Source organism: Leuciscus leuciscus (genome assembly GCF_965113295.1).
Source record: "Leuciscus leuciscus genome assembly, chromosome: 1".
Classification (NCBI taxonomy): Eukaryota; Metazoa; Chordata; class Actinopteri; order Cypriniformes; family Leuciscidae; genus Leuciscus; species Leuciscus leuciscus.
Window position 1 is genome coordinate 15,759,175 of NC_138725.1, and position 576,716 is coordinate 16,335,890.

A 576,716-nucleotide genomic window follows, 5' to 3' on the forward strand; every position below is an offset into this window, starting at 1 on the left:
GTGATAAGTTTCCTATGACCTCATTAATGTTTTCCATCTCCAAGGTTGCGAAGGCTGAACCTGAAGCTCTGATTAACCTCCTTGACAGAATATTAGCATGTGGGTACAGTGGTCCTATAACACAGGAGAGGAAGGAAGAAATCATAAAGTGTGTTCATTTTCTAAGTGATTCTTTTATTTTATTTTTCTGGTTTTTCCCTAATTTCAATTTTATATCTGCTCTTAATTATAGGGCCATTATCTTGCACTCATCTGTCCGTATCCTACCGATTCAGGCATGAAGCTATATGACTTGTGTGAGATGATTGGACAGCAACCGCACACATTTCGGCCGTTGTTTATTCCTGGGCTTTTGGAAAAGGTCAGTATTATGTCAAAGCTGATTGTCTCAATACATTTCAATAACTTAAGACTTAAGATATTGTGTTTTTATTTTTCCCTTACTCTTAAGCCGGACGCTGAATTTCTGATGGGATCCATGTCTCCAACCTTCAGTGAGCTGGGCTCAATGAAACGCCAGAGGGAATCAAAGATTGTAAACTTCTTGCAAGATTTCATCCAGAGCATTGAAGATGAAGGTGATACTTTAACTTAAATTGTAATAAACATATTTTTTTCCTTTTGAATGTTATTTAAAAAAACTTTTTTTCAGTCCAATTATGATATACATTATATCTGTCTGTATTCTCCCCTCATTGAAAACTTTGTATTACTCTTACTCTAGTGTGTTACTCTAATAGAAGATAAAACTTTTAATGGTGTGGGCCATTGAACGTTATGTCTTGAGAATTAAATATGAAGCAGTAATGCCTAATTTGGTTATCATCTTGTTAATATCCAGATGCTTAAAAAAAAGACAAAGCAATCTTTTAACATTGCTTGGGTGAAGCTATGCATTTCTGTGTATTAATTTTTAATTGCCAACTTGTTTCAGAGGAGGAAGAAAGCTTTATGATAGAGAGGGAGACCATAAAGAAAACAGAGTGTGATCTTGAAGATGGACATAAGAGTGAGAGAGAGAGAGAGGGAGAGAGATGGAGAATAGATGGAGAAACACAAGATCACCGTTGGTTGCTTCCTTCAATGGCTTACTGCACAGGCACATGTTCCCATCACCTCAACAGAGCGGGAGAGATTCAGGATACAAATAGAATTTGACCACGATTGCGGAGTGCGCTATGGTACACACACCATATGCTTCCCAGTAGTCAATGCATGCTCCAACTCTATAACATTTCCAACACGGCACCTCTGCTCATATCCAGAGTTTGTCAGCATCATAACACAGGCGATCAGTAACAGTAGGGAGTTTGGTCGTGCATAGATGTGCTTTCTATTTTTTTCATCTTTTATTACAGTTAATTGGACCGTTTTCAATTCAGCAGTTCTGCCTTTAGAGTAACATTAAATCGACATAATGTTAATGTTCAATATGTGAAGACTGTTTCTGAACTATTGCAAGTGTTGAGCAATTAATAAAAACATTAAATGTCCGCTATTCCTGTCAATTTCTTTTAATGTAAAAAATGAACTTGTTTTCTGAGAATGTGAGGTATTCGTGTTTTAAGAAACTACGTCTTTAAACTCCACTGCATCTAAGACTAATCATGTAAAAACCACGTGTGATGTGTTAAATGCAGGACTTTTTATATACTTGTAGAGTATAATCAGTGTGGTAATGGTACTTTATGTAACTGTTCTGAATACTTCCACCACTGGCTTGCACTGTATATATCATGCATAATTCATGTCAATTTTCAAAATGGGAACAATCTTACTATCCAGGAAAAAACACCATAACGAAGTCTCATTGGCAGGTACATGAAAGTAATGAAATATTATAAAAATATGATTCTTTTCATCTTCACTCTATGCTTGCCTAAAAACTGATCTTCATTACAGTTTCCTTTTCCAACCGCTCATGCAGACAAGTAATTGCGTACAATGTATTAGTTGGAGTGTGTGTATATATATTAGTGCACCATAGTACAGACCAAGAGTGTTTAATACATTAATATAAATATGTATGGTTTGTCAGTAAAAACTGACATCAGAATTTATCCTTTTACTGCACCGGTACAAATTCCTACATTTTCTCATGCGCATGTGCAAGACGCAGTGTGCGGTAACCTGGTTAACCGCTAAGTTAGTCCGCATCCGCCGTTAAGCAGCCAAAGAAGAAGAAGAAGAAGAAAGACGAAGCAGACTACGCTCTCGCTCTGTAAAGTTAACTTACCCTTCCAAATGCTTCCTGAGAAATGGCCATGGAAACGCCTCACGTAAGAACTATTTCATTTCACTAGTGTCGTTTACGTTTACTGAAATTATTAGAGAAACGGGAATTAATTAGTAGCCCACCGTTAGCTGATAAGCTAATGTTAGCTAATGCAACGCAAACTTGACTTGCACAGAGCCCGGGAAGAGACACGGGGATCCCGGGTGTAGTACCAATGTGTATAGCTTCCAATATTCAAGTGCAAAGTAACTGTACAAAATGTAACTAAGTGGCAATGTCGATGGTGAAAGTCCCGCACTATTTATATATTTGAAGTATCAAGAACTGAGTGTTTTTGGCGATTTGTTGAGCCTAACGTTACAACCCAATTGTGAAGGCTTGGAGGCTCAATCACCATTGTGTTTGCTACACAATTCGGCAGTAGATAGTGACATTGCAGATATTTATTTAAAATAAAATTTTCCAGATTGCCTATGTAAATACATTGTACTGGAAATCTAGCATTACAGCTCTTTTTCTGACCAGAGGATAAAATGCTTATTGTGGTAACGTTAAAGCTAGCCTTCTTGAAAACATTTTTTGTTTAATAACAAGTTACTATTCAAAGAAGCATCTTAAAGTCTTACATTTGGCAAAGTTTAGATTTGGATTTTTAAATGATTTATTATTTGAATAAATGTAAGAATGACATTTATCGTAATATGTTTTTTAATTCAATTACACACTTTTAGACTTAATTTCTCACCTGATTTGAATGCTGAACTTTTTAAAGTAGTCAATAAATGTCTTGGTGTCCCATTTTTTCAAGTGTACTTGTTCACACACACTCTTCTCCACAGCGTATTCTGAGATGTCAGATCCTGGAGCGACTCCTGTCAAAAACTGAGCTTGCGCTCATTCGAACCCCACTTGACCTGGATTTCATGGAGTTTGTATGTCGCCAGGAACTCTACCTCTTGCAAGCCCTCTCAAGACATGTGGACATACCACAAGGAATAATCCAAGCTCTCCAGGAGTTATTTGGACTTATCAGGCAACATTTAGATTCGCCAGCCCTACATACAGCAGTGGGATCAATAACTGGCCTGAGAGGACGTCCTAGGTTTGAAATTGAAAGACAGCAATTGGCTGAGATGTTACAGACAAACCTTTCAGTACCCTCCATTGCAAAACTGCTTGGCGTTTCAATCAGCACAGTCTTTAGGAGGATGAGGGAGTTTGGCTTATGTGTTTCGGAACTCTACAGTTCCATCAGTGATGAGGAGTTGGATAATGTGGTGACAACCATAAAGAATGACATGCCTGCTGCTGGATACCGGATGGTGAGAGGAAGGTTGCAATCTTTGGGTATTCATGTGCAATGGGCAAGAATGGCTGCCTCGATGCACAGAGTGGATTCAATTGGCATCCTTTCCAGATTGGCCAGGCTGGGCTGTGTTGTGAGAAGAACGTATTCTGTTCGAGGGCCCCTCTCACTTGTGCATGTGGACACAAATCACAAATTGATAAGGTAGTGATATTGTTTTATTTATTATAGATTAAGAAATTGTCTCTTTTTTTTTTTTTTATGTTCATCGGGCAAGGCAGTTGGAGCCTGTGGCATGCGAGCAGAACTTTGCACAGAAATTGAGAGGCGCTTCACTTAATGTCCTCTACATTTGTTCATTTTTATTTAAAGATTGTATGAATGAAAAATAAATACAAAATAAAAATAAGAAAAAATGAGGCTCATGTTTACACAATGTATTTAGTGTTTTAAAGTACATTTCTAACATTTTCCCAAATATTTATTTTTCATATCTTAAATATTATGTTTACACAATTTAGATAAAAATAATAACGCAGAGGGGAAGTGCTTTAAATTGCCATACCTAGTGCTGCACAACTGGCACAGGCTGCCTCTGCGGTGCCACAGGCTACAGTGCCACTGAGAGGATCACAGCATCTCTCTCAGTCTACAAATCTATATTTCAATGACGTTACAGTTTGTTCTTTGGTTTCTAGATACAACATTGTAATATTTGGTGTAGTGGACGGGTATTCAAGAAAGGCAAGACTGCATTTCACTTCAGTGGACACACATTTTAAACAACCTTGTATTTTTAGGATAACTTTGCTGCCAGCCACCTGATATCACAAGTCAGGGACCAATTCTATATCCTTCATTTATGGAATTGTAGGGATAATAAAGCTTTTGGTCAATGACGTTTATGATGCTTTTAGCCTACAGATTGCTCTTGGTGGGCAATGCTGGGCTGCACTTGTATTGCGAGTCAGTATTGGCCATGCTTGCTTATTTATATTCCACCAGGAACTCAATAGTCACTTTGTAATTCATTTGTGTTTTATTACTTTAATAGAAAAAATTCTGAAAGTTGTTTTCTTTTCTGCAGGTAATGTACTTGAACGCGTCAACCAACAACCGTGCATCAACTGCCTATAGCTTCTTCCTAGAGGCAACTCAAAGACATGGAGTGCCTTCAAGGTAAATTCATAGAAGAAAACCAAAAAAATATATAATATAGCTGCAAGCAGCAATACGGGGCCAAGCCGCTGAAAGGTCTGTAGCACAATGCGGAGCCAGAAGAGCAAAAACAGCAGAAATTGAATGTACATGAAACTGCTAGTGTTGCGGAGCGGGCGTGTTATGGATACGTGGTGTACATTTAGCAATCAAAAAGCATGTCTAATTAATTGAAATCATGTATTATGAATCATTTAAATGATACAACATTTAAAAAAAAAAAATATGAAAAAAAATGTCACACTAATTCTGTGTTTTTTCTGGTAATAAAATGAAGACATAAAACACACATTTTATCATTTATCATCAATTTTAATCATATGAAATTAAATAAACTTTTTGTCAAATAACGTGCTGCACAATGTGCTTTACTGTTAAAATTAAAACATGGATTATTTCTTAAATTCAAGAGCTCCTCTTGATAAACCGCTTGGCTCCTCTTAATAAGACATGAGCTCCCCTGAAAAAAATCATTCGTGATATTTTGAGGGGGTCTCAAACCATATGCTATTTTTGCCATTTATTCCTATTTTCTATAGTGAGTTACAAACTGAACGTTGAGCCTACTGTTTTTCTAACTAAAAACGTACTCGGTTACTAACGTAACCTCGGTTCTCTCTAGAGAGGAAACGAGTACTGCGTAAGTCTTACGCTAGGGGAAAATCTCTTTTCCGCGAGATACTGAAGCCAAAAAATTATCCTTAATTTTGAAATAATGTAAAACGCGTTGCGGCAGCATGCAGACATAGGCGATACAGCTTGCGCGCCTATTGGCTGCCCTGCGGCAACTGCAGCAGCCTATCGATAAGGCCCTATCGTGACGTCAGCACCAATGGGGGCGCTTCGCGCCCAATACGTCACGTCCCGCCGAAACGGGCGTGGCCTGGGGCTATAAATATAGCATCGAAAGGCTAGCTTACCGGTTTTTCATCGCCGGAGCGAACCGGAGCGTGCGCAGGCACGGCAAGATACGCAGTACTCGTTTCCTCTCTAGAGAGAACCGAGGTTACGTTAGTAACCGAGTACGTTCTCTTACGAGAGGTACTCTCGTACTGCGTAAGTCTTACGCTAGGGGAAACAGTGTAAAACGCCGTGCATGCTAAGATCCAGCACCAAAGTCCCAAGGGCAAGTGCCCGGGCTCATGTAGTACATGATCATAAGTGACTCACAGAGAGCCCAGGAAGAGTGGCTAGAATAGCATCATTCCTATAATGTAGCATCCTATAAGAAACAGTTATAGTGATGGTATTTTATTCAGTCAGGGCGACCCCGGCCTGGACTGATGAATATAGTGGGTCTTACACACTGCCCATAGAGCTGCGCGATCTGAAACGAGCGTTGCTCAAGCCATTTCGGTATTCTGGGCCGGACGCACTCGGGGCAGACAGTACCGATTTTTAGACTGAAAGCAGCTTAGCTTGCAGAGCGGGAACCTCTAGGTTATAAAACCTTATAAATGTAGACGGGGAGGCCCAGCCTGCCGCCATACAGATATCTTGCAAGGCAATCCCACTAGACCAAGCCCACGACGAGGCCACGCCTCTCGTGGAGTGCGCTCTGACACCTAATGGGCACTGCAAGCCCTTAGAGGTGTAAGCCAGCGCTATAGCATCGACTATCCATCTAGATAGACTCTGTTTCGACACGGCGAGTCCCTTAGAACGTCCGTAGAGTGAAACAAAGAGCTGCTCCGTCTGTCTGAAAACAGACGTGCGGGACACATAAGCCCTTAATGCCCTGACCGGGCAAAGGAAGCTGGCGTCCTTCTCCTCGTTAGAGACCGGCAGGGCAGACAGGGAAATTACCTGGGCCCTGAACGGTGTGTTGAGGGATTTAGGGACGTACCCGTGCCTCGGTTTGAGTGTGACTTTCGAGTCATTTGGCCCAAACTCCATACACGTCGCGCTCACTGAGAGCGCTTGTAAGTCCCCTATGCGCTTCACTGAAGCGAGAGCCAGAAGAAACACCGTTTTGAAAGACAAGTGTTTGATATCTATTGACTGGATTGGCTCAAATGGGGCACCCTTCATGGCCTCCAAGACCGTAGAAAGGTCCCATATGGGGACTGAGGGAGGTCTGGGAGGATTTAACCTCTTAGCTCCTCTAAGGAACCGAATGACCAGATCGTTCCTTCCCAGTGACTGACCAAGCGTTGGTTTAGAAAACGCTGCTATAGCCGCCACATAGACTTTGAGCGTGGATGGGGCTCTGCCTTCATCCAGTAGCTCTTGTAGGAAGGAGAGAACCTCCGTCACTCCACAGTCCAGGGGTGAAAAGCCGCGTGCTGTGCACCAGCTGGAGAACACTGACCATTTTGAGGAATAGAGCCGTCTCGTAGAGGGAGCTCTAGCCTGCATGATCGTGTTTAACACTCCCTCTGGGATATCAGAGGGTACCCGTTGATGGCCCACGCATGTAGGGACCAAAGCTCCGGGCGAGGATGCCAGATCGAGCCCCTGGCTTGAGAGAGGAGGTCCCTCCTCACTGGTATTGGCCATGGGGCAGCGCTCGTCAGCTGCATAAGAACTGGGAACCAAGCCTGGTTCTTCCAGAACGGAGCCACCAGTAACACTGAGCATCTGCTTTCCCTGATCCGCTCTAATACCTGAGGTAGGAGCGCGACGGGGGGAAAAGCATAGAGCGGGCAGCGGGGCCAGACGTGGGCCAGCGCATCCCTGCTCTTGGAGAAAAATTCCGGGCAGTGAGCGTTTTCTTGAGACGCAAACAGGTCTATCTTTGCTCTGCCGAATGTCTGCCACAGCAGTTGGACTGTCTGCGGATGCAGTGACCATTCTCCTGCTGGAACATTGTTCCTGGACAGTCTGTCTGGTCCCACATTCAGGTGGCCAGGCACATGCGCTGCCCTGAGCGAGCGCAAATTGTGCTGAGCCCATACCAGGAGGCGTTTCGCTAACCTGTACAGGTTTCGGGATGTGATGCCTCCCTGGCGATTTATGTAGGCTACCACTGACATGTTGTCCGAGCGGACCAAGACGTGGTGTCCTGCTATTTGGGGACGAAAGCGCCTCAGCGCGTTGTCGACTGCCATCATTTCCAGGCAGTTTATGTGCAGAAGCTTTTCCCGTTCTGACCACTGGCCGAAAAACGGTCTGCCCTCGAGCAGTGCTCCCCATCCCGAGGTGGAGGCGTCCGTGGACACCACCTTCACACTCGAGGAAGTCCCCAGGCTTACACCCCATCATGCCCCAGAGATCCAAGATGGCTGCCAGTAGTTTTCTCTGAGAACCTGGCCTCTTAGAATCTAACAAAAATCTACTGAATCCTTTCTGGTATTCTCAAATTTAGTGGTTAATTGACTCAAGTTGCATTTTATTTAAATTGCGTCTCAATATTGGGGACAATATTTCCACTATCCGCTGAGCTTGTGCTGTAGCTCAAGTTGATGGGCTTTTGGGCCTACTAGGACCTTGACAAATAGATCTGTCACCATCAACATTTGCAACTTTCATCAACTTTTGGTACATCCTGGTAAGACACATTATGCCTCCTAAAAATGCTAAAACATCTCCTTGTGAGGAGGATGCTGTTGTCACAATGAGTGTACTCTCCCAGTTAATGGAGCAGCAGAGAGGGATCTATAAAGATATGTTATTGCAGCAGCAAGATAACTTCAAATGTTTCATTCAGTTGATCATGGATGGAACTAATACAAGATTGGATGGTGTTATCAGAGATGTACAGGAGCTGAAGACCAGCTTGGAATTTACTCAAACAAAGTTTGAAGAGGAGAAGATGGGATGCACTGAGATTGAGGCAAAGATAAGGGCATTTGAGACAAACATCACTACTTCCAAGCAGGAATTGGATGCAATGTTCAACAAGCTTGACTACATTGAAAACCAGAGCAGGAGAACAAATATTTTAATCGATGGCATTGCTGACGAGAAAGGAGAGAATTGGTGTGAATCAGAGAAAAAGGTGCGAGAAATGTTTTCAAAAAATTTGGGCTTAGATGGAATAAACATGGACATTGAGCGTGCCCAGAGACTTGGTCAGTTTCAGGAGAGGGGAAGGCCAAGGAAAATTGTTGTCAAACTTCTTCGCATTAAAGATAGAGAGCTGATTCTTTCTTCTGCCAAGAAATTAAAGGGCACTAGGATCTACATTAACGAAGATTTCTCTGAAGCTGTGCAACTGAGGAGGAAAGAGTTGTGGCCGAAGGTGAAAGCTGCCAGAGAGAGAGGTGATAAAGCGAGTTTGAAGTATGATAAACTGATCATCACCCCAAGGGCTGGACAAAGTCATTTATTGGCCTGATGAGCTTTAAAGCTCAATTGTATATATGTTTGTGTACATGCATGTGTGTCTGTGTGCAGGACTTATATGTATGTAGCCTACTTGATGATGATAAAATAACTTAGGGTACAAGATATTCAACTAGATTATAATATAGGACTTATTTACCTTCAACTAAGATGACCAGTATAAATAAACTACCTAAAGGTTTAATCCTTGCACATATTAATATATGTAGTTTAAGGAACAAAATTCAAGACCTGTCTTTATTTTTGCAATTAAACAAAATAGACATACTTATGATTTCTGAAACTCATCTGGATCACTTCATAGACAATTCAGATGTTGATATAGGGGGGTTTTCAATTTATAGAAATGATCGAAACAGGTTTGGAGGTGGTGTGGCCATTTATATACGGGATCATTTCCCTGTTAAACTGAGACATGACTTAATGGTTGATGATGTTGAAGTGTTATGGTTACAGGTACAACTTCCACATTTAAAACCGATTATTCTTGGTTGTTGTTATAGGCCACCTAGTGCCAGGATAGAGTATGTAAATGGTTTATGTAATATGCTAGACAAGGTGACTGAGGAAAACAGAGAGCTATACTGGCTGGGTGATCTAAATATTGATTGGCTGTCTGATATTTGTCCTCTGAAGAATAAGCTTAAAACTATGACAGACACCTGTGGTTTATCTCAATTAATGGATCAACCAACAAGAATTTCTAGTAACAATACAGGATCTTTAACATCAAAATGTATTGATCATATTTACACTAATAATCCTGATATGTGCTCAACACCCGTTTCTGTAACAGTTGGCTTTAGTGATCACAACTGTATTGCTGTCTCCAGGAGAACTAAGCTACCTAGAGCCTGTCCTAAAATCATTATGAAAAGATCTTATAGGGTATTTAATGAGGAGAGTTTTCTAAATGAATTGGATAATATTAAATGGAATTTGATAAGTAACATTGATGATGTGGATGCATCCCTTAATTTATTTATGGATTGTTTTATGAGAGTTGTTAACAATCATGCCCCATTAAAGAAATTTACAGTTAAAGCCAAAAGTGCTCCTTGGGTTGATACTGAGTTAAGGAGCTTAATGGCTCAAAGGGAAGAAGCTAAAAAGGTTGCGGTTCTTTCTGACTCTCTTGAGGACAGAAAATGTTATTGTATTTTAAGGAATCAGGTGACCAAGGTGAACAGAGTGAAAAAGAAAAAATATTTTCAGAAGAGAATTGACGATAGTGGTACAGATAGTAAGAGAATGTGGAATGTACTTAATGAAATCATGGGGAAAAAATCTACTTGTACTTCTTTTGTTGAATTGAATGGAGTTTATTTGACTAAGCCAATACAGATTGCAAATTATTTTAATGATTATTTTGTTAATAAGGTTTCTAACTTTAGAGAGACAATGAAATACACTGTTGATTCTAACTCAAATGAGCTAATTGAAAGGTGTATTATGAAAGATAAACTGTGTAGTTTTGAATTTCATCAGGTTAATGTTGTGCAGGTGGAAATGTTGCTGAGATCTTTGACTGTTGGTGGGTCTGCTGGTACAGACAACTTGGATAGTCGGCTGTTGAAGTTATCAGCTGGACATATTTCTAAACCAATCTGTCACATTTTCAACAGATGTCTGATTAGTGGTGTGTGTCCAAAACTTTGGAAGGAGGGTAAGATAATTCCTTTACCCAAAGACACAAAATCAACTTTCTGTGGTCCAAATAGTAGGCCTATTAGCATTTTGCCTATTCTAAGTAAATTATTGGAAAGGATTGTATTTGAGCAAGTGCAAGATTACTTTTCTAACAATGACTTGACTACGATGTTTCAGCATGCTTATAGGTATGGTCATTCCACCTGCACTGCAATGACACAAATGTCGGATAGCTGGTTAACATCAATTGATAACTCAATGCTAGTGGGTACACTACTACTAGACTTCAGTGCTGCCTTCGATGTGATCGACCATGAAATTTTGATTTCCAAACTTATTAGTTATGGTTTTAGTTCCTCAGCAATCAAGTGGTTTAAGAGCTATTTGTCGGAGAGGTCGCAAAGAGTTTATTTTAATGGTGCATTATCTTGTAGTAAGTCCCTAGATTGTGGTGTTCCTCAAGGAAGTTGCCTCGGACCTTTGTTATTTTCAATTTTTACAAATGATATGCCGTATATACTCAGTAAGGCTACATTGACTATGTTTGCTGATGATACTACTCTTTATTATGCAGCCCCTACATGTTCAGAGCTTAACCAGGTTCTGTCTTGTGAGATTAGCAAATTGTATAACTGGATCAAAACAAACAAACTTGTTCTAAATATTTCAAAAACTATGAGTATAATATTTGGCTCTAAGTATAGATTATCTGATAATCCTAAAATGAATATACACGTAAATGGTCAAAATGTACAGCAAGTAAAAAAGGTGAAGCTTCTTGGACTTTGGCTTGATTCCACATTGTCATGGTCTGATCACATTAACAAAGTTGTTGCTAAAATGGGTAGAGCTGTTGCAGTAATGCGTAAATGTGCACAGTTTCTAAATTCACAGTTGTTTAGTCGTGTTGTTTGTACATTGGTTTTGTGTCATTTGGATTACTGTTCTGTTGTATGGTCTGCTGCATCAAGCAGTCATTTAAAAAAATTACAAGTGGCTCAAAACAAGGCTGCAAGACTGGTTCTTGGTTGTTCTTCGAGAACTAGTGTTGCAGAGATGCATGAACGTCTTGCTTGGCTGATGGTCAAGCATAGACTATCTGTTAATATGTTAGTATACTTTCATAGAATTATTAACACTCGGACTCCTAAATTTCTTTATGATAATATAATTTACTATTCAGATATGCATTCACATTACACAAGAGGGGCGAATAGTCGACAGATTTCTTTACCCCTACCTAAATCTGATTCTATGAAGAGGACCGTGTTTTATAGGTCAATTGTGTTTTGGAACAATCTTCCAGTTGGGGTTCGTGAAATCAAGGGAAAAACTGGTTTTAAAAAAAGACTAAGACTGTATTTGTTTTCAACATCATAATATCGTCTGGATTGGTGGAGCGAGGTTGTATCATCTGCTATGTTGCTTTTCATTATTTTATTATTATTTTAATCAGTACTTTTTGTATTGTTATTTTTTTTCTTGTTCTCTTATGTGTATTTATATATGATATATTTGGGAGTAATTGTGATTGTAATTATTGGGTTTTGTATGTATTGTTTGGACCCCAGGAAGACTAGCTGTCGTCTTGGCGTCAGCTAATGGGGATCTTTTTAAATAAACAAATAAACAAATAAACACCTGACTGGTACCAGTCGGTCGCTTTCCAGGGTATCAGTGCTGAGACGCATTTTTGATCGACCTTGAGGCGAAAGAGACCTGAAGTCCACGCTCGACGCGGTACTCGCGCTTGTAGCCAGAACTGCAGTGGGCGCATGCGAAGCAGACCCAGCTGGAGAACTGTGGATGCTGCTGCCATGAGACCGAGCATCCTTTGAAACTTCTTTAGCGGGACTATAGTGCCGCGGCGGAAGGTTTCTGTCATGCGCTGAATAGTCAATCTGCGCTGTAGCGATATTTGAGCTGTCATTGACAGCGAGTCCAGTTCTGTGCCCAGAAAGGATATTCTCTGACTGGGAGACAGTGAACTTTTCGCCCAGTTGACTTTGAGACCCAGATTCTCGAGATGTTCGAGTAAAATGGTTCTGTGTTCTATGAGCTCTGTATGTGACTGAGCTAGAACCAGCCAATCGTCCAAGTAGTTCAAAACTCGCATTCCCCGAAGTTTCAGGGGAGCGAGGGCGGCGTCCATGCACATCGTGAATGTACTGGGTGCTAGGGACAGGCCAAATGGTAGGACTGTGTATTGATAAGCCTGGCCCTCGAAGGCGAATCTCAAAAATCGCCTGTGACGTGACGCTATTTGTATTTGGAAATACGCGTCTTTCAGATCTATTGACACAAACCAGTCCCCGTGGCGAATTTGCGCGAGGATTTTCTTGGTTGTGAGCATTCTGAACCGGCGTTTTGAAAGCGCTTCGTTCAGTTGTCTTAGATCTAGAATGGGTCTGAGACCCCCGTCTTTTTTCGGAACCAGAAAATATCTGCTGTATAGCCCCCCTTCGCTCTGAGCTTGAGATAAAGGCTCTATTGCCCCTTTGCTCAACAGTTTCGCAATTTCGGTACGAAGTACGCTTGCTACTTCCTTTTCTACCGTGGTTTCGATTCGCACCGCACAACGGCGGGGACGTCGAGCGAACTGTAGCGAATAGCCTCTTTCTATAATGTTCAGCACCCATTCTGATACACCGGGAAGCTTTGCCCACGCATGTGCATGCATAGCTAAGGGTTGAATGAGATCGGAGCTCTGGCCGTGACATAGTGGCGGCCGGGGAGCTTCGGTATGCTGTATTATAGACACCGCATTTGCAGCGCTCGAGGCAGGGAGTGTGTTGATCACAGCGGGCGGTTCGCCCGCGCTCGGCTCTCTCACGGCAGGTAGCTGAGAGACGGCGAGCGTGGGGGAAACCGAGGGATTCGTCATGTCTGTGAGTGAATGTGGGCGCAGGACAGCGGGCACATTTGCACTGAAAACACCATCGACCTGAGTCGGCTGTATGTGTGTTGGTTTCGTTTTTACAGAAACCGAGAGACATGCAGCGTGTAGTGTTTGTGGGCACTGGGATGTGGGCACGCTCACTACATTCTGTGCGCAATCGACATGAGTCGATTTTATGTGCGCGAGCCCTGTGGGGCGGGCTGTGTCTGTGTGTAGGAATGGGCACTGGGCAGTGGGCATTTTTACTACACTCATAACACCGTCGGCCGTGGCCGGAATACCAGAAAATACACTCTTTACAGGATTTATCTGGGTCGCCGTGAAAACGGCGTTTGTGTACAGGCAAGCGGGTAATGTAACCGACTTGTTTACTGCAGAGTACACTGGAACAGTCGCATGTAATGGAACTGGACGAGCGAGAAGTTTTGGTGGAAACCCGGCCGCAGCGGGGCTTGAACACTGTCGTTTTCCTAAACTGGCTAGGAAGACTTTGAGGCCTCGGGCTTCATCTCAATCTTCGGCCGAGTCCCACGCGGTGGGGGGCGGCGGCCGGCAGAGCGAGAGCGTGGTCTCTGGTCCCGGGCCTGTCGACGCTGTGAGGCGGCGGCGGGGGGCGGCGGCTGCGAGCTGCGAGCAGACGGCTGTTTAGAGCGGCCTGATGCGGAGCTAGAGCGCTTTGGCAAAAAGTGCTTCATGGCCTGCGACGTCTTTTGTACCTCGGCGAATCTGTCCGCGAAATCTTTGACGGACGATCCGAAGAGGCCAGTAGCAGAAACGGGGGCGTCGAGGAACACAGAGCGCTCCGAGTCCGGCATTTCTGAAAGCGTCAGCCAGAGGTGTCTCTCAGCAACGGTGAGAGAGGCCATGTTCCGCCCTATGGCCTGTGCAGCGGATTTTGTAGCGCGGAGAGCGAGGTCCGTAGCGCTCCTTAAATCCGCCACGTTGACTGCTTCCGTGCCTTCCTCGTCCAGCTTTCGGAGAAGGTTAGCTTGGAAGATCTGGAGAGTGGCCATAGTGTGTAGCGCTGATGCAGCCTGCCCAGCGGCGGTGTAAGCGCGACTGTGCAGGGTAGAAGTAGCGCAGCAGGCTTTTGAAGGTAGCGCCGTCTTAGTCCGCCGTCCAGCAGAGGGCGGGCAAAGATGGGCTGCTACTGCCTCCTCCACCAGAGGAAGAGCGAGGTATCCTCTGTCTTTGGTACCGTCCACCACGGAGAATGCCGCTGAAGCAGAGGAGCGCAGCCTGGCTGAGAAAGGGGCGCTCCAAGACTTTGCCAGTTCTTCATGTAGCTCAGGAAGAAACGGGGCGGGTCTTGAGGGCGTGGAAACGCGGTCCCCTTGTAGGAAACAACCGTCCAGACGGTTGCGTGTAGGCTCGGCGGGCACGGACCACTCGAGGCCGAGGCTCTCTGTGGCCTGTGTGAGCAGACGCATCAGCTCAGCTTCAATACTGGCCCGTTTTCCTGACGACTCGCGGGCAGAAGAAGGGGCGAGGTCCACAGAGCTCGCCCAATCCTCGCTGTCCGAAGCCAGGATAGAGCAGTTGTCCTCCTCGAAAACTGCCGCTTCTTCTTTGTCATCTCCGGCGGAAGCGGCGGCCAACGGCGGCCACTGTCCGGGAGTGAGAGACTCGAGTGAAGCAGGCGAACCGGCGAGCTTCTCTCGGTGGGAGGCTCAGGGATCCGCTGAGCACGGCGCTTTTTACGGCGCGGCGTCACAGCGGGAAGTGCAGGCTCGTGGAAGGTTGCCATGCGAGTCCTCAGAGTCGTCATAGGCATAAGCTCGCAGTGAGGGCATCCGCCGTCGGCGAGCGCTAGAGCTGCATGTCCTTCACCCAGGCAGGAAACGCAGATGACATGGCGGTCCCCGTCGCTGAGTGGGGCTCGGCACGAGCCACAGGATGGACGAGACATCTTGAAAAAGACGCTCTGCTCTTTTAGTGAAGGAGTGTGAGTCGCGGCGGCGAACACACACTAGCAATGAAAAGGATATGACGCCGGATAGCGTAGCAGGAACGGTGGTTGAAGGCGGCGCGGCCAGCGACTCCAGGTACCGAACTCGTCCCGCTGAAATGCTTTTTCCACGGCGCGGCTTCTTCTCTCTGGATCCAGCGATGCGTGAGCTCCGCTGAAGAGATGAAAAATCGGTAAGCTAGCCTTTCGATGCTATATTTATAGCCCCAGGCCACGCCCGTTTCGGCGGGACGTGACGTATTGGGCGCGAAGCGCCCCCATTGGTGCTGACGTCACGATAGGGCCTTATCGATAGGCTGCTGCAGTTGCCGCAGGGCAGCCAATAGGCGCGCAAGCTGTCTCGCCTATGTCTGCATGCTGCCGCAACGCGTTTTACATTATTTCAAAATTAAGGATAATTTTTTGGCTTCAGTATCTCGCGGAAAAGAGATTTTCCCCTAGCGTAAGACTTACGCAGTACGAGAGTACCTCTCGTAAGAGAACTGTAAACACAAATCCATAACGTCTCACCCAATTCCCCAAACATCCTATTTTCAGGTCAAAATGAAGCTCTACACTCAAAACCATTCACTCTTGCTGAAAAAACAAACTTTGCCCTCAGACAGGACACACAAGCCCTCAAAATCACACACACTACAACATAGTCGAACACACTGGTGCAATAAATTCAAAACAACATTTCCAAAACTGGTAAGTTATGTTGCTTGTGGTCCCCCCCCCCCTCACAAACCTTTTCACATGAGGAACACAAAAGACACAACCAATGGATACATTGGCACATTTTTATTCCTTAATGTACTACACAGTACAACACACACACACACACACACACACACAAAAAACTTTTTTTTTTACAGTAACTCTCTCCTCTATTTTTTTTTTTTTTATATTTAAGATGTGTGTGACCATCATATGACAGTAAAAGAGCACACACAAACCTTATTCTAATATGGAATTGTATTGGAATGGTGAAGAGTAAAAGAATCCACTCAAGGAGACAATATGATGAACATTCTGAGAATGTTCCACATATGGTTGAAATACCATCATTGGCCTAGAAAGATAACATTCTGGGAGTCAAGACTATAAAGGAGAAAGGATGCCCTCCCTTCACTGTCACACTTTGCAGCCACTGTAAGGGGTTAACAGTTTAGGACCCAAGGACCAGATGTTTAAAAGAAGAAAAATTGAAGAAAAGTTTTACTGAAGATAGTTTGCAGTTTCATCAGCAGAAGTTCAGCTTCAAGACTCACACAGGAGTTCGTAGGCCGCCCCGCTTACAGTTACACAGATCACAGCAGGTATACCATTTCCAAGGTCTAAGCTACGCCATTGCTCAGGCCCGCCCACAGAAATGACTGGGCCCCTGAAAAGGTCCAGTGAATGGGCCCTCCCCAAATCTGCAATAGGCTACTCATATCATGCGTGTGTTCTCTCTCTCTCTCTCTCTCTCTCTCTCTCTCTCTCTCTCTCTCCTACATTAACACATACATTTAACTGAGAGAGACTCAGGGGTGGGTATGCAGCAACAATTTTGAAAAAAACAACAACAAATAAATAAGTGTGCCATGTAATGAGTGAGTAGGAACGAGTGAGATTTAATAGATGAAATAAGTTTTAAAAAAAAGTCATTTATTAATATAATTGAACTAAGTAGTGAAAAATAAATGTTGGTTATTTAAATGTAATATATTGATTAACTTTCAAAGTACAACACTCTCCTCACAAACACATCAACCAGACTGAGGCAACAATGACTCGTTATATAAGATCTGGAGTTCGAGCCTTCTGACACCCAAAGCGAAACGCGCACGTGATTGGACAGAAAGTGAGGCTTCGTTTGTCATCGATCACGTGACTCTAGTAAACCAATACACACCACGATACGGGGCTTCACTAGAAATTGTGTCGCTTGTGTGATACGCGCATCGAAGCTATTAGGCTTGTTCGACTTCATGCAACTCTGCGCAGACCGATCGGCGGCTGACTTGAAGCAGTGCATGCCGGTTAGAAATTTTGTCCGACTTGATACAGCGCCGACGCCACGTGACTGTGACGTATGCCATCAAAGTACCGCGAGAGCGATTCGAGAGTAGCCGAAGAACTCAGCCAGCGCAGCTTCTGAAGAGCGACTGCACAGGTTCTGATGACGACACAACTGATCCACGATTGGCTGGATTCACTGACAACACCGATGACGTGCATTTCAAGTTTATTGCGATGACTTCAGTTTCAGAAATTCTCATATGGACTTTTAAAACAGTTCAATAAGTTTTTATGTCGTCTTCATCTTATAAATCATATTTATTGAATATTGTTTTACTGTATTTACTTTATTGTTAATATAGAGTTTGTGTATGTTTATTTTGCATGACTTTCTTTTTTATACAGACCTTTTACAGTATTCAGCAGCATAACCTATTCAAATGAGCATTTTTAATAACTAAAATGTTAATCTTAAAAACATACAATCTAATGTGGTGATAAATGTATGCTCCTATACAAATGATACATAATACATTATGTTCCTCCATTTGTTTGGTTTCTTCATATTCTCTAGTTTATTTTGCTGTGTTTATGCTTCACCTGCATGTGGTTAGCAAACTGCTAACAACTTGCTGTAACTTCAACTTAACAACTGGACAACATTCTGTTCACTTTCAAAGAGTTGGTCTAAATCACAATATAAATCCAACAGAATTGTGCTTTTCTGTATATGAAAATGAATGGTGTTATGTTTAAAATGTTAAAAAGAGCTCAGCTGGAGGGTACTGTAAATCTTGTTGCTGAAACCTTCTTAAAAAACATACCCACCAGGGAATTTTTTTATAGGTTACTTTTATCATTTTGAATTAGCAGAAACACCCATGTCATACTGCTGAAGTATATATCCAATATGTTATCTTGTTTTGGAAGACACCCTTCCAAAACACCACTTATACACACATCTTAAAAGTGTGTTAATACCATGGTTAATACATAAAGTTACTTAATCACTAAATCATGAAAACAATGGAAATCAATGATACAAATGTTGAGCCAAAACTGAAAGTGGACTTAAAATGGTAATTGCAATTGTTGCTAACTATTAGTAATAATGAATGGAACAGGTGTTGGCTATGGTCCCATGGTTCCTTAGGATATATAAAGAACCTGCATTGCCCTGTGTAACACTCAACAAAATGGACAACGTAACCATGAATGTGTTACGTGTAGACAGCAAAGGCAATGTTGTCATGCTAACGGTTTCCAAGGACATCGCTGAAAGGATGCAAAATGGTAAGTAAACTTCATGACTGTGAAATAATTACAAGTCACCAATGTTTTGTGCAAGTGTTTTATTTATCATTTATTCCCCCAGATCAAATGTTCCTTTCTTCTGTCATGGAGAAAGTATCAGCTGTTGAAACAAAAGGTACACATTTACTTAATGAACAAGAATATACAGGAAATAATTCTTGAGTGACACTGACCACATCTACAATCTTCTCTCCAAACAGCTCTCCTCAGTGGCCCAGCTTGTGCTGCAAAGCTCCTCCAACCTCCTATTCCATGTCCCACTACCTCCACTAGGTCGCCGGTACCCCTAAACCTCAGTTTTGTGAAACCACCATCCACCAGCCAGTGCCCCATTACTACCACTAGGCCCCCTGTACCACCTCCACCATCCACCAGCCAGTGCCCCATTACTACCACTAGGCCCCCTGTACCACCTCCACCATCCACCAGCCAGTGCCCCATTACTACCACTAGGCCCCCTGTACCACCTCCACCATCCACCAGCCAGTGCCCCATTACTACCACTAGGCCCCCTGTACCACCTCCACCATCCACCAGCCAGTGCCCCATTACTACCACTAGGCCCCCTGTACCACCTCCACCATCCACCAGCCAGTGCCCCATTACTACCACTAGGCCCCCTGTACCACCTCCACCATCCACCAGCCAGTGCCCCATTACTACCACTAGGCCCCCTGTACTACTTACCTCCACTGTCAAGGACCCACCACCTGCCACTCTACAACAAGGTGCAGTGTGTGGAAACCCTTCAGCCTTCCTTCATCCCCTTCCTTCCAGTCAGACAGGCATGAATCTCAAGGTATTGCATCAAACACTGTAAGGAAGATAAATGGCAATACTGTTGTTAAATTACATCATTTTCTTTGTTAATCTATTTCTCTCCTTATCCCCTCCATTTTACAGAAATAACACATACAATGACACTATTTCTACTGGACCTTACAAAAACTCATCAGCAACTTTATTTTCGGAACAAAATGGCATTCTATAAAAAAATACAAAACTTATTCTCACAAAAGGGCTACAACTTGTCAAGTGAGAAAATTCGAAAAAAACTAGCAAACATGTTAACTACTTATAAGAGAGTGAAAGACAGGCGCCGTGCAACTGGGGAAGGGAAGATCACCTGGGAGTAGATACAGTAAGTTGAAGACTGCTTTACTTTGTTTCTGAAATAACATTGTCATGTCTTACAAGACTGAAACATTGGTCATTTTCATTTTACATCCACCCCCACCAGCTAATGGATGAGTTATTTGGGTCATCGGGGATCGGTACTGCACCACCTGGCACCATTCACTCCACACCTCTGGGTTTGGAAGAGACCTCTTCCACAAGCAGGCCCACAACGTCTTCTCTTCAAGACCAACCGGTAGGTGCTAGTATGGATGAACAGCCAGGAACTGCTACCATACAAAATGCAAACATCACAAGAAGGCAAAGACGACCACAACCCTTACAATTTCTGGAGGCTTATGAAGAGCATGCAGAGAGAAGGACTGCTGTGCTTGTGTCCCTGGTAAGGCCAGATCTGGAGAGATGGCGGCGACTTAAGGAGAGGCGGAGAAGGTCCTTCGAAAAAAAGATGGTGACCAGCTTGGGAACAATTGTGGAGGAGCTAAAAAAAAATGGGGAAAAGACAAGAGCAAATTATGCATCTATTACAGAACCCACATGAACCCCAATAAAGTTATAATCTAAAGATGTTATCTCTTTTGATTTACACCTTTCCCCAAAATGTCCTGTTTTTTTTTTTTTTATATATTTTTATTTCCCAAATAACAATGTCTAATGACAAACTAATTTTGTTCAATAAAACAAATTTCTTTATTTCAACACAAAATTTGTTTGTTTTATCATTTGTTTAATATTTCTGAACATTCAAATCTTTACTTTTCATCTTTTGTTTTGTATGTTAAGTATACAAATACAAGCAGGGTTGGGGAGTAACGGAATACATGTAACGGCGTTATGTAATCAGGATACAAAAATCCAGTAACTGTAATCCGTTACAGTTACGTCAAAAAACGTTGTAATCAGATTATAGTTACATTTTGAAAAAAGGGGGAATACTTTCAGGATTACAATGGTTTCATTTAAAACTAAATAAATAAGTATTTTGGCATAATAACACTAAATTAAGCGCTGCTTGATTATACAGTAGTTCCTGGTTCGGTTGCCAGTAATGACTCACGTGTGCCACCCGCTGGTGCATGTGCAAATAACAGCTTTCTACAATCTCCTCAGACGCAGATTGAATCACTGCTGCTAGTAGAAACGATGCTGCCTGCGGGTAAAATCACTTTTAATTCATGGAAATTCCGCTGCTATTTTGTAGAAATTAGGAGAGTAGATTTTTTAGTACCCAAAATGTCCTTTCTTATCTTTTCTAGCGTAACGGGATGTTCGCTGTCTAGGTAACGTAGGGGAACTCCCACTGCCAACGCCCCATGTCCAGTCAGGCAAATTAAGAAAGATCACGGCTTTAGTCAACATGTAGGCCTATTTTAAAATAAACTAATATGTAGATTGTGTACAAATTTTAAATGTTGTGTTTTTATTTTTTAGTTAAAAATTAGTTAAATCAGTAATAGTTTGTTTTAATTAGTAATAAAACAAAATAATCTGTAATACCATACATTAGTCACTAGATGTCTGTATAGCCCTTTACATAAATATATATTCAGGCCTGTGTGTATATTTTGCAAATATTGTACACTGGACCAAATTCTTAATAAATAAAAGTTTTTTTATTATTATTTTTTAAATAATATTTCTTCTTGCTTGACTTTAATTATATACGTGACCTTGAAGTAATCCAAAGGTAATCAGTTACATTACTTTCATATTATAGTACTTGGATTACGTTACTGAATACTTTTTTTATGAAGTAATTTGTAACTGTAACGGAATACATTTTTAAAGTAACCCTCCCAAGCCTGCATACAAGTTAGATCTGGCCACAAATCTGGTCTCTATAATGACATGCATTAGTGTTGTGGGGTTGCTGGGGGTATGGTTCATCATCAACACCATCATCTACCACAACAACTTGATCACTGGGCTCTAAACAAAGATTATGCAAAATGCAGCAGGCTGAGACTGCTGAGCTGATATTAGAAATGCTTCTCATTTGCAGGTAATGGAGCCTCCTAAACTTAGATTTTAGAATGCCAAATGCATGCTCAATGACCACGCGAGCTGCATTGAGCTTTCTGTTAAAATATCTTTGCCTAGCAGACAAGTGGCCATTGTCTCTATAAGGCCTCATAAGTTGAGGCAACAAAGGGTAGGCAGAATCCCCAATTATGTGCATTCCCTGTGGAACAAGTGAATGAGGATCTTCTTCAAGAACCCGACAAACTTCTGTGAAGCGAAATGCTCTGGCATCATGCCAACTCCCAGGGTGACCCACACTAATGTGACAGAAGCGCCGCTGACTGTCACAAAACACAGTTAAATTTACAGAATAAAACTGTTTCCTATTCATGTATGCTAGGGGATTATCACAATGGGGTCTCATTATAGGAATGTGACACCCATCTACTGCACATACAGTGTTGGGGAAACCTGCTGTGTCAAACCCTAACTTTGACATCTCCAGCCTTTGACCTCTGGGCCAGGATATGTGGTGGGCCATGTATGTGTTAATATTGTAACAAAACTCATGGAGATGCTTGGCAAGAGTGGATTTTGACATGTTAAATCTATCTGCCACCCCATGACTCCTGATTCGCCAATGTCCAAAGGCAGGCAAGAACACTGTTCGTGAGTGGCAGTTTGGTCTGTTGTAAATTCATATAAACAGGACCAAGGGTAGTGATGACATCCTGCAAAGGTAGAAAAATAGGTTATCAAGACAACATGCTAACACTTATAATAGTTCAATGAATTTTATATTAACCAGTCCAGTACAAACCTCCACTTGTTCTTTGGAAAGCCTGAAATTACCTCTAAATTCTGAGGTACTGTAGAGAGGGACAACATCCTCCACAAAATTGTCTATTTTTGGAACCATTCTATATAAGAACAAGAGGAATTGTACTCACTATACAGTACATGTAGCCTAACTGAACACACATGTAACGTTAGTCAAACATTTATTATCAGTGCTTTATGTTGAATAGGGATTTTAATTAAATAATTAGTCTATACAGAAGTGTTAAAATTGAGTAAAACTCAATTATTTACTTGTCAGAATGAGTCATTCTCTCTATTTAAACCAAAATAATAACAATTATTGTTAAAAGGCAAGCAACAAGAGCTATTGATTACAAAAACCACCCATTACATCAGTAATACATTGCAAAGACTTTAGACTTTCGATACAGTATTTTTATTCAACATATCATTTTCAGATGTATAGGTCTAGTAACTTTAAAACTAAATTGATAATGTGTCTATAATTTGTTTAAAAATATACTTTTTGCATTTAACCTTTACTCACCTTTGTTGCTCATTGTGCTCAATGTATTGCAAAAATAATGGATTTTCTATTGCTTCCAGCTCGTCTGCGATAAAGTAAGCAAACGCCACGTGATCTGCCATGACTGACGTAATTGCAGCAAACTACGGGAGCCACAACGTGTCCGGCTTCATATCTCCGTTTGCAGCTCCTCCCCGCCTGCACGCGGCTACTCTCGCCGATCGGTTACATCCAGCCGCAGCCGATGTCGAACACACCTTTAGTGTCATACGTAACATCACTACCATGTGCATGTTCTAGTGAGGACTTTAATTTTGAAAAGCAGTCACTGACAACCTCTTAGGTGTGTTCGACATCGGCTGCGGCTGGATGTAACCGATCGGCGAGAGTAGCCGCGTGCAGACGGGAGGAGCTGCAAACGGAGACGTGAAGTCGGACACTTTCTGGTTCCCGTAGTGACCGCTCACGTGGTGTTCGCGTACTTTACCACAGCTGCAGTGAAATAAATGCAATATTTGCCAAATAATACACAGATGTTTCAGAGACATTTTCATTCAATAGGCCTACTTTATGTACTGCTTCATACAGCGTCTGTTTGAACAAGAATAAAGTTCAACATAATTGCTTAATGAAGTGGAGTCTATACGTTTTTTAATCAGTTTTAATTTGATAAACATGACACAATAACATACGACATGAAAAGAGTGTTTACTGTTATAAAAAAACTGATTTGTGAGCTTTAGAGTAACTAAAGGTGTTCGAATAAACATGAAACACACGTGATCGTTGTCATGCGGTGAATCCGGCCAATCGTGGGACAGCTGTGTCGTCATCAGCCCTCCTGCAGCCCAGTGCAGCCGCTCTTCAGAAGCTGCGCTGGCTGAGTTCTCCGGCTACTCTCGAAATGCTCTCGGGATACTTTGATGGCATATGTCACAGTCACGTGGCGTCGGCGCTGTATCAAGTCGGACAAAATTTCTAACCGGCATGCACTGCTTCAAGTCAGCCGCCGATCGGTCTGCGCAGAGCTGTATGAAGTCGAACAAGCCTATTAGTTCAGCAAGCAGGAAGTACTAGTAGTACTGCAATAGTTCAGCAAAATGTGGTAACGTTAGCTGTGTGATATCTCTAAGCATTACCTTTCTTTTCATCTGTTAGACGCAATGTCTGTAAGTACACAGTGTTACATTTATTGTGTGAGACATTTGAGAAGGTTATTTGATATTAAGATGTATATTTTCTTAGTTTAATTATCCTTGCGTTATTGTCAGTCTGTAATTTTCCTATTTCATATTTAGTGATTGTATATTTTGTACATTTCTACAGTTTCACAGTTGAATACATCAATAATATTGTACATAAGTACATAATTGTACATAAGTTGTATGATCGTTTTCAGTTTTTGCAGATTTTAATGATATGATTAGGCTACTTTATTGTAATGAATGTATTTATCATAAAATCCTTAAATATAGCAGTTTAACAGGCTTTTATCATGTATCCTGATTCAAATAATGTGTTTCTAACAGCAAACACTCAGAATAAAGTGAGATGATCTGCTGAAAACACTCTTTATTTCATGACAATTGTTCCTGTTTTCACCTCATTTATAATGCTGATGCCTTCAGATCTCCTGTACATTGACACTTAAAGCTCATTTCATTGGTGTCAGCAGACTGAGGGTAATTGATGATTACAAATACAAATGTATTTTTTTGGTCAAATGCTTTTCTTACAGTTCTTTACTACTTTCTAGATATTTGCCCTTATTTAAATAAAGAAACAGAATAATATTATAAATAGAAATAAAAATGTGTGAAATTGCATATAATATATTCAATTAATAATGTATCTGTCTATCGTTAAACAATATTATTGTTTAACGATAGACAGATACATTATTAATTGTGCCAATTAGCATATGGATAAAAGACAAAAAGAGTATAGACCCTTTTACAGCCCACGTGATCAAATAGTTGCGCGCGCATTTTGGCAACGGAAGTGGTGTTTTTCTCCACTGGCTCTAACGTGTTAGCAACTCCGAAAGTTTATCAAAACGGTTTCCCAGCATCAAAATGTCTGGTTGTTGCGTTTACGGTTGCACTAATCGATATTCCACCAAGGGGCTTAAGTTTTATATTATTCCGACAGGATCACGGCCGTTTCAGAAGAGTGGCTGCAGGCGATTAAACGTGTTGATTGGAGCGAGGACATAATAAAAAATGCTCGCGTCTGTTGTTTAATCCGCTCGCGTAGCTTGACACGCTGCTGATTCTCGCCATACTTCCGTTGCCAATATGCGCGCGCATACGTCATCATTGTGTACAAACAGTAAAAGGGTCTATACAGCAAAAAAAATAAAAAATATATATATTTAGGCATATTTAGAACAAAAATCATTTGATGACATATTCAAACATTGTATTTAAGGATCATAGTGCAGACCCAAAAATACTCATTGTCATTTTAAATCTTTATACTTTCCCACTATCCTTCAAAACACTAGGTTTTACCCATTTGTCAGCTAGAAGTTTTTAATCATTTAAATTATTTTAGAGTGAACTCTTAAAGGGATAGTTCACTTTGAAATTAATTTTTGGTATGTTTTAGCTTACCTCAAGGGCATCCAAGATGTAGGTGTCTTTTTTTCCGCAGTAGTTTCAATTTTGATATTTTTAGGTCAAACCGTTCTTGTCTGTCAGTCATATAATGCAGGTCTATGGTCACTGTCTCAAAGAGCATGCACAGAGTCCAAATTAAAACAATTCCCCGTCATCCAAATTAAACAATTCCCCGTCGTCCAAATTAAACAATTCCCCATCGTAAGTACACATTGATGGCCTAAGACACGAAACGAGCGGTTTGTGTGAGAAAACGAACAGTATTTATATCGTTTTTACCTCTTGTACTCAGCCATGTCCGAGTGATCTGATCTGACGTGTACGCAGACTGGTGCATAGATATATACACACTAGATGTCGCCTTAAAGACATTCGTTCCAATGAACTGCCGTAGACAAGGCGACATCTAGTGTGTATATATCTATGCACTAGGGGTGCACGATTCAGAAAATGTCACGATTCGATTCGATATCGATTTTTAGGCTCAAGATTCGATTCAAAATCGATTTTCGATTCAAAAAAACGATTCACAGTATGTAATGTTAGGGGTGGAAATCTTTAGTCACCTCACGATCTGATCCAATTCCAGAATGATTCTTTATCTACTCCTCCCCCCTCCCCTCCCCTCCCCTCCCTAGTAATTCATTAGTTTACATAGGTAATTAAGTACTTAAAAAAAAAAAAAAAAAAATAATAATAATAATTAAAACAGTTGTATGTTAAGAATGTTAAAATAATATAACTTCAAAACATACAAGTAGGCTAAGTAGCAAATAATAAAGAGGAGCATAGAAACATAACAAACAAACAAATAGTGCTTTCAGTAGCCTATTTAAGATTATCTGAACGTTTTCCATTCAAGAATTGTGAGTGATTTTTCTTCATCTTTAGGCTGTTGTTTTTTACTATGCCATCATAGACTGCGAGAGATCTATTAAGCTGCATTCACGCACGGATCTCTTTTGAAATATAAGAAGTAAAGTGTTTTTTCCTGTCCGTTTAATCGCTTAAGACATAACTGGCTGTGTTTACGTTAATTTTGCACAATATTAAACCACTTACACGGAGTCGCACAGCCGCATGCGCGAGCAGTCTACACAAACAAAGCGAGCGTCAGCATTTGAAATTGAACGCAGCCTTCTGTTAGTGAGGTTCATATTTGCCATTGCATTCCAAACCACATAAATGATGACTTCGTGGAGCATTTGTAAGGAAAATACCGAAAGGTGAGACAGCACGCTTCAAGTGTAACGTAACATCAAACTAAGCGCGAGTCTCTCACAGCGCATCCTGTGCAATGAAGCCTGTGAATGTCCTTGTAATTCGCTTCAACCTTTCCGAACTTATGAAAGATTATTTTACGGAAAGTTTGATTGGTGTTACACCAATGGTGTATGTATGTGTGTGAGGAATTGGAAGAAAGCAGATTAGGCTACGGGTGTTTCTAAAGCAAACTCAGCGTCATCGCATATCTGGTTAAAAACTAAGTTCAGAATCGATTCTGAAATTCTCAGAATCGATCCAGAATCGTTGGAGAGAGAATCGCGATGCATCGATGAATCGATTTTTTCTCCCACCCCTACTATGCACCAGTCTGCGTACACGTCAGATCAGATCACTTGGACTTTGAGACAGTGACCATAGACCTGCATTATATGACTGACAGACAAGAACGGTTTGACCTAAAAATATCAAAATTGAAACTACTGCGGAAAAAAAGACACCTACATCTTGGATGCCCTTGAGGTAAGCTAAAACATACCAAAAATTAATTTCTAAGTGAACTATCCCTTTAATCTTTTTGATACATGTTATATAAGCACAGGGCAAAATAAATATGTTGCTTAATTTTTACACAAGTATATCTGTTACGCTAACATTATTTAACCGATGTTTTGAATTTGTTTACAAAATATATTTTAAACATTAAAATGGACAGTTTACTTGCATTGAATGTGTTTTTTTATGTATTTAAAATTCAATTCAATTCAAATTTATTTGTATAGCGCTTTTCACAATACATGTTGTTTCAAAGCAGCTTTACAGAAAGTGCATTTCAGAAATGTACATAGAGAAATACAGTTAGTTAATCATGTATTGATTTAGGGCATAAACATATCGCCAGCGTCGAGTCGTCTCTTCACAGGCGTCGAGTCGTCTCTGCACGGGTGTTGGGGAATCTGTAGTTTCCATGAGAGGCTGGATACAAACTGGAGCTGACGATCTGTATTTACCTAAAAGCATATGGGAAATAATTAGCATAGCTGCTGTTCATAATATTAATGCATTCAATCTGATTCAACTGTAGTATAAAAGGTAAGTATTATGTGAATGCTTGGCTAAAGAGATGCGTCTTTAATCTAGTTTTAAACTGGGACAGCGAGTCTGAGCCTCGAACAATATCAGGAAGGCCATTCCAGAGTTTAGGAGCTAAATGCGAAAACGCCCTCCCTCCTTTAGTGGTCTTAGATATCCTAGGAATGACCAGAAGCCTCGAATTTAGTGATCTTAAAGAGCGTGATGGATTGTAGGTCGATAGAAGTTCCGTTAAATACCCAGGAGCTAAACCATTTAGGGCTTTATAGGTCATTAGTAATACTTTGTAATTGATACGGAACTTTATAGGTAAAGAATTGGTGTTATATGATCATATTTTCTTGATCTAGTAAGAACTCTAGCGGCTGCATTTTGGACTAACTGTAGCTTGTTTATTGAGGATGCAGGACAACCAGCTAATAAAGCATTACAGTAATCCAGTCTCGAGGTCATGAATGCATGAACTAACTTTTCTGCATCAGAAACAGATAGCATATTACGTAGCTTAGCAATGTTTCTAAGGTGGAAGAAGGCTGTTCTTGTAACATATGAAATATGATTTTCAAAAGACAAGTTGCGGTCTAATATAACACCCAGGTCTTTTACTATAGAGGATAAAGTAACAGGACATCCTTCTAAATTAAAGTTGTATTTTAAGAGGTTTTGTGGGCAGTTTTTTGGACTAATAAGTAATACCTCCGTTTTATCTGAATTTAATAGCAGAAAATTACACGTCATCCAGTATTTTATATCTTTAACACACTGTTAATTTATATAATTTATTGTTTTCATCCGGCCGTGATGAAATATATAATTGAGTGTCATCAGCATAACAGTGGAAATTAATTCCATGTTTTCTTATAATATTACCAAGTGGCATCATATATATTGAGAATAGCAGAGGGCCTAACACAGATCCCTGCGGCACTCCATAGTTTTCTGACGTTATCTTCCCCATTTAAACAGACAAAATGGTAACGGTCTGATAAGTACGATCTAAACCAGTTTAATGCCTGTCCCTGGACACCAGTGTAGTTTTGTAGTCGATCTAAGAGTATTTTGTGATCTATAGTGTCGAACGCAGCACTAAGATCAAGTAAAACTAGTATTGAGATACAGCCTTGGTCAGAAGCTAAAAGTAAATCATTTGTAATTTTAACATGCATTTAACATGCAGTTTCAGTGCTATGATGCGGTCTGAATCCTGACTGAAATTTTTCATAGATATAATTTTCTTGCAAGAAAGAGCACAATTGAGCGGACACCACTTTTTCTAGAATTTTAGACATAAATGGAAGATTTGAAATGGGTCTGTAGTTTGCTAGGTTATTATGATCTAATTGTGGTTTCTTAATAAGAGGTTTTATAACTGCCAACTTCAATATTCTTGGAACTAGGCATGTGCTGGTATCAAATTTTCATGCTGCGATTAATTGATTGAGCTTTTATCACGGTATACGGTATTATCACGATATTTTAATTGCTCAAAAGAAACGGATGGATAAAAAAAAAATAAAAAAAAACTTGCATCACAATAGGTGTAATTGTTATTGTCAAAACATTTGGTAACTAAACAGAATTTTACACAATTTTCACGATTTCAATTCAATTCTTGGGATTTGATTCAATATTGACTCTTTGGATAAATATTAGGTAGGCTACAGTAGATAGCCTATATGTACATTTTTCTCAAGAAAAAATTATGCTGTAAACATACAGAGAGCCCTGTCAGCTGGTATTATTAAAGGTTAAAAATGAACAAATTAAATTAAATATAATTTGGTTTTCGTTATAATAACAATTATGACACAAGTAAAAATAATACAAATGTAATATAGTGCACATATTTAGCAAAATACTCTATTTTTCTAGTCAACTAACGTGTAAATGTAACGTTCTGTGACAATTGTTCACCTGCAGTTTTATTGACATTTCCGTGGCTGAAAAACACTGATTGATCGATATTATGTTTGAAGTTGTACTGTATCTTTAAATAAGAGGTAACAGATGATCGGTTTACTTGAACTGAGACGCTACAGCGATCGGTCACGTCACATTTACAAGCACCAAAACGGTATTTATTGTCTGAATTTCGTAATAAAATGGACAGAACATGAGAGCTGAGAATTGTTTTCATATCATAAGTAACCTGCTCTGTCTAGTCTGTCGGTGTCAGTGTCCTCTTTGCTCCGTGATTTTTCTCTGCGTGAGAAAATGGATGTGTGGCGCGAGAGCGTGTGAAAAGTGTCGATTGCGTGAGTCTCACGCTGAATGCGTAGAGTTGGCAGCCCTGCTTTTAATCGTCGGCAGCGTTCCTCCTTCCACCATGCTTCTTCTCCATGTGAGGATTGTTTACATTAGACTACTGCTCCGCATGCACACAGTACATGTGAGGATTGTTTACATTAGACTACTGCTCCGCATGCACACAGTACATGTGAGGATTGTTTACATTAGACCACTGAGCTGCATGCACACAGTGCTTCTACATGTGGGGATTGTTTACATCAGTGTGCGCACGTGTTTCGCGCAGCATATACACAGTGTTTGTTTAAGCGGTTGATGTAAAATAAGCTAATGCGCGTTCTATAAATATAAATTCTGATCTATTATTTTTCACGGTATTTTGAAGTGCCCGCGATAATATCGTGCATATTCATTACCGCGATTTATCGCATTACCGAATACCGGCACATGTCTACTTGGAACATGACCTAAAGATAAAGACGAGTTAATAATATTGAGGAGTTTAATAAATCTGTAAACGCAGCCCCTAACGCATCATTTGTGTTATCTACGTGTATGTTAAAATCTCCAACAATTAATGCTTTATCGACATTGACCAAAAGATCTGAGAGAAAGTCTCCAAACTCTTTTAGGAAATCAGCGTAAGGCCCTGGCGGTCTATATACAGTAGCCAAGGCTAGAGATAATAGGGATTTCTTTCTTACATCTAAGAGAGTAACATTTAGTACAAGTACTTCAAACAAATTAAACCTGTGACCTGTTTTCTGAGTAACATTAAGAATATCTCTAAAGATTGTGGCAACACCACCGCCACGACCAATCAGACGGGGCTCATGCTTATAACAGTATCCAGGAGGAGTAGACACATTAAGACCAAAATAATCATTTGGTTTAAGCCAGGTTTCAGTAAGGCAAAGTACATCGAAGCTATTATCTGTGACTATTTCATTTACAATAACCGCCTTAGGTGTGAGCGATCTAATGTTTAGAAGACCTAGCTTTAGAAATTGTTTTTGTTCACTAATATTGAGATTTTCTGGTTTAATCACAATTAGATTTTTCCTAGATCCTACAGCAGATTTAATGTTTGACCTCACTAAACGTGGAATAGACACAGTTTCAATATAATGTTCTACATTGGTACTTATATCAATTAAGTTTGGACAGCAAAGAGTGTGATTTGGACTTTGACTTACTAGTCATATGGTGTGTAACGTCTTGGAGATGTTGTCCGACAGAAGAGCCGCTCCAATTCTGCTGGGGTGAAGGCCATCAGCACGGAAGAGCCTAGGTCGCTCCCAGAACAGATTCCAATTATTTACAAAGAGCAGCTTCTGTTCATTACACCATGACATTAACCATTCATTTAGAGCAAATAATCTACTGAACCTTTCATGTCCTAGTCGGTACGTGGGAAGCGGTCCTGACACAATGATCGTTGTTTCAGGCGATGTGCTGCGTACCGTCTCGATCAGGCTCCTGTAGTCCTTCTTCAGAACCTCCGACTGCCGCAGCCTGATGTCGTTCGTTCCCGCGTGCAGCACGACAGCTCCGACGGGCTCGTCACCATTCAGGATCCCGGGAACCTGCGCAGCGACATCAAGAACACGAGCACCAGGAAAGCAGTGAGTGCGCACCTTACCTTTACCTATGGTAGCGTGGACATGCCGGACGATGGAACTGCCGATGATCACAGCGTCGCGTTCCGTCTCACGAAGAGGGGAGAAGCGGTTCCGGGTGGAGATCTCGAAGGCCGGGAGGGGCGGAGAGGTCCGTGCTTTGGTCCTGGCCCGCGTCTTCCGCTGTGGGATCACCCAGGGTCCATGGTGTTGTGTCGGTGCCGGAGTGAATGAAACCAGCAATGATCGCGTCCTGGGCACAGAAACACACGGAGTAGACGAGGTCGGAGTCAAAAGGTTACTAATCACTGACTTGTGAGCATCGGCGCGTGATGTTTCAAGCGCGGATCGTCGATCTCGTAGCTCGGCCTGTCTCTCCAGTAGGTCGCGGATCTGCTTCTCCACAGATTCCAGCTCTAACTGCACAGAATGCAGTTCGAAGGTGTCCTCACCTGCACTCAAAGGTAACGTTAGACACACATCCGATGGCGAATTATAGCTTTCAGTGATATGGGTGTAAATAAGACGATCGATAGGCGCGACCACGCGTGCAATTCTAGCGGGCTAAGGCTGGTAGCGGAAGTTCGAAAGGTTGGATATAAGTAGCGATATCAAAGCAATCCGATTGTTTTTTAAAGAGAATAGTATTCCAGATATGTTCACACGCTATAAAAAAGAAAAAGTTTGTTTGTAAAAGAGTGTAAAGAAGAAAATCAAGGTTTCTGAATTCTCCAAACACAACAACGCACTCAGTCGCGACGCATGCGCAAATTTAAAAATCACTTTTAAATTTTATTTGATGCAGACACTAACATTTGACATCTGGTCTTTGACCCTATAAAAATAAACTTGTTTGAGATGCGCCTTGCCTCGCCTGAAATGTATGCAAGAGTAGGAGCGGCTGCAGTGAGAGGAGGAGTGAAAAAAGCGCAGGCAAGCCGGACAGATCTCTCTTCTCGTAGTGGATCTGACACCTGCAAGATCAAAGATGGATATCGCGGGATTCACGCTCGTGCACAGTGCTGCTAATAAACTGGATGTAATTTAAGTTCTGTTGCTTTTATATGAAAATAAATAAAATGAACAAGACACCCATAGTACTTGTTATTTAATTCCATTCCAAATACATGTTTATCAATAATTTTTTCTTTAATACAGACATATGTGTTTTTTTTGTTTGTTTTTTTTTATATAAAAATGTAATTGCATAACCCATAGAGATCGCACTAGTTTGGGAATATTCACACATAACATATGCACATAAAACATGAGATCAGAGTTTTAAAATCAAACATTTTAAAAGAGAACAATACATCACGGTTGTTTAAACCAATGAGCATTAAGCTGTGTCGTCAGCAAGTCGTTTCCCATCATGCTTTTGATCAGCGCAGTCGGTGGAAAGCAACTGCGCTCGACTGCAGAATCCGACACGAGCGCCTTGCGCTCGCGAGAGATTTTTGACATACGTCAGCATGACATCAGAGCAAGGCGGACCGCACTTGGACACATTTCTAACCGGCATGCATCTCGCGATGATCACCGGTGATCAGTTCTGCACAGATGTTGCTCATCTCAAACAAGCCTATTTTTGTTTGTTTTTTGCAGATCATCTCCTCCTAACAATCTGCAGTTCAGTCAATGAAGCTCCGCCCACAGCAGTCACATGGACAATGAAGCTCCGCCCACAGCAATTCCATCATCAGTGAAGCTCCTCCCACAGCAATTCTCCAATAAATGCTGTAATTTCCCATCAGCTACAAGTGAAGACGAGCATCAAAGCATCAGGAAGAGCTGAAATCTGCAAAGACTGAGTTTATTAAAGAGGACAGTGAGAACATGAGTGATCCAGAACCCTGCAGAATGAAACACACTGAAGATCCTGAAGAACAAAGAGGTTGGTGTTTATTCTTCATTCATTCATGATGCTGAAGAACATTCATGTTAGAAACATTCAAGCACTTCATCACATTTAGATAAACAGTTCAACTATCGAATAGGAACTGAATTTTCAACAAATGTTCAGTAGAGGGAGGTTTGAGAAACTTTCATATTGATTGTCAACATGAGGTCAAACTAAGTATAATTTTAGCTCTGGTTCACTTTTTTTTTTGCAACTATGTTGGAATATACCAAATGTTTTATGACTTATGAATTCCAAAAACCAAATGTATTACCCAAATGTTGGATATTTCTCAGTATAGTTTCAACATTTTAGCAATAAACTTTTTAGCAATCTTTTTTGTTGTTGTTGCAATAAACAGTAAACTTTATCAAGCAAATTAACTTTCCAGAATGGCTGACAGGGTTGTGAGCATAACTTAAGCATAGTTACTGTTAAAGTTGTATTTTCCATAAATGATAGACGTTATTCTAATTATATTTCTTTAAAAAATGACTTTGAAAGAGAGCAGAGAGGGAAATGAGTTTGCCAAACTGGAACACAGGGAAACTCACTTTATTTAACTTTATTTAATTTAATTAATAATAAAAAATTATAAAAAACAGAAAAATGGTAATATTTTATAGCAGTTGTCTACTTTAATGTTCTTTCACTTAATTTATTTTCTCTTGTATTATTTTGATGAATAATAATATTTTTGTTTCACTTCAGACCTGATGGAAGAGAGCAAGGAGAGTGAAGAACTGAGTGAAGTGAAGGAGGAGAGTGAAGAACTGAGTGAAGTGAAGGAGGAGAGTGAAGAACTGAGTGAAGTGAAGGAGGAGAGAGAAGAACTGAGTGAAGTGAAGGAGGAGAGAGAAGAACTGAGTGAAGTGAAGGAGGAACATCATGTCAAACCTGGAGAAAAACCTTTGAGTCGCTCAAAGACTAAAAAGACAGTTTTGAAGAAAAGAAAAGACAAGAAATCTTTCACCTGCACTCAGTGTGGAAAGAGTTTATCAAGCAAACAACACATTGAGATTCACATGAGAATCCACAGGGGAGAAAAGCCTTGCGCATGCGATCAGTGCGGGAAGAGTTTCACACAATCATCATACCTTAAGATTCACATGAGAATCCACACTGGAGAAAAGCCGTTCACATGTGATAAATGCGGGATGGACTTCACACAAAAACAACATCTTAAGTATCACATGAGAATCCACACGGGAGAAAAGCCTTGCGCATGCGATCAGTGCGGGAAGAGTTTCACACAATCATCATCCCTTAATGTTCACATGAGGATCCACACCGGAGTGAAGCCTTTCACATGTGATAAATGCGGCAAAACATTTCTCTGTGCATCAAACCTGAAGTCACACCTGACAGTTCATACGAAGGAGAAGCCGCATTCATGTTCTGTGTGTGGAAAGAGTTTTTCATCGCTGCCATATTTAAAAGTACATCAGAAAATCCACACTGGTGTGAGAGAGTACATGTGCTTTGAGTGTAAGTCGACTTTTATTACAGCGGGCAGTTTAAAACAGCACCAGATTATTCACACTGGAGAAAAACCTTACAAGTGTTCACACTGTGACAAGAGATTCAGTCAGTCATCATCTCTGAAAAAACATGAGAGGATCCACAGCAGAGAGAAGCCGCACACGTGTGATCAGTGTGGAGAGATTTTCTCTTTTAAAAGTCACCTGAAGCGACACATGAAGATCCATGCAGTGGATAAACCGGATCACCATGATCCATGTGGAGAGAGGTTCCTTCAGTTATCTTCAGTTACTCACTCAAATGGAAAACAACGTGACGTGAACAAGAAAGGAAAAACAGAAGCCAAAAAATCTGTCACCGCTTCAGGTCTCCTGCCCTCAGTGTAAAAAACGCTTCAATGTAAATCAAGTCTGAAGATTCACATGAGAGTTCACACTGGGAAGAAGCGGCTCAGGCTTTCACTCTGAAATCACTTCTTCTCATTCTGAAGAAAGACCATATAACTGTGATCAGTGCGGTAAACAGTTTCATTGGGCGTCAGTCCTGAAGAAACACCTGAAGATTCACACAAAGGAGAAGATTCATTAGTAATATTACAGCAGAAAAGACACAGCGGTGTGTGTTTCAGTGCTGGAAGTCCTTTACTACAGAAGATGAACTGAAAGAGTGCCAGAAAATTCACACTGAAAAAAAAAAAAACATTTTGAAGGCAAAAGTTCAGGAGCTGAAGAAAGTAAAGTAAAACTTTATTGTCCCACGAAGGGAAATTTGTCTTGATTAACATACAACAAATTAACAAACCAGACAATATTAATAATATAAATTGCATAAGTTACAGCTCCATAATGCCACTATTTAACATCTTTACAGACACTGGGATAAATGAGTTTTTGAATCTGTTCAATCTGCAACGAGGAACTCTAAACCTCCTCCCAGAAGGCAGCAACTCGTACTCTGTGTACAGGATATGCGACGGATCGCACACAATCTTTTTAGCTTGCGTTAAAGTAGCCTGTTCATAGAGAGTCTGCAATGATGTCTGTTCTTTCACTCCAATAATTTTCCAAGCAGTGTGGATCATCCGTAACAGTTTAGTTCTACGTGCTACGGACAGATTACCAAACCAGACTATAATGCTATATCTAATTAAACTCTCGAAGACTGCCTGATAAAAAAATTATCATGAACCTTTGATCCACACCATAAAGTCTAAGACGCCGTAAAAAAAGTGCAACCGTTGTTGTAATCTACTGCAAATATTATCTACATGGATATTCCATGTCAGTAAGTTATCAAAAGAGACACCAAGATATTCATGTGAAGGGACCTGTATGATGGTTTCATTGTGGATAATCACAGGCCTGTGATCACCAACTCCTCTAGGGTCGAACACCATTTCATTTGTCTTATTGACATTCAGAGCTAGGTGGTTATCCTCGCACCAATTCACAAACTGTTCAATCTCTGAAAGATATTCAGACAAGTCCTCTGTCTTTTTCAGTAAACCTAAAATTGCAGTATCATCTGAGAACTTAATGATGTGGTTATTAGAATAACGCCTTCTACAATCATCTGTATACAAAGTGAAAAAAACCGGTGAGCAAACACAGCCCTGAGGGGCTCCTGTGCTTAACGTTCTGAATTCAGATAGTGTACCATTAAAGGGATAGTGTACCATTAACCCTTGTGCATTGTTTCAATTTACAACCTTTCGTTATGTTTCGTGGCTGAAAACAGCCACTACTTTAAACTGCTGTAAAAATGTATCAGATAAATATTTTTTTCAAATTTTTTTGCATAAATCTATTAATCAACCTCAGTCCTGCTCAAAAATACTAAATGTTTAAAAAAAATTCAGGATTTTAACTCTTTAATTGCCAAATTCGTAAATGATGTCACTGATTTGGAAAAAAAAAAACACAAAATTACTAATTTTCAATATAAAATGTGATTGTGGACTGGATTTTTTTTTTACCTTTTATCACAGTCTTGGACATGTCAAAGATTAGAAACAACATTGGTTTTGATGCATTGTTAGTTTTTGTGCAGCATCAGATTTTAACTTTTTCTCCCTCATTTACTGTTCGTGGCTGTTTTTGCCCCATTGACTTCCATTATAACCACATTTTTTGATTGCAAAGCCATGACACCATATAATCATGCATTTTTGATTGTTGGTGGTTTTCCCTGTTGGGAAGAGGTAAAATTTGTAATTTTTACTGTTGATAACCAGGTGGCACCATTAACCCTTTAGATAGGCCTGTGCAAAAAAAAGCTTAGTTTCTGGCTTTTACATGGAGTTATATGGAGTATAATAGCATATTTGTGTGTGTGTGCGTGTGTTTGTGTTTGTGTTTGTCTTTTGATGGTGAGAAATGCAGACTAAACAAAGCAAGTGGATTTAAACACTTGCATGCGACTAGATGTCGCCTTGTCTACGGCAGTTCATTGGAACGAATGTCTTTAAGGCGACATCTAGTGCACTCATTCCCAAAGGCGGGGTCCCGACCCACAAGTGGGTCGCGGGAGATTTTGTATGGGTCGCCAAGTCAAGCACTATATACTCTTGATTAAAATTGATATGTGTAGTTCACCAATTAGCCGCACGAGGGAGCTCGTCGTTTTCTTCTTCTGCTTTTTATTTTATTTATTTTTTAGCTGCGCTCTGCACTCGGCAACCAGCCATAAAAATGGATGCTTGGCTAATTAAGAAGAAAAAGCCAGCTAAAGACCAGGCTAACACTGCCAACAGCCAAAATACCGTCCCCGAGGGAGGCCAGCTTGAAAATAAACTAGCTAATGTTAGCAAAGCTACTTCAAGTGAAAAACGCCATAATGATGAAGAATGTGAGGAAAGCGGAACCAGTGGATGCTTTCGACCAGACACCGGAGCAGGTACTTCTGAGGATTTGGGAGAACAGCCTCCAAATAAGAAAAGAAAAACAAGACCAAGGCCATATAAAGACTACTTCCTGAAATATGGTTTTGTTAATTATTCCAAAATGAACCAAGAAGCTCGACCCATGTGTGTTATATGCAGCGAAAAACTCGCAAATGAGAGTTTAAAACCAACTAAACTAAAAAGACATTTGGAAACACTTCACTTCGACTTGGCAAAGAAACCTCTGGATTTCTTTCAAAGGAAGGCACAGGAGATTGAATCATCAGCTGAGCTTCTCCGTAGAAATGTGACATTAAATGACAAAGCCCAGCTAGCATCATACATGGTTTCTTACCGTGTGGCCAAAGAGAAGGAGCCCCATACTGCTGCAGAAAAAATTATTCTGCCTGCCGCAATAGACATGGTTAGCACGGTTATTGATGAAAAAACCGCACAAAAATTAAAATGCATCCCCCTGAGTAACAACACTGTTTCCCGAAGGATAAATGACATTTCAGACAATCTTGAGGAACAGCTCATAACAAGATTGAAGGCGGCAGGGGAATTTTCAATCCAGCTGGATGAAAGCACCGACGTCTCGGACTGCGCAACTTTGTTGGTATACGTAAGGTACGTGTGGGAAACAGAATTTGTGGAGGATTTATTATGTTGCTTGAATATTCCTACTGGAACTAAAGGTGAACAGATATTTTCTGTACTGAACAACTACGTGGTTACAGAGTGCGGGTTGAGCTGGGCCAACTGTAAAGGTATAACGAGTGACGGGGCTGCAAATATGACGGGCAGAAACAGCGGAGTTGTGAAAAGAATCAAGGAGGCAGCTGGTAAAGACATCGTGTGGAATCACTGTTTCATTCACCGCCAGGCTTTGGCATGCAACCCCGAGCTTGACAAAACATTGAAAGAAGTCATTCGTGTTGTGAACTTTATTAAAGGCAGCGCACTCAACAGTCGGCTTTTTGATCAGCTGTGCGCCGGCATGGGGGCGGACCACACCCATTTACTGTTTCATACTGAAGTGCGCTGGCTCTCAAAAGGTAGAGTCCTCACAAGAATATATGAACTGAGAAATGAAATTCATGCTTTTCTCCTTGAGAAAAAGTCTTCACTTGCAGAGCTGTTCACTGAAGAATGGCTTTTTACAGTGTCATATCTGGCGGATATCTTTTCATCTCTCAACGAGCTATGTTTGAAACTGCAAGGACAGAATGATGATGTTTTCCAAAACTGGAAACACATTCTCACCTTTCAAAAGTCTCTGAAGCTGTGGCTTGCACGACTCAGAAGTCCAAAACCCAGCCACTACATGTTCCCTACTGTGTTACAGCACATAGAGGAAAATTATGTCACAGACACACAAGTGAAACACCTGACTGGGCTTATAGTGACACACCTAGTTGCACTCATTAATAACTTTGAGCACTATTTCCCTAAGGACAGATATGACATTTTGCATGATAAAAGGTGGATCCAAAATCCCTTTGATTTTGAAAGTCCAGAGTCACTGCTGGAGCTTGGACTAACTGCTTCTGAAGAAACCGAACTGTTACAGCTGAGCAGTGACCAGACACTTAAAAGAAGACATGAATCCATGACATTATCATCATTTTGGGTAAGCATTTCATCTGAATACCCTGTCTTAAGCAAGGCAAGCATACTGTTGCTTATTCCTTTTACAACTACATACAAATGTGAAGTTGGGTTCTCAGTTCTCACAAAAATAAAGACAAAATACAGGAATAGACTGAATGCTGCACCTGATATGCGTGTTGCACTCTCCTCATGTACACCAAACTGGAATGTAATTGTAAAAAACAAGCAGGCCCATCTCTCCCATTAGCCGGGTAAACTGCCTTGATTTGGTGAAACAATGATGATAAGGACTGGTGCACTTAAACATTACTCTTCTTCTGCCTGACCAACATAAAAAAAAAAATAAAAAAAAACTTAAAAAGGCATGTTTTTGATAGCTCTGAAGGTTCATATTACTATTGTTCTAAAGATTGTTTGCATACATATTTTTGTTTTGAGAGGAAAAAATGAGAGCCTGTCATACTGTGCACTTTATAAAATGTGTATATTACAGTGGGTGCATAAAAAAGTTCTCAAAAAATATTTCAGTAAGAAACTTGTTTTTGATTTAACTTAATTTTCATATTATTCTGGTAGATGGGCAAAGCATTGAATGTTATATGAAAGGCATGCATTGATTCTGTCTGGTTTTATTGATGATAGGAAGAAAAATAAATGATTAACTGCCCTATTTTGCACTTTGTCTCATTAAGTATAAATTGTGTACACTGTAATGATGAGAATATGAAAACAATGAGATGCCCTGTCAACTCTTCCTTTCTCATTTCACCTCTGCATTTTACTTATTGTCAACAACAGGTAAATAAAAAAAAATTGTGCTTTGTCAAATATCTGTATCTCTTTTAAATAGTTAAGTGGAAGCTTAACTGACCTTAAAAATGGTCATACATATTTTGTTAATGCATAAATTCTCTTCGTGATATATGAACTATATGGGCCTAATGTTTATTGGGTCACAAGGATTTATCGACTTTAAAATGTGGGTCCCCAGAAAAAAAGTTTGGGAAACACTGTTCTAGTGTGTATATATCTATGCACCAGTCTGCGTACACGTCAGATCAGATCACTTCGACATGGCTGTGTATAAGAGGTAAAAACGATATAAATACTGTTCGTTTTCTCACACAAACCGCTCGTTTCGTGTCTTAGGCCATCAATGTGTACTTACGATGGGGAATTGTTTAATTTGGACGACGGGGAATTGTTTTAATTTGGACTCTGTGCATGCTCTTTGAGACAGTGACCATCGACCTGCATTATATGACTGACAGACAAGAACGGTTTGACCTAAAAATATCAAAATTGAAACTAATGCCCTTCTGGCTGGACTCCCAGCATGTGCGACCAAACCCCTACAGATGATCCAGAATGCTGCAGCTCGTCTTGTCTTCAACGAGCCCAAGAGGGCCCACGTCACTCCTCTGTTCATCTCTCTGCACTGGCTACCTCTAGCTGCTCGCATCAAGTTCAAGGCACTGACGCTTGCTTACAGAACTATCACAGGCTCAGCTCCCTCCTACTTTCACTCACTCCTACGAGTCTACATCCCTACCAGACACCTAAGATCGGTCAACGAGCGACGTCTCGTGGTTCCATCACAGAAAGCCACAAAATCACTTTCCAGAACATTCTCATTTACAGTTCCATGCTGGTGGAACGCTCTCCCCACCCTCATCCGGAATGCAGAATCCCTGACAACATTCAAAAAACAGCTGAAAACCAATCTCTTCCGTGAGCACTTAACCTTATAGAAAAAAAAATAATAATAATAATAATAATAATAATTTCCTTTCCCTTTGAAACATCACTTATCAGGCTTATGCTACTCTGAATAATACCTGAACTTCGTATTTTGAGCACTTCCTGCGTTGTTGTTGCTTTTGCCTCTTTATGATGACTCGCTGAATTTAGTCCTAATTTGTAAGTCGCTTTGGATAAGGGCGTCTGCTAAATGACTAAATGTACTGCGGAAAAAAAGACACCTACATCTTGGATGCCCTTGAGGTAAGCTAAAACATACCAAAATTTAATTTCAAAGTGAACTATCCCTTTAACACTAACCTGCTGCCTGCGATTGGTCAAAAAAGAATAATACCATTTTATAATAAGTGGATTAACTTTAAAATCATTCAACCTTGCAATTAAAAGATGTGGTTGCAACATATTAAAAGCTGAGCTAAAATCTACAAATAAAAGACATGCATACGAGCTCGGATCCTCTAAATGCCTATTTATAAAATGTGTTATAGCTATAACAGCATCATCTGTACTTCTATTGCTTCTATAAGCAAACTGAAATTGAAACTCAAACTGATAGACCACTCACGTCTGTTTTTACAAAATTAATCATAATTTTCTCCAAACACTTCATTATTATTGAAGTAAGTGCTACTGGACGATAATCATTATTCTCCTTACAGCTAGCTTTTTTTGGGACTGGGATAATAGTGGAGCTCTTCCACATAGAGGGAACTGTATGCGTGTCTATAGATTTCTGATAAATAGGGCACCAGGCTTCGGCCAGCTCTCTACTACAAGACTTAAGTAACCGCCCAGAGATGCCGTCCGGCCCAGAAGCCTTGTTAGGACAGACCTGTGAAAACAGTCTCTCCACCATGTTCTGGTCAATAATTGTTTTAGGATTATCCAATATAGACAAGGCATCCAGTGCATTTACCTGCTCCTGTGAGAAGTCTCTTACATCAAATCTACAATATAAGTAGTTCAACCCATTTGCCTTTGCCCCCTCATCTATCACATTGATGGATCTTTTGGCTGGAACAATGTTTGTCATATATTTCATAGAATCCCATATTTTTTTGGTATTCATAGTCAAACAACGGGCCTCAAATTTCTCCCTCTCCTTTCTCCTAGCTTTCCTTAGTTTATAATTCAGTTCCTTCTGTACATCTTTCATAGCTGCAAGGTCTCCTCTCCTAAAAGCCATTTTTTTCTGGACTATGCACTCCTTAATTTCCTTGGAGATATAAGATTTATTGTTTGGATATATAGTTATTATTTTTTGGTCTAACACATTATCTTTACAGAAAAGTATATAATCTGTCATAGTCTCTACGGCCTCCTCTAGATCCAAACTTTGAAAGACATTCCAGTCAGTGCAAGAGAAGCATCCCTTTAACGTTTCAATTCCATCATCATTCCACACATATACAGTTTTAGTTTGTGGTTTACTGCTCTTAAGCATGGACTTATATGTCAGAATTAAATGGACAGCATTATGATCAGAGGAGCCTAATGGCGATTTAACCTTAGCTGTATAGGCATTCTTAACATTCCCATAACATTTGTCCAAGATGTTTTTGCCTCTCGTATTACAGTCCACATGTTGATGGAATCCAGGCAACACAGCATCAAGTTTACAATGATTAAAATCCCCTAAAATGAAACAAGGTGCTTCAGGGGTACGACTTAATTGTCTATGAACACAGTCTGCTGTAAGTTTAGCTGCGTCTGCAGCATTCCCACTAGGTGGAATATAAACAGTACATATTAAAATGTTTCCGAATTCACGTGGAAGATAAAAAGGCCTAAGGCTTACACATACCAGTTCTATGTCGGAGTTACAGAGCCGCTCTCTCACGGAGAATTGCGAGCACCACTTTTGGTTAATGTAAACACAAATACCGCTCCCTTTGCTCTTGCCTGAGTTGTCGTTCCTATCAGAGCGTACCAGAGAGAAGCCTTCCAGGGCAACGAACGAGTCCGGCACGTCCTCTCGTAACCACGTCTCCGTGAACACAATCCCGGTAATCCCGGTACTCATGTCGAACTCTGGTATTGACTCTTAGCTCCTCAACTTTGCTTCTCAGGGAGTGGGTGTTGCAGAGAAGCATTGAGGGTAGTGGTGGTCTTTCTGCCCTTCTCCGTAATCTCTGCCTTACACCCGCCACGTTTTCCCCTCTTCCGCGTCCGTATCCGACGGCTTTCCCCCACTGTTCTCGCCTGTAATTCCCTCGGTAGCTGGGGGGCGAGTGTGTGACTAGGCTGGAACAGTAAAAGTTGGTCACAGGTATAGCACAGAACCGCCTCCGACATCAACAAGTCCTGATTCACCAGCATGGAATCGCTTGGAATCAGCCATACGGCTAAAGTCAGCATCAGTCCTCTTAATAAAAACAGCATTGTGTACATCGTGTGCCCAGATTGAGCAGTGTAAAAAAATAAATAATAATAATAAATAAATAAATAATAAAAACGAACACAAGACAGCAGCACGAGGTAGCCCGGGTCGCAACAGAGCAGCGCCACCGGAAGTATCACCTCCGGTGGCCTCCTAAGAAGAGGCCATAACACTTTTAAGAGAGACATGAATCTGATATTATTTTAACTCGTTCTTCATTGTTTTTCATCAGAACATCTAGTTTCTCTTCCACTTCTACTCTTCCACGCAAACACAAGATATACTTTCATGTATCTTTGAAACTGGACACTTCTTTTCTCTTCTTCTCTTGAGATGCTTTGGCTCTTATAAGTCAGTAAAGAGAGAGATCTGTCGCATTCTCCTTCAGTTTTACTTAATGTCTGTAATTGCTTCATGTAATGATTGATTAAACTTTATAATTTTTATCAACACCTCATTGTTATTGTCTGTTTTTATTTTCTGGTGATTCTGCTTGAATCAGGAATAATTTTAGATCTGAAAGTTATGAAGTATCCTGATATGATTGCTTTTTGAGCTTTCCATGTTTTAATTTTCTCAAAATAGCTTTTAAATGGCTAATACATTATATTTCACTGCACACATGACTGACACTGAATGAGATTGCTGTCTGTCTCCATTATTAACAGTTTCACCCTTGATATCCAGTATCATATATACATTTCATAGAGTCTGTTCTAGTCAGTTTGATGTTTCATTCACACCATGAGGCTTCATGAAGTCAGAACAATTACTATGAACTTAAAGGTAAAAAAAAAAAGGTTGGGAACCACTGATCCATGTGATAAATTGATAATTTGTGATAAATAACGGTTTTGTCTTTCACTAGAGCAGTTTTACAGGCTTTTATCATCTATCCTGACTCAAATAATGTGTTTCTAACAGCAAACACTCAGAATAAAGTGAGATGATCTGCTGATGATCCTGAATGGCTTGTTGAATGAGTGTTGATAGTCTGAGGCTCATCAATATTAACAGATCTGGTGAAAACACTCTTTATTTCATGACAATAGTTCCTGTTTTCACCTCATTTATTATGCTGATGTCTTCAGATCTCCTGTAAATTGACACTTAAAGCTCATTTCATTGGTGTCAACAGACTGAGGGTAATTGTTGGTTACAAATACAAATGTATTTTTTTGGTCAAATGCTTTTCTTACAGTTCTTTACTACTTTCTATATATTTGCCCTTATTTAAATAAAGAAACAGAATAATATTATAAATAGAAATAAAAATTTGTGAAATTGCATATATTGTTTAACGATAGACAGACAGATACATTATTAATGGTGCCAATTAGCATATGGATAAAAGACAAAAAGAGTATAAAGCCAAAAAAAAAAATATATATATATAATATATATATATATATAGTATATAACATTTTCAGCTGCTGCCATGTTCTTTTAATGCCTGCTGGATTGCATCTACATGAAAATTAAAATTAGGTTGAATAACATACTGTTCTTCCAGTTTCACCTCTGATATTACAACAGTAGGGCAAGTTACTCTAAAATAGTTATTACTAACTACAAATGACACATTCAATTAGATTAATGTAATAATGACTATCTTTATAAGGTATTGGTCTACTTATTACTAATTACTAAATCCCATATCAACCTCAACCACTTGAACAATACAAGGAGAGACAAGAAACTGCACTTTTAATGCTTTCAAATAAACAATATACAATTGCATGAATTATTCTTGAACTGACCGAAGTGTGTAGAGGGAGAAGGTTACATAAAAAATATACCTTTTAAAAATGTATGTTAAATATACAGAATTGTTCTATAGTCTAATGCAATTACATCAGATTTTACTTAAGAATTAAGAGTAATCCCTTTAATTAAATTACAGTATTTAGATTACTTGGTAATTAATTACACCCAACACTGTATAACTAATTGAAATGTAAACGTACGCATTGACTCGAGCAACTATTTTCTCCCTAGCTAACTCTCTGTCCTTCACTGCTGGAGCTGATATATAAAAAATAATAATAATGTCCGTACTCTCCATATGCTTGCAGAAGCTCATCCAGTTCTGCTGGGGAGAAATATGAAGACCTCTTTTTGTCTGGCGCTGTTGCCATGGTGACGCTTTTTATAGTTGAAAATATATTTTAAACATTAAAATGGACAGTTTACTTGCATTTAATGTGTTTTTTTGTTTAGTTTTTTTTTTACATCTGGTCTTTGACCCTATAAAAATAAACTTAGTTACTGATATATTTTTGGTTTTGGCAGATCATCTCCTCCAACCAATCTGCAGTTCAGTCAGTGAAGCTCCGCCCACAGCAGTCACATGGACAATGAAGCTCCTCCCACATCAATTACATCATCAGTGAAGCTCCTCCCACAACAATTCCCCAATAAATACTGTAATTTCCCATCAGCTACAAGTGAAGACGAGCATCAGAGCATCAGGAAGAGCTGAAATCTGCAAAGACTGAGTTTATTAAAGAGGACAGTGAGAACATGAGTGATCCAGAACCCTGCAGAATGAAACACACTGAAGATCCTGAAGAACAAAGAGGTTGGTGTTTATTCTTCATTCATTCATGATGCTGAAGAACATTCATGTTAGAAACATTCAAGCATTCATCACTTTTAGATAAACAGTTCAACTATGAAATGGTACAGATTTTCAACAAATGTTCAGTAGAGGGATTGATATTGTCAAATGTTCTAAGTTGCACGGGTCCCACACTTGAAAGCGGTTCCTTACTTCTGAATTGAACAAGAATGAGACTTAAGTTGCCTTTTCTCATTGTATTGTAGAATTTTCAGTAGGTGAAAAACCTTTAAAACCACACACAACAAAGCAGTGTAAATATTTACAGCAATGCACATGAATTAAACCACCACAATTTCACATTGTACATAATTTATACGGGTTTAATTTAGTAAGCGTTAGCACAATACTATTTCTTTTTATTAATACTATTTTACACCATAGCAAATAAGTTTTCAAAGAGCTAGCTTTTATCAGCAGATTTGTATTTCATTCGAAGGGAATTTAACCATGTTTACCATAATAAATATTCGAACAAATGAATTGATTTCACATTAAGACAGAACATTAATTTTAGCAAACTGAATATATTAATAATTTCTTGATAATATACTTTTTTTAATGATTGTTAACACTACTAGGCGTTTAGGCTCAGCAATTTAAACACTAACCTAATCACAGATACCAAAATAACAATGATAAATACCCAAGTCCATAACACGCACATTTACACGAAGCCACCAAACGCAGTTATTAGTGCTTAGATAGCGCAACGCAAACATTTCCTCTTACCGGCAGTCTCTTCAGAATCAAAACCATCCCGTTGTCATTAGCTCTGTTTTATATTTGGTTTGTGTGACGTTCTGTTTTATACAGTAAGTTCCATTAGTGACTGGATTCTGTGATTCTGCAATGTCTATTTAAACTATGATATAAATGACCAATAATTAATTGTCGTTCCCACTTGAACTGGAACGCAGCGAAACTTGTGTTTCTGGTTTCCCACGTTCACATGCGAATGAATGGGAGTCATTGGAATTAAAAGTCTAGTGTGACTGGACTGTAATAATTCAATAGTTTTAAGTCAAATAAATTACATTTTACATTAGATAATTGTGTCATTGATCAAATATATTTAATAGTTCTCTCTACTGAAACATGGGATTTGTGTCTATAATGTTTTTTAAAAATTATTATTATCAATGTACCTCATTAATGGAAAGTAGTTTTTGTTATTACATCAGAGCTCTTTTATGTCCTTTCACTTCATATTCCTCTCTTTGTAGGGATGGCCCGATACCGATACTGGCATCGGGGATCGGGCCGATACTGTCCTCAAATACTCGTACTCGTACTCATAAAAATTCGCCGATACCACGCACCGATACCACGTCCATTTTGCGAAACGAAACTGGCCGCCGCGAGTGCTTTGTCGAGGTGAACTGAGGCATAGACGCGCGAGCTGGTCGAGCACATGCCTTAGTTTAAACAGACGAGACATCAGTGGAAAGTTTGTTCAGTCGGATGTCAATGGCAACGAAATTAAACGAGGCATGTAGCTTTAGCTTATTATTAACGTTAACTGACGAGAGAGAGAGAGAGACAGAGAGAGAGCGAGAGAGCGAGCGCACTTCTGTTGAATGCTCTTGATTGCTGATCGTTCACTCAGCACATGTTATTTGGATGAAAACTAAATCGTATATGTAGCCTAAGTAAAGTAAAACATGAACTGTTACCTGACTGAAGTATAACGAGTGGTTCCCTACGTTATTACAGCCAGGACGTGTGCAGGTTAAGAAGTTTCATGAACGCAAACATCCGAAGCGCGCGCCCCACAAACTAGCGTCTCAGCGCGAATACTGAATTAAATTGTCTTTCACGTCTTGCGCTTGTACGGACGAATTCACACACAATGTAATAACGCCCGTCTTGGTGAGTATCCTATAGTAAACAAAGTCGGTTATATCTCAAATGAACGTAGCATGTTCAAGTGCGGTCTGTGCGTTCGGTCTTAAAGGGGCAGCAGTTTGATAAACCTGCTTCTGTGTTTTAATGCTAATCAAACAAAGGAGAAATAAATACTCACTGCTCTTGACTAAATAGGCTACCCTTTTCAACTTTAGAAAATATCCATCTATATATAATTCATACAGTAATGAATATGCTTTTTTCACATTTGATTACTTTATTCAAATTTCTGTACTGTTAGATACCCGAAAAACTCTAAAAACACTGTTTATTTCATTTGTAGCCTTTCTTTGTTCTATATTGTATATATTTGTCCTATTTGTAATTCGATTGTTTGTTTTTATTTTGTTACTGACTGCTTACTTGTTTTAAATTCACATTAATTAGGCTGCTAGTTTTTGTTGTAGTATCAAAATTGGATTAAATAATTGATATTTCACTGGTTTTGACAAACATTTGAACCGCTGACCCAGTCCTCAGCACTGAGCCCTGCTGAAGCAGCTCTAAATATGTGCTGTGCTATTAAATGAAAGATAAAATATGATAGAGCAATAGAATGAACAGTGACAGTAGGCTTAAAGAAGCTCATACAATGCATTTTAGCAGGCTTAATTAAGCATGAAAATAACTGAAAGAAATATATATATTTGATGAACAAATTAAGCCAACTAATATGATTTATAATCTTTTGGTTTATCTACTAATACATTTAAAAATTACAAATGCAGTGAAAATTCAGGTATCGGTTACGGTATCGGTATCGGCGAGTACCAAAAATTACAGTATCGGTATCGGACTCGTTCTGCAAAAAGTGGTATCGGGACATCCCTATCTCTTTGAATTATTTTTGTTGTACTGAAAAGGAAATAACTCTTTCTCTTTCATGTCAGACCTGATGGAGAGTGAAGTGAAGGAGGAGAGAGAAGAACTGAGTGAAGTGGAGGAGGAACATCATGTCAAACCTGTTGAAAAACATTTGAGTCGCTCAAAGACTAAACAGACACTTTTAAAGAAAAGAAGAGCCAAGAAATCTTTCACCTGCACTCAGTGTGGAAAGAGTTACACAGCCAAACATAGTCTTGAGACCCACATGAGGATCCACACTGGAGAGAAGCCGTTTAAGTGTGATCAGTGTGGAAAGAGATTCTCAACCAAACAAAATCTTGAAATTCACATGAGAGTTCATACAGGCGAGAGACCGCACACGTGTGATCAGTGCGGGAAGAGCTTTAAACAAAAAGTACATCTTGATGTTCACATGAGGATCCACACTGGAGAGAAGTCATATGCATGCAATCAGTGTGGAAATAGTTTTACAACCAAACGAAATCTTGAGCATCACATGAGGATCCACACCGGAGAAAAGCCGTACGCATGTGATCAGTGTGGAAAGAGTTACTCAGAAAAACAAACTCTTGATGTTCACATGAGAATTCACACTGGAGAGAAACCATTCATGTGTGATCAGTGTGAAAAGAGATTCTCAAACAAAACATATCTTAAGATTCACATGAGAGTTCATACAGGAGAGAGACCGGCCACATGTGATCAGTGCGGGAAGAGCTTCACACAAAAAAATAACCTTAAGATCCACATGAGGATCCACACTGGAGAGAAGCCGTACGCATGTGATCAGTGTGAAAAGAGATTCTCAAACAAACAACATCTTGAGATTCACACGAGAGTTCATACAGGCGAGAAGCCGTTCTCATGTGATCAGTGTGGGAAAACATTTCTTTGTACATCAAACCTGAAGACACACCTGGCAGTTCATATGAAGGAGAAGCCGCATTCATGTTCTGAGTGTGGAAAGAGTTTTTCACGGCTGCAATATTTATATAAACATCAGAAAATTCACACTGGTGTGAGAGAGTACATGTGCTTTGAGTGTGAGAAGACTTTTATTACAGCTGGACATTTTAAACTGCATCAGGGGATTCACACTGGAGAAAAACCTTACAAGTGTTCACACTGTGACAAGAGATTCAGTCAGTCATCATCTCTGAAAATACATGAGAGGATCCACACTAGAGAGAAGCCGCACACGTCTCTCCTGTGTAAGTTAGTTTCCTAACAGCCATGATGAGCAACAGGACATTTGGATTCACATTTTTTTTACATTATTATGAGATACTGAGTTATAATTATGAGAAAGTATCTCATTATTATTAGAACATTTCTTATTATGAGATGTTTAGTCCTTATTATGAGAAAGCATCTCGTTATTATGCAATGTTAAGTTATTACGAAAGTTTCTAATTATTATGAGATATTAAGTCATAATTTTGAGAAGCTATCTCATTGTTACAAAAAAAACATTGAGATATCAAGTCATTACTAGAAAGTTTCTCATTACGAGATGTACATCATTATGAGAAAGTATCAAGAAAGTATTTGATTATGAGAAATTATCTTTTATTATGAGTTGTAAGTCATTAATATGATGTAGCTGATTATTATGGGATTTACTGTATGTTTTTTTATAATGAGAAGGTATGAGAAGGGATCTTATTGCAGGAAAGTGTCCCATTATTATGTGAAAGTTTATTATAAGATACTAAGTCTTAATTATGACAACATTTATCATTATTGTGACTTACATATTTGTATTATATACTGTAACTGTGATGGAAACAGTCTTCCATACTTTGTCCCACGGACATTATGTGACTGAAAGTTTTTAAACACAGGACAAGATGTAAATCTCCTTTATGTGAGAGCATGTACCAATTAAATCCTTGAATCCTTGATCTTGACATTTGCAGATATTTTGAGGTTGCAGAATAGGAATTATGGGAGGCAGTTTGTCATCAAATATGGGAGGGTAGGCACGTCATCGGAGTCATCCGGTGGGCTCCCTCTTTCACTGATGTTTCATTGATGAGCCCATGACATCACTGGAGGGCTCAACGGTGATGCACCACATTGCACAGCTCCGCAAGTCACTCCCACTAATCCAGAACATGTCTCCAGGACGCCGGTGTCCATGTGCGGTGCGAAACTAGGATGGTTCCCAATACAAACATCCGTGTCCTCGTCTGATTCAGAGATTCCGTCCAGGAGAAATAGGCATCGTTGAAATTGTTTGCAGCAGACGGACTTTATCTCTGCGAGAGCACAGTCACCACCAGTCCGCCCCAGCTCGAGCCAGTCCGGGCTCCGCCATTGTCGTAACTTCACATCTGGCTCCATAAAAGCAATATCCGCCATCTTGTTTGGAAGCTAAGCTAACAGGTGAGCTTAGCTTCCAAACAAGATGGCAGATATTGCTTTTAGTTTCTGCAAGTGAAGTCCCACCCACTGATCTGTAATAGGTCTGTAATGTGAGCGGGTCCCATCCCCTGGGAAAGATGAGGAATGAGTGAACAGTATGTTCCTCTACAAAGAAATGAGATTTTTACATCATTATAAGCAGGATCTGCAACACTGAAATCCGTATTTCTCCCGTCTCAGGGTAAAATGGGGGAATAATGCACGACCATTCAAGAATATGAGTGTGTTTCTAACGATACAAAGCTTAATGCAAATGGGTGAAGTGTCCCTTTAAGTTTTAAGTGGTCAATAATCCTAAATGCCTGTTTTTTTTTTTTTTTTTTTTTTTTTTTTTTGGTCTTAATACAACCCTTTACCTCCTTTGTAATATAAGGCTTATTATTGGGAAGACTTTTATATTCCGTTTTGGGATCACAGCGTCAGAACAGAATTATATGTAATCTGTGGTATCTTCTGAGGAAAGGTCCAGGCTTCGCTCACTAAATAAATGACCCAGTCTGTGCATAAAAACAGTCTTTCAGTGCTTCTACACTGGCTTCTAACCATACATTGATAGATTTAACCAGAGGTTTGCAGCTCTTTAGGGCTGTCTTGGAAATAGGGATCAAGTGAACAGTATTATGGTCAGAAATTTGACAGAGGTGATAATATGCCGCTGTAGTTATTTTGCTGTAGTGGAGGATAAAGTTGTTTGATAAAGATGATAGTGTGTTTTTGATGGGGTTTTTTTACAAGAAATTACAGTATTTTCTTTCACTAGAGCAGTTTAACAGGCTGCTCAGGCTTAATCATGTATCCTGACTCAAATAATGTGTTTCTAACAGCAAACACTCAGAATAAAGTGAGATGATCTGCTGATGATCCTGAATGGCTTGTTGAATGAGTGTTGATAGTCTGAGGCTCATCAATATTAACAGATCTGCTGAAAACACTCTTTATTTCATGACAATAGTTCCTGTTTTCACCTCATTTATTATGCTGATGTCTTCAGATCTCCTGTGAATTGACACTTAAAGCTCATTTCATTGGTGTCAGCAGACTGAGGGGATTTGTTGGTTACAAATACAAATGTATTTTTTTGGTCAAATGCTTTTCTTACAGTTCTTTACTACTTTCTAGATATTTTCCCTTATTTAAATAAAGAAACAGAATAATATTAGAAATAGAAATAAAAATGTATGAAATTGCATATTGTTTAACGATAGACAGACAGATACATTATGAATTGTGCCAATTAGCATATGGATAAAAGACAAAAAAGAGTATACAGCAAAAAATTTAATAAAACAATAATATATATACAGTATATACAATTTTCAGCTGCTGCCATGTTCTTTTAATGCCTGCTGGATTGCATCTAAATGAAAATTAAAATTAGGTTGAATAACATACTGTTCTTCCAGTTTCACCTCTGATATTATAACAGTAGGGCAAGTTACTCTAAAATAGTTATTACTAACTACAAATGACACATTCAGCAGTGTAATTAGGTTAATGTAATAATGACTATCTTTATAAGGTATTGGTCTACTTATTACTAATTACTAAATCCCATCAACCTCAACCACTTGAACAATACAAGGAGAGACAAGAAACTGCACTTTTAATGCTTTCAAATAAACAATATACAATTGCATGAATTATTCTTGAACTGACCAAAGTGTGTAGAGGGAGAAGGTTACATTAAAAATATACCTTTTAAAAATGTATATTAAATATGCAGAATTTTTCTATAGTCTAATGCAATTACATCAGATTTTACTTTAAATTACAGAAGAATTAAGAGTAATCCCTTTAATTAAATTACAGTATTTAGATTACTTGGTAATTAATTACACCCAACACTGTATAACTAATTAAAATGTAAACGTACGCATTGACTCGAGCAACTATTTTCTCCCTAGCTAACTCTCTGTCCTTCACTGCTGGAGCTGATATATAAAAAATAATAATAATGTTCGTACTCTCCATATGCTTGCAGAAGCTCATCCAGTTCTGCTGGGGAGAAATATGAAGACCTCTTTTTGTCTGGCGCTGTTGCCATGGTGACGCTTTTTATAGTTGAAAATATATTTTAAACATTAAAATGGACAGTTTACTTGCATTTAATGTGTTTTTTTGTTTGTTTTTTACATCTGGTCTTTGACCCTATAAAAATAAACTTAGTTACTGATGTATTTTTGGTTTTGTCAGATCATCTCCTCCAACCAATCTGCAGTTCAGTCAGTGATGCTCCGCCCACAGCAGTCACATGGACAATGAAGCTCCTCCCACATCAATTACATCATCAGTGAAGCTCCTCCCACAACAATTCCCCAATAAATACTGTAATTTCCCATCAGCTACAAGTGAAGACGAGCATCAGAGCATCAGGAGGAGCTGAAATCTGCAAAGACTGAGTTTATTAAAGAGGACAGTGAGAACATGTGTGATCCAGAACCCTGCAGAATGAAACACACTGAAGATCCTGAAGAACAAAGAGGTTGGTGTTTATTCTTCATTCATTCATGATGCTGAAGAACATTCATGTTAGAAACATTCAAGCATTCATCACTTTTAGATAATAAGTTAAACTATGAAATGGTACAGATTTTCAACAAATGTTCAGTAGAGGGAGGTTGAAATTGTCAAATGCTCTAAGTTGCACGGGTCCCACACTTGAAAGCGGTTCCTTACTTCTGAATTGAACAAGAATGAGACTTAAGTTGCCTTTTCTCAATTTATTGTAGAATTTTCAGTAGGTGAAAAACCTTTAAAACCACACACAACAAAGCAGTGTAAATATTTACAGCAATGCACATGAATTAAACCACCACAATTTCACATCGTACATAATTTATACGGGTTTAATTTAGTAAGTGTTAGCACAATACTATTTCTTTTTATTAATACTATTTTACACCATAGCAAATAAGTTTTCAAAGAGCTAGCTTTTATCAGCAGATTTGTATTTCATTCGAAGGGAATTTAACCATGTTTACCATAATAAATATTCTAACAAATGAATTGATTTCACATTAAGACAGTGAATTTTAGACAGAACATTAATTTGAGCAAACTGAATATATTAATCATTTCTTGATAATATACTTTTTTAAATGATTGTTAACACTACTAGGCGTTTAGGCTCAGCAATTTAACCACTAACCTAATCACAGATACCAAAATAACAATGATAAATACCCAAGTCCATAACACGCACATTTACACGAAGCCACCAAACGCAGTTATTAGTGCTTAGATAGCGCAACGCAAACATTTCCTCTTACCTGCAGTCTCTTCAGAATCAAAACCATCCCGTTGTCATTAGCTCTGTTTTATATTTGGTTTGTGTGACGTTCTGTTTTATACAGTAAGTTCCATTAGTGACTGGATTCTGTGATTCTGCATCTCGGGAATCAAATGTTCTACATGGTATTTGCAGTATTAAAGAGAGTTTGTTTTGAGTTATTTATTGTTGTGTTATAAAGTTGTTAATATTAGTGTAAGACGGGTATGTATTTAATAGCTCTCTACACACTCTACATAGCGCTCTTCATGACCATTGAATAGATAAAGCCGCTGTACATTAGATAATTGTGTCATTAATCAAATATATTTAATAGTTATTTCTACAGAAACATGGGATTTGTGTCTATAATGTTTAAAAAAATAATTATTATCAATGTACCTCATTTATGGAAAGTACTTTTTGTTATTACATCAGAGCTCTTTTGTATGTTCTTTCACTTCATATTCCTCTCTTTGAATTATTTTTGTTGTACTGAAAAGGAAATAACTCTTTCTCTTTCATGTTAGACCTGGTGGAGAGTGAAGAACTGAGTGAAGTGAAGGAGGAAAGTGAAGAACTGATCGAAGTGAAGGAGGAGAGTGAAGAACTGAGTGAAGTGAAGGAGGAGAGAGAAGAACTGAGTGAAGTGAAGGAGGAAAGTGAAGAACTGAGTGAAGTGAAGGAGGAGAGTGAAGAACTGAGTGAAGTGAAGGAGGAGAGTGAAGAACTGAGTGAAGTGAAGGAGGAGAGTGAAGAACTGAGTGAAGTGAAGGAGGAGAGTGAAGAACTGAATGAAGTGAAGGAGGAGAGTGAAGAACTGAGTGAAGTGAAGGAGGAGAGTGAAGAAGTGAAGGAGGAGAGTGAAGAACCGAGTGAAGTGAAGGAGGAGAGTGAAGAACTGAGTGAAGTGAAGGAGGAGAGTGAAGAGCTGAGTGAAGTGAAGAAGGAGAGTGAAGAACTGAGTGAAGTGGAGGAGGAACATCATGTCAAACCTGGAGAAAAACCTTTGAGTCGCTCAAAGACTAAAAAGACATTTTTAAAGAAAAGAAGAGCCAAAAAATCTTTCACCTGCACTCAGTGTGGAAAGAGTTACACAACCAAACAAAGTCTTGAGACCCACATGAGGATCCACACTGGAGAGAAGCCATTTAAGTGTGATCAGTGCAAAAAGAGTTATTCAGAAAAACAAACTCTTGATATTCACATGAAAATTCACACTGCAGAGAAACCATTCACGTGTGATCAGTGCGGGAAGAGCTTCACACAAAAAACTAACCTTGAGAGACACATGAGGATCCACACTGGAGAGAAGCCGTACGCATGTGATCAGTGTGAAAAGAGATTCTCGGACAAACAAACACTTCAGATTCACACGAGAGTTCATACAGGCGAGAAGCCGTTCACTTGTGATCAATGCGCCAATACATTTCTTTGTGCATCACACCTGAAGAGACACCTGACAGTTCATACGAAGGAGAAGCCGCATTCATGTTCTGTGTGTGGAAAGAGTTTTTCACTGCTGTCATATTTACATAAACATCAGAAAAGACACACTGGTGTGAGAGAGTACATGTGCTTTGAGTGTGAAAAGACTTTTATTACAGCGGACAGTTTAAAACTGCACCAGAGAATTCACACTGGAGAAAAACCTTACAAGTGTTCACACTGTGACAAGAGATTCAGTCAGTCAGCAGATTTGAAAAGACATGAGATGATCCACACTGGAGAAAAACCTTACAAGTGTTCACACTGTGATAAGAGATTCAGTCGGTCAGCAGATTTGAAAAGACATGAGAGGATCCACACTAGAGAGAAGCCGCACACGTCTCTCCTGTGTAAGTTAGTTTCCTAACAGCCATGATGAGCAACAGGACATCTTGGTGGTTGCTTGCTATTGGATTCACATTTTGTACATTATTATGAGATGTTTAGTCCTTATTATGAGAAAGCATCTCGTTATTATGCAATGTTAAGTTATTATGAGAAAGTTTCTAATTATTATGAGATATTAAGTCATAATTTTGAGAAGCTATCTCATTATTAAAAAAAAAAAACATTGAGATATCAAGTCATTACTAGAAAGTTTCTCATTACGAGATGTACATCATTATGAGAAAGTATCAAGAAATTATTTGATTATGAGAAATTATCTTTTATTATGAGTTGTAAGTCATTAATATGATGTAGCTGATTATTATGGGATTTACTGTATGTTTTTATAATGAGAAGGTATGAGAAGGTATCCTATTGCAAGAAAGTGTCCCATTATTATGTGAAAGTTTATTATAAGATACTAAGTCATAATTATGACAACATTTATCATTATTGTGACTTGCATATTTGTATTATATAACTGTGATGGAAACAGTCTTCCATACTTTGTCCCACTGACGTCATGTGACTGAAAGTTTTTAAACACAGGACAAGATGTAAATCTGCTTTATGTGAGAGCACGTACCAATTAAATCCTTGAATCCTTGATCTTGACATTTGCAGATATTTTGATGTTGCAGAATAGGAATTATGGGAGGCAGTTTGTCATCAATTATGGGAGGGTAGGCACGTCATCTGAGTCATCCGGTGGGCTCCCTCTTTCACTGATGTTTCATTGATGAGCCCACCACATCACAGGAGGGCTCAACGGTGATACCTGGCGTCCCAGTGATGTTGGCCTGTTCCTGGTTACCTTTACATATCCAACATTATTAATTAACAGTGACGTAGCACAAGATCCCGGGCCCTATGCAGGCAGTCCTGATGGGCCCCCATGTTCTTCAAGATAAATGGGAAATGGTTTTCCTCCTATAGTGTGACGTCGTGCACTTTCCCAGAGAAACAGACAGGAGATGAGGATCCGGTTTATAAGCACCAAAACGGCTGAGTTTTATTTCCTGAACGTTTACAGCCTAAACACGGGTATCAGGAGGTGTCCTAACTGTTCCCCAAAACAGAGATATGTCCTTCCTCACTTCTTCTTCTTCTTTTCTAGTCTCCTATCAAAAACCACCCTTACCTCCCTAAGCCCCTCCCCCTTAACCATTTCCCTCCCGGACACCTCCCCCCAAACAGTAAGTAAATCAAGTAGGCATATTTATAACAGAGAATAAACAGTGTCAGCACCACATTGCCCCCTCCTCAAATTTCCTCGTCCCCGAGGAAGGTGAAATCCATTAAATGGATTTCTGGGCCGAAGCTGTGATCCAATCCTCGCTCTTGGGGTCTGCTGCGACCCAGTGGCAGGTAGCCCATGCCTCAAGGGGGTAGTCGGCCGGTACTCCATCTCCGGGGTGATACGATGGCCTCCATTGCGATGTCTGCTGCCCTTCGAACGATGATCCAGACTCATGGTGCAATCTTCAGGCGCCCCCAACCCAGACCGCCCCAGAAGAACTCCAGACCCTCCCGGCGCTGCGTCTCCAGCTCCTCCGAGAGTATCCAGAGTGCCCCCAGGAGCCTGGGTCAAAGGGTCACCCTCTTCACAGCCCGCTGAGGTTCCCCACCCCTTGTCCGACGCTGCGTCTCCAGCTCCTCCGTCCGCAGGGTGGGTCGCCCCAGCGGTCTGCCACTGTCCTCTGCTCTTGAAGGGTTGCCGTTCTCCCAAATATGGGGCCATCCTGTTCCGGTGTAACACCACAGCCTGTCCCCCAGGCCTCTTCCGAATACGATAAACAGACTCTCCAAGCCTCTTCACTACATAACAGGGTCCTACCCAGGCACAATCCAGCTTAGGTGAACGTCCCTTTTTCCTCTTTGGACTATAGACCCATACCAGCTCTCCATCATTAAAATCACGACCTGACGACGAGCAAACTCATGGGCTGACTGCAGCCGGTCCTGAAGCTGATGGGCATACTCCAATCCGGGTGGGGCCTTTGGTGCATCTGGCGGTTGACCCATCAGCAGGGAGGATGGGGTTCACAATTCTCTACCCAGCATGAGGAGAGCTGGCGTACATCCAGTGGTCTCCTGCACCGCACTCCGACTTGCAAGCAGGACCATCGGCAACTGAAGACCCCAGTCCTTTTGATCCTGGCTCACACACAGGGCTAGCTGGGTGGCCAGTGTTCGATTGTACCTCTCTACTAACCCATCACTCTGGGGGTGTAGGGGAGTTGTCCTTGTCTTCCGGATACCCAACTGCCGACAGAACTCAGAGAACACATGAGACTCAAAGTTCCTCCCCTGATCAGTATGCATCTCAGAGGGAACCCCAAAGCGAGCAAACAGACCTTCCAACAGGACATCCGCCACTGTCCCCGCCTCCTGGTTGGGAACAGCATAGGCCTCTGGCCATTTTGTAAAGTAGTCCATTACGACTACCACAAACCGATTTCCTCGAGGGGTCTGTGGAAAAGGTCCTAGTACATCTACTGCCACACGATCCATGGGGCAACCTACCAGCCGTTGTTGTAGCGGGGCATGAGACCGGCCTGTTGGACCTTTTTTAGCAGTGCAGGCGTCACACCGACGACAGAATGATTCCACATCCCTACGGCAGGTGTGCCAATAGAACTCTTGCCGAACTCGTTTTAATGTTTTGTTTACTCCAAAATGTCCTACCCCCGGTTGTCCATGCATTGCTTCCAGCACCAAGCGGTGACAGGACTTAGGCACTACTGTCTGCCACCTGGTTACACCGGTCACAGGTTCCACAAATCCTCTCTGCAACAATCCCAAATTCAATGCCAGGCCATCCCGCATGGACCACAACCCCCTCACCACTGGTCCAAAAGCCATGACCTCTTCCCACGTAGGCCTCCTCCCGGCTTCCACCCAGTCGATAACTACCTGGAGCTCGGGGTCCTTGCGCTGCTCAGCGGCCCATGCTACATTTGAATCAGGCAGCACTGCACAACAAGACACCTCCATCCCCATCTCCGGGTTCATTTCAGCCGGTCCCTGCATCGCATATCCAGCCAGCCGCTCACATTGTGGGCAGGATGCCATACAGGTGCGCCTTGACAACCCATCCGCATTCTGGTGACTTTCCCCCTTGCGATGCTGAATTGTGAACTGAAACTCCTGCAGGCGTTCTATCCACCGTGCCACCTGTCCCTCTGGCTCCCGGAAAGACAACAACCAACGTAGGGACGCATGATCCGCTCGGATCACGAAATGAAGGCCGCAGAGGTGATGTCTGAAATGGCTGACTGCCTCCACCACGGCTAAGAGTTCTCGTCGGGTCACACAGTAATTACGCTCCGCCCTGTTGAAGGCCCGACTGTAGTAGGCAATCACCCTCTCTCCCTTTTCCCCCTCCTGGGAGAGAACCGCACCCAGACCTACATTGCTGGCGTCTGTATCCAGGATGAATGGCAATCTAGGGTCTGGGGTGGCCAAGACTGGCGTATGACACAAAGCCTCCTTCAGGCTTTCAAAAGCCTGCTGCTGTTCTTGCCCCCACTGGAACCGCTGTAATTTCTTTGTCAACTCATGGAGGGGAGCAGCAACAGTGGGAAACCCAGGAACGAATTTCCGGTAATACGACGCTAGTCCTAGGAAAGCTCGCAACTGCCTAAGGCTGCACGGGACCGGCCAATCGCGAACAGCTGCTGTCTTCTGCTCATCAGTGGCCACCCCTGCCGCGCTCACATAATGGCCTAAGAAGGTCACGGCTTTCTGCATCAGCTGGCACTTCTCCGTGTGCAATTTCAGACCAGCCTGGGCTAATCTGGTCATGACTAGATCAAGAGCACTCAAGGCCGATTCAAAGTCTTTTCCATCCACTAAAATGTCGTCCAAATAGACCAGGCACACCTCTCTCGGAATACCCTGGAGCACCCGCTCCATCAGCCGCTCAAAGGTTGCCGGAGCGTTGCACAGACCAAAGGGCATGGTCTTGAATTGCCAGAGGCCTGTCCCTGTCGTGAAGGCAGTCTTCGGTCTCGCGTCAGCACTGAGAGGGACCTGCCAATACCCGCTACGCAGATCTAGTGAAGAGAACCACCTGGACCCAGTGATCCGATCCAGAGACTCATCAACCCGCGGAATCGGGTAGGAATCCTTGACAGTCACCTCATTCAGGCGTCTGAAGTCGACACAGAAACGCCAGCCGCCGTCCTTCTTGGGGACCAATACCACTGGCAAGGCCCACGGGCTTTCCGATGGCTCTATAATTCCCGAAGCTTTCATCTCTTCTAGGCAGTGATCTGCAGCTGACTGCCTTATGGGAGGTAACCGTCGCGCACGTTGCCGGATGGGTGGTGCATCCCCCGTGTTTATACAATGTTGTACCAACTTCGTCTGCCCGACATCACTGGCTGAGGCAGCAAAGAGGGTATCATGGCGTTTCATCACTCGCCATAATTTCTGCTTCTGCTGTTCTTCCAAACCCTCACTACTTCTCTCCCAAACAGCTTTTGCTGCTTGCATCAAAACTGGGCTCTCCCCAACCTGACTGCAGTTCCCACTATCAGAGACGGCTGGTGGTGGAATGGTGGAAAGCCTGACTGCAGAGCCAGACAATTGTGTCACTACAGACTGTAACGTTGGTGACAAAATTGAAGAGTTTGGACCTGGGACTCCCTGGGCTTGTGAGCTAGGATTCAGATGACCCACGTAGCGCGACTGAGGACCCGTCCATATAGAATTAAAGTGAATTGGTACCGAACATTTTCCAGCTAGCGTTAGGGTCGCTGCCATCAAGTCCAAAACCGCAGCTGCCTGGTGTAGGAAATCGATACCCAGGAGAGAATATTCTGGAATCTCAGCGGCCCAAACCCACATAACTGTACTGTGTCCCTCCACACAGATTTCCGCCTCACAACGGCCCATCAAAGTTGCTTTCTCACCCATGACAGTGGCCAGGGGAAAACGAGCTGTCTGAAGGACCCTCCTTGTCAAGAATTTAGGATGAATAATGGTGACTGTAGAGCCAGTATCCAACAAGGCCCGGACCAGTTGTCCATCCACTTTGGCCTCAATTCGGCAGCACTCTACTGGACTAACCAAAGCAACAGATGATCCACAGGGAGGTTCTGAAATGGCTGATGGGCCGAGAGCACCTCCCTCTACTCCGACCCCTGTCCATTTCCCGACGGCGTAGTGGACACAGCCACATCCAGGGTCGCACATTCCCGGCGCAAATGACCTGTTTTTCCACAGCGCCAACAAACCATAAGCTCCCTCTGGGACGTATTCACCTTAACAGTTTGCAACTGAGTCTGATCCCCGGAACATGCAGCAAAAACCCTGGGGCGGCCAACATTATTGATGCTTACCGTTCCGTTGAGCCGTTCCTCCAATATCCCCTCTATAACCTGCGCTTGATCAAGGGCTTCATCAAAGTTAGATGGCTGAGCTATTCGTACTTGCTGCCGCAACCGATCTGGGGTCAATCCCCGCACAAACGCGTCCAGAACCAATGCATCCCTCACGCTTTCGCTGAATGTTGGGTAGCTGCGATGGGCTAAGTGTCGCAGGTCAGCCATAAACACACCCAGGGGTTCTTTTGGTTGACGGATACGCTCCTGAAACTGCTGCCGTAAGGCCATCGGGGGTGTAGTGTCCCCAAAGCGGCGAGACAAAGCCTGATGCAACGCGTGAACACTATACACCTGACTTCCCTGGACATCCAGCAGTACCTGTTGTGCATCGCCATCTAAAGCCGCTGCGAGTTGGCCCACTCTCTCAGCTTCGTCCCAGCCATTAGCCTCGGCCACCAGCTCGAACTTCTTCCGGAACGCCTCATAAGAAGAATGACCATCATAGCGCCCCAATTTCAGACAGCTACGGGTTTTACAAGACCCTCGGTCAGGCATGAGTGTGACGGATTGCATTGGCCGGTTAGAAAAGGAGCAGCCGGTGGGTATGGGTTCTCTGGCTGGAGCCGCTAAGGGCCAGGGAGGAGAGGTAGCTGATAAGGTTGGACACATGCCCCACACTGGTTGAGTTTCCATTGTTTGTCTCATATTACTCATTATTCGTTATTCATTAGTCCGGGTGCTTATGGACACAGCTCATTTGGTGGGGGGAGTTATATGGCAGTGCAGTTGGCCACTGAACGTTGTAAGAGGGAGCGATGGAATAAGGTTTATTAATCTGTTCTGGTAAAACAAATGGATTAGCTTGGCTACCAACGGAGCTGTACAGCTCGCCAAAAAGCCCCTCTTTGACATGCATATGGCTCGTTTGGGGATGATTATAACTGTAGCTTGAATCTTCAGGATAGATAGAACGGGCTTCATCCGCCTTGACCCATGTACAGCATCTCTGTTTACCAGCGTCTCTTTCCGCGATCCGCGTTCCAGGCCGGATGTTTTGATCCTCGCTGATTTCCGTTTCCGGGTCAGCCGCCCGGCCGCGCCCGCGACCTCCCGCGATCGGAGTGCTCGCGATGAAATCATGTTCACCAAAAGCACGAGACATGGTAAAACAGGGTGCGGAGGACCGTGGTCTAGCTTTAAGGGAATATTCTTGATCACATTCGTTCAGCAAAAGCGGCAGAAAAGGATTATTGGGCGATAGCGCGCTAATCAGCACATTTCTTCCATCTCGTGCATGCTCTCCCTCGGGATTACGCTCATCCCGCCCATGCTGGGGCTCTCCCCTGCTTTTCTCTAACTTCTCAGCGGATAATTGAAGCGATCTTACCGGCTTATTCTCCATCGTCTTCTGGGAATCACGAGTAGAAAGCTGTGGTTTTGATATCCCACTTCTGACACCAGTGTGACGTCGTGCACTTTCCCAGAGAAACAGACAGGAGACGAGGATCCGGTTTATAAGCACCAAAATGGCTGAGTTTTATTTCCTGAACATTTACAGCTTAAACACGGGTATCAGGAGGTGTCCTAACTGTTCCCCAAAACAGAGATGTGTCCTTCCTCACTTCTTCTTCTTCTTTTCTAGTCTCTTATCAAAAACCACCCTTACCTCCCTAAGCCCCTCCCCCTTAACCATTTCCCTCCCGGACACCTCCCCCCAAACAGTAAGTAAATCAAGTAGGCATATTTATAACAGAGAATAAACAGTGTCAGCGCCACAATATCTTTAGGTGGCGTTTTGTTTGTTTTCTCTGTGCCTTTACTTGCCAGCCTGTATACCAGGGGTCGGCAAGTAACTTTGGCCATGGGCCAATATTTTTTTTAGCCAGTAGATGGTGGGCCAGCTACACAGAGTAGGCCTATCGATACAAATTAAATACTTTTATATAGGCCTATAATCGCGGAATATGATGGGTCCGTCACCGTCCGTGGATCATTCGTTCAATCGTTTTTTCAAATTAAAACCAAAAATAAAAAGATGAAAAACGACTTGTTTTTCCATTATTTATTTCCTGAACTAAAATGAAAAAACGAATAACAATGGGTTTTCTGATTTTCTGATTGTGCTCAGATCAAAAATAGAAAAAAATAATTACTGGATTAGACAAAATTTTTTTTTTATTTTTAATTTAACACCTTAGGCATATATCAAGGAAATCATTTTAAACAGATCAAGTACTATTGTGGTAACAGATTACAGCCATTTTAATAAAGGTGTGAATAGCAATCATACTCATTCGCTTACAGTCCGACTTTTGAACTTTATTCCTTTTATTATTTATTCGGGACACACACATACACACCTAAGGTTTAAGGAGTTCTGCGCGGGACTGTTTTTTTTCTGTCCCGCTCCCACAAGGTTCTATTCAGCAACCGCTTAAAATACACTCGGTGTTCACCCGCTTTATTTCCCGACCTGACGGTTCCGCAAAATTTAGATCTCGTTTCCATAATCTCGCATTCAAATGTCTCTAACGGCAAGAATGAGATTAAGTAGCCTATAATAAATGCTATACAAAAATTGTGTTCGTGTCAATATAAATATTAGGCTATTTTAACATTGTACTGTCAGCAGAGAAAAAAAATGCCACAGAAAAAAAAAATGAAATATAAATAGCCTAACATAAATTAAATAGGACAAAGCCTATCACTCAAATTTCTAAGCAACATAAACGAAAATCATATTGCCCTACTGACAAATGAAGTATATATTTTCTGCCGAACTATTTCAAACATCCTTGCAAAAAAAGAATGTTGTTGACTGACAATGGTTTCAGTACCAAACAGCTCCTCAGAGCTAGGTGTACAGGTGGTCAGAATTAAGTGCGGATACGCTGTCAAAAGATGTCGGGAGTGGGCTATTGTCAGTCAGACCGCCCACTCCGTCCAAAGTAGCTTACACCAGAGTTCTGACCGCTACCGTCTTTTGACGCGCGAATGGACACAAAGTGGTCAAGCGTATAACTAGACGCGGCAGGCGCGAATTTGACGCGCTATTCGCGTCCGGTGTGAACGCACAGTTATACTTTAAAATGTAATCCCGCGCCGCATGATTCCCTATGGGTGTTTCACACAGTATGTGGCGGTGAAATCGCCGCGCGACTGCGGCTTTTCTCAAGTAGTGGAAGAGTTTTGTGCAGCATTTAGGACTTCCAAAATAATCCGGCAGGCCAGAAAATATTGCTGGTGGGCCAGTTTTGGCCCGCGGGCCGCCAGTTGTCGTTCCCTGCTGTATACTATGGTGTCTCTCTGATCATTCGTTAATTTATCTGGCCATAGTCCTGGATCCTCTGGCAAAAACTGGTCTGAATTGCTTTGCCTACTTTCCTGCTCCTCATCTCTCATTTCCACACTGTGCTCAGAGCAACACTCATGCTCCCTGCTCTCTTCACTTCCACCATCATCCTCAATCACATCTTCTCCATCATCTTTCTCTACATGAAGTACGATATTAACCTCTTATCCTAATTATAACCTAACATAATAAAACACACTATGATGTTAGTGTTACTTAACACCTTTCAGTCAAAATGGCTAAACATGGTTTGCTTTAATTTTGAACTAAATTAGCTCATCTTGTCTCAAATCCAAAGAGGAGGATGAAGGGTGTGTTGCTTCTCCACTCCCTGATGTGACAGTTTCTGAAACTGAGGACCATGTGTTTCACAATGTTAAGATCTGCTTCTACTAAATCTGACAGAGGAAAAATATAATGTTGACATGATATCTAGCAACTGATGAGCTACCAAACTACCTATGGCACTGATTAGCCTAGTATTGCTAATTTGAGATATTATAGCCAATTCATTTAAAATTAAACAGGTTTCAAATTAGGCTATTATAATGGTGTTGTATGCAAACAGCATTGTTAGTGCCTGTAGTCTTGAAGAGGGTGGGGAGATTTCTTCTGATATCTTTCCTGGATGGCCACCGGACAAGGCATTGTAACTCTTTAGCCATCACATCGAGCCATTCATGAAAGATGTTTGAGTTAAGCCTAGACGAAGCTTCATCAGGACCACAAGAAACTGCTCATAAATATGGTTGATGATGCGTTCCATATTGTTGTTAGGTAAGTGAGGAGGGTGAAAAACACAGAAGCAGATGGTAGACCAGTGTAAAAATGAGTGTGCTCATCATTCAAAATAAAATCGGACGGACTGCCAAACATATGATCTTGTAGTCGTTTTTCTTGAGATTCCAGTTTCTTCTCCAGTAAAGCCATTTTTCTTTTTAATTCAATGTTTTCATTTTGTAGCTGGTCAATGTCCGCCATTGACAGATCTGTACCCACAGCAGTGCATCCTTCTTCAGGGTCAGCATGGGTGACCTCTAAGGAAGGTGAATCAACAGACTCAACCACAGATGGTCTCCTCTGGTATCGCTCCAACTTCTGTGAACCATCAATGGGGTTTTTATGAGTGTTACGTCCTATGAGTGTCTAGGGTTAACAGAACGTAACATTTTAAGATTTTAAAGAGCATTTGTCTGGGCCCTGCCACAGCACCACAACAACAAGATTCTTTTTAACTCTTTTATTCAAAGGCTCTTAACATATAACAACCTACTCAGAAAGTAGAGCTTTAGGGAAGAAAGGCTTCGGAAGGGGGCAATGCCAAAATAACAAACAAAAGCCAGATCTACTTGGTTTTTAAATTCTTAATCCATCCATCCATCCATCTTCTTCCGCTTATCCGGGGCCGGGTCGCGGGGGCAGCAGTCTAAGCAGGGATGCCCAGAGTTCCCTCTCCCTAGACACTTCCTCCAGCTCTTCCGGGGGGACCCCGAGGCGTTCCCAGGCCAGCCGGGAGACATAGTCCCTCCAGCGTGTCCTAGGTCTTCCCCGGGGTCTCTTCCCGGTGGGACATGCCCGGAACACCTTCCCGGGAAGGCGTCCAGGAGGCATCCGGAAAAGATGCCCGAGCCACCTCAGCTGGCCCCTCTCGATGTGGAGGAGCAGCGGCTCTACTCTGAGCTCCTCCCGAGTGACTGAGCTTCTCACCCTATCTCTAAGGGATCGCCCAGCCACCCTGCGGAGAAAGCTCATTTCGGCCGCCTGTATCCGGGATCTTGTCCTTTCGGTCATAACCCACAGCTCATGACCATAGGTGAGAGTAGGAACGTAGATTGACCAGTAAATCGAGAGCTTCGCCTTACGGCTCAGCTCTTTCTTCACCACGACAGACCGGTACAGCGACCGGATTACTGCAGAAGCTGCACCGATCCGTCTGTCAATCTCCCGTTCCATCCTTCCCTCACTCGTGAACAAGACCCCAAGATACTTGAACTCCTCCACTTGAGGCAGGAGCTCTCCACCAACCTGAAGCGGGCAAACCACCCTTTTCCGACTGAGAACCATGGCCTCGGATTTGGAGGTGCTGATTCTCATCCCAGCCGCTTCACACTCGGCTGCAAACCGTCCCATTGCATGCTGAAGGTCCTGGTCTGATGGGGCCAACACGACAACATCATCCGCAAAGAGCAGAGATGAAATTGTGTGGTCCCCAAACCTGACCCCCTCCGGCCCCTGGCTGCGCCTAGAAATTCTGTCCATAAAAGTTATGAACAGAACCGGCGACAAAGGGCAGCCCTGCCGGAGTCCAACATGCACCGGGAACAAGTCTGACTTATTGCCGGCAATGCGAACCAAGCTCCTGCTCCGGTCGTACAGGGACCGGGTAGCCCTTAGCAAAGGGCCCCGAACCCCATACTCCCAGAGCACCCTCCACAAGATGCCGCGAGGGACACAGTCGAATGCCTTCTCCAAATCCACAAAGCACATGTGGATTGGTTGGGCAAACTCCCATGAACCCTCCAGCACCCTGTAAAGGGTATAGAGCTGGTCCAGTGTTCCACGACCAGGACGAAAACCACACTGTTCCTCCTGAATCCGAGGTTCTACTATCGGCCGGATTCTCCTCTCCAGTACCCTGGAATAGACTTTCCCGGGGAGGCTGAGAAGTGTGATCCCCCTATAGTTGGAGCACACCCTCCGGTCCCCCTTCTTAAAAAGAGGGACCACCACCCCGGTCTGCCAGTCCAAAGGCACTGTCCCCGACCGCCACGCGATGCTGCAGAGGCGTGTCAGCCAAGACAGCCCCACAACATCCAGAGACTTGAGGTACTCAGGGCGGATCTCATCCACCCCCGGTGCCTTGCCACCGAGGAGTTTCTTGACTACCTCGGTGACTTCAGCTTGGGTGATGGACGAGTCCGCCTCCAAGTCCTCAGCCTCTGCTTCCTCAATGGAAGACGTGACGGCGGGATTGAGGAGATCCTCGAAGTATTCCTTCCACCGTCCGGTGATATCCCCAGTCGAGGTCAACAGCTGCCCACCTCCACTGTAAACAGCATTGGTAGGGCACTGCTTCCCCCTCCTGAGGCGCCGGACGGTTTGCCAGAATCTCTTCGAGGCCGACCGATAGTCCTTCTCCATGGCCTCACCGAACTCCTCCCAGGCCCGAGTTTTTGCCTCCCCAACCACCCGGGCTGCAGTCCGCTTGGCCCGTCGGTACCCATCAGCTGCCTCAGGAGTCCCACAAGCCAGCCAGGACCGATAGGACTCCTTCTTCAGCTTGACGGCATCCCTTACTTCCGGTGTCCACCACCGGGTTCGGGGATTGCCGCCTCGACAGGCACCGGAGACCTTACGGCCACAGCTCCGAGTGGCCGCGTTGGCAATGGAGGTGGAGAACATAGTCCACTCGGACTCAATATCTCCAGACTCCCTCGGGATCTGGTCGAAGCTCTGTCGGAGGTGGGAGTTGAAGATCTCTCTGACAGGGGATTCGGCCAAACGTTCCCAACAGACCCTCACAGTACGTTTGGGTCTGCCGAGTCTGTCCAGCTTCTTCCCCCGCCATCGGATCCAACTCACCACCAGGTGGTGATCAGTTGACAGCTCCGCCCCTCTCTTCACCCGAGTGTCCAAGACATACGGCCGGAGGTCAGATGAAACAACCACAAAGTCGATCATTGACTTCCGGCCTAGGGTGTCCTGGTGCCATGTGCACTGATGGACACCCTTATGCTTGAACATGGTGTTTGTTATGGACAAGCTGTAACTAGCACAGAAGTCCAATAACAGAACACCACTCGGGTTCAGATCAGGGGGGCCGTTCCTCCCAATCACGCCCCTCCAGGTGTCACTGTCGCTGCCCACGTGGGCGTTGAAGTCCCCCAGTAGAACGACGGAGTCCCCAGTCGGAGCACTTTCCAGCACCCCTCCCAGAGACTCCAAGAAGGCCGGGTACTCTGCACTGCCGTTTGGCCCGTAGGCACAAACAACAGTGAGAGACCTATCCCCGACCCGAAGGCGCAGGGAAGCGACCCTCTCGTTCACCGGGGTGAACTCCAACACATGGCGGCTGAGCTGGGGGGCTATAAGCAAACCCACACCAGCCCGCCGCCTCTCACCATGGGCAACTCCAGAGTGGTGAAGAGTCCATCCTCTCTCGAGGAGTGTGGTTCCAGAGCCCAAGCTGTGCGTAGAGGTGATCCCAACTATCTCTAGTCGGAATCTCTGAACCTCACGCACAATCTCAGGCTCCTTCCCCGCCAGAGAGGTGACGTTCCATGTCCCTAGAGCTAGATTCCGCGTCCAGGGATCGGGTTGTCTAGGCCCCCGCCTTCGACTGCCGCCCGATCCACTTTGCACCGGCCCCTTACGGTCCCTCCTGCAGGTGGTGGGTCCACGGGAGGGTGGCCCCACGTCGCTCCTTCGGGCTGAGCCCGGCCGGACCCCATGGGGGGAGGCCCGACCACCAGGCGCTCGCATACGAGCCCCAACCCCGGGCCTGGCTCCAGGGTGGGGCCCCGGCTGCGCCATACCGGGCGACGTCACGGTCCTCAATTTTGTTGGCATCATAAGAGTTTTTTGAACCGCTCTTAGTCTGACCCGTCACCTAGGACCTGTTTGCCTTGGGAGACCCTACCAGGGGCATATAGCCCCAGACAACATAGCTCCTAGGGTCGTTCGGGTACTCAAACCCCTCCACCACGATAAGGTGGCAGTTCAAGGAGGGGCAGTTCAGTTGTGAGGCTTATTAAATTCTTAATAAGCATCACAAAGAATATACAAAGAAATAACAAATCTACCCTCACTCCCTACCTAGCCACAAAACAGGAGAAAAAGGGGTTTGCAAAACAGGAGAAAAAGTTCCCAAGTAACAAAACAAAAGAAAGCAACAACAAACAATCAGGAGAATAACAGCTTTAAAAGGAAAAACAAATCACAAGGTGGCTTTACAATGTAAAGGTTCTAGACTGTGGCATCTCACAATGAAGCAACAGACCCTTCAGCAACAGCATTCAACAATGAGCAGGCTACAGCACAGATCCACAACAAGGGCTCAACAGCTCCAAACAACAGGACCGGGCAGGACACAGACCATGCTCTGGAGAAGAGTTCTCCACGATTGAGAGTTATGCTGGATTTTATGATGCTTCCCTCCAGAGGGTTGTTCCATAAAACAAGATTAGAATACAAGCCAGGCTTATTTTGGTTAGTCAGACTTATTGTCGGTGGATTCTGTTTCATAAAGCAAACTTAAAATAGTTCAAACTCAGTTACCCTGGGAACTTATGCTGGGAAACTAGCCTGGTCCAGGGCAGGCTAACTGTCAGGCTAAGCCTCAGTTGTTACACAGATCCTCTAACACTGACCGACAAGAACACAATGATATCACCACCGACACTCTCTCATACCATTATTGGACTTTATTAACCACTATTAGTCCAAAAATAAATACACAGTATACAGAAAATCAACTTAAATAAGGCTACAATCAGGGATGTAGTGGAGGCTAAACGCACGTAAACGCCGTTTACGCACCTCCCAAAATTCGGAAATAGCGTTTGGCCACCTCCAAAATGCGTTTATCTACCTCTAAATTTCACGTTATTTGAGCGGACTTTGCTTTTCCAGTGCGTGATCGCCGATCGGTACATGATTAGAGCATTTGGGCCGTTAAGGACAGAGCAGAACGCGCAGCGCAAACACGGAGAGCAAAACATTGAGCAGAGAGCGCAGCGCGCCGACACAAACACACACACACACGGAACAAGAGAACGGCGCACACACGTAGCAGAAAACACGCTCGTGAAGTTACTAGACAAGTTGCGCGAGAATGAAACTTGATCGCAGCCGCAACAGGAAATCATTAAAACGATGCAAAAAAAAAGTTTATTTTTTTATTTTTATTCATTACAGGCAGCTGATTTAATGTAGGGAGCATGTCAACACCCAACTGTACAAGAGATTCAGAGGGAATCAAGCCTGCACCAGGTTAAAGACTTTCCCCATTTACAGGGAAACACTTATCCACATTTTTCTGATAGACCAAACAACTAATCAATCAATTGTGGAAATATTCAACAGATTATTCGACTATGAAAATAATCCCAAATCCCTGATCATTATGAAGGCTACAAGTGCGTTGCATTGGAAGCCCTGGATATAAGCCTCCCTCTCTATCTCTCTTAAATATTTTTGTCCTCTCTGTTTTGTCATTTAGTAGCCTAAACTTGATAGATTTCAACCATATTATTCCTTTTTGAGTCTCTTTAACAAGAACTTAGATTAATGTATGAATTGAATAGTGATTGTGTGACCTATGATGAGGGAACAACCAGTGATACCCCTGGTAGTACCATCAAATGATAGCCTATAGCGATGTCATCAGGATACACATACACCGGTAGGCAGTGGCCCACCTTACCGGGTGACCACGTCATGGTCCACCAGAATTTATAGTTTACCCACCTCTTTTTTTACCACTACACCACTGGCTACAATGATAAATTAGACAATATATATATAGAAAGATAGATAGATAGATAGATAGATAGATAGATAGATAGATAGATAGATAGATAGATATAGATATAGATATAATAATAATAATAATAATAATTCATTACATTTTTATAGCGCTTTTCTCGGCACTCAAAGCGCGTTACATAGAAGGGGGGAATCTTCTCAACCACCACCAATGTGCAGCATCCACTTGGATGATGCGACGGCAGCCATATTGCGCCAGAACGCCCACCACACACCAGCTTACTGGTGGAGAGGAGACAGTGATGAAGCCAATCAGTATATGGGGATGATTAGGAGGCCATGATGGACAGAGGCCACTGGGCAAATTTGGCCAGGATGCCGGGGTTACACCCTCGTGTCAAAGCGCGTCAATCAAAGTTTACAATATCGATGAGAAAATTAAGCGGAACTATCCTTCTGGTCATGAAAAGAGAGAGAGAAAAAACCACCATGAGAGTGAATTGCGGGAACAGCAATCAGGTAGACTTGTGTTCTCTTCTCTCCTCTCCAAGTTTAATGTCAGCAAAGAACAGTAAAGTTAAGTTGATGTGCATCTATCTCTAGTCTTTCTGGACAGTGCATATTTTGGTCTTTCTGCGTCTTGCTTACACTTCCAGGGCTGTGTTCTGTGACTTTGTGCCTGACACAAAAAATAGTGCGAGTGAAACTTTTACGTTTGATAAACGACTAAGGGCAACGGTGTTTGTTTATAAACTGCAGCTCGGAAAAGATAACCGTGTCGCGTGTTAACATGCGTTCATATGCGCATGCACGAAATGAAATGCGCACTTTCCAGCAAAACATCTGTGGGGACCAGTAGGCTACAATATGGGCGTGATGGCACTCCTCATTATAGGCACACATACTTTTCAAACAAGACAAGGATTATCTAGACTCCAAGTCAGTTTAGTTACAACTCTGCAATAAAGCAAGATGGAAAGCAATATATTGACATTGACTATTGATTTATAGGCTATATTGCATTTAAAATGTTGATTGGCTGGACATACTGGTCAATATGGATGCACATCCCTCAGTAAATAATAACCATCAAGTATAAAGTATTGCTTTTATCATTTAAAACACAGTGACGTGCTATGACAAGCCATTTTAGCTTTTATTCATTCACAGGATGCATTTTTGATATCAATAATTACATTTAAAATGTGAATTCTTGATATTAAGAATGTACTTTTTCTAGTAACAATGTCTATTTTTGATATCAGGAATTACATTTTCATTAGTACTAGTTACTGGGGTGTCAGGTGTGACTGTTGTGTGGCAATGGCAAATGTTTTACATGGGTCAGGTAGGAGGGCCCCTTTACAGAATTTCGCTTAGGGCCCCAGAGAGGTCAGGATCGGCTCTGGTTACACCCCTACTCTTTCGAAAGACATCCTGGGATTTTTAATGACCACAGAGAGTCAGGACCTCGGTTTTACGTCTCATCCGAAGGACGGAAATATAGATATATAGATAGATAAATACAATATATATATACTACAGGTTTTCTTTTTTTACTGGCTGAATGTTTTGTGCCCAAGATTTAATTAGATTGTTTTAAAGATTTATGAATACATTTCTCTCTGGTTTTGTTTGGCAGCTGTAGTACATGTTTATGATTATTAGAAGAACATTAGAACAAAATCTAAAAAAAAAAGCTTTTTAAAGCAGAAGTTAAAATCACAAAATTAAAAATAAATAATTACATTTAACACAATTATACAAATTGACAGTTTCTTTAAAGACATCATATTTTCTCCCAATAAATATTCCTTATTTTTCCTTCTACTTTTTTTCTTTTGTGATAATACCCACCAACACATAGCCTAAAAAACACATGATTAGAACAATAACCAAAAAGTACATAGTTAGACACTTTTACATATGATTTAAGGGGGAAAAGACAAAAAACAATAAATAAATATTAATAAAAATTTAACATTCACATATTTATATCAAACTCTTATAAATGACACATAATTCCTAATAGTTATTCAAGAAATATTATTTGAATATCAAATATTCAGTATTAAATAAGTAAATAAATAAAATAACAAATAACTAGAAATAAAAGGGAGGGAGGGTTCAGTAGCGCGGGAAGGGGGGTGATGCAGGGGCTGCAGCCCCCCGTCATAGCATCATCACCCCCAAGTGGGGAGCTGTGGACTAACATAATATTGTGCTTTAAAAACGTGAAATAAAAATAAATAAATGGACAGCGTTAACTAACTCTCTTATGCCTAATGTAGTGAGTGTTCAAGCTACAGAGAAAATGAAATAAAGTTTGAATTTGTCATGCTTTGTTCCGATCAGAGCACGTGAGCGGAGATCGAGCGCATTACTGAATATTCCGCTCCCTCGCTCATTCCGCTCAGGGTCACTCGCTCAACCCAGAATGGCCTGCTGGTTCCAAAGTATGTGGAATAAGGGCTGTCTCCGACTAAAGTTTTTTTTTAGTCGACTAGTAGTTGTTCATTTAAGCCATTAGTGGGCAAATCGCCCCTTTATATAAATTTTATTACTTAAATAGGCTATATACAGGATAATGAGCGTGTACATAAGCTGCACTCAAGCGCACGGCCGCACGCATAAAGATTGCCACAAAGAACTGGCAAAAGTATGAATGTGTCAAAAATAGCAAGGTGACATGTAATTGTTTATTAATTTTCTGTGTAGCTCCAAAGATGAAGTTGGCGATGCGGACTCGCCATGAACGCCAGAGAGAAATGCACATTTCTTTGCACAAGTTTTCTATAATAGATAGCATATATTTCACAAATCTGTGAGGCACAAGCTGAGTTTCGGCGCCCTCCAGTTCACATGCAATGCAAGTGATCGTGTCGGGGCCTTATTACATCGTCTGCTATATATTTGCTTCTAATTTATTAAATACAGGCAAATGGTTGATAAAACATTGATCAAAATTAAGATACAATTTATACAAAACGAAAATCTTTTAAAAACAGTCTTTCTACAAAACAAAACTCAATGAAGTGGTCAAAATCATGTCTTACCCGCTCCATGTCTCCAGTCATATTGTGCATCTCATGATCATTATCTCTCTCATGCTGCATGCTCTCTTTTATAACCAACATTGATTAAATAAAAAAATAATATTAGCCTATAATATTTATACATAAATATGAAACTAAATGTTTTCTTTAATGGCTACAACACATATACAGTAGGCCTACAGAGAAATTTCATGTCTTGTCGTCAGCCACAACATAATGACGTCACATATTTTCCAACCCAGCCCCCAGCCCCCCTCGCATGAAACAGCTTCCAGCGCGCCTGGGAGGGTTATATAAAAATGTAGTTAATGTAGGCTAATATATATTCCTTTATTTTATGGAATATTCTTTGATTTTAGAGTTGCACATATCTTTTCAAAACGTATACATTTGCTCTTAATTTCATGTTATCCTCTCCATAGTGTTCTTTAGAAACTAAATCTACTCATTTAAAACTGGGGATTCTTGCTTTCTCCAAAAAAAGCTGCATTAAAAGCTGTAATTCTCAGCATTCTAAATAAGTATACATCATCTATATTAATTATGAGGTCCTATACCCAAAACTATATTTTGTATCTTTATATATTTAGTTTCTTAAAAAATTAGGCTACTTCTGTTCACTTAAGTACTTCTGTTCACTAGAAGTTTACGGCACTGTAAACCCTAACGCTCAAAATAATTAATTGGTTTGAGTAGGACAAACTTAAATTAAACGAATTAGTTCAGTCAAATTAACTTTTATGAGTATTTAGCACTTTCTTTTTCTTTCAAGTTCACAGAACTGATATATTTCATTGTTTTGAGTTTTATGAAATGATTTATTTTAATTAAACAAACAAACTTAAGTTTAACTGAAACGGCTGGGATGTCTATTTCCCAGCATGCTTTGCCGATGGCACTTGGATGGAAGATTAAATGCTAAAATTAAGTGTAATATAATGTTTTATTTGTGCAAGATTAATGTTAAGTGGGAGATTTAGTAGTGATTAATGTTTTGTTATGCTAATTTAGAAGAATTTCTGTTAATGTTGGTTTTAGAATAGTTACCATCATGGTGACAAGTGGTGCATGCGGCTTGATTTGAGAGCAAATAAAATCTTTATATTGTTGTACTCATACAGCAAGTGCTGTATAACATACTATTGTTAGCATGATAACATAATAGTATGTTAGCAAACTAGCTTGTTAAAACTATAAGTTAATACTAATGAAAGGGTTCACATTGAGATTACATGAAGGTTTTAAGTTAAATGTATGAAATAGTGTACTCAGATTTTAATTGTACTTAACTTGAAATGTTTAAGTACAAACTTAAAATCTTAAGTTCTGCTTACTTAAACTTTGAATTTCAAAACTTAAAAAATTGAGGTAATCGATTGCCTTAAATTTTTTGAGTTCTGCTAACTTATTCGGGTTTACAGCGTATCCAACATCCTAAAGATAAATTATTATAATTAGAAGATATTTCTAGTGTTATAAAATATTGCATATTCATTTTCCAAGCAAAATGTATATTTTAGTCCGAATTATTGCGCTCCTATTTGGCGCGTATGCGCACAGCAGCGCTCGTTCAATATGAAGATTAGCAGCAAAATGGATACATTTGCACGACTTTCTAACATTTACAGATGGAGAATATAACTGTAAAATGTAAGTTTTGCACTGAGAAAAAAAAAAAAAAACATGTCACAAACGCATAAAACAGCACAAAATATACGCTGTTTGATGGTGGATCGATTTGATCCACGATCGACCTCTAGGGCTGCTTCAGAAACGCGTGCACACGCAATTATCTAGACTAGATCTTTTGGGAACTACTCGTCTTTCGAATATCTGGGTATTGTATTAAAAGGTGCTCCACGCATTTTACTCATCATTATTTACAGGCCTCCAAAATATTCTCCAGCCTTTGCTGATGGAATTTACAGAACTGTTATCAACAATTTCCTCAGAGTTTGACTGTTTTGCCATTGCTGGAGATTTTAACATTCACATAGATAATGCAGAAAACAATATGGCAAAAGAAATTAAAACTGTTTTAAAAACTTTTGATCTGACTCAGCATGTACATGGACCCACACACAATCATGGACACACTCTAGATTTACTTATCAGTAAGGGTCTAAACATTTCATCGATTGTTATTAAGGATGTAGCACTGTCTGATCATTTCTGTATTTTCTTTGATATATTGATCTCTCCTGCCACTGAAGCTAGATCTGTGTCTGTCAAGAAGAGATGCTTAAATGAGAACACTAGTGTACTATTTATGAAGGCTATATCCTTAACACCAAGCATATCTGCTGACTCTGTTGATTTTCTCCTTGATTCTTTTAACTCAAAAGTTAAAAGTGCAATTGATGATATTGCTCCTGTGAAAGTCAGGAAGAAGAGTGGCAGACAAAAAGCACCTTGGAGAAACTCAACAGCAGTGCAAAATATGAAAAGACAATGCAGAAAAGCAGAGCGCATGTGGCGGAAGACAAAACTTGTAGTCCATTATAACATCTACAAAGACAGCCTTCATGCTTTCAATATGGAACTAGGCAAAGCTAGACAGACTTTCTTCTCAAATATTATAAACTGCAATTTAAACAACACACGCACTCTTTTTGCTACTGTAGAGAGACTGACAAACCCCCCAAGCCAGATTCCCAGTGAAATGCTCTCAAACAGCAAGTGCAGTGAGTTTGCTTCCTTCTTCTCTGACAAAATCAATAATATCAGAAAGGTGATCAGCACATCGAGTTGCGCTGGGGTCAGACAGATCAGACCACCTGAAAAAGTAGTAACTTTGTCTGATTTCAATAAAATTGATGGCAAAATTTTGGTAGAAACCGTACAGCATCTTAAAACATCAACATGCGCTCTTGACACACTTCCCACATCTTTTTTCAAAAGTGTGCTAAACAGTTTAGAAGCAGATCTTCTAGAAGTGGTAAATGCCTCACTTCTCTCTGGGAGTTTTCCAAACTCCCTGAAAACTGCAGTTGTCAAGCCCCTCCTGAAAAAGAGCAATCTGGATAAGACCATATTAAGCAACTATAGACCGATCTCAAATCTTCATTTCATAGGCAAGATCATTGAAAAAGTTATCTTCAATCAGCTGAACAAATTCTTAAGCTCGAATGGATACTTTGACAATTTTCAATCTGGTTACCGACCGCATCACAGCACAGAGACAGCGCTCATAAAGATAATAAATGATATTCGCTTAAATACTGATTCAGGAAAATTATCAGTGCTGGTACTACTCGACCTCAGTGCTGCATTTGACACTGTCGATCACAACATACTTCTTGACAGGCTGGAAAACTGGGTGGGGCTTTCTGGGATAGTCCTAAAATGGTTCAGGTCATACTTAGATGGGAGAGGTTATTATGTGAGTATAGGAGACCATAAGTCTGAGTGGACATCCATGACATGCGGAGTCCCTCAAGGCTCAATTCTTGCGCCACTCCTGTTCAACCTGTATATGCTCCCAATGAGCCAAATAATGAGAAAGAACCAAATTGTTTACCACAGCTATGCAGACGACACACAGCTGTACTTAGCCCTATCGCCTAACGATTACAGCCCCATTGACTCCTTGTGCCGATGCATTGATGAAGTCAACAGTTGGATGTGCCAAAACTTTCTTCAGTTAAACAAAGATAAAACTGAAGTCATTGCATTTGGAAACAAAGATGAAGTTCTCAAGGTGAACGCATACCTTCACTCCAGGGGTCAAACAACTAAAAATCAAGTCAAGAATCTTGGTGTGACACTAGAGTCAGACCTTAGTTTCAGTAGTCATGTCAAAGCAATAACTAAATCAGCATACTATCATCTGAAAAATATTGCAAGAATTAGATGCTTTGTTTCCAGACAAGACTTAGAGAAACTTGTGCATGCTTTCATCACCAGCAGGGTGGATTATTGTAATGGACTCCTCACTGGCCTTCCCAAAAAGACCATAAGACAGTTGCAGCTCATACAGAACGCTGCCGCCAGGATTCTGAGCAGAACCAGAAAATATGAACATATCACACCAGTCCTCAGGTCTCTACACTGGCTCCCAGTTAGATTTAGGATTGATTTTAAACTATTATTACTGGTGTATAAATCATTCAATGGCCTAGGACCTCAATACATTGCAGATATGCTCACTGAATATAAACCCAACAGATCACTCAGATCATTAGGATCATATCAGCTAGAAATACCAAGGGTTCATTCTAAACATGGTGAGTCTGCTTTTAGCTATTATGCCAGCCACAGCTGGAACCAGCTTCCAGAAGAGATCAGAGGTGCTCCTACAGTATCACATTCAAATCCAGACTCAAAACACTTTTGTGTAGCTGTGCATTTACTGAATGAGCACTGTGCCGCTGTTCGTCCGACTGTACTGTACTGTATTTCATTTTATTTTTCTAAACTGTTTTAATTATTCTTATTTCTTTTTATTATTTTAATTTCTTCTATGTAAAGCACTTTGAATTGCCATTGTGTATGAAATGTGCTATATAAATAAACTTGCCTTGCCTTGCCTAGATAAACCTGGATCAAATTAGTGAGATTGCGTGAACTTCAATTACCTTTTATGGAACCACTTTAGCCCCAACTTATTTGTTAGGCTCATTCAAGTCCGGTTTTGGAGTTTAATCCCCGCTTTTCTAAGTGTCTTTTATGGAACAACCCTCTGGATGGTAAGCAGGTGCAGCTGGAGACGCAATCAGCTACCTGCCAGAGGAAAGAGTGGGAGGAGCCAAAGGAGAGCAAGAGACAACAAAAACAACAGAAAGAAAAATATACCCCAGTACCATGTAGCTCACAAAAATATACGTCTTTGGACGTAACATGAGCGAAAATGGATGGAACATAATCTGGATGGCATGGGTCCACCACTGATGGCGCACCTAAAATAAAGACAGAAACAGTTTGTGTTGACAGTATTGCACCTTGCTAAGCATCATACATACATGCTTTGCATAATCCATAACTTTTCTGGTTTCATGTGCATTTCTATGATATTGATTAAAAAAATATTAGTAGCCTACTAGTACAATGAAATTAAGTCAAAGTCAAATTTATTTCACAATGCACATTGTTTTAAAGCAGCTTTACAGATAAAATATATCAGTGATAATGTAGTTAATTCATCAGTGAAAATGTAGTAAAAGTCCATATTTAGTACTTCATTTAAAGCTTCATTGGAAGAGCTATGCATTATGTCCCCAGGGAACAAGCCAAAGGCGACTGTTAGTTAAATAATGTAAGGCAAGGCAAGTTTATTTATATAGCACATTTCATACACAATGGCAATTCAAAGTGCTTTACATAGAAGCAATTAAAATAATAAAAAGAAATAAGAATAATTAAAACAGTTTAGAAAAATAACAAATAAAATACAGTACAGTACAGTCGGACGAACAGTGGCACAGTGCTCATTCAGTAAATGCACAGCTAAACAGAAGTGTTTTGAGTCTGGATTTGAATGTGACCACTGTAGGAGCACATCTGATCTCTTCTGGAAGCTGGTTCCAGCATAATAGCTAAAAGCAGACTCACCATGCTTAGAGTGAACCCTTGGTATTTCTAGCTGATATGATCCTAATGATCTGAGTGATCTGTTGGGTTTATATTCAGTGAGCATATCTGCAATGTATTGAGGTCCTAGGCCATTGAATGATTTATATACCAGTAATAATACTTTAAAATAATACTTTAAACACAAGATATACTTTCATGTATCTTTGAAACTGGACACTTTTCTTCTCTTCTTCTCTTGAGATGCTTCGGCTCTTATAAGTCAGTAAAGAGAGAGATCTGTCTCATTCTCCTTCAGTTTTACTTAATGTTTTTAATTGCATCATGTAATGATTGATTAAACTTTATAATTTTTATCCAACACCTCATTGTTATTGTCTGTTTTTGTTTTGTTTTTTTGTTTTCTGGTGATTCTGTTTGAATCAGGAATAATTTTAGATCTGAAAGTTATGAAGTATCCTGATATGATTGCTTTTTGAGCTTTCCATGTTTAAATTTTCTCAAAATAGCTTTTAAATGGTTAATAAATTATATTTCACCGGCACATGACTAGGACGTTTCACCCTTGATATCCAGTATCATATACACATTTCACAGAGTTTGTTCTAGTCAGTTTGATGTTTCATTCACACCATGAGGCTTCATGAAGTCAGAACAATTACTATGAACTTAAAGGTAAAAAAAAAAGGTTGGGAACCACTGATCCATGTGATAAATTGTTAATTTGTGATAAATAACGGTTTTGTCTTTCAATGGAGCAGTTTAACAGGCTTTTATCATCTATCCTGACTCAAATAATGTGTTTCTAACAGCAAACACTCAGAATAAAGTGAGATGATCTGCTGATGATCCTGAATGGCTTGTTGAATGAGTGTTGATAGTCTGAGGCTCATCAATATTAACAGATCTGCTGAAAACACTCTTTATGTCATGACAATAGTTCCTGTTTTCACCTCATTATTATGCTGATGTCTTCAGATCTCCTGTAAATTGACACTTAAAGCTCATTTCATTGGTGTCAGCAGACTGAGGGGATTTGATGATTGTGAATATTACTTTTATTTTTTGTTCAAATGCTTTTCTTACAGTTCTTTACTACTTTCTAGATATTTGCCCTTATTTAAATAAAGAAACAGAATAATATTAGAAATAGAAATAAAAATGTGTGAAATTGCATATATTGTTTAACGATAGACAGACAGATACATTATTATTTGTGCCAATTAGCATATGGATAAAAGACAAAAAGAGTATACAGCCAAATATATATATATATATAATTTTCAGCTGCTGCCATGTTCTTTTAATGCCTGCTGGATTGCATCTACATGAAAATTAAAATTAGGTTGAATAACATACTGTTCTTCCAGTTTCACCTCTGATATTATAACAGTTGGGCAAGTTACTCTAAAATAGTTATTACTAACTACAAATGACACATTCAGCAGTGTAATTAGATTAATGTAATAATGGCTATCTTTATAAGGTATTGGTCTACTTATTACTAATTACTAAATCCCATCAACCTCAACCACTTGAACAATACATGGAGAGACAAGAAACTGCACTTTTAATGCTTTCAAATAAACAATATACAATTGCATGAATTATTCTTGAACTGACCAAAGTGTGTAGAGGGAGAAGGTTACATTAAAAATATACCTTTTAAAAATGTATGTTAAATATACAGAATTGTTAAAATAATAATAATAATGTTCGTACTCTCCATATGCTTGCAGAAGCTCATCCAGTTCTGCTGGTGAGAAATATGAAGACCTCTTTTTGTCTGTCATGGTGACTCAATATCTGCGCTCCATTGATAATGGCTTTTATAGTTGAAAATATATTTTAAACATTAAAATGGACAGTTTACTTGCATTTAATGTGTTTTTTTTTTCTTTTCTTTTTTCTTACATCTGGTCTTTGACCCTATAAAAATAAACTTGGTTTTGGCAGATCATCTCCTCTAACCAATCTGCAGTTCAGTCAGCGAAGCTCCGCCCACAGCAGTCACATGGACAATGAAGCTCCTCCCACATCAATTACATCATCAGTGAAGCTCCTCCCACAGCAATTCTCCAATAAATACTGTAATTTCCCATCAGCTACAAGTGAAGACGAGCATCAGAGCATCAGGAAGAGCTGAAATCTGCAAAGACTGAGTTTATTAAAGAGGACAGTGAGAACATGAGTGATCCAGAACCCTGCAGAATGAAACACAATGAAGATCCTGAAGAACAAAGAGGTTGGTGTTTATTCTTCATTCATTCATGATGCTGAAGAACATTCATGTTAGAAACATTCAAGCACTTCATCACTTTTAGATAATAAGTTAAACTATGAAATGGTACAGATTTTCAACAAATGTTCAGTAGAGGGAGTTGATATTGTCAAATGTTCTAAGTTGCACGGGTCCCACACTTGAAAGCGGTTCCTTACTTCTGAATTGAACAAGAATGAGACTTAAGTTGCCTTTTCTCATTGTATTGTAGAATTTTCAGTAGGTGAAAAACCTTTAAAACCACACACAACAAAGCAGTGTAAATATTTACAGCAATGCACATGAATTAAACCACCACAATTTCACATCGTACATAATTTATACGGGTTTAATTTAGTAAGCGTTAGCACAATACTATTTCTTTTTATTAATACTATTTTACACCATAGCAAATAAGTTTTCAAAGAGCAAGCTTTTATCAGCAGATTTGTATTTCATTCGAAGGGAATTTAACCATGTTTACCATAATAAATATTCTAACAAATGAATTGATTTCACACTGAAGACAATGAATCTCCTCCCACATCAATTACATCATCAGTGAAGCTCCTCCCACAGCAATTCTCCAATAAATGCTGTAAATTCCCATCAGCTACAAGTGAAGACGAGCATCAGAGCATCAGGAAGAGCTGAAATCTGCAAAGACTGAGTTTATTAAAGAGGACAGTGAGAACATGAGTGATCCAGAACCCTGCAGAATGAAACACACTGAAGATCCTGAAGAACAAAGAGGTTGGTGTTTATTCTTCATTCATTCATGATGCTGAAGAACATTCATGTTAGAAACATTCAAGCATTCATCATTTTTAGATAATAAGTTAAACTATGAAATGGTACAGATTTTCAACAAATGTTCAGTAGAGGGAGGTTGAAATTGTCAAATGCTCTAAGTTGCACGGGTCCCACACTTGAAAGCGGTTCCTTACTTCTGAATTGAACACAAGAATGAGACTTAAGTTGCCTTTTCTCAATTTATTGTAGAATTTTCAGTAGGTGAAAAACCTTTAAAACCACACACAACAAAGCAGTGTAAATATTTACAGCAATGCACATGAATTAAAACACCACAATTTCACATTGTACATAATTTATACGGGTTTAATTTAGTAAGCGTTAGCACAATACTATTTCTTTTTATTAATACTATCTTACACCATAGCAAATAAGTTTTCAAAGAGTTAGCTTTTATCACCAGATTTGTATTTCATTCGAAGGGAATTTAACCATGTTTACCATAATAAATATTCTAACAAATTAATTGATTTCACATTAAGACAGTGAATTTTAGACAGAAAATTAATTTTAGCAAACTGAATATATTAATCATTTCTTGATAATATACTTTTTTAATGATTGTTAACAATACTAGGCGTTTAGGCTCAGCAATTTAACCACTAACCTAATCACAGATACCAAAATAACAATGATAAATACCCAAGTCCATAACACGCACATTTACACGAAGCCACCAAACGCAGTTATTAGTGCTTAGATAGCGCAACGCAAACATTTCCTCTTACCGGCAGTCTCTTCAGAATCAAAACCATCCCGTTGTCATTAGCTCTGTTTTATATTTGGTTTGTGTGACGTTCTGTTTTATACAGTAAGTTCCATTAGTGACTGGATTCTGTGATTCTGCATCTCGGGAATCAAATGCTCTACATGGTATTTGCAGTATTAAAGAGAGTTAGTTTTGTGTTATTTATTGTTGTGTTATAAAGTTGTTAATATTAGTGTAAGACGGGTATGTATTTAATAGCTCTCTACACACTCTACATAGCGCTCTTCATGACCATTGAATAGAGACAGCAGCTGTTTCAGAAACGCACCGGTATGAGTTTATGAAAAATACATATCGTCTCGAAACTGAAACCGATTTACCGCCCAGTATAAGTCATAACCTCCGACTAATAATCAGACTTATGAGTTTGTGACCGTGAGATCATCATTATTGGCCGGGGTGAAACTCTAAGTGATATTAAAATCCGAATGAACCAGTAAAATATAATGTAAAGAGTTCAATAGAGTAATCAAATGTCTATTTAAATTATGATGTAAATGACCAATAATGAATTGGCGTTCCAACTTGAACTGGAACGCAGCGAAGCTTGTGTTTCTGGTTTCCCACGTTCACATGCGAATGAATGGGAGTCATTGGAATTAAAAGTCTAGTGTGACTGGACTGTAATAATTAAATAGTTTAAAGTAAAATAAATTACATTTTACATTAGATAATTGTGTCATTGATCAAATATATTTAATAGTTCTTGCTACAGAAACATGGGATTTGTGTCTATAATGTTTAAAAAATAATTATTATTATCAATGTACCTCATTTATGGAAAGTACTTTTTGTTATTACATCAGACCTCTTTTTATGTCCTTTCACTTCATATTCCTCTCTTTGAATTATTTTTGTTGTACTGAAAAGGAAATAACTCTTTCTCTTTCATGTCAGACCTGGTGGAGAGTGAAGAACTGAGTGAAGTGGAGGAGGAACATCATGTCAAACCTGGAGAAAAACCTTTGAGTCGCTCAAAGACTAAACAGACATTTTTAAAGAAAAGAAGAGCCAAGAAATCTTTCACCTGCACTCAGTGTGGAAAGAGTTTCACAACCAAACAAAGTCTTGAGACCCACATGAGGATCCACACTGGAGACAAGCCGTACGCATGTGATCAGTGCAAAAAGAGTTACTCAGAAAAACAAACTCTCGACGTTCACATGAGAATTCACACTGGAGAGAAACCATTCATGTGTGATCAGTGTGAAAAGAGATTCTCAAACAAAAAATATCTTAAGATTCACATGAGAGTTCATACAGGAGAGAGACCGGCCACGTGTGATCAGTGCGGGAAGAGCTTCACACAAAAAAATAACCTTAAGACCCACATGAGGATCCACACTGGAGAGAAGCCGTTCACATGTGATCAGTGTGGAAAGAGATTCTCAAACAAACAACATCTTGAGATTCACACGAGAGTTCATACTGGAGAGAAGCCGTTCTCATGTGATCAATGCGGCAAAACATTTCTTTGTACATCAAACCTGAAGACACACCTGACAGTTCATACGAAGGAGAAGCCGCATTCATGTTCTGTGTGTGGAAAGAGTTTTTCACTGCTGTCATATTTACATGCACATCAGAAAATCCACACTGGTGTGAGAGAGTACATGTGCTTTGAGTGTGAGAAGACTTTTACTACAGCGGACAGTTTAAAACGGCATCAGGGGATTCACACTGGAGAAAAACCTTACAAGTGTTCACACTGTGACAAGAGATTCATTTGTTCAGCAGATTTGAAAAGACATGAGAGGATCCACACTAGAGAGAAGCCGCACACGTCTCCGTAAGTTAGTTTCCTAACAGCCATGATGAGCAACAGGACATTTGGATTCACATTTTTTTACATTATTATGAGATACTGAGTTATAATTATGAGAAAGTATCTCATTATTATTAGAACATTTCTTATTATGAGATGTTTAGTCCTTATTATGAGAAAGCATCTCGTTATTATGCAATGTTATTACGAGAAAGTTTCTAATTATTATGAGATATTAAGTCATAATTTTGAGAAGCTATCTCATTGTTACAAAAAAACCTTGAGATATCAAGTCATTACTAGAAAGTTTCTCATTACGAGATGTACATCATTATGAGAAAGTATCAAGAAAGTATTTGATAATGAGAAATTATATTTTATTATGAGTTGTAAGTCATTAATATGATGTAGCTGATTATTAATATAATTTCCTCCAACTAAACAGTTCCAAAACTGAAGCAATTCTCATTGGCACCTCGCACCAAATTCAGTCATCCTCACTTTCCGGTATAACCATTTCTGGCCAAGATATCCCCCTTTCCACAACAGTTACCAATCTCGGTGTGAGATTTGATCCACAACTCACCTTCGAAGTTCATATCAAAAACCTTTGTAAGATCTCCTTTCATCATCTCAGAAATATCGCAAAACTCCGTTCTACACTTACCTTAGCTGATGCTGAGAAACTGGTCCACGCCTTCGTCTCCTCTAGATTGGATTACTGCAACGCTCTTCTCATCGGGATCCCCAACAAGAGTCTGCAAAAGCTGCAGTACGTCCAGAACAGCGCTGCTAGGATCCTGATGAGAGTGCGAAAGTATGAACACATCACTCCCATCCTCCACACACTTCACTGGCTTCCCGTGTCTGCTAGGATCGAATATAAGGTTTCACTTCTCACTCACCAATGCATCTATGGAAATGCACCCCCCTACCTGAAAGAACTACTTACCCCTGCTTCGACAGCACGATCTCTCCGATCACAAACCTCAAACCGCCTCTTAATACCCAAAACTAAACTCTGCACAATGGGCGATCGTGCTTTTTGCTCTGCCGCTCCCCGGATTTGGAATGCCCTCCCGGACCATCTGAGGTCACCACAGACCATAGAGACTTTTAAAAAGGGACTAAAGACATTACTTTTTAGCAGATCTTACGAATTTTAAAAATGTCTAGATATTGTTTTTAGGATCAGACCTGTAGCACTTTGAGATTTTTTTCCTTAAAATGTAAAGTGCTTTTATAAATAAAATGTATTATTATTATTATGGGATTTACTGTATGTTTTTATAATGAGAAGGTATGAGAAGGTATCTTATTGCAAGAAAGTGTCCAATTATTATGTGAAAGTTTATTATAAGATACTAAGTTTATTATTATCACTATTGTGACTTGCATATTTTTATTATATAACTGTGATGGAAAGATTTTCCATACTTTGTCCCACTGACATCATGTGACTGAAAGTTTTTAAACACAGGACAAGATGTAAATCTCCTTTATGTGAGAGCACGTACCAATTAAATCCTTGAATCCTTGATCTTGACATTTGCAGATATTTTGATGTTGCAGAACAGGAATTATGGGAGGCAGTTTGTCATCAAATATGGGAGGGTAGGCATGTCATCGGAGTCATCCGGTGGGCTCCCTCTTTCACTGATGTTTCATTGATGAGCCCATGACATCACTGGAGGGCTCAACGGTGATACCTGGCGTCCCAGTGATGTCGGCCTGTTCCTGGTTACTTTTACATATCCAACATTATTAATTAACAGTGACGTAGCACAAGATCCCGGGCCTTATGCAGGCAGTCCTGATGGGCCCCCATGTTCTTCAAGATAAATGGGAAATGGTTTTCCTTCTATATCTTTAGGTGGCGTTTTGTTTGTTTTCTCTGTGCCTTTACTTGCCAGCCTGTATACTATGGTGTCTCTCTGATCATTCGTTAATTTATCTGGCCATAGTCCTGGATCCTCTGGCAAAAACTGGTCTGAATTGCTGTGCCTACTTTCCTGCTCCTCATCTCTTATTTCCACACTGTGCTCAGAGCAACACTCATGCTCCCTGCTCTCTTCACTTCCACCATCATCCTCAGTCACATCCATCATCTTTCTCTACATGAAGAATACATATTAACTTCTTATCCTAATTGTAACCTAATATAATAAAACACTCTATGATGTTAGTGTTACTTAACACCTTTCAGTCAAAATGGCTAAACATGGTTTGCTTTAATTTTGAACTAAATTAGCTCACCTTGTCTCAAATCCAAAGAGGAGGATGAAGGGTGTGTTGCTTCTCCACTCCCTGATGTGACAGTTTCTGAAACTGAGGACCATGTGTTTCACAATGTTAAGACTAAATCTGACAGTGGCTAAATATAATGTTGACATGATATCTAGCAACTGATGAGCTACCAAGCTACCTATGACACTGAGGGCCAGATGTACTAACGCTTTTACGGCCACTACAGGCATTTGTGTGTTTGTGTATTTGTCTCGCAACGTGCGTGTAAAAACATGGCGAGGTATGTACAAACAGGCCGCAATGAGCTAAAAGCGCAGATTGCCTGTCGCGGGAGCTGAAAGTAGCAAATTGCGCTTTTCCGTATCATGCATATGCATTCATGGGAGGGTCAAGGGGAAAGTGGGAGTTTAGCATAAAGAGATGGGAGGGGAAGCGTAAAGAGCGCCTAATTATGTATTCCGTGGTATGTACAAAAACTGCCAGTGCGCTTTGCACGTCTTTTCCGCCTTCTAAAAGCAACTGCAAACCTTTTTTCTGAATTTTATTTATCACATGTTATAGACAGAGTCTTAAGTGATGAGGACACGGAAGTCCTGGTTGAGGCTTTTACTAAGTCATGTACTGTTGCCTTAGATTGTGTTGCCCCTCTTAAATTAAAGAAACATAAGGGAAAATCTCAACCTTGGCTAAGCAATATTACTCGCTCTCTTAGACAAGAGTGGAGAAAAGCTGAAAGGAAATGGAAGAGAGATAAACTTCAGATTCCGTATGAGATGTTAAAAGAGTCCCTGGCTAATTATCAGAAGGTTGTAAAGGAGGAAAAAATGAATTTTTTCTCTAAGGTAATCTCAGATAATGCAAATTGGCCAAAAGTAATGTTTGACACAATTGATTCTATTTTAAATCCCCCAAGGAATGTTATGAGAGATTCCACACAAGAGACTTGTGGAGAGTTTTTATTATTTTTTACAAAAAAAAATTGAGAAGATCAGAAGTGAAATTGTACCTTTACATTCCCAATCATCAATTAATCCTGTGCTGTCTAACCTTTTCACTGACTTTGAACCAGTTTCATCAGCACAGCTGGTAGATATTGTCATGAAAATGAATGGAGGTAGCTGCAGACTGGATATTCTCCCTTCTCATCTCTTTAAATATGTTTTTCATACTGTGAGTTCTAGCCTAACAGCTATAATTAACAGCTCCTTGAGGAATGGAGTAGTACCAAATAGCTTCATCCCTTGTTAAAAAAAACCTAATTTGGATCATACAGTATATAACAACTATAGACCTATTTCTAAACTGCCTTTCTTTTCATCTCCAAGATTCTAGAGAAAGTGGTCTATTCACAGCTATATTCTCATCTGATTACTTTTGATATTCTAGACACATTCCAGTCGGGCTTTAGGCCCTGTCATAGCACAGAATCTGCATTGCTCAAGGTCACTAATGATATATTATTATCGTTGGACTCAGGATCACATGTTGTTCTAGTTTTATTAGATCTAAGCGCTGCCTTCGATACGATTGACCATGAGATTCTTTTCAACCTTTTGGAGTGTTGGATTGGTGTCCAGGGTACAGCCCTTCAGTGGTTTGCCTCATATTTAAAAGATAGGACAGTTGCTGTGAATCTGGGAGACTTCTCTTCCACATTGGCCCCTTTAGTTTGTGGTGTTCCTCAGGGGTCCATTTTGGGACTGTTGCTGTTTTCTCTGTATATGCTTCCTCTAAGCTCTATTTTTCAGAAGTATGGTATTGCATACCATTGTTATGCTGACGATCTCCAGTTTTATCTTCCTTTAAGCTTAGATAAAACCTGCTCGCTGGACAGAGTACAGGAATGTTACAATGACATTAAACTTTGGCTTTCTAGCAACTTTCTCCAATTAAGGCCACATCCACACGAAGCCAGAGCTTTCCCTATCCGATATTTTTTTTCCCCGTTCAAAAAAAAAATTCCGTAAACACGGCGCCGTCTCAAGAAATTTATCTGCATACACACGAAACCACTGAAACCGACTCAAAACGATGTAGTATACATGCCAGACCATTATGTGGCGCTGTAATTCTGCCACATACATAAACTAAAAACGGAGAAGAAGACTTAAAGCATGCGCATAAACCTTGCGCGCTGTATACTATGGCTGTATACAACAATAATATTAGGCACAGTAGCTTCTTTTTTTCTTTTCTTTTTTCTTTTTTAATCAAGAACTTTGTTGAACAATATGAAAAACCATAAATGTAGTTGCTGTGATTTAACGGTGTCTGACTAGTTGACACTTGGTGTGATGACATCATCGTTTCACAAAATGTACGGATTGGCCGTACACACGAAAACGCAAGGGCGGCGTTTTCAGATTTATCCACCTTGGGACCCGGTTTCAAAAAATAGCGGTTTCAGTCTCCGAAAACGCCGGATCCGTGTGGACGAAACGCCAATACGATAAAAAATGTATACGTATACAGCAAAACGAGTCTCCGTGTGGACGGGCCCTAAATGAGAGTAAAAATGGGGTTTTGATTATAGGTTCTCCTATCTCCTATCTATAAATTTTTGAATTTGGAGCTTTCTAGACTGAGAAAAGCCAGAAAATGTATTTTTGGCTTATGTGGATGAAAGACAAAAACTCCCAGAATGCACTTGCTTCGCTGCTCTACGAGGCCACTCCCAAGCCACGCCTCCCGGTTAGAGAGCGCAGTTGAAAACAACAAGGTTAGGCTACTAGTGTGTCTCCGTGACGAGTTTGCCCGGGATATCGAGATCGGCCAAAATGTCCGGGATTCGGCTTTTGCGTTCTACAGTCGCCATTCATCATGTTTACCGTGGCGAGCAGGACGAGGCTGAGGGGCGCGGGAGAATGGTGCGAGGCCGGTGGCGTCATTACTGAGACGCATCGGTCTCCTATCTCTCACGGAGGAGCGGGAATTTTCTTAGCAATGTTAAAACGCACATTAACCGATCACTTGTTTAGCGTTCATGTAAACACTACATTCAGATTCACCAATCAGAATGAATTCAGTTAGATTGAAACAAAAGGTGTGCATGTAAACAATGAATGGCGACGGCAGAAAGCAAAAGCCGAATCCCGGACATTTTGGACGATCGCGACGGCCGGACATGTCCGGGAAAAAGAGGATGGTAACCCCTACTACTCAGCTTTCTCCTACTACTCAGCTTTCTCCACAGAACAAGAGCCTGCTAGCTTAGCTTCCAAAGAAAGACGGCTGAACCTATGTGTACATTCTGTGAGTGAGATCCCACCCTCTATGGGGGGCTGAAAACATGCGGGACAGCCCCTACTACTGGCTGTAGTCTTTAGCCTCTGGCTAGAAAATCCTCCGATGACGCAAAATGACGATTTTTGTGTCATCGGAGGATTTTTTCCAGACAAAAAATACATAAATCTCTCGTCTCAGGGGGATATGAGGGTGGAAAGCACGGTAATTCGAAAATACTACAGGTTTTCTACTAATACAAAGCTTAATGCTAAATCCTGAAGTATCCCTTTAAAGGTAGCTTTTTTAATCTGAGATCAATTGCTAAAGTAAAGCATTTTCTATCCAGTAAGGATTTGGAAATCGTGGTTCACTCTTTTATCTCATCAAAGATTGATTATTGCAATTCTCTATATATTGGTCTCCCCCAGACTATGCTAGTCCGCTTACAGTTAGTGCAAAATGCAGCAGCAAGGCTTTTAATGGGGGTGAGAAAGAGAGACCATATTACCCCTGTACTGCAATCCTTGCATTGGCTTCCTGTTAAATTCAGGATTGATTTTAAAGTTCTCTTGTTTGTCTACAAGGCCCTATCAGGCCTTGCCCCCCAGTACATCTGTGATCTTATTATACCCTACTCTACGTCTAGAGTTCTCAGGTCCTCTGACCAACGGCTTTTAAAAGTCCCTCGTTGTCGTTTAAAATCAAAAGGAGATTGTGCTTTTTCTGTGGTAGGTCCCAAACTCTGGAATAGTCTCCCATTACACGTGAGGTCAGCTCCTTCAATTGCTACTTTTAAGTCTTATTTAAAAACATACTTATTTTCTTTAGCTTTCGAATAAGTTATGTTTGCTTTGTTGTATGATTTTAATGTTTTTATTTTTGTAAAGCACTTTGGGGCAACGTCTGTTGTTTGAAAATGTGCTATATAAATAAAGTTGCTTGCTTGCTTGCTGAGAGGGCAAACAGTCTTTTGACCGTGTGGTGGTGTGCTGTATGGTTCCATGACGTGACAAGTAGTGATGGCAAAATGAGGATTCATGAACCACTGAGACCTCGCAGCCCATTGCTTCAGCCAAAGGTTCATTACTCGAAGCTTCATTCAGCATTGCTCACTAGTGACACCTAGCTACTGTGCAAAAAAAACAAAAAAAAACAGACAAATTAATTAATTCTGAACCAGTGTCGTCCCCCGATAAATAAACATTTATTTATTTTCTTCTCACTGTTAAGGTCTGTAACCTTTCATTTGCAATAATAAAAAGACCTGAGCAGACATTTGTCCATTGCCTGGGTATAATATAAAATATGTATCTTTCTTTGTCTGAATTTTCACAGTTAATTAATTATTAATAAATTGTTTGGATAGTGACAGTATGAACAGACAGGGGAGGATTTACTCTTTCTTGCTGGCTCCATTACCAGGAAAAAGGAAGAGGTCACAAAAAGCAAACAAATCCAAACCGGCAATCCAAATCAAAAAGCAATCCAGTCCAGATCCAAAAATCCAAAGCAATCCAAATAATCTTATCTAATTAATATAACAAGACTATAATATAGCTACTATAATTAATAATAACAATATACTATAACTCTTCTAACCTGATAATGCAATAATATACAGCCCTGACACATATATGACACAATAACGACAATGACAATGATAGTTTTCTTTCTGACTCTCTAACACTTCTACAACTGCTTCTACTACTCCTGACAACACCCAGGTGGCACGAGTTTCGAACCCCTTTATCCGGTTCATTGGTCGACGTGGCCATCCTGCAGAACTGTACTCCGACCAGAGCACCAACTTCCGAGGTGGAGAGACAGAACTCCGGGAATCTTTCAGCCAACTCCGTCCAGACATACAACAGCTGTTAGCCAAACAAAGGATCAGTTTCCACTTCAATCCTCCGGCCTCTCCGCACTTTGGAGGTGTATGGGAGAGGGAGATGCGGTCTGTAAAGGCTGCCCTTCGTGCAACCCTAGGTTCAGAAACGGTGTCCGAAGAAGTGCTTCAGACAGTTTTGATTGAGATCGAAGCCATCCTAAATTCTAAGCCTTTAGGGTATGTTTCGGCAGATCTGTCTGATCTGGACGCAGTTACTCCAAATTGCCTGCTGATGGGGTGGCCAGATGGTTCCTTACCGCAAGTGGTGTATCCGGAGTCTGAACTTCTCACAAAGCGGAGGTGGAGGCACTCCCAGGTATTAGCTGACAGATTCTGGACTGCATTTAAGGCACTATCTCTCGGCAATGCAGACGAGAGGAAAGTGGCAAAGACCATCACCTGACATCGAGCCTGGCACTGTAGCCATGTTAGTTGACCCCCAGCTTCCTCTGTCCCTATGGCAAATTGGAAGAATTCTGAAAGTCTTCCCAGGAGCCGATGGCCGTGTCAGAACAGTGGAGATACAGATAAAAGACAGAACGTATACTCGGCCTACAGCTCGTCTGATAGTGCTTCCTGAAATCCCTGAAGGGGATGAGTATCCTGGAAGTCAAAACAACCAACAGAAAACCTGAATTAATTTCCAACGGAGCAAATTTCCCAATAAATTTGGGGGCGGCAATGTTGGAAAGGCGGGGCTTAGCGCACCTGTCAATCATCGTCCTGAGGTAAAATGAAGCTAGAGAGAGACTCGCACGGGACCGGGAGAAATAACCCTTATTTTGTGTGCTAAAGTGTGCGTGCATCTATTACTGATTGTGAGTACCCGTTTTGATCAGCAGACAATCCTTATTAATCATAGTATTTAATTTCGAGGCAATTTGGTATTTGTTCGCTGTTATGGAAGTAGTCTGAGTGAACAGTGTGAGAATTAAGCTGGCGCGTTCGGCGCATTTACGAGCTGTGTTTACAATATAATATCACAGTTGAGGATATCGTCAGCCTGTTCCGTACCCGTTTATTCATGTTACTATAATACTATACTTAATTATTTGTTAGTTCATTTGGGGAGTTCTGTATAGTGTGCTGTGTGATATTCATTGTCAGTATATGGACACTTTTGGTTTTAACATGCCAGCTATGTTTACTTAAACAAACAGCACCAAATTGCTTTGTATTGGGCTACGGAAAGTTGAGTTATGTATATTATAACATTGTATAGTGTAATGCAATGTGATGTATAGTGTGATTTATTTTGATATAACAGTTAAGTCATGTTATGCTGATTATTTCTTTATTTATGTTTTATTTAAAACCACACATACATGTCTCACACAGACAAACGAATCCTCAGTGTTCAATAAACCCCTTTGATCGAATCAGACTGTCCTGATCCATTCCTGTGTTCTGATCGACACACCAAGAGGAAGGCAAGGCAAGGCAAGGCAAGTTTATTTATATAGCACATTTCATACACAATGGCAATTCAAAGTGCTTTACATAGAAGAAATTAAAATAATGAAAAGAAATAAGAATAATTAAAACAGTTTAGAAAAATAAAATAAAATACAGTACTTTTAAAAAAATAAAAAAGAATATTTATTATAGATCTTTCTTTCAAAGGATTCCCTTTAGACTTAAATCTTTCAACCTTCTTTTAACCTTCAATCTTCTTACGACTTCCATCTATCAACTTTCCTTTAACTTTCTTTTCTCCCTCATTTACTCACACGTTCTTTTCACTTTCTTTAGCACTTTAGCACTGCGTTCACATTCTTTCTCAGACGAAAACTTTAATATCGTCATTTAAATACTGTTCTACTTTCAAACCCACATTAATCACTTTCACATTATCACCTTCTGAGTGGGCATTTACAGTTTCGGGCTAAATGCCCTGCTGACATAGGAGAAATTAAAATAATTAAAAGAAATAAGAATAATTAAAACAGTTTAGAAAAATAGTGTAAAATACAGTACAGTACAAACAGTCGGACGAACAGCGGCACAGTGCTCATTCAGTAAATGCACAGCTAAACAGAAGTGTTTTGAGTCTGGATTTGAATGTGACCACTGTAGGAGCACCTCTGATCTCTTCTGGAAGCTGGTTCCAGCTGTGGCTGGCATAATAGCTAAAAGCAGACTCACCATGTTTAGAGTGAACCCTTGGTATTTCTAGCTGATATGATCCTAATGATCTGAGTGATCTGTTGGGTTTATATTCAGTGAGCATATCTGCAATGTATTGAGGTCCTAGGCCATTGAATGATTTATATACCAGTAATAATACTTTAAAATCAATCCTAAATCTAACTGGGAGCCAGTGTAAAGACCTGAGGACTGGTGTGATATGTTCATATTTTCTGGTTCTGCTCAGAATCCTAGCGGCAGCGTTCTGTATGAGCTGCAACTGTCTTATGGTCTTTTTGGGAAGGCCAGTGAGGAGTCCATTACAATAATCCACCCTGCTGGTGATGAAAGCATGCACAAGTTTCTCTAAGTCTTGTCTGGAAACAAAGCATCTAATTCTTGCAATATTTTTCAGATGATAGTATGCTGATTTAGTTATTGCTTTGACATGACTACTGAAACTAAGGTCTGACTCTAGTGTCACACCAAGATTCCTGACTTGATGTTTAGTTGTTTGACCCCTAGAGAGAAGGTATGCGTTCACTTTGAGAACTTCATCTTTGTTTCCAAACGCAATAACTTCAGTTTTGTCTTTGTTTAATTGAAGAAAGTTTTGACACATCCAACTGTTGACTTCGTCAATGCATCGGCACAGGGAGTCAATGGGGCTGTAATCGTTAGGCGATAGGGCTAAGTACAGCTGTGTGTCGTCTGCATAGCTGTGGTAAGCAATTTGGTTATTTCTCATTATTTGGCTCATTGGGAGCATATACAGGTTGAACAGGAGTGGCGCAAGAATTGAGCCTTGAGGGACTCCGCATGTCATGGATGTCCACTCAGACTTATGGTCTCCTATACTCACATAATAACCTCTCCCATCTAAGTATGACCTGAACCATTTTAGGACTATCCCAGAAAGCCCCACCCAGTTTTCCAGCCTGTCAAGAAGTATTTTATGATCGACAGTGTCAAATGCAGCACTGAGGTCGAGTAGTACCAGCACTGATAATTTGCCTGAATCAGTATTTAAGCGAATATCGTTTATTATTTTTATGAGCGCTGTCTCTGTGCTGTGGTGCGGTCGGAAACCAGATTGAAAATTGTCAAAGTATCCATTCGAGCTTAAGAATTTGTTCAGCTGGTTGAAGACAACTTTTTCAATGATCTTGCCTATGAAAGGAAGATTTGAGATCGGTCTATAGTTGCTTAATATGGTCTTATCCAGATTGCTCTTTTTCAGGAGGGGCTTGACAACTGCAGTTTTCAGGGAGTTTGGAAAACTCCCAGAGAGAAGTGAGGCATTTACCACTTCTAGAAGATCTGCTTCTAAACTGTTTAGCACAATTTTGAAGAAAGATGTGGGAAGTGTGTCAAGGGCGCATGTTGATGTTTTAAGGTGTTGTACGGTTTCTTCCAAAATTTTGCCATCAATTTCTTTGAAGTCAGACATAGTAACTACTTTCTCAGGTGGTCTGATCTGTCTGACCCCAGTGCAACTCAAGGATGTGCTGATCACCTTTCTGATATTATTGATTTTCTCAGAGAAGAAAGAAGCAAACTCACTGCACTTGCTGTTTGAGAGCATTTCACTAGGAATCTGGCTTGGGGGGTTTGTCAGTCTCTCTACAGTAGCAAAAAGAGTGCGTGTGTTGTTTAAATTGCTGTTTATAATATTTGAGAAGAAAGTCTGTCTAGCTTTGCCTAGTTCCATATTGAAAGCATGCAGGCTGTCTTTGTAGATGTTATAATGGACTACAAGTTTTGTCTTCCGCCACATGCGCTCTGCTTTTCTGCATTGTCTTTTCATATGTTGCACTGCTGTTGAGTTTCTCCAAGGTGCTTTTTGTCTGCCACTCTTCTTCCTGACTTTAACAGGAGCAATATCATCAATTATATTTTTAACTTTTGAGTTAAAAGAATCAAGGAGAAAATCAACAGAGTCAGCAGATATGCTTGGTGTTAAGGATATAGCCTTCATAAATAGTACACTAGTGTTCTCATTTAAGCATCTCTTCTTGACAGACACAGATCTAGCTTCAGTGGCAGGAGAGATCAATATATCAAAGAAAATACAGAAATGATCAGACAGTGCTACATCCTTAATAAAAATCGATGAAATGTTTAGACCCTTACTGATAAGTAAATCTAGAGTGTGTCCATGATTGTGTGTGGGTCCATGTACATGCTGAGTCAGATCAAAAGTTTTTAAAACAGTTTTGATTTCTTTGGCCATATTGTTTTCTGCATTATCTATGTGAATGTTAAAATCTCCAGCAATGCCAAAACAGTCAAACTCTGAGGTAATTGTTGATAACAGTTCTGTAAAGTCCTCAGCAAAGGCTGGAGAATATTTTGGAGGCCTGTAAATAATGATAAGTAAAATGCGAGGAGCACCTTTTAACACAGTACCCAGATATTCGAAAGACGGGTAATTCCCAAATGATATTTGCTTACATTGATAGATATCTTTAAAAAGAGCAGCTAGACCCCCACCTCTCTTAACAGCTCTGCAGACACTCATAAAAGTAAAGTTAGGAGGGGCTGTTTCATTGAGGATTGTTGCACTGCAGTTGTCTTCTAGCCAGGTTTCATTTAGAAACATAAAGTCCAGGTTGTTTGTGGTTATTAAGTCGTTGACTAGAAGTGATTTATTTTTAAGTGAGCGAATGTTTAAGAGTGCTAACTTAACAGTCTTACTTTTTGTCCCCACAGCAATCTTAGTTTGACATGTAATAGGCACCAGATTAGTTGGGTTTGCTGTACGGCTATTGAAGGCCTTAGACTTTCTATCTTGTAATAGAACAGCAATAGAGAAAGATACAGGCACACTGGGTTCCCGCTTGTTCTGTAAACATTTGAGAAAGTTACTGTTATCATAACAGGAACCCAAAACACATCACTTAGAGCTGGTATCAGTTGTTTTTGGTTCACCTCGAGCAGACGGAGGAGGGTGTGGGCCCTGGCGTTTTGGCCGAAGAGGCCGAAGAGCTCTCACAGGAGGAGGGGGCGGGCGAGCTCGGCGCGCAGGCTTCTGTGTTTGAGGTGCCTGACGATTTTTGGTTGGTATCTGGGGGCTTGCAGCAAAAGAGTGGGATAGTCTGGTTCCAGCATGCACTAGTTGTTCCATTTTCTGTGAGAAGCACAGGAGTGGAGTCGCTGGCGAGAGTGAGAAAGTATCTGGTGAAAGGGGCTGTTGCTCAGGTGTTATAGGAGGCTGTGATATGCTGTCCTGGCTTACCTGGCTGTTTTCCAGGAAGTCGTCCTTGGGTGCTGAATCTTGGAGCAGTTCTAATATGACTGTCTGTGGTGAGCTCTGTGGGCAGGGCTCAGCTGAGATGGTGTCCATGAGCAGAGGTTGTTGTGGCTCAGTGGTGTTATCATTGTCCTTGTGTGATATGTCAACCGCATGTCCATTTTGCTGCTGAAGTGAAGTCCCGTGTTCATTCATACTGTTTCCAGGTGTGTGTGTGTCGTTCAGATTGACACACACTGCAGAAGGATGATTGAGGGAGAAGTCGATATTGTCCTTTAACACTCTTGAACCAAGTTTGTTTGGGTGATGGCCATCCCGATGAAATAGTTGTCTCTGACTCCAGAAAAGATTGAAGTTGTCAACGAAGTTTACTCCTTTTATATTGCAGATTTTTTGCAGCCATGTATTAATCCCAAGCAGCCGTGAAAACCTGTTTGTTCCTCTTGCTGGGAGTGGTCCACTGATGAATGTTTGAACTTTCAGTCTTTTAAGTGTTTCAAAAAGTTCATTGAAATCCTTCTTAAGGAGTTCTGACTGCTCTTTATGAATATCATTCTTCCCCACATGAATTATGAGTCGATTTGCAGTCTTATGTTTCATTAGAATGTTCTGAAGTTCCCTGTTTATATCAGAAATTGTTGCTTGTGGAAGGCAGCATGTAGTTGTATCCCTGCTGCTAATGTTTCTGATTATGGAGTCCCCCACTATCAGAGTCCTGGGCTCGGCTGTGCTCTGAGCTGAGTGCCGCTGTCTGCTCGACCTTGAGCGCCAGTTAGCATCAGTGTTAGCTACTGGCTGATACAGTCTGTGTTCGATCACATTCATCACGTTTGGGGATTCCTCATTTACATTCATTAGTACTTCAAATCTGTTCTCAAGATGTATAGGTGTTGGTGGGAGACCAGTGTTTGCCATCCTTGTCAGAGCTGTATCTGGGGTAGAGGATGCTACTGCGGTAATATGTGGGGCTCGTGACAATCTGATGTCTCGAGTGCCTTTGGGTCTCGCTCCCTGTTTGTGCCATCGATTTGTAAGTCGATCGGCTTGTTTCTCTACCTGTCGAGGAGCACTAGTTTCATGGGACTCACCGGCTATATGCTGAGGGTGTCCATGACGAAGCTCTGTTGTGTGTTCCGTCTGGTTTGGTGGTCCCGTAAATAACTTTGTTTCAAGAACTGCAATCCTTTGTAAAAGTCTGTGGCAGTTAGTGCAGCAAGTAGATTCCAGAAGAGGCATTTTCTCTCTTATCCTTGTAGGCAGTTGTGTTTTCCTTTCCCCGGAATGTAAGCTGGTCGGGTAGAGGAATTCTGCGTTTTTGTGGTAATCCAAACTTTGTCGTTTGAGCACTGTGCTGATTTGCTGAAGTTAAAATTAGGTGATAAAAGGAGCTAAAATATAAAAATATAGAAGATAAAATATAAAAGCGATAGAGCAAAGCGCGGAGCAGTAAGCAAGAGCGTCCGAACGGTAGCTGAGCTGAGCAGGAAGTCTAGAGACATTAGAACCACCCCAGAACACAATCCTAATTTAACTATTTAACACAACATATTGACCCAATGTGTGTAACCCAACGGTTGGGTTAAACAAATAACCCAATGCTTTTTACTGTGCTGCTTTCCTCGTTACCCTCTTTTGTTTGCTTCCCTATTTAGTCTCCCTGTGTTTGCAGTCCTGTGCTGGTTCGTTATATGTTCCCTCGTGTTTCCAATTTTGCCAGAAGCCTGTCTTGTTTTCCCCCACGGGGAGTTTTTGTTTGTTTATTTTTATTATTTAATAAAGAGACTTATTTTTCTGCACCTGAATCCTCACTTCATAGTGCTATTTACTAGGGGTGTCGCAATATACCGGTGTTGACGATAATCGTGATATTCAAAGCATGAAATATCGACATCGTGTTAATTTAGAGTGTGAAAATATACCGGTATTGGCGATAACCACAATGTTTAAAATGAATAGGACTCTTATGATAACATGACACGTAAATACTCCAGCACCAGTACCTGGTTGACCTCTCAGGTGGCAGTATTGCACCCGCTGACATCTGTCAAATAAGAAGACGACGCAGCGCTCGTCCGCGCCCGCGCAGCTAGAGTGGAACACTCTGTCCACACCCGAAAAAAGTAAGCTCGCCAGTATTAAGAACAGAGTTCTTCGGCTTTAAAGAAAACAGCACCTTAAAGGTGGTCGCACACCAGACGAGAAGCGCAGCGCCACGTCTTTAAAATTCGAACACATTAGCTGTGTCCCAATGTGAAGGCTGCATCCTTCGAAGGACTGAAGACTTCAAGGATGCAGCCTATGCGTCCTCCGAAGGACGCACCATGTAGCCTTCATAGGATTTCCTAATTGCGCAACCAGGTGTTTCTGATCATCGCTCCTCAACGGTGCGAGAGGACAGCTGCCATCCTGATAATTCATTTGATATATAGCCTAATTGAGTAAACAGCTATGGAGCCAGAATCGGCTATTGTCATTTTTATGTTTTATATTTTACTGGAGGACATGGTGAGGATGTTTCAGCCCCAGCGCTGCCGGATCATGTATTTTCGGTTTAGCCCTGTTTGAATATAAAACCCAATTAAATATAAAAAAAAGTCCAGTATTTCTCGCGCTCGTCATCGGCAGCTGTCACGGTTGCCAGGCGACAAGACCAATCCTCCTTAGGCTAGACCGGTCCGAACGCTTCAGATGCGCCCTTTGATATGGGATGCAGCTTTAGTTAGCAACAATTTGTTAATATAGTGACAACAGACCTACATTTTGTTACTTTAATTTTCGGAACTGCATATTTCATTAAATATTCACGTACAAATGTGAAGTAACCTACTGAACCTGTTCCCTCACATATGATTTTACATTAAACTACACAAAAGTATATAATGTAACAACTTTGAAAATATTCAGAAGAAAATGCAGTAGTAGCATAATATAAATACAAAACTATAATAAAAACCCTGACAAGGAGTTTTTTCCCCTGCAGAATACATACCTCTAGTTTTACTCTTGATACTAAAAACTTGTTATTAAAAGTACTTTTTTCAGAAATTACTCTTTTTGAAAAAGAAAAAAAAGACCTCAGTGACATGGCAGCCATCGATTGAGTCAGCCCTGCAAACCTGTTGGTATACAACTTAGTGGATAGTGGAAATATGCACTCAAACACTCTGGAGAGCATCCCAGATGATGTCCTACCAGCAGAGAGGCCTTACCAGGGGCAGCCCATTCCAGTCCAGCAGCTCCAGGGTCTCCCTGCTCAGCTCAATACAAGTCTACATGATTTTTTTCTTATTTTATGTACTGTAAATGTTTGTTGATTTTGATATGTTTAACGTATGTTGTTAATAGTTGGAAAAAGTACTTTAATGTAGCCTGTGGAACAAATCATTTTCCTTTACCAATTTTATTAAAAAAATAAATAAAATAAAATAAAGGTATACAAGAGTTTGTTTCATGTAGAAATTATGACTAAAAAAAATAAACAATGTCCAGAACAATTCATTCTCTTTTATTTACACATTTAAAGTTGCATAAAAATAATGTACAGATTTTTTCTTTCCTTTTAAAAAATAAAAGGGAAAAAAGTTAAACAAGAATGTATAGAAAAAAAAATATATATTTTCAATCATTTTCTCAAGAAGAGAAAACAGCCTGTCCATCCTCTCCCTCCTCTCCTCGCCTCTGCCTTCGTGCTGCTGCTGCTGGTGCTGGCTCCTCCTCACCGTAGGCACCCACTGAACTGAGGACAAACCAGGGCCAAGTTTCAGTAGTGGGTTTCCCACTCACACCCTCACCTGTCCCAGGAGGACACTTGCAATCCTAAGGGCAGAGCAAATGAACCATGGCTTGTTAACAACAACAGCACAATACATTTCAGCAAAGACGTGTGTATTAACTTTAGTACTTTGTATTTATTTTTTTATTTTTTTCCTGAATTGCTCCAAAAAAGCTTAACACATGGGTGAAATCTTAAGTGCATTGTTAACACTGCAAAATATGACACATACAAGACATGCATACAAAATACTTAAGAAATCATATTTCTATATACTCAAATTTGGTTAAAACCACATAGCTTTCATGACAGCACTACAAAAACACATAAAAGTGAAACCCCATTGCCTTATCAACTGCTTTTCTTATTGTTGTGGGCTTTATAGGGTGAGTGATATTTCTTATAATACACAAGTGAGATAGACTAGTGCAAATATTACAAACAGGTCGTTAAACTAATATTAGCACAAGTTTTGCCTCAAACTACCTGACAAATGAAGCCACGCAATGGTGACGAAGGAGTTAAGATGAAGTTTATAATAAACTTTAACTCGGTTTCGCTAGCTATTTAAGTAAATGAAAACATAATACTTACATTTAAATGTGAATTTGCTGTCCACCACCGATCTCTAGTCTCGACCGCCTTTAAAAATAAATAAATAAATGCTGTCGTCAATGGCGCGCAATGAGTTATGGGGTAGAATAGGGTAGGATAGGCCGCTAATGCTGCGTTCCAGTCCACTTTTAGACACGCACTTGCGAACTTCCCTAAGCACTTCCCCTTGGGGGAATCCCTGCCGCCATTTTTAAGTGCGTTCCACTAGGGCCCTGTCCCAAATGGCACACTCCGGACTTGTGGACTTCCTCAGAGTCCACACTTTGGTGACGTCATGTAGTGCAGACCTATAGGGCCCTTGGCGCGAGTCCACGAGGGCGCATTGAGAGGTATTTTTGGGACAGACTCGATCGGCATGCCGGAAATAACGGTCTAGTTGTTGTTGGACAGGAGAAATCACATTTTTGCGCTCCGACGTCTTATCTCCATGTCAACTACACAGCCTAATTTTACAGTTCTATATTTTGATATTGTGCATATCACCTGGGCATTAGACAATAGATACATCATGCTTATTTAAATGATGTATACAGTTGAACATAAAAATACATAATGTTCCATTTGAACTAAGATTACAATTTTAAAACATAATTTAAACATAATTTTTTCAATTTACAGGTTTCAATATTCATACTATGTTTACATATGACTCAGTGAAGCCCTGACATTCGGTTCTATTTATTTAATGAATCATAATGCGATCATATTATTAAACGCGCTATTATTATGTTTGAGACATCAACCACTGCTCGATGACCATAATGTTTGTATAAACTGTAGGTTACAACTGGTAAAATGTACATTTAGGTCATAAAAACAGTAATATTTTCTTCTCAGCCATGTCAACAATTATCCTTGAGTGAAATCTCCTCCCATCTGTTGTCTGATTGGCCTTTCGCAAGGATTCCTGGGTAGTTAAAGTGCGTGGAGCCTGCATCTATGCGGGCTTCGTGGAAGACCGCTTCAAGGGTACAAAGGGGGCGCTGCTGAGCACACTTCAGAGCGGTAAAATGCTGAATGGGACGGCCTACGGTCTCGTAGACTCAGCGAGCACGCGCAATTCAAGTCCACAAGACCGAAAGTCTGCATGAAGTGCGCCATTTGGGACAGGGCCTTCGTGAAGTGGACGAGGGAAGTTTATATGGACAGACCCTCATTCCCTCGATTTTGACCGAGGGAGCGAGTCTGCTTCAAATGTACACTTCAGGCACCTATATGTCCCACAATGCAGTACGATTGTGACGTCACCACATATCTCATCTAATCACCACCACAACAGACAACTCTATGATATATTAATAATATATATTTTTAATTTAAAACAACCCAAACACACCTATAAACTTTTGGATGCTGCATTAAACAAATTCTTAAAGGGAAAAAAAAATGTAAATAATAAATAAACTCTACAGCTGATTCCAAGTGATCAAGGGCTTAGGACGTTCCAATTCAGCCCATTGCAGTTTCCGCCAGTAGTGAGCACTCGCAATGATGTACATCCGAGTGAACGAGACGGAGGGAAGTTTGCGAGTGAAGGGCATGACAATTTTGGACTGGAACGCAGCCTAAGTGTCCATTTATGTATCCTTCCTTTCACGAGGAAACGAAGGATGCATTTGGCGTCGCTTTTGAATCAGGGTAGCCTTCGTCGCGTCACGATGACGCAACCGGCTTTCGAATACGGCCTTCGGAGGATGCAGAACTGAATTGGGACAGCCTTCATCGCGCCGCGGTGACGCAATCGGCCTTCAAATGCGACCTTCCAAGGCACTAGCGGCGCCAGGATTTTGATTGTAGGTGGGCCTCCAGAAAACTGGATGGGCCAGTTAAAATAAGGCAAAAAAAAAAACGGGTTCCCCTTCATCTCCGTTTCAGCGCTTTTCTGGGCACTGAGGACAGTGACTCAGTAGCCTAACAGTTACCTGAATTTAATGAGTAATTATCATAGGTAAAAAAAAGAAAAGAAAACTTAAACAGGAATTTTTTGTTGCTTTTTTAATACAATTACAATTTCATTTAATTCATTGTTTAGTAAAATTATAGGCCTATTATTTTTAGTTTATTAACAGCAACAACAGCTGTAAAGATAAGATGAAGTTGACGATCGCCATATCTCCGTAGTGAACGCGCCTATAGAGAGAATTGCACATCATGGATTACATCTCTGATTATGTAGCATTTCTTTTCGTTTTAAATTGTTAAAAAGACATTTCAAGCTTTCTTAAGATATATTTCATGTCTGTGAGGCCTACGCTGAGTTTCGTTAAGTTAGGATGAGAATGAGATGCGCTCCAGTTCACAAGCGGACGCCTCCATGATTAGGCCTACATCGTCTACTATATTTGCTTCTTGGTTCCAGGAAATTGGTTGATAATTTTTTTAATTAAAATTAAGATACAATTTATACAAAACGAAATTCACTTAAAAAAAGTCTTTCTACAAAACAAAACTTAATTAAGTGGTCAAAATCATGTCTGTCTGACCCACGCCATGTCTCTCGATATATTGCGCATCCTATCTTACTCGTGCGGTTCACTTTTCATAATCAACATAGATGAAAAAATAACATTATAATATTTTAACAAATATGAAACTAAATGAGCTTATTTAATGGCTACAACACGTATAGTAGACCTACAGACTCTCTATTTGTACAAATTGCTGCATTCATTTTATTCTGAATTTTGCACACATAAGTTGAAAGTCATTTGTTTGTGCATAGCAAAACATATCTGCAACATTTATCAAGTTCACTGATAATTATGCGTGCATTTATTAATTATTATCTTAATGAATAATGAAACAAGGACGAAGCATGTAAACTGCGTTGTTTGTTTAGAATGGAATGGATCGCAAATAGATCCGAACGAAGAAACGTACAAAACCATAGTAGAAAATGGGTGGGCCCAGACCTAAAATGGGTGGGCCCAGGCCCACCCGGGCCCAATGGTAGCGCCGCGGCTGTTCCAAGGATGCAGCCTTTGAATTGGGACGTCCTTCGTCGCGCCGCTGTGACGCCATCGGCCTTCAAATGCGGCCAATCGTCCTTCAAATACGGCCTTCGGAGGACGCAGCCTTCACATTGGGACACAGCTACTCTCTATGAGTGTACACACACCGGCGGCCGCGACGCCCAGCAACGGCTCAGGACCATGTTCAAAATCCTGCCGCGACACAGAGCGTCATTTACATCCTTTTATATTAACTTTACATTATATTTGTCTCAAATCATCGTAAATGATTTCACCCTGTGCTGCAATATACATTTAATTTTACATTAATTTACAGAAATCAGCTGCTTGAATGAAAATTGCTGATGTTATCGGATTTTCAGGTGATATTCTCAATTCATTCAGTTAACGGACGCTCTGAGGTAAAGTGTTCAGATCACAGACTCAGCAACTATTATTTAATTGTACAGTGTAATCATAACATAGTACAGACATTATCTCAATTCCATAATGTCCTTAAACAATGATATTTCTGGCCATAAACTGAGACGCGCGTGCGTGTGCGATACCTCAAGTTGTCATAGACGCGACGCGGCTATTATTTTACTAGTCATGGAATGGGAAACGTGACATTAACTGTTAACAGGGGGTTTCTGTGTTCATATATTAATAAAGGGTGATTATTAAAATGAATAACCCCGTTTTCTTTACTCATCTTATTTTTGTATTTGTATTTGCACTTGATTTTTTTATTCAAATCTGCTATCTGCATGACTTTATTGGCGCCGGTGCAACAATAGGTTTAAGAGCTTTTCAGTTCTTCAGGAAACCTTCAGACAGTGTTTTGCTTCAGTTTGAAACCAGATAAACTTCACATGCTTGTCTTCCTTCACAAGAATTTGCCATAGATTGAGTACGCAAGAAGTAAAAAATGCATGTGCCTTGTCTATCAGTATCCTTATGTTTGTTGGGTAAAAAAGAAAAACTATATAAACAAAATAAAAATGAATTTGACTGATAACTACCCGAAATAGATTCTATAGATATCGCGATATATCGATATCGTGAATTATTTTGGCCACAATAACCGTGGTGTGAAAAATCTAACATCGTGAAAGCCCTACTATTTACCAATCCGTGACTTTAAAAAAAATAATTAACAATTTCTCTAGTAATCTAAGTTTGTCTTCTTAAAGACCTTGAAACTAGACAAATTATTTAAACTTATGAGACTGTGTTACATGACTTTTGAAGACTTTTTTTTTTATTATTCAACTTCATGTGACCGAATGACTTGATCAACTTACACTAGTAATTTAAGCCTCCCTAAACAGGCTTTCCACTAAAGGAAAAGGACGAGCAGAGACAAAACCACTATTTATCAATTGGTTACTAAAAACACCTTGAGCTCAACAATGATAAAAAAAAAAAAACACTTTAATCAATGTGAATGAATCAGCCCAATGGGCTTCGTTTAGTCGGTTCACATGGGCCGACCACCCATACACTGGCCAAACACACAAAAAGAAAAAGAAAATAAAGATACTAACAAAAGAACAATTCACAATAAAAAGGTTATACTAAACAAGTTGGTTTCTTTCTTTGATATTATGTCTTTATATAAAACATTTCAACGCTCAAATAATAAAACAAAATAAATACAAATCAAAAACACTTCAAACCAACCAAACCCAAAATCATACATTAATGATTTAAACCCACTTATGCAATCCGTAAGGGACCAGCAGACTATTGCTAAAAGGGCGATCCCACTACATTCACAAGACTAAAAAAGCCCCTAGTTGAAGAAACGCCCATATCCATGCATGGTCAATGCATACATTGCAGTAGGCGATATTGAAAAATAAGCACTAGTTTCCCATATATGGAAATGTATTATGTAATACATTGCCCATATCTTTTTTTAAATGACAAGATCGGAGCTTTTTTGTTGAATGTTGTACACCTCCCCATCTCAACAAACTTTCAAGACTATCAAGTTTATAAATGGCCAACTTCTAAAAACAAATTGATAGGTGCCTTTGTAAAGACATGCTCGCTTATTGCTGCTGTGAGGCTGTAAACGCTTCCAGTGTGAATACTCTCGCGAGGCTGACGCATGCGGTGTGAAACTGCCGTTAGGAAGTGCTTTCTCTTCCCCTTTAAGCACGCTTAGTCTCACTGTGAAAGCAGAAGCACAGTATCTTTCACTCTCTCATACACATGTGCTATTTACCGTCTCTTTGTAACATTATCACAGTGTAAATCGTGGTAAAACTTCATGACGTGTTTCCGTGTAATTAGCGATCTCTCGTTGAAACTGGCGCTTTTAATCGTGATACGCCCATCTCTTCATTCGCGCGTGTGTTTGTCCATGCAGGAGTGAGAGAGAGTAGGACTTCTGGTGTGCTTTGCTCATTTCGCCTCTTACTACTCTTCTTTAAGGTATGTTTGTACTCTTAATGGTTATATAATTTGTTTTAGTTTTAAGTTTCAATGTGATTGAATAACAGTCTAAGATATAATATTTGTTTCACTAACATCATCAGTTAGGGGAGAGCGGGGCAATTGGCACACTTTTCACTCTCTGTCATATTTCTCAGTCATGCATGCTATTATGTTAAAATAGTCTAACCATGTAACAACTGAAAGGTTAAGATCTCAGCTAATCAACAGATACTTTTAATGTTCACAAATGATTCCTAAAAATGTTTTATTCATCATTAAAGTCATGTTGAGCCCCAGTATGCAGAAAAAGATTCAACAGAATTTCTGCCCATTTTTAACCAAATTATTAACCAAAAACAAATACAGTTTGAATTGTGTGTGTGTGTGTGTGTGTGTGTGTGTGTGCGCCAAACTTCCCCAGGCCGGCTATTCCCATACAACTCAAAGCAAACGAAATTGTATTCATTTGAACTAAACAACAGTTTGTGTGTGTGTGTGTGTGTGTGTGTGTGTGTGTGTGTGTGTGTGTGTGGTGGTGGTAGTATGTGTGTATGGTGAGTGGCACTGAAGCTAACTTCCCCATGCCGGCTATTCTCTTAAGGCATCTCAGACAGTTATTATATTTATAAATATACAACATATACTAGTATTGTTATAATATGATGATGTGTGTGTATATATATATATTATATATACACAGTATTTTCCCGAATTTTAGAAAAGAACCGCTTTCCACTTTTTGAAAAAATGCACATGCGCAACACTCTACCTGCTCCCGAGAGGGAACGCCTATTAAACGTGTGCACGAGAGAGCATGCATGAGCCTAGTTCGCTAGCATCACTAATCATAGCTTACATTAACTTTTACAAGCAGTGATTTTAAATGGATTTCTCCAAATAGCATGCCAAACTTTACCTGTCAAGTAGAAACTTCGCGTCAGTGCATCAGGCATCAGTGGGAAGCCCAACCTGTGCTTTTAGCGCACGCCAGCGTGTGAAATATTCTCCCAAAAGCACTTTGGTCTTGTTTCTTTCTTCAGAGGCCTTTTTTTCTTTTCATACTTCGTAGACACTTTTTCTCTTGCGACCCTCAGACATTTTGAAAAAACCTGGTGAGAACGGCGAGCTTCAATGAATGGCTGAAACTGTAGCTCACCACACATATACACCTGAAAGTGTGCATGCGCAGAAAGCGAAAACTACCTAGGGACGAGCACGTACAACGGCCTTACGTAAACATATCACCAGAATGATTGACAACTAGGAGGAGGTTCCAACTAACATGGAATTCTTCTCCTGACATTAACATTAGTGGAGGAGATATACTGAAATATCAGTGGAAACGTGTTCAGTTGCTAGCTGATGAATTCTGGTATCGATGGCGTAAGGAGTTAGCCTGGCAAGCCAGACCTACATCAAGATGTTGGGTCTGGCAACTCACCATAGACACGCTCAATCCGAGGGGCGGGATAAACGGCTGTCTTTCAAATTCCCTCTGCACGCAATAGGACAGCGCTTCAACCAACCAGAGCGCTTTCCCAACAGCGGAGCTAGTTGATCGATTCAACTTTTGCCATATCTGGCCGGCAAAACTACGAACACATCTTCCTTTTTTTAAGAATGACTTAAGTGCCGTTCTATGCTCTTTTCTCAAAGAAAAACCTAACTCCAAGTCCTCCAGAGTCGCGGACAAAGCCAATTCGAAAGATGTTCGCCAGCAGCAGCAGCCATTCTTTGTTTTCAAGTGGCAGGTAACCGTCGCAGCTCTGTCGTCATTATGTTAAGCCCGCCCCGCCTACTCTATACACGACGTGATTGGCCTGACCCAATTTAGGTTTTTGCAGCTCGAAAGTCAATGGAGAGTTGCTAGACTGCCCTGGCTGCAAATTACATTTTGCTGCCGCTAGGGTGCGTCTAGATTTCTAGGCTAGTAAGGAGTATCTATCTGTGTACTCTGTCGCCAGAAATGGCCACGCAAATGGCCATCTTAGAATTTATCTTTTTAATGTCCCCAAGCTAAATCCTTATTATGTGGTATCTTAAAGATGTCAGACAGGGAGTGTCCTGGCCCTGCCAGTTTTAGGGTATAGCAGGAAGATTGGAGAGTGTGACCTCATTAATTTGGGACGGTGATGTCATTATATTCAGATGAATCAGCCTGTGAGTTAGAGACACCATGAGGTTGCACATGTTGTTGGCTTCTTAATTCAAGGACATCTTAGTTTGGAGTTGTTGATGAGGGCATTCTTTGTGAGTTTTCTGGTTTTGTCATTATCACTGAGTTGAATGTATTTTTGTATATTGATAATTGATAATTGATGTTGTTTGGTACAGCATGATTTTTCATGTTTGCATGTGATATTGCTTAACATTCTTGATTATTGTTATTTCTTGTCAAAGCAATTGTGTTTACATGTATATGTGTATATGTAACCGGTGGCTCGCAATGCCCTGCGCCAGTTAGAAAACTTGTCTGCATTGTGGAGACAGACACGGGACAACAGGCGGCAGTTTCACTGGATTTAATCTGTTATTTAAAACAAATAAAAGCAGCCTCTGAGTGAATCACCCTTAACAATCTCTCTATAAAACAAATGTGATGTACATTTAATCACATGTGCTCTCATTTCCACATTTAGGCCCAGATGCAAAAATATAACTTAAACGGGATGAAATGACAAAAATAACCACACAGATAGGTAAAATAATATTATATACATAAATTAGAGTGAAAATATAGACATAGAAGAAACAATTAAAATTAAGATAAAAAAAATATCAGGAGCCCAAAATAACTAAATAATTAAAGGGGACCTATTATGCCCCTTTTCACAAGATGTAAAATAAGTCTCTGATGTCCCCAGAGTGTGTATGTGAAGTTTTAGCTCAAAATACCCAACAGATCATTTTTTACAGCATGTTTAAATTGTCATTTTTGGGGGGCTCAGAAAAACATGCTGTTTTAGTGTGTGCCCTTTAAATGCAAATAAGCTGCTGCTGCACGACACAGGGGGCGGAGCTTCATGAGCTCGCGCTCAGTCTCTCAGGACAATTTCATCTCACGGAATGATGATAATATCAGAAACTCTCAGTAATGGTGTTCATTTCGACCCGGAGTCAGACAATAATGCCTACAGAGTCAGAGTGCTGTATGGAGATGGAACTGGTATAGTTTAGTTTAATTACGGTTATAACGTATTTGTCATCTGCTTGTATGTATCCATTAATAGCCTACAAGTCTGCTGTTTCGGACCAGGTTGGTATTTCTTTACTTTGCATTTGTTCAAATAGGCTGGAAAAGATACCGCTAAATACTTTACATTGAGCTTATAGGTAGCCACGTGAGACAATTTAAATACAATTATTTTTATATATACAGTTTGACATAGTAAACGTTATTGTTTTGTGGTGCTCTTTATTTTAATAAAGGTTTTATGATAATTGATCATTGTCAGTTTCTGCACATAGAAAACTGTAACATGTTAATTATCTAATTACATTATTGCAATGAATGTAGATTAGAATGTTTAACTATATTTAGATTCATATGGACATTTTATGGTTTAGTAGGGTAGTTCTTTACCTGAGTGTCAACTGTGTTTTTTCAATAGAGCAGTTTTACAGGCTTTTATCATGTATCCTGACTCAAATAATGTGTTTCTAACAGCAAACACTCAGAATAAAATGAGATGATCTGCTGATGATCCTGAATGGCTTGTTGAATGAGTGTTGATAGTCTGAGGCTCATCAATATTAACAGATCTGCTGAAAACACTCTTTATTTCATGACAATAGTCCCTGTTTTCACCTCATTTATTCTGCAGATCTCCTGTAAATTGACACTTAAAGCTCATTTCATTGGTGTCAGCAGACTGAGGGGATTTGTTGGAGACAAATCTGTAGATTTACTTCTATGCTTATAACTGTTTTTCTTACCATTGTTTATACATGGACGATTTTACACTATCTATATTCTGTTTTCCATGAGCATAAAAACAAACTCAGTAACTGATATATTTTTGATTTTGCTAGATCAGCTCACACAACTGTAATTCATCATCAGTGAAACTCCTCCCACATCAGTCACATCATCAGTGAAGCTCCTCCCCCTGCAGTCACATAATCAGTGAAGCTCCTCCCACTGTAATTCATCATCAGTGAAGCTCCTCCCATATCAGTCACATCATCATTGAAGCTCCTCCCACAGCAATTATCCAATAAATGCTGTAAATTCCCATCAGCCACAAGTGAAGACGAGCATCAGAGCATCAGGAAGAGCTGAAATCTGCAAAGACTGAGTTTATTAAAGAGGACAGTGAGAACATGAGTGATCCAGAACCCTGCAGAATGAAACACACTGAAGATCCTGAAGAACAAAGAGGTTGGTGTTTATTCTTCTTTCATTCATGATGCTGAAGAACATTCATGTTAGAAACATTCAAGCACATTTAGATAAACAGTTAGCCTAAACTATGAAATGGGTACAGGGAACATTTCAACAAATGTTCAGTAGAGGGAGGTTTGAGAAACTTTAATATTGATTGTCAACATCAAACCAAGTATAATTTTAGCTCTGGTTTATATTTGGTTCGCAAGTTTTTGCAACCATGTTACATAAATGTTGGACATTTCTCAATATAGTTTACCCTTTTTTATTATATTTTAAGCAATAAACAGTAAACTGTATCAAGAAAATTACATTTCTAGAATGGCTGACAGACTGGTGCATAGATATATACACTAGATGTCGCCTTAAAGACATTCGTTCCAATGAACTGCCGTAGACAAGGCGACATCTAGTGTGTATATATCTATGCACCAGTCTGCACACGTCAGATCAGATCACTTGGACATGGCTGTGTATAAGTGGTAAAAACGATATAAATACTGTTCGTTTTCTCACAAACCGCTCGTTTCGTGTCTTAGGCCATCAATGTGTACTTACGATGGGGAACTGTTTAATTTGGACGACGGGGAATTGTTTTAATTTGGACTCTGTGCATGCTCTTTGAGATAGTGACCATCGACCTGCATTATATGACTGACAGACAAGAACGGTTTGACCTAAAAATATCAAAATTGAAACTACTGCGGAAAAAAAGACACCTACATCTTGGATGCCCTTGAGGTAAGCTAAAACATACCAAAATTTATTTTCAAAGTGAACTATCCCTTTTATAAAAATGGAGTGAGTGGATTTTTATCACTGTAGGGTGGTTGTGTACACACACTGCCAACACATATTTATGTCCAAACACCATGCAAAAGTGAATTTTGCATTATAGGTCCCCTTTAACCTTGCAAAAAGGGAAGAGGAGGAGACAAAACAGGAAATTAAGATGAATCATGACATCACATCAATTAAAGATCAACAATCATCAATCACACATTTTCCAGGCAGGTATATCAAGCATTTGAAAATAAACCATTTTGTGTGAATTATAATAAACAATACATACATTTAACAGTACACTTTATGTACCGGTTACATATATAACTTATTAATTTATGTATTTGTATTTTAAGTTTCACGCCATTCATACAGTAAAACATTTTTACTTTTTTTTACTTTTCACATTATTGAATGTGAATTCAATGAAGCCAGTACAGTGTCATGTTTACTGATTTTATGGAATACATGCACACTAGAGTTTTGCTTATTAAACAATTAGACTATAACATTTAGATGTTTGAAAAATGCTGAACTGACCCCAAACCAGCCCAAATTTTGTCCGAAACGGCCCAATCTGGCAACACTGGCCCAGATGATGTCACTTCCTGGGTGTCACAATTAATAAATTGTTTAGAGGAAAATCAGTCCAGAAGTTAACAGGGTTGAGTGAAACATGTTGGACACAGATAATGCTAATAAAAACTGTTTGTTTAAAACCAGTTAAAGCTGCGGTCAGTCTACACTTTGAGCATGTTGCAAACACTGCACCGGTCGTGAAATGAGGACACACTCTGCGGTGTCTTTTATTTTCTCAGCGAAATTCACTTGATCTTGTGTTTCCGGTGTCCCACATTCACATGTGTATGAATGGACGTCAGTGGAAGGAAAAGTTTATTGTAACCGGGCCATAATAATTACGTTTTTAGTTTAATAAATTAAATATCAATCTAAATGTTGGTGTCAAAATGATGACACTTTTGTATATTTTTAATGTATTAATATCACATTAGATAATTGTTGTTGATCAAATATATTTAATATTTCTCACTACTGAAATCGGTATTTGTATATAATGTTTTAAAAATGATAATTGAAGATATACCTCATTCACATACATTTTCAGGGACGTATAATTTTTAAAAAGGCATAAAGATGATTGTAATATTTATAGAAGTTGTTTACTTTGCTACATTATGGTTCACTGTTATGCCCTTCATATCTCTTGGAATTGTTTTGATGTACTAAAAATTAAATAATTTTTTCTCTTTGATTTTAGACCTGATGGAAAAGAGCGAGGAGAGTGAAGAACTGAGTGAAGTGGAGGAGGAACATCATGTCAAACCTGGAGAAAAACCTTTGAGTCGCTCAAAGACTAAAAAGACATTTTTAAAGAAAAGAAAAGACAAGAAATCTTTCACCTGCACTCAGTGTGGAAAGAGTTTCACAACCAATTTTAGTCTTCAGATTCACATGAGAATTCATACTGGAGAGAAGCCGTTCTCCTGCACTCAGTGTGGAAAGAGTTGCACATGCAAACAATCTCTTAAGATCCACATGAGAGAAGCCACATGTATGCCATCAATGTGGGAGTAGTTTCGGTCAATTATCACACCTTAATGTTCACATGAGGATGCACACCGGAGAGAAGCCGTACACATGTGATCAGTGTGGAAAGAGTTTCACACGCAAATTTGGTCTTGAGATTCACATGAGGATCCACACCGGAGAGAAGCTGTTCTCATGTGATCAGTGTGGAAAGAGTTTCAGCCAATCAGCATACCTTAAAGGACACATAAAAATCCACACAGGAGAGAAGCCATTCTCATGTGATCAGTGTGGAAAGAGTTTCATTAATTCATCAAACCTAAAAGGACACATGAGGATCCACACTGGAGAGAAGCCGTTCCCATGTGATCAATGCGGCAAAACATTTAATAGGGCATCAGAGCTGAAGTCACACCTGGCAGTTCATACGAAGGAGAAGCCATATTCATGTTCTGAGTGTGGAAAGAGTTTTTCACAGCGGCAATCTTTACTTACACATCAGAAAATACATACTGGTGTGAGAGAGTACATGTGCTTTGAGTGTGAGAAGACTTTTATTACAGTGGCCAAGTTAAAAATGCACCAGAGAATTCACACTGGAGAAAAACCTTACAAGTGTTCACAATGTGACAAGAGATTCAGTGTGTCATCATCTCTGAAAACACATGAGAGGATCCACACTGGAGAAAAACCTTACAAGTGTTCACACTGTGACAAGAGATTCAGTCAGTCTTCAAATCTGATAACACATGAGAGGATCCACACTGGAGAAAAACCTTACAAGTGTTCACACTGTGACAAGAGATTCATTCTGTCAGCAGATCTGAAAACACATGAGAGGATCCACAGCAGAGAGAAGCTGCACACGTGTGATCAGTGTGGAAAGAGTTTTTCTTTTAAAACTCAACTGAAGCGACACATGAAGATCCATGCAGTGGAGAAACCACATCAACACAGTCTGAAATCACGGTGAGTAGTTCATCTTTATGTGCTGAGAAACAAAACCTGGAATCTTGAAGTCAGTTTGGCTTGTGTGCTTTTCCTGCAGCAGCTTCAACATTAAAGCAACACTAAGGAAGAATTTTTACCTTAAAGGTGTACTGTGTAAGAAATTATCCCATCTAGCGTTGAGATAATATATCGCAATCAGCTCTCTCGCGCCACGCAGTTCAAAGTACGTATTACAGGTACGGTAGCCTTCACAAAAGGCGAAAACGCGAAAGGCGGAGCAGTAGGCAGTATATCCTGTATGTCCCTTACCGGCTAACGTATTCCATGATGGCGCCTGAATATGGAGCATCTTCCACCGTTTATGCATTTATAAATGTAAAAATTCAAGCCCACAGGAATACTTGGAATTGATGGTGGTGGTAAATATTCATGAAGAAGGACACGTTTGTGAACGGTCAACACAGATTTTGATTATGAACTACTAAAAAAGTTACACACTGGACCTTTAAAATAATGTTTCCAAAATTGTTTCAGTGGTTCATCAAGTCGTAACAGGGTGAAAGGCACTTATGCCTCCGCTTTGCGGTCCTTTATCTGCTATAACCACGCTATGTAAGATTGCCAGATCGGGTCGTGTTTCTGTAGTTCTAATGAGACAATTCCGCTTCCAAACTGTAGGGCGACCGCAGAGGAAAAAGTTCCATAGTGTTACTTTAAGGGTTAGACTTTATTTTTCATGTGCACTTAGTCCATAGAAATTTTATTTACTGCTATAAATTGACACGTTTGGTAGATGTTTTCACACAGTGGCCCTCATTTATAAAACGAGCGTACTACAGAAAATTGGGTGCACGGTTTCCATACAAAAAATTGCCATTTATTTATCAATATGAATGTGAGCAGTGGCTATGTTTAAATCTCACATTAGGTCTGAGATTTTGTTATTGTGAATGCAATCTGGTGAGGAATTGTTATGGGAGCATTTACTGTAGATTACTGTCTGACCGTAAATCAGCATCTTGATATGCCACACCTGTGAGGTGGATGGATTATCTCGGCAAAGGAGAAGTGCTCACTAACACAGATTTAGACAGATTTGTGAACAATATTTGAGAGAAATAGGCCTTTTGTGTACATAGAAAAAGTCTTAGATCTTTGAGTTCAGCTCAAAAAAATGGGGGCAAAAACCAAAGTGTTGCATTTATAATTTTGTTAAGTGTAAATGAAGATTGCCACATTTATCAATGTACGATCAGTTGTACGATGTACGTACAAATAGTTGTTTCAGCCCTGGTTAGTTTGTTTGTTTTGATCATTAAATACTATTTTAAAAAAAGAAACATTATACTGAAGAACAAAAAGTTTGGTGTTTAGGTTGGAGAATATTTCAACTAGTTTCTTTGCCCTTCAAAGAAATGTGCTGACCAGTAAGATATAAACGTTGTCAGATGCCCAGAGCTGCTGCAGATACACATTTGAGAGCATTTGGTGGCACTAGTGAAACCAACATTAAAGATTGGAATTACTTTAAATAAAACATTTAGCATTTCATGAACACTTTGAATTACTTAAGTCATGATTAGCAATATAATTGTGTAAAATAGTCCATTGAAAGTAACTTTTGCTTAAAAGTGAGACATTTACATTTATGCCCCTGGCAGACGCTTTTATGCTCTCTATTGTACAGGCGTGAATTTGCTTTTCCTTCAGTCCAACACTATGCAAAAATATGAGAATTTGTTGACAGACGGCCCTTTCACAACAAACGTCAAACAAATAAGCTTAGAGGCCAATCAGCTAGTGTTGTGTAGGAAACTATTAGCCTGGGTTTCCCCATGCTGCCTTGAGCGCAGCGCGATTTTTATTCACGCTGCTAGTCAGCATGGATTCCATGGACCAGATTTTCGCCTCAGCTAGGGAACCAATCACAGAACGGGGAGGGAGCAGCAAGACGATGACGACATCTATGCGACACACCGAAGGACAGACGTAAATTTTTAGGAACACATCTACAAAAATATGCCTGTATTTCAAGTTGATAAAATAATTTAAAATCCACATCAGTTTATTTGTGCCGACGCGCCACGCCCTCCCAGGATCTATAACGTTACCTAGGCTACCTTCATTTTTAAAAATTCATCATAACCGCGCGGGCGATCTGCTTGCAGTCGTCGAGATGGATGCTGAGGAGTTGAAGAAAAGAATAGCTAGTGGAGATTGTAAAGTTGTCGACAATACGTCATCAAAAATGAAGTCCAGTGTGTGGGAGAAATTTGGAGTTATCTGAAGAAAATATTGTGAAAGGCTTTGCTTCAAACATTTTCGTGTTGGATAGCCGCAAATGTGGAACTTCATCCCTGAGGAAGCACGCAGAAACTGTGGTGACAAAGCAGTTCTATCGAACGTTTTTTTTTTTTATATTTAACACTGTTAAGTATGTGTGGTGTGCAAGGCGTGTTTGAACCCAAAATGGTCAGATGTAGGCTAGACGAAATTGCGTGGCAGATACAGTGTTGTAGGCGCGTCTGTTCGATTGGTAAAATGTTATAAGGCTACTCAGTTTTGTGGTAACGTTAGCCATGTTCTTCATGTATCAGCCTTTTGACAGCTTCGGCTGAAGTTGTCCTTGTGTTAATTGTCGTGTAATAACTTCTGTATGACCTGGCAATAAAACATTTTTGTAAGTGTGTCTATAATGTGATTGTCTAAACTGATTTTATTTCGGGTGCGGGTCGGGTGCAGATTTTAATTCGTGCTGCTGTCGGAAAACGGGTCGGGTGCGGTTTTAAGCACTGCGGGTACGGGCGGGTGCGGATTTACAAAATCGTACCCGTGCAGGACTCTGGTTTACACATAAATCTCTGACCCATCGTCGTCGTCTTAGTTGAATATCTGTCGCTCTACATACGTCATATGGTATAATTGAAACGATTGGCTATGAGCTATGTACAGGCGCATTTGATAGACATTTGTAGCGCCCAATAAACGGCTCTGGGTATTCGTAAACCACGCCTCAAATACGAGAAAATGAACATGTGGTTCCCAGACCACGTCTCAAAGAGAAAGAGGTCTGACGTTAGCCAGACTAGGAAACTATGGGATTTCTTACAGATCATATGTCACACCTGCGTCATCTAGAGTTTCATGACCAAACTAGTGATTTATAACACAAATCATCTTCATGACATTAAAATAGATCATAATCGTGCACAGCAGTTGTTGACCAGATTTGATGGGATTAAAATAACTATTATACTTGGTGATCTTGACTTTGAGCTTCACTTTTCATTTCACGTTTGACTCTCATTTGAAATCTCACATGAATTAATGTTTCTTTTAGACGTGATGGACGTGAACAAGAAAGAAAAAACAGAAGCCAAAGAATCTGTCACCGCTTCAGGTCTCCTGCCCTCAGTGTAAAAAACGCTTCAATGTAAATCAAGTCTGAAGATTCACATGAGAGTTCACACTGGGAAGAAGTGGCTCAGGCTTTCTCTCTGAAATCACATCTTCTCATTCTGAAGAAAGACCATTTAACTGTGATCAGTGCGGTAAACAGTTTAATTTGGCTTCAGTCCTGAAGAAACACCAACATTGCGATTCACACAAAGAAGAAGATCCATTCGTAATATTACACCAGAAAAGACACGGCAGTGTTTGTTTCAGTGCTGGAAGTCCTTTACTAAAGAAGATGAAAGAGCACCAGAAAATTCACACTGGAAAACTCCTTTGAATTTCAGGGAGCTGAAGAAGAGGCCATAACACTTTTGAGAGAGAAATTAATCTGATATAAATTTTTAACTCATTCTTTGTTGTTTTTCATCAGAACATCTAGTTTATCTTCCACTTCTACTCTTCCATGCAAATACAACATAAAATTGTATGTAGCTCTGAAACTGGACACTTTTCTTCTCTTCTTCTCTTGAGATGATTTGGCTCTTATAAGTCAGTAATGAGAGTGATCTGTCTCATCCGCTTTCACTTTTACTTAATTTTTGCATTTGCTTCAAGTAATGATCGATTAAACTCATTACTCATTTTATCAACCGTTTTTATTTTATGCTTATTCTGCTTGAATCAGAATACATTTTTAGTTCTGAAAGCCATGAAATATTGTTTGCTTTTTTGAACTTTCCATGTTTTAATTTTGTCAATAGAGCTTTTAAATGCCTAATGTAGTGAACAGCAGACATGGTGGCACCAGAGGTCCATACTTCACAACAGGAGTCTCTTTGTCTTACTGTGACCCTCAAAGACAACTAACGGACTACGGTAATCAGGACTGCCAGAGGTGATGACATCAACAGTTGATAGCTAATCTAATCACCGGTTGCCCATTGGTCATGGATTTTCACCTCAACTCCATTCCTGAGACCAAGGTGTGAATGACCATGGACTGTCCAGGGCCCCCAAACTCGCTAGAACACGGTAAGAACAAAGAACCCTAAGAAAAAGACTAATCTTTTTACACATTGGTTTAGAGCCACAAAAAGGGACAGGAAACTGTAAGGAAGATGCCCTACATATCTCCTTATTCATCCAGGGAACTGTGCGCTCACAGTGGAAACTGCACCTGGAATAACAGCCAATGTAATCTCACCCACTAACACAGTAAAGGACATCTGGGTGACACCTCAACCAATTTACATCACGTTTGGACTTCAAACACATCAGTTTACATCACTTGGAATGCAACAACCCAATCACACCACTACAGTAGTAGAGTTTCTGACCTAAAGAGGGAAGGAACAACAGCACAACCAAGGTTTTACTCTTGCAAGTAAACCTTCACCCTCATGGACCTTCAAGCAGCTCAACCGCTTCAGTTGAGGACTCCAGCATTCAACACCTGAGCTGCACGACTCTTGTCTTTGTAACCTCTAGCCTGCAAAGGATCCTGCGGATCGACCACCGCCTGACCTACAGTTCTCCGGATTACACAAGGAACCGCAGCGAACCTCCAGCACTCTGGAAAGGGATCCAGTTTACCCCCACTGTGAATGGAAATATACTAGTGGAATATGTAGCCCATTGCCGGACTGATCACCCGACCACGTGGAAAATAAATATAAGCTAACCAAACCCTCTTCCCAAAGGCCTGGGCTTTAGGTTGTTGCTACATTTACATTTACGCATTTGGCAGACACTTTTATCCATGGATTTCAAGGCACACATTTACATTTACATACATGGGAAATCAAACCCATGACCTTGGTGTTGCAAGCGCCAACGCTCTACTGTTTGAGCTACAGGATAGCTTGGTACTATATTAGATTGTTTTTTGTTTTTTTGTAGAGACTGTATCTAGGGTCTGCATATACAGATAGATACATAAGACACATTATCTGTATTCATAGTAAATGCTTATTTACTATTTCATACCAGCATATAGATAGACCTCAGTTGACTTCTAATTGCTTCATCCAATCCATTGCTCATCTACTTAACATTCATTGTGAACATCCATTTGTGTAGTTGTTTGTAGTAGCCTATCTGTTTGATTATTGATTACATATTCTTAGTAGTTTAGTCACTTTCCTTAATAGTATTTAGTGAGTGTGATATTTTACTCTTGTATATCTCTTTGTTAATAAATTCATCTTTATTGCAAACTGTGTCATTCTTATGTTGATAATCAGAGGCTCTACAAGCTCGCCAGAATCTCACTAAATCCTTCAGCTTGATCAGATGATGAACTTCCTATAATTTATATAATTCTAATTCCTTCAACAATCTTCCATGATTGTTCTTTATTGTCAAGGTGAAATTCCTTGGCTGGTGCCCCGTAACATAGGAAGGATGTGACCAAAAACTCTATATTAATATTAATATTAATATTTAAAACCATAAATCACCACAGTAATACATTATATTTCACTGCACACATGACTGACATTGAATGAGATTGCTGTCGGTCTACATTGTTAACAGTTTCACCCTTGATATCCAGTATCAAATATACATTTCAAAGAGTTTGTTCTAGTCATTTCTGTCTCTATCTCAGCACAGTTTTACACAACTGGCAGAAAGAGAGCAGCTGGAATACAAAGAAGCGGCGTGTAATCCTTGTTGTTTGTGTGTGTGATTATCTTGATGTTTATAGATGTTTTGTCGTTGTGAACAGCAGGGTGGGAATTATATTACGCAACTGTGAGAGCGTGCAGGCCTTTTCATCCAATTAAGCTGTGTTTGTCGGCAACGTTTTCGCCATAAATATCTGGTTAGTGATGAATCTTTATATATTTTTTTTATGTAAACCAAATATCAGTAACGTTAGTTTAGAAGAACTGCCCGCAGCTTATGTTATAACGTCTGTAGCCTATAAGTCAGAAGCGGATTTCCTTCATGTTGATTATAGCCTACTTGATTAGTAAATGTGATTTTATAAACATATATTGCATATGTAGCCTCTTATAAGATCAGAATTATCTAATCATTTTATTACCACCATGTTAAGTCGGTGGAAGCGCCTGCGCGTTCATTATTTTATATAGGGTTGGGAATTGAAAATCGATAAATGTATCCTGAAATCGGATACCCAAGGTTAGGATTCGGATTATTGTCATAAAATTAAAGTTTCTAATCATCTTATTGATTTATTCGCGCTTATTTTCGTGTAAATCAGAATTTTCTTTTACTCGTCTGAGGACCTGACTTGGCGATCTGCCAGGACCTTGTGCAGTTGCGCGATCATTTACCTCAGGCTATCGATGGACCTCGAGTCGGGAAGCGCTCTAAAGTTAGCATTTTTGTCCAAAGGCAAAGCTAGGTGTGACATTTACAGTATTGTCTGACTGCTATAATATCGTAATTGTTGTTTTAACTATGTGCAAACTGACATGTTACTCATTTGAAGACGCCTTGAGAGTCAAGCTTAAACTGCGTGATGAAGCCTATTAGAATGCAGTTAGAATGACAATAGATATAGAGGCAACAATGCTCCGTAAGATTTAAAAAAAAAAAAATATATATATATATATATATATATATATATATTTGTGCCATAAGATGTAACTTAGTATCACCCAAGCATATATATTTGTGCCATAAGATGTAACTTAGTATCACACAAGCAAGAGTGACGTTTTCCCCAATAGTGTGATCGTAAATTAATTGATTTTAAACAACAGTCCAACAAACAAGATGCTAGTATTAAGTGAATTACATTTTAGACATGATTCCGGCTGTTTCGAAAAAAAAAAAAAAAAAGAAAAAAAAAAAGTTTAAAACAAAGCCGGAGCAGAACCTATTAGAGCAACACTGTGGTGGTTTGTTCCTGAATAAATAATCAGTTTTTGAATGAATCATTTGAGTAAACGATTCAATAAAACATTCTGCTTCGTTTCTAAGAGAATCAGCAGTTTTGAACGAATTGTTTGAGTTAAATCGCTCAACAAGACAGAAATTTGGTGCTAACTGCTTGCGGTTTCAGTGTGATATTTAGCCTACTAAGTTATTTACCCATGACAGACCCAAACCAGCCAAGGTACTAACACAGCACAGCAAAATATCCTTTCCTAATTATCTTTAAAAAATTAATTAAAAAAACCTGCTTTCATTCAACAACTTTAATCAACTTTGATCAAACACGATTAAAACATTGACATTTAAATTTCAGCCAAAATGATGCTGATTTATGGAATTCAGCTGCAATTAATGGCACAAAATAAGTATGTTTGATTTATAAATGTTTAAATTTTGTTGTTTTGTTTACCACATTGGAATTTAAACTGAGTGGGAAATGATGAGAATAGGAATCGATGAGCAGAATCTGAATTGATAAAATTCAAATGATACCCAACCCTATATATAATTATAAAGATGTATTTCTTAAAAAGACTATTGCTTAAAATATTCTGTCATTGAAGGTCATTCAAAAAAGAGAGGATCATTCAAAATTCAAGGGTCTACTTTTCTTTGGAGCTTAGAGTTAGGATTTGGATGTTTGTATGTAAACATTATTTGTCAGTAGGCTGCGTTTTTGACTGTATTTTAACTGTCTTGTCTGTTCTCTTTGTCCACAGGTGTGAGCTTTGCAATTTAAGAAGACCCCTATCCATCTGCAATTTAAGAAGACCCCTATCCATCTTGACGATTGATGAATTGTAAATCTAATCTATTTATCTAAATACTATACCTTGGTCCAATACTGGCCCACTGAGAACATTTTAAACAGATTATAATCTATCTGCAATTTCGAACAGATTATTGTCCATCTGCAAGTTGTTAAGAATTGTGAATATACATGGCATTTTAGATGGCATTTCAATTTAGGTAATAGACCAATTGAACTTGGGAATCTTTAGAAATGGGTTTCTCTTGCAAACGGTGTTGTTTCTCTGCAGAGACTATTACCGTATTCATCAGGCATGTAAAAGGACACAGGAATCTTGCCAACTTTAGATTTTCTTGTGGGCTTGTCACATGCCCTTGTAGCTTTAGGACTGCCACTGCCCTTCAGGTTCACATGTATCGCAACCACTCCAAGCGTAAACCAGATGTCAACAGATCTCACAGATGTATTGATATGACCTGCCATGTTGAAGGATGTGATTTCACTTCTACAAACTTTTCGAATTTACGTGAACATTTAAAATGGCACATTAGAGATGGCAAGAAAATTCAATGTCCTTTTGAAAATTGCAAAAAGAATTTCAGAGTGAGGTCTTCTTTCCTCTCACATGTGAGCAGAAAGCATTCAGTTGCACCGGTTGTCTCTGCAGATAGTGTGACTAATGATGATACCGGTACTCCTGATGCTGTTGATGAGAATGATGGGGGCGCACACAGTGCAGAGATTGCTGAGGTTGGGGAGAGTTCCTCAAACAAAGTAGACGGAGATGTATTCATGACAAACTTAGCCCTCTTCTATCTTAGAATGCAAGCTAAGATGCTTTTGCCAGCCACCACAATCTCAGCTTTAATTGGAGAGTTCCAAGAACTACACACAAATGGGATGGCACATGTACTGACTATAGTCAGTCAAGAACTAGAAAAACTTAAAATACCGAGAGATAGAATACATGAAATTGTGGATGGGCTATCAAAAGAAAATTTACTAAAGATTGTGTTTTCAAAGAGAGTGTGTTTCGATCAGATCAAACTAGAAAAACCTTTTTCAAGAACAATTTCTGTTATGTTGAGCCGATGGTGTTGATCCTAATGGTAAGGAATGTTTCTGCCAGTATGTGCCAGTTAAAGACACTCTTAAAGCACTGCTGAGCCATCCATCAGTTCGGGAACAATACAACGCTACAAAGATGTACCCTCTGGGAAATCCGCATGTGTTTGGGGATGTGCATGATGGTAGAAACTGTAGAGAGAACACCCTCTTGCAGAATGTTCCTTCCTCTGTCTCGATCATCCTTTATCAGGATGCTTTTGAGGTTGCAAACCCCCTTGGATCAGGCAAGAAGAAGCACAAGCTTCTGGCTGTATACCTGACACTGGGTGAGATACTGCCACATAATAGATCTGCTATAGACCCCATGCAGTTGGTAATGCTTTGCAGGGATGTGGATAGCCACCTTTTTGGCCATGACAAAATATTTTCTCCCCTAGTAAATGATCTAAGGGAGATTGAGGAATCTGGCTTTGTGTTAGACAATGGTGAAACGTTGCAGGGGACAGTGATAGCAATTGCAGGCGATAACCTAGGGTCACATTCTCTTGGGGGGTTCACTGAAAACTTCAGCAGAAGCAAACACTTTTGTCGATACTGTCTTATAGATCGAGAAAGTTTCGAAAGGGAGCCCACAAAGCTTGGTCCATTAAGGACAAAAGAAACCTATGCAAACTGTCTTGAGGAGTTGTCCAAGGGCCAGGAAGTCATGATAGCAGGCCTGAAGTTTGACTCAATTTTCAACCGACTGAAACATTTTCATGTCTGTCAACCAGGACTCCCACCTTGCCTGGGGCATGATCTGTTTGAAGGGATTGTGTCAGCTGATCTTGCAATGTATATCAAGAACCTGGTGTCTGTTGGGAAACATTTTTCATATGTTCAGTTGAATAGGAGCATATCTCAGCTGAAGTTCCATGGCAGTGATGCTAGTAGCCGGCCATGTGAAGTGAAGTCAGATGGATTAAACTTGGGAGGTAGTGCTGCCCAGAACTGGTGCTTATTGCGGCTCCTCCCTATTCTTGTTGGTAATCGGATCAAGAACCCATTGGAAGACAAAACCTGGCAGTTGTGCCTTAAACTCAGAGAAATGGTAGAGCTGATTTGTGCACCTAAGAGCTGATTTGTGCACCTAAGATCCATGTCAACCAGGTGGCATATCTCAAGATTATTATCAGGGAATATCTCCAGTCTAGAGTAGCTCTTTTTCCAGACACACGTGCCAAGCCAAAACACCACTTCTTACTCCACTATCCTGACCTCATACTGAAATTTGGTCCTCTTATTCGCCTCTGGACATTGCGCTTCGAGAGTAAACACACATATTTTAAACAGTGTGCTCGGAAGCTCCATAATTTCAAAAATCTTGGTGTTACTTTAGCAGAAAGGCACCAACTGTTGCAGACCTATCTTCACAGTGGGAATATTTTTCCTCCCATTCTCCAAGTTGGTCAGGCAAATGAATTTGATGCCCAAATGTATAATGCAGCAATTCAGGAAGCTATAAGGTGCAGGGGCTTGACTAAAGACAACACAATAGAAACATCTACTGTGACATACAAAGGCACAATATACAAAAAGGGCATGAGTGTTGTTCTTGATGTCAGTGATAGTGGCTATGTGCTAGGTAAGATTGTTATAATATTAGTCAAACAGGAAAAGGTTTATTTTGTGTCTGAGAAACATCAATCAGTGCCAGTGTTGGACCTTGGTGTGCATTGCCTGCAGTATGACCTTGAGACTCAATATGTTTGTTTATGTGTCGACGGTCTTGCTGACTGTTGGTCTTGCCATCTGTTGGAAAGTTTTCTTTCTTCGACGCAAGACCAGGAGACAGTTGGGATCGCGTTCAACAGAAGTTATTCTTTATTGAGAACTCCGCTGTACGTGGCTGCAGTACTCCCAACATTATCTAATCTAAAGTAACTTTACATGGTATCTTATAGGCATTTTAGGAGGAGGGACTTTTGGGGGTGGAGACCTTCCTTTTACAAAGTATGCAAATACAATATAGGCGTCAGCTCGTTACCAGAATTTCCGCAGCTCTGATCTCATCAGCATAACAGTGATCCAATCAGCCTGACTAGATCGCCCATACATTAACATTATCATAGAGACAAAAGCACAGCTGTACATTGAGCTTACTGGTCAGGAAATGCATAAGGACAAAGGGTGAGGGTGAGAGTCTCAGGAATTGACTCATTTAGAGAAATTGCCTGTGTATAGAAAGTTTGATCTCGATCTTGTTGTGCTCCATCATTCTGTCTGTCTAGGTGGAAAGTAATGGAGGACATCATAAGAGGCACCCTTCCTCATCTGGATGGTAAGACTTGAGACTATAGTTGAAGATTTGTCCTCAATGGGAATAAGGGAGATTGATGACTTAATGTACATCAAAGAGGATGACATCAGACATCTCTTGTCCATAGTTGATTGTAGAAAAATACTTCAAAGATTCAACAACAGAGGTAAACATTTTGTTCATCTAAATAGTGTAAATAAATAGTCTACCTTTAACATGTTGTTGCGCAATGTAGAGATCCTATGTAGGACTTAAAAGTGAACAAAATTTGGATTTTAGTATAGGGTAAATATTTTTGCCTGGTATATACCCAATATCCCATTGCACTACTGATGCATGCCAAATTTTCATTTTTTGTTCATATTTTTCAGCTATAGACTATAGCTTACTTTGTGAGTTATAATATTGGTCAAATATCATGAGAATAAGTTATTAATTATCAAATCATAAAAATAAAGATAGGGAAAAAGAAAAACAGTATCAGTAAACAGTTAAAAAATAGTAACAGAATAAGTTAAATTAAGCCTGTTTTCTGTAACATTTGAACCAAGAAAAAATGTACAAATATGTGTTCTAATGTTATAAACAACATGGTTAATTTCACTTATGAAATTGACAGATATCGTTTCTGACAGCATCTGACATGATAACACTCACTCTCACACCAGTGTCTACGTTAGAAGCCTCTTCAAGCACGCAGTTCACACTACCACATCAGCACTCTGCCCCTGTGCAGCACAGTACCTGGCCTTCAACATTCCAAGTACCTTGGGACAAGACCAGACCAAGTCTAAGAACATGTCTTGAACTCAGGAAGAGACAAGAAGAGACAGACAGGCGGCACATGGTCAGAGTGACTGTTGATGCCATGAGGGAAATTTGTTTAAATCCTACTTTGAGTCAGTGTGCTGATGTTGCAATGAGCATCATTGAACAATATCCGGACTGTTTCGAAGACAGAACTGATGAGGGAGATCGAATGGGCAGTGGACACTTCACTTTGTGCACGCCTGAGAAAACCAAAAAGGCCTGCTGTGGCAGTGGAGAATAGCCTGCCAGTACCTTCCAGAAAATGTGCAAAAACTGACAGCTATGGCTGTATAAACTGGCAGCCGAGCGAGCTACCAGAGGGAGAAACAAGAAACTCTCTAAGTGAGAAGAAGGAGGAGCTGAAAAGCACTTTCACTCGAGAAGGCCGAAATGGAGCAGACAAGGCAAGAGTTAACAAGCTGATGATGATCACATATGAGGCCCAGCGACGTGACATCAATACATCACCTGCACCTAGCATTGACCAACTAAAGACTGATTGGCCTTTCCTGTTCATAAAGAGGTTTCTGATTCAGCATTTCAATACTCTTACTGGCATTGAACTAGAATCAAGACTCAGGGAATCCATCTCTGGAAAAGGAAGAAGGGTGCTCCATTTCTTCAAGTCTCAGTTAATGCGCTGGAGAAAAGAGGTGAGGACAGTCCTCGCAGACACAGAAAGAGTATCTGAAGATGTGGATCCTGGCCTTGCTGCCATATTGGTGATGATGGCATTCTTCAAAGAAAAAGAAGATTCACTTTTCCTTCTGGCTGATGTAAGTACAGTAATTGTTTTATGATACTGTCATACCATAAATGTTGTTTAGATGTTTAATTAGGTTTTCCTTTGTAAATCATTGTTGGGAAATTGAAACACTCTAATCTGTTTAGATGTGTCTACTAATGTGTTTAGATTACTTTAAACAAAATTAAAGAATCTTATTTTTGAGGACCAAAGATGTTATTCTTCTAACAAAATGAAACAATCTTATTTATAGGGATAGATCATCCAAAAATTTTAATTCTGTTATCATTTACTCGCCCTTCAGTTGTTCCAAACCTATATGCATATGAATTGCTGGTACCCATTGAGTTCCATAGTATTGTTTTCCAGTCAATGGGGACCAGCAACCATATTCTTCAAAATATTTTCTTTTGTGTTAAGCAGAATAAATGAATGCATTAATTTAGGTTTGGAACAACTTGAGTAACTTGAGGGTGAGTAAATAATGACGGAATTTTAATTTTTGTGTGAACTATCCCTTTGAATGTGCAGAAGTATAAATGTTCTTTTATTTGCCCTTCCAGTATGTGTGACCTCAGATTGTAGCTCTGATTCTTCCTGCTTTTTGTTGACTTTTTCATACAGGTAACTACCACACAGGCAGATGCAGAGACCCAGCTTTCCCTGCCCAGCACACCAAGGATAATTCTGATGGGTAAGATTCCTATACTTGACTTGCACTATCACTAGGGTTTACAGAACCTGTCTTGCAGATGTACTAGACTAGTGAGTGACTTCTTTCACTACTAACGGAAGATTTATAAAGACATCGAAGAGTAAATCCATATGAATTGAACAGTTTGAACAAAGTCTCCTAAAGAGATACGATAACTTTATATGATGAACAAATTTAATTTAGGCTTTTATTGACATAAACATTGATCAGCATACATAAACAAAAGCTTAATCAAACCTTATTGACGCTCAAGACTATACTTCGTTGGTTCAGCAACAGCATTTGATAAATTACACATCAAGTGAGGATATCAGGTAGGTATGATTCCGATTAGCAAATACTAATAGTTGTACGGACAACAGGAAAGTATAGCAGGTAGTAATGGCTGGTAGACAGAGCTGAGAATCTGTCCATGTTTTGATATATAGTCTGTAGCAGTAGATACCAAGGAGGCGAGTAGTGAGAATTAAGCTAAACACATGAATACATTTTTGTTTACTCTTGATGACTCCACACCAATATGCATGCAAGGTTTATTTATATTTATCTTTCTATAAAATATTATTACTTTTTGTGAACAATTAAGTGTGATACAGAAATATGTTTTTCAGGAGATTCCATTCTGGTTCCAAAAAAATGGATGCTGACTTTGGAGGGGGAGGGGAAGGTGGTCATAGAGTCAAGTCACCTCCAGCTTGACTTCACCTCTGCCCTGGCTGTCCTCTTTGGATCATTTTATGTGTTCAATATAGAGTACCAAGAAGAGGCAGCTTCAACTCTGGAGTTCATCCAGAGGTAAATACTCCTTTTTTCACTTTTTTCATACACTTTTGTTTCAAATTGATTTATATTACTAACACCAATGGGCTTTTGCATAAGTGATGGTTTAGAGCTTATCCCCTATTGTGATGTGACTTATTACAGATGATGCTACATATTGTGTTCACTCTTGATTCAGTTGGAAAATATTTTGTATTTTTTTGTATTTACAGGTTTCTTGTCAGGATAAATCCTGAAAATTCAAAATGCACATCACAGTTTCAGGTGAGCAAAAAGAGTGGGAAAGTTGTCCAGAGGAAGTCCATGGCCTTGAATCCGCATGTTGCATCTTTCATCAGGTACTTTGCGGAATACGATTGGCAAAATCATTAAGGTAAGAGTAATATTAGGGATGTGCCGCGTATCCCATATCTGTAGAAATGATTTGTGTCTGAATCTGTATTTAGAAAAATCCAAAAAGGGTGGAAATTACTTAAACCATAAATTTTTCAAATTGAAAAATGAGAAGTCCGTCTTAAAATGTAATTGTGTTCCCTTCACAGTTTCCATTTAACAAATATGCCTTGTATAAGTCAAATAATTCTTTTTTATATTATAATTGTAACATCACACAACATGCAAGCAGTATATCCACCTTATTTTTCAACTTTGAAGCGAAGTAAGCTATTTTCTGTGAATGTGCGAGACTTTAGCCGCTATAAGGAAATAACGAGATGAATAACAAAGTGCTGTAAATGATAAAAAAATGTGTGCTACAGACTAGTGTTTACAATTATGACAAATTCAAAATAATAGGGTAAGAAATACCAGTTTGCAATATCAAGAAGCATAACAAGCTTTTTTGTACAGCTAGAAATAACTAAGCGGATTACACCGTAAGCACATTTATTACATGGCTTGGTTGAATTCTAATATAGAATGGGGTGTGTTATTTCTTGATAACAGACGCTGCTAAGGATAACACACCGTTTCCATGAAAAATGGAGGGTTGCTATGGACGCAGGATTCTAACCGTAGAGACGGAACGGACTATTTTCTTTAGCGGAAGCAATACAATCATTTTTAAATCAATAAACTCCTTTTTAAATCAATATTTTGTGTCAAATTATTGATTTATTTGGTAGGTAGCCATGTAATAAGCGGGATAATGTAGAGTGAGGCGGTTGTTATAGCGAATACAACCCCGTCAGCTGATTCAAGCTCCGCTTCGCGTCGGGGTCCCGATCAGCCTGTCGGGGTTGTATTCACTATAACAACCGCCTACATTATCCCTTACATAAATGACACATTTCATTTACGAATGGCCATGCCCACTCTTCCGTGAAAAATAAGGTGGATACCATAGGTAAAAATAATTCCCCTTAAAAGATGTTGATAAATATGAGTTAGGTTTTTTTTGATTATTAGTTGTATGTTTTGCCTCTGATTGATTTGTGCTTATCATTTCTTGCAGGATTATCAGAAGTGCAGTCACTCTTCCACTTTTTTTCTCACCTGGCCTTCATCCTCACCGGTCTTGCTAAGTTTCTATTTTACCTGTTATCTGAATTGAAATACATGACATGTTCACAATTGTTCATTCAATTGCATAAAAGCTTGGATAGAAAACTTCCTATTCCAAATATTAGTTATAACAACAAGTCTACATATAAATGAATATTACAGTAATGCAAGTTTGTCTTCTGTTTTTCATGGCACATGTGCATGATGAGGTTGTTTTTTGTTAAGTTTTTTTTAAAAGGACACTGGATAATAACTTGTCATTTTGTAGTAGGCTACTCATCTGGATTGGTGGTTTACTCGTCAAAGCTAGTTTACACACGTCTCCCAGCCCTGCAAATCTGGTCCTCTAGATAGAAAGCAGCCAAAAGCTCTTTAAAATCAGCAACAGACCAGTCTGACCAGTTAGGCAGTTCAACCAAAAATGAAAATTCTGTCAGTAATTACTCACCCTCATGTTGTTCCAACCCCGTAAGACCTTCGTTCATCTTCGGAACACAAATTAAGATATTTTCGATTAAATCTGAGAGCTGTCTCACTCCTCCTTAGGCTTCTAAGGGATTGGAACTTGCTGGCCCAGAAAAGTTATTAAAGACATTGTTAATATAGTCCAAGTGACTACAGTGGCTCAATCTTAAGTTTATCAAGCGACGAGAATACTTTTTGTGCGCAAAAAACAAACAAAAATAACTACTTTATTCCACTATTTATTTCCTTCTCTCTGGGCCTCGAGTTTTTTCACGTAGTGTAACAGCGCAGCACTTCTGGGTTGTACGTCACACGTAGGCTCACTATTGGCCTACGCTGGTCATGTGTGTGATGCGTGTGACGTACAACCCAGAAGCGCTGCGCTGTTACACTACGTGAACACACTCGAGGCTCACAGAGAAGGAAATTAATAGTGGAATAAAGTAGTTATTTTTGTTTTTTTGCGCACAAAAAGTATTCTCGTCGCTTGATAAACTTAAGATTGAGCCACTGTAGTCACTTGGACTATATTAACAATGTCTTTAATAACTTTTCTGGGCCAGCAAGTTCCAATCCCTTAGAAGCCTATGGAGGAGTGAGACAGCTCTCAGATTTAATAAAAAATATCTTAATTTGTGTTCCGAAGATGAACGAAGGTCTTACGGGGTTGGAACAACATGAGGGTGAGTAATTACTGACAGAATTTTCATTTTTGGGTGAACTAACCCTTTAATCTGTTTTTTTTTCCCACAGCAGGCAGTGGGTGGTTGAGTTGTTATGAATTAACTATCTTTCTAATAGATGGATCAGACATCGACCCTTTTAATCTTTTCTATTTTACCTGTTCAGGATAAATTTTGCATGAATTGAACTGTTCACTGATTTTAATTATTAATTATACATTTTTCATTAGTCTTGTTTAAAAAATTTTTTTTTATTGTTGTATTGTATTACATTATTATTACTCATGTATTGTTTGAAAATCACAATAAACCTTGTTATGCAGTTTAAGTTTCAAATGTTCTTTTTTCTATTTCCCATTCTATAGATTTTCTACATATTTTACAGGTTATTCAGTAGCACTATAAAATAAATAAAATCACATTTCATAACTGTATAATACTATACAGTATTATTAAAAATCAACGGTGTAATACTGTATTACAATATGTAAGAAATTACAGTAAAATAATGCATTTAATTTTACAGTATGCTTAACACTACTGTAGTTAAGTGTTACAGTAATTTTACTGTTGAATGAAATACAGCAACTACTGGATAATTGTTGCCAGTAAGTTACTGTTAATTTGACAATTTTTTTACAGTGTACTCTGTCAGAACATATCATGACAAACACTTGCCAAACAGGTTTCTGCATGTGCTAATATTATTATTAATTGTTTCAAGTCTTGAAACAGGTTTGTGTTGCCTGACTTTGATGGCATGTTTCTTCAGCACAGTTTGCAGTGCAGGCTGCAATATTAATATTACATGTTTTGTCTCGAAACGCATATTTGACAGTGAGTTGACAGTATTAGCTTGAGTTAGGATGCAGATTTACTATGTTAAATTTATGTTCATTAACAAAAACAGTAACATCTGTAAAAAAAAAAAAAAATAATTATTTGGTAAAATAAAATGTAATATTCTGACTGAGATTTATTAAAATTAAACATTGGTCGTCCAGTATCATGCATTTAGATCATGGTAACCACATATAAAGCCAGGCATAGCCTATAGCACCTCACTATCATGGCAAAATGTAACTTTATGGTTTCTATGGTATTTGTATGAAAAATAGTAGCCTAAATACATTATTAAATACTGTAATTATATTCCATTATTTAATACATTGTCTACATTAAAGGTACAATATGTTAGACTTTTGCATTAAAATATCCCAAAATCACAAGGCCAGTGTTATATATTTTGTCAAGTTGATTACTTACAATATCCCAAATGTTTCAAACTATTTTTAAATTGTGAGAAAATTGCGATTTTAACCAAGGAAACGGGGCGTGTGAGCAGGGGTGAGCGAGCAGGGGTGAGCTGGAAGTCGCCAGTCAATGGCGTCATATCCGCGTTACCCTCGGTTTCCGCTCGTACTGCGTGGAGTCCTGGACAAATGCGGAAGTTGTAGTTGTAGCGTCTATCAAACAACAAACGTTAGCTTGTTTCGTGCAGTCATTATGGAACACAATTGTTCTTTACCGATTGCAGCTGGTTCTGTCGACAAAGACAAGTCCCATAAACGTAAACGTCAACATACGGGTCAACCAAACGACCCAAGAAGAATTTGGGACAAGAAGAGAAATAAAACCAGGATCAAAATCGATGTGGCATTTCCTAAATGGAGAGAACTTCGTGACAAACTTCAACTAGAAAGAGACGCCGATCTTGCATGTGTTTTAATTGACAGGTGAGTAATGGTTTTGACTCCTTTACTGACATAAAAATGTAATACAGAAGACGGTGTTAGTCTTATTATTCACTGCATATAATTCTAGGCATGTTATGAACTGTTGCTGTAATTTTGTCAAACTGTAGCTTTGGTGAAATACTTTTCATGACATCAAATGATGCGTCAAATGTCTTTTTTTGTTACCAAAAAGGAGGACCAGCCACGTCAACTCCTTGCAAGAGACCTGGAATGCCTCTTCAAACCCTCTCCACCATAGCTTTGTCCAGTGACTCACCATTAGATAGTGTTAGGGTTTAACAGTTTAGGACCCAAAGACCAGATGTTTGAAAGAAGTCAGAATTATAAAAAATTGAAGAAAAGTTTTACTGAAGATAGTTTGCAGTTTCATCAGCAGAAGTTCAGCTTCAAGACTCACACAGGAGTTCGTAGTCCGCCCCGCTTACAGTTACAAAGATCACAGCGGTTATACCATTTCCAAGGTCTAAGCTATGTCATTGCTTACAGGTTGAATGATTCTCATTGGCTAAGAAATAGATAAACATAGTAATTTTCCACACATATACAGATAGACTGAAGCATATCTCCATAGATTATGCAGCTGACAGAAGACTAACACACACACTGACACATAGCTTTTCCAAGGTTGGATTTGGCCAGGCTCTAACTATAAACAGGATTCTCGTCTCAAAACATCAAGATAATGCGTTCTTTCTCTCAAGGATAGGAAACTTTAGTCTAAATGTAAAATAAGGCTTTAACTGAGAAATGGTCCCAAACTATATGTGGCAGCGAAAATGTGTTCACTATACAAAACTCAAACACATCCAAACATCTAAAAAAAAGGATTCTTTATTTCTGACCGCGTATGAGAAAGACGCAGCGTTAATGTCTGGGGTTTCCGTTTGTGGGCAGGTATATAAACAAAATTTATACAGCAAGTAACAACAGGAAAATAACAAAAGGGAACACTTTCAAACAGAGTTCGCCACGTACGGGGTTAATCACAATGTTCCACAAATGTACAAAGAAACAAACCAAAATAAAAGATAATAGTATTATAGTATTTTCAACATGTTATGTTAAAAAAGTAAAATTATAAGTAAGCCTGATAACTATTTAAAATTTAAGTGTGTTGGTGACGTGTTTTCAGTGGTCAATCTGGCGCGAACAACCAACGGCTAACGTTCGCTAGAAGTGTACATGGTATCTTGATTTTTCTTAGTATGGCCAAACAAGTTACTCTCACTCATTTAAAAAAAAAAACTCGTATTGAGATTAATAATTATTTGGAGGACCAATCTGTGGATCGTAATGGAACAACCGCCGGCTCTGAGAATGAAGCGGAGATTAACTCCGAACCGACGACCTCCACTGATGCTAACCGGTAAGAAGATCTGCCTATGGCTAATTGACGATCACTGCTACACTTAATTGCACCGTCGTATCTGTCAGCTCTGGGGGAACCTGCTACCCAACCTCATCTACAGGCATTCCCGAGTACCATAATTGATGGGAAATATCAAAGCTTCAACGCCAAGTGGTATGAAAGTTTCAACTGGATTGAATATAGCCAGTCGAAAGACCTGATTTTTTGTAAAGCCTATCGGCATTTTCCTGAACAGCACACTGAGGGGACTTTTACTAAAGAGGGTTTTAAAAATTGGAAACGTATCGCCAGGTCTGTGAGAAGCATCAGTCTAGGAAGCTACATGCTTCTGCACTTGTAAAATTACTCTCCTACAAACAAAGTCATGCGCAACAAGGCAGCGGTACTGTATTAAATCAGATGCACGGAGATTCCATTTCGTTCATTAAACGTAATCGACAGCACGTCAAAGTTGTGCTGGATGTTGTAATGCAGTGTGCCAAAATGGAGATACCCCTGAGAGGGCACCGGGAAACTCAGGAAGCATTAAAACAAGGGGATTTTTTTGGGAGCTATTATGTAGAGTGAGGGGAGCTATTCGAGTTTATATCGGAGTAAATTAACCCACAAATAAAAAAAAAACTTGTTGAACTGCCACGAAATGCTACACTCATGTCCCACCACATTCAGGACGAGCTGCTTGAGGCTGCCGCTTCACTTCTACTCAGGAAGATAAAAACGGAGATGCAAGAACAGCCTAGGCCCACATATTTCGCCATACTTGCAGATGAGTTTAAAGATGTTTCGAAACGCGAGCTAGTTGCTGTCTGTGTTCAATTTATCCATAGTGGGACAATCAAACAACGAGCGCTGGGCTTTGTCAAAACAGCTGACCTGTCTGCTCAAGGAATATCGCAGAGGATCCTTGAAATTCTAGAACCACTTGGTTTGGACCCTTCTCTCTGTGTCGGGTTCTGTTTTGATGGGGCATCGGTCATGTCTGGGCACAGAGGAGGCGTTCAATCTATCTTGAAAGAGACATTTCCCAAAGCTGTGTATGTACACTGTAATTCCCACAGACTGAATTTAGTGCTTTGTGCTGCTGCGGAATCATCTGGACACGTCAGTACTTTTTTCACTGTCATCAATCAGATACACACTTCTTCACTGGGGCCCAGAGACTCGGTTTGTGGAACTTCAGAAGGAAATGCATCCAGAACGCCCATGCAAGGAACTGGAAAGGTCATGTGACACCAGGTGGAACTCTAAATCAGGATCTGTTCATAAAGTTTTAGAAATGCTAGACGTGTTACTTGAGACTCTTGCTGAGTATTCTGAGACCAGCGGACAGACAAAACTAGATGCAGATAACCTATTACAACAGATGCAAACAAAAAAGTAAATTTTCATGCTTGTTGTGTTTTGCAAGTTGTTTCAGTGCAGCGATTTTGCCACAAAGGGGCTGCAAAGTCCAGCAATCTGCGTGACAGACTGCATCTCCTTAATTGAAACATTGAAAGCCACTCTTGCCACTTTTCGAGATGATTCAGATGGTGACTTTGACAAAGTTCTCAGATTGACGGAGGAGTTGATGGATAAATATGAGATAGCATGCTGGGATCTGATAATGTCTCGTGAGTGAAAGCTGCCTGCAAAGTTTAGTCAGTCTATTGTCACCACAACATTGGGAAAAACATCGCCTATCAAGAATAATGGTGATCTGAGAGCACTCTGGAACTGTATTCTGGATAACGAGATGGCTGAATTGAACAGCCGATTTAAAGACGACACCTACGGAATAATGCGAGCTTCAGCTGCCCTCATCACAATGTCAGTCACAATAATAAAAAATATATAAACACTGCCAAACCACAACATACAGTACATGTATAAATATAGTTGTTGTTTTTTTAAATAAGTAAATTAACTTTCCAGAATGGCTGATAAGTGTTGCAAATTAAGCATAAATTAAGCAAAATCTCATTTATAGTTACTGATAAAGATTCTTCTTCTTATAATAATATCTTTGGTAACAATATGTATACGGTATACAATATGTATACAATATGTATACAATCTGGTAAAAGTGTATACCCAACACTGTACAGTTTGTGTAAAAACAGAGAATGGATTGAGATTAATTTCTTGTCCTCCCATCATGCAGTAGAAAGCGCCTAGATGATGTCACTTCCTGGGTGTTTCACAATTTTAAGAAATGCTCTGTTTTTAAAAGGAGATCCTGTCAGAAGTAACAGTCGAGTGAAACGTTGAACATAGAAAACGTCTCAAGTTACTCATGTAACCATGGTTCCCTGAGAAGAGAACGAGATGCTGCGTCGCTATGACGACACTTTGGGAATCCCTTCAGCGTCAGCGCTCCTGAAGTCACGTGTAACTTAGTCCAATCCTGATTAGTGCAATGTCATCCCGTGACGTGTACTGATGACTGAAGCAAGCCGCTCTCAGGTGTACGCAAGCATGGCAGAGGGACACAGCGTCTTGTTCCCTTCTCAGGGAGCCATGGTTACACGAGTAACCTGAGACGTTCCCTTTCGAGGGCACTCGCGCTGCGTCACTATGACAACACTTTGTGGAACGATATGCCCACTTCGCCATGCTGACGGAAGTCAGGACATAATCGCCAGAAGGTCAAAGCGGTAAAATCGAACAAAGGTGTGTGGTGAGGACCACCCTGCCGCATCACATATATCACTCCAAGTGATGCCCCCAACCACAGAGCCTTTGAAGAAGCCATACTTCGAGTGGAATGAGCTCTAACTGAAAGAGGTGAGGGCAGCCCACTCACCTCATAAGCCATAGAGATGGCCTCAACAATCCATCTGCTTACGGATCTGTTTAGTAGTCGGCAGCCCTTCTTAGGGGCCCGAAGCATATCAAGAGCTGGTCAGTTTTTCTCCACTGGGATGTCTTCCTAACATACATCTCAAGAGCCCTAACTGGGCAAAGCAACCTGAGCTTCTCTTGGTCCACCGACACTTGAGGAGGATGGAAGGCCTGAAGGACAACTGGCCGGACCATGTTAGTGGGCACCTTAGGTACATACCCGGGTCTTGGGTAAAGAATAGCTTTTACTCCCCCCGGAGCAAATTCTAGACAGGAGGGAGCAACTGACAAAGCCTGTAAATCTCCTATTCTTTTGAGAGATAATATAGCCAGCAGAAACACCATCTTTAAGGCTAGGCATTTGTCTGATGCCGTGTCCAGAGGCTCGAAGGGCGCCAAGGATAACCTTTCTAAAACTACGGCTAGATCCCACATGGGGACTCTAACCTGAGCCGGAGGCCTCATCCTCTGAGTACCACGAAGGAAACGAGTAATAAGATGATGCCTTCCCAGTGATCTGCCATCCCCATCACCACTCCCCACCCTGTGCAGGACGCATGTGTCAACAAAATCTTGCGCTGACATGGTGCTCCTAGCACAGGGCCTTGGGCTAAGAACCAAGCTTTATTCCACATGACCAAGGAACGAAGGCACCTGTGCGTAACCTAGATCATGCGAAAAGGGTTGCCCCTCGGGGAAAACCCCTTGGTTCTGAGCCACCACTGTAGTTGTCTCATGTGCAGCAGGCCAAAAGGTATCACGCTGGACGCTGCCGCCATGAGCCCTAACAGGCTCTGGAACTGTTTTACAGTGATGCATTGGCCTATCTTTATTCATGTCCAGAATCGTCTCGATACGTGCAGGAGACAGTTGTGCCCGCATCGTGATCGAAAGCCACACTACTCCTAAATATGTCGTCTTCTGGACAGGAGTAAGCACGCTCTTTTTCGCGTTGAGCCTGGTGCAAACATATTTATATTGTTACAAGCCTGGCTCAAAGCAAGCAACAGAGTAGGGAAAGACCACACGCAATGTATATTAGATATTATTAAATCAATAGAATTTAACAGAATAAATTGTATACAGTCAGTAATGCAGTTGGCTTTGAAAAATAATAGTGTAAGCAATCAGTATAATGAGGTGCAGTGAATAAGCAAAACAAAGTCCTAAACGGTGCGGGAGAGATGGAACAGCGGCAGCCCCCCCTCGGTCTCATCTGAAGCGTCTTTAAAGGCCTAAACCAGGAACTGATTAGCACAACTCCAAACACCTGCGCCCAGCTCACCTGTAGGAGACAGACGCAGCACACAGACAGGAGGAGGAGCCAGGCAAAAAGCCGTGACACCCCCCCCCTTACGACAGAGGCCTCTCAAAGAGAGACTCTGGAAAAAGTTTACACGCACACCTCCACCCAGCACCAAAACATCTCAAATAACTAACATACATATCCAAATTATGAATAAACATCAAATGTTAAAAATACTCAACTTTGTCTAGGGGTCATGGCTTGGACACTCCGCCCAAGCCTGCAAAGCAGATGCAAAGATGGTTACTTGAATCCAACAGGGCCGCCCCCTCCCTCCACTCCCCAGTAGTTCCAATTACCCTCCCTCAAACTCAAGGCTCCAGCAAGTCCCGGTACCTGGAAAGCCAAATTTTAAGGAGACGAGGCAGAGAAAGAGATAGGAGATAGGAGATACCAGAGAGAGAAACAGACAGGACAAGACACTGACTCATTCCGGCTCAGACGGGGCACGGGACAAGGCGTCAGCCATGATGTTATCCACACCCCGAATGTGCCGGATCAGTAGGCTATACGGTTGTAAAAATAACACCCAGCGCATAAGGCGCTGACTTGGGCTCTTTAGAGAATATAAGAACGTTAGTGGGTTGTGATCAGAATAAATGGTAACCGGAACAGCACCCCCACTTAAATAAACATCAAAGTGTTGTAATCCCCAGATTAAAGCTAGTGTTTCTTTCTCGATGGTCGAGTAATTTAACTGGTGACGGTTAAACTTTTTTGAGAAGAAACAAACTGGCCGATCTACGCCTTGCTCATCCCTCTGCAGGAGCACGGCCCCAGCACCCACGTGGCTAGCGTCGACCTGCATCTGGAATGACTGGTCCATGCGGGGAGCCATTAAAACAGGAGCAGATGTTAACAACAACTTCACATTATCAAATGCGGCCTGACAAATTTCGGTCCAATCAAATTTAACACGGCCCTTCAAAAGGTCGGTCAATGGGGCAACGACAGTGGAAAAGTTAGCACAGAAGCCACGATAATACCCCACCATTCCTAAAAAACGTCTGAGCTCAGGTTTGGTAGCTGGAACAGGGAAATTATCGATAGCCACCACCTTAGCGTGCACAGGCCTCACCTGGCCCTGCCCCACCACCTTCCCCAAATAAACAACTGTCGCCTGGGCAAACTCGCACTTAGCGAGATTCACCGTGAGACGAGCTTCAACTAGCCGTGTAAAAAGAGCCTGGATACGCTCAAGATGTTCAGACCACCCATCACTATACACAACCACATCGTCCAAATAAACCGCACAGCCCTGTAAACCAGAGACTACGCGGTTCATTAGTCGCTGAAATGTGGCGGGCGCATTTCGTAACCCAAAGCTCATCACAGAGTACGAATATAGGCCAGACGGCGTGATAAAGGCTGAAACCTCCTGAGCTCGAGGTGTCAAAGGAACTTGATAGTAGCCTTTAAGTAAATCAAATTTACTTACGAACCTGGCCGATCCTACCCGGTCAACACAGTCTTCAACCCTTGGAAGCGGAAAAGAATCTGGCTTTGTGATGTTATTTAGCTTCCTATAATCGGTACAAAATCTATACGTTCCATCAGGTTTACTAACTAGAATGCAAGGGGAAGCCCAACTGGAATAAGAGGGTTCTGCCAAACCATTATTCAAGAGATACTTCACCTCTGCCTCTAGATGCTGCTGTTTCTCGAGTGACACCCGATAAAATCTCTGCCTTATCGGCTCAGTGTCACCCACATCAATGTCGTGCTGGATCAAATGAGTGCATGACGGTGTGTCTGAAAACAAGGCAGGAAAGTTTAAAATCAACGACTCAACTTCTAATGCCCTCTCCTTAGACAAATGCCCAAGTAGTGTATCCAACTCAGACAACTTCTCGGAGTTCTTCAACCGAGGCTGAAGCACACAGTCGTCTGGGCTAACCACATCCTCATCACCACACGCTGCCACCATGTGGGGAGAGAAGCTAGATATCCCAGCACTTGCGGCCAAAGCAACTGACTTAACCTGATCACCAGTCTCCGCTGCCCCAGAAACCGGAGACCTACTGTAATAAGGTTTCAAAAGATTAATGTGACAGAGTTGCGTATTACGCCTGCGATCAGGAGTTGAAACTAGATAGTTCAGGTCTGACACCTGCCGAACAACCGTGTAAGGACCTGCATATTTAGCAAGAAAGGGAGAACCGGCTATCGGCAACAGTGCCAGAACCTGATCTCCAGGACTGAACTCTCTCAGCTCAGCCCGGCGGTCATACCAGCACTTCATTTTCTTCTGAGCCTTAGTCAGATTTTCTACAGCCATCTCACAAGCTAAGAACAATTTCCGGCGGAAGCCGTTCACATACTCCAACAAGTTAGTAGGACTTTCGGGACACTTCAGCTTATCCTGCAGAACAGCTAAAGGCCCACGAACTCTATGGCCGAACACCAAATCATTAGGTGAGAAACCTGTACTCTCCTGTGTTACCTCACGTGCTGCTAGCAACAACCATGGAAGCCCTTCCTCCCAGTCTTTACTGAGCTGAACACAGTAACCCCTAAGTAGTGACTTGAGCGTCTGGTGAAAACGCTCCAAAGAGCCTTGGCTCTGGGCGTGATAAGCACTACTAACCTGATGTTTAACATGCAGCTGCTCAAGCACTTCTGAAAACATACGTGATGTAAAATTGGAGCCTCTGTCACTCTGAATAATCTGTGGGATGCCAAAGATGGAGATAAACTGAGAGAGAGCCTTCACCACCGACTTGGTAGAAATTGTACGTAACGCATAGGCAGCGGGGTAACGGGTGGCCTGACACATCACAGTCAAAAGGTAAACACACCCTGACTTGGATGGAGGCAAAGGTCCAACACAGTCAATTAGCAAATACTCAAATGGGTTCCCTAAAGCTGGAATAGGGTAAAGTGGAGCGGGCTTGATCACCTGATTAGGCTTTCCAGTTAGCTGACATGTATGACAGGTCTTAATGAAGCATGCCACATCCTTCTTGAGGCAAGGCCAATAGAAGTACTTCATAAGTCTGTCATACGTCTTCCGCACACCCAAATGGCCCGCTATATCACCATGAGCCGTCTGTAGTATCAAGTTTCTAAACTTCACAGGCACTACTATCTGGAAAACAGGATCCTCAAACACCTCATTAATCTGAGGCATCCACTTACGAACCAACAACCCATCCTGAACAAAATAACCCCTCGCTGCACTATGTCGCTCCTCAACAGGCAAAACCTCAGCAAACAGTTCACTCAATGTTGAGTCCTCCTTCTGAGCTACAACAAAATCACTAAATGACAGAGAAGATGGCAAATCTGGCAAAACAATAGGCTGTAAATCAGGCTTACGATTTTTCTTTAAAACCTCAGTTCCAGAGGCACGGTTCATGGCACGTGTTACTGCACAGGCAGTAAACACCTCAGGTAAGCTCTGCAGGCTACTATCAGCACCTGATGGAATAGATGGAACACTCTTAACCACCACAGGTGGCGGCACATCACGCCAAACACGCTCTCCAGCCAAGTTATTACCCAAGATGAGATGTACACCATCTACAGGCAACGAATGGCGCACAGCAATGACAACCTCACCCTGAACCAGGTCTGACTGTAGCTCAACCTTATGCAGAGGAACAGTTACAACCTGCAACCCAATTCCCCTCACTAAAACATTACCAGTGCTGGACTCACTAGAAAGAGGCAAAACAGACTCTAGGAGAAAAGATTCACCAGCCCCCGTATCTCTAAGAATTTTAACTGGCACCTTTGCAGAACTGCCCACCAACGATACGAAGCCATCTGTAATGAAGGGAGAGTAATCATTGACATCGGCTTCAATTACATCCGAACGGCGATACTGGCTAGATCCAACAAGGCTGTCTGCAGACAAGTTAGAGGAGGCCACACCCACTTCAGGGTTTGACCTAATCTCTGTATGGATGAACTCAGACCGTGCGCGCGCACCAGTAACGGCAAGAGCAACAGGTCTTGCCGCGCCAGGTTTGCTCCTCTGGCCCCTTTCTTTCAAGGCTGGACACTCGTTCTTCCAATGCCCCTTCTCAAAACAGTAACGACAAGCATCCGGATCTGCCTTGCCACGAGACTGTTCCTTGGCAAATGACTGACTGGTGGCAGTATTAGAAAATCCTGAACGTTCACTGAAACGTCCAAAGCGCTGCTCGCGGTAGCCCTTTCCTGGATTATATTCTTTAACATGTTGCCTGTGCGTTAAAACGTATTCATCAGATAAAACTGCGGCATCTGCTGCTATTTTTACCTTTCGCTCATTTATATATACTGCGATTCGATCAGGGAGGATGTTTCTAAATTGCTCTAAAACAATTAAATTACCCAACTCTTCAAAGGTAGAAACGCCTACTGCAGCACACCAACGATTGAAATGACAATTCAGTTCTCTTACTACCTCTGTATAAGTCTGCTTTTCTCCCTTCTTCCAATTTCGAAATCGCAGCCTATATGCTTCTGGAACTAACTCATATACTTTAAGCACAGCATCTTTCACGCTTTTATAAATCCTTCTTTCAGGCACCGACAAAGCAATAAACGCCTCCTGCGCTTTTCCAACTAAAACGCTCTGGAGTAACAACGTTCGTTCAGGATCACTCCAACCACGATCATCTGCCACACTTTCAAACAGTGAAAAGAACACATCCGGATCTTTCTCATTAAACCTTGGTAGCAATCTGGCCATATTAGAGATATCAGGGGTGCGCACTGGTCCAGTCGGGACATCCCCACCGGTATCACCTCTAATTTTCCCTTCTGCAATCAACCTAAGACGTTCTAAAGCAATTTCCCGATCACTTTTGATTTTATTATATTCTAGTTGGCGTTCAGCTTCTCTCTCTCTACGTTCAGCTTCTCTCTCTCTTTGTTGCATTTCTAACAGCTCTTTTTGTTGTTCAAAGGTAAGACCAAAATTACTGCGAGACTCACCCAAACTTACCCGTGGCGTTGAAGCACCTTCAGGCTCCAACTCATCCATTGAAGCAATTGATGGAAGAACTTTTCTTTCTGCCAATTTAGTTCTAACCGCCTGCCTTATCTGCGCCAATTTCGCATTTTTTTTCAAGCCCAATTCAAAATTATAATGTTCACTAACGTCACCCAACTGCTCCTTAGTCAACGTATCTAAAACCTGATCTGATGGAGCAGCGAAAAAAATATCTAAAGTATCCATTTATTTCCTCTGCCGTTTTGCTTTAACCCTTAAACCAAATTTTTAAATGAGCACATTCATCAATGTAAGTGCGGCCACCCCACTGCAGCTACAAGACAAAAAAAAACGGAGCTACCCTGCACACATCGATCCACTTCATGCATATCCCAAGAACAGAGATTTTTAATACACGATATCAGCGGCACCTTAACTTCCCCGACAAAATGCCGTTAAAGCAGGCATCCACGACTGTGCCCTCCGCCCAGGATATAGCACAAAAACAAAAAACTAAAATAACAAACAAGCGTTACGCGCTTAGCAGGGGTTCGCAAAGCTCCAATGGCTACACCATCAATTTGTTATAAATAATTTTTGTCTCGCAAACACAGCGAAGGCCCGCACTTACCCAACAATGAACCACCCGCAATACTTTAACCTGGATGTATTTAAACAACCCCAGGCACAAACAAACCAAATTATCTCTTTGTCTCCCGCACCGAGACCCAGATATAGAAAGAAATGAGCAAAAAAATTTTTGACCTCCCAGATATTGTTTTAGGTGGCCTCTGATGTAGAAATGAAAGAGTTTTCAGATTTTTTACGTTTTAGTAAGTTTTTAGGAAAATGTTGTAAATTTGCAACATTGGGCATTGTTGGGAGCAGAATTTCTGTGTTTGTACTCACTTTGTCTGAACAGATATACAGAACATTTAAGCATTCATTTGCAGGGTTGATTGCTTACTTAGCCCCATAACAGTATATATCATGAGTAATAACCACACAACAATCATAGTTTTATGAATAAGCATTTATTAATAAAAAATATTGGAAACAAATATTTACGGTATTGGGACTGATAAAATCCTTTTTCAGCCAGCGAAACCTGTCCCGGGGCACAGTGTGTTTAATTGGTTGGGGCTTGATTTCCACATCATCATTGGATGGGCAGTCAATGGGTTGGTGGTTTTCATTGTCCATTTCACCTGCATCTTCATTCTCGGAGTCACTTGCATCAGTGTCGTCTGAGTCCATTTCAAAATCGCTCTCTCCATTTTGGACTGAAGCAATCACATCCTGCACACTGAATAAAAGACCTTTCTGTGCTGGTGGCATTCTGAAATGGAAAAAGTAAAAAATAATGAAGTTAAATATGTGAATAATACATATGGGTCTTACATTGTAGAAGATAAACTGAAAGAATAGACAGGGTGGTAGACCATGTGGGTAGAAATCTAAGTATTCCCATTAGCATGCCCATAAGTATTATAATTTCAGTGAAGTGATAATCAACATTTCACTACATTCAAACAATACTGTCTATTGCAGCCTATTATGCTCTCTACTTATCATACTAAAGGAACACATGCATCCCCCCAGGAAGAGTGGTAATCACTCTTTTATATAATTATAATTTCAATGAAGTGATAATCAACATTTCACTACATTCAAACAATACTGTCTATTGCAGCCTATTATGCTCTCTACTTATCATACTAAAAGAACACATGCAGCCCCCCAGAGCACTTACAGGTCCACATTCAAGACCATTTGCACCTGTCCCTGGACAATGCAACAGGCATCCCAAGAATACCAGAACATTCAGAATCTGTTTTTCTATCTCCTAATGCTACTAACTGCTGCTTGGGCTACACTGAGAAAAAATGGCTCAGGATCATTTAGAAGTAAAAAAAACAAACAAAAAAACTACAAAGATACAGGGAGTTTCAAATACTGCTATAGACGCTGAAGTTTCAAATATCCCATACAATTTATTCATGTGTTTAATAATGGTCTAAGCTAAACTAAGTAAAAAATTAACAGAAAAACACATTTAGAGCTTAGTTACAATGAATCATGTAACACTACATTTCTACAACTTTTTTTTTTTTCAATTTGTGATCATTTGAAAAGTGCAGTGTCCTTATGTAATGTGTAAGGTGCACAGGCTATTTTGACTACCACTCTGGACCAACGTTGTAGAATTACAACATAGACATAACAAGCTCTAAATCAAATTTGATGAAAGTTTTCCAAAATAACTAAATGTGTACATGTTCTAGACATTGTAATAAACACCCAAAAAAATATTTAAGCAATTTTACTTACTTTAATCCTGACAAATCCAGTCATGCAAAAAAAGGAGATGAGCTCAGCGGGAAGTTTGCAGGTTGAGTGAGTTCATAGCCAGATGACCGGATCTATAAACACTTCTTCTATCCAATAGCATTGTGAGGACAAACAATAGGATGTAAATGTGGTAAAAAAAATAAAATATATAACAGATTGTTTTTAAGGATGGTTAAATGTAACGTTGTAATTTTACAACAAGGGGTGTTACAGGGTTAATGCAAAAAAAAAAATATCTCAACCTAATTAAACCGATCCGCGTGTGTCTTTCCCAGTAATTTACCATGCGTTAAAAGCCCAATCAAACTTACTGCGCCGGATCACCCTAGGATCCGAATACAGTCAACAAATTAGGCACGTTAATCAAAACGGCCTACAATATCAAGTGCGTTTAACAACGAACACTATTAAATACTCAAACTCAATTGAGAAATGCAAAAAAAAAAACGCATATTTACCGATCGATGGTTCAAAATCCCGGACGAGCCCCCAAATCTGTTACAAGCCTGGCTCAAAGCAAGCAACAGAGTAGGGAAAGACCACACGCGGAATAGCAATGTATATTAGATATTATTAAATCAATAGAATTTAACAGAATAAATTGTATACAGTCAGTAATGCAGTTGGCTTTGAAAAATAATAGTGTAAGCAATCAGTATAATGAGGTGCAGTGAATAAGCAAAACAAAGTCCTAAACGGTGCGGGAGAGATGGAACAGCGGCAGCCCCCCCTCGGTCTCATCTGAAGCGTCTTTAAAGGCCTAAACCAGGAACTGATTAGCACAACTCCAAACACCTGCGCCCAGCTCACCTGTAGGAGACAGACGCAGCACACAGACAGGAGGAGGAGCCAGGCAAAAAGCCGTGACAATATAGACTTTAGAAAATGCATTGTGTGAGAACTCAGATGTTTTAAGTGTAAAAAGACTTTTACTTCAGCGAACTGTTTAAAACTGCACCAGAGAATTCACACTGGAGAAAAACCTTACAAGTGTTCACACTGCGACAAGATTAAATTAGTTAACAAGTCGGAAAACACATGAGATGATCCACAGCAGAGAGAAACTGCACACGTGTGTTTAGTGCAGAGCGAGTTTCACTATTAAAACTCACCTGAAGCTACACATGAAGATCCATGCAGTGGAGAAACCACATCACCACAGTCTGAATGCACTGAGCAACAAAGTTAGGTTCCTAACAACCATGATGACTGAAAATAAATTTTTCTGACTGCTTGATATCTGCGTGGAAAGTTTTTCATTATAACAAGAAAGTATCTCATTATTACGAGATGTTGAATCATATGAGAAAGTCTCAATATGAGATTTTAAGTCATTAGTAGTTTTCACATCGCATAGTTCTGGAAACTTAGTAATAGGAACTAGCCAGTGTAATGGAGGACAGCTAGTAGTCGCTGTGAGAGTAAACCTCACTCCTCTGATCTCAATAGGTGCTCTAGCGACAGACTCTTACACCATAGACCAGGGGCCGGTTTCACAAAGATAGACTCTGACTATGGCTTAGATATAGTAGATAGTCAGACTTCAGATAGACATCTAAATCAGACCGTTGTACAAAGCACTTATGACTCTTGACTATCTTAAGTAGGACTACACTGCAATGCATTCTGGGCAAAATAAGACACTTTTCAAAACAAAAAAACATGGCAGATCGAGTAAGCGCATTCAACCGCTCAGTGCAGTTTACTCCAGCGAAAAATATGTGCTTGTTGGAGGAGTATAACAGATACAAGGACATTTTACTTGGGAAATTTAGCAGAGAATGTAGTAACAAGAAGATGTGTTTAATTTGAAAAAAGATTGCTACGACAGCATTAATCCGACCATTGAGCGGAGCGTTAAAGACATACAGAAAAGATACAAAAACATGGTACATGGTAAATATTTAAGAGGAAATATCCAAAAACGGCAGGAGAACCCCAAGAGAAAATGAACACACCACTGAAATGGTGATGAACATATATGGTGGACAGTCGCCTATGTTCTGGGGGATAAGCGGAGGACGGGAAAGTGGAGTGTGTGGCGTCAACATCAATGTTACCGGCGGAGTTCCCTCAGCCACTGACAGCAGCACCCTGCCTTGTCAAGAGGAAGAGCCAGACAGTCAAGAGGAGAATACAGGTAACAGCAGGTGATTGTTTTAAATAAACTTTTTTTTTTTTTACTTTTCATTGTATTTGACTTCTGCTTCATTGCCGTCGATTTGATGCTAATAAAGTCATGGTAACAGAGAACCGGTAACATGGTGCCTAATTTTCTTGGTCTAAATTAAGTCAGTCATTATTTTTGTGAAACAGTCTAACTTGCATTAGACTAGTCTATGAGCAAATTTTAGACTTGTCTAACACTATAGCCGACTCTTGAGTTCAGTTATGCGAACACAGGGACCTGGGGCCTCATGTATCAATCTTGCGTACGCACAAAAACTTTGCATACGCCAGCTTTCACGCTCACGGTCGGATGTACTAACAGTGAAATTAACGCGAGAATGTGCGTTCCTCCACGCCAATTTCATGTCTGGCGTACGTACATTTCTCATTGTTTTTGTCCGGTGGCGACTCTTACAGGCAATGAAGTGAAGTTGCAAACATTACACAACAAATTGTTCTACAAGTGGTATCTTTCCCTGATCTTTATGTAACTAAGTTCTGCAATAACAAAATTATATGAGCGAGAGGTGCACTTACATCAGTAACTCAACAGCCCTACATAGAACAGTTTTCCTTTCTAAACTTTTCCTTTTTCAATGCTTTTCCTAAGCATTTGTAATATCTGTAGTGTCTGTCCAAAGGAGACGGGCAGCTGCTCAAAGATCTCACCTTTGGAGAAAACTTGATTTTATTCTGGGAAAATGTAGGCATCACTCCAAAAAATTAAGATTACCCCAAAATGAATTGCATTGCTAGCCCACCGCAACACTTATGCACAATAATAATTTTTCAGAATTTAATTAAAAAAATTTACTGAAAATTATATATTTTAGTAGAACAAGCAAAATGTGATTTTTTTGTATATGACATAGCTATGCATGACTACACTACATGATTGCAGTGAACAAATCTCAATTTTCAGTCAAGCAATGAATTAATGCATTATTTAATGAAATTAATTATATTTTATTTACTGACAACAATAAGAAACATGAAAAAAAGATTAAAAAAGTAACCATCACAATAAATAAATATATACAGTATACAAGTCAACAACACATGAAACAAAGCTTTATTTATACTTATTGTCCTAACAATCTTTATATTTACAGGTGGGGAACTCCACACCCCACACTACTGCCATCTCAACACAGCGATTCTTATTCTTCAGCTTTATTCTGATGAATCAGCTGACCACCGCTCCCACCTTCACCCGTCCATCATGTCCCTCATTGCTGCAGTCATACTAGAATCTGAGCACGGATGGGAAAGGGACACCAAGGCTATCTTTGCCTGAGTGCACCGTCTCCCTCATCACCTTATACAGAGAGCCTGTACAGAACCTGTGAGACTCGTCTCAACAACAAACACTCCTGTGAGCGAAGCATAGTAGAGTGAGCCTTTCACATGCTGAAAACAAGCTGGTGCTCTATTTTCTTCATGGCCAGAGAGGAGCCATGCCTTTGTGCCTGAGGTTATTGCGTCCTGCGCTGTGCTTCAGAATCTGAGGCAATAAGGGCCAGTGGACTGAAGGAGGGTCTCATATGGGTGGAGTTATGGAGGGTCTGGTAAGGGCAGGTGGAGGGATGGAGGGTCTGGTATGGACAGGTGGAGTGATGGAGGGTCTCATAAGGGCAGGAGGTGATGGAGGGTCTGGTAAGGACAGGTGGAGTGATGGAGGGTCTCATAAGGGCAGGTGGAGGGATGGAGGGTCTGGTAAGGACAGGTGGAGTGATGGAGGGTCTCATAAGGGCAGGAGGAGTGATGGAGGGTCTGGTAAGGACAGGTGGATTGATGGAGGGTCTCATAAGGACGGGTGGAGTGATGGAGGGTCCCATAAGGACAGGTGGAGTGATGGAGGGTCTTGTAAGGGCGGGTGGAGTGATAGAGGGTCTCGTAAGGACAGGAGGAGTGATGGAGGGTCTCGTAAGGGTGGGTGGAGTGATAGAGGGTCTCGTAAGGACAGGTGGAGTGATAGAGGGTCTGGTAAGGACAGGTGGATTGATGAGGGTCTCATAAGGACGGGTGGAGTGATGGAGGGTCCCGTAAGGACAGGTGGAGTGATGGAGGGTCTCGTAAGGACAGGTGGAGTGATGGAGGGTCCCGTAAGGACAGGTGGAGTGATGGAGGGTCTGATAAGGACAGGTGGAGTGATGGAGGGTCTTGTAAGGGCGGGTGGAGTGATAGAGGGTCTCGTAAGGACAGGTGGAGTGATAGAGGGTCTGGTAAAGACAGGTGGATTGATGAGGGTCTCATAAGGACGGGTGGAGTGATTGAGGGTCTCATAAGGACAGGTGGAGTGATGGAGGGTCCCGTAAGGACAGGTGGAGTGATGGAGGGTCTGATAAGGACAGGTGGAGTATGGAGGGTCTGATAAGGACAGGTGGAGTGATGGAGGGTCCCGTAAGGACAGGTGGAGTGATGGAGGGTCTTGTAAGGACAGGTGGAGTGATGGAGGGTCCCGTAATGACAGGTGGAGTGATGGAGGGTCTGATAAGGACAGGTGGAGTGATGGAGGTGGAGTGATGGAGGGTCTCGTAAGGGCAGGTGGAGTGATAGAGGGTCTCGTAAGGACAAGTGGAGTGATGGAGGTGGAGTGATGGGGGGTCTCGTAAGGGCAGGAGGAGTGATGGAGGGTCTCGGAAGGGCAGGTGGAGGGATGGATGGTCTGGTAAGGATAGGTGGAGTGATGGAGGGTCTCATAAGGGCAGGAGGAGTGATGGAGGGTCTGGTAAGTACAGGTGGAGAGATGGAGGGTCCCATAAGGACGGGTGGAGTGATGGAGGGTCTCATAAGGACAGGTGGAGTGATGGAGGGTCCCGTAAGGACAGGTGGAGTGATGGAGGGTCTCGTAAGGACAGGTGGAGTGATGGAGGGTATCATAAGGACAGGTGGAGTGATGGAGGGTCTCGTAAGGACAGATGGAGTGATGGAGGGTCCCATAAGGACAGGTGGAGTGATAGAGGGTCTCGTAAGGACAGGAGGAGTGATGGAGGGTCTCGTAAGGGCGGGTGGAGTGATAGAGGGTCTCGTAAGGACAGGTGGAGTGATAGAGGGTCTGGTAAAGACAGGTGGATTGATGAGGGTCTCATAAGGACGGGTGGAGTGACGGAGGGTCTCGTAAGGACAGGTGGAGTGATGGAGGGTCCCGTAAGGACAGGTGGAGTGATGGAGGGTCTGATAAGGACAGGTGGAGTGATGGAGGGTCTGATAAGGACAGGTGGAGTGATGGAGGGTCTCGTAAGGACAGGTGGAGTGATGGAGGGTCTGATAAGGACAGGTGGAGTGATGGAGGGTCTGATAAGGACAGGTGGAGTGATGGAGGGTCTCGTAAGGGCAGGTGGAGTGATGGAGGTGGAGTGATGGGGGTCTCGTAAGGGCAGGAGGAGTGATGGAGGGTCTCGGAAGGGCAGGTGGAGGGATGGATGGTCTGGCAAGGAAAGGTGGAGTGATGGAGGGTCTCATAAGGGCAGGAGGAGTGATGGAGGGTCTGGTAAGGACAGGTGGAGAGATGGAGGGTCCCATAAGGACGGGTGGAGTGATGGAGGGTCTCGTAAGGACAGGTGGAGTGATGGAGGGTCCCGTAAGGACAGGTGGAGTGATGGAGGGTCTCGTAAGGACAGGTGGAGTGATGGAGGGTCTCATAAGGACAGGTGGAGTGATGGAGGGTCTCGTAAGGACAGATGGAGTGATGGAGGGTCCCGTAAGGACAGGTGGCGTGATGGAGTGTCTCGTAAGGACAGGTGGAGTGATGGAGGGTCTGATAAGGACAGGTGTAGTGATGGAGGGTCTCGTAAGGGCGGGTGGAGTGATAGAGGGTCTCGTAAGGGCGGGTGGAGTGATAGAGGGTCTCGTAAGGACAGGAGTGATAGAGGGTCTCGTAAGGACAGGTGGAGTGATAGAGGGTCTCGTAAGGACAGGTGGAGTGATTGAGGGTCTCGCAAGGACAGGTGGAGTGATAGAGGGTCTCGCAAGGACAGGTGGAGTGATGGAGGGTCTCATAAGGGCAGATGGAAATACACCATTTTTTTATGTTGAGGTTGTTGCTAATGTGTTAACTCACTTTATGATATTTTATTAACAAAGTTCGGGAGGTACTTAACACGAGTGGAGAGCACTCAATCAGCAATCAATGATAAGATATATATATATATACTCTAGGGTACTCTAGGTTCGGGCTGAACTCCGGCTCGGAGCCCTCCCCCTGGACAGCATGCCAAATACGCATTCAACTTTACTCCCTCTAATTGTCTGTAAGTGTGAACTCGTGAATTATACAACATAAATGTTCCTCAATTTATCAACAGTGCCAATGGACAAATAAAATACATAATGTATGTTTAGTTACTTCATATAGATTTGTTTATCAAGTAATATGAACAGTGTTGACAACAGTGAATTATCCTACACAATAACACATTCATCCCTCAGATGTCTATTTCATGTTGTGATGTGCTCATCTGCAATACGCCTGTCAGATGTAAATAGACATCTTTGTAAATCTACTTTAGTGCATGTACGTGTGCTTACTGGAGCTTCCCTGTTAGCGGTACATTCTGTAATAAAATGTGTTTTTAGAGCAAAATCATAAATATACTATGCTGTCTTAACACCTTCAACAATTCAAAAGTTTACTATCCAGTAGTCAACACGTAATTTTAACACAAGGAACCGCGTTACTCACAGTTGAAAACACCCGCGTCGCTGACCTCCACGATGTTCGATAATGATGTATCCTCTCCCGTGGCCTCCTGGGATAGAAAGGTATCCATCCACGAGCTCTTCAGAATCGGGGCTGAAGCAGTAGATCCTCGGGAACTTCTCGCCTACTCTTTTATGAGTACTGAGGACATACTACTGAAGGGTTACAAATTTTAAGAATCTATTTTAAATATGTTTTAGATCTGTTGATCCTACTAACTTACATAACATCACATAAGAAAACTAAGAGTTGAACTGTGTGTGAATGTTACATAGTCTTAGTTCTCGTGACAATGTGTTGTTTATACCATTTGGGGAAGTCTTTGATCTTTCTACTAAGAGTTGAACTGTGTGTGAATGTTACCTAGTCTTAGTTCTTGTGACCATGTGTTGTTTATACAATTTGGGGGGCACCATTATCTCAGTTGGGGGTAATTGCCTCTATTGTTGTTTTTAGATGATTAGATTCAGTAGTCATCTCTAAGGCTGTGTGTAAGTTCAGCACCTTTAAGGACAGCCCACTGAATTGCCTATAAGATACCATGTAAAGTTCCCTTAGTCAGATAATGTTGGAAGTACTGCAGCCACGTACAGCGGAGTTCTCAATAAAGAATAACTTCTGTTGAACGCGATCCCAACTGTCTCCTGGTCTTGCGTCGAAGAAAGAAAACTTTCCAACAGATGGTGCCGTGACCCGGATGGAGAAAAGGGAAACTGAATCTTGAAACTTCAAGCTCAAAGATCTCAACAAAGCCTGACTAAGTTCCAGACTGAATCTTCTGAATCCAGATTGAAAACTTCAAGCTCCAAAAAGATCTCAAAGACTGAATTTTTCCAGACGGAATCTTTCTCTACATACGAAAGACTTGGTGAGTTTCACTCCATTCAAAGAACCTTTGCAGACCAGTACAAAATAGTTTTCCTCTGCGACGACAGAGAAGAAGTTAACAAACAGCTGCAGGGTTTTGTTACCTAAGTTATCCTCTAAAGTTGTCTTTTAGAGATGAAATTTATCCTTTGTTGTTCAGGCAGGGAAGTTTAACAGTTACATGTTAATATTGTGTGTATCCTCTTGCTAGAGAAGGCCTGTCCTTTGTAAGCTAGAGAAGATTAGCGTCATGTGCTAATAAGATTGTGCCCTCTGTTTGTAAGACAGTAGAGAGAAGTTTTAGTGTTTGTTTGTGTGGTAACATAGAAATTCACAAAATGTTTAGGAAAAGTACTAGACTGATTACACCTTTATGGACCGATAGTGAATTCAAGTCTTTGTTATCAGAGCACATGGACTCCATCGTGACTGAGCCAGTCAGATTGAATTTAACAAAGAAATTTGGCATTGACCCAGACAAAGTATGGTCAATTGAAGATTGTAAGAAGGTACTAGGAGAATGTATTCGCAAGAACAATGTGAAAGCCATTATCTGTTGTCACAGAGAATTTGGTTCAACACTAGCTACAGAACAGTCTAAGCGCAACTCAGAGCTAGAAAAACAGATCAAAGAGCTCCGTACTAGATTATCTTCTGTGACTAAGAAAGTAAACCGCAACAAAGATGCAGAAAAAACTGATGTGGAAGAAGTTAGTCAGCCTGATAACAATTATCCTGACTTAAAAGCTTTCTTTGAAACAGATGTAACCATCCAATCAGTAACTGATGAGCCTGTAGATTCAGTGCAGGTTTGTGGGGCTAGGAGAAGATCTCAGGGAACTGAAAGTGTTACTCCCAACTCTTCTGTTGTCCAAATACAAACTGTTGCCAAAACATCTTTAGGTCCTAAAGATGTAGAGAGACTATCCCAGAGTTTACCCTCAGCACGCAAATTTTTTTCTGAATTTAGAAGAGCATTGATCAGCAAAATGCGGCTCTATGATATGACTCTAGCTGAAGTCACCCAGCTAATATCACAGATCTTGACTGAGTCAGAATTCAATGATTTTGAAAGTGCTGTACATAATTCTGAACTACAACATGCCAGTAAGGGCGATTTGAGAGAAGGTGTTTTGAAAATCCTAAAGAATATCTTAGGACCTAAATCGATTGGTCGAAAATTACCAATTGTGTACAGAAGAAGTGTGAAACTGTTTGTGAGTACACAGAACGATTCTGTCAGTCAGCTGCAGCGTACAGTGGAATTGCGGACACTTCAGAGAAGGTGTTAGGTGATAATGGCCCTTTGGTTCGCACATGGTTTCATTGTCTTTTGCCAGAACACAGAAAAGCGTTGCCTTACTTAAACATCACATGGTGTACGAGAACCCTGCAAGACAACTTGGACAGTTTAGTCACTTGGGAAAGAGACTCTGATGTCAAAGAGAGAGTAAGAATTGCAGCAGTTTCTGTTAAGGTCAACTCAGAGAAGCAAAAGAAACGCAAAAGTCCTAGAGAAGCCAGTTGTTCTTACTGTGGCAAGCACGGACATTTTGGAAAAGAAAAGAATGTAGAAAAAACAAAAATAACAAGACAAGTTAACAATGTTATGCAGCTTTTACTAAATTTGTTTGCTACTCTGAAGCAACCCCTCCCCTCATCATTGGACTCGTGTGTAAGCTTTTTGAGGTGTTAACCATTTGGGCTGTGATTGCTTAATCTCCTTATTGACTTATTGACTGTCACAGCCTTTGTTTGGGGGACATTCAGTATACTCACAGCCTTAAATGTTATACTGCAGAACATTACAATCAGACACCATCCTCTGTTATGACGTCTACTAGGACTGATGTTTCACTGGAGAATGGAAATGTGCCAATTTTCTCACACACTGTACAGTGTGCACACAACAGGGACAGAATAGGACACACAGACCAGTGAGGAGCCCCGGGGAAGAACCGAAAGCAATAAGCTTCGGGGGCCCACCCTGCGGTGAAGATTCCCTTATAGGCCCTTCCCAACCATAGTCCATCCTCACCTCACTGTTCCATAGGTGTCAAAACAATTAAGAAATAGGGAAAGAATGAAACAAAAACAGCAGACTCTAAAAACCATACAACCCTAGTGTTTGAAGAAATACTGCTCTGTTTTGTTTTTCTATCTTCCTCTGTACATATACCACTTGATGGCTGTTCCGAGATCCATATGCAACGACCGTCTCACCTGCATATGAAGCCACAACCTCAAGAAGACAACTAGACCCACTGCTGAACGAACTATCACAAAAGAAAAAAAAAAATACACAACGCAGACTTCACGGACCCTAATTGCATGTTTTGTTTCTGTGTCAGCATGCAATTACAGATGAACAACACAGATCATGCTTGTGCCTGTAACTTTTTCAAGTTACAAGAATGAACTTTCAAATGTACTTTGATAAAAGTTAGACTCAAAACCACTATACGATCAAATGACTTATGGAAGAATGAAGTCTATGCATGAATATTGCTGTTCTGCCGTTTCTTTGTTTTCTACAAGAAACAGATTTCACAGCTATTCAGGCGCCATGGACTTTCAAGACTTCCACTCTTATGCTACATGGTTTTCTGTACAATCATGTAGTTTATACGACATTTTACACCCTGCGTAGTATGTGTCAACAGTTATGGTTTTGAGAAGAACTATGACACTATGACACAGAATAAGTTATATGTGCCTGTGACGATCAAAAATTACAAGAATGAACTTTTAAGTGTTTAAATTTGTATATTATGTGAGTTTTTTTTAAGAACTCTCAAACGGGGGACTGAAGGGTTACAAATTTTAATAATCTATTTTAAATATGTTTTAGATCTGTTGATCCTATTAACTTACATAACATCACATAAGAAAACTAAGAGTTGAACTGTGTGTGAATGTTACATAAGCTGTGTCCCAATTTGAAGACTGCATCCTTTGAAGGCCGTATTTGAAGACTGATTGGCCGCGTTTGAAGGCCGATTGCGTCACAGCTGCGCGACGAAGACTGTCCCAATTCAAACACGCACGCTTCGAAGGCCACGTTTGAAGGCAGATTGCGTCACAGCAGTGCTAAGAAGGCTGTCCCAATTCAAACTCTGCACTCAAGCAAACTTGAGGATCCAGAAATATATTCCAGGAGTATTTTGTATGCATGTACTGCTGTGTGATTTTTTTTTTTTTCTAATGTTAAGATTGCAACCCTGTCTTAATATTTTTCATAATTCTTTCCTTTTTTCTCCTTTTTTAGGAAAGTTCTGGAGAAAATGGACCTGCTGGGGAAGGTCACTCCCTTGCAGGCCAAAAGAAAATGGGACAATTTAAAAAAAAAATACAAGGTAAGCAAGTTAATTGACACATCTTTGCTGAACTGTATTGTGGTGTTCTTGTTGTTAACAACAGGTATGGTGTATTTGCTCTGCCTTAGGATTGCAAGTGTCCTGGGACAGGTGAGGGGGTGAGCGGAAAATCCACTGCTGAAACTTGGCCGTGGTTTGTCCTCATGGATGAGGTTTTTGGACAGAGGCCTTCCAACAACCCCCCTGTCCTAATTGCCTCCCTCCCTGAGGACAAACCAGGGCCAAGTTCAGCCCGGGCAGTCCCAGCAGCCTCGACAGCCTCAGACGCCCCGACAGCCTCAGCCGCCCCGTCAGCCTCAGCCGCCCCGACAACCTCAGCCGCCCCGACAGCCTCAGACGCCCCGACAGCCTCAGACGCCCCGACAACCTCAGCCGCCCCGACAGCCTCAGCCGTCCCGACAACCTCAGCAGTCCCGACAACCTCAGCCGCCCCGACAGCCGCCCCGACAGCCTCAGCAGCCCCGACAGCCTCAGCAGCCAGAAAAAGGGGCCATGACGAGCTCCTTGAGCTAATGAGGGAGGACATGAGGTTTCAGAGGGAAACAGAGGAGAGGAGAGCACAAGAGAGCAGGGAGAGAATGGACAGACTGTTTGCTCTCCTGGAGAGAATGGTCGAAAAAAAAAAATATTTACATTTGTTTGAATCAGTTTTGGTATTTATGTTTTTTGTCACTTATTTTTACATGAAAAAGTAATTTCTGTACACTGTTTGTGTTAAGTTAAAACCTATATGGAATTTAAGTTATTTGTAAATGAGGCAAGGCAATTTTTGTACATTGTTTATTTTTATAATACGTTTTACATATGGAATTGAAAAAAAACAAAAACATTTGGAAATAAAATAATTGTTCTTGACTTGTATACATGTTTTTTTTAGCGTGTAAAATGAAAATGATTAAGTACTTTACAAATATTTACAACAACAGGAAAACAATTCAAATTAATGGTACATAAATCAGATTGAAAAAAAAAATGGACACTTTCAGCTGAACAGGGAGACTCTGATGGTGCTGCTGGACTGGGATGAGCTCCACAATAGAGACCCTGGTAAAGCCTCCTGCTGGTGGGACATCATCTGGGATGGTCTCCAGAGTGTTTGAGTGCATATTTCCACTGTCCACTGCATTGTATTTCAACAGGTTTGCAGGGCTGACTCAATCAACGGCTGCCATCTCACTGAGATATTTTCAGAAAGAGGGATAAAAAAAATTCAACATACATAAAATATTAAATATTTTAATATTAAAATAAAATATTTCGACATACAACAACATTAAAAATTTTTCCTTATGCATTGTAACTTTACAATTCTCTTACTTGCCTGTTACAAATAGTCGTGGTCAATTGGCACCTCCTCCAGGGCAGACACCTCTGCAGACAGCTGGTCACGCCAGGGAGCACCACTGACCGTCTCCAAACCGTGCTCCCCCTCATCCTCTGCATCATCCTCCTCATGCTCATCCTCCAGGGCCATGATGTCACCGACCCCAAGGCAGATGTTATGGAGGATGGCACAGGCTGTTATGACCTGAAATGGAATTAAGGAATAAATTTATATTTTTTAACAGATTGCGTTTATTATTTTGCAGTATTTTTAAAGTGTATTTTTAATTCACTTACGTGAGGTACAAAGGTGTGGTGCACCTCCAGCGCTTTCAGGAAGATGGATCTGAACCTGGTCTTCATCATCCCAAAAGCACGCTCTATAATGGAGCGTGCCCTGGAATGATGGAGATTAAAGCGCTGGGCTCCCACACCTCGTACTGGCCTCTTGTAGGGAGTGATGAGGGGGAGTGGGTGTTGGAGACATGGGTACCTGCCGTCTGCAAGGATGAAGTGCCCTGGAGGAGGGTACACTGACCTCCTGAACAGTGGGCTGTGGCGGAGCACCCGTGCGTCATGCACTGACCCGGGCCAGCCCACGTAGGTGTCAATAAAGCGGCCCTGATGGTCACAAACAGCCTGCAGGATGATGGAAGGGAACAGTTTCCTGTTCCTGTAGCATTGACCATCAGGACCGCTTGGAGGCTTGATGCGGACATGGCAGCCGTCGATTGCTCCTGCAGCTTTCAAGAAAGCCCGGTGTCTTGCCAGCCCTGCAAACCCACGGCAAACTGCCTCCAGGTCTTCTGGGGTGTTTGGGAGGTGAATGACTTGGTGGCAGATGGCCACCACCTCCTCAGCGACCCGGTGGACAATGCGGTGGACAGTGGAACGAGGCATGTCAAATGCTCTGGAGACGACCCTGTATGATGTACCACATGCCAGCCAGAAAAGAAATATCAGGGTCTCTATTGTGGAACCCCATCCGTGTCGCCGGTCACTTCTCAACAGGTCCAGCAGCACTCTCAGGGCCTCCCTGCTCAGCCGAAAATCAGGTCGAGTGTCTTCCATTTCATTAAAAAACCTGTCCAGCACTGGAACGTTCAGGTTTATTCTGCAGTACAGGGGTCTGTTCTTAATTAGGGAAAGAAGGAAAAGAGAAATTTGTGTACCACATTGGGGAAAAACTTATATCATATTTAAAACCTTACTTAAGTAAATGTGTAATTTTGCATACTCTAATGCATCAAGAGTAAAAGTAAGAGTAAAAGTAAATAAGTAAAATGCAACATAGCAGTAATATTGATGCAAAACCATATATATACACACACACATATATATATATATATCAATTCAATTCAATTCAATAAATTTATTGCCATGTCAACAAGTTGATAGGAATTTGTCTTGGTACAACTCTCAGACATAAATAACCTAAAAGACAAACATCATAAGTACAAAAAAAAAAACAGACAATGTTCAGCAACAATACCCAGCAAACAGTAGGACATTAGACCAAAACCCCGCAGAAAAAAGACAATACCCCTCGGCAGAGAAAGTGCACAGTGCATACAGTTGATAGAGTGCTGCTACCAGTCAGTGCAAGTTCAGATGTCGGATAGCCAGAGGGTAAGTGCTGTCTCTAAAACGTGATGTGGAGGTCTTAATGCTCCTATATCTTCTTCCTGATGGAAGGAGATTAAAGAGATGGTAAGCAGGGTGAGAGTGGTCCGCTATGATGTTTTTAGCCTTTCTGATTATTCTGGTGGAGAAAAGTGAAGAAAGTGAAGGGAGACTACAGCCTATAATTTTTGATGCTCTGCGTACTACTCTTTCCAACCTAGTTTTGTCCTGAGCGGTTGTGTGACCGAACCAGACAAGCATGGAAAAAGTGAGCACGCTTTCAATAGTTGACCTATAAAAGTGGGTCATGGCAACTCGACTGACTCTAAACTTTTTAAGCTGCCGCAGAAAGTGGAGTCGCTGGTGAGCTTTACTGATCTTAAAATTAGTGTTGAGCTCCCATGATAAGGATTCCTGGATTGTGGTCCCCAAGAACTGGAAGGAAGTGACCCTCTCCACCTCCACCCCATTAATGGAGAGCGTAGGGAGGGGACTAGGGGTCCTTCTAAAATCCACAACCAGTTCCTTGGTTTTTGAGATGTTAAGAATCAAGTTATAGCTTTCGCACCATTTCACCAGCCCCTCCACTTCTCTGCGGTAGTCAGACTCATCTCCGTTAGTAATAAGACCAACTACAGAGGTATCGTCAGCAAACTTAAACAACAAAACTGAACTGGTGTGTGATTGACAGAATTGTGTGTATAAAGAGTACAGAAGTGGGGAAAGGACGCAGCCCTGAGGGGCGCCAGTGTTCAAAAACTTTGACTGTGAGACGTAATCACCCATTTTAACCACCTGCTTCCTATCGCATAGAAAGTTGAAAATCCATTTGCAAAGTGATGTTCTAACACCTAGCTCCTGTAAAGTGTTGATCAGCTTCACAGGAACGATGGTGTTGAACGCAGAGCTAAAGTCCACAAAGAGGACACGTACATATGTAGATTTTAACTCCAGATGTTGAAGAATAGAATGCAAACAAAGTGAAACTGCATCATCAACACTCCTATTTGCTCTATAAGCAAATTGGTGGGGGTCAAGTGAAATACTGGACAGGTGTTTACATATCAAACGCTCAAACACTTTCATAATGACAGAGGTTAAGGCCACAGGCCTATAATCATTAAGACACGAAATTATATTTTTCTTCGGAACTGGAATGATCAAAGCAGATTTAAAACAAGCAGGCACAATACCAAGTTGGAGAGACCAGTTAAAGATGAAAGTTAGGACAGATGTTAATTGATCAGCACAGTGTCTTAAAGTGGCAGTCATTATGCCGTCAGGCCCCGCCGCCTTCCTGATGTTCTGCTGACGGAGCAAGATTCTTACAGCATGCTCAGAGATAATGGGTGAAGGGTCACCCTGCTCTCTGTAGCGGGGGGGCAGGTGATTTCCACTATCAAAACGACAGTAGAAGTCATTAAGCCTCCCAGGAAGAGAGGGGTCACTAACTGGAGCATGGTGTTTGATCTTATAGTCAGTAATGTCCTGCAGCCCACGCCAGACACCTTTGATGTCATTTGCATATAGTTTATTTTCAAGCTTAGCTTTATAGGAAGCCTTGGATTTCAACACAGCTCGCTGAAATTCATATTTCAGCAATTTGTATTGTACCATATCACCACTCTTAAAAGCAGCCTGTTTTTTCTTACATAGCACTCTCACTACATTATTGAACCAGGGCTTACTGTTATTAAATACATAAACAGCTCTTGTAGGAATATAAACACTCTCACAGAATTGAATATAGGATGTGACGGTATCAGTAAAGCTGTTAATATCCTGACCATCAGACCAAAAATTACTCCATACCGTGGAGTCTAAGCAGTCCTGTAATGTATCTATGGCTTGTGGGGACCATTTCCTAAAAAGTTTGACAGTTGGTTTCGCCATCTTAAGTTTCTGGCGATATTTTGGTATAAGAAAAATAGTGTTGTGGTCGGACTCACCCAAAGGGGCCCTGGCTACAGCATGATATGCCTCAGGAATAGGAGAATAGCATTGATCCAGTGTTTTATCCTTCCTGGTAGCGATCTGGATTTGGGGTTTGTATCTGGGGAGTGCCTTCCTCAAGGAAACATGGTTGAAATCACCCAGCACAAACATGGCAGCGTCGGGATTGTTGTTTTCAACCTCCGTGATATTATCCACAAGTTGCTGCAGAGCAGCCGGAGCAGAAGCGTCCGGCGGAATATAAATAACCATCAGGACAACAGAAGAAAACTCTCGAGGCAAGTAGAATGGCTTACACATCACAGTGAGAGATTCCAACTCTGGAGAGCAGGTTTGTGACAAGTTTTTGCAGTCCGAACACCAGTTGCTATTGATATAGCAGCCAACCCCACCTCCACGTAGTTTTTGTGAGCGCGCAGTGCGGTCTGCACGGTGCAGAGAAAAGCCGGCTAGTTGTACCATGGAGTCCGGGAAACTTTCAACCAACCAGGTCTCAGACAGGCAGATAGCGGCGGCGTCCCTGAAGTCTCTCTGTGTACGAATGAGCATAGAAAGTTCATCCATTTTGTTTGCTAGGGAGCGGACATTGGAAAGAATCAGGCTAGGTAGAGCTGGGCGGTAGATGCGACGCCTAAGCCGGACAAGAGTGCCACCCCTCACACCCCGCTTCCGAGTCTTCCAGCATTGTTTAAGCCGCTCCTTATGTAGTTGGCAATCCGGCGGTAGATCGGGCAGGAAAACGGGCATGCTGTCCCGAATATGAAGTAATGCAAATCTGTCATACTGAACAATACCAAGGCTGGGTTCTAGGAACGTGCAGGACAACACCAAACAAACAACCAAAACAGAGAGTAGTACCGAGTCGCCATTGAACGGCGCCATCTTGGATCACACTGATATATATGTATATATATATGCTTTTGCATCAATATTACTGCTATGTTGCATTTTACTTCTGAATAGGTTGAATGTTGTTACATTAAGTACTTTATATAGCCTACTGTTGGGTAGTTTAATTTACAAAATTACATCATATTGTAAACGACCATGTTTTTTGTAGTATTGCTGTCCTGTGAGGGGAAAAAAGTACTTCAGTAGTAACAAATGTAGTTCCTTACAGTCCACCATCACATTTACAAACTGTTGCTAACTAACTTATGGGGGTCTTGTTGCCTAGCAACTGTGACAGCTGCAAATGACTAGTTGCAGTAATGTGTTTCCTAAATTTTTTTTGTATTGTTTTTTTTTTTGTGTGTGTTTAAACTGTGTAAAATAAAACAGGGTTCAAAATATGTTCACCATGGTCAAGAGAATAAACTATATAAAATTGAATCTTGGTAAGATTTAAGTCAACATTCAAACCGTTTTGTGTATTTTGTATTTTCATATGTATCATTAGATTATTCAAGTAAGTTGAACCAATAATTAGCTACATTTAAAAGTGTAATCCGTCAATTAAGGACGCAGCAAACCAGTTAAATTTACCTGCCCATGGTCTTGGCAAAGCCTGAGATACATCACCCGGCGGCGCCGGGGATGAATCCCTAACACCATCTCCTCCAGTAACATATAAAAAATAAAAATAAAAATTAGCAATTCTGGCTCCATATTTACTTGTTTGAATTTGGAATTTTTGAAATTTCACAAATGTCATGTAGGACGGCAGCTCTCCTCTCGCACCGTTTAAAAGGCGGCAATTGGGGACACCTGGTGGCTCAATTAGATATCCAATGAAGGCTACATTCGTAGCCTCCTTCGAAGGCCACGTAGGCTGCATCCTTCGAAGTCTGCATCCTTCGAAGGATGCAGCCTTCAAATTGGGACACAGCTATAGTCTTAGTTCTCATGACAATGTGTTGTTTATACCATTTGGGGAAGTCTTTGATCTTTCTACTAAGAGTTGAACTATGTGTGAATGTTTACCTAGTCTTAGTTCTCGTGACCATGTGTTGTTTATACAATTTGGGGGGCACCATTATCTCAGTTGGGGGTAATTGCCTCTATTGTCTTTAGATGATTAGATTCAGTAGTCATCTCTAAGGCTGTGTGTAAGTTCAGCACCTTTAAGGACAGCCCACTGAATTGCCTATAGGATACCATGTAAAGTTCCCTTAGTCAGATAATGTTGGAAGTACTGCAGCCACGTACAGCGGAGTTCTCAATAAAGAATAACTTCTGTTGAACGCGATCCCAACTGTCTCCTGGTCTTGCGTCGAAGAAAGAAAACTTTCCAACACTACTCTTTTCACATACTGTTTTCTCCTACTATATAGTAGGAAAGTAGGCATATTTGGACGCACTATAAGTATACGAACGTCCGAATAACGAATCTCTAGAAACGTCCCTAGATCCCCCTTGAGGTGGGAAGAAGCATTACAGCATAAGAAATAGAACAACTTTTTAGCTTTTTTTCAGCTCTTTAGCTACAATGGGTCGGTCAATTTTTTATTAATTTTTAATATGACTCAGGACTGACATCACTGTCATTGGCAGTCAACAGTAGATTATCAAAAATTCGCTAAAAACGATTTATATTATTATTATTTAAAAGCTCTATTGAGAAATTGTAAACATGGAAAGCTCAAAAAGCAATCATAATATGTTACTTCATGGGTTTCAGAACTAAATTATTTCTGGTTCAAGCAGAATGAGCAGAAAATAAACAGACTATAACAATGAGATTGATAAAATGAGTAAAGATTTTAATCAATCAGTACATTAATCAAATATTAAACATTAATATTAAAATAAAATTAATAGTAAATTACATTACATTACATAAATAGTAAATAAAATTAAACATTAAGTAAAAGTAAAGCGAATGAGACAGATCTCTCTCTCTTTAATGACTTACAAGAGCTAATTTAAAGCATCTCAAGAGAAGAGAAGAAAAGTGTCCAATTTCCATGAAAGTATATCTTCCGTTTGCATGGAAGAGTAGAAGTAGAAGAGAAACCAGATGATCTAATTAAAAATTATAAAGAACATTTAAAAAAATAATATCAGATTCAGTCTCTCTTAAAAGTGTTATGGCCTCTTCTTCAGCTCCTGACCTTTGCCTTCAATTGTTTTAATTTTCCAGTGTGGATTTTCTGCCACTCTTTCAGTTCATCTTCTGTAGTAAAGGACTTCCATCACTGAAACACACACCTTTCTTTTCTGCTCTAATATTACTAATGAATCTTCCCCTTTTTTCGTGAATCTTCAGGTGTTTCTTCAGGACTGGCGCCCAATGAAACTGTTTAGCGCACTGATTACAGTTAAATGGTCTTTCTTCAGAATGAGAAGATGTGATTTCAGAGTGAAAGCCTGAGTGAAACTATTCCTGCATTGAGGTCTCTCTCCGGTGTGGATGCTGTTGTATTGGCAAGAGGCCCAGAAGTGAATTCTTCTTTAACCTGTAGGTAAGGGCAATTTATAATTGTAACAGGTTATGGAAATGTTTTAGAATGATTTATAAGGTTACAGCGGTATACAAATACAACAATCCTCATAAGATTCCTAAGTTTGCGTTTACTTGTGAAACTGTTCCCACACTGACCACATGTGTATGGTCTTTCTCCAGTGTGGATCCTCGTGTGTCTCTTAAGGTTTCCTTTATCCGTGAAGCTCTTCCCGAATTGATCACGTGTGTAAGGTTTCTCTCTGGTTCTCCCATCAGGTCTAAAAGAAACAGTAAATCATGTGACATTTCAAATGAGAGAAAAAAATGTGAAATGTGAAGCCATAAGTCAAGATCACTGATGAGTTCAATAGTCATTTTAAACCAGTCAAATCTGGTTTGAGGATGGTTCCAAACATGACAGAATGTTTCAGGAACATCATCCTAACCTTTAAATGACATTCTATTAACATTCAGGAAACTGGACATTTGTATGTTCTTAGAATGTTACAAAACAACGTTCCTAGATTGTTGAATTTTAAATCGAAATTAAGATGAAAGAACGTTTGAGGAACATTTTACCTTTTAAAACACATTCCTCTAACATCAAGAAAACTGGACTTTTTTTTTTACGTTCCCAGAACCAACATTTGGTGAATATTTGGAGAATATTTTTTGTTCTGAATACATGGAGAATGTTCTTATAAAAACCGTCTGTTAGCTGGGGGACTACTTACCGTGACTGTGGTGATGTGGTTTCTCCACTGTGTGGATCTTCATGTGTAACTTCAGGTTACTTTTAATAGTGAAACTCTTCCCACACTGATCACACATGTGCGGCTTCTCTCCAGTGTGGATCCTCTCATGTGTTTTCAGATGTGATGACTGACTGAATCTCGTGTCACAGTGTGAACACTTGTAAGGCTTTTCTCCAGTGTGGATCCTCTCATGTGTTTTCAGATGATCTGACAGACTGAATCTCTTGTCACAGTGTGAACACTTGTAAGGTTTTTCTCCAGTGTGGATCCTCTCATGTCTTTTCAGAGATGATGACTGACTGAATCTCTTGTCACAGTGTGAACACTTGTAAGGTTTTTCTCCAGTGTGAATAATCTCGTGCAGTTTTAAACTGTCCGCTGTAATAAAAGTCTTCTCACACTCAAAGCACATGTACTCTCTCACACCAGTGTGAATTTTCTCATGTCTATGTAAATGACACCGCCGTGAAAAACTCTTTCCACACACAGAACATGAATGCGGCTTCTCCTTCGTATGAACTGTCAGGTGTTTCTTCAGCTCTGATGCACAGAGAAATGTTTTGCCGCATTGATCACACGTAAACGGCTTCTCTCCAGTGTGGATCCTCATGTGAAGGTTTGATGATTTTATGAAGCTTTTTCCACACAGATTACATGTGAACGGTCTCTCTCCGGTGTGGATCCTCATGTGAACATCAAGGCTTGATGATTGTGTGAAACTCTTCCCACACTGATCACATGTGAACGGCTTCTCTCCAGTATGAATTCTCATGTGACGCTTAAGATATTGTTTGCTTGTGAAACTCTTTTCACACTGATTACAAATGAATGGTTTCTCGCATGTATGAACTCTCATGTGAGTTTCAAGATGTTGTTTGCGTGTGAAACTCTTTCCACACTGAGTGCAGGTGAAAGATTTCTTGGCTCCTCTTTTCTTTAAAAATGTCTGTTTAGTCTTTGAGCGACTCAAAGGTTTTTCTCCAGGTTTGACATGATGTTCCTCCTTCACTTCACTCAGTTCTTCACTCTCCTCCTTCACTTCACTCAGTTCTTCACTCTCCTCCTTCACTTCACTCAGTTTTTCACTCTCCTCCTTCACTTCACTCAGTTCTTCACTCTCCTCGCTCTCTTGCATCAGGTCTGAAATCAAAGAGAAAAAGTTATTTAATTTCCAGTACAACAGAAATAATTCAAAGAGAGGAATATGAAGTGAAAGGACATAAAAAGAGCTGATATTTATGTTAGATATTAGTTTTAATGCATTAGAATAATCAAAGTTTTGTTTGCATTTTAAAGAGAAGTGTTACTTGTGTTATGTGCTTAGGAATTTAATGTCTTAAACTGCTGATCTAAGTTACGTTGCTAATAAATAGTGTTTTCACTAGTTCGGATATTTATATCCGCTGCAGAGCTGATACTGAACGCTGGATGAGTAATTTGCTCAGCCGTAATAAGCGATTCTTTCAACATTCTCTGTGAATTAATTAATAATTCCCTTTGAGCTAAATTGACCTGTCTGACCCTTACAATGTAATAACTAAAGTACTTTCCATATATGAGGTACATTAATCTTCTAATAATAATTCTTAGTAGACATTATAGACAAATCCCATGTTTCTGTGGCAAAGAACTATTAAATATATTTGATCAATGAAACAATTATCTAATGTAATGTTAGCATTAAAAAGTATACAATAGTGTCAATGTTGATACCAAAGTTTAGATTAATATTTAATTTATTTTAAGTTAAACTTTAATTATTACAGTCCAGTCACACTAGACATTTAATTCTAATGACTCCCATTCATTCGCATGTGAACGTGGGAAACCAGAAACACAAGCTTCGCTGCGTTCCAGTTCAAGTTGGAACGACAATTCATTATTAGTCATTTACATCATAATTTAAATAGACATTTGATTACTCTATATAACTCTTTACATTATATTTTACTGGTTCATTTGGATTTCAGTGTCACTTAGAGTTTCACCCCGGCCAATAATGATGATCTCACGGTCACAAACTCATAAGTCTGATTATTAGTTGGAGGTTATGACTTATATCATTTATGATTAATTAATACAACTTATACAAATAATCAGATATTGCTTAAGTTACACTTACAACCCTGTCAGCCATCCTGGAAATTGAATTTACTTTATACAGTTTACTGTTTATTGCTAAACAGGAAATATTATTATTGCTAATAATAATAATAATAATAATAATAACAACAACAACATCACTCAGCCACAACAACCTCTGCTCACGGACACAATCTCAGCTGAGCCCTGCCCACAGAGCTCACCACAGACAGACATATCAGCACTGCTCCAAGATTCAGCACCCAAGGACGACTTCCTGGAAAAAAGCCAGGGAAGCCAGGAAAGCATATTACAGCCTCCGATAACACCTGAGCAACAGCCCCTCTCTCCAGCATCGCCACTTCTATGCTTCTCACAGAAAATGGAGGATCTGGTGTATGCTGGAACCAAACTATCCCACTCTTTTGCTGCAAGCCCCCAGATACCAACAAAAAAACGGCAGGCACCGCTACCACCAAAGCCTGCGGGCCCAGCTCGCCCTGGAGTCCTGTGAGAGCTCTTCGGCCTCTGCCACAACGCCAGGGCCCACACCCTCCCCCATCTGCTCGAGGTGAACCAAAAACAACTGATACCAGCTCTCAGTGATGTGTTGGGTCCTTGCTATGATAACAGTAACTTTTCTCAAATGTTTACAGTACAAGCGGGAACCCAGTGTGCCTGTATCTTTCTCTATTGCTGTTCTATTACAAGATAGAAAGTCTAAGGCCTTCAATAGCTGTACAGCAAACCCAACTAATCTGGTGCCTATTAGGGCTGTAATCTCCCAGTCGATTAGTTGATTATTGGTCGATATGTTCTGGCTCGACCAAAATTCTGATTGGTCGATTTTAGCCGCGTTCATTTCATTAGTTTTGCAGCGTTCGTTTCATCAGGTGGAAAGCACTAATTGCTAATGGGGGTGTTTTCAGAGCACCCCTGTTTCACAGGCAACAGTCTGTCTTCAGAACACCCCCCTTGTTTTCACTTCTTTTGGTAAGAGTAAGTAGGCTACTAGAAGGTTTGCTGAATATTATTACTAGATCTGGTTTGTTTAATAAATATTCTTTTTTTATTAAAGTGGACGTGCCTTTTGTGTTTAAGAGTAAAAGCTTTAAGTTAATAGTCTATTCGTGTCTGAGCCGCGAAGCTGAGCTCCTATGTTCAGCATCTGAATGAAATGATAGTGTCTGTCAGTTATTATAATACATATGACAAAAACAATTGTCTAAATTATGTTGCATATTCCTCAAAAGTTCTTGTGATGATATCACTAGTTGACAACATAGTACTATTTTCGGAAATCATAGGCTCTGATATTGCGCAGGTGCACGTGATGCAACGCTGTCAGAGCCGACAGACTCGTGTGTCAGACTCATTTCAGTGCAAAATAATTAAGTCAAAAACGATTTAATATACTGCAAATAGCCTACTAGTTTTTTTATGTTTATTTATAATTCATTCAGGCGGACAACAAGGCTACCAAGTACTGCGCACAGTACACAGCTAATTAATTTAACGTTTTTTTTTTTTCGAACGCCATTTTTAGTCGAAAATTTCGGTCGACCAAGATTTTCTTTGGTTGATTACAGCCCTAGTGCCTATTACACGTCAAACTAAGATTGCTATGGGGACAAAAAGTAAGACTGTTAAGTTAGCACTTTTAAACATTCGCTCACTTAAAAATAAATCACTTCTAGTCAATGACTTAATAACCACAAACAACCTGGAATTTATGCTTCTAAATGAAACCTGGCTAGAAAACAGCTGCAGTGCAACAGTCCTCAATGAAACTGCCCCTCCTAACTTTACTTTTATGAGTGTCTGCAGAGCTGTTAAGAGAGGTGGGGGTCTAGCTGCTCTTTTTAAAGATATCTATCAATGTAAGCAAATATCATTTGGGAATTACCCGTCTTTCAAATATCTGGGTATTGTGTTAAAAGGTGCTCCATGCATTTTACTTATTATTTACAGGCCTCCAAAATACTCTCCAGCCTTTGCTGAGGACTTTACAGAACTGTTATCAACAATTACCTCAGAGTTTGACTGTTTTGCCATTGCTGGAGATTTTAACATTCACATAGATAATGCAGAAACCAATATGGCAAAATAAATCAAAACTGTTTTACAAACTTTTGATCTGACACAGCATGTACATGGACCCACACACAATCATGGACACACTCTAGATTTACTTATCAGTAAGGGTCTAAACATCTCACTAGGGATGGGACGATTACCGGTTTCACTATAAACCACGATAAAATGTACTGACGGGACTTCCGGTGGTAATCCGAAGCGTATGGCCGCATAAACCCGCACTCCCGCTCGGTCGGAGTTTATTCCCCAATTTGAATATAATTAAGATTTATTTTTTTAATAATCAGGGATGGAAGGGGAAAAGTACAGGAAAGGCAAGGGAAAGCAGTCTGGGAAAGCGGAGCAAGGTGAGAAAATGACGACTGAGGGCGTCATGGCCGAGGAACAAGGAGATAGTGATGGCGTGCAAGGACAAAATGCTAAATTAACAGCGATGGATATGGAAGTTAACATCGCCGCCATCCGCACAGATATAAAGATGATGTCAACGGAGATGAAGACTGAACTGAGTAACTTTCGCGATAGAATTAGAGACGATTTGAAAAAGGAACTAGCGGACATTCGAGAGGAAATTCACCAGAAGCTTAATGAGGTTGCAACCGATCTAAAATCGACTACTGAGAGAGTGAGTGAGGCCGAGGCTCGGATAGCCGAAGCTGAAGAGTGGTCCGTGGACTTTAGAGAGGCACTGAACCAGTCACTACAAGCTCAGGAAAGTTTGCAGTTAAACTTAACAGACTTGGAAGCACGCTCAAGGCGTAACAATGTTCGCATTTATGGAATTCCGGAGGGAACCGAGGGAAACAATATCTTCCAATTCATAGAGAACTTCATTAGAAAAGAGCTGGAACCCCTTGCTGATGTTGACCTTGGAATACAACGATGCCACAGAGCGCTCGGCCCCAAACCGCCCAGAGAGGCGCAAGCTAGATCGGTGATTGTCTACTTCCAGCAGTTTAAAATTAAAGAGATGGTTCTGCATTCTGCGTGGAAGAAAAAGGAGATTTACCACAGCGACAGGAGGATCTACTTCGATCATGACTATCCTGCAGAAACGCTAGCAAAAAGGAAAGAGTATACGCAGATCAGGAGGGTCCTCAGAGAAAAAGGAATACGGTTTCAAACACCGCCGCCAGCGAAACTGCGAGTCTTTTTCGACAGTGGGCCGATTACTTATGGAAGCGCAGCGGAAGCAGCAGAGGACCTGAAGAAGAGGGGATTCCCGATTGAGTGGGAGAAAACTGATGAGGCTGCGGAAAAAGCACGGAAGGTCGCCTGGCAACGATCAACGAGCGCGAACACGGCAAATCGGCAGACCCGCCAGGATTGGATCGACTAGGCTAAGTTACCTATGGTCTTTTAAGTTGTTTGTAAAATCCCCACTAGTCTGTTATTCTTTATTCATTACATTTACCCATTGAATATATATATTGTTGATCCTTCAGTTCTGTTGGAGTTTAAATATCTAATTTAACTGAATAGAATCACCCTTAGCCTTTAATGAGAATATAGCTGACCGACAAGTATGGGTAATACATTTGTTTCTTACTTTTCTAAGTGCATACAGTACATCTTTAAGTGTACTATAGGTTGCACTGAAGGGGGGCTCTGGTGGTTAGCTGCTGGACTATTCCCCCCACATCACGAAGTGGTTATTACTTCACAATGGAAGTCTACCTGTGTTTTTTGATTTGTTGGTCTATTTTTTGTTGTTATGATGTTCTGATTTTGTTATATAGTTCTAATATAGTTCAGGTTTGGTCACCAATAATGTGGTTTACAAATAGTGTTTTTTTTGTGTGTGTTTGTTTTAAATGCAATGTCAGGAATATAGGGTGATTACCCTTAACGTAAATGGTTTACACAATCCAATTAAGAGAAGCAAGGCTATTGCAAAGATGAAAAAGGAAAAGTTACACATCATATTTTGGCAGGAGACTCACTTTAACAGTGCAGAACATGAAAAATTAAAAAAACTAGGGTTTAAGAATGTATTTTACTCATCCTATAAGAAAGGAAAAAGAAGAGGGGTAGCAATACTAATTTCTAATAGTGTAAATTTTCAAGTGGTTTCTGAATTTACTGATAAAGAGGGCCGTTATGTTTTAGTTAAGGGATTTCTAGATCAGAAAGAAGTTACACTAGTTAACGTATATATAGCTCCTGAGCAGGATAATTCCTGTATTAAAGACATTTTTCAGTTAATTGCATCTGAATCCTCTGGGGTTTTAATATGTGGAGGAGACTGGAACACCCAAATACAGCCTAAACTCGATTCCTCCAATTCACTAAAGAGGTTAACTTCTAGAGCTAGTATAACGAAAAAACTTTTGATGGAGATGGGACTGATTGATGTGTGGAGGGATCTCCACCCAACAGACAAACAATTTACATTCTACTCTGCAAGTCAAGATGTTTACTCAAGAATTGATTATTTTTTTATTTGTAAATCAGACAGGCACAGAATTATAGATTGCAAGATAGGAGTCAGAGATATCTCTGACCACTCAGCTGTCTACTTGACCCTGCATTTAGATAATAAAAAGAAGGATATGCTGTGGCGACTTAATACAAGCATTTTGAATGATAGTACATGTAAGGAATATGTCCAAAAAGAACTGCGGGATTATATGGATAACAACGATAACGGGGAAGTATCACCAAGTGTCCTGTGGGATGCTTTAAAATCAGTTATTAGGGGAAAACTCATAGCTCTCACATCGTATAGAAAAAAGGAAAGAAGTAGAAGGCTGCTTGAACTACAAGAAAATCTGAACCTCTTAGAGAGAGAACATGTTGAGAAGAAGAAACCATATATATTAAATCAAATAAACAATGTTAAAAAGGAAATAAATAAATTATATGAGGAAGAATTAGAGAAAAAAGCTAAATTCACTAGACAGAGATATTATGAAAATGGCCCTAAGGCTTTGAAGCTGTTGGCATGGAGGTTAAGGAAGCAACAGGCTGAGAATACAATATATGAAATTAGGGATCCCAAAACGAAAAAAATTTGCCATAAGCAAGAAGATATTCACAACATTTTTGAAAATTACTATAAAAATCTATACAAGGAACCAAATACAACCAGTTCACAGGAAATACATTTATTTTTAGAATCACTTGACTTACCTTCCATAGGTGAAGTACAAAATAAAGCCCTAATGGCAGAGATCACAAAGGAAGAAATAGGGAAAGCAATTTCTAGATTAAAAGTTAATAAAGCACCGGGAACAGATGGCTTTCCAACCGAGTGGTATAAGGCTTTAAAAGATCAATTAGTTTCTATACTTTTTGATTGCTTTAACTATACACTTAAAGGAGGTGAACCACCAAGAACATGGAGTGAGGCAATAATTTCAGTTATTCCTAAAGAGGGTAAAGACAAAAAGGAGTGTAGTGCATTTAGGCCAATTTCTGTATTAAACATGGATTATAAATTATATGCATCGATATTAGCTAAAAGATTGGAAGATATAATACCAGAATTAGTGGATTCAGACCAGACAGGATTTGTACGTGACAGACAGACACAAGATAATATTAGGCGGGTGTTGCATGTAATTGATCATGTCACTAAAGAAAACATCAGAGCAGTAGTAATTAGTTTAGATGCCGAGAAGGCATTTGATTCGGTTCGCTGGGAGTACCTGTATTTGGCATTGAGAAGATTTGGTTTTAAAGATGAGTTTATTAGATGTATCAAAATGTTGTATTCATCACCAAAGGCTAGAATAAGGATCAACGGACATCTCACTCAGAGTATTAGCCTGGAAAGAGGCTGCCGCCAGGGATGTCCTCTCAGCCCCACCCTTTTCGCTTTATTTATTGAGCCCATAGCACAGTTAGTTAGAGACGAACAGAAGATAAAAGGTATTACGGTTCAAGGTTTCGAACAAAAAATTTGTTTGTATGCAGACGATGTTTTGTTGTTTGTTACTGCACCAGAGGTTAGTATCCCTAGGTTGATGTCCATCTTAAAAAAATTCGGCACTTACTCAGGATATAAATTAAATGTTCAAAAAACACAAATTTTAAGTTATAACTACACCCATCATAATGACTTACTGAGTAGATTTAAATTTAATTGGAATTCATCAAGTATTAAGTACCTGGGGATTATAATAACAAAGGATATTTCTAAATTGTTTGATAGCAATTATGGTCCTATAAATAAGAACATTAAATCAGATATAGATAGGTGGTCCCAACTGCCCCTAGAGATGCATAACAGGATAGATACAGTAAAAATGAACATGCTCCCCCGACTCTTATACCTCTTCCAATCTTTACCAGTCGAAGTCCCTTTAAAACAATTTAATGAATGGGATAAGTGGACTTCAAGATTCGTATGGGGGGGTAGGAGGCCGCGAATTCAATTTAAAACACTGCAGCTACCAAAAGAGAAAGGGGGTAGATCACTGCCATGTTTATCAGATTATTTCAAAGCAGCCCAGTTAAGACCTTTAGCATGCTGCTGTAACCCAGAGTATACAGCAAAGTGGAAGGACTTGGAGATCTCGCAGCTGACTGTACCATTGCAATCGGTGCTGGGTAGCAAACATTTATATGAACAGTATTCTAAAAGTTTAAATCAATGGTCTAAGGTTTCTTTTAGAATCTGGTTTAAAGAATGCAACTCTCCGTTACTTGAAAGACAATCTAGACTATTAAGATGGGTTGCTTTCGACCCCAACTTTAAACCAGCAAGGGCTGATGGGAGGTTTCAGTTCTGGTATAGGCATGGCATCACCTCTTTTAGTTCAATTTCATCAAAGGGAGAATTAGATAGCTTTCAGGAGATTTCTGATAAATATGGTTTGGGGAAACTTGATTTGTTTAGGTACTTACAAACTAGGACTTATTTTAATAAAGAGATACGATACATGGAGAAGCATGACACCAATTTAATTGATTTATTTGTTGACATGTATAAAAATAAAGATAATAGGAAACTTGTCTCAAAACTATATCTAGCCATCCAATCCATAAAGAAACAATCAACAAATAAGGTTAGATTAAAATGGGAAAAAGAATCAGGTCTAGTTATTTCAGAGGAAGACTGGCTGAATATTTGTTCTGTACAGGCAACTTCTACCAGCTCGGGTGTGTGGAGAGAATTCTGTTGGCGGAATCTTATTAGATACTTTGTAACCCCCAAGTTAAAATCTATTCAGTCTCGCGAGAAGGGAAGTGGTCTATGTTGGAGGAAATGTGGAGAACAGCTGGCAGACCATTTTCATATATTCTGGAGCTGCCCAGTCATTCAGTCATATTGGCAGGAGGTAATACAAGTAATACATTTTATTTTCGGTGATGGAATTGACTGCTCATTTTCTACAATTTACCTGGGCAACTTAGCAGCTCATTTGATGTTGAAAGACAAGTACCTTATAAAGATATTATTAGCAGCCAGCAAGAAAGCTGTAACACGAAAGTGGCTACAATTTGAACCCCCAACAAAGGCTGAATGGCTGGATATTATAACCATTGTCCAGAATATGGAGAGGATGACTTTTGCTTTAAACCTACAGATGGATAAGTATTTGCAGTATTGGGAAAAATGGATTGTGTTTACGACTTCATGACATGTTTATTGATCAATGTATCATCTGGCATGTATACTTTCATCAATTTTGTTTAATGTAAGAATGTATAAGTGACCAAACGATTGTTCTGTTTTGTTTAGATGTGATTGTATGTTGTTATGGCTATTTTGTTTCTGTTTTGTCGTTGTTGTTTTTGTTTTGTGCAATTTCAAAAGGAAAAAGAATAAAAATAAAGTAAAAAAAAAAAAAAAATGTACTGACGGTTAGTATTATCGTTCAAATTTTAATTATCATTAAAACCGTGTTTGATTATCGCGATTTTAATAACTCACTGTAAATCCGCTCCAGCCAGCAACAGTGTGACGCAGGCGCAGCGCGCAATGTTGTTTTTTCTATTCGAGAAGGAATGGCGAAAGGCAATGACCGTACTCGGGAGATTTTTCAGCGTTTTAAGAGGACCAAATCTGAGGTGTGGTCATATTTTGGCTTTTGGGCCAGTGACAAATAAGGTTTTCAACTGATAAAAAATTCAAAAAGGTTAAAACTGCACATCAAAGTAGTTATTATCTTTATGGGGATGTTTTTTACTTATTACTAAAATCTCAATTTTAAACAATGTATTTTAAGCGGTTTAACTGAGAATCATGTGACGACACCAGTCAAAATGTCATACGGGATAACGTTAATGCATTTTCTAAATATTACGATATTAAAACTTTTCAAATCAATAATACTTAATTAATATATAAAGTGATGCAGTAAACAATATTTGGAGCACAGAAAAAAATGTTTTGCACAACAATTTTTTCTCATTATATTGTGATTTCTTTAAACGTGACCCTACTTGTTCAAGTTCTTTACTCACATTTTAACACTGCAATGTGATTTAAAATGTGAAATGTCTGAAAATGTTTTACAGGACTTGGTAACATGTTATTATTGTTTCCTCAACTCCATGAAGTGAAATAATGCATTTCAATGGAAAAAAACAGCGTTATCCCGCCTGACTTAAGTTGTTACTCGGTATGACACCATATGAGTTAACACATGAATTGTCATTTTTACAACACTTAATAATGTTCATAAATAATTCATGTTTATGTTATGCAATGTTTTTCCAAGGAAATTAATTAGGCTCCACTGTAAAGAAATACAGATGTGGTTTTCAGTGTGTAAGCTGTTACACACAAACTCAGTGTAGTTTCTTCCCAGATTTGGCAAGTATACAAATACATTTAAACATTTTTTCATGACATTAGGTTTAATTTAGTACTGAAAAGTACCCTGAATCATTTTATTGATGATCATAGTCACTCTACATCAATATTCATAAATAATGTAAAGGGTTAAAGTAGGCGACCTTCACTCATTTCACTGAACATCATTTATTTGAACAACAAATTTACAAAAGCATGTAATTGAACAACATAGGCCTATTTATAAAGAAAAATCTTATTAATGGGTTGAAGTACCTTGAATCACTAAATTTCATTAGTTTCATTAAATGAACACTATATTTTTATAGACTTATGGTGCGTTCACACCAAACGCGAATATGCGTCTGGCGCGAGTGATTTCAATGTTAAGTCAATGGTAAGACGCGTTTACGCGCGTCTGGAGGTCTTGCGGCGCGAATGAGGCGTTAAGCGCGGCGCGGTAGACGCGAATTCGCCTCATTCGCGCGAATTGAGCGTTTGGTTACGCGCGAAATTTATTAGTGCTATTTGTGCATTCACGCGTTTGACGCGAATTCGCGTCTGCCGCCCGAGTTGAAAAATCTGAACTTCTGCGTCAATTCGCGCCGCGTTAACCAATCAGAAGCCTGCTTGCTGCTGTCACGTGGTGAAGTGACAGTTTACAATGTTATTTTATGTTTGGCCTCAATAAATTATTTTGTAATATGACTAAAATGCACAACAAAGCAAATCTTTCACATAAAAACTCGATTTCAATATATGAGAGATACTCATTTTGTATTGAATGCTATTTATTCCATATCTATTCTAGATTATAATGAAACATTATTATTCTAATGTAAAGACAACAAACACAATTTAGTGTATAAAAACAAAAATCACAGGACAGGTTTCACCTTTGGAGGCTGACTCCATTTATTATCAAAACAAAAATAAATGACAGATTAGGTGGGTGCGGGCGAGGGTGAACCTCGCGCCGGGCTGTAGAGCGCGGGCTCGTCAGGCAGCGACCACTCGAGGCCGAGGCCTTACGGCCTACGCGGTCCTCGTCAGCGTCCTCACCGTTAGGTCCACCAAACCTAGCTCCTGGAGCAAATTGTGAAACTCCTGAAACCCTCCGGAGGGTCTGGTGGACCCGAGTACAGCGACGATGATCCCTACGCCGCTGTTCTGCTCTCCAGAGCAAATACAGAGCGGCGACTCTCTCGATAAATGACCGATCAATAACAGACATCTTGTAAAAAGATGGCCGCCAACGGGGTTCGAAACTTTTGAAACTTTCGCCTCTGACGCGCGTAAATTTCGCTTCAAACTTATTTCGCTCTTGACGCGCGAATGCACACAAAGTGGTCACGCGTATAACTAGACGCGGCAGGCGCGAATTTTGACGCAGATTCGCGTTTGGTGTGAACGCAGCATTAAAGGGGCTGATTCCCCAATATGACAGGTTGGACAATAATTAAGTGTAATTGAATATTATTATGAATTATATAATTTGCTAATATTTAACTAAACAATGTTAATGATATGTTAATATCACAATTTTAATGGAAATTATACAAATTAAAGCTGAAAACTGTATAATAATATATTGTCAAACAGAAAGTAACTGTTATCCTATATGACAAAATTGTTATCCGGTATGACAAAACTCAGTTTAAATCTTAATCAGGCAGTATTTTTGGCTACCTATAGAAATCTGCAACCTTTACCTTCAACTTCCAAATATGTAAATTCATGCTAAATAAACATATTTACATAAAATCCACATTATATATGTTATTTTAGCGTTATCCCATATGACAGGATTTTACTACATAGTGTGCTAGTGAAGAAAAAGGGTAAGTTAAACACATTTTATGAAAGACATACTTACCTTTCACCATTGTTTGGGGGTCCATCAGGGTCTTCCTGATTGGGTAACATGCTGTCTCACATCGTGTCAAAATAATATTCACAATAAAATTGCTCCAGTTTGCTTGTTATCCCGGATGACATTGGCTGACAACCAGTTTTGGGACAGAATGCTCCAAAGCATAACAATCAACTGGATGTCATATTCTTTGTAATATTTAAATATATTGTTGTCAAGACTCATACAATAATGCCTGTGGCAGAGATGTTAGGGTTTATTAGATTTTTTACAGTTTGTTTGGCTTTTTTGTATGTCACTCTAAGGTCCGGACAGTTATCCGGTATGACATTATGTGACTATAATGTCTAATAATTCTTACACTTTGTAATACCCTCAATATATGTTTATATCATTTGATAAACAGAGATCAATAGATTCAATAAATGTGCTTTTTATTAAACATTTCCTTATTTTGACTTCATAAAGGGGTTTGGACATCAAAATTGCACGTCACGTCATTGGGCCTTTTACAAAAGTGTTGAGTGAAACTTAATCGAGGATGGTCAATACAATAGGGGGGAAACACTTCAAATCTGCCGAGTCCTCTTGTGTGACCATCACCCACTGTTTATAGCGAACGCAAGGCAAGTTAACTTACCAAAAACTACGTCTGGGAAATAATTGGGCACAAATGTTGTTTTGAGTTGAAATATTTTAGCTCACTCACTTGAAATAAACGTGAAGCTTCCGCGAAGAAAAGTTCGCAGCAAGTGGCTTTGAGCCAAAAACGAACAAGTTCAAACAAGACTATCATTGTACACTTATTACACCAAATTTTTTTATTTTTTTTTACCACACAATTACAGGGACATATTGAATTGAGATTAACGTTTTAAATCTTACCTGTTTATAAATCAGTTTTGTACAGCGTACAAAACAATCGCCCAAGAATTGAGACGCAAGACGGCAAGTTGTATTTGAATGAAACGAGAGAGCGCGTGCGCGTCCGTTGCGATACATGGATGTGCGCTGTGTTATAATGCGTTGCTATTGACGACGGTCATTATAAGGAAGGAAATGCCTTTAAAGCAAGCTTTAAATATGCTTTTAAGCATAATTATCTTGCTTAAAAAAGTGCATAGAGCTGCTTGTTTTATTTGTTGTTTGTTGATTTTCAAATATTAAACTGTTTTTAGTGTGAGCATCAGTTCTTTTTGAACACTTTAATCTCGTTTTAACAAAACCGTGATAATATTGATAATCACGATAATTTTGGTCACTATAATCGTGATATGAAATTTTCATACCGTCCCATCCCTACATCTCACTGATTGTTATTAAGGATGTAGCACTGTCTGATCATTTCTGTATTTTCTTTGATATATTGATCTCTCCTGCCATTGAAGCTAGATCTGTGTCTGTCAAGAAGATATGCAAGGAACTAGGCAAAGCTAGACAGACTTTCTTCTCAAATTTTATAAAGACCAATTTAAACAACACACACACGCTTTTTGCTACTGTAGAGAGACTGACAAACCCCCCAAGCCAGATTCCCAGTGAAATGCTCTCAGACAGCAAGTGCAGTGAGTTTGCTTCTTTCTTCTCTGAGAAAATCAATAATATCAGAAAGGTGATCAGCACATCGAGTTGCGCTGGGGTCAGACAGATCAGACCACCTGAGAAAGTAGTTACTATGTCTGATTTCAAAGAAATTGATGGCAAAATTTTGGAAGAAACCGTACAGCACCTTAAAACATCAACCTGCGCCCTTGACACACTTCCCACATCTTTTTTCAAAAGTGTGTCAAACAGTTTAGAAGCAGATCTTCTAGAAATGGTAAATGCCTCACTTCTCTCTGGGAGTTTTCCAAACTCCCTGAAAACTGCAGTTGTCAAGCCCCTCCTGAAAAAGAGCAATCTGGATAAGACCATATTAACCCTCTGAGGTCTGAGCTGTTTTCTGGCCCTGGAGGTGTTCTGACATGCTCTGACATTTGTGTTTTTTTCTATTACTTGTGACATTTTCATGGCTAAAGTCTAATTACACTGTATTCAGCACAAACTCTGCTACAATAATATATCAGCAGCATGTATGTAAAAGTTTGTAGTTTTGAGATAATGACATTTATGCGTGGTTTGTGAAAATACAAAAAAAAATTCTCACTTAAATAAGGCCATGAAACCCATACTGATTATTTCTTCACAAGACTTTTGAAAATTGTATGACGTAGCATAGAATATTTGCTCCAAAACTATGTGAAAATCACCCTGACTGCTCATTCAGATAAGACAATATATTGATTTTAAATTTCTAAGACGTGTTTTGTGTGAAAAAGCCTTATGCGAAAAGGCGTGATCATCTCATGAATATGTAAGCCTTCAACACCTGAGAAAGACAAAGACACTCCCCTAACTGCCCTATTAGGAGCTATCAGGCCCTGTCATTCAGAGCAACCTTGCACAAAGAATGAGGAGATTTAAAAAAGAATGGCTTTTAGATTGTTTGGATTTATTTACAACACAACACAATCCAAAAATACAAATGACAAAAGAGCACATTGAAAACAATGATCCAAAGACAGAGACCTTTGTGCCATTCCTAAAAACATTGTACATACCTTTCATTTCCAAGGTGTTTGATTTTCACTTTACCATGTTCATATACAGAGACTCATGTGAATGTTGAAGTCAGCAGGACTCAGTTGCATCTGGTCCCTGAAAGAAAAAGAAAAAAAAGAAAAAACTGTGAACATACTGATATCAAGAGAAACTATAGGGCTGCACGATTTTGGGAATAGATTTTAGATTTTTCTGGTTAAAATTTCTTTTTAAAATTCACAGAATACACACACACACACACACGTTTCCAACAATATATAATGAACACCAGGTTTGTTGTGCCTTGTAGGCATAGGCTACGCAGTGCTGCATAAAATAATAATAACAATAAATTAAATCTTCCAAAAGATTTCAAGAACAACTACGCTAGAGAAAAATATATAGATTATCATATGTTACTTCAAATGTTTCCATTCGTTATGATGATATGAAATGAGATAATAGTAAAAACATAAAGCCTAATGTTTGGTGCATTTTTCCTTTCAAACGCAATCGCGCTCCAAAATATGATACATTCAAACCCACAGCGCGCTCCAAAATATGATACATTCAAACGCGATCGCGCTCCAAATATGATACATTCAAACGGGCGCTCCAAAATATGATACATTCAAACGCAATCGCGCTCCAAAATATAATACATTCAAACGCACAGCGCGCTCCAAAATATAATACATTCAAATGCGATCGCGCTCCAAATATGATACATTCAAACGCACAGCGCGCTCCAAAATATGATACATTCAAACGCCATCGCGCTCCAAAATATTAAACATTATGGTTATACATATCTATGTTTGAGCAGATATCCACAAACAGTATTTAACAGTAAACACGGGTCTAAATAGTATAATATTCACCATATATCTAGCAACAGTTCAACTGCAATGTGAAGTTTATGCAACAATACCATAAACTAATAAGTAAGAATTTCTTACCTTACATCTTTCTTGTCTTCAAATCGCGTTCTTAAAAATCCAATTTTTAAATTTTTAAAAATCCAAAAGGTAAATCCAATGTAAGCTCAGACGTGTCTTCCAAACTCGAGGAAAAGCAGAGACTTGTGAAGTGTTTTGGTGTTTTGTGTTTGAGGTAACGAGGGCGTTCGCGTCCCATGTGGAGATTTGCATGTGAATCACTTTTGCGCGAGTGGGCGTGTCGAATTAAAAAGTAATTAGCAAGCGTTTGAGATACTGGACATCCTGTTGGTTTTATACAAATTACTTAAACAGAGAATATTTGTTTTCAGTTTGAATCCGATCATTTAAAAGTACACACTTAAATGTGTATAAAGGTATATGGCTCATAAATGTGTGACAAGTATTCGCTGAGTTTTGTTTCAGTTTATAGACGTGCTCAAGAAAAAAAAGTTCACCGCGACGGAGAGGCAGAACGCACACCCTGTTTATTTTCTTTATTTTACAAAAGCACAATGTTTTGATTTGATTGTAAGTGGACACATACAAAAGTAGAAATATCACAGATTATTTTTTTATATTTCTTTTTTCTGTATAACCATAAATGACGGAGTAATTTAAGTTTATGTTGCTGCTATGTGAAAAAAATCCAGCAAAACGCGTCGGCGCGTTTCTCGACCTCAGAGGGTTAATCAAGTATAGGCTGATTTCAAATCGGCCTTTCATAGGCAAGATCATTGAAAAAGTTGTCTTCAATCAGTTGAACAAATTCGTATGCTCGAATGGATACTTTGACAATTTTAAATCTAGTGTCCGACCGCATCACAGCACAGAGACAGCGCTCATAAAAATAATAAACGATATTCACTTAAATTACTACTCGACCTCAGTGCTTCATTTGACACTGTCGATCACAACATACTTCTTGACAGGCTGGAAAACTGGGTGGGGTTTTCTGGGATAGTCCTAAAATGGTTCAGGTCATACTTAGATGGGAGAGGTTATTATGCGAGTATAGGAGACCATAAGTCTGAGTGGACATCCATGACATGCGGAGTCCCTCAAGGCTCAATTCCTGTGCCACTCCTGTTTAACCTGTATATGCTCTCAATGAGCCAAATAATGAGAAAGAACCAAATTGCTTACACACAGCTATGCAGACGACACACAGCTCTACTTAGCCCTATCGCCTAACGATTACAGCCCCATTGACTCCCTGTGCCAATGCTTTGATGAAGTCAACAGTTGGATGTGCCAAACCTTTCTTCAGTTAAACAAATACAAAACTGAATTCATTGCGTTTGGAAACAAAGATGAAGTTATCAAGGTGAACGCATACGTTCACTCTAGGGGTCAAACTACTAAAAATCAAGTCAGGAATCTTGGTGTGACACTAGAGTCAGACCTTTGAAGGGTTGGGGTCAGAATCCCATGCCTCTTCATTATATCAATATATATTCTTTTGAGTTTTTACATTATTCCTATAACATGTACTATTCAAGTTTATAATCATTAACTATATTCACGAGTGATTCATATACTGTATGGTTTTAATCCTATTTTGTTGTCAGCATTTCTGCTTATATATTTTTAAGTGCATTATGGTGTCTGTGACTTATCTTTATTGCCCTGGACGAGGACCTTGAGAGCAGGCCCTTTGTATTGGGAAAACAGCTAATAACTAATAGAAGAGGGCAAGCCTGAAGGCCCATCAGATGGCTATGTGTTTGTTTTCTGCTGACCAAGTTGAGGTTACAGGGGTCAACTTCTATGTGACTTACATGATCTAGTTCACAGTTAGTTCACAGAATTGTATAATTGTATTTCTTTCATGTGTATTTCTCTAGAGAATAAGGTGGACAGTATCTGTACTTCTTTCTGAGGAGGGAAGGTGTTATCAGTATGTTTTGGGTAGTCTGTCTTGATAACAATGAGCTCAGGCTCTCTACAACCTTGGTAGAACTGTTTTTCTCTTGTGCTTTTGTGTATGCGTTGCATATTATGTGCAGGTCTCGTGATATGTAGCAGCAGATCTCGGGACCCTTCTCGACGACCTCCGAAGTCAACATCGAACCTTCAGGGACTCGGACAACAATTATCTTGATTAACGTCAATGTACCCTACTGTCTATCTATAAGTGTAGAATTGTTTAGACTTTATGTTCTCTTAGCCAATCAGAAGTGAATGTTTATGCAATGCATGTCCTTGGAAATGGTATAATTGGTGTAAGATTTTGTGTAAGGTAGAGTTAGCTTGCGACCTCCTCGTGAGACTTTGACGCTGGCTCTACCAATTTAACTGCAAACTATTCTTCAGTAAATTTTTACTTATTTGATTGAACTTCACGACTCCTGGTCTTCTTTCATCATATCTGGTCTCTGGGTCTAAACTGTATACCCCCCTTACACCTTAGTTTCAGTAGTCATGCCAAAGCAATAACTAAATCAGCATACTATCATCTGAAAAATATCACACGAATTAGATGCTTTGTTTCCAGACAAGACTTTGTATTATTGTAATGGACTCCTCACTGGCCTACCCAAAAAGACCATAAGACAGTTGCAGCTCATACAGAACGCTGCCGCTAGGATTCTGAGCAGAACCAGAAAATATTAACATATCACACCAGTCCTCAGGTCTTTACACTGGCTCCCAGTTAGATTTAGGATTGATTTTAAAGTATTATTACTGGTATATAAATCATTCAATGGCCTAGGACCTCAATACATTGCAGATATGCTCACTGAATATAAACCCAACAGATCACTCAGATCATTAGGATCATATCAGCTAGAAATACCAAGGGTTCACTCTAAACATGGCGAGTCCGCTTTTAGCTATTATGCTGGAACCAGCTTCCAGAAGAGATCAGATGTGCTCCTACAGTGGTCACATTCAAATCCAGACTCAAAACACTTCTGTTTAACTGTGCATTTACTGAATGAGCACTGTGCCGCTGTTCGTCCGACTGTACTGTACTGTATTTTATTTTTCTAAACTGTTTTAATTATTCTTATTTATTTTTATTATTTTTATTTATTCTATGTAAAGCACTTTGAATTGCCATTGTGTATGAAATGTGCTATATAAATAAACTTGCCTTGCCTAATAATAATAATAATAATAATAATAATAATAATAAACTAAACTATATAGAGAAATATCCAACAAAAATTGTGAACCAAATATAAATCAAAGCAAAAATTGTACTTTGTTTGACCTAATATTGACAATCAATATGAAAGTTTCCTTTACTGGACATTTGTTGAAATGTTCCCTGTACCATCTCATAGTTGAACTGTTTATCTAACTGTGATGAAGAGCTTGAATGTTTCTAACATGAATGTTCTTCAGCATCATGAATGAATGAAGAATAAACACCAACCTCTTTGTTCTTCAGGATCTTCAGTGTGTTTCATTCTGCAGGGTTCTGGATCACTCATGTTCTCACTGTCGTTCCCATGTTCATGCTCATGTTCCCCGTTGCTGTGGGAGGAGCTGATCTGCCAAAATCAAAAATATCAATTACTGAGTTTGTTTTAATAGGGTCAAAGACCAGATGTTTAATTTTAGTGTCTGATTTATATTAAATTTACAAAAGTGATTTTGTATACATAGAAAATCCAGTAAATGCAAGTGTAATGTTTCAAATAACTTTTGTGAAGAAAGATTTTTCAAAATATAGGTGAAATAACGTTGGATCATCATTCAGCGTAACATATGTGTAAAAATGAAACAACATAATTATTCTGACTTTTTAAAAAATTTATAAATTTAAATTTAATTATTTTTTAAATGATTAAAAACTTCTTGCTGACCAAAAAGTGGTTTGAAGGATAGTGGCAAAGTATACAGAATTAAAAATTAATGAGTATTTTGGGGCTGCACTATGATCCTAAAATACAGTGTTGAATACGTCATCAAATGATTCTTGTTCTAAATATGGTCTATGACTGGAAATTAAACAAATGTATAGATAGATAGATAGATAGATAGATAGATAGATAGATAGATAGATAGATAGATAGATAGATAGATAGAGCATTTATATCTGTCTGTCTATCGTAAAGCAATTTGTATTTCTAATTCTAACATTATTCAGTTTTTTCGTTGAAATAATGGCATGCATCTAGAAAAGTAGTAAAGACCTGTAAGAAAAACATTTAACGCATTAAAAGACAGAAATAATCATTCATATAGTAAGCAACAATTACCCTCAGTCTGCTGACACCAATGAAATTAGCTTTAAAGGTCAATTTACAGGAGATCTGAAGACATCAGCATAATAAATGAGGTGAAAACAGGAACTATTGTCATGAAATAAAGAGTGTTTTCAGCAGATCTGTTAATATTGATGAGCCTCAGACTATCAACACTCATTCAACAAGCCATTCAGGATCATCAGCAGATCATCTCACTTTATTCTGAGTGTTTGCTGTTAGAAACACATTATTTGAGTCAGGATTCATGATAAAAGCCTGTAAAACTGCCTGTAAATCTCCATTGAAAGAAAATACTGTTGCTTCTCACCATCTGACACAAATAAAAGATAAAAAATATATAAAAACAAACCAAACTTAATTAACCACTTCATCTAAATAACTAAGAGAGCATAATGTTAAGCTTAAATACATTTTGATTTTCTAGTAATTACAATCATTGCATTAATGTACAAAACTGACAATTATCCTAAAAAAAAAAACTCATTAGGCTATAAGCTCAATGTTAAGTATTTAGCTGTATCTGTTCCAGTGTATTTTAACAATGAATAACACTTGATTTGTTAAAGATAAAATAAAACAGCAGCAGCATCAATTCCCCTCACAGATCTCAAACTGTAACTCTTGTCTTGACATTCAGTAACAGTTCTCACACAAACATCGAGACAATCACACAAACGAACACAAAATCGCTCAGGTCTGAATGAACTCCACATATTCTCCTCATGCTCGCTGCTGCTGCACTAAATGTTTATTTCAGAAGGAAGACGCCAGAAAAGACACACAAGTATCGCTGTGATCGATGAAAACAATACAGAAATGAGCCTGTCGCAACTGTATAAAGCGTGTTTGATGGTTGTGTAAATGTGAGAAATACCGTAAACTGCTCTCCTCACCTCAGAAGACCCGACGCTGAAACTGTGTGTGTAATGTATGTGTGTGTGTGTGTGTGTGTGTGTGTGTGGGCGCATTTGAAGTGCGATTGCGTCACAGTGACGCGACGAAGGATGTCCCAATTGAAAGGCTGAACCTTTCTTTTTTGGGGGTAGTTTTTATTTTATTTCTGCTAACAAAAAAGAAGAGTATGTTACAAATACTTACGTATATTTTAGTTGTAATTAAACTGTAATAGAGCACAACTTTAAGTGTATTTAGTGTACATTTGTGTGTTAAATTGGAACAACGTCAAGTAGTATTTTTTTACTTTATGTAAAAAGTACTTTACTGTAAGGAATATTATGCCTGTAGGGACTAATTACATGCATGATTAGTGATATTAAAGTGCACTTTATTTGTGTTAAGTACATTACAAATTCATTACGAGTGTCTTCAAAAGTGTATCATTTGAGTAAAAAGTACATGCTCAATGATATCTTTAATTGGCTTATTCCAAATACTACACATTGTACTCTTTGTGTTCAATAACAAATTCAGGTTTATTTAATTGTATTTTCTTTAATTTGATTTTTTTTTAGGCTATTAATTGTGTTCTTGAGTAGGCTACTGTGGGTGGTTATTGCCACCGCTCTTATCTACTGTCAATTCATTTACAACCACCATGGGCTATAAGCTATGTGACGCTTAAGACATTGTTTGTCTGAGAATCTCTTTTCACACTGATCACACATGAATGGTTTCTCACCTGTATGAATTCTCTTGTGAACATTAAGACTACGTTTGCTTGTTCCTCCTCCACTTCACTCAGTTCTTCACTCTCCTCCTCCACTTCACTCAGTTCTTCACTCTCCTCCTTCACTTCACTCAGTTCTTCACTCTCCTCCTTCACTTCACTCAGATCTTCACTCTCCTCCTTCACTTCACTCAGATCTTCACTCTCCTCCTCCACTTCACTCAGTTCTTCACTCTCCTCCACTTCACTCAGTTCTTCACTCTCCTCCTTCACTTCACTCAGTTCTTCACTCTCCTCCTCCACTTCACTTAGTTCTTCACTCTCCTCCTCCACTTCACTCAGTTCTTCACTCTCCTCCTCCACTTCACTCAGTTCTTCACTCTCCTCCTTCACTTCACTCTCCTCCTCCACTTCACTCAGTTCTTCACTCTCCTCCTCCACTTCACTCAGTTCTTCACTCTCCTCCTTCACTTCACTCAGTTCTTCACTCTCCTCCTTCACTTCACTCAGTTCTTCACTCTCCTCCTTCACTTCACTCAGTTCTTCTCTCTCCTCCTTCACTTCACTCAGTTCTTCACTCTCCTCCTTCACTTCACTCAGTTCTTCTCTCTCCTCCTTCACTTCACTCAGTTCTTCACTCTCCTCCTTCACTTCACTCAGTTCTTCACTCTCCTCCTTCACTTCACTCAGTTCTTCACTCTCCTCCTTCACTTCACTCAGTTCTTCTCTCTCCTCCTTCACTTCACTCAGTTCTTCACTCTCCTCCTCCACTTCACTCAGTTCTTCTCTCTCCTCCTTCACTTCACTCAGTTCTTCACTCTCCTCCTCCACTTCACTCAGTTCTTCACTCTCCTCCTTCACTTCACTCAGTTCTTCACTCTCCTCCTCCACTTCACTCAGTTCTTCACTCTCCTCCTTCACTTCACTCAGTTCTTCACTCTCCTCCTTCACTTCTCTCAGTTCTTCACTCTCCTCGCTCTCTTCCATCAGGTCTGAAATGAAAGAAGAAAGTTTGATTGCATTTTCTAAGGATGCACTGAATGTTCGGCCACCGAAATTATTTGGCTGAACATATCAACAACAGCACATTCGGTGTTCGGTCGAATAAGTGAAAAGACAGAATAAATTTTACCGAACAATGGCGCTTTTGATGACGCGATCAAATGGCATCCAGCATAGAGTGAATTATGAATCCAGCAAACATGTTGTCAGTGTGGAAGCATTTTAGAGTCTCAGAGAAAGACACAAAAATGGCCGTTTGCAGACACTGTTCTGCTGAACTGTCGAAGGTGCATCTGCAAAAACTTAGGCTACAGCACTATTTAGTGAAATTCAAGTCAACGCGGAGATTAAGTCAGAGACGCGTGTGTTTAACAAGAATCTTCAAAAAGAGTATCAAGCTATAAATTATGCACAGTAAGTTGTGAAAAATAACTCTAATGTTGTATCGGGCTGAAGGATGCCCACCAGAAGCGACAGCGCACAATCCCGAATTTACATTTCTGTTTGTGCCTGAATGGTGAAATACTGACACAACGGTGTCAGTCAAACTGCCCATCATGTGGAGTATCTCACGTAAATACAGTCGGTTATGGCTTAACAGATCAGTGAAAACCGGATATGTGTCAGTTAGTCAGTATACTTTATATGCACTTTTTTGTTGTAAGCATACAAACGTTACCTTCGGTCAGCAGTTAGTTATAGGCCTAATATAAGCTCAAAGATGGTCAAATAAAAATATTATTTGTTTAGCAGTTTATTTATTTTAAGTTATATCGTGCTTTGTTGGTATAATGCCTACTGTATAAATGAAAAATAATATTTTACATTACACTATAGTATAGGAAAATTACAATACTTTTGTCCTAATTTCGTCACTTGCAAGAAATAAACCCTTGAGCTTTAATTTTGGAGAAAACACCAGATCACCATGCTGATCGCGTGAGCACTTCTCTTTAAATCACGCAGCACAAACAGAATACCTATATTATATAGGCTACTTAATTAAAGTATTGCGCTGTTTTATAAAGGCACAAAGCCATATCACGGTTTCGATTTTAGTTCGTTGGCAAAATATAACGCTAGAGACCTTTATGCTAGGCTATACATTTTAGATCTCATGTGTTGGGAAAAGGGAGAAGAGCGAGTTAGGCAAAAGGCGGATTCAAACTCGGGTCGAACACTTCAAAAGCTACTTTTAAGTACCTCACGCCCTACGACCCATGCCACTATAGATATTTAATAGCAGGTGTCTTTTTGCTAAAAAGACGTGATGGTCCTCACTGCAGAACACGAAATCCAGGGGGAGGAATTGGATCCAGATCCTCCTCCCACCTTACATATACCTAAACCTACCCATCTAGACCCCCTGATCCCTAAACCCAGCCCTAAACCTACCCATCTCCACCCCCTGATCCCTAAACCCACCCCTAAACCTACCAATCTCCACCCCTTAGATCTGGATCCAACTCCGCCCCCTGGATCTCGTGTACTGCAGTGAGGTGCTACTGAAAAAGACAGGCACTTAGTGCAAATATAATAGATTAGAAATAATAATAATAAAATATATATAAATAAAATTAAACTCTTGGTGTGGTGAGTTTACATCATAGACATGCTCAACGATATGATATCGTATATTATTGTGTGCATATTTAAATGATTTTAGCCTTGTACAATATGATACTCGAATGAATGGAATAGGCACAGCATGATCACAAATCAAACAGCACGTTAATTGCGTCTCTGCACGTCTTCGTCTCTCAGCAACCAAACCAGCTCTAATAGCCTATAATCAACTAAGATTCATATACATTAATTACTACTTGATATGTCTATTTAAATGTTTTAAACTTTGTGATGTGATAAACTACATGATATACTGTATGTATTTGTCTCACTCTCTCTTGAAGCTGATCCTCGCTGTCTCCGTGTGTATTTGGCGCTGTGTGTGTTTTTTCCTCTGCAACTTTGCTGGCTGCGCTTTGTCTCATTTTATTGCGACTCTCAACTGTGTGGCTACAAAGTATATTACAATGGCATCGAACACAGCTCAGCCAATAATAATCAAGAACTGGAAGTGTCTGTTTTTATAACATGTGTTTTGACACTTAAAAATTTTGCATAATGCTGTATTTTTACAAAACAAAACAATAAAGTTTATCACTTCGAACATGAAAAAAAAAAAATCCCCTGGGAGAAACTGTCCCGCCTTCTAAGTAAAAGAGCCAATCGCTGATTGGTAAAGCCATTGCGTCACTGCATCGATCTGTTAGAAGCTCCGGTTCCCATAGGAACCTGAGACTCGCGCTTAGTATGCTTAGTATGCACATGCGCATTGGCTCGTCAGCCTGAAAAGTAAGGGTTTGGTTGGACTCAATGAGCCAAGTAGAATGGATTTGAGCAGCAGCGTGGAAATCAACGCTAAAACGTGGAATGGAGTCTAATTTATTTGGGCATTCCTCAAGTGGAATGGATTTGACTGACGGCGCTCTGAAGAGTGAACAGACATATGCGCTGAATTAGAGACGGTAAAAGTGAGTGGGTCCAATATCATTTCAGCTGCTCTCTTTCTGTTCAACCGTAGATGATCAAAGACGCGCCATCGTCAGGCAGTTTAGAGATTTACATCAAACTTTGCATGATAACCCAGATCATTTTCTTTTGATAGTTAAAGTGTTCCTCTTCTATTGCGAAGTTGCCAGGCTCATACTGTATGTGTAAGAAAAGATGTGGAGAAAAGGCTCAAGTGAAAGAAACCGACATGGCAAAGTATCTCTAAAGTATCTCCAAAGATTGCACAGAAACTTCCAGATGTGGTGGATTGGGACAAAGAAGAGGTGATGGTCGCCCAAGAGCAATAATTATTCAGTTCGCCATGTGTTTTTATCGGGACACAGTATGGAGAGATGCCAAAGACAACCAGTATCTGAAAGAGAATGGGCTGCACATCAAAGAGTATCTGTCTTCTGAGGAGAGAGCTGCGAGATCAAAGGCATGGCCACTGGTGAAAAGAGCGACACAATAGTGGGAACTAAATTTAAAGTCAGGGAAATGGCTATGAGAAGAGGCAAAGAGTTCAAGAAAAACAAACTTAGAAAAATTACGGATGTAAGACTGTAAAACTGGAAGAACTGGAAGAGAGGGCAACTCTCTGAGGGAACAAAGGAAATTAACATTTGAACTCTCTCTTGTGAAGGTAGCACCATCATTCGAGACAAGTCTCACCTCAGAATCATCCTAATCTGCAATTCACTGCCATTATATGCGCATTATAAAGAGCCAGGATATTTTTTGATATAACTCCGATTGTATTCGTCTGAAAGAATTCACACCTATGATGAGTTGAGGGCGAGTAAATCATGGGCTAATTTTCCTTTTTGGGTGAACTATCCCTTTAAAATGCTTTCTCAATGGATCTGCCAGCTCTGTGTAGTAATGTTGTTGCGTGATCGAGATCGGCTCACAAGTAAACCACTGTCTAGTATTGCTCCGAGCTGATAAACTGTTTGTGCTGCGCAGCTCAGACGAGTAGTGTGGTTTCACTCTGCTTTCGTTTGCCGTGTGATGTTTCTCGTATGCAGCAGAAATGGCAGATCTCTCTTATAAAAGTACATGTGAACATTTAGTCTCAGTCTAGAGCCCTGTATAGTGCTGTATTTCTGCTTTACATGAGCGCCACCTACTGTCAGATTTTTTCAATGATCTGAACTGGTTTAGCAAACACTCAGTGGCTGAAGAACTTCAGAATGCCTGAAGAAAAATGTATGCACTTGTGCAACAAACTGCGTCCAGCGATAGAGAGACAGGACACGAACTTCAGTGTGTGTGTACCTCTAAAGATGAGAGTAGCCATTGCACTGTGGAAGCTTGCAACCGGCTCTGAGTACAGAAGACTGAGAGACTTTTGAGACTGTCCACACTGTGGGAGTTGGCAAGCCGTGGAAACCACATACCAGCTAGCACCAAAAACATTGGTGGGGTGAGTGTTGGCTACTACATCCTAGGAGACTCTGCCTATCCCTTGCAGAACTGGCTCTTAAAGGAACACTCCACCGTTTTTTGAAATAGGGCTTATTCACCTTCTTTCCTAAATTTAGATAGGTGGGCAAATGCATTTTGTAGTTTGATAGGGTCGGCGCGAGCTTAGCTTAGCTTAATGAATGGAATCCTTTGTTGCCAGCTAGCATGTCCTGAGTAAAAGTGATAAAATGTTTTATTAAAAACCCACCTAATTATTTCTTGTGGCCTGCGAATTCACAACGAGTACAAATAGCGATGCAGATTAACACTAGGCGATATCCTAGGCAGATATTGACTTGGGACTATATTGGGGGAAGCACAGGCGAAGCACTGCTACTTGGGCGCAGAGATATGACGCAACACATAAAATGCCACGACTTCCGTCAACATACCGGCGTGTATAGTAGCTGGCTATTTTTCCTACAGTACATGAATGGTAATGAACATGGCTGATTTTGTGAGAGATGAAGAGGGTGACTTCTCAGACAGTCAAGATCCAGAACCATACCTCTATGAACCAGAGTTTGAGAAGATGAGCTGCGTGCTTTGGAAATATAATGACAGGAGGAGGAGGTTGCGATCTCTCAACAGCCTGAGGACGTGAGGATGAGAGCCAACACGAACTGGTGGTGTGAGTGTGGGGGAATATGCCAATCTATGCCGACTGAAATAAGAGTGTCTGTGCTGTGGCGAGTGGGACAAGTTACTGCCATCGATGACCAGGCTCAACGCCTCAGATCAAGATGAGCGTGCCCACAGTTGTGTCACAGCTGGATTTCACGGCGTTGATCCATCCTGCAGTACTCGATTTCCCCCCCCCCCGGTGTGATAAAGTGAACTGGAAAAAACACCCCACACCAAATGGACCAAATGGACAGCTGTCCACAGAGTAAGTGATTATTTTAAACATGACACATGTATAGATTGACCCATATTATACCTGTATTCACATTCACATATTATACCACATATTCACATTTCATGTGTTGCGTGATATCTCTGCGTCCAAGTAGCAGTGCTTCGCCTGTGCTTCCCCCAATATAGTCCCAAGTCAATATCTGCCTAGGAAATCGCCTAGTGTTAATCTGCATCGCTATTTGTACTCTTTGTGAATACGCAGGCCACAAGAATTAATCAGGTGGGTTTTTTTTTCTTTTCACTTTTACTCAGGACATCCTAGCTGGCAACAAAGGATTCCATTCATTAAGCTAAGCTAAGCTAGCATCAACCCTGTCAAACTAAAACAATGCATGCAGTGAGACAAAAAATGCATTTGCCCACATATCTAAATGTAGTAAAGACGGTGAATAAGCCCTATTTCAAAAATGGTGGAGTGTTCCTTTAAAACCATTCATTGACACCGGACAGCTAACTGCGGAACAGCAGGTCTACAACATGAACATTTCCAGAGCACGTGTAGTGGTTAAAAATGCTTTTGGTAGATTGAAAGGAAGATGGGGTTGCCTTATTAAAAGAAATGACTGTGCGGTCGACCTTGTGAAATCTACAGTGCTGACATGCTGTGCTCTACATAACCTTTGTGAGAGTCATGGAGAGTCCTATGAGAGTGCATGTGATTGAGCAGAGCCTGTTTTGTGAGAGCAGAGCGGTGTATGTGAACGTTACAGGGACATTCCATTCTATAATTTTAGAAATGTTGAGAAAACGTTATTTTTGAATGTTTTCTGGACTTTCACATCACCCTGAACGGATGGCCTGCCCATCACTGGGCTTACACACAGACACTCGAGTATTGCTAATTAACCTGAAGGAAATCACGGAGAACCTGCTAGCTCCTGGCTCAGCCGGGACTCGAACCGGGGACCTTCTTGCTGCGAGGTGATAGTGCTACTGTGCTGCCCTGTTTCTATTTATGTTTATATGAATTCATAACATGTAAGCAATTCATTTCTTACAGCTACAAATGCATTAAATATTAAAATTACAAAAATGACAGACAAGACTTTACTTTAAGATTCACATTTTAGTAGTAGTATTCAAGTAGTCCACAACATTTTGTAAAGAGTCTCTGGGAAGTACACAGTCCAAACAATGGAATTATAAAAAGCAAAAATTAAATTTTCTACATCAAAAACACAACCCCACCACAAGGGAAAAAATAACACAAGCTCAAACATACGACATACGGATACGGAGGGTGAGCAAAAACACACGGTTTTGTGCCTGTTCCTTTAAATGCAAATGAGCTGCTGCTCCCGGCACAGGGGGCGGAGCTTCCACAGCTCACACTCAGACAGATATGCACTGAAAATTTCAAAAACTTTTAGGCTTTTATGTTCAAACCGGTGTAAAGATGGCATGGAATGGAGCGCATGCGCAGAGTGGTGAGTGATATAAAGACAACGAGAGAATTTAGATCAGAATCAGATGAAATGCCGTTAGTGAAGGGAAATTCAAAGTCCTGATTGATTAGTGTAATGCATTAGGTTCAATCCCAGCTAACAAGGAACCCAACAAACACACAACTTTCCCTTAATGTTCCCATGTGGTTCCCATTTGGTTATTGTTTTGGGAACCAAATAAGAACATTCTAGGAACATTCTCTGTAGGTTCTTTTTTTATAACCTGAAGAGAACTTTCAAGAACTTTTTTTTATAACCTAAAGAGAGCGTTCCCATATTGTTCATAACATTTCCAAAAGGATAAAACGTTCTTAATACTTAAAAAAAACGGATGTTTGTAACGTCCAGAAAACATTCAGAAAAAACGTTTTCATAACTTATTGGGAATGTTAGAAAAACATTCTAAGAACATATTTTTGTTATCTGGGAATGTTGTTCTAAGAACGCTTTCTCTCAATATTATGAGAACATCAGACAAGAACAAATGACATCTCAAGGATGTTCTAAAACTAAGAACATTTTTCTCTCAACGTTACGATAATGTATTTTAACTCTATAAACATAAGAACGTTCCAGAAACATTATTTCAGGAACGTTTTTTTAATAACATTTACATAACTTCTACATAAAGTTAGTGAAATTTATGGGAACGTTCCCTGTTAGCTGTGTGGATCCTCTCATGTGTTTTCAGAGATGATAAGCGACTGAATCTCTTGTCACAGTGTAAACACATGTAAGGTTTTTCTCCAGTGTGAATTCTCTGGTGCAGTTTTAAACTGCCCGCTGTAGTAAAAGTCTTCTCACACTCAAAGCACATGTACTCTCTCACACCAGTGTGGATTTTCTCATGTGCATGTAAATATGACAGCAGTGAAAAACCCTTTCCACACACAGAACATGAATGCGGCTTCTCCTTCGTATGAACTGTCAGGTGTTTCTTCAGGTTTGATGCACAAATAAATGTTTTGCCACATTGATCACATGAGAACGGCTTCTCTCCAGTGTGAACTCTACTATGCACATCAAGATTATTTTTGTGTGTGAAACTCTTCCCGCATTGATCACATGAGAACGACTTCTCTCCAGTGTGGATCCTCATGTGACGCTCAAGATTAGGTTTGTGTGTGAAACTCGTCCCGCATTGATCACATGAGAATGGCTTCTCTCCAGTGTGAACTCTAATGTGAATCTCAAAACTACATTTTCTTGTGAAACTCTTTCCACACTGAGTGCAGGTGAAAGATTTCTTGGCTCTTGTTTTCTTTAAAAATGTCTTTTTAGTCTTTGAGCGACTCAAAGGTTTTCCTCCAGGTTTCACATGATGTTCCTCCTCCACTTCACTCAGTTCTTCACTCTCCTCCTTCACTTCACTCAGTTCTTCACTCTCCTCCTTCACTTCCATCAGAATAATAAAATATAATATTAATAGAATTAATAAAAATATTAAATTTCATTTTCAGTACATTAACATAATTAAAAGAGAAATATAAAGTGAAAGGACATGAAAGTGAGCCCTGATGTAATAGTAGAAAGAAGACAACTACTATAAAATATTATGATAATTTCATGCCTTTTTATAAATTGATTATATGTCCTTGAAACTTTCCATGAATGAGGTAAATTTATATTCCAATTATTATCTTTAAAACATTATAAGCGCAAATCCCAACTTTCCATGAATGAGGTAAATGAATGTCATCTGGGCTCTTTCTAAAGCATGATGGGAAGACAAGAAAATAATCTCAATCCATTGTCTCAGTTTTTACACAAACTGTAGCATTGACTGTATTCATCAACCCTGTTACCAACGTTACTGTAAGAAGAATCTCTATAACTATGAATAACTTGTATGATATTTGACAAATACAACTTCATCAGTAACTTGGTGTTTACTGACTATTCCTAAAATAAAAAAATAAAAAATTGTAAACTATGTTGAAAATGACTAAACTTCTGGTAACATTGTTGCAAATTGGGAACCAGATATAAAATAAATGTAAAATGAAACAGTTAAAATTGTATTTTGCTTGATCTGATGTTGACAATCAATATAAAAAATGTCTCAAACCTCCCTTTACTCACCATTTGTTAAAGAAAAACCCAGAACATTCTATAAGCACTTAACCTTATAAAAAAATAAAAAAATAAAAAAAACACACTTCCTTTCCCTTGAAACATCACTTATCAGGCTTATGCTACTCTGAATAATACCTGAACTTCGTATTTTGAGCACTTCTTGCGTTGTTGTTGTTTTTGCCTCTTCATGATGACTCGCTTAATTTAGTCCTAATTTGTAAGTCGCTTTGGATAAAAGCGTCTGCTAAATGACTAAATGTAAATGAAAATGACATTCTGTACCGTTTCATAGTTGAACTGTTTATCTAAATGTGATGAAGTGCTTGAATGTTTCTAACAAGAATGTTCTTCAGCATCATGAATGAATGAAGAATAAACACCAACCTCTTTGTTCTTCAGGATCTTTAGTGTGTTTCATTCTGCAGGGTTCTGGATCACTCATGTTCTCACTGTCGTTCCCATGTTCATGCTCATGTTCCCCGTTGCTGTGGGAGGAGCTGATCTGCCAAAATCAAAAATATCAATTACTGAGTTTGTTTTAATAGGGTCAAAGACCAGGGCCCGTATTCATAAAGATTCTAAGAATCCTCTAAGAAAACTCTTAATTTAGCTTAAAAACTTTTACGAAGGAGTCTTAGCTTAAAAGCGATTCGGGACCGATCTGAGAGCAACTCTGAGTAAGGAAAAGCCAAAAACTTTCATCTTAGTAAGGAGGCGGGGTTGACCCCGTTGCTATGTATGACACACTCTTTTGAAGACTTTGATTGGTTGGTTGTCCAAGAAGGAAAAAAAAAAGTGATTTTAAGTATAGGGTCTATTCTAAGCCTTCACTTTGAAATTACATGCGTAATTTTTCCTATTTGACCGTTCTCACACACACACACACACATTATATATGTGTATATAAATCCTTTTTATTTTATTTACCATGCTGTTAATTTCCTATAAGGTATTTGATTGGCTTAGAATGATAAAAATTGTTCCACTCTTTCCAATTACACTGATTGCTGGCATGTCCTATTTAAGTGGTGGTTTGAATGTTGGTTTTAATGTATCAAACATGGAATTTTCCCAGTTGCCAAATATCGTAATGTAGTGATTACTTTCATTTCTGGCGCTGTGGCATTTCTGTGCTGTGTTGGAGATGTTAGCGTGTCTCTAATAAGATCTGTCACAAACATGATCCCTGCACGATCTAATCTATAGCGTCTTAACTCACTGTCATCCATTGTCTGCAACACATTTCTTCTCCCTCTTCATCTTTCTGCCATTTTTCTCCTCTGCTAAAGAAACTCTTAAGCCTCTTAAAAGTCCTCGTCCGTGCTCCTAACAATTTTGACCTTAAGACCTCTTTTAAGGGTTAAGATGCTTTCTGAATTACTTTTTTCTTTACTAGGATTTTTTCTTTAATTTTAAGAGTAAACGCCCACATTTCTAAGAATTTTCTTAGAATATTGTCACTAGGAGCTACTCTTTGCATTAAGATTCTTTATGAATACGGGCCCTGATGTTTAATTTTAGTGTCTGATTTATATTACATTTACAAAAGTGATTTTGTATACATAGAAAATCCAGTAAATGCAAGTGTAATGTTTCAAATAACTTTTGTGAAGAAAGATTTTTCAAAATATAGGTGAAATAATGTTGGATCATCATTCAGCGTAACATCTGTGTAAAAATGAAACAACATAATTATTCTGACTTTTTAAAAAATGTATAAAAGAATAAGAGATCATACTAAATTTAATTATTTTTTAAATGATTAAAAACTTCTTGCTGACAAAAAAGTGGTTTGAAGGATAGTGGCAAAGTATACAGAATTAAAAATTAATGAGTATTTTGGGGCTGCACTATGATCCTAAAATACAGTGTTGAATACGTCATCAAATGATTCTTGTTCTAAATATGGTCTATGACTGGAAATTAAACAAATGTATAGATAGATAGATGGATAGATAGATGGATAGATAGATAGATAGATAGATAGATAGATAGATAGATAGATAGATAGATAGATAGATAGAGCATTTATATCTGTCTGTCTATCGTAAAGCAATTTGTATTTCTAATTCTAACATTATTCAGTTTTTTCGTTGAAATAATGGCATGCATTTAGAAAAGTAGTAAAGACCTGTAAGAAAAACATTTAACGCATTAAAAGACAGAAATAATCATTCATATAGTAAGCAACAATTACCCTCAGTCTGCTGACACCAATGAAATGAGCTTTAAAGGTCAATTTACAGGAGATCTGAAGACATCAGCATAATAAATGAGGTGAAAACAGGAACTATTGTCATGAAATAAAGAGTGTTTTCAGCAGATCTGTTAATATTGATGAGCCTCAGACTATCAACACTCATTCAACAAGCCATTCAGGATCATCAGCAGATCATCTCACTTTATTCTGAGTGTTTGCTGTTAGAAACACATTATTTGAGTCAGGATTCATGATAAAAGCCTGTAAAACTGCCTGTAAATCTCCATTGAAAGAAAATACTGTTGCTTCTCACCATCTGACACAAATAAAAGATAAAATATATATAAAAACAAACCAAACTTAATTAACCACTTCATCTAAATAACTAAGAGAGCATAATGTTAAGCTTAAATACATTTTGATTTTCTAGTAATTACAATCATTGCATTAATGTACAAAACTGACAATTATCCTAAAAAAAAAACCTCATTAGGCTATAAGCTCAATGTTAAGTATTTAGCTGTATCTGTTCCAGTGTATTTTAACAATGAAGTAACACTTGATTTGTTAAAGATAAAATAAAACAGCAGCAGCATCAATTCCCCTCACAGATCTCAAACTGTAACTCTAATTGTCTTGACATTCAGTAACAGTTCTCACACAAACATCGAGACAATCACACAAACGAACACAAACTCGCTCAGGTCTGAATGAACTCCACATATTCTCCTCATGCTCGCTGCTGCTGCACTAAATGTTTATTTCAGAAGGAAGACGCCAGAAAAGACGCACAAGTATCGCTGTGATCGATGAAAACAATACAGAAATGAGTCTGTCGCAACTGTATAAAGCGTGTTTGATGGTTGTGTAAATGTGAGAAATACCGTAAACTGCTCTCCTCACCTCAGAAGACCCGACGCTGAAACTGTGTGTGTAATGTATGTGTGTGCAGTGTTGCCAGATTGGGACGGTGATTTCCAGCCCAAAAGCTCACCAAAACCCGCCCACTACAAGAAAAAACCGCCCAAAATTTTACTGCCAAAATAATATGATATAATTTCATTACCATGTCATTCAAGGTTGATAAGCACAATTTGTATCTCCTTAAAACAAAATAACAATGATAAAATAAAATAAAAAATAATTATTTTTTTCCAGGAAAACAGATCAAAACGCAAGGAGACAATATTACTAAAATGTCCAGATGGACACTGTCAAAACGGCAATCAAGAAATGAACCGATGACTTTAACCCTCGGAAGTACACATTGCAGAACATAACGCAGAATTTAGCAGTAAAAACGGATTCATCGATTCAAACCTTTTTCAGCAGCTGTCAGGGTCGAGTATAGTGCAGTCTGGACGGTGTAAAAGTTGCCGATGTCTGGTAACTAGGCTAGTGTGCACATGACCATGGACAGGAGTCGTCCCATATTTGATTTCATTTCAAGTCATTCAACTGTGCTCTCCCCTCTCAGAGTTAGTCACCATCGATATCTCCCACCACATGTACGTTTTTAGAGTTGCTCACTATCTCACTCTTTACTGTGCAGATACAACTTACTGTTTAGTAGGCTATATCACTTTGGCATTAGCGATCACTTGAATATACGGAATATACAGCTACAACTTATCGCGCTCATTCGCATCTGCCTGCTGATCGCTGATTGGCTAAAAGTGCGTGCTCGTCGGTGATGTCAACACCAACGCCAGCTGACTCTGCATGGGCGTGTGTGTACAGTAATGTCATGATGACTGATTTTATGGACTACATGCACACTTCAGTTTCGTTTTTTAACCAATTAGACTTTAAAATGTAGATGTTTGAAAACCGCCGAACTGACCCCAAACCAGCCCAAATTTTGTCCACCCGCCCAAACCCTTTTTTACCCGCACAATCAAACTCAAAACCGCCCAATTGGGCGGGAACCCGCCCAATCTGGCAACACTGTGTGTGTGTGTGTGTGTGTGTGTGTGTGTGGGCGCATTTGAAGTGCGATTGCGTCACAGTGACGCGACGAAGGATGTCCCAATTGAAAGGCTGAACCTTTCTTTTTTGGGGGTAGTTTTTATTTTATTTCTGTTAACAAAAAAGAAGAGTATGTTACAAATACTTACGTATATTTTAGTTGTAATTAAACTGTAGTAGAGCACAACTTTAAGTGTATTTAGTGTACATTTGTGTGTTAAATTGGAACGTCAAGTAGTATTTTTTTACTTTATGTAAAAAGTACTTTACTGTAAGGAATAAATGCCTGTAGGGACTAATTACATGCATGATTAGTGATATTAAAGTGCACTTTATTTGTGTTAAGTACATTACAAATTCATTACGAGTGTCTTCAAAAGTGTATCATTTGAGTAAAAAGTACATGCTCAATGATATCTTTAATTGGCTTATTCCAAATACTACACATTGTACTCTTTGTGTTCAATAACAAATTCAGATTAATAAACAAATATTACTTTGCTATACATTGCATTTTATTTAAAAATGTTTTAAATGGGCTTTCAATAAGAAATATTACACACCGTTTCTCTTTAGTCCAGCTGCTCTCTTTCTGCTGGTTGTGTAAAGCTGTGGCGAGATGAAGATCATTTCAGTTTATTTTGTAAAAACTGTGTTGCTTAAAGTAGTAATTGTTCTGACTTCATGAAGCCTCATGGTGTGAATGAAACATCAAACTAGAACAAACTCTATGAAATGTGATTTAGACGCACACGGTTGTGTGAGCTGGGCTTTATGTGAGTGTGTGTTGATGCGAGCGCGTGTTTGTGTGAGCAGGTTTTATATGAGTGTGTGTTGAGGCGATCGAACGCGTGTTTGAGTGAGCTCGGAGTGTTTGTGGTGGTGTTTGTGTGTATGGAAGTGTGTGCATGTGCTGAGATGATTGGGTATTGAGTTATTTATTTGTTAAATTGGTTTATTTAATTGTATTTTCTTTAATTTGATTTTTTTTTAGGCTATTAATTGTGTTCTTGAGTAGGCTACTGTGGGTGGTTATTGCCACCGCTCTTATCTACTGTCAATTCCTTTACCACCACCATGGGCTATAAACTGCTGGGATTGGGGGGATTTATTTAATCCATTTATACTTTTGTTTTTTTATTGTGTGGATTGTAATTTTTGGTTATAAATTTGCATGAAGGTGTGAATTGAGGTTGTTTGAATTTAATTTATTTGATCTATTTTGTTTTAATTTTTTTTCTTTCTCTTTCCCAAATATGACTTATTGATAGTGACTTTATGACATCAGTATGACATTAAAGATTGTACACATATCTGCTTGTTCTTTCCATTTATTTGGAAACCCTGTAGTTGGGAGCATTTACAAAACATTCTATATCTAAGGTGGCAATTGCCTCCGCTCACACTAACATTATTTAACCTATGTTTTGAATTTCTTTACAGAAGATATTTTAAACATTAAAATGGACAGTTTACTTGCATTTAATGTGTTTTCTATGTATATAAAATCACTTTTAAATTTGATTTGATGCAGACTAACATTTGACATCTGCTCCTTGACCCTATAAAAACAAACTTGGTTACTGATATATTTTTGATTTTGGCAGATCATCTCCTCCAACCAATCTGCAGTTCAGTCAGTGAAGCTCCGCCCACAGAAGTCACATGGACAGTGAAGCTCCTCCCACAGCAATTACATCATCAGTGAAGCTCCTCCCACTGTAATTCTCCAATAAATGCTGTAAGTTCCCATCAGCTACAAGTGAAGACGAGCATCAGAGCATCAGGAAGAGCTGAAATCTGCAAAGACTGAGTTTATTAAAGAGGACAGTGAGAACATGAGTGATCCAGAACCCTGCAGAATGAAACACACTGAAGATCCTGTAGAACAAAGAGGTTGGTGTTTATTCTTCATTCATTCATGATGCTGAAGAACATTCATGTTAGAAACATTCAAGCACTTCATCACTTTTAGATAAACAGTTCAACTATGAAATAGGTAGCCTACTGAATTTTCAACAAATGTTCAGTAAAGGGAGGTTTGAGAAACTTTCATATTGATTGTCAACATGAGGTCAAACTATATAGTATAAGTATAATTTTAGCTCTGGTTTATGGTTCACTTTTTTTTTCTTTTTTTTTTTTACCATGTTGGAATATACCAAATGTTTTATGAATTATGAATACCCAAATGTTGGATATTTCTCAGTATAGTGAAAGTAAACAGTAAACTGTATCATGGCTGACAGGGTTGTAAGTGTAACTTAAGTAAAACATGATTTATAGTTGCTGATAAAGTTGTATTTTACATAAATTATAGACGTTATTCTAATTTTATTTCTTAATAATAACTTTGATAACAGGGTTGATGAATGTGATAAACACGCTACATTTTCTGTCAAAACTGAGACAATGGATTGAGATTATTTTCTTGTCCTCCCATCATGCAGTAGAAAGAGCCCAGATGATGTCACTTCATGAGTGTCACAGGTTTAAGAAAAACTCTGTTTTTAAAACGAGGAAAATCTTCTTTTTTTTTTTTGTATCCTTTATTTCGCCAGGAAAATGACAAAACAAAAGCTACTTAAAACATGCAGAGGTTTCCTCTATATTGGTCCATGTCAGAAGTAACAGGTTGAGTGAAACATGTAGAACACAGATAAATTGGTAACGCTTTAGATTATAGCCAGTAAAGTACAAGTAATTATGACGAATTTACAAACGAATTCTGTAATTATAGAGTACCTATACAGTCCTTACTTGTAAGTATAAGCAAACAATATGTAAAGTATTGGGAATAAAGGGGGAACAACCAGGAGAATTGACAAATTATTTATACTGTTATAGTATATTAGAACTTTTAGAATCTAAATCCCGATAATTATATTAAAACATTTCAATTCAACACTAGTTAAAGTTTCTACGGACACATTAAACTTGAACTATAACACAGAGAAATTCACTTGATCTTGTGTTTCTGGTGTCCCACATTCACATTAAAAAGTATTTAGTAAAATAAATACAGAAGAATGGAATATATTTATGTTTTAAAAGTAATAATCGGAAGATCAATGTAGCTCATTCATGGAAGGTTTCAGGGATAATAATTTAAAAATGCATCCAAATTATCATAATATTTAATAGCAGTTGTCTATTACTGAATTATTTTGATGTACTGAAAATAAAAATGGATTTCTTTCATTTCAGATCTGATGGAAGTGAAGGAGGAGAGTGAAGAACTGAGTGAAGTGGAGGAGGAACATCATGTCAAACCTGGAGAAAAACCTTTGAGTCGCTCAAAGACTAAACATACATTTTTAAAGAAAACAAGAGCCAAGAAATCTTTCACCTGCACTCAGTGTGGAAAGAGTTACACAGCCAAACATAGTCTTCATGTTCACGTGAGAGTTCACACCGGAGAGAAGCCGTTCACATGTGATCAGTGTGGGAAAACATTTAGTGTGTCATCACACCTTAAGAGACACATGAGGATCCACACTGGAGAGAAGCCTTATGCATGCAATCAGTGTGGGAAACGTTTCCCATTCAAAGAAAGTCTTGATGTTCACATGAGGATCCACACTGGAGAGAAGCCGTTCACATGTGATCAGTGCGGGAAAACATTTCTTAGTGCATCACACCTGAAGACACACCTGAGAGTTCATACGAAGGAGAAGCCGCATTCATGTTCTGTGTGTGGAAAGAGTTTTTCATCGCTGCAATATTTGCATATACATCAGAAAACACACACTGGTGTGAGAGAGTACATGTGCTTTGAGTGTGAGAAGACTTTTACTACAGCGGGCAGTTTAAAACTGCACCAGATTATTCACACTAGTGTTGTCACGATACCAAAATTATTGTTTCGATACCAAGTCAAGTATTGCGATTTCGATACTTTTTCGATACTTTTCCTGAAAAGGGAGAAACACTCTCAAATATCATTGCTGTGCTTTATTTTAAAACCGGGACAACATTCTAATCATATAACACACTAATAAATTAACATATGAACAGCAGATATATTAAACATTTGAACAAAATATGAAATATAAAAAATAAATTAGAGCAATGACATTCAAGGTAAAAAAATATATAAATTTAGCAGCATTATCTCATTTATCATAAGAAACATAAGAGCTTTATCTTGATTCTGAACTTTGAATAAAAATATGAACAGTGATTATATTAAACAATGTTTAATATTGGTAACATATGATAAGCCTCATTGGTGATATATTTGACGTGTGGAGAGAGAGATGTGTGGAAGGCCTATACTTCATGTTAAACATAAATATATAGCAGCAAAGACAACGTCGGCAGTGTTGACGGCAAAATAGGCTACAGAATAATTCGTTCTGTATTTGAGAGGTGCAATATTTGAAAATCGATAATATTTTTTTTAAATGACATTTATTGTATTTATGTCAAAACGTTCAAACATCAAAATGTCATTTATTAATATGTATTCGTGTCAAAATGACATAGAAACATCTTTTCCTATTCTATTTTGCCTGGAAACGCTTCCAACACGCTTGCGTGTCGCGTGAAAAATAGGCGTCGGTTCTATTTGTAGCATGCACGCGTTTTCCGCGCGTCTCGAGCTGCGCGCAGACGCGTGTCACGCAGGCAGTTAACATGGGAGCCGAAATAAAAACGGACACGACACGCAGCCAGTGTGTCGACTCGCCGGCCTTACAAATCTGGAACGCAGTCATTCTTAGAAGTATCGATACTAATAAATTAAGGAATCGTGACGTTTTTAATTTCCGATTTACTTTTGAAGTATCGGTGCACCGTGCAACAGAGCAAGGTAGCCAACGTACTTCCATATGTCACTCCTCGCGTCATCTTTTTCTACGAGTCGTGGACCACTTGTGCTCGCACATGCAGCCATCTCGCTGTAGTGTTTTGTCACATGACACTGACAGCGGCAGGTTCTTTGCTGCGTGCGTCAGGAAAAAAACACAGACGTCCATAGGGAGGCGTTTTTTTTATTTTTTTATTATTTTTATAAAGTATCGATACTGAAAAATTTAGGTATCGTGACGTTTTTAATTTCCGAGTATCGCGATACTTTTGAAGTATCGGTACACCGTGCAACACTAATTCACACTGGAGAAAAACCTTACAAGTGTTCACACTGTGACAAGAGATTCAGTCTGTCAAAAAGTCTGAAAACACATGAGATGATCCACACTGGAGAAAAGCCTTACAAGTGTTCACACTGTGACAAGAGATTTAATCAGTCATCATCTCTGAAAAGACATGAGAGGACCCACAGCAGAGAGAACCCGCACACGTGTGATCAGTGTGGAACAAGTTTCTCTTTTAAAACTCACCTGAAGCGACATATGAAGATCCATGCAGTGGAGAAACCACTTAAGCTGCGTTTATACTGCAAGTCTTAATGCATATCTGATGGTTAGACCATATGATTATTTGCCAGAATTGATGTTATCCACTGTCACAGATGTTTTGCAGTGTGAAATCTGAACCGATATTGACCGGAAAATAAAGGTAATTTTCGTTTGATATTTTATAGAGATGCACTGATGTCAAGTCACCTTCATTTATATAGCGCTTTTAACAGGGTTCGAAATGACTTAGGACTCTTGGGGGTCCCCTAAAATTAAATTATTAAATTACAAAAAATTCTGAAGACTACCTTGCTACACTATATACTGTAGGCAAACTTATATGGACCAATGTTGAAGGTGGGATAATGGTCTTGGGATGTTTTTCATGGTTTGGGCAAGGCCCAGTATTGTAGTGATGTCTGGAGAAGTGGCTATAATCTAACAGGTAAACCTCTAACTCTGGAGCAACAAAGTTACAAGTTATTTATCCTCTTTTTTTCTCTCCATGATGCAGGATTCTAAATTAAGAAAAATAATATTAGCTTCCTAGATAGCTTACCAAGCTCTCATGTATATACTCATTCATGCTCAAATCATTCATTTTAATCAACTCACAGACTTGAATTAAGTCCTGGTTATCTTTCGTATTCACTGACTGGACAAGTAGGTTGTTAAGCTATCTTTGAATAACTGGTCTAGCTGCTAGGTCTGCTAAGCTTGTTTCCGCCACAGAATAAAACATTTTAAAAGATAATTGCGACTTTTTATCTCACAATTGCGAGTTTATATCTCACAATTCTGACATCTTTTCTCAGAATTGTGAGATATAAACGAACAATTTTAAGATATAAAGTCCAATTTTAAGGAAAAAAAAGACAGACTTTTTTTTTTAATCTCAGAATAGTTTATCTCACAATTCTGACTTTATAACACGCAATTGCGACTTTATATCATGCAATTCTGACTTTATATCTCCCAATTGCGTATTATAAAGTCAGAATTGCGAGATATAAACATGCAATTCTGAGAAAAAAAAGTCAGAATTTCAAGTATATTTCTCGCAATTGCGAGTTTATATCTCATAATTCTGACTTGATAACACGCAATCGCGACTTTATATCACGCAATTTTGACTTAATAACACACAATTGCGACTTTATATCACGCAATTCTGACTTTATAACCTGCAATTGCTACTTTATATCACCTAATTCTGAGATAAAAAGTCAGAATTGTGAGATGTAAACTCGCAATTGTGAGAAAAAAAGTCAGAATTGTGAGATTAAAAAGTCGCAATTAACTTTTTTATTTTTCACTCTGTGGCGGAAACAAGCTTCCATAGTCTGCTGTTAGCTGGCAGATCATTTGGCTTCATAAACATACAGCTAAAGCTGCAAGAAACATTGACAAACGTACTCTTCTAATCATTACACTGGGTATCTAGTTAATGCAACTTTTGATAACTCGAACTCGAACTTTACTATAAGCAATTATGGAGACATAATCGAAGAACTTACAGGGTTTTCATTCAGGATTTCACTCTTTGTGAGGTTTCGTTTTGCCGCGTTCAGCTACAGTAGCCTACGTGTCTGCGGGAGCACCACAACAACAATCTGTGACGCTGTATAGGAGCTCACTCGGCTAATAGCTGCCCTGATTGCTGCCTCGCACGAGGAAATAAAATAATTACTGTTATAAATATAAAACGTCACTAAAGACCTAAAATTTTCGCAATCATTTTTAATGTTAAAATATATTTGTCGGGGACCCCCCAAAATCCAAAAATAAATTCTTATGGGGGGTCCCTAATGACTTATGGAGGGTCCGGGACCCCCCCAGACCCCCCTCATTTCGAACCCTGGCTTTTAACAATATAGATTGTTTCAAAGCAGCTTTGCAGTGATAATAGGAAATTAAAGTAACAGAGATTGTTTTGGCTTTACAGCCGCTCTAGAATAAAGTTATTGTCCAGCTAGTTAGTTTTTGATTTATTCACTTCCGTTGCAAAGATCATTAGTAATTAAAGGGGTGGTTAAGTGTGATTTCACTTTTATAACTTTAGTTAGTGTGTAATGTAGCATAAACAACATCTGCCAAGTTACAACACTCAAAGTTCAAAGCAAAGGGAGATATTTGCTTTTAAAGAAAAGGACTACAACAAACGGCTGGTTGGGACTACACGACATTCCTCTCGGGTTAGTGACATCACTAACCCTAGAATTTACATAAACCCCGCCCCCGGGAACACGCAGTCCATGTTGAGAAGAGGAAAAGTTGTTGTATAAGAGTACATTTGTGAGTCAGCTCAAACTTTAGCATCCATCTTTTCACATGCAATAGAAAGTCACTCTGTGTGCATCTCACAACAGTTCATATATGAGCAATTTATATATTTATCATGACAGAATATCCTAATTGAAGATAGTTAACTCCACATCAGCAACATAAATTCATCAACTAACCATTCAGAGACGTCCTGTTGCATTCTACATGTTGTCACTTCTTCTTGAGTCTCTCCATCTTTATCTGACTCCGTTTAACATTAAAGGCAGAACAGTTTCTGTCATTTTAGTGTGTCTGCGTGAGGTAACAGCAGCTGCTAACAGACACGAGCTCTTGAAACCCCGCCCTCTGCAGCAGCTCATTTGCATTTAAAGGGTCAGGCACAAAACGGTGCGTTTTTGCAAACCCTCAAAAAGTGACAACTTTAACTTGCTATATAAAAATATCTGTGGGGTATTTTGCGCTAAAACTTCACACACATACTCTGGGGACATCATAGATATATTTTACATCTTGTGAAAAGGGCATTATACCACCCCTTTAACTTGTTTTAACTAAAAAAGAGAAACTTTTAATGTGCTCTGGCTGTTCATTTGCACAACAACGGTGTTTGGTGGCTTGAGAACGCAAACTTTGAAATAGGTTCCTTTATTTTGGATCACATTTTACAGTATACCATATTTTATATAGTTTTTGTCATGATCCTGCCTCTTTCTCTGTCCCCTTCTCTGTCTCCCTCTGCTGGTCACACACAGTTCACCTCTACGCTCTCTCATTACTGACAGCTGTTTTCACTTTCCATCACGCTCATTCCTCTCCACCTGTCCCTCATCTTCTCTCATTATCTCGGCTTCTTCTACTCTCTCTTTCCTTGTCTTGTTGTCAGATTGATTGTTGTCTCAGATGCACATTGACCTGAGTAATATTGCTATCTTGTCCTGTCGTGTCTTGTCTGTTCTACGGAATAACTGTTTCTGCTGGAAATTCTCTGTTCCCGTCATTGTATCATCCATAGAGAACTGAAGTCTGTTACCTGCTCGGTGCTCGCCGCCTGAACCCTGTTCTACCTGATTCACGAGGTCTGCTACTTCACCTGCTTTCAGTTCGTCTCTGCCACAGAGGAAGATTGTGTTCTCGTAATTTTCCAGTTTATACTGGCTTCTTCAGTTTGCTGTTTGAACTTTCTGTTTGACATTACCCGTGGTCAGTCTACTGCTGCTATTAAAGAACTGTGATTGTCACTTTCGCTTTTGAGTTCTCTCTTGACCCACCACAGAACAATCTGACCAGTGACATGGACTCAGCGGGTGGCAGTTCGTTCCAGTCGGCGGTCGAGCACCAGGGTGCCCTTTTGGGCAAACATGAGGAGGACATTTCCGCCGCGAGACACGCTGTCGAAACGCTAGCCGCCCAGATGTCTGAGCTCTCCTGCCAGGTCCATAATATGCGCCTCCAGCCCTCCGCCTCTCATGATCCTCACGACTCGCCGGAGCCCCGGATTAATAATCCCCCTGTCTATTCGGGTGAGCCTACACAATGTCGTTCTTTCTTGACTCAGTGTGAGGTGGTGTTCTCCCTACAGCCCGTGACGTACGCGAAGGAGAGAACCAGGGTCGCTTACGTTATCTCCCTTCTCGCTGGTCGAGCTCGTGAATGGGGAGCAGCCAACTGGGAGGCGGGGACGGATTGCATCTTCAGTTTCTCTCTTTTCAAAGACAAGATGATCCGGGTCTTCGACCGTTCAGCTCACGGTGAGGAGGCTTCTCGACTGCTTTCTACCCTCCGGCAGGGGAGGCGCTCCGTGCCCGATTTTTCTATTGAGTTCCGGACCCTCGCTACCACCTGCGGCTGGAATCAACCCGCGTTGGTCGCTCGTTTTATGGAGGGCCTCAATTCTGATTTGAAGGACGAGATTCTCGTTCGGGAGGTACCTGCTCGGCTCGACGATCTCATCGACCTGGCGATTCGAGTCGAGAAGCGGTTCGATCTACGGCACAGAGCCCGCCGCATGGAGGTCGCTCTCCTTTCCACGCCGCCTGTCAGTTCCATTCCTCCAACCACCACGGATCCCGAGCCGATGTAGCTCGGAGGACTTCGCATCTCTCTTAAGGAACGCGAGAGGAGGATTTCTAATCGTCTTTGCATGTATTGCGCTGCTACCAATCATTTCGTTTCTTCATGTCCGGTAAAAGCCAGCGCTCGTCAGTAGGTGGAGGGTTACTGGCGAGCGCCGTCACCAAGGTTACCCCTTCACGTTCTTGTACCAAACTCCCGGTGCTTCTTCATTGGTCTGATTCGTCTGTCGCCTGCTCCGCCTTGATCGACTCTGGGGCAGAGGGAAATTTTGTCGATGAAGAATGGGCACTTCAGCAAGGTATTCCCATCACACACTTAAGAGACTCCACCCCCCTTTACGCCCTAGATGGTAGTACCCTTCCTAGAGTACAGAAAGAGACTATTCCATTGACTCTTACCGTTTCTGGTAATCACAGAGAGACAATTTTTTTTTTAATTTTTCACTCTCCTTATACTCCTGTGGTTTTGGGCCATCCCTGGCTTAAACTCCATAATCCTCACATTGATTGGTCCAAGGGATCCATTTTTTCATGGAAGTTGTCATGTCATGTTGAGTGTTTAGTCTCTGCTGTTCCCCCTGTCTCTTCTATTTCTGTTTTTCAGGAGGAGGCTGGAGATTTGTCTGGAGTACCGGAGGAGTATCACGATTTGCGGGAGGTTTTCAGTCGTTCCCGGGCCACTTCTCTCCCCCCTCACCGTCCGTACGACTGCAGTATTGATCTTCTCCCAGCAACCACGCCTCCTTGGGGAAGACTCTACTCCCTTTCTGCTCCTGAAAGGGAGGCGTTAGAGAATTATCTGAGTCTCTAAATGCCGGCACCATAGTTCCGTCCTCGTCTCCTGCCGGCGCTGGTTTTTTCTTTGTTAAGAAAAAGGATGGGTCCTTGCGTCCCTGCATAGATTATCGGGGGCTGAATGACATCACTGTCAAGAATCGCTATCCTTTGCCACTGATGTCATCAGCCTTCGAGATCTTGCAGGGAGCAAGGATCTTTACCAAGCTCGATCTCCGTAACGCCTATCATCTGGTACGAATTAGAGAAGGGGACGAGTGGAAGACCGCCTTTAACACACCCCTCGGGCACTTCGAATATAAGGTTCTTCCGTTCGGATTGGTCAACGCTCCCGCCGTCTTTCAGGCTCTTATCATTGACGTCCTTCGGGACATGCTCAACATATTCGTGTTCGTCTATCTTGACGACATATTGATTTTCTCACCCTCTATTCAAGTCCACGTTCAACACGTTCGTCGTGTCCTCCAACGCTTACTCGAGAACCGCCTCTTTGTCAAGGCGGAAAAATGCACGTTTCACGCGTCCTCTGTAACGTTCCTGGGCTCAGTCATCTCTGCAGAGGGGATCAGTATGGATACAGCTAAAGTCCAGGCGGTCGCCAACTGGCCCGTTCCGGATTCTCGTGTATCGTTACAACGCTTTCTTGGTTTTTCTAATTTTTATCGGCGTTTTATACGCAATTTTAGTCAAGTGGCCGCGCCGCTTACCTCCTTGACGTCCGTTAAGTCTAGTTTTAGATGGTCAGAGTCTGCACAAGAGGCTTTTGACCGTCTAAAGAAACTTTTTACCGTGTGGTGTGTGGTGGGTACGGCGGTTTGGGGAATCGAGAGACAGGTTAAGCGTTCTCTTTCTCGTGTTGCCACCCCGCGAAACTGCCCTAGGGGTTACCTTTTTGTCCCGGTGCCTACACGTTTAGCTGTCCTACAGTGGGGTCATTCATCCAAATTAACTGCCCATCCCGGCGTCCGGGGTACGATCGCATTTATCCGTCAACGTTTCTGGTGGCCCACTTTAGATCGTGATGCACGTCGTTTTATCGCGTCCTGTTCTGTCTGTGCCCAGACCAAGGCTGGTAATTCTCCTCCTGCTGGTTTGCTGCGTCCGCTACCAGTTCCTACTCGTCCGTGGTCCCATATTGCTCTCGACTTTATTACTGGTCTCCCTCCTTCGGCCGGTAATACTGTCATCCTGACTGTGGTCGATCGTTTTTCTAAATCCGCTCACTTTATCCCACTCGCCAAACTCCCCTCTGCCAAGGAGACAGCCCAGATCATGGTTAATCATGTGTTCAAGTTACATGGGTTACCCACCGACGTCGTTTCCGATCGGGGACCGCAATTCGCCTCTCAATTTTGGAGAGAATTCTGTCGCCTTATTGGAGCTACCGCCAGCCTTTCCTCGGGTTTTCACCCCCAGACTAATGGTCAGGCCGAACGGGCCAATCAGATTGTCGTCCGCACTCTTCGCAGTCTCGCTTATCGTAATCCTGCGTCCTGGGCCGAGCGGATACCCTGGGCAGAATATGCCCATAACTCTCTTCCATCTTCTGCCACGGGTCTCTCTCCCTTTCATTGTTGTCTCGGCTATCAGCCCCCTTTATTCCCGTCACAAGAGACTAATTCTATCTGCCCGTCTGTTCAAACTTTCATCAGTCGCTGCAAGCGCACTTGGAGGAGGGTGAGATCGGCAATTTTTCGTTCGAGAAGACGCATGTGTATCACAGCTAACCGATCTCGTGTCAAGAGTCCTCGCTATATGACTGGTCAGAGAGTGTGGCTTTCCACGGCAAATTTACCTCTCCAGTCCGAGTCTCGTAAACTAGCACCTCGTTTCATCGGACCATTCCGCATAATCAAGATCATTAACCCTGTCGCTGTCAAACTTTGTCTGCCGCCTAATCTTCGTCGTGTTCACCCAGTATTTCACGTTTCTTGTCTTAAACCGGTAAATCGCTCACCCTCTCGCTCCTCGTTCTCCGATGTTCGTATTGAGGGTTCTCCAGTCTACACTGTCCGCAAGATCATGGACATGCGCCGTCGTGGTCGTGGGCACCAGTATTTAGTCGACTGGGAGGGGTATGGTCCTGAGGAGAGAAGCTGGGTTTCCCCCCGGGACATCCTGGATCCCTCACTCATTGATGATTTCCTCCGGTCTCGCCAGCGCTCCCGCCTCAGGAGCGCCAGGGGGCGCTCATTGAGGGGGGGGGGTACTGTCATGATCCTGCCTCTTTCTCTGTCCCCTTCTCTGTCTCCCTCTGCTGGTCACACACAGTTCACCTCTACGCTTTCTCATTACTGACAGCTGTTTTCACTTTCCATCACGCTCATTCCTCTCCACCTGTCCCTCATCTTCTCTCATTATCTCGGCTTCTTCTACTCTCTCTTTCCTTGTCTTGTTGTCAGATTGATTGTTGTCTCAGATGCACATTGACCTGAGTAATATTGCTATCTTGTCCTGTCGTGTCTTGTCTGTTCTACGGAATAACTGTTTCTGCTGGAAATTCTCTGTTCCCGTCATTGTATCACCCACAGAGAACTGAAGTCTGTTACCTGCTCGGTGCTCGCCGCCTGAACCCTGTTCTACCTGATTCACGAGGTCTGCTACTTCACCTGCTTTCAGTTCGTCTCTGCCACAGAGGAAGATTGTGTTCTCGTAATTTTCCAGTTTATACTGGCTTCTTCAGTTTGCTGTTTGAACTTTCTGTTTGACATTACCCGTGGTCAGTCTACTGCTGCTATTAAAGAACTGTGATTGTCACTTTCGCTTTTGAGTTCTCTCTTGACCCACCACAGTTTTGAATACATATAACCTACATTTAATATACTATATACATGTAACAGGGCAGACATCCGCCGTCTATAATCAATGGGGGAATAAACCCGCTCAAGTTGTTCAATTAAATGAAAGTATAGACACTGGTGAGGTACACACTCTTTATTTCTTTAAAAGAAACTAATGCTTAATGTAAAAAGCATTAGTTGAAACAAATACCAAACAAAATAACCTTACACACAAACAAGAAAAAGGGTCACAATACGGAGGGGGAGCAGATTGATTTGGTTAGACAAGTCTTGGACTGGAAGTAACAGTCTCCGCTATTTAAGTGCAACCCGGCGGCCGACCCCCCCAAAACTTTCGGGGGGTCGGGGCGCACGTCCGCCAACCAATGTCAACCATCGACGTTTTCTCAAGTTTGGGACTAGCTAGAATAAGTACATCATGTAGTCTCTTGATAAGGTGCCTATATGATACATTATAATACATTATTATTATTACTTTTCATTTGGATATACCTAACTATCAAGTCCGCATAAGTATATGGGCAATTTATGAAGAAAGAATAATTCGAAAAATGTAAAAAGCTGGAGAGACATGCTAATATGGCATGTTTCTTCGCCATCCCCCGCTGCATCCTGGCTCGTCTTTGAGGGATTTGTCTCCTCCATTCGGCAGCCTCCTCTTCTGCATCTTGATAAAGAATAGCAATTGCTGAGTGGGTTTGTTGCTAGATTGTTCTTAATGAAAAGAGGCAGTTGTTTCACATATTTTATTTTAAACGACGTAAATATAATCACAGTAGGTAATGTTACCTGAACCACATATAAATATGTTTAATAGTTTTAAAAATAAAAAGAGGCACTTGTTTAATATCATATTCAATTTTATTATAAATATAAAGTGAAAATAATCAGAGTGGGAACATATGAGTTTGTTAATACTAATATATTTAATACATTGAAAATAAAAAAGATGAAGTTAATTCAAGTAAGCATGTAGGCCTATTGCGTGCTGAGTGATACTATCAAGTACGCTGATGTTTCATTTGTAGAATGATTGAACTCGTGTTCTCCCGTCCTCGAGAGTTCGTTCTTCTGAGTCGAACTTGGCAAGTCCAAACTTGGAAGGATGCAAGTCCAGTATGTGCGAACTTGGTATTGAATACTAAGGATTCGTACATATTTACTCACTCGCTTACTGCTTTTTCCCTACTATATAGTGGGGAAGTATGCGGTTTCAGGCTCAGCCTCTTAGGGCGTTTTTCCACTGGGTTCGTTTGCTGCGGTCCGAACCCGAGTGCGCTAGTTCCCGGCGCCTCCCGCAGCGTTGGTCTGGTTTCACACTCAATTAATTGTATCGAACCCAGGTGCGTTTGCAGTGATCTTACGTCATCGCAAACGCAATCAAACAATGATATCGACAGTGATACGCATGCGCGGGATACTATACTTCCTGAACAAGCGCGCACCCGAGTCCGTGTTGCTTGCACATTAACGCGAACCGCACCACGGTTCGGGAGCAACCGAGCTCAGACCACCTCCTCCAGCTAGTCTCGGGTTCGGTACTCTAGTGCGCACCCGGGTCCGATGACAGCGTTCACATTAACGATTTTTCATGCGAACCGTGCCCCGGTCCGCACTAAACTGCCAGTGTGAAAGCGCCCTTATTTGTCTCTCTTAAAAGGATAGCCCTTCCTTTAAAAACCTCCCTAGATCCCCCTTGAGGTGGGGAGAAGCATTACAGCATAAGAAATGGAACAACTTTTCAGAACTGTTACAATGGGTCGGTCATGAACAATTTGTTAATTTCTGTCAGGACCACTACAGTCAAATATGATTGACAATTAGCACACAGTTTGGATTGGCGGTATGGTTCCGTTCTGGGCGAGAACTCCCTGCGCATCTATGCAGCCTAGCATGGATAAGAGCAGGGAGAGCAGCAATAACCCCCATGGGGTAAACAGAACAGAACCAACATGAAAGTTTGCAAATATATTTAATTATAATTTGAAAGTACAACATAATTCGATAATTTATTCTGATTCAAGGGGAATCAGAATGCCAAATCCTGACTGGGCGAGAGGAGGAGCTGGGAATGGAGGAGGGTAATTAGCTCCTGAGAAACGCGATAGCTGCTGATAATACTGAAGGAGCTTATATATGTATACGGTGATAGACGTCATATTCCTATAGGTAGATGTGGATCAGCTGAGAGTCAGCTGATGCGAGCTTGACTAACGTGACGTGCCAGAACTAATGCTACGCTTGATTTTTAATTAATTTTCAATATGACTCAGGAATGACGTCATTGTCATTGGCATTCAATGGAAGATTATCAAAAATGTGTCAAATACTATTCATATTATTATTTGAAAGCTCTATTGAGAAATTTAAAACATGGAAAGCTCAAAAAGCAATTATAATATCCCATGAAGTAGCATAATATGCTACTTCATGGGTTTCAGAACAAAATTATTCCTGAATCAAGCAGAATGAGCAGAAAATAAACAGACAATAACAATGAGATTGATCAAATGATTAAAGAGTTTAATCAATCAGTACATTAATCAAATATTAAAGGTCCCGTTTTTCATGTTTTTGAAGCTTTGATTGTGTTTACAGTGTGCAATATAACATGTGTTCATGTTTTGTGTGTAAAAAAAAAACACAGTATTTTTCACACAATTTACTTATCTGTATACCGCTCTTTTACTGTCCTAAAAACAGGCTGATAACTTCCTTGTTCTATGAAGTCCCTCCTTCAGAAATACGTAACGAGTTCTGATTGTGCCAGCGGTTCCTGTGTTGTGATTCGACAGCAGCTTAGCGCACGTTGCCCGGAAAGGTCACGCCTCTTACCATAACGTGGATATGCATGCATTCAGTGCCAAACAAAGGTGATTGGACTCCGGGATAACAGCGTCTCGACGACATGGCGACAAACACACTCTACAAACGCAACTCTTCCTCGTCTCCGTGGGAGCGCAACAACACCACGCCCCCTTTTTTGTGTATTCCTGTGGGCGTCATTAAAGCAGGAAGTAGAGGGATGTAGTCCAAATCGGCCATTCGATGTAGGCGACTTTGTTAAATAAAATATCTCGCTTGGCATTGAACTTTGAGCGTTATAATTTTACAGATATTATTTATACTCTAACAACAACATTACACACTAACTAAAGTTTGAAACATGGGATCACGAAGAACGGGACCTTTAAGTAAATTAAGTTAAACATTAAGTAAAAGTGAAAGCGAATGAGACCGATCTCTCTCTTTACTGACTTATAAGAGCCAAAGCATCTCAAGAGAAGAAGAGAAGTGAAGTGTCCAGTTTCCATGAAAGTATATCTTCCGTTTGCATGGAAGAGTAGAAATAGAAGAGAATAGAGAAAATTATAAAGAACATTTAAAAAATAATACCAGATTCATGTCTTTCTTAAAAAGTGTTATGGCCTCTTTGATTTGATTTGATTCAACTTTATTGTCATTACACAAGTACAGGTACAAGGCAACGAAATGCAATTTAGGACCGACCTGAAGTTATTAAGAGATACAGCATAACATGAGGAGAGTTGAGGAGAAAAAAAAAGGCAACCCCCAGACTATGTTCCAATAGGGAGTACAGTTTGCTCATAATCAGTACACAACATGAACACACAAGACTTGCAACAGGGGAGGGGACAGGGGGGTTGGAGGTAACCCAGCACAGGCAAGCAGCCATCCGGTCCTGCAGCCATTTCGGCGCTGGTCACAGACCCGCCTGTCAGACTGGTGGTAAAAAGCGTCGAAGGCGTGGGATGGGGGCTGGGGGTTGGTGATTGCATATCTGTATCTATGTAAGAGTTTCTGTATGTGTAGGCCTGAAGAGTCGCTACGCCTGGCATCCCAATCTAGGTGCCTCAGTCCGCAGGATGTCATAGCGAAACACAGCAGTTGCCATGGAGACAACCTTGATCAGGTCCCAGACAGAGTCAACAATCAGCAGGTGTCAGTGTGGAGTCGGGGAAGGAACGCAAGAGCGTCTCTTTGCAGTGCTTTCTCCAGAGGGGGTTGTTGTTCCAGCAGCGGCCTCGGCCAAGGCCAGTGCTGATTGAGTGGGGCCGAAAGCAGATAAGATTGTGGTTGTTTGGTCTGGGGACGAGTAGCCGCATTCCAATTTACACAGCTCCTGGTCCGTTTGGGTCTCCGAAACGATCCATTTGCCTTTGCAAAGCTGTGAGCTTCTCCATGATGTTACCCATATTGTGGTTCATAGTCACAGTCTGAGTGCCGACAGCTCTGCCCACTGCTTCAATCATAACGGGCAGCCTTGTGGGGCTTTGGACAGCTGTCACCGTCTTCTTAATTCCTCGATAAACCAGGGCAGTGCCTAATCCAAACAGCAGAAAACCTGTTATCATGGTTCCGAATAGGTAGATATCTTCAACGTCCTCCACGGAAAGAGCCGCCAGACACACGACCCGCCACTTCCCCCACGCGTCCATCGTGTAGCCAGCTGCAAACGTTCCGGCAGGGCAGTCAGGTTCCCCCGAACCCAAGCTTCTCGTCGAGAAGATGGTGTCAATTGCGCTGAGAGACCAGTTGATCAATTCCATAATTTCTTAATTTGGAGAGCAGTGCGGAGAGAGTCTCTGAAAGTACAAGACAGTAACGAGACGAGAGGAGCAAAGCAGGGAAGATAAGGGAGAGGAGGGTAAGAAAATGCGACCGCCTTCGTTGAGAGCCAAAGCAAGAAGCTCTTCTTCAGCTCCTGAACTTTGCCTTCAAATGTTTTAATTTTCCAGTGTGAATTTTCTGGCACTCTTTCAGTTCATCTTCTGTAGTAAAGGACTTCCAGCACTGAAACACACACAGCCGTGTCTTTTCTGCTGTAATATTACTAATGAATCTTCTCCTTTGTGTGAATCTTCAGGTGTTTCTTCAGGACTGACGCCCAATGAAACTGTTTAGCGCACTGATCACAGTTAAATGGTCTTTCTTCAGAATGAGAAGATGTGATTTCAGAGAGAAAGGCTGAGTGAAACTCTTCCCGCATTGAGATCTCTCTCCGGTGTGGATGTTGTCGTATTGGCAAGAGGCCCAGAAGTGAATTCTTCTGATAAATCCCTAGAAATGAGATCTCTCCTAAATGTTTTACATGTCCCAAAAGTAACAGATAAAATTAAGCTATTTATGGATGATCTTTTACGTTTTCTTTTTTAATTATTGTCTTTGTATTATTCTTTACATTTTACGTTTCTTTACATTAACTTTTTTATTTTTATTTTTTAAGTAAAACGAAAAAATGTGAAATAAAAAGTGAAGCCACAAGTCAAGATCACTAATGAGTGCAATAGTCATTTTAAACAATTTGAATCTGGTTTGAGGATGGTTCCAAACATGACAGAATGTTTCAGGAACATCACACTAACCTTTAAATAACATTCTATTAACATTCAGGAAACTGGACATTTGTATGTTCTTAGAATGTTACAAATCAACGTTCCTAGAATGTGAATTTTAAATCTAAATTAAGTTGAAAGAACGTTTGAGGAACATTTTACCTTTTAAAACACATTCCTCTAACATCAAGAAAACTGGACATTTTTTACGTTCCCAGAACCAACATTTGGTTCTGAATATTTGGAGAATATTTTTGGTTCTGAATATATGGAGAATGTTCTTAAAAAAAAACCTGTGTTAGCTGGGGAACTACTTACCGTGACTGTGGTGATGTGGTTTCTTAATGTGTAACTTCAGGTTACTTTTAATAGTGAAACTCTTTCCACACTGATCACACGTGTGCGGTTTCTCTCCAGTGTGGATCCTCTCATGTCTTTTCAGATCATCTGATCGACTGAATCTCTTGTCACAGTGTGAACACCTGTAAGGTTTCTCTCCAGTGTGGATCCTCTCATGTGTTTTCAGATCTCCTGATCGACTGAATCTCCTGTCACAGTGTGAACACCTGTAAGGTTTCTCTCCAGTGTGGATCCTCTCATGTGTTTTCAGACTGGAAGACTGACTGAATCTCTTGTCACAGTGTGAACACTTGTAAGGTTTCTCTCCAGTGTGGATCCTCTCATGTGTTTTCAGATCTCCTGATCGACTGAATCTCTTGTCACAGTGTGAACACCTGTAAGGTTGCTCTCCAGTGTGGATGCTCTCATGTGTTTTCAGTTCTCCTGATCGACTGAATCTCTTGTCACAGTGTGAACACCTGTAAGGTTTCTCTCCAGTGTGGATCCTCTCATGTGTTTTCAGATTTGCAGACAGACTGAATCTCTTGTCACAGTGTGAACACTTGTAAGGTTTTTCTCCAGTGTGAATTCTCTGGTGCTGTTTTAAACTGTCTGCTGTAGTAAAAGTCTTCTCACAGTCAAAGCACATGTGCTCTCTCACACCAGTGTGAATTTTCTGATGTGTATGTAAATTACCCCGCAGTGAAAAACTCTTTCCACACACAGAACATGAATGCGGCTTCTCCTTCATATGAACTGTCAGGTGTCTCTTCAGGTCCAATGCCCTAAGAAATGTTTTGCTGCATTGATCACATGTGAACGGCTTCACTCCGGTGTGGATCATCATGTGAACATTAAGGCTTGATGATTTTATGAAGCTTTTTCCACACTGATCACATGTGAACGGCTTCTCTCCGGTGTGGATCATCATGTGAACATCAAGGTTTGATGATTGTATGAAGCTTTTTCCACACAGATCACATGTGAACAGTCTCTCTCCAGTGTGTATCCTCATGTGACGCTTAAGATATTGTTTGTCTGAGAATCTCTTTTCACACTGATTACAAATGAATGGTTTCTCGCCTGTATGAACTCTCTTGTGAACATCAATACTACGTTTGCTTGATAAACTCTTTCCACACTGAGTGCAGGTGAAAGATTTCTTGGCTCCTCTTTTCTTTAAAAATGTATTTTTAGTCTTTGAGCGACTCAAAGGTTTTTCTCCAGGTTTTACATGATGTTCCTCCTCCACTTCACTCAGTTCTTCACTCTCCTCCTTCACTTCACTCAGTTCTTCACTCTCCTCCTTCACTTCACTCAGTTCTTCACTCTCCTCCTTCACTTCACTCAGTTCTTCACTCTCCTCCTTCACTTCACTCAGTTCTTCACTCTCTTCCTCCACTTCACTCAGTTCTTCTCTCTCCTCCTTCACTTCACTCAGTTCTTCACTCTCTTCCTCCACTTCACTCAGTTCTTCACTCTCCTCCACTTCACTCAGTTCTTCACTCTCCTCCTCCACTTCACTCAGTTCTTCACTCTCCTCCTCCACTTCACTCAGTTCTTCACTCTCCTCCTTCACTTCACTCAGTTCTTCACTCTCCTCCTTCACTTCACTCAGTTCTTCTCTCTCCTCCTCCACTTCACTCAGTTCTTCACTCTCCTCCTTCACTTCACTCAGTTCTTCTCTCTCCTCCTTCACTTGACTCAGTTCTTCTCTCTCCTCCTTCACTTCACTCAGTTCTTCACTCTCCTCCTTCACTTCACTCAGTTCTTCTCTCTCCTCCTTCACTTGCATCAGGTCTGAAATCAAAGAGAAAAAGTGATTTCATTTTCAGTACAACAGAAATAATTCAAAGAGAGGAATATGAAGTGAAAGGACATAAAAGAGCAGATATATTTGTGTTAGATATTAGTTTTATGTTAGAATAATCAATTAAGTTTTGTTTGTATTTTAAAGAGAAGTGTTATTTGTGTTAAGTGCTTACGAATTTAATGTCTTACTGTGCGTCCACACCGGCGCCTGACGCGTCTAGTTATACGCTTTGACCACTTTGTGTCCATTCGCGAAATTGACGTGAGTAAAAACAAAAGTTTGAAGCGGCAGTTTTAAAAGTTTTGAAACCCGTTGGCAGCCTTCTTTTTACAAGATGTCTGATGGTGATCGATAATTTATCGAGAGAGTCACCGCTCTGTATTTGCTCTGGATAGCAGAACAGCGGCGTAGGGATCATCGTCGCTGTATTTGGGTCCACCAGACCCTTCGGAGGGGATCCCAGTTTAGCGAGTTTCACCATTTGCTCCAGGAGCTGGGCCTGGATGATGGCCACTTTCAGCGGTACATCCGCCTGTCCCGCGCCCAGTTTGATGACCTGCTGTCCTGCATCGGAGCGAGGATCACCCTCCAGGACACCAACTACAGGCGCTCTTTCCCAGCTGCGGAGCGCCTTGTCCATCTGTCTATGGAAGTAGAATAATGTCAAATGTTTTTTAAATAAAAAGCCTGTTGAATTGCACTACTTGAAAAAAAAAATAGGCATTGCATTAACCATGCTTGCATTTTAATGCATTGTATTTTTAGTGCTTACATTTTTATGGGCTGAAATTCAACATGGTTGAATATTTAAGCTGTGAATATTTCAATTAAAAACATTTCAAACACCTTTTCATTATTAAAAATTCAATAATCCAAATTCACCTTTCATATTTCACTTCCAAAATATTCAAACTGTTTAAAAATACAACCAATAATATTCAACAGGCAATTTTCGGTCCATTTTATTTCGCTTTGCAAATTCGCTTCCACAAATTCAGTGGTTCAAATTCGACAGTAAATTCAACATTGACGTCAAGGAACTGCAGGAAAAGCAGTAGATTGCCGAGCATACTCTCCATCTGCTGTTAGTCGACCTCACCATCAGATGGTGCAAAAGCGCTTGTTGCTGACGAAGACATTCATTCATAAAATGAAAATGATTATCTGTGTCAGTATATGCGGAAAAGATGATAAACACACAAAAGCTGTGTTTATGTTTCATTCAATAACTTCATTGTTACTTTCCCTGTGTATTCTACATGTCATCAGCTTTCTCTACCATGGACAGGATTATAATCGGTTTCCCTCAATACCTCATACTCAAGGATTTCCCTTCCGTTGATAGTGATATGAAAGACCAATCTTGCACCTTATTAGGGAAGTAGGCTGTAGGCTATTATATAGGCTACAGGCAAGAAGATGGACTCAGAATATGAACTTAACGCGCAAAGTTTCATGCTGAGCGTTTCGTGATATACTGGCATAAAATCAACACATACATATATATATATATATATATATATATACGTGTATTGCATTAGCTTAAACTGTCACAGCACTTGCATATTGTCCTCCTATTGTTAGTTTAACTGTAAATCGCTTTGGATAAAAGCGTCTGCTAAATGACTAAATGTAAAAATTGGCTTGATATTGGACATTAGCACATTTAGGGACCGTCTCTAAAGTTGCATACAACATTGGCATACACGTTTCTAACTTCAATAGCAAACTTAAATTTATTTTAATAAATATCAAAAATCCAAAGGGTGCGCATTATGCCTGACACTAAATGAACACTTTAAAGTTGGTTTTATGACTGGAAGTCGTTCTATTCAAATGCTATCGGAGTTAGAAACGTGTATACCAAAGTCGTATACACTTTAGAGACGGTCCCTAAATGTGCGAATGTCCAACATCAAGCCATCTGTATGCCAATCTATCACTGGGAAACGCTCAGCATTAAGCTTTGCGCGTTATTCTGAGTCCATCTGTTTGCCTGCGAGTTTGGTCTTTTACATCACTGTAGTCCATTAAGCTACGTTAAGCGTTGTATCCAGCAGGGGAATCCTTAAGTATTGAGGGAAACCCTGTTGTATCCAGCAGGGGAATCCTTAAGTATTGAGGGAAACCCTAATAGCCTGCATGCAGCACATCGCCACAATATAGTGTGTTCTCTCACCACTGCTCTTCTCCCTGTACACAAATGACTGCACCTCTAAAGACACCTCTGTCAAGCTCCTGAAGTTTGCGGACGACACTACTGTTATCGGACTCATCCGGAACGGTGACGAGTCTGCGTACAGACAGGAGGTGGAGCAGCTGGCTCTTTGGTGCAGTTATAACAACCTGGAGCTGAACACGCTCAAAACAGTGGAGATGATCGTGGACTTCAGGAGAAACCCCCCTGCACTCCCTTCACTCACCATCATGGACAGCACTGTGACTGCAGTAGAGTCATTCAGGTTCCTGGGCACCACCATCTCTCAGGATCTGAAGTGGGACACTCACATAGACTCTATTGTGAAGAAAGCCCAACAGAGACTGTACTTCCTGCGTCAGCTGAGGAAATTCAACCTGCCACAGGAGCTGCTCGTACAGTTCTACTCAGCTGTCATCCAGTCCATCCTCTGCACTTCCATCACCGTCTGGTTCGGCTCTGCTACCAAAACCGACCTCCGTAGACTACAGCGGATAGTTCGGACTGCTGAGCGAATCACTGGCACTAACCTTCCCACACTCAAAGTACTGCACTCATCCAGAGTGAGTAAAAGGGCTCGCAAAATCACTCTGGACCCGTCACACCCAGCACACTTTCTGTTTGAACTGTTACCGTCTGGTCGACGCTACAGAGCACCGAGCACAAAAACAACCAGACACAGGAAAAGTTTCTTTCCCCAGGCCATCTACCTCATGAACACTTAAATGTTCCGCTACTGTGGAACAAACATGTGCAATACTTCCTCAGACATTTCATTATAGCACCTTATAACTTTATATATATTTATAATTTATAATCTTTTTATTTTTATTTTATTTTTATTTTTTCTATTTTTTATTTATACCTATGTTACTTGTCTTGTCACTTTATATTGTATGTGTACTGGAAGCTACTGTCACCAAGACAAATTCCTCGTATGCGCAAGCATACTTGGCAATAAAGCTCTTTCTGATTCTGATTCTGATTCTGATATAAAGTTAAGGCAACTAAACAACCAAGAGAAATATATGTCAACCTCAAAAATGTAACATTGGATCTGTATATCCGCATCGGGGAATAACATTATAATCTCGTTCACGGTAGAGAAAGATGCATGTAGGCTACACAGGAAAAGTAACCGTGAAGACACTGAATTTAACATAAAACGTTGAATTTACTGTCGAATTTGAACCACTGAATTTGAGGAAGCGAATTTACAAAGCGAAATAAAATGGACCGAAAATTGCCTGTTGAATATTATTGGTTGTATTTTTAAACAGTTTGAATATTTTGGAAGTGAAATATGAAAGGTGAATATGGATTATTGAATTTTTAATAATGAAAAGGTGTTTGAAATGTTTTTAATTGAAATATTCACAGCTTAAATATTCAACCATGTTGAATTTCAGCCCATAAAAATGTAAGCACTAAAAATACAATGCATTAAAATGCAAGCATGGTTAATGCAATGCCTATTTTTTTTCAAGTAGTGCAATTCAACAGGCTTTTTATTTCAAAAACATTTGACATTATTCTACTTCCATAAATATACACTTCTCACACTGAACAACATGTTTCTCTGTCCTGTAAAAGCTGATCTCTCTTAGGTTAGTGGCTATGGTTATGTTATGGTTATAGTTAGGGCTATGGTTATGTTATGGTTATGGTTATAATTAGGGAATGGCATGGTACATCATCAATAAGATGACAGTTCCTACAGTGTAAACGTACTGTAAATTATAAGTGTAGTGAGGTTTGTGTCATGTGCAAAACATCACAGTCAGTAAATGAGTGGCCAATGAGCTATCGCTCCGCTACAGTGTATAAGCCTGTTGTTTAAGCCTCTTGGGGAGGGGGGTGTGTCATGGTGGAAAGCCCACCTCTTCCTTTTGTGGCTGCATACTATGGAGGTGTTTGTTTTTAGCATGTAGCTTAGCTGTTTGATCTCAGTGTTATTCAGTGACATTATGTGATTTTACGTGTTTGGTGTGACGTTGGGCTACCAAGCCTGGCAGTGTGTGGTGCGTTGTTTGGTCTCTGTGTTTTAATATATTTAAATAGATGTCTGTTGTGTTTTATGGTCGTCTTTGCATGTGTTTAGACAGGCTGAGTGAGATCAGTCTCCTTTACACAGCTCTCGCCCAAACCTTCGCTCTTTGAGTCACGCTGATGCTTTGTGTCCCATCTCAGTCTAATGCCCACGTGGACTTGAAGTTTCTTTCTTTGGTCGGGTTGATATTATTTCGTTGTGTGTTTATGTTTGTGTATTTATGTTTTGTACTACTGTCGCCAATCCCTGTGTAGTGATTCTTACTGTTTTGCAACAGTCTCCATCGATTGCATCGATAAAAATGTTATATTAAAAAAGAGTTTGGTGTGATCTTTATACATTAGTGTCAATATCATTTTTTTGTTTCTGTCTTTAAAGTTTACGGTTCTTTTGTATATTGAGTATATTTTTATTTGTGTTCTTGGTTTTTGTTTTGTTACATTTTATTGATTAATTAGTTTTATTTATTTTCTTTCTAATGATTTTTTGTGTGTGTGTGTGTGTGTGTGTATGTGTGTGTGTGTTTAGGCGCTGAGCACTTCCTGAAGCGAGCTGGTACTTTGCTGCACATTAGGCTTTACTTCACCAAGGGTTGTCATTATTGCTGTGTCATTATTTGCAGTGAACACCCATTATTTGTGGGTGTGATTGTGATAGGCGGGGTCTTTTTGTGTATCTGGTGCTGTCGAACTCGCCCGCTCTCACATAAGAAGCCTCAGACCCCGCAACGATTGTTAATTTTCCTTTTTTCTGTTTTATTCAACCACTGACTGATTTGATTGTTCACTTCCAGTTTTAAATGATTGTTGGCCAACTATTTTAGCTTTAATAAAATATATTTTTGTTTGTACGGGAACTCACGCCTCTTTCCCTTTTCTAAGTGGAAATTACTTGCGTGTCTTTATTTGGATTGTTTTCCTCGTTATTTCGAGCTGGTGTAGTCTCTAAGAATCGAGTCTTGCTACATAAGCAATAATTAAAAAATAAATTTGTACTGAAATCCACTTGAATTCAAGTGAAGCAACACTTCTCAGAGCTTCATCACTCAGTCTGTCAGATGAGAGGAAGTTCACAACCAGAGGAGGAGCTGATAGTGTTTAAAGGAAGAGCTGTAACTATATATAATGAAGAGAAAGACTGACAGAAACAGAAAATGGCTGATAAGTGTGATCTGTGTCTGCTGGGACTGATCATTCTCTCTTCACTTCTCACAGGTAAAGAAATCTGTATTTTCTCTAAAGACATTTAGTGGAATTAATCTGGAAAGAGTTCATTTGAACATGCTCAGTTTATTCTTGCACACATTCACGTTGTGATCTCAGAGTTGTGTTTTGGATACCGTTTGACTAGTAACCAAAAGTCCAAATCATAGTCTCTGCTTCACCAATTTAACTGATATAAATTCTAGTGTAGAACATTGCATAGAAACTGTGTCTATTCCTCGTTTAGTGAGATCAAATAATAAATCTACTGCAGGATCTAGGAAAAATATAATTGTTATTAAAACAGAAAATTTTGCTATTAGTAAACAAAAACAATTTCTAAAGCTAGTTCTTCTAAACATTAGATCGCTCACACCTAAGGCAGTTATTGTAAATGAAATAGTCACAGATAATAGCATCGATGTACTTTGCCTTACTGAAACCTGGCTTAAACCAAATGATTATTTCGGTCTAAATGAGTCTACTCCATCAGGATACTCCTATAAGCATGAGCCCCGTCTGATTGGTCGTGGCGGCGGTGTTGCAACAATCTATAGAGATATTCTCAATGTTACTCAGAAAACGGGTTATAAGTTTATTTCGTTTGAAGTACTTGTACTAAATGTTACGCTCTTAGATGTTAGAAAAACATCCCTATTATCTCTAGCCTTGGCTACCGCATATAGACCGCCTGGGCCTTACGCTGATTTCCTAAAAGAGTTTGCAGATTTTCTCTCAGACCTATTAGTCAATGTCGATAAAGCATTAATTGTTGGAGATTTTAACATACACGTAGATAATCCAAATGATGCGTTAGGAGCTGCGTTTACAGATTTATTAAACTCCTTTGGGATCAAGCAAAACGTTACCGGACCAACTCATCGTTTTAATCATACACTCGATTTAATTATATCACATGGAACCGATCCAACCGATATAGATATCATTCCAAAAAGTGATGATGTCACTGACCATTACATGGTAACTTGCATATTACGTACTCCTGTAATATATCATGCTGCGCCGCGTTATCGATCAGGCAGAACAATCCTTCCATCCACCATAGATCATTTTTCAAATTGCTTATCTGATCTGTCTCAGCTGCTCAGTGAACCCAAACAAACAGATGAACTAGAGGAATTAACTAGCACTATGAGTACCATTCTCTCTGGAACATTGGATATTGTTGCACCTATTAGATAAAAAAAAGGTCACTAAATTAACACTTTACAGTTGGTTTTATGACTTTAAGTCGTTCTATTCAAATGCTATGCTATCGGAGTTAGAAACGTGTACACCAAAGTCGTATACACTTTAGAGACGTATGTCCAACATCAAGCCATCTGTATGCCAGTCTATCACTGGGAAACGCTCAGCATTAAGCTTTGCGCGTTATTCTGAGTCCATCTGCTTGCCTGCGAGTTTGGTCTTTTACATCACTGTAGTCCATTAAGCTACGTTAAGCGTTGTATCCAGCAGGGGAATCCTTAAGTATTGAGGGAAACCCTGTTGTATCCAGCAGGGGAATCCTTAAGTATTGAGGGAAACCCTAATAGCCTGCATGCAGCACATCGCCACAATATAAAGTTAAGGCAACTAGACAACCAAGAGAAATATATGTCAACCTCAAAAATGTAACATTGGATCTGTATATCCGCATCGGGGAATAACATTATAATTTCGTTCACGGTAGAGAAAGATGCATGTAGGCTACACAGGAAAAGTAACCGTGAAGACACTGAATTTAACATAAAACAGCCGTCATAATAATCACAAATACACTTACATTGCTGTAAATGAGTTTTATGAATGACTGACTTGTTCTAACTGTTGCTGGTCTTCAACACGCGCTTTTGCACCATCTGCTGGTGAGGTCGACTAACAGCAGATGGAGAGTATGCTCGGCAATCTACTGCTTTTCCTGCAGTTCCTGGACGTCAATGTTGAATTTACTGTCGAATTTGAACCACTGAATTTGTGGAAGCGAATTTGCAAAGAGAAATAAAATGGACCGAAAATTGCCTGTTGAATATTATTAGTTGTATTTTTAAACAGTTTGAATATTTTGGAAGTGAAATATGAAAGGTGAATATGGATTATTGAATTTTTAATAATGAAAAGGTGTTTGAAATGTTTTTAATTGAAATATTCACAGCTTAAATATTCAACCATGTTGAATTTCAGCCCATAAAAATGTAAGCACTAAAAATACAATGCATTAAAATGCAAGCATGGTTAATGCAATGCCTATTTTTTTTTCAAGTAGTGCAATTCAACAGGCTTTTTATTTCAAAAACATTTGACATTATTCTACTTCCATAGACAGACAGCAAGAGGTTTATCCTGCACTTCAAGCATTATCTTTGTAAGAAAAGTAAACAGTTACACCATATAAAGTGCATTTGTGACCCGATCTGGCGAAATGAGTCGGAAGTCGCAACGTTCCATTTTAAGATATGGGCCGATTATGTGACAATGAAATAATAGATTTTTATTAGTTTTTTGCTAAATTTCAAAGAACAGACATTCAAAAATAATCTCCTAAAGTTTCGTAGTCCAGATAATTGAGTAAATGTATTTAAATGACTATTAAAGTTTACAAAGTTTTACTAAATTCGCTGGAAATGAACCTCTGAGCATTTACCGGGAATCCCCTCAAACGTTTCTGCTCTCCAAATATGGTGTTACACGTTGTATAAAACCAATCAAAAAACGTAGAAATGTACACAAACGCTGATCATTTGTCAATGGGAAGCCCCGCTTCGACTGACCGGCAAGCGATTGGTCCAGCCATCCTCCTGTCAGACTCGTAGCGCTCTGTGTAAACAAGCTAGCAGATCTCCTCAGAAAGATTAAATATTTTTAATTAGAGAAATGTTGCTCTCAAAAGAGAGCAAATACGTCACCAAAAAGTCGCCAAAAGCGTTGAACTCACTAGAGGCTTCTAAGTAACATAAGCTCTGCTGCGGGTCATCAAGAGTGGCTAATGCCTGGCTCACACTACAGGAGTTTTAAAATCCTAACCGATTTTGAAATCTGGTTGCAGCACACACTTAAGGAGAATCTTTGCAGATTTTCGTCCCTCAAATCTTAAACATGCTCACACTACAAGGTTTGAAAATCGCGGTGCACCACACACTACAAAATGTTATTAAGATTATCGTGCCAGAGGAAGCGCCTCACGTGATCTCACGCAGCAGATCTGAAGTGGAAAAGCATGGAAACATATGGGACATGCATTGCCATGAGACACACACACACACACACACACACACACACACACACACACACACACACACACACACACACGCACAGAGACTTTGAACCTACCGGTACTTTGAGTTAAGAGCTTAGATCGGGCCCAAAAAAATCAAGCCCGACCCTACCCGAGCCCATATTACAAAAATTGGCCACTTAATATTTAATATTCAATTATTTTAATTGTCACAATTAAAGTATTAATTTTATTAAATTGACCAAGCACAGCATTCAGCATTCAATCAAATATTGATTAAAGATTTATTATTATTAGGCTAATAATGTTATTTCAACATAATATCTCGTTATTTCGACAACAAGCGTGCAACAAGCGTGCAACAAGCTAGATGTGCATTTGTAAATCCGGTGACGCGTGCATTGATTTTATTAATAAACTAGTGTTTTCTGTCGGCTGCAAAGATGAAGTTGACGATCGCCATCTCCGTAGTGAACGCGCCTATAGAGAGAAATGCACATGGATTACATAATCAGAGAGTAGCCTATTTCTTTTCGTTTTGAATTGTTTCGTTTAAAGACATTTAAAGATTCGATGTATTTCTCATGTCTGTGAGGCATACACTGAGTTTCGGTTAATTTATGATGAGATGCGCTCCAGTTCACGAGCAATGCAAGTGACAGCGCAGGCGCCTCTATGTCATGTTGCATGATTATTGTCTGCTATATTTGCTTCCAGGCAATTGGCAATTGGCAATTGGTTGATAAAAAAATTATATAAATTAAGAAACAATTTATACAAAACGAAATTCACTTTAAAGAAAGGCTTTCTACAAAGCAAAACGTAATGAAGTGGTCAAAATCATGTCTGACCCACTCTATGTCTCCCGATACATTGCACATCATATCTTACTCGTGCTGTTCACTTTTCATAATCAACATAGCCTAAATGGAAAAAAAATAACATTATAATATTTTAACAAATAGCGCAAAAAAAACACAAGCATTTTTGGGGGCGGCCACAGCCCCCTGGCCGCCCAAAACGACGGGTGTGCCTTAATATCAAGTCATATTGGTGAAAAGGTAGCCCTGACCAAGGAAAGCGAAATCTTTCAAAAATCATCCTTTTAAGGATATTTCTCATGGCGTCAGCGCTGGTCAATACAATAAATCAATGCCGGCGTTGATCATGGAGTGACGCATCAGCTTTAGCGTTGTCCTGCTCAGAGTCTTGTAAAGTGGAGCTCAAAGTTTAAATTAAATATTAAAATAATTAACAGCTTGTTTCATTACATCTAGCACCTATCTGTGAATGCATCCGCATTTTTACATTTCCGTTGAAAGAACAGTTTAATGACTGAGTGACAGTCTCTAATGCGCAGAGACTTTCAATGTCAATACTGGTAAAAATATCAGCAGAAAGCCTCTCGTAAAGTGAGATTCAAGGAATTAACTGTTATATAACAATGGTCTAACAAGCTCATTGTCATGTTTATGTTGTGTTTATTATATTATGTGGACCCCCGACCCTTATTTTGACGTGTTGTATCTTCATTTTAATCCACTTCGTTTTAACGCGCTTTTTACTTTCGGTTTCATGAACATGTACTCGTCTTTGTGCCTGCTGACCACAGCGTAACACTCATTTATTTAGCAATAAATAAATGGAGATAAAAACGCATATCGAGTTGAGTCACTCAAAATTATCTCAAGGGAAATTCCTTCAGCACGACAGCCCTACTTGTTTCCTGGCTATTTTGACAGCACTGACGTAATCACAGACTTGCTCATCCCGATTTAAAATCTTAAATATCAAACATGTTTGATATGATCGGGGCGAGCCCGATTTGTGTGAGAGCAGATCGGCAGGTGCAAGATTCGATCTGTGAACACCTCACATTACCAGATAATCTGCGCCGAACATCGGAACCGATCAAGGTCCTCGACAAGATTTTTTCTCCGATTCTCGGGAGGGGGAAATCGGGCATAAATCGGCCTAAAACTCCTGTAGTGTGAGCCAGGCATAAGGCTAGTCAGTGATTGTTTTGGATCTGGAGACGTGTCATCCTCTGATGACAGCGACAGCGAAAGTGACCGCCTGTGGTATTTATCGTGTATGGATGTGAGTGAGTGCAATTATTCTGTGAGTGTATTTATCTGCAAGGAGAATCCATTACAATGTGTTTGATTTATTTTAACCCAATATTTAACTGTTGGTATTTCCGTTATGAATATGTTAAACTGTCAACTAGCCTACACAAAGATATGATTGCATGCCATAGGCTAACATTATTTGTTCTCTGTTTCCTTGTCTCTCTGCCTCTCTCACTTTCTCTCTCTCCCTCACACACACATAGACACAGACACACACACACACACACACACGCACCCTCGCTCAAGGAAAACTGTAGCACCTCCGTTCAATCTTTCTGATTTTAGTAAATGTTTGTAAAAGTGCCTTTTAAATTATTTATTCAAATAAAAACTTTAAAATAATTTGAGCTTCAGCCTGGTTTAATAGCATATATTAATGTATTTGGTCAAATTAAGCTGTACAATAAATAGTTTATCCCTTTAAATGCAATGGATTTTGAAAGATATCAACAAAAAACGGGCAAAAAACTTTAAAAGCGATTTTCTCAGGTTTTCAATTGGAAAAAGAGGGCAGACGACCATAATTCAAATGTGTATTACAACCATTCAAGGTTTGACTTTGATTACGATATCATTTGAAAGCTTATGGTCTCCTCTTTCCATTAAGACCAAAATCTCAATTTTGAAATTTGGGTCACTGTGACTCATTTTGCTGGATCAGGTCACATTTAACTCTAGCAAATTAAATCAACCTCTCTCAACTTTTTATTAAAAGTTTTATTAATAAAGTAAAGGCATAGAACCAGTTTATTTGTAGTGCACTGACAATAGTTTTATATAATTAGTTTATTAATTAAATTAATAAAAATACAAAAAGTCCTTGAGATATGTTTGGTATTTTTACCTAAATTAATTGAAAATTAATTTGCTACATTTCAGATTAATATATTTGTTTTCCATAAAATTTTAATTAGCAGTAACTTAAACACTTTGCAGTTTGAATGTCCTGTATAAACAAAATTATGGAGTATGTTTATTACGATCTATTACGATCGCGTCCGCGCCTCACACACACACACGCACACAAATGTAAATACTTTTCGACTTTTCGATCGCGCCCGCGCCTCTCTCTCTCTCTCTCTCTCTCTCTCTCGTTCCACCCCTAGTTCTGGCCTTTGACCTCAATGATTTTGAAGTAGTGCTTACAGTATATCTCCACCTTGAAAATGCCAACTTTTCATCGGATTGCTCCTGACTCGCCATCTCTGCTGCTTCATCGAATCTCTGTTTAGCTGGTGTGTGTGTGTGTGTGGCGCGTGTGCTGGCATGTTTGTAAAAACACTGGCTCTGACTGGCTACCATGAAACACATGACTCTGCCTTAGCCAATCATAATCGCTTACCTCGTTATTAACCCACCTCCTCACTAGCTGTGCAAGCCAGGTGTGCGTTCGGATTACACAGTTTATTCAATCAATGCATATTAACGCAACGCATTTAACGTCCAGTAATGTTAATGGCGTTGTAACGACGGGAAAATTAATTCGTTAGATTACCCAGTTACTGAAAAAATAACGTTGTTACCTAACGGCGTTCTTTTTAACAGTCGTTTATGGGGGACTATGGGGGACTCCATAGTCAGAAACATTAGCAGCAGGGATACAACTACGTGCTGCCTTCCACAAGCAAACAACTTCTGATATAAACAGGGAACTTCAGAACATTCTAATGAAACATAAGTGTAGCGACAATGGGTATGAACCAAACGCAGACTAATCTTCGTCCAGAATATTAATTCAAACTCTCTGTGAACAAAGAGGAAGATTTGGTCAGGACTTTGTATCCTCATCAATCTTGTCATGGGGTCCAGGCGCCAACCAGTCGGGCTATTTAAAAGAGCCCCCAGCACTAACACATAACTGGTCAATGACTAGCTTTGTTGCCAAATTACTGATTGGTTAAGAGAAAGACAGAGACCAAGGCATCACACAAGTGTCTCACATCCCAGAGCCATAACTCACCCAGGCTCCAGAGAGTCTGTAACCAAAGACTTTTATTGGTTAACTGAAGGCAGAACTGGTCAACTTCGATAGTTTGCAAGACGGATCGATACCAGCAGATGTTGTTTTCCCCCACAACATTCCTGACCCCTTCCCCCTTAAGACCTCTGAACGAACAAACAGAGTCCGTTTCTCTCTAAACCAGAAAACTGAGATTTTTCCTGCAGTATACATAAAACTCATTCAAGAACCATTTTCAATGGACTTACAATCAAACATCATGCAACTACATAACTCTATTTTGTGTCTGCAACTTATATGTGTGTTTAATATGCTTAGATACCATATAACTCATGTAATGTTATAACTGTTAGATGTTTGAATGAAAGTGTGTTGTGTTTCATATCAGTATGATCGTATGCTCTTGATTCAAAAGATGGCTTGATTGAAATCTGTGTAAAATGTTTCATATTCTTATAATACTGATCATGTCTAAACTGTGGCATCTGTTCTCTCTGTTAGTAAGGAAACCCCCCAGATAAGATCATTTACGATCAGAACTGAGAAGAAGGCCACCTCCTAAATTTAGCCAGTGTCTAATTGGTCAGAACTCATCCTGGAGGTTGGACAACTTTGAGTTTAAAATCTTAGACCCAAAACAAAGTTCTCTTTCTCTCTGCTCTCTAACTCGGCTCGTTCAAAATGTTCTGATAGAGAAGAGCTCTGCTCTCTCTGCTCTCTGCACTCTGCTCTCTATCTCTGGGTTCACCCCCAAGAAACGCTCTGCTACCACTCTCAAGAGAGATGGGCAGAAAAAGGATGAAGATCTCAATCAGACGAGTAACCATGTAAACGCAGAGACAAAGAACCCAAATTAAGATCAGAAGAACGGGTTCAACAGTTTTATTCAAGCCATCTTACTACTCTCGTCTAAGTTGTCTTTTCTTTTCTAAGTTTTCATCATCTCACTCTTAAACTCACTCTTAAAGGGGACATATCATGCTAAATGCACTTTTTTAGCCCTTAAATGCATTTTGTTGTATATTTGGAGTGTTTAGAAGTACAGAAAAGATGAAATTATTCTCTTCAGGTGCTTCGTTGATATCTTTATATTCTGTTTTGGTCATATTTTTCAACCGGTTCAGATTTTTCTGTTATCTATGACGTTTTTTGAACTATCACGTCACAGTATTTGCAGCGGAACTGCCAAATAAGGACATTGACTTCCGGCCCAACACTTCGAGCAATCCGCCATTATTATTTCTCGCTGCAATTTTGTAGTCCAAGCTAAAGGATGCAGAAGTTACGAGAGGGTAAGTTAAAATGTTCGGTTGTTGGATGTAGTAACCCACACGCTTCATTACACCGTCTAATTTAGATGAACTGCCGCGCTTGTGACAGGAGCATGTTTAACTGAAAGAACGAGCAGAGAGAGAGACCCGGTCGCGCGCGCGCACTCTCTCTCTCTTCAGAGCCAGGCGAAAGTGTAAACAAGACATCACCGTCTCCAAACTAGACGCTGTCTTGCTCTCTCTCCCTCTGACATATTAATCAAAATAAATCGACACGGTGGTAAAAGGTCGGAAGACCAAAGTTTCATGTGTAAATACAGTAACACACCATTGCGATACATCCATATGAAGACGTTGTTCTGCAGGTTCGTCGTCTTCATTTTCATCTCGCTCCGGCTCTGGCTCGAACATGTAAGGCTGGCTGGACAAGTCTTCCGTTGTTGACATTTTGTTTATAACGTGTGTATAAAAGTTTCTGTGCGCTAGATAATCCTATCTCTGCTACCAGACTACAAAAATGGCCGAACGGGGTGGAGTTGAACCGAGTGTCACCGCTACAACCTGGAGAGGGGGCGGGGTATGAAGTGTCTCAATATTATTTAAAGAGACCGCACCAAAACGAGTTGCTTTCAGAAGCACATTAGAAAAGGGGTAAAAAAGGGGCCTGTGGAGCTATAATAATGAGGAATTCAGACCCAAGCATTGCAGTTCCGCTTTATATAGACTACAAATGTATGATTTATATGTAAAAAGGAACAATTTAAAAGCATGATATGTCTCCTTTAAAACTTAATCTTTCCTTCTGCAACTCGTATGAATGTGTGTGTGTGTGTGTGTGTTTGTGTTAGATATTAGCTTTTATGTTAGTATATAATCAATAAAGTATTGTTTGTATTTGAACAAAGAGATATCGCATACATAACAAATAATTCTTTCTTGGCCAGGAAGATATTATATTTCCTAGAGTTAATAACTGTTTATGCTTTCTGTTCATGGGATGAACTGATAGACTAATCATACAATTGATTCTGCTACAGTAAATTCTGAAAATAATTAAAAATAATTAAAATATTAATTATTGATCATAATCCGTTATGAATAATAATTAATTATATTTATACGTGGGCATATAAACGCTGCATAAGACTGCAAATCGACTCATCATTCATGTGGGGAAGAATGATATTCATAAAGAGCAGTCAGAACTCCTTAAGAAGGATTTCAATTAACTTTTTGAAACACTTAAAAAACTGAAAGTTCAGACATTCATCAGTGGACCACTCCCAGCAAGAGGAACAAACAGGTTTTCACGGTTGCTTGGGCTTAATACATGGCTGCAAAAAACCTGCAATATAAAAGGAGTAAACTTCATTGACAACTTCAATCTCTTCTGGAGTCAGAGACAACGGTTTCATCAGGATGGCCGCCATCCAAACAAACTTGGCTCAAGAGTGCTAAAGGACAATATCTACTTCTCCCTCAATCATCCTTCTGCAGCGTGTGCCAATCCACTCAATCTGAACGGCACACACACACCTGGACACAGTATGAATGACCACAGGACTTCACTTGAGAATGGACATGATGTTGACATATCACACAAGGACAATGATAACACCACTGAGCCACAACAACCTCTGCTCACGGACACCATCTCAGCTGAGCCCTGCCCACAGAGCTCACCACAGACAGACACATCAGAACTGCTCCAAGATTCAGCACCCAAGGACGACTTCCTGGAAAACAGCCAGGGAAGCCAGGACAGCATATTACAGCCTCCGATAACACCGGAACAACAGCCCATTTCACCAGACACTTTTTTCCCTCTCGCCAGCAACTCCACTTCTGTGCTTCTCACAGAAAATGGAAGAACTGGTGTATGCTGGAACCAAACTATCCCACTCTTTTGCTGCAAGCCCCCAGATATCAACCAAAAAACGTCAGGCACCGCTACCACCAAAGCCTGCGGGCCGAGCTCGCCCTCCCCCTCCTTCTGTGAGAGCTCTTCGGCCTCTGCCACAACGCCAGGGCCCACACCCTCCTCCATCTGCTCAAGGTGAACCAAAAACAACTGATACCAGCTCTCAGTGACATGTGTTGGGTCCCCGCTATGATAACAGTAACTTTCTCAAATGTTTACAGAACAAGCGGGAACCCAGTGTGCCTGTATCTTTCTCTATTGCTGTTCTATTACAAGATAGAAAGTCTAAGGCCTTCAATAGCCGTACAGCAAACTCAACTAATCTGGTGCCTATTGCACGTCTAACTAAGATTGGTGTAGGGAAAAAAGTAAGACTGTCAAGTTAGCAATTTTAAACATCCGCTCACTTAAAAATAAATCACTTCTAGTCAATGACTTAATAACCACAAACAACCTGGATTTTATGCTTCTAAATGAAACCTGGCTAGAAGACAGCTGCAGTGCAACAATCCTAAATGAAACATCCCCTCCTAACTTTACTTTTATGAGTGTCTGCAGAGCTGTTAAGAGAGGTGGGGGTCTAGCTGCTCTTTTTAAAGATATCTATCAATGTAAGCAAATATCATTTGGGAATTACACGTCTTTTGAATATCTGGGTACTGTGTTAAAAGGTGCTTCACGCATTTTACTCATCATTATTTACAGGCCTCCAAAATACTCTCCAGCCTTTGCTGAGGACTTTACAGAACTGTTATCAACAATTACCTCAGAGTTTGACTGTTTTGCCATTGCTGGAGATTTTAACATTCACATAGATAATGCAGAAACCAATATGGCAAAAGAAATCAAAACTGTTTAAAAAACTTTTGATCTGACTCAGCATGTACATGGACCCACACACAATCATGGACACACTCTAGATTGACTTATTAGTAAGGGTCTAAACATCTCATCGATTGTTATTAAGGATGTAGCACTGTCTGATCATTTCTGTATTTTCTTTGATATATTGATCTCTCCTGCCACTGAAGCTAGATCTGTGTCTGTCAAGAGATGCTTAAATGAGAACACTAGTGTACTATTTATGAAGGCTATATCCTTAACACCAAGCATATCTGCTGACTCTGTTGATTTTCTCCTTGATTCTTTTAACTCAAAAGTTAAAAGTGCAATTGATGATATTGCTCCTGTGAAAGTCAGGAAGAAGAGTGGCAGACAAAAAGCACCTTGGAGAAACTCAAAAGCAGTGCAAAATATGAAAAGACAATTATGGCAAAATTTTGGAAGAAACCGTACAGCACCTTAAAACATCAACATGCGCTCTTGACACACTTCCCACATCTTTTTTCAAAAGTGTGTTAAACAGTTTAGAAGCAGATCTTCTAGAAGTGGTAAATGCCTCACTTCTTTCTGGGAGTTTTCCAAACTCCCTGAGAACTGCAGTTGTCAAGCCCCTCCTGAAAAAGAGCAATCTGGATAAGACCATATTAAGCAACTATAGACCGATCTCAAATCTTCCTTTCATAGGCAAGATCATTGAAAAAGTTGTCTTTAATCAGCTGAACAAATTCTTAAGCTCGAATGGATACTTTGACAATTTTCAATCTGGTTACCGACCGCATCACAGCACAGAGACAGCGCTCATAAAGATAACTAGATGTACCGCATGGCGGTACAAAATATGACCGCCACTCAGGCCTGCACTGGCTTTCCACAAAAATAAATGACGTGGAGCAATTTGGCTGTATTGCGTGTTTATGTATATACCTAAAAAAAGTAGTAGTATGTGCATGTCTGTCTGTGTGTGTGTTTGTGTGTGTGTGTCTGTGTGTGTGTGTGTGTGTGTGTGTGTGTGTGTGTGTGTGTGTGTGTGTGTGTGTGTGTGTGTGTGTGTGTGTGTGTGTGTGTGTGTGTGTGTCTGTGCGTGTATGTATGCGTGCGTACATGTGTGTGCGCGTGTGTGTTTGTGTGTGTGTGTCTGTGCATGTGGATTTGTATGTGTGTATGGGTGTGTGTCTGTGCTTGTGGATGTCAGTGTGTGTGCATGCTTGCGTTTGTTTGTATTCCTGCATGTGTGTGTGTGACAGTATCATCCTAAACCAGCAACCCTTCGCTCAACACCACCATCTACAGGCCGATGAGTGTACAGGCACTAAATGTGCACATAAATGAATTTATTTTATACCCCCCCATGGATGAAATTCTACGAAACTTAGGCCCGGTTTCACAGACATGGCTTAAGCCTAGTCCCAGACTAAACTGCCCACTTGAGCTGTCTTAACTCAAAGCGACTTGCACAGATATATATTAAAATAGTCAAAGATTTAGCCTGTTCTGGATTAAACAAAGCCGATTGCAAGAGGAAGGATTATAGCTAGTCTATGACTAAATTGAATCTTAAATTATTCCTTCAAAGAGGCAGGTTTAACTCCTGCTTAGTACTGTTTGTGAGGGAGCATGGAATATTTGGAATATCTAAATGAAAACCAACATGCACAACAGAGGCCAGCCAGAGTACTTGTGGATAGGAGTGATCCATTACATTACTTTGATGACACAGCTTTTCAAGACCGCTTTCGTATGTCCAAGGAAAATGCAGTGGAGATAATATCTTTGCTTGAGCCTAGACTTTCCTGTCTGTCTCTGAGAGGAAGGCCTTTACCCATTTCTCTCCAAGTTCTGCTCACACTGAGGTTTTTTGCGTCCGGGACCTTTCACCGTGAAACTGGTGATTTGTGTGGTGCCAGAGAAGCAACTGTGTGTAGAATAGTTCACAAAGTCAGCAGAGCCATTTGTGAACTGAGGAGTCTTTACATAAAGTTTCCTGATGCTGCTGACCAAGCCAAATATAAAGTGCAATTCTATGAATATGGGCACTTCCCAGGTGTCATTGGCTGTATAGATGGATGTCATGTTCCTGTCAAGTGTCCATCAACCCCTAATGCTGAGGAGTACAGGAACCGTAAGAACTGGTTTTCTATCAACGTTCAGGGTGTATGCACACCTAATTTAGAGTTTTCAAACATTGTTGCGCGCTGGAAAGGTTCAACTCACGATTCAAGGATTTTTGTCAACTCTTCATTATGTGCTCAGTTTCAGAGTGGACAGTATAGTGGACTTCTACTTGGTGACAGTGGATATGGTCAGAGTAACTTTTTATTCACTCCATACATAAATCCCACAACAGCTGAGCAGCAAAGATACAACAGAGCTCATATCCGAACAAGAGGCATGGTTGAACGCATGTTTGGAATATGGAAAAATCGATTCCAGTGTTTACGTAATACACTTCGCTTCAGGCCAAGGAGATGCTGCAAGGTCATCATTGCTACAGCGGTGCTGCACAACTACCTGAAGCAGCGCTGCTGTACTGATCCTCCAATGGAAGATGACGATGAAGCAGATGTGCCCATGACTGAGGCAGCCAGTGACCAACGAGGACTTGCACACAGAGTTGCTTTCACATTTCAGCACTTCAGCTAGATGAGATGTATTTCAATATGGAATGCATTCATTATGCCTTATTTTGCCTTGATAATTTTTGTTCTGTACAAAATTAAAATAGTGTGCAGCAAAATTTTAAAAAATTACTAAACCAATACTGGTTGAAAATGTAGTTTGTGGTTGTTTAAATACACTCAGTCATGAATATCTAAATGACAAAAGGTTTATTTTTGTTTTTATTGTTTATACATCATATTGTTCACCATGGCTGGTAATCACAATTGCCTCCTTACTGTATCGTTTTTGGATCATACCTCTTTCTTCCAACTTCATATCCAATTCAACCAGTAGAATTCTCATTTTCATTTCATGTTCTTCCTTCAGATATTTCATTTTTTCCTCATGAAATTCTCTGGCTAACTTTTCATGGATGGTCATCTTGCTTGTTCTCTGCTGAAAGGTGGTGGCAGCATCTTTTCTCAGGGATGCAGGAGCAGATGTGGAAGGCACACACTCACTGTGCTCTGGCTTTTCCAACCCGTTCAGATTCCTTTCTTCTGTGGGGAAAAACAGAGGCACAAATAAATTCACATGATCCTTACAATGAAAGAAGAATAAAAATTGACAGAGTGGAATATATGTACCAAAGGAAGAAATCAATTTCTTTCTAACATACCATTTGTGCTCAGATCTTCATCTGAACTGTTCAAGTGATCATCATCTGGTATACCATCCAGAGGTTGCTGGTGCTGTATTATTCCAGACAGCAAGTCACTCAATTCATCAGTTTTGTCTTTATTTGGTGGTCCACCACCAGTAGTAAAATCGCTGTCTTCTGATCTCTGCATTCTGTCGTTTTAAAGCCAGTTTAAGGTTCTTCCACAGAGTCTATACAGGCAAAAATCATTCATTATAAATTGTCCCAAAAATATGAATATGAGAAATGAGCAATGATAATAATGAAGAAATCTCACCTGAAGTTGTTGTATTGTTCTTGTGGTTGCATTTTCATTTGCATTAAATTCATTGCAAATTGCATTCCAAGCACTCCTTTTCTTTTGCTCACTAGCAGTAGTGTGGATTTTACTTTCAATAACTGGATGGTTGGTCAAAATTTGTTTCAGTAGTGTTTTTTCATACTCACTGAAGTTTTTGGAACGAATTCTTTTTGCATCTGCCATTGCTTTGTGTCAAAATGTACACCGATAATAATGTTTTCTGGTCCATTCCAGGTTTTTATGAGCACCATCAGCCCAACGGCATGTGCTTATACTCAACTTAATCAGGCCTATCCCAGGTGTTTTCATTTAAGCTTACTTAATTTACTCCAGGACTCTGTAGTCTCAGACTAACTAAGCTTATTTTAAGCCACGTTCATGAAAGGTACTTAAATGCCCCAGTTTAACTAGTACACATTAAGGCCTACTCCTGGCTTATGCTAAGCCATGTCTGTGAAACCAGGCCTTAGCATACCCCCAGAGGATGTCAAGTTAATCATACACATGAAATATGGTGCAGTTCTGAACATCTCAACTGAAGATAGGGGCGATTAAAGCAGAATAATATTGCATTTTCATTTTTTATGGGAGGGGCGCAAATCACAAATGAGTGATTATGGGCTAGGTTGATGTGGGCCCTTAAGACCAACATACCATAAAAATGTCTTCATCCTCTGTGCCACGGTTCAGGTAGTTATTTAGGAAAAACTGCATTTTTTGGGTTTGGGGCGGCCCAGCGCGGGGAGGGAGTGGCCCCCGGGGACCAAACGAAATTTTTCCGTAAAAGTCTAGTGGGGCTACATGCCCACCAAATTTCATGTTCCCCGGTGTTTCGGTGTCCCTGGTATCGTTGACAAAAAATTCAGTAGATGACAAAAAAAAAAAAAAAAACTTTGACAATCCCTATATGACTATGCTAGCGGCGGTCATAATAAACAATATTCGCTTAAATACTGATTCAGGCAAATTATCAGTGCTGGTACTACTCGACCTCAGTGCTGCATTTGACACTGTCGATCATAACATACTTCTTGGCAGGCTGGAAAACTGGGTGGGGCTTTCTGGGATAGTCCTAAAATGGTTCAGGTCATACTTAGATGGGAGAGGTTATTATGTGAGTATAGGAGACCATAAGTCTGAGTGGACATCCATGACATGCGGAGTCCCTCAAGGCTCAATTCTTGCGCCACTCCTGTTTAACCTGTATATGCTCCCAATGAGCCAAATAATGAGAAATAACCAAATTGCTTACCACAGCTATACAGACGACACACAGCTCTACTTAGCCCTATCGCCTAACGATTACAGCCCCATTGACTCCTTGTGCCGATGCATTGATGAGGTCAACAGTTGGATGTTCCAAAACTTTCTTCAGTTAAACAAAGATAAAACTGAAGTTATTGCGTTTGGAAACAAAGATGAAGTTCTCAAGGTGAACGCATACCTTCACTCTAGGGGTCAAACAACTAAAAATCAAGTCAAGAATCTTGGTGTGACTCTAGAATCAGACCTTAGTTTCAGTAGTCATGTCAAAGCAATAACTAAATCAGCATACTATCATCTCAAAAATATTGCAAGAATTAGATGCTTTGTTTCCAGACAAGACTTAGAGAAACTTGTGCATGCTTTCATCACCAGCAGGGTGGATTATTGTAATGGACTCCTCACTGGCCTTCCCAAAAAGACCATAAGACAGTTGCAGCTCATACAGAACGCTGCCGCCAGGATTCTGAGCAGAACCAGAAAATATGAACATATCACACCAGTCCTCAGGTCTTTACACTGGCTCCCAGTTAGATTTAGGATTGATTTTGAAGTATTATTACTGGTATATAAGTCATTCAATGGCCTTGGACCTCAATACATTGCAGATATGCTCACTGAATATAAACCCAACAGATCACTCAGATCATTAGGATCATATCATCTAGAAATACCAAGGGTTCACTCTAAGCATGGTGAGTCTGATTTTAGCTATTATGCCAGCCGCAGCTGGAACCAGCTTCCAGAAGAGATCAGATGTGCTCCTACAGTGGTCACATTCAAATCCAGACTCAAAACACTTCTGTTTAGCTATGCATTTACTGAATGAGCACTGTGCCACTGTTCGTCCGACTGTACTGTACTGTATTTCATTTTATTTTTCTAAACTGTTTTAATTATTCTTATTTCTTTTTATTATTTTAATTTCTTCTATGTAAAGCACTTTGACTTGCCATTGTGTATGAAATGTGCTATATAAATAAACTTGCCTTGCCTTGCCTAAACGGCATTATTCCAAACACTGTTGATTATTGTCTATATGTAGTGCTTGATTATTGGCATTTTAATATACCATAAACCATTTCATAGTATACCTGTTGATTGTATAGTTGAATATGTAACTACAAGTGTACTTTTAATATTTCTTCTAGGTTTCTTGCCACTGGGGACTCATTCAGGACGATAGCATCCAGCTACAGGGTTGGTGTCTCCACAGTGTGCCAGATCGTCCCCTAGGTAGTGACTGCCATCTGGGACTGCCTTGTGGAGGGCTACATGGCTGTGCCGACCACCGATGACTGGAGGTCCATCGCAGAGGGATTTCAGGAGCGGTGGAACTTCCCTCTGTGCGTTGGAGCGGTGGATGGGAAGCATGTGGTGTTGAAGGCACCCCCCAACTCAGGATCCCAGTTCCACAACTACAAGATAACGTTCTCCATTGTTCTGCTTGCAGTTGTGGATGCGAAGTATCAAAAATCAGTAACAAAAATAGTGATGCAGTTAAGTGTTTTTTTCGCTCAGCCGAGCCCTCTCTGTTGCTGTGTGGAGCAGCCGTCAGTCACCTCTTCCTGAACGTCACTCACTCACTCACTCATCCGGCCGGGCATGCACTGCGGTCTCATGAGGAAACGCATCTTTTTGATATAAAGTTTTTCTTGTTCCCGAATACAAATATTTTTTAAGTATTTGTTCGAAATAAGTATTCGTAATTTTCGTAAAAAACACGTTATTTGTGCCTTTCCGAATACCGTATTCGGGTTCGGCTCCACCCCTAATATATATATATATATATTAGAGGTGGGCATAGATTAATTTTTTTAATCTAGATTAATCTAGATTAAAATGGCTCATTTGAATTCTGCCGAAGGCATTCAGAATATGTGTGCTACCCAAATAATGACTATAAAAGTAAGTCTTTGAGAACGGGTTTCTCAAGCCAGGTGGCGCATTAGACCAGGGGCTCATCTCCTGTTTCCAAAATGCATCACAAACTGCTTGAGAAAGCTGTTCTACTCATAGACTGTAAAAGGTTACTACTGTACTGTTACCGTCCATAGGCAACATTAGGTAGGCCTATGTTATTATCAACTACTATAGACTATCAATTAGGGATGGGCGATATGGCCTAAAATCTATATTGTGATATACATTGCAGCCTCTTGCGATAACGATATACAGTATATTATAATAAAACCATTTCAGAACAGATTACACAGACCCATGCTAAACAACTGCTAAATGTATTTTTTTTTTAAAGGGTGTATGTAGTTTTGAGAACATATATTGTGCAAAACTGTAAGTATACAACATCATTTTGCAGATAAATAAAATTTAAGTACACTAGCTGCAGAGATTTAAGTAGGTCTAATGTTTATTATGGCTTGGAGCTTATGAAACCCCAAATTTAAAATTAGAATATTGTCTAACTGATGTCTTTTCAGTTAAAAAGAAACACAACAAAGATTCTTAAAATCGAGATTATGTGCTACACCACTAAGATATATTGGAATGGGAATAATACGCGCGCGCTGGTATTCAGTGATATCATGTTTCGTTTTGAATTTGAGGTGGTAGAACGGATTAGTCGTGTGTTAACTTATCGAACTGTTACCCCACACACTCTGTATATAGTTTGCTGCTGCTCGTCTGACGGCTTAAACCCGAACCAAGTCCAAATAATGGATGTTGCACCGATCTTTTTCACCAGCTTTCACTTTCAGCCGTGTTTACTTAAGATGACGACGAATATGCGTTGCAGCCGGGTTTACCTCGCGGCCGCGGGTAGATTGCGTCATCATAGCTTGTGTAGTATAGAGCCATCTCCCAAACCAACTTGGAGAATAGATTAACGGCGATATTTTTTTTATCGCGCGATAAGAGTCTCGCGTTAACGCAGCACGTTAACGCCGATAACGGCCCACCACTAATATATATATATATATATATATATATATATATATATATATATAATCTCATAACATCAGTAACTCGACTGCCCTACCTAGAACGGTTTTCCTCAGCGTTTGTAATGTCTGCACAAAGGGCAGCTGTGCTAAGATTCATCTTTGGAGAAAACTGTTGATTTTATATGCGAAAAATGTAAGTGTCATTAATATACATCTCATATGAAATAGCTATGCACGAATACACTCTAGATGTGTATATAGTGAACATATCTACATTTTCATTCAAACAATAAATAAAGCATTAATTAAATAATTATATTTTATTTACTGACAACAATGAGAAATATTAATAAATTAGTAAAAGAATGAATCAAAGTCACCATCACACAAACAAATGCATATACAAGTCAACACATGAAACAAAGCTTTCTTGTACAAACTACAATCATGTATGGACAGGTGGAGTGATGGAGGGTCTTGTAAGGACAGGTGGAGTGATGGAGGGTCTCGTAAGGACAGGTGGAGTGATGGAGGGTCTCGTAAGGGCAGGAGGAGTGATGGAGGGTCTCGTAAGGGCAGGTGGAGTGATGGAGGTCTCGTAAGGGCTGGTGGAGTGATGGAGGGTCTGGTAAGGGCAGGTGGAGTGATGGAGGGTCTGGTAAGGACAGGTGGAGTGATGGAGGGTCTGGTAAGGACAGGTGGAGTGATGGAGGGTCTGGTAAGGACAGGTAGAGTGATGGAGGGTCTCGTAAGGGCAGGTGGAGTGATGGAGGGTCTCGTAAGGGCAGGTGGAGTGATGGAGGGTCTCGTAAGGACAGGTGGAGTGATGGAGGGTCTCGTAAGGGCAGGTGGAGTGATGGAGGGTCTCGTAAGGGCAGGTGGAGTGAAGGAGGGTCTCGTAAGGACAGGTGGAGGTATGGAGGGTCTCGTAAGGACAGGTGGAGGTATGGAGGGTCTCGTAAGGGCTGGTGGAGTGATGGAGGGTCTCGTAAGGACAGGTGGAGTGATGGAGGGTCTCGTAAGGACAGGTGGAGTGATGGAGGGTCTCGTAAGGGCAGGAGGAGTGATGGAGGGTCTCGTAAGGGCAGGTGGAGTGATGGAGGGTCTCGTAAGGGCAAGTGGAGAGATGGAGGGTCTCGTAAGGACAGGTGGAGTGATGGAGGGTCTGGTAAGGACAGGTGGAGTGATGGAGGGTCTGGTAAGGACAGGTGGAGTGATGGAGGGTCTCATAAGGACAGGTGGAGTGATGGAGGGTCTCATGGTCTCGTAAGGGCTGGTGGAGGTATGGAGGGTCTCATAAGGGCAGGTGGAGTGATGGAGGGTCTCGTAAGGGCAGGTGGAGTGATGGAGGGTCTCGTAAGGGCAGGTGGAGTGATGGAGGGTCTCGTAAGGGCTGGTGGAGTGATGGAGGGTCTCGTAAGGACAGGTGGAGTGATGGAGGGTCTCGTAAGGGCTGGTGGAGTGATGGTGGGTCTCGTAAGGACAGGTGGAGTGATGGAGGGTCTCGTAAGGGCTGGTGGAGTGATGGTGGGTCTAGTAAGGACAGGTGGAGTGATAGAGGGTCTCGTAAGGACAGGTGGAGTGATGGATACAAATTGTTGTAGTTATTCATATCTGTAGTAAACTCACTCAAAGCCTTTGATGGCAGCATTCAGCTTCATGAGCCACTCTCCACCGGATAAACACACACGTGTTCATCTGACCCTGTAACATCCAGACAAGATTCCCGTTACCTCTGTCATTTATGAGCTCAACACTACATTTACATGTTGAGGTTGTTTTAACTTTTTAACCAACATAATTGTTCCTCAATTTATCAACTACTAATGGACAAATACAATAGATAACTTGTGTTTAGTTACTTTATAGATTTGTTCTACATAATAGCACACATAAATCACTCAGATGTCTATTTCATATCAATTAGACGTAGTAATTAGGGGTGTACCGATACATCGATAGGGATCGATATAACGTCTAACGATACGATGCACCGATTCCACACGTAAAATATCGATATACACCTTTATTTTGACACTCTCCACATTCTCACGTAACATCCTTCCGCCAAAGCGCACATTTTCATTTACTCACCATACTGTCTGTAATCTCATCTGAAATAGACGCCTGACAAGACTGACTGAACCCTAAACAGGTTTTGTCACAAAAGCCGGTATTGTCCGCAGTCAAGGCATCGCGAGTTCATATTTTACAGCAGAAACAGACAAGCAGTCGCACCCTTGTTGGTGAACACAACACGATAAGTCCTTTTTAGCGACTCAGCGCGCAGTATTCAGGTCAGATGTCACTTTGAAAAGACGCGCTGGCTAAGAGGAGTTTCGTCAAAGCTAACTAAAAGTGATCGAGGATGGATAATTTCAATGAACTTGATGAACCTGTGATATCTTCTTCGGGGCGTAAAAGGAAAATAAAAGCTGAAACATTTTCACGGAACCTACTAAAGCAGCTCGTTTAGCGGTGAGGGAAAAGCTCTCTGTATTGAGTGTACATTAATCACAACAACAAAAGTTTGTCAGGCGTCTATGTCAGCTGAGGAGATTAACGTTACAAAACGTATCGTATCGTGATGAACTGTCCGATTTACACCCCTAGTAGTAATCTGCAATTTTTATAGAAGATTTTCTTGCCAGATATTAAAAAGACATTATAGTAGTTCAACACATGCGATCATTTGATTTGTAATACTCACATTTGAAAACACTCTTGTCCGTCATCCTTTCCGTCATGTTCGAGTATGACGTATCCTCTCGCGTGGCCTCCTGGGATAGAAAAGTATCCATCGGTTGAGCACTCGAAAATCTGGCCTGAAGCAGAAAGCCATCCGGGAACTTCTCGCCTACTCTTTTATGAATACTGATGTTTCGAACGTACTGCTTCCTTCACGTACTGTTTTCGCCTACTATATAGTAGGAAAGTAGGCATATTCGGACACACTTAAGTTCGAATCTCGCGATAATTAGTATGTCAACCAGGTAATTCTCACCTACTCTTTTGGATTCGTGCATACTTTTTCGCTCACCTACTCTTTTTCCCATACTAAATAGTAGGGAAGTATGCGGTTTCGAACGCAGCCCATGTCTTTCTAAAAACAGTTTTCCTCCATTATAATATTTAGTATTTTTTCCAGGTTGTCAGCCTCAGTTCCAGGCTGTCAGGTCCACAACATGCACATGTATTAAGTTTAAACTCTGAGTCACTAACCTTTTCAAAATTACAGGTTTTCCATGTTTGTATACAAATGTTTTATTTCTTTTTTAATAAATAAATGGAGCCAGCCTCCAAAAGTAATTAACCTTTCTTTTTTTTTCTTTTTTGTTGGTTGTCTTTACATTACAATGATGTTTCATATAATCTATATTTAGATATGGAATAAATAACATTAAATACAAAATTAATATGTCTCGTATATAAAAAAATCAAGTTATGTGATAAAAGATTTGCTTTGATTTGCATAGAACCACACCAGGCATTTAGTCAGATTGTAAACTAATTTATTAAGGCCAATTATATAAAAGAAATAATACCTCGCTTGGAAGCTGGAAAAGCCCCAGGGAACAGAATGTAGGAGAAGAGGAAAGAGGGCATTCTGCGTTTCCTTCAGAGCCTGCCGCCTCTTTTTTTTTCCCACAATTTGGATTGTTCTAAATTTAGCACAGTACATAAGGCAGAAGGCATAGGAGGAAGTGCTCGACTGCGGTTAGTGGCGGGGGGGTGGGGGGTATTGCAGGTCGCGCCGGAGGTTGGACCATCTGGTGACCGCTCACAGGGCCACCGACGAGCTCTCCTTGGCCGGTGAAAAAAGAAAAAAAAAATACAACACACGGTGCAATGAGAAGGCAAAATGATGATACCTGATTTTCATTTTCACAGTGAAGGTTTAAAAATTGCATTGGTCACTTCTAAATTCATTGCTGTTAGATACCATTGAATATACTGGGCTAAGCTAAGTGCTATCAAAATGTCACCGCACGCCAGAGCGATTAAGAGCACACACTGAGAAGTGAGAGGTATTTATCAACTCGTCTTAGTTAAGGGAACAACGGTGGAGTATCCCTTTAACATATTAAGTCATTAAAGTTATACTTCAGACATATACATAGATAAACATTCAAATGAACAGTAGCTAAACTGTATGCAGATGATTGGTTGCATAGATTGCAATGGATTTGTGTCTGCATTTACAAAAACAATGATTATTAGTAAGAGGACTAATGTTTTGTGCATGTAACATGTTGAAATATTGTTTGTACTATTGCCTTCACACACCTCTAGGTTCAGCAGCAGGGGCTGAGGGACCAGGGACTGGCGAGACAGGAGAAGAAGAGGGGGTTCTTTGACCACCCTCTCTCTGATATGGCTCTGTCAAGACAATATTAAATGTTAATACGACACATTGGTAACTCAGAGATTACATTTCTTCATCTGTAAACATGACAGCATATATGCCTTGTAATGTGTCTTTATTGGAAACACACCTGTCACTGTCTCCCCCGATTGTTCTTCAGGGTGTCCCTGGTCCTCGAGGTGGTTGTCCTCTCCGATACGGGCCTCGACCCCCTCCATGTTACTCGTCGTTTCCCGTGGAGTGACGAAGGGGTTGAGGAATCCCAAGATCTGAGAAAACGTCCACCTCTTGCTGCTGACCCACTATTCTTCTCCATCTCCTTCCTCTTCTCCTTCAGGTACGTGTCCCTGAGGCTTTTCCACTTTTTACGGCAGACATCCTCTGAATAAACATTATCTTGTTAGTGAAAAGTAGTTGTATATTTGCGGGAAAATAGTTGTAAACTAGCAGCACGGCAGCTTGCTAGCTGGTTAGTAGGTCAATAACGTGACTCAAAAGTGAAATTTTTATATCTTACAACTTACCAGGTTGTTCAATCTCCTCACTAATCTTCTTCCAAGCGAGGTCCTTTTTGTTCCCGTCTCAAGTATGAACTTGAATCATATAATTCCGGGTGACCACTCACAGCTAAAATTAGTTTCTCCTCCATTTTTAATTTTAGACTTCAAGCGGGAGTTTGTTATGCTATGTCACTTTATGCCACGTGAAGCAAGCAGGCTCCTGATTGGTTAATAGGGGTGTAACGATACATCGATATGGATCGATGCATCGATCAAACGTCTAACGATACGATGCATCGATGCCACACGCAAAATATCGATATGAGGTACCTTTATTTTGACAGTCTCCACGTCCTCACGTAACATCCGTTTACGCATTTCCGCCAAAGCGCGCGTTTTGTTTTTCTCACCATACTGCCTGCGCCTGCCACTTGTGTGTGTCGGATTGCGAATGAGATGCAGCAACAAAGTGGCTGTAGCAGCGAAAAGACCATGGAAAAGACAGACGCTGAACATTTTGACACTGTTGTCGGGCGCAAATCGTGGGTTTGGAAACATTTTGTATTTTCCAAAAAAGATGGTCAGGTAAATAAAACCCATGTTGTGTGTACACGTTGCCAGTATGAGCTAAAATATTCGGGAAACACCACAAACTTGTCAGCGCATCTGAAAAGAAAACATGGAATCGAGGAGAGTAATTTGACTGACGAAAAACAGCTTCTGTCACCCCCCATGAAGAACTTCTTCGCCCCGACATTAGCCCACAACTCCAAAAGAGCAACTAACATTACGTCTGCGATCGCTTTTTTTATATGCAAGGATATGAGGCCCTACAGTGTAGTTGAAAACGAAGGCTTTCGTCACCTACTACATACTCTGGAGCCGAAATATAGCATTCCATCAAGACAGCACTTCAGTGAAAGTTGCATTCCGAAGCTGTACAGACAAGTGGAATCTAATATACAGCATACACTAACTGATGCAGAACGAGTCGCAATCACAACAGATGGATGGACATCCTGTACAACCGAAGGTTATGTAACTTTGACCTGTCATTATATTGACACTGACTGGCAAATGAAGAATTATGTTCTGCAGACACATGTTTTAAATGACTCACACACCGGGGTAAATCTTGGTAAAGTCTTGAGAGAAGCTTGTGAAGAGTGGAATATACTTGACAAAAATCCTGCACTGGTCACCGATAATGCCAGCAATATGGCAATAGCTGGAGCAGAGGCAAATCTGTCACCTCACATTAAATGCTTTGCGCATACCATTAACTTGGCAACACAGAAGGCCTGAAATGTGCTGGTGCAACACGTCTTTTGGGAAGAGTGAGACGAATCGTGTAATTTTTTCACCGCAGCACGATTGGTACCACTGTTTTAAAAGAGAAGCAGAGTTTGCTCGGAATTCCAGAACACAAGCTGAAACAAGATGTGATCACTCGCTGGAACAGCTCCTTTGATATGCTGGAACGATTTTTGGAGCAACAAGCTGCAGTGTGTGCTTCACTGCTGGACAAAAAACGAAGGAAACTCTCAAATGACCTGCAGCATACCCTCAATGAAATTAACATCACTGTAGCTGAAGATATGGTTAAGCTACTCTCACCAGTGAAAACTGCCACCACCATAATGTGCGAGGAAGAGCAGCCAATTGTATCTGTCATTGCACCTCTTCAAGCTAAATTGTTGAAACATTTCACTGTCACGGCTGAAGACTCCAGTGTGATTACAGAGATGAAGCAGGCAATGGCAGAGGATCTAGAACGTTGATATATTGATGTGAGACAAGTTCTATATAGCGCATCTGCCTTGGATCCCAGATTTAAAAAGCTGCCTTTTTTAAGTGAAGAGGAAAGAGATGCAACCTTCCAGTTTCTCATCCATGAGGCTGCAGAATTGATGATCCAGAAAGTAAGAATATATTTTTTAGTTTCAGCAATGTTTTATAAATTCATTCAAATGCACTGCCTCTCCATTTGCTATGTGTGTGAGAACGTGTATCTGTGTTATAATCTACAGAATGACACAGTGTCACAGGTTGAGAATGCAACGGCTCACTCATCTGCTGACAAAACTTCTGATGATGATGATGATGACGACGACCCTGAAGTGATGCCAGTGTTCCAGGCTGAACCCACTGAAGAAGGTATGTATGTACACAAAGTAATTAAACATTAGTCTATTCTTTTTTGCTGTTAACAGCCTGAAAATGTGATATGTGCTTTTATTTATCAAGTAACAACTGTAAGAGGCACACATTATATTTTCTCTGACACAACTAAGCCATGCTTTTTTTGTTGTTGTAATTTTAGAACATGTTCCTCCTTTCAAGAAGTCAAAACCCTTTGAAGATCTCTTTGGTGACACATTCTGCACTGTGGACCCTAGCCAGACTGTCAAGACCCCTAAAGAGCTGGCCCTTGCTGAAGTTGTTAAGTACAGAGACACTGCATCTTTGAACTTGGGGGGTAAGGTGTTGGAGTGGTGGAAGTGTCATCAAACTGAGTTTCCCCTCCTGGCAAACCTTGCCAAAACATACATGTGCATTCCTGGTACCAGTGTACCGTCTGAGCGCGTGTTTAGCACTGCAGGTGACATTGTCAATTCAGAACGCAGTGTCCTCTCTCCTGAACATGTTGATCAGTTAATTTTTTTAAAGAAAAACCTCTCAAAAGAGACCACTGCACTGTAGCACTTGTTTGATTCATAGATCTTATGTTGTGTGAAAGATCAAATGTCAGATAGGTTTAACAGTTAAACAGTTTAAAAGTTATTTTTGTATTTTTTATATTCATGTGTTTTATTTCATTTATTTATTTAACTAGAGTACCTCAGTTATTTGCACTATTGCACAGCACATGTTGGCACAAAAGACTGGAAGGCTTTATTGACTGTTGCCATTATAAGCTTGACTGATTTTTATCAATCCCCCATCCATTTTTAATTTTTATTTTTGTTGTGTTGTTATAAATGTCCCAATTGGGAAAGAGGGTGCAATTTTCAAAGTGTTTAATTAAACATTCATGTTATATATCTTTTGGTTGGATTTGTGAGTTAATAAAAATTAAACTGGTTGTGTAAAGTGGCGCATAATATCTAAATATCGATTAATCGATCGATATAGCCATGAATCGAATCGTAATCGTATCGAATAATTTTTTGAAGTATCGGAAAAAATCGTATCGCTGGCTGAGAGAATCGATATCGAATCGTATCGTGATGAACTGTCCGATTTACACCCCTATTGGTTAACGCGGCACGAATTGACACAGAAGTTCAGATTTTTCAACTCGGGAGGCAGACACGAATTCGCATCAAACACGTGAATGCACAAAAAGCACTACATAAAATCATTCGCGCTTAACACGCCAGACGCTCAATTCGCCCGAACTTGACGCGCAAATGAGGCGTATTCGCGTCTTCTGCGCCGCGCTCTACGCCTCAAGCCAGTTTATACTTCTGCGTCGAACTTACTCCGTAGCTACGTCGTAGGCTGTGTTTAGTGCGCGTACCCTTCGGCGTACCCTGACGCGCACCTCTCCCAAAAAAAGTAACAATGCGTCAATTCTACGCGGACGCAAGCGCTGTGATTGGTCTGCTAGAACCCCTCCCTCGGGTTTCACATGGTACCTCTGCATGAGTAATTGCGCGTCAACAATGCAGAAATAAATCAAAACCAACACGTTGCCTACAGCGTAGAGGCTCCGGCGTAGGTCCGACGCAGAAGTATAAATTGGGCTTCATTCACAGCACAGGAATTTTTTATGCGCATAACGCGTCATTGCATTGACTTAACATTGAAATAACTCGCGCTATTCTTGTCCGGTGTAAACGCACCATTAAGCTGCTGATCTAAGTTACGTTGCTAATAAATAGTGTTTTCGCTAGTTTAGATATTTATATCCGCTGCAGAGCTGATACTGAACGCTGGACGAGTCATTTGCTCAGCCGTAATAAGCGATTCTTTCAACATTCTCTATGAATGAATTAATAATTCCCTTTGAGCTAAATTGACCTGTCAGACCCTTACAATGTAATAACTAAAGTACTTTCTGAGGTATAACTGAGGTACACTGATCTTCTAATAATTATTAGATTATATACTAGACATTATAGACTAGACATTATAGACACAAATCCCATGTTTCTGTAGCAAAGAACTATTCAATATATTTGATCAATGATACAATTATCTAATGTAATGTTAGAATTAAAAATGATACAATAGGTTTCATAAAGTTGATACCAAAGTTTAGATTAATATTACATTTATTTTACAACTTTTTAATTATTACAGTCCAGTCACACTAGACTTTTAATTCCAATGACTCCCATTCATTCGCATGTGAACGTGGGAAACCAGAAACACAAGTTTCGCTGCGTTCCAGTTCAAGTTGGAACACCAATTAATTATTGGTCATTTATATCATAGTTTAAATAGACATTTGATTATTCTATTAAACTCTTTACATTATATTTTACTGGTTCATTCAGATTCCAGTGTCACTTAGAGTTTCACCCCAGCCAATAACGCTGATCTCACGGTCACAAACTCATAAGTCTGATTATTAGACAGAGTTTATAACTTATATCATTTATGATTAATTAATACAACTTATAAAACGGTTAGTTCCAAACCTTGATTCTGATTGGTCAATAGCTGTGCTTTATTCACGATAAAACACGGCTATGACCACTTCACCCAATGGTTCTATGTATCACTACACAACACCCCTAGCAACCACTCTTAGCAACTTAAACACATGTGTGATCTCATTGATATTGTTCATTGAAGCTATAGTGGAGTATTGTGAGAGATCGAGAAAGCGAGTGTAAAGTTACCTGCATTCACAGTAGACATTGCATTTTCCTTCAGGTCAGTCCTATATTCATAATCAAATAATCCGTTTGAATGTCTGCTGCGATATCTTAACAGTTAACCGTTAAGGGGTTTTCCCATGCCTATAACGTTAAGTTAGTCATCTGTCAGTTGCGTCTTCCTTCTCCGTGAAAACAAGTTTGAGTCTTTTCAATATAAAAGTGTTCTCTACCGACTGACTCATTCATAAGACAGTGTTTGTCTCCATCTATTGGTGAAATAATGTATGTAACTTCTGTTGCTGTTTACGGTCAGGGACTATTTTTTCCAGCGGAAGGAATGCTTTTAGTGATTTTACTTCATGAAAGTTGCATAGATAAATATTTTTCGGCTTTAATATTTGTATTGTGTGGCAACCGTTTTATAAAAGCAATAAGGCACTCGAGGCAAGTGCTGTATCGTGAATAAGTAACGGCTGAAGGGGTGCCTATAACAACGCCCTTCAGCCATTACTTATTCACGATACAGCACAGCCTCTCTTGCCTTATTGCTTACTTATACAAATAATCAGATATTGCTTAAGTTACACTTACAACCCTGTCAGCCATTCTAGAAATGTAATTTTCTTGATACAGTTTACTGTTTATTGCTTAAAATATAATAAAAAAAAAGGGTAAACTATATTGAGAAATGTCCAACATTTATGTAATGGTTGCAAAAACTTGCGAACCAAATATAAACCAGAGCTAAAATTATACTTGGTTTGATGTTGACAATCAATATTAAAGTTTCTCAAACCTCCCTCTACTGAACATTTGTTGAAATGTTCCCTGTACCCATTTCATAGTTTAGGCTAACTGTTTATCTAAATGTGCTTGAATGTTTCTAACATGAATGTTCTTCAGCATCATGAATGAATGAAGAATAAACACCAACCTCTTTGTTCTTCAGGATCTTCAGTGTGTTTCATTCTGCAGGGTTCTGGATCACTCATGTTCTCACTGTCCTCTTTAATAAACTCAGTCTTTGCAGATTTCAGCTCTTCCTGATGCTCTGATGCTCGTCTTCACTTGTAGCTGATGGGAATTTACAACATTTATTGGAGAATTGCTGTGGGAGGAGCTTCACTGATGACGTGACTGATATGGGAGGAGTTTCACTGATGATGAATTACAGTGGGAGGAGCTTCACTGATTATGTGACTGCAGGGGGAGGAGCTTCACTGATGATGTGACTGATATGGGAGGAGTTTCACTGATGATGAATTACTTTGTGTGAGCTGATCTAGCAAAATCAAAAATATATCAGTTACTGAGTTTGTTTTTATGCTCATGGAAAACAGAATATAAATAGTGTAAAATCGTCCACGTATAAACAATGGTAAGAAAAACAGTTATAAGCATAAACAGAAGTAAATCTACAGATTTGTCTCCAACAATTACCCTCAGTCTGCTGACACCAATGAAGTGAGCTTTAAGTAGAGCTGGGCGATATGGAGCAAAAAATATATCTCGATATATTTTGCTATATCTCGATATACGATATATATCTCGATATCTTTACAGGAAAAATAACCCCCCAAAAACGACTGCAAAAACATGCCAAATACCACAAAGTCTTTTTTATTGAAGTGCAAAGAGGTAGGCAGTTCATGTAGGAACAAAGTGCTTCTGCGACAAAAAAAAAAAAAAAAAAATCCCTGTAAACAAAAATAATAATTTAACTGTAAAATAAAAGAAGAAATAATACATATTGCCTTCTTTTCATTCAAAAATAATACAACTCAACCTCATCTTTGCATTAACTCTGCTGTAGCCATCAACAAATAGCCAAAAAACAAGTTTGTGTAAATCTTTTGCTAGAAGCTTTGGTTGGCACCAACTTTCGGCATTCACGGCAGTAGACATCTGTCTGCTGTTCGTCCGACACCTTAAAACCGAAGTATCTCCATTAGGGGTGTAACGGTTCACAAAATTCACGGTTCGGTTCGATACGATACACTTGTGTCACGGTTCGATACGGTACGTTTTCGATACAGCAAAAAGAAAGAAATGCCGGAAACATTTCCTTGATTTAATTTTTTTTATTCTTTTTTTTTTTTTAACTAACATCATAAAGTATGATTTTTTTTACTTTGAGCAATTCTAGAGCTATAATTGACTCTTCTTAGGAGCATATAAAACAAAACAGCTCCTTGGAAAAAATGAAATGTAATATTGTAGTAGTTATAAACAAAGGTTTATTTTAGTTCAGATTAACATTTGAGGGCAGCAATTGTATTCATAATGTCAAAATAAAACCGACGTAATGTTACTTGAAGGTAGACGTGCCGGTATTCGGTAATGCGATAAATCGCGGTAATGAATATGCACGATATTGTTATCGCGGGCACTTCAAAATACCGTGAAAAATAATAGATCAGAATTTAGATTTATAGAACGCGCATTAGCTTATTTTCCATCAACCGCTTAAACAAACACTATATGCTGCGCGAAACACGTGCGCACTCTGATGTAAACAATCCCCACATGTAGAAGCACTGTGTGCATGCGGCGCAGTGCGCACTCTAGTCTAATGTAATGAATCCTCACATGGAGAAGAAGCATGGCGGAAGGAGGAACTTTTCACACGCTCTCGCGCCACACATCCATTTTCTCACGCAGAGAAAAATCGCAGAGTAAAGAGGACACTGACACCGACAGACTAGACAGAGCAGGTTACTTTTGATATGAAAAAAATTCTCAGCTCTCATGTTCTGTCCATTTTATTACGAAATTCAGACAATAAATACCATTTTGGTGCTTGTACATGTGACGTGACCGATCGCTGTAGCGCCTCAGTTCAAGTAAACCGATCATCTGTTAGTTTTTATTTAAAGATACAGTACAACTTACCGAAAGGTTTTTATGCCTCATACATAATATCGATCAATCAGTGTTTTTCAACCACGGAAAGAGGTCAATAAAGCTGCAGGTGAACAATTATGCCATTTAATGAGCAGCACGTTAGTTGACTAGAAAAAAATAGCTATAGAGAGGAGTATTTTACTAAATATGTGCACTATACATTTGTATTATATTTTTACTTAGGGACCGTTCGGTATTTATGGAAGGGGCCACCGGAGGAAAATAGGGGAGGGTCATGTCTTTTTATTTTTTGTTGAGGGGAGGGTCATCCAACTTTTTTTAGTCTAGGGGGAGGGTCACCCAACTTTTATATTCATGAAAACAGCAACATTTCAAAGTGGCTTGTTTGGTGCTATTTTTTTTTTTTTTTCATTTAGCTCCATGTTGATCTCGCGTTATCAGCCCCCCTTCAATATCAGATGGGTCTGACCCAACAAAAATCCAGTTTGGCGCTGTTTGACAGTGCGCGCGCACTTCAGTTCACGCTTAGAAAAAGTGCATCATGTCAGAACAGAATGCCAAAGAAATGTTTACCCGCAAAGCTTTAAACAGGGATGCAAACAGCGAGCTTTTCGGCGCCTCGTGCTTTTTTCACGTCAGTTTGGGTGACTTGGGTCAGAGAGGGTCTGATTATAATTTCACAAAGTCATCTGAAGCCATTCCATAGCTTAATGTGAGGTACAGAAGTCTATTTACATCATTAAATTAAAGTTTACGGAAACTCGTTTTCCCTCTGCGCTGTCAATCATTCTCCATTCAGTATTCAAACAGCGCGCGCCTCGTCCGGTTACAGCAGGATGCACGGTAAAACTCTCTCCAATTTGGATTTTCATAAAATAACTTTATTTTGTGTATTTGTATTTTACGTTTGTTGCTGTTGTTAAACGACTCGCGTGTGCCTACCCCGATGCGAGGCGACAACACAGTCGGCTTTCATCAGCGCTAGTTCGTCTGCGTCGGCTTGGTGTGTTCCAGGCTTTAGATCACACACATCACAGGGACTATAAATCGGCATCAAACTCACAATAACTAATTTAAAACTGTGAAGAAACAAATGATCAATAAACTGTTGGACAGATATAACGTACTCTAGGATTTCCGCGCTCGACATTCTTCGCTTTGTGCAGTGGACTTTTAAATGCGCACTTGTGCTGCTGTGCAGCGCTGCACACTGTGACTCCATGTTGCTTTGAGCACATCATTCTGCACCCGCGATGCACATACGCGCTTTGTGCGCTCTGTTTTGAAGCGTTTCATATTATCATGGTTTTGCGCACTGAAATATTTTTAAAGGCATATATTTTTTATACCTAGCCTGCACAATAATTTAATTGTAGCCTATATGAATATATAGCCTACACTTCTGAATGCTTGACATTCATACTGTATATAAATATAAAATTGTGAAATGTATGATTGCCTGATTGAATTTTATAAGAGTAGCCTACTAATAGTAATTTGTTTTTATTAACATGTTTAGATTTTATCAAATTACTGTGCAGATTTTTTCAAGAATTACTGTTTGATGCTGATTTATATACTCACTAAGTTTAATAAAAAATACATAATACATTTATGTAATATTTAAAGGTGTTAACGGTAATCTTACACTGCAAAATGATAACTTGCAAAGGATTAAATTCATCACAATTATGTAAGTATCTGGATATTTTCCGCGGGGCGAGGGCTTCGATAACCTCTCTCTTTTTTGACCATAGCCTGTGTTTGCATCCCTGTTTAAAGCAATTTAAGTTAACATAATAAAATACGTAGACATACACCATAAAAACTAGTTAAACAAGTAAATTCGTTAAAATTGGGCGATTCCAGTGTTATGGACGTGACATTTGCAGTCAAAACTTGAAATATAAATTCTCAGAAAATGATAATAATAATACCAATATTTTGAAACGTCTGAAAGGAGTCAAGACATTAGAAAAATATCAGTCTACACATGCGTTTTATATTTAATATGAGGGAAATACACATGTGACGTGACACAAACAATCTTTAACTTTTAAATGGCAAAATATTTTTTAGTAATTCTAGGCTATAAATTACACTGTGCAAACCAAAAGATATATACCCACCGGATGAATAAAGATCGGCCTCCACAGAACATAAAATATTATTTTTATTTTATTTTTCGTGTTCGCATTTATGTGAGTAAAAAAAAAAATATATATATGTTACGGGCTCAGTTCTCCATTACGGACATGACTGCTCTGAAAGCGACTTTCACAGAGACCTCAAACAGAAAGCACAAAGCCTTTCTTTAAAGTGGATTTCGTTTTTTTATTAATTGTATCTTAATTTTAATCAATGTTTCATCTGAATTTAATAAATAAGAAGTAAATATACTCTTGTCTCATAAATGAACCGAAACTCAGCGTAAGGTATGCTACTTGCCTCACAGACCAGAGAAATATAGAAATATATAGAAAGCTTGAAATGTCTACTTTTAAACAGAACAATTCAAAACGAAGGAAAACAGACTGCTTTCTGCTTATGAAATGTGCATTTCTCTCTGGCGCGTTCTGAGAAGATCGCGACGCATCGTCAACTTCATCTTTGCAGTCGACACAGAAAACACTTGTTTATTAATAAACAATTAAAATGTCTCCATATTTGACATATTAATAATCATTACTTTTGCCGGTTCTTTGTGACAGCTTTAGATGCTTGTTGGCAGCGCCACCCACTCACATGTTGAACGAGTCACACCGCATCAGCACCGAAAACATGATTGTTTTCAAATCTAAAATAAAAAATCGTGATACGAACCGAATCGTTGGTTTGGTCTATCGTTACAGCCCTAGAAAGATGAGAAAGCAAGAGTTTATGGTTTAAAAAAAAAAACAATGGCTATATGAACATCTTTGCCAAGCGCAAACTAGTACAGAAGTAGGCTAATCAATAAATTATCGGGGAGGGTCATGCCTTTTTTCACAATCATTTTGGAGGGTCATAGAAAAATGTATTGCTGGCGAAGGGAGGGTCATGTACTTTTTGACAACAGATCTCAAAACTCCTCCGGTGGCCCCTTAAATAAAAAACGAACAGTCCCTTATGTCATAATTCTTATTATAATGAAAACCAAATTATATTAATTTGTTCATTTTTAACCTTTAATAATACCAGCTGATAGGGCTCTCTGTATGTTTGCAGCATTATGTGAGATATTTTTTCTTGAGAAAAATGTACATGTAGGCTCTCTACTGTAGCCTACCTAATATTTATCCGAAGAGTCAATATTGAATCAAGATTGAAATCAAATCTCAAGAATTGAATTGAAATCGTGACAATTGTGTAAAATTCTGTTTAGTAACCAAATGTTTTGACAATCACAATTACACCTATTGTGATGCAAGTTGTTGTTTTTTCTACATCTTCAAACTGATAAACGGTCCTTCAACCACACAATAACGAGCAGTTTCGTTCCGCTTGCATTACGTTTGCCATTTGAAGTTGGGCGATGTTGTGGTCGCGCCGGCGTCTCTTACATTATGAGGCTGAGCGCGCTTGCCACACGCAACGCGCCTACATGATGTTGAATGAGACAACACGCGAAGGGAGGGGGAACAAAAGCAAGGAGGCGGGGGCGAGCACACACAGCACAGAGAAGGCAAACAAGCAAAGTGGCGAAATCAGAATTAAATATAAACAATATAGCCTATCGATATGTCAAAATCCATATCGTATGTGTTTAAAAAATATCTTGATATATTTTAAATATCGAGATATCGCCCACCCCTAGCTTTAAGTGTCAATTTACAGGAGATCTGAAGACATCAGCATAATAAATGAGGTGAAAACAGGAATTATTGTCATGAAATAGGCTAAAGAGTGTTTTCAGAAGATCTGTTAATATTGATGAGCCTCAGATTTATATCAACACTCATTCAACAAGACATTCAGGATCATCAGCAGATCATCTCACTTTATTCTGAGTGTTTGCTGTTAGAAACACAATGAGTACCTACATGATAAAAAAGCCTGTAAAACTGCTCTATTGAAAAAACACAGTTGACACTGAGGTAAATAACTACCCTACTAAACCATTAAAATGTCCATATGAATCTAAATAGTTAAACATTCTAATAACTACATTCATTGCAATAATGTAATCAGATAATTAACATGTTACAGTTTTCTATGTGCAGAAACTGACAATGATCAATTATCATAAAACCTTTATTAAAATAAAGAGCACCACAAAACAACTAGCCTATGTCAAACTGTATACAAATAATTTTATTTGTACATGTATAGGTTTAAATTGTCTAACGTGGCTACCTATAAGCTCAATGTAAAGTATTTAGCGATATCTTTTCCAGCCTATTTTAACAATGCAAAGTAAAGAAATACCAAATTTAATCAAAAGATGTTAAGAGTAGAAATAAAACGGCAGCAGCAACACTTGATATCGAGTCCCTTTCCCCTCACAGATCTCAAACTTTAACTTGACATTCAGTAACAGTTCTCACTGCAAACATCGAGACAATCGCTCAGGTCTGAATGAACTCAACATATTCTCCTCATGCTCGCTGCTCCTGCACTAAATATTTATTTCAGATGGAAGACGCCAGAAAAGACGCACAAGTATCGCTGTGATCGATGAAAACAATACAGAAATGAGCCTGTCGCTTAATCAAACGGTATAAAGTGTGTGTGATGGTTGTGTAAACATGAGAAATACTGTGAAATGCTCTCCTCACCTCAGAAGACCCGACGCTGAAACTGTCTTCTTCTTCTTCTATTTGTATCTGGCGGTTGACAACTTGTTGTTGTATTACCGCCACCTCTGGACTGGAGTATACCCACAGCTTATATTTTCTCTATACTTTTAAATTATTTTTAAAAGCCCTGTATTCTTTAAAAAAGAAAACAAAATTTGACACATCTTATCAGAACTTCTATGTAAAATATTTCTATAATTAAATATCATTTCATTGTCTTCTACTTGCTCAATAAACCTTTCCCTCTCATGCTTATATTTCTGACAATAAAACAATACATGCTCTACAGTTTCTGGGTTATTTCCAAGACAATACTCACAGATACCATCAGCATGCTTTTTCATTAAAAATAATGTACTGTTAAGTCTGGTGTGCCCAATCCTCAGCCTGGACAACACCACTTCTTCATGTCTAGTTTTACCTGACACTGCAATCTTATTTAGGCCTACTTTAGACTGTAAATTAAAAAGATGTCTCCCACTTGATTCCTTTTCCCAACAGCGCTGCTATATTTCCAAAGTTCTTGTTTTAATAATACTCTTAACTTCTGCTTTACTGTGTTTTATGTCAACATCAATGATATATTTATCTGCTGCTTTTTTGGCCCATACATCAGCCAGCTCATTCCCCTCTACCCCTATGTGTGCTGGAACCCATAAGAAGTATAACATTTTACCCGCCTTTTGCAATCCACTCGCTAACTGCAAAACTTCAAGCAGAATGTCTTTCCTGGACCCTGAATGGGAATTCTTGATACTTAAAATAGCAGAACTGGAGTCAGAAGCTATGACAGATTGCCTATTCCCCCCATTACTTTCTACCCATAACAGGGCAAACCATATAGCTACAAGCTCTGCCGTATATACTGCCAAATCATCACTTAGCCTATTTCCTACAGCCAGACCCACCTCAGGCACCACATGAGCCACTCCCACCCTTTTATCTATTCTTTTAGATGTATCTGTAAAAATAATCCTGTCTTTTCTGTAGTTTTCTGTTATATATCTATTAACTCTCCCCTTGTCCACTCCACATACCTGCTTTTCCTCCATCAGCCCTAAGTCCACTTTTAATTCCTCAAAAGTCCACGGGGGGAACTGTAGAGTATGGTACTGTCGTACAGATATTAAAGGGATAGTTCACTTTGAAATTAAATTTTGGTATGTTTTAGCTTACCTCAAGGGCATCCAAGATGTAGGTGTCTTTTTTTCCGCAGTAGTTTCAATTTTGATATTTTTAGGTCAAACCGTTCTTGTCTGTCAGTCATATAATGCAGGTCTATGGTCACTGTCTCAAAGAGCATGCACAGAGTCCAAATTAAAACAATTCCCCATCGTCCAAATTAAACAATTCCCCATCGTAAGTACACATTGATGGCCTAAGACACGAAACGAGCGGTTTGTGTGAGAAAACGAACAGTATTTATATCGTTTTTACCTCTTATACACAGCCATGTCCGAGTGATCTGATCTGACGTGTACGCAGACTGGTGCATAGATATATACACTAGATGTCGCCTTAAAGACATTCGTTCCAATGAACTGCCGTAGACAAGGCGACATCTAGTGTATATATCTATGCACCAGTCTGCGTACACGTCAGATCAGATCACTCGGACATGGCTGTGTATAAGAGGTAAAAACGATATAAATACTGTTCGTTTTCTCACACAAACTGCTCGTTTCGTGTCTTAGGCCATCAATGTGTACTTACGATGGGGAATTGTTTTAATTTGGACTTTGTGCATGCTCTTTGAGATAATGACCATAGACCTGCATTATATGACTGACAGACAAGAACGGTTTGACCAAAAAATATCAAAATTGAAACTACTGCGGAAAAAAAGACACCTACATCTTGGATGCCCTTGAGGTAAGCTAAAACATACCAAAAATTAATTTCAAAGTGAACTATCCCTTTAAGAGCACTTAAACCCATACACTCAACTTTTTGTTCGATACCCCACCCAAAGCTTTTTACTCTTTTATTTAATCGCTCTTGACAATTTCTTAGGGTTGAGTGAGCAATATGATCCTCTCTATGACCCTTAAGATTAGCCCAATACACTAGGGCCAGCTGATCTCTTCTTAAATACAAGGGCATCTCCCCCACCTCCACTTGGATGGCTGCCACAGGAGAGGACTTGACTGCTCCACTGCAAATTCTCAGGGCTTGGTTTTGCATTACATCAAGTTTATATAATAATGACTTGGAGGCTGATCCATATGCTACACTCCCATAATCGAATACTGACCTCATTAAACCAGTGTAAATTCGCTGAAACTGTGTGTGTGTGTGTGTGTGTGTGTGTGTGTGTATTTGAAGTGCGATTGCGTCACAGCGGCGCGACGAAGGTGCTTTATCGCCACCTACTGTATTGGAGTGTGAACCAGAATTTACTAAAAATAAATAAATAACTAAATTCTCTTAATCAGCTCTGTTCTCTTGAGATAAAGAAATAAACTCTCTAAACCATAAGTAATTATATTTTTAAGCTTTAAATCATCCATTCCCCTCTTTCTAAGTTCATTTTTCATTATTTCTCGTTCATTATTATACTTTTGACAAACACATGTTCTGGGACATTCTACCAGAAACGTACATTTCCACTTCCAAAAATCTTCGGGGGAAAAATATATTTTTCTCAAATCTGAACGTTGAGTCATGACATGTTAAACTATGAGAAACACATATCATGCCATCTCAGCATGTTTTTATGATTGAATAAAATAAATTTTTATACACATCTCACCCCTAAAATGTCAGGCCCTGTCACAGACAAATGTGTATATGTTAGAATGGTTTCCTAATGAATTTCTTTGATACAAATAGCATTTTCTTATTGATCACATGTCCCTGATTGTATCAAACATGGTTTTATAATTCCTTTAAGAAATATAAGTAACTTTTCGGTCAACTGTAGTACACAAAAACACAGAATACCCGCCAGGCACTCATATAGTTGTAAAATAACTACCTTTACAAAGGAGATTTTTATAAAAACATAGTAGTGGATATATACCCCCACCTTCATCTACACAGTTAAAGAGATTAATTAATTAATATTTCCTCAAATAGTACACTTTTATCATAATTTCCTGTGTGACAGGACTGACCATGGCGTGACAGGACTGACGGTACTGTGACAGGACTGACGGTACTGTGACAGGACTGACTTTATGGATTTTGATGATGCAGAAAAAGTTATGTTTTGTGTTCTTTATTTTAAGTTTTAATTGGCATTTCTTTTTTAAAATTATTATTATAATTTTAATGTTAATGTAATATTATACTATGGTAAAATTCAGCCAAGGACATACATAATATTGCCAAAAGTATTGGGACAGCCCTCCAAATAATGGAATTCACGTGTTCCAATCACTTCCATGGCTACAGTTGTATAAAAATCAAGCACCTGGGCCTTCATTTTACTATTGCATGCGTTAAATACATAATATATGCAATAAATGTAATGAAAAAGAACAATAACATTACAGTTTTTCTCGATTGTTTACACACATTTTCTGAAAGCATGCCTCATATTCTCAGAACTCTACACACAAATCCAAAAACACACACACAATGGGCAAAACCCCTCAATGCTCCTGCAAAATGAAACTTTACATTCAAAACAATGTTATTTCTTCTCAAAATGGTATTTTGTTTTCAAATGACACACACAAACCATCATATGAATAGACATTTATAAGAACCATTTGAACACTGATGTGCTCAATGTAAAACACTATGATGAATGGAAAACACTTCTTCTCCATTCATCATAATGATTTAGGCCTTTTTTTGTTCAGTGTTACACTTACTACAGATAGTACATACTTACAGTAAGTGTGTTGTAAAATATCTGAGAATATTGTTTTTATACTCAGAACACACAAATACACGGGAACGAATATATTTTATTTTTCTCACAAAAACAATGTACACAGTGTACATCCCAACCAACACAAAGTAGGACATACAGTGGTCTACATACAAAACAACAGAAGAATTTACTGTATACAGTTACAGTAATAAAAAATAAAAAAAACACTATGCTGCATCCTCTCTTCTGTTGCGGTCTGGCCACAGCACCTCATCCACATCACAAGCAATGTTTTCCCTGGCCAAGCAGCGGGGGAAATATCGCCTAGCATGGCGATTCCAGCCATGAAAAGCATCAGCTGCTATATCTCCACATGCGTCCTCCATAGCTTGGAGAAGAGGTATACGCGTTTGTGGATTTCGGTCATAAACTTTCCATCTCCAGGCAGAAAAAAATTCCTCAATAGGATTGAGGAATGGAGAATATGGAGGGAGATAAACAACTCAAAAGCGTGGGTGGGCAGTGAACCAGTTACGAACCAGAGCAGCCCTGTGGAAACTTACGTTGTCCCAAATGACAACGTACCTGAGCTGCTCTGGGCCATCTACCTGATCTGGTGGAATGAGTGTGTTGTGTAGGGTGTCCAGGAATGTGATCAGATGGGCGGTGTTGTAGGGGCCAAGGGTAGCATGGTGATGGATGACGCCGTGATGGGTAATCGCTGCACACATTGTGATGTTCCCTCCGCGCTGGCCAGGGACTTCAACAATGGCACGCTGGCCGATTATATTCCTTCCCCTCTTTCGTCTTTTTGTGAGGTTGAACCCAACCTCATCAATGAAGATGAACTGGTGCTCCACTGCAGCCACCTCTAGCTCAAGGACTCTCTGAAACACACATGACAATATCAGAAATAGACATGGAGTGGTCACTATTGTGAAGCACAATCATTATGATTACAATATTGAAATATGTATAATTTACTGTATACAGTGTTGGGAGTATGCATCAATTGTGGGACTCACTTGCACATAGTTATGTCGCAATTCTTTGACTCTTTCTGAATTGCGTTCAAATGGCACCCTGTAGACCTGCTTCATCCTGAGATGATTTCTGCGCAAGACACGGTCCAGTGTTGATAAGCTTACCCTATCAATATTTTGAAATATGTCATTGTTTTCTATTATCTTTCTTTGTATTTGCCGTAATGTTATGGCGTTGTTTTCTAGGACCATGTTAATGATTTGAGTTTCCTGTTCAGGAGACAGAACACGTTCCCGACCGCCTTGTGTTGGTAATCTTTCAGTTCTGCCAAACAAATAGTAAAATACTGTAAATACAAAGTAGGTATACATTTCCTATATACATGAAGCATACTTTACAGTATTTTTACAGTCCTACAGAACAGTCCACAGGCAATACTGTACTACTGTACTCATTGAGTACTGTATTGATATGTAGTACTGCAATTTTCTAGTGAGAGTAGATTTCTTACCTATTCTCATTTCGGAAAGTCCGGATGATGGATGCCACAGTGTACCTGCTCAAATTTGGCTGTACTCTTTGCCCAGCCTCCCTCATTGTTAGACCATGGTTGACCACATGATCAACCAAAGTGGCTCGGATCTCATCAGAGATTACGGTCCTTGGCCGTCCTCGTCCTCCTCCTCGTCCTCCTCCTCGTCCTCCTCCTCCTCCTCCTCCTCCTCCTCCTCCTCCTCCTCCTCCTCCTCCTCCTCCTCTCACTCCTCTGGCTCTGCCTCTGTTTCCAATGTTGGCATCCATTGCTCCATTGAAGAGCTCACCTGTTGCCCTTTTATGCTAAAGCTCTGATTGCTAATTGTAAAACTGTGTGACAGGTGTTTGCCCATGTGAAGAGTCAGTGTGCATATTTGAATGGCAGTGTGTTCCTTGTGAAAACAAGAAATTTTCCGCATGAAAATTGTGCCTAAAGCAGAGAATTGTGTGTAGTGTTTTGAAAAAAGTGTGTTTTAGAACTGCAGTTTGAGTGTAAAGCAGGAATTGTGCTTGTAGTTTAGCAGAATTGGCTCAGGGGGTTGGTGAATGAGTTACATGTTGTGGTCATTGTGTCTCAAGTACCAGAAAATGTGTGTAAACAATCGAGAAAAACTGTAATTTGTAAGGCCATGTCACACAGGAATGTGACAGGTAGTGATGTGACATTTGAACCGAGGCGTCGGAGCTTGTGTCGAGAAAAAATGGGCGTGCCAGATGAAGCCGTGATTCGAGGCTTGTGTTGTTAACGTGAAAATCACGTGACTGATGACAAACGAGGCCTCGGTTTGTGTGGATACGTCATCGGTTCGGTCTGAGTGTCGCTTCTGGATAAAAGGCGGTTCGAAACTCGCGCCACCTTGTGGGTGTTGTCAGTAGTAGTAAAAGCAGTTGTAGTAGTGTTAAAGAGTCAGAGAGTTAGAGAACTATCATTGTTATGGCTGTATATTATTACATTATCAGGTTAGAATAGTTATAGTATATTGTTATTATTAATTATAGTAGGCTTAGCTATATTATAGTCTTGTTATATTAATTAGATAAGATTATTTGGATTGCTCTGGATTCTTTTATTTGGATTGTCCTTTTGGATTTGTTTGCTTTTTGTGACTCTTCCTTTTTCCTGGAAATTGGAGCCAGCAAGAAAGAGGGAATCCTCCCCTGTCTGGGCTCAACAGAAGCATCAGTATCCTCATTTATACCAGCTGGCACTGGCATTTTTTAAATAAGTGTGTTACCCCAACACACTTGAAATAATTCTGTTTCTCAATAAAAATCGATTGTAATCCTTCCTTCCAGACTATTCTGTTGCAGTTTACTTTATTACACTCCCTCCACCATAAGCACTGCACTCAACACAGTGTCACTGTTGTTGTTCATACTGTCACTATCCAAACAATTAATGAATATTTAATTAACTGTGTGTGTGACTCTGCACAAGTAAATTCAGACAGAGAAAGATACATATTTTATATTATACACAGTAATGGACAAATGTCTGCTCATGTCTTTTTATTATTGCAAATGAAAGGTTACATACATCAACAGCGAGTACAAAATAAATAAATGCATATTTTTATTTATACAAATATTTTTCTAAAATATATATATTTTTCTAAAAAATATATTGTGTATAAAATTGGGGTGTCCATGTATAAAAAGCGAGCTCCTTGACAAAAAAGCCAATAGACATATTATACTGTTTATTACTGTTTTTCCAATCAGATGAAACCTAATTCATGATGATTACTGCCAGAGAATTTAATGACAGTGTAATTGAAGGTTAGAATGTCAAATCATTTAACATTTGATTCCATGTATAAAATGGTGTGATTTATAAATGTAACCTCTAAAATGATTCAGAATGTCACTTGTGTAAGCCAGTGACACTGGTTCAGAATGAATGAATTTGTCTGCTATTTCTTTGCACAGTAGCTAGGTGTCACTAGTGAGCAATGCTGAATGAAGCTTCGAGTAATGAACCTTTGGCTGAAGCAATGGGCTGCGAGGTATCAGTGGTTCAGGAAGCCTCATTTTGCCATCACTAGTGACAGGCCTGACGGTCGGCCATTTTAAACTGCCATTACTCAGCCTGCTAGCATGCTAGCATAAAAACTGTTAACATGCAAGCAAGGAATTTCAGTAACCTTTTTAGACATGTTTTGGATTTAAAACATTTTCATTATTTTCTGGAATGTTTTACCATGACAGGGCCTGACCCTTTAGCTCGTCTTCCTAAAAGAACCCATACAAAAACAAGCTTAAAATCATACAATTCAATGACAGAATTCAGCCTTGATCAATGTCAGCTTCACCTGGGACAAATGATGTCACTTCCTATGAGTGATTCCCTTAAAGGCATATTTCACACATTTTATGTAGAGTTTTATGTAAACGTGACAGCTACTGACCAAAACATGGGGACTGTTGTAAAATAGAATTTATTTGTAGAATTTATATATACTTTTATGTTTTTGATCAGTTGATGTGAATGATAACAGCTTAAACTTGTTATTGATGGAGTTTTTTTCCCCCTAAATATCAGTTTTTAGCATAACAAAACTATGAAAGACGTAGCTCCAATTTGGCTGAGGACAAGGACATGGACAGGATTTGTAATTTTCAAAAGTGTTTTTAATAAAGAAAAAAATATCGAGAACCTATAATGAATGACATATTCCTTTACAGAACAACTCACAGAAATCCACTATGAGCCAGTTTTAGGATTTTTTGGATGAAATACTTCTTTATTCACTGTAACAATTCAAGGACAGTTTCTGGTAGAATGTCCCTTCTACTGATTCCTCTAATCCACAATACTCACATAATCCTGTTGGATGTTTATTTATTATTTTTAAGGTTTTATTCAGCATAGTATGTCCAACCCTTAATCTTGTTAAAATATGTTCCTCTTTGGTGCTTCTTTTAGTTATCCTCACTACTCCTACTTCTCGTTGTATTTCATAAAGATGACGTCCTGTATTTACTGTATCCCAATTATGTTGCCACTCTTTCTTAGTATATACTTTAATTACTGCTTTTGCTTCATATTTACTAAGTGAAAAATGCATGACCTCCTCAATTTCCAAAGCCTGTTTTGCTAAACTATCAACCTTTCCATTATGTTTGATCCCTCTATGAGCCGGTATCCACATAAATATTATCATGATGTTCATATTCTTAAATCTATACAGATTTTCATATATCTCGTTTACTATATCCTGTTGACTGTGAGATGTGAATGACGTCAATGACTTTAATGCCGAACATGAATCTGTACAAAGTATAAGCTTTTTGATTTGAGTCTCTTCTATCCACTGTAGTGCTGTTGCTATTGCCATCATCTCTACTGTGTATACTGATAAATTATCTAATGTTCTCCTATTAGCAGAAATGTTTAAGGATGGAATACTGAAAGCAAAACCTGTTCTTCCTGTATTATGATCTTTAGATCCATCCGTATATACTGGGACAAATGCTTGATATACAGTTTGTAGTCTATCTTCAACAATAGCCACAATGTTTCCAGATTCTTTCATTACCTCTAGCATATCAAAATCTATGAGTACTGCAGGAAACAACCAAGGTGGAGTTATTGATAATGTGAACCCTTCTTTTTAGTGTTTTTTTTTATACTGTTAAAAAAAAAAAATATATAATAATGTTACAAATACTACAGTATACAAGAAAAGACAACAAATGTAACACTAGGGGGATTAATGTAGAACTACATAAGACACATTCACAAGTTTTAACTGATTTTTTCTTCATAGAAAATCGGATTGATCAATATAAAGCTCAATTACTTTCTTAAATGATGTCAAACATTTTAAATAAAATGTATAGAGGGTTTTCACCGACGTCACGTTCTGGGCGGTAACCCGGATGCGCGGCCATGAGGAGGCACTCGGTGTAAGCAACTGAACGGAGTACAATGGAGTATTGTGTGCTTTGGATACTTTAAGTGAATGTAACCATGTCTAAACAACAGAAAAGCTCATCAAAACGCGTCCAAGATGCAACGGCATATAGGGAAGGACTTGGACCACAAGAAAAGGCGCGACATTTCGAGAAATTTCTATTTATTGGTGGTGCAGAATCAGACTCTGATGAAAAAAAGATTATTTTTTTTTAGATATCACTACCTTCGATAAAATAAAAACGATCAATTTATGGTGTTTTTAATTTATATTTGGGGTATTTATGAATTTATTAACCTATAAAAGTACCATATTTTCTTTGTAAAGTATTCTTATTTTTATGTTATATTTAATATTTCTTTAACTTCAGTAAAAGAAAAAATCATTCGTTACTAAGTAACCAACAGAAAAGAAACTCTGGGTTTACTGAAGAAAACCTGCTCCCGACCAGGTTAGGTTCACAGAGTAAGTTACCATGGTAACTAGCTCTGAGTAGGCTATAAGTTACCTCTCTTTCAGAAACAGGCTTGACTTACTCTGCTTTCTCAGGTTTAACATACCTCCCATTCTGAAACAGAAAACTCAGAGTTTCCCTCATTTCAGGGTTAACATACTCAGAGTTTTCACTTAACCTCCTTTCTGAAACAGGCCCCTGAGACTTCTGTGCCCACATTTGTCTACAAACATGGATTTAAGGGCTGTAATGTGAAGAGCATTCATGTCTAGTTCACTCAAGATAATAAACATACTCATTCCTAATAATCTTTGTTCAAGATAGTTTTACGTTCAAATAAATTGCATCACACTGTTTTTACTTTACTTTACTTTGGACAAACAGACTAAATTATTGTATATGTTACAGTTGATGCTGAAAGCTGATTTAAATATATTTAATTAATTATACATATTGCCCTATTTTGATACATAAATCTATACATAAATGTTAACACAGAAACATATAAATACAGTTTGCCACTGGAAACATAATTGCCACTGATCATTGTCAGTTTCTGCACATAAAAACTGTTACATGTTAAAGATCTGATTACTTTATGACAATGAGTTAATCATAAAACCAAACCATGTTTCAATTCAGTTACTTACTGTATCTGCAGTGGTTTATGAAGATGAGTGTCAATAGATTTATTTTGTATTATTGAGGTTTTATCCGGTTATATTGTGAGAAATAACAGTATTGTCTTTCAATGGAGCAGTTTTACAGGCTTTTATCATGTATCCTGACTCAGATAATGTGTTTCTAACAGCAAACACTCAGAATAAAGTGAGAAGATCTGCTGATGATCCTGAATGGCTTGTTGAATGAGTGTTGATAGTCTGAGGCTCATCAACATTAACAGATCTGCTGAAAACACTCTTTATTTCATGACAATAGTTCCTGTTTTCACCTCATTTATTATGCTGATGTCTTCAGATCTCCTGTAAATTGACACTTAAAGCTCATTTCATTGGTGACAACAGACTGAGGGGATTTGATGATTGTGAATATGTATGTTTATTTCTGTCTTTAAGGTTTCATATGGTTTCCTTGCAGTTTTTTTTTAAAGACTTTTCTGGACATCTACCGTTATTTTAATGAAGAAAGAGAATAATGTTAGAATTAGAAATAAAGAATTGTGAATTAGCATCAGTTGCTTTACAATATACAGACAGATTTATATAAATGCTTAAATGTGTAAAACAGTACATGGGTCAAAGACAAATATTGCTAAAAACCTTTTCAGGCATATTTAGAAGAATAATTATTTGATGACATATTCAAAGACTGTATTTAAGGATCATAGTGCAGCCCCAAAATACTCATTCATTGTAAATTTAAATATTTATACTTTTTTTAATAATTATAGTTTTTAATAATTTAATATATATATATACAAAAATGTGTATGATCACTTAATCTTTTATATATTTCACTATATAAAAGTGCAGGTCAGAATAACTATGTTGTTTCATTTTCACATAAATATATCTCTAAGTTGGATGATGATAAAAATTATTTCATCCATATTTTGACATTTTGTTTTCACAAAAGCTATTTGAAACATTACAGTTTACGACACAAATGCATCACAGTGTCAAATGTGTTTTAGCAAGTGAGAATGTGTTTAGAGGTTTGCAAAAAGTGTGCAGGATATTTGCAAACAGCGTCGAACTGCCTGAACTTGTTTAAGGTTTTGCAGAAAGAGTGATTTATTCAACAAAATGGTTTAGGCTATTGAGAATGTGGTTCTCTTAGAACTTACAATTGTGAAAAACTGTAAAATAGACACTTTACTTGCATTTAATGGGTTTTCTATGTTTATAAAAAACAAAAACAATTTGATTTAAATTTTTTATTAGATACAGACACTAAAACTTGACATCAGGTATTTGATCTAATTAATTCAAACTCAGTAACTGATTTATTTTAGATTTTGGCACATCAGCTCCTCCCAGTCAAATTGACAGTAATTGAAGCCCCTCCCATGCCAATCACATCATCAATGAAGATCCACCCACATCGGTCACATCATCAGTGAAGCTCCTCCCACAGCAATTCCCCAATAAATGCTGTAAATTCCCATCAGCTACAAGTGAAGACGAGCATCAGAGCATCAGGAAGAGCTGAAATCTGCAAAGACTGAGTTTATTAAAGAGGACAGTGAGAACATGAGTGATCCAGAACCCTGCAGAATGAAACACACTGAAGATCTTGAAGAACAAAGAGGTTGGTGTTTATTCTTCATTCATTCATGATGCTGAAGAACATTCATGTTAGAAACATTCAAGCACTTCATCACATTTAGATCATCTCAGGAGCTGTGAGTTTTATTTACTATAATGTCAGAGATTTCTCAATATAGTTTATAACATTGTGTTTTTTTATCTGTATGAGTGTAAGAAACTGTAAACAACAAAATATATCAAGTAAATGAATTGGAATTATCTGGAAGAATGGCTGACAGTGTTGCAAATTAAACATAAATGAAGCAAAATCTCATTGATAATTACTGATGAAGTTGTATTTCTCATAAACTACAGAAATTATACATAGATTCTTCTCACAATAACTTTGGTAACTTGGTTGATGATTATGACCAACACGCTACATTTTCTGTAAAAAACTGAGGGTGCTGTTATGCTTTTGCCAATCCAAAGGGAGATTTTATTTAACAGAATTCACAGAACTACAACAAACTGTTCGTTTGGACTACAACATGTTTTTTTTTAAGTCACATTGTTACTCATGTAAATAATCTCTGTCCACGGAATACGCAAAAAAGAGGACAAGGCCTGGTTGAGCTGTGCTAGTGAAGATTAAGAGTGTTGTCGCTGTTCTTTCCTTTATAACCTCCACGTTTGTCTGTGCGCTGCACATTTCATGAAGGATGAGAGTAAAATGCAGACTACACACAAAAGCTTCTCCCAAAATAGAGAAGTTCCCACTTTGTCGTGACTATCTGTTGTTTATCGATCACAACTTGTAAGTATGTCTTATTATTTGTTGTTGTGTTTTCTATTAACTGTTCCAGTTATACGTTGTATGTAGATTCTATGTTGTAAGCAAAGCTTTGCCTCTGCTAGCCTAACTAGTATTGATGTAGTGTTTACTGGAGCTTTTGTAAGACTTTATTGAAATTACATGAAATTATCCATGATTTTGTGATCGATTAGAGCAAATTTAGATAACTATCGCAGGGGTAGGACATTTCCCCGAACATGCGATAAGTGGTGCTAATCACAACACAATGGGCCAGCTGACCAATCACAGCACATTTCATGTTTCAGAAAGAGGGGCTTCATCGAATACAGAAATAAACTGCGCGTTAGAGACAGATTGGGGAGAGAGGATCTGTAAGAATGTAAAATATGTGTTTTTTGAGCAAACAAGAATGAAAACTTATTTTAGTACACCCCAAGAACTAAATCAAGACTTCGTTTGGACTCTCAAGATGTATTTTTATTTGTTTTTGGAAAAGTGAGTGACGTCCTCGATAATGTCTGCTCACACATCGTTTAAACAACAGTTACAATATTATGATAAATATTCTACACCCTATATGTGAATTAACTTCTATTGGTCACACAACTTGATAAGAATTTGCAGGTCAAACTTTCCTGGCACCGGAAATAAATGGAATAAAACGCTGTGTGACCGCCCACTAATAATTACAAAGTTTTTAGTAAAATTAATTAAATATCAATATTAAAGCTGGTGCCAAAATTTATGGCAATGCTGCATAATTGTTAAAGGGCACCTATTATGCAAAATTCACTTTTACATGGTGTTTGAACATAAATGTGAGTTGGCAGTGTGTGTACACAACCACCCTATAATGATAGAAATCCACCCAGTGCTTTTTTTTTAAATTCCCATAAATCATAAGCACTGTCTCAGAAAAATCCATTCTCAGATTCGGGGCAAAGTGACATAGATTTGCACGAGCTCCTCCCACGACTGTTGACGGACACTGCAGTTTTAGCATAGATCCGCCCTGAGTGAGCTGTACACAGATTAACGCTGTTTCACTGCCGGAGAGAATGTATCCTATAAGTGATTGAGGTGTTTTGTTATAAGATCCTCTCTGTGCCGGCAGCAGCTCATTTGCATTTAAAGGGATACACACTAAAATAGCATTTTCTCAGCCCCAAAAAGTGACAATAGCTAAAGCTAAAGCTGAGCTAAAATTTCACATACACACTCTGGGGACATTATTTTACATCTTGTGAAAAGGGGCACAATAGGTGTCCTTTAATGTTAATATTACATTATTTAATTGTCATTGATCAAATACATTTAATAGTTTTCTCTACAGAAACATGGGATTTGTGCCTACAATGTTTTAATAATAATGACTGGTAGACCAATGCACCTCATTTCTGCAAAGTTTAAATTAATTCATAGACGGTTTCATCGAATGCTCGTATGGTTATGCACCTGGTCCGAAGTTAACTTCCGGTCTGTGTTTGTTTATCGTCTGGCTAGTGGCTAGTAATATGGTGCTGAAATTAAATGTTTAGTTAACACCTTCAAAGCTTGTAGTTTAACTAATTTATGTGGCGTGGGCTTTTCCCAAATCACGGAAGTGACCTTGACGCCGGCAGGGACGGACTGACAATCTGTGCGTTCTGGAAAAGTCCAGAACGGCCGTCCAACCGAGGGCCGTCGGCACAAAAAAAGTGTAATAAAGCAATATGAACAGCCAACAGCAGGGGCACTAATACGATCACTTATATATGCTACGTGTAAAAAAACAACAACTGAGGAAGAAGAGTCGGCCTACTAGCCACTGACAGAAAATTAGTTTTATAAGGCTTAGGCTACATATAGCTACTGCACTTTTAAATTTGCTTTTACATTATATTTGAATAGTTAAGTTATAGTAGGCTAGACTATATAGCAGTGGTCTCCGACGTGATGCCTGTGAGTTGCCCGCTAAACACATTCTATAAATAGCCCCAACTTGTCAATAGCGATCCACTGTAAATCGGGGCTCCAGACCTCGACTAAATAGTATAATTTTGCAACTTTTTTTCGTGCCGGTGCAACTAAACATTTGCCCTTTTGCCTCTACAAAATTACCCAACTCTCTTTAATTAGGCCTATACACTGTCATTTGCGTTGAGTATAAGAAACATCAAATGACAAACGCTCAAAAAGAGGAACAAAACTTGTTTGATCTGAGCAGCGCAGAGCAAGCCTCGGCCCAAAAAACAACGATCGCGGCCAAAGCAGCTGTGCGGGCTGATCTCGATCAGGCCAACATTATCACACAGAGCTGCACGATCCACTGAGAAGCATTTCAATTCAGCGCAGAATTCTCTATCTCTCTTATAAACCCACAAATGACATTGTGATTTAAGCTTGTTAAAAGCCAGATGAAACAGCGCTGATATTCTGAACATATTGACGCAAAAAACAGGCGAAACATTGTTCCAAGAACAAACCATTTCACTCCACAACTTATGAATTAACTATAGTAAAACTGTAGTAAAACAAACTTTTTTGGCAGAAATGTGCCTGTATATATTCATATTAAAAATGCTGTTATATTAATATAGCCTAGTATAAATTTATTAAATGTTATGCAGTAATGTTTTTGTTTAGAAGTTATGGCAGTTTATTTTTTTATTTACATTTATACTAAATGTTTGGTCTACTGTTTTTGATAACACTCATAATTTTTCAGGAATTGTTTATTTTTTTTATTTTTAACGCTTGTAAGTCTGAACCAGAATATCAAGATATTTTATTATTTCGCATATGACAAACAAAAATCCCTTCTGGATTATTTTATCCCTTGAGGTAGCCCTCGCACACAAAAAGGTTGGACCCTGGTATATAGTAACTATATGTTTTATAATTACAAGTTTGTGTAATTTGGGGTTTCTGTGGCCAGTGACATTTCATTATTTGTACTTTATGGCATTGTACATTTTTTGTTTTTATTTGAAGGCTGAGGCTTCATTAATAAACACAACCCCAATTATCATCATTGTTTTGAGATGTTAATTGCTTGTTTGATAGGCTACAGTATTGTGGCATAGTATCAGGACATCCTGGCTAGTGTCTGTCGCACACGGCTAGAGGCGAATGGCCGGATGATATGGGCCTATTTGGAAGAAAGTCCAGGGCTGTTTTTTAGCCCCAGTCCGTCCCTGGACGCCGGGGTTAGCGGTAGCACAAGCTATCAGGCAAGTGTTATTTAAATAAACTCCAGAGGTACTTACAAACTTTCCAATGCCTCGTTTTATGAGTACAAAACCTATTTGTACTACTGTAGAAGTTTGGTACCATTCTGGGCATTATTAGTGGGGTAATTTATGAGATACATCCTTGGTTCCATTAGCGCCTGCACTAAGCCATTCGGCTGATATCTCTAAATAAGCTCTAACTTTAATCATGTTCAACCAAGGGAAAAAAGGCTTCTAGGGGGTGTTTGGCTCAAGGTCATGGTGCAAAGGGACCCTAGGTTGATTTTACTCCGAACCATCCCTTTAAGGGGGACGTTTTCCCCCACTCCATCCTATTGTAGACAGAGATGGGAGATTATAATTAACATTTTGCAACAATAAAACATAGACCATTAAACATTTCATATATTTATACTCTTCATTTAGATCTCACTACTGATTTACACCGGCATTGCTGACGATGACCTCATTAAGATAATGTTGCACAATTGAAATGTAAGATGATAACGCATAAGAAAGATAACGCAGCCTCGGTTGTTATTGATTATTCCGGAAGTCTACCGGAAGTGACGTTTTTTTCTCTCTTTGAATTGATTTGATGTACTGAAAATGCAATTAACTTTTTTTTTTCTTTCATGTCAGTACTGATGGAAGAGAGTGAGGAGAGTGAAGAACTGAGTGAAGTGGAGGAGGAACATCATGCCAAATCTGGAGAAAAACCTTTGAGTCGCTCAAAGACTAAAAAGACATTTTTAAAGAAAACAAGAGCCAAGAAATCTTTCACCTGCACTCAGTGTGGAAAGAGTTACACACTCAAACAAAGCCTTAAGCGTCACATGAGAATCCACACCAGAGAGCTGTTAAAATGTGATCACTGTGGAAATAGTTTCACAACCAAACAGCGTCTTGATGTTCATATGAGAATCCACACTGGAGAGAAGCCACATACGTGTGTTCAGTGTGGAAACGGTTTCACATCAAAACAAAATCGTGTTGTTCACATGAGAGTTCATACTGGTGAAAAGCCGTACACATGTGATCAATGTGAGAAGAGTTTCACAATCAAAAAAAATCTTAACGAACACAAGAGGATCCACACTGGAGAGAAACCATACACATGTGATCAGTGTGGGAAGTGTTTCAGGCAATCAGGATCCCTTAAGAGACACATGAGAATCCACACTGGAGAAAAGCCACATATGTGTGTTCAGTGTGGAAACAGTTTCACATACAAAGAATGTCTTTATGTTCACATGATGATCCACACTGGAGAGAAGCCGTACGCATGTGATCAATGCGGCAAAACATTTCGTAGTGCATCACACCTGAAGACACACCTGACAATTCATATGAAGGAGAAGCCGCATTCATGTTCTGTGTGTGGAAAGAGTTTTTCAGTGCTGCCATATTTACATGCACATCAGAAAATTCATGGTGTAAGAGCTTATATGTGCTTTGAGTGTGAGAAGACTTTTACTTCAGTGAGCAGTTTAAAACTGCACGAGAGGAACCACACTGGAGAAAAACCTTACATGTGTTCACACTGCGACAAGAGATTCAGTCAGTCGGAAAGTCGGAAAAAACACGAGAGGACCCACACTGGAGAAAAACCTTACAAGTGTTCACACTGTGACAAGAGATTCAGTCGGTCAGAAAGTCTGAAAAAACATGAGAGGATCCACACTGGAGAGAAACCGCACACGTGTGGTTGATGGTGAGATCAGATCATACCGGCTGTTGTCAGATTCCTTGTGCATACAGAAATCTCACTGGATAATTACAATTAATGGCAAAAAGAATGTTTGGAAATGTAAACTGATATTTCCTACTGACACACTACAGCAAAATATATAAATAACTGACTTAAATCCATTTTGGGGATTTTGGGGGGGTATTAACATGCCTAAGACTTTTGCACATTCATATATATAGACAAATCTTTTTGAGTGATTTATTATCAAGTTATTAATCAATAAATAGTTTTTCCTCTACACATTAACTTCTATAACTAAGTGAAACCTTACTTGAAGAAGACCTTGCCAGTGTGATTACTGAAATGTTCTTTTCATGTATGCTCTGTTGTCACGATCACTGTTGTGGACTCTTATTTTGAAATGTATTTTCTGTTCTTCCTAAATCATTACTTCCCTTTTCCTGTTTAGTTCCTGTTTGTCTTGTTTGTTACCATAGTGATTAATCAGTTTCAGGTGTGCCTTGTTAACCTCTTGTTTTCCTGTGTATATTATTCTCCAGTGTTTCAGTCCTGGGGCCCGTTCTTCGTACGTCGCTAACTCAGTTAGCTGGATTTGATCGTTGACGATTTGGCATGATCTTGGATTGTTTGGTTCTTCGACGCTCATCCTGGACTTGCTGTCATAGCAACAGGTCCGTAAGCTTAAACCTGCTCGGGAGCAGAGGCTTATTTCATGTAAACAGGATTAGATTGTGGCTTCATAAGCGGAGCTGATATGGGAAGTCCAGCGCAGCGCGATAGTGCACTTTCTGAGATTTATATTTTTTCTCGTGACTCGTGAGATTGTCGTTTACATTATTAATTTGTTGGAAACGCACATTTATTTTCGACTTGTCGGAGTCGGGCTTTAACTACAGCACAAACTGTTTGCATTGCCCTAAGATTATTTGCGAGTGGCTCTTTCCTTTACACTATTGGAGATGCGGAGAACTTGATGGAAAGTGCTGTCTGTCGTGTCATTCAGAGTTTACCTGGCGCTTTTAGGTTTAAAAAACAGTTTTAGGTTTTTAAGACCCAATGTTGTAAAGCAGTTTTTTTTTAAAGCAGTTTTTTTTTTTTTTTTTTTGGCTATCAGAATTTTTAATGAAGATCATGCAATCATGACCATGCCGATTACAGTATATGTCACTCAGGCTTCACTAACGTGATTGGTACCATAGACTATAGGCTACTATAGACTGCCATCAAGGCCTCAATGAAGGGGATTATGTGAACAGAAAGGGGGTTCACAATGTAAATGTGCAGCCCAGTTACTATTGGGATTCTTAATATTCCAGATTAATAATATTATATCAAATAAAAAAAGGCAGTTGACTAAAATCTTCCATATCACAAATGTGAAAGCAAAATGGCCAGGATCTGTGTATGAGTTGCATGTATGCACATTATTTGAAAGTGGTAAGGAAAGTTCCACAATTAAATATCAAGCTCACTGTATTACATACACTTATGCTGATCCTAACAGAACTGCATTTCTTCATAGGTGATTATGACATGTTCCTGCAGACAGGTGTTTTATGATCCCATTCCCTGACCCAAACCAGTTACAATGCAGCTCTAGCCAGGACAAGGGCACACAATGAAATGAACTTTGGCTAACTAAAGGGAAGATTTCAGTGTCTGAGGTGTAGGGGGGGGGGTGGTGGCGCAATGGATAAGACACATGCCTTTGGTGTGAGAGACCCGGGTTCGAATCCACTGTGAGACACCAATGTGTCCCTGAGCAAGATACTTAACCCCTAGTTGCTCCAGAGGCGTGCCACCTCTGACATTAATTGTAAGTCGCTTTGGATAAAAAGCGTCAGCTAAATGAATAAATGTAAAATGTAAATGTAAAGTCTGAGGGTTGCACACCTGACAGGGCCTGTGACATTGCTGCATGTGCCATATTACACAACATTGCCCAAAAAACAAAACACTTTTCATTAAATGTTTAATAAAAGACAAATCTACTTAGTTCCTTGAGTTTTATTTCAATTGTTCTTTGTAAAGAAAAGCCAGTGGTCAAGTGCCTGCAACAAGAGATATTAGACACATGCCTCATGCAACAAATAAAAAGGAAAAGTTGGCTCTACACTGCCCACCTGTAGGCCTATGTCTCCTCTGTCTGTGCTGACTCTTCTGTAGGCCTTTCTGGAGATGTGGAATCCTGCCACTTATATTGCAGCCATAAAGCATACAAGTATAAATTAAGTAAAGTTATTTATGCACTTGCAGGTAGGCTAGTTCCTCCATATGACAGTTATCTGAGAGGGTTTATTCACTGTCCAGTGCAATAGAAACAAATGGACATTACTAAGTCTTATACTTTCTTTCCTTTGGAAAGTTAGAAAATGTCCACTTACTGCACATATTTCAGCCACCACTTTCTTGGGAACAGATTCAAGTGTTGGTGTATTATGTAAAAGTGCACAAAAGAGGAAAACACAATGTCATTACAATGAACTACAGTCGGGAAAAATATTTTTACATTAACAAGTTTATCAGTTTTCACTTTCACAAGTCAAAGCAATTCATCATTACTCAAGATTTAACAGTTGAAATGACTATACGGCCTTAATTTAATGCAGCAAAAATTATTTTACAGTGTATGCTACTTCTTAAGATCTTTTCTTTTTTTTTTTTTTTTTTGCCTTTTTCTTGGTTGCTTTTATAAACATAACCATTTATTTAACAGTGTCTTTTATAAAAGAGACTATAATATAATTAAAAATTACCATTATGTAGAATATTTTTGTACTTCACTTTTGTTTGTTCCCATGTTCTAGTGTGGTGACTCTGACATTACAATGAACAAAGTAATTATGCAATTATTAAAATGCAAATATATAGGCTAATAAGTGATAAAAAACATCTAACATGGCCACTTCTACCGGATTTAAATTGTCTGCTACTTTTTGCCAGCCCTCTCTCCTGGCTTTTGCAGACTTTGAGGTGTTCCCTGGTGTTTTGATTAAACATTAAAATTCCGAATAAACTTGGACTATTAGTTCTTGCTCTGCTGAGGAGAAAAACTGTGCGCGCTCTTTGGCCACGCTGAACAGCCAATAGCAGCGTTGCTGATCAATGTTTCTACTATCGATACATGTCCCCTTTTAACCCAGCGCATGAACGCGCAATTATCTCAGATAACTCAATCCAGCGATACTAATCCTATCCGGCAAGTGTGTTCGAAGAACCGAGTTAGCCAGATCATGATTAGCACGATGATATCATCTTGGATGTGTCATTTGATCTCGGATGTAATAAGCAACGTACGAAGAACGAGCCCCTGGTTTGTCGGTTGTTGTCTTTGCAAGCTGTTGTGTTCATGCTCTTTTAATCATGTTTCATGTGTCTGCGCCTGCTTTTGACCCTCTATTTGGATTGTCTTTGCGTTTGTTTTCAATAAATACTGTTGCAACAGGATCACCTCTCTTCGTCCCTGCCTAAACCTAACATCTGTTTTTGATATCTGAGAGGCGACTGAAGGGTCTGGCTCATGCCAGGAATGCAGTAACAGTGCTTGCTCATTTAGCCTGGCCTCCAGAAATGCAACACATCGTCATGTGAATGACTTTTGGTACCGGTTTTGACATTTTCACAATAAATAAATGATTGTGATTACACGTCTGTTGTTTTTCTTCATAATTGTAGCCTTGGGGAAATACATCTAGTGAAATGAAATCTTAAGTCCATGTCCAACTCTAAATTGTGAGGAATTTATATATTTGAGTTCATAGTAACACTTTACAATAAGGTTAATTATTCATGTATTAACTAACATGAACTTACCATGAGCAACACATTTGTTACTGTATTTATTAATAATAATGCACCTGTTAATTGTTCAAATAGTTTAAAACTTCAAATAGTTATTTTGCTTCAACCCAGTGGGGAGACAAAAAAGTGTGTCTATCTAGTTGCAAGCATAACGTGATCCCCCTATCTATTGCTCTTTATATTCATCAAGCTGTATTTCTTTCTTTCTTTTTTTTAATGATGATTTTATTCTGTTCAAGTCTTTTTATATTTGAGTTTTCTGTTTTACTCATCACCTGACTTCTTTGCTGTCGGGTCATCTTTCTTCATTTATCACATTAAATATAACTTGTCACAACTTGTCTACTTCCGGTTCGTAGCGCTTGACCTGTACTAGCAGCGAGAGAACAGAGCCCGTCTACGGAGAGCCTGCCCACTCCCTATTAAGTCCTATTGTACCGAATGTTCGTTGTAGTTCCACCAGAGTTCCACTGGGGGCGATCACCCAAAAATGCAAAATGAATGGGAGTCTATGGGGCTAGATGGCTAAATTTGTCTCTTTCACCCGATTGCCATTGAGAAATCTCAGATTTGATTGTAGGTTTTGCAAGTTCAACATGGGTTATAGGTCGAAAGTTGAATGAACGAGTACTTATATCCTTTCGATTTCTTACAGGTTGAGTTGTTGTTGCCCATAACATGCTAGCATTCTGCTAATGAACGCTGATTGGTCGGTGAAGGACTGATTACGACCAGAGATACCGATTGATGGCATCGTGGCATCCGAAGCGGGACCAGAAACAAACAAAACAAAAACTCTTCTAGCACGTGTATTTACCTGTGTCAGCTGTGTTGTGTATTTACCTGTGTCAGCTGTATTGTCGATGCCTCGAGAGAAAAGAAAGTGCAGAGCGCGAACGCACCAAAGTGACTGAAGGATTGCCGTAAAGCGGTATCTCTGGTCGTACGATGTGTATGACGTCATTGACACTTTAAAAGACTTTTTAAAGCAAATAAGTGACTCTAAAAAATCTAACACCCAGCAATGTGTAATTTATTTGCATCTCCTTTCGAATACAACATTCAAATTACTCGACAAAAAATTATATCCTGAGAAAAGTGGATTTTGAGGGGTATAGCTCCATAGACCTCCATTCATTCTGCACTCGTCCTGTGAGCGCCCTCATGTGGAGCCAGAGTGGAACTGCAACCAGTTCAGAAGCCGGAAGTTTACTGAGAGTGAAACTTCTCGCCTTATTAGACATTCTCTGGAGAGAATAAGTTCAGGCTCCACATGTGCTGTTGTTGGTTGTTTTAACAATTCAAAGAAAATTTCAAACTTTTTAGAAACTGAGTGCTTCGAGCATAAGATAAGAAGGAGAGAATGCCCATGTCCGGTTCCGTATCACATACATTCAATGCCAGAGAGTAAACGTTTCGAGTGGTTAACTGTTAGCTGCACTAAAACTGAAGCATCCACCGAAAAGGTGCATGTCTGTTCGCACCATTTTGTTGACAAACGCCCCACGGATGACCATCCCAACCCGGAATTATACCTTGGATATGACAGACCAGTGGTGAAGAAGAGACATGCAAGTGTTCGTGTCGAAGCGTCAGGTAAGCCACTTTTAATGCCATTAATGGTTTATGCCTTTGTCCACTGAATGTTACTGTAGGTTTAGTGCTACAGTATGAACTCCACTGAGGGCTATCGTAGAGCTATAGCTGCTATCATTATGTGGGCCAGGTAGTTGTTAGCCTGAGCGAGGAAGAGCTTCCATCACCATTTATCATAAGCTTTTACTGTAATGTTGTCAGTGTGAGAAACATGGACAGAAACTGTAGAGTTTAACATGTAGCCTATGTGCTCTCTTTTTAAAGCAACAGCAGAAGTGACAGACCAGGAGGATGAGGGCAGATGCACACACACAAACACACACCCTTTACACATAAATTGCTCCTGTATATTTCATATTGACACTCGCTGCCTTTTGTCATTTTGTACTGTTTATATTTACTCTTTGTATGAATTTCTTTGTTATTCTTTGGGTTTGTGTACAATAGATTTTATCAGATTTGCATTAACAACAAATTGTACAATTTTATATGAACAACAATCTGTATTTGACTATTTGTAAATATTCACTTATGTACAACTATACTTATGGTCAGCATTTTTAAATGTATGTAATTGATTGTGTAAAAAAATGAGTTTTCCTACTGTTAACAGCAGCAGCACTTAACAGTTGTTTTGTGATTTGAATAAAAATGGGAATTCTCGGGACAGCAGCATGTGTCCAAATTTTAACCGTTCTATTTCATCAGAAACGATCTGTAAACAGGGCTTTAAGTGTAAAATACCGAACTTGTCCTTTAAGAGAGAGCCTAAATATTAATGAAGTTTGAAACTGGACATGTTGAAAAATGCTATTTTGTGAGAAATAACAGTATTGTCTTTAAATAGAGCAGTTTTACAGGCTTTTATCATGTATCCTGACTCAAATAATGTGTTTCTAACAGCAAACACTCAGAATAAAGTGAGATGATCTGCTGATGATCCTGAATGGCTTGTTGAATGAGTGTTGATAGTCTGAGGCTCATCAATATTAACAGATCTGCTGAAAACACTCTTTATTTCATGACAATAGTTCCTGTTTTCACCTCATTTATTATGCTGATGTCTTCACATCTCCTGTAAATTGACACTTAAAGCTCATTTCATTGGTGTGAATAGATAGGGTAATTGTTGACTACAAATATGGAAGTTTGTTTCAGTGTTCATCTTTTTAACTGTTTTTATGGCCATCAATTATATTTTGGAAGACAAAGTTTATATTTTTTATGTATCTGTATGTATCTATATATCTGCCTATATTTTAACAAAGAAGCAGGACAATGTTCTGGTTAGAAATAATAGAAGTTGTGAATTAGCATCAGTTATAATAGACATAAATAGGGGTGCCAAAGATCGTAGTTGATCCGGGATCCTTTCGGACCAGGTCTATGAGTTTAACCATCAGAGTGAAAGTTTATCGTTTGCATGTGTTTTGTCTTGCCAACTTACACATTGAATATTTCTAATCTTTATTTAATTTCTACCGTAAACACAATAATGTTGCTTTACATTTAGGCTAAATGATTACATTGCTGTACCTGAATACTACTGTTAGGCTTTGTAACTTTGTTATAGTATTTACCTATGCTTGACATGTGTGTATTTTAATATTGAATGTTCACTTGTCTTTAATAATGTGTGAACTTTATCATTTATGCCAGTTGTTTTTGCTGTGGTATCGATCAAAGTACTTTAATCTTCAAGTAATAAATGAAAACTTTTTTTTGCTAATCCTCTCCTTGACTCAAAAACCTTAAATGATCTGAAACGTGAGTTTTGTGATCCGTTACACCTCTAGACATAAATGCTTAAAACAAATTCTGTAACTGATATATTTTTTTTATTTTGGCAGATCAGCTCCTCCCACAGTAATCACATCATCAGTGAAGCTCCTCCCACGACAGTCACATGGTCAGTGAAGCTCCTCCCACAGTAATTCTCCAATAAATGCTGTAAATTCCCATCAGCTACAAGTGAAGACGAGCATCAGAGCATCAGGAAGAGCTGAAATCTGCAAAGACTGAGTTTATTAAAGAGGACAGTGAGAACATGAGTGATCCAGAACCCTGCAGAATGAAACACACTGAAGATCCTGAAGAACAAAGAGGTTGGTGTTTATTCTTCATTCATTCATGATCCTTTTTTAGCAATAAAGAGTAAACTGTATCAAGTAAATGAACTTTCCAGAATGACTGACAGGGTTGTAAGTATAACTTAAGCAAAATATGATTCATGGTTACTGATAAAGTTGTATTTCCCATAAATCATAGACGTTATTCTAATTATATTTCTTGAAAATAACTTTGGTAACAGGCTTTATGAATACAGTCAATGCTACAGCTTGTGTAAAAACTGAGACAATGGATTGAGATTATTTTCTTGTCTTCCCATCATGCAGCAGAGTGTCACAGGTTTAGGAAATACTTTAGTTTAAGAAAATCTTTCTTTCTTTTTATGTTTTTTTATTTTTTTATCCTTTATTTCACCAGGATAGTCTCATTTAATCTCTTCTTCCAGGGAGTCCTGGCCAAAGTTTCACATAAACAACATACAAACATGAAACTAAACATCCTACATAACATTTACCCAGAACTTATAAAATGACAGAACAAAAGCTACTTAAAACATGCAGAGGTTTCCTCTATATTGGTTCATGTCAGAAGTAACAGGTTGAGTGAAACATGTAGGACACAGATAAATTGGTAACGCTTTAGATTACATAAGCAAACAATATGTAAAGTTTTGGTAATAAAGGGGGAACACCAGGAGAATTGATAAATTATTTATACTGTAAGTATTTTAGAACTTTTTAGAATCTAAAGCGCTCCTGATAATTATAATAAAACATTTCAATTCAACACTAGTTAAAGTCAGTCTAGACTTTCAGTATGTGAAGTTTCTATGGGCACTTTAAAGGGATAGTTCACCCAAAAATGAAAATTCTGTCAGTAATTACTCACCCTCATGTTGTTCCAACCCCGTAAGACCTTCGTTCATCTTCGGAACACAAATTAAGATATTTTTTATTAAATCTGAGAGCTGGATCACTCCTCCATAGGCTTCTAAGACATTATAACTTGCTGGCCCAGAAAATGTATTAAAGAGATCGTTAATATAGTCCAAGCGACTACAGTGGCTCAATCTTAAGTTTATAAAGCGACAAGGATACTTTTTGTGCGGAAAAACAAACAAAAATACTGGACTATTTAACAATCTCTTTAATACCTTTTCTGGGCCAGCAAGTTTCAAACCCTTAGAAGCCTATGGAGGAGTGATCCAGCTCTCAGATTTAATAAAAAATATCTTAATTTGTGTTCCGAAGATGAACGAAGGTCTTACGCGGTTGGAACAACATGAGGGTGAGTAATTACTGACAGAATTTTCATTTTTGGGTGAACTAACCCTTTAAACTTGAACTACAGCACAGGGAAGTTCACTTGATCTTGTGTTTCTGGTGTCCCACATTCACATTAAAAAAAATCTTTAGTAAAATAAATACAGAAGCATGGAATATATTTATGCTTTAAAAGTAATAATTGGAAGATCAATGTAGCTCATTCATGGAAGGTTTCAGGGATAATAATTTATAAAAATGCATCAACGTGATCATAATATTTAATAGCAGTTGTCTATTACTGAATTATTTTGAATGTACTGAAAATAAAAATGTATTTCTTTCATGTCAGACCTGATGGAAGAGAGCGAGGAGAGTGAAGAACTGAGTGAAGTGGAGGAGGAACATCATGTCAAACCTGGAGAAAAACCTTTGAGTCGCTCAAAGACTAAAAAGACATTTTTAAAGAAAACAAGAGCCAAGAAATCTACAACCTACACTCAGTGTGGAAAGAGTTTCACATACAAACAAAATCTTTATGTTCACATGAGGATCCACACTGGAGAAAAGCCCCATGCATGTGATCAGTGTGGGAAAACATTTATTAGGTCATCACACCTGAAGAGTCACATGAGGATCCACACCGGAGAGAAGCCTTATGCATGCGATCAGTGTGGGAAACGTTTCCCACACAAACACAATCTTGATGTTCACATGAGAGTTCACACCAGAGAGAAGCCGTTCACATGTGATCAGTGTGGGAAAACATTTCTTAGTGCATCACACCTGAAGTCACACCTGAGAGTTCATACGAAGGAGAAGCCGCATTCATGTTCTGTGTGTGGAAAGAGTTTTTCACGGCTGTGCAGTTTAAAAGTACATCAGAAAATTCATACTGGTGTGAGAGAGTACATGTGCTTTGAGTGTGAGAAGACTTTTACTAGAGCGGACAGTTTAAAACTGCACCAGAGAATTCACACTGGAGAAAAACCTTACAAGTGTTCACACTGTGACAAGAGATTCAGTCGGTCAAGAAATCTGAAAACACATGAGAGGATCCACACTGGAGAAAAACCTTACATGTGTTCACACTGTGACAAGAGATTCAGTCGGTCAAGAAATCTGAAAACACATGAGAGGATCCACACTGGAGAAAAACCTTACAAATGTTCACACTGCGACAAGAGATTCAGTCACTCATCATCTCTGAAAAGACATGAGATGATCCACAGCGGAGAGAAGCCGCACACGTGTGATCAGTGTGGAAAGAGTTTCTCTCTTAAAACTCACCTGAAGCGACACATGAAGATCCATCCAGTGGAGAAACCACTTAAGCTGCATTTACACCGCAAGTCTTAGAATAAAGTTATTGTCCAGCTAAAGTTGGTTTTTGATTTATTCACTTCCGATGCAAAGATCATTAGTTATTAACTTGTTTTAACTAAAAAGAGAAACTTTTAATGTGCGCTGGTCGTTCATTTGCACAACAACGGTGTTTGGTGGCTTGAGAACGCAAACTTTGAAATAGGTTCCTTTATGTTTTATCACATTTTACAGTATACCATATTTTATATAGTTTTGAATACATATAGCCTACATTTAATATACTATATACATATATAAATATAGTTTTTGTTAAAACTGTAAACAACAAATCAAGTAAATTAACTTTCCAGAATGGCTGATACGTGTTGCAAATTAAGCATAAATTAAGCAAAATCTCATTTATAGTTACTGATAAAGTTTCATTTCTCATAAATTAGAGCAGTTATTCATAGTTAATGAGATTCTTCTTCTTACAATAATAACTTTGGTAACAGGGTTGATGATTATGACCAACACTGTACAGTTTGTGCAAAAACTGAGAGAATGGATTGATATTATTTTCTTGTCCTCCCATCATGCAGTAGTAATAGCCCAAATGATGTCACTTCCTGGGTGTCACAATTTTAAGAAATGTTCTGAATCGTTGAACATAGAAAATCCTAATAAAAATTATTAATTAAAAACTAGTTCAAGGGGTGCTATTATGCTTTTTCATTTAATTTTTTTACTTTATTTAGAATGTAATGTTGCTGTTTTAAGCATAAAAAAAATATGCAAGGTTACAAAGCTAAAAGTCCACTCCAAAGGGAGATATTGTATTTAACCGAATTCAGCGAACTGTTTAAAACTGCACCAGAGAATTCACACTGGAGAAAAGCCTTACAAGTGTTCACACTGCGACAAGAGATTCAATTAGTTAAGTCGGAAAACACATGAGATGATCCACAGCGGAGAGAAAATGCACACGTGTAATTAGTGCGGAGCGAGTTTCACTATTAAAACTCACCTGAAGCTACACATGAAGATCCATGCAGTGGAGAAACCACATCACCACAGTCTGAATGTGCTGAGCAACAAAGTTAGGTTCTTAACAGCCATGATGATTGAAAAGACATTTTTCTGACTGCTTGATATCTGCGTGGAAAGTTTCTCATTATAACAAGAAAGTATCTCATTATTACGAGATGTTGAATCATATGAGAAAGTCTTTAGTGTCATTTTAAGTCATTAGTGGTTTTCACACCGCATAGTTCTGGAAACTTAGTTATAGGAACTAGCCAGTGTAATGGAGGACAGCTAGTAGTCGCTGTGCGAGTAAACCTCACTCCTCTGATCTCAATAGGTGCTCTAGCGACAGATGCTGGAGGTTGCAGTCTTTAGCCTTCTTGTTAGAGCGTCTGACTCTTACACCAGAGACCAGGGGCCGGTTTCGCAAAGATAGACTTTGTCTATGGCTTATAGTAGATAGTCAGACTTCAGATAGACATCTAAATCAGACCGTTACACAAAGCACTTAAGACTCTGACTATCTTAAGTAGGACTACACTGCAATGCATTCTGGGTAAAATAAGACACTTTTCAAAACAAAAAAACATGGCGGATCGAGTAAGCACATTCAACCGCTCAGTGCAGTTTACCCCAGTGGAAAATATGTATTTGTTGAAGGAGTATAACAGATACAAGGATATTTTACTTGGGAAATTTAGCGGAGAATGTAGTAACAAGAAATTTTTTTTTAATTTGGACAAAGATTGCTACGACAGTTAACAGGGTTAATCCGACCGTTGAGCGGAACATTAAAGACGCACAGAAAAGATACAAAAACATGGTACAAGATGCCAAAAAATTTATATTTAAGAGGAAATATCCAAAAACGGGAGGAGGACCCCAAGAGAAACTTAAAGACACCACTGAAATGGTGATGAACATATATGGTGGACAGTCGCCTATGTTCTGGGTGATAAGCGGAGGATGGGAAAGTGGAGTGTGTGGCGTCAACATCGATGTTACCGGCAGAGTTCCCTCAGCCACTGACAGCAGCACCTCGCCTTGTCAAGAGGAAGAGCCAGACAGTCAAGAGGAGAATACAGGTAACAGCAGGTGATTGTTTTAAAGAAATCAGTTTGTTTTTTACTTTTGCTTCATTGCCGTCACTTCTTCCGTCTGGGCTTTTGGGTCAATTGGGAGTGCAGAGGATCTCTTTTCTCGGTATGGAAATCGACTCGGTCGCCATGTATGCACAACTTACGAGTGAGCGCACTCAGTCACTGCTGAATTGCCAGAGTCAATTCGAGGGCAAGAGTGAGGTCCCACTGAAACTCTTTCAGAGGCTCCTGGGGCATATGGCATCCGTAGTGGTGGTCACGCCGCTCGGGTTGCTTCATATGAGACCGCTTCAGCACTGGCTTCGCGATCGAGTCCCGCGATGGGCATGGCAACAGGGCACACTCCGGGTGCTAGTCACACTGGCCTGCCGTCAAACCTTCAACCCGTGGTTGAACATCTCTTTTCTACGGGCCGGAGTGTTGTGTCAACAGATGCCTTGACCACGGGCTGGGTGCCATGTGCAATGGGCATGCTGCTACAGGCTCCTGGACAGGACCTCAGCACCGTTTTGGGACGTTGCTGAAGGGCAAGCATGTACTGGTCTGTTCAGACAAAACAGCGACAGTCATTCATCAATGATCATCAATCATCACGGTGGTCTGCGGTCCCGCCGTATGTCGCAACTCGCACGCCATGTCCTCTTATGGAGTCAGAAGCATCTGAGGTCGCTTCGAGCCATTTACATCCCGGGAGAGCTGAATCATGCAGCCGACGAGCTCTCATGACGACGGCCATATCCTGGGGAATGGAGACTCCATCCCCAGTTCAGCTGATTTGGGAACAGTTCAGTGACACACAGGTAGATCTGTTTGCCTCCACAGACACTTCACATTGCAAGACTTGGTTCTCCGAACTGGTGCTCCTTGCGACAGCCCCTCCCTGGCCAATCCCTCTGAGGAAGGACCTCCTTTCTCAGAGACGGGGCACCATCTGGCACCCGCGTCCCAATCTTTGTAACCTGCATTTTTGGGTCCTGGACAGGACACAGAAAGTTTAAGTACCCTTCCACATCAGGTGGTCTAGGGGACTGAGGACGATGCCCATATTGTTGTCTGTCTGTAGATGGTCTGGTCTTCTGTTACGGAAGCAGACTCAAGAGATGATAGTGAAGATATAACAGGAGTTCATTTGACAGCAAAGAGCGGAGACTGGATGCAGGTAAGTGATATGAACAATTATACCTTGGAGAGCGGAGTTCAGGTGATGATTGGAATAGTTCTTCTTACAGGAATGGAGACACACAGGAGAGACGAGACAATGGAGATGGAGATGCTAGAGACAATGGAAATGCTGGAGTATAGTAGTTGGACAATCAAGGGTAGTAGTCCAGGCAAAGTAACTCATTTTGGAGGCAAAAATAGAACTAATTGTAAAAAAATTTTTTTCAGTTTAGATCATTTCTGAGCTGTCCAGAACAACATACTAGAAATCTAGAATCTAAAAACTAGAAATCCTAGTTGAGGAAATATTTTTAAATTCTCATCAATCCGAGATGTGTGCCAATAAGGCCAGGCAACAATACACCCCAATGGGGCTATTTTTTTCCTTTACTCCTATCAAAATGTATGAATGGCAGCCATACATCGTCCGGCATTTTGAAGTTTTCATGTGACCTACGACGTTATCACAAGCATCACAACTTAAAAGATATGAGCGATAGGTTTAATTAATCTATCTGTTAATATCTTGATATTGACGAAACTTGCCCATTTTGTGGTCTTGTTGAAGAAACAGCTGCCAATTAATTTTCTGATTGTAGTATAACCAATAAATTATGGGTTGATTTAAGTTCTTATATTTTTAACCCACTAATGTGACCCACAGTTTTATCCTCAAAGATATAATTTTTTAATACAAAACCCCCAAATCGTCATCTCTTGAATATGTTGTTACATTTCTTCATTTTAAATGCAAAAATGTTCGCCCACAAGCAAAAGTTGCTTAAATCTCCATTGTTTTTCTCTTTTTCTTGTTGAATTTAACTCTCATTTTATCCCTCAGGCTTATAAATGGCAAACTAAATATGCATTTTCTTTATGTATTATGATGAATAATTCAAAGATATTTAACCTGGTCAGTTTGCTTTTTTACCCTGTGTATATAATCTTATATTATGATGTATGCAAGCCCACGGTATTTATGTTTTTGTTTTTTTTGTCATTATGATTGTTCATTGTTGAAAGATTCAACCATGGTATTGTTCCCTGATCATTATGTAACTATAAGTTCTGCAATAACAAAATTATATGAGCGACAGGTGCACTAACATCAGTAACTCAACAGCCCTACATAGAACAGTTTTCCTTTCTAAACTTTTCCTTTTCCTTTCTAAACGCTTTTCCTAAGCATTTGTAATGTTTGTAGTGTCTGTCCAAAGGAGACGGGCAGCTGCTCGAAGATCTCACCTTTGGAGAAAACTTGATTTTATTCTGGGAAAATGTAGGCATCACTCCAAAAAATTAAGATTACCCCAAAATGAATTGCATTGCTAGCCCACCCCAACACTTATGCACAATAATAATTTTTCAAAATGTAATTAATTTTTTACTGAAAATTATATATTTTAGTAGAACAAGCAAAATGTAATTTGTTTTGTCATATGACATAGCTATGCATGACTACACTAGATAATTGCAGTGAACAAATCTCAATTGTCAGTCAAGCAATGAATTAATGCATTATTTAATGAAATTAATTATACTTTATTTACTGACAACAATAAGAAACATGAATAAAAGATTAAAAAAGTAACCATCACAATAAATAAATATATACAGTATACAAGTCAACAACACATGAAACAAAGCTTTATTGATACTTATTGTTCTAACAATCACATATTTACAGGTGGTGAACCCCACACCCCTCACCACTGCCATCTCAACACAGTGGTTCTTATTCTTCAGCTTTATTCTGATGAATAGGCAGGTGGAGTGATGGAGGGTCTCATAAGGGCAGGCAGGTGGAGTGATGGAGGGTCTCGTAAGGACAGGTGGAGTGACGGAGGGTTTCGCAAGGACAGGTGGAGTGATGGAGGGTCTTGATAGGACAGGTGGAGTGATGGAGGGTCTTGTAGAGACAGGTGGACTGATGGAGGGTCTCGTAAGGGCAGGAGGAGTGATGGAGGGTCTCGTATTGACAGGTGGAGTGATGGAGGGTCTGGTAAGGACAGGTGGAGTGATGGAGGGTCTCATAAGGACAGGTGGAGTGATGGAGGGTCTCATAAGGGCAGGCAGGTGGAGTGATGATGGGTCTCGTAAGGACAGATGGAGTGATGGAGGGTCTCGTAAGGGCAGGATGAGTGATGGAGGGTCTGGTAGGGACAGGTGGAGTGATAGAGGGTCTCATATTGGCAGGTGGAGGGATGGAGGGTCTCGTAAGGGCCGGTGGAGTGATGGAGGGTCCTGTAAGGACAGGTGGAGTGATGGAGGGTCTCGTAAGGGCAGGAGGAGTGATGGAGGGTCTCATAAGGGCCGGTGGAGTGATGGAGGGTCTCGTAAGGGCAGGAGGAGTGATGGAGGGTCTCGTAAGGACAGGTGGAGTGATGGAGGGTCTCGTAAGGGCCGGTGGAGTGATGGAGGGTCTCGTAAGGGCAGGAGGAGTGATGGAGGGTCTCATAAGGACAGGTGGAGTGATGGAGGGTCTCGTAAGGGCCGGTGGAGAGATGGATGGTCCCGTAAGGACAGGTGGAGGGATGGAGGGTCTCATAAGGGCCGGTGGAGTGATGGAGGGTCTCGTAAGGGCCGGTGGAGTGATGGAGGGTCCCGTAAGGACAGGTGGAGTGATGGAGGGTCTCGTAAGGGCAGCAGGAGTGATGGAAGGTCTCGTAAGGGTCGGTGGAGTGATGGAGGGTCTCGTAAGGGCAGGAGGAGTGATGGAGGATCTCGTAAGGGCAGGAGGAGTAATGGAGGGTCTCAAAGGACAGATGGAGTGATGAAGGGTCTCGAAAGGACAGGTGGAGGGATGGTCCCATAAGGGCCGGTGGAGTGATGGAGGGTCTCATAAGGGCAGAAGGAGTGAAGGAGGGTCTCATAAGGACAGGTGGAGTGATGGAGGGTCTCGTAAGGACAGGTGGAGGGATGGAGGGTCTCAAAGGGCAGGTGGAGTGATGGAGGGTCTCGTAAGGGCCGGTGGAGTGATGGAGGGTCCCGTAAGGACAGGTGGAGGGATAGAGGGTCTCAAAGGACAGGTGGAGTGATGGAGGGTCTCGTAAGGGCCGGTGGAGAGATGGATGGTCTCGTAAGGACAGGTGGAGGGATGGAGGGTCTCATAAGGGCCGGTGGAGTGATGGAGGGTCTCGTAAGGGCCGGTGGAGTGATGGAGGGTCTCGTAAGGGCAGGAGGAGTGATGGAGGGTCTCGTAAGGACAGGTGGAGTGATGGAGGGTCTCGTAAGGGCAGGAGGAGTGATGGAAGGTCTCTTAAGGGCCGGTGGAGTGATGGAGGGTCCCGTAAGGGCAGGAGGAGTGATGGAGGGTCTCAAAGGACAGATGGAGTGATGAAGGGTCTCGTAAGGACAGGTGGAGGGATGGTCTCATAAGGGCCGGTGGAGTGATGGAGGGTCTCATAAGGGCAGAAGGAGTGAAGGAGGGTCTCAAGGACAGGTGGAGTGATGGAGGGTCTCGTAAGGACAGGTGGAGGGATGGAGGGTCTCATAAGGGCAGAAGGAGTGAAGGAGGGTCTCAAGGACAGGTGGAGTGATGGAGGGTCTCGTAAGGACAGGTGGAGGGATGGAGGGTCTCAAAGGGCCGGTGGAGTGATGGAGGGTCTCGTAAGGGCCGGTGGAGTGATGGAGGGTCTCATAAGAGCAGGTGGAGTGATGGAGGGTCCCGTAAGGAAGGGTGGAGTGATGGAGGGTCTCATAAGGGCTGGTGGAAATACAAAATTGGTTGTTGCTGATGTGTTAACTCACTTTATGATATTTTATTAACAAAGTTCAGGAGGTACTTAACACGAGAGGAGAGCACTCAATCAGCAATCAATGATAAGATATATATATATATATATATATATATATATATATATATATATATATATATATATATTGTGATGTGCTCATCTGCAATACGCATAGAATATTTTCCTGTCAGGTGTAAATAGACATTTAAAATGAGCATCTATGTAAATCTACTTTAGTGTGTGTACGTGTGCTTACTGGAGCTTCCCTGTTAGCGGTACATACTGTAATAAAATGTTTTTACAGAAAAATCACAAATATACTATGCTGTCTAAAGCCTTCAACAATTCAACAGTTTACTATCCAGTAGGTCAACACATGTGATATTAACACAAGGGGCCTGTACCATGAAGCTGGTTTAGGTGGCTAGCCAGCTATGTTTCAGTTTAGTTTCCGTCAACCCTGGGTTTTAGGTACTATGAAAGTAGCTTGGCTTTAATCGGTGTTCGTCGCCGTGGTATCTTACGCTGCACGGCTAACCTGCTCCGGGGCAGGTTATGTTCTGGATTCAAGATCTCAGACTGAAGTTTGACCAATCAGCTGAGAGCAAAGAAACTTATAGGTGACGTAACTTATTACCAGTGTCTGTTGCAATGACTTCACCTTTTCTTCCAAATCCTGTGACATCTCAGCGCAAATTGTTAGACGCTTCGTAGGCTAAAGAAAGAGTTTTTAGCATGACAAAATCCTCTTACTTGTATGAAAGATACAGATTTTCCGCGGAAGGAATGTCTTATCTTTGCGAACTTCTTGAGCCGCACATAAAAAAAAGCGCTATACAAATAAACTTATAATAATAATAAAGAATTTAACACGTCGAATTCATGCACTTACTTTACCGCAAATATTGTGTTGCATTTTTTTACAAGTGGTACATTCTTGCACGGTGGGTGACGCACAGAAGCTAGGGGAAAACACGGTTTGTCCAACCATTCGCAAGGTCGCTCTGCAGGAGTACATGAATAGTTTCATTAATAGTGTTCCCCGGACATTTATTGACCATGTCCATAAAAGAGGGCTTTTATAAAATTGCCGGTAAGATATATTGATAGGGTGACATCACAGGAACACTTGTACTATCACAAATGTACTATACAATAGCCTACATGTTAAGAATTATTTTAAATCTTTTTTATTATTATTCTGTTAATCTTTTGATAGGATTCCCTAGTCATTGCAACATGTATGCAGTCTATTGCTCCAATCTCCACTGCTCTAGGGGAACATGAGGCAGATTAGGTTAATAGGAAGTCCTATCACAGCCTTAATGTTCAGGTAGAGATGATGTGAATATGTGAGATGATTATTTTCTGTGAGATGAACCTTTAAATTAATAGTAACATTAACAGATATAACAATGATCTACTAAACATGTCATCTGCAGACGACTTGTGGTCATGAACGTATGATCAAGTTTGGATGCCAAATGGCCTGGTTCCAGTGCTTGTCTCACAAACTTTCCGTGAGTCTGTGTTGTGTCTGCGCTTTGAGGAAAGCAAGCTAAATTTGGTACAGTACAAAACAGTTAATTTGATCTGAGATAGAAAAACCTACACAATTACCCCCTATCATGACCCTCAGACAGGGCCACAGCACCGCTTCAATGTGGCCCTCAGTAAAACCAGAGTGAAGATAGAGATGACCTTTGGCATCCTAAAGGCACATTTCAACTGTGTTCGGCGCTTAAGAGTCACCAGAGCTGCCCACCCAGCTGGTGCAGATGTAGATGCAATCACCATACAATATTACACTTAAAGCACATTGAAACTGCAGATAGGTCTCAAACTGTTTTATTGGTTTTGTGGGATGGGAGGGAGAAAGAAAGAGGGCAAGAGAAAGTTGCATTAATAAATATTCATACTAAAGTATTACTTGGTTAAATAAGTTCACATACTGAGATCAGTTTTATCCAGCTGTTTGATCTCCTTTTTTTTTTTTTTTTTTTTGGGAGCCTCCTCAGCTCACAGTCCAGCTCCTTTAGTGAACAGTCTAGTTCAAGTCTCCTTTAGTGAACAGTCTAGTTCAAGACTCCTTTAGTGTGCGGTCTAGTTCAAGACTCCTTTTGTACAGGGCCCTGACTGAGTCTGTTTCCACCTGAAACATAATTCCACCACCAACATGATCATTACAAGTTTTCTGGAGGCTCATCAAATCACAAAAAGTTCCTTGACTTCCTACAAACACAGGACTGACTGTAATTTATGTCAAGGGTTTTAAATCCTTACCTTGTTCACATTTCTTCTGAAGCCCATTGAGGTAGAGGCCTCAGTTTCTGGGGCAGGTTGTGAAAAATCCTACAATAAAAGAGATGTGTAAGGGCCAGTCCCTTTTTTATGCCACACATTTAAATGTTTGCCATAATAAAAAGCCCAGTGCATTCACATCAGCAACTGTCTGAGAACACACACACAGAGTGTCTTCATCATTTCCTCCACCCTAATAAATAAAAGTAGGCCATGTAAAGCATAGCTGTTGTAAAGCAGGTTATGTTTGGTGTTCTGTCTGCTGCATACTGACCACTGTATTTCCCTCTACTGCAGAACATACAGTCAGCCATATTTAAAAGTAGTAATGTATTGCACACGTACCCAGTGTTACCTGCTTAGACGAGCCAGCACCAGGGTCAGATTGTACAGCACCTGTAATCCCATCCATAATCGGCTGTCCCTTATTGCCTACTCAGAGCCAACTCCTCCGCCACAGTGTATTCTGGTTTTCTGAATTTAACTCTTTATTTCTGTTTGCTGCAAACAAGTGTTTGTGATAAAATGTTCACAAAAGTAATAAAAGGTTGTGGTAAATACTCACCACTTTGAATATTTTTATATTTTGTCTTTATCTGCTGCCAAGAACTTGGAGTTGCATCTAAAAATCTAAAAATCAATGAATATTAATCTTTCTTAGTACATACATGCACATTTTTTATATATTATAAAAATAGGCTATAGGCTATATTACACATATAGGCTACACATACATAATTTTACATAAATATAGAACGTATTACATCAACAATCAGCAATCTTTCTCCAACAGTCTTCTCTTGCTTTGGCAGCAGAGACCGTATTGTTTCGAGCTTGAAATACATATTTAAATTCATCGTAATTCTGAATGATTATCTCTTGCTCCTCCGCGTAAAAATATATCGCTCTCGCTCTACCCGCGATTGGTTGTTCAGTCTCGACGTCACTCTTTTATGTGCACGCGCGCGTGGAGTAATCATAGCTTGAGGATCAAAGCCTGAGTTGACAGAGAAAGTTGATGAGCTGCAACATGGTACCAATAAAGCCTGATTGCATCGGTTTGGTTTTGTCAACTCAAAACTAATCCTGTAACCCCGAGTTTGTTCAGCTACCTTCATGGTACAGGCCCAAGGAACCGCGTTTACTCACATTTGAAAACACCCGCGTTGCTGATCTCCGCGATGTTCGATAATGACGTATCACAGATCTCTCTCTTTACTGACTTATAAGAGCCAAAGCATCGAGAAGAAGAGAAGAAAAGTGTCCAGTTTCATGAAATATGTGTCCAGTTTCCATGAAAGTATATCTTCCGTTTGCATGGAAGAGTAGAAGTAGAAGAGAAACTAGATGATCTAAAAATTATAAAGAACGTTTAAAAAATAATATCAGATTCATGTCTCTCTTAAGTGTTATTTCTGGCACTCTTTCAGTTCATCTTCAGTGCTGAAACACACATCGCCGTGTCTTTTCTGCTGTAATATTACTAATGAATCTTCTCCTTTGTGTGAATCTTCAGGTATTTCTTCAGGACTGACGGCCAATGAAACTGTTTGCCGCACTGATCACAGTTAAATGGTCTTTCTTCAGAATGAGAAGATGTGATTTCAGAGCGAAAGCCTGAGTGAAACTCTTCCCGCATTGAGATCGCTCTCCGGTGTGGATGCTGTCGTATTGGCAAGAGGCCCAGAAGTGAATTCTTATGATAAATCCCTAGAAATGAGATCTCTCCTAAATGTTTTACATGTCCCAAAAGTAACAGATACAATTAAGATGTTTATGGACTATCTTTTACGTTTCCTTTTTGAATAATTGTCTTTGTATTATTCTGAAACTTAACCATTCTTTGGTGATTCGAAAAACTTTCAAAACATGTTTTAGAATAGTTTTTCTTTAGAAATATCTTTATTTTATTGTAGTTTAGATGTTAATACTAGCAAACACCCAGTGAATCGGATCCAAAACTGAGCTGGTTTAAGGACACTACCGAGGACCCTGAATTAACGTCTAGCATCTTTAACCTGCAGGTAAGGGCAATTTATAATTGTAACAGGTTATGGGAATGTTTTAGAATGATTTATAAGGTTACAGCGGTATACAAATACAACAATCCTCATATGATTCCTAAGTTTGCGTTTACTTAAGAAACTGTTCCCACACTGACCACATGTGTATGGTCTTTCTCCAGTGTGGATCCTCGTGGGTCTCTTAAGGTTTCCTTTATCCGTGAAGCTCTTCCCGAATTGATCACGTGTGTAAGGTTTCTCTCTGGCTCTCCCATCAGGTCTAAAAGAAACATTAAATCATGTGACATTTCAAATGAGAGAAAAAATGTGAAATAAAAAGTGTCAAGAGTCAAGATCACTGATGAGTTCAATAGTCATTTTAAACCAGTCGAATCATGGGCCCGTTCTTCGTACGTCGCTAACTCAGTTAGCTGGAATTGATTGTTGGCGATTTGCCATGATCTTGGATTGTTTGGTTCTTCGAAGCTCATCCTGGACTTGCTGTCATAGCAACAGGTCCGTAAGCTTAAACCTGCTCGGGAGCAGGCTTATTTCATGTTAACAGGATTAGATCCCGGCTTTATAAACGGAGCTGATACGGGAAGTCCAGCGCAGCGCGATAGTGCACTTTATGAGATTTTTTTTTTTGTGTGAGATTGTCGTTTACATTATTAATTTGTTGGAAACACACATTTATTTTCGACTTGTCGGAGTCGGGCTTTAACTACAGCACAAACTGTTTGCATTGCCCTAAGATTATTTGCGAGTGGCTCTTTCCTTTACACTATTGGAGATGCGGAGAACTTGATGGAAAGTGCTGTCTGTCGTGTCATTTGGAGTTTACCTGGTGCTTTTAGGTTTAAAAAACAGTTTTAGTTTTTTTTTTTTTTTTTGTGGCATTTCCAAGCCACTGAAGACCCAATGTTGTAAAGCAGTTTTTTTTTTTTTTGGCTATCAAAATTTTTTATGAAGATCATGCAATCATGACCATACCGATTACATATGTCACTCAGGCTTCACTAACGTGATTGGTACCATAGACTATAGACCATAGACTGTCATCAAGGCCTCAATGAAGGGGATTATGTGAACAGAAAGGGGGTTCACAATGTAAATGTGCAGCCCAGTTACTATTGGGATTCTTAATATTCCAGATTAGTAATATTATATCAAATAAAAAAAAAAGGCAGTTGACTAAAATCTTCCATATCACAAAGATTCACATTTATGCACATTATTTGAAAGTGGTAAGGAAAGTTCCACAATTAAATATCAAGCTCACTGTATTACATACACTTATGCTGATCCTAACAGAACTGCATTTCTTCATAGGTGATTATGACATGTTCCTGCCTGCAGACAGGTGTTTTATGACCCCATTCCCTGACCCAAACCAGTTACAATGCAGCTCTAGCCAGGACAAGGGCACACAATGAAATGAACTTTGGCTAACTAAAGGGAAGATTTCAGTGTCTGATAAGTCTGAGGGTTGCACACCTGACAGGGCCTGTGACATTGTTGCATGTGCCATATTACACAACATTGCAAAAAAAAACAAAAAAAAAAAACCTTTTCATTAAATGTCTAATAAAAGACAAATGTGCTTAGTTCCTTGAGTTTTATTTCAATTGTTCTTTGTAAAGAAAAGCCAGTGGTCAAGTGCCTGCAACAAGAGATATTAGACACATGCCTCATGCAACAAATAAAAAAGAAAAGTTGGCTCTACACTGCCCACCTGTAGGCCTATGTCTCCTCTGTCTGTGCAGACTCTTCTGTAGACCTTTCTGGAGATGTGGAATCCTGCAACTTATATTGCAGCCATAAAGCACACAAGTATAAATGAAGTAAAGTTATTTATGCACTTGCAGGTAGGCTAGTTCCTCCATATGACAGTTATCTGAGAGGCTTTATTCACTGTCCAGTGCAATAGAAACAAATAGACATTACTAAGTCTTATACTTTCTTTCCTTTGGAAAGTTAGAAAATGTCCACTTACTGCACATATTTCAGGACCACTTTCTTGGGAACAGATTCAAGTGTTGGTGTATTATGTAAAAGTGCACAAAAGAGGAAAACACAATGTCATTACAATGAACTACAGTCGGGAAAAAATGTGATCAATAACTCATGGCAAAATATTTTTACATTAATATAAGTTTATTAGTTTTCACTTTCACAAGTCAAAGCAATTCATCATTACTGAAGATTTAACAGTTGAAATGACTATACAGCCTCATTTAATGCAGCAAACATTATTTTACAGTGTATGCTACTTCTTAAGATCTTTTCTTTCTTTTTTTCTCAGCCTTTTTCTTGGTTGTTTTTATAAACATAACCATTTATTTAACAGTCTTTTATAAAAGAGACTATAATATAACAAAAAATTACCATTATGCAGAATATTTTTGTACTTCACTTTTATTTGTTTCCATGTTCTAGTGTGGTGACTCTGACATTACAATGAACAAGGTAATTATGCAATTATTAAAATACAAAAATATAGGCTAATAAGTGATAAAAACATCTAGCATGGCCACTTCTAACGGATTTAAATTGTCTGCTACTTTTTGCCAGCCCTCTCTCCTGGCTTTTGCAGACTTTGAGGTGTTCCCTGGCGTTTTGATTAAACATTAAAATTCCGAATAAACTTCGACTATTAGTTCTTGCTCTGCTGAGGAGAAAAACTGTGCGCGCTCTTTGGCCACGCTGAGCAGCCAATAGCAGCGTTGCTGATCAATGTTTCTACTATCGATACATATCCCCTTTTCAACCAGCGCATGAACGCGCAATTATCTCAGATAACTCAATCCAGCGATACTAATCATAAACAACAGGTGTGTTCGAAGAACCCAATTAGCCGGATCATGATTAGCACAATATCATCTTGGATGTGTCATTTGATCTCGGATGTTTTAAGCAACGTACGAAGAACGGGCCCCAGAAGGTTTGAGGATGGTTCCAAACATGACAGAATGTTTCAGGAACATCACACTAACCTTTAAATAACATTCTATTAACATTCAGGAAACTGGACATTTGTATGTTCTTGGAATGTTACAAATCAGTGTTCCTAGATTGTTGAATTTTAAATTTAAATTAAGTTAAAAGAACATTTTACATTTTAAAACACATTCCTCTAACATCAAGAAAACTGGAATTTTTTTATGTTCCCAGAATCAACGTTAGGTTCTGAATATATGGAGAACATTCTTATAAAAACCATATGTTAGTTGGGGAACTACTTACCGTGACTCTGGTGATGTGGTTTCTCCACTGTGTGGATCTTCATGTGTCGCTTCAGGTGAGTTTTAATAGAGAAACTCTGCCTGCACTGATCACACGTGTGCGGCTTCTCTCTGCTGTGGATCCTCTCATGTCTTTTCAGATCTTCTGACAGACTGAATCTCTTGTCACAGAGTGAACACTTGTAAGGTTTTTCTCCAGTGTGAATCCTCTGGTGATTTTTTAAACTGTTTGCTGTAGTAAAAGTCTTCTCACACTCAAAGCACATGTACTCTCTCACACCAGTGTGAATTTTCTGATGTGTATGTAAATGACCCCACTGTGAAAAACTCTTTCCACACACAGAACATGAATGCGGCTTCTCCTTCGTATGAACTGTCAGTGTCTCTTCAGGTCTGATGCACAGAGAAATGTTTTGCTGCATTGATCACATGTGAACGGCTTCACTCCGGTGTGGATCATCATGTGAACATCAAGGTTTGACGAATTTATGAAGCTTTTGCCACACAGATCACATGTGAACGGCTTCTCTCCAGTGTGAACTCTCATGTGACGCTTAAGACATTGTTTGTCTGAGAATCTCTTTTCACACTGATCACACATGAATGGTTTCTCACCTGTATGAATTCTCTTGTGAACATTAAGACTACGTTTGCTTGTTCCTCCTCCACTTCACTCAGTTCTTCACTCTCCTCCTCCACTTCACTCAGTTCTTCACTCTCCTCCTTCACTTCACTCAGATCTTCACTCTCCTCCTCCACTTCACTCAGTTCTTCTCTCTCCTCCTCCACTTCACTCAGTTCTTCACTCTCCTCCTCCACTTCACTCAGTTCTTCACTCTCCTCCTTCACTTCACTCAGTTCTTCACTCTCCTCCTTCACTTCACTCAGATCTTCACTCTCCTCCTTCACTTCACTCAGTTCTTCACTCTCCTCCTCCACTTCACTCAGTTCTTCACTCTCCTCCTCCACTTCACTCAGTTCTTCACTCTCCTCCTCCACTTCACTCAGTTCTTCACTCTCCTCCTTCACTTCACTCAGTTCTACACTCTCCTCCTTCACTTCACTCAGTTCTTCACTCTCCTCCTCCACTTCACTCAGTTCTTCACTCTCCTCCTTCACTTCACTCAGTTCTTCACTCTCCTCCTCCACTTCACTCAGTTCTTCACTCTCCTCCTTCACTTCACTCAGATCTTCACTCTCCTCCTTCACTTCACTCTCCTCCTTCACTTCACTCAGTTCTTCACTCTCCTCGCTCTCTTCCATCAGGTCTGAAATGAAAGAAGAAAGTTTGATTGCATTTTCTAAGGATGCACTGAATGTTCGGCCACCGAAATTATTTGGCTGAACATATCAACAACAGCACATTCGGTGTTCGGTCGAATAAGTGAAAAGACAGAATAAATTTTACCGAACAATGGCGCTTTTGATGACGCGATCAAATGGCATCCAGCATAGAGTGAATTATGAATCCAGCAAACATGTTAGCATTTTAGAGTCTCAGAGAAAGACACAAAAATGGCCGTTTGCAGACACTGTTCTGCTGAACTGTCGAAGGTGCATCTGCAAAAACTTAGGCTACAGCACTATTTAGTGAAATTCAAGTCAACGCGGAGATTAAGTCAGAGACGCGTGTGTTTAACAAGAATCTTCAAAAAGAGTATCAAGCTATAAATTATGCACAGTAAGTTGTGAAAAATAACTCTAATGTTGTATCGGGCTGAAGGATGCCCACCAGAAGCGACAGCGCACAATCCCGAATTCACTTCTTTTTGTGCCTGAATGGTGAAATACTGACACACAGGTGTCAGTCAAACTGCCCATCATGTGGATATCTCACGTAAATACAGTCGGTTATGGCTAAACAGATCGGTGAAAACCGGATATGTGTCAGTTAGTCAGTATACTGTATATGCACTTTTTTGTTGTAAGCATACAAACGTTACCTTCGGTCAGCAGTTAGTTATAGGCCTAATATAAGCTCAAAGATGGTCAAATAAAAATATTATTTGTTTAGCAGTTTATTTATTTTAAGTTATATCGTGCTTTGTTGGTATAATGCCTACTGTATAAATGAAAAATAATATTTTACATTACACTATAGTATAGGAAAATTACAATACTTTTGTCCTAATTTCTTCACTTGCAAGAAATAAACCCTTGAGCTTTAATTTTGGAGAAAACACCAGATCACCATGCTGATCGCGTGAGCACTTCTCTTTAAATCACGCAGCACAAACAGAATACCTATATTATATAGGCTACTTAATTAAAGTCTTGCGCTGTTTTATAAAGGCACAAAGCCATATCACGGTTTCGATTTTAGTTTGTTGGCAAAATATAACGCTAGAGACCTTTATGCTAGGCTATACATTTTAGATCTCATGTGTTGGGAAAAGGGAGAAGAGCGAGTTAGGCAAAAGGCGGATTCAAACTCGGGTCGAACACTTCAAAAGCTACTTTTAAGTACCTCACGCCCTACGACCCATGCCACTATAGATATTTAATAGCAGGTGTCTTTTTGCTAAAAAGACGTGATGGTCCTCACTGCAGAACACGAAATCCAGGGGGAGGAATTGGATCCAGATCCTCCTCCCACCTTACATATACCTAAACCTACCCATCTCCACCCCCTGATCCCTAAACCCACCCCTAAACCTACCAATCTCCACCCCCTGATCCCTAAACCCACCCCTAAACCTACCAATCTCCACCCCTTAGATCTGGATCCAACTCCGCCCCCTGGATCTCGTGTACTGCAGTGAGGTGCTACTGAAAAAGACAGGCACTTAGTGCAAATATAATAGATTAGAAATAATAATAATAATAAAATATATATAAATAAAATTAAACTCTTGGTGTGGTGAGTTTACATCATACATCATAGACATGCTCAACGATATGATATCGTATATTATTGTGTGCATATTTAAATGATTTTAGCCTTGTACAATATGATACTCGAATGAATGGAATAGGCACAGCATGATCATAAATCAAACAGCGCGTTAATTGCGTCTCTGCACGTCTTCGTCTCTCAGCAACCAAACCAGCTCTAATAGCCTATAATCAACTAAGATTCATTTACATTAATTACTACTTGATATGTCTATTTAAATGTTTTAAACTTTGTGATGTGATAAACTACATGATATACTGTATGTATTTGTCTCACTCTCTCTTGAAGCTGATCCTCGCTGTCTCCGTGTGTATTTGGCGCTGTGTGTGTTTTTTCCTCTGCAACTTTGCTGGCTGCGCTTTGTCTCATTTTATTGCGACTCTCAACTGTGTGGCTACAAAGTATATTACAATGGCATCGAACACAGCTCAGCCAATAATAATCAAGAACTGGAAGTGTCTGTTTTTATAACATGTGTTTTGACACTTAAAAATTTTGCATAATGCTGTATTTTTACAAAACAAAACAATAAAGTTTATCACTTCGAACATGAAAAAAAAAATCCCCTGGGAGAAACTGTCCCGCCTTCTAAGTAAAAGAGCCAATCGCTGATTGGTAAAGCCATTGCGTCATTGCATCGATCTGTTAGAAGCTCCGGTTCCCATAGGAACCTGAGACTCGCGCTTAGTATGCTTAGTATGCACATGCGCATTGGCTCGTCAGCCTGAAAAGTAAGGGTTTGGTTGGACTCAATGAGCCAAGTGGAATGGATTTGAGCAGCAGCGTGGAAATCAACGCTAAAACGTGGAATGGAGTCTAATTTATTTGGGCATTCCTCAAGTGGAATGGATTTGACTGACGGCGCTCTGAAGAGTGAACAGACATATGCGCTGAATTAGAGACGGTAAAAGTGAGTGGGTCCAATATCATTTCAGCTGCTCTCTTTCTGTTCAACCGTAGATGATCAAAGACGCGCCATCGTCAGGCAGTTTAGAGATTTACATCAAACTTTGCATGATAACCCAGATAATTTTCTTTTGATAGTTAAAGTGTTCCTCTTCTATTGCGAAGTTGCCAGGCTCATACTGTATGTGTAAGAAAAGATGTGGAGAAAAGGCTCAAGTGAAAGAAACCGACATGGCAAAGTATCTCTAAAGTATCTCCAAAGATTGCACAGAAACTTCCAGATGTGGTGGATTGGGACAAAGAAGAGGTGATGGTCGCCCAAGAGCAATAATTATTCAGTTCGCCATGTGTTTTTATCGGGACACAGTATGGAGAGATGCCAAAGACAACCAGTATCTGAAAGAGAATGGGCTGCACATCAAAGAGTATCTGTCTTCTGAGAAGAGAGCTGCGAGATCAAAGGCATGGCCACTGGTGAAAAGAGCGACACAATAGTGGGAACTAAATTTAAAGTCAGGGAAATGGCTATGAGAAGAGGCAAAGAGTTCAAGAAAAACAAACTTAGAAAAATTACGGATGTAAGACTGTAAAACTGGAAGAACTGGAAGAGAGGGCAACTCTCTGAGGGAACAAAGGAAATTAACATTTGAACTCTCTCTTGTGAAGGTAGCACCATCATTCAAGACAAGTCTCACCTCAGAATCATCCTAATCTGCAATTCACTGCCATTATATGCGCATTATAAAGAGCCAGGATATTTTTTGATATAACTCCGATTGTATTCGTCTGAAAGAATTCACACCTATGATGAGTTGAGGGCGAGTAAATCATGGGCTAATTTTCCTTTTTGGGTGAACTATCCCTTTAAAATGCTTTCTCAATGGATCTGCCAGCTCTGTGTAGTAATGTTGTTGCGTGATCGAGATCGGCTCACAAGTAAACCACTGTCTAGTATTGCTCCGAGCTGATAAACTGTTTGTGCTGCGCAGCTCAGACGAGTAGTGTGGTTTCACTCTGCTTTCGTTTGCCGTGTGATGTTTCTCGTATGCAGCAGAAATGGCAGATCTCTCTTATAAAAGTACATGTGAACATTTAGTCTCAGTCTAGAGCCCTGTATAGTGCTGTATTTCTGCTTTACATGAGCGCCACCTACTGTCAGATTTTTTCAATGATCTGAACTGGTTTAGCAAACACTCAGTGGCTGAAGAACTTCAGAATGCCTGAAGAAAAATGTATGCACTTGTGCAACAAACTGCGTCCAGCGATAGAGAGACAGGACACAAACTTCAGTGTGTGTGTACCTCTAAAGATGAGAGTAGCCATTGCACTGTGGAAGCTTGCAACCGGCTCTGAGTACAGAAGACTGAGAGACTTTTGAGACTGTCCACACTGTGGGAGTTGGCAAGCCGTGGAAACCACATACCAGCTAGCACCAAAAACATTGGTGGGGTGAGTGTTGGCTACTACATCCTAGGAGACTCTGCCTATCCCTTGCAGAACTGGCTCTTAAAGGAACACTCCACCGTTTTTTGAAATAGGGCTTATTCACCTTCTTTCCTAAATTTAGATAGGTGGGCAAATGCATTTTGTAGTTTGATAGGGTCGGCGCGAGCTTAGCTTAGCTTAATGAATGGAATCCTTTGTTGCCAGCTAGCATGTCCTGAGTAAAAGTGATAAAATGTTTTATTAAAAACCCACCTAATTATTTCTTGTGGCCTGCGAATTCACAACGAGTACAAATAGCGATGCAGATTAACACTAGGCGATATCCTAGGCAGATATTGACTTGGGACTATATTGGGGGAAGCACAGGCGAAGCACTGCTACTTGGGCGCAGAGATATGACGCAACACATAAAATGCCACGACTTCCGTCAACATACCGGCATGTATAGTAGCTGGCTATTTTTCCTACAGTACATGAATGGTAATGAACATGGCTGATTTTGTGAGAGATGAAGAGGGTGACTTCTCAGACAGTCAAGATCCAGAACCATACCTCTATGAACCAGAGTTTGAGAAGATGAGCTGCGTGCTTTGGAAATATAATGACAGGAGGAGGAGGTTGCGATCTCTCAACAGCCTGAGGACGTGAGGATGAGAGCCAACACGAACTGGTGGTGTGAGTGTGGGGGAATATGCCAATCTATGCCGACTGAAATAAGAGTGTCTGTGCTGTGGCGAGTGGGACAAGTTACTGCCATCGATGACCAGGCTCAACGCCTCAGATCAAGATGAGCGTGCCCACAGTTGTGTCACAGCTGGATTTCACGGCGTTGATCCATCCTGCAGTACTCGATTTCCCCCCCCCCCGGTGTGATAAAGTGAACTGGAAAAAACACCCCACACCAAATGGACCAAATGGACAGCTGTCCACAGAGTAAGTGATTATTTTAAACATGACACATGTATAGATTGACCCATATTATACCTGTATTCACATTCACATATTATACCACATATTCACATTTCATGTGTTGCGTCATATCTCTGCGTCCAAGTAGCAGTGCTTCGCCTGTGCTTCCCCCAATATAGTCCCAAGTCAATATCTGCCTAGGAAATCGCCTAGTGTTAATCTGCATCGCTATTTGTACTTTTTGTGAATACGCAGGCCACAAGAAGTAATCAGGTGTTTGTTTGTTTTTTTATCACTTTTACTCAGGACATCCTAGCTGGCAACAAAGGATTCCATTCATTAAGCTAAGCTAAGCTAGCATCAACCCTGTCAAACTAAAACAATGCATGCAGTGAGACAAAAAATGCATTTGCCCACATATCTAAATGTAGTAAAGACGGTGAATAAGCCCTATTTAAAAAATGGTGGAGTGTTCCTTTAAAATCAGAATCAGAATCAGAATCAGAAAGAGCTTTATTGCCAAGTGTGCTTGCACCCACAAGGAATTTTTCTTGGTACTGAAGCTTCCAGTGCACATATACAAATACAAATACAACAAGAAACATAGTAATACAAATTCTAAGAATAAAATATATAAAAAAAATAAAAAAAATAAAAAAATAAAAATAGTATAAAAAGTAAAAAAAAGGGGTCACAGTTGGGTTTAGTCTGAATAAACATTTACAGATTATGAACATATTTACAGTATTTTGAGAAGTATGAATAATATAAATATAAATATCACCTGAGTTAGAGAATATTACACTAGACAGTGGGAGTCTAGTGCATGTTACAGATTATGAACATATTTACAGTATTTTGAATAGTATGAATAATATAAATATAAATATCACCTGAGTTAGAGAATATTGCACTAGACAGTGGGAGTATTGCACTTGCAGGCATATGCCTTGGGGGGCATGTTAAGTGTTCAGAAGGGAAATGGCCTGTGGAAAGAAACTGTTCCTGTGCCTGGATGTTCTTGTGGCCAGTGATCTGTGTCGCCGTCCTGACGGTAACAGTTCAAACAGGGGGTGTCCAGGGTGAGTGGAGTCTGTGATGATTTTACCTGCTCTCTTCCTCACTCTGGAAGAGTACAGGTCCTGGAGGACTGGCAGGGGGGCACCAATAATCCTCTCTGCTGTCCGGACTGTCCGTTGTAGTCTCCTGATGTCCGATTTGGTAGCTGAACCAAACCAGACAGTGATGGAAGTGCTTAAAACAGACTCAATGACGGCTGAGTAGAACTGGATCAGCAGCTCCTGTGGCAGATTGAACTTCTTCAGCTGGCGAAGGAAGTACAGTCTCTGTTGGGCCTTTTTCACAATGGAGTCAATGTGATTTGCCCACTTCAGGTCCTGAGAGATGGTAGAGCCCAGGAACCTGAATGACTCCACTGCTTCCACAATGCTGTTCATGATGGTGAGAGGGGGGAGTGCTGGGGATTTTCTCCTGAAATCCACAATCATCTCCACTGTTTTGAGCGTGTTCAGCTCAAGGTTGTTATAGCTGCACCAGACAGCCAGCTGTTCAACCCCCAGTCTGTAAGCAGACTCGTCACCATTTTGGATGAGACCGATGACGGTGGTGTCGTCTGCAAATTTCAGGAGCTTGACAGAGGGGTCTTTAGAAGTGCAGTCATTAGTGTACAGGGAGAAGAGCAGTGGGGAGAGAACGCACCCTTGGGGGGCGCCAGTGCTGATGGTGAGGGTCCTGGATGTGAGCTTCCCCAGTCTCACTCGCTGCTGCCGGTCTGTCAGGAAGCTGGAGATCCACTGACAGATTGAGGATGGCATGGAGAGCTGAGTCAGTTTGGCTGTGAGAAGATCAGGGATGATGGTATTGAAGGCCGAACTGAAGTCCACAAATAAGATCCGTGCATAAGTCCCAGGTCTGTCAAGATGTTGCAGGATATAGTGCAGTCCCATGTTGACTGCATCATCCACAGACCTGTTTGCTCTGTAAGCAAACTGAAAGGGATCCAGAAGGGGTCCAGTGATGTCCTTCAGATAGGCCAACACCAGTCTTTCAAACGACTTCATGACCACAGACGTGAGAGCGACAGGTCTGTAGTCATTAAGTCCAGTGATTTGAGGTTTTTTGGGAACCGGAATGATAGTGGAGCGTTTGAAGCAGCAGGGAACTTCACACTGCTCCAATGATCTGTTGAAGATCTGCGTGAAGACTGGGGCCAGTTGGTCAGCGCAGGCTTTTAGACAAGCAGATGAGATGCCGTCTGGGCCTGAAGCTTTCCTAGTCTTCTGTTTTCTGAAGACTCGGCTCACGTCCTCCACACAGACCTTAAGCTCAGGTTGGATGGCAGAAGGGGGGAGGAGAGGGGTTGCAGGAGGTGATGGTGGATGTGTGAAGTGCACATCAGAGCGGGTGTGAGGTGTGAGTCTGGGCTTCTCAAACCTGCAATAGAATGCATTGAGAGTGTCAGCCAGTTGTTGATTCTCCACAGATGGGGGGGATGGTGATTTGTAGTTGGTGATGTTCCTCAGGCCTCTCCAGACTGATGCCGGGTCGTTGGCTGAAAACTGGTTTTTCAGCTTTTCAGAGTAGCTTCTTTTAGCAACTCTGATCTCCTTTGTCAGTCTGTTTCTGGCCTGGTTATACAAGATTTTATCCCCACTTCTGTAAGCATCCTCTTTGGCATGACGAAGCTGTTTGAGTTTCCCAGTAAACCATGGTTTATCATTAGTGAATGATAAGAATGTCCTGGTAGGAATGCATGTATCCTCACAGAAACTGATATATGATGTTACAGTATCTGTGAGCTCATCCAGATCGGTGGCTGCAGCTTCAAAAACAGTCCAATCAGTGCAATCGAAGCAGGCCTGTAGATCCTGCTCTGCTTCGTTGGTCCATCTTTTTACAGTCCTTATTACAGGTTTAGCTGATTTCAGTTTCTGCCTGTAGGTCGGTATAAGATGAACCAAACAATGATCAGAGAGCCCCAAAGCTGCCCGTGGGACGGAGTGATACGCATTCTTTATCGTGGTGTAACAGTGGTCCAATATATTACTGTCTCTGGTAGGACATGTAACATGCTGTCTGTATTTTTGCAGTTCACGGGAGAGATTTGCTTTGTTAAAATCCCCAAGAATGATTAAAAGAGAGTCTGGGTACCTTTGTTCCATTTCAGCTATATGTTCAGCCAGCTGTTGTATCGCCGCGCTCACACACGCGTCTGGAGGAATGTAAACATTCGCGAGAATGAATGAGGAAAACTCCCGCGGCGAGTAGAAAGGTTTACAGTTTATGAAATGTGCCTCTAAATTAGGAGAGCACATCTTCTTCAGTGTTGTTACATCTGAACACCAACTTTCGTTAATGTAGAAACACAATCCACCACCTCTCGTTTTCCCCGTTAGTTCCGCGATGCGATCCGCTCGGAACAGCTGAAAGCCCGGCAGATGTAGTGCGTTGTCCGGTATGGCTTCACTCAGCCAGGTTTCAGTGAAGCACAGAGCAGCGGAGTTTAAAAAATCCTTGTTAGTGCGGGTGAGGAGAAGAAGTTCGTCCATTTTGTTAGGAAGAGATCGGAGATTCGCAAGATGAATACTGGGGAGTGCAGTGCGGAGGCCGCGCTCGCGGAGTTTAACCAGCGCGCCAGCGCGCTTCCCGCGTTTGCGTCTGACCGCGCGTTTGAACAACACCGCTGCCCCTCCGACGAGAATGTCCAGTAAAACGTCTCAGTAATCAAAATCTGTAAAAAAGTTGTCTGGTGTGTGTTTCCTAATGTCCAGTAGTTCGTCTTTGGTGAAACTGATAGGAAAAGAATGACTAAACGCAGAACAAACCAACAAAAACAACACAATAACTGGAGAGCTCCACACCGAGGCAGCCATCTGCGGCGCCATCTTGGATGTACACTTGGATGTCAATGAAAACCATTCATTGACACCGGACAGCTGACTGCGGAACAGCAGGTCTACAACATGAACATTTCCAGAGCACGTGTAGTGGTTAAAAATGCTTTTGGTAGATTGAAAGGAAGATGGGGTTGCCTTATTAAAAGAAATGACTGTGCGGTCGACCTTGTGAAATCTACAGTGCTGACATGCTGTGCTCTACATAACCTTTGTGAGAGTCATGGAGAGTCCTATGAGAGTGCATGTGATTGAGCAGAGCCTGTTTTGTGAGAGCAGAGCGGTGTATGTGAACGTTACAGGGACATTCCATTCTATAATTTTAGAAATGTTGAGAAAACGTTATTTTTGAATGTTTTCTGGACTTTCACATCACCCTGAACGGATGGCCTGCCCATCACTGGGCTTACACACAGACACTCGAGTATTGCTAATTAACCTGAAGGAAATCACGGAGAACCTGCTAGCTCCTGGCTCAGCCGGGACTCGAACCGGGGACCTTCTTGCTGCGAGGTGATAGTGCTACTGTGCTGCCCTGTTTCTATTTATGTTTATATGAATTCATAACATGTAAGCAATTCATTTCTTACAGCTACAAATGCATTAAATATAAAAATTACAAAAATGACAGACAAGACTTTACTTTAAGATTCACATTTTAGTAGAAGTATTCAAGTAGTCCACAACATTTTGTAAAGAGTCTCTGGGAAGTACACAGTCCAAACAATGGAATTATAAAAAGCAAAAATTTTATTTTCTACACCAAAAACACAACCCCACCACAAGGGAAAAAATAACACAAGCTCAAACATACAACATACGGATACGGATACGGAGGGTGAGCAAAAACGCACCGTTTTGTGCCTGTTCCTTTAAATGCAAATGAGCTGCTGCTCCCGGCACAGGGGGCGGAGCTTCCACAGCTCACACTCAGACAGATATGCACTGAAAATTTCAAAAACTTTTAGGCTTTTATGTTCAAACCGGTGTAAAGATGGCATGGAATGGAGCGCATGCGCAGAGTGGTGAGTGATATAAAGACAACGAGAGAATTTAGATCAGAATCAGATGAAATGCCATTAGTGAAGGGAAATTCAAAGTCCTGATTGATTAGTGTAATGCATTAGGTTCAATCCCAGCTAACAAGGAACCCAACAAACACACAACTTTCCCTTAATGTGGTTCCCATTTGGTTATTGATTTGGGAACCAAATAAGAACGTTCTAGGAACATTCTCTGTAGGTTCTTTTTTATAACCTGAAGAGAACTTTCAAGAACTTTTTTTTATAACCTAAAGAGAGCGTTCCCATATTGTTCATAACATTTCCAAAAGGATAAAACGTTCTTAATACTTAAAAAAAACGGATGTTTGTAACGTCCAGAAAACATTCAGAAAAAACGTTTTCATAACTTATTGGGAATGTTAGAAAAACATTCTAAGAATATATTTTTGTTATCTGGGAATGTTGTTCTAAGAACGCTTTCTCTCAATATTATGAGAACATCAGACAAGAACAAATGACATCTCAAGGACGTTCTAAAACTAAGAACATTTTTCTCTCAACGTTACGATAATGTATTTTAACTCTATAAACATAAGAACGTTCCAGAAACATTATTTCAGGAACGTTTTTTTAATAACATTTACATCACTTTTACATAAAGTTAGTGAAATTTATGGGAACGTTCCCTGTTAGCTGTGTGGATCCTCTCATGTGTTTTCAGAGATGATAAGCGACTGAATCTCTTGTCACAGTGTAAACACATGTAAGGTTTTTCTCCAGTGTGAATTCTCTGGTGCAGTTTTAAACTGCCCGCTGTAGTAAAAGTCTTCTCACACTCAAAGCACATGTACTCTCTCACACCAGTGTGGATCCTCATGTGACGCTCAAGATTAGGTTTGTGTGTGAAACTCGTCCCGCATTGATCACATGAGAACGGCTTCTCTCCAGTGTGAACTCTAATGTGAATCTCAAAACTACATTTTCTTGTGAAACTCTTCCCACACTGAGTGCAGGTGAAAGATTTCTTGGCTCTTGTTTTCTTTAAAAATGTCTTTTTAGTCTTTGAGCGACTCAAAGATTTTCCTCCAGGTTTCACATGATGTTCCTCCTCCACTTCACTCAGTTCTTCACTCTCCTCCTTCACTTCCATCAGAATAATAAAATATAATATTGATAGAATTAATAAAAATATAAAATTTCATTTTCAGTACATTAACATAATTAAAAGAGAAATATAAAGTGAAAGGACATGAAAGTGAGCCCTGATGTAATAGTAGAAAGAAGACAACTAATATAAAATATTATGATAATTTCATGCCTTTTTATAAATTGATTATATGTCCTTGAAACTTTCCATGAATGAGGTAAATTTATATTCCAATTATTATCTTTAAAACATTATAAGCGCAAATCCCAACTTTCCATGAATGAGGTAAATGAATGTCATCTGGGCTCTTTCTAAAGCATGATGGGAAGACAAGAAAATAATCTCAATCCATTGTCTCAGTTTTTACACAAACTGTTCATCAACCCTGTTACCAAAGTTACTGTAAGAAGAATCTCTATAACTATGAATAACTTGTATGATATTTGACAAATACAACTTCATCAGTAACTTGGTGTTTACTGACTATTCCTAAAATAAAAAATAAAAAAATTGTAAACTATGTTGAAAATGACTAAACTTCTGGTAACATTGTTGCAAATTGGGAACCAGATATAAAATAAATGTAAAATGAAACAGTTAAAATAGTATTTTGCTTGATCTGATGTTGACAATCAATATAAAAAAATGTCTCAAACCTCCCTTTACTCACCATTTGTTAAAGAAAAACCCAGAACATTCTATAAGCACTTAACCTTATAAAAAAAACAAAAAAAAAACACTTCCTTTCCCTTGAAACACAATGGCGATTCTAGGGGGTGGCCTGGGGTGGCCGGGGCCACCCCTGAAAGCTCATTGGCCACCCCTGTGGCCACCCCAGATCTGATAGGTAGGTCAAGTTCGTCAACACAAGAAACGAGAAATGTTGTCAATCAGTGATGACAGCTGATCAACTGATTTAGGGCCAGTTTCACATTTTTAACTAACACAGGAACGGTCGTACTGAGACTGTGAGAGCTGATTTCTGCTCAGCGGACGTTTGGCCATGCAGGTCAGATGACCCATGAGATAAGAGCACGCGCGCTGCACGGTGCACCTGCTGCTGCTGGTCCGTGAAACAAGAGGACGGTCACACAGTTGCAACAATACAACAACGATAAAAACGCTGGAATCAGTCGATTGAGAGGTATGGTCGGGACCCAACGCAACAGAGTGCGGCACGGGAATATAGATCTGATGGCCGAGTGCGGGCGCGGGCGGTAATGCACTCGTGTGTCGATTCGCGGGAGTCGGGACTCCCGCAAAATAGAATTATCTATAAATTGAACAAATAAAAACGAATAAATTGTCATTCATCTGTTGCACAAAAGCAACAAGAACAACTAAAACAAAATAGAAACGATTTACAGGCCAGAGTCTCTATTTATAACATGTTTGCAGCGTTGAACAATGTAGCCAATCACAGACATATGTGTTGATTTCTTGAATGCAATGGCCAATCAGATGCATTTAAGATAGAATCCCCTCACCACTCAAAATGGACTTTTTGTTCAGTGCTGAATTCTGCATACTGGCAAATCATCTATTATATCAAACAAAGTGTAGATAATATGAAAGATTAATTATGCAGCCAGTTTCATTGATAATAACAGAGATTTGTGAGATGGCGATGAACTGAGATGTCAGCTTTTTAGGAATTATTAAGTGAGAAATCCGTCCCGCGCAGGTCTCTAATGTAGACTTTAAAAACAAACCACTAACATTATATTTACATTAACAGTAGCCTAGGCTGCAATCTAGTGTATGTAAACCTTTTTGCAGATAAACACAAATGCATTTTCGGACAAGTTAATGGCCAAGTTAATTGAGTAAATCATATCCCCCACTATGGCAATTAATAACAGACTATAGTAAACACATTTCCTAAATAGGCCTGTGACTGTATCTTACATTTTATGAAATAGTACCATTATTTAAAAATAAAGTTTGCACTTTGTTACTATTATTAAAATCCTCTATTGTTCATAAGAGTTTAAAGGTTTACATAACATTATTTTATAGTATATATGGCCACCCCACTCTAGTTTTGTGTCCCATCTTGGCCACCCCAGTAAAAATGTCCTGGATACGCCACTGTTGAAACATCACTTATCAGGCTTATGCTACTCTGAATAATACCTGAACTTCGTATTTTGAGCACTTCTTGCGTTGTTGTTGTTTTTGCCTCTTCATGATGACTCGCTTAATTTAGTCCTAATTTGTAAGTCGCTTTGGATAAAAGCGTCTGCTAAATGACTAAATGTAAATGTAAATGACATTCTGTACCGTTTCATAGTTGAACTGTTTATCTAAATGCAGGGACGGACTGGGGCTAAAAAACAGCCCTGGACTTTCTCCCAAATAGGCCCATCATCCGGCCATTCGCCTCTAGCCGTGTGTGACAGACACTAGCCTGATGCCACAATACTGTAGCCTATCAGACAACGTATTCACAGCAAGTAACATCTCAAAACAATGATGATAATTGGGGTTGTGTTTATTAATGAAGCCTCAGCCTTCAAATAAAAACAAAAAATGTACAATGCCATAAAATACAAATAATGAAATGTCACTGGCCACAGAAACCCCAAATTACACAAACTTGTAATTATAAAAGATAGTTACTATAGACCAGAGTCAACCTTTTTTGTGCGAGGGCTACCTCAAGGGATAAAATAATCTAGAAGGGATTTTTGTTTGTTATACTCAAAAATATTTATTAATCACGTATAACATGGTGGTGCTTTTTTACTTTTTACATTATGCGAAATAATAAAATATCTTGATATTCTGGTTCAGACTTACAAGCGTTTTAAAAAAAATCAACAATTCCTGAAAAATTATTAAAGTATTTATTGATTTTTTTGTTGATTTTCTAGAAACCTATTGTATGTGTTATCAAAAACAGTAGCCCAAATATTTAGTATAAATGCAAAAATAAATAAATAAACTGCCATAACTTCTAAACAAAAACATTACTGCATAACATTTAATAGGCCTACATTTAAATACTATATTAATATAACAGCATTTTTAATATGAATATATAGGCACATTTCTGCCAAAAAAGTTTGTTTTACTACAGTTAATTCATAAGTTGTGGAGTGAAATGTCTTCTGACTGGTTTGTTCTTGGAACAATGTTTCGCCTGTTTTTTGCGTCAATATGTTGAGAATATCAGCGGTGTTTCATTTAGCTTTTAACAAGCTTAAATCACAATGTCATCTGTGGGTTTATAAGAGAGATAGAGAACTCTGCGCTGAATTGAAATGCTTCTCAGTGGATCGCGCAGCTCTGTGTAATAATGTTCGCCTGATCGAGATCAGCCCGCACAGCTGCTTTGGCCGCAATCGCTGTTTTTTGGGCCGAGGCTTGCTCTGCGCTGCTCAGATCAAACAAGTTTTGTTCTGCTTTTTGAGCGTTTGCATTTTGATGTTTCTCATACTCAACGCAAATGACAGCATATAATTAAAGAGAGTTGGGTAATTTTGTAGAGGCAAAATCACGAAAAAAGGTCGCAAAATGATACCCTTTAGTCGAGGTCTGGAGCCCTGATTTACAGTGGATCGCTATTGGCAAGTTGGGGCTATTTATAGAATGTGTTTAGCGGGCAACTCACAGGCATCACGTCGGAGACCACTGCTATCCTACTATAACTTAACTATTCAAATATAATGTAAGCAAATTTAAAAGTGCAGTATAGGTAGATAAACCTTATAAAACTAACTTTCTGTCAGTGGCTAGTAGGCCGACTCTTCTTCCTTAGTTGTTTTTTTTTTTTTTACACGTAGCATAAGTGATCGTATTAGTGCCCCTGCTGTTGGCTGTTCATATTGCTTTATTACACTTTTTTTGTGCCGACGGCCCTCGGTTGGACGGCCGTTCTGGACTTTTCCAGAACGCACAGATTGTCAGTCCGTCCCTGTCTAAATGTGATGAAGTGCTTGAATGTTTCTAACATGAATGTTCTTCAGCATCATGAATGAATGAAGAATAAACACCAACCTCTTTGTTCTTCAGGATCTTCAGTGTGTTTCATTCTGCAGGGTTCTGGATCACTCATGTTCTCACTGTCCTCTTTAATAAACTCAGTCTTTGCAGATTTCAGCTCTTCCTGATGCTCTGATGCTCGACTTCACTTGTAGTTGATGGGAATTTACAGCATTTATTTATTCATTAATATTAATTTACAGCATTTATTGCTGAATTACTGTGAATCACTCATTCAACAAGCCATTCAGGATCATCAGCAGATCATCTCACTTTATTCTGAGTGTTTGCTGTTAGAAACACATTATTTGACTCAGGATACGTGATAAAAGCCTAAGAGCTTCACTGATGATGTGATTACAGTGGGAGGAGCTTCGCTGGTGTGGGAGGAGCTTCACTGGTGATGTATTCCAGTGTGGGAGGGGCTGATCAGCCAAAATAAAAAATATCAATTAGGCCTATATATGCCAATTCATTATTTATTTTTAATCATTTTTATTGCTAATCCTAACACTATTCTGCTTCTTCATTAAAATACAGGTATCTAGAAATAAAGAAAATAATATAAATCATTTTAATTCTTCCAAGAATAAATAATGGTAAGAAAAACAGTTAAAATCATAAACACAGAAATAAACATGCATATAGTAGGGCTGCACAATATATTGAGATTATCGAAATATCGCAAATGTATATATCACAATTCTGTTCTGATCATTCTGTTGTTAAATAAACCTAATGTAGGATAACCTAAAACCCTAAACCCTGTGGTTTACACTGATGTTAAAATAACACTTCTTATGCGACAGTAAAACACTGATGTTCACTCTCAGAAGTTGTGGGGATGTTTTCTTGTCACAAAAAGAATGTGAAACATGCATGTAGGCTAGCCTATATAATAGATAATTTAATTTAATTTTACACACTTTAAGCATTATTGTATCGCATGTCGCATTATTTAATGAGTTATCGCATTTTTCTTTAATATCGTGCAGCCCTAGCATATAATAGCCAACAAATCCCCTCAGTCTGCTGACACCAATGAAATGAGCTTTAAGTGTCAGTTTACAGGAGATCTGAAGACATCAGCATAATAAATGAGGTGAAAACAGGAACTATTGTCATGAAATAAAGAGTGTTTTCAGCAGATCTGTTAATATTGATGAGCCTCAGACTATCAACACTCATTCAACAAGCCATTCAGGATCATCAGCAGATCATCTCACTTTATTCTGAGTGTTTGCTGTTAGAAACACATTATTTGACTCAGGATACGTGATAAAAGCATATGCTAAAAAATGCTAAGTATACTTGCAGCCAGATTAATTTAGTATACTTCAAGTGTGTTAATGATTAGTTGACTTGAAGTGTGCTATTTTTTTTTTTTACGTATATTTTAGTTGTAATTAAACTGTAGTAGAGCACAACTTTAAGTGTATTTAGTGTACATTTTAAATTGGAACAACTTCAAGTATACTTCGTATTGTTTTACTTTATGTAAAATGTATACTTTAAGTAATATGCACTTTAAGTACATGCCTGTAGGGACTAATTACATGCTTGGTTAGTGATATTAAAGTGCACTTCAAAAAGTGTATCATATTTGAGTAAAAAGTATATGCTCAATGATATCTTTGGCTTATTCCAAATACTACAAATTGTACACTTTGTCTTCAATAACAAATGCAGATTAATAAACAAATATTACTTAGCTATACATTGCATACACTTAATTAAAAAAATGTTTTAAATAAGAAATATTATATGCCGCTTCTCTTTATTCCAGCCGCTCTCTTTCTGCTGGTTGTGTAAAGCTGGGGTGAGATGAAGATCATTTCAGTTTATTTTGTAAAAACTGTTGTTTAAAGTTCATAGTAATTGTTCTGACTTCATGAAGCCTCATGGTGTGAATGAAACATCAAACTGACTAGAAACTCTTGGAAATGTATATATGATACTGGATATCAAGGGTGAAACTGTTAATAATGTAGACAGACAGCAATCTCAATCAATGTCAGTCATGTGTGGGTAAAATATAATTTATTAGGCATTTAAAAGCTCTATTGAGAAAATTAAAACATGGAAAGCACAAAAAGCAATCATATCAGTATCATTGGTGGCTGTTGGTCTTTCAAAGAGGGGAAGCTCATTTTCGGCCTAAATCATAAAAATTGACCATTTATTTATACATAAATTCTACGTTCCTTTTCAAGAAAATGCTCTGTGACCCTGTTGCACCAACTATGCGTCTTTTCCAGTGACTTGACCAGTGTCCTCTCAATGGCCAGCAGAGTTAAATATAATTGTAGAAATGTAATAATATAATAAAGGTATAAATAATAATATAATAAAGTATAATAATACTACTAATAATAATATATTTGTTTAATTATTTTAATAATTATTTTTTAACTATTACTAATAATAATATAAAAAATATAATACGTAATAATATAATAAAGGTATAAATGTAGAATTGTGTGAAATGTATTATGCAAATTGGCTAGCAATTTCGACAAGCAAATACCAAGAAATAGGTTGCAGCAGTTTGTCTTTCAACTACATTTGAAAAATCCGCGATGGGACTGAGCTCGAATAGCTTCAGCGTCAGCGACTTTTTATTGTATGAAATCGCTGTCCATGACCCTCCAATCATCACGCAGAAGCCCGGAGTCCAGGCCAGCCCACTCCTCATTCACCCCCAGTGACGCTGAGCGTCCGTGGGCGGGACATAATCGCAGCATTTATCCAATGACCGTCTAGTTTCGAAGCACTGAAGTCAATGGACACTGGGCTTCAACAGGGAAATGCACTGTGACGCTACAGGAATGTATGAGAAGGAAATCGAGTCAGCCGACCTGCTGTATGTAACTGATTCTGAATGAACTCGTCTTTGAGATGAACGTTTTCTAACGCATTTTTAGTCAATAAAATGTTAACACATTAGTACATATTTGACCATTCATTTTTTGACATTATAGTGGAAGCCGAGCTTCCCTTGCAGTCTTAAAGAAATCCCCACTGATCAGGATACGTCACAGCTTTCAGATCTAAAATTATTCCTGACTCAAACAGAATCTGCAGAAAATAAAAACAGACAATAACAATGAGCTGTTGATAAAAATGAGTAAAGTGTTTAACTAATCATTACTTTAAGCAAATACAAACATTAAATAAAAGTGAAAGTGAATTAGACAGATCTCTCTCTTTACTGACTTATTAGAGCCAAAGCATCTCAAGATGTAGGATTGAAAATAATCCAGGATATTTAAAATGAACAAAGACAGTTGCTTTTTCCACCCCCTCTTTCCCCAAAGACCATTTGGATTTCCTAAAGGCACATTGTTGCTGATAGTGATCAAGGCCTGTAGGTCAAGATGTGTGTGTACTTGTCACACCTTTAGTACAGTGGGGGAAGTTGTAATTTAATTTCACACATTTGGCTTTCAGTCACATGGTCAGGGAAAGGGATTGTAAGAGCCATTATGCTCCATTTAAATGTCTGTTGTAGTTCCACTGGAGAACACTGGGTGGAGTATGGGTTTAGGGTTTATATATGTAATCAGAGAGCAAGAGACGTCAGGTGTAATGGGGAAGCAAACTTCCCCATAAGGAAGGATTATGTAAGGACATGCTAACTGATGATTGAATGTGTTAGAGCATCCGAACTGAGACAAATAAAGAAGAAAAATGCAGTATTGGACTGGAAGTGTATTTGTTTGGAACCACGCGTCAGATAGCCCTACAAACACCTCTTAGTGACAAGATGGTAAAATGTCGGATAAAGGAAGATTGAAACTGTTTCTCTGTCTCTTTGGTGCTCTGGCTCTCTCATTCTCTGGGTCCCTTTCTTGGGGCTCTCTCTCTTTACCTCCTCTTTCCACTTACTCTCTCTCTCTCTCTCTCTGTCGGAGTGCATGCTGGGAGTGAACGGAGCGTGGTGAGGGTGAGTGTGTTTATGGCTGTGTGCTAGAAACTTTTCTATCTTTTTGTGTGTGTGTTTATTTTATGTGTTGAACTTGTTTGATCAATAAAAATTTAAAGGGGTTTTTCGTCTGCAACCAGCGTTGTGCTGGGAGGCATGACGAACCAAAACACAATGAGTTTAAAAGACTTATCCCGCCGACATGGAGTGAAGGTGGAGTCTAGAATTATTGTGGAGCAGTGTTGTTTAGCGGTGGGAGAGATCGTGAGACATGATCATATTGTCTCGGCCTCGCGAATGAACAGTGCAATTGTTGTTGTTTTTTAAATCAGTTGAAAAGGCAAATGACGTTGTCCAAAGCGGCGTTGTGTTGAACGGTTCACTCGTGACTGTTTTACCTTTGAGTAGCCCGTCCAAAAAGGTCATACTGTCCAACGTACCTCCGTTTATCAAAGACGAAATGCTAGTGCAAGAGTTATCTCGGTATAGAAAACTGGTTCCCTTTCAGTCGAGAACGTCAGACATAGTCGACGTCGACTGAATGGGATCACACTAGGGAGCCTGTCTTTTTCGAGGACTATTGAACGAGCCAATGCAAATTGGCGTGTGTGATTTGCATCACACACTCCGTATAAATACGGAAGTGGATGCACGCACTAGTTGCTTTTTGCTTCGGAGCCGATAGTTTTTGATGTCTCTGAAGAGTATTGTTGTATACAACTCCCTCTGGAAGTGTAACGTTGCCCAAGCCAGATCCAGAAACGTCAGCTATGCTGAATCGGACTGCCGAGGCTGTCTGGCTCGACTGGAATCCTCCATCGTGTCCCGAACAGTCTCGATTGGGTGATTGGTATCTTGGGACGGGCCGCGCTGGTTCTCAGCTCGCCGCCCCAGTGCCTTTCCTTCCCGAAGTGCATGGATAGCTTACCAGGTTGTAGACGGTACCTTTCTCTGCCAGAAACTGCCTGAATAAGCTTTTCCCCCTCACTACTCTTGAAGGAGAGAGCTCTGGCGCGACACAGGTGCACCTGTGTCCGGCGGCCGCTGCTTTTTGGACGGGGCCCCTCGTCTCCCCCTAAAGCTGGTGAGTTCTCGCCTGTTCTGACGGGCAGAGCTTACAAGGCCTATGGGCAAGTCACCTCTTCTTGCGTGCCATGGCGCTGCTTCAGGTCTATCAGGCCAGGGCACTCATGGATATGCACGAGGGTAGCCCAGACCGAGCGCTCATAGGTGAGCTCCGCACTGCATCCGACCTCGCCCTCTGAGTGTCGTGCGTGATAGGTCTTGGCGATGTCCATGTTAGTGGTCCAGAAGCGCCATCGTTGGCTTAGCCTGGTTGTATGGTGGATGTGGACAAGGTTCAATTCCTGGTCTCCCCAATTTCCCAGGTTGGGCTGGTTGGCGATGCGGCTGAGAACTGCGTCCAGCACATCCTGCCCCGGTGGCCCGCTGCTGCCACCCCGCCGCCGGTGGCAGTTCCTTCGCCTGCTCGTAGCCGAGGGTGTCGTTCTCTCGGTGTGTTCAAGTGCAGCTTTTTACCCCAACGCTAGGCGACAACACAGTCGGCTTTCATCAGCACTAGTTCGTCGGCGTTGGCTTGGTGTGTTCCAGGCTTATAGCCTGGCAAGCCAGACCTACATCAAAATGTTAGGTCTGGCAACTCACCATAGACACGGCTCAATCTGAGGGGCGGGATAAACGGCTGTCTTTCGAATTGCCTCTGCACGCAATAGGACAGCGCTTCAACCAACCAGAGCGTTTTCCCAACAGCGGAGCTAATGTTAGTTGATAGATTCAACTTTTGAATCTGGCCGGCAAAACTACGAACACATCTTCCTTTTTTAAGAATGACTTAAGTGCCGTTCTTTGCTCTTTTCTCAAAGAAAAACTTAACTCCAAGTCCTCCAGAGTCGCGGCCAAAGCCGATTCGAAAGACTGTTCTCCAGCAGCAGCAGCAGCCATTCTTTGTTTTCAAGTAAGTTAGCAGAGAACCGTCGCAGCTCTGTCGTCATTATGTTAAGCCCGCCCCGCCTACTCTATACACGATGTGATTGGCCTGACCTAATTTAGTTTTTTCCAGCTCAAAAGTCAACGGAGAGTTGCTAGACTACCCTGGCTGCAAAATAAATTTTGCTGCCGCTAGGGTGCATCTAGATTTCAAGGCTACCAGGCTTAAGCTTTGAGCGGGATTGGATGATTCAGCAAGTGGAAATGACGTCACTCAAACATAAAACTCAATATAGTATTTTAAACCAAAAACGAAAATTTCTCCCATATTCTATATAGGATATGAACAGCAATATGTGCACAGACACACAAAAATAAAATAGAAATAGATTCAATTTATTTCTGAGAGGGAGGACAAAGTTTGCTGGAATGATCACAAAACTCAAAACAATACACTTACTTAACGAGTGCTAAAAGAGTAGGAAAAACCTGATCTCGTTAAATATGAATGGGAGCCGTACATCATCCGTCATGTTGACGTTTTCATGTGACCTACGACGTTATCACAAGCACAACAACTTAAAAGATATGAGCGATAGGTTTAATTAATCTATCTGTTAATATCTTGATATTGAAGAAACTTGCTCATTTTGTGGTCTTGTTGAAGAAACAGCTGGCCATTTATTTTCTGATTGTAGTATAACCAATAAATTATTGGTTGATTTAAGTTTTTATATTTTTAACCCACTAATGTGACCCACAGTTTTATCCTTAAAGATAATTTTTTTTTTCTTGAATTGAATATGTTGTTAAATTTCTTCACTGTATATGCAAAAATGTTCGCCCACAAGCAAAAGTTGCTTAAATCTCCATTGTTTTCCTCTTTTTCTTTTTGAATTTAACTCATTTTATCCCCCAGGCTTATAAATAGCAAACAAAAAATGCATTTTCTTTATGTGTAATGATGCATTATTCAAAGATATTTAACCTGGTCATTTTGCTTTTTTACCCTGTGTATATATAATCTTATTAAAATATATAATTTTCAGTAAAAAAAAATTAATTACATTTTTAAAAATTATTATTGTGCATTAGTGTTGGGGTGGGCTAGCAATGCAATTCATTTTGGGATAATCTTAATTTTTAAGGAGTGATGCTTACATTTTCCCAGAATAAAATCAAGTTTTCTCCAAAGGTGAGATCTTCGAGCAGCTGCCCGTCTCCTTTGGACAGACACTACAGACATTACAAACGCTGAGGAAAACCGTTCTAGTTAGGGCTGTCGAGTTACTGTATGTTAGTGCACCTGTCGCTCATATCATTTTGTTATTGCAGAACTTATAGTTGCATAAAGATCAGGGAAAGATTCGATGCTGTTATCTCTCAATAATGAACAATCATAATAAAAAATAATAAAAAAAGAGAAAACATAAATATCATGGTAGAACAAGCAAAATGTAATTTGTTTTGTCATATGACATAGCTATGCATGACTACACTAGATAATTGCTGTGAACAAATCTAAATTTTCAGTCAAGCAATGAATTAATGCATTATTTAATTTAATTATATTTTATTTATTGACAACAATAAGAAACATGAATAAATGAGTAAAACATCACAATAAATAAATAAATATATACAGTATACAAGTCAACAATACTTGAAACAAAGCTTTATTCATACTTATTGTTCTAACAATCACATATTTACAGGTGGGGAACCCCACACCCCACACTACTGCCATCTCAACACAGCGGTTCTTATTCTTCAGCTTTATTCTGATGAATCAGCTGACCACCGTTCCCACCTTCACCTGTCTCTGCCATCCATCATGTCCCTCATTGCTGCAGTCATACTAGAATCTGATCACGGATGGGAAAGGGACATCGAGGCTATCTTTGCCTGAGTGCATCGTCTCCCTCATCACCTCATACAGAGAGCCTGTACAGATCCTGTGAGACTCGTCTCAACAACAAACACTCCTGTGAGCATAGCAGAGCGAGCCTTTCACATGCTGAAAACAAGCTGGTGCTCTATTTTCTCCATGGCCAGAGGGGAGCCATGTCTTTGTGCCTGAGGTTGTTGCGTCCTGCGCTGTGCTTCAGAATCTGAGGCAATAATAGCCAGTGGACTGATGGAGGGTCTCATAAGGGCAGGTGGAGTGATGGAGGGTCTCGTAAGGGCAGGTGGAGTGATGGAGGGTCTCATAAAGGCAGGTGGAGTAATGGAGGGTCTTGTAAGGGTGGGTGGAGTGATGGAGGCTCGTAAGGGCAGGTGGAGTGACGGAGGGTCTCGTAAGGGCAGGTGCAGTGATGGAGGGACTCGTAAGGGCAGGTGGAGTGATGGAGAGTCTCATAAGGGCGGGTGGAGTGATGGAGGGTCTCATAAGGGTGGTGGAGTGATGGATGGTCTCGTAATGACAGGTGGAGTGATGAAGGGACTCTTAAGGGCGGGTGGAGTAATGAAGGGTCTCATAAGGACAGGTGGAGTGATGGAGGGTCTCGTAAGGGCAGGAGGAGTGATGAGGGTCTCATAAGGACGGGTGGAGTGATGGAGGGTCTCATAAGGGCAGGTGGTGTGATGGAGGGTCTCATAAGGACAGGTGGAGTGATGGAGGGTCTCATAAGGGCATGTGGAGTGATGGAGGGTCTCATAAGGGCAGGTGGAGTGATGGAGGGTCTCATAAGGGCAGGTGGAGTGATGGAGGGTCTCGTAAGGGCAGGTGGAGTGATGGAGGGTCTCATAAGGGCAGGTGGAGTGATGGAGGGTCTCATCCATGGCACCATTTACAGGATTCAGCTCTGGGCTCCTCATCCTCAGTGATGATGATATACCAATCTGCAGACCTTTCAGAATCCTACAAACATGCACAACGTTAGGTGGATCAGGTGCTGTAGGAACCACGGGAGAGCTGGTCTGCAGCTGTTTCGAGCCAATGAGTAATCGCAGCTAGCTGCTGTGACATCTCTGTCATGGCCTGACGAGAAGCCGCTAATTCCTCCTGCTGTCGTCCTAGCAGAACGCCCTGTTGAGTAATGGCCCGACGCAGTTCCGTCTCCTCTGCTGAGTCCATTTGGTCAGTGGATTATGTCGGGTAGTGTATAGAGATGAGGAGGACTCAAATGCAGTGATGAGAAGTGAAAAGTTTATTAGTAAACTTTGTAAACAATATAAAGTTCAGTGACACAGTGAACAAATGTTAAGCCTCTCCGATTGGTGATTCCTGTGAGCACAGCCCACACATATATGGACGTGTAGAGAAGAGGAGACCACCGACAGGTAAGCAAAACAGAGAATGTACACGCGGCATGTAACAATCCACTGACATCACTGGTAGACACAGCTGGGAATATAAAGGTTAGGGGAAACGAGCGACTGGTGAGGAAGATCAGCTAATTGTGCTAATTGCCCACATCACGAGCTGCAGAAATGGCAGGACAAAAACAAACAACAGAGAGGGACCGGTGACACACCCTGACCCGTGTCCCTTATATCAAATGCAAACCTTATTCTAGAGTGTTCTTGTCGTTTAAACCAAAAAGTTTGCTTGTCTTTATTGAATTTTTTTACCAAATTATTTTAGAATTGTATTCTTTTTCATTAACTTAATTTAAGCATTATTTTTTATCAAGGGACTGCTGAGGAAACTCGGGCCTTGATAGAGTGGCGCCCAACGAAAGCCTTTGCACTGGGAGGCGCAATTCCTCCAAAAGTGGATGGGAGTGAGTATTGATTTTGAGTGCTTGTATAATTCCCTGTATGTCTGAAGGTTTGGAGCTAGATTTGGACAGTCTTCATCCAGAAAAATGAATACGTTATATAAGTGGAATCATGTCAATCTTTATGGTTTTATTTTGCCAATAGGCATTTTGTTTCCACTTCTGGTTTGGCCATAACTGCCCAAGAAAAAATGGAACAATCTAAAAGATAAATACAAGGTAATCTGCCTGTTTCTCTACTTTCTGTTACTGAAAGAGCCTTACCAAGATGTGTGTAAAGACTATATGAAACCTAACATGGATGCGTTGGCCCTTACATTTTATCTTGTACAATGTAGTTTACTCTGTTTACATTGTTTACTCTGAGACTGTAAAAAGAATTGTTCACCCCAAAATGAACATTCTGTCATTTATTCATCCACAAGTTTAAGTTGTTTTAAGTTGTTTCACACCTGTATACACTATTTATTTGTAAAATTTTTTTTTGCTTTACATAAAGGAAGAATATTTGTAACCTATCAGTTCTGGGGCACCACTGACTTGTGTAATTTTTTGGTGCCTCAAAACTCTTAGGTTACAAAAAATCTTAAGAATATCTTCCTTTGTGTAGAGCAATATATATATATATATATGTCTAAAAGTGTGGACTCATCGAGTGGGGCTTACTGTCCGGACGGACTGGACAGGATACTCTCATGTGACCTGGCTGGCCACAGTACAGGCAAAGGCAGTTCTGCTGGCGGCGTTCTCGTTCCTCAGGATGGAGGTGAGTGTAGCCCAACTGCATGGGTTCGTGAGCGGTGGTGGTTTCGTGAGTGTAGCGAAGTAGGGTTCTGACCTGGCGTCGAGAACGTATTAGATTATCAACCTGGATAGTGAGATCAATGTACTCATTCAGATTCCTACCCTCGTCTCGGCAGGCTAATTCGGACTGTAACTCGACTGATAATCCTTTTCTGAACAGGGTCTTCAGTGTGTCCTCTATCCAGTTGGTCTGAGCAGCAAGAGTACGGAAGGTAAGTGCAAATTCAGCAGCGGTGTTTCTTCCTTGAGAGAGGTTTAATAACTGTTCTCCCGGACTTCCTCTTGCAGTGGATTGTTCAAAGACTTTATGAAATTGCTGAAAAAATGCTGCATAAGATGGGAAGGAGGAACCCTCGGGTCTCCAAACTGCCGTAGCCCATTCAGGTAGCTTTCTGGTGAGTAGTGAACAGACAAAGGCAATGCGCCCTGCAGCATTGGAATAAAATGAGGGTTGTTGATCGATGTTTAGATGTGCACTGGAGAAGGAACCCCTTACATTTGGCTGGATTCCCATCAGATTTCTCTGGAAATGCGAGACGAGGGTTGGCTGATGCATTGACAGAGTAGGCATAACCGCTGTGAGAACGCTGATGGCGTGCACATGCGTATTACGAGTTCAGTCTATTGTTATGCGTGTTTGAATATATGTGCGCAGGTTTGTAATGTCCTACAAACCAAGCCTTAAAAAACTACTTGTCTGGCCTTAACATTTTTGATACAGAATTGTATCACTTCGGGGTAGATACGCGAAAGAGATGTGTTTTTAGTCTAGCTTTGAACTGACAGAGTGTGTCTGCTTCCCGGACAATGGTAGGAAGACTGTTCCAAAGTTTTGGTGCTAAATAGGAGAATGATCTACCGCCAGCGGTTTTGATATTCTAGGTATTATCAACTGGCCGGAATTTTGAGATCGCAATAGACGTGAAGGACTATAATGCGTTAAGAGCTCGCTCAAGTACTGCAGAGCTAAACCATTTAGTGCTTTGTAAGTAATCAGCAATATTTTAAAATGTATACGATGTTTAATAGGGAGCCAATGCAGTGTTGACAGAACTTGGCTAATATGGTCATACTTACTGGTTCTGGTAAGAACTCGAGCTGCTGCGTTTTGGACCAGCTGTAGTTTGTTTATTAAGCGTGCAGGGCAACCACCCAGTAGAGCATTACAATAATCTAGCCTTGAGGTCATGAACGCATGAACTAATTGTTCCGCATTTGTCAATGAGAGCATATGGTGTAATTTAGATATATTTTTAAGATGGAAAAATGCGGTTTTAGGAAATTACTAGTTATCCAATTTTTTATATCAGCTATGCATTCCGTTAATTTTGTGAATTGGTAAGTTTCGTCAGGGCATGAAGAAATATACAGATGAGTATCATCGGCATAACAGTGAAAGCTAATTCCATGCTTCCTAATGATATCTCCCAAGGGTAGCATGTACAGCGTGAAAAGCAACGGTCCTAGTACTGATCTTTGTGGTACACCATACTGAACTTGTAATCGCTAAGACATCTCTTCATTTACAGCTACAAACTGATAACGGTCAGATAAGTATGATTTAAACCATGCTAATGCAATTCCACAAATGCCAACATAATTTTCAAGTCTATTAAAAAGAATGTTGTGGTCAATAGTGTAAAATGCAGCACTAAGATCGAGTAACGCCAATAGAGAGATACAACCACGATCGGATGATAAGAGCAAATCATTTGTGACTCTAACGAGAGCTGTCTCGGTACTATGGTACGGTCTAAATCCTGACTGAAAATCCTTGCAGATATCATTTCTTTCTAAAAAGGAACATAAGCCGCGTTTCCACCGCAATTACCAGGAACTATTTGTCCCAGGAACTTTTTTCATAGGAACTTTTTTTGCCCCAGACCGGTTGCTTACTGCGTTTACACCGCGGTCTAAAGTACAGGGAAGATTATGTAAATTAGTCTGGTGACGTTGAACTGCGTGCGACTGCTCCTCCCAGTCTGCGACGGACAGGAAGCGCGTTTGTTTTGAGTTTTGAGCGCGTTTTGAGTTTTAAGTGTGGAGGAGATTCAAGCTGTGCTGCTTTTGTGTGTGATCTATTGGTTTACTAACGAGGTAATTAACAAAACGGCAGAAAAGAGACGAGCACTAATACTAAAGCGTATTCAGAAAGCTCGTAATGCTAGATATAAAAGTAGACAACGTTTGTTATCAGCTATAGCGGACATTGACCGTGAGATGGATGGGACGAACGCGCGCCATCGGGCAGAAAGAACAAGATTGGCAAGGCAAGGCAAGGCAAGGCAAGGCAAGGCAAGGCAAGGCAAGTTTATTTATATAGCACATTTCATACACAATGGCAATTCAAAGTGCTTTACATAGAAGAAATTAAAATAATAAAAAGAAACCTGAATAATTAAAACAGTTTAAAAAAATAAAATGAAATACAAGACAGTACAGTCGGACTAACAGCGGCACAGTGCTCATTCAGTAAATGCATAGCTAAACAGAAGTGTTTTGAGTCTGGATTTGAATGTGACCACTGTAGGAGCACATCTGATCTCTTCTGGAAGCTGGTTCCAGCTGCGGCTGGCATAATAGCTAAAAGCAGACTCACCATGCTTAGAGTGAACCCTTGGTATTTCTAGCTGATATGATCCTAATGATCTGAGTGATCTGTTGGGTTTATATTCAGTGAGCATATCTGCAATGTATTGAGGTCCTAGGCCATTGAATGATTTATATACCAGTAATAATACTTTGAAATCAATCCTAAATCTAACTGGGAGCCAGTGTAAAGACCTGAGGACTGGTGTGATATGTTCATATTTTCTGGTTCTGCTCAGAATCCTAGCGGCAGCGTTCTGTATGAGCTGCAACTGTCTTATGGTCTTTTTGGGCCAGTGAGGAGTCCATTACAATAATCCACCCTGCTGGTGATGAAAGCATGCACAAGTTTCTCTAAGTCTTGTCTGGAAACAAAGCATCTAATTCTTGCAATATTTTTCAGATGATAGTATGCTGATTTAGTTATTGCTTTGACATGACTACTGAAACTAAGGTCTGACTCTAGTGTCACACCAAGATTCCTGACTTGATTTTTAGTTGTTTGACCCCTAGAGAGAAGGTATGCGTTCACCTTGAGAACCTCATCTTTGTTTCCAAACGCAATAACTTCAGTTTTGTCTTTGTTTAATTGAAGAAAGTTTTGACACATCCAACTGTTGACCTCATCAATGCATTGGCACAGGGAGTCAATGGGGCTGTAATCGTTAGGCGATAGGGCTAAGCACAGCTGTGTGTCGTCTGCATAGCTGTGGTAAGCAATTTGGTTGTTTCTCATTATTTGGCTCGTTGGGAGCATATACAGGTTGAACAGGAGTGGCGCAAGAATTGAGCCTTGAGGGACTCCGCATGTCATGGATGTCCACTCAGACTTATGGTCTCCTATACTCACATAATAACCTCTCCCATCTAAGTATGACCTGAACCATTTTAGGACTATCCCAGAAAGCCCCACCCAGTTTTCCAGCCTGTCAAGAAGTATGTTATGATCGACAGTGTCAAATGCAGCACTGAGGTCGAGTAGTACCAGCACTGATAATTTGCCTGAATCAGTATTTAAGCGAATATCGTTTATTATCTTTATGAGCGCTGTCTCTGTGCTGTGGTGCGGTCGGAAACCAGATTGAAAATTATCAAAGTATCCATTCGAGCTTAAGAATTTGTTCAGCTGATTGAAGATAACTTTTTCAATGATCTTGCCTATGAAAGGAAGATTTGAGATCGGTCTATAGTTGCTTAAATGGTCTTATCCAGATTGTTCTTTTTCAGGAGGGGCTTGACAACTGCAGTTTTCAGGGAGTTTGGAAAACTCCCAGAGAGAAGTGAGGCATTTACCACTTCTAGAAGATCTGCTTCTAAACTGTTTAACACACTTTTGAAAAAAGATGTGGGAAGTGTGTCAAGAGCGCATGTTGATGTTTTAAGGTGCTGTACGGTTTCTACCAAAATTTTGCCATCAATTTTTTTGAAATCAGACAAAGTTACTACTTTTTCAGGTGGTCTGATCTGTCTGACCCCAGCGCAACTCAATGATGTGCTGATCACCTTTCTGATATTATTGATTTTGTCAGAGAAGAAGGAAGCAAACTCACTGCACTTGCTGTTTGAGAGCATTTCACTGGGAATCTGGCTTGGGGGGTTTGTCAGTCTCTCTACAGTAGCAAAAAGAGTGCGTGTGTTGTTTAAATTGCAGTTTATAATATTTGAGAAGAAAGTCTGTCTAGCTTTGCCTAGTTCCATATTGAAAGCATGCAGGCTGTCTTTGTAGATGTTATAATGGACTACAAGTTTTGTCTTCCGCCACATGCGCTCTGCTTTTCTGCATTGTCTTTTCATATTTTGCACTGCTGTTGAGTTTCTCCAAGGTGCTTTTTGTCTGCCACTCTTCTTCCTGACTTTCACAGGAGCAATATCACCAATTGCACTTTTAACTTTTGAGTTAAAAGAATCAAGGAGAAAATCAACAGAGTCAGCAGATATGCTTGGTGTTAAGGATATAGCCTTCATAAATAGTACACTAGTGTTCTCATTTAAGCATCTCTTCTTGACAGACACAGATCTAGCTTCAGTGGCAGGAGAGATCAATATATCAAAGAAAATACAGAAATGATCAGACAGTGCTACATCCTTAATAACAATCGATGAGATGTTTAGACCCTTACTGATAAGTAAATCTAGAGTGTGTCCATGATTGTGTGTGGGTCCATGTACATGCTGAGTCAGATCAAAAGTTTTTAAAACAGTTTTGATTTCTTTTGCCATATTGTTTTCTGCATTATCTATGTGAATGTTAAAATCTCCAGCAATGGCAAAACAGTCAAACTCTGAGGTAATTGTTGATAACAGTTCTGTAAATTCCTCAGCAAAGGCTGGAGAGCATTTTGGAGGCCTGTAAATAATGATGAGTAAAATGCGTGGAGCACCTTTTAATACAATACCCAGATATTCGAAAGACGGGTAATTCCCAAATGATATTTGCTTACATCGATAGATATCTTTAAAAAGAGCAGCTAGACCCCCACCTCTCTTAACAGCTCTGCAGACACTCATAAAAGTAAAGTTAGGAGGGGCTGTTTCATTGAGGATTGTTGCACTGCAGCTGTCTTCTAGCCAGGTTTCATTTAGAAGCATAAAATCCAGGTTGTTTGTGGTTATTAAGTCATTGACTAGAAGTGATTTATTTTTAAGTGAGCGGATGTTTAAAATTGCTAACTTAACAGTCTTACTTTTTCTCCCTACACCAATCTTAGTTAGACGTGCAATAGGCACCAGATTAGTTGAGTTTGCTGTACGGCTATTGAAGGCCTTAGACTTTCTATCTTGTAATAGAACAGCAATAGAGAAAGATACAGGCACACTGGGTTCCCGCTTGTTCTGTAAACATTTAAGAAAGTTACTGTTATCAAAGCGGGGACCCGACATACATCACTGAGAGCTGGTATCAGTTGTTTTTGGTTCACATCGAGCAGATGGAGGAGGGTGTGGGCCCTGGCGTTGTGGCAGAGGCCGAAGAGCTCTCACAGAGGCAGGGGGAGGGCGAGCTGGGCCTGCAGGCTTTGGTGGTAGCGGTGCCCGACGTTTTTTGGTTGATATCTGGGGGCTTGCAGCAAAAGAGTGGGATAGTCTGGTTCCAGCATGCACAAGTTCTTCCATTTTCTGTGAGAAGCACAGGAGTGGAGTTGCTGGCGAGAGGGAGAACGTGTCTGGTGAAAGGGGCTGTTGCTCTGGTGTTATAGGAGGCTGTGATATGCTGTCCTGGCTTCCCTGGCTGTTTTCCAGGAAGTCGTCCTTGGGTGCTGAATCTTGGAGCAGTTCTGATGTGTCTGTCTGTGGTGAGCTCTGTGGGCAGGGCTCAACTGAGATTGTGTCCGTGAGCAGAGGTTGTTGTGGCTCAGTGGTGTTATCATTGTCCTTGTGTGATATGTCAACATCATGAAGTGAAGTCCTGTGGTCATTCATACTGTGTCCAGGTGTGTGTGTGCCGTTCTGATTGAGTGGATTGGCACACACTGCAGAAGGATGATTGAGGGAGAAGTAGATGTTGTCCTTTAACACTCTTGAACCAAGTTTGTTTGGGTGATGGCCATCCCGATGAAGAAATGAATCCATCAAAATGAACAAGAGTTGTGAATAATGTTATTATCGATTACATCAACTTATTTTTTGGAACTTTTGTGTGTTTTAGATATGGGAGTACTATCGAATGCGTCGTGTTTCGCGATCGGTTTGGATACACACTAGAACAACAGAATGGTGGGACAGCGTGGTTCCAACTTTCACCGAAGCACAGTGGATAAAGAATTTCCGGATGTCTAAGGATACTTTTCTGTACCTCTGTCGTCGATTGCAACCCCAACTGGAGAGACATGACACAAACTACCGACATTGTGTACCCATTCAAAAAAGAATCGCCATTGCACTGTGGAAACTTGCGACCAACTCAGAGTATAGAAGCATCTCTCATTTATTTGGAGTCGGAGTTGCTACTGTGTGTCACTGTGTTCACGATTTCTGCTCATCTGTTGAGAAGGTACTCATGCGAGAAGGTACTCATGCAAGAAGTTATCCAGTTACCAAACAGTGAAAAGTTAAAAGAAATGGCGACGTATTTTGAGTGCAGATGGGGTTTGCCTCAGTGTGTAGGTGCAATTGATGGATCACACATCCCCATTCTTGGACCAGAGGAGTACCACACAGAGTACTTCAACCGAAAGGGCTGGCATTCGATCATCCTACAGGCTGTTGTGGACGGAAGAGGTCTCTTTTGGAATGTTTTTTTAGGAGCGCCAGGTAGCCTGCATGATGCCAGAGTGCTGCGTTTGTCAGGATTGTGGGACCTAGTGGATCGGGGTTTGTTACTACCTGATGTAACCAAGAACATTTGTGGACATGATGTGGGGTACTATGTCCTTGGTGATGCAGCCTATCCTTTGAAGAGCTGGCTGATGAAACCTTTCACAGACAACGGACGACTGACACCCCAACAACTTGTGTACAACCATAAAACAAGCAGAGCCAGGGTGGTGGTTGAGAATGCTTTTGGCAGACTAAAGGGCAGATGGAGGTGTTTGCTAAAACGAAATGACTGCAATACACACAAGGTCAAATCCCTGGTGATAGCATGTTGTGTTCTTCATAACCTCTGTGAAATGAATGGTGATGAGTTCAGAGAAGAATGGGTTACGGGTACATTCAACCAGCCTGATGGGGCACTGTCATCCACTGTAGAGGCCGAGGGTCTAGATGCACGTGTAACAGGTCAAAGAATGACAAATATTTTTGCAACTTTTAATCTTTTATTTTCTATTGTTTGTGAGTTTATTTCACCAAAATACTGTACTGTTCAGTTATGTCATGGTAGCTTATAGGTATTGGGAGAGTTATTTGTTGTGTATGTGCGCCCTCTATTGGATGTGAGGTCATATACTGAATTTTCGCGTTCTTTTCTCAGTCTGCATTCTACGTGATTGAGAGAGGTATGTGTTCACGTCAGCGCAATGTAAAATTGAGATATACCTGTTAGAACTTTAGTTTTAATGCACATGGTAACTAGTATGTGTAATTTATAATGAGTGCAGTTACATTTAATCGAGATGTGTCGAGAACTTTGCTGTTTTGAGAGTTTGAGAAATTGCTACCATAGCTAACCTCGTGTTCTGTAGCTGTATGTTAGCGATCGTCATTCTATCCTCGTGTCACAGCCCACATGTTTCAGTTATCCTTTTTCTTATGTTAGGCTGATTCTGATTCGAGGATCGAATCCTGAACTTTTGCTCTCTTTGAAATTGAACAGGTATGTACTCCCAATACCAGGTTATGGATATAATGTGTTCATTTAAAAAGTTTTCTTGTATTGATTAATGTTCAATGGCACTGAAAAGGCCCAGATGTGGAGCATGTACATGTTGCTTCGCGCATATTACTGTATGTATGTGTTAACTATTGAAAAGATAGCTTATTTCATGTTGCATAATGTTAATGTAAGAGCTAAAAGCCCAGAGTGGAGAATAGAGATAACACGCAATATGACACATACACATTATATATATATATGAGCCTAATGTGATGTGTTTATTTTCTCTAATTGTTATTTTGTATTTTATTTTCTGATTTTTGAATGTGATTAAATGTTGAGTCTGCATTCTACGTGATTGAGAGAGGCTGATTCTGATTCGAGGATCGAATCCTGAACTTTTGTTCTCTTTGAAATTGAACAGTTGAACCGAATAAAGTGCCTTGAGGAAAGTCAGTGTCCTGTCATCAGTGCACCAGAACACAACGCAGTAGTCGGCGAAGAGCAGACCACGCCGGCTACACACGTACAGGTCTAATGAAGCTTTTGACTACAATGTAGTAAACTGCAGTATCACTGGTTACACACCAGAAAGTTTTTTTTTTTTTTGGTAAGGGAAAAATAACCTTCAGGTGCTGTAATGTGCCATTTTTTTATGCTGTATACACCTGTTGTACATTGTTTTTGCTGTGTAACACTTTTTTGTAAATAAAAATGATTACTTCTGAATCATGCTTTGGTTTTAATTTATTGTTATCACCTTCTGTTTACAGGGGAAACTTGAAAAATTTGAATAACGTGCAAAATTGTATTTCAGTAATTAACTAAGCTGTAAGCCATAGTCATAATTATAACAGGCTTGAAAATCTCTCACCTTGCATGTAATGAGTCTATATACGAGTTTCACCTTTAAGTTGAATTACTGGAATAACTTTTGCACAATATTTCTAAATTTGAGTTTCACCTGTATATTTGGCTGTCAAATATAAAATGTAATTTCATAAGTGACTTAAATTACCTACACTTTGCTTATTTTAACCTGTGCACTTTCACCGGAAATGTTTTACATTTAACCAGCACTTCAAAACCTTACCGTAAGAGCTAAAATTACCATGGAGATGAAAAGGCACTTGATCTCAAAGTGACATTTTACAAACTTTATTTAACACAAGGCAAGTACTGCTTACAAAATATATATTTTTAAAAATACAATCATGTGAAAAGAAATAAATTACAAGAACAGTAATATATTGTGTAAAGAAAAACAAATACAAATGTATTTTTGAATGACTGGGCAAACTGTCCAAGAACAGACAGAAACCCGGCCCTCTGCAGGAATGCAAACAATATATAAAAATTAGAATTGTGCAAAGAAAAATAAAAAATGCAAATGTACAATTTAAAGTGCAATCTCAGAGTTCAAGTGGCTACTTTTTGAATGACTGGGCAAACTGTCCAAGAACAGACAGAAACCCGGCCCTCTGCAGGAATGCAAACAATATATAAAAATTTGAATTGTGCAAAAAAAAAAAAAATGCAAATGTGCAATTTAAAGTGCAGTCTGAGTTCAAGTGGCTACTTTTTGAATGACTGGGCAAACTGTCCAAGAACAGACAGAAACCCAGCCTGAAAGTCCCTCTGCTGCCGTCTGCTTTCTTCAGCTTCCGACTGCAGGAACGCCAACTCCTGCCTCCTCATCTCTCTTTCCTCAGCCTGGCTCTCAAGTAACAGCTGCATATATTTGTCACGCTGTTCTTGTCCAAGCTGCAGGGCGGTCCGGTTAGAATCTTCCATGTCCCTCAGCACATCAAGGAAGTCACAATCCCTTTTCCTCTTCCCTAAGTGCAGAAACACATGACAATAAATACACAAGCCCACCCTGAAAACAATAAAATACTTATTTTAAGTGTTTTCACTACAAAATCTTAAATTTGAAACTTGTGTTGGGCCATCATGCTCCATATTTTTTATCATGGGCCATTTAAGTTTGCAATAAAAAAAATAACACAATGACCCAAAACCATTAGGATTACAATTAGGTCAGTTTTGAAAAGGGGTGTAATGATCCCCTCGTGTCACGATTCGATACATATCACGATACAATGTTATTGCGATACTCCCAAGACATATGATAAAAGGTTAACAAAAAATGTACTGTTGATTAAAATGCTAACTTTGATATTACATTGTGGGTTTAAATTAATAAGCTTGGACTTGGTGCTTGTAACCCAAGGACAATTGAGACACCAGAATAAAAATATTCATGATTCTGAAGCTGAAAATACTGAATTATTTTAGACGAATATGCTTAACATTGGTAACATATAGATGTTTGGCATTATCAGGACCCACAAATATCCCCCCATTGCATTATATTATACATTAATCTCAACATCATTTTAATGTAGTACTGACAACTAAAACTCTGAAAACCTGCATTTTTTCCTCACAGTTTTTTTTATTTTGGGTGAACTATCCATGATACGTATTGTTGCATTTTTGTATTGCAATATATTGTTGCACGATATATTATTACACCCCTAGTTTTGAAGTATATTTTTATCAACAGACAACGTTGTTTAATACCTCGTCGTGTGTGTGTTTCGGCGGAAGACATGGGATGAGGGCTACTGGTGATTGCTGGGGAAAACACGCTGGTCTCTGTTGCCTGCACATCGGGGCCATTCATTTCATCTGTAAAAACACGTTGAAAAAAGTTAGTTTGTTTTATCACTGCAACGAGTTTAAGACGATAATATCATGTAGATGTGTAATAATTTACCTTCAACCGACTGGTCCTCAGATTCATGAATGGATTCCAAAAATGAAATTGCAGAGTCTTTTGTCACCGCTGCTGCAGAAAATGCCGGCCTGTGTCCCAACAACGCGTCCAGACGGTCAAACCACTTGTTAGTACGCCGATCGGATCCGCTTCTATTGTTGTGATCCTTGACTTTTTTGTAGTCTTGTTTTAATTTTTTTAACTTCTCTCTGCACTGTTTTCCAGTGTGAACAATGCCCAGCTCGTATAACCGACTCGATATTTTGAGGTAAACCTTTTCATTGCGGATTGCCGTTTCCAGTTCCCGCTGGATTTCTTCTTCCGCAAATACGCTTATTAAAGCCTGGACCTCGTCGTCGGTCCAGCGGTCGTATTTTTTTGTAAACTCCATATTCATTTCCAGACAACTCTTTACTGCACGAAGCCAGGAAGCGCGATTTTTAAAAATGGCGGCTAAAATAAAATGCAGCGTGGATTCAACCAATCAAATGTGACGTGAGCTCAACCAATCAGCATGTTCAGCGCACAAGTCCCACCCCGAAAGTTCCTGAACTCTGAAAAAGTACTACCTCGCCAGCAGGGACTTTCTGGGGGGTACATTTTTACCCGGAACTTCATTTAGACCCTGGTTCCTGCGGTGTAAACACACCGAGTACCACCCCAAAGTTCCTAGTTCCTGGGGAAAGTTCCTGCGGTGGAAACGCGGCTATAGTTGTGAAGATACTGCCTTTTCTAGTATCTTTGACTGAAAGGGTAGATTCGAGATCGGCCTGTAATTGACTAATTTTGTAGGATCAAGTTGCGTTTTTTTAACAAGTGGTTTAATCATTGCCAGCTTAAAGGTTTTTGGTACATATCCTAGAGACAAAGATGAATTAATGATAGTAAGAAGAGGATCTATGACATCTGGAAGCATCTCTTTATAGGGTCTAACATACATGTTGTCGGTTTAGATGATTTAATGAGTTTAGCCAATTCTTCCTCTCCTATAGCAATAAATAAATCAAATTTTTCCTTAGGGAGACTACAATCAATGAATGAATGAATGAGGCATTTATATAGCGCTTTCATATGTACTACTGTACACCCAAAGCGCTTTACAATCATATCAGGGGATCTCTCCTCAACCACCACCAGTGTGTAGCATCCACTTGGATGAAGCGACGGCAGCCACAGTACAACGGCGCCAGTGCGCTCACCACACACCAGCTACAGGTGGAGAGAGGAGAGAGAGTGATAGAGCCAATTCAATGTAAGGGGATTATTAGGAGGCCATGATTGGTAAGGGCCAGTGGGTGGAATGTTGACATTGGGGTTACACCCTACTCTTTACGAGAAATGCCATGGGATGTTTAATGACCACAGAGAGTCAGGACCTCGGTTTTACGTCTCATCCGAAGGACGTTGCTCTTTTGACAGTATAGTGTCCCCATCACTATACTGGGGCGTTAGGACCCATACAGACCACAGGGTGAGCACCCCCTGCTTGCCTCACTAACACCTCTTCCAGCAGCAACCTGTTTTTTTTTTCTCAGGAGGTCTCCCATCCAGGTACTAACCAGGCTCAGCCCTGCTTAGCTTCAGTGGGCAATCAGTCTTGGGCTACAGGGTGATATGGCTGCTGACAATGATAAACGTTAGTTTAGTCACTGCTTCAAATAAATACCTAGGGTTTTGTTTATTTTCTTCTAATAGGGTTTAAGGCCTCTCTGTATGCAATCGAGCTCTCTTTCCATGAAATGCAAAATACCTCTAGTTTTGTTTTCTTCCAGTTGCGCTCCATTTTTCTGGCTTCTCTTTCAAGTGCCTGAGTGTGCTCGTTGTACCACGGCGTTGGACTATTTTCTTTAATCTTCTTTAAGCGCAACGGAGCAACTGTGTCTAAAGTGCTGGAAAAGAGAGAGTTAAAAGTTTCTATTGCAATATCGAGTTCTTCTAAGCTATCTGGGATGCTGAGATGATGAAACTGATTAGGAAGATTATTAATAAAGCAATCTTTAGTGGCAGAAGTGATAGGTCTAACATATTTGTAACACGGAGTCGGCTTTGCAGCCTTGGCTAAATGTAATTTACACGAGACTAGATAATGATCTGAGACGTCATCGCTCTGCTGCAGAATTTCAACGGCATCAACATTAATTCTGTGTGATAATATTAGATCTAGAGTATGATTACGACAATGAGTAGGTCCTGACACGTGTTGTCTAACTCAAATAGAGTTCAGAATGTCTTTAAATGCCAATCCCAATGCATCTTTTTCATTATCTATATCTATATTAAAATCACCAACAATTAGTACTTTATCTGCAGCCAATACTAACTCTGATAGAAAGTCAGCAAATTCTTTGATAAAATCTTTATGGTACCCTGGTGGCCTGTATACAGTAGCCAGCACAAATCTCAAACGTGATTTGTCATTTACACTTTATATATATTTACATTAAGCACCAACACTTCAAAATAAGTATATTTAAAACTAGATTTCTTAGTGATTTTGAAAATATTACAATAAATGATAGCGGCACCTCCCCCTTTGCCTTTCAGACGAGGTTCATGTTTATAACAGTAATCTTGCGGGGTGGACTCATATAAATTAATGTAATCGTTTGGTTTTAGCCAGGTTTCTGTCAAACACAGCACATCTAGATTATAGTCTGTAATCATATCATTAACAATAAGTGCTTTTGAAGTAAGGGATCTAATATTCAGCAACCCAAGCTTTATCATTTGCTCATCTGTATTATAGCTGTTTTTTATTTGTTGAACAGCAATTCAATTTTTAACCTTAGATGGGTTGAAACGTTTTTTGGATTTCCAAATTCGGGGAACAGACACAGTCTCTATGTGATGATATCTAGGTGAAAGAGGCTCTATGTGATGGGATTTATCTGACCTTGGTGACGTGAGGCCGCTAGCAGACGGTCAGTTTAGCCAGTCTGTCTGCTTCCTGACCTGAGCCCCAGATTGACATGTTTGAGCTCTAAGACTATGTGCCATATTACTAGAGAGAAGAGCAGCATCATCCCAGGAGGGATGAATACCATCTCTTTTCAACAGGTCAGGTCTGCCCCAAAAACTTTTCCAATTGTCTATGAATTCTATATTATTTTGCGGACACCACTTAGACAGCCAGCCATTGAGTGAGGACAATCTACTAAGTATCTCATCACTCCTGCAAACAGGAAGGGGGCCAGAGCAAATTACAGTGCCTGACATCGTACTTGCAAGTTCACACACCTCTTTAATATTAATTTTGGTGATCTCCGACTGGCGGAGTCAAACATCATTTGTGACGACGTGAATAATAATCTTAGAGAATGTAGGCCTATTGCGTGCTGAGTTATGCTATCAAGTACGCTGCCGTTCCATTTGTAGAATGACTGGACTCGCGTCCTCCCGTCCTCGAGAGTTCGTTCTTCTGAGTCGAACCTGGCAAGTCCAAACTCAGAAGGACGCAAGTCCAGACTCTGCGAACTTGGTATCGAGAAACGGCCCTACTCTTTTATGAATACTAAGGATTCATACATATTTACTCACTCGCCTACTACTTTTTCCCTACTATATAGTGGGGAAGTATGCAGTTTCAGGCGCAGCCTCTTATTTGTGTCTAGGATAGCCCTTCCTTTAGAAACCTCCCTAGATCCCCCTTGAGGTGGGGAGAAGCATTACAGCATAAGAAATGGAACAGCTTTTCAGAACTGTTACAATGGGTCGGTCATGAACGATTTGTTCATTTTTAATTAATTTTTAATATGACTCAGGAATGACGTCATTGTCATTAGATTATCAAAAATTCGTCAAATACTATTCATATTATTATTTAAAAGCTCTATTGAGAAATTTAAAACATGGAAAGCTCAAAAAGCAATCATAATATGTTACTTCATGGGTTTCAGAACTAAATTATTCCTGATTCAAGCAGAAAATAAAAACAGACAATAACAATGAGATTGATCAAATGAGTAAAGAGTTTAATCAATCATTACATTAATCAAATATTAAGTAAATTAAATTAAGTAAAAGTGAAAGCGAATGAGACAGATCTCTCTCTTTACTGACTTATAAGAGCCAAAGCATCTCAAAAGAAGAAGAGAAGAAAAGTGTCCAGTTTCCATGAAAGTATATCTTGAGTTTGCATGGAAGAGTAGAAGTAGAAGAGAAACTAGATGTTCTAATTCAAAATTATAAATAACGTTTAAAAATGTATATCAGATTCATGTCTCTCTTAAAAGTGTTATGGCCTCTTCTTCAGCTCCTGAACTTTGCCTTCAAATGTTTTTCTTTTCCAGTGTGAATTTTCTGCCACTCTTTCAGTTCATCTTCTGTAGTAAAGGACTTCAGCACTGAAACACACACCGCCGTGTCTTTTCTGCTGTAATATTACTAATGAATCTTCTCCTTTGTGTGAATCTTCAGGTGTTTCTTCAGGACTGACGCCCAATGAAACTGTTTAGCGCACTGATCACAGTTAAATGGTCTTTCTTCAGAATGGGAAGATGTGATTTCAGAGAGAAAGCCTGAGTGAAACTCTTCCCGCATTGAGATCGCTCTCCGGTGTGGATGCTGTCGTATTGGCAAGAGGCCCAGAAGTGAATTCTTCTGATAAATCCCTAGAAATGAGATCTCTCTAAATGTTTTACATGTCCCAAAAGTAACAGATACAATTAAGATTTTTGTGGACGATATTTTACGTTTCCTTGTCTTTGTGTTATTCTGAAACTTTTTTAAAAGTAAAACGAAACCATTCTTTGTTGATTTGAAAAGGACCCTGAATTAACGTCTAGCATCTTTAACCTGCAGGTAAGGGCAATTTATAATTGTAACAGGTTATGGGAATGTTTTAGAATGATTTATGAGGTTACAGCGGTATACAAATACAACAATCCTCATATGATTCCTAAGTTTGTGTTTACTTGTGAAACTGTTCCCACACTGACCACATGTGTATGGTCTTTCTCCAGTGTGGATCCTCGTGTGTCTCTTAAGGTTTTCTTTATCCGTGAAGCTCTTCCCGAATTGATCACATGTGTAAGGTTTCTCTCTGGTTCTCCCATCAGGTCTAAAAGAAACATGAAATCATGTGACATTTTCAAATGAGAGAAAAAATGTGAAATAAAAAGTGAAGCCATAAGTCAAGATCACTGATGAGTTCAATAGTCATTTTAAACGAGTTGAATCTGGTTTGAGGATGGTTCCAAACATGACAGAATGTTTCAGGAACATCATCCTAACCTTTAAATAACATTCTATTAACATTCAAGAAACTGGACATTTGTATGTTTTTGGAATGTTACAAATCAACGAAAAATCAAAATTAAGTTGAAAGAACGCTTGAGGAACATTTTACCTTTTAAAACACATTCCTCTAACATCAAGAAAACTGGACATGTTTTACGTTTCCAGAACCAACATTTGGGTCTGAATATTTGGAGAATATATTTTTTGTTCTGAATATATGGAGAACGTTCTTATAAAAAATGTATGTTAGCTGGGGAACTACTTACCGTGACTGTGGTGATGTGGTTTCTCCACTGTATGGATCTTCATGTGTAGCTTCAGGTGAGTTTTAATAGTGAAACTCTTTCCACACTGATCACACTTGTAAGGTTTCTCTCTGCTGTGGATCCTCTCATGTGATTTCAAATGTTGTGATCGATTGAATCTCTTGTCACAGTGTGAACACTTGTAAGGTTTTTCTCCAGTGTGAATTCTCTGGTGTTTTTTTAAACTGTCCGCTGTAATAAAAGTCTTCTCACACTCAAAGCACATGTACTCTTTCACACCTGTGTGAATTTTCTCATGTCTATGTAAATGACACTGCCGTGAAAAACTCTTTCCACACACAGAACATGAATGCAGCTTCTCCTTCGTATGAACTGTCAGGTGTTTCTTCAGGTTTGATGCACAGAGAAATGTTTTTCCACATTGATCACATGTGAACGGTCTCTCTCCGGTGTGGATCCTCATGTGAATCTCAAGGCTTGATGATTGTGTGAAACTTTTCCCACACTGATCACATGTGAACGGCTTCTCTCCGGTGTGGATCATCATGTGAACATCAAGGTTTGATGATTTTATGAAGCTTTTTCCACACTGATCACATGTGAACGGTCTCTCTCCGGTGTGGATCCTCATGTGAACATCAAGGCTTGATGATTGTGTGAAACTCTTTCCACACTGATCACATGTGAACGGTCTCTCTCCGGTGTGGATCCTCATGTGAACATCAAGATATTGTTTGCGTGTGAAACTCTTTCCACACTGAGTGCAGGTGAAAGATTTCTTGGCTCTTCTTTTCTTTAAAAATGTATTTTTAGTCTTTGAGCGACTCAAAGGTTTTTCTCCAGGTTTGACATGATGTTCCTCCTTCACTTCACTCAGTTCTTCACTCTCCTCCTTCACTTCACTCAGTTCTTCTCTCTCCTCGCTCTCTTCCATCAGGTCTGAAATCAAAGAGAAAAAGTTATTTCATTTTCAGTACAACATAAATAATTCAGAGAGAGGAATATGAAGTGAAAGGACATAAAAAGAGCTGATATTTGTGTTAGATATTAGTTTTATGTGTTAGAATAATCAATAAAGTTTTGTTTAGAGAAATGTTACATTTGATTACAAGATTAAACACAAGCTTCGCTGCGTTCCAGTTCAAGTTGGAACGCCAATTAATTATTGGTCATTTACATCATAATTTAATTAGACATTTGATTACTCTATATAACTCTTTACATTATATTTCACTGGTTCATTTGGATTCCAGTGTCACTTAGAGTTTCACCCCGGCCAATAATGCTGATCTCACGGTCACAAACTCATAAGTCTGATTATTAGACGAAGGTTATCACTTAAATAATTTATGATTAATTAATACAACTTATACAAATAATCAGATATTGCTTAAGTTACACTTACAACCCTGTCAGCCATCCTGGAAATTGAATTGAATTGATACAGTTTACTGTTTATTGCTTAAAAAATATAATAATAATAATAATAATAATAGTAATAAAAAACGAAACTATATTGAGAAATGTCCAACAAAAATTGCAAACCAAATATATACCAGAGCTAGTTTTACTTCGTTTGACCTGATATTGACAATCAATATGAAAGTTTCCCCTTTACTGAACATTTGTTGATATGTTCCCTGTACCATCTCATAGTTGAACTGTTTATCTAAATGTGATGAAGTGCTTGAATGTTTCTAACATGAATGTTCTTCAGCATCATGAATGAATGAAGAATAAACACCAACCTCTTTGTTCTTCAGGATCTTCAGTGTGTTTCATTCTGCAGGGTTCTGGATCACTCATGTTCTCACTGTCCTCTTTAATAAACTCAGTCTTTGCAGATTTCAGCTCTTCCTGATGCCCTGATGCTCGTCTTCACTTGTAGCTGATGGGAATTTACAGCATTTATTGGGGAATTTCTGTGGGAGGAGCTTCACTGATCACGTGACTGCTGTAGGAGGGGCTTCACTGGTGATGTAATTGCTGTGGGAGGAGCTGATCTGCCAAAATAAAAAATATATCAATTACTGAGTTTGCTTTAATAGGGTCAAAGACCAGATGTTTAATTTTAGTGTCTGATTGATATTAAATTTACAAAAGTGATTTTTTATACATAGAAAACCCAGTAAATGCAAGTGTAATGTTTCAAATAACTTTTGTGAAGAAAAAAAAAAGTCAAAATATATGTGAAATAATGTTGGATCATCATTCAAATTTAATTATTTTTAAAATGATTAAAAACTTCTTGCTGACAAAAAAGTGGTTTGAAGGATAGTGGCAAAGTATAAAGACTTAAAAAAATAATGAGTATTTTGGGGCTGCACTATGATCCTAAAATACAGTGTTTGAATATGTCATCAAATGATTCTTGTTCTAAATATGGTCTATGACTGGAAATGAAACATAAATATATATATATATATATATATATATATATATATATATATATATATATATATATATATATATAGATAGATATATAGATAGATAGATAGATAGATAGATGGATAGATAGAGAGATATTGTTGTTGTTTTTTGCTATATAAACCCCTTTTTGTATTTAACCATATACTAATTTGCACAGTATTTATATCTGTCTGTCTATCGTAAAGCAATTTGTATTTCTAATTCTAACATTATTCGATTTCTTCGTTAAAATAATGGCATATATCTAGAAAAGTAGTAAAGAACTGTAGGAAAAACATTTAAAAGCATAAAAGATATAAATAATCATTCATATAGTAAGCATCAATTACCCTCAGTCTGCTGACACCAATGAAATGAGCTTTAAGTGTCAATTTACAGGAGATCTGAAGACATCAGCATAATAAATGAGGTGAAAACAGGAACTATTGTCATGAAATAAAGAGTGTTTTCAGCAGGGGAATCTTAATATTGATGAGCCTCAGACTATCAACACTCATTCAACAAGCCATTCAGGATCATCAGCAGATCATCTCACTTTATTCCACTCGCGTAGCTACGGGTGGGCCTGGATGGGCCTGGGCCCACCCACCTGTCAGTCAGGCCCATCCAGTCAGTGGCCTCACAAGGTAGCCTAACGAGGGAATTCTGTTGCGAAGTCTGTTGCGATTATCACAATACTTGAAACTATAAAAATAAATCTTAATGTTTCTTGATTCTTGTTTGGTTGTCATGGTTGTCATGGTGATGACGAAATGCCCGCATAGCGCACTTCGCAGTCAGATTGCGAACAGCCCATCCCCCCTTCACAACGACGAGCACATTTCACAGAGGGACACTGAAGTTTAGCCAAGTATGTTAAACTAAAATGAAACAGAGCAACTTACTAAAGTTCGTGTCAAAAAGACTCTTTGTCCCTGCTCTCATTTGAAAGAGAATTGACTGAATCGTTGGACTATAACGAAATCATTGCAGTGTTCAACTCTTAAGCCCCGTCGTCTCCTGTTATAAGCTAGTCATCAAAAGTAAGCCAATCTACGTTTACTGTGCAGTTTCCTAGTCAATGTTGTTTATTTAACGTGGTTTATGTGGCCGCTGAGCCAGACTATGACCAAGCATTGTTTTTACACACTGTCCACTACTGTCCTGCTGATTTGATGATGGTGTTATGCATCTGTCAGATGCGTGGTGTGTGTGTGGTGTGGCCGCGCGCAGTGGAAATGCTGTTCTTATCGTTATGTTCTTAACACTGCTTATGATGACATACATGCTTGTGCTCTGATTAAACTGTGGTGTTTACTCTTCATCCCTGTGTGCACCAAACACATCTGCTGGGTTTGCTGCCAAAAAGCCATTTTTTTCATTTCATCTGACCACAGAATCCAGTCCATTTTGAAGATCCAGCCAGGTCTGACAACTGAATATGCTGGAGTTTATTTTTGGAGGAGCGAGGAGGATTTTTCTTGAAACCCTCCCAAAACAACTGGTGATGTAGGGGTTGTTTGATCTTTTTTTTTTTTTTTGGCTTTCTGACCCCAAGACTCAACTAATCTCTGCAATTCTCCATCTGTGATCCTTGGAGAGTCTTTGGCCACTCAAACCATCCTCCTCACTATCCATTAAGATAATACAGACACACGTCCTCTTCCTGGCAGATTCGTAACATCTTTAGTTGATTATAACTTCTTAATTATTGCCCTGATGGTCAAAATGGGGATTTTCAATTCTTTAGATATTTTCTTACAGTCACTTTCTATTTTGTGACGCTCAACAATCTTTTGCTGCACATCAGAACTATATTCTTTGGTTTTACTCATTGTGATGGATGATTAAGGGAATTTGGCATTTGTGCTTCCTCATATTTAAACTCCTGTGAAACAAGAAGTCATAGCTGGACAATTTCATGTTCCTAGTCACCCTGGTGTGCTAAAAAAAAGGTAAATATTAATGGTAATATACTTCAGAGATATTTTTCTCATAAAAAATTCTAGGGGTGCCAACATTTATGGCCAGCGTGTTTTGGAGAAAAACATTTATTTCATAATGTGATTTACCCCCCAATTTCAATTCTTTTACTTCAATGAAAGGTTAGATTTTTGTGAATTTTTTTAATGAAAGATCAAAAGGATAAACAATGCAGATTTATTTTTTACAGCCATTTTTTATCATATTTATCAGGGGTGCCATCAATTTTGACCACGACTGTATTTCTAACAAGTGCATGCAAAGAACACATTATCGTGCGGAATCGTAACACATTTAGAAGAATCCAGCAGAAATCCACAAGTATCACTATTTGACCAGGATTTCGCCGACAACATTGCCCTATTTGAAAACACCCTGGACAGAGCACAGGAACAACTCACAACAACAGCAAAGTGGGCCAGGAGAGTAGGCCTTGAAGTCAACATAGTACAAAAGAAGGTAAAACAGAAGCACAGAGTAACCAAGAATACGCTGGTCTGGACATGGCAATACACAATCATCAGCATATAGAGCTAAATGGACAGACCATCGAATGGACCAAGAACTTTGGCTCCCACATCGCCTCTAGTGAATCTGACATCAAAATACGAAAAGGCCAAGCATGGGGGGCCTTCTGAAATATGAAGAACATATTTCAGTCAAGAAGTCTTCCAATTAGACTCAATATCAACATATTTGAAGCTGAGTGTGTCTCAATCCTGCTCTATGGTTGCGAGAGCAGATCCTTAGCAGCAAATTCAGAGACCAACTCAACAGTTTTGCCACCAACTGCTACAGACTCATGCTCGGCATAAAAGCATCTGGATGAAAACACAATAAAGTCATGTAAGAGTAATTTTTGTGCTTCACAGACCGTTTATCAGTTTGGACAATTGCAGCGCGAGCCGATCTTGATCAAGTGACACTGTTACTACACAGCGCTAAGAGATCCAGTAAATAAAGCATTCAAATTCGCCACTGAAGTAAAAACATCGCTGTGAGATCTAGAGAGAGCATTCACATTTCTCTGCTATTAACGAATCAAACAACGCGTGGCACGTGGCGGTGGCAGAAAGAAACATTGTGCCATAAATGAACTATCCAGTGTCCACAGATCAGCAACATTCACCATGGATTTACTGTAGTAACACTAACTGTAACCATGGAAGTTTGGCAGGAATAGTAGGCTACAATGCTTTCAAGTGCTTTCGGTTTTATATAAAAAAATAATCAAGGACATTTCTCTGGTATTTCTTTCTTTTTGCTGTATCGAAAACTTACCGAACCATGACACCAGTGTATCGTATAGAACGAACCGTGAATTTTGTGAACCGCTACAACCATACTATATATCTTTATAATCATTTAATTGACTGCTTTTAAATGATCTAATTCAAAACTAAAATAAATATTCTGTTTAAGTAATCTGTATGAAAAGAGAGAGATGTCAGTCATTCTCATTACAGCTCGTTATCTGCTAATGTGACCCCGCCCACGCTGAGCGCTTGCTATTCAAATGCAAATCATCTGAGGCAATCCATGCAAACGTGTCAACGCCCACATCAGCTCGATAAAACACACCAAGGTTAATCAGATAAGTGTGCTTCACGTTGTGAAGCTGTGAGGAATAATAATAATTCTGGAAAATTTACCTCAGAAGTGCATTTATTTTTCATTTTGAGGAGCAACGGATCTAGCTGAGGATTGTGAATAGTAAGTGCTGTTCTTAGGGCTTTGTTCTAATCGCAATATGGAAAAGTGTTAGCCTAGAAATCTAGACGCACCCTAGCGGCAGCAAAATGTATTTTGCAGCCAGGTGGGTCTAGCAACTCTCAATAGACCTTCTAGCTGCAAAAACCTAAATTGGGTCAGGCCAATCACGTCGTGTATAGAGTAGGTGGGGGCGGGCTTAACATATGACGACAGAGTTGCGACGGCTGCCACTTGAAAACAAAGAATGACGGCTGCTGATGGAGAACAACGGTCTTTCGAATCGGCTTTGGCCGCGACTCTGGAGGACTTGGAGTTAAGTTTTTCTTTGAGAAAAGAGCAAAGAACGGCACTTAAGTCATTCTTAAAAAAAGGAAGATGTGTTCGTCGTTTTGCCGGCCAGATATGGCAAAAGTTGAATCTATCAACTAACGTTAGCTCCGCTGTTGGGAAAACGCTCTGGTTGGTTGAAGCGATGTCCTATTGCGCGCAGAGGGAATTTGAAAGACTGCCGTTTATCCCGCCCCTCGGATTGAGCCGTGTCTATGGTGAGTTTCCAGACCTAACATCTTGATGTAGGTCTGGCTTGCCAGGCTAGAAAAGTGTATGTTAACTGCAAAAAGACTGATTATTTCTGTGTGTGAATGAATGAACAGCTTTTACCGAACTATATTGTATATAGTTTTTGTATAAGCAGTAAATTAACATTTATATGCCAAATATATATCATAAAAACGATATGTTACAGATGAAATATGAAAGACAACACTTCGACTAGTTTTGGATAGATTATAAAGTTTTTACTGTAAAATAGACTACTGCCACAAATAAGTTTTTGTTCGCCAATTTCTGCTCATATCAAAATTAGAGAACAATTAAAGTCCGCGTGAACCGGAAGTTGCAAATGACTTTTCTCCAGTGCTATGACGTATTTCCCAGTGAAACGGAATATTGAACAGAGGGCAGGGTTTTACTCTAGCGCTCCTCCTCTCCATCTCTCGCTCATTACAGACTAACGATTTGAGGGGAGTGGTTAAGCGTTTCCCAACCCAAGTCCTCAAACCTACGTCATCAGAGAAGGGACCCCATTCCAGACCAGAAGTAACTTTTCAGACTTTGATTAAAGATTACGACGGCAAACCATTTTTTTTCGGTGTTTTAACTTGCACAGATTAATTGTTCACCACAAGACTAGTAATATGCGCTAACAAAGTAAATAGGGTCAATTTTGATTTCAGTTGGACTTTAAGAAATACTTGATTGTTTTCAGAAATACTGTTAATTTTAATTGCTTGGAATTTGAAGGAATATTCGCTGTGGGTATAGCAGTGTTCTACTAGCAATTTTTACAAAAAAACCCCCAAAAAACAAGGCCTATTATACAGCTACATGGCAGGGTGAATGCAAATGTTTTTCAGAACCTCCTTCGGCAACATGTGGTTCCTTCCCTGCAAGCATCTCCCAATCAGCCCGCAATTTTCAAGCAAGACAACGGCCCCTGTCACACTGCAAAATGGGTAAAGCAGTTCCTTGAAGCTCAGAAAATTGAAATAATTAAATGGCCAGCCCAGACTCCTGATCTAAACCTGATTGAAAATCTTTGGAAAATCCTTGGCGACAAAGTCTAAGAAACCCACTACAGTTACCGAACTGTGGAAGAGACTGGAAGAAGAGTGGACCAAGAACACACCAGAGCAGTGTGAGAATCTAGTGATGTCCTGTGGCCGCAGATGTGTTCAGGTCATTTAAGTGAAAAGTGAAAGTGAAAGTGACACGTGACGGCCAAGTATGGTAACCCATACTTGGAATTTGACTTCTGCATTTAACCCATCCAAGTTAATGCACACACATTAGGAGCAGAGTAGTGAGTAGTTAACACACACACACTGCAAACGTGGATACACACACCCAGAGCAGCGGGCAGCCTTTGTGTGGCGCCCGGGGAGCGATTAGGGGTTAGGTGCCTTGCTCAAGGGCACCTCAGTCATTTCCCACCGGTTCTGGAATCGAACCAGCAACCTTTGGGTTACCAGTTCAACTCCCTAACCACTAGGCCATGACTGCCCCAATTTAAAGCAAGGGCCTCTACACTTCCTACTAAATTTTGACTGGTGTAAGCCTCAAATTTTTGCTGTAATGCTTTCTTTTGTGCTGCAATAGTTATTGTTCTCTAATTTTTATTAGGGGTGTGCTAAAAAAATCAATACAGCAATATATCACAATATAGATTTTTATATTCAGGATATACCACATCGATTTCCAGCTCAGAAAATCAATGAACTGTTGATTTTTAAAATTAAAAATCTTTTAAACTTTGTGTGAACGGGTGTGAACTACAACCTCCGTTCCTGTAGATGTCGCAGTACGGCGGCTTTAGTTTCCTTCAACTTGCTGGGTGCCACTTTGGGTAGTGAAAGCTGGAAGCGGCATGGCAGACTCAGCCGATAAAATTGCTTCGGCCCCTTCACAATATAAAGCCAATGTGTGGGTGCACTTCGGTTTTAAAAACAAACCAGGGAGCATGGACTTGGATAAAACAAACGCAATATGCAAGCTTTGTCACGCTGCTATAAAATATTCAGGTAACACAACCAATTTACGAACGCACCTTGTCAGACGCCATGCAGAAATGACATTGAAAGAGAAGCAACCGAAACCTGGCGACCAGAAGCAGACTAACTTCCATCAGATGGAATAGTCCACATGACATGCTGCAGAGCTTCCTAGAACAGCAGCCAGCCATCCATGCTGCCCTCTTCTCAGCTGAGGTGAGGAAGGAACATAACAGCTGCTGAAGAAGTTGTCACTGCTATGAAGCCCATGAAGGTAGCTACACCAGTCATGTCAGAAGAGACCACTCCAACATTTTGATGATCTACAAGACAGCCCAACTGATTCCAACTTGACACAGGAAATCAAATCTGCCATGTGCCAGGATCTCAACAAGGAGGCGCTTTATGTGGCCACAGCTTTGGATCCGAGGTTTAACCCTTAAAGACCAATACAGATAAAATAACTATCGTTCTAAAATGTTTAATAACTTTTGAGTCGCTAATCCAATCTGTATGCTTTAAGATGAGATTCTCAGCTTTCCCGTGTTATCATGGTTGTCTCTATTGGTCATTCACTGGTTCCGTAGTGCCGGTTATTGCGTCATCAAAATCTGCAGCAGTGATTCGTCAAGGAAACACATGTGGTTTCTTTCTTTGAGCCAAACAGGAACCATTGTTGATGCGTAGTCCCACCCTCATGCCCAGATTCGTCCAAACGGTCATCAACTCAACCAATAAACATAGTGATTGGTGTTTTTAACAACCAATCACATTTCTTTATAAATTTGAACAAACGCAATGCATTGAAAACTATGCATGAAAACTAACGGATGCAAAGTTTTTGACCATAGCGCAAAACACGAAAGAGCACAAAACACGAAAAAGCATAAAACACGAAAGAGCATGAGTATGTCAAAACAGCAGTACAAATCGGAGGATGTGTTAGAATTTATTTTTTTAAACGAGTCGTTAGACGATGACCTGGTGGAACCTTCCGATTCAGAAGATCGTTTTAATCATTTGCACTGTTTATTTATCTATTTGTATTTAGTTTGTGAAGATTATTTGCACTATTTGTTCATTAGCACTCAGTATATTACCCTCAATGAACCATTTCTTCATTTGCACTATTTCTTTTTGTATTTAGTTTGTGAAGATTATTTGAACCATTTGTTCATTTACACTCTGTATATTGTATTGTTAGTATTTATATTGCAAAGTTGTCACTACTTGTTATATTGTTTGCATTTGTTGTTCATGTTCAAATTATAATATAATTTTCTGAAGAAAAATGTTTGCTTTAGTGTTCTGTTGTAATATAACTACTTTTCTATTTACTTTACTCTCTGAACTTATTTGGACACATCTACATTGTCAGTAAATGTAATACACCTGTTTTTACTCAAAAACACCTAGAATTATATTATAATAAATGGCTATAACTTGCTGAGGGATTGTTACATGTAGACAAAATTTAATCTGGAAGTCTAAAACAACCAAGTCGAACTTTCTAAAGGAAAAAAAACTAAACTTCAGGAAGTTCTGTTTGAGTTCACACTGAAAACACCACATTTTTTTGCTGCCATTTTTCTTAAAATCCTGTTAATTTCATAAATTCTCTGACAAAATAAATGTAAAACTGGGACTTGAAATGAGCTAGATGGAAACTCTCGGTTCTCCTGTTTAAACTGATATATGGCACTTGATGCTTTCTGCTAGAATGGGTTAGAAAAACAAAGAAAAGTACAGGTGAGTCAGGCGCCCCAAAAATGTTCTAGGTCTTTAAGGGTTAAGGCCATGCCCTTCCTTTCAGAAGACCAATGCCTGGACATCTATGCTACAATCATTGCAGAAGCTACAGGGAGCAAAGCATTACAGGTAAGATAAACAATCCCATATACTAAAACATACTGTTGTCAAGATTTATAAACATTTAAAAATAGTCATTCAATTTTTCAGTATTAAAATCACAAACCAGTGAAAGATAGGCAAACATCTATAGTAAAGTGTATATAGTATAGTTTGATAAATTGAATTATTTCATTGTACTGGACTTATACTTTTTCTCTAAAGCTAATGTTTAATTTGCTTTGCTGTTTATTTAAGCAGAATGAGCTTGGAGTGGACTCAGTGGAGACAAGGGAGACAAAGACTGATGTGAATGTGGTGCCAGAAGAGGATGAGGATGGCAATTAAGGTCCTATGCAAAAAGACATTTCTGGTGTACCATCCAAGAGATCCAGGCATTCTCTAGCTAATATATATATATATATATATATATATATATATATATATTATTTTGTCCTTGCATTCTTTCTTGTGGCTCAGTGACACACTTGAATGAAAAGCTCGTTATGCGGGTCATTATCATATTGGGTGTGTACCACATCATTATTCATGATCATTCACACCCCTGCGCATATTGCCTTTCCAAACAAAAAGTGTCTTACAAACTTTAAACCAATGTATTGTTTTATGCGAATGATTAGCCAGGATGATTTTCAGATCATTTTGAAGCAAAAACTCTAGGTGACAACATCCATTAGTCAAAAGTCTTGTGGACACATATTTAGTATAAATTCAAATAGTAGGGCGTGCAGAATTGTGACATCTGTAACTCAAGATCTTCAAATCACGCAGGATAACATGAATAATCAGGTTTTGTCGAAGCCAAAGCAACAAACTATTTTTCTTCAATTGTTTAAAATGATCAAAACCAACTTAAATGAACTAGGGCTGCAACTAATTAATGAAATTAAAGGAGAACTCCGGTCAATTTTAACATTGAGCTCATTTTTTTGTAAATGTGGAGTGCTGTCAATACAGAGAACAACGACAAAACACCGTGTTATCCTCTTTTTAAAATTTGCACCCTGTTGACTTCAATGGGCCAAAGTAGTCGATTGTCGAGTTCACGCGCGTGATCATAGATACTAAACCTATGCACGTGAACTCGACAATCGACTACTGTGGACTTCTACCGAAAACAGGAAGAAAATACAGGTATGTGCGCTGGCTGAATTAACATAATTTTTATACATATCTTTCACATCTACTGCAGTCAGATTCACCGCGTTCACTCTGAAGGAATCACTCATAATGGCTGGGCACTTGTAATGACACATCAAGGATGTTAAGAGGCTAAAAGCAGGTTTAAAACTTGCCCTATTGAAGTCAACAGGGTGCAAATTTTTAAAACAGGATAACACGGTGTAGGCAACACCGATTTTTGTCGTTGTTCTCTGTATTGACAGTACTCAATGTTAAAATTGACCGGAGTTCTCCTTTAATAATAACAAGCACATGTCAGAATAGAGAGATACTTTCTCATTCTGAAAATTGTACATAATAATGAGATACTTTCTTATAATTATAACTCAATATCTCATAATAATGTGAAAAATGTGAAGCAGATAGCAAGCAACCACCAAGATGTCCTGTTTCTCATCATGGCTGTTAGGAAATTAACTTACACAGGAGAGACTTTAATGCTCAGCACATGAAGATGAACTACTTACTGTGATCTCAGACTGTGACGATCCATGTGGAGAGAGGTTCCTTCAGTTATCTTTGTTACTCACTCGACTGAAAACAGTGGTGATCTGGTATCTCCACTGCATGGATCTTCATGTGTAGCTTTAATTGACTTTTAAGGCAGAAAATCTTTCCACACTGATCACACGTGTGCCTCTCATGCGTTTTCAGATTTGCAGACTGACTGAATCTCTTGTCACAACGTGAACACTTGTAAGGTTTTTCTCCAGTGTGTGTTCTCTCATGTGATTTCAGAGTTATTAACTGGCTGAATCTCTTGTCACAGTGTGAACACTTGTAAGGTTTTTCTCCAGTGTGAATTCTCTGGTGCAGTTTCAAACTGTACTTTTAAATTGCACAGCAGTGAAAAACTCTTTCCACATTCAGAACATGAATGCGGCTTCTCCTTCGTATGAACTGCCAGGTGTGTCCTCAATTGTGATGCCCTAAGAAATGTTTTTCCACATTGATCACATGTAAACGGCTTCTCTCCAGTGTGGATCCTCGTGTGATTCTTTAGCTGTGATGATTGTGTGAAACTCTTCCCGCACTGATCGCATGCGTAAGGCTTTTCTCCAGTGTGGATCATCATGTGAACATTAAGATTTTGTTTTTGTGTAAAGCTCGTCCCACACTGATTGCATGTGAACAGCTTCTCTCCTGTATGAAGTCTCATGTGAATCTCAAGACTTTGTTTGGTCTTGAATCTCTTTTCACACTGATCGCATGTGAACGGCTTCTCTTCAGTATGAACTCTCATATGAACATCAAGACGCTGTTTGGTTGGGAAACTCTTTCCACACTGAGTGCAGGTGAAAGATGTCTTTGAGCGACTCAAAGGTGTTTCTCCAGGTTTGACATGATGTTTCTCCACCACTTCACTCGGTTCTTCACTCTCCTCCTTCACTTCACTCAGTTCTTCACTTTCCTCCTTCACTTCACTCAGTTCTTCACTCTCCTCCTTCACTTCACTCAGTTCTTCACTCTCCTCCTTCACTTCACTCAGTTCTTCTCTCTCCTCCTTCACTTGACTCAGTTCTTCTCTCTCCTCCATCACTTCACTCAGTTCTTCACTCTCCTCCTTCACTTCACTCAGTTCTTCACTCTCCCTCTTCACTTCCATCAGGTCTGACATGAAAGAAAAATATTATTATTCATCCAAATAATACAAAGAGTTAAAAAGAAGTGAAAGCACATTAAAGTAGACAACTGCTATAATCAAGTTCAAATGTCAAAGATGGTAAACTATGTATAGAGCAGTTAGATCTAAATAAGCCTAAAATATGAGCTCTCATTAAAGTCACAAATGATTTGCTCTTATCATCCGATCGTGGTTGTGTCTCTCTATTAGTGTTACTCGATCTTAGTGCTGCAGATATACTATTGACCACAACATTCTTTTAACTAGACTTAAAGATTATGTTGGCATTAGTGGAATTGCACTAGCATGGTTAAAATCATACTTATCTGACCGTTATCAGTTTGTAGAAGTAAATGAAGAGATGTCTTATCAATCACAAGTTCAGTATGGCGTACCACAAGGCTCAGTACTACAACCGTTGCTGTTCACTCTGTACATGCTACTCTTGAGAGATATCATCAAAGACAGTATAAGAAATGGACACAGAACCCCATAGATTTCAACGGAGAAAAGTGAAGTTAATTAGAAGCACTCTCTTCCTGATGGCTGAGCGTACTGCACAGGCTCAAACTTAGCTTGACGACGTAGATGTGACGTGAGCAACCTGTCTGACAGTTGTAAGTCTTTTAGTAGCTGTGCCAAGAGAAATCTGAATCATTCCCTTCCGAATCTTTCAGAGATGGAGAGCGTGAGTAGGAGCTGTCCATGAGCTAGAAACAGGATCAACTTTATGACTCGCTATGGGCGTCTCCCTTGACTTTATCGGACTTTATGCCTCCACGTCCCCCCCGACTGCCTGCGAGCTTCTCCTCTAGTCTATGCGGTAATGTTTCTACTGTACGACAGAGTCACGTGGTTATGACGCAATCATTAGCCTATTTTTTTTTTTAAAAGGCTTCTACGTAAGATACAAGTTAATAGAGCCTTTTATGCATTGTCATGTTTCTTTAGAAATAAACAATGGACAAACAGAGTCTTTAAAAGCCTCAGATGTAAAGTTATTCCCTGTCAAAAGTTACGCAGAAATGAATGGGAATCAATGCAATGAGGAATCAGCAGGTTCCCGGGTGCTGGATTACCCTCTTCGATTTCATTAGGAAACATGGTTTTCACTGTTATGCTGATGATTCTCAATTCTATATTTCTTCACGCCCCAATGAAACTTACCAATTCACAAAATTAACAGAATGCATAGCTGATATAAAAAAATTGGACAACTAGTAATTTCCTACTTCTAAATTCTGAAAAAACAGAGATTCTAATTATTGGGACAAAAAAAAATGTCCTCTTGTTATAACCTAGAATACTGTCTAACACTTGATGGCTGCTCTGTTAAGTCACGTTAGAAAGTCACGTGTCTGTAAAACCACATTTTTCCATCTTTAAAATATATCTAAATTACGCCATATGCTCTCATTGACAAATGCTGAACAATTAGTCCATGCGTTCATGACATAAAGGCTAGATTATTGTAATGCTCTACCGGGTGGTTGCCCTGCACGCTTAATAAACAAATTACAGCTGGTTCAAAAACGCAGCAGCTCGAGTTCTCACTAGAACTAGATTAGCCCGGTTCTGTCAACACTGCATTGGCTCCCTATTAAACATCGCATACATTTTTTAATATTGCTGATTACTTACAAAGCACTAAATGGTTTAGCTCCGCAGTACTTGAGCGAGCTCTTAATGCATTATAGTCCTTCACGTCTATTGCGATCTCAAAATTCCGGACAGTTGATAATACCTAGAATATCAAAATCGACTGCTGGCGGTAGATCCTTTTCCTATTTAGCACCAAAACTTTGGAACAGTCTTCCTAACATTGTCCGGTAAGCAGACACACTCTGTCAGTTCAAAGCTAGATTAAATACACATCTCTTTGACCTAGCATACACATTATAGACTTCTATAATTCAATGTTAGGCTGCATAGATTAGGTCAGGAACCGGGAACCGGGTACACTTCCCATAAATCCTGATGTACTAGTTACATCATAAGAAGAATGGCTTCTACGTGAATATTAGTCTCTCTGTTTATCCCGAGGTTTACCGCAGTCCGCCGGATCCAGACCGTATCCAGATCTGATGAGGGACCTGCTCCTGGACGTGACAACAGCGCAGTTCTGAAGTGTCAACTAGGCTCTTCCCTGTGAAGGCCTCCCTCCCCTCCCTTTACGTCTCTACAGATAAAGCACTGTCGGGATAATTACGGTTCATTTGGCTACGTAGAAGCGATAAAAATTCTGTATTATAAATTTTAAGGCCAGATAACTAGTATGTTGAGAGTTGATTTGTAGGGAAAGAGCACATATATTCAAACGTGCATACCTTTAGACTTAATTCTTAATATGCATGTGCACGCCATTAGCGATCTTACAGGTTCGCGTTTAAAGTCTGTGTAGAGAGAACTTTTAAGAGAGAAGAGTTTCCTGTTAAAACGGTTAGCCAAAACAATCTCTTTTACTGTAATTTCCTATTATCAGTGTAAAGCCGCTTTGGAACAATCTACATTGATAAAAGCGCTATATAAATGAAGATGACTTGACATGAATCCAACTGCAAATATTATCGTTGATCTTTTTCTTTTTTAACAGGCTCTAAGGAAGGAAAATGCCCTTAACATGAAACTTTGCGTGTCTGTATATAGTTGTCCTCCCATAGAAATAAAGATCATCCCTATCATAAAGAAAAAGCTTAACGTTAATGCAGTAAGACAGTGATATAAGAACTCAGTCGCCTATAAACCTTATTGAACATGCAACGCACTATTGCACATTGAGTGTTTTACAAAGGTTTTCTATGGGTGTTGTTCATGATCTGATTTAATCTGTTAGCCTCTACAAAGTATGCTTTATTAATAAGGTAGGGCTATATTGTGTACTAAATTTGGTGCTTCGATGTCTCTTTGTTAATCCACGTTAAGAGTCTTAAAGGGATACTTCACCGATTTTTCATATTAAACTATGTTATTCCCTTAACTAAGACGAGTTGATGCATACCTCTCTCGTCTCAGTGCGTGCACTCAATCGCTCTGGCACGCGGGGACACTTTTATAGCACTTAGCTTAGCCCAGTTCATTCATTAGGATCCAGACAGAGATGAAGCTAGAAGCGACCAAACACCTCCACGTTTTCCCTATTTAAATACAGTTACACGAGTAGTTACATGACCAAGAATGGTGACACAAAATAAAACGTGGCGCTTTTCTAAGCGGGTAAAAAGGATAACTATAATATATGGCGGAATAGCACTTGGGACTCGGGAGCACTTCGACTCGGCACAGTAAAAAGTCACGTTGGTTCTAATGACAGAAGTGAGAGACAGGACAGGAAGACAGGGGATTGAGGGGAAAAAAAATACAGCATTGACATGAGGAGAGGTGAGGAGAAAAAAAAGGCAACCCCCAGACTATGCTAAGGAGTACAGTTTGGGAACAGGAAAAAAACACCTCAACAACATTAGCACATAATCAGTACACTACACTACAACATGAACACACAAGACTTGCAGCAGGGGAGGGAAGTGGAGGTAACCCAGAACAGGCAAGCAGCCATCCGGTCCTGCAGCCATTCTCAGCGCTGGCAGTTTTGCACAATATTCAAATTTTTCGAGTTTCACCTGTACATCAAGATATATCGTAGATCAAATTGTCTGGCGATGAAGAGAGTAGGCTATTTCAGAATCACTGTATCATGATACCATCGATATGATGGACAAAATTGTATTGTAGTTTTGAGTACACCAGAGTCCTATGCAATTATTCTAACTTCACAAAATGCTCTTTGGTGTTATGGAAAAGGTCATCCTAATAGTAAAACATATCTGCAACATTTTTCAAGTTCATGAATAATTGTGCTCGCACATGTTTATCATTTTGATACTATATTCATCCCATATTCTCACTCCAAACATGGAGACAATCACAAATGAACACAAAATCGCTCAGGTCTGAATTAACTCAACATATTCTCCTCAGGCTTGCTGCCCACTATTTGTCCGATTACCCACTAAAGTGGGCAAATGACCGGTTGAACCATGCTGAATACTGCCCAGCCCCTGCAATTGCAATGTCTTAAATGGATCATCACCATATGTGGTGTATCTTACATGTGTATCTTTCCCGGAATCCAACCAGCCATTTAATAAGCTCAATAACTTGCCGGTCAATAATCTAGAGTTAAACCATGGGATTTTGTGTACTATGCAAGATTTTACTACTATCTGCCCTGACGTCTGTTTACCACCGCTTTAAGATGTGGGCTATTGGTGAACTCATCTCAATCATACCTGATTAATGAATGTAATAAAGTTTGATCTAGGTTACCTAATCTGCCTTTTGTTTTTATAGGTAGTGCTCAAGCACCAGGTTTTTCTGGCCTCTGTCTAGTTACGGGCCATTTGCAAGTTAGTTTTCAATGGATTTCTTTTTCTAATTTCATATTGTGAAATACTGACGTCTGCCACCAGACAGACGGATGCTGAGGAAAAAGCATTATAAATGTATTTTTATTTGTCGTTTTGGTCTAACATTTAAAAAAAAAAAAAAATTTCAATTACAAAAATACATGAAAAGTGCTTCTCCCGATTTTTTGGAGACAACTGTCTCCATTTGTTTATTATGCAACAAAGATTGCTAAAGTCAACAGATATAACTTACAGACCTAGCAATAAATAATGATGCTGCCATCTTTCATTTTGTCCCTCTTGTAATTTGGCTCCCCAGACAGCAACATAGTGTCGGCTCAGACCCGGCCCACATCTGGTAGCACTAGGTTGCTGTCTGGGTCTGAATCTCAGGTGAAAATGGTCTTTTAGACCCACCTATAAAAATTTTCATCTCCTTACTGTAGCCTGATTCACAGCGGTAAGCTTTTAATGGGTTCTAATTTGAGTGGTACTGGTGGGTTTCCACAGGAAATACGAGCTTGCCGCGGTTCATCTCTGCATCATTACGTCACGTCTGTATACATAAAGAAGGAGTCCCGCTAGTGGCTATTTTGCGTGTGAAGTTGCTGCAGGTGGCAGATCATTTATAGCCTTAAATACAGTCACATTATGTATCATAGTCACATAGTGTTGATAACATTAACAATTTGAGAACAAAGTATAACAATAATAATTTGCACGGTTTGACGTGATCTGAGCTAATTTTAAGATTGTAAGATTTAATCACCAGTTGATCAGAACAAAAGTGGCTGACATGTTACTTGTTCAGATGACATTTTCCTTCTTATTTTGGAAATACTTCCTGGAGGTCGTATCTGTAAGTACAGTGAATATCCACACTGGTGCACTGACTGACAGCCCACACATACACCTCAAGACATTATTCATCTGTGCTGAGGAGCCGTGCTGATGCACAACACTCGTAAAGATAATTCCTCAAATAACGGCAATAGCGGATTTCAAACAGAGATGGCGACAAAGAGCATAACTTTGCAAAATTTACAGACTGCGGTTTATGAAGCGACTATAATATTTTGTGTGCACAAAAACTAAACAAAACAAAAATAACAACTTTATTCATCAATTTCTTCTCTTCGCTGTCATTCTCCTACCCAGACATCAGTTGATCAGAACAAAAGTGGCTGACATGTTACTGCTGTTTAAGTTGTTCTACGTCAGAACGCAGACTCAGCATGCGTTGTGCTGATCACATGACCAGCGTCGGCCAATGCGCGTGATCCTGACGCAGAACTGGCCAATAACGAGGCAGCATTCTGACGTAGATCCCGGAAACACTGCACTGTGTACAACAACGCATGTTGGAGAAGCGTGTGCAGAGCAGAGGTGCAGTAAATGAAGATATAAACAAACCCAAGAATTTATGATTTCTGTACTTTTCACATTCACAATGTAATGCGCTTGGATTCAACTAATTGTTCAATTTTATTAAATGCTGCATAAACTAGTTTCAGAGCTCTGTACAGGTCATTATACAAAAACATCTGTGTGTTTTACGTCCGGGGAACGTTTTTACGTTAGGGGAACGTTCTGTGTTTGCTGGGAAGCCCCAGAAGCAAACGTAATACTTGGCTTTCAGAACTGAAAATTATAGAATTATTCCTGAAGCAAGAATAATCTGCAGAAAATAAAATTGGACAATAACAACAAGCTGTTGATAAAATTATAATGAGTTTAATCCATCATTACTTGAAGTACAAAAATTCATAAAACTAACGAGACAGATCTCTGAAAAACACTGAACGAGTTAAAATTATTTTCAGATTAATGTCTCTGTTGAAAGTGTTACGGATCTTCTTCAGCTCCCTGAACATGGAAGTGTTTTTTTCCGGTGTAATTTTTCTGGTGCTCTTCTTCTGAAAGCAGAAGTGATTTCAGAACGAAGGTGTGTGAAACTCTTCCCGCATTGATCACATGTGTAAAGTTTCTCTCTGCTGTGGATCCTCATGAGATTCTTCAGACTTGATTTACATTTACACACATTTTTCCTTTCTCGTTCGCGTCCATCGTGTCTAAAAGAAACATTAAATCATGTGAGATTTCAAATGAGAGATAAATGTGAAATGATAAGTGAAGCTCAAAGTCAAGATCACTGTTCAACAGTCATTTTAATTTAATTTTCAAATCTTGTCAACAACTGCTGTGCACGATTATGATCCATTTTAATGTCATGAAGATGATTCGTGTTATAAAATACTAGTTTGGTCATGAAACAATGTAAATCTGGTGAGCATCAGCATGTTCTTCATCATGAAGAATGAATGAGGAATCAAGAATAAACACCAACCTCTTTGTTCTTCAGTACTGTGATCATGTAATTTAAGATTCTCAGGTTTTGTCAAAGCCACAACAACACAACAAACATTTTTTTTTTTTTTTTATACCTAGTAATGCAACCACCAATTGATGAAATTGCTGCAGGAAAAGTGCTTCATATTCAGTGCTTCAAATAAACTCTTTAGCACACAGTTTAACACGTCGTACAGATGCATGTGTTGTTTTCCCTTTGTGTAACTTATTAACCTTTATTTAACCAGGTAAATCACTGAAGAACAAGCTCTTATTTTCACCAACAGCTTGACAGGAGAGTTAAAATCTCCTGAAAGACATTCAAACATACATTACACACATTCATTAATTTAAAGGGACACTTCATCCATTTGCATTAAGCTTTGTATTGTTAGAAAAACAGTCATATATTATAATGGATGTGGATTTTTCCTTTATTTTTCCCTGAGATGGGAGAAATAAGAATTTAAGTGTTTCACTTCCTGCTTATAATGACGTAAAAATCGTCATTTTGCGTCATTATAAGCAGGAAATCACATTTCATTGAATAGTGTATGAGACTACAAACACTAGCTCCTCATTATTCCAGGGGGTGGGACCCACTCACCCTACAGGCCTATTACAGATCAGTGGGTGGGACTAAACTTATAAACGCTTATGGAGTCAGATGGGAATTTACGAGAATGGCTGAAGGAACTACACATGATATGGAAGAAGAGGATTTTGAAAGTCTGTTGCTCGAAACAGATGTTCGTGGCTATGTGTACGAGCCACAATATAGTGAAGAGCAGCTGAGGCTGATGGAGGAACAGGAGGCGGCGGCTGCAGCCGAGGCAGGAGACCTGCCTGTTGCGACCGAGGAGCCTGGGCTTAGAGTCCTGCATGGGACGGGTGATCCGCAAATTTTGCTCAAGCGGGTGAAAAATATCCAACTGTGTCAGATGCGGGTCGGGTCGGACACAGGAGAAACACGGGTCTAAACACGGGTTTAAAACAATCACATGCAGGCGTAAAAATATATGCATAATTTTAGGAACACATCTACAAATATATGCCTGTATTTTAAGTTGATAAAATAATTTAAAATCCACATCAGTTTATTTGTGGCGACGCGCCACGCCCTCCCAGGATCTATAACGTTACCTAGGCTACATTCACTTTTAAAAATTCCTCATAACCGCGCGCGCGATCTGCTTGCAGTCGTCGAGATGGATGCTGAGGAGTTGAAGAAAAGAATAGCTAGTGGAGATTGTAAAGTTGTCGACAAGTCCAGTGTGTGGGAGAAATTTGGAGTTATCTGAAGAAAATATTGTGAAAGGCTTTGCTGCAAACATTTTCGTGTTGGATAGCCGCAAATGTGGAACTTCATCCCTGAGGAAGCACGCAGAAACTGTGGTAACAAAGCAGTTCTATCGAACGGTATTTTTCATATTTAACACTTAAGGCGAGACACTACAGGTGAATAGGGTAAAAATTTTAAATAATAGATATCACCATGAAACTTCCTCAGTTCATTACTTACACAAGTTCATAAAAAAATGTTTTACAAGTTTTTGAAATGTTTATGTTTAATTATGCAAATTAGGTATTATCTCATTAAATATGTGCAATTTTGCATATTGTTTCAGTAGATATATCTGAAAATATGATAAAGCCAGACGCAAAATAATTTTTTCATTTTGATTACACACAAGATGAAAAAAGATGTTCAGAGGGATTTCAGGATATATGCTTTCATTACCTAGGAAATCAAAATATACTGTCCATAGCCTTAAAATATCGATTTTCAACATTTTTTTTAAATTAAAATGCCACATAAATCAGGCCAGGAATGATTTATTAACAAATCCCTCTGAACAGATCTTCAGAATAATGCTAAGTGTATAACTGGAAAGTTTGGTGTACATAGGTGCTACATAGGCTGAGATGTTTCTACTGGAGAATGACAAAAAAACGCAAAAAAATAATTTTGAGAAAACGGCAGTTAAAGATTTAATAGCTCTAAATGAGATTTCGTCGTTAGCTTTAAATCCCCCTTTGGACATTCACGATTGGTTACTGATAGAAAGGAAATGCCCATATTTGGGTTATATAGCGTTGTGCGGGAGACTCAGAGCTTTACAACAATCCCGGACATGACAGACTTCAGTGAACAGACGGAGCTCGGCGTGTCCCGTTGGAATACTAACTTCCTGGTAAATTCGGGACAAACTTACTGCCGCAAGTAAACAAAATGTAATAAAATAAACATCGTAATGTATATTTTCAGCGTTTTCTTTATAGCAGCTTGAAAGAATACATATTGAAGGAGTAAACTCGGCCAAAATCTCAAAACTGACCACTGCATGAAAAATCGATGTTTTTGCCTGCCGTGTCTCGCCTTAAGTATGTGTGGTGTGCAGGGCGTGTTTGAACCTAAAATTCTCAGATGTAGGCTAGACGAAATTGCGAGGCATATAGTGTTGTAGCCGCGTCTGTTCGATTGGTAAAATGTTAAGGCTACTCAGTTTTGTGGTAACGTTTGCCATGTTCTTCATGTATCGGTCTTTTGACAGCTTCGGCTGAAGTTGTCCTTGTGTTAATTGTCGTATGACCGGTTAAACTTCTGTATGACCGGGCAATAAACATTTTTGTAATTGTGTCTAATGTGATTGGCTAAACTGATTTTATTTCGGGTGCGGGTCGGGGGACTGAACATCCCAGTACCATGCAATAGTTCACCATTTCAAAATAAATAGTAACAAGGAATAATTCAATAATGAGTTCGCCAAACAACACATTTTTTTATGTGAAATGAATTTCAAACTCAAGCGGTAGCTAGCCTAGTGCTTTCTCTGATAGGCAGATTTCTCATAGGCGGTGTTCTGGATTAATGGGAGTGGCTTGTGGAGCTGTGCAAATGTGTTGCATTGTGGGAGTTGTGGTTTTCCATACAAATGCGCCCTAAAGTTACTTTCTGTCATAACTCGGTCAAAAAGGCAACAAATTCGAAAATGTTAATACATTTTGACTACATATATGACCCACTTTCAATAAAGATCAATGTTCCCACGGGTGAAATGCTCCTTTAAAACATTTAAAAGCTGTGATTAAAAACATTCCCTAGTAGTTTTATTAAATGCAGAGATTGAAGTAAATGATTGTAATTTCAATGACTTTTGTAGCACATTCTTATATTTAATGGTTATATCCTTATCAGTAAATGTTAGAAAGTCATGTGTGTATTTCCATTTTCCTTAATTGCTTATCCCGAGAGCGAGTGAGTCTCTGTTTAACTTTACAGAGCGAGCTCCAGGACCTCAAGTTGATGAAGAGCAATAATTCTGACTAAAATACACATTTGTTTATTCTACATTAATCTACATTGTTCATAGAAGATTAACATGAAGGATTTAAAACCTACATTTAACGTCTATGAAAACAGAAACTGTAACTAATGTGTCATATAAACAGAAATGAGTTTCTAAAACATAATCATTAATTCTAATAACATGCCAGATGAGATGGACTTGGTAATTGCGATGATGTATTCGTTGTTTTGTTTACTTTTCTGAAAATACATACATATATTCCAGTGAATATTCCAGCATATTCCATTCTCTTTACTCTTCAGTATAACACATAAATATTTTACAAATGTAGTTTTAAATCTTCCGTCTACTGATTATAGTGCTGATTTAAAAATGTTAAATAAAAATGTTGGTTTGCCAAGTATAAGTTTTCCTACACTTTGAAACGTTTAGTTTTACAAATGGAGACAATCTTTGAAGCATTAACAAATCATGGTTTTGATCATCACACTAAAAATAACATTAAAACTGGATAATATTTGGAGAATTGAAGTGCTGGAAAAAGTGTGGAGGACTTGAAAGTCCTTGATTAGTGCTTGAATTTTACTCTCAAAAGGATGTACGAACCCTGAAATGAATAATGTAAAAACATTTGTCTATTTCTGCCACAATACCATGGTTACACTGAGCATTACTACATTAAATCCATAGGGAATATTGGTGATTTGTGGACTTAAAAGCCATATAACTTAAAACTTTATGAACTTGTTTGTTCAAGGCACAATGTTTCTCCTGACTTCCAAGTCAGTGCCCATGATTTACTCACTCTCAACTCATCCTAGGTGTGTATGACATTCTTCTTTTAGATGAATACAATCTGAGTTATATTAAAAAAATGTCCTGGCTCTTCAAGGCTTTATAATGGATTATAATGAATTTCCATTTACTTGCAGTCTAGAGCTCTGTATAGTGCTTTATTTCTGCTTTACATGAGCGCCACCTACTGTCAGAGAGCGCATTTGTGTTTTTTGCATTGATCTAAACTAATAGACAAATGAAATATTCCTGTTGGTTGAACACGAGTTAATCGATACCAATCAATCAACAAAGTGTCCTGTGCTCACCGCACACACAGGCTATAGGTGGAGAGGAGAGATTTGGCTATAGGGTGATGTGTGTCTAACTTACACAGAAGAGACTTTGTTGCTCAGCACATGAAAATAAACTACTTACTGTGATCTCAGACTGCGGTGATGTGGTTTCTCCACTGCATGGATCTTCATGTGTCGCTTCAGGTGAGTTTTAAAAGAGAAACTATCTCCACACTGATCACACGTGTGCAGCTTCTCTCCAATGTGGATCCTCTCATGTCTTTTCAGAGATAATGAGTGACTGAATCTCTTGTCACAGTGTGAACACTTGTGCGGCTTCTCTCCAGTGTGGATCCTCTCATGTGTTTTCAGATGTGATGATCGACTGAATCTCTTGTCACAGTGTGAACACTTGTAAGGTTTTTCTCCAGTGTGAATAATCTGGTGCTGTTTTAAACTGTTCGCTGTAATAAAAGTCTTCTCACACTCAAAGCACATGTACTCTCTCACACCAGTGTGAATTTTCTCATGATTCTGTAAACTATACAGCCGTGAAAAACTCTTTCCACACACAGAACATGAATGCGGCTTCTCCTTCATATGAACTCTCAGGTGTTTCTTCAGGTCTGATGCATAGATAAATGTTTTCCCACACTGATCACAAGGGAATGGCTTCTCTCCAGTATGGATCTTCATGTGTTCTTTATGGTGTGAAGATTGACTGAAACTTTTCCCACACTGATCACACATGAATGGCTTCTCTCCTGTATGAACTCTCATGTGAACATCAAGATTATGTTTGCTTGAGAAACTCTTCCCACATTGATCACAGGGGAACGGCTTCTCTCCAGTGTGGATCTTCATGTGTCGCTTCTGGTGACTTTTAAAATAGAAACTTGTTCCACACTGATCACACTTGTAAGGCTTTTCTCCAGTGTGGATCCTCTCATGTGTTTTCAGATTTTCTGGCTGACTGAATCTCTTGTCACAGTGTGAACACTTGTAAGGTTTTTCTCCAGTGTGAATAATCTGGTGCCGTTTTAAACTGTTCGCTGTAATAAAAGTCTTCTCACACTCAAAGCACATGTGCTCTCTCACACCAGTGTGAGTTTTCTGATGTGTAAGTAAATTACTGCGCTGTGAAAAACTCTTTCCACACACAGAACATGAATGCGGCTTCTCCTTCGTATGAACTGTCAGGTGTGACTTCAGCTCTGACGACCTAAGAAATGTTTTGCCGCATTGATCACATGTGAACAGCTTCTCTCCGGTGTGGATCATCATGTGACTGACAAGACTTCGTTTACATGAGAATCTCTTTTCACAGTGATCACATGAGAATGGCTTCTCTCCGGTGTGAACTCTCATGTGAAGCTCAAGACTATGTTTGCGTGTGAAACTGTTTCCACACTGAGTGCAGGTGAAAGATTTCTTGGCTCTTCTTTTCTTTAAAAATGTCTTTTTAGTCTTTGAGCGACTCAAAGGTTTTTCTCCAGGTTTGACATGATGTTCCTCCTCCACTTCACTCAGTTCTTCTCTCTCCTCCTTCACTTCACTCAGTTCTTCACTCTCCTCCTCCACTTCACTCAGTTCTTCTCTCTCCTCCTTCACTTCACTCAGTTCTTCACTCTCCTCCTTCACTTCACTCAGGTCTGACATGAAAGAAAAATGTATTAAATAAAATGTTCAGTACATCAAAATAATTCAAAGAGAGAAATATAAAGTGAAAGGACATGAAAGTGAGCCCTGATGTAATGGTAGAAAGTAGACAATTGCTATAAAATATTATGATTATTTGATGCCTTTTATAAATTTATTATTTGTCATTGAAAACTTTCCATGAATGAGGTAAATTTATCTTCCAATTATTATTTTTAAAACATTGACACAAATCCCTAGTTACCGTCTGTAGAAATTTCACATGCTCGAAGTGTAGAGCGTCAACGTTACTGTAAGACGAATCATGATATTTGACAAATACAACTTTATCAGTAACTTCCTAAAAAATTATTTTGTAAACTATGTTGAAAATGACTATTGAACCAGATAAAAAATAAATGTAAAATAAAACAGATAAAATAGTATTTAGCTTGATCTGATGTTGACAATCAATATAAAAATGTCTCAAACCTCCCTTTACTGACCATTTGTTGATGAAAACCCAGAACATTAGTTTAACTGTTTATCTAAATGTGATGAAGTGCTTGAATGTTTCTAACATGAATGTTCTTCAGCATCATGAATGAATGAAGAATAAACACCAACCTCTTTGTTCTTCAGGATCTTCAGTGCGTTTCATTCTGCAGGGTTCTGGATCACTCATGTTCTCACTGTCCTCTTTAATAAACTCAGTATTTGCAGATTTCAGCTCCTCCTGATGCTCTGATGCTCGTCTTCACTTGTAGCTGATGGAAATTTAAAGCATTTATTGGGGAATTACAGTGGGAGGAGCTTCACTGACCATGTGACTGATGTGGGAGGAGCTTAATGGTGATGTAATTGGTATGGGAGGAGCTGATCTGCCCAAAATCTAAAATATATCAGTTACCGAGTTTGTTTTTATACTAAATGACACTTCTATGCAACAAATAAATGGCACTTTTAAAATATTATGATCATTTGCAGAATGCCTTTTTATAAATTGATTATATGTCCTTGAAACTTTCCATGAATTAGGTAAATTTATCTTCCAATTATTATTTTTTAAAACATTATAGACACAAATCCCATGTTTCTTTAGCAAAAACTACTAAATATATTTGATCAATGACACAATTATCTAACATGATATTAAAATTTAAATATACAATACTGCCATATTTTGACACCAACTTTGAGATCGATATTTATTTTACTAAAAACGTTTTATTAATGGCTGTTCACACTAGACTTTTCCTCGCACTGACTTCCATTCATACGCATGTGAAAGTGTGACACCAGAAACACAAGCTCAAGTGAATAACCCTGTGAGAAATAACAATTCATTCATTATTTTTATTGCTAATCCTAACATTATTCTGCTTCTTCATTAAAATACAGGTATCTAGAAATAAAGAAAAGAATATAAATAATCTAAATTCTTCCAAATATAAATAATGGTAAGAAAAACAGTTCATAAAAAACACAGAAATAAATGTACATATAGTAAGCAACAATGACCCTCAGTCTGCTGACACCAATGAAATGAGCTTTAAGTGTCAATTTACAGGAGATCTGAAGACATCAGCATAATAAATGAGGTGAAAACAGGAACTATTGTCATGAAATAAAGAGTGTTTTCAGCAGATCTGTTAATATTGATGAGCCTCAGACTATCAACACTCATTCAACAAGCCATTCAGGATCATCAGCAGATCATCTCACTTTATTCTGAGTGTTTGCTGTTAGAAACACATTATTTGAGTCAGGATACAAGATAAAAGCCTGTAAAACTGCTCCATTGAAAGACAATACTGTAAGTTCTCACATTATGACATGGATAAAACATCAATAACACAAAAACAATCACTAATGACACTCATCTTCATCAACCACTACAGATAAATAATTACAGCAGCATATACAGTATATGTCCAAATTAATCTAAATATACAGTAGCTAGTTTGAACTTATTATAACTATATTAATCACCATAAAGTAGTTAGATCATTAAAAATAATAACGCACATAATTTATATATGCACAGAAATTGAAAATGATCATAAAACTTCCCAAATAGTTATGGGAACTATGGGAATAGTTATTTTCCAAATAGTTGCACTATTGTTCCTAGGGTAAAACGCTATTCATATTTATTAGTATTAATTTAATGTCTCACGTGGCTCATTGTAAAGCATTAAGCAGTATCCGTTCCAGTATGACACTTGATTTTTGATTTATTTGAGATTGATTCCCATATCAATTCCCCTCACTGATCTCAAACTGACTTTGACTTCTGACTTGACGAAACAATCACACAAACGAACACAAAATCGCTCAGGTCTGAATGAACTCAACATATTCTCCTCATGCTCGCTGCTGCTGCACTAAATGTTTATTTCAGAAGGAAGACGCCAGAAAAGATGCACAAATATTGCTGTGATCGATGAAAACAATACAGAAATGAGTAGTGGTGGGAGAAAAAATCGATCCATCGATGCATCGCGATTCTCTCTCCAACGATTCTGGATCGATTCTGAGAATTTCAGAATCGATTCTGAGCTTAGTTTTTTACCAGATGTGCGATGACGCTGAGTTTGCTTTAGAAACACCCGTCTTCTGCTTGCTAACAATTCCTCACACACGCACACAACTCGAACCTTCCGTAAAATAATCTTTCATAAAGTTCGGAAAGGTTGAAGCGAATTACAAGGACATTCACAGGCTTCATTGCACAGGATGCACTGTGAGAGACGCGCGCTTGTTTTGATGTTACACTTAAAGTGTGCTGTCTCGCCCGTCTGTATTTTCCTTACAAATGCTCTACGAAGTCATCATTTATGTGGTTTGGAATGCAGTGGACTTATATATTTAAAATATGAATCTCACTAACAGAAGGCTGCTTTCAATTTTAAATGCTGACGCACGCTTTGTTTGTGTACGAGACTGCTCGCGCAAGCGGCTGTGCGACTCCGTGTAAGTGGTTTAATATACTTGTGCAAAATGAACGTAAACACAGCCAGTTATGTCTTAAGGGATTAAACGGACAGGACAAACCACATTACTTCTTATATTTCAAAAGAGATCTGAGCGTGAATGCAGCTTAATAGATCTCCCGCAGTCTATGTCATAGTAAAATACAAAAGTATGATGAAGAAAAATCACTCACAGTTCTTGAATGGAAAATGTTCAGATAATCTTAAATACTGAAAGCACTCTTTGTTTGTTGTTTGCCATGTTTCTTTGCTCCTCTTTATTATTTGCTACTTGCTTGTATGGTTTGAAGTTATGTAAGTTTAAAATTCTTAAAATACAACTGTTTTAATTATTTTTTTTAATTTTTAATTATTTTTTAAAAAGTACTTAATTACTTATGTAAACTAATGAATTAATAAGGGGGGAAAAGTAGATAAAGAATCGATCTGGAATCGGATCGTGACCTCCAGAATCGGAATCGGATCGGATCGTGAGGTGACTAAAGATTCCCACCTCTAGAAATGAGCCTGTCGCTTAATCAAACTGTATAAAGTGTGCGTGATGGTTGTGTAAATATGAGAAATACCGTGAACTGTTGCAAATATTCAAACATTAAGGATGCTGTGTTAAAAATTTAAGTGATTTTAGTGTTTCTTCATCTAGATGAATTGTCCGTAGCCTTGAGAAATGTCATGTGGTGCAACCGTGATTTATCTTAAAATTAATTCATTTCCTTAACATGCTTACATTTTTTTTTAAGTTCTTAGTAATTAAAGTGTTTAGAAACCAAGTATTTGCATTTCTTTTGAGTTTTTGTAAATAATTAGGCTATCTAAATTTTTTTGTTCTATAATTTATGAGTTGCCTTCTTAAATCTAGTTAACAAACTTATTTTTCCTGTAAATCACATAAAACTTATACAAATGTTTTAAAAATATAATTTACAAAAGCATACTGTATCAGTGATTCATATTTAAGCCACAGAAATAAGATATTTTATTTAAAATTGAATACAGTGATTGCTTTTATTGGTCGCACCACATGATGAGTGGTCGCTCCAAATGACACGAAGACCTTATATTTTTAAAAATCTATTTAAAGAGATCAATGAACAATACATTTTATAAAAAATAAAAATAAAAGATTTAAACCAGAATTTATACAAATTTCACAGAATTTTCCTAAACATAAACATTTTATATAGATTTTTTTAATAAAAATCACATCACAAACACAAGTGCACCATTTAATTTAACTTGACTTAGAATTTCTTTCTAACAAATAATAATGTTATAGATATAAATAATTTCATAAAAGTATTGTATACAGGTAACATTTGGGGTCAATAGTTTTAAGTAATTAATACTTTTATTAATCAAGGACACATTCAGTTGATAAAAAGTGATAGTAAAGATATTTAGGCTATAATGTTTTGAAAAATTATTTTTCAAATAAATGCTGTTCTTTTGAACTGTCTATTCATCAAATAATCCTGACATATAAAATGTATCACAGTTTCTACAAAAATATGAACATTGATAATCAGAAATGTTTCTTGAGCAGCAAATCATTAGTGACTCTGGATCACAAAACCAGTCACAAGTCACACAGGGTATTTGTGGCAATAGCCAACAATGCATTGTATGGGTCAAAATTATCGATTTTTCTTTTATGCCAAAAATCATTAGGATATTAAATCATGATCATGTTTCATATTTTGCAAATGTCCTACCGTAAATATATAAAACATTTATTTTTGTGAGTGAATATAGCAATATCGCAAACATAAATGGACAACTTTAAAGGCGATTTTCTCAATGTTTCGATTTTTTTGCACCCTCAGATTCCAGATTTTCAGTTGTATCGGCCAAATGTTGTTCTATCTTAACAAATCACATCAATGGAAAACTTATTTATTCAGCTTTCATATGATGTATAAATCTCAATAAAAAAAAATAAAAAAAAACCCATGTGACTGGTTTTGTGGTCCAGGGTCACATATTAGAATGATTTCTGAAGGATCATGTGACACTGAAGACTGGAGTAATGATGCTGGAAATTCAGCTTTGATCACAGGAATAAATTACAGTTTACTATATATTCACATAGAAAATAGATATTTTATACTGTAATAATATTTCACTCTTCTCCTATCAAGGTACTCCGCTCTCGCTGCAGGGTCAGAATTTTTTTCGCTTGGCAGTGGCATCTGGTAAAATAGATTAAAATAGTTTTAAATAAATAAATAGGCAATAATAAATACACTACTAATAAATGCATAATTACTAAACTGAAATTACATGCTCTATTTTTTTGTTGTTGTTGCATTTCTCTCATACTGTACAAAGAGTAAACATAAAATGTCTGAAATATATATATATAAAATATCCCTATTCCAAATGATACTAAATTAAAGTTCTTTTTGTATATAGGCCTAAACCGTCAATTGAATATAAAAGCATAAAACTGCCAATCTAGGACATATCTATCATGGAAAACAGTCTGCAGTGGTCGCACCACATGATATTTGGTCGCACCACATGATATTTTCAAATTCAGTTAAAATTTACAGGCACAGAATTGCCCACCTAAACAAAACAAGCTAGCTTCCCAAAAAAGGTCACTATGAAATTTATAATAAAAATATATATTTGTAGAAATAGCTTTATTGTTAATTTTTTTTGAGGTCATACCACATGACATCCAAATGTGACAGCTACATACCAACCATTACAAAGGTTTATTTTTTTTCCCAATTTGAGAGAATAACAAACCTGCTTGCTGCTTCCATGGGTCCTTGGAAAATTGGTATATGATGTAACTTCCTGTGTTTGAATAGTTTTCAACATAAAAGTCCCAAAACGGTAGTTCCTTGATGGTCGCACCACATGATATTTCATAAAATGGACATCATTGGACAAAGTTTGTTTGTATATTATGATGGAAATATAAATAAAAAATGCTTTGAATTTTTTTAAAGGATTACAAAACATTTTGGAAATCATGCCAAATAGTGCAGAAAATTAATTTGAATAAATTTAGAGTCATTTCAAAGACATTTTCAAAACAGAAGTTATGGCCGGATGGTCGCACCACATGATGTTTTGACACTTTAAATAACAAAAAAAAATAACAAAAAATAAGTTAAAGTGAGTACATACATGGGAGAGGTACTATATACAGTATCTTTTTATGCATTTAAACCCGTTTTTGCCTGAAAAAAATGCAATCGGACAGAAAATTTAGGCATCACGTCATTGACCCATGATAGAGAAGCAGAAAGATTACAGTCAGATATTTCAATAAGTATAAGGAACAATATATGATTATATTATATTAGTTTCTTGAAAGCTTTTGATATGTGTCTCTCTCTGTCACAGACACACACACACACACACTCACTACAACGTTCTTCTGCATCCATCTACTCCCAGCCCTTGACATAGCAGCCCCCCTCCCGAGTCCCAACACACACACACACACACACACACACACACACACACACACACACACACACACACACACACACACACACACACACACACACACACACACAGGAAAGAGTGAAGCTACCACCAAAATACTAAGTTACTAGCTAAGCTACAAGTAGTGACTGTCCAACACTGATAATAAAGTCTGTGACACTTTAAAATTCGCTGGCCAATGTTATACCAGTAATATTTGTTTTATTTCTACAAAAGTATTTTTGTGTCAGTTGTAATTTAAGTCAGTGTTATGGAATATGAATGATCAAGTCTCAGTTCATAGCCGGGGGAACACCGGCCGGTAAAGTAAACACAGCTTAGCTAAGTTAGCTGGCTACGATTTCAGTAACAGTTACATTAATATCAAAGATCCTTGCTCCGTATCAACTTTCTGGTAATATTCCATTCACAAAATCCAACCAAAAGTACGGTAAAGTTATATCTTACTTGTGAAAAGTAATCCCCCGAGCCCTATTTGCGATGGTCCGCCGAAATGAGCAGGAATGTGTAGTGATGTGAAGCACTGTATCGGAGCTCGATTCGTTTTGCCATAACCACGTGATCTGTGACGTCCGAAGCTTCATAGACATGTATAGAAAGGCTAGATAGCTTACCGGCGCTGAGAGCCAATGGGACCCGACGACGTCACACGGCGGCCATCTTAGGACAGGACCGCTCGTCCAGTTATAACATTAAAGTCTATTGTGCATGTAGTGCTGAAATAACTATATTTTGCTCAATTTTCAACCGATTTTCAAACGGCTTGGTGTGTCATAAACGTCAGGGATGCGGCTATTTAACTGCATACTTGTGAAAAATTATAGCCACAAACGGCATCAGCACAAATCATAGCCACGTTAATAAGGTTTGTAATAAACCAAACCGTTTGTAAATCCGTCAAGAATTCAGCAAGTTACGAGCATTTTAGTTGGCGTATGTCACTCACCTTCCGTCCACAGCAGCAGGGAGCAGCAGCGCAGTCTCCTGACCTAAGATGGCCGCCAAGTGACGACACAGCTGACACCAGCTGTGTCCCAAAGTGAAGGCTGCATCCTCCGAAGGCCGTATTTGAAGGCCGGATGGCTGTATTTGAAGGCCGATTGCGTCACCGCGGCGCGACGAAGGCCGTCCCAATTCAAAGGCTGCATCCTTGGAAGGTCGCATTTGAAGGCCGATTGCGTCACGCGGCTCGATGAAGGCTGTCCCAATTCAGTTCTGCATCCTCCGAAGTCCGTATTTGAAGGCCGGTTGCGTCATCGCGCCGCGACGAAGGCTTCCCTGATTCAAAAGCGACGCCAAATGCACCCTTCGTTTCCCCGTGAAAAGAAGGATACATAAATGGACACTTAGCGGCCTATTCTACCCCATAAGTCATTGCGCGCCGTTGACGACAGCATTTATTTACTTATTTTTAAAGGCGGCCGAGACTAGAGATCGGTGGTGGACAGCAAATTCACATTTAAATGTAAGTATTATGTTTTAATTTACTCAAATAGCTAGCGAAACCAGAGTTAAATTTCTTATAAACTTCTTCTTAACTCCTTCGTCACCATTGCGTGGCTACATTTATCATGTAGTTTTAGGCAAAACTTGTGGTAATAACGTTATTAGTTTAACGACCTATTTGTAATATTTGCACTTGTGTATTATAAGAAATATCACTCACCCAATAAAGCCCAAAACAATAAGAAAAGCAGTAGATAAGGCAATGGGGTTTCACTTTTATGTGTTTTTGTAGTGCTGTCATGCTATTTGGTTTGAACCAAATTTTAGTATACAGAAATATGATTTCTTAAGTATTTTGTATGCATGTCTTGATGTGTCATATTTTGCAGTGTTAACAATGCACTTAAGATTGCTCCTCTGTGTTAAGTACCCTTTTCTGCTTTTTTAGAACAATTCAGGAAAAAATGGGTTTATATATATATATATATATATATATATATAAGAAAAGTAATACACACATCTTTGCTGAAATGTATTGTCCTGTTGTTGTTAACAAGCCATGGTTCATTTGCTCTGCCTTTAGGATTGCAAGTGTCCTGGGACAGGTGAGAGTGTGAGTGGGAAACCCACTGCTGAAACTTGGCCCTGGTTTGTCCTCATGGATGAGGTTTTGGGACAGAGGCAATGCACCAACCCCCCTGTCCTCATCGCCTCAATCCCTGAGGACACACCAGGGCCGAGTTCAGTAGTGGGTGCCCACGGTGAGGAGGAGCCAGGGGCAGCAGCACCAGCACCACCAGTAGCACCAGCACGAAGGCGGTGAGACAGGACGGGTTTTTGAACTTGATCAGAGAAGAAATGCAACTACAGAGGGAGGCAGAGGCGAGGAGTGCACAGGAAAGAAGGGAGAGGATGGACAGGCTGTTTTCTCTTCTTGAGAGAATGATTGAAAAATTTTCTACATATTCTTGTTTAACTTTTTTCACTTTTATTTTTTCAAAGAAAAATTATGTACATTTATTTTTATGCTACTTTAATTGTGTAAATAAAAGAGAATGAATTGTTCTGGACATTGTTTATTTTTGTAATGACAGTAATACTTTCTGCATGAAACAAATTCTATACCTTTTTATTTTTTCAAATAAAATTGGTAAATGAAAATCATTTGTTCTATAGGCTACATTAAAGCACTTTTTCCAACTATTTACAAAATACGTTAAACGTATCAAAATCAACATAAACATTTAATTTTACAATACATAAAATAAGAAAAAAATGATGTAGACTCTATTGAGCTGAGCTGCTGGACCGGGATGGGCTGCCCCTAAGGCCTCCTGCTGGTGGGACATCATCTGGGATTGTCTCCAGAGCGTTTGAGTGCATATTTCCACTATCCACTAAGTTGTCTACCAACAGGTTTGCAGGGCTGATTCAATCGACGGCTTTTTGAAAAAAGTACTTTTAATAACTACTGCATTTATATTAGGCTACTACTGCATTACTGCGTATATGTTGCATTTTACTTATGTATATTTTCAATATACAGTAATATCTGGTTGTTACATTATATAGCTACTTTTGTGTAGTTTAATGTAATCATATTGTGATGTGAGGAAAAAAGTACTTCAGTAGGTTACTTCACATTTGTAAGTGAATACTTAACGAAATATGCAGTTCCGAAAATTAAAGTAACAAAATTAGTCACAATATTAACAAATTGTTGCTCACTACAGCAGCGTCCCATATCAAAGGGCGCATCTGACGCGCTCGGACCGGTCTAGCCTACGGAGGACTGTTCTTGTCGCCTGGCAACTGTGACAGCTGCCAATGACGAGCGCGAGAAATACTGGACTTTTTATATTCAATTGGGTTTTGTATTCAAACAGGGCTAAACCGAAAATACATGACCTGGCAGCGCCGGGGCTAAAACATCCTCACCATGTCCTCAAGTAAGATATAAAACATAAAAATGAATGACAATAGCCAATTCTGGCTCCATAGCTGTTTACTGTATCAAAATGAATGATCAGGATAGTAGCTGTCCTCTCGCACTGTTGCTTGGCGCCAGGAGCGGTGATCGGGAACACCTGGCTGCGCAATTAGGAAATCCAAGGAAGGCTACATGGAGCGTCCTTCAGAGGACGCATAGGCTGCATCCTTGAAGTCTGCGTCCTTCGAAGGATGCAGCCTTCAACATTGGGACACAGCTACCGCCTTGAGCCATCTAGCCTTTCTATACATGTCTATGCGAAGCTTCGTTCCACACACAGTCACGTGACTGCTTCGTGTTCAGATTCAAAAATAGCGCGAACCACTTGCAGGTTCCAGTATTGTGCCTGTTATGTGCTATTCTTTCACACTGCTGCTAAAAATATTCTACACTGCACACTCGAGATCTTCATATCACAGTCCTGCAAAGATGACAGAATTTACTCACATTTGCTGTCCTGCGGCAATACATGGGCAGTCGCGATTTAGACCAAACATGGTGACTGCGTGCGACCTGGACCGCATCAGTGAATGGTGAGATATTTTACTGAATAAATGTATCCTGTCAACGAATTGCGCGATAACTTAATTATAATTTTTTCCATCTGAATCATATCAGTGATCTTTTGTGGGGTTTTACGCATGCGCAGTAGGCTAAAGGTGAATTGAGCGTTTTCAGGCGTTTTTCAAAAGTTTCTCATTCACACTGAAACGTCCGAAAACGCAAGTGTGGACAGAGAGCGTTTATAAACGAAAACGCCGTTAAATGTATCCGGATTAAGCCTCAGATTCAAAAATAGCACGAACCCCTTGAGCAGGTTTCAAGTGTCATGCCCTTCGGTAAATAAAAAAAAGAAATATACTTATAGCCCTCCCCTCACACTCCTGTTTCTTAATAAAAATCTTTAATTTATAAAATAACCACAAAATAAAATGTCAGCTCCCCAGTTCACAAGCACTTCACCATTCCACAATAATTTTCTTTTATTTGGATTATATATGCCTACATGAGCCTTGCCTATGAACTCGTAGGATTAGGACTGAGGCTAAAGTTTATGTGAATAAGGCTGCATTTGTAGATCAAAGTAGATTCATAAAAACTGTTTCTGTACAAGGTCATTAGTCCCATTCATTATTTTATTTTTCCATAAATTCATTCAGTTGTTAAGAACTACATCAACACTAACACATGAATTATGAGGATTAATTGTATTGCTTTGTGGTTTATAGAGCACAAAGAGATTTATTAAATGAAACAATAAAAAATGGATGTGTCTTCTGGGACAGAAAGGCAGCTTTTCCACCTTTTGACCACAAGATGTCGTTAGTGTGCAACGTGTTGAAAAGCTTTGAGTAATGAACCATTTTACAATACATTCAAGGGGTAAAGCCCCAGTGCTTCACAAAGCTTCATTTCACCATCACTACTGAACAGTGCCCGGCTTCTTAACTGCTGCCACGCAACGAAACCACGAGTATGACCTGTTTAAGATGGCGGCCACATTTCTCAGCGCACAGCGGCCAATAGGGCGTCTATCTCTATATTATGTCTGTCTTCTTTCTTGTTTTACGATGGTTGGCATCCAGCTTATTGGTGCATTACCGCCACCTGCTCCGGAGTGTGGATCAGATAATAGGTTTACATCTACTTTCCTTACCCTCTTTCCCACTTATACACTCAAATTTACCCACTCACTCATACCAGCTTTCCCCTCATCACCTCTCTCTGTGTTTCATATTTTCTTCAAATCATGATTACATGCTCCTCTTCTTCACATCCCTCACATGATCCTGTCTGATGTTGTCCTATCAGACACTATGTTGTTCGAAACAGAGCCATAGCCTATAGAGATATATCTATATGGCTCTGGTTCTTAAAAGATGAAAACTATGTGTCAAAGGCTTTACATTTAATTAATCAGTTTTCTTGTGCTTATTTACGTTTGGGTTAGGGTAAATATCTTAAATTGTGAGATCATGCCTGTTCATGATTTGAAGTAGGGAGAGTGGGGCACAGCTTAACATTTGTTTATTTTTTCCCCACATTAATTTTACACGTCTAGTACAATTATGTGGTTTTGTTTTATTAATACAGTGTATATTTATTTCTTGATTTACCCCGAAATAATGGATTTCCAATAAGGCATTTAAAATACATTAATTTTTTTTTTACATAAAACATCAGTTCTAACATTTCTAAATATTTTAGACAATTTTGTTATTTTTACGCCTGATAGCAAGGCTTCGAAGCTTGTGTCGAGAACATCTCACACAGTGACATTTTCGTGACATTTGTGATTTATTTTATTAAATGTTATGTGAATCCTATTATTTTTAATTTACATATAGAAATACAATTTTTGGCTTTCATGAATGTGAAAAGAAAAATTATATATATTTTTTAGAAACCATATTTTTCTGTTATCAAATATCACAATCATAACTATACATTTTCTAAATACAATTTTTTAAGTGAAACAAAATATTGAATAAAAAAAAGCACATTATATATCAGTACAAGCCACTGTAGAGATGCATGTCTGTCCTTCACAGCACTGCTTTCATTCTCGTTAAAAATTAATAGATATGTTGTCTTATTTTTTCAAGTTGGCTCAACTTGTTTTTAGTTTTTATTTGTCTTGACAAGAAGTTCAAAAGATTACCTGGTACTCATTAGATGAACTAAAGTATTTAAGTTGATATTAACTGGAGTGGATTAGTTGAGTTAACTTGCCTTGGTTTTTTTTAGTTAGCTCAACTGTTGTATTCTAAACCAGAAATTCCAGAAATATTATGTAGATAAAGACAAACCACATTCGCTAGACTTTAGATTTACCGCTTTATTACTAAATTGGTAAATAAAGGTAAATAATCATGCGATTGCTCTTCCCGTAGACTGGTGTCCGAGTCTAAGCCTAGTTCCAGGTGATTGTGAAAGGCTTTTCAATGGTGTGAGATTGTGATGTTGCATCAAACTGCAACTCCTGAATCTGAGGGAGAGGAAGAGACAGAGTTTATGATGAAGTTTATCAGACAGAATGAAAGCTAATCTACACACTCATGATCAGCAGTTACTACACAAATCTGCTTTAAAGGAATATTTCACCCCAAAATTAAAATGTGCTGGAAATGTACAGGTCCTCTAAGATGTAGATGAGTTTGTTTCTTCATGGGAACAGATTTGGAGAAATGTAGCATTACATTACTTGCTCAGCAATGAATCCTGTTTTATTTATTTTTATTTAACCTTTGATTAACCAGGTAAATCAGTTGAGAATGTTGAAGAATTTCCCTTGTCTCATGTGATAGTCTGAATGCTGTAATGCCCAGCAGAAAATAGGTCACAAGGATAAGGGAATGGAAAAGTACCCAAAAAGTCTGTAAATGCAGGTGCTGGGATGCACTTGTCATGATCCCGGTATTCTCTCCTGTCTCTGTCTCCCCCTTGTGGCTTTCTTTCCTTGATTCATTCATCATTACACTGACACACCCACCACTCACACACACGCTCTCCCTTCATTCTCACACACCTCGCCCGGACACACCCACTTACTATTACGCTCATTCATTCTCCGCCAGCTGTTTTCCATCATTCTTCTCATTACTCTATCTATCTTCTCACCTACTACTTTCTTCTAATTAGCGTTCCTTCTTCTAGTACCCCTTTTTCCCCCTTTCCTCTGCCAGATTATTGCCAATGATAACGAACGTTACGGAGCTTACCTGCTCGAGTTCTTGTCTTGTCTAGTTTTTGTTCATGTGTGTCTGGAAGCTACACGCTGCCTGTGCTGTTTAATGCTGAAGCTTTTCTCTGCCCAGCTTCTCTGCCTCTGACGACGAGAGACGGACCCTGTGCCCTGTATTGATTCGCTGCTGCTGTATGCTGAGTACCCTTGCGGGAACCTTTCCTCAGTTTGATTATAAAGAGACTTTTTCTGTTCATCTGATTATCAGCAACAAGAGACTTTCTGTTTGTCAACTCAACGCAGCTTGCTTTATTTCCATTAAAGAACTGTTTTTCCTGAATTGCACTTGGGTCCTAATTCCAGAACGTGTTCCTTGACAGCACTGGCAGATTTTTTTTTTTTTTGAGATATAACAGTTTTTGAGATGTTCCACCAATAGAAGAAGGTTTAGGGGAAGATGTTTTTAATGGTGTCAAGGACACAAGGAGAGACAAAGAAGAAGAGACAGATATGAGGGTGCCCATTGGGCACCTAGTGATAAGAAAAAGTATAAGACATGATGTAATGATATTAGCTCAAAGGGGAAATATGAATAATAATCCATAAGTACCAATTATGATTATTTATTAATATTTGGGTCAGTTAATTAGATTAACTTTGAGGTAAGCCAAATTAATATTACAATCAATTAATCAGTTCCAACGAACTCTTTGATTATTCATTTATTCTAAAAAAAGTGTATCTTTCATGGTCACTGAAAAATGATTATTCCTCAGCATGTACAGCGCTTAGAGCATGTAACAAGATCAAGATCGTAAAAGGGACTTTGTATGCAAGCAGAGAATCAGAAACCAAATGCATAATTGTGCACAAGTTTTATTAACTAAATCACAAACATAACTAAACTAAACAAACATACACATACAGCGACCCCATTGGATTCAATGGAGAAAAGTGAAGTCAATTAGAAGCACTCACTTCCTGATGGTCGAGTGTACTGCGCAGACTCAAACTGAGCTTATCTAGTAGCTGTGCCAAGAGAAATCTGAATCATTCCCTTCCGAAACTTGCAGAGACGGAGAGCGTGAGTATTCTGATTAATTATTTTGTCATTTTGCCTCCACCTCCCCCCGATTGCCTGCGAGCTTCTCCTCCTGTCCATACGGTAATCTCTCTACTGTGCGACAGAGAGTCGCGTGGTTATGACGCAATCGTTAGCCTACTTTTACAAAAACTGCTTCTACAGGGCCATAACGTAAGATACAAGGTAATAGAGCATTTTATACATTTTCGTGTTGCTTTAGAAATAAATAATGGACAAATGGAGTCTTTAAACGGCTCAGATGTAAATTTATTTGCTGTCAAAGTGACGCCAAAATGAATGGGAGTCAATGGAATGCTAACAGCAGGTGATGGTCCGCTAATCAATGGCGGCGCCCGGGGAAGCTTCAATATTTTATAAAACACAGCCCCCCTGCTTCTTTCTTCTTCGATTTTCTGGCGAGGTCCAGTCCAGGTCTCTTCTTTTATAGTCTGAATTCAGACGTCTTCATCATAAGTAATATAAGGCACATGACTGCTATTTCAATATCACGTGTACAACTGCTGGTCCCAGCAAGTGTAGTCCTGCTATTCCTTTACAAGCATGACTATGCCTAGTCAGCGGCTTGTTCTCCGAAGATACAATAGTTCCTTTGTATTTGTGGACAACGACCCTTGTCACTGCTCTCTCATGTGATTGTCACTGCTCTCTCATGTGATTTGAGAGAGACAGAGATGAACAGCAACCTCTTTATTCAGCAAAATATTTTTAGATGGTTATATTTGCTAGAAACCAAGTGAGCTCGTCGGCTGCATCTCGAGTTACAGATTTCTTATTGTGACCCTTTCTGCGTTGACGTTGTAACGGAGAGCAGATCACCAGTTGCATGGTGATTAAATCAAATTAATTAATTCAGTCTAAATCTACAAAACCCCTGTCTCGCTCTGACTCAAGCTATTCTCACATTCCAAAGCACTCTCATTTACGACACCTCTGCTGTTTTGAGATTGCTCTACGCAAGACGTGCAGCCCAAACGGCGCCGAAAAATGGTGTAAATCATTGACTATCTCTCACTCTACATGATCTCTTACGTCTAAACCAACAGAGACCGTCTGTTTATGGCCGGGAGAGCCTCACGCTGACCAATGAGAGCGATCCCGAAAGCACTCCCCCCTAGGGAGTCCCTCGGACACTGATTTACACATAGACACTAATTAACTCTTCACAACAATAAAACAGTGTTGTAGAGACCAGATGCCCGAAACATGTGGTCTGTGCCTAATACATCAATCCAAAGAGCCAAACGCACGCACACACATAAGCCTCACCCGCAGTGACGGGGACAAGAGTTCAGCGGACGGGTATGAACTTTCAAGACGCACTCACATACACACACACAGAAACACGCGCAGATCCCACCACGTGGGACCAAAATCCTTGTATGAAATATTTTAAATGTATTTTCTTGATGTGTATCTGATCCCCTGTCCCAAATATTATGCCTATGTAGTTTGTTGGCCTGTAATCACTCTGTGGTGTCCACAATTACAAGAAATGATGTACCTACGTGATTTTAGATATTAGAACTGTCATTCGCGGTATTGCCGTGTTCCACGAACAACAACGATGCTGAATCTTTAACACAAAATATCAGAGAATGCATTGTTTTATTAAATACCAGTGGTATTAAGTTATGGACGAATTCATCGTTCAAAACCCCGCGGAAAAGGAGGCGTATAGACCTCAAAACGTCAGGAGGTGGGCCCATACGTTGTTAAAGACGATTGGCCCACGTACGTGAGGGAGGCGTGAGTTTAGCCCTTTAAAATTGCGCGCCCCTTTCCTCTCAATGCAGTCCGCCAGAGAGAAAGAAGACACGCCTCCTTCCCTCAAGGAAGCTCCGCTCGCTTTTATTTTCCTTTTATTTCCAAGTCTTTTCTTAGAACTACCATTACTTCAGTATAGTCTTCTGAAACCAACCCACAAAACCAACTTAAGGCTAAAGATAATCTTTGCTGAGTCTTCGCTCGCTTCAAGTCGCCATAGCAACCAGAACGCTGTGACCACGTGATCCAGGTGTCTTTATCCAACACAGACGAACGCACCCACGGAAGGCCGATCTTTCAAACAGAGTAACGTAGATCTTTTAAATTTGCAATCTGAAGGAAATGCTGTTTAAAGTTGCCTAAATATTACTGAGAAACGTTGGGGTTTTGTGGTGAATGACTAAACTGTTTCTATCCCTCTCTCTAAATTCTCTTTCACACACACAAACATACACATACACACACACACACACATACTCTCACCCACGTGTGCCGAGACAAACACACTACCACGTGCTCACGGAGCGACACACCCACCTTCCAAACGCTACCAGCTCCACCTCTCACACACACACCTAAAATCATTCGTATCTCAACTATTAGTTTCCTCTCGCTGAGTTTTTCTCTCTCTCTCTCTCGCCCTCTCCCAATCTCTCTCTAAAACCTTTTTATTTTGTTGTATCTCTGTATTACGATCGTTATATTGCCTGTTTTGTTTATGCATTTTTACTCCTGCGTGATTTAAAATAATTGTGTAATCGCTAGCTTGTTTAAATAAACTTTGTTAAATCATTTGAATTAAGTTTGCCTGTTTTGTTTCAAATTCTGAGTCCCTGATGAGTGCAGATTTTACCTTATAAGCTCTACGATTGGTTATTCTTAAAAGAAACCTAAAATTGTCTAAAACACGGAGATAATTATCTTCTTTGTGGCCACAAGAAAGTGTTATCTATCAGTGTTAAAGACGCCCGATTTCTGTTCATAAAGTATACATTCTGTCCGCTGGACGGCCAGTCTGCATGGTAAATGAACAAACTCAACTTCTACCTCAAATTCCCCCAAATTGAGTAAATGCTACCCGTCTCTATCAGTGATTATTACAAGTAATTGTGTAATCGCTGATACAAGCCGAGATTTTGACCTATTCCCTAATTTGAATGAATTAATTTATGGAAGCAACAGATGCATATTCACATTGATGAATATTACCGCTAATTTGAGCTAATTAATTCCCCAACACAAAGTCATTGTTGTTACAACGTCGAGTTGGAGGTGCAGATGAAGCGAAGGAAGTGCCACTCTCAGGTGGAGCTCCCTCAACTCCCAAAACACTTTCTAAGTTCATTATTCATTATATTATACTTTTGACAAATACAAATAACATGTTCTACTGATTCCTCTAATCCACAATACTCACATAATCCTGTTGGATGTTTATTTATTATTTGTAAGGTTTTATTCAGCATAGTATGCCCAACCCTTAATCTTGTTAAAATATTTTTCTCTTTGGTGCTTCTTTTAGTTATCCTCACTCCCAGCTAGACTTGTAGTCAAGACCGACTAAACCGAGACCAAGACACTACCAAGACCAGAGGGTATCGAGACCAAGATAAGACCAAGACCAAGACCAAGACAGACCAAGTCAAGACCAAGACCAAGTCGAGACCAAGACCGAGACCAAGTCGAGACCGGAGGGGGAAAAAAACAGACTAGTGTTGAAGCTACGCAATAACTTGTATGAATTCAAAAACAGCAGCATATAAGGTTCAGCCGCAGTGTACATTCAATACATATTATATTACTTATTACTAACAATACAGACAGACCATGTCATGTGTGTGACTGTGAGCTCAGCTCACTGTAAATGTTTTTGCAGACTGGGTGATATGTGTAGCAATTGCATGACAGCTGTTACTGCACTATTAGAGGATTGAGACTCCCTTAACTTTTGTGTACTGTTGAGGACTGACATGACTGGTTCATCTGACAAAATATCAACACCTCCAACACCATCTTGCTCCTCCAACTGTCTAAAGAATGAGAAATATGTAACCAATTGAAATTATACTTAATGTGTAGATGAAATCGTAACATCAAATTAAAGATACACAATTATAAACTAGCAATTTCGTCTAGCCTACATCTGCCCTGCACACAACACATACTTAACAGTGTTAAATTTGAAAAATACTGTTCGATAGAACTGTTTTGTTACCACAGTTATCTGCGTGCTTCCTCGATGATGTTCCACATTTGCGGCTATCCAACACGAAAATGCATGCAGTAAGCCTTTCACAATATTTTCTTCAGATAACTCCAAATTTCTCCCACAGACTGGACTTGATTTTTAATGACGTATTGTCGACAACTTTACAATCTCCACTGGCTATTCTTTTCTTTAACTCCTCACTCAGCAGCTGAGCAGATCGCGCGTGCGCGGTTATGATACATTTTTAAAACTGAAAGTAGCCTTGGTAACGTATAGATCCTGGGAGGGCGTGGCGCGTGGGCACAAATGAACAGATGTCGATATTAAATTATTTTATCAACTTGAAATACAGGCATATTTTTGTAGATGTGTTCCTAAAAATAGGCTATGCATATATTTTTACGTTCGCATGTGATTGTTTTAAACCCGTGTTTAGACCCGTGTTTCTCCCGTGTCCGACCCGACCCGCACCCGTATCCGACACAGTTGAACGAGACCTAGACAAGACCGAGAGATCCGAGACCAAGACAAGACCAAGACCAAAGTCCGACGAGGCCGTGACAAGACTGAGACCACGTAAAAGTGGTCTCGAGACCGGTCTCGAGACCAAGACCGGTCTCGAGACATACAACACTACAATACGTGACTATTACGTAACTGCAACGTAATCTGGTGACCAAACTTTCGTCATAATCGGAAAAGTGAAATTCCTGGATCCGTTGCCACGACGTAACTTTGTAACGTTGTCAGCAGTTAGTAACGGCGACGTCGTGGCAACGTTGTGGATCGACAGTCGTGTGTTGCTAACCAGTTGGTCATTTTAGTGTTTAATAATATGGGCGGACATGCAGTGGTCTAATTTAACTTGTCCTCATTGGCCCAAAACTATTTTAGAGACTTTTTCCAACGACATATGAACGATACAGACTTAAAAAATGTTTAATTTAGTTCATTTACTATAGACATTTGCTTTGCTGTTTTCCACCGCTGTTTTCCATGGGGCAGTCATGGCCATGGGGCAGTCATGGCCTAGTGGTTAGGGAGTTGAACTGGTAACCCAAAGGTTGCTGGTTCGATTCCAGAGCCGGTGGGAAATGACTGAGGTGCCCTTGAGCAAGGCACCTAACCCCTAATCGCTCCCCGGGCGCCACACAAAGGCTGCCCGCTGCTCTGGGTGTGTGTATCCACGTTTGCAGTGTCTGTGTGTGTTAACTACTCACTACTCTGCTCCTAATGCGTGTGCATTAACTTGGATGGGTTAAATGCAGAGGTCAAATTCCAAGTATGGGTTACCATACTTGGCCGTTACGTGTCACTTTCACTTTCACTTTCACTTTCACCCCCTCTTTCCCCAAAGGCCATTGGGAGTTCCTAAAGGCACAGAGGGGCTGATAGCAATCAAGGCCTGTAGGCCAAGATGTGTGTGTACTTTGGGGGTCGATGAATTGTCTCACATTTAGTACGGTGAGGGAAGTTGTAATCGAATGTCACACATTTGGTTTTCAGTCACATGGTCAGGGAAAGGGATAAAGGAAGATTGAAACTGTTTCTCTGTCTCTTTAGTGCTCTGGCTGTCATTCTCTGGGTCCCTTTGTGATCGTTAGATTTAATCACCAGTTGATCAGAACAAAAGTGGCTGACATGTTACTTGTTCAGATGGCATTTTCCTTCTTATTTTGGAAATAATTCCTGGAGGTCGTATCTGTAATTCTGAAGTACAGTGAATGTCCACACTGGTGCATTGACTGACAGCCCACACTTACACCTCAAGACATTATTCATCCGTGCTGAGGAGCCGTGCTGATGCACAACGCATGTAAAGATAATTCCACAAATAACTGCAATAGCAGATTTCAAACGGAGATGGCGACAAAGAGGCGAAACTTACAGACTGCGGTTTATAAAGCGACTATAATATTTTTTATGCGCAAAAAATAAACAAAACAAAAACAACTATTTTATTAATTAATTCGCTGTCATTCTCCTACCCAGACATCAGTTGATCAGAACAAAAGTGGCTGACATGTTACTGCTGTTTAAGTTTATCTGGGGCCTCATTTATAAACGTTGCGTACGCACAAACGAAGGCGTACGCTGCTCTCTACGCAACAATTGGTATTTATAAAAAGCGTAACTTTGTATAGTTGTCAGCAGTTATGAAAGTGTGTGAAAGTGTGTGAAACTGTAGATCGTTGTGTAAAAGAAATGGCAATACTGCCTCATAAATAACATGAAGACTTCACAAAGCAAGTCTTACAATTAACAACCGACACGAACACCTGTTTGATCGATCTGCAGTGTAAAACAAACAAAATCAAACGAAGATTACAACAGAAATGCAAATTAACACATTTTTGCAAAAAGAAAAGTGAAATATGTTCTGCAGTAATATTGCCATGTTATGCAATTCATCCTAGCTTGTCAAATGCAATCAAATTGATAATAAAATGCCATGATGCCATCACAATGCATAATGATGTGAGTGAAGTTACGTTTCTTGGTTTTCCTCTCTGTGTTTGCCATGATTTCGCAATCGATGAATATTAACTTGTGGGCGTTTCACGGACTATTTATGGGCAACTATGGGCATGACATGAAGCTGCAAAAGCTGCGCTACATTTAGAATTAGAGCTTAGATCGGGCCCAACAAATCAAGCCCGTCCCTACCCGAGCCAGAGCCCGTTGTGTCCGAGCCCGGCCCGGCCCGACATAGTTCACTGTAATTATGAGCCCGAGCCCAATTTAAACCTGACCATTTTTAATATGTGGGCCGTTATAACCAGGGGCGGTGCCATAATTTTTTTTAACGCAGGTGCTGCTGTGCTAGATCATTTAGGCTACAGGGGGGAGCTGCGCAGTTATATATATTATACTATTAATAAATGAGCAAAAATTGGCCACTCAATATTAAATATTCAATTATTTTAATTATCACAATTAAAGTTTTAATTTTCTTAAATTGAACAAGCACAACATTCAGCATTCAATCAAATATTCTTAAAGATTCATTATTATTAATAATGTTACTTCAACATATTGTTATTTCAACATAATATGTGAGCAACAAGCAAGATGTTCATTTGTAAATTCGGTGACAGCGCGAGTTTCAAATGGTGTAAGTGACCGCGGCGCACCGGCGACTCCATTTCATGATTATTTGTCTGCTAAATTGCTTTAGCCAATTGGTTGATGAAAAATGTATTAAAATTAAAATACAATTTATACTAAACGAAATTCACTTTAAAGAAAAGCTTTCTTCAAAACAAAACTTAACAAACTTGAAACTAAATGTGCTTATTCAATGGCTAAAACAGGTATGCTAGACTCTTTTTGAACAAATTGCAGCACATTCATTTAATTCTGAATTTTGCACATGTAAGTTGAAAGGCATTTGTTTGTGCATAGTAAAACATCTCTGTAACATTTATCACGTTCATAATTGTGCGTGCATTTATTAATTATTATCTCAATGAATAATGTGACAAGGAAGAAGCATGTTTACTGCGTTGTTTGTTTATTCAGAAATAATTGAATGGATCGGAAAAGTAACAAAAGAGGACATCGAGGGCTGAGGCTGACTACTATCATAATTTCTGTCATGGCAAGACTGCTTCATGTGTCTGTTCATCGTCGAAGTCCCCGTTTTTTTGCTGTCATAGGCGAGCAGCGTGCCGCATTTAATGCACGAGACAAAGTCAACACATATGTTGTCACTCCCCACGACTAGTTTAAAATGTTTCCATACCTCCAATTTTCCTCCAAACTTGCTCAAAGTTAATTCTCCTATTTTAATTTTTTCTTTGCTTCTTCAAGCACTTAAGCTACAGAATAGTACAGCACGCACAGATACTGCGAGTGGACGAGACGCTGCGCATGACACGTGACGTGCTTTATCAAGGGTCGGGCCCTGAGGACAGTGGCGGGAAATATCGCCCGGCCCGCGGGTCGGGTCAGGTCGAGTCCGGGCTCGGGCAGAGAATCTAAGCTCTATTTAGAAATGATTGTGCAGCGTTTTAATTGTAAAGTTAGTTTACATATTTATATAAACAATAACCATTGGGGAACGTTCTATAGTTGGTAACTATTTCTATGTTAATATTAAAAATGTCTATGTTGTTAAAAATAACTATCCTGCAACGTTCTGGGAACATTATTTTATTGTTGCAAAAAAAATTAAAAGAGCATTCCTAGAATAATATTATTTAGTTCCCAAAACAATAAAAAGACAGGAACCAAAAACTAATGTTAGGGGAACGTTCTGTGTTTGCTGGGAAGCCTCAGAAGCAAATGTACTTGGCTTTCAGAACTGAACATTATGGAATTATTCCTGAAGCAAGAAGAATCAGCAGACAATAAAATTGGACAATAACAACAAGCTGTTGATAAAATTATAATGAGTTTAATCAATCATAACTTGAAGTACAAACATTTATAAAAATTTAAACTAATAAGACAGATCTCTGAAAAACAATGACTGAGTTAAAATTACTATCAGATTCATGTCTCTGTTGAAAGTGTTACGGCCTCTTCTTCAGCTCCTGAACATGGAAGCTTTTTTTTCCGGTGTAATACTTCTGGTGCTCTTCTTCTGAATGAGAAGGCAGAAGTGATTTCAGAATGAAGGCCCGAATGAAACTCTTCCCGCAGGTTTTTTGCAGGTTCTGGATCACTGGCGTTCTCTCTGTCCTCTCCTTCCAGATGCTTTCTGGCAGTTCTGCTAAAAACAAACAAGTTTAATTTCTAACAGACATGATACGAGAGGAATAATCAATATTTCAGACTCTGAACTAAGTACTAAGGCTAATCACATGTTGAAAAAAAATAGTGACCATGATCATGTAATTTAAGATTCTCAGGTTTTGTCGAAGCCACAACAACACACAAACAAAACAAATTTAAAATACCTAGTAATGCAACAACTAATTGATGAAATTGCTGCAGGAAAAGTGCTTCATATTCAGCGCTTCAAATAAACTCTTAAGCATAGAGTTTAACACATCATACAGATGCATGTGTTGTTTACTCTGATGCGGTATTCCCTTTGTATAACTTATTAACCTTTATTTAACCAGGCAAATCTCTGAAGAACAAGCTCTTATTTTCACCAACAGCTTGACAGGAGAGTTAAAATCTCCTGAAAGACATTCAAACATACATTACAAAACACACACATACACATTCATTTAAAAAAATTTACAAGCTGTGATAAAAACACTCCCTAGTAGTTTTATTAAATGCAGAGATTGAAATAAATGATTGTAATTTCAATGACTTTTTGTAGCACATTCTTATATTTAATGGTTATATCCTTATCAGTAAATGTTAGACAGTCATGTGTGTATTTCCATTTTCCTTAAATGCTTGTCCCGAGAGCGAGTGAGTCTCTGTTTAACTTTACAGAGCGAGCTCCAGGACCTCAAGTTGATGAAGAGCAATAATTCTGACTAAAACATACATTTGTTTATTCTACATTAATCTACATTGTTCATAGAAGATTAACATGAAGGATTTAAAACCTACATTTAATGTCTATGAAAACAGAAACTGTAACTAATGTGTCATATTAGATTAGATTAGATTCAACTTTATTGTCATTACACAAGTACAGGTACAAGGCAACGAAATGCAGTTTAGGTCTAACCAGAAGTGCAATAGCAGCAAGTGCAGGATATACAGTGGTTCCATAAGTGCAGAACATGGATATGTACTGAATAAATATAGAGTTGAATACTATTATAAACAAAAATTTACAGATAGATTTGTCCTATGAATATAATATACAGATAACTATTACTGTGAACAGAATTTACAGCTAGATATGTACTGAATATAATATACAGATGGCTATTACTATAAACAGAATTTTACAGATAGATATGTACTATGAATATATATACAGATGGCTGTTACTATAAACAGAATGTGAGCATAATATACAGATGGCTATTACTATAAACAGAATTTTACAAATAGATATATGTATAAGTTAGGCTAAAATGAGCAGTATAACAATGGATTTAAAGTAGTGCAAATAAAGTTTGGACAGAAGCTATCCGAGTGAAAGTGCAGTGGAAGTAATTGCATATTACAGTTAAAGTACGGTATTGCAAATGTATATGTAAACAGTCGGTACTGTAAATAAACAGTCGGCAGTGCAAATTGAGCATATTCCAGTCAAGGTAGTAGTGCAAGATGCATATGTAAACAGTTGTTACTATAATAACAGTCAGCAGTGCAAATGAACATTATAGTATTGCAAATAACAAAATGGAGGCAGGTGTGAGGAGGGAGAGGAGAGTCAATCAGTATATGAGGGGAGTGGGATCAATGAGGGTTAGAGTTTAATAAAGAGACAGCTCTGGGGAAAAAACTGTTCTTTAGTCTGCTGGTCCTGGTCCGGAGGCACCTGAAACGCCTGCCGGAGGGCAGGAGAGAAAACAGTCTGTGGGCTGGGTGAGAGGAGTCCTTAAGGATGCTGCGAGCTCGATGCAGACAGCGTTTCCTCTGGATGTGCTCGATGGCAGGTAGTGGAGTCCCAGTGATGCGCTGGGCAGTTTTCACCACCCGCTGCAGTGCCTTGCGCTCTGCAACAGAACAGTTCCCATACCACACTGTAGCACAGTTGGTCAGGATGCTTTCTATTGCACAGCGATAGAAGTTCACCAGGATAGTGGAGGAAAGCTGATTCTTCCTCAGTGTCCTCAGGAAGAAAAGGCGCTGGTGAGCCTTCTTGACCAGGCTGGAGGTGTTGGTTGTCCAGGTCATGTCCGCCGAGATGTGGGTCCCCAGGAACTTGAAACTGGAGACACGCTCAACAGCCATTCCATTGATGTGGATGGTGTCGTGTGTGCCTCTTGACACTTTCCTGAAGTCCACGATGAGCTCCTTCGTTTTGGTGGTGTTGAGGAGCTGGTTATTTTCAGTGCACCATGTGGCCAGGTGCTTGATCTCCTCCCTATAGGCAGTCTCATCGTTGTTGCTGATGAGACCAATCACCGTAGTGTCGTCCGCAAACTTGACGATGGAATTAGATCCGTACACAGGCTTGCAGTCGGAGGTGAAGAGGGAGTAGAGAAACGGGCTTAACACACAGCCCTGTGGTACACCAGTGTTGAGTGTGATGGACGTGGAGCAGTTGGAGCCTGATCGAACATTCTGGGGTCTGTTGGTCAAAAAGTCCAAAATCCAGTTGCACATGGAGGTGTTGATGCCCAGGTCTCCAAGTTTGGCTATTAACTTAGTTGGGATGACAGTGTTGAATGCTGAGCTGAAGTCAACAAACAGCATGCGTGCATAAGTGTTCTTATTGTCCAGATGTGTGAGCACAGAGTGCAGTGCCATGGAAACTGCATCCTCTGTGCTCCTATTGCTACGGTAGGCAAACTGGTGTGAGTCCAATGTGGATGGAAGAGAGTCTTTTAGGTGTGCCAGGACCAGCCGCTCAAAGCACTTCATTACGATGGGTGTGAGTGCTACAGGGCGGTAGTCGTTAAGGCACTTCGGGCTGGAGTGTTTTGGCACTGGCACAATGGAAGTGCATTTAAAGCATGTTGGTACAGCTGCTTGGGCAAGAGACAGGTTGAAAATGTCTGTAAAAACCCCAGCGAGCTGCTCCGCACATGCCATATAAACTGGCCAATCTGCCAATATGCCAATCTGCTCCGCACATGTCATATAAACAAACAGAGATGAGTTCTAAAACATTATCAATAATTCTAATAACATGCCAGATGAGATGGACTTGGTAATTGCGATGATGTATTCGTAGTTTTGTTTACTTTTCTGAAAATACATATATTCCAGCGAATATTCCAGCATATTCCATTCTCTTTACTCTTAAGCCCACCGGCAACTATAGTTGCCGCAGTGCATAGTTGTCATTTTCCTTTTGTAAATATTTTTCTAGATGTTGTCCATGTTTTATTTCTCAATGACATGCAAGCAAACAACCAAATAAAGGATTTCAAGAAAAAAAAAAAGGTATTCACTTCCTTCCTGTCACATGAGGCTGTTAAATTCCTACCCCTACTTCCAGGAAGCATGGCGAAGGCAAACCCTCCCAAAGAAAGGTCATTTTTATGTTACTAATAAGTATTTTTTGTTGACATATATATATCTACATAATCATGAAGGTCTCTAGAATCATCCAAACAAAACAAATCTTACAAGAGATCTATAGTTTTTTGTATACTTAGTCAAAAGTCCAAGCGGCAACTATAGTTGCCGGTGGGCAAATGCCTTGTAAGTACATATATCATGGGAAAATGGGATATACTGTGTTAATAGGTTAATAAATCAAGGTTATTGTTCTTGTTTAGTGCATAAAAATAACTTAAAATGACATCTCTACTGTTCATAAATTGTCTGTATGTACTGTTATTTTTGTTATTTGTAACTTTTAAAATTACTTTTTGTCAAAGTTTAGCAGTTTTTGTACTGAAAAAAAAAATTCAATAATGTTACATTATGATTAGAATCAAACCTATGGAAGCTTGTTTCCACCACTGAATAATAAATAAATAATAATAATTGCGATATATCAAGTCAGAATTGTGACTTTTTTTCTCAGAATTGCGAGATATGAAGTCAGAATTGTGAGAAATAAAGTCGCAATTCTGAGATATAAAGTCACAATTGCAATATATAATGTCGCAATTGCGAGATATAAAGTCGCAATTCTGAGAAATAAAGTCGCAATTGGGAGATATAAAGTCAGAATTGCATGATATAAAGTCGCAATTGTGTGTTATAAAGTCAGAATTGTGAGATATAAACTATTCTGACGTAAAAAAAGTCTTTTTTTTCCTTAGAATTGGAAAAGAAAAGATGTCAGAATTGCGAGATATCAACTCAAAATGTGTTATAAAGTCAGAATTGCGTGATATAAAGTCGCAATTGCGAGAAAAAAAGTCACAATTCTGACTTTATAACACACAATTGCGACTTTATTTCACGCAATTCTGACTTTATATTTTGCAATTCTAACTTTATAACACGCAATTGTGAGTTTATATCTCACAATTCTGAGAAAAGATGTCAGAATTGCGAGATAACTCGCAATTATGTGTTATAAAGTCAGATTTGCGTGATATAAAGTCGCAATTGCGAGAAAAAAAGTCAGAATTCTGACTTTATAAGACACAATTGCGACTTTATTTCACGCAATTCTGACTTTATATCTCACAATTCTGACTTTATAACATGCTATTGCTACTTTATATCCTGCAATTCTGACTTTATATCTCGCAATTCTGACTTTATAATACGCAATTGCGACTTTATTTCACGCAATTCTGACTTTATATCTTGCAATTCTGACTTTATAACACGCAATTGCGACTTTATTTCACGCAATTGCGACTTTATTTCACGCAATTCTGACTATATCACGCAATTCTGAGATGTAAACTCGCAATTGTGAGATAAAAAGTCGCAATTATTTTTTCAAACCTATGGAAGCTTGTTTCCGCCACTGAATAATAAATAAATAATAATAATTGCGACTTTTTATCTCACAATTCTGACTTTTTTTCTCACAATTGCGATATATCAAGTCAGAATTGTGACTTTTTTTCTCAGAATTGCGAGATATGAAGGCAGAATTTTGAGAAATAAAGTCGCAATTCTGAGAAATGAAGTCGCAATTGCGAGATATAAAGTCGCAATTCTGAGAAATAAAGTCGCAATTGGGAGATATAAAGTCAGAATTGCATGATATAAAGTCGCAATTGCATGTTATAAAGTCAGAATTGTGAGATATAAACTATTCTGAGGAAAAAATAAATAAATAAAAGTTGTTTTTTTTCCTTAGAATTGGACTTTATCTCACAATTGAGAGTTTATATATCACAATTCTGAGAACAGATGTCAGAATTGCAAGATGTAAACTTGCAATTATGTGTTATAAAGTCAGAATTGCATGATATAAAGTCGCAAGTGTGAGAAAAAAAGTCTGAATTCTGACTTTATAACACACAATTGCGACTTAATTTCACGCAATTCTGACTTTATATCTTGTAATTCTGAGAAATTCTACAAATTGAAAGTGTGCCACTTAATTTCTGTCTCTGTGTGTTCTGTGTTGTTTCTGATTTTGAGGATGAATTTTGTCCATTGATAAAATTCATTTGATTCTAATCATAATATAACATTACTGAAAAGCAGATTTTTTTTTTCAGCACAAAAAGTGCCTAAACTTTGACAATAAGTAACTTTTATTATTATAATTGGGATTTCATAATATGTAGATATGAATACAACTGGAAAAACTTGTGAAAAGATGTCTTTCAGTTAGTCAAATAGCAAATAGTTCTGCAGCCATCTACTGGTTAAAGTGATCATTTGTTACTTTTAAAACAACATTTTCCAAAAGATGGGCAAAAATCTTACCAAAACCATGTCAAATTATCCATGTTATCCCCATGAATGAAAGTTAGAAATGTGGGTCAAAAAGACCCTGAACAGGGCACAATGGTTAAGGCAAATGGATTTCTTGTTTGTTGTGTTATCATATTCAAGAGATTATAAGCTAGATGGAGTTTTTTGGGGTTTGCATCAAATATCTTTGACTTTTATACATAATAAATTTGTTTATGAATAAAGATTGATCTGTTGAAAGCAGTTATTTTGAGATAAATGCCAAATGTTCTCCTCCTATTCATATTTTACATTGCGGGGGTGTATACAACATATTTGCCCACCGGCAACTATAGTTGCCGCACATTCAAATATGATTTTCAAGAAATAAAATAAAAAACCTGGGGAAAATAAATGTTGAACATGTTCACATAGGACACTATTAACACGATTATATGCATGAAACCATTCAGAAAAATTTGGGCACAAATGGGTTAAGTATAACACATAAATATTTTAAAACTGTAGTTTTAAAGTAACAACATGTAGTTTTTCAACCTTCATAATATATTTCCAAGACCCTTGTGATGGTACATCGACTTACAATAGGTTGAATGACACGTCTGCCAGAGCCTGACGGGGTCTGTATCGCTTTTACTGGCACTATGTAACTTCGGGGTGCGGGTAGTAACCAGAGCTCAAAAAGAACTACAAAATTCGACTGCTTTACGGCATACGTCACTTCGCCCACCACTTCCTCAAATTCGGCCGTGACAGGCCAACCAGCGCGTTTGTTTTCGTGCGTCTGTTTTCGTCATGGCTGAAGCAGCAGCGAAATGTAAGAAGTCCAAGGTTTTGTCGGAGTAGAGTCGGAAGAGGAAAAGGGAGAGTGAAAAACTGAAAGGCAGGACGAGGATCAATATTGGTCGAGCGTTTGCTCGCTGGCGTGAGCTTATCGTCAGACCGATGCTGACTTGGCCGTCATGCTGTTGAACTAGTAAGTAAATTGCTTGCATACTATCTTTAGTTTTTCTAATCTGTTGTCTGCCTGGCTACGTTACGGAAACTATCTGGTCCTCCATTTATCTTCATGAATCAGCTAACGTTAGTAGATGAGCGAATTATCAATCTGGTAGCTAGTAAACACTAACATGCTAGTTTTAGATGGTTAGGATGCTATCGCTATCATTCTCGTTCAGATTTGAGCATTGCAATCGACATGCAAATCGCAAATGTTTGAGTTAAAATGTTTAGTCTACTAAACATGTATAAATTATGAAAGGAGGAAGATTAATAATATTATCATTGCCCATATGAAAAAAACCTGCATGCTTCATATACAGTAACAGCCCGTTCTCATCCCAAGTCGTCATATACTGACGCTTTCAAAATTTCTTCAATATCCGACGCACAAAGCACCCTTTAGCATCCATATGAGACGCATAACCCTACCACAGACCTAAACCTACCCATAACCGAAGCGTCTCATATTGACGCTAAGGGTGCTTTGTGCGTCGGATATTGAAGAATGTTTGAAAGTGACGATTTGGGGATGAGAATGCGTTGACAGTAACCATAAATCATTTTACGACAGCGGTAATGGACAATTCCGCTTCCAACCTGTAGGGCGACCGCAGAGGAAAAGTTCCATGTTGTTGCTTTAAATCTTCGATCTACTGGTTATAGTGCTGATTTAAAAATGTTAAATATTTAATTTATAAAATAATTTTTACCGTTTTAGCAGACCATTTTTACAAGGAGGACAGAGCAGTGTAGAATAATGGTTAAATATGTGAAAAATAATGCAAATTTTTTAAAAAACGAAGCATGAACACAGTTACAGTACACCTCACAAACACAATCAAGCCTTCAAAAAATGGTGTTTTACCACCCCTTTAAAAAAGGTTGCAAAATGTGACCATTGCAGTCTAGAGCCCTGTATAGTGCTTTATTTCTGCTTTACATGAGCGCCAATTTGTGTTTTTTGCATTGATCTAAACTAATAGACAAATGAGATATTCCTGTTGGTTGAACACGAGTTAATCGATACCAATCAATCAACAAAGTGTCCTGTGCTCACCGCACACACCGGCTATAGGTGGAGAGGAGAGATTTGGCTATAGGGAGATGTGTGACTAACAGAGAAGAGACTTTGTTGCTCAGCACATTAAAATAAACTACTTACTGTGATCTCAGACTGCGGTGATGTGGTTTCTCCACTGTATGGATCTTCATGTGTCGCTTCAGGTGAGTTTTAAAAGAGAAACTCTTTCCACACTGATCACACGTGTGCGGATTCTCTCTGCTGTGGATCTTCTCATGTGTTTTATGATCTGCTGAACAAATGAATCTCTTGTCACAGTGTGAACACTTGTAAGGTTTTTCTCCAGTGTGGATCCTCTCATGTGTTTTCAGATGTGATGACTGACTGAATCTCTTGTCACAGCGTGGACACTTGTAAGATTTTTCTCCAGTGTGAATTCTCTCGTGCCGTTTTAAATCGCTCGCTGTAGTAAAAGTCTTCTCACACTCAAAGCACATGTACTCTCTCACACCAGTGTGAATTTTCTGATGTGCATGTAAATATGACAGCAGTGAAAAACTCTTTCCACACACAGAACATGAATGCGGCTTCTCCTTCGTATGAACTGTCAGGTGTGTCTTCAGCTCTGATGACCTAAGAAATGTTTTGCCGCATTGATCACATGAGAACGGCTTCTCTCCGGTGTGGATCCTCATGTGTCCTTTAAGGGATGAAGATTGACTGAAACTTTTCCCACATTGATCACACTTAAACGGCTTCTCTCCTGTATGAACTCTCATGTGAACATCAAGAGTATCTTTGTTTGAGAAACTCTTCCCACATTGATCACAGGGGAACGGCTTCTCTCCAGTGTGGATCTTCATGTGTCGCTTCAGTTGAGTTTTAAAATAGAAACTCTTTCCACACTGATCACACGTGTGCGGCTTCTCTCCAGTGTGGATTCTCTCGTGTGTTTTCAGAGATGATGAGTGACTGAATCTCTTGTCACAGTGTGAACACTTGTAAGGTTTTTCTCCAGTGTGAATTCTCTCGTGCAGTTTTAAACTGTTCGCTGTAGTAAAAGTCTTCTCACACTCAAAGCACATGTACTCTCTCACACCAGTGTGTATTTTCTGATGTCTTTGTAAATATAGCAGGAGTGAAAAACTCTTTCCACACACAGAACATGAATGCGGCTTCTCCTTCGTATGAACTCTCAGGTGTCTCTTCAGGTGTGATGACCTAAGAAATGTTTTGCCGCATTGATCACATGTGAACGGCTTCTCTCCAGTGTGGATAATCATGTGACTGACAAGACTTTGTTTACATGAGAATCTATTTCCACAGTGATCACATGAGAACGGCTTCTCTCCAGTATGAACTCTCATGTGAAGCTGAAGACGATATTTGCGTGTGAAACTCTTTCCACACTGAGTGCAGGTGAAAGATTTCTTGGCTCTTCTTTTCTTTAAAAATTTATTTTTAGTCTTTGAGCGACTCAAAGGTTTTTCTCCAGGTTTGACATGATGTTCCTCCTTCACTTCACTCAGTTCTTCACTCTCCTCCTTCACTTCACTCAGGTCTGACATGAAAGAAAAATGTATTAAATAAAATTTTCAGTACATCAAAATAATTCAAAGAGAGAAATATAAAGTGAAAGGACATGAAAGTGAGCCCTGATGTAATGGTAGAAAGTAGACAATTGCTATAAAATATTATGATTATTTGATGCCTTTTATAAATTTATTATTTGTCATTGAAAACTTTCCATGAATGAGGTAAATTTATCTTCCAGTTATTATTTTTAAAACATTGACACAAATCCCATGTTTCTTTACCGTCTGTAGAAATTTCAAAGCTCAAAGTGTAGAGTGTCAACGTTACTGTAAGAAGAATCATGATATTTGACAAATACAACTTTATCAGTAACTTGGTGTTTACTATGTTTATTCCTAAAAAAATAATTGTGTAAACTATGTTGAAAATGACAATTAAACCAGATATAAAATAAATGTACAATAAAACAGATAAAATAGTATTTAGCTTGATCTGATGTTGACAATCAATATAAAAATGTCTCAAACCTCCCTTTACTGACCATTTGTTGAAGAAAACCCAGAACATTCTGTACCATTTCATAGTTGAACTGTTTATCTAAAAGTGATGAAGTGCTTGAATGTTTCTAACATGAATGTGCTTCAGCATCATGAATGAATGAAGAATAAACACCAACCTCTTTGTTCTTCAGGATCTTCAGTGTGTTTCATTCTGCAGGGTTCTGGATCACTCATGTTCTCACTGCAATAAACTCAGTCTTTGCAGATTTCAGCTCTTCCTGATGCTCTGATGCTCGTCTTCACTTGTAGCTGATGGGAATTGACAGCATTTATTGGAGAATTGCTGTGGGAGGAGCTTCACTGACCATGTGATGGATGTGGGAGGGGCTTCACTGATGATGCAATTGGTGTGGGAGGAGCTTCACTGATCTGCCCAAAATCTAAAATATATCAGTTACTGAGTTTGTTTTTATACTAAATGGCACTCACAGACACACGCTCATGCTCTCTCTCTCTCTCTCTCTCTCACACACACACACTCATGCTCTCTCACACACAAACACATATTCATGCTCTCCCTCTCTCACACGTTAATGCTCTCTCTTTCTCTCTCTCTCTCACTAACACACACGCTCATGCGCTAAGTTAGCTAAGTTAGCTGGCTACGATTTCAGTAATATCAAAGATCCTTGCTCCTTATCAACTCTCTGGTAATATTCCATTCACAAAATACGACCAAAAGTACGGTAAAGTTAAATCTTACTTCTAAAAAGTAATCCCCCGAGCCCTATTTGCGATGGTCCGTCGAAATGAGCAGGAATATGTAGTGATGTGAAGCAGTGTATCGGAGCTTGATTCATAACCGCTTCATTTCCACACACAGTCACGTGACTGCTTCGTGTTCAGACAGATTCAAAAATAGCGCGAACCACTTGCAGGTTCCAGTATTGTGCCTGTTATGTGCTATTCACTTTCACACTGAGTTGCTGCTAAAAATATTCTACACTGCACACTCTTCATATCACAGTCCTGCAAAGATGGCAGAATTTACTCACATTCGCTGTCCTGCGGCAAATACATGAGAGCAGTCGTGTTTTAGACCAAACATATGGTGACTGCGTGCGACCTGGACCGCATCAGTGAATGCTGAGATATTTTACTAAATATATGTATCCTGTCAGAAGAATTGCGCGATAACTTCATTATTTATTTTTCCATCTGAATCATATCAGTGATCTTTTGTGGGGTTTTACGCATGCGCAGTTGTTTTGGGAGTTGAGGGAGGTCCACCTGAGAGTGGCACTTCGCTTCATTTGCAACTCCAACTCGACGTCAACGCAGAAAGGGTCACAATAAGAAATCTGTAACTAAAGATGCAGCTGACGAGCTGTCTTGGTTACTAAAAAGTATAACCATCTAAAAATATTGTTCTGAATAAAGAGGTTGCTGTCCATCTCTGTCTCTCTCAAATCACATGAGAGAGCAGTGACAACGGTCGTTGTCCACAAATACAAAGGAACTATTGTATCTTCGGAGAACAAGCCGCTGATTAGGCATAGTCATGCTTGTACAGAAATAGTAGGACTACACTTGCTGGGACCAGCAGTTGTACACGTGATCTTGAAATAGCAGTCATGTGCCTTATATTAACTATGATGAAGACATCTGAATTCAGACTATAAAAGAAGAGACCTGGACAGGACTCGCTCTTCCTTGTGTGGCGGCACGAGAGCAGACAAAAACAGAGGAGGTTATAGTCTGGGTGGAACCTGCCTCAAAAGCACCAACTACGCCACCCTGGGACTTTCACCCAGAGAATGATTTTCTTTATTTCCTAATTGCAATATTACTAATACACTTAAGGACACACAGGTACGCATACAATTCAGCCAGAGACGGTTCAATTTTGAAAATGAGCAACAAACTTTATTTCAATAAAGTAAAAAACACAATTTAGAACACATCCATACTTGCTGCTGAGGCTTACCAGTGGAGGAGAAGGAAGTCACGAGGGCAGGAGGGAATCCCGGGAAAAGTCACCTACGTGAACACATACAAACACTGAAAACACAACAGTGAACACAGCAAAGAAAACGTCTCGGGTTACGTATGTAACCCTCGTTCCCTGAGTAGGGAACGAGACGCTGCATCGATACTCCATACTTTGGGGAATGCCCTCGGCATGACGCGTCTGAAGTCTGTAATGGAACTATTCCAATCTTGATTGGTGCTCGTCACTCGTGACGTTGCATGTGACGGTGATCCGGAAGCTATAAAAGGGCAACGGAACATAGCCGTATCAGCTTTTAAAGGGTCGAAGCAAGTCGTTCTCAGGAGCACGAAAAGTGTGGCCGAGAGATGCAGCGTCTCGTTCCCTACTCAGGGAACGAGGGTTACATACGTAACCCGAGACGTTCCCTTTCGTAAAGGGAACTCCCGCTGCATCGATACTCGATACTTTGGGGAACGAATACCCACGCCGCCACACTGAGAGACCCTGCCCTGGTGTGAAGCAATCTGGCACACTCAAGACATGAGAACTTGTGAACCTGGTGTAGAGGACAGATCCAGACTGTAATGTTTGATGAAGGTGTGTGGGGAGGCCCAGCCAGCGGCATCACAGACCTCTTGAAGAGAAACCCCTGCTAGCAAGGCTCTAGAGGATGCCACTCCTCTGGTTGAGTGAGCTTTTATCAGGAGAGGTGAAGGCAGATTGCGCACCTCGTAAGCTGAAGAAATAGCCTCTACTATCCACTTGCTAATAGTCTGCTTGGAGACCGGGGAGCCCTTCTTGGATAACCCAAAACACACAAACAGCTGGTCCGACTTCCTCCAGCCCGAGGTCCTATGTACATAGGCCTCAAGAGCTCGGACCGGGCATAACAAGTGTAACTTAGCTTGATCAGCCGACACATGCGGTGGAGGATGAAAGGCCGGAAGGATTATAGACCGTGCCACATTTGTGGGCACCTTAGGCACGTAGCCAGGTCTAGGGTGGAGAATGGCTCTCACTCTGCCAGGAGAGAACTCGAGGCAAGAGGGAGCCACAGATAGCGCCTGCAGGTCGCCAACTCGTTTCAGGGAAGTAATAGCGAGCAGGAAGGCTACCTTAAAGGATAAAAATTTCTCAGACACCTTATCCAGGGGTTCGAAGGGTGCCAGGGATAAACCTTCGAGGACCACTGCCAGGTCCCACGTGGGGACCCTAGGCTGGATAGCAGGCCTCATCCTCCTGGCTCCACGAAGGAAACGAATTAAGAGTGGGTGTGTCCCCAGCGTGCCCACCCCTAAAGGCGTGTGGAAGGCTGATATAGCCGCCACATAGATCTTAAGCGTGGATGGGGAGAGCCCGTCAGAGAAACGATTCTGGAGGAACTCCAGTACTGAAGCCACTGGGCAGTTAACTGGGTCCAACTGATGTTCTCTGCACCATAAAATAAAAATTTTCCATTTAAATGCATAAAGTTTCCTCGTGGAGGGGGCTCTAGAGTTTACAATGGTCTCAACAACCTCGGTTGAGAGACCAGAATTTATGAATTGGTCCCCCTCAGGGGCCAATCCAGTAGCTTCCTGGGCTACCGCCAAGGGTGAAATATCATGACCTTGGGCTGAAGAGGGAGGACCATCCTGATCCGGATTCACCGCGGAAGGCCTGCCAGAAGGGCCCAGATGTTTGGAAGCCATATTTGGGCCTGTCAGTACAGGGCCACTAAGAGTAAGCTGATCCCGTACTGCTGAACCCTCTTGTACTCTAGAACCCCCGGGGGCAGAACAATCGGGGAAAGTATACACAGACATGGCCTCAACCATGTCTGTATCATGATATCCAAACCCAGCAGAGCTGGAAGAGCATGGGAGAGGTGGCGCAGAAGGTGGCCGTCCACATAAAGGGGAAACAGGAGCACCTCTGACAAACCGACCTCCATCCCGGCTAAAGCCAACTTGGGGTGGAGTTCGAAATCCCCGGGCTGCAGCCCCTGCCTCGACAGGATGACTGCCCCCTCTTTGATCAGAGAGACCATCGACATAGTGTCTGTCAAAAATAGAACCTAATGGTCTCTCTGAAGTTTCCTCAGACCCTGTGTTTCCAACACAGGTACTAGGAGCAGGAACCATAACTTCCTCCCCATGATCAGAAAACGAGGGCATGTGCGCGTAACTCTGGTCATGCGGAGTGGGTTCCATCTCGGGGAAAACCCATTGGTCCTGAGCCACTACTACAGGGCCCCCATGTACAGCAGGCCAAAGAATAGTATGTTGAACACTGCTGCCAGCGAGCCCACTCTTTAATAAGGTCACGTAGTGGTGGCCTGGCCTAGCTTGATATTCATGACTATGGTAAGGAAGATGAGTGTCTGAGCTGGAGACAATTGTGCCTGCATCATGACTATAACCTACACCGCCCCCAGGAATCGGTTTCTCTGAAGAGGCACTGGTGATTTTTCCTAGACTCTGAGCCATATTCCCTAGCACCTCACGAGACTCGAAACAACACCTCGGTGTTGAACCGTCTGCTCTAGTAGTCAATGGACAGGAATGAGGATGCCCTGAAGACTCCATGGAGCTAGGACAGTGACCATGCATTCCGAGGAGGTGCGGGGATACAATACTAGGCAGAATGGAAGAATCCGGAACTGATGTGCTTTTCCCCCAAAAGCAGATCTCGGAAACTTCCCGTGATGGGGTTAGAAGGGAATGAGGAGTTAAGGGCCTTGTGGATCTATCACGACAGACCAGTCCTCGGAGCTGGTCTGACTGACAGTCGGAATCTTGAATCTGAACCCCCTCGGAGGTTGATCCATTACCCTGAGATCCGAAACAAGGCCTTACTCCCCTTCCCTCACAGGAACTATGAAGTACCGGCTGTAGAACCCGGGCTCCCGAAACCGAGGAAGAGCTCACCTTGAGGTTTCCTTTGTTAAGAGAGACTTGACTTCCTGTTCCAAGAACCAACCCTGCTCGGGGCTGGCAGACATGTGAACCACCCTTAGTAGATTATATTTTTATATTAGCTCCGCTGTAAGCAGGACCCTCCAGGCTATATTTTGAAGACCCCTCGGGGTGTCTAAATATGCTATTATGGGGACCAGTCCCTCGAGACTGGCCTTGGCTAAAAATGTTCAAATGGTTTCGGTGACCTGAAGCAGCTAACTGGCAGGAACTAACCGAAATATGCTCTCTACAGACCTCCTGAGAGGCGGCGAACTCGACAGGGCCGCAACGTTTCCGGGCAGATACTGCGATTTGTGTTCGCTGGAAGCCGATGTGTCCCGAAGCGCCATCGGCGGTGGGAAGTAAACATCGATTTCCTAAGGGCTGTATAAGGGGGCGAGACTCCTGTACTCGCTCTCCTGGGGGAACGGCCATAAGGGTCTGCGTGTTACGACAAGACCTCTTAGTTGAAGCCATCTTAGCCCGAGAGACAGTCCTCAGACCTGTCCTCGATATAGAGGGCTTCATACGAGAATGTCTCTTCTGGCCCCAAGCCTTATACGGGGGGGGCACGAGAGGAAACCTTCTCAAAATATGTTGAACTGGCGGCTGTCCCCTGAGGCTGCCCCCTGGCAGCAACCCCATGAGACCTAGATTGACAACTGGGGATAGCTGATTGTCGCTCTGCCTCCTGAAACCTTTCGACAACGGTTCTCGCCGCGTCGCCAAAGAGGCCAGAAGGTGAAAGGGGGGCATCGAGAAGGAAAGCCCTGTCTTTCTCCTCGATCCCCAAGCGATTAAGCCATAAATGTCTCTCTGTGACGACTATTGCTGCCATAGAACGGCCAATAGCACGAGCCGTCTCCTTAATAATACGGAGAGATAAGTCAGCTACTCTACGAAATTCAGTAATACCGTTGAGTGAGACCTCCCAGTTATCATCCACCTCTTTGAGGAGGTCAGCCTGGTATGCCTGTAATAACCCCATCGTGTGTAGGCATGCACCGGCTCGACCCACCGCCATATAAGCTTTCCCTAACAAATTCGATGTACGAGATTTGGAGGGAAGTGTCTGAGCTATCAGGGGTGACGCAACGTCAGGGAGAAAATATTTCGCAAAATATTCCTCAACCCGAGGCATCACCCCATAACCATTCTCATTAGATTCCCTAATAGATGAGTAAATATATACATGGGGGGAAAATAATTGAGATGAACATGGATTTTCCCACGATCTCGATACCTCAGTATTAAGATCAGTGAAAAAGGGAAGGCTCTGACACAAAGATTGTGACTGGGTCTGCAGGAAGCGCTCATCCATTTTATTTTTCTTAGTCGCTTCCTGCTTATTATATGGCCATTCAACGTTTAATTTAACCACTGCCCTGGTCACAACCTCCAGCAATTCCTCAATAACGGGAATATGGGGTGGCGAATCCCCATATTTATGTGATTCAGTGTTGATAATATCTAACCCCTCGGAGCCAGATAAATCAAACGCTGTGTCTTTAACACGGTCGGAAGAAGCCGCAGCGCGGGCTTCCGAACCGTGCGCGAGACCAGTGGAGCTGGTTAATAAACACTGAGAAAGGGTCGCAACCGTCTCAGTGTTATCTGCCAGCTCCACGTGCGAATCCCATGCATACAAGCGGCGCGCTGCCTCAACAGACGCGGGGCCTGATGCACTGGAAACGCGAGCCTGATCTGATTGATCGAACAAGCTCAAACGGGAGCGGAGCTCTCTCATAGATAGCTGAAAACAGTTTGCACAGACAGCGCCCTCGAGCACTGCCCGTGCATGCTCCACTCCCAGACAAACAACACAAAACGAGTGCGTGTCACCCTCGCTCAAATAGCGCGAGCAAGGGGACGCACACCGCCTGAGTCGTTTCTCTATATTCGCCATATATATATTGAGATAGACAAACAACACCAAATAAGACAATACAGTCACACAGAACGCTTGCTGAAGACAGAAAGCTGATACGGCTATGTTCCGTTGCCCTTTTATAGCTTCCGGATCACCGTCACATGCAACGTCACGAGTGACGAGCACCAATCAAGATTGGAATAGTTCCATTACAGACTTCAGACGCGTCATGCCGAGGGCATTCCCCAAAGTATCGAGTATCGATGCAGCGGGAGTTCCCTTTACGAAAGGGAACGGGGTAGACAACACAGCACGCAGGAAGGGGACACCACCACCCGGACACCAACACCACCACCACCACCACCAGGCGGACAGCTGTACAGTGATCGAGTAACGTTAGAGTTGCTGGCACATAATGTTCAAAACACACATGAGGAAACAGCCGTCCAGGACGGGCAGGCAGCGCGATCGAGTAAAGTCGCTGATACAATGTTCAAAATGCACGTTAAACAAACAGCAATCCAGGCAAAACAGCAGCTAGTGAATAAATGCACTGCGGCTGACCTTAATCTCCAGTTGAACCAGCCCGGTTCCTGTTTTTTATTTTAAAAAAAAGTGAATTAACCCCAAATCAAACAAATAAATACTACACCATGTATCCTACATACCGATCAAGCAGCGTTTTGTATCACCCAGTAGGAGGCAGCTCAAAGGGTACAGTACAGGCAGCTTTCAGTAACATCCGCTTTTAAATGCGTTGAACAACGGAGTAAAGGACTGGCCCGCCAACCGGAGATCTATAAGCATTCAATGCATAGTAAACATAACGGCAGCCGATACCAATGGAATAACTTTACCTGTAGCACAGCAGAGCAACGCACGGAGTGAGTGACCCGGAAGTATGACGCACTTCCGTCACCAGCGAGCAAGAGGGCAGTCAGAAGGACTACTACCTGTATTTATGGGGGGAGCCTGTGGCAGTGATTGGCCAAAAGAACGCCAGCTCGTTATGAGTTAACTCATACTGCTACACTTGCAATCTCCAGTCCGATACGCCAGCAGTTATTGGATGCAAGAAGCTTTAAGCCTAGCTAGTATTTCTCTGTTAAGTACTCATTTTGAATCTGTAACAAGTATTCTTTTCATTTTGATTCTTTAATAAATCATCTGACTGGACCTTGGATTCTTGAGTACGTGTCACATTCTTCTATCTGGATCAGGAAGATCCTAACTGGAGGAAACGACAAGAGGGTGAGCATTCTTTTGATATAAGAATAATCACTGTGAGAGTTGATTGATTAAAAAGCCTAGCCAAAGAGGCAGCTTACGACAGGGTTATTGTTGTATAGCGAACACGGTTGAAGAGTACCTAAAAAGGTAGATTTATACTACGAAGGGGAAATCTATTATCTTTATAATCTTTATTATCTTTATAATAGAATACGAATTTGTAGAGACTGATCGCCTAACTCTTGAGGGCACGACTAAAGATAGGCTCTTTAGTTACCGCGGGATTATCCATATGTCCTAGTGTGAACGGAAAGCGTTTATAAACAAAAACGCCGTTTTCAAATGTATGCAGATTAATGTAGATGTAGCCTCAGATTTAAAAAAAGCACAATGAATTAGTCCCATTTATTTATTTATTTTTTTCAAAAATTAATTCATACAGTTGTTTGTTCATACACTATATAGAAACTACACCAACACTAGTACATGAATTATGAGGATTAATTGTATTGCTTTGTGGTTTACAGAGCACAAATAGATTTATTAAAGGAGCCGTATGTAAGATTGTGGCGAATGTAAGCCGTATGTAAGATGATGAGATACGGCGCTGTAGACAAGCTTGCAGACAGGCGGAAAGAAAATGGAAAAAGAGTAAACTTCAAATTTTTTATAATATTTTTAAGGAAACTCTAACAGCATTTCAGAGAGCTGTAAAGTCAGCTAAATCTAGATATTTTTCAGAATTTATAGAATTTTTTTTGAATAATCCGAAAACACTTTTTAATATTATTAATACCGTAGTAAACCCTCTCGCTAAAGTAAATTTAAATCCGTCCCTGACTTTATGTGAGAACTTTCTTGATTACTTTATTTATAAGATTGAGGTAATTAGAGTGGATTTCTCACCGATGACTTACAAACAATAAAGTCCAGTTCGGCATACTGCAGTTTTTAATCAATTTGAATTGGCAACATTTCAGTGGTTACAAGAGGTGGTAAGTAAATTAAAACCTACAGGCTCCGAAGGAGATATGGTCCCACCATGGTTTTTTAAAGAAAATATTGAAGTGATTGGGCCTGCTACCCTGCAAATTATAAATAAAAGTTTAGCTACTGGGATATTTCCAAACATGTTGAAATAGGCATTTGTGCAACCTCTATTAAAGAAACCAAATCTCGACCCGACGGTTTTGGCTAATTTCAGACCGGTATCTCATCTTTCATTTTTATCTAAAATTCTGGTAAAAAAAAATTTGTATCAATTAAATATTTTTTTAGAAGAACACAAGATCGGTGAAGTGTACCAGTCTGGTTTCAAGAAATATCACTCGACTGAGACAACTCAAAAGTTTTTAATGATTTGTTGATGACTGTTGATGCTGGAAAATCTGCTGTGTTAGTTTTATTTAGATTTAACCGCCGCTTTTGACACAATTGATCACTCAGTGAGGATCTCACGTCTGCAGGAGTATGTGGGGGTTCAAGGAAATTGTCCTGGAGTGGTTTAAATCCTATCTGACTGATAGAAGTATGGTAGTGAAGATTGAGACATGCTTATCCAGATCAACACCAATCATGTGTGGAGTGCCGCAAGGTTCCATTCTTGCTCCTATTTTATTCTCGCTAAATATGATTCCTTTGGGAAATATCTTCAGGAAATATAATATAAAGTTTCACTGTTACGCTGATGATGTACAACCTGCCACTTGTCACATGAAAATGGTTTAGAACCTCTTATGGCCTGTCTTTTAGATCTTAAAACATGGTTGACTGCGAATTTTTTACATCTAAATGAAAGTAAGACTGAGATTTTAGTTTGCAGCTCGAGTGAAGCCAGGAGTACAACTCAATTGGACTTCGGCCCTTTGTCACCTCATGTTAAAACATGTATTCATAATTTAGGTGTAAATATTGACAGCTCTTTAAAACTAGATAAACACATAAATTCGGTTGTCATATCAAGTTTCTTTCATCTACTCAATTTAGCAAAGATGAAATCATGCATGACGTTTAAAGGCCTTGAAACCGCGATCCACGCTTTGATAACATCCAGACTTGACTATTGTAATGCCTTATATTCGGGAATTAGTCAGTCATCTATTTCTCGTTTACAAAAAGTTCAAAATTCAGCTGCTAGACTTTTAATTGAGATAAAAAAACGCGAACACATTACTCCTTCTTTGATCTCCTTGAACTGGCTTCCAGTTTATTTTAGGATTAATTTTAAACTTTTGTTACTGGTGTACAAATCCCTTGATGGACTGGCACCGGCCTATCTGTCAGATCTCTTAACTGAAAATCAGACTGGACGAAGTCTGAGATCAGAGAGTCAGAAATTACTCATAATACCCAGGACACTCCAAAAGAAAAAAGTAGATTGCGCCTTTGCTGTAGCGGTGCCTAAACTTTAGAATAGTTTGCCTATACATATTAGAGACGCCGATACGGTGCAGGGTTTCAAAGGACAACTTAAAACATATCTGTTTTCAATAGCTTTTAATCAGTGACTTTTTTACTACATGTGTTGCCTATATGATGTTGTCTTTGTAGAGTAGTTTTTCTCCTCTTTTTGTGCAATGTGAGCACAAAGCACTTTGGTCAACTTGTGTTGTTTTAACTGTGCTATATAAATAAACTTGCTATTGCTATTGCTATTGCTAGATAGGTGGAGGGTGGGGCATCAGGCCAAAACACAAAATGACAACATCAACATCAGTTGAGGGCTGCAACTTCACTTTTTAAATGACAATATCCTGGCCGTACTACTGTTGTCAGTGATATAAGTATTTGAAATGAACATGATTTCTTAATGTCTAGTGACATATCAGGGCCATTTTATGATTAATTGAAATACATTTCTTACATACAGCTCCTTAAAAAAAAAAAAAAAAAAAAAAAGGATTGGTCTTCTGGGACAGAAAGGCAGCTTTTCCACCTTTTGACCACAAGTTCACGAGTTCACACTTACATATAATTTGAAGGGGTAAAGTTTAATGCGTATTTGGCGTGCTGTCCGGAGGGAGGGCTCCGAGCTCGGAGTTCGGCCCGAACCCAGAGTACTTCCCCCGTATGTAAGTGTTTTAGGACTAGAAGCGTGGAGAAGGGGTGGTGGAGGGATGCTGCAAAAACTGTCAATGGAATGAGGTGAGACTGCTGAGTATATATGCACCTCTTACCATTGATTGCTGAGTGCTCTCCACTTGTGTTAATTATCTGAACGTGCTCCTCCCGAACCTTGTTAATAAAACATCATATGTTGTTAGTGTGCAACGTGTTGAAAAGCTTCGAGTAATAAACCATTTTACACTACATTCAAGGGGTAAAGCCCCAGTGCTTCACAAAGCTTCATTTCACCATCACTACTGAACAGTGCTCGGCATCTTAACTGCTGCCACGCAACGAAACCAGGAGTATGACCTGTTTAAGATGGCGGCCACATTTCTATATATGGCTCTGGTTCTTAAAAGATGAAAACCATGTGTCAAAAGCTTTCAATTTAATTAATCAGTTTTCTTGTGCTTAATTACGTTTGGGTTAGGGTAAATATCTTAAAATGTGAGATCTTTTATGTAAATATCTGTGAGATATTTTTTCCCCACATTAATTTTACACGTCTAGTACAATTATGTGGTTTTGTTTTATTAATACAGTGTATATTTATTTCGTTAGTTCAACAGCTGCCCAGCTGCACTGTGAACAGCGTTGGTAGGGCACTGCTTCCCCCTCCTGAGGCGCCGGACGGTTTGCCAGAATCTCTTCGAGGCCAACCGAAAGTCCTTCTCCATGGCCTCACCGAACTCCCAGGCCAGAGTTTTTGCCTCCACAACCACCCGGGCTGCAGTCCGCTTGGCCCGTCGGTACCCGTCAGCTGCCTCAGAAGTCCCACAAGCCAGCCAGGCCCGATAGGACTCCTTCTTCAGCTTGACAGCATCCCTTACTTCCGGTGTCCACCACCGGGTTCGGGGATTGCCGCCTCGACAGGCACCGGAGACCTTACGGCCACAGCTCCGAGTGGCCACGTTGACAATGGAGGTGGAGAACATGGTCCACTCGGACTCAATATCTCCAGACTCCCTCGGGATCTGGTCGAAGCTCTGTCGGAGGTGGGAGTTGAAGATCTCTCTGACAGGGGATTCGGCCAAATGTTCCCAACAGACCCTCACAGTACGTTTGGGTCTGCCGAGTCTGTCCAGCTTCCTCCCTCGCCATCAGATCCAACTCACCATGGACAGAATTTCTAGGCGCAGCCAGGGGCCGGAGGGGGTCAGGTTTGGGGACCAAACGATTTCTTCTCTGCTCTTTGCGGATGATGTTGTTGTGCTGGCCCCATCAGACCAGGACCTTCAGCATGCACTGGGACGGTTTGCAGCCGAGTGTGAAGCGGCTGGGATGAGAATCAGCACCTCCAAATCCGAGGCCATGGTTCTCAGTAAGAAAAGGGTGGTTTGCCCGCTTCAGCTTGGTGGAGAGTTCCTGCCTCAAGTGGAGGAGTTCAAGTATCTTGGGGTCTTGTTCACGAGTGAGGGAAGGATGGAACGGGAGATCGACAGACAGATCGGTGCAGCTTCTGCAGTAATGCAGTCGCTGTACCGGTCTTTCGTGGTGAAGGAGCTGAGCCGCAAGGCAAAGCTCTCGATTTACCGGTCAATCTACGTTCCTACTCTCACCTATGGTCATGAGCTGTGGGTCATGACCGAAAGGACAAGATCCCGGATACAGGCGGCCGAAATGAGCTTTCTCCGCAGGGTGGCTGGGCGATCCCTTAGAGATAGGGTGAGAAGCTCGGTCACTCGGGAGGAGCTCAGAGTAGAGCCACTGCTCCTCCACATCGAGAGGGGCCAGTTGAGGTGGCTCGGGCATCTTTTCCGGATGCCTCCTGGACGCCTTCCCGGGAAGGTGTTCTGGGCATGTCCCACCGGGAGGAAACCCCGGGGAAGACCATGCTGGAGGGACTATGTCTCCCGGCTGGCCTGGGAACGCCTCGGTGTCCCCCCGGAAGAGCTGGAGGAAGTGTCTAGGGAGAGGGAAGTCTGGGCATCCCTGCTTAGACTGCTGCCCCCGCGACCCGGTCCCGGATAAGCGGAAGAAGATGGATGGATGGATGGATGGATGGATGGATGGATGGATGGATGGATATTTATTTCTTGATTTACCCCAAAAGAATGGAAGTGGAGTGTGACAACATGCCCCATAGGATGTAACATGTGCAGGGCACATCGTAACATGACCATATGACAGATTAAAATGTTATCTGACCTAATGAAAAAAATATACAAGAAAACTAAATTTTAATTTTGTCAATAAAATACAATTATTTACCTTTTCATATACAATAATGACATTTTTTTTAATAATTAAAAATATTTTTTTTTTTTGTATGACAAATAATGGGCTGGGTTTTACCTGGGTAATTGACAAGAAGTTTTAAGTTCAGAAGATTACCTGGTACTCATTAGATGAACTAAAGTATTTAAGTTGATATTAACCGGAGTGGATTAGTTGAGTTAACTTAAAAAGTTGAATGCGATAGGTTGCCTTGTTTTTTTTTAGTTAGCTCAACTATTGTATTCTAAACCAGAAATAAAGACAAACCACATTCTCTTGACTTTAGATTTACCGCTTTATTACTACATTGGTAAATAAAGGTAAATAATCATGCGATTGCTCTTTCCGTAGACTGGTGTCCGAGTCTAAGCCTAGTTCCAGGTGATTGTGAAAGGCTTTTCAATGGTGTGAGATTGTGATGTTGCATCAATCTGCAACTCCTGAATCTGAGGGAGAGGAAGAGATAGAGTTTATGATGAAGTTTATTAGACAGAATGAAAGCTAATCTACACACTCATGGTCAACTGTTACTACACAAATCTGCTTTAAAGGAATATTTCACCCCAAAATGAAAATGTGCTGGAAATGTACAGGTCCTCTAAGATGTAGATGAGTTTGTTTCTTCATGGGAACAGATTTGGAGAAATGTAGCATTACATTACTTGCTCAGCAATGAATCCTGTTTAATTTATTTTTATTTAACCTTTGATTAACCAGGTAAATCAGTTGAGAATGTTGAAGAATTTCCCTTGTCTAATGTGATAGTCTGAATATTGTAATGCCCAGCAGAAAATAGGTCACAAGGATAAGGGAATGGAAAAGTACCCAAAAAGTCTGTAAATGCAGGTGCTGGGATGCGCTGGCAGAAAACCTTTTTTTTTTTTCTGTTTTTGAGATATTCCACCAATAGAAGAAGGTTTAGGGGAAGATGTTTTTAATGGTGTCAATGACACAAGGAGTGACAAAGAAGAAGAGACAGATATGAGGGTGCCCATTGGGCACCTAGCGATAAGAAAAAGTATAAGACATGATGTAATGATATTAGCTCAAAGGGGAAATATGAATAATAATCCATAAGTACCAATTATGATTATTTATTAATATTTGGGTCAGTTAATTCGATTAACTTTGAGGTAAACCAAATTAATATTACAATCAATTAATCAGTTCCAACGAACTCTTTGATTATTCATTTATTCTAAGAAAAGTGTATCTTTCATGGTCACTGAAAAATAATGATTCCTTAGCATGTACAGCGCTTAGAGCATGTAACAAGATCAAGATCGTAAAAGGGACTTTGTATGCAAGCAGAGAATCAGAAACCAAATGCATAATTGTGCACAAGTTTTATTAACTAAATCACAAACATAACTAAACTAAACAAACATACACATACAGCGACCCCATTGGATTCAATGGAGAAAAGTGAAGTCAATTAGAAGCACTCACTTCCTGATGGCTGAGCGTACTGCGCAGACTCAAACTGAGCTTATCTAGTAGCTGTGCCAAGAGAAATCTGAATCATTCCCTTCCGAAACTTGCAGAGACGGAGAGCGTGAGTATTCTGATTAATTATTTTGTCATTTTGCCTCCACCTCCCCCCGATTGCCTGCGAGCTTCTCCTCCTGTCCATACGGTAATCTCTCTACTGTGCGACAGAGAGTCGCGCGGTTATGACGCAATCGTTACTCTACTTTTACAAAAACTGCTTCTACGTGGCCATAACGTAAGATACAAGGTAATAGAGCCTTTTATACATTTTCGTGTTCGAGATCCGCCCTGAGTACCTCAAGTCTCTGGATGTTGTGGGGCTGTCTTGGCTGACACGCCTCTGCAGCATCGCGTGGCGGTCGGGGACAGTGCCTTTGGACTGCAGACCGGGGTGGTGGTCCCTCTTTTTAAGAAGGGGGACCGGAGGGTGTGCTCCAACTATAGGGGGATCACACTTCTCAGCCTCCCCGGGAAAGTCTATTCCAGGGTACTGGAGAGGAGAATCCGGCCGATAGTAGAACCCCGGATTCAGGAGGAACAGTGTGGTTTTCGTCCTGGTCGTGGAACACTGGACCAGCTCTATACCCTCTACAGGGTGCTGGAGGGTTCATGGGAGTTTGCCCAACCAATCCACATGTGCTTTGTGGATTTGGAGAAGGCATTCGACTGTGTCCCTCGCGGCATCTTGTGGAGGGTGCTCTGGGAGTATGGGGTTCGGGGCCCTTTGCTAAGGGCTACCCGGTCCCTGTACGACCGGAGCAGGAGCTTGGTTCGCATTGCCGGCAATAAGTCAGACTTGTTCCCGGTGCATGTTGGACTCCGGCAGGGCTGCCCTTTGTCGCCGGTTCTGTTCATAACTTTTATGGACAGAATTTCTAGGCGCAGCCAGGGGCCGGAGGGGGTCAGGTTTGGGGACCACACAATTTCATCTCTGCTCTTTGCGGATGATGTTGTCGTGTTGGCCCCATCAGACCAGGACCTTCAGCATGCACTGGGACGGTTTGCAGCCGAGTGTGAAGCGGCTGGGATGAGAATCAGCACCTCCAAATCCGAGGCCATGGTTCTCAGTCGGAAAAGGGTGGTTTGCCCGCTTCAGGTTGTTGGAGAGTTCCTGCCTCAAGTGGAGGAGTTCAAGTATCTTGGGGTCTTGTTCACGAGTGAGGGAAGGATGGAACGGGAGATTGACAGACGGATCGGTGCAGCTTCTGCAGTAATGCGGTCGCTGTACCAGTCTGTCGTGGTGAAGAAAGAGCTGAGCCGTAAGGCGAAGCTCTCGATTTACCGGTCAATCTACGTTCCTACTCTCACCTATGGTCATGAGCTGTGGGTTATGACCGAAAGGACAAGATCCCGGATACAGGCGGCCGAAATGAGCTTTCTCCGCAGGGTGGCTGGGCGATCCCTTAGAGATAGGGTGAGAAGCTCAGTCACTCGGGAGGAGCTCAGAGTAGAGCCGCTGCTCCTCCACATCGAGAGGGGCCAGCTGAGGTGGCTCGGGCATCTTTTCCGGATGCCTCCTGGACGCCTTCCCGGGAAGGTGTTCCGGGCATGTCCCACCGGGAAGAGACCCCGGGGAAGACCTAAGACACGCTGGAGGGACTATGTCTCCCGGCTGGCCTGGGAACGCCTCGGGGTCCCCCCGGAAGAGCTGGAGGAAGTGTCTAGGGAGAGGGAAGTCTGGGCATCCCTGCTTAGACTGCTGCCCCCGCGACCCGGCCCCGGATAAGCGGAAGAAGATGGATGGATGGATGGTGTTGCTTCAGAAATAAATAATGGACAAATGGAGTCTTTAAACGCCTCAGATGTAAAGTTATTCGCTGTCAAAGTGACGCCAAAATGAATGGGAGTCAATGGAATGCTAACAGCAGGTGATGGTCCGCTAATCAATGGCGGCGCCCGGGGAAGCTTCAATATTTTATGAAACCCTGCCCCCCTGCTTCTTTCTTCTTCGATTTTCTGGCGAGGTCCAGTCCAGGTCTCTTCTTTTATAGTCTGAATTCAGACGTCTTCATCATAGTTAATATAAGGCACATGACTGCTATTTTAATATCACGTGTACAACTGCTGGTCCCAGCAAGTGTAGTCCTGCTATTCCTGTACAAGCATGACTATGCCTAGTCAGCGGCTTGTTCTCCGAAGATATAATAGTTCCTTTGTATTTGTGGACAACGACCCTTGTTACTGCTCTCTCATGTGATTGTCACTGCTCTCATGTGATTTGAGAGAGACAGAGATGAACAGCAACCTCTTTATTCAGCAAAATATTTTTAGATGGTTAAATTTGTTAGTAACCAAGTCAGCTCGTCGTCTGCATCTCGAGTTACAGATTTCTTATTGTGACCCTTTCTGCGTTGACGTCGAGTTGGAGGTGCAAATGAAGCGAAGGAAGTGCCACTCTCAGGTGAAGCTCCCTCAACTCCCAAAACACTTTCTAAGTTCATTATTCATTATATTATACTTTTGACAAATACAAATAACATGTTCTACTGATTCCTCTAATCCACAATACTCACATAATCCTGTTGGTGTCATGATTCTGGCTTTTCCTATCCTTTTCCGCCCTCTTCTGGTCACTTCATTCTTTACACCCACTTGTTTTACGCACGCTATCAATCACTCACTCTCTTTGTTCCAGCTGTTTCCTATCTTCTCCTGTTCTACCCTAAGTGCTTCGCACCTGTCCCCTTTTCTCTCTGATTACGTTTGCTACTTCTTCTCTCTCTTTCTCCTGCCTCTTTGTCGGATTGTTCGTTGACTTCAGTTGAATGAAGAACAGTGTTACCTTCTCGCTCTACCCTTTTCCTGCCCTGTCCTGTCCTGTCGTGTCCTGTCGGGGAATTCATCTAGCAGCAAGTATTTTACAACTCACGCTCTAACCAGCTCTCTGTGTCCAGTGAAACGCTTGACTGTGCTGCTGCTGTTCCCCGCTGTGTGTCTACTATGCATCCATCTCTGTGACCTGAGGCTAGCCACCTGCTGTGTTCTCGCATCGCCGCTGACTGCCGTCTAAATACTGTTTACAAGAGGATTATTTCTGTTTATGATTACTGGCCGTATTTTTGGCTGTTTCTGTTGTCAATTATCTACAAAGAAGATTTCTGTTGAACTGCTCTGCTGGAGGCTACCTCATTTACTTTCTATTAAAAGACTGATTCACTGTCACTCGCTATTGGGTCTTCTCTCACCTCATAACAGTTGGATGTTTATTTATTATTTGTAAGGTTTTATTCAGCATAGTATGCCCAACCCTTAATCTTGTTAAAATATTTTCCTCTTTGGTGCTTCTTTTAGTTATCCTCACTCCCAGCTAACACAAATACGTGACTATTACATAACTGCAATGTAATCTGGTGACCAAACTTTCGTCGTAATCGGAAAAGTTAAATTCTTGGATCCGTTGCCACAATGTAACTTTGTAACGTTGTCAGCAGTTGTGAAAGTGTGTGAAACTGTAGATCGTTGTGTAAAAGAAATGGCAATACTGCCTCATAAATAACATGAAGACAATTAACAACCGACACGAACACCCGTTTGATCGATCTGCAGTGTAAAACAAACAAAATCAAACGAAGATTACAACAGAAATGCAAATGAACACATATTTGCAAAAAGAAAAGTGAAATATGTTCTGCAATAATATTGGCATGTTATGCAATTCATCCTCATAACACATCTGTAGCTTGTCAGATGCAATCAAATGGATGGTAATAAAATGCCATGATGCCATCACAATGCGTAATGACGTGAGTGAAGTTACGTTTCTTAGTTTTCCTCTCTGTTTGCCATGATTTCGCAATCAATGAATATTAACTTGTGGGCGTTTCACGGACTATTTATGGGCAACTATGGGCGTGACATGAAGCCGCAAAAGCTGCACTACATTTAGAATTGATTGTGCAGCGTTTTAATTGGAAAGTTAGTTTACATATTTATATAAACAATAACCATTGGGGAACGTTCTATAGTTGGTAACTATTTCTATGTTAATATTAAAAATGTCTATCTTGTTAAAAATAACTATCCTGCAACGTTTTGGGAACATTATATTATTGTTGCAAAAAAATAAAAAAAAGCATTCCTAGAATATTATTATTTAGTTCCCAAAACAATAAAAAGACAGGAACCAAAAACTAACGTTAGGGGAACGTTCTGTGTTTGCTGGGAAGCCCCAGAAGCAAACGTAATACTTGGCTTTCAGAACTGAAAATTATGGAATTATTCCTGAAGCAAGAAGAATCAGCAGACAATAAAATTGGACAATAACTACAAGCTGTTGATCAAATTATAATGAGTTTAATCAATCATAACTTGAAGTACAAGAATGTATAACAATTAAAACTAATAAGACAGATCGCTGAAAAACAATGACTGAGTTAAAATTTATTTCAGATTCATGTCTCTGTTGAAAGTGTTACGGCCTCTTCTTCAGCTCCTGAACATGAAAGCTTTTTTCCAGTGTAATTTTTCTGGTGCTCTTCTTCTGAATGAGAAGGCAGAAGTGATTTCAGAACGAAGGCCCGAGTGAAACTCTTCCAGCATTGATTTTTTGCAGGTTCTGGATCACTGGCGTTCTCTCTGTCCTCTCCTTCCAGATGCTTTCTGGCAGTTCTGCTAAAAACAAACAAGTTAAATTTCTTACAGACATGATACGAGAGGAATAATCAATATTTCAGACACTGAACTAAGTACTAAGGCTAATCACATGTTGAAAAAATATAGTGACCTTGATCATGTAACTTAAGATTATCAGGTTTTGTCGAAGCCACAACAACACAACAAACAAAACAAACTTAAAATACCTAGTAATGCAACAACTAATTGATGAAATTGCTGCAGGAAAAGTGCTTCATATAAACTCATAAACATAGAGTTTAACACATCATACAGATGCATGTGCTGTTTACTCTGATGCGGTATTCCCTTTGTGTAACTTATTAACCTTTATTTAACCAGGCAAATCACTGAAGAACAAGCTCTTATTTTCACCAACAGCTTGACAGAAATAAAATCATACATTACAATTCACACACATACACATTCATTTAAAACATTTACAGGGTGTGATAAAAACACTCACTAGTAGTTTATTAAATGCAGAGATTGAAATAAATGATTGTAATTTCAATGACTTTTTGTAGCACATTCTTATATTTAATGGTTATATCCTTATCAGTAAATGTTAGAAAGTCATGTGTGTATTTCCATTTTCCTTAATTGCTTATCCCGAGAGCGAGTGAGTCTCTGTTTAACTTTACAGAGCGAGCTCCAGGACCTCAAGTTGATGAAGAGCAATAATTCTGACTAAAATATACATTTGTTTATTCTACATTAATCTACATTGTTCATAGAAGATTAACATGAAGGATTTAAAACCTACATTTAACATCTATGAAAACAGAAACTGTAACTAATGTGTCATATAAACAGAGATGAGTTCTGAAACATTATCAATAATTCTAATAACATGCCAGATGAGATGGACCTGGTAATTGTAGGTAAAACTGTAGTCTTAAATCTTTGGTCTACTGGATATAGTGCTGATTTATTGAATTTACATTTACATTTATTCATTTAGCTGACGCTTTTATACAAAGCGACTTACAATTGCTATATATGTCAGAGGTCGCACGCCTCTGGAGCAACTAGGGGTTAAGTGTCTTGCTCAGGGACACATTGGTGTCTCACAGTGGATACGAACCCGGGTCTCTCACACCAAAGGCATGTGTCTTATCCATTGCGCCACTACTAATTTAAAAATGTTAAATAAATACGTTGGTTTGCCAAGTATAAGTTTTCCTACACTTTGAAATGTTTAGTTTTACAAATGGGAACAATCTTTGAAGCATGAACAAATCATGGTTTTGGTCATCACATTAAAAATAACATTAAAACGGGATAATATTAAAAAAATTGAAGAGCTGAAAAAAGTGTGATGGACTTGAAAGTTCTTGATTAGTGCTTGATGTACGAACCCTGAAATGAATAATGTAAAAACATTTGTCTATTTCTGCCACAATACCATGGTTACAGTTAGCATTACTACATTAAATCCACAGGGAAATATTGGTGATTTGTGGACTTAAAAGCCATATTACTTAAAACTTCATGAACTTGTTAGTTCAAGTTGTGCCTTGTTTCTCCTGGTTTCCAAGTCAGTGCCCATGATTTACTCACCCTCAAGTCATGCTAGGTGTATATTACTATTGTTGCTCAGCACATGAAAATAAACTACTTACTGTGATCTCACACTGTGTTGATGTGGTTTCTCCACTGCATGGATCTTCATGTGTCGCTCTTTCCACACTGATCACACGTGTGCGGATTCTCTCTGCTGTGGATCTTCTCATGTGTTTTATAATCTGCTGAACAAATGAATCTCTTGTCACAGTGTGAACACTTGTAATGTTTTTCTCCAGTGTGCATCCTCGCATGTGTTTTCAGATGTGATGACTGACTGAATCTCTTGTCACAGTGTGAACACTTGTAAGGTTTTTCTCCAGTGTGAATTCTCTGGTGCCGTTTTAAACTGTCCGCTGTAATAAAAGTCTTCTCACACTCAAAGCACATGTACTCTCTCACACCAGTATGTCTTTTCTCATGTTTATGTAAAGTATGCAGCTGTGAAAAACTCTTTCCACACACAGAACATGAATGTGGCTTCTCCTTCGTATGAACTGTCAGGTGTTTCTTCAGGTCTGATGCACAGACAAATGTTTTGCCGCATTGATCACATGAGAACGGCTTCACTCCAGTGTGGATCATCATGTGAGCATTAAGGTTTGATGATTGACTGAAACTTTTCCCACATTTATCACATTTAAACAGCTTCTCTCCAGTGTGGATCTTCATGTGTCGCTTCAAGTGACTTTTAAAAGAGAAACTCTTTCCACACTGATCACACGTAAGTGGCTTCTCTCCAGTGTGGATCCTCTCATGTGTTTTCAGATTTGTTGACCGATTGAATCTCTTGTCACAGTGTGAACACTTGTAAGGTTTTTCTCCAGTGTGAATTCTCTGGTGCTGTTTTAAACTGTACGCTGTAGTAAAAGTCTTCTCACACTCAAAGCACATGTACTCTCTCACACCAGTATGTCTTTTCTCATGTTTATGTAAATATTGCATCAGTGAAAAACTCTTTCCACACACAGAACATGAATGTGGCTTCTTCTTCATATGAACTGTCAGGTGTTCCTTCAGTTTTGATGCACTGACAAATGTTTTGCCGCATTGATCACATGTGTACGGCTTCTCTCCGGTGTGGATCATCATGTGACGAGCAAGACTTCGTTTACATGAGAATCTCTTTTCACACTGATCACACATGAATGGCTTCTCTTCAGTATGAACTCTCATGTGAAGCTCAAGACCATCTTTGCGTGTGAAACTCTTTCCACACTGAGTGCAGGTGAAAGATTTCTTGGCTCTTCTTTTCTTTAAAAATGTATTTTTAGTCTTTGAGCGACTCAAAGGTTTTTCTCCAGGTTTGACATGATGTTCCTCCTCCACTTCACTCAGTTCTTCACTCTCCTCGCTCTCTTCCATCAGGTCTGACATCAAAGAAAAAATATAAAATTTCATTTTCAGTACATTAACATAATTAAAAGAAAAATATAAAGTGAAAGGACATGAAATTGAACCCTGATGTAATAGTAGAAAGTAGACAACTGTTATAAAATATTATGATATGTCCTTGCAACTTTCCATGAATGCGGTAAATTTATCTTCTATATATATATACAAGTGCTGGTCATATAATTATAATATCATCAAAAAGTTGATTTATTTCAGTAATTCCGTTAAAAAAGTGAAACTTGTATATTATATAGACTCATTACATGCAAAGTGAGATATCTCAAGCCTTTATTTGTTATAATTTTGATGATTATGGCTTACAGCTTGTGAAAACCACAAAATCAAAATCTCAGAAAATTAGAATATTACATGAAATCACACAGTAATTGCACAGTAATCCCATGGTCATTGAACCAGGTTTTGGTTATTTTGGCAGTGTGGGCAGGTGCAAATCCTGCTGGAAAATGAAGGAAGCATGAAGTGCTCTGGAAATGTCCTGGTAGACGGCTGCGTTGACTCTGGATTTAATAAAGCACAGTGGACCAAAGTCCTCTTTTCTGATGAGAGCAAATTTTGCATCTCATTTGGAAACCAAGGTCCCAGAGTCTGGAGGAAGAATGGAGAAGCACACAATCCAAGATGCTTGAAGTCCAGTGTGAAGTTTCCACAGTCTGTGTTGGTTTGGGGAGCCATGTCATCAGCTGGTGTTGGTCCACTGTGCTGTCCACTCAACGCAGCCGTCTACCAGGACATTTCCAGAGCACTTCATGCTTCCTTCAGCAGACAAGCTTTATGGAGATGCTTCCTTCATTTTCCAGCAGGATTTGCACCTGCCCACACTGCCAAAAGAACCAAAACCTGGTTCAATGACCATGGGATTACTGTGTAATTACTGTGTGATTTCATGTAATATTCTAATTTTCTGAGATTTTGATTTTGTGGTTTTCACAAGCTGTAAGCTATAATCATCAAAATTATAACAAATAAAGGCTTGAGATATCTCACTTTGCATGTAATGAGTCTATATAATATACAAGTTTCACTTTTTTAATGGAATTACTGAAATAAATCAACTGTTTGATGATATTATAATTATATGACCAGCACCTGTATCTATATATATATATACACATATATAATATATGTAACAGAGTTTAAACAATGCTGATAAATGATGCATTAATTGGGAAAACTCGACACTGGCTGTTGCGTCACTCGCATTTGTGCGTGTGATATTGTGGGCGGAGCTACGTCACCACCAGCAGAGTCTCACATCGCTCACTGCTGGTAAGTCGCATCAATAAGCGCTGCATCATAAAAAAAGTTTTAGATTGTTTTCAAGTGTAAGGTTGGACTTTAATGCTACACACAAGTTTACTTCAATTGTCTGTCAGTTCCTAGTTCGGTCAGTCGAGTCGAATGTGTTATTTGCAATGATAAATTGGAAGTGTGTGTTTGTTAACTGCAGAGTACACAGCTTCATTACTTGAGTAAAAGTACAGATACCCCTTGCTAAATTTTACTCAAGTACAAGTAAAAGTACTACAGTCAGATGTCTACTTGAGTAAAAGTACTGAAGTACTTGTTTTTAAAAGTACATGAGTATCAAGAGTACAAGAGTACATTTTCTAAATATTGCATTACTACTGCCACAGTGCTTACATTGGTAAACACAGCAAACACTTGAAGCGAAAACTATCATTAACTTGTTAACTTGGCTCTGGTTAACTGTAGGATTACAAAGTTACTGAACTTAGCATTTGAGGCATAGATGATCATATTGTTGTATTCAATAGTATTCCAGCAAGAGATTCCTGCCAGACCTGTTTATCCATTGTAAGTTAAATGAGTCAGACTCTCACCTTTAGCCGCTTTCCGACCGGAGGAACCTTTTCACAGTTCCTAGAACTATTGGCTAAAGTACCCGGATGTCTGCGTGTTCGCACCGCAGGAACAAGGAACGATTTTAGTTCTAGGAACTCCATTTGGAGGAATTAATTTAGGTCCTACTTCAGAGTAGGGTCTAATCCAGCACTATAGGAACTACTCGTGATGTTAGTGTACGCTGATGACTGAACGCACGCGGAACACCAACACCTGCCATTTTTAAAACAGCTATAATGTAAACACACAGATTATAGCCTATATATTTACTCCAGAAACTAACTATGCAAACATGGAAAACAGTGATAGATTGGTCTCTAAACCTTTATGCTGAAGAGAAAATCCAACGCAACTTTGAGGGGACCAAGCCAAACATGATTATGTTTATCTGCTGTGGTGAGATCTGGTATTGCTCTCACGTTCCTGATTAACCCCTAGTATCACTGTGTCTAGGTGATCTTTTGCTGTCAGGTCAGAATAGGAATTATTCCCTCAACTTGCTTGTTTATCATTTATACCAGTAAATCTAGGTGTAGTCCCTACACTCCCAAGGAAACAATAATAGACATTACTAACCAGACATATGAATTAAATTCATGCTTACCTTCCAGCCGAATCGCTCTTGGAACCCTTGTTATCTTCGATTAATAAGGATTAATGTATTGCTCTGTCTTTTGCTCTTAGAACTGTTTGTAAAAGCTGAAGTAAGACTTAACAGTGATTGTCTTTAGAAATAAAAGTTTATTTATACAAAAGATTAAAACACTGGTAGTACAAAAATTAATACTTGTAGCAAATCAAAAAGTAAATGTTACAGGATATAAAACTTCAGCTTATTCAATCTCAACAGGGCAGTCCTGTATGAGTGAATATTACAAAGACTAATTACCTTATCAGCAGTTCAAGCAATTTCGAGTAAATATGAACTCGTTCCCATCCGAGATTTATCAAGTTACAATATTATAGCAGAGCAGTTCAAACCAAAAGAAATTCAGCCAGGATTATACTAGAAGAGATTCGATTCCTCTCTAGGGATGCAATCCGACATCAAAATAAAAAATGCAGCCCTTAACAGTAAAAATGCAGTCATATTTATACAGAACTGGGTTACATTGTTCCAATACAGTTTCTTGGTTTTTTTCCAGAGGAACTCAGTCTCATGACAGAGTCTTGCGACATCAACCATCCATTGTCTCTGAGGGGTTTTTTGGTAACATTGCTGTTTCCCGTATATGGGCATTCTTGCGTCCTTTCCGTCCTCTGCGCTTTGGGCTTCCATGTATGTGTGTGCGTGCATATGTATCCGGAAGTGTGTTTGTACGTTCAAAATACCTATTAAAATTCGCAAATCCTGCCACACCCCCTCCTGGACGTTCAAAAGCACTTTCATTTACAATTCTCCTGTCATTCCCAACACGTTGCTTTCTAATAAAATCCCTTGGGTAAATCACATCCAGTTTATCAATTTTAACCTTAAAAAACATATACCGTAAAGGCATTACGAAATTCATGCAACACTAATGAAACCCATACATTCATTAATTTTCCCGATGGGAGAAACCCATCGTCACTCTTCCGTGCTGGGTCAACAGACTCTCGATGCTCCTGCGGAACCACCGCTGGGACACAGGTTTCCACCTGAACGAGTCCCGATGTCTCGGGGCCTGATCCAATTTTACCAGATCCTCTGGGTAAAGAGCCAGCTCGGAACCACTGTCCGCCAAGCTCTCGTCCAACACCCTCAGCTCCCACCGGGCTTGTGTCAGGCGCCACAGACAGATCTAGTAGATCAAGTACATAAACAATCTGGCCGTTATAACGCGCCTGTTTAGTACAGAACCCCGGAACAACTTTATTATTCCATAGATAGGTTCGAATGTCAACACAGCACGTAGTCCTGGTCACACGTTCCCTGTGCCCAATTAGTAATTCAACTGCTTCATCTAAATTGATGATCAGCCATTTCATTGCAATGATACATTTCATTGCTTCATAGGTTAAGTAATGAGTGCAGCCTGGATCCGTAAAATTAGCCCCTCGATCATAAAAAGCAAAAAGTCTTCATTTCGGCCATGTAATAACCCTTGGAAAGTATACAAGATTGACATAAGTTTTTAAACTCAAAGCAACCCCGTTTGTGCTTCAGTTTTCAACGGGTAACATTTAACCTTCAGACAGTCATCACACATTTTATATATTCCATGTCCGTTGGCAATTCTCCGCCCATCCGGACCCTATTACAATAACACATCAACTTATGTTATAACAGGCAAATACAGTAACCAAAAGTTCCCAAAAACAAAAATTGCCATCAACTGTAATTCCTAAGTCAAATCTCATTTTCTTGTTATTCAAAAAGAAATAAAAGAAAATAAACTATAATAAATCAAAACATTAAAAATTATCATCAATTTCATACTATCAGCAGTTTGTTGTTTCCTTTCCTTCCAAATATATATATATATATATATATATATATATATTTTTTAAACAAATCAAAAAGATAGTAAGATAAAGGGAACATAAAACAATAATTATCAAACCTTCTATGTCCTCCCATAGGAAGGCTGTGTCTGTCATTTAGACAATTGTAGGAAGCCAGGGGGCCCTCCTGACTTACAACAATGTCATTGACTTTGACATATCAAATCTCATGCCGAAAGATCGTTTATAAAAACTTGGTTGTTAACTTGGGTTTAAAAATTTGTAATTAAATCAACATTAAACAAAAACAACCCAACATCACAAGTGAATAAAGAGGGGGTAAAAAATATATATATATAAAAAATCAAAAATTAAAAATGTCAATTGACAATATATATTTCCCTTCTTTGTTTTTTTTTTTCAGTTTGTCCATGACAATCATAATAAAATGCCAACAAAATCATAATTATGTTTCGTTTTCTTTTGACTCCACAATCAATCACAAAAATACAAAAAATGAAACAAAATAGTGATCAATCAATTGTTTCAAAATAGAACAAAGTAAATAAATCCCTTCAAATTCTATATGACCACTGTTTTGTCACTGTTTACTTTTTCGTACTTTAATAATACAATAATCTATTCCAGAAAAAAAAATCTAAAATCTGAAACACAAAGGAATAATCATTTATATCCAGAAAAAATAGTAAGAAATAATAACTTTGGTTCATTCACATTTACGGAAGTCCCCGCCATCATTAAGATAATGAAATACAGCATTGCCAAGTTTCCACCAATGGTCTTAAGGCTGTATGTCATCAATAATTTAGAATAATCAAAAACATCTAGGTAAGGAACACAAGTTCCAAACCAGCATTTTTGAGCCAAATCATTTTAATATAGCACTGTGCAAAATTATACACAGCGATGGCCACGGAAAATATCATTACTTCGATAATTTCTCATTCGCCAAATAATCTTATTTGCGCACTCCTCAACAGCTAAGACACTAAATTCAGTAATAACAAATAATCGTTCAATACATTATACTGGCCAAGGCTTAAACACATAAAAACGATTTGTTCGGGCATGCGAATGGTTGATATTCCAGATATCCAATAAGAAATCAACCGTAAATTTATAGAGATAATACACACTATCTCCTTTTGGCGGTTCATCGCAATGCCATGTAGAATTGGTGCCATTGCCTGCCAACGTCTTCAGCTGTTGTTGCGCCCAAAGTTTATCAAGGGATTACACTTCGATCCTTTCCCCATTACCAACTTCGTCATCAAATGTCCGTAACCTTGCCACGCCATGTGACCCCCTTATAGCCCCTGTCGCTATAATAGGTCACACCTCCGTTTCTGACTCACTGTCAGTTAGTGGAAGCGAGGCCTTCCTGTTCATCACTGAACCAGACACATCCGAAAGTTTCTTGCAAACCAGCCACATTTTGGACGATTTAATAATCATTACCTTTATTACAATTATTGCTATGATAATTGTTAGGCAGATTATACCCATTTTTAGAAAATACCATGATTATACTATTAGGTCCCAAACAGAAAGCGCAAACTCTCTCACGTTATCTACGACCCATAAAATAGCTTTTACTGTATCTCCAATTAACGTAAAAAAGATCCCACACATTTGGTTTGAGTAGTTGCGAATTGTAATCCGATACGTTAATTAACGTCGGTGCCGCCGAAATTCCTTTTGAGAAAATTGTTGACCGGAAAGAAAAAATCCTTTCAATTCAGATTCGCTATCAACTATCCTGATTAGAGAACATTTATATTGTCATAATTTGATTCTTTGCAATTAACATTAATGGAGCATCACTAGTAATTGAACTAATGTCACTCCATTCTTTACTGCTGCCAACCTTCTTTGATCCTATTCTCCTTAGATTTTTTTTTTTCAAAATACATGTTCCTTATCATACATCCAAGTAATATTCGGACTTTCCATAAGTCAAACATCTCAGAGCTTCAATATTGCTCCTCAGTTGGAAACCACAAATATTTGATTTCCTCATCTCGTCTGAATCAAACCTGCCCCAAACCAAAATTCCATCAACTCGACTTTAATCTTTTCTTGATCATTATCTAAATTCTCTGGTCTCAAGCTGTTTCTTGAAAATGGACTAGAAGATCTAACATTAAATTTTAAAGAGGCCATCATTACCCTATAATTACCATACCTTTGTTCCAATTGTTTCAACATTGGTAGATAATACTTGGTACTCTAAAATCCATGAGCTAAATTGTGACTATTTAGACCCATAGTTTAGTTCTTCTTATACGAGATTGAGATTTGGAATATATCCTCATTAGCTCTATACTCAAATTAAACAACCTGCATGTTATCTTACGATTACTGGTTCTATCCAACCCTAATCGCATCACTATGGTTCTTCCAGATGCCTTGATTAGTATGGGTAACTCAGACAACACTAGACCAGCCCATACAATACAAAACAATAGCCGATCTACATTGCCGTTCAGTTATATTTTTTAAACATATTCAATAATACCTGAATGATTCGCTAGCTCCAAAGACAAACCTGGCCGGGGTGCATAACTTAAGGTTATTTGATGAAGTCTACTTCCACCTACCCCGTTGGCCCACAAGGTGTCATTGATAGTCCATGTCGTACGTTTGCCTTCTGCTTTCACCATGTCATTATCTGGGTCCTGTAATCCCATCCATTCATGCCATAGCTTAATAATATTAGCACCATGCCCCTCGAAAATTTTATCATCCCAAATCGAGGTATCATTCAAGTAACACACCCATGCGGATGCTGTTTCATAAGCAGACATACATTGCTTGTCAATGTCTCGACATTTCTCGTGATTTTCACACATTCCAATGGGCATAATCAGTTTTTCACATGTCACCCATTCTAATTCCACATAAGCTGGTTTAGGTCTATTTTTGTATACACCTATTATCAATACATATGGGTTTAGGCCCTTAGGCCAATAACTTAGTTGCAATGGGTTCCGGTTATCCACCGTTTATCCCATTTATTCTTACTAATTATAAACTTCAAGCCTGTCGAGGCAGATTTTCCACTCTGCCTACTACTCTTTCTTTTATCGTCTATTGACAGGGCAATTGATTTTTAATAACTACCCTTGCCTAGCCAAGATCTCTATACCATTGGGACAATTTGTTTAGTTAAACAATCCCAATCATTCATTTTTTGATATCCGTAGCAATGGAGTATTCCATAATCGATATATGACCATAGTAGACGTCAAATTAAAAACATCCGAAAGATTATACTTAAGGCCCTGTAATTTGACGTGCGTCCGATTATATCCTTTTAAGTAATTCCATTGTAACCTAGTTTTATTATTAACAATCTTGTCTCCATAAATACTAGGCACCATTGTGGCACTAATACGTTTAGTACCTGTGCAGTTCCAAAATGACTTATCTATATCCTTTATAAATCCTTTAAACATATTCTTTATCATTTTTGGTCCATATTTAGTACCATCAAAATTCACCGTCTGCTTATAACAGATTTTTCTTACAACTTTCTCAACAACAGAACAGGAGGCTACTCATACCTCATTTGTTTGATTCTCTACTGTGATGCCAAATCCAACTATAAAGAGACAGACTACCAGAACCATCATTAGGGCCAACAGTAACAGTCCTACTTCACTCCGGTCATGAGGCAATTCCTGATACTTCCCCTTTAGTCCGGTTCCTCTTTTCACCATCCTGTTGCTGAAAAACACAAAAAGATATAGATGCACAAAAACCTCCTAAGCTTTCCCTATCTGATCTATAATCCATGCGGTCATTCTGCTCAGTTTGTTAGGTTTTCTGATAATTGTCCTTTCAACTTTGACCCCCTCTATTGATTTGCCTATACTTAGGTAATCAGAGGTCATGGTGATAGAAACTTTCACCTGCCATAATTCACTGGTCCTATGTGAATCTAGCTTGACTTTTATTCTTTCTGTCCCTGAGAATGTCTGTTGTGACCTTGCTCTGACAGTCAGTGAGGTTTCCCGTACAAAATGACTATATTCTCTAGCCATGTATATCGGATATTACTCCTGAAAAGACATTTTTGTTATCAATTCAACCAGTAATTCATTCATATTTATTTCTTTATACATTCCTTCCTCTTTAAACTGAATTGAGTAATCATTGTCATGAAATGGATCCCTTACAACCTTTTTCCAAAGGTTCAAGTCACTATCTCTTTTCAGTGTTTCCTCTAAAACACTGCCCCTCAACATTGGATCAGAGTCCAATGGCATCGGGCCACCTGAGCTTAGCAGCCTTCCCCACAGAAAGGCTTTCTCGCTATCACAGACTAAAGCCAGGGGATTTATGTCCCATTTACACATAATTTTATCATCAATTAAGCAGCCTAGACTTGTTTCAGTTTTTCTAGACTGCCAAAATTCTTTCAGACTTGTAAGTATTAACAATCGTTTTCCGATCATTAACTTACACCTAGAGCACTTACTTAGTTGCCCTTGGTTGTCTAGAGTGCATCTACACTCTTGACCTCTAAGACTGTACTTTATCTTACAGTCTATGCAAGCTTTACAACCACAATTCCCCGTGGTTAATTCATATTGCCAGACTGACCAGCGTTGTCTGGACAACCGGCACAATCCACAAATGCTCACATCTCCGCCCGCGCACGATCCCATTGATCTGCCGGAAAAATACCACTCAGGTATAATTGTCATTTGGCTTCTAAGCCAATGCTGACTCCGACCTCCCTAGGTCCTTCCCTCCGAGAGGAGCTGACAAATCTCCTGTTTGCCACAGATCACACAGTCAGTAGGTTTCCTACGGATTGTCGCAGTTCCTGCTTCACAATCCTTATGTCACATCTTCACTAAGAAAGAGTCACTAAAGTCTTTACACACTACAACAGTGCCCTCTGCTGGACACTTAGCGTCTGACTGGAAACTTACTTTTGGTCTGTATACCTTACTCATCGTGAATATTAATCTTTGCTCCCCACAAGATTCCTAATTGACCAAATTCGCTTCAAGCCTAACGGTTGTGCTTGAAGTTAATTCAACTAGGCCTACTTTTTCGGTTCTCGTTTTACCACGAAAACGTACTTGTTTTTGTTTTAATATAACTAAAACCTGTTTTGCCCTTTCGACTTAGGGCTTTTGCTTTTGTCGGTCGATTTAGGAATTTGATCAGTCTTCGAAATCCTACAATTAAGGAAATAAGTTCATAAATCTAAATCCCTAAATCTCCTAGATTTAGATTTTTCAAAAAATCAGTCCTTAAACAAAGGTATTGCACGTACAACCAATCCGCTACCCTGTATTTATCCGCTACTCGGATGGTCGGTTTTCAACCGCCTTAATTAAAATAATACCCTGCTTTTTTGCAAAAGGTCTCCACTTCATGGCCAGTTAAGTTATGTCTGTTATCGCCTCGAACTCATTCGTGCGAACCCTGCTATGTTATCAACCTCTTAAGGCTGTTCAGGACAACAGTAGCCTACCTGTCGCCTGTTAAAATGGGTAGATCTCTATAAAGGTAGAGCAGTTATCCACAATAACTAGGAAGTAAGCGTTTTTTTCCTTTTTTGTTTTAGAACTAAACTAGTCTAGCGAAATCTGAACTAATTTCAACGTTCTATTTCTCAGTTTTGATTTTTCCCATAATCAATATAAATACTGGTTATAACCTTCCTACAATCAGGGCAATTTAACTTAATTTTCTGATCATTAGTTTTTAAGTTCTGAAATATGTAAGCCCATCTGCTGACAATATTTCGCAACATACGTCGTTGGAGGGTGAAACAGTTTATCATGCAGTTTCTGCAGTAAGTCCCCCTCGCTCTGTTTAGTGATCGCTCGTATGCGGATGTATTGGTCAAATTCCTTGTTCCCAACTGCCGCAGGCGTTGTCCTGTATTCTGTGGCTAGACTTATGCAATACTTTCGGTTTCACAACCTTGTAATTTTCGCTTATGCTCCTCCACAGTTCCACCTGACGGTTTGCCTTTAGCGTTATAGAAACTATTCTGTTCCCACCTATCCAGGTGTTCAACCAATCATAGCTAAACAAAACCACTGTCCGTTATTAACAAACAGTCCATGTGGTTATTTTCTTTAATAAATAACAATGCCTTCGCTACCGCTGTGACTTCAGCTTCCTGTGCACTTTTGTCATCTTCTATCTTCCTTTTTCTCTGTGGATAATTTGACCTCTCTGCTTAACAAGGAAGCCCCACCATGTTTGTCCTTTATCTGAACTTCCGTCAGTAAAGTAGCACAAATGTGCTTGATTTATTATGGTCTTTTTCTCCTTTTTAGGAGTTTTAACATGTCTAAATTCTATCTGATTGTCACAGATTAGCCTCATTTAGTCCATTTAGACCAGGTAAAAGTGTGAATGCGATTATTTTCATTCACTAAATTATTTTGCTAATAATTCTATTCCTTCACGTTTAGCAATGACTATTACTAATTTTTCTGCAGCCAATGATTTAATAATCAGCAAATTTCTAGCTACCATAGCTAATATATCTACAGGTAACACATTTTCCTGTCTTTTTTGGTTATCTGTTTTTTTAATTTTTTTTTATGAGATCCTCTTTAGTTGATTTTAGCCAAAATCTTATCATCATTTAAACCATTTGTCGCGTTTCTTGCATTAATTAAATATCTGTTTAATAAAGCCTCTATTAATTAAATATTACCCCTTTTCTAGATAATTCTCTTTATTGTTTCTTTTATCTCTTCATACACGGATTTATTTATCAGATATTGATTTTGCAGAACCTGAATTCCTCCCATTACGGTATATTCATATTTATCTGATAGTTTTCCACAATCTTTATTGCTTATATTTTTCAAGTAATTTTTCTAACTAGTTTTTGTCAATAGGGTCTTGTTTTATAACCCTATTATTTCCTGAATCCAGGCCGACTTTTTTAGGCCATCTGATTGTTTCATCATTATCAGTATCTTTTTCCTTAATTTATTTAATTAGAATGTTGTCATTTAGACACATTAAAGTTGTGCTGTCAACTATACACTGCAATCCTTCCCAGGAATATCTATCTCTGGTCACTGATTTCATTTTATTACTGAAACCTTAATCATTATATTCACCTTCAAATTTTATCGCTCCGTTAGGAACTTTCGTTACACTGGATACCTTTTCTAGGTTATCTAACATAAATTTGATTCCCTTTTATTGGACATGTAATCCTTATTTTTTGTCTCCCCATGTCAGAGGCAGTGGGATTATACTTCCCTACTTCTAGTTTTCGGTTCTGCTATTTTGTTTCGTTTGTTTATGTGGGCTTGTTTCTGCTCTTCAGTCAGTTTTGCCCATTCTTTAGGCTCTATAAATTTAGTTCCTTTTCCGGTCTTCTTAGCTGGCCTAACCTGGGGTTTTAACTTTTTATATAAAGTTTCAGGATGTTCATACCTTACTGTCCTAGCCTCATTTTTATCCTTCGATTTACTTTTAGTTTTCTGATAGGCAGTTTCCCGTTTCATCCTATCCCCCTCTATTGGTTTATTTATGTTTTGGCCTAAGCTTTCTCTGGTCCTATTACTTCTAACCGTTTCCCTGTCATAAAGGTCCGCTAAACTAGACATTTCTGACCAGTTGGTAACTGTGGCTAGCCTTTTAAGTCTAGCTAAATCTCCTCCATTTGTCCACCCTTGGGGGGCTTTCTCGGAAAGACATGGCCATCAGCCTCTGGTTTTAACCACTTCTGTCTTTTTCCGTAATTCAGTCTCCTTATCTATACCTATCCCTTTGGAGTGGTATGCATTAAGGTTTTCTAGTTTCATGGATATTCCTGTATGATATTTAATCATCAGTCTTACCAGGCTAGTTGAGGCACCTAGGGTTTTCCCCAGATCAGCCACCATTTTTGCCTTAATCATATTGTTATCTTTTGCCCCTTTGAATTTCATATTTTGTAGGAGCTGGATGACTGTAAAACGGTCTTCCTTAATCTGTCTAGCTGGACCGCGCCTAGGTTTAGAGACCACTTTTTCTTCATATTCAAATTCTGACTGTGTCCTCTCCTTTTTAACTGACAAGGGCTTCTTAGAGCACCTGCTTTCTTTTCTCTTTATCAGAGTCTGAGGTGTATGAGCTGGAGGAAGAATCAGAAGGTTCCCCTCCCTTTTTCAACCTCTCGTCTATACTCTTTCCTTGCTAGATCTCTGTTACTAAAAGGGGAAGGTGATACTTCCTTTTTTTCTTTTAGGTGCTTTCTACGGTTTTCTTGGAACTCTACCCTTATTGATGGGAGGAAACCTTGCTATGCGTAGCCTCCCATAATTTTCACAAGCCTTTCATCATTGGTACATATCTAATAAAATATAACACAATGTGTTTTGCATTTGATCTAGCTGTTCTGCTAACATGTGACATTTTACTTTTTTGCTGGTTCCCGGCATATTTTTTGGGAAGGCCGCCATGTCACAGACACGGGAAACAGCAGTGCGTCTAACACTGAATCCTAAACTTAAAATTTCTAAACCTTCGTCACTTATTAATAAGCAAGGTAGAAGGTTTAACGAATCCCCTACTTTTGCTTTTACTCCAACACCTGGTTTGACGCCCTCTGCCTTGCTAATACTGTGTGTTATTATTTGCTCGTATCGCTACCTTTCGCTACATGAGGAAAACGGCAGAATTTTCCTTCCAGCCGCAAGAAGCCAACATCTTTTGTTCTCTGGCTTCCTGAACAATGGCCACTCGAGAGCAAAAACGACATCTAAGGGTGATACCGCATCAACATTGGACTCCCGCATGGGACTGCTGCATTTTGCCGTGATACTTTTACTAGCTGGGGATGTCGAGCTAAACCCTGGGCCTCTCGCACCCGAGATGTTAACCTCACCGGTACCTCCAGGGAGGATGCCTGCGGCTCTAAGCGAACTTATGTTGAGATTAATCACACCTGCTGGTCTTGAGCCGAAACCATTACTATCAGCAGTTTCCAGTGGTCTAGTACCAAGTCTGACCTCGCTGGCGGCTCTTAGCAGACTAGCATCGCTAGACGGGGGACAAAGACAACCAGCGGCATTACACGGACCAGAACTGGCAGCCGGGGGATTATTATTACCATCAATGGCGTTCGGCGGGATCGCGCCGGCGGCTATCGGCCCAGTAGCTGAGAGGTTGACGGTGTTAGCTGGGAAATTAGCACCACCAGCAGTTATCAATGGATCATCACTAAGGCTATCAACACCAGCGGCTCCCAGCGGGCTGGCAGCAGGGGAAAAAATATCACCGGTAGCTCCTAGCAGACCAGCCCAAAGGATAACTTCGTCAGCGGCTTCCAGCGGGGTCGCGACGACGGCCACCAGCCCAGCAGTTGAGAGGTTTTCCCCGTCGCCAAGGTTATTTACGGGGCTAACACCATCAGCGGCTAGCAGCGATTTAGTGCCAAGGCTATCTCCATTAGCGGTATGCAGCGACTACTCAAACATCAATGACTGCACAAAGGTAAAATTCAGAAACCCTGTATTAAAAAAACATAGCAGAACTAAAATATTCCAGACTCTCAATCAGTCGAGAACAATCTGGGACTCTACCTATAAACCTAAGGGACTGCTATGTGGACATTTAAATGTTAGAAGTCTCGGAAATAAGCGTGAACAACTAGAGCACATCCTAGGTGATTCAAATATTGATTGTTTAGGATTATCTGAAACTTGGTTGAAACCAACATCAGCTGAAGCCCTGGTAACTATGCCTGGGTATCATGTGTTTAGAAAGGACAGGGAGAAAGGCAAAGGTGGCGGAGTATTACTTTATGTTAGAAATACCTGGACTTGTAGACAGCTAGACTGGTCGACTGATATTACATTTGATTGTGTCGGTGTGGAAATCATTCTATCAAATGAAATGTCTTTTATTTTAATATGCCTATATCGACACCCATCCATGAAGGTAGATTTTTATGACCAGCTAAAAAACGTGCTGAAATCCTGTGATCAAAATAACGAGATTATAATCATAGGTGATTTTAATATAAATTGGGATGATAAACATGGTAGGAAAAATCTCAAACGATCCACAGATTATTTTAACTTAGAACAACTTATTGAAAAGCCAACTAGAATAACAAACAACTCTCAGACAAGAATAGACCTTCTGTTCAGCAATAAGTCAAACCGAATTATTAAGACTTTTAATTTTTTTACTGGTTTATCAGACCACAATATGATTTTATTTTCTAGGAAGCTTTCAAAAAAGAGGTATCTAAAATTAAATAGTGCTCCTCATTCCTCCCATGTTAAATTACATTTTATACCTAAGAATCAAACACAGAATCTCAATACAGCCTTGAAAATGGTTGATTGGGAGGAAATATGCTCAAATAATATAGAAAGCAGTTGTAACTCTTTTATCAACAAGCTTAAAGAGGTAATGTCCTCCTTTACCCATAGGGGGAGGGGAGGGGCCAAGAAGAGAAATAATCTACCATGGTTAAATCAAACCTGTAAAAATTTATTAAAAATTAGAGATGTGCGGCTTAAACAATATCTGAAATCTGGTTTGTCCACTGACAGGGAAAAATTCACACATGCACGTAATAAAGTTACACAAACTTTAAGAAAAGCTAAAGCAGACTTTTTTGTTTCCATTGTAGAAAGTACAAGAGGTAATGGAAAAAAAACATGGCAAGTTTTAAATAAATTATTAGGTAAACACAATAAAAAGGAAATTAAAGCCATTGAGTTAGCCGTGGATAATGCCCTGATTAGAGATCCTATGATCGTGGCAAACACTTTTAATAATTATTTTATAGACAGTATATCTGAAATAACAAGGTCCTTTGTTCCTTCTAATATTTTACCTCGACTATTAAATGAAGATCAGCCCATCTTTCAGATACAAAACATAACAGAGGCAGAGGTAATAAAGATCATTGCTGCGCTCAAAAACTCCAAAGCTATGGATCTCCACGGTATTGACACTAACTTTTTAAAAATCCATAATGATGCCTTGGTACAACCTATTACTCTTATGGTTAATCAATCAATCAATCAAAGGGCAGTTCCGGCAACTTGGAAAGAGGCCATTATTACACCCATTTTTAAATCAGGATCAAAAACACAGGTCGCTAATTACCGGCCAATCAGCATCCTGCCAATATTTTCTAAAGTGGCTGAAAAGTGGATAGCAAAACAACTTGTTGAACATCTGGATAAAGGTTTTATCCCACTGCATCGTATGCAGTTCGGTTTCCGGCCCAATCATTCCACTGAGACAGCGAATTGCTTTCTGATTGAACAGATCAAGTATTTATTGGATAAGAGTCCTTGTGTAGGAGCTGTATTTTTAGACCTTAAAAAGGCTTTTGATACAGTTAACCATCAAGTACTGCTGACCAAACTCACACATTTTAACTTTTCTACAGATGCTATATCATGGTTTCAATCATATTTATTAAACAGAACACAATGTGTTAATATAGATGGTGTTAAATCTCCTTCCATTAGCAATCATGTTGGAGTTCCACAGGGCTCAATTCTCGGGCCTCTATTGTTCTCAATGTACATTAATGATCTTCCAGCTGCTTGTCCGGACTGTAATGTGCAGATGTATGCGGATGACGCTGTGATCTTCATACATGGTAAAGATGAAAAGATAATAGCTACAAACCTTACAAATTCACTAACTAAAGTTCAAAACTGGCTAAATCAAATTTGTCTCACTCTTAATACCGAAAAGACCGTTGTGATGATGTTTACAAAAAAAAAACCTGTGAAGCCAAATATTTTAAAAACTGAATGTAAGACACTCATTGAACAACTTCCAAAAAGAAGTAGATCTTCTGTGTTTTTGGGAGGGGAGGAATTGGAGTTGGTAGCCCAGTTCAAGTACCTTGGGGTTGTGCTAGATTCAAACCTCACTTTCAAAAAACACATACAAAAGGTATCCAATGCTATAAAATTTAATCTACAAAATTACAAACAAATCAGGTCTTACATTACAACTGAGGCTGCTAAATCCTATCTCCATTGTATGATTTTTTCCCACATTGAATACTGCTTCACAGTTTGGTCTTTTGCTGGAGTTACTGCATTAAAACCCATTGAACAACTATATAAAAAAGCAGTTAAGGCATTTGACAGGAAACCACAGTCGTTTCACCTTTGTCCAATTCTTGAGAAGTATCAACTCCTAAATTTTGAAAATCTTAAAATTTTTAAAAATAGCTGTCTTATTTATAAATCTATTAATGGAATCGCCCCTCCACCCCTGGGGGATTTTATCAAAAAGAGAAATAGCGAGACGAGGACTAGATCATTAACCAGGGGGGATTGTGAAGTACCATTTAGAAAATCTTCGTTTGCACAAAATGTCCTCTCTATTAAAGGCTGCATAAATTGGAACAGTATGCCAACGGAAATTAGAGATAGCCCCACTTTTGTTTCATTTAAGAAACATCTTAAAAGATGGCTGAATAACAATCAAAAATGTAATCATTAAGTATGAAGGTAAAATTTGATAGGTAGTTTTATTTATATATTTATAATAAGCACTTTGGGATGTCTATGTAAAGGCATCCATGCACTTTAAATAAATATTATAATAAGTACAATAATGTATAGGAACTATTAATGTTTTTTTTTTTTAGCTTTATATGTATATTTGTTTATGTATATTGTTTGTATGATTTTTTGGTTTGTATTTGTCTATGTTTGGGACTACGGATGGAAATTAGCATTGTGCTAAATCCGGCGTATTTACGTTCAACTTTGATTGTACGTTCATGAATATGCACTGTCCCATTTAAATAAATAAATTCAAATATTTAGGATATCATTAGCAGTAAGTTCATAAACAAACTGCATTACTTCTGCTCTGGCCCCTTGAGTGCTGTTGAATGTGAATTCACTGAATTAAGCACTTGACCAGTGCAAGTTAGAAATGTTCTACCGCCCCTGGTATTATTTTCTCTTTTATGCGAGCTGTTTTTCCATTCTTTAGACGGGCTTCCAGATTTTGTTAGCACTATCTCTGCGAGGTATTTTCTCGTCTTCTGTACTTTCTGAGCCGAAACTATGATCAGGCTCTCTACCTATCTGCACTTTGGGTTTATTATCGTTTAACTCTCTCCCTGTTGAAGCTTTGTACGATCTGTCTCTCTTATTTCCCCTGATATTTCCCCTGTCATCAGGGATCTGAACCCGGTTACGACATCTTTGTGTTTAGGAATCGTTCCCGTTTCAAAGAGCATTTTTTCATAGTTTTTATCTATTTGACCATAGTCACATCCTGAGGCCCCTTCCATTTCAGTGTACTCTGAAGGGGTGGGGGATTCAACTGTGATCAGAGCTTCCTGATCAGTAACGCCGTTTCTAGTTACTCTTATGTCTATTCCTTTAACAATTGGTACGGTGGTATCACTGTCCCCAATTTCTACAGTAACCTTTTTACTTCGACTTTTACTGCTAACGACTTGGACTAATTTACTTAATCCAGCTTCATTAGAAGTGTATAAAGTATCGTCAGTAGCCAGTAGTTCTTTATTGCCTACTTGCGTTTTTTTTTTTTTTTTTTTTTTTTTTTGTCTTGTTTAGTTGATCTTGTGGGAGCAAAATTATATTAGTTATTCTCTCCATGACTGTGTGAATCTGGCTTCTCCTCTGAGGATTTTGGTAACTATCTCTTTATATGAGGTTTCTAAATGGGTACTCTATGGTCCCACAGCGCTGCCCTCGAGATCTCTTGTTACCTCTGTCGTGCCTAACCATAGAACTTTATCTCAGGCGTCCCCGTGATACTTTCTATGGTTAGGAGGAAGTATCTGTTCCTGTAACTTCCTCAATACACTATGGAGACATTATTTTGCATTTGGATTTAGCCGTCGTCTTAGTACTTAAACTATTATTCCCTTAGGTTCTTGTGGGTATTATTGGGCAATTAGAAATTGACCCAATCCCGGACGAGCCCCCATGTGGTGAGATCTGGTATTGCTCTCACGTTCCTGATTAACCCCTAGTATCACTGTGTCTAGGTGATCTTTTGCTGTCAGGTCAGAATAGGAATTATTCCCTCAACTTGCTTGTTTATCATTTATACCAGTAAATCTAGGTGTAGTCCCTACACTCCCAAGGAAACAATAATAGACATTACTAACCAGACATATGAATTAAATTCATGCTTACCTTCCAGCCGAATCGCTCTTGGAACCCTTGTTATCTTCGATTAATAAGGATTAATGTATTGCTCTGTCTTTTGCTCTTAGAACTGTTTGTAAAAGCTGAAGTAAGACTTAACAGTGATTGTCTTTAGAAATAAAAGTTTATTTATACAAAAGATTAAAACACTGGTAGTACAAAAATTAATACTTGTAGCAAATCAAAAAGTAAATGTTACAGGATATAAAACTTCAGCTTATTCAATCTCAACAGGGCAGTCCTGTATGAGTGAATATTACAAAGACTAATTACCTTATCAGCAGTTCAAGCAATTTCGAGTAAATATGAACTCGTTCCCATCCGAGATTTATCAAGTTACAATATTATAGCAGAGCAGTTCAAACCAAAAGAAATTCAGCCAGGATTATACTAGAAGAGATTCGATTCCTCTCTAGGGATGCAATCCGACATCAAAATCAAAAATGCAGCCCTTAACAGTAAAAATGCAGTCATATTTATACAGAACTGGGTTACATTGTTCCAATACAGTTTCTTGGTTTTTTTCCAGAGGAACTCAGTCTCATGACAGAGTCTTGCGACATCAACCATCCATTGTCTCTGAGGGGTTTTTTGGTAACATTGCTGTTTCCCGTATATGGGCATTCTTGCGTCCTTTCCGTCCTCTGCGCTTTGGGCTTCCATGTATGTGTGTGCGTGCATATGTATCCGGAAGTGTGTTTGTACGTTCAAAATACCTATTAAAATTCGCAAATCCTGCCACACTGCCCAGCTAGCAACACTGGACATCAACCACATGGCATAGGCTAATAACCTTTTTTTCATATACTGTCTACTTTCTATAACAGTTCTATCTAAAAACATATTAAACAGTACTGTTAGACAGATTGCTAACTAATAAACACAGAGGGCCCTATTTTAACGATCTGAAACGCAAGTGTCAAGCGCAAAGCGCAAGTAACTTTGTGGGCGGGTCTCGGCGCTGTTGCTATTTTCCCGGCGGGATAAATGACTCTTGCGCCAGGCGCAAATCTAAAATGGGTTGGTCTGAAGTAGCTTCATTATTCATAGGTGTGGTTTGGGCGTAACGTGAAATAAACCAATCAGAGCGTCAGCTCACATTCCCTTTAAGAGCAAACGCGCTTTTTCCATAGCGGATTGCTATTGTAACGGCGGATTTGCCAGACGCGCGCCAGGAGCGCTTCACAGCCAAGGAGAGCAACGCTCTCGTCACGGCCGTAAAAGAGAGAAGTTACATTGAAATGGAGAAACCCACCCAAATTAACTTCGGTTAAACAGGCGTATGATAATTTGGGTAAATGTGTAAGCTAGATGTATGCTTTTATAATAAATTATCTATCTATCTATCTATCTATCTATCTATCTATCGTAATAATGTATGATTTGCAAAAATGAAAACTGCCGCTTCTGTGTAGATGAGAGAATCAAAGTGTATGCGCGTTGTGCACACGCTACATTGATTATGGCCAAGCATGCGCCCTTAAAATAGCATATGAATAACATGCGCAACGCGCCACTGATTTTAAACAATTTTTTCCTGGTTAGTGGCGCAATTGTTTTCTAAACCTGCAAAATAGCAAGAAGGAACGTTTGCGCCGGAACACGCCTCCTCTTTGCGCTGAACCACCCCCGGGAGCGCAAGTGTATTTCCTAACTTAGTGACATGCTTCTGTGGAGGGAAAAGTCCGCTTTGCGCGGGTGCAAAATAGGAATGATACATGCGTCGGTGTACAAAGTCACTTGCGCTGGGTGCAAGATAGGGCCCAGTGAATGCGAGCATTGTTTGCTCTGGCGTTCTCAGCGCCGTCAAAATAAAAGTCACAGTGCTTGCGTCACTCCCTTACCCCTCCTACCAGTTCCTATGGCCACTTGGCCAGTGCCACTTGGCAAATGACTAAAATTCTGGTAATGTTGTTGTAAATTGGGAACCAGATATAAAATAAATGTAAAATAAAAAAGATAAAATAGTATTTTAGCTTGATCTGATGTTGACAATCAAAATAAACATTTCTCAAACTTCCCTTTACTGAACATTTGTCTGTGTCTGTGTCTGTTTTTTTTTTTGTTTTGTTTTTTTATGTCAGCTCTAAAAATATGCTGTTTGTTCTTTGAACTTAAGAGAATTGTGCCTGAAAATTTTGATTTGATGAGTGAGATTAAGAAGATATGGGAAGTTGGAACCCTGAATATGCTTTACTATAAGAAAGCCACAATAAAGTTCACAATCAACGTTCTAACCGCTTGCTTTTAAAAAAATTTTTTTTTTTACTTTTACTTAAATTACTTAAGTACATTAAATATCAGAAAATTACTTTTGATACTTAAGTACAGTATATCAGATACTTTAAGACTTTTACTTAAGTAACATTCTAAAAGGTAACTTTCACTTCTACCAAAGTCTTTTCTAGTACAATACTTGTACTTTTACTCAAGTATTGCTTTCTAGTAGTTTATACAACACTGTTATTTTTAAAACATTATAGGCTCGAATCCCATGTTTCTTTAGCAAAAACTATTAAAGATATTTGATAAATGACTCAATTATCTAACATGATATTAACATTTAAATATACAATACTGCCATATTACTGGTAAGAAAAACAGATAAAAATCAACAACACAGAAATAAAAGGTACATATAGCAGCCATCAAATCCCCTCAGTCTGTTGACACCAATGAAATGAGCTTTAAGTGTCAATTTACAGGAGATCTGAAGACATCAGCATAATAAATGAGGTGAAAACAGGAACTATTGTCATGAAATAAAGAGTGTTTTCAGCAGATCTGTTAATATTGATGAGCCTCAGACTATCAACACTCATTCAACAAGCCATTCAGGATCATCAGCAGATCATCTCACTTTATTCTGAGTGTTTGCTGTTAGAAACACATTATCTGAGTCAGGATACATGATAAAAGCCTGTAAAACTGCTCTAGTGAAAGAAAATACTGTAATTTCTCACAATATGACATGGATAAAACATCAATAGCACAAAAACAGGGTTCGAAATGAGGGGGGTCTGGGGGGGTCCCGGACCCTCCATAAGTCATTAGGTCATAAGTCATCTCCATAATTGCTTATAATAAAATATTAGGAGTTCGAGTTCCTATATCAAAAGTTGCATTAACTAGATACCCAGTGTAATGGTACGTTTGTCAATGTTTCTTGCTAGCTGTATGTGTATGAAGCCAAATGATCTGCCAGCTAACAGCAGACTATGGAAGCTTGTTTCCGCCACAGAGTGAAAAATAAAAAAGGTAAAGTTTACATCTCACAATTCTGACTTATTATCTCAGAATTACGTGATATAAAGTCGCAATTGTGTGTTATTAAGTAAAAATTGCGTGATATAAAGTCGCAATTGCATGTTATAAAGTCAGAATTATGAGATATAAACTTGCAATTGCGAGAAATGTAGGCTACTTGAAATTCTGACTTTTTCTCAGAATTGCATGCTTATATCTCGCAATTCTGACTTTATAATACGCAATTGGGAGATATAAAGTCAGAATTGCATGATGTAAAGTCACAATTGCGTGTTATAAAGTCAGAATTGTGAGATATAAACTATTCTGAGGTAAAAAAAAAAAAAGTACGTCTTTTTTTCCCCCTTAGAATTGGACTTTATATCTCGCAATTCTGACTTTATATCTCGCAATTCTGAGAAATTCAGAATTGCGAGATGTAAACTTGCAATCGTGAGATAAAAAGTCGCAATTATCTTTTAAAATGTTTTATTCTGTGCAAGCTTCCATAGCAGACCTAGCAGCTAGACTAGATATTCAAAGCTAGCATAACGACCTACTTGTCCAGTCAGTGATTACGAAAGATAACCAGGACTTAATTCAAGTCTGTGAGTTGATTAAAATGAATGATTTGAGCGTGAATGAGTATACATGAGAGCTTGGTAAGCTATCTAGGAAGCTAATATTATTTTTCTTAATTTAGAATCCTGCATCATGGAGAGAAAAAGAGGAAAAAGAACTTGTAACTTTGTTGCTCCAGAGTTAGAGGGTTACCTGTTAGATTATAGCCACTTCTCCAGACATCACTACAATACTGGGCCTTGCCCAAACCATGAAAAACATCCCAAGACCATTATCCCACCTTCAACATTGGTCCATATAATTTTGCCTACAGTATATAGTGTAGCAAGGTAGTCTTCAGAATTTTTTATAATTTAATAATTAAATTTTAGGGGACCCCCCAAGAGTCCTAAGTCATTTCGAACCCTGCACAAAAACAATCACTAATGATCTTCATCAACCACTACAGATAAATAATTAGCCTACAGCAGCATAATGTGTCCAAATTAATCTAAATATAGCAAGTTTGATCTTATGATAACTACATTAATCACTATAAAGTAGTTAGATCATTAAAATAATAATGCACAGAATTGATATATATATTTATAATAATATTTTAATTTAATGTCTCACGTGGCTCATTATAGGCTCAATGTTAAGCATTTAGCAGTATCTGTTCCAGTATGACACTTGATTTTTGATTTATTTGATATTCACTTGATTTATTTGAGATTGATTCTCATATCAATTCCCCTCACTGATCTTAAACTGACTTTGACTTCTGACTTGATCAAACAATCACACAAACGAACACAAAATCGCTCAGGTCTGAATGAACTCAACATATTCTCCTCATGCTCGCTGAATGTTTATTTCAGAAGGAAGACGCCAGAAAAGACGCACAAGTATCGCTGTGATCGATGAAAACAATACAGAAATGAGTCTGTCACTTAATCAAACTGTATAAAGTGTGTGTGATGGTTGAGTAAAGATGAGAAATACCGTGAACTACTCTTCTCACCTCAGAAGACTCGACACTGAAACTCAATGGGAATGAAAGGCGCGAGCGGTGAGGTCATCATTATAATGACCATAGACATAATATAGAGATATACGCCCTATCGACCGCTAATACCTACTGGCGCTAACTAGCCGTGGGGACGCCATCTTGGATCGGTCAGCCGCTCCACCCAGTGTAATCTGTTTGGCAGGTTCAATGAGCTATCAGCGCATTAATTAATCATACCTCACTGAATACCGAACTGATTTTGATTGATACATGTAGCCATACAAGGTCATACATTTAGCTATGATACTTACTATGATACAGGTTCGGCGTATTTTAATATTTATAGTGGGCTTAACAGTAATAGAATATTCTGATATATGATATAAAGTGACCAGACGTCCAAGATCAAAAATGGGAACATAATCCCCGAAAAGGGGGGAAAACTGGGACATTTTGACTATCCATCTGATTGAAAAAACCTAATGTTGTGTCTTCAAAAACAAAACGGGGACAGAGGTAGTTTTTTTCTGTATTTGGCCAGGGACAGGCAACCAAAAACGGGGACTGTCCCCTGAAACTGGGGACATCTGGTCACACTATGATACTTGATGTAGGCTATGTTATTTTGCAAATCACACACTATATGATAAGAAGCAGAAAGATTACAGTCAGATATTTCAATAAACATAAGGAACAATATATGATTATATTATATTAGTTTCTTCAAAGCTTATTTGTCTCTCTCTGTCACAGACACACACACACACACACACACACACACACACGAAATAGTGAAGCTACCAGTTCCACCAAAATACTAAGTTACTATAGCTAAGCTACAAGTAGTGACTGCCCAACACTGATAATGCAGTCTGTGCCACTTGTGTACTCGCTGGCCAATGTTATACCAGTAATATTTGTTTTCTTTATAGTACAATAGCATTCTTGTGTCAGTTGTAATCTGAGTCAGTGTTATGGAATATGAATCAAGTCTCAGTTCACAGCCGGGTGAACACTGGCTGGTAAAGTAAACATAGCCTAGCTAAGTTAGCTGGCTACGATTTCAGTACAGTTAACTTATATCAAAGATCCTTGCTCCTTATCAACTCTCTGGTAATATTCTATTCACAAAATACAACCAAAAGTACGGTAAAGTTAAATCTTACTTGTGAAATGTAATCCCCCGAGCCCTATTTGCGATGGTCCGCCGATGAGCAGGAAATGTAGTGATGACGTTCGGCACCGAGGCTTGGAAGCTTCTATAGACCAACGCTACTTTTGCGTCATCGAAGGGTATTGCCCCTTTTTGGGGGAAAACAAACGGATTCCCCTGAGAACAGAACTCGCTCAACAGACACGATCACGAATTCTGTTTACTCCAGTAACTGAAGAACAAAAATAACATGCCCAAAAGTTGTTGCGTGGTGAGCTGCACCTCAAATGTTTTTAAAAACCCTGGTTTAAAATTTGTACCTTTACCATGCCGAATAAAACAAGCGGAAAGAAGAATGTTATGGCTTCAGGCGATAAAGAGGGAAGCACCAGATGGAGGGTTATGGGACCCAAAGACCCCTCACACATATGTATGTGGGAAACATTTCATAACAGGTTAGCCGATTATTTCATTAATTCAACCCCCCAAACTATCTGTATTTAACATGAAGTAGTGTACTTGCTAGTTACTGGCTTTAATTTCGTTACCATACCAACTAAGCCAGTTAGTGCTAGATAGCATCTAGCTATGGCTAGGCAGCTAGGATACCGCCTAGGGTGTATACCAGAGTTTTTATACCATATGCATGTACTGAAACGGTATTTTACAATGTTAAACCAATTCCAGGAAGCCATGTTAAAGAACCCCTGCACCCGGATTTTGTGCACACAATATTTCCTCACCGTACTGTGGCAGACCCAAACCAGAAATTAAATAGGTATAAACACGCCAGGAAATGTGAGCAGACATCACCCCTTCTCAAACGCAAGGTGGCAAAAACGATTGCTGTTAGCCCAGATCTACCTACAAGTAAGTTTAATGACATGCACTCGTTGAGATTGTATTAAAGGGGTGGTAAAACACGATTTCACTTTTTTAACTTTAGTTAGTGTGTAATGTTGCTGTTTGAGCATAAACAACATCTGCAAAGTTACAACTTTCAAAGTTTAAAGCAAAAGGAGATATTTGCTTTTAAAGAAATCAATTTCTAAGAACTACAAAAAACGGCCAGTAGGGACTACACGACATTCCTGCGGGCTTGCTGACATCACTAAGCCCAATATTTACATAAACCCCTCCTCCGATGAAGGATTCGCACAACGGCTAGTCCTGAAAGATGGAGCAGTTCCAACTTTAAAAACAGAAACTGTTTACGGGCCACAACCTGTAAGTATGATTTATTTTTCGTCGTTGTGTTTTCCTGTAATAGTTCGTATTGTTAATTGTACGTTGTAGCAAGGAAGTAAACGAAGGACAACGCTGTTTGGCTCCACAAACCAGTTTGTTAAATGCTAACGTTAATTCATACTTATCCGACTGTAACGATAACCAGCTGGAGTGCCCTTGAAAGCCTCCAGAGGTCACTCCACACCAGACTATCATGTTTCACTCACAAACTACATTTCCCATAACTCACTGCCCGGACTCATCATCACTTATCACTGATCACATTCACCTGTACCTCATTCACTTATCACTGATCACATTCACCTGTACCTCATTCACTGATTGCATTCACCTGTCTCATCCTGTTAGTCTGTCTATTTATACCATGTCCATTTATTCACTCACCGCGAAGTCTTGTTTTAGTGTTACACGGCAATTCTGAGCATTCTCTTGGTTTCCTTGTCTCTTGGTTTTTGGATATCTTGCCCTGTTCCCTGGATTACTCTCTTGCCTCTGGTCCCTGCCTGTTTTGTTTGTTTGTTTGTTTGTTTCTTTTGTTGGACTGCCTATCTGTGTATGACCCTTGCCTGTATCTTGGATTACGTCTCTGGATTGCCCTCAAATAAAGCTGCACTTGGATCTAAACCTTTGTGTCTCGGAGCAGTTCGTGACAGAAGACTTCGCCATACCAAGATCCAGCAGCGATGACCACCATGAATCCAGCAGCAAAGATTATGTGTCTCCGTCAGGGAGACCGGCCCATAGAGGAGTACGTGAGAGACTTTATTGAGCTGGCACCTTTGGCATTTTTCGATGAAGTATGCCTAATGAAATTTTTCCGTGGAGGACTATCCGAGCCGATCAGCTCCCTAATGCCACTTCATCACCCTGGCTGGAATCTTCAAAGGTACATAATCCAGGCTCTTTTGCTGGCTGAGTCACTTCACGCCAGTCCAGCCGAGCCCGCACTTCACGCCAGTCCAGCCGAGCCCGCACTTCACGCCAAATCTGCCGAAGCCAAGGCAGTATGCGTCATGCCCGCCGCCCCTGAGACTGAGAGCGTCATGCCCGCCGCGCCTGAGACAGCAAGCGACATGCCCGCCAAGCTAGAGCCTTCACCGCTGGTCCCGTCCAGCACAGAGCCCTCTTCACTGCTGGTCCCGTCCAGCACAGAGCTCTCTTCACCGCTCGTCTCGTCCAGCACAGAGCCCTCTTCACCGCTGGTCCTGTCCAGCTCAGAGCCCTCTTCACCGCTGGTCTCGTCCAGCACAGAGCCTTCTTCATTGCCGCTGCTCCTGTCCAGCTCAGAGCCCTCTTCACCGCTGGTCCTGTCCAGCCCAGAGCCCTCTTCACCGCTGGTGCTGTCCAGCTCAGAGCCCTCTTCATCGCTGGTCCTGTCCAGCTCAGAGTCCTCTTCGCCGCTGGTCCTGCCCAGCTCAAAGCCCTCGCCGCCACTGGTCCCGTCAAGCTCAGAGCGCGCTGATCCTGATCCAGAGACTGAGCTTCACGTCACTTCTGCCGACCCAGAGACTGAGCTTCACGTCACTTCTGCCGACCCAGAGACTGAGCTTCACGTCACGTCAGCCGATCCAGAGACTGAGCTTCACATCACGTCCGCCCATCAAGAGTCTCGTCCCGCCGAGACTGAATCTGTTCCTGAGCCTGAATCTGATCCTGATACTGAGCCTGAATCTGTTCCTCTTCCTCTTTCTGCGCCTGTGTCTTCGGACAAGATGGCCGACTCCGCGCCTGTGTCTTCGGACAAGATGGCCGACTCCACGCCTGTGTCTTCGGACAAGATGGCCGACTCCACGCCTGTGTCTTCGGACAAGATGGCCGACTCCACGCCTGTGTCTTCGGACAAGATGGCCGACTCCACGCCTGTGTCTCCGGACAAGATGGCCGACTCCACGCCTGTGTCTCAGGACAAGATGGCCACCGCCGAGCCAGTGTCTCAGGACAAGATGGCCGCCGCCGAGCCAGTGTCTCAGGACAAGATGGTCGCCGCCGAGCCAGTGTCTCAGGACAAGATGGTCTCCGCCGAGCCAGTGTCTTCGGACAAGATAGTAGCCGCTGCCACGGTGTCTGTCCCTGAGCCGGTGTCTGTCCCTGAGCCGGTGTCTGTCCCTGAGCCGGTGTCTGTCCCTGAGCCGGTGTCTGTCCCTGAGCCGGTGTCTGTCCCTGAGCCGGTGTCTGTCCCTGAGCCGGTGTCTGTCCCTGAGCCGGTGTCTGTTCCTGTGTCTGTTCCTGTTCCTGAGCCGGTGTCTGTTCCTGTTCCTGAGCCGGTGTCTGTTCCTGTGTCTGTTCCTGTTCCTGTGCCCTGGCCGCCTGAAGGGTCGTCTCCGCCCTGGCCGCCTGAAGGGTCGTCTCCGCCCTGGCCGCCTGAAGGGTCGTCTCCGCCCTGGCCGCCTGAAGGGTCGTCTCCACCCTGGTCGCCTGCACAGCCTGCTCCGCCCTGGTCGCCTGCTCTGCCTGCTCCATTCTGGCCTCCCGTATTACCGCAGTCTCAAGGTCCTCTTCCGCTCCACGGACCTGGCCCTCCATCCCGCCCCCGGATCCGCCTCCGGGCCACCTCCCACCTGGACAGTTTTGGAGCGTCTGGAAGCCGCTCTTTGGGGAGGGGCTATGTAACGATAACCAGCTGGAGTGCCCTTGAAAGCCTCCAGAGGTCACTCCACACCAGACTATCATGTTTCACTCACAAACTACATTTCCCATAACTCACTGCCCGGACTCATCATCACTTATCACTGATCACATTCACCTGTACCTCATTCACTTATCACTGATCACATTCACCTGTACCTCATTCACTGATTGCATTCACCTGTCTCATCCTGTTAGTCTGTCTATTTATACCATGTCCATTTATTCACTCACCGCAAAGTCTTGTTTTAGTGTTACACGGCAATTCTGAGCATTCTCTTGGTTTCCTTGTCTCTTGGTTTTTGGATATCTTGCCCTGTTCCCTGGATTACTCTCTTGCCTCTGGTCCCTGCCTGTTTTGTTTGTTTGTTTCTTTTGTTGGACTGCCTATCTGTGTATGACCCTTGCCTGTATCTTGGATTACGTCTCTGGATTGCCCTCAAATAAAGCTGCACTTGGATCTAAACCTTCGTGTCTCGGAGCAGTTCGTGACACCGACAAACATATCACCAGCGCAGCGAACTTGGAATGTTCGTGGTTGTTGTCGTTTATGTGATCAGTGTAAAATATTCTTTGATTATAGCTTATGTATTGTTTATCTACATGCTTGTTTATCTACAGGCATGCTAAACATGGTTTTGTGTTTGATTTGGCTACTGTTGTAAAGCCAATGTTTAGTGTTCGTATTGGATTAATAGTTCAGGCGACAGATATTTAGCTACAAGCGTTCTAAATATACAAAAGTAACAGTGTCATATAGCGATCTGCAGTCTTAAAAAACATACCTTTCTGAAACGTCCTTTAACAGCCGTTCTTGAACAGGTTCTGCTCGATCCTCTCCACTAACATTCTCTGGGTCTGATTCGGGCTCAAACTGGTATGGCAATATTGACGCCATTGTTTACAGAAGCACAAACTACCGGTAAAGATAAGGGGGTGTGACGTTTCCGAACAACGAGCACTTGGCGGTAAGCGAATCACAACACACTGGGCCAGCTAACCAATCTGAGCCCATTGCGTATTTTGAAGGGGGGGGCTTCATAGAACGCGGAAATCATCCGACCGTTTTTACAAGGAGGGACAGAGCAGTGTAGAATAATGGTTAAATATGTGAAAAATAATGCAATTTTTTTTAAACGAAACATGTTACAGTGCACCCCACAAACACAATCAAGCCTTCGAAAAAAGGCGTTTTACCACCCCTTTAAGATGGTCAGGCTAAAGCTGGATTGGGGTTAGATGTGCGGGCTAAAGCAACTTCTTCTCGTTAGTTCTCGATGAAGGCCATTGCCCAGTTGACAACGATGATGCTGACGATGTCCCTGATGAAATGCGTGAGTAAAGGAACTGCCTGTCATCTTATTCTGTGGAGGGAAATGATGGAAAGTGCCGACAGATGACTGGACTCAGCTGGACGATGTTTTTGAGCCTATTTACATTTCTTAATCAGTTCGTGAAGAGACGAGGCTACATCTCCCTTCCACTGCGGGACCAGCTGTTTATTACACTGATAAAACTACGTCAAAACCCATCCTTTTTTTTTCCTAAGTCACGTTCTGAAAATGCCTCAAACAACTGTCAGGCAAATTTTTATCCGATGGCTTGACCTGATGAATGGGAAAATTTCTTTTTTAGTTCACTGGCCTGATAGGGAATGTTTTTCAATGATACCTCCAGAAATGAAGGCCCAGTTCCCACGACTCACAGCAATCATAGATTGTTTTGAAATCAGGACAGAGTACCCCAGCAACCTTAAAGCTAGGTGAGTGTCACAAGAAATGTCTTTACACACTCTCACATCCCATATTGAAATAAAAGACTAGATGTCATCTGCTATTATGTATCCGTTCTTAGAGCGAAATCATACTCTAACTACAAGAAATGGACAACAGTGAAATATTTTATAGCATGCAGTCCATCTGGCAGCATTACATTTTTGTCAAATGGATGGGAAGGAAGGGCCTCTGATGTGCATAATGTTCGACAGTCAGGATTCCTGTCCTCAGTGTACGATTCTCCAGGTGATCAGGTAAAATTGTAATTACGTGTATCTCAACTAACCACAATCATGTCATTTGATTAGGGTGTCATGTCACCACCCTCTGGTGAGAAAGCAGAACAAAGTAGATACACTGCAATATTATGGTGGATTTTTTTAATCTCTAGATATTGGCAGACAGGGGGTTTACACTCCAGGATGACTTTGTCCTCCTCGGTGTCGAGCTGCTAACACCATCATTCACAAAAGGGAGGAAGCAGTTACCTGGGAGAGAGGTGGAAATGTCTCGTAGAAAGTCAAACATCCGGATTCATATTGGTAAGTAAATTATTATTTTATTATTGTAATGATTATTGTAATGCCGTTTTTATTTGAAAAGTCAATTTAAAAAAGCGCTCCTTTTTTGTTGTTGTCGTCTTTACAGAGCGGGTGATTGGTGTGCTGAAAGGTCGCTTTCACATCCTTGACGGTCCACTCCCTCGGTGTCTGGTTCAGTCTGAACGGGACAAAAACCAAGGGCAAGCAACAGTTGACAAACTTGTAAATGTTTGTGCAGCACTTGTAAACGTGGCACAAAGTATTATTAAATAAATACTAAAATATGTTCTGGTTCAGTCTGCACGGGACAAAAACCAAGGGCAAGCAACAGTTAACAAACTTGTAAATGTTTGTGCAGAACTTGTTTTTTTGTTTTTTTTTACTTAAAGTAGTATTTATTGTTATTTTTACCTTTTTGTTATGTCTGGTTTTCAAACCCTTGTGAGGGTAAAATTGGTTTATCACACTTCTTTTGTATATATATTTTTTTATTTCAAGAACAAATAATATTATCCGTACAGAGATTGTGCAGCACTTGTAAACATGTCACAAAGTATTATTCAATAAATACTCAAATATGTTCAATAGTGTCTCTATTTTTTTTTTTATAGATTATTTAAAAAAGATTATTTTTCTCACCTCACTTTGTAGCACTGTTGTCATCAATCGTGGGTGGATGTGTTTTGCCCAAAATCTGCTGATCACGTCCACCATTCCGTGAATGAATTCATCATCTTTTAAGATTCTAAAGATGGTGGTCTGCTGTGGGGTCCAAGTAACAAAGTCTGCATACTGTGCTGCACACACAAACATTTGCAGCTGAACCTTTGGCAAGGAGGAAGGGGGAAAGGAAGTATTATTAAAATGTGCCTACAGTATTTGTTAAAGAATGTCACAATTCTGTTGACAGCTAATGATTTCTTTGTGTATAGCTTTGCCTTTGCAGAGTAAACTGTACCGAGTGTAGTAAGCATGGTTGGGCTTCAAAGAAAACAATGTGGAAAGGTGCCCTTTCTCATCATCTGTCCAGCTAACTGACTGCTGACCTGCCCACTTATACAGACACTTTGCCTCCACCACACCCTTGCCGCAACAATCACATGACACATAGGCATCACATGATACACCAAAGTATGGTCTTTCATGGCTGATTCTAAAGTCTGATCTGTCCACTCTTAATCCTTCATGCACTTTGCATACATCTTCAGTTGCCAATATGTTGGTAGATAATTCGTCAGTGGCTGGGCCAATGCCCAGTGCATATTTGTAGGTCTCAAGGGCATGCTTTTCATTGTCTCTTCCCCACTTAAGGTAAGGACTATTTATGTTTTTAGCCTCTGACATGATTGTTCTGATTACAGTGTTTGAGGGTTTCTCTTGATTAGTGTGAAGAACAGTGTGAGCAAACGAGCTGGTGATTCTTCCTACTCGGTGCCTGCGCCAGGCCTTACAGGCTGCCTGCATTACAGTCTCTGCCTCCACTCTGTCTGCCTCTTCCTTGGTAAAGGTTAGTGTTTCAAACCACGAGGTGTGGTGTGGTGTGGTGTGGAGCCTGCATATTTACTGAAAGTACTCAGCACCACAGGACATTCACCTGTCTCGTGTAGCATTTGTAAAAATTGTGCCTGTTGGCTTGCTGAGGCTTTGGGGATGGGTCTTTTGACCTTACCTATGACTCTCCTGCCTCTGCCTCCAAAATCTATTGAGCGTATTTCTGATGGCTCAACTTTTTTTGTAGAAACAGCATTCCATTGGCAGGCTATACTGGTACTTACAGAGGTGGTGATGCCTAGGCGGACTGAAGCTTCCAATTTATACAGAACTGCACCGACATGGGAACAGCTTTCCCCTAGTCTTGGGTAAAAAAAGACAGTATCAATTCCACGAAAACGTGAGCACAAGTCAACCACTACACTGCCCTACAAAACAAAAAGGCAGTAACTGCATTTTTGGTCATTTTCATGACAGTCAAGGCATCCTTTGTTATGTTACAAAACATCTTATCTCAAATGTGTGTCGTTTTTGAGAAAAATTGTAATAGTTTTTGGAGAATCTGTAGTTACTGCCTTTTTCCTTGGTATGGTGCCACGTTTTTGGTAAGTAATACAAAGCAAGTTTACAAAGCAAGAATACAGTAACTGCAAAATAGGGGTAAAATATCAAATTAAATATGAGGATTGATATATACAAAGAATAAGCTAATATAAAGTAACAAAACAGCCACATGTCCAATGATCTACCTACAACTACTTAGGCTGGATGACAGGATAACTTTAAAGTAATTTTTCTCAGTTCTGCACTCTGCGTAGTTACTGCCTTTTTGCTTTGTAGGGCAGTACAGTATGGATCTCTTACCCTCTCATGCAGTCGCAGTAAGCTGCTCTAACTTTGCCACTATTTTCCACAGCTACCCAGGTGTTGTGGGGCTTGTTAGTCACCCTCCAAGAAGGTTTAACACTGCTTTTAAAAACAAAGCACTTGTCTGTTTTTGTGTGTAAAACAGCCTGGACCCAACCACTGACGAAAAACTTATGGGCCTCGAGGGACCTTTTGTTTTAAATTTTTTCCGAAAAGTTACATTGTTTATCATTTCTGGCTATAGTGGTGTCTGCTCTATCTTAAGATTAGCACTAGGCCTATATGACTTTTCGACGACCACTGCTCTGGTCTATATGTAACAACACGAACGGCAATAGATCAAGCCTTCTAGGCTAGATAGGATAGCGTAATGTCACAACATCCAATTTGACAGCCCCATACATACATAACGTACATTGGTCCCATACATATTGGGCCGTACACTGTAAACCTTTTTACAACTTTCAAAGTCCTAGCACTTTCTAGACACAAGCAGAAACCAGCCAAGTCCACTTTAGTCCTAGCCTGCCACTATTTCAACAGTAAAATCAGTTAACAGCCAAGGTAGCGTGCCTAGTGAGAGCTAATCATGTAGCTGCTAGCAGCTTCGTCTTTCTAACTAGTAACGTTATAGCTAGTCGACAACAAAACTGTTAATAGCTTAAATCAAGTGAAATATGATCCAAGTAAACCACCGACTCCTCTTGACATGGCCTCATCGTCTAGTTTGTCATACTGTGAGTGTGTTAATGACAAAAAAATAGGCTACTTACACATGGAAAGAATCTATATGAGGATATATGCGCATATATGAAACCTATATGCAGTTTATATGCACATATATGATAATATATATGCTGCATATATGCGTATATATGCCACATATAGGCAAAATTGAGGTGCATATATGTGCATATACAGGCCATATAGGTCTCCTGTATTATTGCTTTATATATACATATAAGCCCTATATGTACATACAAGATATGTCTCCTATATAGCTCATGGCAGGATGGTCATTTTGTAGCTCATATCTCACTTTGGCAACTGTCATACATGATGCCTAGCTCAGATAGGCACATCTATCAATTCGAAGCTCACGGAGCTGATCAAAAAGATATATTGTTTTTTTTTTTCTGTTCAGTTTTTTGTCTTATTTTAGTTCTTGTACTATTTGATTGTTCTTAAGTAAATAAATAATGTAAATTTCTACATTTTGGGGTTTTATTTATGTTGCCTACACTGTAAAAAAGTGTAATTTTACAGGTAATGGTCTGTATTTTTTTACAGAATTTTACCGTTTTGTCATTATAGTGAATGCCTGTTATTTTACAGATATTTGCTGTAATTTAAAGGTCCACTATTACATTTACAGGTAATTGCTTGCTTGTATTTTGGTTTTACATCAATTTTACGTTTTTTAAAAGGAACTTGTCTGTATTTTTACAAAGTAATATTTTACAGATTTTTTTCTGTGAAATTAGAAAACAAAGAAAAGAAGGTATAACTGCAGAAATCTGCATCTATTCAATATGTTGTCCTTACAGATTATTAAGCATGTGGGGGTTAAAGTGAGGTTTTTTTTTAAGGTTAAATAATAGTATTTGTACATACAGTACCCTACCCTACATAGGCTACAGTAGACCTGTATTGAATTCTTTTTTATTGCATATAGTCTTTTAAGCTTGTCTTGCAAATAGATGCTCATTTTGATCATTATTTCTGTGAATACTGTGTTATATTAATACTGTGAAGCTGCTTTGATACAATCTGTATTGTGAAAAGCGCTATACAAATAAACTTGACTTGACTTGACTTATTTCATTGTCTTATTCTCCCATAATTTCATGTATATTTTATTAATATTTTTCCAAATCTCCGTTGCTGCACATTCAGGGCTTTGTGTGTGTGTGTGTGTGTGTGTGTGTGTGTGTGTGTGTGTGTGCCCACGCGATGACGCAGATTCAAATTCGCCGCCATTACGTTTCCGCTGTTTAGTCCCGCCAGAGAATGTCTAATAGGAAGAGAATTGGCACTCTCTGCTTACTTCCGGTTTCTGGACTGGCTGCAGTAACACGTCTCTGTCCATGCGGGGGCGCTCGCAGGCGAGTGCAGAATGAATGGAGGTCTATGGCGAAAAACCCTCAAAATCCACTTTTCTCAGGATATAATTTTTTGTCTAGTAATTTGAATGTTGTATTCGAAAGGAGATGCAAAGAAATTACACATTGCTGGGTGTTAGATTTTTTAGAGTCACTTATTTGGTTTAAAAAGTCTTTTAAAATGTCAATGACGTCAGAATGCTGACGTCATTAGCAGAATGCTAGCGTGTTATGGGCAACAACAACTCAAACTGTAAGAAATCGAAAATAAATTAGTACTCGTTCATTCAACTTTCGACCTATAACCCATGTTGAACTTGCAAAACCTACAATAAAATCTGAGATTTCTCAACGGCAATCGGGTGAAAGAGACACATTTAGCCGTCTAGCCCCATAGACTCCCATTCAGTCTGCACTCGCCCGCGATCACCTCCAGTGGAATTCTAATGGAACTGCAACCAAGATCGATACAATGGGGCTAATAGGAAGTGCCAAGGCTCTCCGTAGACGGGCTCTGGTCCCGCCCACAGCTGATCAGTCGACTTTGGATTTGTATCAAGGGTAAGCGGGAGATTTGAATTCAGTCTACTCTCGTGAAGTGGATTGTGAGATTAACAGTGGTTCAAAGCAATCGTGTTCGTCGAGAGCAGCCGTGAGCAGGAGTCCTGTTGTCAGTCAGTCCGTTTGGATCACTGATCTATATAATGTCATTGGTTTGGATTCTTCGGAAATAACACCCTTTTCAGTGAGCCTGGTTCGTCACAGCGGACATCATGCCAACCGATCACCGGCTGAGGTAAGAGTCTGCATGTGAACGATATTGTATATTACATTTGTGTTAAGTTTACGTTACAGTTTTCAAGCTAACGTTAGCATTTTAAATGATGTTTAGTTAACTGGCGAGAGCTGGAGGCAAAACACTGAAAATGTAGCATGGGTCTTTATATTTTCCATCTGTTTTAAGAAAGATCAGTTGAACCCACACCTCAAAAGACCTAAAACAAGCTTTCGTAGACTTGTTATACATAAAGTCCGTTTAATTGTGTATAAAATCTTTGTTAATACGCGATAGTATCTGTCAGTAAATCAATCTCTTAAATGGCGGGACATTTTTAAACACTGTCTGGAAGCTGAAAACTGGATTTTATTACCATTTTTAATAACCACAGTTATACTACAAATAGGCCTAACGTTACCAAGGTTTTGTTTGGGATTAACCATAGTTAATTTTCATAAGGGTTGATGTGGCTATCAAGACCGTTAAGAAAACGAATTCAGTAAATACTGTAACTTACTCGTTGATGATACAGGAAAACACATGAGGCTAGAATATGAACACCACATGATAAATTGCATATTCTGGCTGCACGCTTGCCAACACGTCAGTTGAGGTTTTGCATTGTCCCAGTGGAACATATTCTGACATGTGCAAATGTAATACTGTGTTAAAAAAAAAAAAAAATGTGTGTGATTTCAGGTCAAGTGGAAAGCAGAATGATCATGCAAGGTATGGGAAGAAGTAATTTAAAATATTGTAATGGCCGAGTCTTCTGATTCCATATGATTGCACTAAAAGTGGCAGAAAATTTAATTTGTTTTAGGCCTATACTATATTTTCCCATGTGAATATTCATTTGATCCTTGTGAGGCCACTGGAGCTGCACAAGGTTTGGTTTTGCTTCAGTAAGACCACGATTGTGTTAGATTCCACCCATCTATTATCTTTTTTTTTTTTTTTGTATTGTAACTAGGCTCTGTCATTTAGAAACATGGGTTTTCCTATCACTTAATGATACATATCTCTACCTTTCATTCCAGCCAGAGGATCTGACGGTTGCTGCTCGCATCTCAGCCTACCTGATGGAAAATTCTTGCTGGATGAATGACCTTCACCTTCAACTCAACCTTGCCAAGACAGAACTGCTTATGGTTTCAGCCAAACCATGCGATCCTGCTGATTTGCCTTATACAACACCAGAAAGATCCGGCCCTTCCTATCGGAGCCACACAACTCCTTGTCTAAGCTCTTGTTCTATCCAGACTGGACTATTGTAATGCTCTCCTGGCAGGCCTTCCAGCATCAGTCAAACCTCTGCAACTGATCCAGATGCTACAGCAAGACCTAAACTCACTGCTTCAGATCTATGTGTCTCCAGAAGCTTGTGTTCTGCAAGTGAACGGCGCCTTGTGGTGCCATCATCCCAAAGAGACACAAAACCACTTTCACTGACCTTTCCCTGGACTGTTCCCTGCTGGTGGGATGACCTGCCCAACTTAATACATTTTCAAAAAACTGCTAAAGATCCATCTTTTCATAAACACTTGACCCAATAATACTAAATCTTTGTTTTAATAATAAATAAATTTGTGTGTACTGTGCTACACTAACTGGGACTTGTCACTGCACTTGTTGCTTCTATTGTTCTCTTAATTTTTAAGTCACTTAGGATAAAATGTAATTGTAAATGTGTAAAATAAGTTATATTAGAGTATAAAGGCATACAGCAATTGCCTTTTAATGTAGATATTTTTACATGTTCTAAATTATATACTAAGATTGTATTTCCTATCATTCACATATCTTGATGTTCAGTGTTTGTTTAATGAGTAATACTGTAAATGTGCAGGTATTTTGTACTTATACGTTTAATTAATTTAACAGAAATTGACTGTACATTTGCTATTATTAAGTACTTAATTAGAGATTGGTCAAAGTTGTGAAATTGGAAATGCAAAAATTAAAACTGTAAATATACAAACTTTGTATTTGAATGTATGTACTTAATGCATTTTTATACATAACTTCATAGATATTATACACAGAAAAACTATATATTAAAAGATAATTACTGTAGATAGACAGCATTATTATAAAATAACTTTAGAAAACCCTAAATTTAAAAACCCTAAGTTTTTTTTTTAATGTAATTTGACATCATTTATCCATTTTTCCACGGTTTAATAAGCCATTATCAACAGTAATGTAGGTAAACATATAGGTGAACATATATAGGTGAACATATAGGTGCATATATGTGCACATATAGGTGAACATATAGGTGCCTATATAGGTGAACATATAGGTGCATATATAGGTGAACATATAGGTGCATATATGTACATATAATATAGGAAAACGGCCAATTTTATATATGTCACATATATTAAAAACCTATATCAAAACCTATATTAAAACATATATGTTTATATAGGTTCTTTCCGATCATGATTCCACGAGATAGTGGTAGATGTCTGAATAGTCCATATTTGGCCACTGCGTGGGGTCATTAATCCAGTTTTCGACCATTTCAAAGGGACACCTCTGTAACCCAGTATCCAGTAGCTTCTTTAAATAACGCTCACGGTCCTCGGCCGGCAAAGAGAGTGTGTATGTTTGTGCCATTTTTGCTATCAAGAAACTTTGCAGATCTAGAGCTAGTTCTGTTCTCAGGGGAATCCGTTTGTTTTCCCCCAAAAAGGGGCATTACCCTTCGATGACGCAAAAGTAGCGTTGGTGGTGTAAGTACCAGTATAGCCTGCCAATGGAATGCTGTTTCTACAAAAAAAGTTGAGCCATCAGAAATACGCTCAATAGATTTTGGAGGCAGAGGCAGGAGAGTCATAGGTAAGGTCAAAAGACCCATCCCCAAACATCTCACATTGAAGCACTGTATCGGAGCTTGATTCGTTTTGCCATAACCACGTGATCTGTGACGTCCGAAGCTTCGTTTCCACACACAGTCACGTGACTGCTTCGTGTTTAGATTAAAAAATAGCGCGAACCCCTTAAGCTGGTTTCGAGTGTCATGCCCTTCGGTAGTAGTAAATAAAAAAATAAATAGACTTAAGGCCCGTTCACACCAAGCACGATAACTATAAAGATAACGATAAAGATATCATTCTAAAAATCGTTCTCCATATTAAAGAATAACAGAGTTCACACCACAACTATAACGATAAAGATATGAGGAACGATATCGTTGGGATCACTTTCAGAACGATTTTTTTTTCCAGCTGTCCAACGATAAAACACTGACAGCCAATCAGAATCCATTCTAATTTAAAGGTCTCACGCATTTAAAATGGCAGATGACATTGCAGAGAAGCTAATCGTCGAGGTACAAAAAAATCCTCCACTGCTTGACAAGTCAAACCCCCTTTTCAAGGATACGTTAAAAAAGATGGATATATGGAAAGCAATCGGTCGTATCCTGGGAATAAATGGTGAGAAGTATTAACGATGAGATATTATGCAGTTTAGCATAGTGTAACAAAATTACCTCAGGTAGGCTATCCAGCGCTAGTTTTGACAACATTGCTGAAGTTGCAGTGAAAAAGGCGTTGTCATAAAGGTGTTGACTAGGCGATGTTTTTATCCCATCATTGACTTCGTCAGCTAAATTCAATGTTAGATTAGATCGATTACACTAGACTTGCTAGATTCACTGTTTAGATGCGCTCGGAACATAGCATGCTGGCTGAGGACATCTGCTGGCAAAGACGTGTAAATGCAATAAGAACAGCAAAAACATATTCAATGACATGTTGTAAACAACAATTATAATAAAATGTAATCTATAACATCAGTCAATATCATTAAAGCTATTGTAGTACGTTTTTCTCATTTTATGTTCAAAATGTGTGTGTGTGTGTGTGTGTGTATATTATTTATTTATAGGGGATAGTGCTAGGAAGAAGTGGATTAACATCCGAGATGCCTATCACCTAAGTAGAAAAAAAGCAGCCACCAAAAGTGGAGACCCAGCTAAATTTCAGAAGCTGTACAAATATGCAGGGATCCTGGAATTTATGATTCCACACCTTCAGTTCAGGGAGTAAGTTAATTATCAATAATCAGAACTTTACTTTTGCTTTACACTCATAATGAGTTAATTTATTATCTAACAATTTTTAAATCTCATATGAATTCTAATGCAGGCCACATAAAATTGTTTTAATAGAACATCCAGTAATCGACCAGATGAAGCAGAGGAGGAAAAGGATGCAGATGAGAGACAGCTCGAGTCGAAAGGGCAGAAGAGGGCAGAACCAGGGAATAAATCCAATTCTGCACCCAAAAGAAGTGGCATTTGTGCTCCATCTGCAGTTGATGCTGCAATAATGGAGTATTTGGGTAGCAGGAAACAGCATCAGGAGGATGTGCTAGATGCATTTTTTAAGTCAATGGCTACCTCCATGAGAAAGATGCCAGATCACACAAAAGCTAAGCTAAAATTTAAGATTCATGAGCTAGTCCATATGGCAGAAATGGAGTCAATGCATGAAGCTAGTGGATCCTCTTCAGCCAGTGAACTTGAGTACACATATTTATAGTCTTCCACATACTGTTACAACGTAACTTTAAAATGTGCAGATAAACTGTCTTTAAATGTTGTGATTGTTTAAGGAATAAATGAGTCAATTTATGTGGTAAGCTTTTTTTAGTCATTCTAGTCAAATAATATTGTAGTGTTGAGTACATTGTGTTTTTAAATTACTTCATAAATATCATGAACAAAATAGAATGACATAGTTGTGCTACTGCTAACTGCAGTTCAATTCCCTATTGAGACACTCCAAAGCAAGCATTCTGCTGCCATGGGACTGCTCCAGTAGTGGACATAAAATAGTCCTTGTAGGCCTCCCTTATCAGAAATGCTTCCTTTGATGGATGATTTCCACACTGCTGTAGATTCTGTACAGCTCCACTGCTACTGGATTCTGCCAAACACTCTGGTGCTTGGTGTTGATTTGATGGGTCTGTGGTTTTGATTATGTAGTTATGCAGGACACAAGTGGCCTTTATAACTTTGTCCACATTTTGGGGCTGCAGCTTGATCCTCCTTTGGTACACCTCCCACTTGGATGCAAGGATCCCGAATGAGTTCTCCACCACCCTCCTGGCCCTTGATAGCCTATCATTATAAATTCGTCTAGCCTCGTTTAGGTCCTTTCCAGGGAAGGGGCGCATTACATTCTGTGACAGTGGGAAGGCCGCATCAGCCACAATCACATGGGGTATTGGTTGTGAGAATCCAGGCAGTGGTCTTGGTTGAGGGATTGCCAAGTTGTCTCCTTTTTATTGCTTTCCCTAAAGCACTTTGAGCAAAGATGCCCCCATCACTGTTGGAGGCATGGCCACCAACATCTATTATAGTAAAGCAATACCTGTGGTCAACCAGGGCCATCAAATCAATAGAGAAACCACCTTTGTAATTATAAAAGGTGGATCCAGAGTTTGATGGAGCCTGGATGACCACATGCTTTCCATCCAGAGCTCCAATGCAGTTTGGGAACTGCCATCTCTCCTGAAATCCATCTGCAATTTTTGTCCAAGCACCTTCATTTGGTATGGCATGTACAGAGGCTGCAGTTTTTGCCAAATTGTGTCACACACCTCCGAGATTATTGTTGCTACAGTTGATTTTCCAAGACGATAGTTTAGGTATATTGTTTTGTATGAATCTCCTGTAGCTAAGTATCTAAAAAACAAAACAAAAACAATGGCAATTTATGATCTAAAGTTGTTGGTCAAATGTTTACATACACCTTAAATAATCTGCAAAATATTAATAATTTTAGCAAAATGAGAGGATAATAAATTTTGCATTTTATGTACTACTCTGGTGAAACTGTTTCACACAACATAGTCCACAACACAAAATTATAGCTTTTTTTCAAAGCATCAGTGAACGTTTTCACCCTTTGCAATTGTATGGGTCCCATATAATATATATATATAAACATCTGTTATGTAAAACAGTTTAATCAGACTGGTGCTAAACACTTTATATTTTAATATTTCTTATTATTTTGCTAAAATTACTAACATTTTGCACATTCTGAAAGGTGTATGTAAACTATATGAACTTCATAGCCTAGGCCTACTACTGCTTTTAATATAAGGCTGCTATTATTATTAATACTATTATTATCACTATTTAAACTACTATGTGCAAATAGCATTACTGTAGCCAACATGTTGCTCCTTTGTCTCATCTTTCTTTCTTTTTTTGTAGCCTAACTTATGAAATGTATCCAAAAGTTTGTTGGATAGCATTTCCTAATTAGTCAATGGCTATACTATAGGGCAGGCTATGTATATTACCTAAGACACACTGCCAAACGGTCTCTGGCGCTGATCGGATTTCTGAAATTTGTTTGGCTCTTGCTGATGTCCTCTTTCACGATGTCCAGGATGTCTTCAAACTGTTGTTGATTCATTCGAAAATATGAATAAAATTTGTCTTCAAAAGACGACAACGCTCTAATCAGAGTGACGGATTCTCCCAACTCCTCTCGTCTTTTAAGGATATCGTGTACCCAAAAGCGCCTGTTTTTCTTTTGATATTTTTTTGTAACGTAAAGCAGCAGCAGGTCATCCATTTTCGCTACTTTGAAACCGCAGCGCGGGTGCGCGCGTGCTTAGAATAAAAAGACAGTTATCGGTCGTTGGTGTGGACGCATATATAGTTATCTTTATCGTTATCTTTATAGTTATCGTGCTTGGTGTGAACGGGCCTTTAGAAAAAAAGGAAAAAAATGGATGTGTCTTCTGGGACAGAAAGGCAGCTTTTCCACCTTTTGACCACAATATGTCGTTAGTGTGCAACGTGTTGAAAAGCTTTGAGTAATGAACCATTTTACACTACATTCAAGGAGTAAAGCCCCCAGTTCTTCACAAAGCTTCATTTCACCATCACTACTGAACAGTGCCCGGCATCTTAACTGCTGCCACGCAACGAAACCACGAGTATGACCTGTTTAAGATGGCGGCCACATTTCTATATTGCTCTGGTTCTTAAAAGATGAAAACCATGTGTCAAAAGCTTTAAAATTTATTAATCAGTTTTCTTGTGCTTAATTACGTTTGGGTTAGGGTAAATATCTTAAAATGTGAGATCATGCCTGTTCATGATTTGAAGTAGGGAGAGCAGTACAATTATGTGGTTTTGTTTTATTAATACAGTGTATATTTATTTCTTGATTTACCCCAAAATAATGGAAGTGGAATGTGACAACATTCCCTATAGGATGTAACATGTGTGGGGCACATCGTTTATGACAGATTAACATGTTATCTGACCTAATAAAAAAAATACAAGAAAACAAAATTTAAATTTTGTCAATAAATACAATTATTTACTTTTTTATATACAATAATGACATTTTTTAATAATTAAAAATAACAAATGTTTGAGTATGACAAACAAGGGCCTGGGTTTTACCTGGGTAATATTGTATTTCCAATAAGGCATTTAAAATACATTGAAATACATTTAAAAATTTTACATAAAATATACAGTCAGTTCTGACATTTCTAAATATTTTAGACAATTTTGTTATTTTCACGCCTGATAGCAAGGCTTTGAAGCTTGTGTCGAGAACATCTCACACAGTGACATTTTGGTGACATTTGTGATTTATTTCAGGGGTTTTCAACTGGTTCTGTGCCAGGGACCACCATTCTGACTAACAAGTAATCGGCGGACCACTAATGTGTGTGTGTGTGTGTGGATTCCTTTGTCAGATAGCCGGACGTCGAATTGAGGAAATGGCATTTAAAAAAAGTTTGTCATGTCATTTTGCTGTGTATCGAACCTATTCACTGCTCCATCAACGTTTCATGCCAAATCGCTACATTTCCTTGTTTAAAATGTACTGCAAGATGCAGTTTCTTTCCAAACCGCGATAAGCGCCGAACCTATTTTTTGCCTAAACGCAATATATCCTCTCGACTAATCAGAATTCTCTCTCTCGCTCTCCACCCTCAGATCACTCGCGCGTATCGCGCCAGACGCTCAATTCGCCTCATTCACGCGTCCGCGCCGCGCTAAACGCCTCATTCGCGCCGCAGGACCTCCAGATGCGCGTAAACGCGTCTTTACATTGACTTGACATGAAAATCACTTCCGCCAGACGCTCTATTCGCGTTTGGTGTGAACGGCCACTCACTCACACAAGGTCATGTCGTGATTTGTTTTATGTAAAACGGACAATGGTTCTACTTTTTATGGGTTCGACACTTTACTGAATGCCAATGTATTTATTACTGACTGACAAACTTTTTTTTAATGGAAAAAAGTGATTTTAATAGTGAAATTACGTAGGCTGGAATGCATGTCACGGACCACATGCAACGGTTGAAAACCCCTGATTTATTTGATCAAATAAATCATTTTTAATTTACATATAAATTACATTTTTGGCTTTCATGAATGTGAAAAGAAAAATTATATTTATTTTTAGAAATCGTATTTTTCTGTTAGCCAAATATCACAATCATAACTATACATTTTCTAAATACAAACCTCTTTTTAAAATTGAAACGGAATATTGAATTTAAAAAAAACTATAAGCCACTGTAGAGATGCATGTCTGTCCTTCACAGCATTGCTTTCATTCTCGTTAAAAAGCAATAGATATGTTGTCTTATTTTTTCAAGTTGGCTCAACTTCTTTTTATTTTTTATTTGTCTTGACAAGAAGTTTTAAGTTCAAAAGATTACCTGGTACTCATTAGATGAACTAAAGTATTTAAGTGGATTAGTTGAGTTAACTTAAAATGTTGAATGCGATAGTTTTTCAACTACTGTATTTTTCAACTACTGTATTTTAAACCAGAAATAAAGACAAACCACATCCTCTTGACTTTAGATTTACCGCTTTATTACTACATTGGTAAATAAAGGTAAATAATCATGCGATTGCTCTTTCCGTAGACTGGTGTCCGAGTCTAAGCCTAGTTCCAGGTGATTGTGAAAGGCTTTTCAATGGTGTGAGATTGTGATGTTGCATCAAACTGCAACTCCTGAACCTGAGGGAGAGGAAGAGACAGAGTTTATGATGAAGTTTATCAGACAGAATGAAAGCTAATCTGCACACTCATGGTCAACAGTTACTACACAAATCTGCTTTAAAGGAATATTTCACCCCAAAATGAAAATGTGCTGGAAATGTACAGGTCCTCTAAGATGTAGATGAGTTTGTTTCTTCATGGGAACAGATTTGGAGAAATGTAGCATTACATTACTTGCTCAGCAATGAATCCTGTGCAGTGAATGAGACTCCAAACTGCTGATAAAACACATCACAATAATCCACAAGTGATCCACACCACTCCAGTCCATCAGTTAAACTCTTGTGAAGAGAAAATATGTCATTTTAACCTCAAACCACTGAGTCCATAATCCATAATAACGCTTCCTCCAGTGAAAAAGTCCATCACGTGTTGTCCTCTCACATCAACATCCACAGACATATTTGTTTTGGACTGTTCTGGCTTGTAAATGGTACTTGATTATTCCTCTCCTGTTATTGAGTTATCCAATTATTGAGTATTCCTCTCCTGATTCAGACCAGACGACTTTTTCATTGGGAGAAGTGTTATTATGGACTCGTATTTTAACCAGATGTAATGGTTTAAAGTTAAAAAGTCTTAATGATGGATTTGTTTAATCTTTTCTCTCCACAAGACACTGACTGGAGTGGTGTGGATCACGTGTGGATTATTGTGATGTGTTTAATCAGCAGATTCACTGCACAGGATTCATTGCTGAGCGAGTGATGTAATGCTATATGTCATTTGTATGAGTGTTTCTGACAGTATGAAACTGAAGTATATGTTTGCATGAAGAGTCTGACCTGAGCGTTATATGTGAATGGCAGGTTGACGTCAGGCTGTCCAGTCACGCTCATGGTAATACGAGTGACGGGCGCTGTTACACCCCACACCTTCACCAGACCCAGAGTCAACCTGTCGGCCTCAGCCAGACCGTCTGTGGGAACCATGCTGGTCAGAACACCCTATACAGATCAACACACAGATGTTACACACATGTATAAACACACAGATGTTACACACACACAAATCAATACACAGATGTTAAACACACACACACATATCAACACACAGATGTTACACACACACACACACACACACACACACACACACACACACACACACACACACACACATATCAATACACAGATGTTACACACACGTTACACACTTGTATAGGGTGGTAGTGGCGCAATGGATAAGACACATGCCTTTGGTGTGAGAGACCCGGGTTCGAATCCACTGTGAGACACCAATGTGTCCCTGAGCAAGACACTTAACCCCTAGTTGCTCCAGAGGCATGCGACCTCTGACATATATAGCAATTGTAAGTCGCTTTGGATAAAAAGCGTCAGCTAAATGAATAAATGTAAATGTAAATGTATTCCCTATTGGATTTAATGAACACAATCCAAATAAATCTGAAAGAACTGCACACATAGCTTTCTTCAAAACAAATGAACGTACCGAAGACGCAGTGAAAGTTGTCAAGAGGAAACGCTTGTTCTGAACAGTATCTGTAAGGAGAAAGAAGGAAAAAAGGGTTTAGGATGATGTACAAACTAAAATAAAGATACATATTCAGAACTCAACCCCCCAACACACACACACACTCACACATATAACTCACCAATTCCCTCTCCGTCATCCCAGAACAAGGATCCATGTGCTGAACCTCCATCATCAAGAGCAACAAGAAGACCCAGAGGATTCAGACGACTACAAGAAGAAAAAAACACAAAACAAAACAGTGAACATTACATTAGTGTTGTGACGTCACAAGAATAAGGCTGCGTCTCATTTCTCTGTCTTACCCCTTACTCTTACCCCTTCCCCTCGGTTTTGCGCGTTCATGTGAGGGGAAGTGGTGTCCCAATTCTCATTTTGATTAAGGGCTAGGGCCAAGGCGTAGGGCTACATAGCCCTTGAAACGAAGTTTGCGGAGGACCACACTTGAAAGAGAGGGGTAGGAATTTCTCAGAAGTGAGTCGCACAAATGTGAGTATTTTCAGCAGTTTAATGACACTCGTGTTTTATGATACTTTTAATAAAATGTTCAAGCGGTTTTAATTGTAATGTTTTTGTTTTGAATAACCTCTAGCTAGCAGCTACGCGCTATTTGCCGTTTGCTAATGTTTTGCTTAGCTATGGTGTCGCCCGCGCCGCCATTAAATACAATGAAACAATGTCTTTGACTGATGGCACACAACCGTGCAAAGATAAAGAGAGACCAGGCAATCGATATCACAACCTGTTCGTTTGTTTATGTCAACGCGTATCGCCTCTGTTGACGTAGCAGGCTCAGCCCGCTAGCGGAAAGAGAAGATGACGCAAACGGTAATCGAGTGGTGTCTCATTTCTTAGAGAAACGTTCTTCCCCCTACCCCCCTTCACTCGGTATCGAGGGGCAAGGGGAAGACGCAGACAAAGGGGTAGGGGAAGGGGTAAGACAGAGAAATGAGATTGGCCCTAAACATATTAACACCTACTAGTGTTGTCAAAAATATCGATATTTCGATAAATATCGATACTGAAATATCTGAACGGTACCAATACTAATTTCCTGAAGTATCGATACTAGCCGAGCTGTCGCTTTCACTTCTCTCCAAAGGCGCGTTGACAAACACCACACGCGCACTCGTCTCATTCGCTCTGGTTAAATAGCAAAAGTGAAGTGAATGGGGCCGATCACACTTGACGCGTTTTTTGCAGTGAGAGGCGCCTATTTTCAATTGGTTTCCAGCGAGCGTTCTGCGCGCTGTTTATGTGCCTGCTGCGCCTCGCGGGCCTTCCGTTTTAATGATGAAAGCTAGTTGCTTGAACGCCCGGAGTGTGCGATGATGGAGGATAAACTTGTGGTGCTCTCGCGGGTTACCAGGAGCTTAACGACTTCACGAACCGTAACTACCACAACGTTAACAGAAAGTAAATAAAGTTAATAAAAGGCTGATTTGACGTTTACTTGACTGACAGGACAGCTGTTTCAGTGGTTGCCGAGCAACATAACAAACGCAGCGCACTGCTCGTTCTGTGTGATGAGTGCTGTGTGCCTCGCGTTTTCGAACCTGAAAAACGCGTTAGTGTGATCGGGGCCTAATATAGCTAAGCACCTGAAAGACCGACACCGGGATCTATATAAATAATTTCGAGAGGTTGGTAACTCTTCTCATTTTAACATTTCTGAAACATTAACCAAGATGGCCTAGTATTGTTGTTGATATGAGTGTGTGTTGTCTCGTTTTTTCACCGTAATTCTTAAAGTTAATATAATCTGACTGAGAAATCTTAGACAAGTAATGTTAAATATTTTAACTGTGGTCAAATGTAAATTAACTTGTGCTTATTTAACTTTATTCAAAAATTAGTATTTAATTCTGCAATTTGCCTTCATATCTTATCATCAATTTGATTACACAGATACTAATTAAACTAAACTGAGCTATTGAATGACATCTTTGAATTCAATAATGAAATGCCTTTAACTGAAAATTTAATGTTTTATCTTATTATTATACATTACTGACACTATATCCTCCAATTTGATACTGTTAAGTGCTTTGACACAATCTGTATTGTTAAAAGCACTAATAGTATTGTTTCCGCGTATAATGCACACACGTTTGTGTTTAAATCTGTTCATCAAATAACGTTAATGTATTAACCAGCATTAATGCTTTTGAACAAGTGCACTACTTCAGGACATTTTTGTTCATGTAAAATATCCCTCATTGTCATGTTCTAGACTTGTTATATTTAGCTTTAAATAATAAAAAAAAAACGTAATATTGTGGCAGTTTTTTTCTCCGTGGTATCGAAAATGGTATCGAATATCGATATTTTTCAAGGTATCGTATCGAAGTTAGAAATTCTAGTATCGTGACAACACTAACACCTACATTAACACATTAAACGGTCCCTATTATGATATTTTAAAGGTTCCTAGTGTTGTTTTGGAGTCTCATATAACAATATAACATGCAACATCTCAGTGTCTGAAACGCTTCAATCAAGGATTCAGGCTCTAAACTCCGCCTCTCTGACAGCTGCTCTGCTCTGATTGGTCAGATGGCCCAGTCTGCTGTGATTGGTCAGAAACCAAACACTCATTATCTGAATCTCAGCTCTTGATACACAGTGATATCAGAGAATGTCTAATAAGGCGAGAAGTTTCAGTCTCGGTACACTTCCGGCTTCTGAACTGGTTGCAGTTCCACTCTGATTCCATATGAGGGCGCTCACAGGACGAGTGCAGAATGAATGGAGGTCTATGGCGATATACCCCTCAAAATCCACTTTTCTCAGGATATAATTTTTTGTCTAGTAATTTGAATGTTGTATTCGAAAGAAATTACACATTGCTGGGTGTTCGATTTTTTAGAGTCACTTATTTGCTTTAAAAAGTCTTTTAAAGTGTCAATGACGTCATACACATCGTACGACCAGATACTGCTTTACGGCAATCCTTCAGTCACTTTGGTGCTTTCGCGCTCTGCACTTTCTTTTCTCTCGAGGCATCGACAACACAGCTGACACAGGTAAATACACGTGCTAGAAGAGTTTTTGTTTTGTTTGTTTATGGTCCCGCTTCGGATGCCACGATGCCATCAAGCGGTATCTCTGGTCGTAATCAGTCCTTCACTGACCAATCAGCGTTCATTAGCAGAATGCTAGCGTGTTATGGGCAACAACAACTCAACCTGTAAGAAATCGAAAGGACATAAGTACTCGTTCATACAACTTTCGACCTATAACCCATGTTGAACTTGCAAAACCTACAATCAAATCTGAGATTACTCAACGGCAATCGGGTGAAAGAGACAAATTTAGCCGTCTAGCTCCATAGACTCCCATTCATTTTGCACTCATGGGGGATCACCCCCAGTGGAACTCTGGTGGAACTACAACCAAAATTCGGTACAATAGGACTTAATAGGGAGTGGGCAGGCTCTCCGTAGACGGGCTCTGGTGATATGAACAGAAATTATGGTGTGGGTTACTGTATCAATCTCATCAAAGTGTATTTGCTTTGTCAGCAGAAAACAGCAGAATCGCTTCTTTATTTTAGGATGTCAAAAACTTATTTTATCTGCACTTTGATCTTTAAACTTTGCAGACATTTTTACATTCACAAAGAGCTCTATTACACACTGCATGAAAGGGAATATCTGAAAAAGCATAATATGGGTTCTTTAATATTCAGTAATCAGAAACTTGGTCTTCTTGATGAACAACAATGTGAACTCTTAAAGACACACAGATAGAGATATTCCACATATGGATATGTAAAAGAAAATGGACTGTTTGTCTAGCAAGAAACCTTTTGCAAGTGGGAAATAAAATCCTATGTAACTCTAGAGAAATGTCAGAAGTCTTAATAAAGATGGCGGGCAGCTTCTTGACCTGTAGTGTGTGTTGCTCTCTGCTTTCTGCCAGGGCAGGATGTGTCCTCCTCTCACGTGCAGGTTAATTTTCCATAATGGTGTTTCCATATCCACAAACTGTCCTCGCACTCCAACAACTTCACCCTGGTGGATCAATCACACACCAGCAGAAAAGAGAGTGCCTTATGACTGATCTTTCATTGACCTGCTACAGAAATCTGGCATGCTTGCTGATGAAATGCTTACCGTGTGGTAATCGTACCAGCGAGCGTTTGGCACGTAGCCCCTGACCACAGTAACACCCTTTACAAAACAAAACCAATGGTACAGCAATTAACAACTACACAGACAACACGTGTGTGTCAGTACAGGGGCATCATTTAAGTTTATCCGAGAAACCTCAAAACTCATAAATGACTAATGAAGACTCTGACTTGTAGCATGAACACAGTGGAGTTGTGTTTATGTGAACACAGTGGAGTTTGTTTGTGTGTGTGAACACAATTGAGTTGTGTTTGTGTAGCATGAGCACAGTTGTGTTTGTGTGTGTGTGTTCAGTACCGGGTCCAGTGCAGGTGTGATCAGAAGAGCGGGACCCCAGAGGAACTGTCTGTCGATCTTCCATGTGTTTTCATCTGTGACAAACCTGCAATACAGAACATGATCTCATCAACACTGGACATGATCTCATCAACACTGGACATGATCTCATCAACACTGGACATGATCTCATCAACACTGGAACACTTTAAGAAAATGATTTTTGCACATGAACATGATCTCATCATTTTTAAGGTTAAGAGCAATACACAGAGAATCTGGCCCAAGTTCTGATTAGTCATTCCCATGATGCTTTGGGGGAGATGTAATTGAAACAAGAGGGTGGACTGAAGATAATGTGATGAAGATACACAATATTGGCAAAAGTTTTGGGACGACTGCCTTTACATGCACATGAACTTTAATGACATCCCATTCTTAATCCGTAGGGTTTAATATGGAGTTGGCCCACCCTTTGCAGCTATAATAGTTTCAACTCTACTGGGAACACTTTCCACAAAGTTTAGGAGTGTGTTTACGGGAATTTTTCACCATTCTTCTGGAAGCGCATTAGTGAGGTAAGGCACTGATGGTGGACGAGAAGGCCTGGCTCTCAGTCTCCGCTCTAATTCATCCCAAAGGTGCTCTATCAGGTTGAGGTCAGGACTCTGTGCAGGACAGTCCAGTTCCTCCACACCAAACTCACTCATCCATGTCTTTATGGACCTTGCTTTGTGCACTGGTGTGCAGTCATGTTGGAACAGGAACATCGCCAAACTGTTCCCACAAAGTTGGGAGCATGAAAGTGTCCGAAATGTCTTGGTGTCTTGCTCTACGCACTAACACACTGTTCTTGAGCTAGATGGAAACCTACGCTTGAATTCACTGAGCTCCTGAGAGCGACCCATTCTTTCACTAGTGCTTGATTTATACACCTGTGGCCATGGAAGTGATTGGAACACCTGAATTCAACGATTTGGAGGGGTGTCCCAATGCTTTTGGTAATATAGTGTATATTTTGAGGGAAAGAGAAGAGCACAAGATGAACGAAGGTCTTAAAGGGACAGTTGATGTTCTGTCAACATGAGCGTTCTGCTGAACATCTGGCTAATGGTTTTGGGTGATTTTCATGTGTGTGTGAGTGAACTCTTGAGAAACACTCACTCGTGCAGAAGGGGTCTGACCACAGTGTTTCCATGAGCGTGAGCTTCGTACATCAGTGTGTACAGGTATGGCAGGAGGGTGTAGCGAATATTCAGCACATCACGAGACACAGCAGCAAACTCCGATCCCCAGGCCACGGGGTCCTGCCTCTGTCAAAGATCAGATCATCATCATTCAGTACTTCTGAAGAAAACATGAATGGATTCTCACAAGAGCTTCATTAGCACAGTGATGAAGGATCTAAAACATATTATAATGTGCTGAAAAACATGAGAGCTTTTAAAAGGGAAAAGACCATTGACACAATACATTCAGACTAATGTCATACCTATAGGCTTAGAATAAGATAATCAAGTTTTTTGGTCCAGAAATCCTCAATCTGACCATATACAGGTGCTGTGAGTGTGTGTTCTTACTGGCATGTCAATGGTGTTGTGGTTTCTGGAGAACGGGTAGAAAGCTCCGAGCTGCATCCAGCGCAGGCACATCTCGTATTCGGCAGGGTTAAAGAAGCCACAGATATCAGCGCCGGTCTGGAACGAGAGTGATAGAGAGAAACACAAATATAGTTCTCTGTAAAAACAGAGCATTCATAAATAAACTCTAGAGTCAGTGTAGTGGCTGCATGCTAGTGTAACCCAAATTAACTATATTTGATAGGAAATAAAGCACACATGATAGATCAATAGGACGAGAGAGGCACTTACGTAAGGGATGCCAAATATGCTGAACTCCATCATGCCTGAAAGATAGAAACAGAGGGAGGGAGGTTTTGGTTTTCATGCATACAGATATTAAGTTTATACACTGAGTAGAGACCAAGAAGCACCAAATAATAAGCATCATCATCATACCTATGATGGACTTCAGAAGCTGGTCCCAGCTGGAGTAGTTGTCTCCCAGCCAATGTCCTGCCCAGCGCCCACTAGACGGGTATGTTGAGCGGGTAATAACCACTCCTCTCTTTCCAGTGGTACTAAGCAAAGCACTGTGAAATACACATAGCATAATTTCAACACTGAAGAACCCGGCCCTAAGTTCAGTCAGGTTCTCCTCCAGTGTGTGGAACCATTGGCGTTTTAGCCTACATGTAAACATGTGATATTGTGTGATTTTTTGTTTGTTTGTATTTGTCTCTTATTGTTTGTGTCAGTTACTGTTTGTGTTTTGGACCATGTGAGTCTTTAATAAAGCTTTGATAATGATGATGATAAACACACAAAGTAATCAAAACTCATATCAGAACAACCAAGAAATAAATAGTGAATATGGAGGAACAGAAAACTCACTCATAAGTGGGTTTGGTGTGAGACCATCCGTACAAGTTGTGGACATCATAATGCTTGACGCGTGTGCCATCATCGAGGATCTGCTCGCTGTTCATGCACATAGTCTTATGGTTCGGACCTCTATGCATAGACTCCAGTGCTGGGAAAAGATCACACACACACAGAGACGCCGGCGCGATGACTATACTCCCTCATTTTTGGTCATACAGATAAGAGTAATACATCGCTCAAAATAGTCATTTATTTTAATTTGAGGAAACTCACAATAACAAGAAAACATTGTGCCTTTGTAAAAACAAAAAAAACAGGGTGTGCTTTCTGCCGTCTCAGTTTCCTCTCTAAATAAATGAGCTATACTACAGAGATGACGTGTCAGCATTGTCAACTTCATCTTTGCACCCGACACTGACTCAGAAAAAACTGGTTCATTAATAAATAATCAAAATATATTCTTGCTATTTTTTCTGACACATTCACAGTCATTATTTTTGCCAGTGCTTTGCTTCAAGCTTTATGTGTGCGCTAGAGCGCGGAAAATATTAAAGGCTCATTGTGGTTTAGTTCACTCCCAGGGTATATTAAAGTAATTAAATTAATATAAGCATGCGCTTAGTCAACTAATGGTTTAAATGAACGACTACTGGTCGACTAGAAAAATCTTCAGTCAGGAGCAGGCCTAGTAAATGTTGACTATGGTGTTGTAAAATCTCTGGAGCCAAGTATTCAAGCCAGGATCCGCTCATAAGAACTTACGGGGCATGTATGGAGGATTTTCCAAAGTTTGATCCCCTAAACACTTCTCTCCGACGGTGCCATGCACAAAACTGGCCGGCTCATTCATGTCCTTCAGAAAGCAAAACACAATGACAGTATTATCATCCAATCAATCCAAAGGGAATAACTGTGATGATATACAAATGAGTGTAGAAATGGGGTGTGGCTATGCTAAACATTCACTTGTTCTTGCACAGCTCAACATGACTCTGACAAGTAAGATGTATTCATGAATCAACATCTTTGTTAAGATTTCAACAACATTCTTATCATTTTCCTCAATTTTGGAGGAATTTAATTATTAAGGACGTGTTGTTTTAAGAGCAACAAAGGCGTGTAATAGCACAGATGTCCTCAAAGAACATCTTGTACAATTTTAATTCATAAAATTGCTTTACTTTTCACTCCAACATGAAAAATGACAAAAACAAAGCACTCACAATCCAAAGTCCATCAAACTTCATGACGTTGTTGTAATAGTCTTTAATCTGCTCTCCCCACCACTCTGCTGTACTTTTCTTGAAGAAATCAGGGAACGCCACGAACGCTCGGAACAGCTGAAAGTTTAAATGAAAGAAACATTAGGTTGGACACGATGCTTTAACCATTTCTACATGTAGATTGCATGTTCGCTCATTTGTTTAAACAGTAATGTACTTCTTATCTATTCTGATTGGCTGAATTTGAGTTTGTTTACCACAGCATAGCACTAGTATGTGCTCATTGGCTGATGGTGTGTCTTCTACATACTGACTGGTTGATAGTATCTATGATATCACACTCATCTCGCTTGACTCCCCATCGTACTGATGATTTCAGTATGAATAAACTTGAATATGGGGAGCAAAAGAAAAGGTGTCCGGTTCTCTGATTAAAGAGTGATAGAAATAGAAAGAAAGCGATATAGAAAAATAATAAAAATGGAACAAGAGAGAAAGAGGCAGTTACCTTTACTTGAGTATCCCAGTCCAAAGAATTGTCCACATCCACATTGGGATAATCAGGCCACACCTATGAGAGCGAATCAACCGCTAAAATCAGGGGTTCAGAATCATTCCTGCTTTCAGTACATGTCCACGTCATGCAAAACATCAGATGAACAGGTTCTCTAATCAAAATCCTCCAAAAAAAATAAATAAATAAATCTCTTCAACTAATGTTGCGCTCCAGATGAAGTTTCCCACTTTAACCTCATTTAACCCAAAACTCTAAATCTGAATTCTTCCGCCACATTTAAAAATAATCAACAGAATTCTGAATTCTGCTTCATTCATCATCAAATGAAACTTCTGACTGAAGTATGGGTTGATTAATTTGCCTTTCAGTTGTTATTTCCAAGTAGGAGTTGGGAAAATTCCATTTTAGGACCTGGAGAATGTAGCATAACAAAACATAATAATGACATCTCAGGATAATGAACCCCAAACTTGTGCCGCAGAGCAGAGAAAACTAGACTGTCAACAAAACTATGAGTTATTGACTCAGTATACATCAATATATGCTGCTCTTTCTCTTTGCGTTTGTCATACCTTTCCCCACACAATGTCATCGCTGAGCTTAGGAGGCCATTTGATGAAAACGTCTTTTTCAATCCCGGTATCAAACGCAGGGTAGGAGCCTTTAGTCTCATTGGCTGCTATAGCCGGGTCCTGAAGCACACAAACAAATAAAGCATGTAGTTTTGCTACAGAATACACTTCACTGCATGTTTCTGGCCATACTGATGTCAGACTACATCCACCTATATTTATAAGCTCTGTTCTCATTACAACATCTTTTACCCTTTTATGGAAACAACAGTAATTAAGAATTGTTGGTACCAAAATGAAGATATAGCGCATCCCCTCAGCCCTCATGCGGTCCACCAGAGCAGGCATTCCCTTGAAGTTCTCTTTGTCCAGCGTAAAGTCCATCTGCCTCTCCATGTAGTCAATGTCTGCATATTGAACATCCTATGAGGGATAAAAGGTCAAATATTATGATCATTACATTTAATGACCAAAGACATCAGAAGTGTAAAAGATGAGGTCGCTTACATAAGGAATTTTAGCAGCTTTCATGTCATTGTAAAGATCTGCGATCTCCGCATCATTGGCGTAGCCGTAGCGACAAAGCTGGAATCCAAGCGACCAATAGGCTGGAAGAACCGGGCGGCCGATCATCTGTCAAACAAAACCAAGAGATAAATATTTTACATTTGATGCACATACATTTTAGAACATATATATTCAAGTGGCTTAAGATGGTGGTTCCCAACCACATTCCTGAAGGCCCCCCAGCACTGCACACACACACACACACACCTCAGTGTACTGTTGAACCACAACTTCTGGAGTGGGTCCCATCACCATGTAGAAGTCCAAGATTCCTCCGATGGTGCGGTAGGTCAGAGCTGGAGTCGGCAGGATGGTCACATCTAAGAGCAAAACAAGCAAAAAAATTAGAAAAGGATGACATCATCCATGTGACACTGTCACAATACTAAAAGTCACGATACTAAAAGCAAACAAATGAATTTAATAAGAAAATAAACTCAGATAATCCAAGTCCACGAGACAATGCGTCTAAGCATAAGCGCTAACAGTAACAATAACTGACAGTGAACTGAGAACTCAGAGGAACTTAAATCTACACATATAATGAACAGGGCTGAGTTTCCCGATAACGTTGTCTCTTAGCGCGCTACGAAGACTCTTAAGGTATAACTTAACTGAAGGTATACCATTTCTAGGCGTGTTCCCCGAACTATACCTTAGGAAGCTGCTTAAGATATACCTTCTTACGTGCGACGTTACCGGGTGCTGTCCGTGGCGATGGTGCTGAATCTGCTGATATCGATGACTCGAGAATCAATTATTCTCTCGTGCAAGGGCTGTTTATCTGAGAAAGCGGTGTTCTTTATAAAAAAAGCACTTTAGAAATAGTTGAAATATTAGGACTCATGGGATATTATAAAAAGTAATCCAAACTATAATAGCCTATAATAGCATTGCCTACATATTTTTAAATTGTATAATATATTGCTGCCATAATAACCATTTAAATTTTCATGTGCTTTCTTCTCTTTCACATTTTTGTTCGCTGAGGTGGAGCTGCGATGAAATATTGTTCTTGTAAATACTTTCAAGCATTTCAGTAATAAAAGTGTACGTCACGTACGGTGCTCGGCAGTGATCAAAAAGGATTTAAACAGTGAATTTTGAATCTCTTCTTGAAAACGCAGAGATGTGGATTCAGACGGCAATTAAATTAACACACGACCTGTTCGTCAAAAAACAGTACTAATTTGGCCAGGGATGTTTACGCGGGTTGGGTGAGAAAAAAACACTGATATTATGGATTCGGACGGCACTAAAATCACCGACTTACCCATGTAAATGTTAAAAATACCGGACGAGCCCATGAGAAACAATATCAGCGTCCGAATAGGACTTAACTGACAGTAGCCTTTGCTTTCACTGGCCTTTAAAAGCGCTCTTTTATTAAAATACATTTATCAAATTTCATTATATATAATAATATAATTAAAATTCTAACAACAATCAGTGTAATGACAATTTTATTATTTGCATGAAAACACTTGAATTAGCCTAACTGAACACTGTCTGTGTGTATTAAAACTTCAGAATTATATTCATATAGACCTGCAACAGTGATAAGGTAAAGCTAAGAGTGGTCCAGACCAACCTTCCGAAAGTATGACTTACAGAAGGTATACTTAACTAAGAACGTTTCGGGAAACACGTATTATCCATAAGGTACAGCTTAAGGTGTAACTTAAGAACGACGTAGCGTTAAGAAGGTTTCGGGAAACTCAGCCCAGAATAATAACAGGTGTGCTCAAATTAATCAGTAACCATAGTAACAAACAAGTGGAAACAAGAAACAATGCTGAGCAAACTAAAAGCCCATGAAAATGAAAGTAAGACAAGATAACTAAATAAGTGTGACTTTATGCCCCCCTCCGAGAAGGCATGTCCTCGCACCGTAGTATGGCAGAGGTGGACGAGGAGTTGGTGAAGGGATGGGAGCAGGCAGGCAGGGAAACGGGAGTGACCGGGGACGAGCGACGGTGGCGGAGCCGATGGAGGTGGAGACCTGGATGCAGACGGTGCGTTGCTGGAACCGGGCGACATCTCAGGCTTTGGGGGCAGACTGCTTTTGTGCGACTGAGCTGCAACCACAACCCCTGAGGTGGAACTGGGGTTGCAACGGAACCAGTGCGACTGAGGACTGACGCTGAGCCTGAGGGAAAGCGGAGCCAGACTGAGCCGAAGGGGTGGAGAATTGGAGCGCAGCAGACATTTCACATGTCCATGGTGATGAGCTGGAGATGTCTGACCTAGGTGGAGCTGGTTGGCCAAAAGGGCCCTGTGGAGTCGTGAGCCCGATGGTCCCCAGTGATGCCCTGGGAGGAAGGAGTGGAGGCAGAAGAGTCAGGACAATGGGGTGATGGGCCGAGGTTGAGATATGAGATCAGAGGAGCCAGGGGATCCCCCAGTCCAGTTGGTGAATCCATGCCGCAGATAGCAGGAAGAGGATGACGACAAAACTGACTGGAAATGATGGAGACTGGGCTGAATCCGGAAGAGGAGGCGGGACCAGCCAATCTAAAGACGGTACTTCTGAGAAGGAAGGGATTAACAGGGCAGAGAACAGTCCTCTCCAATTTCCAGAATTTTACCCACAGAGTTCAGAGTGCACTCACTCACTCCGGTGGGGTGTGGACAGGGAACCCCCCAGGTTAGACTCGTGGTGCTCAGACTCTGAGTCGATGTTAGGCTTGGGTGCATTTTGTAGCACTGGCAGCTCCATCACTGGGGGCATTGCGAGTTAGGGGTTGTTGCGAGCTAGGCGCTGGGTCGTGTGGTAGGATGGATCGAGGGTAAACTCTCTCCAGACATCTGATAATGGCCTCCCTTCCAGCTAGGTCCTTTGATGTCTGGGAGGTCTACAGACTAGTGGTAATTCTCCCCGGTCCAAAACAGGGATTTTAGCATCTAATCATCGTAATTAGTGGCGGCAGAATTCCACGGTAAAATCCCAAAAAGTAAGTCCCTTTTGGGCAATAGCAGCCAACTGAGCTGCCATTTCCATTTTGAGGTCGGTTATTCTGTCACGATACTAAAAGTCCAAAGATTAAGATGAGTCAAGAGATTCCAAAACAAATAAATTTAATAAGAAAATAAAGTCCTCGAGACAGTGTGTCTAAGCATTCAGAGATTCAAGTTTTTGTTGTCTACAACGATGTCGGTTTCAAAAACTTTCACTTTGAAACCTGTTTTAAGAACTTCGTGTTTTCAGGCACCCAAAGCGCAGTTGTCGTGTAAACGAACGGCCAAAACATATCAAAAGTTTTACGTTTTGGGTTACTCTTACAGCATTCAGCACAGGTTGTGTCCGGTGGGTCACACATGTTTAGTGTGTGTTTGTACTCACCCATGGCATTGCTGTTGAGCAGGAGGACGCCATGAGCGTTTTTTGATTTCTCCAGACCCATGTAGAAGGGATGGACTCCATAACTGTTCAGTTTATACTACAGATGGGCAGAAAGAGATCAGAGTTTGAATTTGTGATGTGATTTCAGTTCTGCTCCAGACAATGTAGTGTCAATGAGAGATTTTTATTTGGCTTAAGAACAATGCAAATCCCATTTCTCTGAAGCCTACAGAAAGCAGAATGACCCTAAAATTGAAGATATCAGGGCAAAAATACCCCTGTATAAGCAATAAAATAACAAGCAATACGTGCAATATGAGACGCAATATCATTTACTTCATTCCTGAATGAATCAGCCGTTTGTGAAGTGCAGATGACATTATATATCAGGCTTGTAAAACATCAGCACTGGTTCGGACACTCACCCCTGGAGGCTGGTCTTTGGCAAACAGGCCGTATGTGTGAAAGTTGAGGTCATGATTGTAGCTGGGGTGCTCGGTTTCACCAACACCATAGACATAGTTTGAGGGGAGGCGTGTGGAGATCTGAAGGAACTGATCGGAGAATGTGAACCCTGGCACAGCAGAGTCCCATCTAGAGGAAAAGAGATTTAACAGAACTTTGAGAACACTGATAAATAAGTTCCTTATATTAAGAAGGGAAACTGTGCTTAATGGTCCTATATATTTATTTATATTTAATGCATTTTATTTAACATATAAAAATATCAATTAATTTTAACTCAAATATTAGATTCAGTTGATAAAAAGTATACCTTGAATGCAATCCGTCTGCAAAATGCATGAAAGTAAATGACATATGTCCGTCTCAGACTTTTTTTTAGTTACCTCTGTCCACTTTCATGGAGTTTTAGGTTGTATTAGTTCCTAGTTCCTATTTTCCTTTGCCACTTACGAGGTGTCATGGAGATTCAATAATTAATCACATTGTCGTTAAATACCCTCATTTGTCTCGTATTTAAGTTATAGGGCCCTATCATACACACGGCACAATGCAGCCCCATGTGCGACGCAGTGTTTTTTGCTAGTTTCAGCCCGACGCAGTTTTCATTTTTCATGTCCTACAACATGTTGTTTAAATAGCAAATGCATTTGTGCCCATTCGTTCACCCATGGGCTGCTGGTCTGAAAACGAGGTGTGTGTTCAGGCGCATTGATAACGCATTGCTATTTTGAGGAACGGAAATAGACCATTAGCCATTGACCAACTGAAACCTGCTCTAAATGGCGCAGTATTTTGTTATTTAAAGAGCGCTCTGGCGCAGCATGTTATCAGAGTAATTGAGGTGTATTACTCACATGATTTCTTCCGAGCTCTTTCTGATGACTTGGATCCCGAATGGCTTGTTCTGGATCTGAACCCTGTACAGTCTGTTGTTTTCCTCAGTTTCTGGTGTGGCCGGCAGCTCGAGGGGAACGGGGACCTCGAAGCGAGCGTTGGCTGGGTCAAAGATCTAGATCAATAGGACCAAAATCAGTTGTACTCTTGATTCCAGTCCTAAATGTATTCATCTATTTACTTAATTCCTGATTCTTAAAATCATCATTAGAGAATGGTGCTAGTAACACCAAGGTTATGGGTTCCCAAGAGAACGCATTAACAAAGTATACCTTAAATGCAACGTAAGTTGCTTGGATTAAAGCAACTTTATATTAAGTGGCTTTAAGTACTAAGTACTTACACTGAAATTAATAATTTGGTACAATGTGTACATACTAGTGATGTTACATATGACACTGAAGCTTCGATGCGCGTATCACATAAGCGACACAATTTCTAGTGAAGCCCCGTATCGATGCGTGTATTGGTTTACTAGAGTCACGTGATCGATGACAAACGAAGCCTCACTTTCTGTCCAGTCACGTGCGTGTTTCGCTTCGGGTGTCAGAAGGCTCGAACTTCAGATCGTATTTAACGAGTCATTGTTGCCTCAGTCTGGTTGATATTTTCAATTATTGATATTGACATTTAATAACAGATGATCCTATCAGACAATGTCCTTATTCATTGTGTGTGTGTGTGTGTGTGTGTGTATGTAGAGAGAGAGAGAGAGAGAGAGAGAGAGAGAGAGAGAGAGTAGGCCTACATTAAATTTTATTGAATCATATAAACTTATAAGCTATTATATTTTATTGTCACACTTTAATGGGAAAATGAATTTTTTTTAATGAACAAATCAAACACAAACATGTAAGGCTTTTATTTGTGCACATAACATTGAAACTATGGAGTGTGTTGTGGTTGCTTCATCTGCCAGAGCTTCTAACACAGGCTTCTGGCTGCTTTATTTTAAATAAGCACCAGATGGCGCTGTTCTCGCCGCTGTTCTCGACACTCTCGAAGCTTTGAATCTTTTCCCGGAACAGTCAGGGGAAAGCCTCAGAGATTCATGAGGCTTCATTTCCCCATCCCTAGTACATACATTTTACTTACTTATTGTGTACATACATGTTTTTACATTGTACTTATATTTTGAAAATACCTGCTTTCAGCTGTAATTGATGTATGTAATTACATTTGTAATTACACTGTTGACCCTTCCCTTACACCTTAACCCACCCTTAAACCTACTCATACCACGCACACCTGTCCCTAACCTTACCCGTATACCATCTCAATAGTGTTTTACAATACAACATGAAAACAATAAGTACATTGTACATAGTACTTGTCACATTCACCGTCTGTCATCGTCCTGTTCATTACACTTCCCAGAATCCTCCTTGTCTCCACACCTGAACTCACTCCCTCAATTACCCACCTGTTCATCGTCTTCATCATCCGTGTCACCTGTCCTCACCTCGTTATAGTTCATTAGTGTCTGTATTTAGTTCTCTCTGTTCAGTCTTTGTCGGTTATTGTTTGTGCACCAGCACACTGTTTCTTGTTTGTTTTTAGTTACCTCCTGTTAATAAACCTTTGTTATTTTGGTACTTCATTTGGCTTGTCTCCTTCCTCAACCCGGACCTGACAGTACTTAAAGCCACTTAATATAAACTGGGACCAAAGCATCTGCCAAATGCATGAATGTAAATGGTATATTAACTCATTGTATTGGTCTAAAGCAGTGGTTCCCAAACCTGTCCTGCCGGCACCCCAACACTGCACATTTTCTTTGTCTCCCTAATCAAACACACCTGATTCAACTCATCAGCTCATTAACCCATGTGATAATGAGCTGATGAGTTCAATCAGGTGTGTTTGATTAGGGAGACAAAGAAAACGTGCAGTGTTGGGGTGCCGGCAGGACAGGTTTGGGAACCACTGGTCTAAAGCCTACATTTAGAAAAGCATACCTTCCAGCGCAGGCTTTTTCCACTCAGGAATGTGATTTCCACACGGAGCTTGTTGATGTCTCGAGATTGGGAGCGTTGAATTGGGAAATCGGTATTGCGCTCTATATCTACAATGATGCCGCTTGCTGTTTCAACAATGTTGCTGGTGACGTAGCCGTGGGTCTCGGCGTAATAACACCAGGGCGCGTTGGGAATACTTGAAGGCTATGAAAGATGATAAAAACATTTGGAGCAGATGTTGAATCACGTTATAACAGTAACAGGAAAGACACACTTCAGCTCAAACAATGTCTTTGAATATTGAATGTCTTCGCTCTCTGACCTCCCAGATGCAGCCGCGGGCTTCACATTTGGCCTGATCCGAACCCGCTTCAGGGTAACAGTCGAATTGCCGAGTTTTTGGGTGTTTGGCCTCCCAGTTGACTGTGTAGTCCTTCCCCAGTTCCAGCTCCAGATTTCTCAGATACATCACCTAGCAGATGATGATTTATATCATGCAAAAGACAGTATGGATGTGAAAAACAAAAATGACAAATGCCGTTGCGTTTCAATAAATGAACATGTCACACGTGGTATAAGACCAAAGTCATGTTGTCTTTCCAAGAGCTTGAGCTCTTTCGCTCCCCTTCCGACATAGGAAGGGGGTCTTATTATAATATTACCAGCCCTTAATCTGCATTTTTACACCCATCAGCCGATATTTGGGATGAGATACACAGATGACATCTATATACATAGATGAGATGAATCAATGTAACTCCACAACAACTACATACATGTCTCCACTAACCATGCAGAAATGTCCAAGTGCGTCTAAAAGTTGAACTTTTCCTGAGTCTCTCCGTAAGGCTGCACTCGCTACTGGTTATTCTGAGATTCTAGATGAGTGAGATTGGCCTGTTTTGTTATTGCCGGAGTATCTGAAGCTTGTGTAAAGGATCGTCCCTCTTCTGAACGGAGGCGGAGCAAAAGCTAATTTGCATTTAAAGGGACATATGCACTTCAAAAGAGTCCGCACACTCTACAAAAGACGAAGAAACGTCAAAAAGCGAGATAATTTCAAGTTTGGTATTGAGAAAGGTCGCATGTGACCGAAACGTTTGCCCTTTTTTCCTCAGTAAAAGCACTTGAAAGGATCTCGCTTTTTGACGTTTCTTCGTCTTTTGTGGAGTGTGCGGACTCGTTTGAAGTGCAAATATCATTGTATTATTTTGTCTACGCACCTCATGTGGACTAGTTTGAAGGCGGTGAGTTCCTGGCTACTCTTCATTTAAAGGGACACACACAAAAACGGCGCATATTTGCTCCCACCCAAAAAGGGGCAACTTTGACATGCTATAATAAATAATCTGGGGGGTTTTGAGCTGAAATTTCACTGACACATTCTGGGGACAACATAGATTTCTATTACATCTTGTGAAAATGGCATAATATATGTCACCTTTAAACACAAGTCAATCTCCATTTTGGGGACATGGTTCGTTGGACTGGGTCACAGTACAAATTACGTTATGTCGGCTGTAATTTTTTAATTTTTCACTTTGTTTAGAGATGTTTCCGAATGTCAAGTTAGCAAATACATTTCGGAGAATTCTGTAAAGCCCCTTTGAAGGACGTCTATTTTCAGATGGCTGAGAAAACCTTGGCTTTTAATGGAAGTATTAGATATAAGTTTCTGTCAATTTATATGCCTTTTAGCTTCTGTTTTTGACTTCAGTTGCAATGCATGACGTATGTTTGCATTATGCTGTATTATTTAGAATGCTGAAATGCGAAAACATTGTCATTACGGTGTGAATTTTTTATAGATATAATTACAATGCAAAAACATTTCAAACATTATTTTCATTAGAAAAGAGTGTAAAATACAGCTATAAGCATAGTTCATGGTAGTATTTGTCGCGCTATATTTAAATTCTTTAGAATTTTTTTTTACAACAAATAAATAAATAAAATGTAACAAAAACTCAATGACCCTAAAATAGGCTTCATTCCTCTTTCTGTAAACATCATTTCTTTTTACAATTTTTTTCTTTTGATGTTTGAGGTGAACCGTCACAGCGATTTCTGCTTTTAATTGAGTGGCTTTAAACTATACTAACAGGCCCTGAAGTGTCTGTCAATTTATCTGCCTGTTAGCTTTTATTTTTGACTTATAATACAATAAAATCTGAAGATGCAATAACATCCTCCAAAGTGATGTTTACGTGAATATTAAATAAAAATTTACCCTATTTACTTTATATTCCTGGTCTCAATGTGCATTATACCTATTTCTGTAGGATGTTGAATAACCTATTTCAACCAAAATCAGTCAAATTGGTCACACAGTTTCATATTGACTTTGGTGGTGAATAGAAAACTCTTTTACGTTAAAACTATGACTACCTTCTTGGTGGAATCGTAGTGAAGCTGGGACTCGGACAGAGCGTCAGTAGTGATGCCGTCCGACACGAGCACAGAGGCGGGAGCCGCGCTCACTCCCATCACTGTAATGTTCTCAAACTTCAAGCTGTTCGGATCCGTGTAGCCATTGTGGGCAACGTGCATTGTCAAGACATCCTGATCCAACAGAAAAATATTACTACATTACTACAGATTACTGTAATAGATGCCATTTACAAAAATACTTCAATGACTACAATGTAATGGATGATGTACATTAGCCACAGAAAACTGGTAATGAATGTGGGAGCCGGATGAAACAGTATCTAAGAAAAATAGAGAAAGAAGTTATGAGAGACAAAATCAACTTTATATATGAGAATCAGATTTTTTTAAGAAACATTTGGATAAATCTAACAATTTAGTCTCTATAATAGGGCTCAATAATAAGGATGAACCTGTGATCAATTAGAAAAAGTGTTTTTTTCACTACATCTCATGTTCATGAGTTGTTATGAACAACTTTGAATCAAAAGCAAGTCCCTGTAAAATACCTCGAGAGTCTCCGTCATCCCAGAACAGCTCGCCTGACGCAGCCTCGTTGTCATCGAGAGCGACTATCAATCCCATGGGAAGACGCCGGCTGAGGAAACACACAACTTTCACCAGAAACTCAAGAGCAGACAGAAAACAGATCCTCTGAAGTTCAGATGGGATTGTTGTTGGTGAATAACCTCACAGAACAGCAAAGCCGGGTGGATTTTAAATATGTATATGTGATGTATTTGAGTATCAGCCCAAAAGATACGCTGAGAGATACGGTACATTTTCATTTCTACTGCCGAAGGTGTGATATATTCAGAGGGAAATAAAATCAAACTACAAAATAAACAGCTATTGAGCACAGAAAAAATTCCCTAGTGTAAAATAGAAACTCAGATGAACAGGAACGATATGAGTGAAAACACAGAGGAACAATCAACAAAAAAGAAACGTTCCAAGCAAACAAAAACCCACACATCTAAATATTTATCACACTAAACTCACATTGCAATATTAACCATGTTATAGTGATGCTGTGAATCATGTTACAACTGCTCTGAATAGTTGTCATTAATATACTATGGTAATTCAAAGAAGACTGTAACACACTCTCCAAAAAATAGCAGACACTTGGGCGTTAGATGTGTTTTATGTAAGTGGACGGAGCTGAAAGACTCGAGAGCGGATTGACTGTGTTTTCACGGATAGAGTTTAGTGACAGTACATGGTTTAATATGAGCCGGTGTATTTTTAGGGTAAATCTCCAGGTTTCCCTTCATTACCTGTATGTAGTGGTGACGTCCGGTCTCTGTACCGGCAGAATGGCTCCTCCTCTCAGGTGTAAACCAAGTTTATCAGCGGGCAAGTACAGGGAAACCTTTGCTTTACGATCTGGAATCCTTATCTCCTAGAAAAAAAAGTGGGGAAAATAATTATTTGATGCTAATTTTGTAAGTTTGCCCACTTACAAAAAAATTAAGGGTCAAAATTTTTATGGTAGGTTTATTTTACCGAATAGAGACAGAATATCAACCAAAAAATCTAGAAAAAAAACCATTATATATAGGATATAAATTGATTTGCATTTCAGTGAGTGAAATAAGTATTTGATCCCCAAGCAAAACATAATTTAGTACTTGGTGGAGAAACCCTTGTTGGCGAGCACAGATGTAAGACGTTTCTTGTAGTTGGTCACCAGGTTTGCACACGTCTCAGGAGGGATTTTGGTCCACTCCTTTTTACAGATCCTATCTAAATCCTTAAGGTTTCTTGGCTGTCGCCACAGATTTTCAGGATGATTAAGGTCTGGAGACTGGCTAGGCCACTCCAAGACCTTAAATGTGCTTCTTCTTGAGCCACTCCTTTGTTGCTTTGGCCGTGTGTTTTGGGTCATTGTCATGCTGGAAAACCCATCCACGACCCATCTTCAGTGTTCTGGCTGAGGGAAGGAGGTTCTCGTCCAAGATTTGACAGTACATGGCCCTGTCCATTTGCCCCTCAATACAGTGAAGTGGTCCTGTACCCTTAGTAGAGAAACGGCCCCAAAGTATAATGTTTCCACCTCCATGCATGACTGTAGGGAGGGTGTTCTTGGGGTCATAGTCAGCATTTCTCTTCCTCCAAACACGACGAGTTGAGTTGATGCCAAAGAGCTCGATTTTGGTCACATCTGACCACAGCACTTTCTCCCAATCCTTCTCTGAATCAGATGTTCATTTGCAAACTTCATGTACAGTCCTGTACATGTGTCTTCTAGAGCAGGGGGACCTTGTGGGTGCAGCAGGATTTCAATCCATTGCAGTGTAGTGTGTTTGCTGTTGACTGTGGTCCCAACTGCCTTGAGATCATTAACAAGCTCCTCCCGTGTAGTTCTGGGCTGATCCCTCACCTCACCTCACCAGACCGAGGGCGATTGATGGTTATTTTGTATTTCTTCCATTTCCGAATAATGACACCAACAGTTGTCTCCTTCTCTCCAAGCTTCTTGCCGATGATCTTGTAGCCCATTCCAGCCTTGTGCAGGTCTACAATCTTGTCCCTGATGTCCTTTGACAGCTCTTTGGTCTTGCCCATGATGGTGGAGATGTTGGAATAGAAGATACAGATTCTGTGGACAGGTGTCCACTAACATTAGGAGTACTTTCTTAAAGTGACAGGACTAATCTGTTTCTCACATGGGCACATAGCCAATCTATGGGAGGCAGAATTCTTGCTGGTTGGTAGGGGATCAAATACTTATTTCACTCGATCAAATGCTCAATCAATCAATTTATATAATGTGTTTTTATGTGTCTCTATCCGTTAAAATAAACCTACCATAAAAATTATAGACCCTTCATTTCTTTGTAAGTGGGCAAACTTACAAAATCTGCAGGGGATCAAATTATTTTCTCCACTGTGTATATATATATATATGGGTTTGTGGTGCTAAAGGATGGTCTCACCGTCTCAAAGTCATACCAGATGGCATCTGGGATATAGGCCTCAACAGTTTCAACACCCTAAAACAAACAAACAAATAAACAAACAAACAGGAAAATCAGCTAAACAATGACAAACATTATTTTGTAAGTTTAAAATGGACCATTATTCATTAAACTGGTGGTCATTTTTTGAAAACAGATATAGTCCACCTGTCTTGGCTTTTCAAGATTCAGAAAGGGAGAAGACGAGCGAGATTGTGTAGAGTTAGATAATGACAGAAAGAGAAGCAGCAACGAACCGAAAGAAAAGATGAGGGGAAAATACTGTACACTTCAGACTGTGCCGTATTCACAGAGCTTCACTTTTTCTACATTTTGTTATGTTACAGCCTTATTCCAAAATAGATCAAATTCATTATTTTCCTCAAAATTCGACAAACAATACCCCTGTGTCGAGCAGGACAAGGCCAAGGGCTGTGAGAGAGCGGCGGGAGGCCGGTGGTGTGATTACTAATGAGCGACACCAGTCTCGTATCTCTCACGGAGGAGCGGAGGCATAAAATGAGGAGCGACGACAGTGAAGATCGAGAGAGGCCAGGCCTGGATTTATGTTTTGTTTTATATTTTATTGTATGTGACAGCAGTCGTTCGTGAGGGGCTGCTGTCTTTTACTTTCGTTTTGTATTTGTTTATTTATTTATTAAAATGTGTGTTAACATTCGCCGGTTCTCGCCTCCTTCCCATAACAACAGACTGTGTTAAAACCCCATCATGACAACGTGAAAGAAGTTTGTTTGAAATCTTTGCAAATTTATTACAAATAAAAAAAAAAATTGCATGTACATAAGTGTTCACAGCATGTGTCCATGACACTCAAAATTGAGCTCAGGTGCCTCCTGTTTCCACTGATCATCCTTGATTGAAGTCCACCTGTGGTAAATTCAGTTGATTGGACATGATTTGGAAAGGCACACACCTGTCTATAGAAGGTCCCACAGTTAATAGTGCATGTCAGAGCACAAACCAAGTCATGAAGTCCAAGGGATTGTCTGTAGACCTCAAAGGCAGGATTGTATCGAGGCACTGCTCTGGGGAAGGGTACAGAAAAATGTCTGCAGCATTGAAGGTCCCAATGAGCACAGTGGCCTCCATCATCCGTCAATGGAAGAAGTTGGGAACCACCAGGACTCTTCCTAATGCTAAGCCTGGCCAAACTGAGCGATCGGGGGAGAAGGGCCTCAGTCTTTCTCCTCAGGTTTGTTTGAGCGGCGCCCTCTACTGTACACGTGTGAATTTGCATTTCCTTCAGCCTGAGGCTTATTATTTCACATTTGGTGTGAAAGGGTCTTTACATTTGGGCAAAATATAATTTTTTTTGTTATAAAAAAAAAGCAAGCCCAGCCCAAGTGAAATTGTAATGCATTACTTTTCAAAGTAACTTTCCCCAACACTGCTCCTCAGTAAGAGGCACATGACAGCCTGCCTAGAGTTTGCCAAAAGGGACCTGAAGCACTCTCAGACCATAAGAAGCTAAATTCTCTGGTCTGATGAAACAAAGATTGAATGGCAAGCATCATGTCTGGAGGAAATCATCACCTGGCCAATACCATCCCTACAGTGAAGCCTGGTGGTGGCAGCATCAGCTGTGGGGATGTTTTTCAGCAGCAGGAACTGGGAGACTATTCAGGGTCGAGGGAAAGATGAATGCAGCGATGTACAGAGACATCCTTGATGAAAACCTGCTCCAGAGCGCTCTGGACCTCAGACTGGGGCGACGGTTCATCTTCCAACAGGACAACAACCCTAAGCACACAGCCAAGATAACAAAGGAGTGGCTACGGGACAACTCCGTGAATGTCCTTGAGTGACCCAGCCAGAGCCCAGACTTGAACCCTATTGAACATCTCTAGAGAGATCTAAAAATGGCTGTGCACCGACAAAATCTTATCTGTAGTTAGGAAATCTTAAACCCCTCCATCAAGTTCGTTAATCAACTCTCAGGTCTGTTACCAAGAAACCATCCAACATGATGGAGCTTGAGAGGTTCTGCAAAGAAGAATGGGAGAAACTTCCCAAAAATAGGTGAGCCAAGCATGTAGCATCAAACTCAAAAAGACTTGAGGCTGTGATTGGTGCCAAAGGTGCAACAAAGTATTGGGCAAAGGCTGTGAATACTTATGTATATGTGATTTTTGTTTTGTTTTTTATTGCAAAGATTTCGAACAAAGTTCTTTCACGTTGTCATTGTAAGGTATTGTTTGTTGAATTTTGAGGAAAATAATTAATTGAATCCGTATTGGAATAAGACTGTAACAACAAAATGTGGAAAAATGTAATCGCTGTGAATAATTTCCTTGTTTGTGAAACGTGTGTGAGTGTTTGTGTGTGTGTGTTCACTCACAGGATCCAGCACAGGTGTGATGAGAAGATGTGCTCCCCACATGAACTGTTTGTGCACTGCCCAGGTTTCACTGTCAGAATAGAACCTGCAGATACACAAAAGCATATACACAATACACAAAATTCATATACACAAATTCATATGCATATTCATATACACAAAAGCAACACTGGAACTGTTTCGCTGTTGTTTGCACATGCTTCTGAACTCACTCATGCATCATGGGCCGCACTACAGTCTCTCCGCTGACGTGGGCCTTGTAGAACAGAGTGTAGAGGTACGGCAGGAGGCTGTAGCGGATCTCCAGGTAATGCCTAGAGCTGTTCACCAAGAGAGAGTCAGCGCCATATGATGCAGGGTCTTGGTCCTATTAGAAAGGGACAGAAAACTAGTCAAGAAGAGCCAAGAGAGAAATGGACACGTGGATCCTGATAATATGTTTATCATGGTGGAGAGCCATCGGTCGTGGAGACAGCTGTGGAATTATTACTCTCCGACTAAAAGGTGAAATCTTATTTATCTAATTTCATCAAGAATATCATTTTACATTCATCCTCATTTGCCCTCTCAAACTCTCACTCCAGAGGTCGAGATTGAATGTTTCTGGTTAGTTTAAAGAGCAGCACACACTTTGAACCCTTGAGCGTTGTGGTTACGGCTGAAGGGGTAAAATGCGCCGACTTGCATCCAACGTCTGCAAAGCTCCTCCGACGAGTCGTCGAAGAACCCACAGATGTCTGCACCGACCTGCCGAAGAACATCATTAGATTCAGAAAAAAATCACTATTTTTTATCTCAAGTGTTTCTCCAAAAAGCTAGGCAATTAAGTTTTATATATGAAAAAGACACCAGCAATCTGACAAATGTCTGCATTGATTATTAGAGGAGATCAAAAATGTCTTGGAAAAGACGTTTCATTTGGAGTCAAATCACTTACGTAAGGGATTCCAAAGAGGTTAAACTCCAGCATGCCGGGTATCGCCCACTTAATGTCATTCCAGGTGGCGGCATTGTCACCCAACCAGTGCCCAGCGTACTTTCCCACCCCGGGGAAGGAGGAGCGGGTGAAAACCATGGAACGGTTCTTCCCAAACACTGCTCTCGCTGCCCTGGAAGCAGAAACACAATATTAGAGTCAGTGCAGAGTCCTAAGCAAAACTTTGTCCAGGGGCCGCTGCTCATAAAACCTCCAAAATGACCCACAGCCCCTTAATCTGTTCTTTCAGAGCAGTTTCACTGTCAACAAACAACACTGAGTTGAAATATACAATAAAAAAATAATAAAATGAACAAACAAAAGGACAAATACAATAGAAAAAAAGATACAAATTAAATTAAAAAAATTGCCAACTACTAATAATGTTAAAAGTAAAACACTACATATTCTTTACCGTATGAATTAAATATAGGTCTACATTGATTCTTATTATAGTTAGTAAAGTTATTCAGCAAAGAGAAGTGGATGATTTTGTTTTTGATTAACATTAAATGACAGACAGCTGCAGGTTTATTAGGCTGCTGTCACTTTAAGACCAAATGCACAGCTCTTATACACTAACAAGCATTTGATTACTCTCCCAACACTATATGTTCACTTTAGACATAACTGACTGCGTTTAAGTGAAACTTGAACTTTGACGTATTTTTGTGTGTATTTGCCTGTTTAAGCGCACACTTGAAGCCCAAAGCAGCCAATACTTCCTTCCGTCTCGGAACGCACGCACAGAAAGCCACCTGGGTAACACCGTATCTTGTGCAGCTCAATGCGCTTTTAACTCTCTTTATTTCGTATTAAACATGTCCAGCAGGAGACTGTATATTATGACGGACACGTTACATGATTTGACTGATTTGGATGTTACGTAGGGAGGGTGACAGTGCTCCGCTTTAAAGGGGTGGTTGATTACGATTTCACTTTTCTACCTTTAGTTAGTGTGTAATGTTGCTGTTTGAGCATAAACAACATCTGCAAAGTTACAATGCTCAAAGGTCAAAGCAAAGGGAGATATTTGCTTTTAAAGAAATAACTGTTTAAGGTCTACAACAAACGGCTGGTAGGAACTACACAACATTCCTCCCGGGTTAGTGACATCACCAACCCTAAAATTTACATAAATCCTGCCCCCGGAACACGATTTATAGATGACCAAGACAGAATATACTAATCAATGACTAGAAGATAACTACACATAAGCTACATAAATTCATCAACTAACCATTCAGAAATGTCCTGTTGCTTCTACATGTTGTCACAAATTTTCAGTGCATGTGTGTGTGAGGTAAAAGGACTCAAGCTGTTGAAGCTCCGCCCCCTGTGGCGGGAGCAGCAGCTCATTTGCATTTAAAGGTTTTTGCTCACCCTCAAAAAAGTGACAATTTTAACATGTTATATAAAAATATCTGTGGAGTATTTTGATCTAAAACTTCACATACACACTCTCTGCATTATACCACCCCTTTAAAGGAAAGGAATGGAATGCAGCATTGTGTTTATCGCTGTAGTTGGAAGCCAAAAAAAAAAAAAAAAAAACGAAACTGAAATTCTATTAGTCAGCCCTAGTCATTTAATCATCTTTGACAGTAAGGGGGCCCCTGTTGGTTCGGGGGGCCCTATGTAACTATCGCACTTTGCGTAAAGGATGACCGGCACTGATTGGAGGTATAGGAAGCGCTGGCACCACAGTCAAATGACATCAAGGAGGGTATTGTAAAGACACAATGTCAAGTAGGGTGGGCTAGGAAAGCATATGACAAACACACAGGCAGGAGTTAGGCTGAATGAGGGAGGGGGTGTAGAGGAACGAAAGTAGACATACACCAAGACTGAAAACATTAACCTCCCTCCTACGACCACCCAGACCATTTATGAAATGATTCATAAACATAATTCAGAAATTGTCAAGTTTGTGATGTCACAACCATGAGCACATTAATATATGACTATCCACTGGTAAATACAAAATTGTTGTGATGTTAATCTGTATTAATCATTCTGACAAGACTGGAAAGCAGCATCAGTCAATCATAACAGAGATTATTTGCATACAGAGTGTGAAAAACCATCACTTACTTCTCAGTGGCCAGGACCATAGAGTATCCATAGAGACTGTGGACATCATAGTGGTTCCCCCAGTTGTGTTTAGCATCCATACATAAGGTCTTACTGAACATCAGGTTATCAAGGATACCTTCAGAATCCAATGGAAATCAAGAGGATGGAGGTTTACAGATGGTGAGGAAATGCTGATATGAAATCTAGTGGTAGATGCATTTCAGACTCACGTGGGGTGAATGGAGGATAGTTGAGTTTGTTTTCAGCGCAGCCTTTGATGCTTCCCTTGACGAAATTGGCCACCTCATTCATGTCCTTAGAAGAAAAACAGCAATTAGTTCAGCCATTCCTAATTCAGGCCACTAATTTTCTCGAGATTAAAGCAAAACCTTCTAGGGAGGCTTTAACATCAACATGAAATGGCATTCGTAACCATTTTGCTTTCATAATGTGATGCATTTCTGAATCAGAATATTCAGTGAGAAAAATTGTTGGGCAGAACTTGATTTTATCAATCAGGAATCGAATGGATGGCGTAAAATGCATTTCTTCAACACGGTCGCCACTAGCTTCTTGACTGTAATAATATTTGAAACATGATGCATTTTCTCTAAAACTGCTTTGACATATGTACCGTGAAAGTGCCATACAAATGAATGTAAATTTAATTGAACAGGAGTTTGATGAATTACTACTGTAAGTAGGGTCAATTATGATTTTGCGAATGAGCGGGCCGGAGCGCGTTAAGGGTTAACACATATTGATGCAGTGACATATATAGTATTGACTTGTAGGAAGTTGGAGATTGGAATCAGAACATTTGTCATGACCTTTCCACCAGGTCGTAAAATGATCAGGTTCAATATTTGGTGACAGGTAAGGATCTCTGCGGGTTACGTACAATCCAGAGAGCATCATGCTTGACTTCTTTGTGGAAACGTGAAATTTCATCAACCCACCAATCAATGCAGGAAGGGTTAGTGTAGTCAGGGAACAAGGTTTCCCCTGGCCAGACCTGTGACGGGAGAGAGAGGGGAGAATGAATGAATGAATGAATGAATGAATGAATGAATGAATGAATGAATGAATGAATGAATGAATGAATGAATGAATGCATGAATGCATGAATGCATGAATGCATGAATGCATGCATGCATGCAGATGATCAACAACAATTACTAAAACCAAACATCATGGAAATCATTGAAGTTCAGATATTTTTATAAAGAACCAGTTCTCAATCCCAAACCCTACTAAAGATTACCCAACCAGGAGTATGTTTGGAGGATCGTACCTCTCCCAGTAGAGGCGTTTGCCCATCCGCTTCAGTGACCCAAGCTTTAGCTGCATGACCCCTGTCAAGGGCTTCATAAGCTCCGTTTATCCTTCGACCGGTGGACACGGCAGGATCCTACCAAGAAGAACATGTTCTGAGGTGTTCAACTGGACAAAATCCAATTCAGCAAGTGGTTGAAATGTATAACTCTAAACTTGTTTTGGCCCACTGTCCAAAACCCAGAACTAACGTGCCAACCTATAAAATCAATGGCTCACCAATATGGTGATGTATTTCTGCCCTTTCTCATGCATGTAGTCAGCAAACTGAGGCAGCTCCGCAAACTTCACCGTATCATAAGTGAAGATCTTTTTGTCCTCCATGTAGTCAATATCAGTGTACTGGACGTCCTAGAACACAAAATAATGATGATTCAGCTTTGAGTCTCAGTGAAGTTTCCTTCTCTCACTGAATATCCTGTTTCACTTCAACGTCTACATATGGAAGTTACACTCTTAAACATACAAGTTCTTTATTGGCATTGATTATTCCGTGAAGAATCCATGCAATCTTTCCATCGCACAAAAGAGTCTTTATAGTGGAAAAGGTTCTTTAGACTATTCAAATGTTCTTTACACTAAGAAACGAATGGTTCTTTTAACAAGGTTCTTTGGGGAACCAGAAATGGTGCAATGCAAAAATTGTAGATTCACTATTGTCTGTTTGGATTTTTCTGGAAGGCTTGACTTCCATCAGCTGATGGTGAGATTCTCCTGTAGGTAATTTTCTAATATTGCTAATATCCTGACATGACTTCTTTGTTCGAATGACCTCAAACATTGCATCTTTCGGTAATCAGAGCCCCACCATCAGGTGCTAAACGCTTCTAAATGCATGTTTTCAGGTGAAATGCACATTATTCACGAATCCGTGCTCTCGATTGTGGCTTTGAGGTACTGGGTGAAATCAAGTTTTGCAGGAGAAAGCGAGGAGCCAGCTTCTGTTCCTGGCACTTACATACGGAAGGCCGGCCTGTCGATTTCTCTCCACGACTCTCTTGATCTCGTCCAGGCTGCCGTAGTCCCAGCGAGAGAGCTGGAAGCCCAGAGACCAGTACGGAGGGATGAAAGGCCTGCCGATTAGCTGGAGAGACATGAAGCCATGTTAAACACATTGAACATCAGCGTGGGACGTCACGCATCAACTCTCGTCACGAGCTAAAGTCAGTTGGCATTGATGACATTTTGGTGAGAGGTTCATGGCGTGATCCGATCAGGGTTTACTTTGCAATAATGACCATCTGACTGTTTATTACTGCTATTTGCCAATAAATAAATAAATAAATACATCAATGGACCAGTGTGTTTATAGTATCATTGATATATTATTTTAGTTTTTATTATCATTTAAAAATGTAAAAATATTATTTTTTAATTATGTTTTCGGTCTCTTTTTAATTTTAGTTAAAGTTTTAGTAATTTTGTTGCATGGGTTTGTCATTTTTAGTAGTTTTTTTTTTCATGACTACATAGTTCTTAAAAAATATATTTAAATTTTAGCTGAAATATCTATATATTTTTAATGGTTTTAGTTTTACATTTAGTTTGAGTAAATGAAAATAAGTGGAAATGACGTCACACAGTATTCCAACACAAAGTTTTAATAAACCAACAGACAGGCAAACTTAAAGCAACACACACTTAACATAGACATTACAAGACAATGAACAAAACACAGGCAGGAACTTAAATACACAGAGATGATTAACTAAACAATGAACAGCTGTGATGATTGTGTTGGTGTCCATGGTGACAGACGAGTGGCGGCAAATAAGAACAAGGAACACGAGACAGGAACGACAACAAACTAAAAGTCCTTGAGCTAAATACAACTGAATATAATGATGACACATGAAATATTGAGGTGATTTGAATTTTTTTTTTTTTTTTAAGAAATACAAATATTTTGACCAGGACAATAGTCACTTACGCAGTTTAGCCAGAGTTGTGTATCAAATTATAATATTTTACATGATTTGAATTCATAATAGTTGTATGATATTTGTAATTAATAACATAAAACTTAGTTTGACCACAGAATGCCGCAAATGACCAGAATCAGAATAAAGCATTTCAGAACATTTTTCAAATAATTATTTTCGATGTAAATGTAGTAGAAAATAAACATATTATAAATGTTTATAATTCACAATAGAATATTTTTAGCAGTCAATATATTAGGGCTGGGGGAATTAACGCGTTAATTTGCGATTAATTTGAAATGTTTAACGCGTAAAAAAAAAAAAACGCAATTGACGCAGCACTTTTTTTTTTTTGCCTCGTTTTAATGATTTCCTGTTGCGTCTGCTATTAAAAAGGCCGAAATATGCCGTCCCGCCCCTCCATGTTCGGCGGTCAGGTTTCATTCTCGGGCAGCTTTCATGAGCGGGTCTTTTCCGCTCGGTATGTGCGTCGCGCTCTGTGCTCCGCGCGCACGCGCGCGTGAGTGTGTGTGTGTGTGTGTGTGTGTGTGTGTGTGTGTGTGTGTGTGTGTGTGTGTGTGTGTGTGTGTGTGTGTGTGTGTGTGTGTGTGTGTGTGTGTGTGTGTCGGTCGGTCGGCGCGCTCTGTGCTCCGCGCGCGCGCGTGCGTGTGTGTGTGTGTGTGTGTGTCGGCTCGCTCTGTCGTTATTGGCCCAGCAGCGGCGAGCTCTCCGTTCCGTGTGTGTGTGTGTGTGTGTGTGTGTGTGTGTGTGTGTCGGCGGCTCTGTCGTTAACGGCCCAAAGGCTTCAATCATGTACTAAGCACTGGAAAAATAAAGTCCACTCAAGTAACGTGAAATTTCTCTGTTAACTTCTGTTTGCTGAGCTGGTATAGCCATGCTGGGCAACAATGGTAAAATGACCTGCTCTGATCACATGCTCTGGTAATAATAGCTTTGTAGGACTATATTTTGTTTTAATAATTATTAAAATAATAATAATAATAATAATCTGTTAAATTGATTATGTTGATTGATTATTGAAAAAGAATAATATATTGATATATTGATGTTTAATATTTTAATATAGGGCTATTTTCTGTTCCCTTTTTTTCCTGTGTTGTTTAATTAGGTGATTCTAAGTTTAAATATTGATGATTACAAGCTTGGGGGAAGCGCAATTAATTGCAATTAATTAAAGAAATTGTGCAATTAATTAGTTAATTTTTTTTAATCGATTCCCAGCCCTACAATATATACATAAAATTATTTGACTGAAGAATACTATGACTGGCCAATAAGAACCAGGTATTTTTGTAGCCTACAATAAATTCTAATATTTAGTTAAAAATATTTCCAGAGCTAAATATGTACCAAAACATAAAAATGTGAAAGAATAAACAATCTGTACAATTTATTAATATGCAAACTATCAATTTGATATTTTTTAATTATTATTTCTATGAGCTTTTTGCTTTTAATCCAATTGGAAACTGGAGAAAGGACCAGGAAATCACTCTATTTATTCTTACCACATGTCCTAGCATGTGTACCGTCTGGGAAGATCAGGAAATCACTCTATTTATTCTTGCCACCGTCCAGCACGTTGTGTCTCTAACATGAAAAAGCATTTCCAAGTGTTTACACTGGTCACTGGTGTTCTCATCTACACTCACCTGTGTGAACTCGTCCACCAGTGCCTCTGGTGTGTCTCCAAGCAGGATGTAGAAGTCCAAAACCCCTCCAATAGTCCGGTAGGTTACGGCCGGAGCCGGCTGGATTGTCACCTCTGCACACAGACAGACATGAACAACTGAAACTTCTCTCATTTGCCAACCTCATTCCAAACACTCAGACACATCCAAACGCACTATACTGTACATGCTGTGCACAGTCATCTCAAATCATGTTATTAACGATTATGACTTTAGTCCATGGTAAAACCATCGCAATGACGCAATAAAACTACTCAAGAGAGACTCGGTTTACCCATAGCATTGCTGTTCATGAGGAAAACACCCATGGATTGGCCGCTGGCATCTTCCAGACATGTGAAATAGGGGTAGTGGCCATACAGGTTGTGTGTGTCCTGGAGGAGGAAAGACATTAAGGTTTGTAATGGCAAATTTCATATATATATATATATATATATATATATATATATATATATATATATATATATATATATATATATATATATATATATATTGTATACTTTTAAGTTGTTAAGTTATTCACTGAAAATCTTGAAATCCACCCTAGACCTTCTCGGATAATTAGTGCTAAGTAGTGAGTTGTTCTAAATGATTACTTCATTAATTAGACTGATCCAGTTCTTGACTGACTTTTAATTTTAATATCAGTCAAATGACTTCAGGAGGTTTGGAATACGGTGCATGAGTTGTATGAACTTCTTTTATGATGCTTTTGTATCCTTTTTTGAAGCTTGACATCCTCAGTCCTTCAGATTGGCCAGGAGATTCTCCAAAAACGTACCTAAAACGTTGTATTTCACTGAAGAATCTAATTTGGTTTGGTACTGGTACTGGTTTGGAATAGTGAAAATGTTTGTGCGAATGATCTAAATGTTCTGACTCACGCCGTTGGGAAAAGCATCTCTTGTGAAGATAGGCCAGGTCCTCCAGTTTGTGTCATGGCGGAAGGTCTGATGGACATGCTCTCCGAGTCCATAGATGTTGTGAGAAGGGAGTTTAGCAGAGAGCTGAAGGTACTGATCATCAAAAACCAGTGGCCCAATGGTTGTGTCAAACCTGACAGAGCAAGAGGGGAAGAGAGGAAGTTTAATCATTCAGGAAGATTCACCATTGACAATGCACACCCATACCACATGAAAACACTAGAATAAAGGACAAATACTGACAGATAGGTCATCAAAAAGACCATCATCTGTAACCAAAGGAAAATAATGTCCTATTCTTGAAACCGCAGCTAAACTGATAACATATGCATCTTCTTATCTAAAACTCTAAAACAGTAAGAACAGCATTTTCATAAACATATGGCAAACCGTTGTATTCTTTGGAAGTAAGGCTTATTTCTCACTGGGTAATCCTGCTATTGAAAGCTGTTTTAATACAAACAACATTCATGAGAATCAACGTCTAATTCGGATTATTATCTGTATCTTTGATGTACGTACAGTGTAAGGTCTGTTTCACACATCTTGAGCATTGCAACAGACATCACACAGGTAGCATTTAGGTTTTATAGCTATATTTAGTATTTCTTTTGATAATGGCCATAAATTATAAAAAGGTTAACAGTTTGTTGATAACGAATAACACATTTTTTAAATGGTAATTCATTTACTTAATAGTCATAAACGTTTACATAGATGTCTTTGTTAAAAAAACTGGGCTTCTGATCATTACATTAACATAATAATGGCTGTAATTTAAACTCAAATTTTTGCGTAAATGGATTTTTTAAATTAAGTTTTAGTAACTTTAACTTTTTTAATATTGGTCTGTGGATTTCTCGTTCCCAGTATGCTTTACATAGGACTGGATAAGAAGAATAAATGTTGAAATTAAAAGTTATTTTAGGTCTTTTTTTGGGCGGTAATTTGTTGGTTGAACATAATTTTGTTAGAGAAAGATTGATGCAAACTGTTACATATGCTTCTAATAAGCAGCGGTGCACTGCTCTCTTTAAAAAGGCCACCGCATTGCTTATGTGACAGATGCAACATGCATGAAGCAGGCCTGATAGTGACTGTGACTTCAAAATTATCAAACTAGATTTGAACTCGTCTAAGAACTAGGAATCAGGACTTATTTTTGACCTGCCTGTGACATGACGGCAGACAATAACAAAATGAAACAAAGCAGTTTCCATCAATATCGGCGAGGCAAAGACTGATTGCTTTACAAAAAGCTTGATTGCATTGCTTCAGGCCGGATTCCCTGTCTTTCTGTCTTTTTGGTGCTGTGATTGCCCCTTGTTTAGTCAAAGAAACACTCTCATACCCCTTTTCCACCAAAAAAGAACTGGTTCAGAACTGGTGCTGGTTCAAAGTTGGTTCAGCTTGCGAACCTTCTCAGGACCTGTTTGTTTTTCCACTGACTAGAGAGCCCAGCGAGCGACGTCGTTACGTCACTGTGTACGTTGCCATACGTCTTAGCTTTCCCAGAAACGCTTGCGCCAACTTCAAGCATAACAATTACAATGGCGGACTACATCGTCTTTCTGCAAATGTTTTTCCTGGCTTTGTGATCCTATATTGGGGTCAGAAGAAGACGTTTAAAACACATTTGTGCTGCTCGTCTGGATTACTATAGACGGAGGTTACGTTCGAGAAGAAGTTCGACAATAACCCCGCCCCCAGCCCCCGACGTAAGTATGACGTGGTAAAAGAATGGTTCTAGTCCAGCAAAGAGTTGGTGCCGCTTTGGAACCAATTTTTCTGGCCGAGAACCGGTTCTTTGGCTGTCGAAACACAAAGAACTGGTTTGGAGTAGGCACCGGCTCCGAACCGGCACCAGCACTGCCTTGGTGGAAAAGGGGTACCAGAGTGTCAATATTTGATCTGTGTGTGAAAAGGTGAAAAGCTCCCGCTCACAGGAGTTTCTCAGGAGATGTTCTCCAAACTTTCAGTCCAAAGGGCTTCTGGATCAGCTCCAGTCTATATTTTAGGGGTCCGGTGGGAGGGGTGGAAGGTGCTTGAACATGCTCGTGAGGAACCTCAAACCTGGCTTGCTTTGCATCAGTGATCTGGTAGACAAAGAGAACATTGCACGCCATTATAGACTTCTTTACATTGACACAGTGCCTTACATCAGTTTTTAAACAGACCTTAAATCGAAGACGGTTTTCTGTCTGCATTTCAGCGTAGAAGGTCAACTCTTTAATATCAGCTCCAAATAGAGACGGAGCATCCATTCGAGTCAGCTGGGCCTCAATATCTACAGCAAAACAAACATTTTCCATCAGGTCTTGGCGAATCGTTTACTCTACTTGCTGCATGGTCAAACACAAACATTTCAAAGCAAAATGGAAAGCAGATTTGCACAACATCTTGTTTCAAGCTGAACTCACGTGTGCTGTCAGGCCTGCTTTCACTGACCACGCTGTAGCCGTGGTTTTTGGAAAAGAAGCACCAGGGGGCGTTAGCCTCACTCGCGGGGCTCCAACAGCAAGCTCTTTCCAAACACTTTTGCTGTAAGGTCACACAGTAAAAATTTAGCAAAGCATGCTGGGAGTTTGTGTGGAATGTAGGCCATATCCATATGCAGTTTACCTCGGAAGCGCCGGGATCTGGGAAACAGTCCACTCTCTCGCCATGTGGGATGTTGGGACATTCTGGAACGATGTTACGATCTGTGGATCGAGATACTTTGGTGGAAGATCAAAGATTCACATTTATCGCTGTAAAATGAACTATTCCTCGAGAACTGCTGCCCCACAGGACAATATGTTTGCCCTTGCTTAACAATTTTTTTTTTTTTTTTGTTAATAATTTGTGTCTACTATCTCTGTTAAACATTAGACAGGTCATGAGTGGTTTGCGTCTTTAAGCTCCGTATAGCTTTCTGTTTTGAATCTAGATTTACTATCAGTCCTTGTTGTTTATATAGGTAAATATAACTTACTCATCACCACACATTAAATTACTCATCACCACACATTAATCTGACATCGCTAGCTTTTATCTAAATTGTTATCACTAGCACAACACGCTAGTATTTCGCTAGCCTGTTAACGCGCCATCCGTGCCTGCCATCTTTTTTTCTTGCGCGCACTCGCGCCTTTTGAGTCCATCACACAACTGTGGTCAGGGGCGTCGTAAAGGGGGGGTAAAGGGTACCGAGTACCCAGGGCCCGAGGCGGGGGGGGGGGGCCCTTAGAAGTCAGTTTTCTATACATACATATATATGCACTAACATTTGTATAGCATTTATGTACAAATAAAAAAGTTCCTGTGCAAAACTAAACTTGTAGTAAGGCACTGGTTTGGTATAAAAAATGTCATTTTCATGCTGTGCAGGGCCCCACCACCCCTCTCGAATCAATGTAAATGGTACGACCCGCAGTTCAGGTGCTTCTGCTGCGGACCTGCGGTCGGTGAATCAGTTGATGAGACAGGAGCTGGAGTGAGCCGTGATAGGAACTAGGAAGACAGGGGAAGAGTCATGTCTTTCCTTAAGAAAGGAAAATCAGGGGCTCAAAAACGAAAAGAAAAGAAGATTAAAGAGAGAAAGGCAAATGAGGGCAAGCAGTTGCTCACTCAGTTTTTTGAAAAGAAAGGTGAGCTCCAAATGCATCATCGAGCATTGACATTGTTTTAACATAAATATCTACTCCAGGTAGAATAGCATACATTTATGTTCGTACTCTATTTGAATTATATATCAATACTACTGCCACTCCAGGCAGCTGCGCAGCTTGTCTCCTCTTCTGCTGCAGTTCTCCCCAGAGTCAGAAGTTTACATGAAAACACTGCATATTTCTCTCCATTGTCAAAATCTAACACCCGCGAAAACACAGATCGTTAGCGCCTATTTTACCGCAATGTTATGCAAATTAGCTCGCGCACGCTCTTACATTAAGTACAGGATTGTTCTCAGTTTAATGCACATCTTAATGATTGAAAATGACTTATTTTAAAAACGTAATTCAAAGACTGAATGTCTAGTTTGGCGGTTAGTGTACCCTGTGATTCTATAGTCTGCATTTATTTTAAACAGACAAATAATCATCAATTATCTTGTACTTTTGACAATAAAACAAAAATATATTAATCAGAGTGTGGCTTATTTTGTTTACATTTTAAGTGTTTTTATGATAAAAATGCAATACCCCACCCATTGGTATCACTATGGTATTTGGTACGGGGGCCCAGCAAGATGGTTTGTACCCAGGGCCCAAAATTTGGTGCTACGCCCCTGACTGTGGTGAGTAGGATCAGTCAACAAACACAGTGAGTCATGTCATCTTGTCCTGTTATTTTCACTTATATAGCCTTCTCTAATCTTTAAACTTTAATCGAGGATAGTAAGAGTGCAAGAGCTTAAGATACTGCTTTGGATGCGACTAGCTTAGTGAACTCTGTACATTGTTGGGTTCCGGCTGACGTAGAGCCCGTGCAGCAGGGCAACTGGGTGACCGTGAGATGCTGTAGTTGCAGGACAAAACACCACTCTTCCGTTCCGATTACAACATTAAACAGATTCTCCCCACTCAGTGAAACACCCACTGAGAATCCTGTTGATTGTGCCCTAGTTATTGGCGATTCTATTACACAGAACGTGAAAATAGAGACACCAGCACCATAGTCACATGTTTTCTGGGAGCCAGAGCGCCTGACATCAAAGCAAATTGAAAACTGCTGGCTAATGGGTATAGACAATTGGAAAAGTTTTTAGGGCAGACCTGACCTGTTGAAAAGAGATGGTATTCATCCCTCCTGGGATGATGCTGCTCTTCTCTCTAGTAATATGGCACATAGTCTTAGAGCTCAAACTTGACAATCTGGGCCTCAGGTCAGGAAGCAGACAGACTGGCTAAACCGACCATCTGCTAGCTGTCTCACGTCACCAAGGTCAGATAAATCCCATCACATAGAGCCTCTTTCACCTAGATATCATCATATAGAGACTGTGTCTGTTCCCCGAATTAGGATATATATTAAAAAAACTAAAAACATTTAAGGGTAAAAATTTAATTGATGTTCAACAAATAAAAAATAAATATAATACAAATGAGCAAATGATAAAGCTCGGGTTGCTGAATATTAGATCCCTTACTTCAAAAGCACTTATTGTTAATGATATGATTACAGACTATAACCTAGATGTGCTGTGTTTGACAGAAACCTGGCTGAAACCAAACGATTATATTACTTTAAATGAGTCCACCCCGCAAGATTACTGTTATAAACATGAACCTCATCTGAAAGGAAAAGGGGGAGGTGTTGCTGTAATTTATAGAAATATCCTCAGAATTACTGAGAAGTCTTGTTTTAAATATAATTCTGGTGAAAAATGGTGCTTAATGTAACACTATCTATCTAGTGTAAATGATAAATCACGTTTAACATTTGTGCTGGCTACTGTATACAGGCCACCAGGGCACCATACAGACTTTATCAAAGAATTTGTACTGGTACTGGCTGTTGATGAAGTCATAATTGTTAGTGATTTTAATATACATGTAGATAATGAAAAAGATGCATTGGGATTGGCATTTAAAGATGATGCCGTTGAAATTCTGCAGCAGAGCGATGACATCTCAGATCATTATCTAGTCTCGTGTAAATTACATTTAGCCAAGGCTGCAAAGCCAACTCCGTGTTACAAATATGTCTACGAAAAAAAGAAGCGTGAAGTCCGCACACTGGAAATAGCTGCTTCAAATGAATTTATTAATAGCACAACGTTTCGACCATCAGGTCTTCATCAGGCACAATGAACCATAACTTCTGCCACTAAAGATTGCTTTATTAATAATATACCTGATCAGTTTCATCTGCTCAGCATCCCAGATAGCTTAGAAGAACTACTTATAACTCTCTTTTGATTTGATTTGATTTGATTCAACTTTATTGTCATTACACAAGTACAGGTACAAGGCAACGAAATGCAATTTAGGACCGACCTGAAGTTATTAAGAGATACAGCATAACATGAGGAGAGTTGAGGAGAAAAAAAAAGGCAACCCCCAGACTATGTTCCAATAGGGAGTACAGTTTGGGGACAGTAAAACACCTCAGCACATTTGCACATAATCAGTACACAACATGAACACACAAGACTTGCAACAGGGGAGGGGACAGGGGGGTTGGAGGTAACCCAGCACAGGCAAGCAGCCATCCGGTCCTGCAGCCATTTCGGCGCTGGTCACAGACCCGCCTGTCAGACTGGTGGTAAAAAGCGTCGAAGGCGTGGGATGGGGGCTGGGGGTTGGTGATTGCATATCTGTATCTATGTAAGAGTTTCTGTATGTGTAGGCCTGAAGAGTCGCTACGCCTGGCATCCCAATCTAGGTGCCTCAGTCCGCAGGATCATGTCATAGCGAAACACAGAAGTTGCCATGGAGACAACCTTGATCAGGTCCCAGACAGAGTCAACAATCAGCAGGTGTCAGTGTGGAGTCGGGGAAGGACTCTCTTTGCAGTGCTCTCTCCAGAGGGGGTTGTTGTTCCAGCAGCGGCCTCGGCCAAGGCCAGTGCTGATAGAGTGGGGCCGAAAGCAGATAAGATTGTGGTTGTTTGGTCTGGGGACGAGTAGCCGCATTCCAATTTACACAGCTCCTGGTCCGTTTGGGTCTCCGAAACGATCCATTTGCCTTTGCAAAGCTGTGAGCTTCTCCATGATGTTACCCATATTGTGGTTCATAGTCACAGTCTGAGTGCCGACAGCTCTGCCCACTGCTTCAATCATAACGGGCAGCCTTGTGGGGCTTTGGACAGCTGTCACCGTCTTCTTAATTCCTCGATAAACCAGGGCAGTGCCTAATCCAAACAGCAGAAAACCTGTTATCATGGTTCCGAATAGGTAGATATATTCAACGTCCTCCACGGAAAGAGCCGCCAGACACACGACCCGCCACTTCCCCCACGCGTCCATCGTGTAGCCAGCTGCAAACTTTCCGGCAGGGCAGTCAGGTTCCCCCGAACCCAAGCTTCTCGTCGAGAAGATGGTGTCAATTGCGCTGAGAGACCAGTTGATCAATTCCATAATTTCTTAGTTTGGAGAGCAGTGCGGAGAGAGTCTCTCAAAGTACAAGACAGTAACGAGACGAGAGGAGCAAAGCAGGGAAGATAATTTTCCAGCACAGTTGCTCCTTTGCACTTAAAGAAGATGAAAGAAAATAGTCCAACGCCGTGGTACAACGAGCACACTTAGACCCTTAAGAGAGCAACCAGAAAAATGGAGTATAGCTGGAAGAAAACAAAACTAGCCGTACTTGCATACAGAAAGGCTTTAAAAAGCTGCTAGATCTGCTTATTTCTCGACTCTCTTAGAAGAAAACAAACACAACCCTAGGTATTTATTTGATACATTGATACATGCAAAATTAACAAGAAGTAAAGTTTCTACTTCTGAAGTTTCCAAAGAACATAGCAGTAATGACTTTATGAACTACTTCACTTATAAGATTGATAATATTAGGGAGAAAATTATAACTATGCAACCGTCTATTACAGTATCGCATCAGGGAGAGCATTTTAGTCTCCTTAAGGAAAAATTTGATTCATTTGTTGCTATAGGAGAGGAATAATTGTCTAAACTCGTTAAATCATCTAAATCGACAACATGTATGTTAGACCTATACCGACTAAGCTACTGAAAGAGTTGCTTCCAGAGGTCACAGATCCTCTTCTTAATATCATTAATTAATCTTTGTCTCTAGAATATGTACCGAAAACTTTTAAGCTGGCTAAGATTAATCCTCAATTACAGGCTGATTTCGAATCTACCCTTTTGTCAAAGAAAAGGCAGTATCTTCACAACCATGTTCCTTTATTGAAAGAAATGATATCTGCGAGGATTTCCAGTCAGGATTTAGACCAGTGGTGTAGTCTACGTGATACGCAGGTATACGCCGTATACCCACTAGAAAAGGCCAAGGATTTCCGTATACCCACTTAAAAAAAGCGTGAGGATACGTAACAACTTCGTTTTGTGTCAGAACTTTCACACTTTCATTCATAAATTCACCCCGTCTGTGTTTGCGAAGCGACACGGATAGAATCGCGGAATCCAGTCACAGAATTGAGCTATTTTTGAATGAATAAATCAAAAGTAGGGCTGTACAATGAATCAAATCTCGATATGGACTAGTGTCTGTGAATATTAAAGTTAAAAGAGACTGCAATTGTGGGGTGAATTACAGTATACTCACTACAAAAAACTAGACTACACCACTGATTTAGACCGTACCATAGTACAGAGACAGCTCTTGTTAGAGTCACAAATGATTTGCTCTTATCATCCGATCGTGCTTGTATCTCGCTATTAGTGTTACTTGATCTTAGTGCTGCATTTGACACACACTATTGACCACAACATTCTTTTAAATAGACTCGGAAATTATGTTGGCATTAGTGGAATTGCATTAGCATGGTTTAAATCATACTTATCTGACCATTATCAGTTTGTAGTAGTAAACCAAAAGATCTCATATAAATATTGCGAATTTGCATCAATGGCCTCGTAACCCCATTTCACCCCAGCCACGAGGAACAAAGTGAATGCTAGGATGAGCCACCAGATGGAGCTGGACATGCTGGAGACCGTACTCGGTTACTAACGTAACCTCGGTTCTCTCTAGAGAGGAAACGAGTACTGCGTAAATCTTACGCTAGGGGAAAATCTCTTTTCCGCGAGATACTGAAGCCAAAAAATTATCCTTAATTTTGAAATAATGTAAAACGCGTTGCGGCAGCATGCAGACATAGGCGAGACAGCTCGCGCGCCTATTGGCTGCCCTGCGGCAACAGCAGCAGCCTATCGATAAGGCCCTATCGTGACGTCAGCACCAATGGGGGCGCTTCGCGCCCAATACGTCACGTCCCGCCGAAACGGGCGTGGCCTGGGGCTATAAATATAGCATCGAAAGGCTAGCTTACCGGTTTTTCATCGCCGGAGCGAACCGGAGCGTGCGCAGGCACGGCAAGATACGCAGTACTCGTTTCCTCTCTAGAGAGAACCGAGGTTACGTTAGTAACCGAGTACGTTCTCTTACGAGAGGTACTCTCGTACTGCGTAAATCTTACGCTAGGGGAAACAGTGTAAAACGCCGTGCATGCTATGATCCAGCACCAAAGTCCCAAGGGCAAGTGCCCGGGCTCATGTAGTACATGATCATAAGTGACTCACAGAGAGCCCAGGAAGAGTGGCTAGAATAGCATCATTCCTATAATGCAGCATCCTATAAGAAACAGTTATAGTGATGGTATTTTATTCAGTCAGGGCGACCCCGGCCTGGACTGATGAATATAGTGGGTCTTACACACTGCCCATAGAGCTGCGCGATCTAAACGAGCGTTGCTCGAGCCATTTCGGTATTCTGGGCCAGACGCACTCGGGGCAGACAGTACCGATTTTTAGACTGAAAGCAGCTTAGCTTGCAGAGCGGGAACCTCTAGGTTATAAAACCTTATAAATGTAGACGGGGGAGGCCCAGCCTGCCGCCATACAGATATCTTGCAAGGCAATCCCACTAGACCAAGCCCACGACGAGGCCACGCCTCTCGTGGAGTGCGCTCTGACACCTAATGGGCACTGCAAGCCCTTAGAGGTGTAAGCCAGCGCTATAGCATCGACTATCCATCTAGATAGACTCTGTTTCGACACGGCGAGTCCCTTAGAACGTCCGTAGAGTGAAACAAAGAGCTGCTCCGTCTGTCTGAAAACAGACACATAAGCCCTTAACGCCCTGACTGGGCAAAGGAAGCTGGCGTCCTTCTCCTCGTTAGAGACCGGCAGGGCAGACAGGGAAATGACCTGGGCCCTGAACGGTGTGTTGAGGGATTTAGGGACGTACCCGTGCCTTGGTTTGAGTATGACTTTCGAGTCATTTGGCCCAAACTCCATACACGTCGCGCTCACTGAGAGCGCTTGTAAGTCCCCTATGCGCTTCACTGAAGCGAGAGCCAGAAGAAACACCGTTTTGAAAGACAAGTGTTTGATATCTATTGACTGGATTGGCTCAAATGGGGCACCCTTCATGGCCTCCAAGACCGTAGAAAGGTCCCATATGGGGACTGAGGGAGGTCTGGGAGGATTTAACCTCTTAGCACCTCTAAGGAACCGAATGACCAGATCGTTCCTTCCCAGTGACTGACCAAGCGTTGGTTTGGAAAACGCTGCTATAGCCGCCACATTGACTTTGAGCATGGATGGGGCTCTGCCTTCATCCAGTAGCTCTTGTAGGAAGGAGAGAACCTCCGTCACTCCACAGTCCAGGGGTGAAAAGCCGCGTGCTGTGCACCAGCTGGAGAACACTGACCATTTTGAGGAATAGAGCCGTCTCGTAGAGGGAGCTCTAGCCTGCATGATCGTGTTTAACACTCCCTCTGGGATATCAGAGGGTACCCGTTGATGGCCCACGCATGTAGGGACCAAAGCTCCGGGCGAGGATGCCAGATCGAGCCCCTGGCTTGAGAGAGGAGGTCCCTCCTCACTGGTATTGGCCATGGGGCAGTGCTCGTCAGCTGCATAAGAACTAGGAACCAAGCCTGGTTCTTCCAGAACGGAGCAACCAGTAACACTGAGCATCTACTTTCCCTGATCCGCTCTAATACCTGAGGTAGGAGCGTGATGGGGGGAAAAGCATAGAGCGGGCAGCGGGGCCAGACGTGGGCCAGCGCATCCCTGCTCTTGGAGAAAAATTCCGGGCAGTGAGCGTTTTCTTGAGACGCAAACAGGTCTATCTTTGCTCTGCCGAATGTCTGCCACAGCAGTTCGACTGTCTGCGGATGCAGTGACCATTCTCCTGCTGGAACATTGTTCCTGGACAGTCTGTCTGGTCCCACATTCAGGTGGCCAGGCACATGCGCTGCCCTGAGCGAGCGCAAATTGTGCTGAGCCCATACCAGGAGGCGTTTCGCTAACCTGTACAGGTTTCGGGATGTGATGCCTCCCTGGCGATTTATGTAGGCTACCACTGACATGTTGTCCGAGCGGACCAAGACGTGGTGTCCTGCTATTTGGGGACGAAAGCGCCTCAGCGCGTTGTCGACTGCCATCATTTCCAGGCAGTTTATGTGCAGAAGCTTTTCCCGTTCTGACCACTGGCCGAAAAACGGTCTGCCCTCGAGCAGTGCTCCCCATCCCGAGGTGGAGGCGTCCGTGGACACCACCTTCACACTCGAGGAAGTCCCCAGGCTTACACCTGACTGGTACCAGTCGGTCGCTCTCCAGGGTATCAGTGCTGAGACGCATTTTTGATCGACCTTGAGGCGAAAGAGACCTGAAGTCCACGCTCGACGCGGTACTCGCGCTTGTAGCCAGAACTGCAGTGGGCGCATGCGAAGCAGACCCAGCTGGAGAACTGTGGATGCTGCTGCCATGAGACCGAGCATCCTTTGAAACTTCTTTAGCGGGACTATAGTGCCGCGGCGGAAGGTTTCTGTCATGCGCTGAATAGTCAATCTGCGCTGTAGCGATATTTGAGCTGTCATTGACAGCGAGTCCAGTTCTGTGCCCAGAAAAGATATTCTCTGACTGGGAGACAGTGAACTTTTCGCCCAGTTGACTTTGAGACCCAGATTCTCGAGATGTTCGAGTAAAATGGTTCTGTGTTCTATGAGCTCCGTATGTGACTGAGCTAGAACCAGCCAATCGTCCAAGTAGTTCAAAACTCGCATTCCCCGAAGTTTCAGGGGAGCGAGGGCTGCGTCCATGCACTTCGTGAATGTACGGGGTGCTAGGGACAGGCCAAACGGTAGGACTGTGTATTGATAAGCCTGGCCCTCGAAGGCGAATCTCAAAAATCGCCTGTGACGTGACGCTATTTGTATTTGGAAATACGCGTCTTTCAGATCTATTGACACAAACCAGTCCCCGTGGCGAATTTGCGCGAGGATTTTCTTGGTTGTGAGCATTCTGAACCGGCGTTTTGAAAGCGCTTCGTTCAGTTGTCTTAGATCTAGAATGGGTCTGAGACCCCCGTCTTTTTTCGGAACCAGAAAATATCTGCTGTATAGCCCCCCTTCGCTCTGAGCTTGAGATAAAGGCTCTATTGCCCCTTTGCTCAACAGTTTCGCAATTTCGGTACGAAGTACACTTGCTACTTCCTTTTCTACCGTGGTTTCGACTCGCACCGCACAACGGCGGGGACGTCGAGCGAACTGTAGCGAATAGCCTCTTTCTATAATGTTCAGCACCCATTCTGATACACCGGGAAGCTTTGCCCACGCATGTGCATGCATAGCTAAGGGTTGAATGAGATCGGAGCTCTGGTCGTGACATAGTGGCGACCGGGGAGCTTCGGTATGCTGTATTATAGACACCGCATTTGCAGCGCTCGAGGCGGGGAGTGTTTTGATCACAGCGGGCGGTTCGCCCGCGCTCGGCTCTCTCACGGCAGGTAGCTGAGAGACGGCGAGCGTGGGGGAAACCGAGGGATTCGTCATGTCTGTGAGTGAATGTGGGCGCAGGACAGCGGGCACATTTGCACTGAAAACACCATCGACCTGAGTCGGCTGTATGTGTGTTGGTTTCGTTTTTGCAGAAACTGAGAGACATGCAGCGTGTAGTGTTTGTGGGCACTGGGATGTGGGCACGCTCACTACATTCTGTGCGCAATCGACATGAGTCGATTTTATGTGCGCGAGCCCTGTGGGGCGGGCTGTGTCTGTGTGTAGGAATGGGCACTGGGCAGTGGGCATTTTTACTACACTCATAACACCGTCGGCCGTGGCCGGAATACCAGAAAATACGCTCTTTACAGGATTTATCTGGGTCGCCGTGAAAACGGCGTTTGTGTACAGGCAAGCGGGTAATGTAACCGACTTGTTTACTGCAGAGTACACTGGAACAGTCGCATGTAATGGAACTGGACGAGCGAGAAGTTTTGGTGGAAACCCGGCCGCAGCGAGGCTTGAACACCGTCGTTTTCCTAAGCTGGCTAGGAAGACTTTGAGGCCTCGGGCTTCATCTCAATCTTCGGCCGAGTCCCACGCTGTGGGGGGCGGCGGCCGGCAGAGCGAGAGCGTGGTCTCTGGTCCCGGGCCTGTCGACGCTGTGAAGCGGCGGCGGGGGGCGGCGGCTGCGAGCTGCGAGCAGACGGCTGTTTAGAGCGGCCTGATGCGGAGCTAGAGCGCTTTGGCAAGAAGTGCTTCATGGCCTGCGACGTCTTTTGTACCTCAGCGAATCTGTCCGCGAAATCTTTGACGGACGATCCAAAGAGGCCAGTAGCAGAAACGGGGGCGTCGAGGAACACAGAGCGCTCCGAGTCCGGCATTTCTGAAAGCGTCAGCCAGAGGTGTCTCTCAGCAACGGTGAGAGAGGCCATGTTCCGCCCTATGGCCTGTGCAGCGGATTTTGTAGCGCGGAGAGCGAGGTCCGTAGCGCTCCTTAAATCCGCCACGTTGACTGCTTCCGTGCCTTCCTCGTCCAGCTTTCGGAGAAGGTTAGCTTGGAAGATCTGGAGAGTGGCCATAGTGTGTAGCGCTGATGCAGCCTGCCCAGCGGCGGTGTAAGCGCGACTGTGCAGGGTAGAAGTAGCGCGGCAGGCTTTTGAAGGTAGCGCCGTCTTAGTCCGCCGTCCAGCAGAGGGCGGGCAAAGATGGGCTGCTACTGCCTCCTCCACCAGAGGAAGAGCGAGGTATCCTCTGTCTTTGGCACCGTCCACCACGGAGAATGCCGCTGAAGCAGAGGAGCGCAGCCTGGCTGAGAAAGGGGCGCTCCAAGACTTTGCCAGTTCTTCGTGAAGCTCAGGAAGAAACGGGGCGGGTCTTGAGGGCGTGGAAACGCGGTCCCCTTGTAAGAAACAACCGTCCAGACGGTTGCGTGTAGGCTCGGCGGGCGCGGACCACTCGAGGCCGAGGCTCTCTGTGGCCTGTGTGAGCAGACGCATCAGCTCAGCTTCAATACTGGCCCGTTTTCCTGACGACTCGCAGGCAGAAGAAGGGGCGAGGTCCACAGAGCTCGCCCAATCCTCGCTGTCCGAAGCCAGGATAGAGCAGTTGTCCTCCTCGAAAACTGCCGCTTCTTCCTTGTCATCTCCGGCGGAAGCGGTGGCCAACGGCGGCCACTGTCCGGGAGTGAGAGACTCGAGTGAAGCAGACGGCGAAGCTGGCAGGCGCACCGGCGAGCTTTTCTCGGTGGGAGGCTCAGGGATCCGCTGAGCACGGCGCTTTTTACGGCGCGGCGTCGCAGCGGGAAGTGCAGGCTCGTGGAAGGTTACCATGCGAGTCCTCAGAGTCGCCATAGGCATAAGCTCGCAATGAGGGCATCCGCCGTCGGCGAGCACTAGAGCTGCATGTCCTTCACCCAGGCAGGAAACGCAGATGACATGGCGGTCCCCGTCGCTGAGTGGGGCTCGGCACGAGCCACAGGATGGACGAGACATCTTGAAAAAGACGCTCTGCTCTTTTAGAGAAGGAGTGTGAGTCGCGGCGGCGAACACACACTATGCAATGAAAGGATATGACGCCGGATAGCGTAGCAGGAACGGCGGTTGAAGGCGGCGCGGCCAGCGACTCCAGGTACCGAACTCGTCCCGCTGAAATGCTTTTTCCACGGCGCGGCTTCTTCTCTCTGGATCCAGCGATGCGTGAGCTCCGCTGAAGAGATGAAAAATCGGTAAGCTAGCCTTTCGATGCTATATTTATAGCCCCAGGCCACGCCCGTTTCGGCGGGACGTGACGTATTGGGCGCGAAGCGCCCCCATTGGTGCTGACGTCACGATAGGGCCTTATTGATAGGCTGCTGCAGTTGCCGCAGGGCAGCCAATAGGCGCGCGAGCTGTCTCGCCTATGTCTGCATGCTGCCGCAATGCGTTTTACATTATTTCAAAATTAAGGATAATTTTTTGGCTTCAGTATCTCGCGGAAAAGAGATTTTCCCCTAGCGTAAGATTTACGCAGTACGAGAGTACCTCTCGTAAGAGAACTACAACATCATGAATAGGATGGTGTAACCTTTCTTTTTGGTGCCTTGAACCACCATCTGGAACTCATTATCGAACTGCTCATTGCAAACCACTTTGTCTTCCAAAAGGAAACTGGCAATGTAAAAGCGATGGACACCATCGTATGACACCCTGAAAGTAGTATAATGGGTCTTTCCAGGTAACTAAAGCATTTCATGTCAACTAAATAAGTGAATAAAGAGGACGCGCAGCACAAAAGATAAATCCCGAGCCAAATTTACGTGAACTTCTGCTCGTCATCACTGAAGTGGAGTTTTTTATTATTATTATATATACTGTAGTCATATTGGTCAGCTTTGCATAAATCACATTTGCATAGGTAATGTAAACATATGGTACACAACAAATTCTGAAGAACTAACATCAGCGTCAAATGTTCATACATACATACATACTACTACTACTAATAATAATAATAATAATAATAAATGTATACTACAGATTAAAATGCATATTTGTTGATGTATTTTGTTGTAAAATAATAATATAATACATTCATAAGAATCAATAACTTTAGCTGATATAATGATATAATTGTTGTTGTCTTAATAGTATCATGATAACTAAGAGACAAACTCAGGTTTACTTTAGAGCACATAGTGTATTAGATAATTAGTGTATTAGACCATCACATCGTCATAAAATAACAGTTATGATGTGAAATGTGGAATAATGCTCTTACCTGAAGCACTCAAAGCTATGAGAAGACAGAGAGACAGGTAGACAGTCCAGACCGCCATTGTTCCTCAATGAACACTGAAACTCTGCATAGAATTTAAGACATAATTATACATAAATAATTGTTACAAGGTTTACATGGTTCAATTATGTATTTTTGTGACACGAACCAGTTCAGTAGATCAATGTGAATGTCTGGATATTGCGCTGTGAAGCTCTGGTTTATCTCTTTATATACTGGAGGGGAGTTTGTTTATCAGCACCTGCTCATGTTCTCACATCTCACATGTGAATTAATCCTGTTTTATGTGTCAGTAGTGTAATTTTGTAATTGCGTCAGTGTACATGTTTTATGTGCATGGTTCATATATTTCTCACACTCTTCATAAGATGCTCTTTGGATCATCTCAAATCATGCTGGAGAACATGATCATCAGTTTTATACAAACTTCTGGATTTCAAGCACTTTGCTGTCATTGCAAGAAAAGTGGGAAAACCCATTTGACCCAGCCATGATTTTTCTATTTTATTTTCAGTCAGTTTTATGTGGATAATATAATATCGCAATGAAAATGTAGTATTACATTTGAAAGAATTTAATACAACTTAATTGTAATTTAATTGTAATTAAATAAACACAACTGTTACGTTTAAAGCTGGAACTGTAATTTCTGTGACACTAACCTGTTGTATAAGCATTTTTACAAATGTGATAGCATTGTGTAAACAGCATGCGAGCAGGGTAATCAACATTACCTTGAATATGAGAGTCACATGGAGGATTCAGAGGAAACTTATATTTATTTTATTTATTTTTCCTAAGCTCAGGAGACTTAGTTGTGATTCTCATAAATCAGAAAACGAGTCATAGCTGAGAATGTGGTGGAAGGAACATAGAACATTTTGTCTTGCTGTAATCTCTTTCAAGTCTTCATTATATTCATATTTTATTGCTCTGAGGTTGCTCTTTTAAAGCTCAGGACACTGTTATTCTCAAATATATATCATTTTAGTAACAGTGTATCAGATGTTTCTCCTAAGATTCCTTAGGAGAGATAAAAGTAGACACAACTGAGACACAGTTCTGAGAGAAAAGAGTCCAACATGTCTTCTAAACTTTAGATGAGACAAATGTGAGTGTTAGAGATTTTTAAGTTAAAGTCTCCATTTGATGTTAAAGCAACCTCATTTTTGTTTAGGAAAGACATCTGAGATGTTAAAGAGATTTCATTTTTGATTTTTCTTTTCTTTTTCTTTCATTTACAGATCTTCTTTATAAATTATGTAAAAACAGATTTATTTATTTTTTAAATTGATAATTTATTTGCCATATGCACAGCTTCCGTTATACCCTTCAGTTACAGGACATAAAAATCTATACAATATCTATACAATATTCTATCATTTTTAAATTATAAATAGTTTCTTTATGTAAATATATTGTACTATTGTATAGCTATCTTTGAGCCCCTATCTTATATAGCTATCTTTGAACTTAGCTGGTTTCTTCACAAAACAACCACTTCTAGTCGTGAATGGTTTCTCTACAGGAACAGTCTCTGGCAACTTCTCTTCGTTTGTAGACACGTCTTTCTTGCTCACGTTGCACTTGGTCTCTTTGCAGATGTGAGCTTATGCTCTCCTTCTCAAGCTCAGGAACAGCTGAATCCACAGGCAATGATGCATATCTCATGTGTTCTTCTGTATTCACAAGTTCAAATTAGCTGTCTGGCGTTTTGCTCAGAAGGACACACCTAGCACTTTTAAACCCTGAGTATAACTTTCCTTGCTCTATATTTGTGACGTAGACTAAATCTCCCACTTTGAAGGAATGATCCTTTGCTCTGTTTGTTTGATCTTTATAGTCTTTAATTTTCTCCTTATATGTCTGATGATGTGTTTTGACTTTCTGTGTGTTCTGTTCTTGTAACAGGTCCACGCTAACTTTGTTTGAATATCTCTGGAAAACATAAGAAATGCTGGGATTCTCCCGAAACACGATGAGGAGTGGCACAGTAAGACATCATCATTTTCAGAAGCTCCTCTTTCCACACTTTATTTTCACACTTGCATTGCATGTTTAAAACGTCTTTTTCAGATATCGATGGTACCGTTCAATTGTCCCGTTACTCTTCGGATAATACAGCGAAGTGCAAATGTCCTTGATACCTCCATTCTTGACAAACGGTCAAACGCTTGAATGTCTGCCATTGTCAGTTACATCTTCTAACAAATGGCCAAAGCGAGAAAACATTTTCCTCAGTTCTGCAGTGACTGTTTATGAGGAGATGTCAGCCATCACCACTGCCTCAGGACAGGAAAAGTAGTCCATAACAGTCAGAACACATTCACTTTGTATTGGTCCTACTAAGTCAATTCCCAGTTTAGTCCATGGCTTTGGGGGCGGCTCAGGTGGTTGCAGCAGTTGGTCTTCCTGAAGAGGTTCATTAAACCTATTTCAAGGTTTGCGTTCTCAAGCACCAGACACTGCTGTTGTACGGATGAGCGGGCCGAAACGCGTTAAGGGTTTTCTGTTAGAACGGTGTCGTGTTAGCGGTTCCTAAGTTAATAACTAATGATCGTTGCAACCGAAATGAATCAATCAAGACTAACTTTAGCTGGACAATGACTTTATTCTAGAGCTGCTGTAAAGCCAAAACAATCTCTGTTACTTTAATTTACGATTATCACTGTGAAGCTGCTTTGAAACTGTCTATATTGTTAAAAGTGCTATATAAATGAAGGTGACTTGACTTGACTTGACTATTCTTTCAACATCCAAGTCCATGTGGGGCCAGTAAAGCTTACACCTCAGGAACTGTTTTGTTCTTACTACACCATGCTGTGTCTCATGAGCGAGTCCCAAATCCTTTTTTACTAAAGAAGAGGGAAGCACAGTTCTACCTTCCACAAGTCCATCATATAGTGACAATTCAGTCGCACAACACTGATACAGAACTGACACTTCTGGAACTGGACTTGGCCACTGGTTTGTGTGAACTGCTTGAATCAGATGCTGAAGAAGTAGTTTAATTACATAATTTGTCCGTAACTGTAAGTCATGTGTCTGCACCAACAATACTTTCTTCAATAGTCCTCCACATCTTCAGTCGTTTCAGTCTTTGGCAAGGGAAGCCTGGATAGAGAATCAACAACATGTGTCTTACCGACTATGTGCTGTATTTTATAATCAGCTGTAGCCTCCATCCTTAACACTGAATGATGGAAGAGGCGTCATATACTGACACTTTTGACATTTCGTCTACATTCAACGCACATGGCACCCTTTAGCGTCAATATGAGACGCAAATAGATATGGGCCAGAAGGCGCCTCCAAGCGGTCTAACCCTAAACCTACCCCAGATCTAAACCTACCCATAACCGAACAAAGCTATCCGCGTCTCATATTGACGCTAAAGGGTGCCATGTGCGTTGGATGTAGACGAAATGTCAAAAGTGTCAGTATATGACGCCCTAGGATGAGAATGCGTTGGACTGAACGTGTGAATGAGAGGTTTATGATCAGTCTGTAATGTAAATTTTCCACCCCTCAGATTTGTTCTGAAATGTTCAACAGCCCAAACACAGCCGAGAGCTTCACGCTCTTTTGGGAATATCATCTCTCTGTGGGAGTTAGGGAACGACTTGCGTAAGTGACTGGTTTGTTGTGTCCATCTTCTTGCCTTTGAAGCGGTAAAGCCCTGAGGCCAAAAGGGCTAGCATCGCTCATCACATGTGTTGATGCATTAAGTTGAAAATAGGCAAGTTTCGCTTGTTAGAGCTACTTTCATGCTGTTGGTGACTGTATGTTTGCAAATTTAGGAATAAATGTCATTAGATATCCAAATGTATCCAGATACGATCTCAACTGACTTACATTTTGTGTCCTGGGTTCTCCACACAAAGCCTCCACTTTCCTGGGATCAGGTATAAGCTAATGTGAAGGAACACTTATCTTTGTTCAGTTCAAGTCCTCTTTCTTTGAATCTTTCAAACACTGTTCTCAATCTTTCCTCCAGCTTACTGTCTGTTGCTCTTTGATAAGCCCCGGTGCACTAGAAAGGCCAAAATGAACTTTTTCAAAATCCTTCCCTGGCATCCAATTTAGCAAATACTTTTGCATCTTGCATCGCTTGAAGGATGCTATTAACTGTAGGGACTTGATGTATTTCACAAATGATTGCTCTATTGATATTTACCTCTGTCGTGTCTTTCTTTGGTATCAGTAAGAGGTTAGAGGTCCATTATACACCTTCACTGACCTCCTCAATAATTCCTTCTTCAATCCTCTTCCTCTTCAATCGAGCTCTTGATTGACAGCTTCAGTCATGTGATATGGGACTCATCTTAGTCCTTGTGCCACAGCTGATATTTTCTCATCGACAGTGACTCTGTGAAAATATCCTGACACTTGTTGCAGTGTTTTGAACAGTGACTCTTTGGCAAGTTTGCTGAACCTGCCTGGGGAATTTTCCACTTTGTTGACAGACACCACCTGTTAAACTCCCAGCTTAAGACATGCATTCCTCCCCAGCAGTGGTTTTACCGTCTTTTAATCACATAGATTGTATATTTTATGGTTCTGTCTTTGTATTTTAAACTAGCATCAAAGGAAACTATGTATTTAAAGGGAGTATCTGCAAAAAAATCATATGTTCGTCTGGCTTCGTCTCAAGATCGTACCGTTGCTCACTGATGAAATTTTTTCTACTGCCTGTATCCACTATCATTTTGATTATATGGCTTTGCAGTCTTACAGTCTCTTCATCAGTCAATGGAGTACACAAACTTCTCTGAATCATCCGAATTGGACTCATGCACAGTTCCTTTGAGTTTCTCTTTAAATCCTGGCTTGTCTCTCCAATCCATTTTCTGGTCTGCTTCTTTTTTTTCTACAAGTCATTGCAAGGTATACAGGCATTTTTCTGTCTTTGCTTTGCCTTCATTTGAATGGTGCGTGGCAAACCTGCATCTGTGACATTTCTTATCTTTGTCTGCACGCGATTCTTTTCTGTTTGCTCTGTCTCTTTTGCATGCGTTCACTGCGTGCGAGTCTGCCGTTTAGTGAAGCGCACTGGACTGCTCCGACAGCATCTCTGACCTCACCAACGAAAAAGAATTATACTTCTTATGAGGACTATAGTTCATTTTATGAAGTAATGTTCAAGTATATTTTTACTAATGTCAATCTACTAGTAGTAAACGTATACGTTTATTATTTAAATACTGCTTGGGACTAAATTGGCCCATTTTTACTATATAAAAAGTACACGTTTAAGTGTAGTACTGCACTGTTAACAGTAGTAAACTTTAAGTGCACGACTTGTTCACAACTACGTTTCTCATTTCTACTGCATCTGTACTACAAGTGAACATCAGTATACTAGTAGTTTACTATTTGAAAGGTGCAGTCTGTAAGAATGACATCTAGTGGTGGGAATAGGCACTGCAGTCCAAATTCAAAATATCGGAAATCGTTGTTTCCCCGCCTCCTCAGACTTGACACTCAGTCGCCAGTTTGAGGACACGCAACAGAATGAGCGCAATTGACAATGAAAGTCAAGGAGACTTACACAGTGTAAATTGATGAGTTGATTTATCCATGTTTTAATAAGCTCTTGTTCATAGAGATGTTTAGATGGATACCAAGGCTTTTTAGGTTGTGTAGAATCTGCAATCTCTGACCCAGTTTGTTTCAGGGCTGCGATACGCTGTGTTTTCCTGCTATCTGTCATCCCCGGGTGTGGAAATATTATTGGCTGAACTGGCAGTGGGCGGAGTCACACAGACCAAAACAAAAACAGACTGAATATTAACTAGAAAAAATGCATTTCCGGGGGAACTGCAAAGTGTGCTTGCTCGGGTGCGGTTCACTAACATTAGCAGGTAGTGGATAAGGGTGCGTTGAAGTTTGCTTGATCTGAGAATTTCAACAATAGTACTTTTTTCAAGATTGTGCAAAAAGGTGAAAATTCATGTGCATTAAGAGACATGTCTACAATGTAGACTAGTGCCAATGGCATTGTTTATGTGGCTTGGTTGTTGGTTTTGAAATAATTGGTTATGAATATACAGCAGAGAGTGGGAGTGTTTTGGGTGATGAAATAGTATTGAAAAGAAGTTGACAGTCTTAATTTACTGTATCCAATAAGCCAATACAAAACTCACCCAGCTGTTCTGTGGTTGAGTGTTCCCTTTGATTAGGAACAAATTTACTATCTCAAATTAAGGTCTACCATAATTAGCGATGCTTTGATTGCTGCTGTCAAGATGGTTGTCATCACCTATACAGAAACGCTGATTTTTATAGCCTACCGTCAGTCCTCATATTGTAATTAAATGAAAAACGCTATCAGTTTCACTATTAGCTTATTATAGCGATGCAATCGCAACAACATGGATAACGCTGTTTGGCCTTGCCTAACTTTATATGACATATGTGCCATATGCTAGAGTTACACATCCCGCTGCCATTTCAGGGCTTGAATTTCGGTGCGGGAATGTGGGGATTTCGCATAATTTAAACCATTCCCGCAAGGTTAGCTTTTATAGTGCAAGAAATTCCCGCACAAATATATTCGCTTCATCTCAGAGCAAATGATTAAAAAATAAATTCACAAATGCGAGAAAAAATATGTCAAACTGTCTTTTATTTTCGAATTTAATTCCTCAATCAGCGCTGGACCGGCATTTTCTGTCTTCCGCTGAGCCCTGGCCGTAGACAGATCATGTTTCACGCTGTCAATGCAGTGGTCTGCGCTGCGCTGATCTTATTCACACTATCGAGTGTAGGTGCAGCATTCTAACATTGAGTCATAATGAGCTGTTTGTGAAGAAATTATCTGGCAATTCAGGCCCTGCATTTTTTAAGACAAACCTAGTAAAAACGAATGCAGTCTATACACTGACTTGGCAGCTCTGTGAAATGTAATACAACAGTGCCACCTACTGTCTAAATGCATTAACATTAAAAGTGTGAGGTGAAACTTTTGCATAGACATAGGTAAATGGGTTTGTCAATTAGCCAAAAAAAAAAACCAAAAAACACATTCAGATCTTGTGCTTCCTCACATCGGAGTCCCGAGTTCATGTACAAAGTTTGGTTTCGATACGTGACAGAGTTCCTGAGATATGGACGACTTCCTGTTTGGCGACTACGCCGCTGATTTCGTTTGGCTGTGACGGGCAAACGCTTCCGAAAATCAAAAATCCTTCTAGTAACTTTTGTGAGGCTTGGTCCAAGGATCATGTACGTCCAGTTTTGTGAAGTGCGGACCAAATGTGTGACCTGTGAAAATGTAGTTTCGCTTTCTGTTCAATCCAATATTGCGGACGAACGACATGGACTGGTGATGTCATCTTCGCGAGCAACTTACACCGGTACTGACCGTACGTTTTAAAGTTGGAACGGTGTCTCTGTCTCAAAGGGTCTAGGCACAGGAGCTGGCCAAAATGTATCTCCCGGGAATAATAATAATAATAACTAGAAAAATGCATTTCCGGAGGAACTGCGAAGTGTGCTTGCTCGGGTGCGGTTCACTAACGTTAGCAGGTAGTGGATAAGGGTGCGTTGAAGTTTGCTTGATCTGAGAATTTCAACAATAGTACTTTTTTCAAGATTATGCAAAAAGGTTAAAAGTTATGTGCATCATATGTTTCACGCTGTCAATGCAGTGGTCTGCGTTGCGCTATCGAGTGTAGGTGCAGCATTCTAACATTGAGTCATAATGAGCTGTTTGTGAAGAAATTATCCGCTTCCAAATTATGTCATTTTAATCACGAAATTGAAACATTAAAAAACAATTTGCTGTTTATGGTGTGCGAGTGATAGAGCGCGGCAGCAACGAACCAACTGGTCAGCTTGCAGCGTAACAACATTGAATGCTCGGCCGAACAGCTGATCATAGCTGTACAGGGCACCTTATTATTTTTCATCTCCATAAATATATCTAGTAGTAAAGCTAATGCAAAGGCTAGAAATCAATAAATCTTTTGCTGATACTTCCTTGTCATCATGGAGAGAGCAGTTCATGGTTGCATAGCAACGACAGACGCCACGGGAGAGCAAGCGCTTGTGGAAAGGAGACAGCGGCGCGCCCGCGCTTTCCACTTGTTTTTACACATCTAAGGTGCGTTCCATTCGACAGGGTCCATACGCAGTGTTCACTGCTCCCCTACTCCCTGAGCACCGTATATCAGTTGAAGTGGACTTCACTGACAATAACCGCTCATTTGAAACGTCATCAAAGAAAGTCAACGACGGGGTTTTGATATAACATAAATATATATAGGACTACATTCATATTTAAATTTTTATTATTATATTATATATTTACAATTATATTGCACTATTTTACAACTACCTAAAATAAAATCACTTTACTTCACAAACTAGCTAAGCTGGCTGCATTCACTGAGGTAAATTATAATCATCAAAAATAGTATATGTAATATTCACAACAATAACCGTTAAAAATACTGTCATTTGTATAACAATGGCGAAATGTATGAATACTTACACACATACGTAAACTCCTCCATCGTTAGTTATGACCGTTCTGACTGGTGATGACGTGGTGCGCGAAATGACAGTTGGGTGATCATCGCTCTCCACTTCCTGTGAAGTGATGTATCGATGTTCCCTTATTCCCTATGCCGTGCGCAGTGCCCTTCGAACTGAACATGTTCGCTCCCTTCAGATTGGAATCTCACTTAAGATGGTGGAATACCCTGTGAAGTCCACTTCGCAGTCCACTTACGGTCAAATGGAACGCACCTCTAGAGCGACGTTGTTGATTGTTTGAGCATGTGACTGCGCGTTTCTCCTTGTTTTCTATTGTTATGCGCAGCATATTTCCCACAGCCACAGACAATTAATTGTTTGTTCGGTTAGCCAAGAAGAGCATGATGTATTTTGTATAAAGTTTTTTTTATTTTTTTATTAACTGTTTTGAGAACTGGAAATGCACAATTCATGCATACAAATCTGTAGATATTAATAAATGAAGATGATTAAATTAGACCGATGCATCAAAAGTAAAATGTACAATTTTGGAATGTTTTTTTTTTTTTTTACTTTAAGTATACTACTATGTTCCTGGATTCAGAACGATGATCAAAACACAGATGGATTAGATCGAGTCCATCAACACCCCCTAAGCTTCACAACTCTCATTCTCGTGAGAACTCCTGAAATAAGTATAATAAAGTTAAGAAAAAAGGCTTTCTCATAAGGTTAATGTGCATATATGTACATTCAGGAAATCTTATTCTTTTTGTAAAGAACACGAGATTGTCACGAGTGTCACTGTCCACTACACGTTGCATACATCTTTTAGGGACTGGAGCTCATGAACAGTTGAGAGAGTGTTTGTTAAAGAAGCATTTCACCCATGGGAATATTGATCTTTATGGTAAGTGGGTCATATATGTAGTTGAAATGTAAAATAAATTTCGAATTTGGTGCCTACTTGACCGAAAAAAGACAGAAAGTAACTTTAGGGCGCATTTGTATGAAAGACAACAACTCCCACAATGCACCACATTGCACAGCTCCGCAAGCCACTCCCACTAATCCAGAACAGCGCATATCCACCTATCAGAGAAATCACTCTTCCGTCTTCAAGGCTAGCTACCACCAGAGCTTGAAATTCATTTCACACAAAATGTCTAGTTAGTTGGCGAACTCATTAGTGAATTACTACTCGTTTGCATTTCTTTCGAAATGGTGAATTATTGCATGGTACCGGGATGTTCAGTCAGAACATATGCAGTGCAAAACTAGGATGGTTCACAAAACAAATGTCTGTGTCCTCGTCTGATTCAGAGATTTCGTCCAGGATAAATTAGCATCGTTGAAATTCTTTGCAGCAGACGGACTCTATCTCTGTGAGAGCACAGGCACCATCAGTCCGCCCCAGCTCGAGCCAGTCCGGGCTCCTCGTCCGCGACAGGTCTTCTGCCTCCTGTTCCTCCATCAGCCTCCGCTGCTCTTCGCTATATCACGGCTCGTAAAAGTAGCCACGAACATCTGATTCGAGCATCAGACTTTCAAAATCCTCTTCTTCCATATCCTGTTGAGTACCCTCCGCCATTGTCGTAACTTCACATCAGGCTCCACAGCGCCTGTTAGCTTAGCTTCCAAACAAGATGGAGGATATTGCTTTTAGTTTCTGCAAGTGAAGTCCCACCCACTGATTTGTAATAGGTCTGTAGTGTGAGTGGGTCCCACCCCCTGGGAAAATGAGGAACGAGTCTTTGTAGTCTCAACCCCTCTACAAAGAAATGGGATTTTTACATCATTATAAGCAGGAACTGCAACACTGAAATCCGTATTTCTCCTGTCTCTGGGGAAAATTAGGGAATAATGCACGACCATTCAAAAATATGACTGGGTTTCTAAAGATACAAGGCTTGATGCAAATGGGTGAAGTCTCCCTTTAAATAGACTATTGATGTTATCCACTTATTTTTAGCGGGATGGAAAATGTTTGAAGCTGCTTGTGTCTATAGCCAGTCACTAAAGGAAGCTATACAAGTGTTGATAAGTTTCACTCTCAGGACTATGGAGCTAGAATTGTGTCTTTATTACATGCAAGAAAATAAATGATCTGAGAGAAAAAAAAAAAGTTTGAGAGATAAAGTTATCACACTGATAGCAAAAAAGCATTTCATGAGAGAAAAAAGAAAATTTGAGAGAAAAAGTTTTCATACCAATAGCAAAAAATAATAATATTTGAGACTAAAAAAAGTTTTGAGAGAAAGTCTTTTCTCATAGAACATAAAAAAATATAAATGTGAATTTTTTTTAATTATTTCTGAGAAAAAAAATCTCTCTCAAAATACTTTGAAAAAAACTCTCAAATATATATTTTTTTGCTATCAGTGTGAAAACATTTTCTCAAAAAAAAAAAGTATTTCTCTCAAAAAGCTTTTCTTTGCTCTCGATGCAATTTCTTGCTCTCATGTCAGGATTTTGCTTTTGCTGTGAAAATTGTGTCATGGGCGGGGCCACATTCCTATTGGCCAGTCGGGTGAGCATCGAACTGAATCATTACACCACTGTTCGGTTCACCGGCATAGATGGGTAGAGGGTTGCGGGACAAAGCATCTCTGGGACCTTGTTTTGAACACCTGGCTTATGCACAATACTAAAATCAAAATCAAAAATAAAATCAAAGCTCTGCGTTTGAATGTTTCATATTTTGGAGCGCGCTCTGCATTTGAATGTTTCATATTTTGGAGCGCGATCGTGTTTGAAAAGCAAAATGCACCAAACATTAGGCTTTATGTTTTCACTATTATCTCATTTCATATCATCATAACGAATGGAAACATTTGAAGTAACATGTGATAATCAATATATTTTTCTCTAGCATAGTTGTTACTGAAATCTTTTGGAAGATTTATAGGCTGCTATAGGCTATTGTTATTATTATTTTATGCACTGCACATAGCCTATGCCTACAAGGCACAACAAACCTGATGTTCATTATATTATAATATAATTATAATATAATTATATATACCCCTATATATATAATTATATATACCCCTCCTTGAACTGCCACCTTAACGTGGTGGAGGGGTTTGAGTACCTGAATGACCCTAGGAGCTATGTTGTCCGGGGCTATATGCCCCTGGTAGGGTCTCCCAAGGCAAACAGGTCCTAGGCGACGGGTCAGACTAAGAGTGGTTCAAAAAACCCTTATGAGTGACGTTAAATTGAGGACCGTGACGTCGCCCGGTATGGCGCAGCCGGGGCCCCACCCTGGAGCCAGGCCCGGGGTTGGGGCTCGTATGCGAGCGCCTGGTGGCCGGGCCTTTCCCCACGGGGTCCAGCCGGGCTCAGCCCGAAGGAGCGACGTGGGGCCGCCTTCCCGTGGGCTCACCACCTGCAGGAGGGACCGTAAGGGGCCGGTGCTGAGAGGATTGGGCGGCAGTCGAAGGCAGAGGCCTCGACAACCCGATCCCTGGACACGGAAACTAGCTCTAGGGACGTGGAACGTCACCTCGCTGGCGGGGAAGGAGCCTGAGATTGTGCGTGAGGTTGAGAGGTTCAGACTAGAGATAGTCGGGATCACCTCTACGCACGGCTTAGGCTCTGGAACCACACTCCTTGAGAGAGGATGGACTCTTCACCACTCTGGAGTGCCTACGGGCCAAACGGCAGTGCAGAGTACCCGGCCTTCTTGGAGTCTCTGGGAGGGGTGCTGGAAAGTGCTCCGACTGGGGACTCCGTCGTTCTACTGGGGGATTTCAATGCCCACGTGGGCAGCGACAGTGACACCTGGAGGGGCGTGATTGGGAGGAACCCTGATCTGAACCCGAGTGGTGTTCAGTTATTGGACTTCTGTGCTAGTTACAGTTTGTCCATAACGAACACCATGTTCAAGCATAAGGGTGTCCATCAGTGCACGTGGCACCAGGACACCCTAGGCCGTAGGTCGATGATCGACTTTGTGGTCGTTTCATCTGACCTGCGGCCGTATGTCTTGGACACTTGGGTAAAGAGAGGGGCGGAGCTGTCAACTGATCACCACCTGGTGGTGAGTTGGAACCGATGGCGGGGGAGGAAGCTGGACAGACTCGGCAGACCCAAACGTACTGTGAGGGTCTGCTGGGAACGTTTGGCAGAGTCTCCTGTCAGAGAGATCTTCAACTCCCACCTCCGGCGGAGCTTCGACCGTATCCCGAGGGAGGTTGGAGATATTGAGTCCGAGTGGACCATGTTCTCCACCTCCATTGTCGAAGCGGCCGCTCGGAGCTGTGGCCGTAAGGTCTCCGGTGCCTGTCGAAGCGGCAATCCCCGAACCCGGTGGTGGACACCGGAAGTAAGGGATGCCGTCAAGCTGAAGAAGGAGTCCTATCGGGCCTGGTTGGCTTGTGGGACTCCTGAGGCAGCTGACAGGTACCGGCAGGCCAAGCGAACTGCAGCCCGGGTGGTTGTGGAGGCAAAAACTCGGGCCTGGGATGAGTTCGGTGAGGCCATGGAGAAGGACTATCGGCTGGCCTCGAAGAGATTCTGGCAAACCGTCCGGCGCCTCGGGAGAGGGAAGCAGTGCCCTACCAACGCTGTCTACAGTAGAGGTGGAGAGCTGTTGACCTCAACTGGGGATGTCGTTGGACGGTGGAAGGAATACTTCGAGGATTTCCTCAATCCCGCCGTCACGACTTCCATTGAGGAAGCAGAGGCTGAGGGCTCAGAGGTGGACTCGTCCATCACCCGGGCTGAAGTCACCGAGGTAGTCAAGAAACTCCTCGGTGGCAAGGCACCGGGAGTGGATGAGATCCGCCCTGAGTACCTCAAGTCTCTGGATGCTGTGGGGCTGTCTTGGCTGACACGCCTCTGCAGCATCGCGTGGCGGTTGGGGACAGTGCCTCTGGGATGGCAGACCGGGGTGGTGGTCCCTCTTTTTAAGAAGGGGGACCGGAGGGTGTGTTCCAACTACAGGGGATCACACTTCTCAGCCTCCCTGGGAAAGTCTATGCCAGGGTACTGGAGAGGAGAATACGGCCGATAGTAGAACCTCGGATTCAGGAGGAACAGTGTGGTTTTCGTCCGGGCCGTGGAACACTGGACCAGCTCTATACCCTCTACAGGTTGCTGGAGGGTTCATGGGAGTTTGCCCAACCAATCCACATGTGCTTTGTGGATTTGGAGAAGGCATTCGACTGTGTCCCTCGCAGCGACCTGTGGAGGGTGCTCCGGGAGTATGGGGTCCGGGGTCCTTTGCTAAGGGCTGTCCGGTCCCTGTACGACCGAAGCAGAAGCTTGGTTCGCATTGCCGGCAGTAAGTCAGACTTGTTCCCGGTGCATGTTGGACTCCGGCAGGGCTGCCCTTTGTCGCCGGTTCTGTTCATAATTTTTATGGACAGAATTTCTAGGCGCAGCCAGGGGCCGGAGGGTGTCAGGTTTGGTGACGACACGATTTCATCTCTGCTCTTTGCGGATGATGTTGTCGTGTTGGCCTCATCAGACCAGGACCTTCAGCATGCACTGGGATGGTTTGCAGCCGAGTGTGAAGCGGCTGGGATGAGAATCAGCACCTCCAAATCCGAGGCCATGGTCCTCAGTCGGAAAAGGGTGGCTTGCCCACTTCAGGTTGGTGGAGAGTTCCTGCCTCAAGTGGAGGAGTTTAAGTATCTTGGGGTTTTGTTCACGAGTGAGGGAAGGATGGAACGGGAGATTGACAGACGGATCGGTGCAGCTTCTGCAGTAATGCGGTCGATGTACCGGTCTGTCGTGGTGAAGAAAGAGCTGAGCCGCAAGGCGAAGCTCTCGATTTACCGGTCAATCTACGTTCCTACTCTCACCTATGGTCATGAGCTTTGGGTCATGACCGAAAGGACAAGATCCCGGATACAGGCGGCCGAAATGAGCTTTCTCCGCAGGGTGGCTGGGCGATCCCTTAGAGATAGGGTGAGAAGCTCGGTCACTCGGGAGGAGCTCAGAGTAGAGCCGCTGCTCCTCCACATCGAGAGGGGTCAGCTGAGGTGGCTCGGGCACCTCGGTGTCCCCCCGGAAGAGCTGGAGGAAGTGTCTAGGGAGAGGGAAGTCTGGGCATCTCTGCTTAGACTGCTGCCCCCGCGACCCGGCCCCGGATAAGCGGAAGAAGATGGATGGATGGATGGATTGTTGGAAACATTTGTGTGTGTGTGTGTGTGTGTATTCTGTGAATTTTAAAAAGCAATTTTAACCAGAAAAATCTAAAATGTATTCCCAAAATCGTGCAGGCCTAGTTTCTCTTGATACCAGTATGTTCACTCTTTTTCTTTTCTTTCAGGGACCTACTGACTTCAACATTCACACGAGTCTCTGTATATGAACATGGTAAAGTGAAAATCAAACACCTTGGAAATGAAAGGTATGTACAATGTTTTTAGGAATGGCACAAAGGTTGTTTTCAATGTGCTCTTTTGTCATTTGTTGTGTCTCTTTGGATTATGTTGTGTTGTAAATAAATCCAAACAATCTAAAAGCCATTCTTTTTTAAATCTCCTCATTCTTTGTGCAAGGTTGCTCTGAATGACAGGGCCTGATAGCTCCTAATAGGGCAGTTAGGGGAGTGTCTTTGTCTTTCTCAGGTGTTGAAGGCTTATATATTCATGAGATGATCACTCCTCTTCGCATATGGCTTTCTCACACAAAACACGTCTTAGAAATTTTAAATCAATATATTGTCTTATCTGAATGAGCAGTCAGGGTGATTTTCACATAGTTTGGGAGCAAATATTCTAGGCTACGTGATACAATTTTCAAAAGTCTTGTGAAGAAATAATCAGTATGGGTTTCATGGCCTTATTTCAGTGACAATTTTTTTTTTTGTATTTTCACAAACCACGCATAAATGTCATTATCTCAAAACTACAAACTTTTACATACATGCTGCTGATATATTATTGTAGCAGAGTTTGTGCTAAATACAGTGTAATAAGACTTTAGCCATGACAATGTCACAAGTAACAGAAATAAGCACAAATGTCAGAGCATGTCAGAACACCTCCAGGGCCAGAAAACAGCTCAGACCCCAGAGGGTTAAACTGAAATAGGCCACAGTGAGATATAAAAGCAGTCTTTGGTCTAGACTTTCCCTCAACAGACACTTGCCAATACCCCCGAGATAGATCCAGAATGGTAATAAATTTCCCACGGGACAGAAAGTCTAATGATTCATCCACCCGGGGTAGAGGATATGAATCCTTCACTGTGAGCTGATTGAGACCCCTGTAGTCTACACAGAAACTGGGTTCTCCACAAGGTTTCTTTACGATCATGACCGGTGCAGCCCACGGGCTTGATGACGGCTCAATAATTCCTTCCTCCAGCATTTGTTTTATCTGGCTTTCAATTATCCGCTTTTTCTCAGGGGAAGTATGGTAAGGTGGCAAATTTACAGGCTTCGCACTACCGGTGTCGATCATGTGCTCTGCCATTGATGTATGACCCAAGTGACCATCAAACATGCACCAAAAATCCTTCCACCAGGCAAAGGAACTGAGCTTTTTGTCTCTGTCCTAAACATGCTTCCTCGACTTTCCCATTTAAGTCAGATTTCTGGACACCCATGAACATCATGCACCCTACCGCTGTAGTCTCCATCCATTCACTCGCTAGTTCGCATGGTTCTGGCGCAACGGTGTCACATAAGGTTACCGTCCTGGATGGAATATGAATGTTGACTGCAGCTCTTAACATGAAATCCATCCCTAAGATAAGGGGTGAAGCAAGATCAGGGACAATAACAAATTTATGGTAAAATGCTATGTTGTTGAGGTTTACTTTGACAATGAATGGGGTGTTCCAGAATGAAGAAGAAGCCGGGTCTTCCACATGACCCAGGAAGAGTGGCTCAAGTGTGGACACCGGGGAATGTTGGGGCATATTTACCTTCTGGAGGGAGGATTGCCCCTGTGAAATGTCCTCCCTCCCCTGAAGTTTCCCTTCTGCTGGTCAAATTGATTTTCCTGCTCACCCCTGTTGTGATTGCTCTGGTTCTCACTACTCTGATTACGACCTGGCGTTCCATTTCCTGTTTGCAAGTTCTGCTTTGTAACACCCGGGAAAACATCTGCTTGTGGCACAAAGCTACAGTTCGGACAATTTCGGGATGTGAAACCAGGTTTAGAGCATTTAAAGCAGTAAAGTTCACGTGCTTGTTCCTTCATTGGTAGCGGGGGCTCATTACGGCTGTTTGGGCCAAGAACAGAATGGAGCTCATGTGCCCGCATCAGGAGGTCAATGACTGACGTGATCTCTGTACCATAAATCACGACTCTGTATCGCTCCAGTGCATGCTTACAGATCAGTTCAATTTGATCTTGTTCTGTTGGGGGAGACTTCAGCTTTTTGAACTCACTCAATAGATGTGCTACAAATGTCAGAAACGGCTCATCAGGCGCTTGAACGCGGTCAAGGATGCCCCTCAAGATTCTCTCTTGATTGTCTGATGGAAGAAACACACTTTTAAAAAGAGCGCGGAATTGTGTCCAGGCTGTCATGTGTTTACTCAATACTGAAAACCATTTCCTGGGCTCTTTGGCTAGGAAGCGAGGTAATTCAAGAAGGATCTGGGCGTCACTCAGCCCCAAAGAGGATTTGCATACATCCACAAGCTGAAGCCATTCCTCAGGCTGAACTTTTACATCCCCTCTGAACACAGGGGGCTCAAGTTTTGACTGATTCAAAACTGAAGCTAACGCTCTAGTTGTGCTATTAAGCAGTGAAGAAGTGAGAGAAAAGTATGATGCATTTTCTGGTGCTATGTTGCAATCAATGGCTGTCGCTGAAAGTTTTGGCGTAACGCAAACAGGTTGGGCCTGGGCATATGGAGTGGAAGAGGCAACTGGATCATTACGTGAGTGTAATCGTCAATAATACCTTTCTGCAGATCAAGGGACTCCTTTAAGCATTTTCGCAGCACCGCAACTTCAGTCCTTAGCGACTCAACCTGTGTCTCCAGTCAGATAGTCGGCTTTGGAGCTTTCCTCCTAGGCTCAGACTCAAAAGGTAAAGTCAGGTCAGTCAAATCTGTCAAACCATGGACATATGTGTTCAATATAAGCAATATTAAATACCTGTTATGCAGTAATGGTGGTAAAACAGTAAATTATGCAGTTTTCAACAAAAAGTCAACAATTGCCACCACTATCACATATTAAACCACAATGACGGAAGCAAAATAGTCTTAATTATCTTTGCACTCTTCAACCTCAGGGCATAAAAAAAAATAAAAAAATAAAAATGAACTGTAGAAATAACCCAGTTTATGTTTGTCCTAATGAGTCAGAAAAATATTTTCAACAATATAACATAACTTGTATATATACATATATTATTATTTTTTTTTTTTTTTTTTTCACAAAGGAATCCCAAAACATCACATATATATGTGAGCTTTCATGGCAAACCTGTTGAACAGTTCTGATGACGCAGTGAACACGGAATGTCAGTTCGAATCCCGGTAAGATTCAGATGAATCAGTAAATTGGTCAACCGCGAAACAAGAGTCAGTATCCCACGATCTGTGTTCAAACCTTTAACAGTCTATGGTTCAAGCCGGACCAGTTTTTTTCAGTTGAAACTCTTGAACGGTTTTATTGAGCCGCTGGTGAACCAATGACTCCTTTCATGATCCGAAACAAATCACACATGAGTGCCAGAATGAATCTCACGTGTCTGAACGAATCTCACGTGTCTGTGCACAAATTATCCGCTTGCTTCTCGGAGCTTCGGTGTGGGCCGAAAAAAATAAAATTGTCCTTAAATCCACAACGAAAGAAAATATCTTCGATCAACAATTCCAAAGGTCCGATCCGAGGTCAGAGACAAAATGTTCGGGCGCCACTTGTAACGCTTTTTGTCCTCACAAAAAAAAGGATGATTAGCTTGACGGAATGGTTGTGGTCAGGTGTTAGCAAAGACTCACGTACAACGTAGCTGATATTCCATAGTGGAGATTTATTATCGGCGGCGTCGTCGATCACACGCACACGGGCAGTTTGCCAAACACATACCAACAACTGCGTTACTGAATATAAAAATAAAAGCAGGATAAGAAACAAATTGAAACACTTGAAAAACACAACGGGCCTGCACGCACACATGCGATGCTCATAGCTTGCGGTCCTCACACCGACTACCCACACTGAGTGAGTGAGTAACAGAGTGCCCTCCACCTTAAAGGTGCAGTACCCAATTATGCTTGTTACAAGGTGTAAGAGCACGCCCGCCGACAGGGGGGGACAAACGGGTCTGTTGTCCCGGGCCCAGGTTAGAGGGGGGGCCCAGAACTGGGCCCTCATTAAATTATGGAATAATTTAACTTTTTTTTATTTATTTTTTTAAATAGGCCTATTGTGGAAATAAATATGTAATATTTGAGTTACATAAAAGCTTTTTATTTGTTTTCTTCCTAATTGTCCTTGAAATAGTGGTCAAGAACCCCTCCACCCCCTAACACAAAAATGGTTTGGCCACTGATCAAAATTTGATGTTGTCATTTGATTTGAAGTTCAGAACGCTCAAAATGTCCGCTCAGCACAAGTCCGCTGCTCAGAAAAGGAAAGAAAAGAGAAGAAGAGAAGAAGAAAATGGAGCCCTGGGAGATTTTCTAAACAAATATTTTAAAAAAGGTGGTGACGGTGAAGCTGTAACTAGTAAAGTCAACGTAGAGCAAGGTAAGAAAGCGCAGCCAACGTTTACGAGACTTGTCAGGGGTTTTCCTGCATTGAATTTTTTTTTTTTGGGCGACCGCCAAAGCAAATTTTTTGTCCCGCCAAAGCCTTATTTGATCAGTGAGTGATGTAGAATAGAATGAATGACTGCTGCGCCTGACAGGGCGATAACGAGCAGAGAGAGCCCCGGCCGCGCGCGCGCACTCTCACGTCTTCAAACAACACGAGCGCTATCTTGCTCCCTCTCCCTCGCGCATATTATAACGTAAATTGTTATATTATTAACTTGAAATTCTTGAAAGACCATACATAACTCGTTTATGAACACTAATTTAACAATAATAATAATAATAAATTATAAATAAATAAAGATTACATGACCACCCCCCCCCCCCCCCCCACATTGCGCGTACTTGTTGGTCCACAACAAGTACGCGCAAATGTGGGCTTTTGAGGTATAGTGCCCAGGGGCACCACACGGTCTTAATACGGCCCTGGGTGCTCTAAGCGATGTCTAAGCGTTTTTAAGACAACATTTTTTTTTTTTTTTTTTACATACAGCAAACATCTCACCATCCGCTAGCTGCCTGTCCCCTGAACATACTGTAAAAAACGCGGTCTCTGTAGACAGCCCAGGCTCCACAAATGGCAAGAAAAACCAACTGGGCTAACCCGCACCACGAAACTTAACAAACTGCTCAAGCCAATAACTGACAAGAAGGATTTGGGGTGGGGTTAGTGCGCGGATGAGGAGGAGGGAGGGTCCAGCTAGCCTCCATTTTGTTTGATAATACTTTAAACGTCAACAAGAAGTGACATCACCCAACATCACTTAGAGCACCTTTAAACTATAGTTAACTACATTAGTTAACATACTATTAATAAACTGCACTTCTACAGCATTGTTAATATTCAATTTATTATTTAGGCTATTAATAGCCTACATTATTGAAATCAAAAGATGTATTTGTTAACATAGATAATGCAGAGGAGAGGAAGAGCAAGGGAAAAGGAGAGATCTGGGCGCGGGGGGCCCATCTAAGATTATCTCGTCCCGGGCCCAGGCAAGACTGTCAGCTGGCCTGTGTAAGAGACACATCAGTCCTCAATCTGCATAATGACGATTCCCTCGCATCAGATTCACAGCATTAGCATACGGTGATGATGAGGCCATTGTCCCTCATTTAATTCACATGAATACTTTTAAAGTGACAACGGCTGTACTAGGGCAGTAAATAGGCTAGTTATACCCATATTTCACATCAATAGTTCCTCTTTTCACCTCATTTATTATGCTGATGTCTTCAAATCTCCTGTAAATTGACACTTAAAGCTCATTTCATTGGTGTCAGCAGACTGAGGGTATTTGTTGGCCACAAATATGTACATTTATTTATGTTTTTATGCTTCCAGCTGTTTTTCTTACCATTATTAATATTTGGGAGAATTTACATTACATTCTTTTTGTTCTTTTCTGTATTTCTGGATGAAGAGGCAGGATAATGTTCAGGTTAGCAATAAAATAAGTTATGTATGGGCATCAGTTACTATACAGTAGACAGACATTAATGCTTAGATGTGATATTTAGTATACAAACGAACACAGTAACTGATAGGGCTTGTTCGACTTGAAGCAGCGCTGAGAGTAATTTAAAAGAGAGCCGTCTGCTCTCTAAATTGCCTTGAAGCTTATTCTACGAAGCTAAATACATTAAATCAGCTCATGTGATCACCTAACATGCATAATTTCAGTGCACAGAAAACCTCAAAGCCATATTAATTAATATAGGTTTAGGAAGGATGGTTGGAAAACAAGCATATGTGAAGAAGTAGAAACTGTGAGCCATGCACTAATGGACTGTTTATCTCATCGTACAGAAAGAAATCTCATGTACTGAATTTCAAGTTATTTACTAAAATCATTACTTTGTACTAAGGACTATGAGACAAAAAAAACAAAAAAAACTTCTCAACTTTTTTGCACCGGACTGGACTATATGGATATAATCTGTTAAATCTATTAATTCTTCAAATGAACTGAGGAGGGCAGCAATACGCCATTGTAGCGACTATAGTCTGCCTCTAATATCAGAAGAAGAAGAAGAAGAAGAAGAAAGTGAGGAGAGAGCAATCCATGGTATTTCTCATCTTTACACAATCACACACATTTATACGTCTTTATAGAGTTTAATTAAGCGACAGACTCATTTCTGTATTGTTTTCATCGATCACAGCGATACTTGTGCGTCTTTTCTGGCGTCTTCCTTCTGAAATAAACATTTAGTGCAGCAGCAGCGAGCATGAGGAGAATATGTTGAGTTCATTCAGACCTGAGCGAGTTTGTGTTCGTTTGTGTGATTGTCTCGATGTTTGTGTGAGAACTGTTACTGAATGTCAAGTCAGGAGTTACAGTTTGAGATCTGTGAGGGGAATTGATGGGAAACGGTCTCAAGTTTTGCTGTTGCCATTTTAATTGTAGCCTACCTTTATATTTCTTTGTTGACATTTATTTTTTTGCTGATTATATTGCTAAAATTTAAATATATAGAGCAGATAATTATATACACTTTATATTGTCCTTGTCATGAGTAATGAACATGGAGAAAGTACAAATCTATATATAAATGATAAATAGTTAAATATAATACAATTGTATTATATTTGATATATATATATATATATATATATATATATATACAGTAGGAAGTGTATCAAAGATGCTCCAAATACTGTTCATAACGACAAAACATCTATAAACATCAACATAATCACACACACACACACACACACACAAAAAACCTTATCTTTATTCGAGCTGCTCTCTTTCTGCTGGTAGTGTAAAGCTGTGTTGAGATGGAGATCATTTCAGTTTATTTTGTAAAAACTTGTTTAAAGTTCATAGTAATTGTTCTGACTTCATGAAGCCTCATGGTGTGAATGAAACATCAAACTGACTAGAACAAACTCTTTGAAATGTATATATGATACTGGATATCAAGGGTGAAAATGTTAATAATGTAGACAGACAGCAATCTCAATCAGTGTCAGTCATGTGTGCAGTGAAATATAATTTATTAGGCATTTAAAAGCATATTGAGAAAATTAAAACATTGAAAGCACAATAAGCAAAAAATGCTTCATGGCTTTCAGAAATAAAATTATTCTTGATTCAAACAGAATCAGCAGAAAATAAAAATGGACAATACAATTTTTAATAAAATGAGTAAAGATTTTATTCAATAATTACATAAAGCAATTACAAACATTAAGTAAAAGTGAAGGAGAATGAGACAGATCTCTCTCTTTACTGACTTATAAGAGCCAAAGCACTCAAGAGAAGAAGAGAAGAAAAGTGTCCAGTTTCAAAGATACATGAAAGCATATCTTGAGTTTGCATTGAAGAGTAGAAGTGGAAGAGAAACTAGATGTTCTGATGAAAAACAATGAAGAACGAGTTAAAAATTTATATCAGATTCCTGTTTCTCTTAAAAGTGTTATGGCCTTTTCTCCAGTGTGAATTTTCTGGCACTCTTTCAGTTCATCTTCTGTAGTAAAGGACTTCAGCACTGAAACTCACACAGCCGTGTCTTTTCTGCTGTAATATTACTAATGAATCTTCTTTGTGTGAATCTTCAGGTGTTTCTTCAGGACTGACGCCCAATGAAACTTTTTACCGCACTGATCACAGTTAAATGGTCTTTCTCCCAGTGTGAACTCTCATGTGAAGCTTAAGAGATGATTTGTGTCTGAAACTAGTTCTGCAGTGAACACACATGTGTGGCTTTTCTCCAGTGTGGATCCTCTCGTGTCTTTTCAGATGAGATGACTGACTGAATCTCTTGTCACAGTGTGAACACTTGTAAGGCTTTTCTCCAGTGTGGATCCTCTCATGTGTTTTCAGATCTGTTGAATGACTGAATCTCTTGTCACAGTGTGAACACTTGTAAGGCTTTTCTCCTGTGTGGATTCTCTCATGTGTTTTCAGATGTTCTGATTGACTGAATCTCTTGTCACAGTGTGAACACTTGTAAGGTTTTTCTCCAGTGTGAATTCTCTGGTGCAGTTTTAAGTTGCCCGGTGAAATAAAACTCTTCCCACACTCAAAGCACACGTACTCTCTCACACCAGTGTGTATTTTCTGATGTGCATGTAAATATGGCAGCACTGAAAAACTCTTTCCACACACAGAACATGAATGCGGCTTCTCCTTCATATGAACTATCAGGTGTTTCTTCAGGTGTGATGCACTTAAAAAAGTTTTGCCGCATTGATCACATGTGAACGGCTTCTCTCCGGTGTGGATCATCATGTGACGCAAAAGACTTTGTTTGGTTGTGAAACTGTTTCCACACTGAACACACATATGTGACTTTTCTCCAGTGTGGATCCTCTTGTGTTTGGTCAGATGTTGTTTTCCTGTGAAACTCGTCCCGCATTGATCACATGTGAACGGCTTCTCTCCAGTGTGAACTCTCATGTGAATGTCAAGATTATGTTTGGCTGTGTAACTCTTTCCACACTGAGTGCAGGTGAAAGATTTCTTGGCTCTTCTTTTCTTTAAAAATTTCTTTTTAGTCTTTGAGCGACTCAAAGGTTTTTCTCCAGGTTTGATATGATGTTCCTCCTCCACTTCACTCAGTTCTTCACTCTCCTCCTCCACTTCACTCAGTTCTTCACTCTCCTCCTTCACTTCACTCAGTTCTTCTCTCTCCTCCTTCACTTCCATCAGGTCTGAAATCAAAGAAAAAGGTTTGATTTAATTTTCAGCAAAATAATTTGAAGAGAGAAATATGAAAGTGAGCCCTGATGTAATAGCAGAAAGTACTAGTAGACAACTGCTATAAAATATCATAATTCTGGTGTTTTCATAAATTAATTGCATGAATGAGGTACATCGATCTTTCAATTATTATTTTCAAGGCATTATAAGCACAAATCACGTTTCCGAAGTGAGAACTATTAAATATTTGATTAATGACATAAATATCGAATGTAATATTAACATTTATACAATAGTGCCTAGGGGTTAGGGCTGGGCAAAAAATATATATTTTTCGATCAGTCGTTTTTTAAAGGTGCTGTAAGCGATGCCACGCGTTTTTTAGGCCAAAACATTTTTTGTCACATACAGCAAACATCTCCTCACTATCCGCTAGCTGCCTGTCCCCTGAACACACTGTAAAAAAACGCGGTCTCTGTAGACACCACAGGCTCCACAAACGGCAACAAAAACAAACTGGGCTCACCCGCACCATGAAACACAACAAACAGTGCTCCGGCCAATCACCGACAAGAAGTATTTGAGAGTGGGGTTTGGGGGGTTAGTGCGCGTGCACATGAAGTGGGTGTGGAGGAGAGAGAAGCATGAAGAGGGAAGTTTGAATTATGGCCGAAACACTACCAAAGAGGTGTCCGATGAACAAATTGCAAAGAAGAGGGACAAGGATAAGGGACGAGGATAAGGAACGCGCGAAATACCGAATTTACATCGGAAAAACCTTTTAAAGGGTGGCGAGAACTCCGCCGGCAGAAGGGCTTCCAATCCACATTCAGTTGCTCTGTTTTTTGCAGAACAGGTAAATCCATATTTCTTTCTAAACTGACGTTCATGTTCGCCAAACCAACACAAGGATGTAATTAGCTAGAACTATGCAGTCAGCGTTAACTTTGGTGAATACAACATATAACGTTATGTTTCTAGCAGCTAGCGATCAATCTCTATTGTAAATGATCAAGCAAATTCACAGTAGGGCAACAATTTGTGTGAATGATTGTTTTCAATTTGTGTGAATGATTGTTTTTCGTCACTCCTCTGTTCATCTCTCTGCACTGGCTACCTCTCGCTGCTCGCATCAAGTTCAAGGCATTGACGCTTGCTTACAGATCTATCACAGGCTCAGCTCCCTCCTACTTTCACTCAATCCTACGGGTCTACATCCCTACCAGAAGCCTACGATCGGTCAAAGAGCGACGTCTCGTGGTTCCATCACAGAAAGCCACAAAATCACTTTCCAGAACATTCTCATTCACAGTTCCATGCTGGTGGAACGCTCTCCCCACCCTCATCCGGAATGCAGAATCCCTGACAACATTCAAAAGACAGCTGAAAACCCATCTCTTCCGTGAGCACTTAACCTTATAAAAAAAATAAAATAAAAAAAAATACTTCCCCTTCCCTTTAAAACCTCACTTGTCGGGTTTATGCTACTCTGAATAATGCCTGAACTTTGTTTTTTGAGCACTACTTGCGTTGTTTTTGCCTCTTCATGATGACTCGCTTAATTTTGTCCTAATCTGTAAGTCGCTTTGGATAAAAGCGTCTGCTAAATGACTAAATGTAAATGTAAGTGTAAATGTAAATGTCATCCACTGTTTGTTATGAATTTGAATGTTCATTTATAGGCTGTTGACAACTTTGACAAAATTTGTTTACGACGCCGCCGTTGTTTATTCTCACTGGGAAACGCGAAGCTAACGTTATCTTGCTATTATTGCGTCCTTGTATGGGAGCTATAGTTATAGCTTCAGGTGGCGAAACGATTTTAAAATAATGTTTCTCTTTTTCTGCATTCTGTTCTGCATTATATAAAACCCTTTATCTAACTTAGCGACATTACACATTGAATGAAGTATCAGTAAAACTTAACTTTGTTTGTAGTGACTACTACGGATAATATTGGAAGGGAGGGGAGGAGGGAGGAGACGGGATGAGGAGGAGGGAGGGTCTAGCTAGCCTCTGTTTTGTTTGACAACAATTCGAATGTCAACAAGAAGTTACGACTCCCGGCATCGCTTACAGCACCTTTAAAATGTGGTCGATTCAAAATCGATTCTCAAACGGCACGAATCGATTTTTTTTTTTATATTTATTTATCTATTACCCAAAAGCCAGTATTAGTTTTCCTCCACTGTTCATAGGCTTGCAAACTCCATTTTATAGCTAATGATTTTTTGTTTTAAAAAGATTTGTTTGTTTTATCTTAATCATAAAATAACCTCAACTAGTGCTGCACGATGAATCATATCGCAATCAAGCCTACGGAATTGTATGACGCAAAATGCTGCAATTTTTTATGAAATAAACAAACTTGGGCTTTTAACGCACTGCAGCATCTGTTAATTTTTGTCATCCTTTGGCTAGTGTTACATAATCCCGCTCTGATTCATGCAAATGTTTTTAAACCATTCATGCGTGACAAGACAAAAAAGAGCTCGCTGCCTGTGAATGTCGTGACTGTGACACACAGAAAGACTCACGCTGATATCGTGCGTGTGCACAAAACAGCCCAGAATAGAGTTCTCTTTCGTGCTTGAACGAACAATAACACACAATTATGCCAAAATGTCTTTTTGTCGAGTATCTTCATAACATAAGAGTAGTCTTATGATGAATGTGAAGAATTGTGACTCGTGAGAGAATGAGGCGCATGTGAGATCCGCGTCTCTGTCAGCAGCGGCTGGTCTTAAAGGGACAGTACACAGTAGCCACTAATTATATCTGTCGTTAAAGTTAATCAAAGAACAAAGGGAACAGAGAAAAACACTCACTGCTCTTGACTAAATAACTTTTGTAACTTAAATAAGGATTAGTCTATATATAATTTATAATTAATGCAGCGCAGACTGTTTGATAACTTTATTCAATTTCTGAATATGTCCTACCTGTTAGACAGGAAGGGCACAGGTAAATATGATTCTGTTTTAATGTACCCAAGTGTACCTAAAATAAAAAGTTTAATATACAGGTTTGTAGCTCTTAATTTCTTTTTATTAATTAACCACTTGTAAACTTATGTTCACTTTTCTTTTACTTTTTTTTTTATAAATATAGGATTTGTGTTAAATATATATTCATTGAGTCGAATCAAAATCGAATTTAGAATCGAAAATCGAATCGAGAATTGAAATCGAATTTAGAATCGAAATTGAGAAAACGAAAGTTTGCGAATCAAAATCGAATCGAATTGTAACATCTGAATCAATACCCAGCCCTACTAGGGGTGTGCAATATTGACAAAAAAAAAAAAATTTTTATTTGTTAGATAACAAAAATTAAACAATATTTAGCTGAGTCTGTTTTGTTTGGTACCGGCCTGTCATGGATAAATAAATATGAAAATAAAACCACCAGTAGGTGGCGGCAAGTCCATGTCTAAATGAGTGATTAATTGAATCATTCATTCAAATGATTTGTTCATAATGACTGATTCATTTAGAAATGAAGCAAGTGGAATATGGAGGCAAATCAATCTCAATAATTATTCACACAACAAACATGATTCATACATGCATAGACAATTTCACATGCATGAAACCTAATTCACGTACCCCCCAAAAAAATTCACATGTGCAAAATAAAATTATATATTCGTAAAATATATTTCACAAATGCAAAACACAATTCATAGGAATACAACTGTGCACAAAAACCTTTGAATGTTTAAAATGTACGAGTTTATCCTGTGTATGTGTGTGTGTGTGTGTGTGTGTTTTTGAGACTTTCCTGGCAGCACAATCCTCCTTGACAGGTGAGTCGTACTCTTTAGCCAATCAGATTTAAGCTTATCAATCGACCAGTCAGTATCACGTGAGGGCGGGCCTACCTCCATGTTGCGCCATTAGCTTTCAACCAGTTCATGGCCAAGCAGAGGTATGTGCAGTTGAACAGTTCATTTCTGTGTTTACTGAAGTTAAAGAAGTTAGAGATCAGTTGATGCAATAGTTTATGAACTAGTTACTGATATAAGCAAGTGTTGTGGTAATCAGATGTCCCATATCGTATCAAAAATGAAGAATGATACTTGTTTTGTTGTATTTTGGCTGCAGGTACAGACAGCTCTCACAGCTTCAACAATCACGCTAATGAGTGCAAAACAATCATCTGTGGTCAATACCCACCCTAGCTCTCTTAGCACTGGCCCAGAGCCGATCAGCCCTATACACACACTACGCAAGCTGCGTAGGGCCCCGCAAATTTCTCAAGGCCCCGCCTCCCCCTTGTGTCAAAGCGCGTCAATCAAAGTTTACAACATCGATGAGAAAATTAAGTGGAACTATCCTTCTGGTCACAAAGAGAGAAAGAGAAAAAAAACACACCATGAGAGTGAATTGTGGGAACAGTAATCAGGTAGACTTGTGTTCTCTCCTCTGCAAGTTTGATGTTAGCAAAGAACAGTAAATTTAAGTTGATGTGCATCTCTCTCTAGTCTGTCTGTCTTGCTAAGCTGGGCAGTGCGTCTTTTGGTCTGTTTCGTCCAACAACAACAACAAAAAGTGAGAGTGAAATACAACTATTTATTACATTTGATAAACGACAAAGGGCAACGAACGGTCTCTGTTTATAAATTTCAGCTTGGAAAAGATAACCGCGTCGCGCGTTGACATGCGTTCATATGCGCGTATATACACGAAATGAAACGCGCACTTTCCATTATAGGCGCATATTTAAAACAAGACAATGAGTCTCCAAGTCAGTTTAGTCATAACTCTGCAATAAAGCAAGATGGAAAGCAATGCATTGACATTGGCAATTGATTTATAAGCTATATTGCATTTAAAATGTTGATTGGCTGGACATATTCAATTCAATTAAAATGTATTTGTATAGCGCTTTTCACAATACATATTGTCTCAAAGCAGCTTTACAGAAAGTGCATTTCAGAAATGTACATAGAAAAATACAGTTAGTTAATCATGTATTAATTTAGGGCATAACATATCGCCAGCGTTGAGTCGTCTCTTCACGGGTGTTGGGGCATCTGAAGGTTCCATGTGAGGCTGGATACAAACTGGAACTGACGACATACTGGTCAATATGAATACACGTCCCTTAGTAAATAATTACCATCAAGTATTGCTTTTATCATTTAAAACACAGTGACATGCTATGACAAGCCATTTTAGCTTCTATGCATTCACAGGATGCATTTTTGATATCAATAATTAAATTTGTACTATTTAAAATGTGAATCCTTGATATCAAGAATGTACTTTTTCTAGCACCAATGTCTATTTCTGATATCCGGAATTACATTTTCATTAGTACTAGTTGAAGGAGGGAGGATAGTAGTGGGACTGGGAGCACTGGGGTGTCAGGTGTGGCAATGGCAAATGGTTTCCATGGCTCATGGGTCAGGTAGGAGGGCCCCTTAACAGAAGTTTGCTTAGGGCCCCAGGGAGGTCAGGATCGGGCTCTGCACTGGTCTCATCGAGATTGTTCTTTAAATAGTGAATAGACCTATTTTAATGAGCACCCAGTGTTAATTTGCCATTTGTGTATGTTGTTAAATTATTAAACACTTGTTGTTTCCCTGCATTTTTCAGGATTACTCACCTTTGGCATGACATCTGTATAGCAGTCACAAACATCTTAATTCATGTTGTTTCTTTATTCTCTTTTATACTTTACTTTTTTGTATTAATGTCTTGGTAACACTTTACAATAACGTTTCATTAGTTAACATGAACTAATAATAAACAGCATGTATACATTATTTATTATTTTCTGTTAATGTTAATTTCAATACTTCAATTTACTAATTTATTAATACTTCATTAACATCTTGTTAACATTAGTTAATGCACTGTGAACTAACAATGAACATGGTTTTGAAACCCATACTGATTATTAATTCACAAGACTTTTGAAAATTGTATCGCATAGCCTAGAATATTTGCTCCAAAACTATGTGAAAATTACCCTGACTGCTCATTCAGACAATATATTGATTTAAAATTTGTAAGAGATGTTTTGTGTGAGTAAGCTCTATGCGAGGAAGCGTGAATATCCTGAATATTTATGTATTTCACACCTGAGAAAGACAAAGACCCTCCCCTAACGGCCCTATTAGGAGCTATCAGGCCCTGTCATTCAGAGCAACCTTGCACAAAGAATGAGGAGATTTAAAAAAGAATGGCTTTTTGATTGTTTGGATTTATTTACAACACAACATAATCCAAAGATACACAACAAATGACAAAAAAGCACATTATTTAACACACTGATCTAAAGACAAAGACTTGAACAGTCACACACCTTTGTGCCAAATATATCCAAATAGAAAACAATTATTTTAAATTGTACAAATATTTCACAATATTACTGTTTCTACGAAATTGTATCCACGGTACAATTATCACATTAACGATAATGGTAATTTGCTGAGCCAGGAGAAACTGTACATCTCTTTAGTTTCATACAGATTACATATTACGAGAATATTTGTTTTAATTTCCAAAAAATATAAATATAAACTAAACTGATAAATGTCCAACATTTTGGTAACATGGCTGCAAAAATGTTTAACTTGATATAAATGTAAAATAACATTTTACAATCATCTGATTTTGACAATCAATATGAAAGTTTCTCAAACCCTTTACTGACCATTTGTTGAAAACTAAAAATTAATAACAATAATAATAATAAAAACTATAACCATTTAAAAAAAAGTGATGAAGTTCTTGAATTTGTCTAACATGAATGTTCTTCAGCATCATGAATGAATGAAGAATAAACACCAACCTCTTTGTTCTTCAGGATCTTCAGTGTGTTTCATTCTGCAGGGTTCTGGATCACTCATGTTCTCACTGTCCTCTTTAATAAACTCAGTCTTTGCAGATTTCAGCTCTTCCTGATGCTCTGATGCTCGTCTTCACTTTGTAGGATGATGGGAATATTCCAGCATTTATTGGAGAACTGCTGTGGGAGGAGCTTCACTGATGATGTGAGTGATGTGGGAGGAGCTTCACTGATGATGAATTACAGTGGGACGAGCTTCGCTTATGATGAATTGCTGTGGGAGGAGCTTCACTGATGATGTAACTAGTGGGAGGAGCTGATCTGCCTAAATAAAAAAATTATCAGTTTGGTTTTATCCCAATTGATAACAGAACATAAAAAATGTAAATTTATCCAATTATAAATAATGGTAAAAAATAAATAAATAACAGAATCATAGGGGGAGAGCGGGGCACAACCTAACGCAGGGCTAGTTGAAACACCCTTGTTTTAAATACTTCCACACATGATAACATTTCAAAACTTAGTGTATTTACTAGTTGCCATTTCAACACAGGAAAAAAATTGTGCCAAAATTCAGAAATCCTTAGAAGATTTCACTGAACATTTATTTAACCATAGCTAAAGTAAATTTCTTATGTTATTTTTTCACCTCTATTTTTGTTGTTTATTTATAAAATTAGACAAATCTGATACTATTTTAATCCCTAATATGTTATTTAACAGTTGATATGGTTCTTTAATGCTGTGCTAACTAGCAGAAGACACTAGCAGGGTTTGAATCTCAGTTGTGCAGGCGGAGCATGTTATATAAGTGAACACAGGGCTGTCAACTCTCACGCATTCACCGTGAGACTCACACAATTGACACTTTTCACACGCTCTCACGCCACACATCCATTTTCTCACGCACAGAAAAATCGCGAAGCAAAGAGGACACGGAGACTGACAGACTGGACAGAGCAGGTTACTTATGATATAAAAAAAAAATCTCAGCTCTCAGATTCTCTCAATTTTATTACAAAATTCAAACAATAAATACCGTTTTGGCGCTTGTAAATGTGACGTGACAGATCCCTAGCGGCACGTGAACCCATCATCTCTACTAGCTAATAGTAAATAAACACGAATGAACAATGTTGAAAGATACAGTACAACTTACTGAAATGTATTCCTCATACATAATATCTTATATTATTATAATTAATGACCATAATATAGGCTATAGCACGTTAGTTGGCTAGAAAAAAAGAGCTATAGAGAGTATTTTGCTAAACGTGTACTATTTTACATATTTATTATATTTTTTAATGAAATCATTAAATACAGTTGTTATTATAATAAAAAAAAACGCATTATATTTAATATACAGCATTAGGTGATATTTTAAGAATATTTTATTTATTTTTTCCAATAAAAAAGCCATTATTTAATGTCATTCACCATCGTTTTGAGGCTCTCTTTTTTTTTTTTTTTTTTTATCGGTTTAGGCAACGGTACCGTTTTAAAAGTATCGATTTGGCACCAGTATTGGAAAAAACCCAAACGATACCCAACCCTACAGCTCTGTTCATCTGATAAACCTTGAACCGCTCTTTAACAGACATCTTGGAGATGTTATGCTATCTGTGATATTAATTGCAATAAAGTCATTAGATCAATAACATATTTTAGTTTTGTATGTTCAGAAACTGATGATGACCATAAAACTTTGAAAAAGAGATAGTTAACATGTCCAGCATCAAACTTAATTAATATTTAGGCTTTCTGATATTATCAATTGTATTATATTTCTCATTTATATATAGATTTTAACTTTCCCCATGTTCATTACTCATGACAAGGACAATATAAAGTGTTTATAATTGTCTGCTCTATATATTCAAATGTTAGCAATATAATCTGGAAAAAATACATGTCAACAAAGATATATAGCCTAAAGGTAGGCTACGAATGAAAATGGCAACAGCAAAACTTGAGATCGTTTCCCATCAATTCCCCTCACAGACCTCAAACTTTAACTCTTGTCTTGACATTCTTGTCTTGTGTTCTCACACAAACATCGAGACAATCACACAAACGAACACAAAATCGCTCAGGTCTGAATGAACTCCACATATTCTCCTCATGCTCGCTGCTGCTGCACTAAATGTTTATTTCAGAAGGAAGACGCCAGAAAAGATGCACAAGTATCGCTGTGATCGATGAAAACAATACAGAAATGAGTCTGTCGCTTAATCAAACTGTATAAAGTGTGTGATGGTTGTGTAAATATGAGAAATACCGTGAACTGCTCTCTTCTCTTCTCTTCTCTTCTCTTCTCTTCTCTTCTCTTCTCTTCTCTTCTCTTCTCTTCTCTTCTCTTCTCTTCTCTTCTCACCTTCTTCTTCTTCTTCTTCTTCTTCTTCTTCTTCTTCTTCTTCTTTTGATATTTGCGGAAGACTATAGTCGCTAGAATGGCGTATTGCTGCCCTCCTCAGTTCATTTGAAGAATTAATAGATTGAACAGATTATATCCTTACAGGTGCTGGTCATAAAATTAGAATATCATCAAAAAGTTGATTAAGGCCACATTTACACATAGCCGGGTATTTAGAGAAACGAATATTTCTCCCCCTCCGTTTTCAAAAATAACATCGTGCACACAATATCGTTTTCAAAAAAAGTTGTCGTTTACATCAACCCGCATAAATACAAAGGGGCGGCAGTGTAAGGAGAAGGATAAAGCCATGCAAGCCAATCAGAATCCTCAAAATCGACAACGACGAATAGCACGAGCGACTTCCTGTTCCTTTCAAAACAATAGACATGGCGCGAGGTTCGTTCGTGTGGACAGACAGCGAAGCAAATGCAAACAGGCCAAAAGCGTTTTCACAAAAGTAAAAATGAGTACCACTTTAACAGCATCCATGATCAAATAGTAGCCAAACAAACTCATAGACAGTATGGAACAAACTCTAAACATAGGGCGCTCACATGACGTAAGCATTTTCTGGCGCATAATGTGACGTTTGAGAACCTAAAACCCCGTTTCTCCCAGTTGACACGGCAACACATAACCGCCGTTTTCAGAAATCTCCACTTTGGCCGGAGTTTTTAGAAATAATCGTTTTCTGGGATAAAAACGGCGTTTTCGTGTAAATGACAGGCCAAAACGCAGGGAAATATCTGCGTTTTCCCATCGTGTAAACGGGGCCTTATTTCAAGAATTCATTTTGATTTTGTGGGTTTCATAAGCTGTAAGCCATAATCATCAAAATTATAACAAATAAAGGCTTGGAATATCTCACTTTCCATGTAATGAGTCTATATAATATATTAGTTTCACCTGTTAAGTTGAATTCTTGAAATAAATCACCTTTTTGATGATATTCTAATTTTATGACCAGCACCTGTATATATAGTCCAGTCCGGTGCAAAAAAGTTTTTTTGTCTCATAGTCCTCTTAGTACAAAGTAATGATTTTAGTAAATAACTTGACATTATATACAGAACTGCTGTTTTAATACTATGATGGTTCAAAAATAAACATTGCATGCTTGTCTGCACATTTATTAAACGTATTCATACCGGGATATTAGTCAGACTAAAAATAACTAGGCCACATACCCTTAAAATCACTCCACATAGTCTATAATGGTATTGATAATAATATCAAATGCATAAATGATAATTCATTGCATTTAAAATCTACATTTCAGACTTTTTGTAATGTATATGTGGAGCTGGATATCAAGGGTTAAACGGTAAATAATGTAGCCATAAAAACAGACAATAACAATGAGTTGTTGATAAAATGAGTAATGAGTTTATTCAGTAATTACATGAAGCACAGACCGATCGGTTTATGACATCTGTACTCTCTCTGTACTTTGATGTCATAAACCGATCGGTCTGTGCAGCGCCGGTTCAAGTTGAACAAGCCTGATGTGATTGCAGTGGGAGGAGCTTCACTGATGATGTGATTGCAGTGGGAGGAGCTTCACTGATGATGTGATTGCTGTGGGAGGAGCATCACCGACCATGTGGGGAAAAAAAGAACAAAAATAATGTAATGTAAATTCTTCCAAATACTAATAATGCCAGAAAAAAAACAATTGAAAGAATCAACACAGAAATAAATGTACATATTTGTAGCCAACAATTACCCTCTGTTGAAATGAAGAGGAACTGATGCCCATACATAACTTATTTTATTGCTAACCTGAACATTATCCTGCCTCTTCATTAAAATATAGGCAGATATCCAGAAATACAGAAAAGAACAAAAATAATGTAAATTCTCCAAAATATTAATAATGGTAAGAAAAACAGTTGGAAGCATAAAAACATAAATAAATGTACATATTTGTAGCCAAAAAATACACTCTGTTGACACCAATGAAATGAGCTTTAAGTGTCAATTTACAGGAGATTTGAAGACATCAGCATAATAAATGAGGTGAAAACAGGAACTATTGATGTGAAATATGGGTATAACTAGCCTATTTACTGCCCTAGTACAGCCGTTGTCACTTGAATTAAATGAAGGTCAATGGCCTCATCATCACCGTATGCTAATGACGTGAATCTGATGCGAGGGAATCGTCATTATGCAGATTGAGGACTGATGTGTCTCTTACACCTCTAACACACATCTGTGCCATTTGCTTCACAGGACAAACACACTTCTTTCCACTACATACTATTGATTTACTAGTGTGTCCTAACATGTTTGGTCTCATCTGACAGCTTATAATCTGAACAGAATTGTGTTGAACTTAATAGAGATATTAAAGTATCGTAATGTACAGTCTAGGCACTGCTGCTGAAACATGCACTGAGGAGAATATGTACTTCTCCTTCTCTTGATCACCAGATCACTTCAGGTTGACAGTCTTTAGGTTTTGGTGTTGATGTTACACTCATGTTTAACAATCCCCTGTCTCTGATTTTGGTGGCTCTGTTAAGGCGAGACACTACAGGTGAATAGGGTAAAATGGTTAACTTACAGATATCACCATCAAACTTTACCAGTTGATTACTCACATGAATAGGAGAAAAAAATACATTGCAAGTTTTTTGTAATTTTATTTTTAAATATGCTAATGAGGCTATATCTAATTAAATATGCGCTAATTTGCATATATTTTGAAGTGACGAATCTGACCATAGAAAAAAACAAGGTTCAAAATTATTTTTGCATTTTGTTGATATATTTAATGAAAAGACATGTTCAGAGGGGATTATGAATATCCCCTTTTGTTACCCTGTAAATCAGAAAATACTGGCAATAGCCTTAAAAAATTGATTTCCGCCCTATTTTTTGCCATAAAATGTCATATAAATCAGGCCAAGAATGATATATCAACAAATCCCTCTGAACAAATCTTCACAATATAGTTAGGAATACGACTGCAAAGTTTGGTGTATGTAGGTGCTACAGAAGCGGAAAATCATCACTAGGAGTGCAAGAAAAAACTCATTTTGAGAAAACAGGCTTTAAAGATTTTTATGGCAAAATTCCACTAATTTCTATTGAAAGCCATGAATTACAGACAAAATATGCTTTAGGTCCAAGTAAAATCCATCTATCACACTGTTTAACATCCAAAACTCATTATTGCTTAATCCATCATTGATCATAACATCCAAAACAACACATCAACAGTCCATCACACAGGTGGAATGGAAAAACTAAATACCGGTATATCACAGTCCCTCAGGCAGATTCAGTGGAGCTGCTGTACCCTCTCCTAGGAGAACTTCCAGCTTCTTTTCTGGTGCTAACTTTGGGAAGTTTTATTCTTTTGGCTATTTGTCAAAATTTTGGCTAACACCGATTTTATCATCACTGCATTGGTTACCTATAAAGCTCCGTATTAATTATAAGGTATTGCTACTGACTTATAAAGCCCTAAACAGCTTAGCTCCAGTCTATTTAACGGATCTTCTATCACCCTATAATCCATCGCGCCCTTTAAGATCACTAAATTCAAGGCTTTTGGTCATACCTAGGATATCCAGAACCACCAAAGGAGGGAGAGCATTTTCACATTTGGCTCCAAAACTCTGGAATAGTCTTCCTGATACTGTTCGTTGCTCAGACTCGCTCTCCCAGTTTAAAACTAGATTAAAGTCGCATCTCTTCAGCCAGGCATTCATATAATCCTACAGTTCAAACTACAATCCAGCCTCTAGCTCATAAATGCCAGAGGAGAACTGGCTCCCGACTGAGCCTGGGTTCTCCCAAGGTTTTTTTTTCTCTCCATTAGGTCACCTGATGGAGTTTTAGGACACCATTAGGTCACTTGATGGAGTTTTTCGGTTCCTTGCCACTGTTGCCTTTGGCTTGCTCAGTTGGGGATATTTTGGGGATATTTAATTTAATTTTATCAATCAATAAATTCCTCTTGAAACAAACTTTGTTGTATTATTTTAATTTAATACTGTGAAGCTGCTTTGATACAATCTGTATTGTGAAAAGCGCTATACAAATAAACTTGACTTGACTTGACTTGTCCAAGGTGTAAATCACTTAGTGAAGATACTTTTTCCCAGTGGAGGAAGTGCATCTCTGTCTGACCCAGTTGGTGGTCACTGAGCCTGTATTTATAGTCAGGATCTGTCTCTTCTTCTCTGACAGTGTGCAGATACTCTGTCAAATAACAATTTAGTCTACTTTGTTTGCTTTCTCCAATGTTCTAAATATTGATATTTTGAATGATTCATAATTAGTTTTGTTCTGTTGAGTTGTTTTGAACCAGTGCTGAAGGGAGCCTGGTTGGTTAGCTTCACCATCAGCTGACTGAGGGGACTGTTTTCAGGATTTGGCTTGTGGGTTTTAAGTGCTTTGAAATGTAATGTGTCTTTTTGACTTACATTTAGATGTGTTCAAAATGTTACAGCTTGTTCGTAACGCATCGACGCACTATGGTTACTCATTGTACGGCTTGCGAGCCTCGTGCGGCCCGCCAAGCTTTAATTTGTTGCTCGCATGGCTGTAAAAAATACGGCGATATCATGCAGCCACTCACTACAGATATTTCTTAAAAACATAAAAAATAAGTAGGGCTATAACATAACCCATTACAAACTCAAAGTGTCAGCTATATTACAAATAATTTCGATCGGATTGAAAGAGGTGGTTTATCGAGAGAACATGTAAACACTTGGTCGATTGAGAACCGAAACTGAAAGGACGACGTATGGCTCTCCTACTGACTTGTCCTATCAGTGCGGCTCATGAAAAAAATTGTGAAGACCCATATGGCATTTCATCATCTTTTGTCTTTGTTGGTAATCCCTTGTGTCTTCTAGTTAATGACAACTGTTTTCGACTTCTCTGAGAGAATTTCACACGCTTATCTTTCGACATTTTGAACTACCGCGGAAATGTCAAAGCGCGTCACGTGACGATTCTGGACGAATCACGTTGTCAGAAATTGGCATCAGCCAATGAGATTGCGCATTTCGAGTTAAATCACCTGTTTTACTTTCATGATTGGTTGCTGATAGACAGGAAATGACCATATTTGGATCCGACAGTATTGTACAGAAGAGAGAGAGCTTTCCAACGGTATATGAGATGAAGGGGTACAGAGAGCGATCGCGGAGCAGCGGGATGATTTAGAACGCAGCAGCCTATCGAGCGAGGCCTCGCGTGACGTCAGACCCAATGAGGGTGCTTCGCGCCCGTTGCGTCACGTCCCGCCGAAACGGGCGTGGCTTAGGCCTATAAATCCGGCTCGCAGGCAGCTGATATCTGGTTTTTCATCGCCGAAGTGAACCAGAGTGTGTGCATGCACGGCAAGATACGCAGTACTCGTTCCCTCTTCTAGAGAGAACCGAGGTTACGTTAGTAACCGAGTACGTTCTCTTACGAGAGGTCTCTCGTACTGCGTAAGTATCTTACGCTAGGGGACCCAATGTAAAACGCCGTGCGTGCTGGGATCTGACACCAAAGACCCAAGGGCGAAAGCCCGGGGTTCATATAGTGCACAATCACCAAGGGAACTCACAGGGAGTCCGGGAAGAGGGAGGGGCGGAACCGCGCTCTTTCACATATAGCAGCGTCCCTCAGACGCAAATTACCTCATACAGACAGGGCGGAGTACGGCCTGAACTGATGGAAAATTGTGGGTCTTATTCATTTGCCCATAAGCATTTAATGGTCGATCAGCGAACAGTGCTCAGCGAGCAGTGCTCAGCGGACACAGTATTCTGAACCGATAGCATCAGAACAGACAGTACTGGTTTGTTTAGACCGACAACAGCCTGGCCTTTAAGGCGGGAACCTCTAGGTTATAAAACCTTATAAATGTAGACGGGGAGGCCCAGCCTGCCGTCATACATATATCTTGCAAGGAAAACCCACTTGACCAGGCCCACGATGAAGCCATGCTTCTCGTGGAGTGCGCTCTGACACCCAACGGGCACTGCATGCCCTTGGAAGTGTATGCCAGCGCAATGGCGTCAACTATCCATCTGGATAGGCTCTGTTTCGATGCGGCTAGTCCCTTGGAACGTCCGCTGAACGAAACGAAGAGCTGCTCCGTCTGTCTGAAGACAGATGAGCGAGACACATAAGTTCTTAATGCCCTGACTGGGCAAAGGAAGCTCGCGTCTCCTTCCTCGCCAGAAACCGGTAGGGCTGACAGTAAAATGACCTGCGCCCTAAACGGTGCGTTGAGGGATTTTGGAACATAACCGTGCCTAGGTTTGAGTATAACTCTTGAGTCATTAGGCCCAAACTCCATGCACGTCGCGCTTACTGAGAGCGCGTGTAAGTCCTCTATGCGAAGCCATAAGCCAGAAGAAACACTGTCTTGAAAGACAGGTGTTTAAGATCAATTGTCTGTAAAGGCTCGAATGGGTCACCTTTCATGGCTTCCAGTACCGTAGAAAGGTCCCATACAGGGACTGAGGGAGGTCTGGGAGGATTCAGTCTCTTAGCTCCTCTAAGGAAGCGGATGACTAAATCATTCCTTCCTATTGACTGACCAAGCGTTGTTTTTGAGAACGCTGCTATGGCCGCCACATAAACTTTGAGCGTGGAAGGGGACCTGCCCTTGTCCAACAGCTCTTGTAGGAAGGAGAGAACCTCCGTCACTCTGGGGGCGACATGCCACGAGCTGTGCACCAGCTGGAGAACACTGACCATTTCGAGGAATAGAGACGTCGCGTAGACGGAGCTCTAGCCTGCGTGATCGTGTTTAACACTCCGCTTGGGAGGTCAGCGGGTACCCGTTGATGGCCCAAACATGAAGGGACCACAGCTCTGGGCGCGGATGCCAAATCGAGCCCTTGGCCTGAGAGAGGAGGTCCCTCCTCACTGGCACTGGCCATGGGGCAGTGCTCGCTAGCTGCATCAGAACTTGGAACCAGGGTTGGTTTTTCCAGAACGGCGCTACGAGTAGCACTGAGCATCCTTCTTCCCTGATCCGTTCTATCACCTGAGGCAGGAGAGAGATGGGAGGAAAGGCATAGAGCGGGCGGCGGGGCCATACATGAGCCAGCGCGTCCCTGCTCTTGGAGAAAAATTCCAGACAGTGAGCGTTTTCTTGAGACGCGAACAGGTCTACTTCCGCTCTGCCGAATTTCTTCCACAGCAGCTGGGCTGTCTGTGGGTGTAGAGACCGCTCGCCTGTCGGAACATTGTTCCTGGACAGTCTGTCCGGTCCTACGTTTAAGAGCCCTGGCACATGCGCTGCTTCCAGCGAGAGCAGGTTGCGCTGAGCCCACACCAGGAGGCGTTCTGTCAGCCTGTGTTGTCCGAGCGGACCAGGACGTGGTGTCCTCATATTTGGGGACAAAAACGCGTCAGCGCATTGTCTACTGCCAGTATTTCAAAGCAGTCTATGTGTAGAAGCTTCTCCCGTTCTGACCATTGACCGAAGAACGGTCTGCCCTCGAGCAGCGCTCCCCGTCCCGAGGTGGATGCGTCCGTAGACACTACCTTTACACTCGAGGAAGTCCTCAGGCTTACACCTGATTGGTACCAGTCGTTTGCTTTCCAAGGTTTCAGAGTTGCGATGCATTTCTGATTGACCTTGAGACGAAGCAGACCGGAAGCCTACGCTCGGCGCGGTACTCGCGCTTTCAGCCAGAACTGTAGCGAAGCAAGCCCAGCTGAAGTACTGATGATGAGGCCATGAGACCTAGCATTCTCTGAAATCTCTTGAGCGGGACAAATGCGCCACAGCGGAAAGAGCTCGCTGCGCGCTAAATGTCTAGTACGCGCTGTGGTGACAGTCGCGTTATCATAGACAGCGAGTCCAGTTCTGTGCCCAGGAAAGATATTATCTGTCTGGGGTCAGAGAACTCTTTGCCCAATTGACTCTGAGACCAGATTCTCGAGGCGATCGCTGTTTAGCTCAGTGTCGCCCCCTATAGGTGTTCGAATACCCCCAATGCCCATTAAAGGGTAACTAAACCCTAAACCAACTTTTTTTTATTAGTGCTGTTCATTGATTCAAGTAACTTTTTGACTTTTGGGTATAAAGTGTTTTTTTGTTTTTTTGGGGGGGGGGGTTAGGAAAAGGGTTGGAAAACAGGGTTGGAAAACATGTTATGCATAAGTGCAGATAGTGTATGCTTATTTTTTTATGTGTAAAGTGGTAGCTGCAGGGGCAAAAAAAAAAAAAAGTAAAAAGCCTAAATAAATTAATTTACATTTACATTTAGTCATTTAGCAGACGCTTTTGTCCAAAGCGACTTACAAATTAGGACTAAATTAAGCGAGTCATCGTGAAGAGGCAAAAAACAACGCAAGAAGTGCTCAAAATACGAAGTTCAGTCATTGTTCAGAGTAGCATAAGCGAGGACATAAAGGAAAAGGAAAGGTAGGATATAAAGGAAAGGGAAAGTTTTTATTTTTATTTTTTATGAGGATAAGTGCTCACGGAAGAGAAGGGTTTTCAGTTGTCTTTTGAATGTTGTCATGGATTCTGCATTCCGGATGCCGGTGGGGAGAGCATTCCACCAGCATGGAACTGTGAATGAGAATGTTCTGGAAAGTGATTTTGTGGCTCTCTGTGATGGAACCACGAGACGTCGCTCGTTGACCGATCGTAGGTTTCTGGTAGGGATGTAGACTTGTAGGAGTGAGTGAAAGTAGGAGGGAGCTGAGCCTGTGATAGATCTGTAAGCAAGCGTCAATGCCTTGAACTTGATGCGAGCAGCGAGAGGTAGCCAGTGCAAAGTGATGAAGAGAGGAGTGACGTGGGCCCTTTTGGGCTCGTTGAAGACAAGACGAGCTGCAGCGTTCTGAATCATTTGTAGAGGTTTAGTTGCACATGATGGAAGTCCAGCCAGAAGAGCATTGCAGTAGTCAAGCCTAGAGATGACCAGGGCCTGGACGAGAATTTGTGTTGCATGCTCAGTTAGGAAAGGCCTGATCTTCCTGATGTTGTGCAGTGCAAACCTGCATGATCGAGCTGTCTTTGAAATGTGATCTCTGAAGGTCAGCTGGTCATCCAATATCACTCCAAGATTTCTGACCGACCTTGATGGGCTGATTGATGATGAGTCTAGCTGGATAGTGAAGTCGTGTTGTAGAGAGGGTTTGGCAGGGAGGATGAGAAGCTCAGTCTTTGCCAGGTTGAGCTGCAGGTGATGTTCCTTCATCCATGTCGAGATGTCTGCCAGACAGCTTGAGATCCGTGCAGCTACTGTGGGATCATCTGGTTGAAATGAGAGGAAGAGCTGTGTGTAATCAGCATAGCAGTGGTAGGAGAAACCATGTGCCTGTATGATGTGTCCCAGTGATGTGGTGTAGATGGAGAAGAGCAAGGGTCCAAGAACTGAACCCTGAGGAACCCCTGTGGTCAGCTGATGTGCTTTGGATACCTCGCCTCTCCATGCAACCCTGAAGGACCTACCTGTGAGATAGGACTCAAACCAGTGGAGAGGAGATCCTGCGATGCCCAGTGATGAGAGGGTGGACACAAGGATCTGATGATTCACAGTATCGAAGGCAGCAGACAGATCCAGGAGAATGAGAACTGAGGACTTGGAAGCAGCTTTTGCGATCCGTAGGGCTTCTATGACCGACAGTAGTGCAGTCTCAGTTGAATGCCCTTTCTTGAAGCCCGATTGGTTGACATCCAGCTGGTTGTTCAGAGACAAGAAGGATGTTACTTGGTTGAAAACAGCTCTTTCAAGTGTTTTCGCAATGAATGGTAGGAGAGAGATAGGTCTGTAATTCTCTACAAATGAGTTTGTAGATAAATAAAATATAATTGTAGATATATAAAATATAATAAATAAATAAATAAACAAACAAAAACAAAAGCCCTATATAAATAACGTAAAATAGATAGGAAGAGTGTGGTATTACAAAGCGTAGAAGAGAGGTTTATGGCTGGTAATGTACTTGGTTTGTAGCTAAGTTTTTGTTAAATTTAGAAATGTCAGAAAAGGAGACCAGGTGTCTTCAAAGGCAGACATTTTCTTTCCTCTGTTTTTATTATGTTTTTCCTTAGAAATATGTTAAAAAATGTAATTAGTCCAATGATTAATTAATATTGCAAAATTTCTTAGTTTTCCAATTTTGGAGGACTACTTTTTTAGCAAGAACTAGAGAGATGAGCAACGGATTCCTAAATTTTTGCAGGATGTGGATTTCAGAGATGTCACCAAGAAGACGATGGGATTCTGTAGCTCAGGATGGTAGACAGTGTCTCAGTGATCATATTCCAGAAAGAGTAAACTGGTTGACAGAGCCACATGGCATGTAAATAGTCATCTGTACTACCTAAAGTGCATCGTGAACAGATACTTGTGTTTACTATGTCCATTTTGAACATTTTACTTTGGGTGATGTGAGTTCTATGAATTACTTTATATTGTATAAGCTGGAGGTTTGTGTTAGCAGTCATGGAAAAGGAGTTCTTACTGATTTGTTCCCAGAAATCAGGGGTGGGAGAGAAAACCAGGTCAGATCCCCACTTAATAGATGGGAGTGTTATTGTTGTGTTTAGGTTGTAAATTATTATTTGAGGTTATTTTTTTTTAGGTTATTAATTTTCATAAGTTCTTCTATAAGCTGAGAAGGTTGTAATGTGTTGTTGGTAAGTCTGTTTTTTTTTTGTTTTTTTTTTAAGTTGTTGATATTTAAGAAAATCTTCTCTCCCAACCCCATACCTCTGTGTGAGTGTGTTAAATGACATGAAATGGTTGTTCTCAAATAAGTTCTCAAATAAGTGATGAAGATGAGTGATCCCTTTTTGATGCCAGATAGCAGGAAAACACAGCGTGTCGCAGCCATCAAACAAACTGGGTCAGAGATCGCAGATTCCACACAACCTAAAAAGCTTCAGTATATCCATCTAAACATCTCTATGAACAAGAGCTTATTAAAACACGGATAAATCAACTCATCAACTTTAAGTATACTGCTATGTTCCTGGATTCAGAATGATGATCAAAACACAGATGGAGTAGATCGAGTCCATCAACACCCCCAAAGCTTCACAACTCTCATTCTCGTGAGAACTCCTGAAAGAAGTATAATAAAGTTAAGAAGAACGACTTTCATAATGTTTCGGTGCATATGTGTACATTCAGGAAATCTTATTCTGTTTGTGAAGAACACGAGATTGTCACGAGTGTCACTGTCCGCTACACGCTGCATCTTTTAGGGACTGGAGCTCATGAACAGTTGACAGTGTTTGTTAAATAGGCTTGATGTTATCTGCTTATTTTTAGCGGGATGGAAAATGTTTGAAGCTGATTGTGTTTATAGCCAGTCATTAAAGGAAGTTATACAAGTGTTGAGAAGTTTCACTCTCAGGACATTCAAGCATTTAAGCAAAATGGAAAAACTAACATCATATGACTTTCTTTACAGATAAGAATACAGCCTTTAAATGTAAGCAATGGGAAAAACACATCTCAAGCCAGAGTAAACAACACAGGCATCTGAAAAGCTGTGATAAACTGAAATCTCACATCATGCCTATTAGAAGTGACACTTGTTTGTTTTTAGCAGAACTGCCAGAAAGCATCTGGAAGGACGGAGAGAACGCCAGTGATCCAGAACCTGCAGAATGAAACATCATAACACTATCCTTGTTTATCCTTGATTCTTCATTCATTAATTCATGACTCTGAAGATCATGCTGATTTACACAGTTGCAGGTAAAAAAAAAACTAAACAAAAAACATGATATGGAACTTTCTTCATTTTATTTCTTTCTTTAATGACGTGCAGTGCATGTAGCGCCCTCTATTGTACAGGCATGAATTTGCTTTTCCTTCAGTCCAACACATATTTGTTTCATGTTTGGTGTGGTGAGGACAGCAGATAAAATCATCAGAACATCCCTCCCATCTATAAAGAAACTAAATATGTCACGCTGCCTTAACAGAGCCACCAAAATCAGAGACAGGGGATTGTTAAACATGAGTGTAACATCAACACCAAAACCTAAAGACTATCAACCTGAAGTGATCTGGTGATCAAGAGAAGGAGAAGTACATATTCTCCTCAGTGCATGTTTCAGCAGCAGTGCCTAGACTGTACATTACGATACTTTAATATCTCTATTAAGTTCAACACAATTCTGTTCAGATTATAAGCTGTCAGATGAGACCAAACATGTTAGGACACACTAGTAAATCAATAGTATGTAGTGGAAAGAAGTGTGTTTGTCCTGTGAAGCAAATGGCACAGATGTGTGTTAGAGGTGTAAGAGACACATCAGTCCTCAATCTGCATAATGACGATTCCCTCGCATCAGATTCACGTCATTAGCATACGGTGATGATGAGGCCATTGACCTTCATTTAATTCACTTGTGTACTTTTAAAGTGACAACGGCTGTACTAGGGCAGTAAATAGGCTAGTTATACCCATATTTCACATCAATAGTTCCTGTTTTCACCTCATTTATTATGCTGATGTCTTCAAATCTCCTGTAAATTGACACTTAAAGCTCATTTCATTGGTGTCAACAGAGTGTATTTTTTGGCTACAAATATGTACATTTATTTATGTTTTTATGCTTCCAACTGTTTTACTTACCATTATTAATATTTGGGAGAATTTACATTACATTATTTTTGTTCTTTTCTGTATTTCTGGATATCTGCCTATATTTTAATGAAGAGGCAGGATAATGTTCAGGTTAGCAATAAAATAAGTTATTTATGGGCATCTGTTACTATACAGTAGACAGACAAACAGACATTTATGCTTAGATGTGATATTTAGTATACAAATGAACACAGTAACTGATAGGGCTTGTTCGACTAGAAGCAGCGCTGAGAGTAATTTAAAAGAGAGCCGTCTGCTCTCTAAATTGCCATGAAGCTCATTTAATTTCAACAGAGGGTAATTGTTGGCTACAAATATGTACATTTATTTCTGTGTTGATTCTTTCAATAGTTTTTTTTCTGGCATTATTAGTATTTTGAAGAATTTACATTACATTATTTTTGTTCTTTTTTTTCCCCACATGGTCGGTGATGCTCCTCCCACAGCAATCACATCATCAGTGAAGCTCCTCCCACAGCAATCACATCATCAGTGAAGCTCCTCCCACTGCAATCACATCAGGCTTGTTCAACTTGAACCGGCGCTGCACAGACCGATCGGTTTATGACATCAAAGTACAGAGAGAGTACAGATGTCATAAACCGATCGGTCTGTGCTTCATGTAATTATTGAATAAACTCATTACTCATTTTATCAACAACTCATTGTTATTGTCTGTTTTTATGGCTACATTATTTACCGTTTAACCCTTGATATCCAGCTCCACATATACATTACAAAAAGTCTGAAATGTGAATTATCATTTATGCATTTGATATTATTATCAATACCATTATAGACTATGTGGAGTGGTTTTAAGGGTATGTGGCCTATACTAGTTATTTTTAGTCTGACTAATATCCCGGTATGAATACGTTTAATAAATGTGCAGACAATTTTTTTTTTTTTTTTTTAACCATCATAGCATTAAAACAGAAGGTTGATGCAATCATGACAGTTAGTGTTAACATTAAATCAGCTCATGTGATCACCTAACATGCATAATTTCATTGCACAGAAAACCTCAAAGCCATATTAATAAATATTAATATAGGTTTAGGAAGGATGGTTGGAAAACAAGCATATGTGGAGAAGTAGAAGTAGTAGCTCTGCTGTATATAATGTCAAGTTATTTACTAAAATCATTAATTTGTACTAAGAGGACTATGAGAAAAAAAAGAAAAAAAAAAAGAAAAAAAACTTGTTCTCAACTTTTTTGCACCGGACTGGACTATATATACAGGCGCTGGTAATAAAATTAGAATATCATCAAAACGTTGATTTATTTCAAGAATTCAACTTAACAGGTGAAACTAATATATTATATAGACTCATTACATGCAAAAGTGAGATATTTCAAGCCTTTATTTGTTATAATTTTGATGAGTATGGCTACGTACAGCTTATGAAACCCACAAAATCAAAATGAATTCTTGAAATAAATCAACTTTTTGATGATATTCTAATTTTATGACCAGCACCTGTAAGGATATAATCTGTTCAATCTATTAATTCTTCAAATGAACTGAGGAGGGCAGCAATACGCCATTCTAGCGACTATAGTCTTCCGCAAATATTAAAAGAAGAAGAAGAAGGTGAGAAGAGAAGAGAAGAGAAGAGAAGAGAAGAGAAGAGAAGAGAAGAGAAGAGAAGAGAAGAGAAGAGAAGAGAAGAGAAGAGAAGAGAAGAGAAGAGAAGAGAAGAGAAGAGAAGAGAAGAGAAGAGAGCAGTTCACGGTATTTCTCATATTCACACAACCATCACACACACTTTATACAGTTTGATTAAGCGACAGACTCATTTCTGTATTGTTTTCATCGATCACAGCGATACTTGTGCATCTTTTCTGGCGTCTTCCTTCTGAAATAAACATTTAGTGCAGCAGCAGCGAGCATGAGGAGAATATGTGGAGTTCATTCAGACCTGAGCGATTTTGTGTTCGTTTGTGTGATTGTCTCGATGTTTGTGTGAGAACACAAGACAAGAATGTCAAGACAAGAGTTAAAGTTTGAGATCTGTGAGGGGAATTGATGGGAAACGATCTCAAGTTTTGCTGTTGCCATTTTCATTCGTAGCCTACCTTTAGGCTATATATCTTTGTTGACATGTATTTTTTCCAGATTATATTGCTAACATTTGAATATATAGAGCAGACAATTATAAACACTTTATATTGTCCTTGTCATGAGTAATGG

At 40.0% G+C, this 576,716-nt stretch overlaps 17 protein-coding genes, 4 long non-coding RNA genes and 1 pseudogene across 39 annotated transcripts in view; 8 read left to right on the plus strand and 14 right to left on the minus strand.

Annotated features, from left to right (window-relative positions):
- Positions 1–21,815: 21,815 nt before the first annotated feature.
- LOC309508538 lies at positions 21,816–22,883 on the minus strand (annotated as a pseudogene). Its single transcript has 2 exons — positions 22,785–22,883; positions 21,816–22,695 (listed from the first exon to the last, which is right to left on the minus strand). The product of its transcript is annotated as an uncharacterized misc_RNA (transcript).
- A 702-nt stretch (positions 22,884–23,585) lies between these two features.
- LOC309508551 (uncharacterized protein) lies at positions 23,586–93,769 on the plus strand (the record flags this gene model as incomplete). Its single annotated transcript, XM_082183153.1, has 12 exons — positions 23,586–23,634; positions 24,347–24,460; positions 33,700–33,988; positions 46,188–46,251; positions 46,405–46,693; positions 55,712–57,019; positions 59,831–60,135; positions 83,705–83,825; positions 85,552–86,280; positions 86,392–86,443; positions 87,057–87,236; positions 93,616–93,769. Exons 5-12 carry the CDS (start codon positions 46,636–46,638, stop codon positions 93,767–93,769), a joined length of 2,907 nt encoding a protein of 968 aa, XP_082039279.1. The 5' UTR covers positions 23,586–23,634; positions 24,347–24,460; positions 33,700–33,988; positions 46,188–46,251; positions 46,405–46,635.
- Positions 34,002–36,246, plus strand: LOC309501433 (uncharacterized protein). The gene is made up of 2 exons (XM_082173541.1): positions 34,002–34,632; positions 34,668–36,246. The coding sequence occupies exon 2, from the start codon at positions 34,711–34,713 to the stop codon at positions 35,860–35,862; it is 1,152 nt and encodes a 383-aa protein (XP_082029667.1). The 5' UTR covers positions 34,002–34,632; positions 34,668–34,710; the 3' UTR covers positions 35,863–36,246.
- Positions 93,770–108,666: 14,897 nt separating the features above from the next.
- LOC309501786 (uncharacterized protein) lies at positions 108,667–128,315 on the plus strand. Of its 4 annotated transcripts, XM_082174053.1 has the most exons (5): positions 108,667–108,942; positions 113,187–114,346; positions 115,395–116,632; positions 124,639–124,719; positions 128,009–128,315. In XM_082174053.1, exons 3-5 carry the CDS (start codon positions 115,743–115,745, stop codon positions 128,067–128,069), a joined length of 1,032 nt encoding a protein of 343 aa, XP_082030179.1. In that variant the 5' UTR covers positions 108,667–108,942; positions 113,187–114,346; positions 115,395–115,742; the 3' UTR covers positions 128,070–128,315. The 4 variants fall into 4 exon arrangements, 3 of the variants coding, with proteins under 3 accessions (XP_082030179.1, XP_082030178.1, XP_082030180.1); XM_082174052.1 differs by lacking the exon at positions 108,667–108,942 and having other exon boundaries at positions 113,200–113,326; positions 128,009–128,189; XR_014206988.1 differs by lacking the exons at positions 108,667–108,942; positions 113,187–114,346; positions 124,639–124,719; positions 128,009–128,315 and adding exons at positions 119,955–121,042; positions 121,158–122,226 and having other exon boundaries at positions 115,409–116,632.
- A 375-nt stretch (positions 128,316–128,690) lies between these two features.
- Positions 128,691–134,031, plus strand: LOC309481947 (uncharacterized protein). 2 transcript variants are annotated; one of them, XM_082147058.1, is made up of 5 exons: positions 128,691–129,623; positions 130,217–130,286; positions 130,919–131,102; positions 131,300–131,460; positions 132,541–134,031. In XM_082147058.1, exons 1-4 carry the CDS (start codon positions 129,003–129,005, stop codon positions 131,457–131,459), a joined length of 1,035 nt encoding a protein of 344 aa, XP_082003184.1. In that variant the 5' UTR covers positions 128,691–129,002; the 3' UTR covers position 131,460; positions 132,541–134,031. The 2 variants fall into 2 exon arrangements, with proteins under 2 accessions (XP_082003184.1, XP_082003185.1); XM_082147059.1 differs by lacking the exon at positions 132,541–134,031 and adding an exon at positions 132,033–132,059.
- Positions 134,032–160,215: 26,184 nt separating this feature from the next.
- LOC309508911 (putative nuclease HARBI1) lies at positions 160,216–161,859 on the minus strand. The gene is made up of 2 exons (XM_082183461.1): positions 161,005–161,859; positions 160,216–160,912 (listed from the first exon to the last, which is right to left on the minus strand). The coding sequence occupies exons 1-2, from the start codon at positions 161,776–161,778 to the stop codon at positions 160,709–160,711; spliced, it is 978 nt and encodes a 325-aa protein (XP_082039587.1). The 5' UTR covers positions 161,779–161,859; the 3' UTR covers positions 160,216–160,708.
- A 4,827-nt stretch (positions 161,860–166,686) lies between these two features.
- Positions 166,687–189,915, minus strand: LOC309500493 (uncharacterized protein). The gene is made up of 5 exons (XM_082172102.1): positions 189,855–189,915; positions 188,124–188,241; positions 168,403–169,563; positions 167,801–167,946; positions 166,687–167,681 (listed from the first exon to the last, which is right to left on the minus strand). The coding sequence occupies exons 2-5, from the start codon at positions 188,179–188,181 to the stop codon at positions 167,580–167,582; spliced, it is 1,467 nt and encodes a 488-aa protein (XP_082028228.1). The 5' UTR covers positions 188,182–188,241; positions 189,855–189,915; the 3' UTR covers positions 166,687–167,579.
- Positions 189,916–190,528: 613 nt separating this feature from the next.
- On the minus strand, positions 190,529–203,173 carry LOC309492457 (uncharacterized protein; the record flags this gene model as incomplete). Its single annotated transcript, XM_082161448.1, has 3 exons — positions 203,153–203,173; positions 200,434–200,551; positions 190,529–191,580 (listed from the first exon to the last, which is right to left on the minus strand). Exons 2-3 carry the CDS (start codon positions 200,489–200,491, stop codon positions 190,529–190,531), a joined length of 1,110 nt encoding a protein of 369 aa, XP_082017574.1. The 5' UTR covers positions 200,492–200,551; positions 203,153–203,173.
- A 14,960-nt stretch (positions 203,174–218,133) lies between these two features.
- Positions 218,134–325,597, minus strand: LOC309502261 (uncharacterized protein). 2 transcript variants are annotated; one of them, XR_014207213.1, is made up of 3 exons: positions 325,457–325,595; positions 309,240–310,500; positions 218,134–218,198 (listed from the first exon to the last, which is right to left on the minus strand). XR_014207213.1 is itself a non-coding variant. In XM_082174571.1 (2 exons), the coding sequence occupies exons 1-2, from the start codon at positions 325,512–325,514 to the stop codon at positions 309,776–309,778; spliced, it is 783 nt and encodes a 260-aa protein (XP_082030697.1). In that variant the 5' UTR covers positions 325,515–325,597; the 3' UTR covers positions 308,889–309,775. The 2 variants fall into 2 exon arrangements, 1 of the variants encoding a protein (XP_082030697.1); XM_082174571.1 differs by lacking the exon at positions 218,134–218,198 and having other exon boundaries at positions 308,889–310,500; positions 325,457–325,597.
- On the minus strand, positions 223,173–456,924 carry LOC309498214 (uncharacterized protein). 10 transcript variants are annotated; one of them, XM_082168780.1, is made up of 4 exons: positions 384,974–385,093; positions 353,714–353,853; positions 351,972–352,904; positions 223,173–225,027 (listed from the first exon to the last, which is right to left on the minus strand). In XM_082168780.1, exons 2-4 carry the CDS (start codon positions 353,769–353,771, stop codon positions 223,199–223,201), a joined length of 2,820 nt encoding a protein of 939 aa, XP_082024906.1. In that variant the 5' UTR covers positions 353,772–353,853; positions 384,974–385,093; the 3' UTR covers positions 223,173–223,198. The 10 variants fall into 10 exon arrangements, 8 of the variants coding, with proteins under 8 accessions (XP_082024906.1, XP_082024912.1, XP_082024910.1 ...); XM_082168786.1 differs by lacking the exons at positions 351,972–352,904; positions 353,714–353,853; positions 384,974–385,093 and adding exons at positions 260,252–260,599; positions 456,910–456,924; XM_082168784.1 differs by lacking the exons at positions 351,972–352,904; positions 353,714–353,853; positions 384,974–385,093 and adding exons at positions 260,252–260,732; positions 354,725–354,855.
- Positions 243,434–244,491, plus strand: LOC309501831 (putative nuclease HARBI1; the record flags this gene model as incomplete). Its single annotated transcript, XM_082174126.1, has 1 exon — positions 243,434–244,491. Exon 1 carries the CDS (start codon positions 243,466–243,468, stop codon positions 244,489–244,491), a length of 1,026 nt encoding a protein of 341 aa, XP_082030252.1. The 5' UTR covers positions 243,434–243,465.
- On the minus strand, positions 244,812–245,890 carry LOC309482035. The gene is made up of 3 exons (XR_014200175.1): positions 245,427–245,890; positions 245,129–245,340; positions 244,812–245,009 (listed from the first exon to the last, which is right to left on the minus strand). It is a non-coding gene; the product is annotated as an uncharacterized lncRNA (long non-coding RNA).
- LOC309476965 lies at positions 271,310–272,447 on the minus strand. Its single transcript, XR_014198440.1, has 3 exons — positions 272,279–272,447; positions 271,809–272,091; positions 271,310–271,670 (listed from the first exon to the last, which is right to left on the minus strand). It is a non-coding gene; the product is annotated as an uncharacterized lncRNA (long non-coding RNA).
- On the minus strand, positions 344,873–347,286 carry LOC309502286 (uncharacterized protein). The gene is made up of 3 exons (XM_082174597.1): positions 346,462–347,286; positions 346,266–346,373; positions 344,873–345,517 (listed from the first exon to the last, which is right to left on the minus strand). Exons 1-3 carry the CDS (start codon positions 346,856–346,858, stop codon positions 345,255–345,257), a joined length of 768 nt encoding a protein of 255 aa, XP_082030723.1. The 5' UTR covers positions 346,859–347,286; the 3' UTR covers positions 344,873–345,254.
- Positions 355,696–452,912, plus strand: LOC309503752. The gene is made up of 3 exons (XR_014207845.1): positions 355,696–356,198; positions 435,436–435,861; positions 452,830–452,912. It is a non-coding gene; the product is annotated as an uncharacterized lncRNA (long non-coding RNA).
- On the minus strand, positions 370,450–411,395 carry LOC309508565 (uncharacterized protein; the record flags this gene model as incomplete). Its single annotated transcript, XM_082183154.1, has 3 exons — positions 370,450–371,769; positions 376,570–378,079; positions 411,338–411,395. The coding sequence occupies 3 exons, from the start codon at positions 411,393–411,395 to the stop codon at positions 371,556–371,558; spliced, it is 1,782 nt and encodes a 593-aa protein (XP_082039280.1). The 3' UTR covers positions 370,450–371,555.
- On the minus strand, positions 409,263–410,693 carry LOC309508815 (uncharacterized protein; the record flags this gene model as incomplete). Its single annotated transcript, XM_082183285.1, has 1 exon — positions 409,263–410,693. One exon carries the CDS (start codon positions 410,691–410,693, stop codon positions 409,263–409,265), a length of 1,431 nt encoding a protein of 476 aa, XP_082039411.1.
- Positions 430,064–433,580, minus strand: LOC309480785 (uncharacterized protein). Of its 2 annotated transcripts, none has more exons than XM_082145404.1 (2): positions 432,246–433,580; positions 430,064–430,617 (listed from the first exon to the last, which is right to left on the minus strand). In XM_082145404.1, the coding sequence occupies exon 1, from the start codon at positions 433,561–433,563 to the stop codon at positions 432,292–432,294; it is 1,272 nt and encodes a 423-aa protein (XP_082001530.1). In that variant the 5' UTR covers positions 433,564–433,580; the 3' UTR covers positions 430,064–430,617; positions 432,246–432,291. The 2 variants fall into 2 exon arrangements, with proteins under 2 accessions (XP_082001530.1, XP_082001529.1); XM_082145403.1 differs by having other exon boundaries at positions 430,064–430,620.
- Positions 456,925–469,224: 12,300 nt separating the features above from the next.
- Positions 469,225–471,472, plus strand: LOC309512212. Its single transcript, XR_014210925.1, has 2 exons — positions 469,225–469,496; positions 470,519–471,472. It is a non-coding gene; the product is annotated as an uncharacterized lncRNA (long non-coding RNA).
- A 6,874-nt stretch (positions 471,473–478,346) lies between these two features.
- LOC309497882 (sucrase-isomaltase, intestinal-like) lies at positions 478,347–529,013 on the minus strand. Its single transcript, XM_082168279.1, has 48 exons — positions 528,976–529,013; positions 528,810–528,891; positions 515,763–515,842; positions 515,561–515,681; positions 515,318–515,427; positions 515,085–515,236; positions 513,102–513,273; positions 512,492–512,591; positions 512,179–512,291; positions 509,542–509,667; positions 508,803–508,934; positions 508,543–508,659; positions 508,150–508,263; positions 507,479–507,563; positions 507,267–507,384; positions 505,134–505,305; positions 504,827–504,943; positions 504,409–504,563; positions 504,197–504,281; positions 501,817–501,873; positions 500,155–500,279; positions 499,384–499,472; positions 499,106–499,155; positions 498,833–499,006; positions 496,767–496,916; positions 496,445–496,648; positions 494,447–494,601; positions 493,553–493,721; positions 493,128–493,224; positions 489,992–490,104; positions 489,725–489,850; positions 489,509–489,640; positions 489,218–489,337; positions 488,637–488,699; positions 488,129–488,245; positions 487,668–487,758; positions 486,915–487,053; positions 486,480–486,613; positions 486,333–486,367; positions 486,042–486,158; positions 485,626–485,774; positions 484,483–484,567; positions 484,168–484,224; positions 483,941–484,065; positions 480,171–480,259; positions 480,008–480,057; positions 479,344–479,505; positions 478,347–478,516 (listed from the first exon to the last, which is right to left on the minus strand). Exons 2-48 carry the CDS (start codon positions 528,865–528,867, stop codon positions 478,442–478,444), a joined length of 5,376 nt encoding a protein of 1,791 aa, XP_082024405.1. The 5' UTR covers positions 528,868–528,891; positions 528,976–529,013; the 3' UTR covers positions 478,347–478,441.
- A 22,199-nt stretch (positions 529,014–551,212) lies between these two features.
- LOC309492540 (uncharacterized protein) lies at positions 551,213–564,093 on the minus strand (the record flags this gene model as incomplete). Its single annotated transcript, XM_082161559.1, has 3 exons — positions 551,213–552,712; positions 561,787–561,974; positions 564,053–564,093. The coding sequence occupies 3 exons, from the start codon at positions 564,091–564,093 to the stop codon at positions 551,670–551,672; spliced, it is 1,272 nt and encodes a 423-aa protein (XP_082017685.1). The 3' UTR covers positions 551,213–551,669.
- Positions 564,094–576,106: 12,013 nt separating this feature from the next.
- Positions 576,107–576,716, plus strand: part of LOC309501028 (uncharacterized protein) — a 9,579-nt gene continuing 8,969 nt past the window's right edge. For all 3 annotated transcript variants that reach the window (XM_082172941.1, XM_082172943.1, XM_082172942.1), the window contains exon 1: positions 576,107–576,257. The gene's annotated coding sequence lies outside the window, so the exon portion shown is untranslated. The remainder of the gene's footprint in view (positions 576,258–576,716) is intronic.

Excerpts from the sequence above, each read along its gene's own strand:
- LOC309501433 (XM_082173541.1), top strand. The coding sequence starts at position 34,711 with ATGGAAGAGAGCAAGGAGAGTGAAGAACTGAGTGAAGTGAAGGAGGAG.
- LOC309501786 (XM_082174053.1), top strand. The coding sequence starts at position 115,743 with ATGAGGATGCACACCGGAGAGAAGCCGTACACATGTGATCAGTGTGGA. Across the intron at positions 116,633-124,638 it reads CAACACAGTCTGAAATCACG|GTGTGAGCTTTGCAATTTAA; the intron begins GTGAGTAGTTCA and ends CTTTGTCCACAG. Across the intron at positions 124,720-128,008 it reads ATCTTGACGATTGATGAATT|GTGGAAAGTAATGGAGGACA; the intron begins GTAAATCTAATC and ends CTGTCTGTCTAG.
- LOC309481947 (XM_082147058.1), top strand. The coding sequence starts at position 129,003 with ATGAGGGAGATCGAATGGGCAGTGGACACTTCACTTTGTGCACGCCTG. Across the intron at positions 129,624-130,216 it reads CACTTTTCCTTCTGGCTGAT|GTAACTACCACACAGGCAGA; the intron begins GTAAGTACAGTA and ends TTTTTCATACAG. Across the intron at positions 131,103-131,299 it reads ACTCTGGAGTTCATCCAGAG|GTTTCTTGTCAGGATAAATC; the intron begins GTAAATACTCCT and ends TTGTATTTACAG.
- LOC309508911 (XM_082183461.1), bottom strand. The coding sequence starts at position 161,778 with ATGGAAGACACTCGACCTGATTTTCGGCTGAGCAGGGAGGCCCTGAGA. Across the intron at positions 160,913-161,004 it reads ACCACACCTTTGTACCTCAC|GTCATAACAGCCTGTGCCAT; the intron begins GTAAGTGAATTA and ends ATTCCATTTCAG.
- LOC309500493 (XM_082172102.1), bottom strand. The coding sequence starts at position 188,181 with ATGAGTGATCCAGAACCCTGCAGAATGAAACACACTGAAGATCCTGAA. Across the intron at positions 167,947-168,402 it reads ACCACATCACCACAGTCACG|ACCTGATGGGAGAACCAGAG; the intron begins GTAAGTAGTCCC and ends TGTTTCTTTTAG. Across the intron at positions 167,682-167,800 it reads GTGTGGGAACAGTTTCACAA|GTTAAAGAAGAATTCACTTC; the intron begins GTAAACGCAAAC and ends CCTTACCTACAG.
- LOC309502261 (XM_082174571.1), bottom strand. The coding sequence starts at position 325,514 with ATGAGTGATCCAGAACCCTGCAGAATGAAACACACTGAAGATCCTGAA. Across the intron at positions 310,501-325,456 it reads AGATCCTGAAGAACAAAGAG|ACCTGATGGAAGAGAGCGAG; the intron begins GTTGGTGTTTAT and ends CTTTCATTTCAG.
- LOC309502286 (XM_082174597.1), bottom strand. The coding sequence starts at position 346,858 with ATGAATATGGAGTTTACAAAAAAATACGACCGCTGGACCGACGACGAG. Across the intron at positions 346,374-346,461 it reads TGAGGACCAGTCGGTTGAAG|ATGAAATGAATGGCCCCGAT; the intron begins GTAAATTATTAC and ends GTGTTTTTACAG. Across the intron at positions 345,518-346,265 it reads CGAAACACACACACGACGAG|GGAAGAGGAAAAGGGATTGT; the intron begins GTATTAAACAAC and ends TTCTGCACTTAG.
- LOC309498214 (XM_082168780.1), bottom strand. The coding sequence starts at position 353,771 with ATGAGTGATCCAGAACCCTGCAGAATGAAACACACTGAAGATCCTGAA. Across the intron at positions 352,905-353,713 it reads AGATCCTGAAGAACAAAGAG|ACCTGATGGAAGAGAGCGAG; the intron begins GTTGGTGTTTAT and ends CTTTGATTTCAG. Across the intron at positions 225,028-351,971 it reads GGAGAAACCACATCACCACA|ACCTGATGCAAGTGAAGGAG; the intron begins GTCACGGTAAGT and ends CTTTGATTTCAG.
- LOC309480785 (XM_082145404.1), bottom strand. The coding sequence starts at position 433,563 with ATGTCAGACCTGATGGAAGAGAGCGAGGAGAGTGAAGAACTGAGTGAA.
- LOC309497882 (XM_082168279.1), bottom strand. The coding sequence starts at position 528,867 with ATGGCGGTCTGGACTGTCTACCTGTCTCTCTGTCTTCTCATAGCTTTG. Across the intron at positions 508,660-508,802 it reads AGAAATACATCACCATATTG|GATCCTGCCGTGTCCACCGG; the intron begins GTGAGCCATTGA and ends TCTTCTTGGTAG. Across the intron at positions 508,264-508,542 it reads AAACGCCTCTACTGGGAGAG|GTCTGGCCAGGGGAAACCTT; the intron begins GTACGATCCTCC and ends CTCCCGTCACAG.